The 541,621-nt window shown below is 40.1% G+C and overlaps 6 protein-coding genes across 16 annotated transcripts; all 6 read right to left on the bottom strand.

Annotated features, from left to right (window-relative positions):
- Nucleotides 1-12,051: 12,051 nt before the first annotated feature.
- Nucleotides 12,052-32,888, bottom strand: LOC140453595 (RNA-binding protein 38-like). 5 transcript variants are annotated; one of them, XM_072548411.1, is made up of 5 exons: nucleotides 32,788-32,888; nucleotides 32,438-32,598; nucleotides 22,007-22,130; nucleotides 16,469-16,520; nucleotides 12,052-13,184 (listed from the first exon to the last, which is right to left on the bottom strand). In XM_072548411.1, exons 2-5 carry the CDS (start codon nucleotides 32,594-32,596, stop codon nucleotides 12,929-12,931), a joined length of 591 nt encoding a protein of 196 aa, XP_072404512.1. In that variant the 5' UTR covers nucleotides 32,597-32,598; nucleotides 32,788-32,888; the 3' UTR covers nucleotides 12,052-12,928. The 5 variants fall into 5 exon arrangements, with proteins under 5 accessions (XP_072404512.1, XP_072404511.1, XP_072404513.1 ...); XM_072548410.1 differs by having other exon boundaries at nucleotides 32,765-32,862; XM_072548412.1 differs by having other exon boundaries at nucleotides 32,822-32,839.
- A 9,580-nt stretch (nucleotides 32,889-42,468) lies between these two features.
- Nucleotides 42,469-72,768, bottom strand: tekt2 (tektin 2 (testicular)). 2 transcript variants are annotated; one of them, XM_072548407.1, is made up of 11 exons: nucleotides 72,529-72,768; nucleotides 70,629-70,738; nucleotides 63,572-63,745; nucleotides 62,089-62,214; nucleotides 59,180-59,385; nucleotides 56,582-56,725; nucleotides 54,975-55,089; nucleotides 52,047-52,154; nucleotides 50,352-50,495; nucleotides 48,593-48,672; nucleotides 42,469-45,861 (listed from the first exon to the last, which is right to left on the bottom strand). In XM_072548407.1, the coding sequence occupies exons 3-11, from the start codon at nucleotides 63,725-63,727 to the stop codon at nucleotides 45,648-45,650; spliced, it is 1,293 nt and encodes a 430-aa protein (XP_072404508.1). In that variant the 5' UTR covers nucleotides 63,728-63,745; nucleotides 70,629-70,738; nucleotides 72,529-72,768; the 3' UTR covers nucleotides 42,469-45,647. The 2 variants fall into 2 exon arrangements, with proteins under 2 accessions (XP_072404508.1, XP_072404507.1); XM_072548406.1 differs by lacking the exon at nucleotides 70,629-70,738 and having other exon boundaries at nucleotides 72,529-72,767.
- Nucleotides 72,769-83,485: 10,717 nt separating this feature from the next.
- LOC140453591 (protein argonaute-3) lies at nucleotides 83,486-215,024 on the bottom strand. 2 transcript variants are annotated; one of them, XM_072548402.1, is made up of 20 exons: nucleotides 214,869-215,024; nucleotides 169,375-169,546; nucleotides 157,154-157,274; nucleotides 151,985-152,199; nucleotides 144,179-144,315; nucleotides 123,491-123,625; nucleotides 119,185-119,272; nucleotides 117,544-117,691; nucleotides 116,237-116,356; nucleotides 114,989-115,111; nucleotides 108,494-108,523; nucleotides 107,576-107,709; nucleotides 107,236-107,420; nucleotides 104,590-104,749; nucleotides 101,713-101,803; nucleotides 100,686-100,880; nucleotides 99,649-99,783; nucleotides 99,345-99,446; nucleotides 95,770-95,969; nucleotides 83,486-94,742 (listed from the first exon to the last, which is right to left on the bottom strand). In XM_072548402.1, exons 1-20 carry the CDS (start codon nucleotides 214,885-214,887, stop codon nucleotides 94,634-94,636), a joined length of 2,619 nt encoding a protein of 872 aa, XP_072404503.1. In that variant the 5' UTR covers nucleotides 214,888-215,024; the 3' UTR covers nucleotides 83,486-94,633. The 2 variants fall into 2 exon arrangements, with proteins under 2 accessions (XP_072404503.1, XP_072404502.1); XM_072548401.1 differs by having other exon boundaries at nucleotides 119,185-119,288; nucleotides 123,492-123,625.
- Nucleotides 215,025-233,846: 18,822 nt separating this feature from the next.
- On the bottom strand, nucleotides 233,847-349,358 carry LOC140453592 (protein argonaute-1). 3 transcript variants are annotated; one of them, XM_072548404.1, is made up of 20 exons: nucleotides 349,235-349,358; nucleotides 314,300-314,486; nucleotides 307,974-308,094; nucleotides 306,044-306,225; nucleotides 301,363-301,499; nucleotides 298,941-299,075; nucleotides 294,059-294,146; nucleotides 292,458-292,605; nucleotides 291,559-291,678; nucleotides 289,337-289,459; nucleotides 284,426-284,559; nucleotides 278,239-278,423; nucleotides 275,246-275,405; nucleotides 261,638-261,728; nucleotides 245,714-245,908; nucleotides 245,142-245,276; nucleotides 243,919-244,020; nucleotides 242,041-242,240; nucleotides 238,450-238,527; nucleotides 233,847-237,469 (listed from the first exon to the last, which is right to left on the bottom strand). In XM_072548404.1, the coding sequence occupies exons 1-19, from the start codon at nucleotides 349,257-349,259 to the stop codon at nucleotides 238,479-238,481; spliced, it is 2,517 nt and encodes an 838-aa protein (XP_072404505.1). In that variant the 5' UTR covers nucleotides 349,260-349,358; the 3' UTR covers nucleotides 233,847-237,469; nucleotides 238,450-238,478. The 3 variants fall into 3 exon arrangements, with proteins under 3 accessions (XP_072404505.1, XP_072404504.1, XP_072404506.1); XM_072548403.1 differs by lacking the exon at nucleotides 238,450-238,527; XM_072548405.1 differs by lacking the exons at nucleotides 238,450-238,527; nucleotides 307,974-308,094; nucleotides 349,235-349,358 and having other exon boundaries at nucleotides 314,300-314,472.
- A 10,715-nt stretch (nucleotides 349,359-360,073) lies between these two features.
- On the bottom strand, nucleotides 360,074-466,035 carry LOC140453590 (protein argonaute-4). Of its 3 annotated transcripts, none has more exons than XM_072548398.1 (19): nucleotides 465,892-466,035; nucleotides 427,976-428,147; nucleotides 427,128-427,248; nucleotides 425,811-425,992; nucleotides 419,892-420,028; nucleotides 414,484-414,618; nucleotides 411,741-411,828; nucleotides 407,498-407,645; nucleotides 404,139-404,258; nucleotides 402,721-402,903; nucleotides 394,843-394,976; nucleotides 394,256-394,440; nucleotides 392,231-392,390; nucleotides 389,429-389,519; nucleotides 388,719-388,943; nucleotides 384,509-384,643; nucleotides 375,649-375,750; nucleotides 375,182-375,381; nucleotides 360,074-366,867 (listed from the first exon to the last, which is right to left on the bottom strand). In XM_072548398.1, the coding sequence occupies exons 1-19, from the start codon at nucleotides 465,971-465,973 to the stop codon at nucleotides 366,759-366,761; spliced, it is 2,709 nt and encodes a 902-aa protein (XP_072404499.1). In that variant the 5' UTR covers nucleotides 465,974-466,035; the 3' UTR covers nucleotides 360,074-366,758. The 3 variants fall into 3 exon arrangements, with proteins under 3 accessions (XP_072404499.1, XP_072404500.1, XP_072404501.1); XM_072548399.1 differs by having other exon boundaries at nucleotides 402,775-402,903; XM_072548400.1 differs by lacking the exon at nucleotides 465,892-466,035 and adding an exon at nucleotides 432,358-432,445.
- Nucleotides 466,036-479,874: 13,839 nt separating this feature from the next.
- Nucleotides 479,875-506,417, bottom strand: LOC140453292 (uncharacterized). The gene is made up of 7 exons (XM_072547855.1): nucleotides 506,366-506,417; nucleotides 501,924-502,042; nucleotides 501,206-501,401; nucleotides 498,558-498,789; nucleotides 491,325-491,416; nucleotides 488,626-488,792; nucleotides 479,875-479,981 (listed from the first exon to the last, which is right to left on the bottom strand). The coding sequence occupies exons 2-7, from the start codon at nucleotides 502,003-502,005 to the stop codon at nucleotides 479,944-479,946; spliced, it is 807 nt and encodes a 268-aa protein (XP_072403956.1). The 5' UTR covers nucleotides 502,006-502,042; nucleotides 506,366-506,417; the 3' UTR covers nucleotides 479,875-479,943.
- Between the last annotated feature and the right edge of the window lie 35,204 nt (nucleotides 506,418-541,621).

Raw genomic sequence — 541,621 nt, 5'->3', positions numbered from 1 at the left:
CCTAAGGTACACAAACTCAGACCCATAGTCTCACTCCCTGGCACACCAACACACAGACTAGTAAAAGAACTCCACCGAAAACTGAAATACCTAGTAGAAGACTCTTGCCACTCCATCCACTCCACCCAAGAATTCTTGAACGTCAAAGACACCAAAATAGAAGAGGGACGAAATAATGGTCTCATTTGATGTAATAATGGTCTCCTTTGCTCGCTGGTCCTAGACTCCCATAAGGCAAAACAACTTCTTGTCAAGTCTCCTAAGAATCTTGAATGTTATTACTGTTCTAAATTCCAATTAGTAAAGGCCCAACTTACTCAACCTTTCTTCATAAGAAAAATCCTCCATAACCAATATCAACCAAGTGAACCTTCTCTGGGCTGTCTCCAATGCCAGTATATATTTCTTTAGAGAAGGGGACCAGAATTGTTCACAATATTCTACGGCTGGTATAACTAGTTTCTTGCACAGTTTTAGCAAATTCTCTCTGTGTTTATACTCCATTTCCTTCAAAAATAAAGACCAACATTCCATTTGCCCTCTCTATGATCTGTTGAAATCGTAGGCTAGCTTTTTGTGATTTATGTGACTTATGAGGACGCCCAAATCACTGTGCAGTAGCTTTGCAGTCTTTCTTTCTCCATTTTAATAACATTTAGCTCCTCTATTCTTCTCGCCAAAGTATATAACCTTACATTTTTCCACATTATGATTAATTTGCCAAGTTTGTTCACTCTTTTAACCTGTCTATATCCCTCTGCAGATTCTGTGTCATCCTTACCTTTTCACCTATTTTTATGCCATCTGCAAACTTCATGAATATATTGAAAATAATTGTGGCCCTTATCACAGGGAAGCAAGATAAGGCGGTGTGGTCTGCCACAAGCTGCATAGGTAACAACTTTGATACATTTGTGGGTTGAATTTGAGACAAACCACATGACTCTCCAGTGAATCCTCAGAAGGAGTCAGCAGCATAACATTTCAGCTGTAACCGTGACAGTTCGACTGGCCACCCATGCTTTGGAGTTGCAAGTCTCATTTCTAGCAGCTGGTATAGTTCTGTGACATTTGTCCCAGGACATCCTCAGTCTGCAGCAACACTGTGCCTCACTCATCTGAAGGAAAGGTATTGAGGACAATAAAACTCCGGATCTCCTGTATGCCTTCCTTTTGAGGGCATCCTTAGCAGTGCCCTCTTCATGTGGAGGCTGTTCAGCAGCTGCAGGTCCTGGATTTTCTGGCATGTACATTCCTCCTCAACTTCTTTGTGCCTTTCATTGGACCACTGTGACAATTGCTCCTGCTGTGCCTGAATCATTGGCTACATGGGTTCAATAGAAACAGAACAGGTTCTTGGTAATGTAAGCAGTTAATATTCACATCACACACAAATAACCGTTTACCATAGTCTTCCAGAGAGTGGGACATGGATTGATTGATTTATTGTCATGCGTATGGAAGTACAGTGAAAAGCTTTATTTAGAAACAGTACAGGCAGATCATAGTAAGCAAGGTTGTAGAGATCAAAAAGACTTAGTCAAAGGCATACAGGTTACATTGCAGAGGGTGTGTGCTAGACGCGATCAACATTAGCAAGATCAGTATTATTTTGGAGAGTCCACTCATTAATCGAATAACGGCCAGGAAGAAGCTGTTCCTGAACCTGCGTGTGTTCCGGTTTCTGTATCTTCTGCCTGATGGAAGGGGTTGTAGGAGATCATTGCCAGGGTGTGATGCATCTTTGACAATGTTTCTTATGGTCCTGGGCAGTGCAGTTGCCATATCAGGCTGTAACACACCCGGACAGTATGCTTTCAATGGTGGATCTGTAGAAGTCAGTGAAGGTCCTTATGGACATGCCAAATTTCTGAAGTCGCCTGAGGAAGAAGTTGTGCCGCATTGACTGTCACAGCTATGTGGGAATGCCTTTACATAGACTTTTGATGTACTGGACTTTATTCTGACATATGAAGTATAAGCTATGTAGTGCAATTACAGTAGGGATTTGTAGGTGCAATACGATTACTGCAGCCTTGACCCTGCCCCAACACCATCTATGTTGGCAGAATTGCACATAACAGCATGTTGGCAAAATCTTACAGTTCAAGGAAAAAGGAAATAAACTCCACATAATCCAGGATGTTGTAGGCTACACATTGTCTTTTTGAATTGTGACTCATAGTTTACATTTTTCAGTTTGCCAATGATTAATTCTGCTTCACAGAGATGACTTCAGATCAGTTTGTAATAACCAATGACATGGTCATGGTTGCTTACAAACATGATTGTATCCCACATAGTTGGACACGACAAGATTTTCACATGTAGGGTATACAATGATTTACAGGGGTCTTAAACTGTCTGATTAATACAGTTACTCAAAGAAGGGACTCAAATTGGTCATACTTAGAGCCTGCATGCAAAGAGAAGAAATGAACGCTTACTGCACCCATTCGACTTGAGCGCTGCAGCCATTTTCCATTTCGGATGAGAATGAAAGCACCACAGGTTGTACTTCGTAGAGTGAGTTGCATGCTGACCACAACAGCCCTTAAAATCAGAATTGCCAATTGTTCATCTAAATACTTTAACAGCAGTGTTGTCATAGTTACTGAACCCTCTGTAGCCCAACATGATTTCTCCAATCCCATAATTGACTTTCTCAACTTCCCATCCAGGTGGTGGCCCCTAATAAACCCTTTTACATTCACCAGGTCTGATCGTGATCCCTGACCAACTTGGAAGAACATTTGCACTGAGTGACTGGATTCCTGGCAGAGTCTGTGCAGTTTCTGCATTGACTTACTACTATTGGCGGCACGGTGGCACAGTGGTTAGCACTGCTGCCTCACAGCGCCAGAGACCTGGGTTCAATTCCCGCCTCAGGCGATTGACTGTGTGGAGTTTGCACATTCTCCCCGTGTCTGCGTGGGTTTCCTCCGGGTGCTCCGGTTTCCTCCCACAGTCCAAAGATGTGCAGGCCAGGTGAATTGGCCATGCTAAATTGCCCCTAGTGTTAGGTAAGGGGTAGATGTAGGGGTATGGGTGGGTTGCGCTTCGGCGGGGCGGTGTGGACATGTTGGGCCGAAGGGCCTGTTTCCACACTGTAAGTAATCTAAACTAATCTAATCTAATCTCTTCTCTGGACTGGGCCTATAGGATTGGCCATGGCTCATTCTTCAGACTATAGTGATATGGAACCTCTGACCATGACTACAAGAAATGGCCAGTTGACTGTATCTAAGTCCTGGACTGAGATTGGATGCTACCCTGACTGATAGTCCTCAGAGAAGTCCAGGGGAACAAACAGCCTCAGACTTTGAATCGTGGTCACATAAAGTGTATTTGCTGCATAAACTGCTGGCACATGGTATATATGTGACAATGACATAGCACAGTGCTGAACAGCGACACCTCCACCTCATCACTGCTGCCAACTAAAGCAAACGGTCTAGCTTTGTGTATGCATTAAATGGCAATGCAAGACAAAATTATGATGAACCCTTAACTTCTGAATAAGGTGGAAAAATGCCAAAAGACAAGGCAGAGAAGCTGTGAGCAACTAAGTAGTGCAAAGTGAGTAAGGATTAACCAAGCAGGCGAAGAACCTTGAGATATACCACTCCAATGAATGAGATGGGTGCCTGTCCCTGTATGCGAAGTGGCCTAGCAGCAGCATTACAATGCAAGGTGTCATTGTGCTTCAAAACGCAGTTTTAAAGTGGAGAACTGCATTCTAAGTTAGTCCAAAATGCACCACGATGATGCAGTGGGTGCACATCCAATGCCACCCTCTGTGGATGGCAGGTGCAGGCAGTCACTGCCCATAGGCAGTAGCCGGAGATGTTTTGGAACCATTGGCCAAAGTGGAGGCCCAGAGGAACAAGCAATGAGCTAGAGCTGCCAGATATCTGCCCTTACTTTCATGATAGGAATTGTCACTGTCTAGTTCCTCTCCATCATGAGAGAGAATTGGAAATTGTATACATATTAAGTGACATTAGAATACAGACCAAGACAGTGCCAACACATGATGCCTCTCTAAACTGAAAAACATTTGCCTCCATGCCAAAATCTGTCAATATGCCTAAAATATTGCTATTCTATCTGCCTCCTCACCTCCTCAACGAGGCATTCCCCATGTTAAAAAAAATTACCCCTCATATCTTTTTTAAACTTATCCAGAGATTTAAAAAGACACAAAGGGGCCTTTTTAAAAACAAAGTATAGTGGTTCAAACGTGGAATGAACTTCCTGAGGAAGTAGTGGATGTGGATACAATTACAACATTTAAAAGATATTTGGATAAGTTCATGAATAGGAAAGGATTAGAGGTATATGGGCCAGCAGTAGGTAAGTGGGACCAGTTTAATTTGGCATTATTGTCAGCATAGAACAAAAGGTGTCTTTCCCTGCTGGATGATTATTTTATCTTAAACCTCTGTCGCAGATTTAATAGACATATCTTCCCTCAGAAAATTACCTCAACTTCCATTCTATCACGCCTCTCAATTTTGTAAACGTCTAATCATGTCACCCATGCTTTGATGTTCAAATGAAAATAAATGAAATTTGTCCAATCCTTCCTCATAGCTAATACCCTCCTAACCAGGCAACATCTGGTAATGTTTCTGGACCCTCTCTAAAGCTTCCACAACCTTCTGGTAGTGTGGCAACCAGAACTGTACATAATATTCCAAATGTGGCCTAACTGAAGTTCTATACAGCTGCAATATGACTTGCAAGTTTTTATACGCTATGCCCCATTTAATGAAGTTATATGCCTTCTTGACCTAATCCATCTGTGCTGCCACCTTCAGGGAACATCTAGATCCTTCTATGTTGAAAGTTAAAAAATCACACAACACCAGGTTATAGTCCAACAGGTTTAATTGGAAGCACACTAGCTTTCGGAGCGACGCTCCTTCATCAGGTGATTGTGAATATATTTTTAACTTTGGACACCCCGTCCAACACCTGCATCTCCGAATCATGACTTCTATGTTGATGCTGCTAAGGGTTTACTGTATACTTCCCACCTGCATTAGATCTTCCAACATGCACCACTTCACATTTGTCCAGATTAAACTGTGTCATTTCTCCACCCTATGTCCTGCTATATCTTCCCCCAGTCTTTGTGTTGTCCATAAACCTACTAATTAGGCCACCTACATCGTTCTCAATCAGTTTTATATGTATATATAAACAAGGTAATCATGAGATGTAATGCATACAAATAAGCCTCTCACCACTCACTAGCAAGATTCTCAGCTTGCCATTTAAACCTTGGGTGTGAAAATCAAATATTTTCATTTAACGTTAAGGGTCTAATTTTTCTGATCTTACCAATAATTTTCTTAATTGAATCCCCATTGCCTATATCATTCAGGAGTTGGGTAAAAGAATAAGTCACTTTCTAAGATACAGGCTAGTTTCTCAAACCCAGCCAAAATATATTAAACATTTAGCACTGGCATTAATGGTGCATATAAAAACAGCAAAAAATCCAAGGTGAGGAAATGTAACTGCATAATCTTCCAGTTATGTGTTTCTTTCTTGGGATAAATGTTTGAGATAGAAGAATCCCATTGGGATAAGTCAATTAGTAAGTCTGCAGTGTATTGTCACTCTTCTCAGCAGTATCAGTGTGTTGACTTCCTCCACCAGCAAAACACAGTACAGACATTTGAACAAGGAACATTTGGTCCTCGGCCCAGAGTAAGATTAAGGCAAATCTGATTTTATCTTCAGCTCTATATTTTTGCATAGCCCTGAAAATCTTTTACCCATGATAATCAAAAAGTAAATCTCCTTAAAATGTTTCAAGATCCTGGATCCACTAAGTTTTGAGAAAAGATTTTCAAAGATACTCATCCCTCAGAAAAAAATTCCTTCATCTGAAAATGGGGACCCCTTATTTTTAAAAATTATAACCCTTCGTTCTAGATTCTGCTACAAGACGAAACATTCTTTTGACATCCACTCTGTCATGTCCCCTCAATCTTATGTATTTCAATTAATTCACCTCCGATTCTTCGAAACAGCGTTGGCTACATGCCTAGCCTTTCCTTCATTAATATTTTAGTAATTCTTTGCTTTTTATATTTTGCCCCACCATCTGATCTATCACCTATCTTTACACAATTCTGTCTTTTGAGTTTGATATCACCTTGGACATTTTTTTTTTAAAAAAGTTAACCATGGATAGCAGATCCATCCCTGAAGTTTCATCAGATAGATCTTGGTCCCCATCTCAATTCTCTCTTTCTACAGTTAATAGATTACATTGAGATATGTAGTAATGAAGGTTAGCATTCATCCAAATGTTTGAGAGCTTGGAGAGTAAGTTATTTGACATTGGAATCTAGTTTTACTGTTCTCACCTAATGAATGTCCCATAACAGGCTGAACATCATCAATGGCTAGCAACTGAATCAATGTTTTTAAGTCATTGAAATTAGAAATTCACTATAGGCAAAAATTATAGATTAGCCATTTGTTATGACTTATTATAATAATAAGCTTGAAACTAATAAGGACAAAGCAGCCTGCTTATTTGACACCAGATTCAGAAATATCCAACACTAATGCTTGTTAAAAGCTATGTACCATCTACAAATATGCTGCTAAAATTAACCAACACTAATTAGATAGCTTGTACATCTATGAATACACTTCAGAAGTGCAAAGTGCAGGAGGTAGATGGGATTAGCATCACCTAAAGGTTTTCCTCCAAGCCACTCACTATACTCACTCAATTATCAGGTTCCCCAGTGTTGCTCAAAAATCCCTAATGGCTCAACAACAGCAAATGGATTACAGTTTTTTTTAAAAAAGAAAGCAGCTCACCATCGCCTTCTGGAGGCAAACTGAAGACGGGTAATAAACACTAGCCAACTAGCAACACCTACATACCGTGAATTAATAATCCTTTTTCCCTTCATCGCAGGTTGGTTTTATCAGAGTTTAACTGCATGAGAGCAGGCAGTTTGACTATCTCATTAAAGAGGCTGTTACATGTGCCCCAAGGGGCATTCTAGTGTATGTTGCATTGTTATGGTGTATGTGACTACTGACAAACCCAAAGTCACCTGTGGATCATTGGTAGCATTCTGTCTGAATCCTACTCCAGAGCCACACACATGATCCAGGCTGATACTGCAGTACATTACTGAAGTATGACACTCAGGTGCCATATTTCAGGTGATATGTTTAACTGGTACCTTCTGTAAGCTGAAGTCAACATAAGATCCTGCTGCCATAAGCACCATGATGATTAGAGAAAGCTATTCCTGGTGTCATGGCAATTTTAAACAAAAATCATTCACAGGAAGAGGGTGGCGCTGGCTCAGGTAGCATTTAATGCCCATCCTAATTGCCCAGAGGGCAGTTAAGAATCAACATGTAGCATTGCTGTAGGTCTGCAGTCAGATGCAAGCCAAACCAGGTAAAAATGCCAGTTTTATCCCTGAAGGACTTTAGTGAACCAGATGGGTTTTTCTCCGGTCAGTCGACAATGGATTTGTGGCTATTAGACGACTCTTTCCACATTTTCTTACTGAATTTAAATTCCACTATTGGCAGTGGCAGGATTCAAACCTGGATCCCCAGAATATTCCTAGGTCTCAGGATCAACAGTCTAGTGATAATAGTACTAGACCATTGAATAGTGTTGAATAAAATTAGTAAGCACCGTACAAGGCCACCCCACAAAATACTAGTTGTCATCTCTATGATAAACTCAGAAGCAAAAGTATAGAAAGAACATGGATAGGGAGAATTGCAAAAGTGTAATTGAAGAGGTCTACGCTGTCTTATTCAGGAGTCTCTGGCAGAAATTAAAATGGTACCATCCACGAGACAAACAAAGAGATAGTTTCAGCCAAAGTGTTGACCAAAGGACAGGTGACACATTTGCTGCCTGTTCTTTGGCTACAGCTATTCAAACGGAGGACGTTAAGTCAGCCCTTAGAAGAAATTAAATATATTTACAGATGCATGGAGGTTATAGGGATAGTTAAGTCACGACCGTGAAAGATCTTCTCAACACCCAAGTCAGTTTGAGACAAAGCACAAAGAAAGGAGTCAGTTACTAAAAACAGACAAGTGACTCCTGCCAAAGCTATTCTCTATCATGTTTTTTTCTGCCGTATATCTAAATGCATAATATGCAAACCATCACTGAATACTCTGCTTTGGATAATCTGTGACACCCCGCTTTTAAAAACATACTCGGAGGTTCTAGATTTGTTTTGCATCATCCCAGCCATCTTCAATCCAGCTCAGATTGGCAAAAAGCAAGCAAAGGGGATGTTTATTAAGGGACTGGAGTACAGGAATAAAGTTTTGTTTAGATTAATTGTATTTTGCTTTGAGATACCACATGCAGAACATTATGCAGTTTTGGTCACCACCTTTTAACAATGTTGAAACAGACAAGGGACTTGATAGATTGACCAATAGAAACAAAAGCTAAAACACAGTACAGTCAAGATGAGGGCCTGATTAATTAGGAAAAATTATAACTTTTTTAAAAAAAAAAGAAGTTTGAAACATGAGCATTCTCTAGTCCAGAGGTATGTGAATGCTCCATTGAATACAAAAGCTGGAACAGACATAGTTTACATCAACATGGATGTGGGGATTACATGAGAGAAGTGCAAGGTAAAAACAATGACTGCAGATGCTGAAAACCAAATACTGGATTAGTGGTACTGGAAGAGCACAGCAGTTCAGGCAGCATCCAACGAGCAGCGAAATCGATGTTTCGGGCAAAAGCCCTTCATCAGGAATAAAGGCAGTGAGCCTGAAGCATGGAGAGATAAGCTAGAGGAGGGTGGGGGTGGGGAGAGAGTAGCATAGAGTACAATGGGTGAGTGGGGGAGGAGATGAAGGTGATAGGTCAAGGAGGAGAGGGTGGAGTGGATAGGTGGAAAAGAAGATAGGCAGGTCGGACGTCAAGGAGACAGTAACTGAGCTGGAAGTTTGAGACGAGGATGAGGTGGGGGAAGGGGAAATGAGGAAGCTGTTGAAGTCTACATTGATGCCCTGGGGTTGAAGTGTTCCGAGGCGGAAGATGAGGCATTCTTCCTCCAGGCGTCTGGGGGTGAGGGAGCGGCGGTGAAGGAGGCAGAGTGGGAGGGGGAGTTGAAATGTTGGGCCACGGGGCGGTTTGGTTGATTGGTGGGGGTGTCTCGGAGATGTTTCCTAAAGTGCTCTGCTAGGAGGCACCCAGTCTCCCAATGTAGAGGAGACCACATCGGGAGCAACGGATACAATAAATGATATTGGTGGATGTGCAGGTGAAACTTTGATGGATGTGGAAGGCTCCTTTAGGGCCTTGGATAGAGGTGAGGAGGAGGTGTAGGCACAGGTTTTACAGTTCCTGCGGTGGCAGGGGAAAGTGCCAGAATGGGAGGGTGGGTCGTAGGGGGGTGTGGACCTGACCAGGTAGTCACGGAGGGAACGGTCTTTGCGGAAGGCGGAAAGGGGTGGGGATGGAAATATATCCCTGGTGGTGGGGTCTTATTGGAGGTGGCGGAAATGTCGGTGGATGATTTGGTTGATGCGAAGGTTTGTAGGGTGGAAGGTGAGCACCAGGGGCGTTCTGTCCTTGTTACGGTTGGAGGGGTGGGGTCTGAGGGCAGAGGTGCGGGATGTGGACGAGATGCATTGGAGGGCATCTTTAACCACGTGGGAAGGGAAATTGCGGTCTCTAAAGAAGGAGGCCATCTGGTGTGTCCTATGGTGGAACTGGTCCTCCTGGGAGCAGATACGGCGGAGGCGGAGAAATTGGGAATACGGGATGGCATTTTTGCAAGAGATAGGGTGGGAAGAGGTGTAATCCAGGTAGCTATTGGAGTCAGTGGGTTTGTAAAAAATGTCAGTGTCAAGTCGGTCGTCACTAATGGAGATGGAGAGGTCCAGGAAGGGGAGCGAGGTGTCAGAGACAGTCCAGGTAAATTTAAGGTCAGGGTGGAATGTGTTGGTGAAGTTGATGAATTGCTCAACCTCCTCGCGGGAGCACGAGGTGGCGCCAATGCAGTCATCAATGTAGCAGAGGAAGAGGTGGGGAGTGGTGCCGGTGTAATTATGGAAGATCAACTGTTCTACATAGCCAACAAAGAGACAGGCATAGCTGGGGCCCATACGTGTGCCCATAGCTCCGCCTTTGGTCTGGAGGAAGTGGGAAGATTCGAAGGAGAAATTGTTAAGGGTGAGGACCAGTTCGGCCAAACGAATGAGAGTGTCAGTGGAAGGGTACTGTTGGGGACGTCTGGAGAGGAAAAAACGGAGGGCATGGAGGCCCTGGTCATGGCAAATGGAGGTGTAGAGGGATTGGATATCCATGGTGAAGATAAGGCGTTGGGGGCTGGGGAAACGGAAGTCTTGGAGGAGGTGGAGGGCGTGGGTGGTGTCTTGAACGTATGTGGGGAGTTCCTGGACTAGGGGGGAATAGGACAGTGTCAAGGTAGGTAGAGATGAGTTCAGTGGGGCAGGAGCATGCTGAGACAATGGGTCGGCCAGGGTGGTCAGGCTTGTGGATCTTGGGAAGGAGGTAGAACCGGGCAGTGCGGGGTTCCTGGACTATGAGGTTGGAAGCTGTGGGTGGGAAGATCTCCTGAGGTGATGAGGTTCTGTATGGTCTGGGAGATGATGGTTTGGTGATGGGGGGGGTGGGGTCATGGTCGAGGGAGCAGTAGGAAGAGGTGTCCTCGAGTTGGTGTTTGGCTTCAGCGGTGTAGAGGTCAGTGCGCCAGACTACCACTGTGCCCCCTTTATCCGCTGGCTTGATGGTGAGGTTGGGATTGGAGCAGAGGGATTGGAGGGCTGCGCGAAGTGCAGCTGAATCAAGATTAGGAATGACCAAGTTGAATAGCACAGTTGATGAGTTGTATGATCTACCACTTCATATGCTCTGGAGAAAACCAACCACCCAGTTACAAAATAAAGGATAATTGAGGGTGCACAAAGTTATTGGAAAAATGAATGAAATCTCATTGCAGGACTTTGAAAAGTGGGTCTTAAGTACAAAGCCAGGTTAATGGGATTGTGAAGGAGGATCTACTGTGCATCATACTATGTATAATGAAAGAGGTGGTAGGCTCAGTTGACTGGACTGGTAGTGGCACTCTGCTGTTAGTTTGCAATGCAAGAGTTCAATCCCCAAACTAGCTAAGATTACCATGAAAGACCCACCTTCTCAAACTCTACCCTTGCCTGAGGCACAGTGATCCTCAGGTTAAATCCCCACCAAGCATCTCTCCAATGAGAGCACAGGTTTTGGTACGTTAGGACTATGGCAACTTTATACTTTACCTTAAATGTTCTGGAATTTTAGGCATGAGATATAATTTTAATACTTTGCAGACTTTATGTGTGTGTGTGGGGGGGGGGGGGGGGGGGGCTGAGAATCTACTTCTTAGTGGGATTAGCTAAAGCAGGAACATAAATCAGCATCAGACAAGGGCAAGGCATCCTTAGTTTCCCCAAGTATGCTCTCAGTTCCATCCACCTTACTGCCCCAAATTTCCATCCAAAAAAAAAAAAAAGGTCCATCATGATGAGTGAATACTGGCAAGACATTTTGGGTGAAGACTAGTGAAGATCAGCTAATTCAGATTGCATTCTGCTGGTTTGTGGTTCACCTAAAATTTACTATTATATAAAAACTTTGCTTCACTGTAGACATAGATATTGCTTGGTACAATTGTCAGCCAGGGATCCTATTGCAACACACCATTACGACACAATAGAAGAACAAAGCATTAGTTTTTCAGCTGCTCGCAGATATCATTTTCTTGACATCTTCCATACAATTGGTTCAAAAACTGAAAACAAACTTAAAGATGCAAACAGAAAACAGATTGATACAAATGGTGTTCATGCCAAAGCAGGTTCTAAATTTCCCTTAAATTAGGTGTTAAATAAAATATCTTAACTTCATGCACTTAAAATTAGCAGCTACAAAAGTTCAGGAAATAAAAAAAGTGTATACATTTTGCAAATCCTTAGCATCAAATAGGAAAGTGACAGTTATTTTGTTTATAAATATTCATTTAATTTAATGTTTACAGAGAAAAGAAGGAACACTTTCAGCATTCAAAATAGGTTAATTTCTGCAATTCATAGTGTAAGTACTTGCAAGTATAAGTACTCACAATAAACACTATGAACAGATTACACAATTTCATAAATTACTTAAGCATTGTTTTCCCAAGTACAAGTGGTCTGGAATAGATGCATAGCTGATTCAAGCAAAAGAATCCCCAAGTGTACTACTTCCATATAGGATCAAAAGTATAAAGTTACATTTATATTAAAAAATCCTGAGCTGAGCATGGAATTGCAATGCAACAATTCCTTTATAGAAGTCTTGATCTGTATGTAAGCAATTAAAGATTTCCATAAATGTTCTAGATGATAGCCAGATACAGTAGTAGAAATTACATCTTCGCAGTTGTCAGTGACTGATTCAGTTGAGATAAGTGTTGAGCTGGCTTGAGCAGATCATAATCTTGCAGTGGCTGGTCAGCCTCAATCCACCCCTGCTTTGCCATTTCTTTAATGAATCAGATTAATAATAAATTCACATTTCCAAATACAAAATACTTGCATACTGATTTTTCCCTTCAAGGCGGGAGGGAAAGTTAAAAATCAGAAGTACTCAAGCATTATAACTTGCAGGAATCTTGGAAGGGGGAAAATGGGGAACAAAAAAAAATTACTTAGGAGGTACAAATGCCAGAATTTGCATTTTCCTCAATTTTGGTTTGTATTTTAATGTAAAATTAAAAAGGTATTCTTAATACGAATACAATGGTAGTAGATCCAAATGGTACAGTTGACAAACTCAGCAGTACTAGAATTTCCTCCGAGTCAGCACTCAAGATCTCAGCCTTGTGCCTGCTTTCATTTACACTGGCTATCGTCTCTGAAGTCCAGCTGTGTGTAATGTTGTTGGCTCATGCTGGCATTGGCTCAAGCTTGGAATTCCAGTTTGCAATGGAAGTTGCATCGTGTAGGCGTAGCCAAGACTGGGATACTGAGGGGAGGCTGGGTAATAATGTTCGTAGGTAGGATATTGTGTATACAATGCAACATTGGAATCCAGGTACGAGGTGGAGGGCAGGACAAGGCCAGGTTGAAGGATGGTCTGTGGGATCAAGTATGGTGCAACACTGGAAAAAGGGCAGAAAAATTAAGGTTAATCTTTTAGCGCTGATCATCTCCTAATGATGTGTGCAACAATAATGTTTTGTATTGCTTGACAGATTCATTTAAGTGTGCTGGACCCTTTAATGTCTTTGAAGTGTGTTGATTTAAAAAAAAAAGGGGTAACTTGTGCATGGCCTGTGTGGACAATTTCAGGTTGCAGACTCAAAGTAATTACCTCAAACTCAATTGCAGGATTGTGTATTCAGTCTTCACTGTCCAATACTGGACAGTGTGCTGCATTGTCAAGAGCATTTTCTTTCAAAATCAGTGATTAAACAGAGGATCCATCTGCCTATTGTGAGCACAAGAAATTCCATTACACTATTTTGTGAAGGAGTTCTTCTTGAGTCCTGGCCAATATTTATCCTTCAAACCTTTAAAACACATTAGCCAGTTGCCACACTTCTCAGTTGCTGGTTAGTTTGAAAACAATTATCTTAAAGACTCAAAAGTATAAAGTTACATTTATATTAAAAAATCCTGAGCTAAGCATGGAATTGCAGTCCTACTTTCAGGAAGTGCCACACACACACACACCTTGTATGGAAATTCAGATGTCCATTTCAAACAACCTCTGATTCTCTAATCTTTAGTGCAGGATATTCTGTCTTCACCAATTGAATGTTACTGTACCCCACCTTTGGCTTATAAAGAGATGTGCAAAGAATAGGCCCAATTATCAGCAGGCAGTTAACATTCTGCATTAGCAGAATTCTTCCCAACATGTTGCTCCATTTCAACCAGCATTGCTTAAGTCAAAAAAACAATATGAGCAAAGATTTGTTTCATTCTGTAGAATGAGTATCAAATCTCAAGAATCAAAATTAAAACCACACATCATTTACCAAAGATCAATTAACACCAGAACATTTAGAAACAAGAAAAGCCAACTGAATCAACAAGACCATCATATTGTCTCTCCATAGCTGAATGGCACCCGCCTCCTATTCATAAATAGGAGATTGAATCAATATAAAAATTGTAATGTTAACACAAATAATCTCAGTGGACTCCCGTTATTTCAGAATTTTCTGCATTCATAGATACCTGGAGTAGCCAAATTATAAATTAAAAGATCCAAAACACACTGCATTACTTTCATTGCAACACAAGATCTCTGGCAGGAAGTAAAAGAAAAAAAAGTCAGCTAAACCCAAATATGCAAAACACTTGTATTTCTCCTTTTGCCAACACTGTACAAATGCAGGAACAAACTGCAATGGAAAGGAAGGAGCAAGATTCTGGAGGTAAGGTTAGTTGCTAGTGGATTACCGTAACTCCAAATAGTTTGTTTCAATTATGGGATGCTGACTCTAAAGGGTCAAGATTATGTCAACAGTGATCAACCGAGGTACTGAATTAGAGTCAGAGTCATTCATAGGAAAGATTACAGATTTAGAGAATTACAAAAATTGTTAGTGAAGAAGCAGCCATTTAGCACCATATCTCAAAACACTGAGTAACCCTTTACAGGACTTAGTCATCAATGCCCTCTTGAATGCCTCAAATCAAAAGTTACATCCACCACACTTCTGGGTAGGATCATGCAAACTTTACCTACTGGCCATCTCTTTTTCACTTTGTGATTTCGAGGAGAAATAAAAAAAAATCAAATCTCCCTTCCCAGAAGTAAAACAGCACCCTTCTTCAATTTATCCTCACTGGAAACATTCTTATAAATCTCTTCTGCAATCTCTCCAACAGGTTTACATTCCTCCTGCAGCATGGCATGCTACTTCAATTGAATCTTGTAAAGGTTCAGCATGATCACCTTGCTCTTGCACTCTACGCTTCTACTAAATAAACTTAGAAAACAGTATGCTTTACTTCTGTACCAGCCCTGCCACCTTTAGTGATTCGTGCACATCTACACTCAGGCTACTGCTCCTATAGACTTCAGGACAGTACCCCTTACTTTAGAAAGTCTCTTCCTTGTAGCACAGTACACTGTATATTTCTCCACATTGAATTTTGTTTGAATCTTTATCCAATCCACCAACTTACAAATGCCTTTTTGAAACCTGATACTGTCCACTTTACAATTTTTAATGCAAGCCAAGTTGTGGATTATCTGCAAACTTTAAAAAGACAGTCCCAATGCACACCAAGATCTAGATAATTTAAGGGGGGAGGGGGGGGGGGGGGCGGTTGGTCTTTAACCAGAACTAAACTTGACTAGCCATATAAATGCTGTGGCAATAAGAGCCACCTAGTCATTAGGAATCTTGCAGCAAGTTACTCACCTCCTGACTGCCCAAAGCCTGACCAATATCTACAAGACAAGTCAGGTGTGACAGAATGCTTCTCACTTGTCAGGATGAGTACAACTCCAACAGACTCAACATGCTTGACACCATCCAGGACAAAACAGCTTCAATCAGCACTAGGTCCACAAACATTCATTCCCTCCGCATCTGTAGAGTACAGATGTCGCACTCTGTACCATCTACAAGATGCACTGCAGAAATTCATCAAGACTCCTTAACAGCAGCTTCCAAACCCATGACTGCATCCACCTCAAACGATAATGGCAACAAAAACATGGGACACAATCATCTGTAAATTAGATTGGGGCTGTATCACCAGCTGAGGGGATTGCAGAGACACTCCATGTTGATATGAGACCAAATCAGATTTCCTCAACTGACTAATAAGAACATGCAACACAGATGAGAAAGTCTTGGATACCACTTCTGCCCCTTGGTAGCAAAGGTTTGTGATTTGGCCTTACTACCTTAGACTTGACAGGAGAGATTTAGGTTGCCACTTACTCCTGCAGAATGTTAAGATGCTGCCCATGCTTATGTGCAGACATACACTTGGTGAAAGATTAGAATGGTTGGAACTGCACTCCATTCGGTGGCACGCCTTCAGAGGTAAAGCAGAAAGCAGTGGGAAATTAAAGAAAATAAATAAAGAAAAAGCAGGGAATCTAACCTTTACCATGTATCTCCCTAAAAAAAAAAACCACAGTGTAGGCAAGGTTATTCACCAAATGTTCAAAGCATCACCACTGATTTATATTTGTGAACTTGGAAAATACCAAGTTCTCCCAACTTCCATTCAGCTGCCATAAATGCATGTGTACGATGTTACAGATGCCTTTCTCTAATGGACACTAATGTTCAAATCTTAAACTATGCCAGAATTTTACAGCAATGAAAGAATCACTTCTCAGGTATCAAACATTGTGGCATCAAGATCCAAATTTGAAATAAGCATATAAAAAGGAAATATGCCATCTTACCCATATGGTCTCTGCATTAGAGTTGAATGCACTTGTTGCAGGCCCATACCCCCTTGGCATTTAAGAGGAGGAGGAGTGTGGGGTAAAGAGGAGGAGGAGTGTGGGGTTGGGGGGGGGGGGGGGGGGAAAAGAGAGGAAGAGGAGAAGGGAGAGAGAAAAAAAAAAAATCAGCATTAGAGGTGGTTTAGATTTAACTAACATAGTATTAAGAGCATTTGCAAAGATTGAGCTTTCTTGGGCTGAAACTCAAAAGTACAAACAAAAATATTTTAACTTAGCTAACATATCAAAAGACTGAAATATAGAAGTTCATGAAGACCCAGTGTCCCCAATTTGCAAATTAGGAATAAAGGACTGAAGCCTTCAAACACCATGCTCAGATCACTTGTTAATATTACACCCACACATCCTAATAAATAGGTACTTGGTTGAGGTAGTGAATTGCTGCAGATGGCATAGAACATCATTACCTGTAAAATAATGGAGCACATCTTGTGAAATTCAGTATAACTATCTTAACCCAGATAGAATGTAAAGAACTGGGAAGGTCCAAGGAGATGCAGAACCTTCATGTAAAAGGTTGCCAAATATTTTTACCCCCTGAGTCGACTTCCATCGGCATAATTCCTCTTGTTAGGAAAATCTATATGGTCTGCAGCAACACAGCCCACACCAAACATCCATATTCTTAATGTCCTCAAGTACTGGAGATTTTACTCCACATGTTTCTTCCCATCAGAAACTATACTGTGTATTATCTAAGAATTGAACAAAACTTGATTGGTAAATTTAGACAAGAATGTTTCACAAGGGATAAATAGGCTGTATTTAAGACATATATCCTAAAGGATCAACAACTGTGATAGTCTTAAAAGACAGGACAGAGTTTGAGAGCAGGTCATATACAGCTAAGTTAAAAGAGAGATCATAGACATCAATAGCACCTTAACTGTTAAATTTGCTTCAGCTTGAGTATTGAGCATAGGAGTTGGGAGGTCATGTTGAGGCTGTACAGGACATTGATTAGACAACATTAGGAATATTGTATGCAATTCTGGTTCCTTCCTATCAAAAGGATGTTGTGAAATTTGGAAGGGATCAGAAAAGATTTACAAAGATGTTGCCAGGATTGGAAAATTTGAGCTATAGGGAGAGGTTGAATAGACTGGGACGACTTTCCCTGGAGTGTCAGAGGCTAAGGGGGTGACCTTTTAGAGGTTTATAAAATCATGAGGGGCATAGAACATAGCACAATACAGCACAGAACAGGCCCTTCGGCCCACGATGTTGTGCCGAACTTCTAGCCTAGATTAAGCACCCATCCATGTACCTATCCAAATGCCGCTTAAAGGTCGCCAATGATTCTGACTCTACCACTCCCACGGGCAGCGCATTCCATGCCCCCACCACTCTCTGGGTAAAGAACCCACCCCTGACATCTCCCCTGTACCTTCCACCCTTCACCTTAAATTTATGTCCCCTTGTAACACTCTGTTGTACCCGGGGGAAAAGTTTCTGACTGTCTACTCTATCTACTCCTCTGATCATCTTATAAACCTCTATCAAGTCACCCCTCATCCTTCGCCGTTCCAACGAGAAAAGGCAGAGAACTCTCACCCTATCCTCGTACGACCTACTCTCCATTCCAAGCAACATCCTGGTAAATCTTCTCTGCACCCTCTCCAAAGCTTCCACATCTTTCCTAAAGTGAGGCGACCAGAACTGCACACAGTACTCCAACTGTGGCCTAACCAAAGTCCTGTACAGCTGCAACATCACTTCACGACTCTTGAATTGAATCCCTCTGCTAATGAACGATAATACTCCATAGGCCTTCTTACAAACTCTATCCACCTGAGTGGCAACCTTCAAAGATCTATGTACATAGACCCCAAGATCCCTCTGTTCCTCCACCTGACTAAGAACCCTACCATTAACCCTGTATTCCGCATTCTTATTTGTTCTTCCAAAATGGACAAGCTCACACTTGACAGGGTTGAACTCCATCTGCCACTCCTCAGCCCAGCTCTGCATCATATCTAAGTCCCTCTGCAGCCGACAACAGCCCTCCTCACTGTCCACAACTCCACCTATCTTCGTATCATCTGCAAATTTACTGACCCACCCTTCGAATCCCTCTTCCAAGTCATTAATAAAAAATTACAATGATCCCTGCAAAACTCCACTTGTAACTGGGCTCCAGGCTGAATATTTACCATCTACCACCACTCTCTCTGCCTTCGACCGGTTAGCCAGTTTTCTATCCAATTGGCCAAATTTCCCTCTATCCCATGCCTCCTGACTTTCCGCATAAGCCTACCATGGGGAACCTTATCAAATGCCTTACTAAAATCCATGTATGCTACATCCACTGCTCTACCCTCATCCACATGCTTGGTCACCTCCTCGAAGAATTCAATAAGACTTGTAAGGCAAGACCTACCCTTCACAAATCCGTGCTGGCTGTCCCTAATCAAGCAGTGTCTTTCCAGATACTCGTAAATCCTATCCCTCAGTACCCTTTCCATTACTTTGCCTACCACAGAAGTAAGACTAACTGGCCTGTAATTCCCGGGGTTATCCCTATTCCCTTTATTGAACAGGGGCACAACATTCGCTACTCTCCAGTCCCCTGGTACCACCCCCGTTGCCAGTGAAGACGAGAAGATCATTGCCAACGGTACTGCAATTTCCTCTCTTGCTTCCCACATAATCCTAGGATATATCCCGTCAGGCCCGGGGGACTTGTCGATCCTCAAGTTGTTCAAAATGTCCAACACATCTTCCTTCCTAACAGGTATCTCTTCTAGCTTATCAGTCCGTTTCACACTCTCTTCAACAATACGGTCCCTCTCGTTCGTAAATACTGAAGAGAAGTACTTGTTCAAGACCTCTCCTATCTCTTCCGACTCAATACACAGTCTCCCACTACTGTCCTTGATCGGACCTACCCTCGTTCTCGTCATTCTCAGGTTTCTCACATACGCATAGAATACCTTGGGGTTATCCTTGATCCTATCCGCCAAGGATTTTTCATGCCCTCTCAGCTTTCCTAACCCCTTTCTTCAGGTCCCTTCTGGCTATCCTGTATCCCTCCACTGCTCTGTCTGAACCCTGTTTCCTCAACCTTATGTAAGCCTCCTTCTTCCTCTTTACTAGACATTCAACCTCCCTCGTCAACCAAGGCTCCCTCACACGACCATTTCTTTCCTGCCTGATCGGTACATACATATCAAGGACACGTTGTATCTGCTCCTTGAAAAAGTTCCACATTTCCACCACATCCTTCCCTGACAGCCTATGCTCCCAACGTATGCTCCTCAAATCCTGTCTTACAGCATCGTAATTTCCCTTCCCCCTCCCCCAATTGTAAAATCTTCCTTGTTGCGCGCACCTATCTCTCTCCATAACCAAGGTGAAAGTCACAGAATTGTGGTCGCCATCACCAAAATGTTCACCCACTAACAAGCCCACTACTTGTCCCGGTTCATTTCCGAGTACCAAATCCAATATGGCCTCCCCTCTGGTTGGACACTCTACATACTACGTTAGAAAAGCTTCCTGGACACACTGCACAAACACCACCCCATCCAATCTACTTGATCTAAAGAGCTTCCAATCAATATTTGGGAAGTTGAAGTCGCCCATGACTACGACCCTGTGGCTTCTGCACCTTTCCAAAATCTGTTTCCCAATCGGTTTCTCCACACCTCTGCTGCTATTGGGGGGCCTATAATAAACACCCAACAAGGTGACTGCACCTTTCCTATTTCTGACTTCAGCCCATACTACCTCCAGAGGCAGATCCCCCTCAAACTTCCTTTCTGCAGCCGTTATACCATTTCTAATTAGCAATGCCACCCCCCCTCCTTTTTTACCACCCTCCCTAATCTTACTGAAACATCTGTAACCAGGAACCTCCAACAGCCATTCCTGTCCCTCATCTATCCATGTTTCCGTGATGGCCACAACATCGTAGTCCCAGGTACCGATCCACGCCTTAAGTTCACCCACCTTATTTCTGATACTCCTTGCATTGAAGTATACGCACTTGAGCCCATCTCTGTGTCCACAAGTAGTCCCTGTCAGTGCTACCTTCTCCACAGCCTCCCTACAGTCTTGGGCATCCTGACACACAGCTAGCTTACTTGCTGGACTACAAGTCCGGATCCCATCCCCCTGCCAAATTAGTTTAAACCCCGCCGAAGAGTGCTAGCAAACCTACCCCCCAGGATATTGGTGCCCTTCTGGTTCAGGTGCAACCCGTCCTGTTTATACAGGTCCCACCTTCCCCAGAATGCAGTCCAATTGTCCAAATATCTGAAGCCCTCCCTTCTACACCATCCTTGCAGCCACGTGTTCAACTGCACTCTCTCCCTATTTCTTTGCCTCTCTGTCACGTGGCACTGGCAACAACCCAGAGATGACGACTCTGTCGGTCCTAGCTTTTAGCTTCCAGCCTAACTCCTTGAGCTCTTGAATGACCTCCCCACCCCTCTTCCTACCTATGTCGTTGGTGCCAATGTGTACATGGATAGGATAAATAGACAAAGTCTTTTCCCAGGGGGCAGAGAAAGAGAGAAAGGAGTCCAGAACTAGAAGGTGGGAGAAAAGATATAAACAAGATCCAAGGGGCAACTTTTTCCACACCTCAGGATGTGGTGGAGACTAATACAAATTGTAACATTCAAAAGGCATCTGGATGGGTATATGAATAGGAAGGGTTTTGAGGGATATGGGCCGGGTGCTGGCAAGTGGGATTAGATTGGGTTGGGATATCTGGTCGGCTTGGACAAGTTGGACTGAAGGGTCTTCCCTGTCATATGTATCTATAACTCTGACTATTTCCAGTATCCTCAACAACTGTGGCTCAGTACAGCAGAGATATGCAATCAGGTTGCTTACCATCCTCAGTTTAAGAAACACCACTTCTTTAAAAATTAAAATTTTATTATTGTAATAAAACTCTTTATTATTGTACCAGCTGAATGTATTTAGTTTCTTCCAAGATCTTTTAATCTGCTGTTGACCAACACAGTCCAACCTTTTGGAAAAGGTGCCTTTTATAATAAGCCATTTTAGCAAACTTCATGATTAAATGGTCAACTGGAATTTCTTGCATCTCTTCACATCCATCTAGACTTAACAAATAGAATACAAAAGCAAAAGCACTGCTAATCTTTGAAGCTACCTGAAATCAGAGCTTTTCTCAATGGGAGTTTCTCAAATGGATGTCAAGAATTTGGACTGTTTACTTCCTTGCAGGACATTAGGTTACAATAAACACAACAGCCATGCCAAGACCAGTGAGAAATGTATGGGAAATCAACAACTTGTATTTACGTAGTTCCTTTATTGTAGGACAAGGTGCTTCATCTAAGTGATCAATTAGTCTAGTATTTGAAACTAGTGTTCAAGATATAACTTTTTTCCTACTTCCACATTTTTAAGAAGTTGAATTTCAGACTTGTAAAACCCAGATCTAGAACAGGTCAAATCCTCCTTTTATTCTTGGGGATTGGGGCATCAAAAACTTACCTGAATGTACTATGCGGGGTTTGGCCCCAAGAAAGGCAAGGTTCACGTTAGTTTTTCTTCCATCAATGATAGGATTAGGATCTTTACATGCCCTGTCTGCTGCAGCCCAATCTGCCATGGTGACCTGTAATTTAAAACAAGCAATGCTAAAAAGGAACAGGACTTTACAATTTAGAGGTTAATTTCAACAAGACCAAAAAAAGAAAACTTATAACAGCCATTTGCTGGTACAGGCACAGTATTCCAAATGCACATGTCCAAAGACCTTGACTTTCAAGCCCACCTTCTGGGTACAGGGGCATAATTTACTTTGGAAATATAAATAAACTGTCTGCTGAATGTATTTTTTAATAATCAAACTTGTTCATGGCAGTAATGGATTGGACCCTTCACTGAAAATTCTTAAGGGGCTGAAAGGTAATTGGAGTAGGCAGAGATATGGAGTAATCAGATCAGTGGAGAGTAGTTTCAAAAGCCAGGCAGGTGCTGTATGTTTATCAGTTTGGAAAATGCGTGACTTGAACACAAACCAAATGAATCTTCTGCAGGTTCAAGCGTTGGTTAACAGGTAATCCAAAATTTAGTAAAGTCCAAACTCTGGCATGGCCTCAATCCTAGTGGTGCTGTGGGATACCATATCCACGGCGACACATAGAAAAGCAGTACTCTTACACTTGTGTTATTTGGCTTTTGATAATCACTATTCATGTGGAGGTAGTGGAGGAATGTAACAAAAAGGTAAGGATGCATTGCTACAGTCATATGCAGCCATAACCTAAAGTACTGTGTACCATTTTGGTTTGATTTAAAGAATATAAACAACATAAGAGTTCAGAGCAGGTTCACTTAACTAATACATAGGCCAGAGGAATGAACTCTAGGGAAAATTGATCAAACAGGCCCTGTATACACTGAAGTTTAGATGAATGACAGAGTCCTATTCAAACAAAATTTTGAGGGGACTTCGTGTGGATGCTGAGGCTATGCTACTCGTTGTGGGAAGACGAAAATTTGCAGATAATTTAAAAATAAAAGGAGTCAAATCAGCTACAATCCTCTTGAATGGCAGGGCAGAGCAGACTAGCTATGCTGCAGGGGCCTGTTAGTAATTTGTATGTTTGTAGACAAGAGTTCAATGAGCAGTTGTCATTGAATATTTCATATGGTGACTAAAAGTGTTTGGACACTTTCACAAATGTGTGAATGCAGAAACAATTGTTAATTTTAAATCAGTAGATAAATTCTTGTTAAGCAAAAGGTTTTAAAAGATATGGGCTAAAGGCAAGCCACAGATCAGCCCTGATTTCATTGAAAATCTCAAGGGCTACATGGCTTACTCCTATCCCGATGTTCAAACCTGGAGTGTGCACCTACGTATCATTCATTCATTCATTCATAATGGGCACTCCAAGTTGATTAAATTTACTTAGAACTTTATATTAAACTAAAAAGTGCAAGTTAATACAAAATTGAGTCACATTAGGAAATGTTTAGATTAGATCAAGAAAGATTTATTTCAAAGTGATAGACTTACAAGGATTTTCTGAAAACATGGAAAGCAAGAAGTGTGTAGAGGGGAAATCTCAGTTTACAGTCTAGATACGTGAAGGCAGAGCCACCAAACAGCATGACCATCAAATGTTCAAAGGAGCCAGAATTAGAGGGCAGGTGTCAAGTGTTCTTGGGGCTGAAAAAAAGGAGGTGCAAGTCCATTGGGGAATTTGAAAAACAAGGGTGATGCTTGAGCAGGAGCCTATACAAAGTCAAATTAGCAGAAGTTTAAACAGGAGGATCAGGACTTTGATCCAAAATACAGGCTGCTTGGCATGTGAATTACCTAGTTTCCAGAGGGCAAAATATGAAACCATCCAGGAGCGCATTGGAACAATCAAGACTAAAAGTAATTTAAAAAAAGGATAGTTTCAGCAGGTAAGCCAAGACATTTATCAAAAGGTTAGAATTAAAATTGGTGAAAACACAGATTGCCTTGGCGAAACTGCAAACATTTGGTTAGAAGTTCACAGATTCCAAACTAGTCTGGTTTAGTACTTGACAGTTGCCAGCAAGAAGTGGTATCAGTTTGGAATTAGACTAAAAACAGTGGTTTCAGTCCTCTCACCATTTATTTGGACAAAGTTTCTGCTAGTCCATTAAGAAGTCAGATTTGTTGAATTGCAGATTTCAATACAAACACATGCAAGTGACCCAGGGAAAGAATCCTTAAGTAACAATTAGGACTAAGGGATTTGGGTTGATTTCCCTCACAAAAGCAGCACAGACCAGTTGCAAGCTTCAAGAATGATCAATAGCACAGCTCAAAGATTTTCCAACCCCTGACAAACCCTCGAGGTTTACTGCACAGAAACATGTTTTTAAACCCAAAGACCTGCAGATGCTGTAAATCAGAAACAAAAACCAAAAGTTGCTGAAAAAAACTCGACAGGTCTGGCAGCACCTGTGAAGAGAAATCCAAGTTAACGTTTCGGGTCCCGTGGCTCTTCCTGTCAGCTTTATGCTGGTGTATCCAGAACCCAATTCTGCTCAGTGGTCTCCTGTAATTCTGCCCTACTTCACTTCAAATGCTTGTTCAGTAGCACACAAATACATTAAAATCTTAACTGAAATGTTGCAAACTATTAAGTTGTACATTGAAGATTTTCACAATCTTTGTATGAGATTTGCACTGTATTTATCCAATAATGCCACATACCAACTAGCTGCCTGGACAATTATCCTTCAGATTTCACAGTTGAAAGTACCTGTGCTCCACACTTCCTATCACTTGATCTGCCTTACTCTTCCATTTCTACATAAGTTTTTAGTTTTAAAAACAAAATATAAACGTGAGCAGCAATTCTAAATAATTCTCATTTCCTAATCCATGGAGCAAATCTGCAGTTAGCTGAAAAAAACAGCAAGGGAACAATATGAAATTTAGTTGATCACAGTTTATTTCAGGAGTTTGGACTGCAGAAGGAAATAAAAGAGACACAGATACACTCACATATGAGCTACATTCCAAGTTAGATTCAATCTTTTGGAAGAATGTCACCAACAGTATTATACTAATTGAAGTGATGGGATCTTGGCAGCTGGTTAATAAGCAATGGTGTATTTGCTCTGCAATTCTCAATCACTTCGAAGACACGAAACACAGAATAGGCTTAAGTAACCCAAGGTCTGTTCGTCACTCACCCATTGTACTCTATGCTACTCTCTCCCCACCCCCACCCTCCTCTAGCTTATCTCTCCATGCTTCAGGCTCACGGCCTTTATTCCCGATGAAGGGCTTTTGCCCAAAACGTCGATTTCACTGCTCGTTGGATGCTGCCTGAACTGCGGTGCTCTTCCAGCACCACTAATCCAGTATTTGGTTTTCAGCATCTGCAGTCATTGTTTTTACCGTCTTGTAGTTGGTGTATAGTGTGAAGGTTTGGACAATGGACAAGGCAGGTTTTATATTCATTAAAGATCAGTGGCTCCACTTCTGAGAAAACAGACTCAAGTGGAAAGGACTTCCTTTACAAATCAAATAATTAGTATTCCCACTATTTGAAAAGAAGAGTGAACACAAATTTAGAGATAAATGTAAAGAATTTAGAGAGAAATTAAAATACATTCTTAATGCAATGTATAGTTGAATATGGTCAGTCAAACTTCTGTTGAAATAATCCACAATTCCTTTTATAATACAAGGGCAATTACATGAATTATTAAAATCAAAGAACTGCAGATACTAGATAGCTGAAAAAAATTGCTAGTGAAACAGAAAATCTGGCAGCTTCTGAGGAGAAAGTTAACATTGGAGACTTGACTTGAAAGTTCTAATGAAGAACCATTAACTCCATTTTCTTCCCCCTGCCAGCAAAGCACCCATACAGGCTAATAAGCAGAATGTGTGGTAGAAGTAAGTTGCTCCAACCACCAGATTTTCTAAAAACATTGTAACTATGACAAAAGTCAAAATCACCAGGACTCAAAACTACATTACAATCATCTTGAAGGACTGTGTAATAACTAAGCTACTGGATCACTGACTGGCTATTTTATTTATCTGTGAAGGTTACTCACGAAACTAATGATAGATCACCACTTGCAGCAAAGCAGTGTAGTTGCCAATCAAATATTGCTGTTTTTCCATGAGTAGCTTCAAACTTCAAAAGTGATTTATTTTGACAGTTATTAGGTTTGTATCCTTGATAAACTGTTCAGTACATTTTGCAAGATCATGGGAGTGATGTACCATTTCATACAGTCAAAAATTCTGCAGCATGGAAACAGACCCTTCAGTCCAACTCACTCATGCTGAGCAGATATCCTAAATGAGTCTAGTCCCATATCCCTCAAAATCCTTCCTAGTCACATACCCATAGCCTCCACCACTTCCGCTGGCAGTTTATTCCATAAATGCACCACCCTGTGTGAAAAAGTTACCCCTTAGGTTCCTTTTAAATTTTTTCCCCTCACCCTAGATTCCCCAACCTTAGAGAAAAGACCTCGTCTATGTATCCTATCCATACCCATCATGCTTTATAAAGCTCTACGAAAGTCACCCCTCAGCCTCAAACTCCAGGGAAAACAGAGCCCCACCCTATTCACCCTCTCCCTGTACCTCCAACCCTGGCAACATCCTTGTAAATCTTTTTTGAACCCTTTCAAGTGTTACAACATCCTTCTGATAGGAAGGAGACCAGAATTGCACATAATATTCCAAAACTGGCCTAACCAATACTCTGTACAACCACAACATGACCTCCCAACTCTTCCACTCAATGCTGTGACCAATAAAGGAAAGCATACTAAATACCTTCTTCACTATCCTATTGACCAGAGACTCCACTTTCAAGGCACTATGAGCCTGCACTTCAAGTCTTTGTTCAGCAGCACTCCCCAAGACCTTACCATTCAGTGTGTAAGTCCTGCCCCGATTTACCTTTCCAAAATGCAGTACCTCACATTTATTTAGATTAAATTCCATCTGCCACTCCTTGGCCCATTGGCTATCTAACCAAAATCCTGTTGTATTCTGGAGGTAACCTTCTTCATTGTCCACTACACCTCCAATTTTGGGGTCATCTGCAAACTTACTAACTATACTTCCTTCCTATGTTAATATCTAAATCATTTATATGACTGGTGAAAAGTAGTGGATCCAGCACTGATCTTTGTGGCACACCACTCATCACAGCCCTCCAGTCTGAAAAGCAACCCTCCACTAACAGTCTTCTCCCTTCAAGCCAGTTCTGTATCCAAATGGCTAATTCTCCCTGTATTCCATGTGAGCTCACCTTACTGAAGTCCATATAGATCATGTCCACCACTCTACCCTCATCAATCCTCTTGGTTACTTCTTCAAAAGAAAACTCAATTTCGCATGCAAAAAAGCCATGTTGACTAACCCTAATCAATCCTTGCCTTTCCAAATACATGTAAATCCTGCCCCCCAGGATCCCCTCCAACAACTTAAACATTGATGTCAGGTTCACTGGCTTTTACTTACTACCTTTCTAAACAGTGGCATTAAGTTAGCCAAACTCCAGTCTTCCAGCACTTCATCTGTGACTATTGATGATACAAATCTCTCAGCAAGTGGCCCAGTAATCACTTCCCTAGCTTCCCACAGAGTACTAAAGGTACACCTGATCAGGTCTGGGTATTTATCCACCTTTATATATTTAAAGACATCCAGGAGCCCCTATTCTGTAATATGGACATTTTTCAAGATGTCACCATCTATTTCCCCACATTCTATAACTTTCATGTCCTTCTCCACGGTACACTGATGCAAAATATTCATTTGCATCTCTCCATCTCCTGCGGTTCCACACAAGCTGCCTTGTTGATCTGAGGGGCCTATTCTCTTGTGATTTACCCTTTAGTTATTTGCAAAAACCCTTTGGATTCTCCTTAACTATTTGCCAAAGCTATCATGTCCCCTTTTTGCCCTCCTGATTTCCCTATAAAGTAAACTCTTACTGCCTTTATATTCTAAGGATTCATTTGATCTACCTTGTCTACACCTTACATATGCTTCCTTCTTTTTCTTAACCAAACCTCAATTTCTCATCATCCAGCATTCCCTGCACCTACCAGCCTTGCCTTTTACCCTAACAGGAATATACTGCCTCTGGACTTTCTAGATCTCATTTTTGAAGGCTTCGTTTTCCATCCATCCCTCTACCTGCAAACATTTGCCCCCATTCATGATTAAAAGCAGACCAATTCTTCTGAAAATAATATTTGACAAAGAACCACCCAATAGTTCAGTTAAAATTGAAGCCCATGGAATGAAAGGATCAATAGTAATGTGAATGCAGAAAAATTTCAAAATTTGCAGATGACATGAAACTCAAACAAATGCTAGACAGATGATAGAACAAACCTCAGGAGGAACTTGGTGAAATGAGCAAACAGATGAAATTTGACAGAGCAGTATGAAGTAATACATTTTGCAAGGAAAAAGAAATGACAAGAGGCACAAACTGAATCTTCATTTTAAAAATGAAAAAGTTTACAAGATCAGAGACACCTTGGGAAATCCATATACAAGTCTTCAAATGGGTGGCAGGGCAGATGGAGAAAAGAGTTAACAAAACATAATGTAAACCTTTTGTTAGTAGACGAATATAAAGTAAAAAAAAACATAATGAACCTTTATAAAACAGACTACCACTCAGCTAAATTGTGATATTCAGTTTTGAGCACCACACTTTGAATTTGGACATACAGGTAGGCTTAAATAGCAGCTTAAAAAAGTAAAGGGGGAGGAATTCCAGATCTTCGAACCAATGCAAATGAAGGCTCTGCCACTGAAAGGAAAAGGACAGAGAATAGAAATCATTGATAAAGAATGCAGAAAGTTTGGTGGGTAGGTTTGCTGGAGAAAAATTAGAGACAGAGATTGGCGAGGCCACAAAAGAGATTTGGAAACAAGGGTGCGAATTTTTAAAAAGACTAAGTAGGATGGGAGCAAATGTAACACCATGCACAGGGGTGAAGGCCAATAAGGACATAGCAGCATAATTTTGGAATGAGGTCAAGTGTACACAAGGCACGCAGTAGAGACCAATTAACAGAACATTCCAATAGTCAAATCTAGTGTTAACAAAGGTACAGGCAGGAAATGTTGTGGAAATGAAATTTAGTATCTTGGGTTATGGAAAATGATCAAGTTATTTAAAGTTCAATTCAGGATTGAATCAGATAACAAGGTTGTAAACAGTCTGGCCCAAGTTCACAGTTCTGCGCAACTAGATATTTAATGGAATGAATGTTTCCCTCACCACCAGACGCCTGGAGGAAGAATGCCTCATCTTCCGCCTCGGAACACTTCAACCCCAGGGCATCAATGTGGACTTCAACAGCTTCCTCATTTCCCCTTCCACCCCCACCTGACCCTAGTTCCAAACTTCCAGCTCAGCACTGTCCCCATGACTTGTCCTACCTGCCTATCTTCTTTTCCACCTATCCACTCCACCGTGTGGGCAGCACGGTGGCACAGTGGTTAGCACTGCTGCCTCACAGCGCCAGAGACCCGGGTTCAATTCCCGCCTCAGGCGACTGACTGTGTGGAGTTTGCACGTTCTCCCCGTGTCTGCGTGGGTTTCCTCCGGGTGCTCCGGTTTCCTCCCACAGTCCAAAGATGTGCAGGTCAGGTGAATTGGCCATGCTAAATTGCCCATAGTGTTAGGTAAGGGGTAGATGTAGATGTAGGGGTATGGGTGGGTTACGCTTCGGCGGGGCGGTGTGGACTTGTTGGGCCGAAGGGCCTGTTTCCACACTGTAAGCAATCTAATCTAATCTAATCCTCCCTGACCTATCACCTTCATCCCCTCCCCCACTCACCTATTTTACTCTATGCTGCTTTCTCCCCACCTCCACCCTCCTCTAGCTTATCTCTCCATGCTTCAGGCTCTCTGCCTTTATTCCTGATGAAGGGCTTTTGCCCAAAACGTTGATTTTACTGCTTCTTGGATGCTGCCTGAACTGCTGTGCTCTTCCAGCACCACTAATCCAGAATCTGGTTTCCAGCATCTGCAGTCATTGGTTTTACCTAGTTTTCCCAAATCTACCTCTTGATAAAATCAGAAAACAATTAAGCATTGTGATGAATGAAAGACCAAAGCCACAGTTAGTTTAAAAGAAAGTTTAAGTGATATGGTGGCAAGGGAATGAACAGAAGGAAATGAAGTTGAGAAGAGAGGTGAAGCAACTATATGTCAACCATATTGATAGGTTGTGAATGCCTCTTAAAACAAGAACCTTTCATGGGAATAGATCAGAAATAACATGATCAGTGCTGGTCCTGAAGCTTCATTTCTAAAGGAGCGACAAGGGTTATTTCAGTTTCCAGAGGAAAATAAAACCAGTTCTTTATTGGGAACACCCTACTGCAGTTAGAATTTTGTATTTACTCAGTACCTAAGTAGTTTAGAAATAGTCTGAATCTGGCCAGATTACAAAAAAAATTTGAAGCATTAATATAAATATGGAGACAAAAAATTAGCTCAAACTTGTACCAGACCAGTGGGAACCACTTTCAGTTGGGCCAAACTGAGTTTTTCCTGGTGATGTTTGTTTTCAAGTAAGCTGGCTTTTAAAGCTCAAAATTTATTTTCACATTACTAGAATAGTTGCATGCAGCTCCAGTGTGCATAACACTTCAGCAAGGCTGTACTTGAAATATGCACAAATATAATAACTTGATTTGGAGTCAAGACTTCATATGTCCTACAGATGACTTTATATATAAAACTTGTTTCCTACAGAAATAAATATTAGTTCAAATTCATGAACAATACTAGAATTTAAAGGATCAAATGTAGCTATTATAAAAGTCACAACGTGGCAAGAAGGAAATGTTAAAAACAAGAAGGGCTAGTGGCTGCACTGTGTGTGTTGGCCATCATATTACAGAGGAAGAAACAAAAACCTTACATTAAACTTGCCACAATAGGAATGTCACCTGTACATGGGACAATGTTGCAACATAATTTCAAATTAAAGCTAGTAATATTTACAACAGATTGTAAATGGTCTTGTTCATTAGCACCTCATCCTTGCTTTCCTTTGAGTAGTACTGTAGGACTTTCAGTGTTCAGGTGAACTAGCAAACACTAAACATATTAATTAGCATAGCTTTGGAAATAGATAGGAATTAGGAGCTTTGCTCCAGCCTTGTGCTGCCATTTAAGAAGTTTGTGACAGATGTGGTTATTCTACATTCTTGCCCACTCCCAATAACCTTTCATCCTTTGCTTAACAAGTATCATCTTTAAAATTTCAAAACTCCACCACTTTTAGAAATATTTCCAAACACACTCAATATTGAGGAGGTTTTTCTTCATCTTTTGAAAATGGGCAATTTAAAAAGAAAACAGCAACCCAGAATTTGAATATACTAATAAGAGGCAAGATCCTTTCTATAGCCTCCCTGTCAAATTGCCCCAGAATAATTTTGGAAATTTTCAGCAAGTTTGGCAGCATATGGAGAGAAAGCAGTCATTGTTTTGGACCTGTAACGGTCACTAGTCTCAAAATATTCACACTATCTTTCCTCTTCACAGATGCCGCCAGACCTGCTGAGATTTTCCAAAATGTTTCTGGGAAAGTTCCTTGTTCATTTTTCTCCCCAAATCTTGCACATTTCAATCATATCATCTATTACTCCAAATTGTAGCAGATGAGCCTAGCCTTTTCAATCTTTCTTGAAAGGGCAACCCACCCATTGCAGATAGTGGGACAGTCAACCTTCTGGACAGCTTCCACGTTTAACATTCTTCCTTTAAGTAAGGAGACCAACACTGTACAAATTAGGGAGTGTTCCTCATGTTGTCAGATGTCATTCAAACCATCAAAAACAACTCATTCATCCCATTGTTTGATAGCTAATCAAAATTAACTTATTAGATTCAACCATTCATGATCCATATAAAAACTACAAGGAAGTTTTAGACCAACATATTTTTCAGTATATTAAAATATGCCAGTTTGCAAACTTAGATGGATACTTACATCTCTGGACAAGAAAGAATAATGGGGATTATCCCTGGCCAATATAATACACTTGGTAAAATGGCACGACCCAAACAGTGTTGACGGTTGCAACTTCCTTGGTTACTTCATGTTGATGGTGGATGTTTATTAAGTAAATATATTAAGGCAGGATCACGAACATAAATGTAAAGAGCTTTCTAATAAGATTAGCGAATTTGGCTAAACAGTACCACCCTTGTCACACCTGTGAATAATCAGCAATTGCTTTTGGACAACCCTGGAGTCTAAAGGAATTGTGACCCAATAACTTGCCTTTGCAGCTAGTTTCGAGTTTAATGTCTCACCAAATAGTTCAACAATTCCTCCCCAACCCCACAAACATATGAGAACGGTCCATTGGTCCGATTCGGTGTGGTTAGTAAGTCAGATACTCACAAAACCATAACCTCGAGATCGTCCAGTTAACCTGTCCGTTATCACCGCCGCTTCTTCAATTTCTCCGAATCGCTGAAAATATCGTCTGAGTGATATTTCGTTACTATGGTAAGGTAACCCACCCACGAAGAGCTTCCGAAATACTCTGTCCTTATTCATAGCTGGGATGGAGGGAGTGGGGGGTGGGATTGGAGAAACAGATACACAAAACATACAACTCTTACAATAAATCAGTTACATTTACAAAGGACGAGAAGCCCGAATATATAATTTAGCAATTATTAAACTCATTAATGCCCAGATGAAGAGAGTACGAAATGAACACACTTTGAGAACAAATGGTTACTCACTGACCGCTACACGCTTGTCTGCTGCGGAATTCACCTCTTTGTCTCAACGCGCACTCGTTGCCTCCGTTGCTTTTGTTTCTTTGTAACTCACAATGTATCCTCACGGGACTCGAAGTTACACCCCGCTCGACAACCCATTGGCTTAGTCGGCGCCTGGATCCGCCTTAGTAACTGGCTTTATTTCCTATTGGCTACTGAAGTCGTCAATCATCTGTACCGTCGTACTTCCTTGAATAGCAATCAATTGCTAAGGACTGAAGAGCATTAAGGTGACTGCGCCATCCAGCTTTCCTATTCTAAACACAGACTATCGATCGGGCTAATATACTGTATAATTGATAAGTGTGGGACAAGATTCTCATCACAAGTAGCTTTCTTTATGCACATGTGGATAGGGGGTAGGGCAATGGAAGATTGTTGTCGCCGTCTGGTGGAAAGAAAACGCTTAGTTTTTACACTAGAGATTAACAACTGAAATAATTTAAAACTCATTCTTTTATTTTTTTTTTACTTCGCAGTTTTAAATTTCCTGTATTTCAAAGGCTGCGCACCAGTCAGAATCTAGGAACCCTGACTGATCTCAAATCTAAAGGCACTAACTATCCTTACTAAAAAGTTAACAAATTCAACATGGGTTGAAGTTCAAAACTTAGCACTGCAGTTATTTGCAGTCACAATTAAAATAAAATATGTTAAGTTACAGTGTTCACCAGCAAATTAACTAATACTCCACTGATTCTGATTCCCACATGATCCCCACCATTGGTGGATGTGTCTTATTCACTGGGGCAACCTCATCATGCATCATCACATTTAATTCCAGGATATATTGGTCCAAGATGGCAGAGGTTGCAGACATCAGGTTTCTCATTCTCTACAAGGACAAAATTCTTGATTGCTGGAGAACAGTATGATTGTTCAAGTGGCGATGGAGAGATTTCAAATAGCTGCCAATCTAATAAATGGCGTTTACTGTGTACTCTTGTGTAACAGCACTAACTCCTTCTTAATTTGCACAAATTTTTAATCTCTCTTCAACAACTAAGCTTCTCTCCTCCCTTATGCAAGCACTAGCTCCACCCAATCAACATCCGCAAAGAGACTACCATAAAAGACCCTCTTCTCTACCTTCACTCCTAAGGAGGAAGCCAATGAAACCCCTAGATGATGGACATCTGACCATCATCAGACCTTCATCTGCATCTTCCACAAATTTAGAGAATTTCATTTCTGTGATTTATTCTTTCTAGAACAGAGTTGAGAGATAATATGGTGAGCGTATCACTGACACATCTATGTAGCTGGTTGAGGGAAAAATCCCCAGGTATTTTTCGCTGATATACTCTGACATTCAGAGGAATGCTGGAGACGAGGGTTCAGTTCAGCCACAGGCAGAAGATGAGTCAGCCTTCAATGACTTTGCCAAACTGTACCTATAGACACGGGAACAGCAGAAATGTTATACAAGGTACTCAGTAAGCTAACTTGAAAAATGGAAGTGTCCACCAATGTAATCAGAATGGTGTTGTTTCTGCATTTTTACTTCTGGCACTCCTTAGGCAGATTGTAGACTGCTGTGGAGACCCAGTTCCAGCGAATTGTTAGATATGTGCAGGAACCTGCATTTCATTGCTCTAGCCCTAGATGGCAATGATGGCAAGAAGAGAACAGGAAAAGGAATATTGACCTCATTCCAAATGTCCTTCCTCAGAGGAAGAGAGGATGTTACAAGAAGGCAGCCACTTGGAGGTAGAGCCACACACAGGACTCCCCCTCAACGTTTCCTGGCAGGACACACCAGAGGCGCCCATTCCCTCCACTTCCTCCTGACCGCAATGCCAATGTTTGCATAAGTTCAAATTGAGGAGGGTGGCCCTACATCTGGGCAAGGCAATCCCAGGATGCCGAGGCTGAAAGGCACCATGGGACACTGTGCTAGTGTTCCATGTGAACAAGGCTAACCACAAAGCAGACTCCCTCCAACCCAGACATAGTGGGAAGTAGAGAAGAGGAGAACGTATTGAGGAAACAAATGGCCTGGGTAAAGTTTCATTGTAAGTAGCCTTTCATCTTTATAAATAAGTGTTTACATACACTGTCACAAAGCCTGCTGTGGTATCATTTTCACTGTTGGACCTTAATAAGTTATGCAAGTGAAAAATGTGCAACCTATTCAGACAGCTCAAGGATGAAATAAGTTATAATGGCCAAGCATTGTTCATCTCTCACAAGCAACTTGACTCCTTCGCTGCAGTTGACATCAGACATGAGGGATCTTTGAACTGTGATTTGGAAGACTTCAGCTAAGACATTGCATTTTTAATGTGGACAATGTTGGAGTTAGAAGGAACGTGCCAGAGACTGGCCTTCACACATCAGTCCATATTAACACCCATCTTGTCAGTGAGAACACTAAATCAGTGACGAGGCTATATGTCTCTGCAGAGGAAGGTGCATTCTATATATCAGCTTTTCCATAGCAGTGCACCGCCACTCAAGGCTGTACAAAAATAACAACTCTCATTACTGCTCTTCCTGTCATGCAATGGTCTGTAGATAAAAGCTATACAAAGTGCTGTCTCTTATAAGCTCGACTGAGAATGCTTAAGCATTTAAAAGTATTTTCAGTCCATACACACTTTTTTAAAAAAAAGTCATTTGTGGGATGTGGCTGTCCAGCATTTATTGCCTGTCCCTAGTTGCCCTTGAGGTGTTGGTGAACTGCCTTCTTGAACTACTGCAGTCCATCTGCTGTGGGTTGACTCACAATGCCATTAAGGAGGGAATTCCAGGAGTTTGACCCAGCAACAGTGAAGGAACAATGATATATTTCCAAGTCAGGACTGTGAGTGGCTTGGAGGGAATTTGAAGGTGGTGCTGTCCCCACATATCTGATGTACTTGTCCTTCCAGATGAAATGATTGAGAGTTCGGAAGGTGCTGTCTAAGAATCTTTGGTGAATTTCGGCAGTGCATCTTGTAGATAGTACACACTCTGCTACTGAGCATTGGGATGGAGGGAATAGTTGCTTGTGGATGTAGTACCAATTAAACAAGCTGCCTTGTCCTGGATGTTGTCAAGCTTCTTGAGTGTTGTTGGAGCTCTACTCATCCAGGCATGTATTCAAGTTTACTCCTGACTTGTTCCTTGTAGATGATGGGCAGGCTTTGGGGAGTCAGGAGGTGAGTTACTTGCCACAGTATTCCTAGTCTCTGACCTGCTCTTGTAGCCAATTGGTTTGTGTGGTGAGTCCAGTTGAGGTACTGGTTAATATTAACCCCCAGGAATGGTAACACCATTAAATGTCAAGGGGCAGTAGTTAGATTGAATCTTATTGGTGATGATTATAGCCTGGTAATGCATGGCGTGAATGTGATTTGCCAATTTTCAGCTCAGGCTTCAAAATTGTGCAGATTTTGTTGTATTTAAACATGGACTGCTTCAGTATCTGAGGAGTCATGAATGGTGCTGAACATTGTGCAATCTTTGGCAAACATCTTCACTTCTGACCTTATGATGCAGATAAGGTCATTGATGAAGCAACTGGAGATATTGGGCCGAGGACAGTATCCTGAGGGATTCCTGCAGAGATGTCCTGGAGATGAGATGACTGACCTTCAACAACCATGACCATCTTCATGTGTGTCAGGTATGACTCTAATCACTGGAGAGTTTGCTCCCGATACCTACTGATTCCAGTTTTGCTAGGGCTCCTTGATGCCTATAAGAAGTTCACGTTTAGAGTTCAGCTCTTTTGTCCATGTTTGAACCAAGGCTATAATGAGGTCAGGAGCTGAGAGTTCCTGGCAGAACACAAACTGGCTATCACTGAACAGGTTATTGCTGAGTAGGTGCTGCTTGATAGCACTGATGATCGAGAGTAGAGTGATGGAGCAATAATTGGCTGCGTTTGATTTGTCTTGCTTTTTATGACATACTTTGGCAATTTTCCACATTGTAGGGTACATGCCAGTGTTGTAACTGTATTGGAAGAGTGTGGCTAGGAGAGTGGCAAGTTCTGGAGCACACATCTTCAGTACTCTCGCTGGAATGTCATCAGGGCCCACAGCCTTTGCAGCATCCAGTATCTCCAACTGTTTCTTGATATCACATGGAGTGAATTGAATTGGTTGAAGATTGGTATCTGTAATGTTGGGGATCACTGGAGGAGGCAGAGATGGATCATCCACTCAGCGCTTCTCCTGGCTGAAGATTGCTGCGAAACCTTCAGCCTTTTCTTTTGCACTGATGTGCTGGTCTCTTCTCTCATTGAGGATGGGATATTTGTGGAGCTTCCTCTTCCAGTGAGTTGTTTAATTGTCCACCATCATTCATGGCTGAATGTGGCAGGACTGTAAGTCTTAGATCTGATCCATTGGTTTTGGGATCGCTTAGCCCTGTCTATAAGTTGCTGCTTATGCTATTTGGAATGCAGGTAGTCCTGTTTGATAGCCAGATTGACACTTTGTCTTCAGGTATGCCTGCTGCTGTTTCTGTCATGCCCTCCTGCGCTCTCCATTGAACCAGGGTTGATCTCTGGCTTGATGGTAATGGTTGAGTGGGGGATATGCTAGGTTATGAGGTTACAGATTGTGATGGAGTACAATTCTGCTGCTGTTGGTGGCCTGCAGCACCTCAGGGATGCTTAATTCTTGAGTTGTTGTCTGTCCCATTTAGCACAGTGATAGTGCCACACAACACGATGGTGTTTATTCTTAATGTGAAGGTGGGACTTTTTCTGCGTAAGAGCAATCAATGCACAGCCCTTATCAATACTGTCATGGACAGATGCATGCTGAAAATGTGTTGCTGGAAAAGTGCAGCAGGTCAGGCAGCATCCAAGAAGCAGGAGAATCGACGTTTCGGGCATGAGCCATTTTCAGCTCTGATCTCCAGCATCTGCAGTCCTCACTTTCTCCTGGACAGGTGCATCTACAGCTGGCAGATTGGTAAGAATGAGGTCAAGTATGTTTTGAGTTCAGAAGCATTGAAGGGTTACCAATGATAGAAGGGTCAAAACGAGATTTTTCAGGATTCCTTTCAACCTGCTGACTATCATGAGGGACCTCATTATACAACATTCTGATATGCCATCCTGACAGAAGCTTTAAGAACTACCAGATCTTAATGCCAAATGATGTAAGTGCACTGTCTCATTGACTGCAGCTTTTTCCCTGAATGGCCAGTAGAATATGTAATGTGGAATCATATAAAGTTATCAAACATACAATCAAATAGATAATGAGACATTGATTCAGCAATGCAAAAAGGTCAAAGACTGCAAAATGTTACAAGGTCTATGTGATGTTTGCATTAAGCAAAGGGTGATTGCCGTATCACTATCAGAATATTAAACAATTAAACAAAGTCAAAACCCAGCTCATGCATTCTGGAAGTGAGTTTCAATTAAGTTACCTGTAGCCTAACAGGCTCAATGCTACATTCTTCTATCATGTTCTCTTGGACAGTTCTCCTGGTTAATGTCCAATCCTCAACCTCTTCTTCATCCTCTTAAGATCAATCTCCTATTTTGTCTGCATTCAGGACATCTCCATTTGATGGCTCTGGTTGTGAAGGGTACAACATGCCACAATGATGTGGGACACCTTTTCTCGGTTATACTGCAAGGCTCAAAATCTCATCTATGATCTGTTGCACCAAGACTCTGGTGGAAGCATGACATCATTATATTTTTGTTCTGCATCAGTCTGAGGATTTCATAACGGTGTCACAAGCCATGTTTGGTGAGGGTATACCCTTATCTCCAAGCACCCATTCCTATATGGCCTTGGTAGGAAGCTGGAACTCGAGAGTTCTTTGGTACTTAAGAGCCACGACAGCTCCCAGGATATCTGGTGTAGACCTCCAGATATTGACATTGATGGATATGTAATTTGAACATTGAAGTGTTTTCTGTTGATGAAGTCTGTAGGTTGGTGATAAGATATTCTCAAACCAACATAGGTGCAATTGATGGCGCGCAGCATCTTGGGGAAGTCAGTGATGATGGACAATCCAACATTCCATCATGGGGGAAGGATATGAATGCTGAGATCTAGAGAAATTGACATCAGCAAAATCCTAGATGCATTAATGTGTTGAGAATTGGGAGGTGCCACAGAACTCCAGCTGCTCCTTGAAGTGAGACATCAGTAAAAAGAAAAGTCAGCTTAGCTGTGACTGTGACAGACACCAGATGGGACTTACATCCAGTTCTTCTGAGCGAAAGTCCTGCTCCAGCAGATAACACAGTTTGGAGGTGGTGATCTGGAGCACCCTTCATCAATGTCTGCCCTGTTTTTCAGATAGTTGAAGATGATGTAGATATAGGGACTCATTATTCTCCTCTGCCTCCTTGATAGATCATCACATGCTGCTTCTTCCTCTGGAGGCTGTGTGGCAGCCATTGCTGTCTTACTGATGTTGTAGTTTTGGGGCGGCATGATGGCTCAGTGGTTCGCACTGCTGTCTCACAGCACTAGGGTCCCAGGTTCGATTGCAGCCTTCGGTGACTGTCTGTGTGGAGTTGCACATTCTCCCCGTGTCTGTGTGGGTTTCCTCCGGGTGCTCCGGTTTCCTCCCACAATCCAAAGATGTGCAGGTCAAGTGAATTGGCCATGCTAAATTGCCCATAGTGTTAGGTGCATTAGTCAGAGGGGAAACGAGTCTGGGTGAGTTGCTCTTTGGAGGGTCAGTGTGGACTGGTTGGGCCAAAGGGCCTATTTCCACACTGTAAGGAATCTAATCTAATCTAATCACGGTCTCTTGTCTTCAGAGTAGCATCAAGGCCTCACTGATCCCTGTCATGATAATTTCCATGTGAGATCGAAGAATAGGTAATCTGTGGGAAATGTCAAAAAGATTGAAGGAACCCCTGAACACTCACAATCCATAACAATTGAAACTTTGCTATACCTTCAGTCCGTGTGGCATGGGGCTTCCGAAGGAGGTCATTGACCCAGCTCCGCAATGGTCACCATATCTAATTACACGTCACACAGCCAAAGATTTCATGCTATATCTAGAGTGGAATTCTGCTAGTAAGCATGAGAGTCCCAATCCTAAAGAAAAGCTCCCTTCCACATCACTGATCATGTCCTTGCATGCTTACAAGTCAATTTACAAATTGTACATTGCAAAGTGCAATCTTCTAGACTTTAGGTGATTCTGCAATGAGAACTTTAAGTTTTGCTTTTAATCACCTTGCTGCCATGACAGTTGTTTAGCTGACATGATAAGGATGCAATTAATGCACTGAATGTAGTAGTTGTGATTGCTTAAGTTCGAATTTAATTACCAATTGGCTGGCATTATTGAATCAGTGGAGGCTTGATTCTTGTACTTGCCCTGCTGAGCCTCTATTTCCATGAGTTTTACTCCACACTTTAAGAAACTAACTTCCTCTGCCCACTTTACGTGAAGTTATCAGCCATTTTGTGTAGTTATTGTACAGATGATTTTTATTCCAACAAAATTTCACTGAGTGACTTGTAGTCTCTACCAATGATGAACTTGCACTTGTCCTTCATGTTCCTTTTGTTCCCTGTGGCCCTATGATCATTCAGCTTACCCTGCTTCCGTTGATTTCCTTATGACCCATTTTAACCTGAGACCCAATTACTTTGGAAATTCATTTGCCCTCATTGGCTGTATCACTCTCCAGTGTTATCATGACCTATCTGAATTCCTGACCCCTTCTATTCACTATAATGTCACATCCTATCACTGTCACCATTCCCTCCATGACCTGTCTGCTTCTCTCAGGATCCATGAACTATCCCTTGACTGTTACTGACCAACCTCCCAGGACTGGCTGGGATCACACCCTAGAGTGATTTGGCACAATAGTCCCGAATTGCCTGTGATCCATTCCCCAGTCTGACGTCTTTACAGCAGCAGACTAATTCCTGGGATGATTTTATTTTACCTGCAGGACTGACTGGGGTCAGTTAAGACTTTTGGATTCTGGTAAGACCAATACCCACCTCACCTTGGCCAACCCCCTGGACTGAGATAGGATAGTTCCTTGACATACTGTGTTGGCATCCTGATTGAATGTAGGCCATCTGTAAGCACACATAGATCTTCTCTCATTTGAATTTTACACATGGCTATGTGCTTGAAGCATGTGCAGTGTGTTTCCTGGCACATGTTGCAGATGTAAAGTTAATGTAGCAGTGTTATAAAGCAACATGTCTTCCCCCTGACTGTTGTGCTCCCTACTGTTAAAAGCTGCCTGCCTTTCTCTGTGCTTAAAAGCAATTCAAGCTGTAGGGGCTGGCAGACTGTAGCTGAGTAATGTACTAAAGACCTGGTATGCTAAGAAAGCAATGCAAACCACAAAATCGCTGGCAGGTAGTAAGTCAGTGATAAAGTCAATGAGTGTGCTCGAAGAAATCAATATCAAACAGTGATGCTGTCAACCTTCATGTAAGAAGTGAATGAGCACTAAGTAAGCTGACAAGTATAAGATCCATGCTGTCCAGATGCATGTGTGGCACTATGCACAAAGCAATCTGGCAGAAACATACAAGTCATAGACACCCCATGGCTCCAAAGCAAATTGTTGAAGGGCTGAACTGGTATTAGAAATGGTGCAAAGAGGAGGCATGATAATGTGGTGAGGTTGGTGGTTTCATGATGGCAACTTAAAACCATAAGACCATAAGACATAGGAGTGGAAGTAAGGCCATTCGGCCCATCGAGTCCACTCCGCCATTCAATCATGGCTGATGCGCATTTCAGCTCCACTTGCCAGCGTTCTCCCCGTAGCCCTTAATTCCTCTAGACAATAAGAACCTATCAATCTCGGCCTTGAAGACATTTAGCATCCCGGCTTCCACTGCACTCCGTGGCAATGAATTCCACAGGCCCACCACTCTCTGGCTGAAGAAATGTCTCCGCATTTCTGTTCTGAAATGACCCCCTCTAATTCTAAGGCTGTGTCCACGGGTCCTAGTCTCCTCGCCTAACAGAAACAATTTTCTAGCATCCACCTTTTCAAAGCCATGTATTATTTTGTACGTCTCTATTAGATCTCCCCTTAATCTTCTAAACTCCAACGAATACAATCCCAGTATCCTCAGCCGTTCCTCATATGCTAGACCTTATATGAAGAATGGCCAGGACAAGCAATTGGTGAGCTGCAGCTACAAGGACAGAATTGGAAATAACATTTAAAAGGGCAATTTGGAGTTTAAATGAAACCTAAATACGTTGAAATATGATAGCTGCCACACAATGACGAGATTCTGAAGTCACCATTTAAGACTTGAGGGGAAAATAACTTCTGGACATCAAGAATCATATTTTTCCATTTTAGCTGCAGTTTACCTTGTTTCTTGCCATTACTCATGCCTCATCAGGGAGGGGAAAATTCTGCCTATGAAGTCTCAGAGAAAGACTTGCCAATTTAAGACCAAGATGAGGAGGAATTTCTTCTCTCAGAGGGTTGTGCGCCTTTGGAACTCCTTGTCACCGAAAGCAGTGGGAGCAGAGTCCTTCTGTACATTTAAGGCTGAGATACGTAAGATTATTGATCAGGAGGGGAATCAAGGATTATGTGTTGTCATCCAGTTACAGCTTGAGAAATACAGCTGTGGAAAAACATTTTTAAAAATACAAAAATATAACACTGAGTAGCACTGTGGTTTTTTAAAATTGTAATTGATAGACATAATTTAAAATACAGTGAGTCATTTTATGACTAATATTACATTACAATCAAATTGATTATTTTTGTTTTAACAAACTTATCAGATAGAAAATAATCAACAAAAGAGAAAATCTGATGTGTGGAAAATCCATCACTAGAGAAAGGTCTTTTTGATCTGTAAGGCTTAAATTCCTGCATTACAAACAGCTTAAAGAAATATCATGACAGAAATCCTAATCTCCCCTTTTGTAAAATGTGCTTTATTTATCAATGTTTCTCTCCTCCCTTAAGGTACTTGTGTTTGCTGGGGTGCAATTCCATGGGTATGGGTAGCTATCCAGTACCATATCCAAATGCCTAGTCTTTATAATGCTAGATATTGCATATTGACAGGTTATTTAAACATCGAGAGATTGGCATAATAACCAAACTAGATTTTATCTTCATCCAAAAGTCTTCCATGCATTGTCAATTGCTATCACCCATCTTCCTTGCACCTTATTTCCAACAGTTAGCTGGTAAGTACCATATTTATTTATGAAGCAGTTTGGGCAGTTCATGCAAATAGTCCTTAAAGTGAATATTGGTTAAAAACAACTTTGTCAAAGCTTTACAGTTTGCAAAAAATCAGAACACTTCACAAGAAATACCAAAGTAAAAGGAAAACAACATTTACCCCCCTGTCTACTGTATGACCATTGATCAGAAAATCAACTGGACTCACTATATAAATACAGTGGCTACAAGAGCAGGTCAGAGGCTAGGAATTCTTTTGTGAGTTACTCACTTCCTGACTTCCTAAAACACGTTAACCATCTACAAAGCAGAATACTCCCCATTCGCCTGGATGGGTACAGCTTCAACTATACTCAAGACGCTTGGTCCATCCAGAACAAAGTATCCCACTTGATTGGCACATCCACAAACATCCACTCCCTCCATCACTGACTCTCAGTAGCAGTAGTGGATGGCACGGTGGCACAGTGGTTAGCAATGCTACCTCACAGCGCCAGAGACCTGGGTTCAATTGTCTGTGTGGAGTTTGCACATTCTTCCCGTGTCTGTGTGGGTTTCCTCCGGGTGCTCCGGTTTCCTCCCACAGTCCAAAAATGTGCAGGTTAGGTGAATTGGCCATGCTAAATTGCCTGTAGTGTTAGGTGAAGGGGTATATGTAGGGAAATGGGTCTGGGTGGGTTGCTCTTCAGAGGGTCGAAGGTTTCCACACTGTAAGTAATCTAGTAATCTAATCTAGTGTGCACTATCTACAGAATGCACTGCAGAAGTTTGCCCATGATCCTGAAACAGCACTTTACAAACACATGACCACTTCATTCTAGAAGGACAAGGCCAGCAGATGCATAGGAACACCATCATCTATAAAGTCCCCTCCAAGTCCTGAAATTCCCTCCCAAGTGCATTATGGGTCTACCTACAGCACATGGATTGCAGTGGTTCAAGAAGGCAGCTCCTTCTCAACGGCAGCTAGGAACATGTAATAAATGCTGGCCAGCCACTGATGCCCATGTCTCTTAAATGAATAAAACAAAATGAGAGGAGTGATGATTGGTTGGCAAGTAGACTCTGATTGGTAGACATGTTACCATGGCCAATGCACAAGATAATGATGCCAGAAAGTTAACTGCTTGTTTTATTTAAATTTTAAACTAGGCAGGTTGACTCTGATTGATCAAGGCATGCCCGAACAAATGAACTAGAGAATGCTATCACCTGTTTTGGTTCTTCATTCCAATAGTTCTTTTGAATTCAGAAACAATTGCCGTTACAGGGTTTTCTTATGTATAACAAAGATCTGATGAGTTCTCGTTTAAAATCACATCTTGAGATTGTTTTAGATTCATAAGCATGGAAACAGACCCTTTGGTCCATCTCGCCTGTGCCGACCAGACATCCCAATCTGACCTAATCCCATTGGCTAGCATATGGGCAGCACAGTGGCACAGTGGTTAGCACTGCTGCCTCACAGTGCCAGAGACTTGGGTTCAATTCCCGCCTCAGGCGACTGTGTGTGGAGTTTGCACATTCTCTCCATGTCTGTGTGGGTTTCCTCCAGGTGCTTCGGTTTCCTCCCACAATTCAAAAATGTGCAGGTCAGGTGAATTGGCGAGGCTAAATTGCACGTAGTGTTAGGTGAAAGGGTAAATGTAGGGGAATGGGTCTGGGTGGTTTGCGCTTCAGCGGGTCGTTGTGGACTTGTTGGGCCGAAGGGCCTGTTTCCACACTGTAAGTAATCTAAAAAAAAAGCATTTGTCCCATATCCTTCTTAAACCCTACCTATATCCATCCAAATGCCTTTTAAATGTTGTAATTGTACCAGCCGCTACCACTTCCTCTGGCAGCTTGCTTCATTAAGGCACCACCCTCTGTGTTAAAAAGCTGCCCCTTAGGTCTCTTTTAAATCTTTCCCCTTTCACATTAAACCTTTACCTTCTAGGTTTGGACTCTCCCACTCTAGGAAAAAGATCCTGGCTATCACCCTATCCGTGCCCCTCATGGTTTTATAAACCTCTGAAAGGTCACCCCTCAGGCTCCCATGCTTCAGGGAAAAAGGCCCCAGCCTATTCAGCCTCTCTCTATAGCTCAAACCCTCCAATCCCTGCAACAACATCCTTGTAAATCTTTTCTGCACGCACTCAAGTTTAACAACATCTTGGGATCAGTGAGGACTGCAGATGCTGGAGTCAGAATTGGTAAAATATTGAGCTGGAAAAACACAGCAGGCCAAACAGCATCAGAGGAGCAGGAAAATCAATGTTTCAGTCAGGATCCTTCATCAGGCCTAGGGAGGGGGAAGGAAGCTCAGAAATAAACAAAGGGAGGGGGTGGGGCTGAGAGAAAGGTAGGTGGGACGGTGATAGGTGGATGCAGACAGGGGGTTATTGTGATTGGTCAGTGGAAAGAGTGGAGCAGATAGGTGAGAAGGAAGTTGGACAAGTGTGTCAGGTCAAGGGATAAGGGAGGAGAGGGAGGGCTGGACATGGGATGAGGCTGGGAATGCAGAGATTTTGAAGCTGGTGAATATTTTATTTCCTATTCACTTGTCAACACCATATACTCTGCTAACAGGCATGTGTATATTTATTTATTTGCTTTGTGACACAGCACATTTCACTACAGATTCACTATAACAGCAGATGTAGCATTAGATTACCAAGTATATCATTTGATTTTTGTATTTGATCCCATATTATAATAATTCAAGTTGCCTGCATTTGATTTCTGATAGCTGTCGGTTGGGCGTGCGGGGAAAGCTATCTGTCTTTGACACATATTTCTCAGGTGGAGTGGTTAGTTTTGCTCTAACATCCATGCTATGTTTATCAAGACACAGTGAATGAGTCTTGAAGCCGATATCCTCTTGTATTCGTGCAAGTTGTTTTTGCAGCGAAGTCAAAGCGTCCCTGAAACACAGGAATCAGAATTAAAACAGCTATAATTCATTCATATCATTGGCAGACTTTTTTTTCTTTGTACCTTCAGCAAATTCCACCATTCATCTCAAACAGTGCAGTAACTCCAAACTTCACCATCAATTATAATATAACCTCACAATTTTAAGCTCCAGAGTATAATTCCTTTCTGAGTGGTCACAATGATGCCATTACAGCAGGACAATGCAAGTTGTTGTTGCTATTTGTTTCTTACCACAATTATGCCACCGTGGGGAGACACCAAATGAAATCATGTGCTTGCTCACCAGGAGGTAACTGTAACCTAACCCATGCTCTAGCAGCCAATCACATTAGTGAAGCTATTGTATAATATATTTTTAAAAAATTAAACCTTTCCTTATTGAAATGGCTCATGTGCTTTTGAGGAAAGACCTGGTTTCACTGGAAGAGGAGCCCTTGTAAAAGTAGTTTGTCTCCAGCAAGTGACCAAGCTGCTAGGATATAAATAGTAGTAAAAGATGTACACAGATGTAGTTAATTACAGCAGGGAGTAGATTCCTGTGGGCAGAGTTTAATTTTGAACAGGTTGACTACAGCAAACACTTCCTTCAAGACAAATTCAGTTGAAATTGTTTGTGTTGACTAACAGGATTTAAAACTTGACAACTGAAGGACAAACAGTGAGTTAGACTTTGTGATGGTCAGTGAAGACATAGTGAGTTACTAGATGCTAGACTCTCGTGATGAAAAACAAAACAAATCTAGGAGAATTTGGACGTGAACTGGCTACATTTAAGCTATTTGCAACACTGGTAATAAACTGGGAGTCTACAACTGTGAGATGGTTGCAGAAAAATTGAAGAGGCAATCTTATGAGAATTCAGCAAAAGACCAAGAAACTTCAACTTTATATGAATCCTTAAAACAATATTCAGATCAATTGGATAATCTTCTAAATTCTGATAAATATCTGACTTGAGTTTCTTCAGGGGTGAAAAAAATTGAGTTATCTTGTTTGGTTCGGTTACTAATAACTTATTAGTATCCATGTTCTTTGCTTTTTGTGCATTAATTTTTTATTACTATAAATAGTGAACTGTGCAACTTTCTTCTTTCAGTAATCAGCCAGGTCTTTGGATTTCCGAAGAAACCAAAAACTCTAACTAAGATCATAACATCTGGTCATATTTGTAAAAACTGGTGTAACATTGCAATTATGTCAATGACGACCTAACTGACCTATTGCAATAATTAAATGTCCTACCTCCAATTGTGTCATTCAATTTGACAAAAGTAAAAATGTTAATTTTAAAATAAAACAAAATTAATTGCTTCGAATATATGAATTAGGTGCAGGCCACATGACCCTTCAAGCCTGCTCCACCATTCAATAAGATCATGGCTGATCTGACTATCCCATATTCCTGCCTTGTCATGATAACATCTCACCCCACTGCTTATCAAGAATCTATAAATTTCTGCCTTAAAAATATTTAAAGGGCTGAAAATGATGTGTGGAGGTGGGAGCAAGAAAGGAAACAAGCTCACTTACGTCAGTAAAAGGAATGTCAGCAGCCAGCCATATGTCCTGATAGAAACCTACTCTACAGCAATAAAGCAATGCAGGTAGGCTAAATTCACTGACAATGGGACTTCTGCCCCTTCCTAGGAGGAGGTCGTCCCCCTGGGAGCTGCTTGATGATCTGGTGGGACTGTGCCAGAGTTGTGTACTGGAGGCGACTGGGACTGCAGGCTGGTCCATTTACGAGAGCCTTTTGAGCTTGGATCCAGGGAGTTCAGTGAGCTTTGAGGTGAGGGTTGGTGCTGGGTTTTAAAGAATGTGAGTGAGAGTGAAGGAGCTTGTATTAACTTCTCGGGGGTGCCCTCAGGACCAAAGGGTGCCCTATAAGTATAGCAGTCCTGCCTTCCATCCACCATTTTAAGAACTTTAAAAAGTAATTGTAAATCTCACCTGACTGCCCATGCCAACTGTATTATCGTTGAATCCCTAAAGTGTGGAAGCAAGCCATTTGGCCCATCGAGTCCACACCAACTCTCTGAAGAGCATCCCATCCAGACCCAACCCTCTATCCTATTCTCACATCCTGTACTTCCCATGGCTAAGCCATCTAGCCTGCACATCCCTGGACATCATGGACAGTTCAGCAATCCACCGAACCTACACATCTTTGGACTATGGGAGAAATTACAGACTCCATATAGTCAGTCACCCGAAACTGTAATCGAAACCAGACTGGAAGAGTAATGCCAGAATCAAATGAGACAGAGATAGGTAGATTCCTAATTAGTAAGGGGATCAAAAGTAATGGAGAGAAGGCAGAAGAATGGGATTGAGAAACATATCAGCTGTTATTGAATGGTGGAGCAAACGTGATGGGCCAAATGGTCTAAATTCTGTTCCTCTATCTTATGAACTTCTGGTCAATTGTTCTTTCAACAAGTCATAGTCATCAACTGGGATATAATGACTTCATTTGACAACCAATAAACTGCTACGTTCGCCATAGATATCTGAAACATTACATCTTTGCAATATTGACCCTAAAACTAATGGTACTACTAAATATTTCCTTTTTAAGAAAAATTACATGAACCTGACTAATCCTTTTCGGCATCAGGCTAGCTTTGATTTATCATAAAATAGTACATTTATTTGCACACAGAAATCAAATATTGGATATGTAGCAAGTTAATTTGTGAGAAGACAACTTAAACATACTGAGATTGGGCAAGCTTCTGTTTGAGTGCATCGATGGTGCCCTCCAACTGATGAACCTCATCCACCAGTCCATACTGTGCCTGGAGGGGAGAAAAAAATTTACTTCTTAAATGTTACATGAATTGATAACTTTTCATTAAGGTAGGTCTCTCTTAATTATTTTTACCAATCCTGCCTTGTATCCATCCTCTGCTTGTTACCAGATTCTGCAGCATATACAATAGCTGCTTTTATATGCAACCCAATACAAATAAAGTAAATATTGTATTAACAAACTGTATAACTGTTTTCATACAAAATTCATATTATTTCTATTTAAACCAACATCCATGAATTTATGTTATCTGAAGGAGTCAAAATAGGAAAGAAAGAATGTGACTTTTCAGTTGTTAGAGATTTAGTCAGAACTCCATCTGGAGAAATGTGTTCACTTTTGTGCACAAATTACCAGATCTATTGGCCTTGGATGGGGAAACGAGGCAGATTCAGCAGAATCATAATGGCACATAAAGGGTTAACTTATGAGGACAGGTTACAAAAAGTTAGCTTTTGTTGTCTGGAGTGTTGAAGACTTAAGAATTTTTGAATTTTGAGATGAGGTGACTAGGGGTGTAGATGAGGAGAGTGCATTTGATGTCGTCTGTGCGAACTTCAATAAAGCTTTTGACAAGGTCTTGCATGGCAGACTGGTTAAGAACCTAAGAACTCATGTGCTTATTGCTGTCACTGAATCCACTGCTAAAACCTTCATATTTGTTTATTCATTCTACTCCTTCCTTGTTAATTTATTTTACTCTCCTTCTCTCATTCGCCCTTTTTCTCTCTTCCTTGCTTGTCTGTTATTGTCTTTCTTTTCTTGCCTCAGAAATTGTGTTGGAGAAAGACACAGATTTGCGACTTAGTGCAGTAACATTTTACTCAGGAGACAGATAACTTAGGGTTACCAGGCTCTAGGTTGGGAACACATCAAACTCTACATTTTGTAGAGTTAGAGAACCATCTGGTTGTTAATTTTCCAAAGGCTGAACAGTTCCAGAGTAGCCCTAATTATGTAAATGCATGTTACCTGGTCGAATGGCTGAACAAAGTCCTGGGTTCAATCTTTATATGTGATTAGCTAGGCTACCACAGACAGCCCTATTATAATTTATCTCGATGACCTTGGGCTACGGAAAGTTAAAATGCATCAAGGCTCCTCATTCTCACCACTTTCGACGAGATTCTTGTCAAACAGTGTGTGTGTGTGTGTGTGTGTGTGTGTGTGTGTGTGTGTGTGTGTGTGAGAGAGAGAGAGAGAGAGAGAGAGAGAGAGAGAGAGAGTATGTGAGAGAGACTGAGACTCGTATATCTAAAGAAAAGGAACTGTGGGCACTGTTGAAACTGAGGAGAAACCTGGTATTGAGAAATCAAACCAACAGGACCGAGGACTGCAAGGAGTATTTAGTCACTGCTTTTATTACAAAGCTAACCACTTAGTGCTTGGCCAAGACTTAAAGCTTTTTGAAAAGAATCCAGTGTGTAGATATACCAGGAAATTATGGTATGTAACTCAATGTAACTCAATTATTTCCACATCTTTCTCACATTGCATTACAGTGAAAGCATTAAGATTGTGCAGAAGCAGTAAGAAATTCCCCATTATTATCCAAACAGAATGCTCAAATAGAATGTCTCAATAACCTAATAAGCTTTTGCAATGAATACATTCTTATTAAGCTTCATAGATGAGCTTAAATATTACATAAGCTTTTATTCTTACTTCATCTCTGGTGAGATCAACATTAGGTCTGTAGGTACGAGTTTCAAGTCTCGTATGAGCCACCTTCAAAGGAGCTGCCTTAGCTCGAAGATCTGCTTCAAGACGTCGAATATCTTCCTCAAGATCTGCGATGTCCTCTAAGATCTGAGAGACAACAAGGACTCAGCACATTGATAATTTTATTAAAATAAAAGAACTTGAAATCACAAAATCAGCCCTTAAATCTGGCACTTTATAGATCACAAGCATATTTTTCTTTTTATTGAAAAGACAAATTTGAGAGTCCATTATAGGACAGTATAATGAGAAAGAATTCAAAAGATGAAATAAACCAGGAAATAGTGTTGGGTGATGCAAAATCAGGATTGCAGAAAGATTGTCAAAGGATGAGATCGACAATGACTTCTACAAATGAGGTAAGAATGATCTGGAAGAGTAAATATTGGTTTAGATTTTGCAATCAGTGATGATTGGATAGTACTTATCATTCATTACACTTGCATCTATTCACAGATTTTTTAGCAGGCTTCTGTTCAACAACCTATTGTCAGTGGGAGACCTTGACAGGTCATCTGGGACCTGTACAAACAAGACAGTAATAGGATTCTTCTTCAACCAGTGAGATTGCATGCCTCAGAAAAGGTGCCTCAATGTCAAAGCCAGGAATAGTAAATTAGAATATTCAACACCAGGTAAAATCATGCATCAAACTGAAAATAAAAAGAAGAAAGATGGGATTAGGACTGTCAAAAAAAAAAAGTTCTTTATTTTCCCATTTTTAAATGTTCAACATTAATCGAAAGCTGAAGGACTGAGACAGATTGACATCTTTAAAAATAAATTTTCAGTGCCAGAGAGCTTGTTTGCTATTAATTCAGACTTAACAAAGACATAAAAAAAACTTAAACATGAATGGGTAAGTCCTAATATTATATAATACAGTATAGTATATGTAGAAGGTTAGGATGTTGAGTATCTAGATGAGGTACTGTTATAGCAAAGGTTCTGGAGGAGCACAACAAATTGGATAAATATTTCCTAAATTGCACATTTAATGCGAGAGTTTGGATACTAGAAGTTGCTGTCTGATGTTTTCCTGAATAACAGTGAGTGCTGATATCTCAACCATTTACTCAGACTGCAAAATCCAATAGAATATGATCAGTTTTAATTTCAACAGGACAGACAAAAGGGAGAAATTTTGGATAAATATTTTACCAAGAAATACAAAAGATTATGAGGAAAAGACAAGAAAATTGGATAGAGCAGCTTGCTCTAGTTGAACTGCTGGCACTAGTATAGGTGTAGATTTGATGGATTAAATAGTTTCAATCTCTGCTGTAAAAGTTTGATTCCACAAAGAACCGCAGCACACTAGACATTACACTAATCACATCACATTACATTTCCACCTTGCTTAAGGCTTAAAGTGCCAATCTTTGGGCTGCGTACTGTACTCAACCAAGTAAGAATTTCCACTGCTATTTTTTTCTAATTAGCAACAACAGGCTCAGCATTGGTACAAGTTTCTGAATACAGTACTGTTACAGATCAAAAAAAATATTTTTGATCTAGCAAGCATCAGTTTGTTACAAAAATGTATTTTAATGGATTAGAAATGTATAGGTTTGGAAAAAATGTTAACATGCAAATAAATATGGAAAATGTGCATCCAAACGAAATGAGTTCCATTACATTTTTCTCCTGCCATTTCAATTCACTAAGTGCCTGTTCAAACTCATGGATTCTCTTCCTGAAGGCAAAGTCAGTGGCAACTCGCTGTGCTTCTATTTCATTATCAGTCTGCAATGACAAAAGTAAGGAGACAATTTATTGATAACAATTTCAAAAGTTGTTTATCTACTCATTGTTTTCTCTTTCTGAAAGGTCCTTCTGACATTTACAATTCACTACTTGTGCTTCTTGGCAAATGAGTCACTCTCCTTGAAGTGACTAACCATTTGGATTTCCTACCCTTGCTGTGATGGAGTGTATTCTCCCAATGAACGAAGTGAAGGTTCACGGATATGTATCCATTTTATCGCACTGCAAGTTACCATATCGGTTCCCTCTCTTAATATGAGCTTTGTGGAATTTGTGTTGTATCACAAATCAGCAGGACTAAACTAAAAATATACTTGCTTCGTTGGTTTAATCTCCTTTGTCCAACACCAAGGTGTCTCTACAATTTTCTCAAAATGCTTGAGTGTTGAGTCATCAGCAGCTGAGTGTAAAAGACACACCTTAATCAATTCATTGATAAACTTTCCCTCTTTGAGAAAGCTCAGTTTGACACAACCTGAACATGATGCCAGCTATTCAAAATGGTCTTCAAGCTGGGGTTTATTTTGTCAGAGAATAGAGACTTTCAGATGCGGAAAGAATGAAGATCTTAATAAGATTAGATTTGTTTACACAAGGAATTATGGTCAGCATAGATATGGACCGGAAAAAGTAAAGTATATGTGAATTGAATCCCACTTGAGATTTGCAATTGTCTATACTTTATTCTTTCTACTTGAAGCTCAGACAGTGCAATATCTAGTACTGTGGGGTGTAGATTCAGTTATTTGGAGGCTTTCACTGATTAGCCGTTAAGGGCAGGAGCCCATGAATTTTTAACTCCATTTTAGATCAGGGACACTGGGGTCCATAAAAGCACTTTTCTGCTGTCAAAGCGGAGATTAAAATGGTCACGGGAATAGTCTTAAGACATTTAACATCCTGCTATTACGGTTTCAAAACCAGGATTTATTGGTGATCATGACACTGTACCATTATGTTCTCTGGTGAACATAGTCTCCTTCACCTCCCCTTTTTCCCATAAAGAAAGAAACAACTTTACATTGGGGAATTTTTAATTCAATTGATATTAACTTTAATTATTTTAATCAAATATTACCACAGAAACAGTATTTAGTCAGTTGCCTTTGACAAGAGCAGGAGCATCTTCAAGCAAGCTTTAGATCCAAGTCACATAAGGGGATCTTTGGGTAAATGGGCAAACGCTGGTCAAAACAGTAGTAGTAGGTTTTAAGGAGTGCCTTAAAAGACTAAGAGAGGCACAAAGACAGAGGTCTATGGAGGGAATTCCAAAGCTTAGGATCATGGTGCTAAATAAATGATGGATCAATTAAAATCAAGGATTTTCAAAAGGATACAATTGGAGTATGTAGGGCTGGAGGAGATTATAGTGATAATAAGTAACAGTAATAATGCCTTGGAGTCATTTGAAAACTATTTTGAAAGTTTTAAAATCGAGGAGTTGCTTAAACAAGACTAATGTAAGTCAGCAAACAGAGTGGTGACAGGCTAATCCCTTGTGTACTTGGTGTAAATTAGCAGATGGATTACAGAGTTATGTCTGTGGAGAATAAAAATGGAAGATTGTCCAGGAATGCACTAAATAGTCAAGTATAGAGGGGACAAAGACATATGTAGGTGATTCAGCAATAGGTAGGTTGAGATAGGGGTGATATTGCGGTACTGATAGGGGCATAAAATGTTACAAAAGTGGAAATAGGCATTCTTTGCTCATCTTGGGTTCAAACATTAAACTGGATTTGTGAAAAGACTTAGACAGTTATCAGAGACAGGGAAGGAGTGAATGGCTACGGAACTTAGTTGGAAAATGATATTGGACAGTAGTCTGACAATTTAGAAATATTGGTTGGGATAGGAGGGATCATCATTTGGTAACATTGAATGTTTTCACAACTTACTTATGTAAACCTAAGCTGTGTTTTCAGAATCAATTTTTATAGCGTTTGTTTGAGAGACAAAAGGGAAAATTGACGTCTAGGATGATGAGGTGAACCATAAAGATTTTAAGGAAACTGTGCAAAGCAAAAAGCAAGTGGTGAAGTAGAGACATTTTGTATGGGACAAGTCAGGCTTGGATTTGATCAAGGGCACAATGAATTGTTTGGGTACAGGGAGCCACATTGGCACTAGAAAACTAAGGTGGCTTAGAAAATTAAGAAACAGATCTTTCTGCAAAAAAAAGGAATCCAGGAAGGCTGCTATGCTATCCATGAGAAATTTAAATTCCTTCCTCTGATCACACAATACTATATCAACATCAGTACCACAATCTCCAACCCAGCTGAGACAGGTTGGAGACCAGTCTTTGGAATAGTAACATTTTAAAATACTCACACACTAAACAAGTTATCCCTTGTTACAAATACCCCTTTCCAGCAAGGATTAATTCACAGTGACTATTTCATCTCCTAAATTTAGAACACTGCTATTTACATTTCCTTCTGCCGTGAACAGCATTTAGCAAAGAAAATGATGACAGGTCTGCACTGCGTGGCTAAGTATGGTAGTTATGTCACAGTCAGTATGACATATCTGATACTTGAGGATTTTTTATGTAGAAGATAGGATTATCATATTTCTGGTCACTATGTGTCACATTCATGGTGATAATACAGCTTGGAAGTGAAGTTGGGACCCAAACACATCTTGGAACAAAGTAGTCTTAATATTTTCTTTGTTTTACATCAGTTAAGATAGTGAAGAAAATGAGTCACAGACAGATGTCCAAGGTATTCATTTCTGCTTTTGTAATGTCAAATTTGAAAAAATGTGAGATATTAGGCTCTCTTTGAAACTTACATATTTAATAGTGGCAGAAATTGCTTCACGGAGACTGGTTGAAGCTTTCATCTCTGCTTCTGCACGATCCTTGTTGTATCGACTGAACATATCCCATTGCTGTTTCGTGGTGGATCTACCCATTACAGGGCAACAACAAAACAAAATCGATCATCTGTTCCTTCTCACATTTAAATTTTTTTTAAAAGAGATCATGTGAAACTTCTCTTTCTGGAATGCCCATAATAAATCAGTGGGCACATACATTAGTGCTGACAGTTTTGCAGTCACAATGTCTAGATCACCAGGATCAGAGACAGGTCCATGCTGAGTTAGTTATTCAGCCAGGACAGCAGCTGGTATGCTACAATTGGGCCAGAATGAGGACTCTCACATGTCTGAGTATTTGGTAACCTTGTTGGGGAAATACTTGTGAATATTGAGCAATATCAGTTCGGTGGTGATGTTCATAGTGAAATTACCTATTGATCGTCGCTGTATTTAGGCTTACAAACATGAAAATGTTCACTTGCAGAATATAATAAAGCATTGCCATTGCTCATTGTACTATTCCCTATCACACTAGCAAACAGGGGACAAACATGGAGAACATTTGATTCACTATTATGTTGCAAAGGACTAATTTTATGAAAACATTTACATTAGGGTTGTAAAGAAGGCATTTAGCATGCTAGCTTTCACTGCTCAGACCTTTGAGTATAGGAGTTGGGAAGTCATGTTGAGATTGTACAGGACATTGGTTAGGCTTCTTCTGGAGTACTGTGTCTCAGTTCTGGTTGTCCTGTTATAGGATGGTTATTATTAAGCTGAAGAGGATTCAGAAATGATTTACCAAAATATCACTGGGAATGGAGGGTTTAAGTTATAAGGATAGGTTGGATAGGCTGGGACTTCTTTCACTGGAGTGCAGGAGGTTGAAGGGTGACCACATTCAGATTTATAAAGTTATGATGGGTATCGGTAAGGTGACTGGCAGGTGTCCTTTCCCAAGGGTGAGACTAGGGGGCATATTTTTAAGGTGAGAGGAGAAAGATTTTAAAAAGACACGGGAGGCAACCTTTTTATACAGAGAGTGGTTTGTGTGTGCAATAAACTGCCAGAGGAAGTGGTGGATGCAGGTATAGTTGCAGCATTTAATATTTGGATAAGTACTTGAATAAGAAATGTTTGGAGGGAGATGGGCCAGGTGCAGGCTGGGGGGATTAGTTTAGTTGGGGATTATGGTCAGCATGGACTGGTAGGACCAAAGGGTCTGTTTCTGTGCTGTATGGCTTCAAGAGAGCAAATCAAAAACATAAATCCAATGATATGCACATAAATCTTCAGTGGGTCGGTGGATTATGTCGAAGAAATTCAGAACTAGTATAGTTGTCCGAAGTTCAATATCTCCCAGATAATACTGACTTAGGTGATCTCAACCAAGCAACTTTTGTTCATAGAAAACAGAAGCCACTTGGGTTTCTTGGCCAATGGCACCTATGGAACTGTATCCCAAACATGAGTCAGCACCTTGGTCAAAAGAATTGAGTGTAGAACTGAGATTAAGACACACAGAGATGCAAAGTTGAGAATTATCAAAATTGAAACATTAAAAAGGTATTTCTTACCCTGGAGGGATGCGTAGTGGGTTTGGTTTGAACGAAATGTTTGGGGAATTATTGTTGAGTGACAAGGCAACTTCATCAATTTTCAAAGCTTCCTTTTTATTGCTGATATCAAAGATCAGCTGTTGACGAGCTTCCATTAACAAACTTCAAAGAAACAAACAGTTTATACTTTAAATAATTTTTACATGCACATTGTATAGCTTCCATCTGAGCAATCTGCTGCTAAAACACTGCTCATATCATAAAGTAGAAAATGTAATGCATCTCTTGAGGTACTATACCATTGTTTGTAATACCCTCTAATTGCACCATGTCAATCCTTCATGTGCCATGACTGTATGGCTCTTTGACTCTAACTCCATTAGAAATAAATGGTTCAAGAAAATCTTTAGGTAATGCAACAAAATGTATATTATCTGACAGCAAGTTTAAATTCAGGAGTGACAGATGCAGGGTCAGAGAAATCTACTGGTGCAGTGTAGCAAGTTCAAAACAAAAAACAGAATTTGCTGGAGAAGCTGAACTGTTAATCAAGAGAGCCAAGAAAGATTCTGGGGACCTGGATTTGAATCTTGACATGGAAGATAGAGTAATATAAATTTATTAAAAATTTGCAATTAAGAATCTAATGATGAATTCATTGCCAATTGTTAGAAAAACTCATCTGGTTCACTAATGCCCTTAGGGAAGGAAACTGCCGTCCTTACCTGATCTGGCTTACGTGCGATTCCAGACCCAAAGTAATATAGTTGACACTTAACTCTGGACAATTTGGGATGGGCATTAAATGCATGGCCAGCCGGTGACACCCTCGTTCCATGAATGCATGAGCTTATTATCTTCTGTCCTGGCTTACTGTCAATTATCCCTTCAACTGCCTACCACTTTCGCATCTCTCTCTTTGGGCTCTGTGTCCCCCTACCCCCCAAGCTCATCTTCACCGTATATATAATTTTTCACTTGCTGCTATCTGTTCTAATGAGTCGTCGCTGGACTCAAATGTTAACTTCTGCTTTCCCTCCGACAGATATTGTCAGACCTGCTGAGTTTCATCAGCAATTTCTGTTTTTGTTGAAGATCTCCAACATCCACAGTTCTTTGTTTAATTATAGCAAGTTCAATGTTGGGCTTTGAGTGACAGATTCAGTTACTCTTCACTGAGAACTGGCCAAACAACAAATGGTTTTCTACCTTTTGAGAAAGGAAGACTGGAAGCACCTGTGTAAGAGGTACACTAGTTTTTAAATCAAATACTACATTTAACAATTCAAAAGCAAAATATTACAAATGCTGGAAATCTGAACAAAGAAAAGATTGGAAAAACTCAGGTCAAGCAGCATCTGTTAATGTTTCAGGTCAATGACTTCTCCGAGCTGTTAGGTCAAATAATTATCCTGGTCCACCAGTTGAAGGTGAAAATCAGGTAGAGGCGAGATTGCAGTGCAAGCAGTCAAATGGAATGATACAAACTTAAAATCACATCTAAAGTGTAAGGCAGGAAGTGTACATCTTATCTGGACTCATTTAATAAACTCCTGTACACTGCACTGGAGATATTGTAAGATGCAGACTTCAATTAAAACAAAAGTTTTGCATATGGAGGATTTAGAAGTCTGAGTTAAATCTGAGTTCCAGAGAGTAGGATGCAGGCAGCTGAATGCTTGATCACCGAAGATGGAATACAGGGAGAAAATATATAAAAGGCATCAAGCATATTCCTCAGTTACAAAGAATTACATCTTCATCTCTGTCTAAGCATATTGTTTGGTCACCTCATGGATTTGATTCTCTAGGAGGCAGATATGGATACGAAAGTGTATTTACATAATACTTCTAATCTAGTAAATTTCTCATGGTGTTAGAGATACAAATATTCACAAAGAAATAAAGGCAAGTGACTAAAAGCCAGTTCAAAAGTTAGGCTTTAAAGGATGCATTTGTAGTTGAGGTAGCAGACAGACAGGTTTTGGAAAAGACTCGCATAGTGTAAGATCCAGAAAGTTAATTGCTTAGTCACTGATGTTGGAAATGAGTGGAAGGAGATGGAAAAGAAATCAAAGTCATAAAGACATAGGGCACGTGCTGACACATTGGGATGATGGATTACAGAGCTGGATGAAGTTGTGGAGTTTATCCTAATGTTTCAATTCAATGCACTGGGGGTGGGTGGGGGTGGAATCAATGGTAGTTGATGAGAACAGAGTTGATAGTTCAATGAAACTGAAAACAGGCAAGATGTGGGTGGCGGAGTTTTGGGAAAGTTGAAATTCACACAAAGAGAAGTGAACCAAGTTACTGGAGAATTTGGGCCTAGATTGGGTAACATTTGTAGTAGCCAAGATACAAAATCTAGGTACTTCTGCAAGAGGGGAAAGGGGCAAGTTTAAAAAAAAAAGAGGAAAGCAAAATTAAATCTCAGAGTAGCTGACTAAGAACAGGCATTTGCAGAGTTCTGCATGAAAATGATATACAATGTTTCTTTAGGTGCTTGATGTAAATAATTTATTATGGTACTGACAGAGTTGGTATACGTAGGAGAAGGTAGGTCACTAATATTGCAAAATACTTGGCAAATAGTGCACAAACTGCTGCACATACCAGAGCTGTTCAAAGGCTTCAGTGATTTTCTGCTGAAGCGCTTTCTTTGAGCCTTCGATCACCTCGACTTCCTTAAGAAGCTGTTCATGCACTTGGTCCGTCACAAGATCAATGTCTTGCCGTCCTTCCCGTAAGGTCAGATTCTCAATGACAACATCCAGGTTCAGATTCTTGGCTTCTAAAGCACGTTCTGCTTCCTCCTTACTCTTGAAAAGATCAGATCAAGCAGAAATCAATATGTTGCCCAAAACCTGTCAGTTGTGCATGAAGTACACCCATCCAACTACTGTAAATTTTGATACAGCAACTATTGGGAGAAACTACTCTTCACTGAGCACAAAGTACAGGTGCACAGGAAGAAAAGTGACTACACGTTGAATTGGCAGAGGAGTTGTTCTCTTTCTTTTTATATTCATTCACACGATTGTGGGTATTGCTGGCTCAAGAATTTATTGACCATCTTTAATCCCCAGACAGCAGTTAAGAGTCAATCACATTGACATGTGGAGTCACATTTAGGCCAAAACAGGTAAGGTTGGCAGTTTCTTTCCTTTAAGGTCATTTCTGAACCATATGCGCTTTTCCAACAATTGACAATGGTTTCATGGTGATCGTTAGACTCTTACCTCAAGATGTGTTATTGATTTTAAATGGCAGCCATTACCCAGTTCTCTGGAATAATCATCCAGCTATCATATCACTAGGGTATTGCCTACCTCAGCCACTTATATGATACATCAAGAGAAGTGGGTGTCAGAAAGAAATTTGTAAATATACAGTGTTATCATTCTTGATCATGTTGAAATAATCATTGTTTCTGTGGGTAAATTAAACACAATGTATTCCAGAATCAGGCAGACTAAGAGAGTCTGAGAGTCAACATATGTTTTTTATTGGAGTGGGCAATCTCAGTTGATGCTTTAGTGAGTGCTTTGCTTCATTTGAAAAAGTGCGTCAGAACTGGACAAAGTCAGCTTGGATTTACAAAAGGAAAATTATATGTGACAAATCTGCTTGTTATAACTAGGAGAATTGGTAAGGGGGGAACCAGTGGATGTGGTTTACTTGGGACGTCCTGAAGGCTTTTGACCAGGTCCCACATTACAGATTAGCAAGTTAAATTAAAGCATGTGGGATTGGCAGTGACATAGATCAAGAACGATGGAAGAAAGGAACTAAGCGTAGGAATAAACATAATTTTCTGAGTGGCAGTGGGGAACCATTAGGATCAGTGCTTGGTCCCAGCTATTCAAAATATATATTAATCATTTAGATGAAGGAACTAAGTGTAAAATCTCCAGGTTTGCAGATGACACAAACATGGGTAGGAGAGTAAGTTGCAAGGAGGATGCAGAGATGATTCAGTGTGATTTGGGCAAGGTGAATGAGTGAGCAAATGCATGGCAGGTGAAATATAATGTGGATAAATGTGCAGTTATCCACTTTGGTAACAAAAACTAGAAGGCAGACTATTACTTGAATGATGACAAATTGGGAAAAGAGGAGTTGCAACAAGACCTGGGTGTCCTTGTACACAAGTCACTGAAGGTAAGCATGCAGGTGCAGGAGGTGGTAAAGAAGGCAAAATTGTACGTTGGACTTCATAGAGAGAGGATTCCAGTATAGGAGCAGAAATATCTTCCTGCAATTGTGCAAGCCTTGGTGAGGCCACACCTGGAGTAATGTGTGCGGTTTTGGTATCCTTAACTGAGGAATGGTATTCTGGCTATGGGGTGAGTGCAACAATGGTTTACCAGATTGTTCCTGGGATGTCAAGACTAATGAACAGAGATAGGTTAGGACTATATTCACTGAAGTTTAGAAGATTAGGAGGGGGTATCATAGAAACCAATAAAATTCTAATGGGACGAGACAGGGTAAATGCAGGAGAGTTGCTGTCAATGATTTTGAAGTCCAGAACTCCACAAAAAGGAGTTTAGGCCAAAACATCAAATGTTTTCAAGAAAGGGTTAGCTATACAGCCAACTGGATCAAAGGATATGTGGAGAAGGTAGAAACAGGATACATAATTGGATAATAAACTGTGATCATGTTGAATGGTACAACAGGCTCGAAAGGCTGAATGGCCAAGGCCAGCTCCTATTTTCTATGTATTTGCAGCTGATTTATTCATGATACAGCATAATGGGTAAAAGAGGACAGTGTCTAGATATTAACAGAGAAATGGCAAGGATGTGGAGGAATCCAGGAATGTGTGATGGACACCTGAACCAGGGAACATGGAAGCCACGACCAATAGGTCTCTGCGAGTTCTGCATGGTCAGACTGAGTTGCTGACTGGCAAGTGAATATGTAAATTTAGATGCTGTCAAGAATCATTAGTCAGTAGCTGGAGGGGATCCTTCTGAATTATACTGGGACAGAGAGACTGCTTCTTTTTCCAGTGGTCAACCCAAGCAAGCTAATACTGGAAAATTCCCAAAATTTGTGGAAATGGCAGGACTGTGAAGGCCCAAAGACTCCACAATGGAGAATGGGGTGTTCAAATTAAGGCCTAGGACTCCCACTCTATTCAGGCAGACCAAAAGTCAAATTTGGGATCTTCAAAGTTGATAGGCTATAAAATGGATGCACTACTTACTGTGGTATCAGAAAGTCAAACCTATCCATTTCAATTTTATAATCAGATTTTTATAAGTGTTTTTTGCTGCACTAACAACATGTTTAAAGTATTTCAAAACTTCTATTTGTGCTATTTTATGCATTTCCACACTTTCTCTCTCCTCAATGTTCAAATTCTGCCACTAGAAACTCTCAAATTTTAACTCGACCTCTGACTCTTGTGAGCACAGTACATGGAATCCATTGTTCTGCAATTACCATATTGCCCAAAATTGAAGAACTGTGACCATTTTCAACCTAACAATGAAACTTTAGAGCAAACTTACTTTGGTTAAAGCATCGATCTCAACGTTAATGTCACAAAGAGTGTTCTCTAGAACATCTTTCCACCGCTCCACCTCATCCATACGTTCAGCAAGTCTGGTGCTGTTATCTTCTTGGTCCCATTTAGTCTGCGACAAAAACTGAATGATCACTCTGCTATTTTTGTCTGAGTTTCTGAGTTTAGTCAAGACTTGGCAAAGTTATACAATTTCTTATTTTACACATTAAACCTTTGGTCCCAGCAAAGAACCTTAGGATTAATAAAACAAAAGGAAGTAGAAACCTGATTGATAGAGGTGCAAGCAAAAATCTGTAGAAACAGTACAATACATAAATCGGTTTGAGGATTACAATTATTCAAAAGGAAGACAGAGAGGAAAAAATACACTTTTAAAAAAATCTCCCGCAATGAGTAAAATCTGGAAAATGACATTCCACTTGTAAATGTTAATTTTCAAAGACAGAAAGCTTATTTGGCAGTAGTTGAGATTTAATAAGCTATGAAAAATTCTGTTTCACCTGTATGGTAAAGCTCAAACTTTCCCTGTCATACTTACTGAATTGCTATCGCACAATATTGCAACCACAAACCATTCCATATATTTCTTTTGATGAGGTGCCTGTATAACAAAGCTTTTAGATGAAGAAAGTAACTCGGAGTACATTGTTCAACTTTCTGACTTTAACTGCACATGTACAGATGCTGAATGTTACTTTCTGGTTTAGTCCTTAAAGACTGAGAGTATTCATAGCCTCACTTATTTCTTGCATAGAATTCAGGCTATTATCTTCCTGGTGTTGAAACCTTCAGTGTCTTGCATTTATTTAGAAATTGTTTTCAAAAAGCTGTGTCTTCCTCAAAATGCCACATTACATAAGAAATAGAAGCAGGAATAGACCACACAGACCCTCAAGCCTCCCCTGCGACTCTAAGATCAAGGCTTCAGTGCCTCTTTTGTGCTAGTTCCTCATAGCCCTCAATATTTCAAAAATCTATCAATCTCCTCTGTGAATACTTTCAATGACCTAGCCTTCGCAGCTCTCTGGGATAGAGAATACCAGACAATCACTACCCTGAGAAAAGAAATTACTTTGCATTTCAGTGTCCCTTTATTCTATAACTATGTTCTCTACTTCAGTACTCCCTAATGAGTGGAAACATTCTTTCAACATCCACCTGTCAAGCCCCCTCAGAATTATGTATGTTGCAATAGGTCACCTCTCATTTTTCTAAATCTCATGCATAAAGGCCTACCCTGATTAGCCATTATTGATAAGTCAAGCCCTTCATTTTAGAAATCAGCCAAGTGCATCTCTTTTGAGATGATTTGGTCTGTGCTTTTTTAATTGTAAATCAAATTGCCTCAATTTTAGTACCTTTACTATGACTACATTGGGTTATGCACAATCTATCAAAAAGTAAAAACATATGATTATGAACTTATATATTTGAACAGTATGTTCAAAACTAGTTTTGATTCCTACCTGGTTGTTAGTTTCATTCCGTAGGGCCCGACCTTCCTGGCGGATCTGATGCGACATATAACGTTGCCTTTCTGAATTGGTTGAGATCTGGTTATTGTTGGAGAACCAGTCTGGAACAGAATATCTCTGAGCTGCCTTCAAACTCAGAGTTGCCATTTTGCCACAGTGATATCACTGAAAAAAAAACTTCAGAATTATTGAAAGGATTGACTAGGACTGAGTACTTCTCTCTTAATGACTGTAACTTTTTGTTGTGCAAGTGTAAGTCATGTTGAGTTTGGCAGATTGAAACTTGTCACGTGACTAGGCACGTTTTCTTGCTGCATCTTACGAAATTTGCCACTTCAATTGCTGCTATTAGCCCAACGGCAAGCATCCCATCACATTTCTATCCAATATTACCACATGCTGTTTCCACAGGAACTCATCACGCACCAGACATCTGCCATAAAAAATACCCTTTGCAGCCATGCCACCTTCAAGCACCTGTAGTGCATCTTAAGGAGTGCTGGCATCTGCCCTGCTCTTTACTCCTTAACGGGCAGCGATGACTTGACAAGAGCAAGTCGACACTGAAGTTTTCTGACAGGGATCTGGAGATCCCGTTTGATGGGCTGGCGCACAGTATGCCCAACTTCTTCCTGGAGGAATGAGGGACAGAGGAGGCCATGCCAGGCAATGTCTGTCTGGTCAGAGATTGGCACCAGAGTCAGTGCCCTTTCCAGGGTTTGGCGGACCAGTTAGCAGTGCTGAAAATAGGTCAATGACCTTCTCCGTACCACCAGAGCCAGTGCTTTACTCTGCTCTCTGCTGTCTCACACTCAGTCTATCCCTGTAACTGCACTCACCTCTCACCAAAATCTCAGCTCTGACACACCCTGTTCTGCATGCAACCCCTTCCCTCATTCACTCCCCAATCCTCCCATATCAGTAACCTTGCATCAACTGTGCTGTCCCCTCACTTCCTCAGAATACCTCAATGCCTTTCTTCCACATGCTGTGCCATCCACACGTCTACTCCAATCATCCCTTCATGTCATCACAAGAAAATACATCCGACATCAGGGTAGAGGAAAGGGAGTGAGAGAGAGTGAGTGCGTATGAGTGTGAATCCGTGTGAGTGAGAGAGAGTGTGTGTGTGTCCGTCCAGATGCCAGGGCCCTTACCTCATATGGGGGAAGGATACTCGTCCTTGCAGGACAGGATAGGTATGGGTGATCTGGAGACATCCATATCTTGGCAAGTGAGTATGTACTACTTGTGATAGCACTGAAACATTGACATTTGCCAGGCAGTCAGTATGTTGCTCCGGCACCCACCTCTCACCATTGGGTACAACACCTGCCTTTTGTGTCTTACAGCTGCAGCCAGTACAGTAGCTGAAAGGCAAACATCTCTCTCACAGGCAACCTCCTCGACCTCAGAGGAAGAGATTGTTCAGGGTGTTGAGGAACCACTGGCCAGGCTGCCCAATAGACCGAGAGTGAGGTGCCGGAAAAGCCCTTTGCTGATGATTTTCCTGCTCCTTGGATGCTGCGTGACCTGCTGTGCTTTTCCAGCATCACACTCGACTCTGATCTCCAGCATCTGCAGTCCTCACTTTCTCCTGCCCAACAGACGCCTCACCAGCAATGACACTGATATAGTAAATTGGCAAGGGAAACATATTACAATAGACTAGAATCAACAGAGCACGGAATGCTCTAATAGTTATGTAACATATCAAACTTAAAATGTCCCAAAACGCATTCGCAGAAGTGTTAGAAAACAAGATATACTACAGAACTAGATAATGAGGTTTGGACTCACACTCAGAATGCTACTGATTCTTCTTTTTTTATAAAAAAGAATGAGCTCCACAATTCTGACAAGAGATTCTGCTCAGGGCTCCTGCAGATATACAAATCTGATAGGTCCCCTTTACTGCAGGAGAGTCAGAAAGGAAAACCATGCCCTCTTTATTTCACAGCAGTCAGTTGCTGTATTCTGTGATTTTAACATCCGGCATCACTGACACCCTTTCAGAACAGCTGGCAAAATGGCTAAGTATAAGGTAAGTAAAATGTGAGGTTAGGGTGCCGGGATGGTAATGTACCAAGTATGTAGGGCTGGGGTGCTGCAGTGCCAGGTTGATGGGGACCAAGTTACAAAATGGGAACAGAGTCATGAAAAGTGTAGGGGTGAGTGGGTTTGGGAAGGTAGTGTGAGTGTTGGGTCTGGCAGCAGCTGTGGATGTGGATGACATGTCCTGACACAGTCGGGGAGAGGGGTTGTCTGTTCCCTGGTAGAGAAGGTAAACTGTAGTTCCTGGGAAGGTGGGGGAAGAGTTTGGGGAGGGGAAGGAAGGGTGTCAGGTGTCACATTACAGGGGGATCAAGAAAGATGTTAGGTCCAGTGGTGGTGGTGATGTTCGCCGGCGGGGGGGGGGGGGGGGGGGGGGGGGAGGAAAGAGGTGGGAGATGGGAAGGCTAAGTTGGGTCCCAGGGAGGAAAGGGGTAGGTTTAGAAGTGTGAACATGTGGTTGTTAATGGATCCTGGGCAGAGAGGTGTGTGTCAGCTCCCATGCAGTGGATGTTGGGGGGAGGGGCGGGGGGCTTTGACAGCTCATGGTCTAGGTTGGTCTAAAGGATCTGGGAAGGTGTAGATGTAAAACTACAGGATCAGTTGAATAGTTACCCAGGAGTTAGTCTAGCATTTTTTTTAAATAGACTAACCTTTCCTGAGTAACTGTTAACTGCAGTGAAACTTCAGAATTCTCCAATTTGAATGGAGACTTTCAGAGGGTCCAGGTGTAGGGGAATGCCCAGTGGAATCTTAATCTTGTGGACAATTTCCTCAGAATCTGCGACCTCAAGGATTCTGCAGAGTTCCAATGCTCAACTCCCATCTAAACTACAGAAATGACAAGTCCAATAAGTCAGATGACCAACAACTCAGTTAAAGAGGTAAGTTGCTCTTGAGAAGGTGGTAGTGAGTTGCCTTCTTGGACTGCAGCAGTCCATGTGTTGTAGGTAGATCCACAATGCCATTAGGGAAGGAGTTCCAGGATTCTGACCCAGTGACAGTGAAGGAACGGCAATATATTTCCAGGTCAGGATGGTAAGTGCCTTGGAGGAGTGACTTTGATGTCAAGGACTGTTACTCTTACCTCACCTCTAGGATTCAGTTCTTTTGTTCATGTTTGAACCAAGATTGTAAGGAGGTCAAGAGCTGAGTGGCCCCAGTGAAACCCAAACTGGGCGTCACTGAGTTGGTTATTGCTGAGGAAGCAATGCTTGATGACACCTTCCATCGCTTTACTGATGATAGAGACTAGCCTGATGGAGCAATAATTGACCAGGTTGGATTTGTCCTGCTTTTGTGTACAGGACAAACTTGGCTGATTTTCCACATTGTCTAACAGATGCCAATGTTGTAACTGTACTGGAAAAACTTTGCTAAGGAAGCGGCAAGCTTTGGAGCACAAGTCTTCAGTTCTATGCCAGAATATTGTCAGGGCCCATTACCGTTGCAGTATGCAGTGCCTCCAACCATTCCTTGATATCAAGTGGACTGGGTGACTTGACTGAAGACCAGTGTCTGTAATGCTTGAGATCACTTCAGGAGACCAAGCTGGATCATCCACTTGACTTCTGGTGAACATTACTGTGAATGCTTCAGCCTTGCCTTCTTTCACCTTTAATGATGGGGATATTTGTGGAGCTTCCTCTTTGAGTAAAGTTTTAAAATTGTCCACCAACATTCACGACTGGATGTGGCAGGACTGCAGAGCTTAGATCAAACCAACTTGCCAAGTTATCTTGGATCCCTTGTGTGTTTATCATCATTATCATTCTCCAACGTGGGACCTTGGCATATGAATTTCTACAAAACCTATGAACTACATCAACTACACTACCCTTATTTAGATGATAGGTCAGAAGTGAGGGTGGAGTGGATAGGTGGGAAGGGAGATTGACAGGTAGGACAGGTCATGAGGACAGTGCTGAGCTGAAAGGTTGGAACTGGTGGAGGGAGAGAAAATGAGGAAACTGGTGAAGTCCACATTGGTGCCCTGGTTGAAGTGTTCCAAGGCGTTCTTCCTCCAGGCGTCGGGTGGTGAGGGATCAGCGGAAGAGGCCCAGAACTTGCATGTCCTCAGCAGAGTGGGAGGGGGAGTAGAAATGTTGGGCCACGGGGCGGTGGAGTTGAATGGTGCAGGTGTCCCGGAGATGTTCCCTGAAGTGCTCTGCTAGGAAGCAGCCAGTCTCCCCAATGTAGAGGAGGCCGCATCGGGAGCAATGGATACAATAAATGACGTTGGTGGATGTGCAGGTAAAACTTTGATGGATGTGGAAGGCTCCTTTGGGGCCTTGGATGGAGGTGAGGGAGGAGGTGTGGACACAGGTTTTGCAATTCCTGTTAGAACATAGAACATAGAACATAGAACAATACAGCACAGAACAGGCCCTTCGGCCCACGATGTTGTGCCGAACTTCTATCCTAGATTAAGCACCCATCCATGTACCTATCCAAATGCCGCTTAAAGGTCGCCAATGAATCTGACTCTACCACTCCCACGGGCAGCGCATTCCATGCCCCCACCACTCTCTGGGTGAAGAACCCACCCCTGACATCTCCCCTATACCTTCCACCCTTCACCTTAAATTTATGTCCCCTTGTAACACTCTGTTGTACCCGGGGAAAAAGTTTCTGACTGTCTACTCTATCTATTCCTCTGATCATCTTATAAACCTCTATCAAGTCACCCCTCATCCTTCGCCGTTCCAACGAGAAAAGGCCGAGAACTCTCAACCTATCCTCGTACGACCTACTCTCCATTCCAGGCAACATCCTGGTAAATCTTCTCTGCACCCTCTCCAAAGCTTCCACATCTTTCCTAAAGTGAGGCGACCAGAACTGCACACAGTACTCCAAATGTGGCCTAACCAAAGTCCTGTACAGCTGCAACATCACCTCACGACTCTTGAATTCAATCCCTCTGCTAATGAACGATAATACTCCATAGGCCTTCTTACAAACTCTATCCACCTGAGTGGCAACCTTCAAAGATCTATATACATAGACCCCAAGATCCCTCTGTTCCTCCACCTGACCAAGAACCCTACCATTAACCCTGTATTCCGCATTCTTATTTGTTCTTCCAAAATGGACAACTTCACACTTGGCAGGGTTGAACTCCATCTGCCACTCCTCAGCCCAGCTCTGCATCATATCTAAGTCCCTCTGCAGCCGACAACAGCCCTCCTCACTGTCCACAACTCCACCTATCTTTGTATCATCTGCAAATTTACTGACCCACCCTTCGACTGTTGGGGCAGGGGAGGATGCCAGGATGGAGGGTGGGTTGTTGGGAGTCATGGACCTGACTAGGTAGTCACGGAGGGAACGGTCTTTGCGGAAAGCGGAAGGGTTGGGGGAATATATTTATCTCTGGTGGTGTGGTCCGTTTGGAGCTGGCGGAAATGTTGGCAGATGGTGCGGTTAATGCGAAGGTTGGTAGGGTGGAAAGTGAGGACCAAAGTGAAGATCGGTTGGTGGGGTGGGGTCGGAGGGTGGAGGTGCGGGATGTGGATGAGATGGGTTGGAGGGCATCTTCAAACATGTGGGAAGGAAAACTGTGATCTCTAAAGAAGGAGGCCATCTGGTGTGTTCTGTGGTGGAACTGGTCCTCCTGGGAGCAGATGCGGTGGAGGCGGAGGCAGAGGAATTGGGAATACGGGATGGCATTTTTCCAGGAGGTAGGTTGGGAAGAGGTGTAATCTTGGTAGCTGTAGGAGTTGGTGGGTTTGTAAAAAATGTCAGTGTCAAGTTGGTCCTCATTAATGGAGATGGAGAGGTCCAGGAAGGGGAGGGAGGTGTCAGAGATGGTTGAGGTGAATTTAAGGTCGGGGTGGAATATGTTGGTGAAGTTGATGAACTGCTCAACCTCCTTGTGGGAGCACGAGGTGGTGCCGATGCAGTCATCAATAAAGCGGAGGAAGAGGTGAGGAGTGGTGCTGGTGTAACTACGGAAGATGGACTGTTCTACGTCAAAGACACAGGCATAGCTGGGGCCCATACGGGTGCCCATGGCTACCCCTTTGGTCTGGAGAAAGTGGGAGGATTCGAAGGAGAAATTGTTAAGGGTGAGGACCAGTCAGCCAAACGAATGAGTGTGTCAGTGGAAGAGTACTGCTGGGGATGTTGGGAGAGGAAGAAATGGAGGGCTTGGCGGCCCTGGTCATGGCGGATGGAAGGGTAGAGGGATTGGATGTTCATGGTGAAGATGAGGCTTTGGGGGCCAGGAAAACAGAAGTCTTGGAGGAGGTGGAGGGCGTGGGTGGTGTCTTGAACATATGTGGGGAGTTCCTGGAGGAGGGGAAATAGGACAGTATCGAGGGAAGTGGAGATGAGTTCGATGGGCAGGAGCAGGCTGAGACAATGGGTCAGCCGGGGTGGTCAGGCTTGTGGATCTTGGCAAGGAGATAGAATTGGGTCGTGCGGGGTTCCCGGACTATGAGGTTGGAAGCTGTGGGTGGGAGATTTCCTGAGGTGATGAGGTTCTGTATGGTCTGGGAGATGATGGTTTGGTGATGGGGGGTGGGGTCATGGTTGAGGGGGCGATAGGAGGTGGTGTCTTCGAGTTGGTGTCTGGCTTCAGCAGTGTAGAGGTCAGTGCGCCAAACTACCACTGCACCCTCTTTATCCACTGCTTTGATGGTGAGGTTGGGATTGGAGCAGAGGGAGTGGAGGGCTGTGCATTGTGAGGGTGAGAGGTTGGAGTGGGGTTGACTGTTTGAGGCGGTTAATTTCTCGGCGGCAATTGGAAACGAAGAGGTCGAGGGTGGGTAATAGGCCAGCGTGGGGTGTCCAGGTGAATGGAGTGTGTTGGAGGTGAGTGAAGGGGTGGTGGGAGTGCTAATTGTAAAAGTAAGCTCGGAGGCGGAGGCAGCGGAAGAAGTGTTCGATGTCACGATGTATACTAAATTCATTGATACTTGGACGGAGGGGGATAAAGATAAGGTCTTTGCTGAGGACTGATCATTCTCACTCTGACAAAACCATGTTGACTAACCTTGATTAAACTTTGCCTCTTCTAAGTTAAGATTAATTCTCTCCTTCAGCATTCTCTCCAGTAGTTTCCCTCCCACTGATGTGAGAATGTGATCAATTCTTCAGTGCCCTCTGAAATGGATTAGTTGATGAGCAATTAGGGACAGGCAACACATGCTGGCCTTGGCAGTGACACCCATGAAGGAATAATAACTCATTCTTTGAAGTCCAGAGATTATGTAACCCACTTTACTCAAATAGAATAGCCCCAGAACTAACCTAACGAACAACCTTCACTGTTCTGTTTCAAAGTGTTTATTTCTTAAATATGGAGACAAAGTTACGCATAACACTCCAGATGTGATCTCACAAAGCCCTATACATTTACGAACAGTATAGGTCATTCAGCCATCAGGCTGCTCGACTATTAAGTCAGTGATTGCCCTAGGAGCATTATGAAATAAATTTTGACACAAAGCCACATAGGGTGGTATTAGATCAGATGACCAGAAACCTGGTCAAAAATGTGGATTTAAAGAGTATCTAAATGGAGGCAAGTGAGTTGGGGGAAGCAAGATTTGGGACAGAATTCCAGAACTTGAAACTTAGATAATGACACACAATTAGCAATGGTGCAGCAATTAAAATTGGGGGAGCACAAGAAGCTAGAATTAGAGCACAAAAATGTTTGAGTGTTGTGGAACTGAAGGGGATTACAGAAATAGGGAGGTGCAAGGTCACGGAGGGATTTGAAAACAAGGATGACAACTTTAAAAGCAAGTTGTTGCTTGACCAGGAGCCAATGTTGGTCAGTGAATAGAGAGTGAACAGGACTGTGTGAATTAGGACATGGACACTGAGGTTTGGATGACCTCAAGTTTACTGATGGTAAAATCTGGGATGCCAACCAGAAATTTATTGGAATAATCAAGTATAGGAGATATTTAAGACATGAATGAGGAAATCATCAGCAGGTAATGAATTTGAGGGATGGTGCAGAGGCGTTTAGTGATGGCATAAATACAAAGCTGGAAAGCTCATCTCAGAATCAACCCGTCCATATCTCTTTTGCAATCCGTTTGTGCCCTCCTCAAAGTTTTTGTTTTCATCAAGCTTGCATCACCTTCAAATTTGGTATATTACACCTGCTATTTTGTCTAAGATAGTAATATAGATGATAAATAGCCGAGGCGCCGGAATTGATCCTTGTGGTACTTCACTAGTTTCAACCTGCCAACATATAGTCTTGACACTGTTTATCTCTACTCTTTAATTTCTGTACATTAATCATTGCATGCCTTTCTGAAATTCAAAAAAAAATTACATCCACTGCATTGCCTTTACTTACCTTACTGGTTGCAAAGACTTAATACATTTGCTAAACAAAATGCGACTTTTGTAAAACCATGTTGACTTTGCCTGCTCATACTCTTGATTTTGAAATGCCACAGCACACAGGCAACAGTCCAAATAACTGGAACTGGGATTACAATAGAAAGATGCTTGATGACAGGTGAGGTCAAGATGGATTGTATGAATCTCACCAGTGTGGACCGGACCTAGTTTCCACCAAAATATGTCCAAGTTAACGTTCTAGCACAGAATACTAGAAAATAATGAAGACCAGGAATCCAGATTGGCGTGCATGAGCTGATCCCATCCCAGGCGGCAATAGGAGCCTTTCTGCTTTACTCTTAATTGCAGTAGAATCTACCAGAATTTTTGCCTTGCTTATTTTAAAAGATGAACATTTCCCCAAGTTTTACCGTTATATTTTCCTACACTAGTTGAAGGTGGCAACAATTTCACGTGAACAAGTCGACTGCACGAAACGAAAATAAACGTTTCTAATATTTTAGTTGCACACCAACAAAATGCACCAGCAACCCACTTGGGTAGGAATTGGTAAGCCAGGCACTTACCCACAATTGATAGGTTTTCCCCGGACTGTTCTTCAGGGGAGTCTAGATCACGGGCTCGACGCACAGCGAATGTTCCAGCCGCTCCCTCCCAAACACTGTCATCGTTGCTCGGAGACCGGACCCTTCGCACCAATCAGAAAAAGTGAACTTGAACAAACACAACCATGGCAACTGGAAGTGCTACAATCAGGCGGCGCCATTCAGTCATGCCCTGCATCAATAATTGACCCTGTATTTGGTAACGTTGTATCGTCGAGAGGAGGTAGCCTTGGAGGGTGTGGAAATCAGCCAAGATTCACTCAGTAACACCTTTTTTTTTCCACCCCAGGAGAGGCGATTAGTTTCAGTCGTAATTGACTGTGAACCCGCAACATTAAAATCGATTAAAACTCGAAGTGCAAAACACAAATTGCTCGAAAAGCTGCCAACATTTGTGGAGAGAAATCAGAATGACCCTTCCTCGGAACCCCTCAGAAACTTGAGGTGACCTGACTTCAAGATTAAAATTCACACACCAGGTTATAGTCCAACAGGTTTAATTGGAAGCACACTAGCTTTCGGAGCGACGCTACTTCATCAGATGGTAGCGGAGGGCTCAATCCTAATAGCAAAAATTTACAGTGTGATGTAACTGAAATTCTACATTGAAAAATTGATTGTCTGTTGAGCCTTTCATCTATTAGAATACAGTGATACTTTCACTTCTTTCATGTGTAAATCACAAAACCTTTTTTAAAAAAAGATGCATTCTCAGATTAGCAGTTTACAATGGTGATAGCTAGACAACATGTTGAAGGTGTTGGCCCCCTGTGTTCTCTGTCTACGCCATGTTTAGATTGATTCTAATCTAAAAAGTGAGATAACAGAGTTCTACATGAATGCATGCAGTTTTTGAGCAAAGTACAAATTCACCCCACAAAATAGGTGTGTGCATGTGGGTCTTTGTCTGTGTGTGTGTGTGTGTGTCTGTCTGTCTGGGTTGGGGCTCGAGAGTGTGAGAAAGTGTATGTGTGTGTGTGTAATGAGTGCAGAGTGTCTTAAGTCTGTGAGGGGGTGCATGTGAGAGTGTGGGATGAGAGTGCAATGGTGGTCACCTGTAATGTGACATGAACCCAAGGTCCTGGTTGAGGCCCCCTCCTTATGGGTACCGAACTTCGCTATCAGCATGTACCTGCAACACATTACCAATGAGGATGAGCACCTCACCAAAACCTCCCCCACACCTCCTCTACTTGCCTTTAAACAACCGCCAAACCTCAAACAGATCGTTGTTCGTAGCAAGCTGCCCGGCTCTCAGGACAACTTCATACAACCCTGTCACGGTAGGCGCTGCAAGACGTGTCAGATTGTGGACATGGATACCACTATTACGTGTGGAGACACCTCCCACCTTGTACATGTGACTCAGCCAACATTGTCAATCCTATACGTTGCAGGCAAGGATGCCCGGAGGCATGGTACATTGGGGAAACAGAGCAAAAGCTACAACAATGGATGAATGGGCACCGCACAACAATCAACAGACAGGAGGGTTCCCTCCCAGTTGGGGAACACTTCAGTGGTCCAGGACATTCAGCCTCAGACCTTTGGGTGACCATCCTCCAAGGTGGACTTCGGGACAGGCAGCAGAGAAAAGTGGCCGAGCAGAGGCTGATAGCTAAGTTCGGTACCCATAGGGAGGGCCTCAACCGGGACCTTGGATTCATGTCACACTACAGGTGACCACCATTGCACTATATACACACACGCACATACACACACACACACACACACACACACAGAGGCACTCCTATACACACATACACATGGACACACACTCCCACATGTACCCCCTCACAGACTTAAGACACTCTGCACTCACTACACACACACACACATACATTTTCTCACACTCAACCCCCAACCCAGACAGACACACACACACAGATGAAGACCCACATGCACACATATATTTTGTGGAGTGAATCTGTACTTGCATTGTACTTTGCTGAAAAACTACATGCATTCATGTAGAACTCGGAGCTCAAAAACTGCATGAATTTATTAAAAACTCCGTTATCTCACTTTTTAGATTAGAATCAATCTAAACATCATGGCATAGACAGAGAACACAGGGGGCCAACACCTTCAACATATTGTCTAGCTATCACCATTGTTAAGCTAACCTGAGAATGCAACTTTTTAAAAAAAGGTTTTGTGAATTACACATGAAAGCAGTGAAAGTTTCACTGTATTCTAACAGATGAAAGGCTTAACAGACAATCAATTTTTCAATGTATAATTTCAGTTACGTCACACTGGAAATTTTTGCTATAAATTCTGTGTGTTAGGATTGAGCCCTCCACTACCACCTGATGAAGGAGCGTTGCTCCGAAAGCTAGTGTGCTTCCAATTAAACCTGTTGGACTATAACCTGGTGTTGTGTCATTTTTAACTTTGTACACCCCAGTCCAACACCAGCATCTCCAAATCATGACTTCAAGATGATAGCTTGAAATTCAATACAATCTGAACAGACTTGCTCTGATCAGCAGCATACACAAATACCAAAACACCAAGCCATATTTTGTGTGAATCCAAATAAAAACTGACATGGTGTCAGGAATCTCTAAAGTTCGGAGGCTTTGCATCTTGGTGCTTCCCACTGACGCACACAGCAAGAAGTTGATGCAACTGACTTACACATCGCTTACATCTTCGTGCCACTTGTACAAAACTCAGTCGTTGCCAAAGTTAAAAATCACACAACACCAGGTTATAGTCCAACAGGTTCATTTGGAAGCACCAGCTTCCTGAGTGCTGCTCCTTCATCAATCACCTGAAGAAGCAGTGCTCCAAAAGTTAGTGCTGCCATATAAACCCATTGGACTATAACCTGGTGTTGTGTAATTTTTAAACTTTGTCCACCCCAGTCCAAATCATGGTTATCAAAAGTAATTTATTTCCACCCGAATGGCCTTCTTCTTTGCTGTACCATGCTACAATTCAGGTGAAAAAAAAGTATCTTCAACTTTCAGCTGTTCCTTGCTCCATCTGTAGTTTGAGTATCAGCCACACTTGGATTCAGCTCATCCCCCTGCAAGTCACAGCTGCTCAGATATGAAATGCTACAGATCGCTTTCTTTCCATCCCATGCTTGACCAGGAGTATCTTCCACACTTACCTCCTGACATTGTTGTAAGGATTTGCCAACTTGTTGATCTGCATTATGGCAGAGATGATGGTGGCCATAGAAGGCAAAATGACAATACAGCAAAGAGCTAGTACCTTTGACAAAAATGGAAAGAAAACTTTACATAGGCTGTATAGCATGGAAACAGGCCATTAAGCTCAACTGGTCTACTCTATTCAAGCCTTCTATCTTACCATTTCATATGTAACCATCTGTTCCATTCTCCCTCAAATCTTTGTGTGGCTTCTTCTTAAAATGTATCATCTACATCCATGTTCTAATGATACTGTGGGTAAAGACTTTCTCCAAATTCCGTATTGGGTTTCTTGATCATCTCAAATTGATAGTCTCAGTTATACTCTTCCTCATGCTGTGTACACCCATCATAACAGAACATCTTGTAATTGTAAAGACATCAATGAGATATCTCTGCTTTCTATTTTCAGTATGACACCCATCCTGTCAAACCTTTCCTGATGCATATATTCGTGCATTTTAGTATAATCTTAACATTTTTCTGCATCCCCTCCAGAGCTTCTACATTCCTTTTATATGGTGACCAGAACTCCATGAAATATTTTAAAAATAGTTTAAGCGAGTTTCAAGACAGGTTGAGCACAACATATCAACTTTTCAATTCAAACTTATAAATAAAGCCTTGAACTATTTTTGTGGCCTTGCGAACTGGTGGCATAACATTTGTTCACCAATATATTTGTCCTCTGAGGTGTCTATCCTCTGACCTCATTTCGACTTGCAGTCTCTGTATCATGAATAACCGCCTACTCTTCCAAACAAAATGTACTACCTTATTTATCAGTGTTAACCTCAATTTGGAAATTAATATGCCAAACAAAGAAATAATGTTCTCCAATAATTTGTTGCAGTCCTGTTTGCATTCTCCTACTGCCTTATAAACGTCAATAAGGTTGGTCAAGCAAAATTTTCCCCTTTTGAAATCCATGCGCACTATTCATCATTACATTTCTCATTTCTAAATATTCTTCTATTCTCTCTTTCAGCAAGGATTCCATTATTTTTCCTAGTGTTGTAATTTCATAGTTCTACTTTGCCTTTAGACTTCTCTCCTAATCACTTTGTATTCCATTCTACTGCCATACTCTTCTCTACTGCATATGTAATATTTCTTTCCCAACTCACAACGGTTCCCTTACATTTATTTGTTCTCTCTTTGTGTAATGTAAAATCCCTGTGTTTACTGCAGAGGGTACACTCATTATGTACAGTCACAGGGCCTTTGTGAGGTCACTACCAGTCAAGCTGCAAGTAGTCCTGCTCTTTCAGGCAGGAAGCTATGTATAATAATAAATGATGCAAAGATATTTTAACAAGTTCAGCACCAGCAAAACAGTTTTTGCAAATATTTCAAAATCATTTCAGATTCTGGTGCTATGATTTGGTTGCTGCCAAAACTTAGCTGCCCTGCTGACTAATTCAGAAATTGTTGTCAAAAGTCAGCAGGTCTGGCAGCATCTGTGAGGAGAAAGCAGAGTTAACCCTTCAAGTCCAATGACAAAAACTAACTTTGCTTTCTCTCTGCTGTCAGATCTCCAGCATTCACAGTTCTTTGTTTTATTTGACTGTTCACTATTTCCCTGGCCTTCTGGCTGCCATCTCTCCATCGACTCCTTCTTGCTCACCACAAATTCCCTTGCTGTTTACTGTTCCTTGTGAATGAGGACACCAAAATAGAGCAGTGTGTTCATGACAAAGTTATTGAACTCACTATTCAGCCTTAAGGCCATAAAGTGCCTAAGCAGGAAATGATGTGCTGTTCCTCCAGATTGAACTGAATTTTGCTGGAACACAGCAGCAGGCCTACAATGACAATGTTGGCACAGGTGCAAGATGCTTTATTGAAATGGCAAGTATCTGGCAAGAATTAGACATCATGTAAGAGTAAAACCTTGCCATTTTGATAAATCGTCTTGCTCCCATGTCAACATTTTTGTCTTGAACCTGCTGCAGCTTTTCAGTGAAGCTCAAGGCATGCTGAAGAATCGTACCTCATTTTCTTCTTAGGTATTTTACAACCTTCAAGACTAAAGATAGATTTCAATAACTTTAAACTGTGAACACAGTTCTCCATTTTGATTAATCTCCAGATGTGTGTCATGTTGGCTTTGCTCATCAGAGCTGACCTATTTTCTTCTATTCAAACTGACCAACATCTCAATTAATGCTTTACCACCATTAGTGCTTCCTTTGTTCTGGGCACCCATATCATATGTTCTACTTGATCTTCCTCATTCTTTGCCAAAAGCTGAAGAAACATTATTTTCCAGCCCCTCTTAGTTCTAAAGTGGAATCATTTGGACTGAAAATATGAACTCTGTTGCTCTCCATAGACCTGTTGAGTTTTTCTGGCATCTGTTTTAATTTCCGATTTCCAGAACGCAGTGTTTTGCATTTATCTGTAGACACGTTTGCTCTCATGGCTTTGTTAACCACAAACTCCAACAACTATCAGTACAAGAGGAATAAGTTTTTCCATATAGAGTCAGAGATATATGGCATGCAAAAAAGAACCTTCGGTCCAACTTGTCCTTGCCAACCAAATATCCTAAAGTAATCTAGTCCAATTTGCCAGCACTTGGCCCATATCCCTCTAAACCCTTCCTATTCATATACCCATCCAGATGCCTTTTAAATGTTGTAATTGTACCAGCTTCCACCACTTCCTCTGGCAGCTTATTTCATACATGCACCACCCTTTGCATGAAAAAGTTGCCCCATCAGTCCCTTTTAAATATTTCCCCTCTCACCCTAACCCTATGCCCTCTAGTTTTGGACTCCTCCACCTGAGGGAAAAGATCTTGTCTATTTACCCTATCCATGCCCCTCATGATTTTATAAACCTCTATGACATCACCCTCAGCCTCAAATGCTCTAGCCTCTCCCAATAGCTCAAATTGTCCAACCCTGGCAACATCTTTGAAAGGGATCAGAAAAGATTTACAAGTTTCACAACATCCTTCCTGTAAGAGGGAGACCAGAATTGCTCACAAAAGTGGCCTAATCAATGTTCTGTACAGCCATAACATGTCCTCCCAACTCCTATACTTGATGCTCTAATAAAGGAAAACATACCAAACAGCTTCCTCACTATCCTATCTACCTGCAACTCCACTTTCAAGGAACTATGAAGCTGCACTCCAAGGTCTCTTTGTTTCACAATATGCCCCACCTTACCATTACGTGTATAAGTCCTGCTGTGATTTGCCTTTCCAAAGTGCAGCACCTCATATTTATCTAAATTAAACTCCATCTGCCACTCCTTGGCTCAATGGCCCATCTAATCATGATCTCATTGTACTCTGAGGTAACGTTCTTCATTGTCCACAACTCCAATTTTGGTGTCACCTGCAAACTTACTAACTATATTAGTAACCCATGTTCACATCCAAATCATGGATATAAATGATGAAAAGCAGTGGCCCCAGCATCAATCTTTATGGCACAACACTGGTCACTGGCCTCTAGTCTGTGAAGCAACACTCCATCGCCACTCTCTGTCTTCAACTTTCAAGCCAGTTCTGTATCCAATGGTTAGTTCCTGGTATAGTCCATTTGATCTAACCTTGCTAACCAGTCTCCCATGAGGAATCCTGTCAAATGCCTTACTGAAATACATACAGATCACACCCACTGCTCTGCCCTAATCAATTCTTTGTTACTACTTCAAAAAAAACTCAATTAAGTTAGTGAGACATGATTTCCCAAGCACAAAGCTATGTTGACTGTCCCTGATCAGTCCGTGCCTGTCCCTCAGGAATCCCACCAACAACTTGTCCACTGGTCTATAGTTCCCTCATTTGTTAAACAGTTTACTACCTTTGTTAAACAGTGGCACCACATTCGCCATCCTCCAGTCTTCCAGCACATCATCTGTGACTATCGATGATTCAAGCATCTCAGCAAAGAGGCCAGCAATCACTTCACTCACTTCTCACAGAGGTTACAGTACACCTGATCAGGTCCTGGGAATATACCCACCTTTATGGGTTTTAGGACATCCAGCACCGCCTGCTCTGTAATATGGATATTTGTCACCATCTATTTCTCCAACATTCTGGATCTTCCATGTCCTTCTCCACAATAAACACTGATGCCAAATACTTGTTTAGTATCTCCCCCAACTCCTGTGGTTCTGCAAATATGCATGCCTTTAAGGAGCCCTATTCTCTCCCTAGTTACACATTTGTCCTTAATGTATTTATAAAATCCCTTTGGATTCTCCTTAATCCTATTTGCCAAAGCCCTCTCATGTCCTCTTTTTGCCCTTCTGATTTCCCTCTTAAGTAGATGCCTACTGCCTTTATACTCTAACGATTCACTCGACCTCTGATCTACACTTGACATATGCTTCCTTCTTTTTCTTAACCAAAACCTCAACTTCTCTAGTTGTCCAGCATTTCCTACAGCTACCAACCTGGCCTTTCACCCTAATAGGTATATACTGTCTCTGGACTTTGATACAGGGATAGCTGGACAATGGAAAACCTTCAAAAATGAGATGACCAGTGAACATCTACCCCCAATCAACTTTTGAAAGATCTTGCCTAATACGGTCAAAATAAGCCTTCCTCCAATTTAGAACTTTAACTTTTAGATCCTTTCTTTTACATCACTATTTAAAACTGATATAATTATAGTCTCTGGCCCAAAGTACTCGCCCACTGACACCTCAGTCATCCGCCCTGCCTTATTTCCCAAGAGTAGGTCAAGTATTGCACCTTCTCTAGTAGGTACATCTACATACTCAATTAGAAAACGTTCTTGTACTGAAATTCCTCTCCATCTAAACCCTTAACATTATGGCAGTTTCAGTCTATGTTTAGAAAGTTAAAACCCTCTACCATTACCACCCTATTATTATTACAGATAACTGAAATCTCCATACAAATTTGTTTCTCAATTTCCTGCTGACTATTGGGAGGTCTATAGTTCAATCCCAATCAATAATCATCCCTTTCTTATTTCTCAGTTCCACCCAAATAGCTTCCCTGGACGTATTCCCAGGAATATCCTCCTTAAGTGCAGCCGTAATGTTATCCTTTATTTAAAAGGCCACTCCTCCTCCTCCTCACTTGCCTACTTTCTAATCCAGGAACATTAAGCTGCCAGTCCTGTCCATCCCTGAGCCACATCTTTGTAATTGATGAGGGGGCCAGTCCCACGTTCCTAACTATGCCAAATTCATCTGCCTTCCATGTTAGGCCTCTTGCATTGAAATAAATGCAGTTTAATTTATCTCGATCTCTGCTTTGTTCCTGCTTGCCCCAACTGTTTGACTGCTCCTTTTCCCAACTGCACCAGTCTCAGGCTGATCTCTTTCCTCATCAACTCCCTGGATCATCTCCCCCTACTCACCCAATCACTTAGCTAGTTTAAATCCTCCTAAGCAGCTTCAGCAAGTCTCCCTGCCAATATATTAGTCCCCTTCCAATTCAAGTGCAATGTGTCCTCCTTGTACAGGTCACTTCTACCCCAGAAGAGATTCCAATGATCCAAAAACGTGAACCCTTCACCCCTGCACCAGCTCCTCAACCACACATTCCATCTGCTCTACCCTCCTATTCTGACTCTCACTAGCTTGAGGCACCGAGAATAATCCAGATATTACTACCCTTGAAGACTGCCTTTTTAAATTCCTGCTTAACTTTCTATATTCTCTCTTCAGAATTTCATCCTTTTTCCTTCCTATGTCATTAGTTCCATTGTATACAACAACCTCCTGCTGGTCTTACTCACCTTTGAGAATATTCTACACTCTGTCAGAGACATCCTTGATCCTGGCATGGGGGAGGCAACACACCATTCTGATTTGTTGCTGTCAGCCGCAGAAACGTCTGCCTTCGCTGCTGACGGGAGAGAGTCCTCCATCACAATCGATCGCTTGGAACCTGATGTACCCCATTAGAGCTAGTCTTAGTACCAGAAACTTGGCTGTCCGTGCTCCATTCCAGATAGTCCATCATCCCCTACATTTTCCAAAGTAGCACACTAAGATGGGGATTGCCACAGGAGACTCCTGCACGACATGCCTCTCTCGCCTACCTTTCCTAGAGGTAACTCATTTCTTAGATAAAGATTATAACTAAAATAAAGACTTATTTAATAATCATTTGTAATTACTGTCAATTGGCTTACCTAGTTAAGCCATCAATTTAATACAGTATATTTTCTTCATTTAAGTTACAGCCCTAGTTTGGAGAGAAAAAAAATTAAACCTTAAAACTCACCAATTACCCATCTGTTTACCTAAATGCCCTTGGACTTTAGCTCTCAGTTCTCAGCATCTCTTACTACCTCTCTCAGACCAATCTTGCATGTAAAATACCAGAACATCATCTCTTCCTTCACTTAAATTCAGAGTAAATACTCTGAGCAGCAGTATTTAGCCAAGCTGGACCTTGTGCAACTTCATTTGTGGCCAAGCAGAACATCACATATTTCTGTTTGCACATTTGAATCGATATGCCTTCGGTGCACTAATCTGCCACCTAATTTACCAACTTTCCAGGTGTCATTGACAGACAGATTCTTTACCATCAAGCCAAATAGAAACAAGTTAACATCAAGTTAAATGCTAATTTCAAACATGGCTGGACTGTAGAAACAGATGAACCCTTAAATTCTCTGACTCAATTCCTGGAGATAAGTAAGAACTCTGTTGGGTTGGATTTGGTGCGACTTCAAGAGCTGAACTGAGAAAATGAAACAAAGCTTCCATCAATGTCAAAATGCACCGGAGTACCTTGGTTTAACCTTTCTTGGATCTTTCCTTCTTCCAGATGGATAATAATTAGGTCTTCTGTGTTTTGCCGAATTGCAGAGATTTGCAAGATTTGCTACATTCAGCTCTTTTGCAGCATGATGTAACTGATTAATCAACTGTTTCTTTCATTTAAAAACCTAATATTTTATATCAGTTGAAATTAGTCATTAATGAGTTCTATACTAGAAACTCAAGAAACAATAAGATGCAGAATAAAGCTTTGACTACTCTGCTACCACATTCCTTTTAGATTTTAATATTACAGATCACGTAGATGCAAACATCCATGAATGTACGTCCTCTTTCCCAATGTCCTTTGCCAGTGAAACTTCTACTGATATAAGACTATCATCTTCATCCTACCCCTGTATAAAACTTTGCTCATTTATCACTTGTCCTTACTGACCCCAACTGATTCCATTAGTCAATAAATTGACATCAAAATTCTCGTTTTAGTTCACAAATCTTTCCTCAACATTCTCCAAGGAAAGAATTTGGTTCAGATCTGCTTCTTCCATTATAATTTATTGTGTTCATCCTTTTCACTGTTCTATAAATGGTCTAGAATCTTAATCAAATCAAGAAACATCCCCTACATAATTCACCTTGTTAATTTCTCATCCCAATCAAAATATCTTTTCTCATTACCTCTCAACCAATTTTCCTTTTGCATCTGATCCTCAAATATGTAGTCACTTGGGAACTTGTCTAATGTTAAAAGTATTACATAAATCTTAGTTGTAACTACCCTCATTATGAAATCATAATCAGTTTTGTATGATGATAGATTGCGACTGCTGCAGATTTTGCATAGAACCTCTACACCTGAACTGTATTTAACTCAGATATTAGGGCTGAAAGACCAAAGTCCAAAGATGCTGCACAAACCTAAAGTAATTAATTAAGACAACAAAAAATACTCAAATAGCTTGGCAAAACAGTACTAGAGAATCAAGAAATATCGGGACTTGTCTGAACGTTAATGTATTGAAATAAACTTTTATTGAAGAGGACAGTAACACTGAACAAGAGAGTTACATTAAAAAATTACAATAGATTTAGTCAAATAACCTATAGAATTTTGTTACAGATTTTTTGCGACACTGTAGATTTGATTTTATAATATATTAAGACTGGGAAACATACCACTGGCTGACAGTGTAGGACAACCCATAAGATGTTGCCAGGATCATATAATGTTAATACGTAACTGATGGGAAATGCTCTGGATACACAATTTTATGATTTGTGAATTGGAGGGAGAGGATACATTGAAAGTGTAAACAATTTTAGTAACAAATGATGACTTGCAGCAAAAATCAAAATTAAATAAAATCATAATTTCTCTTTTGGAGCCTCTTCCAAGAATATTTTGAAGTCAGAAACGTACAATGCTGTGGCTTTAAAACGAAAATCTAGTTTTCAAATTTAATAAAGAAAACACCTGTGATGTTTGGCCGAGTATTGTTCAGAGGTTTCATAGTGAACATTTTGAAACTAACTGTCGAATAATATTGTTGGATTGCAGGTTTGATCAAGTGAAAAAGATACATTATATATTTATTTTATGAGACAAATCCAGCATGGCCCCCAAATACTTTGAGAAGCTTTAGTCAGCAATTGTACAAATGATGTAATCACTAATAACAAAACGTCTCTACAGAATCACACAGTTAATGATTTGCATGTAACCACATAAGATTTTAAGTTTTGGAATTTTAATTGAATGCTTCATATGTAAATAAAATTTAATTCCCAAAATTTATACGGAGGAAAAATATATTTCGAAAATATCTGCACTGGAAGAAACTGCTAGAATTTGTACAGGCAAACTGTTTGCCAGGTTCCACAAAATTTTGGATCAAATATCTAGGGACTATAAAATCCAAGTCAACTGGCAAATACATTTGCATTTTAACAAAAAATGTCAAGTTTCTTTTTTTGTAACAAGAATGGACCAAGCAAGAAATTCTTAGAAATTACGAACACATTTACAAAAACACGTTACACAAATATTAACCCTCTTGAGGACTACAGTAACAATTATGCACCAAATGCAAGACTACAAATCTATTTTATTCACAGGATACTTTGATTTTAAGAAATGTTCTTGAGGCTCTGTGCGTTTCTCAATTAATGTGCATTACTTGTCAGATAATGAAAACAAGTTTAAAGGCATTATATATTGATGCATATTTAGAAAACTGTAAAGCACATTTAGGTTGATGAATTTTTAAACTAAAATGCTGATTATGATTTGCTTGGATGAAAACAATTAATTACTTCCTAGAGTTTGAAAACCTATTGAAGTTCAACTGCCACAAAAACACAGCCGCAGCTTCAACAATGCAATTACGTTGGAGGATGATTCAATAAAATTGCAGTGGAGCCCAAAGGCTAATGGATACTCAAGACACAACACTGAACATTATGGATAAAGAGAGTAACTGCAAACAAAAGACAAAGCAAATCTTATTTGATACTCAAGAGGGTTAATACAGAAATGATCTCCTGGGAACTCAGCTTTGAACAAGTTAGATATTTCTAACTTAAATATGTAAAAGGTATACAAACAGGAAATGCAGAGATCCCAAATTCATCAGTTTAACTTGGGTATTCAAAAGGATGATCATTATTCTCTTTCTTTCCCAGAGAGCTGTTTCAGGTGACATTAACAGCTAGATTTTTACATTTGAATGTTTTGGGCCCCAGTGACATATGTATCTGATGCAGCTGTCACTGCTTCCATTCATTAACACAGGCAGAAATGTAGACATAGAAGCAGCATTACATTAAATTAAAAAGTTTATTTTTATTATATGGAAACCTGCACTGATGTAGTTAAGATTCGTTACAACGTCAATGGCATGGCACAGAAGCGCTATGATCCTGTAACACACCGTACTATGGACTGATAAAACATAAATGGCTTGCCATTCCCCACATGGTAAATTCTCGAACTCAGCCATGCAGTCAGGGAAGCATTCAGTCAAAGGTCAGGCACTTTTCCAGAGGGAGGGAAAATTCAGCTGACAAGTCACCCACAATAGCTGCTCTCCAAACATCTGGATCAAGAATGACCAGAGATCTAGAAAGAATTCTGCAGGTCATTTTTTTTTGGCTAGGGAATAGTGTATGGTGAAAGGAGCCATAAAAGTGGGAATTCCAAACTTTCACATGAAAATTATTACATTGCCAGAGAACTGAATATGACTTTGTAAAGAAAATGATATTTGATGGCAGTGGAATAAGTCATCCAGTAGACTGAATATCCACTTTGACATTTGAATACTGTCATTTGATTCTCTCCCACATAGCTCAGTATGGTTTTCTCAATTCCCAGAATATACCATTGCCTTCATTGCTGACCTATCATATTGTTGCCAATTTCAGGTAAAACCCAAAAAAAATTGCAGTTTTGGTAACTTGGACCAAAGTTGAACTTTTACATATGCCACAGGTCAATTTCAATTTAATATAAAAATTAAATGTCACATGGCATGAAGCTCACCTGAGGTCACTTTGGAAATTTATGAATTTAGCCACTTGAATGGGAGTGTGTTTAATTAAAGAAACAATATGATGCGTTTAATTTAACATCATATATACATAAAAATCAATGGCCTTCATTATGATGACTTACAACACTGAGTACACCCTGCAATGAATTCCACAACTGCACGCAGACTATTGCTGTAGGATTTCAGTTAGAAACTAATTTTTGGTGGCTGCAAAATCTTTCTTATCCCTTAGACATGTTAATGACACAATTACACTTAATGAAATTAATTTTTAAAAAAACGTATGTAGTTGAGTATCGATGGACTAAAGAACCAATGTTTTTCATTTCTATTTTAAGATTTCACCTTTTGCAAGATTTACCTGCAAAGATCTTGTCATTCTTTAATGAAGGCCAGTGATCTATTCTATGCAACCTCAACAGTAATAGGTAGAATATCCAAAAACACTTATGATAATTTCAAATTCACACTAATCTCCTCTGAAGAAAAAGGCAACAAGCGATAGCAGAGGCCCTCCCTCTTAATGTATAATTGCAACACTAATGCATATGTTACACTGCAGTATGCTAAACATTAGTAATAAATAAGAGTTAACTTTCAGAAATAACCACAAAATAAAGGCTCATTTTTTCCATTAAAAATCCAATTCGATAACTGCTATTAAGACAATTTTTGAACATTTTAAAGTGTACTGTCAAGCATGTGCAGCAGATATAATGTAACCAAAAGCAATTTTTTTTAAATGCAGCATATGAAGGTTACTGAGGTGCAGTGTTTTTTTTTAATCCCAAGCTTCCTTAAAACAGAACGCTCACCATACACAACCACCAACCACTACTACTTTTCATCCTTCATATGAGAAGGAAAACTCTAAGAGTTCTCCTTGAGCTTGACACAAATGTTGCTGTACTAGGCTAACAGGAGGTATGCTTGCTGTGAGAGGAGACATAGTTAGTAACATTTCTTTTCCTTTTGCCTCTCTTCCACCCCAGGATATGATTCTTTAACATAAATTCACCCAACTTCACTTGCGTTTAGTTTAAGTTTCAGGTCACACTGGAAGTCAAACTGTCAACTATAGTTATTAGTAGCATTTCTGACAGATTTAAAACAAAATCAAATAAATCCCTCTTCATAAAATTCTCATTCAACAAAACATTTTACTCTATGTAGTACAAGCAACATACAATGAAAACATTTGCATGACTGGTTCCATTTGATTTGCTTTTCCACATTTAATTTTTTCACTATTTCTATAATTTACATTTGCACAAATTTATCATCATCTCCTCCATAAAGTAAATAAGCAGGTCCAATTATAAGCTAATAAAGAATGCAGATTGGAAATTAGTACTTTAATGATTATTTTACTGTCCTAGCCAACCTCTTATTATTTTTCAATAGTTAACAGTTTAGAATGGATGTCAAGGCATTAGAGAAGATGAAGATTAGGTGTACCAGGATAAGGAAAATCATTTATTGGGAAGAAATTGAAGCTGGAATTGTTCTCCCTGTAGAAAAGGTCAAGGAGATATTTAACTGTGGATTATAAGGATGACACGTCAATAATTAGGAGAGCATAGATATAAATAACTGGTAGAAGAATTAACCAGGGTTGAGGAGGCATTATTTTCTCTTTAAAGGTTGGTCAGAGTTTGGAACTCTGTCTTAAAGGGTGGTAGAGGTAGAAATCCTCACTGTATTCAAGAAGTACTTAGATATGTTCTTGAGGCACCATAACCTACAGGGCTATGGAGTGGAAGTTAGAAGATGGAAGAAGACTAGATGTATCTTTTGCCAACCAGCATGGACACAACTGACTACGTGGACTCTTTCTGTGCTGTATGCCTGCTTATATTTCTACTTTATAGAGTATTCAAAATTATGAAAGGTTTATTTCCAAGAACCAAGGTTGTAGAAAATTAACTGGCAAAGAATAAGGAAATAATAAAATACTTCATTCAGAAATTATACTACCTGAAACCATAGAGAAGGCAAATTCCACAGGAACGTTCAAAAGGCAATTGGACATATACTTGAAGAGGACTAGTTTACAAGGTTTTGTGGAAAAAATGTGGTGTGGAATAAATTGGACAACTCTTTCAAAGAGCCTATGCAAATATCATGGGGCAAATAAGTTAAGTGTGTGCTATATAATTCTATGCTATATAATTCTATGATCCTATTGGTATAATTGATTATGTTTATTTTAACATTCTTTTATTTGCTCTAGAATACATTTAAAAAAAGGGGTCAATCCCAGCCAAAATATGATCAAGCCATCAGAAATCTAATAGATTCAATTTGCTAATAGAAAATATAATTTCAAAAATACTTTTTAAGCACAATTCCAAGAACATACTAAAACACTGAGCTGCAAAAGACTAAATAGAGAAACTAGTTTGAAAAGTTGGATTTTCAACTTTGTTATTCATATCACATCAGATTAGTTATTTGGAATTCATTAGGGGAGGAAAAGTTACCCAATTAGTGCTTCTGCCTCCTTGGAGTGGACAGAAAAATGGCAGTTTGCTTCATAAGAGTTAGCACAAACAATTCAATCCAATTAAAACAAACTGTAGCAACCAATTAAAATATTGATTTTTTTTTCCAGTGTACTTTGTAAAAGTATTGAATTCTTGAGCAAATGTCCATTAAAGCAAGGTACGTGAGAGAGACGAGGAGACAAAATGGTAGCAAACTGTTCATTCATTGAGAATGTTGCAGCAAAATAGATCCTATCCTCATCTATATTCACACCTTTGCATCAACAACAGATGAGCATGACCAGAACCCTGCCAAATTTTCCCCTCTCTAATCCACAACTCCAGGGGCCAACTGTAGTAACCTAGCCTTCCTCCCACCATTTCATCCCAGCTCTTCGTCAACAATAAACAGGGAAAGGATTGCTTTTGCTGTTGCAGATGGCTTAGCTGCTCAATGTAAGAGCTATTGATTTAATAAATGCAAGACTATCTTCAGATGATAGCAATTCTCTTACTGTTATATCAGTGTTAGAAACAAATAGTTAACTTAAGATGGAAACCTAGGAATGTACTATCCACAAATAAGCACATTCTCTAATTCACTGGCTCTGCCAGATTGGTTCCTTCGAATTAGAATTAAATAAAATGCAAAAGAACAAATATGTAATCCTCAGTAAATGAATACTCCTTACCTGAAATTCTGGCTCTACCAGTAAGCACACTTATGTTCGTTAAGAGAGTTTTCACGTTATTGTATCAATTTATAAACAGTTCCTTTGTTTAAATAAAAAATACAATCTGAATTCTTCAGAACAGATAATAGAATGTGACGAGAACGAAAATGTATATATACATTTACATGTAAATACATATTCACCATTTCAGAAACTGGAAATGTGCCTCCCAGAGCTTAATTTGTTTACTGAAAATATCAACTCTTGTAGAGATATGATGGTATAGACCTAATAATAGGAGCACCATTGAGTGCAGTTGGCCAACTGTAAAGTTTTAGTCAAAGTTACAAGCAAATTAGAATTAACATACTGCATACACTCTGTTATCATACCAGTTACACTTCATAACACACATTAGGCCTGTATCACTCATCTCTCCTTCTAGACATGAAGTTTCCAATGGAAGGGGTTGAGTAGAACATCGACATATAAACATTTACAAAATAGGAAAATATTCTCAACTTGGGAGATAGAGTTTAAAGAAATGTGGTCAATTCACAACAATCATAGCTCCTATTCTATATAATTTTCTGGTTAGGTTGTGTATTGAGAGTGTTCTTCAAAGCTTTTCGTATTATTGTCCCCCTTCTTGGTCCTGACTTAGTAGAAACTGCCATTAAATACATCAGCTACGGGATACTGTCATATTCTTGGCATTATATAAAACTGTTTCAGCCACATAATGAACAAAAAAAAAATTCTACAGCACCAGCTTCTGTAAAGGCACTTTCTAAGGACTGATCTTCAAAATAATAATTAAAATGGATCAGCATAAATGCTGAAGCCACCCCTTTCCTATAGCAATAGACCAGTACAAATGCCACATCTGCAATCAAGTCTGTGCCCATACCAAAATATTAATGGTACAGATACTAGACCTCTACAGCATAGGTATTCAGTAAAATCAATTCCAGCACTTATTACATATGTAGTGGCAGATATTGCATCCAGTGGTACTAGACTCATATTGAGAGAGATCATTCCAGTACACTAAAATAGATGCTATACTTATAAAAGCCCCCACATTACTACACATACTAAGTACTAAGAGGTACCAAGATAGATACAGCATATATTGCTAACTTTCCAAAACCTGTACCTGCCTATAATGTGCTGGTATTGATACAGGCAGGCAGTCAGGTTTTCACTTGCACTAATTCTTTTGTTTTGTGGTGTCTCCCAGTACAGGTTAACAATAAACCAGTACTAAAATTTAAATCAGTAGGTAATGTTCTGAAAAAAAAACAGAAAAAGGGGCTTGGTAAAAGCTGGCCTGATTTAATTTTTATACTGGTCAATCACTACATTCTTTCCTTCACTCTTGTAAATAGGAACTGTGAGAATCTCTTCAATTCCTAGTGCAGTTATTGTCTGACACTGATTAACAAATAGCAGCTATCGGTCTCACTGCCCTCCCAACACTGGTACATAATGACATTAGTCTGCAAATGCTATTGGCACTTTATGCAGGCATTCACAAACTTAGCTGATGGGTATGGTACAGGGACACATGCCCCTCCTCACAAAAAACCTCTAATTTACAGATCGACGTTAGGGAAATGTGGACAGATTAAATATGCAGTACAAGGAAGCATTCTGTTTTAAATGCTATCAGTTTGTAAAGTTGCAAGAGCAGCATTCCATGTACACCATTATTGTACATTGTCTAAAGTAAACAGTGGTGATTTGAATTGTGATTCAGATTCGGCATCGGCTCAATTAAACTACATCCACAGAGACCAAATGGAACATGACAAAGGCACCAAGTATTAAAGTCCTGGTGTGGCTTGACTGCAGAAGTCTCCTCCTCTTCAAATATAGCTCATAGGGAGCTGGTGAGTTAATTTGAAATATGTTGCATGCATACAGTGCATATAGATGATTAGCCCTAGTAAAACGTTGCTAAATGTTAGTATTGCTGAGCTAACTGGTGGGGGAGTTGTCCTGAAGGATTTTTCCAAACATTATTTAATGTGACATACAATTACGCTTTTTGTGGTGTGGGAGAAAGAACAGATTGTAATGATCATGAATTCAGATAAGTTGGGGTATGAGCACTATTTCTTAATAGTTAAGTAGTTTAGATTGAAACAAATAATACATTGATAGGCTTTGGAAAGCAAAATATTCTTTGTGATCAGATCACTTGAAGATAAAGTCTGTCTTTGCAAAAGTGAAGATCAGAAGAATTTTTAAAAACCGTTTGATCAGGATGATAAATGGGAGAAGGATTGTAGTAATTTCTTATATGAGACAGATTTAAACAGTGAGGTGCCAGTTAGTTTGGAGTACTTTGATATAACTTGGTAAATTATTTGTGCATCCAGAAGTTTATTTCTGACTGAATCTTCACATTGTGGAACAAGCTCTTGTGATTGTTGATCTATTTCAAGAGGAATTGGACATAGTATACATTCATTCTATTGGGACAACTGTACATAATTTGCAAATATAGTCATCATACAAAACTTCATTTTCCCTGCGATTGTGATGAATTTAGTCAGTCATCTAACTAGTCACTCAATCCTTGGAAAGGTTAATACATGGTTCTCAAACAAGCCTGGATTGGACTGCTTCTTTTGGTATTTTCTCTTGATATTCCAGCACGTGATTGTTTGTCCACCTAAACAATTTTTTCAGGGATGACACAATCAAAGATACCAATACTTTATAAGCTGGGAAGTGACAATATGACACCACTACTGCTCCTATTTCTGTTACAGACTTTGAATTATCTGATGGCCATTGTGGTTTTTCAGCTGGTAAGTGAAAGATTTGTAAGTGATGCAAAATCTATAGCAGCATATTGACAGGATCTCTCCATGTGGCAAGAATCGTTTTAATAGTCATAGCCATGATTCACTTTTGGTCCAAAACATTAACTCAATAATATTTTTCAAAATACAAGTATGATCAATGAATAGATTCCAAAGAAAAAAATACATCCACAAAGGTGGACTCTGCAGAAGATGTTTCCAAAGTAAAGATTCCCTTCAAATGGGTATCCCCCCTGACTAAAATCAGATACCTCTTTATATGATGGGGAATCTAGGAAGAGATGGTTACTAATTTGCGAAACAGAGTTCTCTGGGCAACATTTCTTTATCAGCTTTGTGGAGCTTAATAAAAAGAATCTAACAGTATTTAGATTAAACAAAAAGTAACATCCATGGAGGTATTTTGATATTTTTAAAAATCTTTCAGGCAATTATGTACATCAAGAGCAGTAAGAGATCTGCATAAGAAAATATGAAGGAAAAACAGATTTCTTTGATTTTGCATTGTGTTAGTCCTATCTCAGTGAGATTGGTGGTGAAATCAACTCCATTGACTTTTTAAAATAACTTTATTTCAAAAAGTAGATCTACTTAAAATTTCTCAAGCAAAGCACTGTCTAATTCACTAACAAAAGCCAATCAAAACTTTGCTTTTCTTATAGAGATGATGTCCTGTGTACTATGGAAAACTTCTGTAAAGTCGAGAATGGGAGTCTGATTTACAAAGAAAATATTCATCTTCGTAATGAATAAAACTTAAGACTTTATCAACATAATTTGACTTAATCTGATTCTACTTCATCACTGTGGAGGGGGGCTAAAGGAAGAGAGATAATTCTGATAGGTTTTTCATATTTTATCACTGCAATTGTGCCTAAAGAATCAGTTTTGACAAAACAGGCACTACATTCCTTTTTAAAGCTGGAATATTTACTGTAAGTTTGCATGCCAGAGTTCATAGAATATTAGCCCTTATGTTTGAGGCAAGGGTGTAATAAATCAAAAATATTTGAGTTTGCTTTATAATCAAATGACAATATGCCTGGTTTTTATGAAAGGGGAGGAAAATTCTGCAGTTTCTTCTTGGTTTCCATAAAGTTCTAGTTACTTTTTAATTCTGTAGAAGTACAATTTCTTTCATGTAGAGGAGAGGCTGTTTTGTAGGGCTGGGACACAAGCAATGCCCATCCATCAAGAAGGCTGCAGCATTTTGTATATTGCGGTTCGAGCCAGTGCAATGACAACCATTGGATAAAACATGCAGTTCATGAGGTTTTACAAAGTGCAAACAACGTCATGAGATTTGTATCAATGAAACAAGTCAAACTTTTATGAAAAAATTCCAAATAAAAAACTTGGTATATTATCTTAAAATGGAATGACTGAAATAAAACAGAAAAATATTTGAAAAAAATTCACATTTCAGTGATTAGATGTGTAAATTAAATAAGGTAATGTCCCAATAAACTAACATTAAAACGTCCCAGCCCTACTTTTTTTTTGCATTCAACCTTTTTTCTTATTAAAACTGATAAGGTTCTGAAGTGCGGAGGTGTCCACTCTCCCACGGTTATAGTGGTACAACTGCTGCTCCGTTACAGCATAGGACACGGGCTTTCTAACCAACCGCTTATTGCACTAACGGTAGCAATGTTCTGTCAGTATACAACACGGTTACATTCCAGAACTAAATAAAATTGATACTACTATATTTTAATGTAAATTCATATTAAATTAAGCATTTTTTCTAATAAATATAAAGATGCTAAAACAAAAAAAAATCACATTTAGTTGTGAGCTAGCAAGTAAACAACAAAAGAAACAGCAAAAGTTTCTACATTAAACAGAGCCCCCAAATCTTGGAATTTTCAAAAGTTTCTCTCTCACCATCATTGCTTAAGCTCATCCAAGTCCTGGATTTTATCTTCTATATGTAAAGTTCCACTGCTCTGGTTATGAAGCTGAGCCACAACTACTTGCTATACTCAACAGTCAGTTGACTTAATTGATAACTTAACCAATAAATGGAATTTGAACAGTGGCATTGCAGAGGTGGGACTTCTTGAAGCTCAAGAAGAACTGGTAGAATATATTTTCAAACATGTCTTTTTCACCTACAGCAACCATCCCACCCTCCCAAAGTTGAGGACTAAAGTGAATGGCTGGATTTCTGACCTAATCAGTGACTACTTTTGAGATCCAAGGTTTGTGGAACTTTTTTTTGTTCCATTTTTGTGTTGCTTGATAAAGATGAGTTTTGTGCTGCCAAACACTGAGGTAAAGGCAAAAAGGAAACTATACTGAAAAAGGAAAAAAAGGAAAGACACAGACATGAGGTCTGACAGAGCGCACACACACACACACACATACACACACGCGCACGCGCGCACATGTGCACACACGCACGCACACACACAGAGCAGTTGGCTGGTTTCGTATTGCATAATAGTGCTATGATCTTCGTAGGTAAACAATCCCTTTCCGCCAGTTTATTGAAACTATTGTCTCCGCACAGTGAAAGTTACAGTATGGCTGGAGACATCTCCCGTAAACTGACCCCACTGGAAATGTAGGCTGAAATCTTCGGTTCTTTCTGGAGAGAAGTTCCCAAACTCAAGCGAAGTACATTGTGCGTAAGGTATCCTGGTGGATCTGCACAGCCTTGGCAAGAGCCTGTGGGTCACGTCCGTTACTCTGTCCGGAAATGTGACTGCCTTCAGCGCTGTAAATATTGGAGAAAGATGATCAAAACTGGACAAATCCTGACTTGAACATTTGTATTCTTCTAGGTATTCATGAAAACATAATAAACGAATAGATTCATGTCTACATAGATTACAATTACTATTTCTAATGCCTACTTATGCAAGTCATACTATGAAGGATGTTATAGATCTAGATATTGTTGACATTTCTTACAGTGCAAGAACATTTAGAAAGATTAGTTTTATCCATACAGCTTTGCATAATTTCTACATCTGGGTAAACAAAGTGTTGCTTCATTAGATGGAAGTTTTGGCAGTCGTTAAAATTCACACAAAATTTTGTACAATGTTTAGTTGAACCCAACTCTCATAAACAAAGATTTTCTGTTGCTTCTGGAAAGCTAATATTACACTAATGAAAAGAAAACAAACTGCAAATAACCATGTAAAATGCTATGTACAGGGAACAAGTAGTTGCATCAAGCAACAAAAAAAAGTACTGAAAACAAGTGTCTATCATATGTCTCGTATTTGCTAATTTTATTTTTTAAATATGGGGAATAACTTTAAACACAATATTTTAATGTCTTCCGTGTCCAGTGGTTTATTATTGTTGACAAAACTTTAAGCTATACTATGAAAAACAAAATCACTCTTTGTCCATCTTCTCCAACATCACTATCTCCATCACATTGGTCCAATTTCTTTCATCCCAATGCCGAACTTCCTTCAACTGAATGCCAGTTGGTCTTAGCTTACCTCAGCATTGTATTGCAAGTAATCAAAAATATTGTTTGAAATTCTGAAATTATTCATTTGTCCAGCTGAAGAACGAATTGCCTATATTTGACTTTGACATTCAAACAAAACGTGTGGTAATTTTAACTTCTGCAAGTTCCATACTTGTGAATCCCTAACCACTGTTAGGTATGAGTATTTATTATCTACCGTTTCTATCATCAGCAAGAGAAAACCTGACATGTAGAGATCATGGAAACAACACAGAATGTGCGTCTAACAATGACAACATATAGTCTTTATTACCTGTCATGCTCTTTGTCCACCAAGTGGTATCTTGCTCTAAATGCCACTAGATGTGCATAATAGGCTGGTGCTGGGATAGAGACAGAGCGTGTGCAGCGCACGTATGTGTGACACAGCTGATAGGTGAGGAGCTGAAGTTCATCTGCAGAGAAGCAGTTGTCATCCCACAAAACATGGTAATGTGAGGGACGACTTGTACCCTGAAACAGATAACATTGGCAAATTTTTTTAATCAGGTTATCCTCTTACAAATATACTTACTTTCCTCTTGGCAGCTTCCTTTACCAGGCATGCTAGAGTGGTCCAAACTGATTCTTGGTAAAACTTTAAAAGGTATTATATATACTGACCCTATGTTCACTGATCAGCATACAGGTTGGGATTTCTATATTTCCATGAATGATAAGATTGGTCTTATCGGAAAACTTGTAAGAAGTGTTGTGTGATTTTTAACTTTGTCCACCCCGGTCCATCAATGGCACCTCCACGTCATAAGTGGAAATAGGGTGCAGCAAAGCCATTCAATAACTGTTACAGTCTAATCAGACTGTATACTGTGGATATTCATGAAATACTGAATGTGGTCACTATTAGTCAAAAAAGTACCCAATCTACCTAAGGTTAAGGGTAAGGTAGCCTAAATGAAAATTATTGATTTAAGGTGGCTATGGTCACCTGACCAGGATGAGCCAGTCACTAAACTATTAATAAACAAGAATCAGTCTGAACCAAAATGAACAAAAACAGAAAGCATGCACTTTCTTCCCTGTTTCTATCAGCTTCTCAAAGATAGTGCCCATTTGGAAACCAAATTGACCACAAATTCAGAAATTTCACTAATGCTGAAGATATGAGGCAACAATTAAAACAACTGTAGTCTCAGGTTAAACTCAACACTTCAAAACTGTAACATTTTAAACTGTATATTCTTGATTTTCCTTTTGTACTAGACACTACCGCCTTTTGGAAACAGCGTATCTACTTGTGTGTGTATGTTGGATGGCATGTTTTATTACTTTTCTATCCCAACAGTCACTGCATCAGAGGTCAGATCAGTTTTCCTTCTTGTGAATCCAAGGAAAGTGATGGGACCAGGTGGAGTACCAGACAATGCACTCAGAGCATGTGCAGATCAACTGGCAGAGGTCTTCTCGGACAGATCCAGGTCAGATGCCATATCACTTTCCTTCACTCCTCCCTAGAACATCTTGACACCAGAACAGCTACGTAAGAATCCTACTCATTGACTACAGTTCAGCCTTCAACACGATTATCCCCTCAAGACTGATTACTAAACTTAGTGATCTCGGACTAAGCCCCGCTCTCTGCAACAGGATCTGCAGTTTCCTGACCCAAAGGCTACAATCAGTGAAGATTGGGGACAATATTTCATCCTCACTAACACTCAACACTGGAGCCCCCCAGGGGTGTGTACTCAGCCCCCTACTGTACTCACTGTGTACCCATGACTGCGTTGCCAAACACCAGACTAATGCCATTTACAAGTTCGCTGATGACAACACCATAGTCCGTCTAATCTCAGATGGTGATGAAACAGACTACAGACAGGAGGTGGAAGACCTGGAAAAATGGTGCACTGAGAACAACCTAGCTCTCAATGCCAGCAAAACCAAGGAACTCATTATTGACTTTCAGCAGGATGGTACTCCTGCCCCCCTACACAATAACAGCACAGAGGTGGAAAGAGTGTAGAGTGCCAAGTTACTGGGAGTGGTCATTAACAACATGCTTTCTTGGATTCTTCATGTGGACACTGGTTGCAAAAGCCCAAGAACGTCTCATCTTTCTCAGGCAGCTGAGAAAATTTGGCATGACGGCAAATACCCTTGCCAACTTTTATAGTTGTGTCATCAAGAGCATTCTGTCTGGATGTATCACTACCTGGTATGGCAACTGTACCATTCAAGACTGAAGATGGTTACAGAGAGCGGTGAACTTGGCCCGGACAATCACAAAGGCCTCCCATCTATAGAATCTATCTTCCAGGCCCACTGTCAAGGAAAGGCTGCCAGCATTCTCAAAGATCCATCCCACCCTGGCAGTTTTTCTACAACCTCTACCATCGGGGAGAAGGTAGAGAAGCCTGAACACACGCATCGGCCGGTTTCGAAACAGTTTCTAACTTACTGGTGTTAGAATACTGAGTGGACTCTCAAACTCTTAGCATTCGCCTGTACCGGTGTTTTGGTTTTTGCCACTGTTTACCTATTATTTACTTGTCTATGCTATTTAACTTGTGATCTGCCTGTATTGCTCACAAGACAAAGCTTTTCACTGTGCCCCAGTACACGTGACATTAAATTCAATTCAATTCCTCTTTCTTTCATGCGAGCAAATTTTTATAATTAGCTCTTTTATTTCAATCTAGTAAATGAAGTTTTAACCGGAATATTTTAATTGATATATTTGCTTGTTAAAAAGAATTAAAGATCTATGTTGCAATCAACCACTGAGATTAAAAAGACAGGTGCTGATTTAACCTTTCTCACCTGATCATAAGAAAACGTAATCAAATTAATTATATACGATGTGCCTTTAACAAATTAGTGCTGGCTATTCTTAATTGACCCACTTTGTCAAAATAACCATAATCATTTCTAAATCCATACAACTGAATTTCAAAGAACAAAGCACAATGTAGTGCTGTATTCACTGAAGACCAGGTAAATTCACCTGGCTTATCCAGTGATTGTCTGGTCATTTGCCATGTTGATGTGTGGATCGTGCTGTGAGCAAATTTGTTGCTGATAGTGTTCCCTCTAAGCTGTTGTTCTGAGTTTCTGCACATGATGTGTCAATGCTGACTACGGCTTTGACATCTAGGTCTGGAAGTCACTATTGCACATGGACCTCGGAGGTCCACAGAGAAGAAAAAAAATTTAGAGGGAATGCTATTTGTTGCTTTTCTTTACAACAAATAACTATACTTCAGAAGTATTTAATTGGTTACAAAGTCCATTGTGATGCCATGAGGAAATGAAAGTGTCCATAAATAAAACTTATTTCTTTCCTTAGTAAAAGGCAAACCACAATATTATTAATTTACAATCTCTTTAGTCTTCAGTATATTACTGAGTCAAAACGTGTGGTGCTGGTAAAGCATAGCAGTCATGCAGCATCCGAGGAGTAGGAGAGTCAACATTTCAGGCATAAGTCTGTCCTGATGAAGGGCTTATGCTTGAAAAGTCGATTCGCCTGTTCTTCGGATGCTGCTTGACCAGCTGTGCTTTTCCAGTGCCACACTTTTAGACGGTGATCTCCAACATCTGCAGTCCTCACTTTCTCCTAGTACATTACATAGGCAAAATTAAAGCTATGAGCGCTTACTCAAAAGGAGAAAAATGCCTCTTTTTTGCAACAACTGCATTTTTGAAATGACAGACATGAGGATGTGCTTGTTGTCTGCTCTGATTTCCAGTTATTTATTAACCTTCACTCTTAACACAAGTGGTACTTGTAAACATGTGAAACATTCAGAAAAAACAGCTTCACACATTTCTCTGCTTTATCCTCCAGCAATGCAAATATTACATTATCAAGCTTTCATTTCATACCTGTATCCCAGCATGGCTGCAGAGATAAAAATCAAATTCATATGGGTGGGTGATATCTGTGTCTACAGTTGTGCCTGCTGGAATATTTCCACTTCTTCCAACCTTTCAGACAGAGGGAATAAAAGAATAAATCTCAACACCCAGACTCAAAAATTGTGTACCATTTCACACTCAGGTCTCTAAAAGAAAAATCGTTGAATTTAATGGCCATTTGAAGATTTAACTCATGTTTTAAAACTCCCCAAGCCAGATGTATTGAGAGAGAGAGAGATATCATGTGAGAGATTCATGTGTTAGTGCTTACCCTCTCATTCTTATCAGCACAGAACAATCGAGTGTGATGACGTTTCTGCACGACAATGTATGTGATGCCAGGCTGATAGTCCTTTTCCAAGCTGATGCAGGCTTCTCGAATTGCCAATAGCTCACAATACAATACCTACAGCATAAAAGCAAACGTAAATATGATTGGTGGGGAATGCCGTTAAATTAAGTGGCTCCATAAAGTTCATGGATCCTGCCACCCCCGGGATTCAATCATGGGCTGGATTTTAATCTAGAGCTAATGTTCTGTACCAGTTCTGGGGACAGGGTTGGATAACAGCACCATGATTGACAAAATGGAGATTATTTAGGAGTAGGAAATGGTATTGGAAAATATAAACTGTTGAGTGGGAATAGCAATGAGGTCATCCCATGATGGTTAGGAGATGTCTTGATCATGAGGAAGGGATCCCATCGGAGTTCATGACCTGGAAGATTGCTGGAGCAGCAGTGATGGGTAACTAAAGTGGGAAATTTGGCGTTACTGATTAGTCTGTCTGGAGGCCTTACCACTGTATTCTTTGCCCACTGGCAGCTCTGTAAAGGGACTGCCTCATGGATTCAACTACTTACCCTTCCTTTGAGCTGTTGAGTTCCATTAAAATTATCATGTTAAAAACGAAGGCATGCAATATATTTAAATTGTCAACACATTTCTTCTGAGCAGAGCCTGCCCCTTGTCCACCCTCCATCAAAACAAAACGGAAGCAGATTTTGCATTTGTTCCAGATATTTTGCATTTTCAGAGTTCAAATTCATCCCATGGGAGGAAAATGAATTACATTTGATAGTAAACTGGCAAAATGAAGCTTTCAGTCCAACTTTGTTATCACGTGTTGGTTTCAGCCCAGAGATTTCCACACATTGTGAGGGAAACATAGCAGAGTTTGTCCTGAATTGGTTATAGCAAGTTTACAGAGATAACTGGAAAATATTTTTGTCATAAAATTTAATTTTAAATTTGCATTAATTAGCTTGGAGCACAGAATATGATAGTTACCCATGAGCTACTTTTACCTGACGGAATTGGCCCTCAGAAACACCGTCACGGTAGAATATAATTCGAGTGGGCTTGAAGCGAGTTGATTTGTAAAACTGAATGAGAAGTTCTCGAACCATTGAAGCTAGGTCTTGAATGATCTCCTGTCGAGGTCTCTGGACGCGCACAGTGGCACAGTAACGACTAGGATGGGCATCCATACTGCCCACAACCTAGAAAAAGCAATCAGATAATTGCACACAGACTGATTAACACCCTGATACCTGCTTTATGAATGATGTGTGGGATTTGAAAATGAAAAGATTATGACCCAGGTTTGCATATATAGGAATGCGGATAGCAGAATCAAATAAGTCATAATTAACCTGTCTTCTCACCGAAACGCAAAAGTCAGTGACAGGTGAATTTTTCCCTTCATCAGTAGTAAAACTGACATGTTATGTGTCTGTGACAAAGGCAAACATTCCATCCTCGTCATTCTTGATCTGTCTGCAATCTTCAATGTGATTGCCTAAACTCTGCTATGTGGATACAGTGGTTAGGACTGCTGTCACCTTGCTCTTTTCTACTCCAGCTAATTAAAACCAGAGAATCATTTGTGATGGCTTCTTTCCCTGCTTCTGCATTTGCTGCCTTTGAAATAGACCACTATCCTAGAGGAACGAATTGTGAGATCCAGATATGCAATGCAAGTGGAGTACCTCATGCCTGGAATTGTCACTTCTTTCTCTGTATACCAACCTTTAAATGCCCACCCACCCCTCCCTTCCCCCTACCCCCACATGAACCCTACCAACCCTGGTAATGTTAGATGGGCTGTCTTGATTTAGCATGTCCCTCAAGTTGACCAAAATCCAAAATAATCCTGGAAAATTCATGAACTAAGTGCAAACAGCCCAGCATGTTCCTTCGACCACGTTCAAAATTAAGAGTACATAATGCAGAAGACAAGATTTGCTTACATTGCACATTTTTCTCCTTTCTTCCTCCACTACCCTTGCCCATTTGAGAGTACGTATTTATGTCAAAAAAAAGAACACTTACAGCAGCAATAGAAGGTTTCTTGCCATCTCCAGCTGGTGGGTGTGTGACATCAGCCCCCAGAAAGATCACAGGCTGTTGGAATACGGATGGTCTACAGGCATTAAATGAAGAAACAAACAATAAACAAAGAAATGGAACAGATATAATGCAAATATAGGTGCTTTTTGTTTCTTATGAAATTAATTTGTACATAAATTGCAGAGTCTGACTAGAATATAAATTTGATTGTTTGCAAACTTTTGACTAACTAATTTCTATTCCAAACAACTATCTTTATTACAAATAAATTTTTGTCTTATATATAATGTATAGTCTTTAGAAAATAATTATTTCTGTTGATGCCAATTTCATGCTAGTGTGACTGAAGTTAATAAGTGTAATCTGATTTGAAACCTTACCACAGAGTCATAGCAATTAGGTTAGAGACAATATATGAAACAATGCAAGCATGTGACACCATCGTTAACTGCATAATAGCAAAAACACTCCAACAAACCATCAATAGCAAAGTCCAATGTCTTCCTTTCCATGAAAATTTATTGTTTCATATATCCCTCGGGCTCCAACTCCACCTTTGACTTGATTTGTTTAGATTTATTTATTATTGTTACACATACGGTGATACAGTGAAAAGTTCTATATTGCATGCTATCGAGGTAAATCATACCTCACAGAAGTACATCAGGGTAATAGAATAAAATACAGAATATAGTCTTTCAGCTACAGCGAAGGTGCTGAGAAAGATCAACTGTAAAATATGAGAGGTCTGTTCATAAATCTGATAATAGCTGGGAAGAAGCTATTTTTTAATGTGATGTTGTGTTTTCAAACGTTTATATCTTCTGCCGGATGGAAGAAGGTGGAAGAGTATAACTGGGATGGGAGGGAACTTTGATTATGTTAGCAGCTTTCCTGAGGCAACAGTAAGTATAGACAATGGAAGGAAGGCTGGTTTGTGTGATGGACAGGGCTGCATTAACAATTTAATAATTTTAATAACAGCAGTTGGCATACCATGGTGCATCTATAAAAATTGGTAACAGGTATTGTGAACGTGCCAAATTTTCTTAGCCTTCTGAGGAAGTAGAGGCATTGGTGTGCTTTCTTGACTTTAGCATCATCATGGACGAACCAGGAAGGATTGCTAGTGATATTTATTCATAGAAATGTGAAGCTCTCTACCACTTCCGCTTCAGTGCCACTGATACAGACAAAGGCATGTCCTCCACTTACTTCCTGAAGTTGACGATCAGCTCCTTCATTTTGTTGACATTGAGGGAGAGATTGTTGAAGTTACACCATGCCACTATGCTCTTTTTCCTGTACTTTGTCTTATCATTGAGAGCTGACCAATCCTTCCTTTTCTACACATCTCGTTTGTTACTGACATTTAGCTTGGCTTACTTATAACTGTCAATACAAAATAGTTGCCTTAACTAGAATGCTTCAATACAAAATTCAAGATTCTTGGGTGAATTTTAATGCCATGAAATATTTAGAGAAAAGAAATTACAAAATAAACTATGCAAACAATCACTGATCTGTCAGCTGCTCATGTAACTATCTTTTCATACGAATCAGGACTTTAGAACGATCAGTTCAGCAATACAGAGGATTTCAAGAGCTCCTTACATCTAGCAAGGCTGTTTCAAATTTCCTTTTGAAGTCTCTTGACTATTGAATTTTACCAATATAACATGTATGTTTGTGCTATTTCTTCCTCTTACATCTGTTGTAAAGAAAATTCAGGGTTTTGCAAGTATAAACTTGCTGTTACATCTCAGATTTATAACAATGCTTCTTACATGGACACAAATCAGTTAATGGTTGTATGTTATAGATGCATCATATATGGAGTGTGAATCAGTCCTTATTTGTCTTCAGCAAGGATTACTCAATATCATTCTGACAGAGGAACTTCAGATTTTCCTAGTCCTACCTGGGGACACCCAGCTAATTGCTTCCTGTCGGAAGATCAGCATAGTTTGCACAACAGAAGATCCTTTCCAGTCTGTTTGCTTCAATCACTGATTCATCAATTTTAAAACAAAAAAGGAGCCCAATTCAACTTCTGGCTCTACATCCACTGTACCCATTTCAGTCTTGGAAACAACATGGTCATTGCTTCACAAAGATAACTGCATGTTCACACAGAGATCTACCAAAATCAGTTATACTTTAAACCTTAGCAAATTCAAGCAAACTTCTGCCAAAACACCTGAATGAGATTTCACAAACCTTCGGTTTTGTAGCTGAATGAAGTGGAACTCCAACTGAAAGTGAATATCTTGTCAAAAAGTCAAAGCCCTCACCCATACTGCCAGGGAAACTGCTAACTTCACAAAGGCAAAAATCATTATAAATCAGCAATTTAAGATAACATTCATAATTTTTTTAATACTGATGAGGTTATCCAAACTTGGTTGGTTGTGTTATAACAACTCACAACAAGCTTTGCTTCTCCATACATCTGCCTTTGCTGACCTACACCGACTCCCAAATGATTAATGTCATAATGCTGAAATTCTTATTCTACCTTTCAAAATTCCTTCATGTCCTTACCACTCAACATCTTAACCTTGTCCAGCCTCAGAGCCATCCAGGATACTGGTGCTAATCTAATTCTGGTCTATAGTTATCCTTGATTTTAGTTGCTTCATGTTTGTTGGCTGTTCCTACAGTTACCTAAGCACTAAAGTTCAGAATACATGCCCATCTTCACCTCAGTTTCCGCTTTTAAGATCATCTTTAAAACTTATTTATTTGACAAGGCTATGGTCATCCGACTCAATATCACCTTGTGGCTATTGCCATATTTTGTTTTATAATATTTCTATAAAGCATCTTGATTGAGACAAAACAAGAAAACAAACTTACCGCTGATGTGGCACGAGAATGTTGTTAATACCACCTAGTTTCACATTAATCTTTAGGCAGAGGTTCGATAATGTCTGTGGAGACGTTTTGACAACGTTCTTCACTTGAACACACTGAGTAGCCATTCCTAGGAGAGTATCTCCCACACGCTTCACCTCGGCTAGAAGAAAGGTGAATGCATTAGAAGATTTTTCTTGGTGGTTTCCCCAATGAAGGCAGTCAGACTGACTGAGTCAGGCTACCCAGAGAGCTATTTTGAGGATCCATTCAATTAGTCTTCTGGATGATTAAGAATTTGCAGTGTGTGTCAAGATGGTTGGAGTCTCAAACCTTGCACTTCACAGCCCAGATGCAAGTATTCCTGCACTTCCACAGATTACTAGTGCTCCTTGCTGCAATAACTCTAATCCTTCAAATTCATTTATATAGACAGCTAAACACATACCCTGGTACCATTTCTACTAAATACTTGACAGTACATAAAAAACATCCAGTTATAATTTGCTTAGAAATATCTAGTGGTAAGCAAAGTCTTCTCAATATACATCAGTAAAATAAAAAATGGGAGAAATTAAACTTTTGAGTTAAGGCAACTGAAACATTGAAAGAAACTTCAACCACAATAGTGCTGCTGCTTTTGCAATGCAAGGTTAATACACTGGTTCAAATAAATAAAGTGGCATCAAAAGTATGCTGCTTTACTTGTGCTGTTGCAATACCCTGAAGCACCACTTGTTGTGATCAGTGATGCTCAAAGTCAGTCTCATGAACGGTTTCTGTTAAATTTGTCAACCAGCTGGTGAAGGAAGAGACCGGAAGTCTTTACTCAGTTTCCGATGCACAAATTGAAATTATAAACATGTATAGTTCCTAATTCTACAACAGAACACCAGCTCAATTAGTTAATTAGTGTCCCTTTATATTTTTCAGATTAAGAAAAAACAAATTAAAAGTACAACCATTGAACTACCCTTTACAGGGGCATTGTAACTAAAATGAAAATATTAAATGAAATGAGGCGTGATAATGCATTGCAACTTTTGCAGTGCTCACCGACTACAAGGACATGGACTCAGCACTTTCCCTTAAGGACATTCAAAGTTCACACAGAACCATGAATGGAGAGGCAGACAGCCAGGTCATATGGATCCCTTTAACTGCCCTTTGCCTAGACCTGTTAATAAGCAGGTGCAGGAACAGACCATCAAGGCAGTTCTTCAATTTGCTACACATGCCTGTACCAGATAGAATGCCTTTTAGATTTGATCTTGTTTGTTTCGTAAATACCTTCTTCCCTGAGGAATAGTGGGGAAGTGCTTGAATGATTATTAAACAATTTAATTAATGATATAAACACACCTTCCACAGCCAACGAACCTGGAGTGGGTCTTGAACACAGGAAAATGAGTAGGTCATTCATTCTATCCAACTGACCGTGGTTATCATCTATCTTACACACTATCTCCAAATATCCTTATGTCATTAGTCTCCAGAAATCCATTCATTTCTATCAACAGCCACAGACCCCGCAAGGGAAAAGAATTAAAATCATTCACCTGAGGAAATTCCTCATCTCCATCTAACATGTCCCTTGTTGAGCCCAGAACTTCTGGCTCAAAGGTAGGTGCACTATCTGCTGATTCAAAATCCACAGTATTTGACTCCCAGATAGGGAATATATCAGATATTAAATTGATAAGAACATATACCACACTAACTAGTAACACTTGATCTTATAATTATACAAATAACTGCCCACTCATACACTTAACCTTCATTTATACAATGAACAGTATCTGGGTTTCACCTGATAAAGATATAGACTTGAACTCATGCTCACAAGCACCATCTTCGGCCTTTGGGTTACATAATCTAGTGACATTACAATTGTGCATAATCTTCCACAAAATAATCTCATCACCAGTAGCAATCTATATGCTCCACTGAAATGTTACTTAGATTAATGAACAAATCAAGGCTGATTTGGACTTCATTTACATTTCAATCAGTTCCAATGAAAGCAAATGTAGCAGCTAATCTTTAATTTCCTTCACACCCTTCAAGTGGATGTGGATTATATGAACTGACACACTCTTGTCATACAAGCAAATGCCAGGCTTACACTAAAATTGGGCAAGGTTATGCAATTGTATAATAACTCTTTTCTGGGGCCAGGGTTAAGGATGTATCAAAATGTTTGAAGCATATTGTGACAGGGGAATGTGAGAATCTGGAAATTGTTGTACAGATTAGTAGGAATGACAGTTAAGGAAAAGGTGCAGGCTCTCCAGATTAAATATAAAAGTTTAATGAGAAGATTAAAAAACAGAACTTGAAAAGCAGTATTACGAGGAGAGAAGGAGGAGGAGAGAAGGAGGAGGAGGAGAGAAGGAGGAGGAGGAGGAGAGAAGGAGGAGGAGGAGGAGAGAAGGAGGAGGAGGAGGAGAGAAGGAGGAGGAGGAGAAGAGAAGGAGGAGGAGGAGAAGAGAAGGAGGAGGAGGAGAAGAGAAGGAGGAGGAGGAGAAGAGAAGGAGGAGGAGGAGAAGAGAAGGAGGAGGAGGAGGAGGAGGAGATGCCAAGTAAGGATTTAAACCTTAAAGTTTAAATAATTAGGTGCGTTTACAAATTTAAAGAATATTTAATTACCATAGACAGGTGTTTTCCCCGGTAGAATAACAATAACAAGCTGGAGTCCTGAATAGGTGTTCTTCAGATGCCGGAACATTGGCTCTACACTGTCAGCTCCTTGCGCATATTTGCAGAAACATGGCTGGCCCTGGATAGGCATCCCCGCATCCTTAGATATTTTCCGTAGCTGGTCAGTAAAACTCCTGAGAAGACAGTGGTAAGTGATCATCCACTCAATTTAAATACATTTAGAACCAAGACCAAAATTATAATAATTCTAATGCTTTAAAAGTAATTTATTTGTTTGGAAGTAGCTAACTGGAACAATAAATTTAAAGTTAGGGAAGTGTCATCTTACTTAAGTACTTCTTCTCTACATTGTCTTTGTGCTGCAAAACATGCTATTGCCCACATTTTGATTTCAACCCCAGTATGGAACTGTTTCCCCCTCATGTCCCAAACACCATGACTTGGAGTAGCAACCGTTCGATTCTGCAGAAAGTAGTAAAATAAAAGATCAGATCAATCACACCTTATTTTGAAAAAAATGGAAATCTTACACAAATTAAACATTTTTAATTCATGCAATCAGGAAAGAAGTTATGTAACTTTCACAATTAGAAACATAAGATAGATTTATCTGGATAGCTTGGAATCTGTTCATCAATGTAGCTTTTAAAATATTGTTACAGACGATTAGTACTGTTTGACTATCGAATTGAAATGTGTGCAGCGTAAAACGACTAATAATAAATGACTGATATATCTGCATTTTAAAAAGATATTTGCAACTTAAATTTAAATAGATTACACAATCAACTCAAGGGTGTGAGAATTTGACAGAATAGTCTCCTCTCATTGTTTTTGAAATGTGAGCTAATGTGGCACTTTCTCAAACAAAATCCTGATTTTCTACTATCTCTCGCTCTTTCTGTCTCTCCATATTTAAGCTTCCACTGTACGCTGTGACCAATGACATAGCAGAAATTTTGCTGAACCTGCTGGTTATTTCTAGCCTTTTCTGTTTCTCTTTCAGAATTTGAGCATTTGTAGTATTTTGCTTTTGTATTACTGTATTACATTAAACATGTTAGTAGGAGAATTCTCACTAGTGCATCTGATGGGTACAGCTTTAACCACATGGACCAAAAATTAGCTCACCACACAAATATACAAGGTATGACACACAAGGTAAACAGCATTGTGTATGTTTATTTAACAAGATATTTTCAGACAATATCACATTGCTCATTTAGTCATGCTTAGGGTTACTTACAGTTTGTAATCTGAAATGACTTGGTTCCACCTATAAAATAAGATATTGTAATTCAGTGCATACCAGGATTGTCATCACAAATTTGTTTTAAAAAAGCCTGCACGCTCTCTTAACGTCATCAATTCTCTAGACACTGTACACCTTCTATGATACACAGACACATATTACTGAACAAGGAGAATTTAAGAAATCCGTAAACTGTGAACAAATTCCAATGCACAGGACATTGCACTTTTAATGCTATCTTCTGCTGTAATCCCAAAGGGTTAATTCAATTTAAAAAATCCAAAAAACAATACATTCTTGTCGAACTAGTTTTGCAAAATAAAAAAAAAACTTCAATAATAGTTCTGAATCAGGCTCTTCTGGGGTCAAGATAAACCATGTAAAGATTACATAGCTCAATATAATTTAATTATTGGCACATCCCCAGTATGGACTGCAATATGACTCTGAACTCGACTAGGTCCAGCTCCCCAACTCACTGTGCCATTTTGAGTTGAACTTTGACCTACTACCACAGGAGCTTGAGCTGATGAATGGCTCTGGATCGGATCCCAGCTAGGACACCCCTTTGACACACAGATATCATTGGTCATCACTACTATAGGCTTTGCCTCCTATTCCACCATGGTAGTGATTGATGGAAACGGAGTGCTTGTTAGCCTCTCACCCTCTAGCACAGCCTGTCTCTCCAGTCGTCTTGGACTAAAGCTCATGCTGTTTGGACTGTGTTGTAGTTGGTGTGCAACAACCATCCCATATTAAAAGAATTATGCATAGGGATCTTTTACACCTCCTCCCTCTTGTACCACCAAATTTAACTTCAGGGACTTGGAACTTTTGGACCCCTTTAACAACCTCAACAACAACTGGTCTGAATGTGACACTGACATCATAGTCTGGGAACTCTGGCGTCACAGTCAGTGAGACACGACTGGTAGGACATCAGCCTAAAGAGCAAGCTACCTTCTAGAAAGGCAAACCAGAAGAACGTTGTTTCTACAGGGCAGTCAGGAACGAATTGTTCCTACATCTCAATGAATGCCTTTGGGGTAAGTGAGTACCTCACTCTGGCTCAGAATCAGTACAATACAGTGTGTTAGAACCCTTGATTTTTCATTATTTATGTTTTGTTCTTTTATAAATTTTGATTTGGAGCTGTGAACAGAGAACTGTGAGCTGAAAATGACATTTGGACTGTGGGCAGCAGCTTGTGTTGAAAATAGGGAAATCTGAAGAAACAAGCTGTTGTTTGTTGCGAGGTCATGCCAGGAAGTTAATTGTGCAAAAGGGTCTACAGATTCTTGACACCAGCAAAGAACAGTATATTTAACTGATAACAAACGTTTAGCCAGAAACAAGGTCAGTACCTGGGAATTATTCTAGCAAGTCTGGGAAAGATCTAGTGCTCAAACAGAATTGGCAAATGAATGGTAACTAGGACCTTATAGGGAGATGATCATTCTGACAGGGAGAAACAAGTTTTGAACTGAGGTTTGGAATGAGTTCTCTGTGGGAAGGAATTCTGTTGTTGATGCTACAGCACAAGGATTTGAAAACTGCCTGCCTAGCATCTTGTCATCTTCTATTGGAAGTTCAGAGAATAGAAACTAAATTCCAAGTATCACTGACTTTCCTCGGAGTGAAAAGGTGGCCCTGATCAATATCTTCAGAAAAATCAATCAAGAAACAATCATCTACATTTGTGGAACAATACACTGTGAAAACCGCTTATGAGATCTGCCTAATTTATTATTTTCCTCTATTTATTCCTTAACTGTATTTGTGTGTCTGTTTTTGAGAGAGTGAGGCTGAAGACAAAGAATATTGGGTTTAAATCACAAATATTAATTAGACTATATTATTTTTTAATTTTGCTCTGCTAAAGTTACTGTGGTGTCATAAATTGCACACAGTCTCTTGTTTGAACTGCAGACATTGTGTCTACAATTGATTTGCAGAGTCTGGTTAGGAACCACTGAAGTTAATTTTGAGAGCCTGTGAAGGTTTTAATTTTACTGTGTTGTAAATATAAATGCAGAAAGGTTGATTTGGATGTCCATCTCTGTCATAACAAGTGCCTGTATCTCAACCCGAGATCAAACCGATGAGACAAGAGAAGCATTCTACACCTGCATCGCTGTCCCGCACCCCCAAGGGAGAGGAGTTGATTCTCCTTGATTATTTCAATACCAGATCCATGCGGGATGCAAGCCAACCCAAAGCCCCACTGGGAAAACAGACCCCAATGGAGTCCTCCTGAAAAAGTGCCCTGAACATGACAGCATTATAATAAACACCCTGTTCCATGAGAAAACAAGCACAAGACCTCATGACAACAACCTCCTCCAAGCACGCATCTAATTGGCTACATCATTGCTCAAACAAGGGACTACGAAAATGTCCTCTAAATCTGCTGCATGACTGGAAATGACGAGTGCTTGACCAATCACCATCATCAATCTGCTCTACCATCTCCATCAATTTGGTTCCAAACCAGCAGAGGTACTCTACCACAGGAGATTCAAGGTTACTAGTGTCAACAACCAGTTGAGACCTACTCAGGCATTGTCCCAAAGCCAAACTGGTGATAACCAACATGTCAGGGCCACAAAGTGCCCAGCACCTGGTTCATTCCAAAAGGGGATAATCAATACCTACGTGGAGATGCTTGCTTCTTGACGAGGAAACATCAAGATCGATGGTTTGATGAGAATGCAAACACAAGGCATTCTTGAACTAGCAGCTCCAACAAAACCTGAGCAACAGGAAACAAGACTATAGGCAACCGAACACAGGAGATTCAGCAACTCATTGAGAACCACGACGTGCACAATATTTTCAGCGGAATCAAAGCTGAGTCAGGCTGAGTACCCAGGAATCTACTCCACTGAGAACCAAAAAATGGACAGTCACTCAAAAGACCGAGAAGCAGTCAGCACCTTTGAAGACTCCTCAACAAAGTTGCAGCCTTTGACATAGTTGCTCTCAATGCCAACCTGCAGTACGCTATCTGTCGCCATATCAGCACATCTCCAACCTGGCATGAGGTCGGAAAAGTCATCCAGGAGCTGAGAAACAAGCTGAAGTAATAAAATATGGCAGAGAGGCACTCTCGACAGATCTTATTGCCATCGTCTGGAAGGAAGAAACCATGATGGGAGATCTCAGATGTCATCGTTGTGATCATCTTCAAGAAAGGAGATAGACTTGTTTGTAGAAAGAGGGATTTTTCTACTGTCTGCCATGGGAAAGTCATTTTGAGAATCCTCTTCAACTGCCTCCTCCCAGTGGCTGAAGAACTCCCCTATGAGTTGCAATGCAGTTTCAAGTGGCACAATGAACTTGATTTTCAGTGAGAGACAAATCCAGGATAAGTACATAGAATAGCACCAACCTCTGTACATGGCCATCTTCAATTTCACAAAAGTCTTCAACTCTATCAACCATGAGTGACTGTGGAATATACTCCTCAAATTCAGCTACCTGGAGAAATTTGTCACCATTCTCTGCCTGCTTCACGATGACGAGCCACAATCCTCACCAGTGAGTCCACCATGGACCCAATATGAACACAAAATGGGATTAAGCATGCTTACATCATTGCACTACACTCTTCTCCATCTTCCTCAGTGAAACATAACACTCATCGCCATGAAGCACCATGCAGACTGGAGCTGACTTATAAGCGAATGGGAAACTGTTTAACCTTTGATGCTGGAGGAGAAAGTGAGGACTGCAGATACTGGACATCAGAGCTGAAAATGCGTTGCTGGAAAAGCGCAGCAGGTCAGGCAGCATCCAAGGAGCAGGAGAATCGACGTTTCGGGCATAGGCTCTGATTCCTGAAGAAGGGCTTATGCCCGAAACGTCGCTTAACCTTTGATGCTTCCAGGTCAGACTAAAGCCATCCTGACCTCTGTCATTCAAGTGGAGTAGGCAGGTAGTACCCATGGGCATATACACTCAGAGGCTGAGCCACAATCCATCGTTGACACATTCACTGAGGTACATGAGAGAATCTGTCTCAGATTAAACATCTGGAAAACAAAGGCTAGCTATCAACTCTTTCCTGCCACACAACACTGTCCTTGACCATCAAAATACATGGCCAGCCTCTGGACAATATGATATATTTCCTATACCTCAGGAACCTCCTCTCTGTGTGGGCAGACAATGATGACATTTGATCCAATATCGAGTCCAATGTACCACTCCAGCCTTCAGGCGCCTGAGGAACAATGTTCAAAGTCTGAGATCTCAAACCTAGCAGCAAGCACATAGTATACAGAGCAGCTGTTGCCCCCACCTTCCTGTACGTATTAGAAAAATGGACAATGTACAGCAGACACTTCAAATCCCTGAAGAGTTATCAGGGAGCTGCCTTTCCAAAAACTTGCAAATTCATTGGCAGGATAAACATATCAAGAGAGCGACCTATCCATTGTCTTTGCTATCTATTTGCTCCACTCTCCTCTCCAACCTATTGCCTGCTCCCCCACCTTAATTTACCTATGGTATTCTCAGCTACCTTTCCCCCCAGCCCCACCCCCTCCCATTTATCCCTCAGATCCTTGGCCCACAAGCCTAATTCCTAATGAAGGGCTTATGCCCGAAACGTTAACTCTCCTGCTCCTCGGATGCTGCCTGACCTGCTGTGCTTTTCCAGCACCACATTCTCGACTCTAATCTCCAGCATCTGCAGTCCTCACTTTCTCCCATGACTGTCGTGCAGGTCTTGCTGAGTTGGACGCAGATATATCCTATCTTGATGTCAAGGACACTCACCCTTGCTTTGCCTCGAGTTTTGTTCATGTCAATGTTTAGAATAAGAATACAATGATGTCAGCAGCTGAGTGGATCTGGCAGATTCCAAATGGAGTGCGAGAGACAGTAGCATTTTTCTTTGTAAGTGCCACTTGAAAACATAGTTGATAACACCTTCCATCTTTTTGCTGATGATTGAGAAGAGACTGATGGGGTGTAATTGGACAGGGTGAATTTGTCCCACTCTGTGGAGAGGATATTGTGCAGTCTGTACCTTGCTGGGTAGAGGTCAGTGCTACAACTGTACTGGAACAGCTTGGTCAGACATGCAACTAGTTCTGGAGCATAAATCTTCAGTACTATTGTCAGAATGTTGTCAAGGCCCATAGCCTATGTAGTGCTTTCAACTGATACTTGATGTCAGTTAAGGGCAGCATGGTGGCTCAGTGGTTAGCACTGCTACCTCACAGCATAAGGGTCCCAGGTTCGATTCCAGCCTCAGGTGACTGTCTGTGTGGAGTTTGCACATTCTCCCCATGTCTGCGTGGATTTCCTCTGGGTGCTCCGGTTTCCTCCCACAGTCCAAAGATGTGCAGTTCAGGTGAATTGGTCATGTTAAATTGCCCAGAGTGTTAGGTGCATTAGTCAGAAGGAAATGGGTCTGGGTGGGTTACTCTTCGGCACGTTGGTGTGGAGTTGTTGGGCCAAAGGGCCTGTTTCCACACTTTAGGGAATCTAGTCATGTGCAGTGAATCCAATAAGCTAAGATGCTGGAGACTTTAGGGGGAAGCCAAGATAGATTGTTTATCTGGCACTTCTTGCTGAAGATGCTTGCAAATACTTTGGTCTTGATCTTTGCAGTGATGTCCTGGGCTTTCTCATCTGCTGGCCCCTTGATTTAAAACTCAACCATTGAGTACTTAAATACACTGATGTTAGAAGTTATTACAGCAGACTTGAAGTCTCTCTGCATGACTTTGCAAGTTTTTGGAAAGGCAGTTCCCTGATAACTCTTCAGGGATTTGAAGTGTCTGCTGTACATCGTCCATTTTTCTAATGTGTACAGGAAGGTGGGGACCACAGCTGCTGCTAGGTTTGAGATCTCAGACTTTGAACATTGTTCCTCAGGCGCCTGAAGGCTGGAGTGGTACATTGGACTCGATATTGGATCGAATGTCACAGACTAAATTTTGGGCAGATTATCTGCTCTTAAACTACTGTTGCATTACAAATGACTCTTGAATACATGCAAAAGAATTTAGGTCCGCTTTGAGACCTTTGGATTTTTCTTTCTCTATTCATTTGCTCATCAATTCACTTATAGTTCCACGTACAAGTACTGTACATTTAACAGAACTTTGTCAAAGTCCATTGCATTAAATGAAAAATCTAGATAATTATCACTAAAGATAAAGATTAAAATTTTAATCTAGCCTACAACAAAAACTTCTACCATTCTCCCCAGCAAAACTGAATAATAATGGTCCCAAAGTTCTGGAAAAGACTTATTAACATGAAGAAACTTTCAAAACATATTCACATGACAATCAAAGTCAAGAGTAGGTTCAGTTTACAGGTTTATTATATTTTGTGCCTATCACGAGATAATGTTAATAGCGCAATGCAAACATTGATATTCTAAATTTTAAAAATGATTATTTTCCAGTAAAATTGTCAACTCCTCATTTCACAGTCACAAATTTCATAAGTATTGTCATAACCTACCCTTCCCCCATACTGCAGCATGGGAGCTGGAAGTACTCGCCCAGTGACATGAGCCATCTCATCTCTCACTTTAAACTGAAATTCCTGGACAAAAGGATCATCGTCATAGTTTGCACTTTTTACCTGAAAAAAGTGAAATACCAAATACTCAAATTAAAATATATTTCAAAACCAGCATGAAAAGAACATGGGCTGCATTACACAGCCAATTATTAAACAATTTAAAAAATATGAAAAGAATACATGAAAACCTTATTTATTGTTGCTACTTATTTTGATGAATTTAAAAGTTCCTGATTGAAGTTTAGACTTTGAAAGGACAACCGAGATATTTTGAGGTTAATTATAACAAGATGAAAGATGAGGTAGCTGATTACATAAATGCAGCTAAAATAGATTAGTGAGACAAGGACAAGGGAAAATTTAGTTGAAGTTTAAAATCACCATGAAGCGAAATAGTGATGGGTAAACTGGTTGGGAGGGAGATTTAGGTGAAAAGTTTGGAAGGTAGCTGGGAGGTGGGGATGATGAATATTTTACAAAAGTGAGGTAGTTAAATGTAGAGAAGCAACCAAAGCATAACACAATTGTCCTACAATAAAAGATGGTCTACACTGGGTCTATATTCTCACAGGTTTAGAAGAATGAGAGATGATCTCATTGAAATATATAAGATTGTGAACGAACTCAATAAAATAGATACTTTCTTTTTCCTTGCTTGGGGAATCTAGAACACAATGGCACCAGCCCTGGCCAGGGAACAATAACTTAAGGCTCCGATGAGGAGGTATTTCTTCAGCCAAAAGTTTGTGAACCTTTGGAATTCTTTAGCTCAGAAGACTGTGGAAATTCCAATGCTGAATATATTTAAGGCTAAAGCAGACAGATTTTTGGTCTTTAGGGAATCAAGTAGTGTGGCCAGGTAAACTGGAGTTGAAGCCAAAAATTGTCATGGTAATATTGAATGGTGGAGCAGGATCAATTACTGCTGTTTCTTACCTCCCTAAGGTGAAAGCTAGAGATGAGTGTGAGCTCACTATCACAGAACAACAAAATTGCTGTCATAATCGCCAAATTTTTGTGAGCATGGTGAAATTCATGTCTCAGGTGATGAGCACATTATATGAAAGCAAAGAATTTCTTTATAAATTAAAATCCATTCGATAAACTCTCACATCTAAGCAACATACAGAAGTTACAAATAGCCTTAACTACAATCTGACTACATGCAGAAACAAATTAACTCACAAGTTTACTAATCTCCTCTTGTCTGTCAGGTGCTGACCGTGCTGTTGCTTTAATCATGGTTGATGTTTGATTGTCTGTCAGTTTTTTGATACAGCGCTGTCCCGCAACAATGTTACACACCTAATCAAATGTAAAACATCAGTGGAAACATATAGATCATTAATATTTACGCACTAGGACTACCATTTCACAGCAATAACTAGCTTGATACATGCAGGTGCAATGTCTTAATTATAAATACTCTAATAATGCTAAAGACCTTGGTACAGCAGAGTTAGGCTATGACTCACCATACTTTTAAAGAAATACATTTTGTAGACAGGATTGTACAATATTGTTTAAAACACAACACTAAACACAACTGGCTAACAGCTAATGACAAACCCATTGTCTTGAGAGTCTGAAAGTTGATACTATCCACACTGAAATGCTGATATGAAAATAATTAGACAAAATATGTGTAATGTGATGTTTTAAAAAACAGTTTGTTGCAAAATAAATACTGGTTGCTGTGATGCTATGAAATTAGTAAACAAAAGCCTCTTGGGTTCCAAACTAATTGAGAGGTCAATGACTGAATTTTAGCATTATGAAATTTTCTCACACTGCAACCCACAACTGCTGTCAAGATTTTCATGATGATCTTTCCCATATAAAGACACTTGCCAATTACAATTCCAGAAGAAACATGTAAAAATGAAAAGCCTACTCTGAGAAAGTATTTCTGTCTCAATGCTACATTGTTTCATGTGCCTTCTTTTTGAGTTGGATGATAATCTGAATCTCAACAGAATTCTCAGGTTCATTTAAGGAGGTTATATGCCAAAAGTGAAGAGGAGCGAGGCTTAATTTCTGATAGCCTGGTCCATATTTATCCCTCAATCAACATTAAGTAAAGAAGATCATCTGACCAATAATCTCATAGTTGTTCACAAGTTTTCTCCATTACCACAGTGACAAAGCTTCATTGGTTGCAAGTGTTTTGGGACATCTTAAGATTTTGAAACATGCTATAGAAACAGAAACTCTCTTTTCAATCTGTCCAATCAGACATTTTACCTCAATTGACTTTGGAAAAACAAGTATTTTTGAGTCGCTTGACTTCTTTGGGATCTTTACACGGCAAATCCCAAGTTTAAATTTCAGTCTCAATTTCTGGACAAGATAACAGCTTAGAAAGAAATTAACCAAGGCACTAGTTTGATTGTAAACCAGTGGTGCTTGCATAACAAAATTAATTTTGTTAAGATACTGGATGTTAAAGAGGTCAAGCTAGTAAGAGTGAATCAATTCCATTTATCTCTCACCTCAAGTGGTAGGTAGGTGTGCTTCTGTTCCTGTCCCACCTGTAGACAGGGCAGATGTGGGTACTTTAGCTGAAGGTTGTACTTCTGTTTGAAATATTGTGCTACTGTGCACTCTACAGTCTGTCCACTTTCCAGCTGCAAGGGGAACCTGGAAGTACCACAATAATCCTCAGTATAGATCTACAGCTAAGTAACAGATAAGTTGATATGTAACTGGCAGAAAACCAATCAAATCATATTTCTACACTTAATAATGGGGTTAATGAGTTTATATCTTAATTTGGATAATGCACCAATCGGTTTACACAGCTGTGGCCTTTAAATTGATTCCATTACTGGCTTTCACTTACTGCCCAAATCCCTAGTGATCAGATTAACAAAATGCCAACTGTTCAAGGAAAAAATGTTATGCAGAATAATTTTTTAAAAAATTGATCTTTTTCATATTGCTGTCAACAATGTGTACATTTCTCCTTTACAATTAAAGGAAATTATTTGTTTCAATTACTTGTTGCCTGTATGATCTCAGGGTGACATGACAATTGACGTGCAGCTTTGCATTGGATTAACACATCTACCAAGAAATGAACTGACATTTCAACAAGTTTTAGCTGGGAAAAAAAGATATCTTTATCAAATCACTTTGGACTGGATTGAAAAGAAGGGCCTACATTCTCTCCAAGGGCCTTTGCGAATGTAATTAGATTAGATTAGATTACTTACAGTATGGAAACAGGCCTTTCAGCCCAACAAGTCCACCGACCTGCCGAAGCGCACCCACCCAGACCCATTCCTGTACATTTACCCCTGCACCTAACAGTATGGGTAATTTAGCATGGCCAATTCTTCTTTCCTTCAATTACAAATGAAAATCAATCATTGCACAAATTGCAACTTTTTTTTTTAAAGTAACAATTAGCAGGTGGATTAAAAGTATCTACTGGACTAATAAGAATGACAAATCTTCCTAATTCTTCAATTCTGAGACTCAATATTAAACCAACAGGATGTTTGCCAATGCCTAATACTGTGCTTTTTAACATTTCTCTCCATAAACATTTATTTGTGTTGCACATATAACATCATTCAGCATACAATGGCAAAACAAAAAAAATGTTCATTATCCTTTACAGAAGCTTAAAAAGAACTAAAGATTTCTGTGGAAAAGGAGATTTAATCCTCTTAGGTTGGTAACAACATTCAAATGTGCAATTAAAAGTAACAAAATGCAGTGCATCATGCAATATTTAAGTTTGACAATTTTGCAACTATACAATGCAAGGTTCAGCAATTGCCATTAGAGTACAACCTCAAGCACAGTAATGATTGAAGACCATCCCCAAAAAGGCAAAACTTCTTGTACTTGGAAGGCTCAGGTATAGCCAGCAAGCCTGTATGAGGTGGTACTCCATTTCTTTTTATTGCAGAACCACTAAAAAATGGCAAGCGGCAAGGAGGCAGTTTTACTACAATGGGCAAGCAGCTCAAGGGTATCTCTAATACTAAAGCGTTTTTTAAAAAAAACATTAAAAGGCAAAATCTGAATAGACTATCATCTGTAAATGTGAGGGGCTTTTAAGAAAAATACTGTTAGATTGCAGAATCCAATATCAGAATTTGTTATGATTTATTATTACTTACGTCTGATGGCTCGCTGGTCTCCTGGTAACATTACACACGCGGTACTTTCTCCTCATAGGTCCACAATGAGTTACTTCGACCTTCAATCCTGTGAGAAGTTTGTCAGGAGAAGGCAAAAAAGGCAACTGTTACAAACCAATTTAACTGTTGACTCAATAATGGGAAATAGATTGATTTCTAATGTTTTGGGCTTCAAACAAATTTCGATGAATAAAAAGATGTATAATTTCTTGTTTGTTCCCATTTCACTCCATGCCCATTCAACACTTCCTTTAGAATTTGGAAACAGAGCAAGATCTAAGCTAGGCCCTTCCCACAATTTGCTCACAATCCATAAATTGATTAACAGTGGTAAAATCAAATTGGTTGGAACATCATGGTCATTTGATGAATGTGAACTATTCAGGAAAGGAGAATATAGCAACTTTCCTAATCTTACAAATTTCATGGACAAAGGAGGGAACTTATACCTGGAGCCAAAGGATGTGGGTGATGTCCTTTGTGAGTACTTTTCATCAGTATTCAAATGGCGGATGATGAGTCTCTAGAGGGATGTGTTGAAATTCCAAGGCATGTCAATCTAAAAAAGGTGGTGGTGTTGGTGTTTTAAAAGCTTTAAGGTAGATAAATCCCCAGAACCAGATGGGATCTATCCCAGAATGCTGAGGGAGTCCGGTGAGGAAATTGCTGGGGCCTTGTATGAAAGCATGGTGTCCTCTTTGGTCTTAGAGGACTGGAGAATAGCCAATGTTGTTCCTTTATTTCATAAAACCACAGGGATAATCTGGAAAATTGTAGACTGATGGGTAGAGAAATTACTGGAGAAGATTCTGAAGAGTTAGAACTTACTCATTTCTGGAAAAAATATGAATTATTAACCAAAGGCAGAATGACTTTGTATAGGAAATGTCATTTCTCACAAACTTGGTTGAGTTTTGTGAGAAAGTGACAAAGATGGCAGGGTGGTATCTTATTCAAATAGATTTCAGTAAGCCTTGACAAGGTCCCTTGTGGTAGGCTGAAGTCATATGGGATCCACAATGTGCTAGTAACAGAACAAGCTTAGATACAGAAGACAGTAGTAGTGGAAGGTTGTTTTCCCACAGTGGAGGTCTGTGACCTGTGGTGTTCCAAAAGGACCAGCACTGGGACCCCTGTTTGTAAGATACATACAAATGACTGAGGAGCAAGTAGGTGGCCTAATAGGTTTGTGGATGACATAAAAATTGGGGCAACCGCAGATAGTAATGGGGATTGCCAGGGGATACAGCAGGATATAGACAGGCTGGAGACTTGGGCAGAGAAATGGCAGATTATCCAGACAAATGAGTAGTGTTTTGGAAAGTCTAATGCAAGAGTGAAGTATACATTAACAGAATGCTTAGTAGCATGAACTTAGAAGCATCTAGGCATACAGGTCCACTGTTCCCTGAAAGTGGAAACAAATGTAGACAGGGACATTCAAGAAAGCATATGGTATGCTTGTGTTCTTTGATGAGAGCACAGAGTATAAAAATCAGCATGTCATGTTGCAGCTGCCTCACACTTTAGATTGCTACACTAACAAAAGGATGTGGAAGTTTGAACAGTTTACCAGAATATTGCCTGGCTTGTAGGGTATCAGCTATGAGGAGAGATCAGAGAAAGAGTTTGTTTTCTGTTCTGTTTCTTGTTGTGTTCTGAAGAAGGGTCACTGGACCTGAAATGTTAACTTTGCTTTTTCTCCACAGATGCCGCCAGTTCTTGTGAAGGAATCAGAATTTTAATTAGTAGAATTATACATTAACGGTTCAAATTTATCTACCTGTAGCTAGAGTCTAATTACTTGTAGTAAACATTTTTTTTAATTATGTACAAAAGTTTGGTCTGATTTTATGTCAACTAGAAGACAAGTTAATTGGGATACTTTATGTTTTTTTTTAAAAAGCCTCATCTTTTACACTAAGATGGTCTCCCCTTCATCAATGGGGATTTGTCTGGAGCCTCCTGTTAGTTGTTTAATTATTCATCCCCATTCACATACAAGGAGTATGATGTAAAAATGATACAAAGGATGGAGGGGAGTGCTCAGCAAAAGTGGCTAGCAGATTAGCTGACTGGACAAATTAAATTTCAATGCTGAAAAGTGTACAATACGATTTCTTGAGTGTATGACAACAGTGGGAGCATAAACACTCAAGGCAATAAAGAATGTGAAGAAACAATTGTCCAAGGAGTGAAATATGAATGCCTAAAAGTTCCAGGGCAACTGAACTAACAAAAATGCAATTTGGGTGTTATAAATAAGAGCAAGAGGTAATGTTAAAGGTTTAGGTAGCAATTAATTTGTTTTCAGGGAAAACTTAAAACATTGAAAACATTTTGGCGAGAGATTTTGAAAATTATGATGGGTTTTAATGTGCCAAAGGAAAGGCTATTTCGGTTTTCCAAATGGTGAGGAAAGGTCATCAATTTACATTGCACGAGTGTAGGAAGAGTCAGCAGAGATTATGCAGACACTTGTTACATAGGAAGTGCTGTGCTATTGGACTGGTGAGGCAGTGACTATCTCCCAAAAGAAATATAAATAAACGTTGGAAATAGGGGGTGACACTGGGTTGAGACAGAGGAGATAGCAAAATTAATTTTAGATTATTCTAACAAGTAGCCATCATACATATAATGTGTTGAACTGCTCCCTTACAAGAAGTGACACAGGAAAGAAGAAGATACATGAAATGTTTTGTAAGAGGTCAGATATGTAAGTGAAGAGTACTGTGTATAGGAAAACTTGTCAAATTCCAACTGCCCTCAAAGAACCAAGGAAGCCACTAAATTATAAATGGAACCTGATGGTGTGTTCATTTAGGACTTGGGCATCAGATCAGAATTTCAAGTCACAACCTGCACCATGGTTCCTGTCATATTCCTTGCACCAACATCTGTAGACAAGGTCAATGTTGGGAGAGTCTTCATATGTCACATGAAATAATTTTTGTTAAAACTCTCATCATGGATGTATGGAGTTAGCTTGCCACAAGGTGTAACATTAATGAACTGCAATTTTCACTATAACTGTTGACCAGTGGATGGCACTGTTCATGCAGCCATTTCATTTTTATGCAAATAGATTACTCTTAAAAAAAATCTCCTCAGTGCAGTAAACTTAATAAAGTGGAAAACTAAATCCAAAAATATGTATTAAGGAAAAAGAGTCAGAATTGAGAGGGGTTACTCAAGCCTCTCTATTATGACAAGATTATCCTTCAAGCAAATATATACCAAATTCAAAATGGTTACTTCCACTTATTATTGGTATCTTATACTTGTTATAGCGTTACTTCATTAACAAATATACCCATTGGTTAGGTTTGAAAAAGGTGGCAACATAAAATTGCCAAGGATTAAGAAACAGAATAAACTTGAGAAATCTGCCAGAGTTTAATTTAAATAAATGTGAATTGCTACATTTTGGAAAAGCAAATCAGAGCAAGACTTATACACTTAACAGTAAGGTCCTAGGGAGCATTGCTGAACAAAGAGACCTTGGAGTGAGGTTCATAGTTCTTGGGAAGTAGAGTCGCAGGTAGATAGGATAGTGAAGGCCGCATTTGGTATGCTTTCCTTTATTGGTCAGAGCATGGAGTATAGGAGTTGGGAGGTCATATTATAGCTGTACAGGACATTGGTTAGGCCATTTTTGAAATATTACATAAAATTCTGATCTCTTTCTTATCAGGATGATGTTGTGAAACTTGAAAGGGTTCAGAGAAGATTTACAAGGATGTTGCCAGCGTTGGAGGATTTGAGCTACAGAGAGGGGCTGAAAAGGCTGGGGCTGTTTTCCCTAGAATGTTGGAGGCTGAGGGGTGATCTTATAGCGGTTTATAAGATCATGAGGGCGTGGATAGGATACATAGACAAAAGTCTTTTCCCCGGGGGTGGGGGAGTCCAGAATTAGAGGGTGAGAGGGGAAAGACACAAAAGGGACCTAAGGGGCAACTTTTTCATAAGGAGGGTGGTGTGTCTATGGAATGAACGGCAAGACAGAGTGGCGGAGGCTGGTATAATTACATTATTTTAAAGGCATCTGGATTGGTATATGAATAGGAAAGGTTTAGAGGGATATGGGCCAAGTTCTGGCAAATAGGACTATATTAGGTTAGGATAACTGGTCGGCATGGACCGAAGGGTCTATTTTCATGCTGTATACTTTATATGACTCTAATTACGAATTCAGGTCATGGAAATTATTATAGCTAACGGGACTTCAAAATCACCCACGGTCTTACTAAATTAAGCAGTCAACAAAATGTTTGCAACTTACCTTTTATCTCTTTGGTGAATTTGACTCGGTGGGAATCTGTCAAAGGTCGTGGCTGTTCATCAATATTATGAATGTCTAGAACTTCACACATGAACTGAATTACAGGCTGTGCTTTATAAAAAGCAGTGGCAGAAACTACAAAGAAGAAAAATAATCATTGTAGTTAAATGAATAACAATACAAGGAAATTACTAGGATTTGCTTTGTAAGATATTTAGGATACACATTAAAAAAGCTGAAAATTCTTTAAATCGATGTCTAAAGAATGAGAAGATGACATAAGCTTGCAAGTCTAATGAACAGTGAGCAAAATTGTAATCCACTTTAAGAGGACACAAACACTGAAACAATGGACACAGGACCAATTCAATGCAGAAAAGAGATATCTTTTGGTTGAAAGATTGAAGAAAGACAAGGTAAACAATGTGATTTTTGGTTAATGCAAGAACAGAGACACCAAGTATATTTGTAGCACATGAAACTTTGAAGATGAAAAGATTAAAAGATTTTAAAAACACATGGAATCTTGGAGTTTTATAAGTAGAGTCAGCTAATAAAAAACATCCTAGAATTTATTGCAAGTTTAATATAAACTGCATTTTCTTCCAGCTGAAATAGTGTGTCCATTCTGGGCTTTATATCTTGGGAAGAACATGAAAACTTTGGAGAAGAAATGGAAGTAAAGAGAATTATGGAATGGTTCCAAGGTCGAGGGATTACTGATATGTGAATTGACTGAGAAACTAAGTTAATTCCTGAAAGCAGAGCAGGCAAAAGAAAATATATGATGTAGATATTTAAGTTAAAAGTGTTTAAATAAAATAAATAAAAGACAAACCGTTTCCACAAGTTGATGGATTAATAAGAGCAATGTGTTAAGGTGAGTGGTTAAAAAAAACAAAAACATCACCTAAGTTATTGCTTCTATTAAGTTGGAATTTGGAACAGAACTATACCACTGAATGGTGGATACATGTTTGATGTAGCTTTCAAGGGGGAAACCAACTAAGTAATGGGAGAAAAATTGCAGGGATAGAAGTAAAAGAATGAGTGAGTGGGACCAAACAGGATTATTCTTTGAAAGAGTTATTGGAGACTCAATGATTTGAGAGATTTTTTTTTCTGTGCCATTTTCCTCTGATTAACAAATTAATTTCACTCCTCTCAACTCTTCCCAAACAAATCTCTACAACATTTTAACATATTAATGGACTCTGACAGATTAGCTGTGCTTTCTTCACCTTCTCCGGTCACATTAAACTCCCAAGATGGAATCACAGTTATGTCATTAGGATATTATCAAGATATGAGCAAGAACCAAGTCATACAAATCTAAACTTTTTTTATGAATGTGAAAAAATGGAAGTCATATTTTACGAATGACTCCTTGGAGCTTGCGAGGTAGTGAAAGTTCAGGTTGTGAAAGTTGCACCTGCACAAGTCTCTTCTGATATACTCTACTACAACTATGGTTAAAGCTTTGGCTACCAGCACATGCATTTCAAATCAGATATACTGGAAGGCACAGCAGTTCAATACTAGACAAATCTAAGCATTCAATATTCTTCTACGGAATAATGTAACATTTTTCTTCTTATATTTGTGCACTAAAGACACTGATGTGTCCAAGTTTCCTGATCAGTGTTGATTAGCTAATTTTAGTAAGACAGTTTTTGGTACTGTTAGTGACTCCTGTTGGAAATTGGAAGAAAGAGGAAAGTTAGTTGTGGTCTTTGTACTTGTTTACGTTTTAGTTACTCCTACTTGAAAACATGTACAGAAGTGCTAGATGGGCTTGGAATTGGAATAAGCTGTGATATCCTCGAGCTAAAAGATCTGATGACACACAACAAAAACTCAGCCTATGCAATAGCCATGGGACAGTAACAATGTCCCTAAGTCATAGCACAAGAGCCTTATTAGCCAAAATTTAGCACTAAGACACTGGTGACTAGCAGCTTAGTCAAGAGGGGTGAATTTTAAGAAGTAGGAGAGAAATGCAGAAAGGCTGAGAGGCTTAAAGAGTTAACTTCAGAGCTTCAGACTTCAAATGACTAAATAACTGCACAGTTATTTAGAGGATCTGATAATCAAGTTAACCTTCAATTTTCTTTTTCTTACTCTGCGTATGCAACTTTTTTTCCTTCCTAACTGAAAACAGGAATTCAGGACAGTGCAAATTACAGAACAGAATGCAGTATTTCTATTTCTCTTAATTCCACACTAAGTTATCACAGATTTATTTATCGAGTATTATTACACCTGCTAATGAATGCTTATAAAGATTCAAAGGTGATAATTATTGAGCAAATGAATATGAATTGCTTGGGAACACATTTTGAACTTGGGCTACGTGGGTGTCCTACTCTGCATAAAAAAAACTAATCAGTTCAACAAAATTACATATTAGCAATGAAAAGATAAATAATGTTCCTAGGCAGAGCCAGTAATGCTTGTTTTGTTCCTGAGAACCAAACTGGCATGACATCATCATTGATGCCAAAGTGAGGTCTGGTTTACTGTCCTCCACTGTATTCTTCCATATCTGATTAATAATTTATTCTAAGAAAAAAAACGACAATAGTTACATAATAAAAAGTGCCCAATGGTAAACTGGTGCGAACTTAGATCATTTAAAAAATAGTAATTAATCTCCACATTTTGCAGAAAGGAACCAAGACCAAGTGTAACCAACAAGTGTATCACAATTGGAGGGCAGAGAATAATTGGACTAGACAATATGAATAGAAATCAATCCCCATTTAAAGTCATACACTTTATTCCTTTATTCACTATCATGAATTCCTATGACCACATTTCTAACAGTAACTACCTATATTAATTCACTATCCTGTAATTAAGCTGCAGAACCTATAGTGGAAGTGGGCAAAGGGACTAGGGAGGATAGGGTATTTAAAACATAAAGTTACATGGCCATATTCTATTACAAATACGTAGGGATTTAGAGTGAAAGATAATAAGTGACACCTTTTAATAATAAAGATGTGTACACAGAAACGTGGGCATTTTTACTTCATGGATCTATTAATGAGGGTGACCCTGAGAGTGGAAAATTTAATTGTCTTATTTTGTGCTGAATTAATGTTAATGTTGAGGTTAATGTTAATATAGTGTCAATCTGACAAAAGAGGGGTTTGCTTAGTTTCCCTTAATATTTCTACTAACTATACAAAATTAGGAGGGGTAAAAGGAGGTGGCATGGTGGCAGTGGTTAGCATTGCTACCTCACAGTGCCAGGGATGCAGGTTCAATTCCAGCGTTAGGTGATTGTCTGTGTGGAGTTTGCATTGTCACCCTGTATCTGCATGGGTTTCCACTGGATGCTCCAGTCCAAATGTGCAGATTAGTCTTGAATTAGTCATGGATAATGAGAGGTTATAGGGATAGGGTGGGTGAAATGCAATGGGCTAAGTGTCTCCACCTGCACTGTCGGAGTGCACAAGGCAAGAAAGAGTGCAAGAGAGAACATGTGAGCGCAAGAGCGAGAGGGGGATGGGGGGTTTGGGGTGGGGGAGTGAGAGAAAGAAAGAGGGAGCAAGGAAGAGACAGGGAGAAAGAGATGAAGCGAGACAGAGGAAAATGAACAAAGGAGAGCGATGGCCCTACGGGATGAATTTTGGCACACACAAATAGGGCATATGCCCAGACAGCATGGGCACCAAAAACTGATTGCTCACCTGCCATATATAAATATATTATTAATTTGGCAACCTGTGCCCACACCTCCCCTCTCACCTCTGTCCAAGGCCCCAAAGGATCCTTCCACATCTGACAAAGATTTACCTGTACTTCCACACGTCATCCACCATGTCCGTTGCTCTCGATCTGGTCTCCTCTACATTGGGGAGACAGGACCCCAACTTGCGGAATGTTTCAGAGAACATCTCTGGGACACCCACACACACAAAACAACCCCACTGTCCTGTGGCCAAACACTTTAACCTCCCCTCCCACTCTGCCAAGAACATGCAAGCCCTGGGCCTCCTCACCGCCAAACTCTAGCTACCTGATGCCTGGAGGAGGAATGCCTCATCTTCTGCCTGGGGCCCTCCAACTACTTGGGATCAATGCTGATTTCACCAGTTTCCCCACCCCTTACCTTATCCAAGATCCAACCTTCCAACTCTGCGCCGCCTTCTTGAACTGTCCTATGTGTCCACCTTCCTTCCTATCTGCTGCACCTTCCTCTCCGATCTATCACCTTTACCCCCACCTTCATCTACCTATCGCATTCCCAGCTACCTTCCCCCTGCCTCAAACCTTCCCATTTATCTCTCAGCTCCCTTGGGCCACTCTCCATTCCTGAAGAGCCTATGCTTGAAATGTCGTCTGTCCTGCTCCTCGGATGCTGCCTGACCGACTGTGCTTTTCCAGCACCACACTCTTCAACATTGTAGGTTCTGTTTACACTGCAGTTCCTTCAAGCAATGGGGAGAGGTGGGGGGGTGTGGACTGGACAATGGTGAACAGATATCAATGACAAGTGTATTTTGTTTGCCAATAATTAAAGGTGATTGGTTCTCAGGTATCTGAGCAGCCCTGGAGTATGAACAAAATAGCCAGATGTCTGGAGGACCTCCTGGAAGGGAAATATTGCCTTTTCTATGCGGCAAAAAATACCTAAAGCCCAAAGAAAGCCAGTTTATTTTTGCTCACCAATTGTTGCAAGTTCTTGCTTTTAACAAATAAGTTAGAGACTTTACAAGTTCTGAATTAATTACTCTGTGCCTCCTGCATGTCAGTGAATCAACTGGAAAGAGAGCTTGGAGGGAGCAGTAAATCCTCAGCATTGCATATGGAGAAGGAATATTGAACTATTTTCCAACTTTTCCCTCCACCCAAAACATCAATATTTATTTTGTGTCTGTAAGTGTATATCTGCATTCAAGGATTTTGGGGGGTAAGGGTTGGGTGGTTACAACAGGGTTACAGCTTTAACCAGTAGAGTTGTTTGTCAACAGTTCATAGTTGTTTACCTAAAGCAGCATCTATTTATTTGTAATAAATAGCAATTCTTGTAAAGTACAGAAACCTGGTTCGCGTTTTCTGTTAACCTGGCACTAAAAAGATACATAAATGGGGGAGTTTTGCATACTCTGACAAAATCTTTAATTTTGTGACACCCTGGGATTAGCAGGGCTGGATTTCCAGTGCACTATCCCAGTGAGGCACAACACTGATGAGACATTCTCGTAAAAACTTGGTTTGCAAATAGGAAGAAAATGCTTTGACTGCCTTATGCATTACGAGGTGCAGGAAAGTCTCCTAATCATAGGCCAGTCGATTACGAAAGCAGATTTAGAGGGAAAAGGCATATGTTGTATTACTTGATGCCACAGAACAGAGGCACAGAAGCCTGGGCATATTGGTTTAAAAACACAGCTGAAGTCGAGACAGGATTAAATTAAACAAAATTGCACCAAGAAACCTATGACGGCTCAATTGATATAGAGTCAAATATCTTGCCAATTTATGGCTAAAACTGGCCAATTGGTTCTTTCATGAACTTAATTTAAACATTTCATCTGAAAAACTGAGGTCCCATCTTCCTTCTCCAACACTGATAAGGCATGTCATACTATTTCAAGATGTGCCACACAGTTTTGTCCAGGATGACAATTATCCTGTAAATGTTAATATAGATTTTCTGATAATATTTCACTTATTTTGGGACCTTGCCATGTGCAAATGGGATGTCCTGTTTCCCTGCATTACAAGGAATTTACACTTCAAAATTACTTCATTGCGCAAGGAAATACTTTGGGACATATGGAGGCTACAAAAGATACGACATAAACACAATTGCTCTTTTCTTTATTCAATTAAATTTGGTGCTGTAATTTACATGAGTGGGGAAAACCACTCTATTTAATTAAAGATTTCTTGACTTTCAAGTCATGAATCATAACAGAACTGAGTCATATTTCCAGGCAACACCCACAATGTGAAGAAAAAATGTCAACACAAAAAACTAATTAAATTTGCTCGAACATTAACTATTCTTAGCTCTTACTGTGAAACTTGCAAAATGCTGCATACGTTCAAATTATCCTCTTTGTTCTCTAAGGCTTTCATTTATGCAAGGTCATGGGCGTCAGTATTCAGATAGCGTTGGAAATATATTAAGTTTATTTTATAGGGTTATGAATGATATGAACAGATGGCTAGAAACCTGTTTGGTTTCCAACACCCAGCACAAAATTTTGTCCAAGTAAAGGAGAAACTGTTCGTAGCTTGTAGGTTTCACTAGATCGGCCAGGTCTTATTGACCATTCATAACTGTTCTGGAGAAGATAGTGGCGAGATGCTTTCTTGAACCACTGCAGTCTTGAGTTGCTATTGGGTAATTCCAGGACTTTGGACCAGCAGGAAAGGAATAGTAATACCGGACAGGATGGTGTCTGACTTAGAGAGAAACTTAGAAGGGTAGGTGACAAATGCTTTCAAACACCATAATTTCTAAGTGGTCCAATTTAAAATTTGGAAGATGCCGCTGAAGCAGCCTGGTGAAATACTATTATGCATCTTGTAGATGATCAACTGCTACCATTATACACTGGTGGTAAGAGGAGTTAATGGTGAAGGTGGTGCATGGGGTCCCAATCAAATAGTCATGGACAGTGTTGAGCTGCTTGCGGGTTGTTGCAGCTGAATTCATCTGGCAAGTGGAAAATACTGATGTGTGCCCTGTCGATGGTGGGCTGGCACAGGAACATAGGAAGTGAATTACTTGCTGCAGAATTCATAATCCCTGACCTGTTCTTGTAGCCACAGAATTTATATAGCTGGTCCAGTTTCTGGTCAATGATAGTACCCAGGTTGTGGCAGTGGCACTACTTGATGATGGACATGTAAGTCTACAGTCAGAGCACATTCTGTGTCCACGCCACCCTCTGTGCTTCCTCCAAGTCGTGTTTAGCAGAGAGGAGTATGATTCATTAATTGAAGGGGGAGGGGGTAGTTTGCAATCAGCAGGAGGTTTCTTTGACTATACTTGACTTGATGCCATAAGACTTCATGGTGATTGGAATCAATGTTGAGGACTTCTAGGGTAACTCCTACCTAATTGCATACCTCCAAGTTGCCACCTCTGGTGGGTCGGTCTTGTTCATGCAACAAGATGGAACCAGGATAGTGATGGTGGTATACAGCATGTTTCTCCAAATTCATGTTCCAAACTAGAAATACTCTGCAATAACACCAACTACATTTGAACGAGAGAATTCTACTGTCAAGACAATGGATAATACATGTTCAAATTGCAAGTGTTGAACATGAATAAAGTCCTTCATTTAAGCAAATTAACTGACTTTTCAGGTGAACAGTTTTAATAAATAGCATTAGATCATCTTTTAAGATCTGGACATTTTTTGGTCATGAATAATTTCTATTGATATAAAGTGGACAGCAGTCGAAAAGCTGCTGTGTAATACTGATGGGAAACAGATTAGTTTTATTTAGTTGGTACCATGTCCCTTGTACACGAACAGGTTGCAGTTTAAACAACGGTCTTTGAATTCAGTATGTAGTTTTGATTGACATTCATTTGTCCATTATTGTGGATAATAAAAATCCTGAAGCAGTAACCAAAGATGTATCATAGCTTAGATTCCATCCTTAAAGGACTCAACGATAAATTGAAACAGGTGAATGAATTATTCATTGTTTTGATAATTCTTGTTTTGTGCATTATGGCATTCATCTTTAGCTACATAACAGTAAACTTACTTCAAAAGATGCTGCAACAAAATGGCTTTGAGATGTTTCTGTGAACACAAGACACTCGAGAGATGCAAGTCTCCTGAGTTCTGAAGAAATATCACTGGACTCAAAGTTTTAACTCCAAATTCTCTCCAGATGCTGCCGGACATGCTGAGATTTTCCAGCAATTTCTATTTTGTTTTGGATTTCTGGCATCTGCAGTTTTTCCATTTTTTTGCAAGTCTCTTTATCATAATGGCTCTTAAATGACCATTTGCCCGAAGAATGTAATTGTAAAATAAATCTGATTGGCCACTGATGACCCCCATGTAACAGAATTTGCATTATCTGTAAATCTTGTGTACCTTTCAGTTCAGCCACTAACCTTCATACAGTCCTGGTGTGGTTGGGAAGGAAGGATGTAATGAAATATTCTGAAATAAGTCTAGCCACAGCTGCTGGAGATTAATATCTATCTTTTGAGTGGGATTGTTAGCAAATTTCCAGCATTACAAACACCTTGATAAGGAATTCATACCAAATAACATAGAATAAACCCACAAGTCAGAGATGAACGATTTCTCATCTACTCAACTTGCAAAAATACCACATTTCAATAAATTCTGCCATTAATACACATTAACTATTTCTATTGGTATTCAAATTGGATTATCTGTGAAACTCTCAGGCAAAGCATTGTCCATGATTTACAGAGCTCAGACTTGACTCAAACCTTTTACAACATAGAATGGTACAGCACAGGAACAGGCCCTACGGCCCACCTTGTGTGCGCCAACCATGATGCATTCTAAACTAATTCCATCTACTGACACATGGTTTGCATTCCTCTATTCCTTGCTTGTTCACGTGTCTGTCTAAATGCCTCAAACTTTGCTATTGTTTCTGCTTCTACTACCTCCCTGGCAGCAAGTTTCAGGCACCTACTATTCACTTCTTTAAAAACCTCCTCCCTCTCACTTTAAACCTATGCCCCCTAGTATTTGACGTTTCTAACATAGCAAAAAAAAACCAAAATATTCATCCTATCTATGCCTCTCAATTTTTTATACTTCTATCAGTTCGCCCTTCAACCTCCGACACTCTAGTGAAAACAACCCAAGTTTGTCCAATTTCTCCCTATAGCAAATACACTCCATTCTAAGCAATATGTTGGTAAACCACTTTTGCACCATCTCCAAAGTCTCCACATCCTTTCAATAGTGGGTCATACAATACTCCAAATATAGCCCAACTAAAATTTCACAAAGCTGCAACATGACTTGCCAACTTTTATATTTAATACAACAACAGATGAAGGCAAGCATGCAAAGTGCCTTCTTTACCACCATATCCACTTGCATTGCCACTTTCAGGGTGCTATGGATTTGCAACCCAAGTTTCTGTGCATCAATGCTCCTAAGGGTCCTACCATTTACTGTATACTTTCCTGTTGCATTTGACGTCCCAAAATGCATCAACTCACACTTGCCTGGATTAAATTCCATCTGCCATTTCTCCTCCCAGCTTTCCCAGTGATCTATATCCTGCTTTATCCTTCGATGACCTCACTCTCCACAGCTCCTCCAATTTTTGAGTTGTCTGCAAACTTGCTAACCACCTATGTTTTTATCCAAATCATTTATATAAATTCCAACTATTGTTCCAGCATTGATCCTTGCAAAACACCATTGTTCAGAGACTTCCAACCATAAAAACAATTCTCAGTCTTCAATAACCAAGCCAATTCTATACGCAGCTTACCAATTCACCATTGATCCCTTGTGACTTAATCTCCTGGACCAGCCTACCATGATGGACTTTGTCAAATATTTTAGTAAAGTCCACGCAGCCAACATCCACTACCCTATCCTCATTAATCAACTGCACCACTTCTTTGAAAAACCCAATCTAATTTGTGAGCCAAGACCTCCTCAGACAAAGTCATGCTGACTATCCCTAATATGTCCACTCTTGTAATTGCAAGTAAATCCTGTCCCTAAGAATCTTCTCCAATAATCGCCCTACCACTTATGTAAGGCTTATCAGCCTTCCTGGATTCTTCCCACTGCTCTTCTTAAACAAGGGAACTCATTGGCTTTTCTCCAGAGTTCTGGAACCTTGCCTGTGGCAAAAGAGTATACAAAGAATGCTGTTAAGGGCCTAGCAATCTCCTCCCTCAGTATCCAGAGACAGATCCCATCAGGTCAGGGGACTTGACTACCTTAATATTTTTCAAAACACTGGTGTCCCCAACTAAAACTTCAAACACCTGACCAAGACAATCTGCATAACAAAATCTAGCACAACCCCTTTCCTAGGTGGACCACCTACATATATTTTTTTCAAGAAACCCTCCTGGTTGCACCTAATAAATTCTGCTCCATGTAAGTCACTGGCACGAAGACAGTCCCAGTCTATATTGGGGAAGTTAAAATCATCCATTACAACAATCTTTTTGTTTTTACATCTTTCCATGATATGCCTACATATCTGCTCCTCCATCTCCCAATAGCTATTGGGAGGACTATAGTATAGGCTCCATCACTTCAATGGCACCATTCTTATTCCCAAATTCTACCCTGTATGTCCTCTCTTGTCAAGGCCTCCAAGATGTCCTCCTTAATTAGTAATACAATTCCTTCACCTTTCTTATATCCCTCTCTATTATGCCTGGAACATGAGCTACCATACTTGCCCTTCTCTCAATCAGATTCCTCTAATAGCATCAACACCATACATCCTGGATTACTGCATGGAACTAAGCTCATCTGCCTTATCTGTTTGCACTTAAATAAATACAATTTAGACCGCCAGTTCCAAGGTGTTTGTTAACCTAGCCCTGACTGTGCCTCCTATTAGACTTACTTGACTTAACCTCTACCTACTCCGCAACCATGACACATGCTGACCTTCTGCTCTGGTTCTTACCCCCTGCTAAACTAGTTTAAACCCTCCAAGTGGCACTCGCAAATCCCCTAACATTTTTGATCAATTACTGCTGAGAAAACTACTAATTCCAAGAACCAGCCCCATGCAGAACTCTCAGATTGCATAGATTTTCTATGTACTGCAATTGATCATCATAATTTGTTTCAGAAAGCAGTTTCGGTTGCCACACTACCAGAAGGGCATAAAAGCTTTGGAGACGGCACTTAGAAGGTTTACCAGGATGTTGCCTGGTCTGGGGGGGGATTTAGTTATGAGGAAATATTGCTCCCCAGGGTGGAAAGGTACAAGACGGCATAGGTTCAAGGTGAAAGGGAGGAAGTTTAAGGGAGATGTGTGGGGAAAATTTTTCTTATGGGGGCAGTGGGTACCTGGAACGCACTACCAGTGGAGGTGGTGAGGCAGGCACATTAGCAACATTTAAAGTGTATCTTGATAGACACATGAAAGGGAAGCGAACAGAGGGATAAAACAACTTAATTTTAACACAACTCTTTTTATAAGATATGTTTATTCTATTTTCAATTTCTGAAGACTGTCAAAAAATGAATGAGCAAAACACTCCCAACACTGAAAATCAAGAATGAAATCTGAAATAATGAAATGTCAAATAGCTGAACTGAATTGGAAAAACCACAACTGCATTTGTCATAACCACAGAAACATTCCATTTGAATGAGTCACACTTTCGACCTTCCTCTTCGAAACCACTGACGTTTTGCTCACACCCACATCAGCTGATTATCATAATAGAAAGACAGATGCATAGGGTATAATAACTGAAGTAAACCTGTTTCTGTAAGAAATGCAGTTTTATAACTAGATGCATTGCAGTACAGAGGTGGCCTTTTCTCAAATGGGAGAAAAAGGCTAAAATGAAACCCAAATATGTCAATAACTGGATGGCGGTCAGATATCATATATAGATATGTATAAATATAACAAGCTATCTTTCCTTTATGACCAGTTAAATGATCACAGATGTCACATAGTAAATCATGGGATGTATGACCACACAACAAATCACCTTATTTGATTTGTGAATTTGACAATTGCTGTCCACTATGACAAACTGGGTTGGACACAGTTTAAAATTTGTTTAAAGAACACCTCAGGTAGAACAGCAAATGCATTGCAGTATAGCAACACACTTTGATTCACAATGAGATTTCAATTCTTCAAAATTTACTGTACTGCAAGACTGCAGGATTGTGCATTTCATACCCTGGTCTCACCAGGAACCATTTTTACAACCAAGTTCAAAAAAACTGGAAAGTAAGTGCTGACATAACATGCACAGTTGCTGATTTCATCTGTTTCACCACCTCAAGTTTGCATATTAAATCTATTGGCATTCACATTTTTAAAAAGTATAAATATGTCAATAAGAAGCCCACAATAAACTAATGCTAAAATGCTGAACGACTAATGTCATTTGTAAAAATTCATTCTTGGTATATGGGTGTTTATTGCTAATCCCTAGTTGCCCCAATTAAAGGTTTGGCATTGTTAGTTCAAGAGCAAAATGGATTCTGTTTTCAGAGAATATGTTATGTACTTAGTAATAACCTTGTGATAGTGAAATTTCTTTACATCATGATTTGTTGGCATGATTTTTGTTATCAGTGGTTTCATGGAGTCATTCAACCATCTGAAAATTTTTTCAATGAAATCATACAACTGTTCATATAAACTAGACATATAATTTGAAAAATCTATGAATCAAATGCAGTAACCTCTCTCTGGGTCATAAAGTGCTCTACAGATTCCCACTTTAAAAAAAAACTTAAATTCCCACTTGTCAAGCTTCAAAACTATTTGCATAAAAATTAAATTAGTTCTGAAGCCATACTAGCCTAATTTTTTGTGCAAGTAGTTTTGAAGCCTGACATAATTCAAAACTTCTCTATTCTGCTGTCCTTGTCAGTAGGAATTTGTAGATAATTATTTAATTGATCCTGAAGAAAAGGTCAATGCATTTGATTAAAGAGTTTCATGCTATCTCTTAATCAGAATGCTAACTGGCTTGGAGGGGAACATATAGGTGGCAGTGTTCTTATCTACTTGAAGCCTGTGACCTTCTGACTAGAAGCAGAGGTTGTGTTTTGGAAGGGCTGTCAAAGACAACTTGGTGAATTTCTACATTGCCTCTTGAACACAACATATACTAAAGGTGGTGGTGGGAATGAATGCTCAAGGAAACAAATGGTATATCAAATAAACAGGCTGATTTGTCAAGTCTCCTGAGTGTTCTTGGACCTGTATTCATCATGGCAAATGGAAAGTATTCCATCACAGACTAATTGGGCTTTATGGATGGTAGGGAACAACGATGGCTTTGGGGAAATCAGAAGGACAGAGCATCTCCTCCACCACCAAATAAAGACCGAACGGCCATTCGGTTTATGCCAGCTCTCTGCAGAGAGATTCGGTCGGTCGGTCAGTCAGTCACATTTCCTGGCTTGATCCCTGTAGTTCTGAAAGCTTATTTCATTGAAAGCGCCCATTTAATTTCCTTTCAGAATACTGGTCATATCTCCTTCCACTATGCCCATGGAACAGTGAATTCCAGGTCTTCATCACTGCCCTTGCATGTCTTGCTCAGTATCTCAAATCTGTGTAGCCTAGTATTTGTACCATCAGCTAACATGCAGATGCTTTGGTAAACCTTATCTAAGCCCATCAAGATCTTGCAGATTTCTATCAAATGTGCAAACAAACTCAAATCCAAGAATCCCAGTTTCTCCAATCTAAAGTGATAGCTAAAACCTTTTACCCCAGAACCATTTTGGTAAATTCTCTCAAAGACACTCACATTCTTTGTAAAATATGGTGACTAGAATTGGACTAAATATTCTAGTTAATGCCTGACAAAAAATTTGGCACAACTGCCTAAAATACCTCAAAATAAATGTGAGGTATTTTGGAAATGTGCTGCATTTTAGGAAGGCAAATCACAGTAGGACCTATACACATAATGACAAGGTTTTGGGGAGAGTTGCTGGACAACAAAACCTTGGAGTGCAGTTTCACAGTTCCTTGACAATGGAGTTATAGATAGATAGGATAGTAAAGGTGCCATTTCGTATGCTTTCTTTTATTGGGCAGAGCATTGAGTATAGGAGTTGGGAGGTCATGTTACAGCTATACAGAACATTGGTTAGGCCACTTTTGCAATACTGTCCAATTCTGGTATCCCTCCTATTGGAAGGATGTTGTGAAGCTTGAAAGGGTTCGGAAAAGATTTACAAGGATGTTGCCAGGCTTGGAGGATTTGACCTATAGGAAGAGGCTGAGGCTAGTTTCCTTGGAGTGTCGGAGGCTAGAGGTTCATAAAATCATGAGGGGCGTGGATAGGGTATAGACAAGGTTCTTTACCCTAGGGTGGAGGAGTTCAGAACTAGAGGGCATAGGTTTAGGGTGAGAAGGGAAAGATTTAAAAGGGACCAAAAGGGCAACATTTTCACACAAAGGGCGGTGCGTGTATGGAATGAGCTTCTAGAGGAAGTGGAGGAGGCTGGTAAAATTGCAACATTTAAAATGCAACTGGATGGATATATGAATACGAAGTGTTTAGCGGGATATGGGCCAAGTGCTGGCAAATGGGACTGGGTTAATTTAGGATACTTAATTGAGGCATGGATGAGTTGGACTGAAGGGTCTGTTTCCGTGCTGTACATTTAACTCTATAACTGCCCTATTTTCATCTTTAATACTTTGATTTATGAAGGTCAAGATCTCATATGATTTGTTATTTAATTACTCTCTCAATGTGCCTTGCTATATGTTCACAAAACAATGCACAGATACTCTCCGGACCCTTTGTACTGGCATATTTTAAAAGTGTCCCATTAAGTTGATATTGTCTCTCCGTATTCCTGCTGTCAAAATGCAACACCTCACATTCTTTTGAATTAAATTCCATCTGTCATTTAATTGCCTAGCTTTGTCCTGTTGAGACTATTCAAATCATCCTCATATTCAACCCCAAGTTTGATACTATCAGCAGATTTTGAAATTTATTCTGTATTTCAAAATTCAAACCATTTACATTTGGTGAAAAGAACTGGGGAACAGCATTATCACTAAATATTTATTTGGCTAGTCTACTTAAATATCTAATTTTAAAAAAAATGGTGACCTCTGCCCCTCCCCTTGCTGGTGGAGGATTCAGTATAATCCCACTTCAAATCAAGAGGAGGCAGTTAGACATTCTTGTTGGAGGTGATTATTACCTGGTACTTATGTAGTGTGAACGCTACTTGTCACTTATCAGCCCAAGTCTGAATGCTGTACAGGTCTTGCTGCTGTTATGTTCCCATAGAGACCAATAACTTTTTAACAAAAAGAAATTCAAACTTCCAATTAATAGTCAAAAGGATAACATAACAAGTTTTTATGCTTTACTCTAAAATTAGACTAAAATCACTATTCGTAAAACACTATTTTGGGATGCAACTTTTAGTTTAAATCCCAAAACTGAACTTATCCCTCTTTCTTTCTAATACAACTGGTGAAGTCCACTTTACGAATATAAGTCATACTGCCATTTGAGGAGGATGGATGTTCGATTCTCGCAGGATCAAGAACGATCCTCAGCTTGTGATGGCTTACTTCTGATCTTTTCTTTTCCCAGGCTGGAAACTTTTAATTCCAGATTTTACGGTACTAGATTTCCTGGAGATTTTTCTCTATAGCAAAAGCTAGGCAAATTTTCCAATTTAATTCATCACAAATTTTGTCTTTCCACTCTGAGCATAAGGTCCCACTGGTGTTCCTGCACATGGATCCACAGTGCCTTACTGCCTAAGCTGTCCTCCCTTTCCTGAATTCCGTCAGACGAAACCACCTGTGATACTCCGGTATATTTAGGAAGCCTCTAGTCTGACCTTTACAATGTACCTTTCACTAGGAAAAGTGAATCACATGACTCATATCCCAATAGAAATGCTGATTTGCTGTTCTATAGATCCCTACCCTGGAATCAAATGAACAATTCAAGTTTAATTTTTTTAACAATCTGACATTTTTTGAACTCCTGGAACTTTTCTATCTTCAAATGAGGATATCTTACACCTTCCTCCCAGTAAAACAATCTATGCATTCTTTGAAATATTTAACAGCCCTATCACCGAAACCTGCTGTTAAGACGACTTCATTGCAGATCACATGACTCAATTTCATTCTAAATTTAAATATATAAATCTGGTGATAATGTCACAGGGCTAGTAATCCAGAGAATCAGGATAATGCTCTAGAGACACTATTATATTATGGCATTGTAAATTCAATTCACAAATCTGGAATTTGATGCTCGTCTCAGCTATGGTGACCACAAAATTATTATTGTAAACATTCACCTGTTTGATTCATACCCGTTCAAGAAGGAAATCTGCCACCTATAATCGAGCCTTGCCTAAATGTGACTCTAGACCACAGCAATGTCTCAACTACAGTCTGAAAATGATTAGCTAGCCACTCAGTTCCAGTGAAATTGGGGGTGGGCAATGAAAGCTAGTCTTGCCAAAGGTGACCAGGAAAAGATAAAAAGACAAAACTGTACAGTGTGCTAACACAATCTGCTTTATCTGAACAGTCACAAGTTGAACTGAACATACTGCAATCATCCACCATATTCCCACTTCTGACCTTATGATAGTGGGAAGATGATTGATGGCACAGTTAAGATGATTGAGCAGAGGGCTTGAGAAACTCCTGGAGTGATGGTTTACACTGAGAAGATTAATCCCCACTTCCTTTATTCTTGGTGGATAGTTTCCCCGATTCCTGTTGACGTGAATTTACTAGGACTCCTGGATCACATTTGGGCAAATGCTACCTTAATCATAAGGACCTTTCTTGTTCAGCTCTTTTGGCCATGTTAAGACCTGGGCTGCAATGAAATCTGGGGCCATGTGCTCAAGAGGACCACTTAATATCACTATCAACAACTTTTTCCATTATTGTGCTGATGACAGAGTAGGTAGATGGGATGGATTGGGTGGTTTGTCCTGTTTCTTTTTGAAGTAGATCTTGACCTGATCTTGCGCCATTAGTCCAAAGATATATGTGACCACTAATAGTATAGACAAAACTAAAATAAACAGAGGTCAAGAATGAAGGCCTATCTAAATGCTTGAGACTCATTAGCATAAATTAATTGAGGATTAAATGTTAAATGCCAGCAGCAACAACTATCCAATACATTCTTAAACTGCAAACCTTAGAGGTCTAATGGTGCAGAGGTGATTCCCATACCAGAGCCCATAGCCTACCGAGGTTCAAGTCCTACCTGTTCCAGAGGTGTGTAAATAAAATCTCAAAGAGGTTAATTAAGAACTATATAACCTGCAAACTTTCTAAAGATTGTCTATATGCCTGATTCTTCAAATTGGTAATAAGGCTAGACTCTAAAATACGATTTGGAATGATTGTATACAAGAAAAATCGCTTTAGTCTCTCTACTCAGATTACATTAACTTGATGTTGTCCATATGTCAAGACAATAATGCTATTAATGCTAAATTACTTGAATCTGCATAGCATCTTACCTCAACACAAAGATAAGAGGGGGGGGGTTAAAATGCTCATTATTCGCAGATCTGAACGCATGGGTGGATGCCTAAGCTCTTCCGCAACTTATTTTAATTCCTTACACTATTTATATTACAAAATGCAGTGATAACTGTAGTAAGTGTACTCAAAAAGTTTAAGCGACACACAAGTTTAATTAAAACGACTTAATAGTGTTAAATGCTAACTGCAGAAATCAGAAATTTAATTCTGCACTTATCATGAGAAAAAAAAAGCCCAGTTGAAGAACGAAAGCCTTGATAAACTGAACAGTTACAGTAATTACTATACTTTTAATTATCAAATATTGTCCACGTTTCTTGATCACATATCTGAAGAAAACAATACTTTTATTTGATGGACTACTGTTTTTCGCTATAATTCACCAAATTTAATTTCTTAACTCCCTAGAAATTAAGAGCAAACACATCATTCTTTCCTAATCACGAATAGAAGAAAATAATAAGATAAGGAGCAGAATGAGGCCATTTAGCCGTTCAGTAAGATCATGGTAGATTTGATTGTGGCCTTTACTACATTTTCCTGTTTTTGTTTAGTATTCTTTTGTTCAGTATTGCCGGGATACTGCCAGTGCTGATGAGGCCATTGTTTAGTACTGCTCCTATTTGTCCTTGAGAAGGCAGTTGCTCCCTCTTGTTGGCTTCCTCAACACTTGCCAGACCCAGACTAGCAACTCCATCCTTTAGGACTCAGCTAGTTTGGTTTGTTGTCTGTTCTTGAGCCACCCTTGTTGATGGACATTAGCCTACCTACAGAATATTTTGTGTCTTTTCTAATTAGCGCTTCTTTCCAGGAATGTTCACGATTGGGGGTGGAGGTGTTGGCAGAGGTTTCCTTGTCCATGTTCAATGTACTGTCACATGACTTTGTGGGACCTACAGTCAATGTTGAGCAAGAATCATAGAATCTCTACAATGTGAAAACAGGCCCTTCGGCCCAACAAGTCCACACCGAAACTCCAAAGAGTAACCCACCCAGACCCATTCCCGAACTTATTACTCTACATTTAACTCTAACTAATGCACTTAATCTAGACATCCCTGAACACTAAGGGCAACTTAGCATGGCCAATTCACCTCACCTGCACTTACCGATTGTGGGAGGAAACCGGAGCACCTGGAGGAAACCCACATAGACAACATGCAAATTCCACACAGACAACTGCCAGAGGCTGGAATCGAACCCGGGTTTCTGGCGTTGAGGCAGCAGTGTTAACCACTTCCAGCAAAACTCCCAACTGACTATCTACACAATTGCCACACTGCTGATGTTTCTGTCATTTTCACAAAATTATACCTTAGACTTCGTAACAGTTTGATACGACTGAATGGCTTACTAGGTCACTTCAGAAGGCAGATAAGATTCCATCACATTGTTATGGTTCTGGAGTCAGGCCAGAATGGCATATTTCATTCCACAAAGGGCTTTAGTAAACCAGATGGATTTTTTTCAACAATCAGAGAGAGTTATATGGTCACCATGAAATCGTAAGTAGCATCATACTACACTAGCTTCCTAATTCATATTTCACCATCTGCCATATTGTGATTCAAATCATATTCTAGAATATTAAAAAAAAATCTTCAGAGGAGTTATATCAGACTTGAGGAGTTGACCTTGTTTATCTCTTCACAAATGCTGCCAGATCCAACTTCCTCCAGCATTTTCTGTACCTGTTAGATTTCCAGTATCCATAGTATTTTGCTTTAATCCCCAAAATATTAAACTGAAGTTGTGTATTACTAGCCCATTACCACTACATTTCTAAATACTAGTTACAGCACTTACCAGTACTACATTACCACTATGCCCACCATCTCCCTTGTAGCACTAAAAAAGATTTGAAAGAGGGGGAGAAGCAAGGCCACAAAGGGAATTCACACAAGGATGAAAAATATTAAGACCATAAGACCATAAGACATAGGAGTGGAAGTAAGGCCATTCGGCCCATCGAGTCCACTCCGCCATTCAATCATGGCTGATGCGCATTTCAGCTCCACTTGCCAGCGTTCTCCCCGTAGCCCTTAATTCCTCTAGACAACAAGAACCTATCAATCTCGGCCTTGAAGACATTTAGCGTCCCGGCTTCCACTGCACTCCGTGGCAATGAATTCCACAGGCCCACCACTCTCTGGCTGAAGAAATGTCTCCGCATTTCCGTTCTGAAATGACCCCCTCTAATTCTAAGGCTGTGTCCACGGGTCCTAGTCTCCTCGCCTAACAGAAACAATTTTCTAGCATCCACCTTTTCAAAGCCATGTATTATTTTGTACGTCTCTATTAGATCTCCCCTTAATCTTCTAAACTCCAACGAATACAATCCCAGTATCCTCAGCCGTTCCTCATATGCTAGACCTGTCATTCCAGGGATCATCCGTGTGAATCTCCGCTGGACACGTTCCAGTGCCAGTTATGTCCTTCCTGAGGTGTGGGGACCAAAACTGGACGCAGTACTCCAAATGGGGCCTAACCAGAGCTTTATAAAGTCTTAGTAGTACATCTCTGCTTTTATATTCCAACCCTCTTGAGATAAGAGACAACATTGCATTCGCTTTCTTAATCACAGACTCAACCTGCATGTTTACCTTTAGAGAATCCTCGACTAGCACTCCCAGATCCCTTTGTGCTTTGGCTTTATTAAGTTTCTCACCATTTAGAAAGTAGTCCATTCCTATATTCTTTTTGCCAAAGTGCAAGACCTCGCACTTGCTCACGTTAAATTCCATCAGCCATTTCCTGGACCACTCTCCCAACCTGTCTAGATCCTTCTGTAGCCTCCCCACTTCCTCAGTACTACCTGCCTGTCTACCTAACTTTGTATCATCGGCAAACTTCGCTAGAATGCCCCCGGTTCCCTCATCCAAATCATTAATATATAATGCGAACAGCTGTGGCCCCAGCACCGAACCGAAATTGTGTTTTGGGGAAAACTTGCCAATCTAATTTAGTGAGAACAGAGATGATAGACAACCAAGATATGATACAGGATTGAGATACAAGCAACAGAAATTTAGAAGAGAAGTTTATGGAGGTAAGGGAAGTGGAGGTCATCCATGAAAAAGCAAATCAGGAATTGACAAAGCCGATATTGACAGTTTGACATCAGATTATTGCTTTCTACCAAAGCTCGAAACGAGTCATGCAAGATCAGAATCTACTTAATAATAACTGGAACAATGATAGAAGATGGCTGCAATAGCACTTTATCTTCCCCCCTTCTCCCTCAGAACCTTCTTTGTGTTGTCTTCAGCTTTCCCAGGAGTAGCAGGAATTATTACTGTACCTTACCACAGCACAGTCTGTCAGAGCAATTATTCAACATTTTGTAAACACGGACTGTTCAGATAAATTTGAACACAAAATGGGAAAACGGGAGTGAGTAAGATTAAAATTGAAGAATGGAACATAACTAACGAATAAACTCACCATCTATGTTCAACATCATTTTCCACATGGCTGGTCTGACAGATTGATGGAAACCAAACCAGACTTCTCTACCTCCACCCAATGGATGGTCATAACCTTCAGGTGCAGAAAAGAAAGAGCGGCCAACAGGGGTGTACCTGAAAAAAATTGCAGACGGCAGATTATGACAACATGCCTATGGTCCTATACACAACTTTCGAAACAATTCTACTTCTACAGTCAAGAGATTAACTTAGGTAGGAGGCCTTGCATGAATGAGGTCCTAAGTGCTCAGTAATGGAACGTCAAGAGAATTCTTATTTTTCTCAGGGTAAGTACAGATGACCGTCAAAGTTGTAGACAATATTTCCACCTCAAATACTGTGAATTCTCGGCATTCCAATACGGAGAATGGGAAAAAATTGTGACTGTAAGAGCTGTTCCTTTTTTTGAGGTATTTTTAATGTTGGAGCTGATTTTCTCAAATTCTAGGAGCAGTAACTACTGTTTTATAAGCTGGTGCATTGTTTTGGAACTTTGGTTTTAAAAAAGATCAAACAATGGCATTTCAAAAAGGAGGAAGACAGACAAAGGCAGTGAACATATGGAAAGTGATTCAAATGGAGAACGAAACTAACACTGCTGCCTAACCCAGAAGTAAGCTACACAGCTGTTGCCTTTGCTGTCTGCTTTCAGTAACTCTGGACACCAGAGTTTGTTCTGAGTTTTTATTTGATTACATGTTGTTATTGAGATCTGTCTTTTGATTAAACTTGATTGTACAAAGCTATCCTGCAGCAGTGTTTTTAGAGCAGCAAGACTGTGCTATTTTCTGGGTCTATAGATTGTTAAGGTGCTAAAATATTGGGCGGCACAGTGGTTAGCACTGCTGCCTCACAGCGCCAGAGACCCGGGTTCAATTCCCGCCTCAGGTGACTCTCTGTGTGGAGTTTGCACATTCTCCCAGTGTCTGCGTGGGTTTCCTCCGGGTGCTCCGGTTTCCTCCCACAGTCCAAAGATGTGCCGGTCAGGTGAATTGGCTATGCTAAATTGCCCGTAGTGTTAGGTAAGGGGTAGATGTAGGGGTATGGGTGGGTTGCGCTTCGGCGGGGCGGTGTGGACTTGTTGGGCTGAAGGGCCTGTTTCCACACTAAGTAATCTAATCTAAAATGGCCTTCAGCAGAGTGATGCATTCTTCCTGTCGGATATGGGAGATTAGGGAGTTTCCATGTTACTGATGATTATGTCTACAGGAAGTGTGCTTGGTTAGAGGCAATGAGAAATTTGCAGGAGCTAGTGGCTGTGATGAATGACAGCTGCAGGGCAAGAGATAAACTGCAGATTCAGTCGTAGATGGGTGTCCTCCAGAAAAGGTAGGAGACGGAGGCGGGAAGCGCAGGAGTCTCCTGTGGTTATCCGCATCTCAAACAAGTATGCTGGTTTGGAAAATATAGGGGACTCTCAGGGGAATGTAGTACAGACAGCCAATCTTTGTGGCACTCTGCTGGTCACAGGCCTCCAGTCTGAAAAGCAACTCTCCACCACCACCTTTTGTCTTTTACCTTTGAGCCAGTTATGTATCCAAATAGTTAGTTTTCCCTCTGTTCCATGAGATCTAATCATGCTAACCACTCCACCATAAGGAACCTTGTTGAATGCCCTTCTGAGGTCCATAAATATCGTGTTCACTGCTCTGCCCTCATCAACTCTCTTTGTTACTTCTTCAAAAATACTCCAGTTAGTGAGACACTATTTCCCATGCACAAAGCCATGTTGACTATCCCTAATCAGTACAATCCCAATCAGGTGGTCATCCCTTTTCTTATTTCTCAGTTCCACCAAATAACTTCCTTGGACGTATTCCCAGGAATATCCTCCCTAAGTACAGCTGCAACGTTAAGCCGAGTCAACCACTCCATTTCTACTTTTTTGCCCCACTTTTGATCCTTCTTATAGCATCTGTTCCTGGAATATTTAAGCTGCCTATCCTGTCTATCCCTAAGCCACATCTCCATAATTTCTATGATATCCCAGTCCCATGTTCCCAACCAAGCCCTAAGTTCATCTGCCTTCCCTGTTAGGCCTCTTGTATTGAAATAAATGCTGTAAAATTAATCAGTCCTACCTTGTTCTCTTTATTCCTGCCTGTCCTGTCTGCTTGACTTAATCGTTTTGTTAACTATACTAGTCTCACACTGATCTCTTTCCCCACAATCTCCCAGGGTCTCACCATCATTCAAACGCCCCCAGGGCAATCCGTCCTTCTTATATAGGTAATCTTTACTCCAGAAGACATTCCAATGATCCAAAAGATGTGAATTCTTCTCCCCTGCACCAGCTCCTCCACCACACATTCACGTCTATCCTCCTATTCCTAGTCTCACTAGCTTGTGATGTTGGGAGTAATCCAGATATTACTACTCTCGAAGACCTACTGTTTAAATTTCTGCCTAACTTCCTATATTCTGTCCTTAGAATCTCGTCCTTTTCTCTTCCTGCTTTTTGTCATTTATATAAATGATTTGGATGTGAACATGGGAGGTATGGTTAAGTAAGTTTGCAGATAGTATCAAAATTGGCGGTGTAGTGGACAATCAAAGAGGTTACCTTAGAGTACAATGGGATGTCGATCAGATGGGCCAATGGGCCAAGGAATGGCAGATGAAGTTTAATTTAGATAAAAGTAAGCTGCTGCAACTTGGAAAGGCAACTCAGGACAGGACTTATACACTTTATGGCAAGGTCCTGGGGAATGATGTTGAAGAGACCTTGGAGTACAGGTTCATAGTTTCTTGAAAGTGGAATCACTGGTAGATAGGATAGTGAAGGCTGCGTGTGGTATGCCTGCCTTTCTTGGTCAGTGCATTGAGTATAGGAGTTGGGACATCATGTTGTGGCTGTACAGGACATTGGTTAGGCCACTTTTGGAATACAGTGTGCAATTCTGGTCACCTTGCTATAGAAGGATGTTGTGAAACTTGAAAGGATTCAGAAAAGATTTTCAAGAATGTTGCCAGGGTTGGAGGGTTTGAGCTACAGGGAGAGGCTGAATAGAGTGGGGCTATATTCCCTGGAGCGTCAGAGGCTGAGGGATGACTTCAAAGAGGTTTATAAAATCATGAGAGGCATGGGTAGGATAAATAGACAGCTTTTTTCCTTGGCGGGGGGCGGGGGGGCAGGAGTCCAAAACTAGACAGCATTGGTTTAAGGTGAAAGGGGAAAATATTTAAAAGGGACCAAGGTGCAACTTTTTCACCCAAAGGGTGGTGCATGTATAGAATGAGCTACCAGGGAAGTAATGGAGACTGGTACAACAACAACATTTAAAAGGCATCTGGATGGGTATATGAATAGGAAGGGTTGAGAGGGATACGGCCAAATGGGACTAGATTTAGTGAGGATATCTGTTTGGCATGGACGAGTTGGACCAAAAGGTCTGTTTTCATGCTGTATGATTCCAGTAAAAACTGAACATCCATTTGACTGCTGTTCTAGCAGTTTCTGCAACCATGCAAAGAGAGATTTTAAAATGATTTGCTTCATGTGAGGAATTATAAACAATCCAGAAGATTTTGGAACTTTTGGAGTTCAATGTAGCTAAGTGTGAAGTGATTCACTTTGGTAAGAGTAATAAAAAGATGGATTACTGGGCTAATGGTAGACTACTTGGTAGTGTGGAAGAGCAGAGGGATCTTGGTGTCCATGTACACAGATCTCTGAAAGTTGCCACCCAGGTAAATAGTGCAGTTAAGAAGGCATATGGCGTACTGGCTTTTATTGGTAGAGGAATTGAGTTCCGGAGTCCTGAGGTCATGCTGCAGTTGTATAAGACTCTGGTGCGGCCGCATCTGGAATATTGTGTGCAGTTTTGGTCGCCATACTATAGGAAGGATGTGGAGGCACTGGAACAGGTGCAGAGGAAGTTTACCAGGATGTTGCCTGGTATGGTAGGAAAATCCTATGAGGAAAGGCTGAGGCACTTGGGGTTGTTTTTCATTGGAGAAAAGAAGGTTTAGGGGTGATTTGATAGAGGTGTACAAGATGATTAGGGGGTTAGATCGGGTTGACAGTGAGAACCTTTTTCCACGTATGGAGTCAGCTATTACAAGGGGGCATAGCTTTAAATTAAGGGGGGGTAGATATAGGACTGATGTTAGGGGTAGGTTCTTCACTCAGCGAGTCGTAAGTTCATGGAATGCCCTGCCAGTAGCAGTAGTGGACTCTCCCTCTTTATGGGTATTTAAGGGGGCATTGGATAGGTATATGGAGGATAGTGGGTTAGTGTAGGTTAGGTGGGCTTTGATCGGCGCAACATCGAGGGCTGAAGGGCCTGTACTGCGCTGTATTCTTCTATGTTCTATGTTCTAAGATTAAAACTAAATATGTTTGACTTAGTTAACAGTGGTTTTCTTTATTGCTAACCACAACACAACAACAGAATTGGGCAGTTATTAGTAATGGATTTACATATTTACATTATAGATTAGCTAATACTTGTCTTAGAAAAAAGGTAAATATCTGCACCGGTTTGGAACTTGGTGAATGACACTTCACAACACACTCTCAGGGATCTGTCTCGCAGATAACATGACAAAGATCAATGCATCAGACCGTCTCATCTAATTCCAAATGTTCTAGATAATGACTACCCTGGAGAGGTGATTTGATTGGCAGTTGTGTCTGGGTGAAATAGAGTAGACAACATTTTGGAGATGGTTGGTGAGTAGCCACTGATTGGCTGGAGACTCTGACAGGTAATAATACAGACAGGTGCATTTGATCAAGAGTTATATTTGACTTTATGTTCAGTGAATGAATCAGTCAGCAGGAAGATGAAGTTGGAACATTGGTTTTGTTGTCATGTTTCACCATATAAGAAGTAGATGATTATTTTAAGGATCGATTTTATGTCCAAAGACAATAAGGTTGTATTGTGCTTTTTGTTTGACATTGAAGAGAACAAGTATATTGTTGGAATTAATCCTGTTAAAATGCCTCAGCGTATAACCAATATGCAGCACATATTCAATCCAGCAGACATGAAGGAACTACCACTAGCATGTACCTCAAAAAATAAATCAGAAACAGTTTCAAGGGCTCTTTGCTCAGCTCAACTCCTGGGCAGAAAGACCAAGCCTAAGTCAAGGGTCAAGAAGTCAGTAAACGTCCAGAATAGGTTGTAATTTTGTTTCCCACACTAGCTGCATTTCTTCATCTTCTTTATTCTTTCACGTGATGAGTGTTTGTCACCCATCCCTATTTGCCCTAGAGTGACTTGCTAGGACATTTCAAATGGCATCTAAGAGTCAAGCATTTAAGAGTCAACCATATTGGGGTTGCTCAAGTTGTGAGTTGGAAGTCAAATTGCAAATCAATTAAGGACAGCAGGTAACAACCCCTAAAACAAAGTAGTGAACTGCATGGGTTTTTTAATGACAGTTGTGATTGATACCATTACTTCAGACTACCTTTATAACCCAAACTTCTTCATCAAATCAAAATTCTAACAGTTGTCACTGCTGTTTTGGTGGGATTCAAACCAATATCCCCAGAGGATTAGCCTGGGGGTCTGGATTACTAGTCCAGTGACATTACTACTACGCCACAATCTCCCCTCATCTTGCCTCCATCTGCCATTCAAAGACAAAGTAGAGCAGTTTTCAAACCATAACTGAATCTCAACAGCAAGGAGCCATGTAATTCTTTAGTCTAAAATGAATTTGAACCAAATATCATATGTAAAATTTGTATTCTGCACCAATAAATGGCACAATTCAATCTCCATTTGGTCACAATTTATGTTCCTTCATAACGGCAATATTACTTAAATTTTAAATGTTGATATAGAACTCAAATATAAAGCTTTCAATTATATAATTAAATTGAAATTAGATTTTAAAACATTTCAAGTTACAGGAATAGTATAAATACAGAAATGATGCTCGTCAAATTTGATTATGATATCAAACAACTTTGAGAATACATACAATGCTCGGAGTTGTAAGTATTTCTGCAAATTAACAACCAATGCTTGCTATTTTAAATTTCACAAACACTCTCAGGAGTTTATTTAAATGTTTAATGATAGCAAACAAGAAAGAATTAGAATTTCTATGATGCAGATAGAAGCCATTCAGCCCATTGGGTCTGCACTGACCCTCTGAAGAACATCCCAGCCAGACATCGATTCTTTGAAGTGACATTCTTCACAACAGGAGCAGTTAGCTTAGTTGACTGGACAGCCAGTTTGCGATAGAGTGAAACCAATAGCGCGGGTTTAATTCCCATACCGGCTGAGGCTACCACAAAGGACATTCTTTTTCAACTTCTCCCTGATGTGGCGTGATCTTTCAGTTAAACCACCACCGGATGTTTCTCTCTGCTGAGAGAGCAACCCTATGGTCTGGTAAGACTATGGTTTCTTTAAAATTTACTTTCACATATTGCTCGGTTATTGTGGATAATGTTATAAAGTTGAGGTTTCTCACATAAAGCTGTTTGCTCAAGCAACCTACTCCTTCAAATGTTTAAAACAGAATTTTTGCTATGTTGCCAATTTGTTTTCTAGTTGAAGTCAACAGCCACAAAATAGTGTATAATATTAAAAGTAAGCTGTCAAGTTAAACCCTAACTGCCTTCAACAGATCCGACCAAAATGGAAAGAATAATGTATGGCAGGTGCAATCTAACTCGTGCTGAGAGAATTCAGTTTTCTTTGTATTGATCCTGAAGTCCCTCAAGTTCCCACAACTTAATCTAGTTCTTAGGGATCCAGAATGTGATAGCAAAAGAACTGTGAGCCAATTTAGATTGCCAATTTATTTCAAAATTCATCATAACAATATGTTCGAAGTTTACATATTCAAATTGATCCAGTGAGGGATTCATTGAAGGCTGAAGTACAGTAAAAAGTAACTTCTATATGAAGTGCATAATATCTAATCTGGATGGCACCTTGACAAGTGTAAACAGTGACTCAACTAAAACTTACCTGACTGATGACAATGGAAAAATTTTGCAAAATGAAAAATTATAAATCATTCACAGTCCTTTAACTAAAATTCAGTAATGCATTTTCGTTTCTACTTGAGATTATTCATCTTCACAGACTACACTATTCTTTTTGATCAGACAGCTGGGAAAATGCAGAAAGAGCTAAATTCACAATGGATGTTGCCAAAAGTATATCTGCTACATGAGCTGGGTTCCAAAATTCTAGGAGATACTTCTGATCATCTTCTATAATTCTATGGGGCATTAACAAAAGTTAAGGTGGGAAATATGAAGGACCCTCTCAGATTTTCCAGGTCTGGTTTTCACAAAATAACTCTGGAATGTTTTTGTTGTATCTGACCAAGGTCTCAAATAGCAATGTTGATGTAAATGCACAATATCTCAAGATGTATGAGAATTATTGTTTATTTGAGATATATTACCTGGTAATGTGGTAGCCCATTTTGTAACAGGACAACAAAGTGGAGGAAAGGTGTTAATTACCAACATAAATTACCAATGATAGAACTCAGTTTGGACATATGCTTCCCTATATGACAATTCTCTGGATACATATGCGTGGCTCTGACTGCTGATAGTGCAACCCTGGCAGAAATGGAGGAAGACGTTATTCACTAGCTATCTATCTTTTTAAGATACAGAGACATACAAAGGCACAGGGGAAACCAAAAGGCTAATAACTCCAATAAAAAAAGTGTGTGTGTGTGTGTGTGTGTGCGCGCGCGCGCATGCCTGCGCTGGATTGAGAAACTGAAAACAACAACAATAAAACAAAAATCAAGAATTTCGTAAAAATTTCAAGTTGATACTTACTTCATGGAAGGGAGGTGTCGGAGGACAACATCGACAGCATGTACAGGATTTGTGCTGAGTGGTTTGTCCAGGTCTAACCCAGGCAGCAGCTCTGGCATGCTGCGGCCTGTCAGAACTTCATGCAGCAAATGCCAGCTCACTCTTGAAACAAATTTAATTGACACCCTGAAAATTCGGTCCTTCCCTTCTCCTGGTAACGTCACCTCCAAATCCACCTGCAAAAAAAAAATGTTTTAAGACAACCTGTGACATAAATTTCTTTAGCTAAGTACATAAAGATAAGTTTACTGCTAAATATTTACAAACAGAAAATTAGTCAAAAATACAAGGACCTCTATAGCAACTGGTTATTGAAATGACATCTCATTCTTGAGATCTGAGCTCAAATACAGTCCAAACAATGGGAGGAAAGGTATAGTCTATTTTGCTGGTTGGAAGAGATTTTACATGAAAATGGATTGGATCAATCTCAATTGATGTCACTCAACAGCACAAAATCTGTAACAATTTATGATAACAGTATGCAAGTTTTCAATCTGCACTTTTGATTGGTCGGTAGATTGATCTTGTGATGGCCTCTGGAGCACGCTGTTCCAAATGCAAGACTTCAGGAGACTACTATGATTTAAAACATTTATTTAGAAGTAAATGACAATGTCCAAGAATGGGTGACGCTGAACTGCATTCAGAAACAGGCCCATGTGATTTAGTTTCCATGGAGACAGAGGCCCAGATTGAAACTTACAGAAACTCAAGAGTCAAGTTCTTACACATGACCATAGAAGGAGTACAGTTGGTCTTGCTTTAGTCAAATAGAGATCATGTAGAGAAAAAGAACACAAGCTATAACTAAGATTGATGCATGTTTAGAAGAGTTGTAAAGCAGATACATTTCTGGCAACTTCTATTTGTAAAGACGACAAAGGAACATTTATAGTTTAAAGAACCAAGGGAGATTCAGAGTGGATTAATCTCACTGGGGATTGTAACGAGGTTGCCAATTATTAGTGGCAGTGGGATGTTGATGGAGAAAAAGAACAGTGAGGGAAGTCCATCTGTAAGATGATCTTGCTGGAGAAATAATGAGAATAGTATGGGAGCAATGAGAGGAACTGTGGGTGGCACGGTGGCACAGTGGTTAGCACTGCTGCTTCACAGAGCCAGAGACCCGGGTTCAATTCCTACCTCGGGCAACTGTCTGTATGGAGTTTACACATTCTCTCCCTGTCTGCGTGGGTTTCCTCCGGGTGCTTCGGTTTTCTCTCAGTCACAAAGATGTGCAGGTTAGGTGAATTGGCCATGCTAAAATTGCCCGTAGTGTTAGGTGTAGGGGAGTGGGTCTGGGTGGGTTGCTCTTCAGAAGGGCTTGTTTCCACACTGTAACTAGCTAATCTAATTACAGAGCCAACGAGGACCAACTTGAGTACAAGTGTTCTGTGGGTCTCTTAGATACTAGTCAGTGAACTTCATGTGTTAGGAAAAATTATATTGTGTAGTAGAGATATTCTACTCAAATGGGGACAAAAACATATTGTAATTATCTGTGCTATAGGTGACCTGGGAGTACTTATCACTGTAAAATTCACAAAAATAAAAAAGGTAGGGAAGTGAACAAGTGTACAAGAAGAGTGCTAAACCTTCATTCATTCAAAGCTATTTCACAGATAAGTCTGTGCTGAACAACAAGGAATAAATTAAATGCAGTGGGGATGTGGTTATGTGGTGATCCTGTCTATAACTCCACTAGAGAATGGAAAACAGTTTAAAATTAATTTCGTGTCATGTTAACTTTTTTTTTTAAGACTAGCCCCTATGTATTCAAATTCTAAAAGCATGGGGATGTTAAGTTGCTTGAAATATTAGTAATGGTGCAATGCAAGGAAAATAGCATCTGATGCCTGACTGAATAAGGCAATCATTGCATACCTCCTTAACCAGATTGAAGTTTGTGAAATGAACAGCACACATGTGAAGTGCATATCAGGCCTAGATAAACAATACCAAATCAAGTATGGAACATAAAGAGAGAATGATAGGGTTATAAGGGGAAAAAGAAAGAAATTGAAAACAATTTTAATTTTGTACTTCTAAAATGTTCAGTAACAATTAAAACCTGAAGGCTTGAAACACCACATTTGTAATAGTTGTCTTTTTGTGCCAACAGGAGTCAGTGGGTGTAATTAGAGCTGAGCACTTGTTAACATCCCTGACAGTTAATCCAGATTCAAGTAAAAATGCAATGAACTTGAACACTCTTTTGGAGCTTTTAAGCAATAAAATGTCCCAAAGTGCTTGAAAGAAACATTTTAAACAAATATGACTCCAAGCTGCTGAAAGAAACATTAGGTCAGATGACACCAAAAGCTTGGTTAAGAAATAGGCTTTAAGAAATAGGCTTTAAGAAGTTACCCAGGTAAAAAGGTAAGAGCAGATGGCATTCTAGAGCTTAGGGCCTACACAACAAGAAGTGCAGAAGAAGTGAACAAGTTATGTTGGGAATGCTCAAGAATTCAGAATCAGAGCAGTGCAAATATCTCCGAAGGATGTGGCTAGAGACAATGAAACCCTGGAGAGATTGAACAAAATATGAACAAAGGTTTTAAAATGAAGTGTTAGCCTAATCAAGGAGCCAAGGTAGATCAAAAAACACTTGAAGTCATCCAAAGGAGTTGCCCGTGCCTTAATTCACACCAAATCTTGTTTCCATATGAATCAAGGTTTTAGAGGGAAGAATAAGGGGTTCTCTCATGGGGCAGTTGTAGTGTCCATATCTCTGGACTGGGAGGCTGGGTTCAAATTCCATCTGGTCCACAGGTGTGTATAACATTTCTGAACAGGTTAATTAGAAAAATACGTTAACAATAATAAAGGGTAAAATATGTTAGGCCAGCCATGGAATAGTTCAGACAACCAAATACATGAGGGTTTCAGTAGCAGATCAGCCAAGACAGGGGCAAAATTAGTCCATGTTATGGAGGTAGTAACAGCCAGTCTTACTGGTGGAGTGAATGAAGTCAGAAATTCATCTTTGGATGTCAATTGTAATTCCAAAATTTGTGCAAGGACTGTTTAGTCTGAAGATTATTGGGAGGGAGAAAAATGGCATCAGTAGCTAGTGACTAGATTCTGGATTAGAAGACAGAAAACAATTTCCAGTATTGAACTGAATGAAATTTCTGCACATCCAGTATAGGATATCAGATAAGCATTTGATAATTTAGAGATTGTGGATGTGTTGAGATAGACAGTTGTAAAGGATAGCACTGGACATTGTCAGCATGCATGTGAAAGCATGTTCTGTGCTTTCAGATGGATTGAAGGGAGCAGCACGCACTCGAGAAACAGAAGGGCCAAATGATAAACCAAACCTCATTTTCCTCACGTTTTTAAAACAGAATTTCAAGGATTTACAGCTATTTCATGAATAAATTATACATTTGGAATTTAAAGTAATACATTGATACCAATTTTCCCACAAACTGTGTGAGGAGCAGCAAAATAAGAGATACAAGTGTGTAGGCCTTTTTCCTGTAATAAATAATGTGCAGTTATCTTTTTTTAAAATGGGACTGTGCACTGAAGCAAATGTCTGAATTTTAAAAGGAACATTGATAATTGAGGAAACATTATTGCTATGTTTTTACATTGAAAGAGAAAAAAAATTATGGATTGTCTAGACTATTGTAGTGGAACTTGTAATAGTTGTTAGAATGTTTTCAGAGCAGGTTGTTGGATATAGATTAACTGGAAGCCTCTTCAATGAGGGAGAAACTTGAAGTAATATTTTCAGCTTTGTAACTGAAGAATAAGATGGTCTTGTGGTGAAGTGGTAGTGTCCCTGTTTTTGATGAGAAGTTTCTGGTTCAAGTCCCATTATGCGTTCATAATGTGGTTAGACAGTTTGAGTAGCAATCTGTAAATACTTCCAAAACCGGTCAATGGCAAGGTGGGGCGGGGAGGCGGGGGAGGAGGAGGAATCCCTTGTCAGACCAAAACCACCAACCTCCAAACCATTCATCATCCTGACTTGGAAAATATACTGCTGTTCTTCCAGTTTCGCTGGGTCAAAATGGATCCTTCCATAATGGCACCTTGATCTACCTACAGCAATGGTTCAAAATGACAGAGTACCACCATCAAGGGTGTCTAGTGATAGGGTATAAATGATCGTCCAGCCAGTAGTGCCCACACGCCACAAGTGAATAACAAAGGGAAATAAATCGGTGTCTCCATTATTATAATGCAAGGCTCCAGGCTACAATATGCATGTAAAAGAATTTATTTCCAAAGCAACCTGAACTCTCAGGGGATGGTTAGACAGTTAGGGTGTGGATTAGATGGGTGCCAGTAGCATGGGGTTTGGCATTTTCAGTTTAGATGGACACTTATCACCCATTCACTGTACCATTCAAGTTTGTACCACTGTTTTGTGGATGGTCACTATTCTGCTAGTGATGGGACAGCAGCACTGATTTCTGGCAATCAAAGCTGTTTGTATCATTAGGAACTTTCTCTGTTAAGTTCTTGGGCAAAAGGCATATTTCTTGTTCCTGACTGCGATGCAGAATAGCTAAATGTGAGACATGACCTAAATATTCAAAGGAAAGTGTCGTTCTGAGTGCAAGTCCTGAAGAAAATCTAGCATAGAGAGGTAGAATTTAAAAGGGCGAAGCATGCAAAACGCTGCAATCTTAGGATGACCATTTTACATGCTAGACAAATTCAAGATCATCCACCATTAAAGCAAATTTGAAAATGGCACTCAATGTGGAATGATTTACCAGAACTGATGAATGAGAAAAGGCACCAATTGTTTAGCAACCATACTGTTAATTTCATAACTTAACCATTAAACCCATCTTATTTAAATAAGTCTTCTTTTGAATTAATAAATTTGCTTACTAGTGTCACTAAGAAACTGAAAAGAAAGGATAAACCAAAGTCCATAAAATAGCTAAGTGCTTAAAGCAGACTTTCAGCCACCAGAGCGCTTTTGAAACTTGAAACTTTTATAAGAATTCCTTTTCTGACACAAATTAAGATTCCCAGTTAAAATAAGTACAATAATTACATGCATTCAACTTTATGTGTAGGAGTAATTAACCTATCCGTTGTATATACTGCAGAACAGGCAATAAATTTATTTAAATAAATTTGAGCAGCACTTACTCCAGTGGTGCTGACGGGAATGGGATCTGCAGTGTAGAGACTCCTTTTCCCATCATAGACAGGTCTTCTTTCTCCGAAAATCTGAACTTTAAAATGCTGGACCATAGAGTCGACTACTTCCCTACAATAACACAGAACAAGTGACAAATGAGAAAAGTACAAGCAAAAAAAAATCAAAATTCAACATTCTATTTAATAATAAACAAAGCAGTTAAACAATACAAGGTAATTTCTAACCCTCTTCCCATCTGAGTGAGCAACTCATATTTGTGTCAATATATAGTCATATTTCCACAGGCAACTACTTCCTGGAATGTACCAAATGACTATGGTACATGATAGCATTCCTGATGAATGGCTTATGCCGGAAATGTCAACTCGTCTGCTCCTCAGATGCTGCCTGATCTGCTGTGCTTTTCTATCACCACACTTTTTGACTACATGATGGCATAGTGAATGAGTACTAATGATCTTATTGAATCTCATTGTGGCATCAGAACTGGAAGATCTAAAACGGACATGATTTTCTCAGTCTGGCAGCCACAAGAGAAATGCTGGGACCACAAAATATTGCCCTAACTGCTCTCAGTATGGTATTCAACAATATGAGCAGAGCCAGCATATTTAAACTCTGCAGAAAAATAGCTGTCTTCCCAAAGTTGCTCAGTGTGATCTCTTTCCACAACAACATGATGGGCAAGGTCAGATATGATAGGGTAACATCTGGACATCTTGAGATTCATAGTGGGGTCACAGGGAAGGCATTTGGACTGTTGACCTTTATTTCAAAGGGAATGGAGGATAAAAATAAGGTGGTCTTGCTAAAGCTAAATCCTGTCAGATCACAAATTGTTTTTGCTTCTATTTATGAAAACATACACAGGTAAACAATCCTTAATCTGAAATTCTAAAAAGTGGAAAGCTCCGAAATTTTGTGGAGCGTGGAGTGTCGAGCACTATTTTGGCGCGTGAACAGGTGACCCAGCTCCACACTCACTTGAACCACATCACTCAGATGTGACGTGGCGGTGTGGCCCAGCACTGGCAGGCGACAATTGTGTCTCCGTGCACGTACTATTCACACGTGCGTCTACTGTTAGATTTTTTTCATTTCATTGTGAAAATGTCATTTGTTCTGAAAAGCAAAATATTTTGAACTCTGAAAAACAACGGGCTCCAAGGAATTCTGACAAAGGATTGCGTACCTGTACCAACTTTTGGAGGTATTCTAGAGAAGGTTTACTCGGTTATGTGCTGAACTTGAATGCTAACTTATTTGTGATTCATGCACAAGGACCCCAAAAATCACCCTGTGCTGTAACTTTAAGGTTTTCTTCATTTAATATTTAGCTCTTCAACTCTTCTGGCCAAAGTGCATAATTTTGTTTTCCCACATTATATCTCATCTGCAAAGTTTGCTCACTCATTTAATCGATGTCCTCCTATGGATGCTCAGACATCCTCGCTACTTGACTTCCCATCTATTTTTGTCTGCAAACTTGGCAACAGTACACTCACCTGTCCCATCCAAGTCATTAACATATATTGTAAATAATTGTAGTCCCAGCACTGTTCCCCAGGGCACTCCATTTATTATCGACTGCCAGTCTGAAAAGGTCTCCTTTATCTCAGACACAGACTTCCATTAGTTAACATATTCACTATTGGGGCTAATGTATTATCCCCAACTCATGGGCTTTGAATTTATTAAGCAGCCTCATGTACAGAACCTTAGCGAGCATCTTTTGGAAATTCAAATATATTACACCTGCTCATTCCCCATCGTCTATTCTGCTTGTATCTTCCTCAAAGACCTCTAATACAGTTGTCAGGCATGATTTGACTCTGACTGATTTTATGATGCATTTCTAAACGCTATTACATCTTTATAATATACATTTTCCCAACGACTGATGTCAAGCTAACTGGCCGACAGATTCCTTCCTTTTTGAATAAAGATATCGTATTGGCAGTTTTTCACCCGCTGGGACTTTTTCAGAACTTAAGATTCTTGGAAGATTATTATTAATACATCCAATCTCTTGGGGCCATTTCCTTTAAAATGCTAGAATGCAACCTTCAGGTCCAGAGGACTTTTGAACTTTATCCCCACTATTTTGACTGGTACTCTTTTCCCCCTCTGGTGAGTTAGTTTGTTTACTTCTGCACTCTCATTCCACTTTATTTCCCCAGTCTCATTTACAGAGGTGCCCCTGTTTACTTTGGTCTCTCTTCCTTTTGATTTATTTAAAGCAGCTCTTGTAGTTTGTTTTTATATTACTTGATGGTTTGCGCGTAGTTTATTTTTTCCCTTCATTATTCCTTCTGGTCATTAAAGTTTGTCCAATCAGCTAGTTCACCATTAACCTTTGATGCACTTTTTAACAACTTGACACTATCCTGAACTTGCCAACTAACCACGGTGGTTTATCCCATTTCTAGAATCTTCCTTCCTCACCAACACACACTTTTGCTGCGAGTCATGGATTATTTTCTTAAACATTTGCCATTGTTTCTCAATCACCTTTTCTGTTTAATTTCATTCTCAATCCATGCCAGACAACTCTGCCCCCAAACATTTAATACCCTAAGTTGAGGAAAGTTATTTCCAAATCATGTTCCACACTTTCAAACTGAGTGCTGCCATGTTTCAGTCACAGTAAGGTCAAAGATGTATGCGTTGGTACAGTTATGAATGGACAGATGACAGCCCATTACTCAAGGGCATCCATATCTGTTACTAGCACACCTGCAAGCAAGACATGAAGTTGGTGGACTTGGAGACAGCTGTTAATGGCTGTGACTTATGGAGGCTGTTTGGAGGGGCATTAGAAAAGGCAAACAGAAATAATAAATTCAGTTGGCTGAGAAGATGGTTTAGAAGAGAGAGAGAGAGCCATCAAATCCTGCACTCAACATTTTCTCCTTGACAAGAGATTGGCATACCCGAGAGGGGTTTCAGGGCCACATCTAGTGATGTTTAACTTATGGAACACACTGGGCAAGTCATTTGTAAAACTAATGGAATAAAGTTGGCTGAATATTTATTGTTGGAAAAATACTTGAGTTTTTTGTTAAGTATAAAATAGCAAACCATTTAGGAAAGCTTAAAGTAATCAAATAGAATGGTGTTGTGAAAGAGATATACATGTGAAATCATATTTGAACAAATTTGCTAGAGTTATTTGAGGATATAACAAGCAGAGTTGTTGAAGGGGAAGAGGTAGATAAATTGTGGATTTCCAGAAGACATTTAATAGAGTACCACTTAAAGGGTTATTACACAAGCTTGGAGATCACAGAATTGGGGGTAAACTTTATGGACTGAGAATCAGTTAACATAAGTGACAGGATTAAGGAGTCTTTTTCAGGTTGGAAAGATTAACTAGTGAAGTGTAACAAGGATCAGCCCTACGCCCCTAATTATTTACAATTTATTTTAATGGCTTGAAGGAGGAAGCAGAGTGGAACGTATCCAACTTTGCTGATGACATAAAAATAGGTGAGGGCATTTCGATGATCGGGACATAAGGAATCTGCAAAGGGATATAAATATGTTGAGTGAGTAGGCAAAACCTGACAGATGAAGTTTAATATGGGAAAATGAGAGGTAGGCGTAATAGGCTGAATGACCTACTCCTATTCTTAATTCTTACGTTATGTCCCACAAGATGGAAGGTTGCCGAGATTGAAGTGTAATGAGACAAAGCACCTAACTCGGTGCTACTTTTCATTCTCAGGGATAGAAATGCTGTCGTTTCAATTTATTCTTGACCAGCATTTTTACAGAACTAGTAACATTTTCAACTCTAATCTTCTGAATGACCCTCAATTTAAAAGGAAACAACATATGCTCAGTACATCTTGTTCCAGAAATGGAAAAATGGTCAACAGTTACAAGTCAGCTAGCCTAACTCTTCTCTGGTGACCTTTCCAGTCATACAAATCGCTGAAGTCTTTGCACTGCTCAAAATCCAGCTTTTTGTGCATATCTCCAATTTTCTTTGTTCCTCTATTCCTGGTTTGCTACAACTTCCACATCTTAGATTATTAAAATCTGAAACCTCCTAGAATTCTTCATAGCCTCTCCTGTATTTCTAGTGTTCTAAGTTATATTAGGTCTAAGTTCTTGGTAATACAGTTGGCGACATTTACCTTGGGCTTTCTTATCATCTATTTACAAAATTAGATCTTGCACAAACTCAGAATATCTGTGATATTTCAAACTCCAAAGAGGAGTCATGCAGATATCAGAGGTTGTGCCTACAGCAATGCTAATTCTGGAATTAACACAGAAACACAAAAGAGGTGTAGGCTGTTTGGCCCTTTAATCCTGTTTGCCATTCAAGATTGTCATGGCTGATCATCCAACTCCGTATCCTGCTCCAAATTTCTCCCTATACCTTTTGTTCCCTTTAGCCCCAATGAATTATATCTAACTCCTTCTTGAAAACATTCAATGTCTTGGTCTCAACCGCTTTCTGTGGCAGAATTCCATGTGCTCACCACTCTCTGGGTGCAGCAATTTGTCATGAGTCCTGAATGCTGAAAATGTGTTGCTGGAAAAGCACAGCAGGTCAGGCAGCATCCAAGGAGCAGGAGAATTGATGTTTTGGGCCTAAGTCCTTCTTCCTGCTCCTTGGATGTTGCCTGACCTGCTGCGCTTTTCCAGCAACACATTTTCAGCTCTGATCGCCAGCATCTGCAGTTCTCACTTTCTCCATGAGTCCTGAATGGCCTACTCCACATCTTTCGACTGTGACTCGGTTCTGGACTCTGGTCTTAAAAGGACTTATATACTTTATAATAGCGTCTTACCTGTCCAGAGACACAGGTGTCTACAGCAAAGAGAGAGGTCACAAAATCAATCACATTTGTGCTTGTCTGTGGCTGAACGGTTTTTAAAAAAAAGGACTTATTTCACAGTCCTGGCCTTTCCCCATGTTTATCTACTTTCCTAAAAAGAGGGCAACAGTGAATGCCTCAGACTTCCTTTGTACCAGAGATCTCTAAGGTCCAACAAATTGCCCTGTAAAGAATGATGTCCTAACTGTTATTGTTATCTGCAATAACTATTTTAAATCAATACCACCAAAGCTAAGTTCTGAAGAAGGGTCACTGGACCAGAAACGCCAACTGTTTTTCTCCATATACGCTGCCAGACCTGTTGAATCTTTTCAGCAATCAGAGTTTGTTTCTGAGTTTGTGTGGGTGCACAGCTACTCAGAGGTTCCGCACATGTGGAAGAGTGACTTGATAAAATCATGAAGGGCATGGAATGGGGAAAATAGTCAAGATGTGTTCCCCAGGGTGAGGGGTGAGAAGTCTAAAACTAGAGGGTACAGGCATAAGGTGAAAAGGGGAAAGATTTAAAAGGGACCCAAGGGACAACTTTTTTTAAACGCAGAGAGTGGTGCGTGTACGGAACAGATTGCCAGAGGAAGTGGAGGAGGTTGATACAATTACAACATTTAAAAGGCATGTGGATGGGTTTATGAATAGGAAGGGTTTAGAGGGATATGGGCCAAGTGCTGGCAAATGGGACTAGATTAGATTGGGATATCTGGTCCGCATGGACAAGTTGGACTGAAGGGTCTGTTTCCGTGCTGTACATCTCTATGTCTCTAATACCATTCATTACCAGAGAAAGTAATGTTTCCCTTTTCATTTCATCAAAAGCCTTTACAACTTAAATCTCTGTTTAGTCTTCTCTGCTTCAGTTGAAAAAGACATAGTACCTTGCTAAGCAAGCAGTACCTGCTCTCAGGCGCGTTATGAAAAGAACACAGCCTAAATACAGCAGAAATCAGGAATTTGATGAGATTGGGTTTTCATTATCGTGGAGGAAAGAGATGCTGCTTTTAACATCTAAATTGTTGTACCGGCCTATGTAAGCTTGAGGCAATATGGACTTCAAAGTTCTGTTGAATGTTTAGTGCAAGTTCATACATATAATACTAAAAATACTTGAAATTAGAAATAGATAAAACAACACAAAATAAGCTAGACTATGATATGACAGAAACGAAAACAGAAACTTCAGGAGAAAATCAGGAGGTCTGGAGCTAGTCATCAGACTCAACACATTAACTCTGCTTTCTTCCCATAGTTGCTGCCAGACCTGATGAGTTTCTCCAACAATTTGTTTCAGACCTCCGGCATCTGCAGTTCTTTGTTTTATTTTGGGATATAACAGAGCAGGTTATGTGTCTAAGCTGCAGCTTTGTGGGAGTTTGTGGACAGTGACAGTGACAGTGACATTGTCCCAAGTGAACACATCTGCAGTCAGTCAATGCTTCCATTCAAATCTCTCCAATTCAGTGGTCATTTAAATGCAAACTGGAAATATTGATGGATAAATGAGAGGGGCAGCAGTACCTGGGTAGTTTGCTCTAGGTAACACCTCAGAGATGCAGGTTCAGAATAAAATTGGTACAACCAATAGTCTTTACTATATGCAGAATTTGGTGAGCTAGAGAAAAAGGAGTCATCACAAATGATTCTAAAAAACTGGCACAATGTATTTATGATGACAAGGATAAAGCCTAGTGTGGGGACAAGAAAAAGCTGAACCACACCACCTTGCAGCTGATGGTGGGCCGAAGAGGGGAAGCATAATGTGGCATTTGTAGGAGATTCAATAATGAAGGGAACATAAGCAGCATCAAGAAGGATACTTGATGTGCTGCCTTTACTGTGCCTGAATGAGTAACATCTTTCTTTGCCTCTCATGTACTTTCTATGTATCTACATGCAATTTTAAAATACTTCCTGGTTTAGATGAATCTGAATGAAGATTCTTCTGTTTGACTGAACAGTGACGTTGATTAACTTCTTGAACTTGTTCTACCATTCAATTGATTTGTAACATACAACTCCATAGAGAGTCATACAGCATGAAAACAGACCCTTTGGTCCAACTCGTCCATGTTGACCAGACAGCTCAATCTGATCTATTCTGATTTGCCAGCATTTGGTGCACATCCCTCTAAACCATTCCTATACATATACCTATCCAGAAGCCTTTTAAAGGCTGTAATTGTACCAGCCTCAGCCACTTCCTTTGGCAGCTCATTCCATAAACTCACCACTCTCTGCGTAAAAACGTTACCCCTTAGGCCCCTTTTAAATCTTTCCCCCCTCACCGTAAGCCTATGTCCTCTAGTTTTGGACTCCCCTACCCTGGGGAAAAGACCTTGGCTATTCACCCTAACCATGCCCCTCATGATTTTATAAATCTCTACAAGGTCACCCCCCCCCCCCCCCCCCAAGCCTTATTGTTCAACTTTGCCCCAGATTTCTTATTCTCTTTAGTTCATCTAATAACCACAATCTGCTCTGATACTACACAGCATGACTAATTCTGCTGAATTCAAGAATTGCTTGCTCCAGAAACAGAATGTCCTAATGAGGAGTACAAATGTACTCCTTGTATAAATTGAGGACGTATAGTTACTCATGTGTGGCAGTTATAAATTTCATTTGCTGTTATACATCTAACTAATTGAACTGTTTAAAAGAGAGTAGCATAAGCACAAACTCCCATTAGTACTAACTCTGTCCAAGATCAGGTTTTACCTTCTCACTTTATACAGATATAAGATGTAAAAAGACTCATTCCAAAATCAACGTTCAGTTGAGCATGAAATTTGTTCACAGAATACAGTATGAGCATCACTGACTGGGCCATAATTTATTATCATTCCTAATTGCCCAAAGGGCACTTAAGAGTCAACAAAATTGCTTTTGGGTTTGGAGTCGCATGATGGGCAGACCAGGTAAGAATGGCAGATTTCCTTCCCCAAAGGGCAACAATCAAAAGTAGTTTCCTGATCATTAAGCTTTTATTTTATTCTAATTTTTATTGAATTCATTTTCACCATTTAGGGATTCAAATCCATACTCCCCAGAATATTAACCTAGGATTCTGGATTGCTGTCCAATGACATTACCACTACATCACCACCTCTGAAGTCAAGTTTGATTTAATTGATATCAAGGATACTTTTCTGAATTAGTGATAGCAATTTATCAAAAGATTAGAAATGTTGGGAGCCATTGCAGAATAAGTCATACTGTCATTATAAACTTTCACTAAAGACTTCTGAGAAAGGCACCAGAATTCCAACATTCTTCAGTAAAATCCTATAGGTTAATTGGATACAGAAATACCATTCATTATTAGAAATTCACAGATGTCTGCACCACTTCAGAATTCAACATTCTTCCATGACAGAAATTATACTGCAGGCAGCAGCTTGCTTCTTTGACTTGTATATAGTCTACTGAGTTCTCCAAGTTGCTGCAATGGCAATGACATTTACCATTAGTCAATGATAAATGTAGTCCTGCAGCCACTGTCAGCAATAACCCTTGCAAATGATCTTCATTTGTGGGCAGTTGGTACCTACCCAACTGTTAGGACAGCAATTTCCACACCTGGGAGTAACTACAAACTTCATAATGTGTGTATTATAAAAATAATAAACACCTTAGAATGCTAATGCTGCAACCTAATTTTAGGATCCATATGACTGTTGTATCATTGCTTGAATGAATCAAAATGTCATCTAGGATTCCCAGAGATTATTGCCATGCCATTCTAGGCTATTCAGTTGCCTCTAAATTGCATATGGCTTTCCATTAATTTAATTATCCATGAACTGATTTACAGTGCACTCAATTATCAAATAATATCACTAATCCTCCACTGATTTGGACAAAGACTATTCAAGTGCTAGTAAAAAAACTTTTCAAACCAAACCTTCCTGTGACCTTTCTTCTCCAGACCGTATAAAATTCAACTGACATAGTAGATGGAGTCCTCATCGAAATATTTGTTATACAGCAAAGATACCAAATACTGCCAGCTTTCAGGTCAAATTTGATATTTTTTTCAATATTAGAATATATTACATATATTGTTTTTTTCAGTGGCTAAAATGGCATAATATGCCAGATCGAAACGCAAGCAATTTTTTGACTTGTTCTGAAATCTCTCAGTAAAGATTTTTAAAAATAATTCTGCAACACTGAACAGCTGGAGGATGCAGAAGGTTGGTTATTAAATGTAAATACCAGAGGCACTGTGGTAGATCTGGATAATCTGATGCAATGCATCATAGATTGATAGGTTTATAAATTTGATTCCTTTTGTGCTTATTTGTGATCTTCATCCTGGGGTCGTGCAAAGAATTGGAATGCTCCACTCGTCAGACAGATCGATTTTTCACACTGATTACCTAAAACACCAAACAAGCCTGTATTTTATAGTACTTTTTAAGCTCATATGAGATGTAAAACAAACCATAAATTTAAAATATCAAAGATCTTGTAAGTAGTATAGACTTTTCCTGTTACTCACATCCTAATGCCAATTATGTTATTGAGTTATTGTATTTATGTATTAAAAGTATCTTTTTATTGCTCAGTGATGTATTACTTAAATGCCAACATCAATGACACTTCAGTCTTCTGTGCTCTACAGATAAAGTCATAGCATCCCACAATATGGAGACATGCCCTTTGGCCCAAACTGGTCCATTCGACCAAACCATTCATTAATACTAATCCCATTTCCCTACACTTAGCCCATATTCCTTCTAAACCTTTCCTATCTATGTATTTGCCCAAATGCTTTTTAAAATGTTGTTACTGTACACACCTCAACCACTTCCACCGGCAGCTCATTCCATATGCGTTCCACCCTCGGTGTAAAAGCGTTGCCCCTAAAGTTCTTTTTTATTCTTTCCCCTCTAACCTTAAACTGATACTCTTCAGTCCTTGATTCCCCAATCCTGGGAAACAGACTGGGTACGTTCACCATATCCATGCCTCTCATTATGTTATACATTTCTATAAGAGCCCCCCATAGTCTCCTACGCTCGAGAGAAAAGAAGTTTCTCCCTAAAACTCAGACCCATTGAGTCCTGGCAATATCTTTGTAAATTTCTTCTGCATTCTTTCCAGTTTAATAACACCATTCCTATAGCAAAGTGACCAAAACTGAACAATACTCCAAGTGCGCCTCACCAATATCCTGTGCAACTGCAACATAACTTTTACCAACTTCAATACTCAATATCCTGACTGATGAAGGCCAGTGTACCTGAAGTCTTTGTCACTCCCTTGTCTATCTGTGACTACTTTCTGAGAATCATACACCTGAACTCCAAGGTCTCTGTTCCACTACACCCCTTAAGGCCTTATGATTCATCATGAAACTCCTACCGTGATTTGACTTTCCAAAATGCAAGACCTCACATTTACTTATATTAAACTCCGTTTGACATTTCTCAGCCCACTTCCCCAGCTGATCAAGGTCCTGCTGCAATTTCTGATAACCTTCCTCGCTGTGCACGACACCTCCCATTTTAGTGTCATCTGCAAACATACTATTCATGCTTTGTACATTCTCATCCAAATCATTGCGATAGATAACAAACAGCAATGGGCCCAGCACTGACCAGAGGTACTCTACTAGTCACAGGCCTCCAGTTCAAAAAGCATCCTTTCAATATTACCCTCTGCTTCCTACCATCAAGCCAATTGTATATCCAATTTTCTAGTTCCCCCGGAATCCATGTGATCTAATCTTCCAGAGCAGTTTACCATGTAGAATCATATCAAAGGCCTTATTGAAATCCACGCAGACTACCTCTACCACCCTGCCCTCCAACTTTTCTGGTCACTTCAAAAGAACTCTAACAAATTTATGAGGCATGATCTTCCACATACAAAGCCATGCTGACTATTCCTAATCAAACTCTAATTCCAAATGCATGCATATCTTATCTCTCAGAATCTTCTCAAGTAACTTACCTACCACAGATGTTAGGCTTATTGGTTTATAGTTCCCAGGTTTTTCTTTGCAGCTCAATAAGGGCACAACATTTGCTACCCTTCAGTCTTTCAGGACCTCATCTGTGGCTAACGATGTTGCAAAAATATCAGCCAGGGCTCTGGCAATTTCTTCTCTAATCTCTTGCAGTGCTTTGGATATATCTGGTCAGGACCACCTTCATACAATCTAATACATCCAACACCTCTACTGAGAATATGGACTATCACCAAGATATGACCACTAACTTCCCCAAGTTCCCAGGTCTTCATGTCTTTATCCACTGGAAACACAGGAGAAATATTCATTGAGCACCTCATCCACCTCATGTGGTTCTACATATACATGTCCACTTTGGTCCTTGGGGGTCGCATTCTCTCTAGTTATTCTTTTTCCTTTTATATACTTAAAGAACCTCTCTGGATCCATCCTAAACTTCTCAGCCAAGGCTATCTCGTGCCCACTTTTCACCACCTTGATTTCCTTCTTCAGTAAACTCCTGTATCCCCTCCATAGCTCCAGGAATTCTCTTGATCCCAACTGCCTGTACCTGAGCCATACCTCCTTTTTCTCTGGTCAAAGTCTTAATATCTCTTGTCATCCAGGGTTCGCTATTCCTCTCAAGCTTGCTTTTAACCCTCACAGGAGCAGATAGACCTTGAACTCTAGCAATTTCATGTTTAAAGACCTCCCACTTGCTGGCGGTTCCTTTGTCTGCAAACAAACTACTCCAATCAATCCCTGCAAGCTCCTGTCTAATTCGATCAAAATTCACCTTCCCCAATTTAGAACTTGATTAGATGATTGGATTCCCTACAGTATGGAAACAGGCCCTTCTGCCCAACACACCGACCCTCTGAAGAGTAACCCACCTAGACCCATTCCCCCCATATTTACCCCTGACTAATACACCTAACAACATTATGGGCAATTTAGTATGACCAATTCACCTAACCTGCACATCTTTGGATTGTGGGAGGAAATCGCAACACCTGGGGAAACTCACGCAGACATGGTGAGAATGTGCAAACTCCACACAGTTGCCCGAGGCAGGGATTGAACCCAGGTCCCTGGCGCTGAGAGGCAGCAGTGCTAACCACTGAACTACTGTGCTGCCAGTGTGGACCAGTTTTATACCTCTCCATAATTATTTTAAAATTAATAGAGCTATGATCACTGGTCCTACAATCACCCCAATGTCACCTCTGTTAACTGTTCTGCCCTATTTCTCAAGAGTAGGTTGAGTTTTGCCTCTTCCTGAGCAATACAAAATATGCTGCAAAACAATGTATTCAAGTTTAAGTAAAAAGTGTGTACAAATGTAACAGTACACTGACGCTCCTTATTTTCCACCTTAGGACTTATCTGTCTCTATACGCACCTGTTTACCCTGCGAGGACATTTATCTGGTTTAATATCTACCTCATAGAGGTAGACGTCAATCTTTGGGATATCTACTTGGAAGCAGTTGGCCAGCAGTTTAATCGGTTTTCCCATGGTGCCACATCCTGGACGCCTTGGCACCGTGAAAAGGGGCTGAGCCCCAACAGCTCCTGCAAGAATGGAAAAGAAAATCATTGAAAAATCACTTGAAGGTTCAGACATAGCTCCTTTTATTTAAAAGTTAACACTCCTATTTGTTTTGATGATAATTATGTATGAAATGTGACAGCGCATAACTGACTCCCAGACCACCAGAAAAATGGCATTCCACACCCCAAAACCTAAAAGGAAGCGCTTGGTCTCGAATCAACTCCTCCCCACAATGATCTTGATGACAACAAGATCGTAAACGTTGTAGGATGTTATGCAAGTACGTAATTGATGGTGGCAATATACTGTATTGCAACGCCACAGGGAAGCACAAAATCTTAACATGCCACACATATCAATCTGAAAATTTGAATTATTTAGTGCTGTGGTTTGAAGCATTTTCTTTGCCGATGGTTGTGATGGAGGAATGTTGTTCAACATAAAATTAAATATCTTTGTCATATGCTTATATAATATTAAAACTTGGTTTCACCCATTTGAAAGAGTAAAGATTTATTAAAATAAATCAAATACAAGAATCTCTCAGGCAGGTATATTGATCTAATTTCAATGAATTTCATCTATAAACAAGAGCAATTATGACAAAGACTACCAACAAGTGAACTCTCAGAAATATACAGGAAAATGATAGTTACAAATGGAGACCCATTGAACAAATCAAATGCCAAAGAAATACCGGTCTACAGAAAGAGGGAAAATATAATTCAGTCAATTATTACTGTGTCAGTCTATTCACAGTCAAAGTGATGGAAGAAACTATAGACAGTGATATCAAGCATTACTGACACACCACTAACTTGCACACTCCTCAGTGCGAGGACCAAATTTCACTACAGTCTTGGCAGTTAGTGGAATTTAATTCAATTAAGTCATAAATCTAAAGTGAAAAGGTCAGACAGCAGTCTCAGAAATGGCAATCATGAAATTAACAGATTATCATAAAAATGCATTCTGATTCATAAATGTCCTTGAGGGAAGGAAATCTGTCTTCTTTAGAGTTTGACCAACACAAAACTGCAGATTCACAGCATATAGTTGACCCCTTAGTGCCCGAGACAGGTTCAAGCATATCTAACTGCAGAAAAGTCAAAACATAAAATTGGACAGCCTCTCTTACATTGACCCAGGCATTAGAAAATGGGAAGCCCTCAAAAATGAGGTAACGAGAGTCCAGAGACAGTATGCCCCGTTAGGATGAAAGGAAAGGTTGGTAGGTATATGGAATGCTGGATGACTAGAGAAATTTAGATTTTGGTCAAGAAAAAGAAGGAAGCATATGTCAGGTATAGACAGCAGAGGGTGAGTGAATCCTCAGAAGAGTAAAAAGGCGGTAGGAGTATACTTAAGAAGGAAATCAGGAGGGCAAAAAGGGGGCATGAGATAGCTTTGGTAAATAGGGTTAAGGAGAATCCAAAGGGATCTTACAAATACATTGAGCACAAAAAGATCACTCGGGAGAGAATAGAGCCCTTCAAAGATTGGCAAGGCAGCCTATGTGTGGAACTGCAGGGTTTACTGAGGAGAAGGACATGGAAGATGTAAAATGTGAGGAACTGGATGGTGACATCTTGTAAAATGTCCATATTATAGAGGAGGAAGTGCTGGATGTCTTGAAATGCACAAAATGTGGATAAATCCCCAGGATCTCATCAGGTGTACTCTAGAACTCTGTGGGAAGCTGGGGAAGTGATTGCTGGGCCCCTTGCTGAGATATTTGTATCATCAATAGTCACAGGTGAGATGCTGGAAGACTGGAGGGTAGCTAATGTGATACCACTATTTAAGAAAGATGGTAAGGATAAGCCAAGGAACTATAGACCGGTGAGCCTGGCATTGGTGGTGGGCAAGTTGTTGAAGGGAATCTTGAGGGACAGTATGAACACGTATATGGAAAGGCAAGGACTGATTAAGGATGGTCAACATGGCTTTGTGTATGGGAAATTGTGTCTCACTAGAGTTTTTTGAAGTAGTAACGAAGAGGATTGATGAGGGTAGAGTGGTGGACGTGACCTACGTGGACTTCAGTAAGGCATTCGAAAAGGTTCCTCATGGTGACTGGTTAGCAAGGTAAGGTCACATGGAATACAGGGAGAACTAGCCATTTGGACACAGAACTAGCTCAAAAAGGTAGACAACAGAGTGTGGTGGTGGAGGGTTGGTTTTCCCAATGGAGGCCTGTGACCAGTTATGTGCCACAAGGATTGTTGCTGGTTGCACTGCTTTTCCAAATTTATCTTAATGATTTGGATACGAACATAGCAGGTATAGTTAGTAAAGGTTTGTAGATGACACCAAAATGGAGGTGTATTGGACAGTGAATGTTACCTCAGATCTTGATCAGACGGACCAATGTACTGAGTGGCGGATGGAGTTTAATTTAGATAAATGTGAGGTGCTGCAGTTTGGAAAGGCAAATCAGGGTAGGACATATGCACTTAATGGTGAAGTTCTGGGAGTTTTGCTGAACAAAGAAATCTTGGAGTGCAGATTCATAGTTTTTTGAAAGTGAAATTGCAGGTAGATAAGGTAGTGAAGGCAGCATTTGGTATGCTTTCCTTATTGGTCAGAGCACTGAGTATAGGAGGTCATGATGCAGCTGTTCAGGACATTGGTTAGGCCACTTTTGGAATATTGTGTAATCCTGCTCTGCCTCTGCAAGGATGTTGTGAAACTTGGAAGGTTCAGAAAAGACTTACAAAGATGTTGCCGGAGTTGGAGGGTTTGAGCTACTGGGCAAGGCTGAATAGGCTGGGGCTATTTTCTCTGGAGTGCTAGAGGGAGGACTGACCTTTTGGAGGTTTACGAAATATGAGGGACATGGATAGGGTAAATATTCGAGGCCTTTTCTTTTCCCTGGGATGGGGAGTCCAGAACTAGAGTGCATAAGTTTAAGGCTGAGAGGGGAAAAATTTAAAAGGGACCTAAGGAGCAACTTTTTCAAAGAGGATGGGGAGTATATGGAATGAGCTGCCAGAGAAAGTGGAGGAGGCTGGTACAATTACACCATTTAAAAGGCACCTGGACGTGAGTTGGAAGGGTTTAGAGGGATATGGGACAAGTTCTGGCAAATGTGACTAGATTAATTTAGGATATCTGGTCGACATGGACAAGTTGGACTCCAGGGGGTGTTTACGTGCTGTACACCTCTACAACTCTGCCTGCCAAAGGCATATCGAGACCAATCTACCCTGCAAAGTCTTTCTCACTAACTTGGTGGACTTGTACCAAAATTGGGAGTCCACAGTCTTCCCTTGTGTTAAACATCAGTTGCAAGGAGAATGGAGGGTGTTTAGGGCACAATACACTCTGGCTGGGGGACTCTAATATCCCTCACTAAGAGTGGTTTAGTTGTGCCATGATTGACTGAGCTGATGAATTCTAAAGGACATAACGGATAAGACTGGGCCTGAAGCAGGTAGTGAAGGAATGGAGAGATTACTTGATTTCATCCCCACAAATCTACCTATTGCAGATGCATTTGTTCATGGCAATGTTGGTAACAACTACCTAAAGTCTTTGCACTACTATTTCCTATAAAGAATAAGGCAACAATGTGATGGAATACTTTCCCTGGAAATCAATCTCAACAATGTGCAAAGAATGGATTGAAAGCCACTGTCAATGTTTGTTTGACACACTCAAATAATAAAATACTGTAAGGTTAAAAATTAAACAACATATCAAGACTGCCAATAAAAAAAGTAGGAACATTACATTTACTTTAGACTACAGGCAAAAGTTTGGTTAGACACAATAGAAAGCTAGAATGCATTACCTTTATAATGCCCCTTTTGGATTAGATTAGATTACTTACAGTGTGGAAACAGGCCCTTTGGCCCAACAAGTTCACACCGCCCCGCCAAAGCGCAACCCACCCATACCCCTACATTTACCCCTTACCTAACACTACGGGCAATTTAGCATGGCCAATTCACCTGACCTGCACATCTTTGGACTGTGGGTGGAAACAGACCTCCTGGAGGAAACCCACGCAGACACGGGGAGAACGTGCAAACTCCACACAGTCAGTCGCCTGAGGCGGGAATTGAACCCAGGTCTCTGGCGCGGTGAGGCAGCAGTGCTAACCACTGTGCCACCGTGCCGCCCCGTTCTCCCCCAAAGTGTCCTATCCCCAAATATAGTTATGATTTGGAGATGCCGGTGTTGATTTCAATAAACGAACTCTTGATTTCCATCAAAAAGCCACAAGCCGTAGGAAACACCTTATCACCCACAAGATATGTCAATGATCTAGATCATTGACTCTTTGGACTCCCTCAGACTGGAGGAAAAGAACTATTTTAGAATGTTGCAAAAGCAGACAGCACTGCTGATTTCATTAAAAACCAGACATTGCCGAATTTGATTTTTTTTTTAAAAAAAGAAAGAGCTTGAATAGAAAACAATTTCTGTATTTAACATCGCCTGTTCTTTCGGAATACACTTACCCACGCACCCACAAAGTGGCACAGTCCGTATCACCACCCACAGAACATCACTCACTCATTCAAAACTTAAAATGTCAAATTATGGAGAGGATTAAATCATCAGACAAACTGTAGAACTCACCCCCACAGAACAGTACTAACAGCATAAAATGAATACAGCTTCAGTAACTCATCAACATAGCTGCACCCATAATGTACCTTGGAAAATAAAAGAATGTCTGAACTCAGTAGACCAAGGCCAGCAACAGACCCTCTCCCCTGACAAAACAAAATGCATATTACAGAAACTAAATAACCAACGTTCGTCACAAGGAAGAAAACCGTATTAACCTCAGACAATCATATGGAATTGTGCAGCACAGAAACAGACTATTTACTACATCAGGTGTAAATACTTTTAATTAACCTGGTCAAATGTGTCATGACCTGAATCCAGGCCTGGAGGTAGCGATACTATCACTGTGTGACAAGATCAACATAGGTACTGAAACCACAAATCTGGACTTAAGAATCTCTCGATCTATTGACTGTGCAACAGATGTATGCTGATGTTTACATAACACAGAAGCCTCTTCCCTCCTTTCCTTATCTCTCTATGTCAACATTTCCTGCTTCTTTCTTCCTGAGATTTACAGGACATGGATGTTGTTGGCTGGGACAGCATTAATTGACTGTCCTCCAACACGGTCTTTATGGAGTCTGCACATTCTCCCAGTGTCTGCATGGGTTTCCTCCAGGTGCTCCAGTTTCCTCCCACAGTCCAAAAATGTGCAGGTTAGGTGAACTGACCATGCTAAATTGCTCAGCGTTAGGTGAAGGGGTAAATGTAGGGGAATGGGTCTGGGTGGGTTGCTCTTCGGAGGGTTGGTGTGGACTTGTTGGGTCGAAGGGCCTACTTCCACACTAAGTAATCTAATCTAATCAAATCATTATTCTTTGTTCCAGGTATGACTCCAACCAGTGAAGAGTATTCCCCTTGATGTCCACTGACACACTTAGTCAAACACAACCTTGATATTGAGGGCAGTCACTCTCACCTCGCAACTCTGGAATTCAGCTCCTTTGTCCATCTTTGAACCAAGGCTGTAATGAGATGAAGAGCTGAGTAGCCGTGGCAGAACTTAAACTGGGCTCCAGTGAGCAAGTGCTGTGAGATATGTGGGCGGCACAGTGGTTAGCATTGCTGTCTCACAGCGCCAGAGACCCGGGTTCAATTCCCGCCTCAGGCGACTGACTATGTGGAGTTTGCACGTTCTCCCAATGTCTGCGTGGGTTTCCTCCCACAGTCCAAAGAAGTGCAGGTTAGGTGAATTGGCCATGCTAAATTGCCCGTAGTGTTAGGTAAGGGGTAAATGTAGGGGTATGGGTGGGTTGCGCTTTGGCAGGTTGGTGTGGACTTGTTGGGCCGAAGGGCCTGTTTCCACACTGTAATGTAATCGAATCTAAAAAAATCTAATCTACTCACGTTCCAGGTTGATAGCACCTTCCATCACTTTACTAATGATTGAAAGTAAATGGATGGGGCTTAATTGACTGTTTTAGATTTTTTTTTGCTTTTTTTATTTTATGTACAGCACCTGCTTGGCTAGGGATGCAGCACGCTCTGGAATACAAGTCTTCAGTACTTTTGCCGGAATGTTGTCAATGCCCATATATCTTGCAGTATCCAGTGTCTCCAATTGTCTCTTGATATCAAATTGCCTGAAAACTTGTATCTGTAATGTTTGGATCATCCATTCTGCATTTTTGGAAGAAGATTATTGCAACTACTTCAGCCTTGCCTTTTGCACTGATGTGCCATGCTCCCTCATCGTTGAAATGGGGATATTTGTGGAGACTCTTCCTCCAGTAATTTGTTTAATTATCCACTGCAATTCATGACTGAAAGTGGCAGAAATTAAGAACATCAGACTGATTTGTTGGCTGTGGAATCAATGATACAGCTAACCCAATTTTAGCACAAGTCTCCAGCAAGGAGGACTTTACAGGCTGACAGCATTGCGGTTTCTGGTGCCTTAGTCGACGTCGTGTGGTCTGTCCAGTTTCACTCTTTTTTCCTTTCTCGTGGTTGATAGAATTGAATGACTTTCGGTTAAGGGTCAACCACATTTGGAGTCATATTTACATAGACCCAACCAGGTAAGGATGGCAGTATCCTTCTCTGAAGTACATTAGTAAACGAGATGGGTTTTTTACAACAATGTTTTCATGACAATATGATAATTTTAGTTTTACTTCCATATTTTTACTGAATTCAAATGCCACAGTTTGTCGTGGAGATTTGAACAAAAAAAGGTTCCCAGAACCTTACCTGGGTGTCTGGATGTCTAGTCCAGCAACAATACCACAAGGTGGTCACCTCCACCATGGTTAAAGGCCATTTCATTTTTCCTTAAACGCATTTATACTATGCTACTTGCAGTAGCAAGTTTGACATCTCACTACAATTTGTGTAAAGGAATTTCCCCCTATTTGGTTTATTGCAACATCTTGTATTGGTGGACCTACTTTTAAGTTTGTTCACAAATAGAAACACTGACTCTACATTTATCCTATTAAAATCCTTAACAATTTTAAAGACTCTCATGAGGCTGCTGCTCATACCCTTATACACCACACACCATCCTAACCAGGAATAATATCAACATTCCTTCACAGTCTTAGGCTCAAAGTCCTGACTTGTTTCCTAATAATACGGAGTAGATCTACACAGCAGGTCATTTGCAGTGGTTCAAAGTAGCAACTAATTATCACCATACCAAGAGCAATTGGAGATAGGCAGCATGGACTGGTCCTGCCAGTAACACTCACATCCCATGAAAGAACATTTAAATACATGCAGTCTTCCACCTAGAGAAGAGAACCCCAGCCTGTTTAGTCTTTTCTGACAGACACAATTAAACATACAAATTTTTAAATGTTCAGCTTGCAAGAACAACCATCATACAATCATTGTCTCTAGGAGAACAGAGCAAACACTGTACTAATATCATTGATATCCAGGTATTAGGGATCCAAAGTTGCATTATGTAACAATGCATCAGAGGAATACACAAAACAAACTGTTTCAGTGGAGTTTTAAATTTGTGAAGGAGTGGAAGAACTTAAAAATTGATGTGTGCAAATGAAATAAGTTGTCTGTATATCAGAGTAACACATGACCCCCCTTTATCAGTGCTAACATTCATGTTTAGGCCTATACTCGACATGCATATCAACTCTCATTTGTACTAAGAAATGAGAGTACTTAAGAGTTTCAATCCTCACAGACACTTATTTTATTCACCTTGAAAATCAGCAATGGGGTCAAGTGGGTGATGCAGGCCATACTAAGTATACATGCAGGAACAGAAGATACGTCTACACAGAGCTGACAGTGTGCAGCAACGAACACTAGGTACTCCAGCAAGAAGTATGAATCTGGCTTAAAACTAACAGCCATAATATTCACGAATCCATTGCTGCTGCAGGAGAAATTGATACTAATATGTGACAATGGAAGAAGAATGAATATGCGTCTGAAAATGAAGAACAAATTGAGCAGAGACACCAGTCAGTGGCTGGATTTTAAGAAGTGGGTATCAACATGGGTCTTCAAAAAAACAACACAACGATTAGGCTGTCACCAGAAATGCAATGTGTGCAGATAAGTACATGTGATTGTATGTGTGCATAGGCTAAATCAAACCAGGTAACACAAAGATTTTAGAGCAATACCTAGTTGGTATATTGTTTGAAGGAATAGGAATGTTTAATGTTGTAGGAGAAGAGGAAGGTTTTTTGTTGCTGAAATCAAAATTACCAAAGCTACTCCAGAATGGTAATCTTGGTACCTTAGCAAAAGTATCTTCGAATGAATTCACTGTAGCCATGTGTCAGATGCTGAAAACAAATGTATTAGATGGTTTTAAAAAAGTTTCAATTGTGGTTATTGAGGTTACTCCTTCTCAACCTCTTCCCCTTGGCTGAGCGGTGATCCTCAGGTTAAACTACTTCTCAAATGAGAGCAGATTATGGTCTGGCATAACTTTGGCTACTTTAAAAAAGGATAAAATAAATAAGTTAATTCATTCAATAGTATTTGTCATGTAATTTAAATGAAATCACCATTGTCACGTTTCTTTTCATGCTTTAAAGTGGCAACGAACTACACCAACATCAGTTCACATCTTGTACATGGCGTACAAACGGTCCAGTGAAGATTCAAAATCTTTCCCAAAACAGGGTTGAATTACACGCTGCAATCGAGGGTGTTAATGCTAAAGCCTTTATTTAACATTTAAAATGAAGTATGCCAAACTTCACTTTTAGAATAGTGACATCTGCCAATTTTAGTCTTTAAATTCAATGGTTTTATTGAAGTGGTGTTAGGCTATAAACTTCATTGTGGATGGGCAATAATATAACTCAGTACAAAAATTTGTGCATTTGATCATGGCTGTGATTTTCTATAAAATGGTGAAGAGTTTGGATTAATGTTTTTCCAAATTAATTTGGACTTTAAAGCATCAGCTGATATTAATCTGAAATCATGAATCTCTATAAAATGTCAACCTGTTTACAATATCACTGCAAAAAAAACACAGAATTTTCAATAACTTGATCTTATCACAAATCAAAATCACTTCAATTTTAATGCAACAATTCCAAAGGCAAGTAACACTTAATACATTTATTGAAACCCCTTGAAATGTTGGAACATTCTAGACAACATCATTTGTCTTTCAGGAAGACGTAATATCACTATTCTGTTAATTCAGTATTGAAATGTTGACTCTGGAAGTAGTAGGTAGCCTTCATACTCACCAGCAATGTGTCCCTTGATGGTTAAAAGTAACTCTCACAATGTAAAAGTTGCAGCTGCTAAGTCAGAGTAAGGGTGTGAAACAACAGCAACCTGACTGGGAATCTTCAACTGAGAGTTTACCAAATTTGCATGCTTAGCACACTGTCCAGGTCTCAGCACTGTATTACAATCTGTTAGGCAGGAGAAAGGGATGAATAGCTTCCACTGTCACTGTCTCAAATGTATTCTTAGAATCTTTTGGTAGGGCAATGTCACCAATTCAGAAGTCCTAGTACACACTAGTTCCATCAGCACATGGCCCACGTGATGCAGTGTTAGTATTCTATCTCTGGCTGGAAGGTCCATGTCAAAGTCCCATCTGCATCATACATGTATCATAGGATATCCAAATACATTGATTAAAAATATCCATACTCATTGCTCAGTCAATGACCTGCACTGGCTCAATCATATTCAAGTGATGTATAACAACAGCACCTCCAAAGACTTTCTGCATGATGGACAAGCCCCTAGGTCACATCCAACAGGTGGTTCACACTTACAAGCAACATATGTAAATGATAAACATGAACACTTACAGTTGGGAGTCAGTAGCTGATGGCTGTGACCTCTGGAGGGTGACTGTATGGAAGGGATTGATAGAAGGGAGTAGAAACAAAAGCTCAGTTGGCTGGAAAGAGCTCACAGAAAACAGAGGTCAGTGAATTGTGCACTCTCAGCCTACCAACTTGCTCTCTAGCAATGGGTGGAGGCAAGAAATAACAAAGAGAAAGATGACAATGACAGGAACTTTATCCTGGCAATATGGCAGGATGGAGAATAAAACAGGAGGCAATAAGGTCATATCATAAAGGCATTATATTAATCATGGATGACTTCAATCTTCATGTAAATTGGTAAAAATCAGACTGGTAGACGAAAAGAAAACAGCAGACAGGCAAGTATTCTGTCACCAAAGCACTCTTTATTTACATGTGCATAGTATATGGGCTCTGAACAGCCAGATCAAAGCCAGTCTCTAGACTGAGGAGACCTTCTGAATCTCCTGTTTCTCTCTCAAATCAAGGATCTCATTGTCATGGTCCTGTTTCCAATCCTACATCAACATAGCCACGAAGAAGAAATCAGAATGTATTTGGGACAGTTTCCTAGAACAATGTTATAGGTCCAACCAGGGACCAGGTAATTTTGGATCTGGTAATGTGCAATATTGTAGGTTTAATTAGTGAGCTTAGAGTAAGAGAGAGTTCCAATGAAAGTGATAACATAGTAGAATTTAGCATACAGTTTGAGGGAGTCCGAAACAACTGTCCTAAACTTAAATGCAATAAAATACAAAGAAATGAGGGCCGAGTTAACTGGTATGATCTGGGAAAGGGGTTGAGTAGCAAAAATAGTAGAGGAACAAAGGCAGATATTTAAGAAAATAGTTCATGGCTCACAACAAAGACAATATCCTTGTGAGAAAGGAGGATCTAAGGCAACAGGAGATAAGGCAACATAGCTAACTAGGCAAGTTAAGGAAAGCAACAAAGTTAGGGAAAAAAACATACTACTAATTTTTGCCATGATGTAAGCTAAAGGATTGGAAAAATTTTAAAAACCAAAACAAGAGAGAGACAGGAAATAAGCTTTGGAGGTGAAACTTGCAAGTACAATTGAGAATATGTATAGAGTATGAGCAGGTAGGGAAAGAGTTAAGTTTTGAGTTTGGTGAAACAAAAGGCTCAGATAGCATGACTTGGATCAGATAAGAACTTGCAGTAAACAATGAGGTGCTGGAGGCAAGGGTAGTGGGTTAACAAGGCAGAAAAACGTTCAGTATATAAAACCATTTAACAAGAAGCAGCAGCATTCAGTATGTAAACTCAGTTAACAAGGGGAAAAGTATTCATTATGTGATGCCAGTTAACAAAGTTATGACCATTCATTATGTAACAGCAGATGGCTTAATCTTTAACTCCCCCTCCCACTCTGCCGAGGACATGCAGGTCCTAGGCCTCCTCCATCGCCACTCCCTCACCACCTGACTCCTGAAGGAAGAACGCCTCATCTTCAGCCTCAGGACCCTTCAGCTCCAGGGCACCACTATGGACTTCACCAGTTTCCTCATTTCTCCTCCCCCCCCCCCCACCTTACCCCAGTTCCAACCTTCAAGCTCAGCACCATCCTCATGACTTCTCCCACATGTCAATCTTCCTTCCCACCTATCCACTCCACCTTCCTCTCCAACCTATCACCTTTGCCCTCACCTCCATCCACCTATTGCACTCTCAGCTACCTTGTCCCCAGCCCCATCCCCCTCCCAATGATCTTTTCACCCCCCTTGGCTTCCAACCTCATTCCTGAAGGGCCTTTGCCCGAAATGTCGATTCTCCTGCTCCTCGGATGCTGCCTGACCTGCTGTGCTTTTCCAGCACCTGGAGTACCCACTTCCGCCTATCAAATTTAATGCATAACATTCTAAGCAATGTCTTCAAGCAGTTTTAAACTAACTAGGCAGTGGTTGGATCTCATTTAAGAAAAAATAAAGAAGGCTCTTGTGGTGTAGTGTAGCATTCCTACTTCTGGTCAAGATCATAGGCTCAAATCCCATCTACTTCAGAAGTGCATCTTAACATCCATGAATAGGCTGTTAAAATTAACTATATTATCAATTTAGACAAGGAAAATGAAATGTAGCAAAGCCAAGTTTGCAGATGACAAAACAGATGGAAAGGCAAATGGTAGGGATGTCAAAGAATCTGCAAAAGGGATATCGTGGGGTCGAGAGTGGGTAAAGAGTTGGCAGATAGAATATAATGTGGGAAAGTATGATTGATGAGGTGAAGAAAGAAAGAATAGGAGGAACTCAATATTAATTAAATGAATAAAAGTTGCACAAAGCTATAGCATAGCGGGATTTGGAACGCTCATTCATTATTCACAATAAAAATGCAAATTCAGCAGGTAATAGGGATGGCAAATGTAATAATTTCAGAGAGAATGGAGTGCAAAAAAGTTGTTAAAATTGTATAAGGCACTGGTCAGACCACAGCTGGAAAACTTAACTTTAGCTCATGTGAAAGAAACACTGACAGTCCAGAGAAGGTTGATCCTAGTATAGAGGGATTTTTTTTTAAAAATGAGGCAAGGCTGAAAAGGTTGGGCCTACACTCAGTGGAGTTTAGAAGAATGAGGGGATCAACTTGTTGAAACATACAAAAAGATACTTAGGGAGCATGACAGGGTAAATGCAGAGAGACTGTCTCCCCTTGAGAGAAAGGGTTGGACCAAAATGCATAACGCATGACATTCTAAGCAATGTCTTCAAACAGTTTTAAACTAACTAGGCAGTGGTTGGATCTCATTTAAGAAAAAAAAAAGGCGGCTCTTGTGGTGTAGTGTAGTTAGGAGAGGGAGTCGAGGAGGAATTTGTTTTCTCAGAGGAGACTCTAGGATTCTTTAACACTAAGGGCTGAAGAAGCTGGGTCGCAAAGTGTATTCAAGCTTGAGATAGACTGATTTTTAATCAATAAGGGACTCAAAAGGTTTTGTGGAAAAGGCAGGAAAGTGGAGTCGAGGATTATCAGGCCAGCCATTATCTCACTGAATGGCAGAGCAGACACAGTGGGCTAAGTGATCTACTTGTGCTCTTAAGGCTTATTATCTTATTAACCAGAAATCCAACCAAACCAGCCATATAAATACGGTGGCTGCAAAAGTAGGTCAGATACCAAGAATTCTGTGGTAACTTCTCTCTTCACTCTCCAAAGATAGTTCACTGTGACGCACAAGTGAAGTGTGTGATGTAATATTCTTCACTTGCCTGGATGAGTGCAACTCCATAAATTTTGAAGCAGCTCAACAACATAGAAGTTTGCTTGACCAGCACTCCACCCACCAATCTTCAACATTAACTTCCTTCACATCTGGTGTAGAACCAGCAGTGCTGACCATCTACAAGATGCACTAGGAAGTTGCTAAGACCCCTCTGGCAAGACATTCTGAATGCATAATCTCTATCACCTGGAAAGATGAGGGCAACAGACATGCCACTTGCCTGTTCTTTCAAAGTCACAAGCGTTCACAAATTCAAATCAGACTGCAGCTTGTTCACTGTTGCTGGGTCAAAATTCTGGAATTTCCCACCATGTTGAGATGTCATGTACTATCACAGACAATGAGTCGGGAGGGCTGCTGCCACCATCAACTTGACAGCAATTAGAGAAGAACAATGAAAGTGTTGGTCTTGCCTGTGAAACTCATGCCCCAAGAATAAGCACAAAAAAATTATAGATGAGGAAATTAATTTGTTCTATTTAATTTATGCATACAGAATCACTGAATCCCACGGGAAAAGAGGAGGCCATTTGATCCATTGTGCTTTTGCTGTCCGCTTAAACCCACTATTCCTTCCCTTTCTTAAAGCTTTGTAAATATTTCCTGTGAGTTTATGTACCCAAATTATTTTTAACAATTAATAATAAATCTATTTAGCCATTATTTCAGATGGGAGATTTCTGTTGTAGAATGCACTAATAAAAATCTTATGCTTTCTCAGATTCTTTGCCCCACCATTTGCTCTGAAATTATTCGAATGTTTTCACTTTCACCATTTTAGATGAATCTGCCTCATTTCAATCACTCCAGACATATACAAAAATTGACATTCTAAATTTGCTTTTCACTTGTTTGAAATTATATCCAAATATCACAACCTGGTTTTAAGTTGTTCCCTGGTTTTACTTTATCCGTGGAATTTTATACCTTGTGCATTTTGATGCAACTGCATCTTCGAAATCTTACTGGTAAATTGCTTTCACCAGTTTAGTCCAGAGTTCGGGACTTCCCTTCTAAATCATTGCATCGTTTTTCTTTCCCCTCAAGGTCACAGCTCAAAACTGACCTCTTTGACTGAGCTTCTGGCTTTTTGTCATAATACTTTCTTGTATGACTTGGTGTTGAAATTTGTTTACATATGTTCCTGCAGGCCACTGAGATATTTTGATGTTAAAAGGAGTTTTAATAAATACAAGTGCTTGTCAGATACTTCAGTTTTTCATCCTTGGATGAGTGTATCTTCAGGTTTCTTCTTCAATTTGACCATTAACATGAGAGATCAACTTTGAGGCACTTTGCACCACATCCACCATTTGAATTTCTCTCTCCATCCACTATGAAAATAGCAATTTGGACATACATTTTCATTTCAATTTTTCGGTCTGCATTAAATTTGATCAGGCATAGCCCTACCCAAACACTTCCTATGTTTTGAATTAAATTTTCAAATTTTCTCTTAATATGGGCTATTTGCAAATCTGATCAATTTGCTTTGATTCAGAATTCAAGTCATTCATGCATATTTAAAATAATTGTGGTTTCAACACAAAACCATGAAGGATCCCTCTTAGTAGGCTCCCTCATCTTGAATTAACTCCTGGTAAATATATCCATTGTTTCGTCTAGCCTTCAATCACTACCCGATCCATAATCAAGATTTTCCAGGATCTTTACAGTAGACTCTTAGTAAAATTGTCAGGGTTAACACGGAATAGAAGTTGAAAACAACCTGAAACAATTTTAATTACTGCACTTGATATTCTCTTATCAATCTATATTTCAGAATATTTTTGAAACAAATACATATATCAATATTTTTTTAAAGATTCAGTGGGGAATTTATTTCCTGATTGTAATTGACTTCAGTTTTGCTATATAAAGCCAAAGTAACCAGCCCAGTAGGACAATGCCACAATGCAACCTTGCTTTGTTCTTCATTCATGAAAGTAAATTACCGAGTTTGTACCCAAGGCCTTGATTATACTAGTCTTACTCCAAATGCTCTTTTGGCCTTGCTCACATACAAGCTGCATTATTTTTATAGCGTTTGCCAGCAAATCGACAGTGGACGTCCACAAATCAACATTGACTGTATTCCTTGAGTAACAAATGTTAATTAGAAAACTAGGGACATTATCCTGAGCCACAAACACCCCTTTAAAAGTCTTCAAACATGCCAAACATATCTTGTTATTACCAGACAGAATTCTTGCCTGCTTCTAGAAGACCCAGGTTCAAGTTTCACCTGCTCCAGAGAGGTGTCGTAACATGTCTGGAGCAACTGATTAATAACACCTACCATTACAGAAAGCAGGTTCCATTCAAGATTAGAAATGTCACCAAATACATTAATTTATTTTATGGGGTATTCTAAGTAAATTAGTGATAATTCACTTTCTGCACTAAACTTTCAAACAAACAGTTTACACAACTGCTTTTAATAGTGTGCAAACCTGAGAAAAATAACAGCTTTCCTGCACATTGCCACTGCATCTTAAGTCAGGAAAGAAAACTTAAAGATATAAGGCCTTTAAAACCAAGCCTACTCACCCGAATAACAAGTTCACTGTTTCTAAACTCTAGTCTTGTTGGGAGGTATGTAAAAATCAGAGGAGAATGGTGGTGTTACTTACTCAGATTGGCAAATAGGAAATTAGAATTACAATTAGGTTTATCATCACATGCATTCACTTGAGTACAGTGAAAAATTTACAAAGTCAAGCTGCTTACGGCACCATCTTAAGTACAGATTCTTAGGAATAAATTAGAAAAATAAAAAATGTTCACTATTACTGACCTTTGCATCATCTGAAGTACAAAAGATATCTAGGACATATTGGAAGAATAAAGAAATAAGAGGTTCAGAAATACAGTCCTTTCAAGTAGAGGTGGCAGAGTTGGACTCCTGATTTGAAGCTTGGCTGCTCCATCTGTTTCTCCCCCATCCCTCGCCCCTTATTTCAAGGTCAGGGTGGAGAGAGTGCAGACTCCTGGCCTGGAGGCGAGATCCTGGCCTGGTCTCGTCTGCTTGTTGGGACCTGCACTTTTTACCTTTTATATAAATTAATTGGTCTTGAAAGACCACTTTAAACATAGAAAATAGGTGGAGTAGACCATTCAGCCCATCAAGTCTACACCACCGTTCAATATGATCATGCCCAATCTCGCAATTTCAGTATCCCACTTCCACTTTCTCTCTATACCTTTTGATCCTTTTAGGCACAGGGCCACTCCAGCTCCTTCTTGAATATGTCTAGTCGACTGGCCTGAACAGTTTTCTGTGGTACAGAATTCCATAGGTTGACAACTCTGAAGAAATTCTTCCTCACCTCAGTCCTGAAATGACTTACCCCCACTTATTCTTGGGATGTAACCTATAGCTCTGGATTTGCCTAACACTGGGAACATTCTTCCTTCATCCAGCCTGTCCAGTTACATCAGGATTTTGTGTTTTTATGAGAGCTCTCCCACCACCTCCCCATACATGTAAAATTGTACTGCTGATTCCAAATAAAAGCAAAAACTGCAGATGCTGGAAATCTGAAACAAACAAATGCTGGATAAACCTGAGACGTCCGATAGCAACTGTGTAGAGTTAATGTTTTGAGTACAGTGGCAGTGTCTCCTCCTCTGGGCCATGAGACTTGGGTCCAGAGATATGTAATAATCTCGCTGAACAGTTGAACAAAAATACCTAACCAATTTGCCACGAAAATTAAGGAGGTCATATAAAATAACTGCCTAAATGTTGTAGAGGAACAGAGTTCTGAGGGTGTGCAGCTGCACAAATGATCAAATTGCAATGCAGGTTAACAAAGTCATAAGGAATATATAGGGATTTGTTCTTGGAGGTATAAAACTGAAAAGCAGAAAAATTGTTAAATGCATATGGATCCTTGGTGAGATTACAATTGGGGTGTTGTACAATGTTTTGGTCTCCATATTACAAAAATAACTTAGTAAAACTAGTTTCCATTTCCTCTGTATTTCTAACATTACATTACAAGGAGAAAGGAACAGTTATACCCATTAAGGCAGCATTTTAAGGGGTGATTACATAAAGACCTTTAAAGATTGTGAAATGATTTGACAGAGCAGACTTGGGACAGATCCTTCTATTTGCAAAGGAGACTAAAATTAGGGGCTATTTTAATAAGATAATCATTTAAATAATAAATCCAACACAGAATTAAGAAGGAACTTTTTTATTTTGGGATTCAGGATGCATAATGGAAACAGATAAGCGATTGCAAAATTTGATTCTTACAGGAGCTTTGTTCATGTGACAACAAGCACTAAGCTCCAGGATCATGTGTCAGGACCATTACTACTTGCAATTTACATTAACAATCTGGAGTCTGAAACCAGATGTGGTCTAATCAAAGAATCAAACTAAGAGAGTTAAGTTCAACCGCAAAGACAATTTTAGAAGTGTAAAAGGAATTGGACAAAATCTTAACTATACATGTCAATGAACATGCTCATTATTAACAAGTGCTAAGGAAAATAATGATCGATACAAGTATCTCATGAATAGTACCAAAATGCTTAAGAATGAGATTGAAGATCTTAGCAGACTTGACTAAATCAATCAGCAGCAAACCAAGAAAATTCTTGAGCATGTAACTAAGACAGTATACGGATTATTAGAGGAAATAATTTCAAATCGCAAAATAATCCAGTCAAACTGCACGTTGAGTAGTGTATTCAGTTCTGGTGGTAGATAAGCCAGTCAAAGAAAAAAAAAGCCACAAATTGATCATTAGAAGTTGGAGCTTTTCAAAAACTTGAATGGTGGTGATCCTAGAGATATAAGACTGTAAACAGAGTTAGAAAAGGCAAGTCTGAAACACACTTCAACCTGAAGTACGAGAGTAGAAGATGACAAAAGAAATTGAAACTAGTGAGACACAAATTCAGAATGCATTTTGTTTATAGAGTAATTAATACACTGCGTCAACTTCTTGGTGGTGCATTAGAGGTAAAATGCTTGGGAACCCTCAGAAACTAAGTGGATGCCAAGATAGTGCAACTGCAGGAGGCGGCAATTTGGAAACGTAATACAGGGACTAAATGGAAACCTTTAATATCTGTGTGGAGAAAGACTGCTGAGGAAATAATGAACAAACCTAAACACGCTAGCTGGGAGAACAACACACGTCAAAGAGGGATTAGAGTGTGTGGTCATGAGGGAAATCTTAAGTCTTGGAAGGCACTGAAGTGTCTGTGTGAGGCGTATGCTATGAGTAGAGAAAAACAGGAAAATTGAGAAAGGAGAGGCAAAATAATCAGGGTTTAAATGCCAAACCGGTGCTATATCGATCACCTGTCTCAAAAACAACGGGGCACACCAGATGTCGTCACTGTGCATTTACCGCAGTGGGGGGGGGGGGGCATGGATGTCCTTGGCAAGGAGGGAATGAATAATATCATGTTACGTACCTGGTGGCACCTCCAACTGGCCAAGGCAGCCCAAAAGCATGTCAGATCATGTCGGCCAGTCAAGGGGTGCGGTGCATTAACAGGGAAAACACCCTTGCCAGGTGGCCCATTTGAGTGTATTCAGCCTGGTTTCATTGAATTGCCATGTGTACATTGCTTAGGTATTGTCTTGTTATTACTGATGTAGTGATGTATTTAGCAGATGGATTGAAGCCTTTCCAACCACTAAAAAAAAGCCTCAACAGTGGTAAACTTACTCCTAACAGGAGATCATACTGAGGTTTGGAGCACCTTGGCAGCTTAGTTCAGACAATGGCCCCCACTTTGTAGGGAAAATCAACAAAGAGCTATATGAGGCACTGCATATCCAGCAGCAATTTCATTGTGCTTACCATCCTTAGGTGGTAGGAATAGTAGATAGGGCAATTGGGATTCTTTAAACCAAACTAACTGAGTTGATGTCTGAAACAGGCCTTTAGCCCTGTATCACGAAGATAACCCCACACTCGACCACTGGACTGTCGGCAGCAGAAATAATTTATGGCTGACCCAGCAGGACCCCTTGGGATGCTGACACAGACCCACCCACATAGACAAATATCATGTGAGAGGAATGTTTTCAGCAACTAACACACAGTCTTTAACATTTCTCCATTCACAGGTAAAGCACACTTTTGGACCACCATCACAAGCGGTGGATCAAATCTCAGATGACCAGAATGAACCCCCCCCCCTACCCCCAGATTGCAAAAGGGAGACCTCATGCTGATGAAAGCATGGTACTGCCCCACGCTTGGACCCAGGTTGGAAGGACCATTCCAGGTACTCCTTCAGACAGCAACATCAGTCAAAGTGGAAGGACAAAGTCACTGGATCCATCTGAGTGACTGTAAAAGATGGGCCCCTCAGACGGCCTAAAGACTACATTCATACTCTATGGTATCATGGCCACCATCGTGGTATTAGGCTTGGAGGACAACTTGTTTTATAAGGCTCATTTGCATGGTAATCAAACTGTGTGTTAACCGCTTGCCAATTCAGTAGAGGTGTTATATGTAGCCATTCCTGGGTGGACTCTCCTTTACCTATACACCATAGACCTTTACTACGGCCACCTCAACTCTCACCGTCCACTTCACTGTCGGGACAATAGGACCACTGTCCCATGCCCATAAAGGAACCTATCTGCCACAGAATAGTTAACTGAACTGTTGGTGGGGTGTTTTGTGCAGATTGGAAGGACCCATCAACTCTGGGATCTTCCCTTGGCTACGGGTTCCTGGGAGTGCTGTCCCTCTGAGGTTGGGCGGGAACAATAACAGCAAAGAACCGAAATTTCCTTACTTGTGGATTGACCATGCTGGGAAACAATACAGTAAAAGCAGACCTGGGCATTTTAAGGCCAGTGGGCCATATCCGGCCCTTTGGTCGTTCTTGTCCGGCCTGTATGAGGTCAATCTTAAATTAGAACATAAATGAAAAAGTATTTACGCCATGCATGCAATACAACTGTGTTTTGTTTTGAAAAAGATGTTTTTAAAATTTACGTATTGATGTACATGCACGTGTATGTGCGTGAGTGAACAGCTAAAAGTGATGCTTGCTGGCTAGACCTCAAAATGTCAGCTCACGCCAAGACAAATTATGTCATATCCCACAAAAATCACCAGAAACAGTAAACAGTTTTCTGATGGAGAGTTTATTAAGGAGTGCTTGTTGGACTCTGCAGAACTAATGTGCCTGGAGAAAAAGGAGGCATCTGAGAATGTGCCCCTCTCCCGACGCACTGTAACGAGAAGGATGGGGACATTGCGAGAAATCTGGAGCTTCAGCTGCAGCACACAGCGGTCAACTTTGACTTTTTTATCCTTGGCTTTAGATAAGAACTGTGACGTACGTGACACAGCCCAGCTACTCATCTTCGTACGTGGGATAACTACAGATTTTAAAGTCATGGAGGAGCTGGCAGCCATGCAGTCAATGAAAGGAACAACTGGCAATGATATGTTCACAGAGGTAAATGCAGGTTTGGACAAGTTGGGACTAAAATGGGACAAGGTGGTGGGTGTGACAACAGATGGTTGACCAAATCTAAACGGGAAAAAAGTATTGGACTCTTAAAGAGAATGCAGGATAAAGGGACAGAAATTGACCCTGAACAGAAATTGGTATTTTTGCATTGTATTATACATCAGGAAGTGTTGTGTAAGTCAGTGTTAAAAATTAACCACACGGTTGATGTTGTAACTAAAATAATTAACTTCATCAGGGCAAGAGCTTTGAATCACAGGCAGTTTGCTGCACTTTGAGGAAAATGAGACGGAACGTCATGACGTAGGTTACCACCCAGCAGTCAGGTGGCTCAGCCTGGACAAAATGCTGAAAAAAAGTCTATGGGACCTCAGAGAAGAGACTCAAGATTTCTGTGTGACGAAAGGGAATGGCATTCCACAGCTTTCAGATGCAGACTGGATTGCAGACCTTGGTTTTGCTGTTGATGTGACTGCACTTACGAATGAACTAAACGTGAAACTGCAGTGCAAGGGCCTTTTTGTGTTGGAAGTGTACAACTTGGTGAAGGCTTTTATGAAAAAGTTGCAGCTTCTCAAGCCAAATGGAGGACAACATTCTCACCCACTTGCCAACACTGAAGGAAGCCGCACCTTCAGCTGATCACCTCCACAGGTACTCATCTATGTTAGAAGCACTGCATGGTGAATTTTCAAAGGCGATTTCAAGACTTTAAAATGATTGAGAATGAAATGATTTTTGTCCCCCATTTACATGCAACATAGAGAATGCACCTATTGATGTTCAGCTTGAACTCATTGACCTGCAGTCTGACACACTTCTGGCAGAGTACTTTAGGTCAGTCTCACTGCTTGATTTTTACTTTTCCCTCAAAAGAGGAGAACTTTCCACACATGAGGAGACATGCTCAGAAGACTCTAGTCCTCTTTGGATCTACCTATATATGCAGACAGACATTCTATGATGAAGTTCAAAAAACCCAAATACAGATCCTCTATCACTGATGATCACCTCTCAGCTATCCTTCGCATATCCACCTCAGACATTCAACCAGATTTCAGTGCACTTGGTCAAGCCCAAAACAGACTGGATTTTGCTCACGAAACAAGTAAAGTGAACTGAAAAACATCAAAAGCACTTATTGCTTTTTGTATAGAATGGTTTGTTGTTTGTAATACTGAACAATAATCAAACAGCTTTTCATTATTGGTTTGTGAGATTAACATGTTAAAAATAAAATGAAATACTGAAAATATTGTTTTTACTGTTTATTTCTTCTATATTTGACTGACTCCACAATTTCATATGTTTATTGTAACAGAGTATCCTTATTCTTTTGATTAAGAGTTTCAGTGCAAAACTATATAATTTAGTACTTTTTAACAATGGGAGAAAATTAATTATGTTCAACTTATTGTTGGTTCGGCCCTCCAACACAACTCAGGTTTCTCATGTGGCCCCTTGGAAGAATTAATTGCCCACCCCTGCAGTAAAGGGACTAGACACGGTTAATCAGGAATTGATGGAGTTTAGGCTCTATGCACAACAGACTAGGTATGCAGTAGTCTATCAAATGGCCCGAAGAGAGGAGGGGGGGGGGTAGTGTGTACAATAATAGGAGACAAACACATCACCCATTGTTATGGATGAATCATACAACATAGCCCATGCCATCCAATATATTAAGAACCAATTGGATAATTTCAGATAAAGCCCTCAGAATGGAGATGGCTGGCTAGGGTGGCTACTGGAAGGATCCTATCTACTGCATTAGCTAGTAATTCTTGTTGTTATAGGTTCAGGCAGGTTTAGTAACATTGTGTCATAAATCATAATTTCTCAAGTAATGTATATCTTATTTAAATGCACAAAAATACCAGAAAAACTTTGTCACCTTAACCAAAGTTTACGAACTCAATCGAATGAATGGGCTTGCTGCTCAAGACTATTTTAAGAAGGAGTCAACAATGATGTGATTAGGACTATGTAAAAATTCAAATACTTCACAAATTTAATTAGGACTGACACACCTGGTCCCAAAGCTAATAGAAAGGACTCCCCTGACAGTACAAAACACTTGTGTGAAAACAAATTTGTTATTGACAAGACAACCAAACAGATGCCAATACAAGCATACATTTTTTTCCTTATAAAAAAAGGGGTTGGGCAGAAGGATTGCAAAAAGAGAGAAACTGAATTTAAAAAATATTATAGAGGTAAAATAAAATGCACACAAAAGTTTCTGTAGTGAGAGAATAGGACATCTTTTCTGTTACTAGTAATGGGTTCAAGTTAGAAGTTACTTACTGGTTAAATACAAAATTGGATCTTCATCAGTACATCACATTTTAAACACTAGTTATATTTTTGGATACAAGATTTGATCTACTCTAGTTCTATAAGCTGTTTGATGGCAGTACCAACATTTACATCAACTGGTGCAGACAGAAAGAGCAGCAAGCAAACATGACACTTTTTCTGTCATTCAAAACAATATAGCTTGTTATAAAATTAAAAGATAGAGTATTGGACTGTTTGCAGTCCTGATGACATGGATTGAAAAACATTGGCTATTTAAGAATTTAGGGCAGCTAACTCAGCATGGTTAATGGAAAGCCAAAATTGACTTCAAGGCTAGGAATAAGGTTTTTAAAACTAAATAAATGAGATACTAGGAGAATTACTTAACAGTTGTTATAAATCCACTCCTCATTGTTATTAAACACTTTTGGAGCAGATGGGACTTGAACCTGGCTTCTTGCGTTTCAATGATACAGTTAACTGGTAGTGACCTACCCTCTGAGCCAACAAACTTGCATTCAAGTCCCACATGGTCTGGAGGTGTGCAATAACATTCCTGAACAGGTTAACTTTAAAAAATAATCGCTCTTTGATCTTGGAGTCTGCTTCTGGGCCTGGCTGTGATGACCATGAACATGTAGAGGCTGTCTAACTGCCTCTCTCTTTTCCACAGTTACATTCCAATCCATGTGTTGCTGGAAAGAAAGCACCTGGTATCCATTCATATGCTTCAGACCTTCTGCCACTGGAGAATTGGGCTTCAAAGACAGGATGAAAAAGGGACTGCTGAGACATTGGAATGGTGGTCAGAAAGTGGAGATTTGTAATAGTTTTATTCATAGAACCCATTCGTATCAAGAACAAATTCCATGCCTTGTTTCCTAATTCATATGGCTTCAATTCAATTAAATGCTAATTTCTACCACATTTAAAACATGTCAAAAATAGCACTAGCATTCTAAATGGAAGTTGTTGTGGATAATTAAAATTGTTCGTGCTGCTCAAACTTGGTTTCATGTTAACATGGCTTGTACAAAGCAACTGTTCTACCATTGTAAAATTCCAGGCTGAATCAAAGCATCGATTTTCCTTATAATTGAGGCCTCAAAGTCAAGATGGTTATCTGGGTTTTTTTCTAATCAACCTGTTCAGCGATGTTATTTCATACCTCTGGAGCAGGTGGGACTTGAAGCTGGACCTCCTGGTCCAGGGGCAAGGGCAAACACTGCACCAAAAGATATACTGCACTCCCTCAAATCTAGAAGGTGACACCCAGAATGTTCCAAGTACTCCAGATTTGATCTAACAAAAACTTTATTTAGCTATAACATGATTTCCCCCCCCCCCCCCATTCTTGTCCTCTAGATATAAAGACCTGTATTTCAATAGCTTTTTTGATTTTAATCATCCATATAACTGAAGCCCCACAGTTCTTTGTACCTTCATCGTTGCTAACTTTTCAACATTTGGAAAATATCCTGTTTCACCATTTTCTTCGGCTCAAAGCGGATGATTTCATGTTTGAAATCCATTTGCTACAGTTTTGTCCATTCACTTCACCTACCACATATACTCAAGTAATGGTCTCAAGTTGTGCAAAGTCTACCTCTGACTGATGGTCAAAAACATAATTTATCTTTTGTATAGCTTTGTTATTTGCCAAAAAATTTCAAACTTTTTGTACCTGCCACTGAGTCAGACTTACCCTGATGCAAATCTACTGGATAGAGTAGTACACCATTGCAGGTGGCTGTTCAGCCAGTCAGCACCTGTAACTTTAGCTCATTTTGGGGTGCAGTTGGTCAGAACAATTTCCAAACTGGCAACTCTGTGTTAGATACAATGGGTGCGTTTGGATTCCAACTCTCAAAAGGTCTCTGCATGTAAAGGTCAACACTATTTTTGACCAAAAAATGTTAGTGCAAACACTTGAATGTCACACAAGTATAAATACCATTGATAATGGTTTGTGATATTATGCTCTGATATGCCACATATATCTTTGTTAAACAAAGAATTGCAGTTTTTTTTCATCTCATCACCCAAGTTATTAATATATACTGTTGAGGCCCCAGAACAAATCCTTGTGGAATATCATAGTAATTTGAGTTTTTGCCCATTATCTTAACTCTGACTCCTACCATTCAGCAAATTTCCTAAGCAAGTCAATAATTTGTTTTCAATTCTGGAAGTTTCAACCTTAGCTAACAGTATCTTATAATGGCACTCAATCAAATGCCTTCGAGTAGTTCATGTTAAAAAAAAAATCCCTGAATAAATGCCTGAGCCATCTCTTCAAAATGTTCAATCACATACTGATGCTGTATCTCCATGAACAACTGAAAATTTTCAAGGAGTTCACTCAATCCTTAAATTATAGGCTCAAGTAAACAAACTGATAATAGACGTTAGGACACTGGCTTATATTTCCCTAGCTTACCCCTCTCACTTTCCTTATATCTATAATTTTCCAATCGAAGAAATGGTTTCTGAATTAATAGATAGTTTCAAAATTACAGTGAGAAGCAGAGTCATTAAGCGACTGCTTGACATGCACATGGATAGCAGTGAGTTGAGGGGCGAGTAGGTTAAATTACTATATTTTACGTTAGGATTAAACCTCAGCACAACATAGTGGGTCAAAGAAAGGTACAGCACAGAACAGGCCCTAAGTTCTAAGTGTTTTCAACTACTTTTTAAAAAACTCAATGATGGAAATCATTTGCTCGGAGATTTTTCTTTGATGCCATTATTTTCCTAATTTATTGCGCTTACATTCATTTTTGAGTCCTTGACCCCAAATCAATACTAGTTTTCTCAAGATGGCCAAGATGCTGAACTCTTCCAACGTGTAAAGTAGTGATGCAAATGGATTATTGAACATGTCTGCTATCTCCTATTTACTTTGACAATATTGCCGATATTTAAATTTTGAAAGGGGCAACATTGCTCCTGACCACCAACATTCCCCCCCACTCCCAAAATGTTTTAGTGTTGATTTTGATATTCCTTTTTAAACTTTCTTTCATACTCCCTTATTTGTTCCTCTTGGCTATTCATTGTATCGCTCGCATTTACTAGAATGCAATTTTCTTGCAGATTTCTAAGCTTTCACATTATATAGGATTTCTGTTACATGACTATTAACTCTGAGCTGAGTCACTGTCAGCTTCACACTTTTGATGGTAAGGCTCACTAATGTACCAGAGTGTCCTTGACTGTCACAACTAACTACAAGTAAGTGGCAATGCACACTAACAACATATTGACTACCTCATCTCAGTTTAGCTAAGAGAGAATATCAGCACCTTTAGCTAGAATAGATAAGGGAGTCTCTGCCAAGTGCATGATTTCTGGAAGTGAGGAAGAGATGATGACCTGGCAAGAGGGGCAAAAGAACAATGGCTCAGAAGTAGACTTCAGAAAAATGCCTGACACCTCCTGCGTGGTAATTGACCAGAAAGACTTTTGGCCAGTAATCTTGAAAGACATTGGGGATTTTATGAGGAAATCATCCTATAGTTAGCAATTGAATCAAATTTCAATAATGTTGTCACTTACAGTTGAAGTAATTGTACAAAATCACACCTAAAGCTAGGCAAAAAGGAAGAAACTTAGAGAATGAAAGACTTTTACTTTGGTTCCGATGTCTCTTGCCTATTTATGCATTTTTGGTTCTCCTTGCCCCTGCAAGCAATGTCCTTGCCCCACACGGTACAAAGAATTTCTGTATCCTATTCAATCTTTTTTTAAAAACACCTACCAATGATCTTCTGCCACTTTGTCCATTAACACAATTGACTGGTTACCTTGATTTGATTTATTGTAGTCATGCATACCTAAGTACTATGAAAAGCTTCGTTTGCAAGTAGTACAGGAAGATCATAGCAAGTAAGGACATACAGATCACAGGGTTCGTGGAAAGAGTCAGGTATACAGGTTGCACAGCATAGGAGATGTGTGAAGCAAGATCAACATTTTTTTAAGTTAGAGTGTCCATTCATCAGTCTAATAATGGCAATGAAAAAGCTGTTCTTGAACCTGTGGTGCATGTATTCAAGCTTCTGTACCTTCTGCCTAACAGAAGAGATTGTAGGAGAGCATTACCAGAGTGGGAGAGGTCTTTGATGATTTTGGCAACCTTTCCACAGTAACAAGTAGTGTAAATGGAGTTCATGGATGGGAGGTTGGCTTTCATGATGGTCTGGACTGTGCACACCTTTTGTAATTTCTTACGATCCTGGGCAGAGCAGTTGTCAGGCCATTATTCACCTGGGTAGCATGCTTTCTATGGTGTATCTGTAAATGTTGGTGAGGGTCCTGACGGACGACATGCTGAACGTGTCAATCTGTCTGAGGAAGAAGAGACGGTGTTGTGATTTCTCAATTGTCACATCTTAGTGAGAACTCCAGGACAGATTGTCAGTTATCATCATGAGAAGGTATATAAAGGTATGAACAGATAGGAAAAGAGTCAAGTTTTGGGTTGTGAGACAAAGGCTCAGCTAGCATGACTTTGACCAGATAAGAACTTGCAGTAAACAATGAGGTGCTGGAAGCAGGGGTAGTGGTGTAACAAAGTAAAGAACGTCCATGGTGAAATGCCAGATGATGTAATCTTTGCTGTTGATGCTCGCTGATTGTAACGATCATCCAATCAATCAATATAGATGTTACCTTATTTGGATGCTGCTCCAAATGACTATATAATTCCTTAAGAATCTGCTATTCAAGAAAAGATCGCACACTCATGTTTCTGTGCATATGGGCAATCGTTCTCTCTCTCTCTCTCTCTCTCTCTCTCTCCCTCCCCCCCTCTCGCCAGGGCCCGGAATAAACATAGAGAAGGTAAAGCCATACTGTGTCGCTGAGTGTTTGCTTTGACAGATACAGGGATAGGGAAATGGGATGACAATCACCCCGAGGAACTCGACGCTCTCAACCCCCTCAATCTCTACTCCCTTGATGTAGATGGGGGTGTGTCCTCCTCCTTTGTTCTTTAAGTCAAATATCAGTTATTTTGTTTTGCCCACATTGAGAGAGGGGTTGTTATCATTGCACCAAGCCTATCTCCTTTCTGTATTATGACTTATTGTTTGGCATCGTCCTACCATGGTAGTGTTGTCAGCAAACTTGTAGGTGGTGTTCATTTGGAATTTGGCTACATAGTTGTGGGGAGACAGGGAGTATAACAGGGGGCCGAGAACACATCGGGGCGGGGCGGGGGGGTTCCAGTTTTGACTTATCGTGGGAGGATGGGCACTTGTCTAATCTTCATTGATTGCAGTCTGTGGGTCAGGAAGCTGAAGATCCAGTTGCAGATGGCAGAGCAGAGACCTAGGTCTCAGAGGTTTGAGATCAGCCTGGAAGAGCCTGTGATGTTGAAGGCAGAGCTGTAGTTAATGTGGAGGCACGTTAGGAGGCTAGAGTTGATATGGGCCATGACCAGCTTCTTGAAGCACTTTACAATTATATAGAGAACATATCGACTGCACAGTAGTCAATAAAGTACATTCCATGTGCTTTCTTTAGTATCAGAATGATGATGGTCATTTTGAAACAGATGGGCACCAGCTTCTAGGAGGGAGAAGTTGAAGATGTCAGTGAACAGCTCTGCCAGCTCATCCACACAGGATCGAAATGTATGGCCAGGAACTCCATCCAAGCCTGTCGCTTTCCTTGGGTTGACTCTCAGGAAGAGCGACCTGACATGTGATGGAGGGAATTGGTGATTCAGGGTTGTTGGAGCAAGTGACACCGTGCCACTGGCATTCTACTCGAACTGAGCACAGAAACATCGAGCGCATCAGGGAGTGATGTGTTATCACATTCAATGTAGCCTTGCCTAAATCTGGAATCTTAGTAACTCCTTCCAATTCCTCCATTTCATACAATTATGTGGAACCTCATCATCAAATAATTTTCATTCACCATTTGGCTGTTAGCTCAATCTGACTCAATAGGCTCTACTGTTGGTTCTAGCGAGGATTTATTGCTGCAGAAAAATGTCTTAAACACGTCATGAATAAATAATGCTTTTTCCCTTCTGTTTATTTTTCAGGATGGCAGCCAGTACCTAGTGGTGTTCCACGGAGATCAGTGTTGGGACCACAACTATTCTGACTATATACAAATGATCTGGATAAAGAGCTAGGGGGCAGGACTGCAAAATTTGCAGATGATACAGAGTCAGTGGAGGGACAAGTTAAGGATGCGATGAAGTTGCAGAAGGACTTGGACAAGTTAGACAAGTGGGCAAAAAAAGTGGCAGATGGAATACAATAGACAATAGATGCAGGAGTAGGCCATTCTGCCCTTCGAGCCTGCACCGCCATTCAATATGATCATGGCTGATCATTCCTAATTAGTATCCTGTTCCAGCCTTATCTCCATACCCCTTGACTCCACTATCTTTAAGAGCTCTATCCAATTCTTTCTTAAAAGAATCCAGAGACTGGGCCTCCACTGCCCTCTGGGGCAGAGCATTCCACACAGCCACCACTCTCTGGGTGAAGTAGTTTCTCCTCATCTCTGTCCGAAATGGTCTACCCCGTATTTTTAAGTTGTGTCCTCTGGTTCGGCACTCCCCCATCAACGGAAATATGTTCCCTCCTGCCAGAGTGTCCAGTCCTTTCATAAGCCTATACATTTCAATCAGATCCCCTCTCAGTCTTCTAAACTCAAGGGTATACAAGCCCTGTCGCTTCAGTCTTTCCGTGTAAGGCAATCGTGCCATTCCAGGAATTGACCTCGTGAACCTACGCTGCACTCCCTCAATAGCCAGAATGTCTTTCCTCAAATTTGGAGACCAGAACTGTACACAGTACTCCAGGTGTGGTCTCACCAGGGCCCTGTACAGCTGCAGAAGCACCTCTTTGCTTCTATACTCAATCCCTCTTGTTATGAAGGCCAGCATGCTATTAGCCTTCTTCACGACCTGCTGTACCTGCATGCTTGCCTTCATTGACTGGTGGACAAGAACACCCAGATCTCTCTGAACAGCCCCTTTACCTAATTTGATACCATTGAGGTAGTAATCTGCCTTCCTGTTCTTGCCACCAAAGTGGATAACCAGACATTTATCCACATTAAACTGCATCTGCCATGCATCTGCCCACTCACCTAACTTGTCCAGGTCACCCTGTAATCCCCTAACATCCTCATCACATTTCACCCTACCACCTAGCTTTGTGTCATCAGCCAATTTGCTAATGTTATTGCTGATACCATCTTCTATATCATTTACATATATTGTAAAAAGCTGCGGTCCCAGCACGGATCCCTGCGGTACCCCACTGGTCACTGCCTGCCATTTTGAAATGGAGCCGTTAATCACTACCCTTTGTTTCCTATTAGCCAACCAATTCTCTATCCAATCTAGTACTTTGCCCCCAATCCCGTGCGCCCTAATTTTACTCACTAACCTCTTGTGTGGGACTTTATCAAAAGCTTTCTGAAAGTCCAGGTACAGTACATCCACTGGATCTCCCTCGTCCATCTTCCGAGTTACATCCTCAAAAAATTCAAGAAGATTAGTCAAGCATGATTTCCCCTTCATAAATCCATGCTGACTCTGTCCTATCCTGTTACTATTATCCAGATGTGCCGTAATTTCATCCTTTATAATAGACTCCAGCATCTTTCCCACCACTGAGGTCAGACTAACTGGTCTATAATTTCCTGCTTTCTCCCGCCCACCCTTCTTAAAAAGTGGCACAACATTAGCCGCCCTCCAATCCTCAGGAACCAACCCCGATTCTATTGAACTCTGGAAAATAATCACCAGCGCATCCACGATTTCCCGAGCCACCTCCTTCAGTACCCTGGGATGCAGGCCATCAGGTCCCGGAGACTTATCAACCTTCAGACCTAACAGTCTCTCCAACACCAAATCCTGGCAAATAGAAATTCCCTTAAGTTCAGGTCCTTCAGCCACGATGTGGCAAAATGTGAGGTTATACATTTTGGTCAGAAGAAGGGAGGTGTAGACTATTTTCTAAATGGTAAACGCTTCATACATCTGTAGTGCAAAAGGGACTGGAGAGTCCTAGTTCAGGATTCTCTCAAGGTTAATATACAAGTTCAATATGAAGGCAAATGCAATGTTGACATTCATTTCAAGAGGACTGTACAAGGCTCTGGTCAAACCACATTTTGGGCTAAGGAAGGTCTTGAGAATGTTCAGAGGAGGTTCACAAGAATGATCTTGGGAATGAAGAGCTTGTCATAAGAGAAACAGTTGATTTCTCTGGGGCCTATACTCGGAGTTTAGAAAGTTGATGGGGGATATGATTGAATTTTACAGAAAACTGAGAAGCCTGGCATGGAGTGGACGTGGAGAAGGTGCTTCCACTGGGAGACAGTAGGACCTGGGAGCACAGCCTCCAGGGTGAAGGGACAACCCTTTAGAACTGTGAAGAGGAGGAATTTCTTCAACCAGAGTGTGGTGACTGTGTACCTCATTGCTGCAAAGGGCTGTGGAGGCCAAATCATTGATTGTATTTAAGACAATTATATAGGTTATTGATTAGTAAGGGGATCAAGGGTCATGGGGAGAAGGCAGGAGAATAGGATTGAGAAACATATTAGCCATGTTCAAATGATGGAGCAGTATCAATGGGCTGAATGGCCTAATTCTGTTCCTCTATCTTATGGCCTGTTTCATCTACAACTGCTTCTTCTGAAAACCCCCTCTGGTTCAGTTTCTTAGATGAAGATATTAATGTTTAAAGCATGATACTGAAATGGGTCTTCAAGTTTGTATTTTCTAGGATGAGAAATATATTTACTATTTGGCTTCTGCTATGAATACGCTAGCACAACATATTATCAGCTTTCAAAAGCACAAAGTATATTGCACAGCTGAGCGAAGACGTATCAAGTTGTGAATTACAAATCCAAAATGTATCAAAGGGGTTTCATGATGCTTCTTGTTTACTAGTAATTTATTGATACCATCTAAAAATATGTGTGCAAATGAGGCAGCCAATTTGTGAACAGCAAGATTCCAAACAGCTAAATAACTAGTTAATTTGTTTTTGGCAACAGTAATATTGGGAGAACTTTGATTGGAAAGAAAAATCCTGAGGAAGGGTCACTGGACTTGAAATGCAAGCTTTAATTTCTCTCCAAAGATGCTGCCAGACCTACTGGAGTTGCCCAGCAATTTCAGTTTTGTTCCAGCTTTCCAGCATCTGCAATTCTTTTGGTTTTTTGACTAGAAGCATTTTGTCTAGGAAACCGATATCATTTGCCCTTTCAAATAACAAGTGGCATCTTTTACATCCAATGGAAACAACTGAACAACCAAGGCCTTGAAATCGGCTAAAAGAAAGGACTTTAATTTTGCTTTAACACTAGTGAAGTTTTAGTTTAGATGCTATACTCAAATCCACACTGGGGCTTTAAGCCACACACTTCACACTCCGATAAATGTACTGCAATGTGAGCCAAAATGTGTATGAAAAGTATTACCTCGTGATGTCGAATTCAAAGTTTATTTTCACAATAAACAAGTCTTCAAATTTAAATCTGAAACCTGTTCTCCAAAAAGAATCTTTTCTCATTTGAAACAGAAAGCTATATTTAGACTTAGGCGGGAATATGGTACATGTGAGCAATTCCACAAAACTAAGTTTGAATCTCACATTCTGAAACTGTCCTGAATTAAAAAAGATAGCAAGAAAAAGTGACTAACAAAGCTTGTGGATCATATTTCATTTCCCTCCTTGGCAGTAATCTCACCCAATTCCACTGTGCTTCATACCATGATGTGAACAAACTGAATACTTAGTGCATTCATAAGATAAAATGGATTTATGTATTTCTTTTTAAATCAAATGAAGCTTATTAATCATTGGGGGTATTTTGGGTGAAGGGTAGGGGAAAACGACAGAGGAGAGGAAGAGGCTATAGAATATATTCAAGGAAAGCTTTGTGCAAAGAATTTTGATCAATCCAGTGGATGAATCATACTACGATCATGCTGTGGTGTTTGAAGCAAGCAGTTTAATTTCCTGGAATGGATTGATTACTCAGCATTAGTAATGCTATTTCACTTTAGCCTTCACATTGCACTAGTATTGCATTATGCTCTTATTTCACCCAATTGACCAAGTGTGGTGTACACGGTGAGTACATGAGTGTTCACTTTGCAACTAAGCATAGGTTAATCCAAACCTGTAAAACCAAATCCTACTTGCACATAATTTTACTCTTCTGGACGTAGATTTGCTCGCTGAGCTGGATGGTTCCGTTTTAGACGTTACATCAACATACTAAGTAACATCATCAATAAGCCTTTGGATGAGGCACTGGTGGCATGGCCTGCTTTTTATTTATGTGTTTAAGTCACCTTGGGTTGGCGACATCCTTTCCTGTGGTAATGTCATTTCTTGTTCATTTTCTCAGGGAGTGATAAATGGGACCCAAGTCAACGTGCTTGGTGATATAGAGTTCTGATTGGAATATCATGCTTCTAGGAATTCTCGTGTGTGCCTCTGTTTGGCTTGTCCTATGATGGATATGTTGTACCAGTCTTCATCTGAATGTAAAAGGTACTAATGAGTTTGGATAACACTACATTGGACAAACAGGTAAAAAACTAGCCACCAGGATACAGAAACATCTAGCCACAAAAAGACATGATCCACTCTCATTAGTACCTTTACATACAGATGAGGAAGGACACCACTTCGACTGGGACAATACATCCATCCTAGGACGAGCCAAACCGAGACACACGCGAGAATTTCTAGAAGCATGGCATTCCAACCGGAACTCTACCAACAAACACATCGACTTTGATCCCAATTACCACCCACCAAGAAAAAGAACAGGAAATGACATCACCAACCCAAGGAAACTTAAACACATAAATAAAAAGCAGGCCATACCACCAATGTGTCATCCGGAGGCTCACTGATGATGTTACCTAGTATGGTGACAAAACATCTGAAAGCAAACCTTCTAGCTCAGTGAGCAAGCCTACGCGGAGAACCTCAACCTGAGCTATAAATCTTCTCAAAACTCACTAATTTTACCTTTCATTGGTTTGTCTGGTTCAAGTTAGTTTTATTTTTTTTTAAACATACGGGCCCAAAAGATTATAAAGAATTGTACTTTGTACTATTGTGTATAGGTAGACAATTCCCAAGAATTTATTAGATTTGAAATGTGTTAATAAATTTAAGTATGGATTTGAACTTTAGATGTCATCACCCGAAACGGAATGATGCTTCAACGCAATCTACAAAAAGAAATGTTACCCTAAAATGGTCTCTTTGGATAGGGGGTGATCAGATACGATGTTTAGTATTTAGGCATTCATAAGCTTTTCTGGTAATTTTTAAAACAGAATTCATTCCTGTTAAATATTGCCAGAAATTTTGAATGGCTATGTTATCGACATAGTTAAAAACAAGAGATGGGAGAGAAAATTAGATAAATCAAGTAATGTGGCTTGGTAGTGAAAAACTGTGGATAGAAGGGAAAGTTTTGTGGTATGGGGAAGTCTGAACAACAGTTAGTATGAAGGTAAGTATAGATGTCAATAATGTAATTACGATAAAGCATATAATATGCATTTCTGAAGCTTATGAGCTTTCAGAAGAACAAAGAGCACAGGCCTAAATGGTTATCAACATAGCTATCAGTCACTTCTACAATTTTTTCACCTTCATCCCCAGCTGGTCACAAATATACCATAATGTTTAAAAATTAAAACTAATATTACATCACAAATGAATATGGATTCAAGTTTCAAATCTATAGCACAATCAATAGACAATAGGCGCAGGAGTAGGCCATTCTGCCCTTCGAGCCAGCACCACCATTCATTATGATCATGGCTGATCATCCTCAATCAGTATCCTGATCCTGCCTTATCCCCACAACCCTTGATTCCACTATCCTTAAGAGCTCTATCCAACTCTTTCTTGAAAGTATCCAGAGACTTGGCCTTCTGGGGCAGAGCATTCCATACACCCACCACTCTCTGGGTGAAGACGTTTCTCCTCAACTCTGTTCTAAGTGGCCTACCCCTTATTTTTAAACTGTGTCCTCTGGTTCAGGACTCACCCAATAGCAGAAACATGCTTCCTGCCTCCACAGTGTCCAATCCTTTAATAATCTTATACGTCTCAATCAGATCCCCTCTCAGCCTTCTAAACTCAAGGGTATACAAGCCCAGTCGCTCCAATCTTTCAGCGTAAGATAGTCCTGTCATTCCGGGAATTGACCTCGTGAACCTATGCTGTATTCCCTCAATAGCCAGAATGTCTTACCTCAAATTTGGAGACTAAAACTGCATACAATATTCCAGGTGCGGTCTCATCAGGGCCCTGTACAGCTGCAGAAGAACCTCTTTGCTTCTATACTCAATTCCTCTTGTTATGAAAGCCAGCATGCTATTAGCTTTCTTCACTGCCTGCTGTACCTGCATGCTGGCTTTTATTGACTGATGTACAAGAATACCTAATCACGTTGTACTGCCCCTTTACCTAACTTGACTCCATTTAGGTAGTAATCTGCCTTCCTGTTCTTGCCACCAAAGTGGATAACCACATATTTATCTACATTAAAATGCATCTGCCATACATTCATCCACTCACCTAGCCTGTCCAGGTCACCCTGTACTCTCCTAACATTCTCCTCACATTTCACCCTGCCACCCAGCTTTGTCATCAGCAAATTTGCTAATATTACTTTTAATACATTCATCTATATCATTAATGTACATTGTAAAAAGCTGTGGTCCCAGCACTGATCCCTGTAGCACACCACTGGTCACCGCCTGCTATTATGAAAGGGAGCCGTTTATTGTTTCCTGTCAGCCAACCAATTTTCAATCCATGTCAGTATATTGCCCCTAATACCATGTGCCCTAATTTTGCTCACTAATCTCCTATGTGGGACTTTATCAAAGGCTTTCTGAAAGTCCAGGTACACTATATCCACTGGATCTCCCTTGTCCATCTTCAGAGTTACATCCTCAAAAAATTCCAGAAGATTAGTCAAGCACGATTTCCCCTTCATAAATCCATTCTGACTTCAAGCCAACCCAAAACTGAATGAAATATACCACAATGTTTAAAAACGTTTCATTAATACCTATTTCAATACTGTTGCTGAATATACTAATAAATTCAAAAACCGTGTCTTGCTATATATGTATATAATGTAGTACAGTGCAATTGTAAATAGAATTGCAAGTACGTTATATTTGAAATGTTGGGCATCAGCCAATAAAACCAATAAACTAACTGTTGTACCTTAGAAAAAAAGCAAACAGAATTGTAAACAACCGATGCACCAGCTGTCAATCCAGAGTCAAATGAATAGGTCTAATCATTGCTGACTAAAATTGTGCATTGAATTGCTACGACATTGCAAAGAAACAGGAATAGGCCATTCAGCCCCTTGAACCTGATACACCTTTGACGAGATCATGGCTGGTCTGTGGTCTAATTCCATAACCTGCCATTGGCCCATATCCCTTAAGATCTTTGTTTAAGAGATAAAAATCATCTATCAGATTTAAACAACTGATCCAACACCCACTGTCAGTGTTCCATACATCTTTGGGTACAGAAGCATCCAAACACCCTTGTGTACAGAGGTGTTTCCCAACATCTCTCCTGAATGGTCTGGCCCTAATTTCTAGAATCCCCAACCTGTAGAAAAAAAATATCTATCTACTGTCTTTTTCTGTTAATGTCTTAAAGATTTCTATCAGATCATCCATTAATCTGCTAAATTCTAAAGAAAACATTGCATCAAGGTTCTAAGAAGAAAAACTTAAAACAGAGGCTTGTACCCCAACTCCTATGTTACTGAGTATCTGGCTGATAAAACTAAGATTACATGTCCTTACAAGAAAAGCATTTGCTAAATCAATGCAGTTTGTTTCATGATTCTTCTAACCAGGAATAGAAATAAATTGGCTAATGTCTGAAATCAGGAGAACAGCCTGTTATTTGAAAAAACACAAAAGACAGCTGTGTTCAAATAAAATAGGAAAAAACAAAATTGCCATTCTTATCATTTGAAATTCACAAAGATAGTCAAAATTATGAACTAATTAAAGAGCTGTCAAACAGCTAATTCAGAGGCAGCAATACAGCAGAAAAAATATGGTCCACATTCATCACACCTGGCTCTCCTTAGCTTTTCTTTCTCACTATCGACTATCTCTTTTCTCAGCCAGTCACAGGCTGTGCTAGACTATCCTATTTGGTCACAAGTTGAAGTTCTCATTTTATACCTTCCACAACACACATTCTTCTAGCTGGACTGCTACCTCAACTAATCCACAGCTGAAACACTTTCATTCTTCAGTTACCTGTGAACAGGACTATTCAATAGCACTTCTGCTGGCTTCACATTCTCAAGCCTTGGTGAACTGCAACTCATCCCAAGTTCATGTCTGCATAGCATCTCAGGTCACCGACTCTCCCATCATTGCCAGTTTAAAAATTCTCTTGATCTTTCAACAGCTCAAAAATGTAAAAATACACAGTCATTTTATGCAAATGCCTTCTTGGTTATATAGAATCCCACGTCCAAAATCTCCACTCCAATGTCCAACAACTTGTGCACCGCTTCATTAGGACAGTAATGCTGGCTGTCCTTTCAACTGATAAAGGGTCCACGTTATAAATTCTTTCCTTATGTTCCCGGTCTCTCATTTCCTAGATATTATTTAATAGTCACCACTTTCACCAAGCATTTATTCATTCCTTTTAGGATCAGTGTTCATTTTTGCCCTTACATCTCCAAGAAAAAAAAAGTTGTTGGACATCTTTTAAATTTTAAGGTGCATGAATGCAAGTTGTCATTGATTGGCCAGAATGGCCCTATTTATACTAGAGAAATGTCTGTGCTTATAGATCTATAATAAAATACTAGATTTTGGCCTCATGAATCCTCAGTTTGGTTTGTCCCTAAGCTGATAATCAGCATTCAGTTGTCTACAGTCCTAAATTCTGAAACTAGTTTCCAAATATTTCCATCTCTCCATCCTCTTGTTTATCAAGCATTTAACCAGCTTTCATACATTGTTAATTGGCTCACTATCAAAATTTGTTGCCAGATCAGATAGCCAGGAGCTTGGTCAAAGATATAGGTTTTAAGGAGATCTGAAAGAAAAAGAAAGAGGAAGATAGAGGGGTTGAAAGGGTCAGGGTGGATGTTAGATCTTCAAGCAGATGGCTGACAACTGCACAAGGAAAATTCATAATGCGCAAAGGGTCAGAATTGGAGTATTAGAGATTCCAGTGGATCATAGAGCCACATAAAAAGATTCAGACACACAGAATGGAGGTCACAGAAGGATTTTAACGGAAGGTGAGAATTCTAAAACTGCAGCTTCGCAAGATAAGGTGCCAATGCAGAGGAGCTGGTGCAGTGTTGAGAGTTAGTAAACAGGCAATTTTCTGAATGAGTAAATGTTTCTGAAAGGTGCAAGGTAGGAGTCCAGACAGCATACCATGGAAAATGATTATGTGACCCAGTGTTCTGGAAAAATCTGACTGACTAAAACAACCTGAGAATGATCTACATGCAGAACAAATTATGCACAAACATACATTACAAATTTACATTTACTTAGAACCTGTATTTTGTTCATACAGATAAATATAGTCAGGAACAAGTGGTATAGCCAATGTACATTATTTAACTCAAACTAATGAGCAAACATGCACAGTAGCAGAGAGCAGATTAACTATTTAAGGCTGTTATCTAGCTCTTCTGTATCAGCTGTAATGTCAGTTGAATACAAAGCAATGAAAATTCAACTGAAACAAGGAACAGTTCTCTGGAATCTTTTCTGGCTTTCTGCACCACGTGTCAGAATATGTAAAATGTACATGACAACTAGTATTTCCAATCAATTTTGGTTCCCTCCAGCCTTTTAAAAAGGACATTATTGCCATGTCATGATAAAGGATTTCATTAGTCGTGTGATTATACATCAGCCCCAGATACACCCAATCAGAAAGAATGTCAATGAGAACAAAATTATGTATTTTAAAACATACTGCAAACATTTAGCACTTATTCAACTGACAGAAATCTCCATGGATGATGTTCAGATCTTCAACTTGCAAAGTCTTTTTTTGAAATTCAGATCATCAAGACACTGCCAATCATCCTGTCCAGTAATAATAATACATGAACTATAATTACAGCAATTGCAACAAGAAACAAAGTAGTTCCATTATGTTGTATATTTCCCTTCCCTGGAGCATCAGAGGGCTTCATAGGCAGAGAATCATCGATTGGAAACTGAACTGGACTAACCATATAAATACTGTGACTACAAGAGCAGGTCGGAGGCTGGGAATTCAGCAGCAGGCAACACGCTGCCTTGACTCGACATAGCTTGTTTACCATCTACAATCTACATTTAGTCAGCAGTGTCATGGAATATTTTACAATTGCAGCTCCAACAACATTCAAGCAGCTCAACTCCATTAGGGACAAAATAGCCATTCAATTGGCATCCCATCCACCACTTTCAACACCCACTTCCACCAATTTAAAATGGCAGTGTGTACCATCAGTAAGATGCATTATAGTACTGGCTTCCTTGACAACAGTTTCCAAATCATGTACCATCCAGGAGACGAGAGCAGCAGATGTTTCAGATTATCACCAGCTGCAGGTTCCTTCCAAGCCCCACACAATTTTGATTTGCAACTATAGTATTGTTCCTTTATTGTCACTGGGTCAGGACCCTAGAACACTATTCTTTACAATGTATTTCTATACCACAAAATTCAAAGATCCTTTCACTATCATCTTCTCAAAAGGCAATTATGGATAGGCAGTACGTGCTGGACTAGCCAGTGATGCCCATGAAATAGTAATAAAAAAAAAGCTTTAGGTCGACATTCCTGTATTAGTATCTTGAAACTATCACGACAGACATTATTTTTGGACATAAGATAATAAACTAATGAACAGAAGAAACAAATCTATAATCATTCAGTACCATTCTGGTGATTACCTATATAATTCATGGCAACAGGAATACAGTGTACTGTCAAAATCCTGCAACAACTGGTATGTTCCAGAACTTATTCTATACAGATATAAAAAACAAAGTATGTTACAGTCTTCCAAAGACAGCAGCCAACTTTCACACTCCAAACTCCCACAAATAGCGATGTATTAAAGACCAGATAACCTGCTTTAGTGTTAGTGATTGAGGGATAATTATTGGCCAAGACACTCGAGATAACTTACCTAGTTTTCATTAAAATTGTGCCAGGTGATTATTTATGACTACACTTCTGACCACATCTCATCCAAAAATCAGCAGATCCTAAAACAAAGTGATCACTTGGTACCACAATGGACGTTCAATCTTTCTTTTGTGCTCAAGTACTTGAGTGCGTTTTGAACCCACAACCACCTGGGTAGGAAGTACACAAGTTACCAAAAAAGAGAGTTATATCCAACACTGATCTATTTAATTAGAATTATTCAGGACTTTGATTTAAGGGAACTGTATATTACAATGCATTAAAAACACAGTTGCCAACTACATTGGTTCAACCAATATTTCAAATTATTTTGAAGCACAAGAATGTTCTTGCTTCTTCCCTGAATTTACAAATCTTCAATTCAGGGAAGTTGGCCTGACAACAATTATTTCACAGCAACTGATTATCGAACTGTCTTATCATAAACTGTGCTGAGCTCGGACCAGAGGAGTTAGATCTTTATGTTCCAGCATGTCATGAAGAGAAAAAGGGATATAAAGTTAAGTTAGTGTGATGAGGCTACCAAAAAGCTACAGGGATTACCAATTTTAGCAAGCTTGTTGTTGATTGCAATACTAAAAAAAGTTAATCAACTGGCATTTCATTCATTTCTGGACTCTGCTTATCATTGGAATTGCTTGGAAAGAAACTAATTTTCTTGAAATATTTCAATTTGATTTACAACGTTGAACATTGCTAAACATTTGCTGGATGTAATTAATCCAGAAGACTGGCTGCACTTAGTTTCTTCTTCAAATAAAGATTGGGAAGAAACATAGGTCGTAAGTGAACCCTTTCAACCAACTGCTCCATTTTTACATCTTACAAACTTGGCAAAGCAACTAACACTATCAAAGTTCCTTCCCACCACGGTTAAATGCCCTTCTACCCTGTTCGGTCAGGCATAAGATATGAAAGTTTGTATACACATACAAATCGATTCAAGAACAGCTTTGCCTCCCACTGTTCTCAGATTTTTGAACAGATTCCTTAAATGTTAATTCTGATCTCTCTCTCTATGCACCTTCTCTGTGGCTGTAACATCGTATACTGCACTCCGTTCTGCTACCCTGATACATTTTGTATGGTATGATTTGCCTGCAATGCACACAAAACACTTTTCACTATATCTCTGTACACATGACAGCAATAAATCAATCAAGATGTGGAGTGGTAAAATAAGTAATCAAATTTCAGAGACACTGTCAATAGATGGGAAGAATAAATAAATAATATCCAGACACGCACAATTGTGGCCATCTCAAGTAAACATCGGCAGAGTTTGGAACAACTTGTAGTTCATCTACAACATTACTAGGCAAGGTTAAGTATGTGTAAAGCCTAAAAAGAGGAAGATGTATTGGAAATTTTATTTAAATATTAAATTGTGAAAAACTTAATCGCAAGAGAATATTGAGCATGGGACCAGAATGATCTTTTTCACCAATTGCTAGAACGTGGAATGATACCTAACTTTCCATTTCTATTTAGAGTCATTTTCCCCAATTGTTCTAATTACTTCAGACTACATTTGCATGCATCGATGACCAAACTAATCCTATCAATTCATCAAAACAATTGAACATAGCTTTGTAGTGATGACTGCAAGCATGATGTCAGTATGATATTCATGCAAGATACCACATTGTAATAGAGATGTAATCCAAGCAACTTTCATCTTCTATAGAAAGTGCACAAGGAATTGTATAAACAAAAAGCAATGCCGATTTATATGTTCACTTTTACAATAGCACTAACAGCCAACTTCACTAAACATATTAAAAGATGTACCCAAATGGCCATTTACCATACCCATGTTGCCTAAGATGACCATTAGACAATTACCGTAAATGCCTCTAAACATTTCAGCAAATTAATCATGTAATTCGTCAATACTGCTTCCCCGAATTACACTTCGCAAAACTCTCAACTTTCAATATTGTAAGAAGTGTTAATCTTTCATTTAATCACAAGTCATTATTTTAAAATGACTAGTACTAATGTCAGTGAAAGGGGGTCATGGCATCAAGTCAAAGATGGCCAAGGAAACATTGTGCTGAATGCAACATACTGCCCTCCCTCAGCTGATGAATCAGCGTTCTCAGGTACACAAATACTTCAACAAAGCACTGAATATAGCAAGGACACAACATATCTTGTATTGGTGGGGGGGTGGGGAAGAGATAACGTCAATTCACATAACCAAGTGCTTGAAGAGAATAATGGATGTGGGGGCATTCTTAAGAGGGAAATCAGGATGACAAAAAGGAGATATGAGGCATCATTTACCTCAGCTGCTAAGGCTAACTCAAAGAGATTCTTCAAGCAATATTAAGAGCAAAAGAGCAACTAGGGAGGGAATCGGGCCACTTAAAGATCAACAAGGTCATCTGTGTGTTAATCCTCAGGAGATAGAAGAGATATTGAGAACCGGTTTTTATTGTGGACAAAGAAATGAAGACTGGAGAAATTGGAAATAAATATTGATGTTTTGAAAACAGTTCACATCCACAGAAGAGCAAGTTCTGGAGGTCTCAGAAAACATAAGGTAGGTAAATCTCCAAGACCTGATCAAGTGTATCCTAGGACACTGTGGTAAGTTAAGGAAGAAATTGCAGAACCCCTAGCAGATGCATTTGTATTATCTCTGACCAAGGAGGGGTGTCAGATGACTGAAGGATTGCTAATGTTGTGCCTTTATTTAAGAAAGGCTGTAACAAGAAGCGTGGGAACGAAAGACCTGTGAGTCTGACATAGGTAAGTTGTTAGAGGTGATTCTGAAACATAAGATTTACATGCATTTGGAGAGGCAAGAACTGATTAGGGATAGTCAGAATGGCTCTGTGTGAGGGAAATAGTGTCTCACAAACTTGATTTTTTTGAAGATGGAACCAAAAAGATTGAGGGGGGCAAAGGGGTGCTTTGACAAGATTCTGCACAGTAGACTAATTAGTAAAGTTAAATCACATGGGATTCAGGGTGACCTTGCCAAATTGGCTTGACATCAGGAGACACCGAGTGGTGGTACAGGTTTGTTTTTCAGACTTGAGGTTTGTCATCAGAGATGTTTCATAGGGATCAGTATTGGGTCCACTTTTGTTTGTCACTTATATACATGGTTTGGATGAGAATTTAGGAGACCAAAATTGGTGATATAGTGGATAGCGAAGGTGGTTATCTAAGATTACAAAGAGATCTTGATCAATTGGGTCAATAGGCAGAGGAGCAGCCCATTGGATAAATGAGAGGTGTTGCATTTTGGTAAAACAAGACTTTGGGGCTCTGGGTAGTGTCACAGAAGAGAGAAATTTGGGGGTTCAGGTACATAATTCTTCAAAATTTGCATTATTCAGATGGTGGTTAAGGCAGCGCTTATCATGCTTGTTTACATTGCTCAGGCTTTTGAGTATAGGGATCAGGATATCATGTTGAGGCTGTATAGGACATTGGTGAGCCTCTTCAGGAATACGGTGTACAGTTCTGGTCAGCGTGCTACATGAAGGATTACTGAATTGGAGAGAGTTCATAAAAGATTTACCAGGATGCTGCTAGGAATGGAAGTTTTGAGTTATAAAGATAGGCTGGGACATTTTTCCACTGGAGTAGCAGAGGTTGAGGGGTGATCTCAGGAGATTTATAAAATCACGACCGGCATAGATAAGGTGAATAGCAAAAATAATTTTCCTAGTGCAAGAGTTCAAAACTAGAAGGCATATTTTAAAGATGAGAGGGGAACGATTTAAAAAGGACATGTGGGACAACTTTTTTTTTAAAAAGCAGAGAGTGGTTTTTATGTGTAATCTGGCTATTGAGGGAGTGCAGCGTAGGTTCACGAGGTGAATTCCTGGAATGCGAGACTACCTTACGCTGAAAGACTGGAGCGACTGGACTTGTATGCCCTTGAGTTTAGAAGACGGAGAAGGGATCTGATTGAGACATAAGATTATTAAAGGGTTGGACACTCTGGAGGCAGGAAACATGTTTCCATTGATGGGTGAGTGCCGAACCAGAGGGCACAGCTTAAAAATACGGGGTAGACCATTTAGGACAGAGATGAGGAGAAACTTCTTCACCCAGAGTGAGGTGGCTGTGTGGAATGCTCTGCCCCAGAGGGCAATGGAGGCCCAGTCTCTGGATTCATTTAAGAAAGAGTTGGATAGAGCTCTCAAGGATAGTGGAATCAAGGGTTATGGAGATAAGGCAGGAACAGGATACTGATTAAGGATGATCAGCCATGATCATATTGAATGGTGGTGCAGGCTCGAAGGGCAGAATGGCCTACTCCTGCACCTATTGTCTATTGTAATGAACTACCAGAGGAAGTGGTGGATACAGGTACAGTTACAACATTTAAAAAACATTTGGATAAGTATATGAATAGAACAATTTGGAGGTGTACGGGCCAAATGCAGGCAAGCAGGACGAGTTTGGATTGGGAACATGGTCCACATGGCCTAGTTGGGCCGAACTGTGTGTTTTCATGCTGCATGACTCAATGACTTTGTAATTAAAACTGGGGATTTTTAAAAAAAAATGTTGGCATAATCAGTTTTTTCATCAGGCAGAATCACAGGTTTTATTTCGAACAGGATATTAACGTTTACTAGGTCCCTCTAAATTAACGCAGGGCAGCAAATAATTTATCTTACAAGTATTGAAGTTGTTTTTCCTGACATTCTTTTTGCATCTTTCAGTTTACAAACAAACAGTGATAAAATAAAACTAAAGCTTATAAGTCAAATTATTCTGCAACTGAAATATTAGAAATTTGACCAACGGCGCCAGTGCACACAGCATGTCAAGTTAATATCATCTCAGTCAAACCAAATAACTTTCTCTGTGAAGAGAAATCAAGAGTTAACATTTCGGGTCTGGCGACTCTTCAGTTCTGTGGACCCGAAATGATAACTGATTACTCTTCACGGATACTACCAGACCTGCTTTGCTTTCCCAGCAACTACTTTTATTGTATCTCATCTAATTAGAAATCTGACTTTAACATGTCCAGTAACCCGTTTATAAATATCTCCCTCCCTCGCCTATTTTCTCTGGTTTTATGACAGTTTGTTTCTTCCCCGCCCCCCCGGCCGCAACTGTGCTCAGATTCCTTCCGAGGCACTCAATCCCCTAGGTTTCGCCACTCGCCGTTTAAGGGCATGTTCAAGTAACTTGCGGGATCCAGTGCAGCGGCTGCTCATACCTGGGGTTCCGATTTCCATTCATGGAGCCCCTTCCTACACAGGCTTGGTTTTTCAGCGGCCTCTTGACGGACGACACCGGCCGGCGGGCGACCCGCTTCGATCCCCAGCCGCTGCGCTGTCGGAGGGATGGTCTGCCCGGTCGGTGCAGATCTTTGCCTGGCGGGGCCGCTCCTCCCTGGCTGTAAAACACCGGCGAGGCTTCTCCCTTTTACTGACCGGAGACGAACCCCTGAAGTGGGCAGGATGGCTTCGGGACTCAGAGGTATCTACTACTCGTGATCACTTGGGCCCCGCGCACACCACTTTATTTTCCGCCTCTTTCGTCTTTTTTTTTCCTCCCCCTCAGCTACGGCGTCTCCCCAACCGGAAAAACCGTCATCTAACCGCCGGAAGTGACGATTGGCGACCCTGGGTTATTTATTCCTATGTTTCGGGGGTCGTACGTCATCACGGGACGTAATCGTCTATCCGTCGCCATTTTGTAAACCGGTTTCCAGGGAAACGTAAGGTCATTGTTTTTCCGAAGGATTATTTTTAAAGATATACTTTTTGATTCTCTTTCACCAAGTGGAGCGGAAATTGCTTTCCGTTTAATCCTCTTTGTTTTTTGTCCAACTGGTATGGCGAATAATTTACATGTATTCGACTTGGGCTTCATGACCAAGTTCTAGGCTCAAAAGCATCTTTGTTTTGTCATGAATGTTCATTCCAGCAACGCCGAGGATATACACTTCTCTTCGAGGCTTCTTTCAAGTTGAGATGGCTCTGGTAAAGGGCAGCTGCCTTCTTCGCAGAGTTAGCAAAATGAGAACCCGGGATTACAAAGCCAGGTGTCCAGTGTAGCCGGAGCACCTGATTCAGTGAAAATGTTTCCTGAAGCTGAGCAATAAAGTACGTGAGCCACATTTTCTAGTAGGTTGGTGAGTGATTGCCGATGAGAGTGATAAGGTATATTTTAGATAAGGGTCAGATCTTTAGTCGTATAAAGAAAGAACAGGTGCAGTTTAATCCTGTCAGCAATTAATAGTTGTTCTTCCACATATCCCTAGCATTCGAAATCATAGAGGATTAATTCAATTACAGACTTGAAGGGGGAGGGAATGTGGGGAATCCTCGGGACCAACTCGTGTTCTTTTTGAAATATCTCCGTTATCTCAGAATAATGAGGCGGTGTGGTATTTTTGTCGTGTGCATCCTTGCCTTAAGATTTATATCCGCGCGTAATGGTGACTTTTTTTTTTGGATATCATTTCTATATTTTAATTTATAAAAACTCTGAATACACTGAACATGTTTTTCTCTCTGCACAACCCTCCTGTTGAAGACTCGGGCTTTTCCCCAGAAGCCCCTCCGAAAATGGCCACCAGGTGGTGAGATGAGAACTTTGCTTTGACTCCAGCCAGTTCTTTTTGGCTGTACTAACTACAGGTAAAGTGGCAAGTAATGAAATGTCTGAGTTGTGAATGGGGATGCTGCAAACTAATCATGGAAATCTCACTTTGTATTGGTTTATAATTTTAACATTTTTTGCAGTGATGCAGCCTTTGTATTGCCAGTCTACTCTTATCCACTCCTAACAATACTTATATGGGTATCTAGATTCTCAGATAATCAGCTAACTCAACAGGTTACGAATTGAATCTGCAACCTTCTATTTCAGCTTTACTTTGAGTTAAGTCTTTTTCTAATTCTCAATGTTAGGAAATTTAAAAAAAATTGTGAAATTTAAAACAAAATGATAGAAATGATCAGGTCAGGCAGCTTCTTTGAGAGAGCAACAGACTAATATTTAAGATCAGTGACCTTTTTGTTGGAACAGCAAACTTCTAAATTTTGCATAATCTTTTATGGCTGTTCAACACATTCGAGGCATTTTAAATGTTTCTATGTTTTGGAATCGTGATGTGAGGCTGAAGATAATTCTTGGAAGTACTTTAATCAAGCTGTACATTACTTTCCATGGAGTGAGTTCTATGCAAATGCTTTTAACTTAAGTTATATTGTTTACCATGATCCTTGATTAAAATTTCATTTAATCTGATTTGGGTAAGATTTTTCAGGTGAGTGGACTATCCAAAACCTGTTTTTGATGCAGAAGTTTCTTTCTAAGTAAATCGAACTTTTAAAGTAAAACTGTGATTGTAATTCCTATGCCATTTGGCAAAATTGCTGTTCTCCTCATTTCAACATATGATGCTTGAGGAAGTTGATTTTTGAAAGCAATGATCACAGGTTCAGAATCCATTCCAAGAACTATTTCCTGGAACTTTATCTGCCACAACTTTGACCACTGGCATATCATGAGCTTGAATGGATTTGGCCAGTGTTTGAATCCATTCATCACACTTTTTTGATAAAGCCACTTGTGAGTGTCTAAAGCAGATACGTTTTGATGCACATAATCCAGCTCAAATGACAGAAATCTTTAGCTCTGCTTCTGTGACCCTCTGAGCATCACTATAGGCAAGTTGCTGTTACTAAATTCCAAGGAGGTCAGCATGAATTAGTTGAACTATGTCAGTCCCAAACACTGGATGGGATTTAATGATTTTCCCAATAGGGAATGGAGCCATTATTCAGCTAGCAGGTAAGACTTCTGTCAATTGGATTAAATACCATCCACTATGTCAATGGAAACAAGATAGCGAGGTAATGCACTCTGAGTAGCTCATCAGAGCCCTTGCAAGTTTTATTCACATTTATTCATTCATGGGTTATGGGTGTCACTAGCCAGGCCAGCATTTATTACCCATCCCTAATTGTTCTGAGTGGTCAAGTGTCACCCACATTGCTCTGGGTCTGGAGTCACATATGGGCCAGATCTGGTGAGGATGGCAATTTTCTTTCCTAAAGAAAATTATTGAACCAGTTGGGTTTTCCCTGAAATTGATGATGGTTTCATGGTCATTATTAGGTTTAGGCTGCTAATTAGCAAGATAAATTTTCATATTGAATTCAAATTCCACCTTCTGCCATAGCAGGATTCAAACCTGAGTCTCTGGCTTAAGTGTCTATTGATAATACTGTAAGGCTATCACCTCACCATTTACAGTGGGTGCCATACTCAAAGAGCTGAGGGCATACAGATGGCTATCCCTTTTCCTGGATTCAACATCTTCCACAGCATCAGTATGTTAGGTATCCAGGATGCAATGCAGAAAGTCAAGGTGTTGACCTCCACACCAAAGTCCTTCAGAGCTCTGATCCTGATTTGGATATATGTGTTGTTCTTTCATTGATATCAGATCAGAATTTTGTAGCCAACAGCATTGTGAGTGCAGCAGTTCAAAGAGAAGTCCCTTCCGAGGAAAGGTTGAGGGACTTGAGGCTGTTTTCATTAGGGAGAAGAAGGTTGAGAGGTCACTTAATTGAGACATAAGATGATCACAGGGTTAGATCGGGTGGAAGTAAAACCTTTTTCCTCTGATGGCAATGGCCAGCATGAGGGGACATAGCTTTAAGTTGAGGGGTAGTAGATATAGGACAGGTGCCAGATGTAGTTTCTTTACTCAGTAGTAGGGGCGTGGAATCCACTGCCTGCAACAGTAGTATACTCTCAAACTTTAAAGGCATTTAAATGGTCGTTGGATAGGCATATTGACGAGAATGGAATAGTGTAGGTTAGATGGGCTTCAGATTGGTTCCATTGGTCGGTGGAACACTGAGGGCTGAAGGGCCTGTATTGCGTTGTTATGATCTAAACAATTACAGCACAGAAATAATCCAACCAGGTCCTTGTTGGCTTTAATGCTCCAGAAAAACCTTCTTGCATCTTTCTTCGTCCGTGTTGACAGATCCCTTTTATTTCTCTTTTCCTTGTGTTTAATTGGAAAGTGAATAATCTACGCCTATTGGACAGCATGTCAGGAGCAGCACAAGGCATACATAAAAATGAGTTGTCAACCTGGTGGAGCTACCGAATAAAACTTCTTGCATGCAAATCAGCAGCATAAGCAGCAAGTGATAGACAGAGCTGTGCATTCCCACACACAACAGCTCAGATGTAAGCTATGCAGTTCTGTCACAATATAAATGGTGTTGAAAATTAAACAGCTCATTGGAGGAGGCGGCTCCACAAACATCCCCAAATATCCTGAGTGATGGGGAAACCCAGCACATTTGTGCAAAAGATAAGGCTAAAGTATTCTTAACAATTCAGCTGCCTTTATACCTAGGAACAGGAACAACCTATTCGGCCCAGTGAGCCTGGACTAGCATTCACTGAGATCATGTCTGATCTGTATCCTAACTCTATCTGGCTGTCTTAGTTCCACAATCACTTAATTTGTATCACCTTCTCTTGTGCGGCCTATGTGACTTCATAAAGCAATGAGTCTAACTTAGTGGGAAAGAAGTGCTGGCCTTGCCTCTAACATCCACATCTCATTAAAGAATATGCCAAAACCTACATTTCATTACAATTCTTCTGTAATTGAGGACTACTCTGTAGCATTGTGTGTGCATGGATTCCAAAATGTCTCTTGGTGGCCATAATTCCTTACTTTCCACCATTTGAATGATGCAGATCTAGCCTGGTATGGTCCAAATTGGATTGTGTGTGTGTATACGTGCATTCTTGATGAGAGTGTAAGTGATCTGGATTTAGTCGCTAAGCAAACAAAATGAGAATTGAGTCATAACATGCAAATTACAAAGTACATGTATAATAAATTCGACTGAAGATCTGACAGATGGTTGTGCAGCAAGATATATGGAGGCAAACAGGAAACAGGTGACTGGTGTAGAAGAATATGAAATAATCCATTTGCAATTAAGATTAGGAAATGGGAATATATCTGTATAACACTGAGTCTTGCTATTACACTCTACATCCCTGGATGAATACCAAGTGGCTAACAGACCTCACATAGTTGTGGTCACGACATTGTGGAGGTACTGAAGAGGGTTCAGGCCCGACCAGGTAAACCTGTCCGCTTCCCTTCCTTAATGGACTATAAGAAACCAGATAGTTCTTTGTAACTAAGAATAATAATTGTATGGTGTCCATAACTGAGACTAGGTTTCAATTCCAGAATTATTCATTGAATTTTAATTCTGCCCTCTGCCATTTTGGGATTTGAATCCACACTCCCAGCCGGCAACTTTTTCACGCAGAGGGTGGTACATGTATGGAATGAGCTGCCAGAGGATGTGGTGGAGGCTGGTACAATTGCAACATTTAAAAGGCATTTGGATGGGTGTATGAATAGGAAAGATTTGGAGGGATATGGGCCGGGTGCTGGCAAGTGGAACTGGTTTGGGTTGGGATATCTGGTCAGCATAGACAGGTTGGACCGAAGGGTCTATTTCTATGCTGTACATCTCTGACTCTATTACAACTACTTCCTCGGATAGCATGTTTCATACCTTAAACAATTATTGATAAATGATTTTCTCCTGACTTTTGGATTCATAAGAATAGGATAGTCATTATGTTCCTTACTTATAATCTTCCCCAACAAGTGGAGATATAATCTCTAGATTTACTCTGTCAAACTGTTTCATAATCCTAAACTCCTCTCTATCAAATATAGATAAAGCCCAGCATAGGAGAGATCGAGCCCTCTTGTGGATAGCCTAGTGTGGAGAAACTGCAAACCCATAGCTAAAGGAGGACTGTCATTTAGAACTTTTAATATTTTTATTTCTTATTTACTACTTTATACTGAGAACTGTAATCTTGGAATTTTAACATTTCCTTTTCTACATTTTACCTAAGGTGGTGCTGTGAAAGGTTATAAACTTCACTGTACTCCTGTATCCCTGTACTTGAGTACATGACAATAAAACCTAAGTCTTATTTACGCCTGTATCTGTTTTCTACATAAGAGCACTCGACCCTTAAGTATTTCCTGATAGATATCTCACCTTACAATTTGTTATTCAAGTAAATATTTTACACCTGCTCCAGTGTCTCTGTACACTTTGTAAAATGTACACCAGAACTGTTCACTGTACTCTGAAGCATGACCTAACCAAAGTTCTCTAGAAGAATCTGCTTTTTAGTTCTACCTCTCAGATGTTTTGTCACCATATTAGGTAACATCATCAGTGAGCCTCCGCTGAGAGGGAATATCATCACACCCTGTACCCAGTTGAACTGTGCTTAGAAGTTTGTATGTTTCTGTAGGATTACCTCTTATCCTCCTGAGCTTTGAGTACAAGACCAACCCTGCTCAATCTTTCCTGATGGGGTAATCCTTTTTCTCTCAGCAATCAGCCGAGTGAACCACTTCTCTAACTATCTGGTGGGCACTTCATGTTTAGTCCATAATCTGAGAAATAGGAGGAGAGGGAGTGGAGAGGAATTTTGAAAAATGCTGTATGATGGAAAATAATGGGGAATCAAATCTGTTCTGGAGTGCAGTGCCAATTTGGAATTTGCCAATAATATGGACACAATGGGGCTTGTTCTCCTGGGAGCAGAGAGAAGATTGAGGAGAAATTCACTCGAGGCATTCAAACTTTTGTTTTTGAATGGTTTCAATTGAGTGAGTATGAAGCAACAGGCTTCTGTAGGCGGCTCAGCGCCCCAGAGCGGTCAGATTGAACATAAAAAAAAGATAAGATGAGAAATAACTTTACACAATGAGCTGTTCTGGTCAGAAATACTGTGTTTGAAAGATCAGTGGAGGCAGATTCAATTCATAATGTTCGAAGGGGAATTGGTGAAATAGTTGAAATCAAGTATTGTAAGAATTTGGGGGAAGAGCAGGGGAGTGGGACTGATTGAATAGATCTTTGAAAGATCTTATACAAGGACAGCGGGCTGAGTGGCCTGCAACTACACCGTGAGATTGTATCCCTTAAGCTGTGGTGAATATTTCCTGTCACGTTTCATTCCAAGGTTCTGTCCACGTTTGCTCATTGTGTTGCTGTTACATGGAGAGAAACATTGAAGGGCATCATTAAAAATGTGACCCTCCATGTCTAGTTGGCAGTGTTTTTAACTGGGATGTGGAGTTACTGAGCACCAGTTGATCACCCCTGCTGGTTTTAGGATTTAATTGACGTGACACTAATTACAGATCAGCTGTTTGAATGTGGGAGACTGTTAAGACCATAAGACGTAGGAGTGGAAGTAAGGCCATTCGGCCCATCGAGTCCACTCCGCCATTCAATCATGGCTGATGCGCATTTCAGCTCCACTTACCAGCGTTCTCCCCGTAGCCCTTAATTCCTCTAGACAACAAGAATCTATCAATCTCAGCCTTGAAGACATTTAGCGTCCCGGCTTCCACTGCACTCCGTGGCAATGAATTCCACAGGCCCACCACTCTCTGGCTGAAGAAATGTCTCCGCATTTCTGTTCTGAAATGACCCCCTCTAATTCTAAGGCTGTGTGCACGGGTCCTAGTCTACTCGTCTAACGGAAACAATTTCCTAGCATCCACCTTTTCCAAGCCATGTATTATTTTGTACGTCTCTATTAAGTCTCCCCTTAATCTTCTAAACTCCAACGAATACAATCCCAGTATCCTCAGCCGTTCCTCATATGCTAGACCTGTCATTCCAGGGATCATCCGTGTGAACCTCCGCTGGACACGTTCCAGTGCCAGTATGTCCTTCCTGAGGTGTGGGGACCAAAACTGGACACAGTACTCCAAATGGGGCCTAACCAGAGCTTTATAAAGTCTTAGTGGTACATCTCTGCTTTTATATTCCAACCCTCTTGAGATAAGAGACAACATTGCATTCGCTTTCTTAATCACGGACTCAACCTGCATGTTTACCTTTAGGGAATCCTCGACTAGCACTCCCAGATCCCTTTGTGCTTTGGCTTTATTAATTTTCTCACCATTTAGAAAGTAGTCCATGCTTATATTCTTTTTGCCAAAGTGCAAGACCTCGCACTTGCTCACGTTAAATTCCATCAGCCATTTCCTGGACCACTCTCCCAACCTGTCTAGATCCTTCTGTAGCCTCCCCACTTCCTCAGTACTACCTGCCTGTCCACCTAACTTCGTATCATCGGCAAACTTCGCTAGAATGCCCCCGGTTCCCTCATCCAAATCATTAATATATAATGCGAACAGCTGTGGCCCCAGCACCGAACCCTGCGGGACACCGCTCGTCACCGGCTGCCACTCTGAAAAAGAACCTTTTATCCCAACTCTCTGCCTTCTGTTTGACAGCCAATCCTCAATCCATCCCAGCAGCTCACCTCGAACACCATGGGCCCTCACCTTGCTCAGCAGCCTCCCGTGTGGCACCTTATCAAAGGCCTTTTGAAAGTCTAGATAGACCACATCCACTGGGTTTCCCTGGTCTAACCTACTTGTCACCTCTTCAAAAAATTCCAACAGGTTTGTCAGGCATGACCTCCCTTTACTAAATCCATGTTGACTTATTCTAATCAGACTCTGCTCTTCCAAGAATTTAGAAACCTCATCCTTAATGATGGATTCTAGAATTTTACCAACAACCGAGGTTAAGCTGATTGGCCTATAATTTTCCATCTTTTGCCTTGATCCTTTCTTGAACAAGGGGGTTACAACAGCCATCTTCCAATCATCCGGGACCTTTCCTGACTCCAGTGACTCTTGAAAGATCTCAACCAATGCCTCTGCTATTACCTCAGCCACCTCTCTCAGAACTCTAGGGTGTATCCCATCGGGGCCAGGAGATTTATCAATTTTAAGACTTTTTAACTTTTCTAGCACTATCTCTTTCGTAATGGCAACCATACTCAACTCAGCCCAGTGACACCCTTTAATTTTTGGGATATTACTTATGTCTTCCACTGTGAAAACTGACGCAAAGTACTTGTTAAGTTCTCCTGCTATTTCCTTATCTCCCATCACTAGGCTTCCTGCATCAGTTTGAAGTGGCCCAATGTCTACTTTTGCCTGTCGTTTGTTTCTTATGTACTGAAAGAAACTTTTACTATTATTTCTAATATTACTGGCTAGCCTACCTTCATATTTGATCCTCTCATTTCTTATTACACTCTTTGTTATCCTCTGTTTGCTTTTGTATCCTTCCCAATCTTCTGATTTCCCACTGTTCTTAGCCACTTTATAGGATCTCTCTTTTTCTTTAATACATTTCTGGACTTCCTTTGTCAGCCAAGGTTGTCTAATCCCTCCCCGGTTAATCTTTCTTTTCTTGGGAATGAACCTCTGTACAGTGTCCTCAATTATACCTACAAACTCCTGCCATTTTTGCTCTACTGTCTTCCAGGTTAGCCTCTGCTTCCAGTCTATTTTAGTCAGTTCCTCTCTCATGCCCTCATAATTACCTTTATTCAACTGTAACACCATTACATCCGATTTTGCCTTCTCCCTTTCAAACTCCAGACTGAACTCTACCATATTATGGTCGCTACTTCCTAAGGGTTCCCTTACTTTAAGATCTTTTATAGAGTCTGGTTCATTGCAAAGCACTAGGTCCAGAATAGCCTGCTCTCTTGTGGGCTCCATGACAAGCTGTTCCAAAAAGCCATCCTGTAAGCATTCCATGAATTCCCTTTCTTTAGATCCACTAGCAACATTATTTACCCAGTCCACCTGCATGTTGAAGTCTCCCATGATCAATGTAACCTTGCCTTTCTGACATGCCTTCTCTATTTCCCGGTACATGTTGCGTCCCTGGTCCTGACCACTGTTAGGAGGTCTATACACAACATAATTGGAGTTGTGTATAGACCTCCTAACAGTGGTCAGGACCAGGGACGCAACATGTACCGGGAAATAGAGAAGGCATGTCAGAAAGGCAAGGTTACATTGATCATGGGAGACTTCAATATGCAGGTGGACTGGGTAAATAATGTTGCTAGTGGATCTAAAGAAACCATAATTGGTTTTTTTGCCTTTGTGGTTCCTCAATTCCACCCACACAGACTCCACATCATCTGACGCTATGTCATTCAATACCATAGATTTAATTTTGTTCTTAACTAACAAGGTAACCCCACCCCCTCTGCCCACCTCTCTGTCTTTTCGATAAGTTGAAAAACCATGGAGGTTTAACTGCCAGTCCTGACCCCCCTGTAACCAAGTCTCTGTGATGCCTACTACATCATAATCATTCACTATTATCTGTGCCATTAGTTCATCGGCTTTGTTATGAATGCTACGAGCATTCAGGTAAAGTGCCTTAATGCTAACTTCCTTATTATTAGAGATGTTGGAAGTCATATGTCCTAAGTTATCCTTGCTTTTTTCTGCATTCTCAGTCTGCCTCAATTTTAAATCCGCCTGGAAACATGCTATCCTGCTGCTTATCTTTCCATTTACCTCCATACTCCCTGTCGCTTTCAATTTCCCTTCCCCCCCCCCCCCCCCCCCCCCCCCCAACTCAGAAGTTTAAAGTCCTACTGACCACCCTATTTATCCTCTTCGCTAGAACATTGGTACCTGATCGGTTCAGGTGGAGACCGTCCCAACGGTACAGATCCCCCCCTGTTCCAAACCTGATGCCTATGCCCCATGAAGTGGAATCCCTCTTTCCCACACCAATCCCTTAGCCACATGTTTACTTGCCTAATTTTCTTGTCCCTATGCCAATTGGCACGTGGCTCGGGCAGTAATCCGGAGATTATGACCCTTGAGGACCTGTGCTTCAATTTCCTGCCTAGTGCTTTGTAATGCCCCCAAACAGGTCCTCCACCCTAGTCTTGCCTATGTTGTTGGTACCAACGTGGACCACAACAACTGGATCCTCCCCCTCCCGCTCCAATATCCTTTCAAGCCGGTCAGAGATGTCTCACACCCTGGCACCGGGCAGGCAACACCATGCGAGACTCCCGATCCAGCTTGCAAAGGATACTATCTGTCCCCCTAATTATAGAATCCCCTATAACCACTACTTGTCTATTAGCTCCCCCCTCTTGAATGGCCTTCTGCACCATGGTGCCTTGGTCAGTTGGCTCATCCTGTCCAGAGCCCTTTTCCTCATCCGAACAGGGAGCAAGAATCTCGTACCTATTGAACAAGGCTGAGGCTCCTCCACTCCTGAACTCCGGTTCCCCCTACCTGCCTCACTTACAGTCACACTCTTTTGTGCCTGATCACTAGCTGAGTGTGAATTAATTAATCTCCCATTAATTAATCAGGAGGTGTGACTGCCTCCTGAAACAAAGCATCCAGGTAACTCTCCCCCTCCTGGATGTGCCGCAGTGTTTGAAGCTCAGATTCCAGATCATCAACTCTGATCCTGAGTTCTTCTAGCAACCAACACTTGCTGCAGATGTGGTCACTGCCGTTCACAATGGGATCAGCCAGCTCCCACATCACACAGCAACAGCACATCACCTGCCCAGCCATCTCTGCTTAGTTAGTTAATTACTTACTTTGTACAAGTATGAGTTAGAATACCTTCTGATACCTCTCTGCTATAGTTTTTTTTACCCTAAGTAAGGACTTGATGTATACACACACAAAAAAAACGAAGTAAATTTTTAACTAGGCCCTGGTAAAGAAATAAAAATCCTTACCTTAAAAGAAAAAGCAGAGTAGTTAAGAAGGTTAGAGGAGGAGGGTGGGTGGGAGATACTACAGGTGTAGAATCTCGGGTTTAGCCGCCTTCCTGATTTATATACTCACTTTTCCTTCCCGGCTGCCCCTCTGCTTGCCGTCCTGAATTGGTTATTCTTCTTTTTCTGTTCTCGATTTGATTTGAAGTTTGAGCCCTCTGTTTCTGTGGGTGGGTTCCACTCTTATAACCCCCTGCATTTCCTTTGAGTCATAGCATGGAGACAGGCCCTTTGGCCCAACCACACTAACCCCATTTCCCTGCATTTGGCCCATACCCTTCTAAACCTTTTCCTATCCATGTATTTGCCTAAATGCCCTTTAAATGTTGTTAATGTATCTGCCTCAACCACTACCTTTGACTAAAGAGTGTTCTTTTTATGAACTTAGATTGTCCCAAAGCAGATTGTACTCAATAAGATTGAAATGCAGTCACTGTTGGGATGTAGAAAGTGCAGCACCCAATTGGTTCACAGTAAGCTCCCTTTTGAAAATGAAGTAATACTCCGTTTCTTTTATTTAGTGATTTTTAGATGAATGTTAAGCATTCCACCACACAAATCTCCCTTAATCCTCTCTGAAAGAGAACTCTCTCTCTATCCTCTGAGTTGTCTGTGTGTGTGCCATCGACAGGATGCACTGCAGTAAGTCACCAAGGCTGTTCTGACAGCACCTTCTGTACCCATGACGTCTCCCACCTCGAAGGGCAACAGACACTGGGGAGTACCATCACCTGCAAACCTCCCTCCAAACCATTCACCTTCCTGACGTAGCACTCCGTAGCCACTTCATCAGTGTCACTGTATACATCATCAGGGTCAGAATACAGGAATTCCCTTCCTGAAAGCACTGAATGTCCCCACACCATGTGGTCTGCAATGGTTCAACAAAGCAGCTCACTGCCACCTTCTCAGGAATGAGCAATCAATACTGGCTTTATTGGTGTTGGTCTCATCCAGTAAATTAATTTTGACAGGTTTCCCCACTTTGAAAGTCTGCTTTACGCCACTTCACTTTTACGAAAGACAGACCTACATTAGTACCTGCTTTCGCTAGCGGAAGGAAATTTTAAGAGGACTTTTGCTTTTACAAGAAAAGGTGAAATTTTTTCCCATGTAAATTAATGCTTCTTCATTTTACACGATTTGGCTAACAAAAGGTTTCATAGGAACACTCTACGTTCAGATAGCAGGGAAACCTGTAACCATATTGTTTCAAGTTCAGAAAAGATTTACCAGGATGGTGCTGGGGTTGGAGAATTTGAGCTATAGGAAGAGGTTGAATACGCTGGGGCAGTTTTCCCTGGAGTGCCGGAGGCTGAGGGTTGACCTTCTAGAGATTTACAAAATAATGAGGGGCATGGATAGGATAAATAGACAAAATCTTTTCTCTGCGGTGGGGGAAGTCCAGAACTATAGTGCGTAGATTTACAGTGAGAGGGGAAAGATATAAAAGAGACCTAAGGGCTACGTTTTTCATGCAGAGTGTAGTAAGTATATAGAATGAGCTGCCAGAGGAAATGGTGGAGGCTAATACAATTATAGCTATTCGAAGTGCTTGATTTTTTTGGTTGCTTTTTTTAAAAAAAAACTAACCTGGTGTAGCTTCTAATGATCTATGTACTAGTATTCTTCAGATTCCACTTCTCCTTCATCCATTTGGAATACTTTCTGAAGACCACGGTCTGTTTATATTTTTCCAATTACACCTTCATTCTGCAAATCTATATTTTGCCACAATCTCTATTAGCCATAACCTGTAAAACTTGGTATCATGCACAGATTCGAAATTCATTAGAATCCCTACAATGTGGCAGCAGGCCACTTGGCCCCTTGAGTCTGCACAAACCCTGTTCCTGTAACCCTGCATTTCCCATGGTTAATCCACCCAGCCTCCACATTCCTGGACACTGGGTAATTTGGATGTAGATTTGCTTGCTGAGCTGGAATGTTCATTTTGACATACTAGGTAACATCTTCAGATGAAGCACCGCTGGTGTTTCCTGCTTCCTATTTATATGTTTGGATTTCCTTAGGTTGATGTTTCCTTTTCTCAGGGGGTAGTAAATGGGGTCCGGGTCATTGTGTTTGTTGATAGAGTTCCGGTTGGAATGTCATGCTTCTAGGAATTCTCGTGCATGTCTCTATTTGGCTTGTCCTAGGATGATGTATTGTCCCAGTTGAAGTAGTGTCCTTCCTTATATGAATGTAAGGATACCAGTGAGAGAGGGTCATGTCATTTTGTGGCTAGTTGATGTTCATGTATCCTGGTGGCTAGTTTTCTGCCTGTTTGTCCAATGTAGAGTTTGTTATAGTCTTTACACTATTTTGTAAATGACACTAGTTTTGCTTGTTGTCTGGATAGGGTCTTTCAAGTTCATTAGCTGCTGTCTTAGTGGGTTGGTGGGTTGTGGGCTACCATGATGCCAAGGGGTCTGAGTAGTCTGGCAGTCATTTGAGAAACGTCTTTGATGTAGGGGAGCGTGGCTAGGGTTTCTGCACAGTTTTGTCCACTTGTTTGGATTTGTTGCTGAGAAATCACTAAAGAGGAGGAAAACAACAACAAACTGTCATTCCTAGATGTCTGAGTGAACAGCCAATGGGGATCTTCAAACCAGGGTCTACAGGAAAACACCACCTACAAACCAAATATTGAACTACAAAAGCAATCATCCCAACATCCACAAACAAAGCTGCATCAGAACATTATTTCAACAAGGCACTATGCAGAGCAGAAGAAAATCTGAAAAACCACCCTCTGACTTCTACCTTTGAGCCAGTTCTGTATCCAAATGGCTAGTTCTCCCTGTATTCCAGGAGATCTAACCTTGCTTACCAGTCTCCCACAGGGAACCTTGTCAAATGCCTTACTGAAGTCCATATAGATCACACCTACTGCTCTGCCCTCATCAATCCTCTTAGTTACTACTTCAAAAAACTCAATCAAGTTTGTGAGACATGATTTCCCACTCATAAAGCCATGTTGACATCCCTAATCAGTCCTTGCCTCTCCAAATACATGTACATCCTGTATCTCTGGATTCCTTCCAACAACTTGCCCACCACCGACGTCAGGTTCACTGCCCTGTAGTTCCCTGGCTTGTCCTTACTTTTTTTTTAAACAATGGCACCACGTTAGCCAACCTCCAGTCTTCTGGTACCTCACCTGAGACTATCGATGATACAAATATCTCAGTAAGAGGCCCAGCAACCACTTCCCTAGCTTCCCACAGAGACCTGATCAGGGCCTGGGGATTTATCCACCTTTATGCATTTCAAGGCATCCAGCACTTCCTCCTCTGTAATATGGACATTTTTCAAGATGTCACCATCTATTTGCCTACAGTGTATATCTTCCATATACTTTTCCACAGTAAATACTGATGCATAATACTCAATTAGTATCTTACCCCACACAAATGCTGCCTTGCTAATCTTGGAGGGGCCCTTGTTATCCTTTTGTCCTTAATGTATTTGTAAAAACCCTTTGGATTCTCCTTAACTCTGTTTGCCAAAGCTATCTCACGTCCCCTTTTTGCCCTCCTGATTTCTCTCGTAAGTATGCTCCTACTGCCTTTATACTCTTAAGGATTCACTCTATCTATCCTGTCTATACTTGATTTCTGCTTTTTTTTATATAAATGAAACCCTCAATTTCTTTAGTCATCCAGCATTCCCTATACCTACCAGCCTTTCCTTTCACCCTAACAGGAATATACTTTCTCTGGACTCTCATCTCGTTTCTGAAGGCTTCCATTTTCCAGCCATCCCTTTACCTGCGAACATCTGCGCCCAAAGTTCTTGCCTAATACCATTAAAATTGTCCTTTCTCTAATTTAGAACTTCAACTTTTAGTTCTGGTCTATCCTTTTCCATCACTATTTTAAAACTAATAGAATTATGGTCGCTGGCCCCATCGTGCTCCCCCACTGACACCTCAGTCATCTGCCCTGCCTTATTTCCCAAGAGTAGGTCAGTTTTGCACCTTCTCTAGTAGGTACATCCACATACTGAATCAGAAAATTTTCTTGTATACAATTAACAAATTCCTCTCCATCTACACCCTTAACACTATGGCAGTCCCAGTCTGTTTGGAAAGTTAAAATCCCCTACCATAGCCACCCTATTATTCTTACAGATAACTGAGATCTCCTTACAAATCTGTTTCTCAATTTCCCTCTGACTATTAGGGGGTCTATAATACAATCCCAATAAGGTGATGATCTCTTTCTCATTTCTCAGTTCCACCCAAATAACTTCCCTGGATGTATTTCCAGGAATATCCTCCCTCAGCACTGCTGTAATGCTATCCTTATCAAAAACACCACTACCCCTCCTCCCTTTCTGTCTTTCCTGTAGCATTTGTATCCTGGAACATTAAGCTGTCAGTCCTGTCCAGCCTTGAGCCATGTTTTTGTAATTGCTATGATATCCCAATCCCATGTTCCTAACCATGCCCTGAGTTCATCTGCCTTCCCTGTTAGGCCCCTTGCATTGGACTGTGGGAAGAATGTGGAGCATTTGGCTGAAACCCATGCAGTTATGGAATACTGAGGCAGCAGTGCTAATCACTGAGCCACCATACCATTCAAATTGTACTCCAGATTCCATAGACTCAATTGTTTATGGAAATGGAGAGCAAACTGGTTCTAGCAGTGATCCTTGTTCTTTCCACCCTGGGACTTCTGAGTAACTATAGTTCACTACAGTAATTGTGTGGATTTAAGAATAGTCTAAATAAATAAGGTTATCTTCTGCTACTTTTATAGTACAGGTCGTGGCTTGATATTGCTTTAAAATTAAATGCAAACTAATAGTGCCAGACATCATTACTATGTATTTTGGGGGGGGGGGGGGGAAAAAAGTCTCACCCATGTATGAACAGAGCAGCACCCTCGGTGATGGTCATAGAATCGGTCATTATAGCACAGTGAGCTATCAAAGCTCACCAAATCCATGCTAGCATTGTGTATGAGCAATCTGAATCCGTGCTATTCCCTGTCTATTCTCTATCAAATCTCCCCTGAACCTCATCTGTTTGAAGAAAAACATAGCTTGTCCAAATTATCCTCATTGCTAAAACTACACATCCTTGGAACCATTGTGATAAATTTCATCAACACCTTCTCAAGGTGCCCTCATTATTTTAGAAGTGTAGTGATCAAAATTACGTGTGATTCTCTAGTTGCCACCTAACCAAAGCTTTATAAAGATTCTGTATAATGTCCCAGCATTTGCAATCCATTTACAAACTCCAAGATTCCAAATGCTTTGCTAAATACTCCTATATCCTCCCAACTTAAAGTCTATACATAACCCTCATTTTACATTTTTAACATTAAGCATGCTTTGATCGTAATAAAATATAAAAGTCCACATAGAATCTAAAGATTCGGAATAAAAGATAACGTCATTTCTGATTATACAGCAGTTAGTATGAAACTTGAGGGATGTATCAATGTAGCAGTTACTAAAATCTTGAATTGCTTAAATTAGGCTATGCAATGCTACATCTTTCCCAACACAAACGCAAACCACACTTTTCAAAGTAGCATTAAGTAGGTGGCTTCCTCCTGTCTTTTCTCTCTCTCCATATCCTTTTTTTATAAATAGTCATCCAATGCCCTGTTGCAGACCTTTACTGAAAATGCCTAAACCAAACTTCAAACAGAGTATTACAGACCTCAACCACATTTTTTTTTCCTCACTCCACATTCTTTTGCAAATCACCTTAAACCTGTTTCCTTTTGTTCTTGATCATTTTGAGCAGGAAGTTTCTATATCCAGGCCCCTGATATTTTTGTAAACCTTTACCAGATCTCTCCTAGGCTTTTCTCAAAGGAGAGTAATCCTAATCTTTCCCATCCTTAATCATTCTTGTAAATTTACAAGTAAATCTCTTCTGCAATCTCCTTCTAGTTCTTAGGTGGAATCCTTTTATTGATCTTTAGAATGTAAATTTCATAATGTAATATGCAGATATAATATATTTGAATACTTGCAAAGAGCAGAATTCTTCAAAACAGCAATTGGGAAAGTGTATAGAATGAACTTTATCACAAGGAGAATTGAATAAAGAGCAGGAAGGTTATGCTTCAGTTATATAGGGTATTGGTGAAACTACATCGGGAGTACTGTGTACAATATTCAATTTGAAGATAGTTGTAAATGTGTTAACTTACTACAATATAACTACTTTTACATAAGGCATTTACATCGCTCTTCCTTCTGTATTCAATTCTCCTTGTGATAAAGATCATTCAGTTAACGCTTCTAATGAGTCGGTTATCTTATGAGGAAAGGTTTGAAGGGCAAAGCTTGTATCTGCTGGATTTTAGAGAATAATTAAACAATTGAAACAAGATCACAAAGGGTCTGGACAGGTAGATATAGAGAGGACTTAAGGGAGAATCTGGAACTAGGGGTCACTGTCTACAAATAAGGAATTGACTATTTAAATCTAGATTTATTTCTCGGAAAGTTGAGTCTTTGAGACTGTTTTCCTCAAAGGTGGTAGAAACAGTCCTTTTAATGAGCTATGGTTTAAGGCAGAGCCCTCTGCCTTAAAACATTCTTAAGGAAGAGGGTGAAAGGTTATTCTGGACAGGCAGGAATGCACACTTAAGTTAGAATCAGTTCAGCCATGATCTTATTGAATGGTGAAGCATGTTCGAAGGATTGAATGGCCCAGTCCTAATCCTTGTTTGTATGGTTTAACAGATGAAGAAATAGCTCAAAATAATGCAGTTGAGGTTTCTCAGCTTCATTTCGATAGTGCCATTATTGCTTTATGCTTTTAAGAACATGTAAAAGAGCCTTAAAAGTCTTAAACAAAAACAAATTGTTGGAAAAGCTCCACAGGTGTGGCAGCATCTGTGGAGAGAAATCGGTTGTGGAGAGAAATCGGTTAATGTTAAAGGTCAAGTTACCCTTCCTCAGAACTTAGCCTTCGGACTGCAGTAAGCTACCAGAATTCCTGTAAGAGGGGAAAAAGACATCGCCACTTGATCGACAATTTTGATTGAGCGTTTTTTTTTTCCCAATCACCCATTCAAATTAAGTTACATCAATATTACAATTGTAAAATCTAAACCATCAGATGCAATACAAGTCTTAAGCATTTTCATTGTAGAAACTTAACAGCATGACTGATCAGGCTGTCCTATCTTTGCTACATATTGTATTCTGCATAAGGCTTGAATCTGCTGCATGATTTTGGTTTCCATTTCTTAGTAATATGATTGATCAGAAAGGTTAACTAGTGTCATCTTGAATTATAGTGTTGAGAGACAAACCACCTTTAGCACAATATGGTAATATATTCCAGCATAAGTGCAAGTGTGCACAAGTAGCCAAACTACTGAAAAACATTGTTTGATAGATGGTTAAGATACTTTTGTTTTCGTTTTTGAGTTGATGCATCTTAATTTATCTTTTATTGCTGTTCTCTTCAGTGAAAATGATGTTTATTCTGGGATGTTCTGAATAAAATTACTTTGAGAAGTTTCTTCAAATCACTTTTTATTTCTTTAAAAACACTTGTGCATTGAGGAAAAGGAACATAGAAAATTATAAATAGAGTTAACTTCAGTATATTGGTTCAGTGTAAGAAAATAAACCACTCTGCCTCTGTAAATACTTGAGCATAACTCTCAGCACCAAGACAATTGCCTTAACTGACTATAACTTTTTTAAAACAGCAATGGCTGATATTGTCCTGGAAAAAAAAGTCTGAGCCCCAGAATTACTGAATTATCAGCTCACCAAATGGTGAGAATCAATTTTAGTGTCAAATTGTGGATGTTTCCAAGTATTCACTTGAATATTGTTTAACTTTTGCTCTTCACTCTTTAGATTATTTAACTGTGAAGGGCTTACACCTCATTTCCAGAAAATATTGGTGGTTAGTGACCTAAAGTATAAATTCCAATCAATCAGGTAATTCAACAAAGACCAAAGACTGAATCTGGGATTTAGCTATTCATTGTGTGTCATTCAAGAAGTTTGGAACCTTTTCCTACAAAATATGGAAGTGTTTCTTAGTCTAAATTTACCAAAGAGATAATCAGCCAGGATTAAGGGAGGATCTAGCCATTAACCCTCTGTACACTGTTTATTATTTCTTTATTATACTTCCAGAATTTGACAAAATAGAGAATTAATAATGTGCATTTTAAAAGTTATTTGCTTTCCTTTTTATGCATTATGCTTTGGATCAAGAGGATAAACAAGCAATTTCAGGCTTCTAAAAGTGCCCATCTCCAATAGATAACTGGGGGGAAAACAGCTCTGCTTGATTCTCTTCGATTTTTATCTTCCTATGCAGCCAAGTATCAGATAGGCACATAAAGAACATCCTGTGACTCCTGAACCACTTGCGCATACATTTTTGTATAATCTTCACAAAGGTAGTTTTTAAAAATAAAGTTTACAGAATTATTTTAAGCACATTAGACATGGGTGATTAACAATTTTCAGCTTTCACTTTCTACTTGAGGATAAAACCCAACTCTTTTCACTGGTCAGTCTTATTTGGTCCTCTGTGTTTTTCACTTTATCAGCTGCCAACTTGTTCCTACAGATCCAAAATAAACTTTAGCTAGAGTTCATTCGTTAGAAAACATTTATAGATGTGAGCTGACAAATAATAAGCGGAGAAAACAAACCACAGTTTGAGTAGCATGCAGAGTGGAAACATCAGCTTCACTAACATACAACGCTGATGTTCAGGTATAAGACTGGAACCAGCAGCAAGTTGAGGTGGTGTAACTGGTGATCATCTTCTCGTGGATGCCAATTTTAAACTATTCCTAAAACACTACGATTGGCTTTAGTGCACTTGTTTCAAATGGAGTTTTAAAATGTACAAAATTCTTCCATAACAGCTGACAAAAGTAGGCTGTAACTATCCCTGAAAGGCTGCATAATCTTCTGTTTAATTCTTAGACTGTGCAGAGTTATGGGATTTCAAATTAGCCAGGGTGTGTCTTTCAACTGCTGTGGAGTGATCTCTGCTACAAAGTGAGATGACAAAGAGGGCAAGTGTGGGATTCTGCAGGCCTTCATGCTTGGATATTCAAAGTTTTTAGCTATACACTTTTTCTGTCTAAACTGATATAATCAATCAAAGATGCCTTGTATGAGATTAAACAGCAGCTAGAGCCATTTCACCATATTCCAACAAGGTATCTTAAAAGGACGAGTGTAGATTGAAGGGACAATGAAAGCTCCAAAAAACTTGGAAATTCAAGTAAAAATCATGGACTGTCAAATGCATCTTAATGCATTTCTAGTGGTTTCCTCCCACTGGTTACATTTGTATTATATTTTGTTACTTGTATTTACTGTCTGTTTGTAGTGCATTGTATTAATGAAATTTAGTGTTATTGACAGGAATGTCAGCTAACTTATTCTAGATTTGTTTAATTCCAGTGCAAAATTTGTGAATATAAAATTACTCCCCAATATGCTGAGTAAACCTTTATTATCTTGAGAGGACCAGGCTATTAGTCTTTGCAACCTTAATTTAAAATCTATTTATAGAATTGGGCTGTGCAGCAAGCTAGAACATGCATTCTCTGGAACTTCGGTTCATATTAATGCGCACAAGTTTTGGCCAGTTCCAATTTAGTGCTCAGTGGACATAACTGATTGCCAACCTATTTGACAGTTTCACAGTATCAGTTTAAGAAATACAACCTGTAGAGCTGGGAAACAGTGCAGGAAGCTTTAGTAGTGCATCATTTATTTATGATATTTGCCCAATGTTTTATGCTGACATGGGATGGTTCCAGAATTATCTGGAAAATTCTCAGTTTCCTGGCACTGATCTAGAGTATAAAAAAAAAGTGGGTATGGAAAAGGAAACTAAGAAACTTCAAATCCAAATGAAGGCTAAGCAAAGCTTTTAAAACAAAGTACTAATTCAGTTTGAGCATTTTTCTGATGTTCCTCCAATCTTTAATGCCCCTTTCAAAAAATACAAAATTAAGCTTTTTGTTAATCTACATCCATGTCCAAAATAATTAGTGGGAATTACAGCCAGTGTTCACTGGTGTGCAATTCTTTTGCTAGACAGCTGAAGAATATTCAAAGAACAGCAAGTTTCAAAATACCCCGCTCTTTTTTTTTATTCATTTAACTGTCTGCTAAATCTGATTATCTATATTCTACTTATTTCCTTCTGCCATTTTCATCCCTTTTATAGGTTGAGTAAGAGTGGCTTACAATATCAGTACAAAGATGTGCAGCCATCACAATGCTTTAAGGTTCTTATCATAACATTTAAAAAAAATAATTTACAAGAGAGTCTCTTTTACTGCCTCAACCAGAACTTCTATTTCTTCCCCCCCATAAATTCATAACTTTTCAAAATCCAGACTTTGGAACGTGACAGTGATAACATTTTAGATTGTGTAACTACATAAACTTTCTGCACTTGTCAAAATGAAACTCTGAGGAACAGCAAAGAATGAGACATCAAAGAACATAATCAGGTTGAGAACTATTGATATGTTTTGGTGCCAACTTCGGCATATGCATGAAAAGAACTCAGGCAAGTGTACAGATCGGCAAATTCAAATAATTAAGTCCAGGCACTAAATTGAAAAGTTCAGCTTTTGGACAGTTGGGATTTCTCATCTTTGAATGAAGTCCTTTTGAAGTGGTTGCTCATCAACCATTTTCTTTCATCCATATGTGTTATAAAAAACAAACAGGAGTTTGGCAGTGGTGAACATTTCCATTAAAAAGTTATCAATATATTGCATAAACAAGTAAAAAATAAAACTTGAACATGAAATCTATTTTCTTCATGTGGAATAGTTTTGACCTGTTCGATTAATTTTTCTGGTCAATCTTTCCCCGTCCATTTGTAGTTCATTAGCTACTCATTGTAAAATATATGTTGACCTTTTCCAACCTCCAAGGCATAGTCAGTGGAAGATACTCAAATGTTTATGTATGGCTGCTTCTGGTCCAGAAGGCTGGCAGGTTGAGGTGACTAAACTACCACACAGCTAAGCGAAGTACATTGTGCGTAAGGTGTCTTGGTGAACCTGGACGGCTTTAGCAAGTGCCTGGGGGTCCCGTCCATTACTCTGTCCAGAGATATGGCTGCCTTCTCCACTGTTTTAAAAAAAACACAATGGGCAATTACAATTTTTTTTTACTAACAACAGGTTGTCAATTAGGATTAATAACAGTTAGAGCAGGTTGAAATGAATGCTATTTGGGGCTAGGGTACTTTAAATTTTTTTAAGCACTTATGTGCTAAATCTGGAAGATGGTGATTTGAAGGAATAAAATTGAAATTAACTTTTTTTAACCATCTCAAATACCCCTGGAAAAATCTTCCCCACCATATTCTGCAGTGCATTCTTGAAATTCCAATTGCTTTTGGGCTCAATTTGCCACAATAATTCTATAGCTGTTGATTGCTCAGCTTATTCCTTCATCATTTTTGATGCCCTCATTCCCAGAGAACAATCATTGTTATTATCCTGGAAACAGATCCCCTCTTTTTAATCAGTCTGAAGGATGTAAACTCAAGGAACAGATGCTCAATGAGCTGAGCCAATTGTAACCAGACATAATTATCATACATCAAAGTCACTGATTGCTCTCAAGGGCAGAAATATAGGCCTAAACTGGATTTAAGTGGCAAGCAACATTTAGAGCAACACAGGTGGCAGGCAGTAACCATATCCCAGAATGGGAGAATTTAGCCACCTCCCCATGACATTTAAAGGCATTGTCATTGCTGAAACAGCCCATATCCTGGTGGCTACCACTAACAGAAACCTAACTGGACCACCAGCCATATAAATACTGTGGCTACAAGAGCAGTGTATCTACACCAGAGACTGCAGCAGTTCCAGATAATAGTTCACCACCAGCTTCCCAATTTCTCAAGGACAATTATACATGGGCAGTGCAAAATAAATGCCCACTTCCCATGGAAAAGAGTTTAAAAGAAGCCTTTAAAAATAGTTCAGTTGAATGTTCCTCTATTAGTCTCAAGATACTATCACTACAGATGTGATTTTCATAAATTTTTAAAGTGACCAAAGATTAGATAGAAGGAAGAATTCTATCTCCAAGCCAACCTTTATATTTTCCACATGTAACACACATATTAGTACCAGTCTGGAAGTTGATTTAGAATCCATAGCAACAGGAATACTCTGGAATAATAAATTTACAATAATTATTACTTATTGTATTCTACATAGAACCCTCTCCATTACAACAACATGACAATCCACAGTAAGCGCCGTTTACACTAGTGTGGGTAGCCAACTTCCCTTCTATGAGGTAAAAACAATGACAGCAGATGCTGGAAACCAGATTCTGGATTAGTGGTGCTGGAAGAGCACAGCAGTTCAGGCAGCATCCAAGGAGCAGCGAAATCGACGTTTCGGGCAAAAGCCCTCCATCAGGAATAAAGGCAGAAAGCCTGAAGTGTGGAGAGATAAGCTAGAGGAGGGTGGGGAGAAAGTAGCATAGAGTACAATAGGTGAGTGGGGGAACGGGATGAAGGGGAGAGGGTGGAGTGGATAGGTGGAAAAGGAGATAGGCAGGTAGGACAAGTCTGGACAAGTCATGGGGACAGTGCTGAGCTGGAAGTTTGGAACGAGGGTGAGGTGGGGGAAGGGGAAATGAGGAAACTGTTGAACTCCACATTGATCCCCTGGGGTTGAAGTGTTCCGAGGTGGAAGAGAAGGCGTTCTTCCTCCAGGCGTCTGGTGCTGAGGGAGCGGTGGTGATGGAGGCCCAGCACCTCCATGTCCTTGGCAGAGTGGGAGGGGGAGTTGAAATGTTGGGCCACGGGGCGGTGTGGTTGATTGGTGCGGGTGTCCCGGAGATGTTCCCTAAAGCACTCTGCTAGGAGGCGCCCAGTCTCCCCAGTGTAGAGGAGACCACATCGGGAGCAATGGATACAATAAATGATGTGCAGGTAAAACTTTGATGGATGTGGAAGGCTCCTTTAGGGCCTTGGATAGAGGTGAGGTAGGAAGTGTGGGCGCAGGTTTTACAGTTCCTGCGGTGGCAGGGGAAGGTGCCAGAATGGGAGGGTGGGTTGTAGGGGGGCATGCCCTGTCACTAGCTTTACATTGTAAAAACTTCCATCACCTTCAGCCCTGTAGCAAACTTCTTAAAATTGTCTTCAGCATTGGCCTCAATAAAAATGGACTTTTCATCCATCTGTCCTCAAATTATAATCTAACCTCAACTTCCTATTCTTGTGAAATTCTTAAATATGCTATCACTTTTCATGCAATAGATGTGACTTAATCTAATTAAGTTTAGTGTTGGTCCCAGACACTGAATCAGTCTTAACAAGTCACGAATAATGTCATTTTGATTGTGACACAGTAATTTGGCTTATCTGAAGAGGTGACAGACTTTTTTCCCTTGTTAAATGTACTCAATGCACTTTGTATGTTGATTTTCACAAATGCGAGTGCCTCAGGGCTTCATAATAAATCTGTAGTCATTTAAAAGAGAAAACAATCAAACTGGTGATGTAGCAGAAGACCGATACCAATAGACAATGAAATCATGTTCACATGAAAATTCAATTGACATTTTTACTGTAAACTATAGATGACTATATGCAGAGGAACCTCTATTATCCGAATATCAGTTATCTGAAGAAGATCTCAAGGTCCCAATTGAAACATTACATCAAAGAGGTGTTTCAACACTGTTTGCGTCATTTGTTTACAATGATTAAAAACGAACTCGCCTTCAGAAATGCTGCCGAGAACAGACCTGGATATCGATGGGAGCCCAGGCACCATCTCCAAATGACTTGACCATCAGGAGCCCAGGCACCATCTTCAAATCTCTCTCTCTCTCTTCCCCCCACACTTCTCCTGGAGTTCTACACAAGGGTGTATCCTAAACTGCCCCATTTCTCAGATAATCTCTCCAACATTGTCAAAAAGTTGTGGTGAAAAGTGGTGTGTGTGTGTGGCATGCACAAGCACTATTTTGAGACTGGCTTACCCCCTCCCTCTCAAAAAGCAGCAGCAGTCTTATTGTTATTGTCCAGTCCGGCTGCCCGGGGGTAGTGTGGGCTGGATGGAGTGCTGTTGGTTGAAGGAGAGAGCAGGGCATGGTGTTGGATAGGGGTACATTGTTGGGATGGCAGCCGGGGGGGGGGGGGGGGAGAGGAGGGGGGAGCAGGGGGGAGCGTGCAAGGGTGAGGGGACGAAGTCTCGCACGCGGAGTGCTGCTGCCAAGTCTCCTGAACAGGCAGCGGACTTACCAAGTGCTTGCTGTGTCAATCCCTTTGAACTGATTGGGGCAGGAGGTGGGAGGCTTCAGCAGTGCTGCAGGTCCCTTACACACAAAGGTGTGTCTGCTCAGAAACAAGCCCTGAGACATAGAGAGGAAAAAGGAAACCAGAAAATTCTGAGCCCCAGAGGAGAGGCACTGATTCAATTAACCAAATAATCAATTATCCAAACGAAATAATGTCCACCCATCGCATCTGCATAATTGAGGATCCTCTGCAGATGTTAGAAGAATGCAGCTGTGTTTGTGTGAGGAAGGCTGAGTCATCGTTTACTGAATGAAGGAGTACAAATTCCCAAGACAGACTGACAAACAATTTCTGTGGAAATTGTCACACCCAATTACAACCACAATATGCACAAATTCTCTCGTGTTCAAGTTTAAAATAATTTGCATTAACTATTATGATAAATGCATTTTCTTGTCTATTATTAATAGAAAATGTCAAACGTGCTCTGAGGTACAGTAATCGATGCTTTAGTTCATGCGCTTGCCTGAAAACCCGCAACTAGTATTTGTACTACACATGCTAGGCCATAACCTTCTCCAACCAGGGAGAATCTAACCACCTTCCCTTGACATTCATAGCATTACCATTGCCGATTTTTCCCCCACTATTAGCGTCCTGAAGGTTACAGTTAGCCAGAGACTAAACTGAGGCTACAAGTTTTGCAGCTCACAACTCGCCTCATCAAAGCCTACCCACCTCCTACACAGCACAAGTCAGAGTTGTGATCAAACAAACTCCACTTGCTGGAGCTCCAACGACACAAAGTTCAATATATCTAGGAAAAAGCAGCCAACTTGATTGGCACACCATCTTCAGCATTCATTTCCTCCATCACTGACGCACAGTGGCAGCAGTCTATTACCCATGAGATGCAAGTCAGCAACTTAAATCTTCTTTGATAACACCATTCAACATCACAGTGAAGGATAAGAGCAGCAGATGGATGGAAGTAGCACCACCTTAAATGTTCCCCTCTATGCCACACACCATCTGGATATGGAACTAGCATTACCATTCCATCATCATTGCTGGGTTAAAATCCTGAAAGTCCCTATCTTAATAGCTCTGGCTGTATATAGCTCCCACAGAATGGAGCAGTTCAAGGAGGCAACTCAGCAACAACCTCTCAAGAGCAATCTGAGATAAATGATAAATGCTGGCCTAGTCAGTGACATTCAAATCCTGTAAATAATTTTTTAAAAAGAATATATAGTGAACACTACAGACCAAGTTGCTTATCTAAGTAATGTGCAGGCTCTGCACCTCCATAATAAAAGATAATAGTAGTTAGTTTATAAAAAGTCTTTCTTCACCACTTCCTTACATTATCCAATGCCGAAGCCAGCAAATTAACTTTATGTAAATATTCAGACAATTTTCTTACCTATCATGTTCCTTGTCCACCAAGTGATATCTTGCCCTGAATGCCACCAATCTGGCATAATAGGCTGGTGCTGGAATAGAGACAGAACGTGTGCACCGCACGTAGGTATGACACAGCTGATAGGTCAAGATCTGAAGCTCATCTGCAGTGAATCGATTATCATCCCATAATACATAATAATGTGAAGGTCTGCTGGTGCCCTGTAGTCATAAGGGATGAAATTTAGAGAATAGTACTGAGAATGAAAACTCAACTTTACCTCTTCTCCATTACTGAATTGAACAAATATTTATAAAGTTCAAGAAGCTTAATTCCACTACTCAGCCACCTTGTCTCATACTTAAACTGACTAAAATCTTTTTATTACCGACATCCGAAGAAAATACAAACTATTTCCCAAAGTTTGGAAAGGTTTTTAACACCCTCACTCTTCTCTTTAATCCTACAATATAAATACAATCCGCAAAACCTTAATTGCAACACCAGCGCAGGATACTAGACGAGTTGATGATGCTTCCTGACCGACAGAAAACACGTCAGCATGGATAATGATTCAAATAAGTTGTCTAGATCTATCTCGCCAATTCAGCAGGGTTAATAAGCTAGGAAAGATCCAGGACGATACTGAATCTAGATAGTGCTAACCACATAAGTGGAGAGAAAACTACAATATTACTAATAATAGGAATAGTATCTTAATATTTATGAGGCTAAGTACTGCATCTGAAAACCTGTCACTGAAAAAAATAATTACATTACCAAAACTACATGTATCGTATCTGTTAATAGACTTTGTTCGATTACTGAACTAAGTTATTAAATTTAGACTGCGATCTCCAAAATCATTGACTGTTTATCAAAAGTCAGGCAGGGAGAAAGAAAAAGTCTTCAAAATACAATTTATTTTTTGATAACATTTCACATCTCTGTTCCCTTTGCAATACATTGAAACTAAACCTATTGTGCAATTGACAATTCTCTTTCTGTACTATTTTCTTTATTACAATGTACTGAACCAAAATTTGTTTTTCAAACTGGGGTACGTCTAACTGTCAAACAGCATCAATAGTCTTCACATTGCATTCAATCCAAAAGATCCTTCAAAGAATAAGTCTTTAAATGACATAAAGGGAGACAGAGATCTTTAAATATACTGATTATTGTGGGTGGACTAAAAAAAGGTATGAGAGAGCATGATATTGCATTGCAGCTTAAAACACTCCTGCAGTTTAAATCAACTCACTCCTTGTTGTAGTTTTTCTCATTTTTTATGGCTACTAACACTATTACCCTTCCACTTTCATTTGTTAGTCCTTCCAAACTGTAGGCGAACTTTCATGATCTTCCTGCTCCTTAAACTCTTGCTTTTTTGACATGGGTTTTGTTGTACAACCTCTGGTTCCAACTCCATCTTTAGATAGTCAACAAACATACATCAAGATAACTGGGTGTGGAACCGACGCTTGGCAGAAGAATCGGAGGCCTGATTATCCAGGGGTGAATCACTAAGTATGCATTTAAATTTAGCAAGCAATTTAGGCAACATTACCAGTGTCCTAGAAATTTCCCTCCTTGTTTGCTTTCTTCTTTTCTTTCTTCCATCTAAAAAGCAAAGGCATCTATTTCGTGCTATTTATTAATTTCTCTTTGTAACTGAAGTTTGTCAATTCAATTGAATCTGCCAATCTAGAAAGCTCCCCATCAACAAAAATTAACCTGTAACTGACCTTAAAATAAATTAGTACCAGTTCCCCGGAGGGGAAGAATAAGCTATCAGCTGAGCAGCTCCAGTATTATTAAATGGTAATACAGGAGCTAATGTATAGCAACCACCCTTGACTCTCTGCTACTGTAATGGTCACAAGTTACCAAACAGACCTGAATCCCAGCATGACTGCAAAGGTAGAAATCAAATTCAAATGGGTGGGTGATATTGGTATCAACTGTTGTTCCTGCTGGTATGTTCCCACTTTTTCCAATCTGGCAAAAGAAAAAGAAAATACACTACTTTGAAGAAAATAACAAATGAACATTTTGTCACGTGTAAAGATTTCATATTGGCCCATTGCTTAGTAGTTCTAAGCGCATCATAACATTTTGCATGCACTGAAACAAGATTATATGTTTAGGTGATATTAGTTCTCATGTTTATGTTTGCTTAATGCATTAAACTGGTGTGGGGGCCTTTTGGTGCCTTATTAAAGTGGCTTTGCTTCACTTGTAAGCTCAGGCAATGACTGCACATCATATACATAACAATGACATCTGGAGGCTAACAAACACAGATCCAATAGGTGGATTGTAGATATTAATATTTAGTTATAAATGTAATATCTTCAATATTAATATAGGTCCAATTTCTTTATTTCCACCTCAATTCCAGCACAATTTTAACAGCGGGATTTATATTTCAAGTTGGTAGATAAAATCAAATCAATAAGATTTTCTCTTTTCAAGCACATATAGAATGATTAATACAGTCAGAAATAACCACCAAATTGTCATATACTTTGCAGACTTAATTTTATCCTAAAGTTTACCCTGATTTAGTGGTGACCACAACACACATTTCTCATCAAATAAAGTCCATAAGTTTCCCAGAAGTTACCAGTACAGGTATTCCCCATTAAATCGGACACATCTTCCTTTAATTTGGTTGGTCAAGGATTAAGGTTTTTTTTTAAAAAACACGTTTCCCTTTAGTAAATGCAGCACTATACGGTATAGGCATCCAAACAAGGCTGAATTTAGTTGACCTTATCCAGAGTGGTAGCAGAAGCAAAGAACATCATTGTCACACAGCACAGAGAAGGGGAAAACTTCAGTGAACTAATAACTCTGAACTCTATCCAAAAATTTATGTATATGGATAGGATCATTCTTGCCCTTCGCCTTCACAGTCAAGTAATGTCTGAGCTTACATGTGAAACTTCAATACTGAAAGCCAGCTACATCGATTTGATATATTGAACAAGAAACAATACCTTCAGCGGTGGTGGGAGCACAACGGTGATGGGGATAGAAGTCATGAAATGGAAGAGGGGGAAAAGTGAAACCCGAACTATAGATTCATCAATAGCTCTATTGAAATCATCTCCTACCCTCTCACTCTTATCTGCACAGAAGAGCCGTGTGTGATGCCGTTTTTGGACAACAATATAGGTAATTCCAGGTTGATAATCTTTTTCCAGTTTGATACAGGCATCACGAATAGCCAGGAGCTCGTAGTGTAGTATCTGAAAAAGGTTTCACATTGTTTATAAGTTAAATTTGTAGGGTTTTGTGATAACAGGGGAACAAAACTGTGAAGTAGAAACATCTTTGCAAAATGAGTAAGAAAAGTACAGGAAGCAGCTACTTTTCATTACGCAGTTGTATTAAGTACAGGCTGCAATGTCCAAGTGACCACATTTGATCTACAGTTCACTTGCAATTTTCAGATCACATCTATCCCAAGCCTTCACCCCTACTCAAAGGACAATGTGCAAAGCAGGATACTAAAGGAGAACAACTGATAGACAAACTAAACCAATTTTCACTTTTGTTTGTTTATACATTTCACTTTTGCTCATATTAAATTCCAAGAAAGTAACCCGGTACATCTGAACATTAATGGACTAGCACTACTTATAGCCATTTTGGGTGTTCATTTCAGTAAACGACTGCAACTTACCTGTGGTAACTGTCCTTCAGGAACGCCATCTCTATAGAAGATAATCCTTGTTGGCTTGAAGCGAGTAGATTTGTAAAATTGGATCAGAAGTTCTCGAACCATGTAGGAAAGGTCTTCAATTATTTCCTGACGGGGTCGCTGCACACGAACCGTGGCACAGTAACGGCTTGGATGAGCATCCATGCTGCCAACCACCTAGAATAAGAAAAACAGAACTTTCAGGCAAACTAGCAATCTCGCATAAACAACTGTAACATCAAAATTCTGAATGTACCTAAGTAGTCTGAATCCAGATTTTACCGGGTAACAAATTGCCATACAGTTCCTCAATGTATAACACTGACTAATTTACAAGGGCAACTCAGTTGCATGTCCTTTAACTTCTCATTTATGTAATACAGTTCCCCAAAACCCTGTACTACGTCGTACATAGGAAGAAGGTTCCAAGCTCATTTTGATTCCAAATGCCTTTAGTGACTCTGATCTTAAAAAGTTGCAAAATTTACTTGTGTTCTTTTTTATTCTCAACATTGTAATTCCAGCTGGAAGATTTGAGAGTGCTTTTTTGTGCATTTGGTTGTGACTTACCTTCTTGTTCACGCTTTCCAATAGTTGAACAGCTGTCTAACATATTCACGTGAATCTCCCATTGAATAAAACACACATGCCTCTTAAGGAAATATCAAATAAAAGTTTAAACACTTTTTCTTTGCCTTACAATTCCCTGTTTCCTTATTTGGATGCCTCTTGCATGCATCCACTTAGAAACATTCATTAATAAAGGTATGAAATCATCCCAGAGCCAAATATCCATAAAATGAGTTAAGCCTGGCCAAAGGTTTATGACTTACTGCTTTGGCTATAATCTTTAACCATTGGCTTTTTAAGGTGTCACTGCTTATTTCAATCTTTCCCAGTACAATATCCAACTATTACATAGGATTTAGGAAGATGAACAGCCAAAGGACATGCAACTGAGTTGCCCTTATAAATTAAAGGCAGGGGAGGGTCAGTGCCAGGCAACATCAGATTTAGTCCTGGCTTAGAAAGATAACACATGAATGGCAGCGGTATTTCAGAGCAACTGCAGCTAATATGGAAAAATATCTCAAGGTATTTTATAAGTTAAGTAAGGGAATATATTAAACCATGATGGAGTTAGGCATGATGACCAAAATGTTTTAACAAAATATAGCTTTTGATGGTTAGAGGAGTGACAGGTAGGAAAGATACACAGAAGACTAAACTTAAAGAATTCAGGAGTGTAGAGGAGAACAAACAGATTGGAGACAAGACCATGCATAAATCTGATGAGGCAACACACTAGGGAACCATGTGTAGATCAGGAAGAACAGAAATTACAGATAAATGAGACTCCGTGCACGCAGCATATTATTAATAGGTTAAATTTAATAGATTGCCAAGTTTGGGACAGATGGAAAGGGGGATGTTGGGAAAAATAAATCAACTCAAGGTTACATCAGCATCAGTGTTTAGTGGTGGTGGTGGAAGTGAAGCAAAGTTTTAGCAGTCTTGTTGACAATAATGGATTGGATTGAGAGACTTCAGGCCATCAGAGACCCTAAAGCGGCCAATTATTGCCCACCAAAGACACTCAATTCACCTCCACTGCCATAAAATGCTGGCCAGGGGTCAGCGGGCAAGAACGGGTTGACAGTTTCCTTTATAAAGGGAAAGAAAGCGGAAGGCGCATCATTCAAGGCTGTGTCTTGTGTACATTGGGGGCACCTCCAAAATATAGTAACCCTTTTGTACCTGCCTGCCTGACCACCTCCTGTAGGATGCTGGGTCCTGTCCTGCTCTGATAGCCTCAGGTCTGGCTAACATCAACAATTTCTGGGGGCTTCCCTGCAGGGCTACCATTCTTACTATGATTTACACGTGACTTAATAGAGTCTGAATTAGTTACTCAAGAGGGGAGTACTATTAGAGGGCAGGACTTCACATTACCAGCTGAAACTAATGACTGTCTTTCCAGTATTCAGACAAAGGAAAGTTTCTTTGTGCTTTCTTTTCAATCTATAAAGAACTGAGATCATGATATTACCATTGTTTTTGTGGTTTTTCAGAGCTCTTTCCAAAATTGGTAATTAGAGTATACCTAATCAAGTATGATAATATCACAAATGGTGTTGGAATGATAAAAGATAATTTTTTTTTAAGTCGTGGTACTTTGAATTAAACACAATGTAGTGGATACTACTGCTTACATATTTATTGTGAGAGTAACTTGTTTTCAAGTTTAGTTCAACTCTAACACTGTGGCCAGAATTCCAAGGTTGTTTACACTCTCCCTGCTGGGAGGTCCTCACTGTGATGTGAAGGGTGACATATCACTATTGCAGCACTTAAGTGGGTGTAATGCAGCTTCAAAAATGAGTTGGCTATCATCCAGTTGTAAGAAATCACCAGAAGACGAGAAAGGTAAGTATGCACAAGACTGATGTTTATGTGTATAGAAGCCTCGAATTTTCTGATATCACATTTGAAGATGGTTGGTTAAAGCAACATAGGTGATCTTTGGCATAAAGAAACTAAATTGGAAAAAAGGTATTGAATAAGCCTAATGGAAAGAATTGATGTTAGTTGCAAGTGCCACCTGTAGCAAAACCCACAAGGATATCCAGTGCAGGAAAAGATTCAGTATTAGTATATGCACATTTTAAAATCAATCAAAGCTCAGCACAGGGTCAAATAGTCTGGTTTTGAATATTTCTACACACTTCATCCCTTGTGGATTGAAGATCATTTATTTGAAGTAAATAAGGTACCAAAAGGCTGTTCACACTATCTTTCCCTGTAAATGTTCCTTACTTTTATGTTGAAATAAGAGTGAAGTATGAAAGATAGAACAAACTTATACTTATTTAGCACCTTTAAATGTGTGAAACTTCTCAATGGGCTTCATCAATCCAGAACCTATAGCCCAGGAACAGCTGAACGATTGGCCACCATTGGTGAAGCAATAAAAATTGGGGGTCCACAAGAATGACACAGAAATCAGAAGTGCTGTAGGACTAGAAAGTGCTACTATAATAAGGAGGACATGACTCCATAAGCAGATGAGCTGAGGCACTGATGAAGATAGGCAATGTTATCGAGGTGGAAAGAGCAGTTTGGTAGAGAAAATATGGCATTGGAAGCTCAGCACAGGGTCAAACAGGATGCCAGCTTGTGAGCAGTCTGGTTCAGCACCAGATTCCATCACATTCCGTATGAGAAAAGAGTCACTGGGATGAAGGGGTTGACTTATTAGTCAGATTTACAGCACGGATACAGGCCTTTCCGTCCAACCCATCCATGCCGACTAGATATCCCAACCCAATCTAGTCCCACCTGCCAGCACCTGTCCCATATCCCTCCAAACCCTTCCTATTCATATACCTATCCAGATGCCTTTTAAATGTTGCAACTGTACTCACCTCCACCACTTCCTCTGGCAGCCCATTCCACACAGGCACCACCCTCTGCTGTGAAAAGGTTGCCCCTTAGGTCTCTCTTATAATCTTTCCCCTCTCAGCCTAAACCTATGCCCTCTAGTTCTGAACTACCCCACCCTAGGGAAAAGACCTTTACCCTATCCATGCCCCTCATGACTTTATAAACCTCTATAAGGTCACCCCTCAGCCTCCGAAGTTCCAGGGAAAACAGCCCTAGCTAATTCAATCTCTCCCTACAGCTCAACTCCTCCAACCCTGGCAACATCCTTGTAAATCTTTTCTGAACCCTTTCAAGTTTCACAACATTCATCTGATGGGAAGGACACCAAAATTGCATACAATATTCTAAAAGTGGCCTAACCAACGTCCTGTACAGCTGCAATATGACCTCCTAACCCCTGTACTCAATACTCTACCAATAAAGAAAGCATATCAGACGCCTTCTTCTCTATCCTATTTACCTGCAACTCCACTTTCAAGGAGCTATGAACCTGCACTCCAAGGTCTTTGTTCAGCAACACTCCCTAGGACCTTACCATTAAGTATTTAAGTCCTGCTTTCCCAAAATGTAGCTTCTCGTGTTTATCAAAATTAAACTCCATCTGCAACTCCTCAGCCCAAATGGCTCATCTGATCAAGATCCCGTTGTAATCAGAGGTAACCTTCTTCGCTGTCCACTACAGCTCCAATTTTGGTGTTATCTGCAAACTTACTAACTATACCTTGTATGCTCGCATCCAAATCATTTATGTAAATGATGAAAAGTAGTGGACCCAGCACCGATCCTTGTGACACCCCACTGATCACAGACCTCCAGTCTGAAAAATAACCATCCACCACCACCTCCCTATATTCCATGAGATCTAACCTTGCTAACCAGTCTCCCATGGGGAAACTTGTCAAACACCTTACTAAAGTCCATATAAATCACATCTACCACTCTGCCCTCATCAATCCTGAGTTTTTTGAAGGTAACAATCAAGTTTGAGAGACATGATTTCCCACGCACAAAGCCATGTTAACTATCCCTCATCAGTCCTTGCCTTTCCAAATACATGTACATCCCTTCCCTCAGGATTCCTTCTAACAACTTGCCCACCACCAATGTCAGGCTCATTGGTCTAAAGTTCTGTGGCTTGTGCTTACTATCTTTCTTAAATAGTGGCACCATGTTAGCCAACTCCAGTCTTTCGGCACCTCACCTGTGACTATCGATGATACAAATATTTCAGCAAGAGGCCCTAGCTTCCCACAGAGTTCGAGGGTACACCTGATCTGGTCCTGGGGATTTATCCACTTATGCGTTTCAAGACATCCAGTACTTCTTCCTCTGTAATATGGACATTTTTCAAGGTGTCACCATCTATTTCCCTACATTCTATATCTTCCATGACCTTTTCCATAGCGAATACTGATGCAAAATACTCGTTTAGTATCTTCCCCCATCTCCTGCGGCTCCACACAAAGGCCGCCTTGCTGATCTTTGAGGGGCCTCCCTATTCTCTCCCTCGTTACCCTTTTGTCCTTAATGTATTTGTAAAAGCCTTTTGGATTCTCTTTAACTCTATTTGCCAAAGCTATCTCATGTCCCTTTTTGCCCTCCTGATTTCCCTCTTAAGTATACTCCTACTGTCTTTATACTCTTCTGATGTTTCGCTCAATCTATCTTGCCTGTACCTGACATATGCCGCCTTCTTTTTCTTAACCAAACCCTCAATTTCTTTAAGTTATCCAACATTCCCTACACTTATCAGTCTTTCCTTTCACCCTAACAGGAATACAGAGGAACCTCGATTATCCAAACACCAATTATCCAAAAATCAGATTATCTGAAGAAGATCTCAAGGTCCTGATAGAAACATTAGATCAAAGATATGTTTCCAACAGTGATCGCGTCTTTTGTTTACAGTGATTAAACAGGCACTGTCTCCAAATGACTAACCTCCTGCCCACTCTCTCCTCACACTTTCCCTAGAGTTCTACAGAGGGGTGTACCCTAACCCACCCCCCTTCCCTAGACAATCTGACCAACATTGTCGTGTACAGGGCAGAGGTGGAACCTGTCGAAAAGTTGCAGTAAAAAGTTGTGTGTGTGTGTACGCACGCGCTCTATTTGGAGCGGTGGTGGACGGGCAGAGTTGGCAGGGGGCGAAGTTGGGGTAGGGCCTCACGCACTGTGCTGCTACCTTGTTCCCTGAACAGGGAGCAGACTTTAAAAACTTCAAACCCCAAAGGAAAGGCATTTAATAGATTGTCTGAACAAAGCTGCCCCCATTCAGCTTTTGAAAGTTCTTTCCTAATACCGTCAAAAATAAGCTTTTCTCCAATTTAGAACTTCAACTTTAGATCTGGTCTATCCTTTTCCATCACTATTTTAAAACTAATAGAGTTATGGTCGCTGGCCCCAATGTGCTCCCCCATTGACACTGTCACCTTCTCTGCCTTATTTCCCAAGAGTAGGTCAAGTTTTGCCCCTTCTCTAGTAGGTACATCCACATACTGAATCAAAAAATTTTGTACACACTTAACAAATTCCTCTCCATTTAAATCCTTAATACTATGGTAGTCCCAGTCTATGTTTGGAAAGTTAAAATCCCCTACCATAACCACCCTATTATTCTTACAGATAACCAAAATCTTCTTACAAATTTGTTTCTCAGTTTCCTGCTGACTATTAGGGGGTCTATCTAACAATCCCAATAAAGGTGATCATCCCTTTCTTATTTCTCAGTTCCACCCAAATAACTTCCCTGGATGTATTTCTGGGAATATCCTCCCTCACTACAGCTGTAATGCTATCCCATATCAAAAATGCCACTCCCCCTCCTGTCCTTCCTGTAGCATTTGTTTTCTGGAACATTAAGCTGCTAATCCTGTCCATCCCGGAGCCATGTTTCTGTAATTGCTAGGATATCCCAGTCTCATGTTCCTAACCATGCCCTGAGTACATCTGCCTTCCCTGTTAGGCCCCTTGCATTGAAATAAATGCAGTTTAATTATCAGTCCTACCTTGTTCTCTGCTTTGTTCCGGTCTGCCCTGACTGTTTGACTCGCTTCTTTTCTCAAATTTACCAGGTTCAGCTTGATCTCTTTCCTCACTATCTCCCTGGTCCCTATGCCCCCCACCTTACTAGTTTAAATCCTCCCGAGCAGCTCTAGCAAATTTCCCTGCCAGTGTGCGAATACCCTTTCAATTTAGGTGCAATCCGTCCTTCTTGTACAGGTCATTTCTACCCCAAAAGAGGTTCCAATGATCCAAAGATGTGAATCCTTCTCCCATACACCTGCTCCTCAGCCATGCATTAATCTGCTCTATCTTCCTATTCCTACCCTCACTAGCTCGTAGCACTGAGAGTAATCCAGATATTACTACTCGGGAGTCTCCCTTTTAAATTCCTGCCTAACTCTCTAATCTCCCTTCAGAATTCCAACCTTTCCCCTCCTGTTGTTGGTTCCAATGTGTACAATGACCTTCTGCTGGCCCCTCTCCCCCTTGAAAACATTCTGCACCCTCTCTTGATCCTGGCATGAGGGAAGCAATACACCATTCTGATTTTTCACTAATGGTCACAGAAACGTCTGTCTGTACCTCAGACTAGAAAGTCCCCTAACACGATCGATCTCTTTGAACCCAATGTACCCCTCATTGCATCAGAGCCAGTCTCAAAACCAAAAGTTTGGCTGTTCGTGGTGTGTTCCCCTGAGAATCCATCACCCCCAACATTTTCCAAAACAGCATACTTGTTTGAAATGGGATAGCCACAGAAGATTTCTGCACAAACTGCCTACCTCTCTTACCTTTCCTGATGTTAAACCCATCGATGGGACTATATCTGCATCTTTTCTCCCTTCCTATAAATGCCATCCATCATAGCCCCGTGTAAGGTCCTCATTGCCTCTAACTGTTACTCCAACCGTTCCATTCAATCTGATGGCATTCACAATCAACGACATTTAGTGCAGATATAATCCTCAGTAATACGTAAAACTCTCTCCCTAAAATCACACATCCCACAAGAGCAGCATATCACTCTACTAAGGGCCATTTTTGCTTCTTCCAATCTGCAGACCCAGAAAATAGCAACGTCTTATTCCTCTACAAAACACTGCTCCAGACTAACTTAATACTTATGGCTTAAATTTTTAAGTTTAATCAAAAGAAATAGCTCAATAAAACATATATTCAAGAAAGAACCCACTCTACTCACTACTACAGACTTAGAGCAAGGACCCAAGGCCATATGTGAAACTAATCACTTATCTGTCTCTGTGCTGTGACCTCTCCCAAACAGGTTCCTTCAAGATCAGTTGTGAATTTCTCTGTTTGTCACTTTTCCCAGATGCACTCCGATGTCCAGCATTACATGAATTCAACAGCAAAGGCAGTAATTGCGCAGGTTCACTGATGAGTCAGTTAGCAGTATGGGTTTCTTTTGCTCTCCCCATACTGACCTCGCCTTTGTCTGTTCCTCTCCCTTTTAAAAGTGCCACTGTTTTGACTAAGAACACCTAAACAGGTTAAGCCTTTATAAGAGTTTAGAAGAATGAGGGATGATCTTATTGAAACATATAAGATCTTGAGAGGGCTTGACAGGGTGGATGTTGAGAAGGTATTTCCACTTTGGTGGGATGGTATTTCAAACTAAGGGAACACTCCTTTAAAATAAGTGTGAACGAATTTCATAGGTTAGTGGATGTCTTGAATTCTCTATCCAAGAGAGTTGTTCAAGCTAAATCACCAAGTATATAAAGAGGAGCTGTTATGAAAAAGGCCTGGGGTAGATAAGTCATGCTTTTATAGAATGGTGGGATAGGCTTGAGGGGCCAAATGACCTACCCTTGCTCCTATTTCTTATGTTGATTAGGGTTAAATTTCAAAAACTTTTGAAGTTTTGTGGTTCTGTTCGCCGAGATGGGAATTTGTCTTGCAAACATTTCGTCCCCTGTCTAGGTGACATCCTCAGTGCTTGGGAGCCTCCTGTGAAGCGCTTCTGTGCTGTTTTCTCCAGTATTTATAGTGGCCTGTCTCTGCCGCTTCCGGTTGTCAGTTCGAGCTGTCCACTGCAGTGGCCGGTATATTGGGTCCAGGTCGATGTTTTGTTGATAGAGTCTGTGGATGAGTGCCATGCCTCTAGGAATTTCCTGGCAAGCCAAACAGAGAACAGCCAGGGAATTCCTAGAGGCATGGCACTCATCCACAGACTCTATCAACAAACACATCGACCTGGACCCAATATACCGGCCACTATAAATACCGGAGAAAACAGCGCAGAAGCGCTTCACAGGAGGCTCCCAAGCACTGAGGATGTCACCTAGACAGGGGACGAAACGTTTGCAAGACAAATTCCCAGCTCGGCGAACAGAACCACAACAACGAGCACCCGAGCTACAAATCTTCTACCAAACTTTGAGCTTTCTCCTTGAATAGTTTGGCTAGGTAAAACATGAAAAGAAGGGTAGGTGTGCGAGTGCAGGGGGGATGCTATTCTGCCCATCAATCCTGCTCCGCTTTCAACATGACCATGATCACAATACCATGCTTCCACTCACTCCCAATACCATTTGAAACCTTTAGCTTCTCAAAATCTAGGCCTTGCTTAATTATATCCAGTGACTTGGTCAAGAATTCAACATGGTCACCACTCAGTGAAAAAAAACAGGCTACTTTGTCAAATAACTCATATAGGTCTTGAAGTGTCCTCTCTCCTGGGCTTGTGCAGAAGGCTTCATTCTTTTGCCTCTTGTATTCTGTGCTTTTGGAAATTAATATTTATATAATAATAGGATATAGTCTATTTATTTTCAAGTCTTGATAAGAAAATACAAGCTGACAGCAAATAAAATCTATAGTTTGTTAGAGAACATCTGCAAAATGGTTTTCTTTAAATAAAGTCACAGTTCCACCAATGGAAAGAGTGACATCATTTTGCATTAGTCTATGAGTCAGCTGGCAGTTGTTGTTACCAGGCAACAAGTTCTGTTAGTGAGTTAACTGGTGACTCACAAAGGTACTGCTGTGAAAGAAAATGTGTACAGTCAGAGAGCATGGTACAATGTGTAGGACCTGAACGTACCAGATATTCTGAAGCGCAATGTGTTCATAAAGATAAGCCATCTCTGGTTCCTTCTCAATATATTTCTCAGGGAAAAGCTCAAATTATCAAATGTTCCAAACACACAAAGCTCCCATCTCTTCATTATTTTAGATTGAGCCATGACACAAATCTGACAATTAAAAACAAAAAAGGATGAATTGTATCCATACATCAGGAAATCTAGATGCTGTGCATTCTGGCACACAATATTCCAAATTCAGAATTTGGAAATGTGCTGAGGGAAAGCATTCATACTGCAGTCAGGATTCATTATGGACAGGGATTGGATTATCTCATTAACTCAGCATCTAACAGGCCACATTATGTCTATAGATTAAGCTTGGAACAAGCTAACTCCAAATCTGTGCAGACTGGAAATTGAATTCAATGGTTATCTAAATATAGTTTCTCTCAATGGAATCACGTGTCTGTTGATCAGGAAAGTTTGCTGTAAACCTAGCACAGCAATCCAACATTCTGTTCCACTGAGTCACAGATTAACGATCTGTGGGTGACAAATACTGAATGTCATCCAAACCAATGGTACACAAAAACTGTAAAATAGAGGCTTTTACACACAAGAAACTAGACATCAGGCTGTTCTAGACTATTGCCTGCTGGCTAATTTAGGAATTACAAGAGCAATGTCATGGAAACAGAAGGGCTGACTTATGCTCATAGGTAGAGATAGAGACAAGAGAGTCCCAAGTTTAAATTTCCAACAAAAATGGAACACTACTGTCAACTGTGCTTTTTGGGTTCATTTTTGTTTTGCAGAGTAAATCTGAATCTCTATAGCTGTCAATTTCAGTGAGTGCAGAGAAAAAGACAAGAATTGTTCTACACTGTTTTGTACTTCTGTCTGATTTTACAAGAAAATAAATTCCTCTAAACTCAAAAACAAGACTGTAATCATTGACTAGCCTCCAAGATTTCTCGAAAAGAGAATTAATTTACCAAATCATTAACGGAGTATAAATTCAAAAGAGACAATGGCACACATACACTTTTTTATCTATTTAAAAAGTGTTTAGGTTCAGGAGAGTTTGACAATGGACGAAAACCTGAAATCCATTCATGTTTTTGCCATTCTATACTGTGTAGAGTTCAAAAACTAACTTCTAACTTAGAATGGCATCCCATAAATTAATCAATCCATAGGTATTTCCACTCTATGGCATGAATTGTAAGGGAGCTAGCTAATCTGCAAGTTTGCTCTGCACATAGTGCAACAAGTAAATACATGCCATATCTTGCACATCAAGCAGTGCATCTGATTCATAAGCAAAGCCTTTATTGGATTTGGGGCTTGGATTATCTTTCCACAAGAAGGTTAAAAGGTTATTGTTTCCTGACTTCAGAAAATGTGTCATTTGTAAACTCTCAAATCAGATTTCCTACTGGCTCTCCTGTTATTTTGCATCAAATGTCTGACTTCAAAATGAAACAAAATGTCAAGATGCAAGTGCACAATTGTTAGTGACAGTTTAAGGTGGTTCTAATCTTGAACTTTATTTGATGAATCAATGAGTTTAACTAGCAAGTAGGTCTGCTTTATTTCACCGAACATTGGTCCCAGTACATATGATAATAAAGCAGTGATGCAATCAACATAAACCAACTAGATGTTGAGCTCTGCAGCATGATCAAACTTTATAGACTGATCAGACTGATGTTGCTAATTGAGCCAGCATTAGATTGGGGATGCTTGAAACAGCATGAGAAAGCAGTGGAGAGTTCAGATTCAGTTCAAGATTGAGGCAGCTTCAAACAGCAATCTCCACATTTGGGACACATAAGAAGTGTGACATCACTGGGAAACCACCTCAAGGAGACCAGGAGTTGAACATGAGGGGTTAGCTTAAAAATATTTGAGACTGACATTGCAGGGAAAACATAAGGTCATCAAGTGGGACCAAGAGCTTAATGGCGACACTGTGTATTACTACTGACCGGTACTTAAAGTAAAAATTGGTCCTCAGTTTAGATTAAAATTGTTTTACGTATACAGAATGTGGTAAGGTATATATTGAACATTCTTTAAATCACAGGAGGAAATGGAAAGTGAGCAATTTAATCACAAGGTGGCTCGGTCAGGTGGAATCCTCCTCCAATGCAATGTGGAAAGTCAGGGACACTTCATGTCCAGGGTGACCATGTGTACTGCTTCTACTGGAAATCTGTGTTTTGTATCTGGAACAGGAGCTGTTGTCAAGTGTAACTTCTGCAATGCTGAGATCTCTGATTAGCATGTACAGTGAGGTGGTCACACCTCAGGTAGAGAGTGCACAAACAGAAAGGGAATAGGTGACTGCCAGAATAAAACCACCAGCAGCTAATGCAGGAATCCCCTGGAGTCATCTCTCTTAACAGATTTTGCATTTTAGATGCTAGGAAAGTGCAGCAAGATTGGCTCAGGGGCAGGGGGAGAAAAAATAGGTGGAAGAGCAAAAGTGATAAAAGATTCTATCGTGCTGGAATCTGAAACTCACTACCTGTAAGAGTAGTAGAGGCAGAAACCTCATGACATAATATTTAGATGTACACTGTGATAACAAAACATTGGAACAAATGGAAAGTGGGGTTAGAGTTAGTTGGATGGTTGTTTGACTAGTGCAGATTTGATGGGCTGAAGGGACTTTTTCAATGCTGTAGGCCTCCATAGCTCTGCTGTGGAGCTAAGTCTGCGGAGGCAAAATAATTGAATATGTTTAAGAAGCAAATAGATTTTTAGAAGCTAAAGTTGCCAAGGGATTTAGTGAAAAAGTAAAAGTATGGTGAGATGGAGAAGCAGGCATGATAACAGTAAATTTCAGAGTTAGTTTGATGGGCTGAATGGTCTAATCATGCTCGTATTTTCTATGTTTAAGACCATGCAGCGTGCAGAACCGTGCATTGACAGAGTAGAAGAGAGCTGTAATGCTGATCCTTGGCACCACCAATTGTTATTGCAGAGTTATGACTGGAAATGACGTGAAAAAGTCCACCTAGCATATTACTTTCAGCTAAAATGTCAAGATTAAGTCAAGAGGATGAGGCCAGATATTATTAGAAAAATTTATGAAATGGTAGCATAAGTTTTTCTGTGTTGCATAATCAACTCTTGGCGTAGACCTTTGGGTAGAGAGATAAATAGGGAAATTCCTGGAATCATTCTAGAAATAAAACAATGCTGTTGTAAGGGAATGTTGGCAAGCTCTGGATGGATCAACTTAGATAGGTCAAATGGCCTCCCTCATCCTTGAGCTTGTGAGAGAAAGAACAAAAATACGAATTAAGCCGCCTCATTCCAATGTTATATAACAATTTCTACTGGAAATCAGTCCATAGATGAATGTTGATGGCTGGGCAGAAAGACAGCTTTGGCGTTAATTGTGATTCTACCAATGACAGGTTCCTGTCAGTACTCCCTTTCTAAGATCACATTCAGATGATGCATCACAATTGCAAAACTGCACTCTAATACAGAGCCAATACCATTAAAAGAGGAAGGAAGGTGAAAATACTGTGAAAAAGTTTGTTAGAAAAGTAATTTGACTTCAAGGTTTGGAAATATAATCATAGGTCAGTCAGTCATTTCCGATGCTTCCTCCTGGTAAAGCTACAGCAGCCACACAAAAACCCGGTAGTCTTTTTCTCCTGTTGCAGATGTAATTAAGGGGCTTTAATAAAGTCTATTTTTGGATTTATTTCATTTAGTGTAGCCACCAGTAGGCTTTTTTTAAACATTATTTTTAGTGCTGATAATGTAGGAATGCAGCTTCACTTCATTCTGTAACCAAATACAGCTTCTGTATCTGACATCACTGTATACATAATGAGGCTCTACAAAAAAAAAGGACTATACTGATACCTTTTATGATTTTGCAAAATTCTCATTCCAAAAGGGTGCCAACATTGACACAGATGAACATTACCCAACTGTGACCCAGACTAAAGAAAGGCTAAATTAGCAATTAAATAATCAAGATTAGAAGAGAAAAATTAGCTCTACATGTGCCATTATGTTAACATTTGGTTAGGTATGTTTTAAAATAAAATCCTCATTTGTGCTGCAGTGAATGAAGATTCATTACTAAATAGCCCGTTGAAATGGTGTTCTGAAAGGGAAGCATGTAGCAGCCACTTTAATCACTTTGACAAATTTGACCGTGGAGACGTTATTGTTAACAATCATGAACTCATTCACTTCAAACATTTCAGAGAAAGAACAGATTCAAACTATTGCTTTTTCTTATTGATTCAGCTCCTTCTTGTCACTTGAAATAATTAATTGTTGCTGACACTGCAAATTTGAAAGGATAAGAGAATTAAAACTAACACAGACCAGGGAACCATTTGGTTTTAATTTTTAAACATATCTTTGTGCAACATTTACAAATAGAAAGATAACAGTGTAGTCTGGTTGGAGAGAAGGTCAAACAGAAAAGCAATTAGAAATTTGAGCTAAAAGGATAGTTATTGAATAATCCCTGTGGAAGAAAGGAGTGTGTGCGTACGTGCACACACGTGCATGGGCGGGGGGGGGGGCGGTGTTTGTAGTTGAAGGATTCAAAGGGGGCTTGGCAGTGATGCTTAGGTGGTTGAATTGCTAACCAGGGATTGTCATTAAAGTTCACACACCAATAAATTGTAGGGTACTTTCAGAGTTACTGGGACTGACTTCAATGTCCTCCAGAGACAAGGCATTAGAAAATTAATATGAGAAAAAAAAATCTTAGCAAGCAAATTTCAGTGGACCTACTTGATACTACACACTGGAATAATAAGCAGAATCACACTAATAGTTGTTCTGGCAATCCAATAAACCTCTCTAATCCAGAAAGGTAACAATTTAAACAATTCAGTCTTACTATTGTGTGTAAATTAATTTTAGAAATTTTAATGGCAAGCTTAGTATTTTATTTAAATAGCCTTCACTTCTTTTTTACATTTGTAATTAAATCTTCCCCTTTTTATTTCTATACTAGGACAAATTCTCTTTCTCAGTCATTCCTGTTTCTTTCTTAATCCTTAAATCTCATTGATAACAGTTGATCACAGATTCCAAATGTCTTGTTGGGTTACTCTTATCAGCTCACACACCCAGCAAATTACCACACAAAAGCATTTTTGAGCCGATGGTGCAGAAAAAATGTGTACCAAATAGTGCACTTTATAAGATGGACCTACCGCAGTAAGACAATGTTTCAATGTGATTATACTTAACTGTTCCTGTGAAGCACCAAAGCATGATAAATAAGTCAACACTTCTTCCTAACATAACTAAACTTGGACAACCTCCAGTCTCTTTGTATTCACTGGAATTCCATCATTAGTCCAAAGATATCGATTACAAACTCAGATAAAAATTTCACCCAGGAAGGCAAGTAGTCTTGGGGGCTTAAAGCATGTTTAATAATTCTTCTAATTTTTTTTCTATGTATCTTATCCTGTTATGAAAACATTTTAAAATGCTTTTCATTAAATTACTTTTAAAATAGTTATTGTTATATTGGAACATGATGCTACTATACTGTCAGAATTTGCAGCTGCTGATGCCAACAGTTTATGGATTGAGAGAGTAAAGTTACCACATGGATCAAAATAATTGATTTTGTTCTTTGACAAAGTACACTGTATTTTTAACATCCAGTTAAACTGGTAGGAAGATAACTCTTATTTTCTCGACAAGATTACTGTTTGCAAACAAAATATCAGCATAAGTTTCTGATTAATGTGGATATGTCAAGTATTACATAATGAATACACAGAAAACTGTGCTAAAAAACCTATACAGACCACTGGACACAGATCGCTTTGTTATATATTCAAAATATTAAAATAATTTAAACTCCAGTTACTCACTGAAACTGACAAGCTCATTTCAATCTACAGAGTTCCCCAGCCAAACAACAATTTAGCTCAGCAACCTCAAGTGAAACTCAACTTAGGAAGGAGCACAAAATACAGAGGCAGCAAATTGTTTGGCTATTACAACACTGATTTTTTTTGTATTGTGGAGAGGGTAATTGGGTGAGATATGTAACAGGTGGGCTGAGTTGTTCACACTATTTCATTCTGCAGAATTTGAATTTCACTTTTTCAGTATTTACTCATAGCAGTTATAGCTTTTTGGTTCTTATTGGGATAGGCCATTTAAACAGTCAAATATAGTAGTGGAATATAATGGTGAACACGTTATAATTACTCAAATCATAATAAACCAGACCATTTAATTAGCCATAAACATATGAACACTAAGATCACACAGAAGCACACAGCCCAGGGCTTATACAAGTTTTCTTTCCCTAGCACATAAAAGTCCAATTATGTTTCACTGACAATTATTACAGTACATAATTTGACATCCTAAAGTACAAACTTACTGCTGTTATAGAGGGTTTCTTGCCATCTCCAGCTGGTGGATGTGTGACATCTGCGCCCAAGAAGATCACAGGCTGCTGGAACACAGCTGAACTGGAAGGAAACAGGTGGAAATCCTTTTCTAAACTTTACTTACATAAAGTGAATAAACTATTGAAAGCACTGAATGGCACTACATCATTAACACAACATCAAATTAAGCTTTTTTTGTTGAACAATTTATCTTTTTTTACAAGTTTTTCTTAAACTCCAGGAGCAGGGAACATGATAATTTCCAAACTGCAAAGGTTATGTTAATTATTCAATATGACCACTTTAGTTTCCAACTACAGGAGGACTAAATGATTCAGTAACTATTTCAAATCAGAGGTCATAGTCATAGAGATGTACAGCATGGAAACAGACCCTTCAGTCCAACCTGTCCATGCCGACCAGATATCCCAACCCAATCTAGTCCCACCTGCCAGCACCTGGCCCATATCCCTCCAACCCCTTCCTATTCATATACCCATCCAAATGCCTCTTAAATGTTTAAGAGACTTATCTCCAAAAAACATATAATCAAGAAAGAACCCACTGTATTCACTAATACAGCCTCTCTCTTGGACAGACTTAAAACAACAATTAACTTATCTGATTCTGTGCTGTGAACTTCACCCAACAGTTCCTCCAAGATTAGTTGTGAATTTCACTGTTTGTTAATTTTCCCAGATGTACTCCGATGTCCAGCGATACACAAATTCAAACAGCAAAGACAGTAACTGTGCAGGTTCTCTCTCTCTCTCTCTCTCCTGCACTGTCCTTACCATGTACTTCCTTTGTCTGCTCTTTTCCCTTTTAAAACTGCTGTTGTTTTGACTTTTTTTTCCAAAGTTCCAAAACAATGCAACAGCATATAAAACAGTAATTGCTGCTCCTGGAATTTAAAATACCTCAAAAAAAAGGAGCAGCTCTTAGAGCCAGAAATTTTTCCTATCCTCCACCTTGGATTACCCAGAATCCAGTCACGTGAAAGGCTTCAATTTGACATACTCTGCCAAAGTGTCATCTAGCATTTTTTTTTACATAAATCAAAACTCTTGCTGTTGACAGTTGAAACAGGTATGAAATCCTGGTTTTGGTTTTCCTTTCAAGACTTCATCATTACCCAACAGTATATTTAGATTAGATTAGATTAGATTACTTAGTGTAGAAACAGGCCCTTTGGCACAACAAGTCCACACCGACCCTCCAAAGCGCAACCTACCCATACCCCTACACATACCCCTTTTTACCTAACACTACGGGCAATTTAGCATGGCCAATTCACCTGACCTGCACATCTTTGGACTGTGGGAGGAAACCGGAGCACCCGGAGGAAACCCACGCAGACACGGGGAGAATGTGCAAACTCCACACAGTCAGTCGCCTGAGTCGGGAATTGAACCCGGGTCTCTAGTGCTGTGAGGCAGCAGTGCTAACCACTGTGCCACCCACTACTGGAGATAATCCTTCAGAGTAAACATTGTGGAATGAGTTTTTGTTGGCCTCAATAAATACATGCAAGTATCTCCATTACTATGTCGAGTTTGTGTAGAATGTCTCATCATTACCCTGTTGAACAAAACCAAGCTCACAATGCAAGAACAATTGCCGTTGTTTGCTATTGCTGTATTGGCCCAACTAAGCACATAGAATTGAAGGATGCAGCAATATAAATGGAACGCAAAACAAAAAGTAATTGTGCAATCAATTTATTCTCATCCAAAATCCCAGAATTTGCTGATCTATTGTTGAAAAAATAACCTGTAGTTAAGCATATAAATGGGAAGTCCTCTTGTACAGTTTGCAGTTATGGATTTAAAATGTAAATCTGATTTCATTTGTAAATGTGGCCATAATTTTCTAGGGCAAAGCAACTTGTATCCTCTGCAGCCAGACTTTACTGTTTGGGGGTATGTTATTTTTTCTGACACAATCAGATGCTTTACATTTTTAAAATTTTATACAAGTTTCATACAGTTCAATTTCGGACCAGACAGAATATGGAAAGGGATATTCCTCTGCAATAAAGCACCAATCTATTGGTTTTGATTTGGAATAGGTTGAGGAAGAAAGCAGTATCTGAATGTGAGAAACTATTCTCCAGTAGAGAAAAAGGAAACACTGGAGAGTAAGCCTACCTTTAAGCACCTTTTGCTAGCAATTTGAGTCGCATTTGAAAATTTGCAGAAATGGTACATGGCACAGATCACTGAAGATTTAGGTAAAAGAGTAAAATGCTATAATATTGAGGCTTTTATTGAATTGCCATAATGCAATTCAATAGTTAGCTGATTTATTGAATAGATCAAATTCATTTTTAATTTATGTGCTTCTCAGATGTTTGCCTGTGTTTCCTAGATCAAATTCTAGGACTTCACCCATCTTTCTATAATTCTTTTCATATTGGCTATTATCATCCTTTTCCATAAGAAGCTGATCTTTTCTTGAAAACAGCTCCTTCTTAAACCTTCTACTCTTCTTCAAATTCTTTGCTATTGTCCCCAAAATCATTGACCCTCCTTCCATATCTCCATTACCGAATCTCTCCAAACACACTTCTGTACCTCTCATTGCACTGAAAATATTCTAATTAAAGTCACAAATCACACCTTCCGCAACTGCGATTGGAGTACACTATCATACCTAGGTTCTCAACCCAACAATTTTGAACATGCTTGACCAAACTACCCTTGAACATTGTATCTCCATTTCCCAGCTTTGCCTGGTTTCACTCTCATGTATTCAGTTATAGCCATAAGTGGTTTCTTTTCCCAATTTAAAGCAAATATGTTTGGAGTCCCCAAATGATCTATTGTTAGCTCCTCCAATTCCTCATGCTGCCTCTCAGCAACATCAAAATACACGTCAAGTTTCACAGATTTGCCCTTCCTTGATTAACCCCAATTTTGAGGATTAATAATCCTGTTTGCGACGTGTTCTTTTTAGCTTTGAGCTGAATTAAGGACCGGTTGTCTTGTTCATCAAAAAACAAACATTTATTTCCATTTCTATAAAATTGCGAAACTTCCTGCCTCAGATTGTCTGCATCTGGACCCATCATCCATGTTTGTGCTGTCCCGGGACTAAACAGTCCCAATGCTTTCTTGACAGCATGCCAATTTATAGCCTCCATAAACTTGAACGCACTTCAAGCTCTCTGTATTCCTCCAACTCTTTCCTCTTTATCACCCAATTCCTTTGCCCTAACATTGACAATCTATACCTTTCGTTAGGAAGATCAGAATTCGTTCTCAGTAAACCTGTTCTGCATCTTAAGACTCTTACTTATAAGCTACTTTAAGGTTTTAGTCACTTTTCCTAATATCTCCTTTGGCTTGATGTCAATTGTTGTCTGATCATGCTCTTGTTAAACACATTAGGATGTTTTCTACATGAAATGTACTCTATAATTTGCACTCATGTTTTACCAGAATCTTTATAATACAGCGCTGCACTATAACTTTTTAGAAGTGTATTTTCCCCTATTCATCGGCAGGTGGGTATTGTTAGCAAGGCCAGCATTTTATCCATTTCTAATTGGCTTTGAGAGGATTCTACTGTGTTGAGTCTGGACTGCATGTTAGCCATATCCCATATGGATTGCAGATTCCTTCCCTAAAGAGGGCAAGTGAACCAGATGGGTTTTTACAACAATCCAATGGTTTTATGATGACCATTATACAATCATAGAGATTTAAACAGAGTGGCGAGGAGAGAGGGTGGAGAGAAGCGAGGGCTACCGGGTAAGTCAGCTTTTCCCACTTAAAAAGGGACTTGCCTCGAGAGTCGGGTCTCCATTTTGAATATAGCGGCGAGGAGAGAGGGCAGAGAGAAAGGAGGGCTGCTGGGAAGTTTTTAAGTGGATGAGATCTAATCCAGAGATCCTACACCATCGGGCCTCCCTCCCACCCACCTCCTCTAACCTTACTAAGAGTCTGTAAACTCTAAGTTTTCAGGTTTCTCTTTTTTTTCCCCTTTTCTTTTCTTCCTTGTTTAGTCTTGTGTGGGCTTTCAGATTAGCGGGGTGTGACTGATAGGGCAGTTGCATGTTCCTCCTGCAGAATGTGGCAGGTGAGAGACACGACACATGTCTCTGCCAACCACATCTGCGGTAAGTGCACCCAACTCCAGCTCCTCGAAAACCGAGTTAGGGAACTGGAGCTGGATGAACTACGAATCATCCAGGAAGCTGAGGGAGAAATTGACAGGATGTACAGGGAGGTGAGGAAACCTACAGATAGAGCAGGGATCCCCTGTGGCCGTTCCCCTCAGCAATAAGTATACTGTTTTGAATACTGCTGGTGGGATGGCCTACCAGGGGAAAGCCTTAGTTGTCAGGTCTCTGGCACTGAGGCTCAGAAGGGAAGGGGGGATGAATACAAAAGTGCTAGTGGTAGAGGACTCAACAGTTAGACAGGAGATTTTGTGGTCAGGAACGGGACTCCCGGAAGGTATGTTGCCTCCCCGGTGCCAGGGTCCAGGATATCACCAATCGGGTTTACAGGATTCTGAAGGGGAGGGGGTGAACAGCCAGAAATCATGGTACGTATAAGGCATCAATGATATAGCCAGGAAAGGGTTTGAGAACATGATAAGTGACTACAGCGAGCTGGGTTGGAAGGAGTAGAGTAGTGATCTCAGGTTTGCTTACCGGTGCCACAAGACAGTGAGGTGAGGAACAGTCAGTGAGTGCAGCTTAACACATGGCTGTGAGGCTGGTGCAGGAAGGAGGGTTTCAGATATTTAGACCATTGGGATGCCTTCTGGGGAAGGTGGGACCTGTACAAAAAGGACGGGTTGCACCTGAACTGGAGGGGCACAAATGTCCTGGGTAGCAGATTTGTTTATGAGGTTTGGGAGGGTTTAACCTAGGTTGGCAAGCGGGTGGGAACCGGAGCTACATATCTGAGAGTGGGGTAGTTGTAAATGGGGCAGCAACAGGAGGTAGTGAATCCATCGAGAAGGTTTTTCATGTGATGAAACAAAGGGACCGGTTAAAGTGTGTCTACTTTAACACAAGGAGTGTTAGAAATACGATGAACTTAGAGCATGGATCAGTACTTGGGACTATGATGTTGTGGCCAGAACGGAGACTTAGGTTTCATAGGGGCAGGAATGGTTGCTAGATGTTCCAGGGTTTAGAACGTTTAAAAAGAACAGGGAGGGTGGAAAAAGAGGAGGGGGTGTAGCATTGCTAATCAGAAAGTGCATCACAGCTACAGAAACGAAGGTTGTTGAGGTAGGTTTGTCTACTGAGTCAATATGGGTGGAAGTTAGGAACAGCAAGGGAGCAGCCACCTCATTGGGGGTTTTCTACAAATCCCTAATAATAGCAGTAGGGAGATTGAAGAACTCATAGGCCAGCAGATTTTGGAAAAATGCAGATGTAGCAGGGTTGTTGTTATGGGTGACTTCAACTTTCCCAATATTGACTGGAACCTCCTTAGCACAAATAGTTTGGATGGAGCAGTTTTTGTCAGGTGTGTTCAGGAGGGTTTCCTTACTGAGTATGTGAACAAGCCAATGAGGGGACAGGCCATTTTGGATTTGGTGTTCCGCAATGAGCCAGGACAGGAGTCAGATCTCGCGGTGGGAGAACACTTTGGTGACAGTGACCACAACTGCTTCACATTTACCACAGCCTTGGAGGGGGAAAGGAGCAATTACCAAGGGATGATATTTAGTTGGGGAAAAGGAAATTATGATGCTATCAGACAGGAGTTGGGAAGTACAGATTGGGAGCAATTGTTCCACAGAAAGGGCAGAACAGACATGTTGGAGACTGTTTAAGGAGCAATTGTTGCGAGTGATGCACAAATTGGTTCCTCTGAGCCAGGCAGGAAGGGGTAAGATTAAGGAACCTTGGATGACAAGAACAGAGGAGCTTTTCATCAAAAGGAAGGAGGCAGCTTACGCAAGGTGGAGGAAGCATGGATCTAGCACAGCTTTAGAGGATTACAGGCTTATTGGGAAGGAGCTCAGAAATGGACTGAGGAGAGCCAGGAGGGGGCATGAAAAAGGCTTGGCAGGATGGATTAGGGAGAACCCAAAGGCATTTTACTCATGCGTGAGGAGTAAGAGAACGATCAGGGAGAAGGTAGGGCCAGTCAGGGATAGCATAGGGAACTTGTGCGTGGAGTCTGAGCAGATAGGGAAAGCCCTAAATGATTTTTTTGCTTCGGTTTTCACTAAGGAAAGGGACCATGTTGCCATGTTGTGAATGAGAACTTTGAGGAGCTGGGAAACAGGCTTGAACAGATCAAGATTGACAAAGTTGATGTACTGGAAATTTTGGCAAACATCAAGATTGATAAGTCCCCAGGGCCAGATCAGATTTATCCTCGGTTGCTCCAGGAAGCGAGAAAGGAGGTTGCTAGGCCACTGGCGAAGATCTTTGCTTCCTCACTTTCCAAGAGAATCATACCGGAGGCTTAGGGGGAGGCGAATGTTGTTCCTCTTTTCAAGAATGGGAATATGGAAATCCCTGGCACTTACAGACCAGTCAGTCTTAAGTCTGTGGTCAGCAAGGTTTTGGAAAGAATTCTGAGGGATAGGATTTATGACTATTTGGAAAAGCATAGAGTGATAAAGGCAGTCAGCATGGCTTTGAGAGGGGCAGGTCATGCCTCACGCCTCACAAATCTTGTTGAGTTCTTTGAGGAGGTGACGAGACAGGTTGACGAAGGTCGAGTAGTGGACGTAGTATATATGGACTTCAGCAAGGCATTTGATAAGGTTCCCCGTGACAGGCTCATTTATAAAGTCAGGAGGTATGGGATAGATTTGGCTGTCTGGATTCAGAATTGGTTGGCTGAAAGAAGGCAGAGAGTGGTTGTAGATGGAAAGTATTCTGCCTGGAGGTCAGTGGTGAGTGGGGTCCCGCAGGGCTTTCTTCTTGGGACTCAGCTCTTTGTAGTTTTTATAAATGACTTGGATGAGGAGGTTGAGCGGTGGGTTAGTAAATTTGCCGATGACACAAAGGTTGGAAGTGCCGTTGATAGTATTGAGGGCATATTGCAGGCTGCAGTGTGAAATAGACAGGATGCAGAGCTGGGCTGAGAAATGGCAGGTGGAGTTCAACCTGGATAAGTGCGAAGTGATGCATTTTGGAAGGTCGAACTTGAATGCTAAATATAGAATTAAAGACAGGATTCTTGGCAGTGTGGAGGAACAGAGACATCTTGGTGTTCAAGTGCACAGATCCCTCAAAGTTGCCACCCAAGTGGATAGGGTTGTTAAGAAAGCATATGGTGTTTTGGCTTTCATTAACAGGGGGATTGAGTTTAAGAGCTGCGAGGTTTTGCCACAGCTCTACAAAACCCTGGTGAGACTACACTTGGAATATTGTGTCCAGTTCTGGTCGCTCTATTATAGGAAAGATACAGAGGCTTTGGAGAGGGTGCAAAGAAGGATTATCAGGATGCTGCCTGGACTGGAGGGCTTGTCTTACAAAGACTGGTTGACTAAGCCCGGACTTTTCTCTCTGGAGAGAAGGAGGAAGAGGTGACCCAACATGATTGAGGTATACAAGGTAATGAGAGGCATGGATAGAGTCAATAGCCTGACTTTTCCCCAGGGCAGAATTGACTGGCATGAGGGGTCATTGTTTTAAGATATTAGGACGAAGGTATAGAGGAGACATCAGAGGTAGGTTCTTTACAGAGTTGTGAATGCATGGAATGCATTGCTAGCGGGGGTGGTGGAAAGAGTCATTAGGGACATTTAAGCGACTGTTGGACATGGACATGGACAGCAGTGAATTGAGGGGTGCGTAGGTTACGTTATTTTATTTTAGATTAGGAATAATCCTTGGAACAACATAGTGGGCTGAAGGGTCTATTCTGTGCAGTACTTTTCTATGTTCTAGATGTAATCACTGAAACAGGCCCTTCGGTCCAACTTGTCCATGCCAACCAGATATCTTAACCTAATCTAATCCCATTTGCCAGCACCTGGCCCATATCCCTCTAAATCCTTCCTATTCATGCACTCATCCAGATGCCTTTTAAATGTTGCAATTTTACCAGGCTCCACCACTTCCTTTGGAGGCTCATTTCATAGACGCACAACCCTCTGCGTGAAAAAGTTGCCCCTTAGGTCCCATTTTATCTTTCCCCTCTCACCCTAAAGCCCTCTAGTTCTGGAATCCCCCATCCCAGGGAAAAGACATCCTATCCATGCCCCTCATGATTTTATAAACCTCTATAAGGTCACCCCTGAGTCTCCGAAGCTCCAGGGAAAACAGCCCCAGCCTATTCAGCCTCTCCCTGTAGCTCAAATCCTCCTACATCTAACTGTAAGAATTTAAATTTCCTAGCTGACATGGTAATATTTCAACTCATATCTCCAAATCTTTGGTCCAGGCATCTGGATTACTAGTCCAGGAACATAACCACAATGCTACTTTACCCTGGTTTAATGTGACAAATTATCAACAGTTCTTGTATAAAGTTGAACTTGCTACTTAAATATCCATAGGATAATGGATTTAAATAACTAAATACTGGATAATAGTCAATAGTTTAAAAAGCTAAATAAATGATTGCACTAAATAGCAATCATTTCTGTTAATATTTCTTCTCCAGTTCAGTTCAATGATGAAATTATTGGTTCAACAGACTAACTTCTAATAAGAACAGCTCTGATGCTATTGGTGGGTGTGATTTTTTTAAAGCAAAAGTGCATTTGCGTTTACTTCAGGTGAATTTTATAAGCTTTTCATTAATACTGGTTGTGTGAAACTATTATAGAAACATAGGACATCTTAGTTCTAATTTTTCTTACTTATTATAAGTCCCAAATGAGCAAGCTCACAGATCTAGTGATCATGTGAAGTTTCAACTGTTATTATTATTAACTCAATCTCATTGGCCATTAATAATTGTGATTAATCTGTTGGTATAATAGAAATTCATGGGCTTGTGAATATGTGACTAACACAATTATTTCATTTTCTACTGAAAAGGCTCTGGATTAGAATCAGTATCGTGGGGTCAGATGGGGGGTTTGTTCGCAAGGCTGTTATAATAGACAAATATATTTATTATATGCATTCCTTTACCAGACATCGCTTTTAATTTTGTAGTGAATCTATTTTGAATTTCATACTTGCATATGCATCACATTGAAAACCACTCTGATAACTTCCCTTTGTGAAATTTCCTGTTCTAAAAGTATACATTTTATAATTATCTGTGGTTCTTGAAAGACTTTTAGTATCAAATTTGTCATGCTCTGCTCATCACATTCAACAATTTTACTGACATGTATTCAGCATTTTCCTGAAAATTGCAGTCAGGGTCTAGTTTAAAGAATCTAAAATAAATCAGAAAATTACAGAAACATTCATCAGGTTGATGTTCGAAGATCATTCTGATGAAGGGACAATATCAACATGAAATTTTCGCTGCTTTTCTCCACAGATGCTGTCTAAATATTTCTAACACCCAATTTTAAAACTCTTTTCAGCATTTGCCTTATCTTGCTCTCCAATACTATTCTGGATCTACAGATACATTCCTATCCTCATCCCATTGTAAATTGATGCATCTATTAAAATAATACTATTCCACCAGAAAAAAAACATTTTGATTCCACTCCTATTGTCCCTTTAGTATCAATGTTGAGCCCATATGAATTTACCCCTACTCGAAGATTAAAAATCAGTATGGTGGGACAATAGGACAACAATCTTCCACAGTCTCCAAGTAGGAAATATACCTTGACTTTTGATTTCTAAGATAATTACTTTTACTTCCTCCACACCTCCAGTCATAGAGACGTGCAGCACAAACAGACCCTTCAGTCCACCTCGTCTGCTGCTCCCACAATGCACCGGGAATGCTGTCATTCTTGTTCACTTTCCCAGTTTCTTTAATCTTTTGACGTAATTTGCACCATCCCCTTGTAACCACATTTAATCACCTTTTAGTCAGTCGTTCTGACTCTCACTATTCCTAGAATACTTCAGCCCTAAACTTCAGTTGCTTTTAAGTAGACTACACAATTCTCCCAAATAGTCTGATAAACCTCCAAGTCTAATGTTTAGTTACAGTAAACCACTCCGCTCACTCAGACTGCTAAAATGTTTAGTACTGAGCTTTAAAAAAATTAAGACTTAATTGTCTTCCCCAGCTGGAATTTTTCATTTCAAAGTAATTTGAAAGACCCCAGGTGGGGAAGACAAAGAGAATATCAATTAGTGTCATTAAATCCTCCATTTCTCTGTGAGCAATGCCACGTGGCATTCTGTAATTGGATATAACAATATAAATTAACATTTTCTTCAAAAAGCCTTCTAATTTGTATTCCATTGGCAGCGCATTTTATTGAGGCCCAAAATAAATCAGTTTAAATTAATATGTGACATCCTCAACGATTAGTAAAAACAATTAGCAGCAGTTCCTGACATCAATCACAAATGAAGTTTTTCAGTCACATTGTTTCAGCAGACCAAAACCACAAAGCAGCCGCAATCACGTGGTTACCAGGAACCAATAAGCAATTGTTGCGTAAAAGAGAATTTTTCTTAATCTCCATTGCCATCTGCCACTTTTTCATAGAATTCTTAATTAAGTAGGCTAGTCAATCCATAAGCACAGTTAGTGACAGTATCAAAAAAACCCATGAAAGAAAACATTAGATATAAAACGTGGTCCAATAAGATTCAAGTATACAATCACCAAGATTTTAAAGTTCATTGTTTTAGCAGTATACCCATTTTAATTAAAAAAAAAGATGTAGAAAACAGAATAAAACATATCTTACATATATTTTTGTCCAAAAGATGTAATATTTAACGCTACGAAAACAAGTTACATACTACAGGGTATATACTCTCCTCTGAGAATGTATGATTACCAAATATAGTTTAGAAAGTACAGCTAAGAAATGGCAGATATAAAAATTTAACTCATGGGGCTCAGTTAGAGGTGAGGAACAATCCACAACCGTAAATGAAAACTAATTTGTTCTGTCGGAGCCTAGAATAGAGTATTGGATCAATTAGTCAGCATTTCTATATAGCCAAAGGTTGACAGCATGCACCTAAATATCTCCTCCCGCCGTCAAGGACGGTGCTAGTTAAAATAATTGGAACTTGAGTGGTAAAAGAAAAACAAAAATGTTGTTCCCTGGTATTATAGTCTTAGAAATGTTGACATTTCTATTGTTCTGACTTCCATATTTATTAAGAGACACTCTACTTGTTGGAAAAGAAACATAACACCACACAGGACTCTTTACAACAAACACCAAATTGGTTATGCGCTTTGATAGAAAATAGTCTAAGCCTCTATTCTTCCTAAATGGAAAAAGATTCAGAAAACTAAAGCACAAAGGGATTTGGGAGTCCAACTTCAAGATTCTCTTAAGGTTAATGTGCAGTTTCAGTTGGCAGTTAGGAAGGCAAATGCAATGTTAGAACTTATTTCAAGAAGGCTAGAATGCAAGAGCAAAGATGTCCTACTGAGGCTGAACAGTCCGTATTTGGAATATTGAGAGCAGTTTTGGGCCCATATCTAAGGAACCTTGGAGAGGGTCCAAAGCAAGTTTACAGGAATAATCTCAAGGATGAAGATCTTGTCATGAGGAATGAAAGGATTAAAGGGCATCTCATCAATACAAGTCTGGATACAGTGGATTTGGAGATGGTGTTTCCACCAATAGGACAGACCAGGACCCAAGGGCACCCTGTCAGAGTGAACAGATGACCTTTTAGAACTAGAGTAGGAGGAATTTCTTCAAATAGGGGATGGTTAATCTGTGGAACTCATTGCCACAGAGGGCTATAGAGAACAAGTCATTGCATATATTTAAGAAAGAGATAGATAAGTTCTTGATTAGTGAGGGGATCAAGAGTTATGAGGAAAAGATAAGAGTATGAGGTTGAGAAACATATCAGACATGATCAAATGACAGAGTAAACTTATTAGACTGGATAGCTTCATCCTGCTCTCATTGTCTTCTGGTGTTGAACTTGTATCCTGAATATCAAGCACGTAATTAAATTCCTCAAGAGAATAGTCTTTGGAGGGTATGCTGTATTTTTACCTTCTGATTTGAGGAAAGTTTAATCGTAAACAAACTTTTCTGAAGCATAAGCAGTTCCATGTCACATTAGAATAACATTCTCTTAAATTTAAAGAGTTGATTGAGAACAAATTCAATGTGCTTATTAGTTCCAAATTGTGTTTGTTTTTAACTCCCTTGTGTCCTTCAGGAAGGACTGCTAAATTGAAGAGATCACCTTGCTGCTTTTGTTTCTATTGCAGAATTGTTCCAGCCAAATAAATTACAGAAAACTATTTTACATGTACAAATAAATTATTTAATAGCAAATTGATTTTTATGCTAAAGATTGTATACAAGTATACTTCCCATACAAACTTTAACTCCCTGAAGGAAGTCTTTCAAAACTAATTTTGCTAAACTGAATGCATGAAATCATGTCGATTCTTGCTATTCCCACAACCATAATTTGCACTAAAAGATGTTTAGATGTAGAAAATGTTTAACAAGTTTTCCTTCTCTTTTTGAAAATAATCCCATGAAATAACATGAAAAGCAATTCCACACAGCTTCCATCTGGAGCATGAGAAAGCAATGGGACTTGTGCCTTGCTTCCTTGCAGCCAAATAAATGCATGCATGCCTGTCACTTAACCGTGAAATAAAATCCGCCACTTGTGCACTTCCAAAAGTCAGTTGCTGTGCCACCAACATACATAGACATTGCCAGCTGGTCTGTATCCTATTTGTCTTCATGTCAAACTGCACATTTTTATGGAGAGAAAAAAACCTTTTCTTCTAGAAAAGTTGGTGCAATCATATATATTCTGCGCCACACTGAATTTTCATCGCTTCAAGGATGCCACAAGCCTTCAGGTTATGTTACTGAATTAGTAATCTAAAAGACTAGTCTAATGATCCAAAGAAATCAATTCAAATCCCAGCATAGCAGCTAGGGAATTTAGGTCAAATTGGTTCAATAAATCTGGAATAAAAACCTAGTAACAGTCATGGTGACCATGAAATAATCACATTGTCATATAAACATACCTAGTTTACTAATGCCCTTTAGAGAAACAAATCTGGGGTCTACCTGGTTCAAATGCATAAATGGACTCTCACCTGTCCTCTGAAATGGACGATGAAGCCTTACAGTTGTGTTTACAAAAGCAGCTGACCACGAGATTCTCAAATGACAACTAGCAATAGACAATAAATTTTCATCTGATCAGCAATGACCATACCCCTTGAAGGAAATGCACGTTATCTCTAGGAAGCTTGGAAGAACAGGAAGTGCATTTTTCCAAAATGCCAAGCTATTAATTGAACCTTGGACATAGCTTGAGATTTACTGGTAAATTGCACATATATTGCATAATTTTCAACCATAGTATCAATGGATTAAGAAAACAAATCCCAAAATACCAATGAAATTTTGCTAAGCTGCCTGCTGTATCAGAGGTAGGACTGTGGAAGGTTCCTCAATAATTTACTGCATTTACAGTATAAAAATGGTGTTAAAAGCACAAGCTATCTAATACCACCACAAACCTTATTTGTATAACGTATGAATCTTACCGTTGATGAGGTACCAATATGTTGTTGATTCCACCCAATTTCACATTGATTTTTAGGCAGAGGTTAGACAATGTCTGAGGAGATGTCCTCACGACATTTTTCACCTGAACACACTGAGTTGCCATCCCAAGGAGGGTATCACCTACTCGCTTCACCTCAGCTAAATTGGGGAAACAAAATCAAAAATTAGTACTTGAAATTCAAGTGTCATAATTTTGAATATTTTAAGTTAAAAAGGGCAAGATGCCCATCAGTGTGTTTTTATAAAACTAAAGTTCCAAAACTTTCATAACAAAATATTTTCATTTAACACATAATACTAAAGACCTTATGAGATAACCTGGTTGAACTGTCAAGCCTGAAGACCTAAAATATCTCAGGTGTCACTTGATTGCAGCAATCCAAATGCTTCACTGCTGGGTCAACTTGATTGGCAATTGAAGTTAATCATTATTCTAAATGAAGGTTTCGCCTTCTACCCTGTTAGTAATAATCTCAATTTTTAAAAGAGCACTGTTATAAGCTTTATGCAAATCACTTGTTATGGGAGTTCAATTCTCAATAAAGGAATATTTGTCCCAAATTAGTGCAATGTTTATCTCCAGTGTTAGATTCTCAAGCAATGGTGGTACACAGGTCCCATTCATATTTGAATATTCAAGTTCAGTTGTCTATCAATAAATAACCACAGTAATTTTCAAGAAATGGGATACAGCATTTCTTGAGAAGAGCAAATATTGTGATCATCTTCACTCTCATCCAGTCCTAAACCTCAAATCTTTGCCAGATGACTTATGGAGTCACATCTCACTCCATGACACAATCGCAAAATTCAAAGCTGACATTCCAGAGCAGTTTGCTCCACTGTTAGAGGTGCCATCTTTCAGATGAGATGTTAAATCAAGGACTCATCTGCTCTCTCTCAAGCCAGTAAAATAATCCATGACACTATTTTGAAGTAAACCAGGATATCATCCTGTTCCCTGGACAATATTTATCTTTCAAGTTAGATTATCCGGTCATTATCACATCACTATGAGCTCGCTGACAACACTCAGAAATACTGTTGTCTCTAGAGTGTTTGAAAGGAATCCAAGTGGTAATGGGGCTAGGTTCATGGAGAATGCCATATAAAAGCAAGTTTTAAATTTTCTTTCCAAATGAACATTTTTAATATCAGAGTGCTACCAAATTATTTGACCACAAGGGAGAATCAGTATTGAATCATGCATGGCTGAAAGTGAAAAGACAGGAGGTGGTGGTGGAGGAGGGTTGCTTTTCAGACTGGAGGCCTATGACCAGTACTCTGCCACTAAGATCGGTGCTGGGTCCACTGCTTATCATCCTAAATTATTTGGATGTGAACATAGGAGGTATAGTTAGTAAGTTTGCAAATGACACTAAAATTAGAGGTATAGCGGACAACGAAGAAGGTTACCTCAGATTACAATCAGACATTGATCAGCTGGGCCAATGGGCCGAAGAGTGGCAGATGGAGTTTAATTTAAATAACTGTGAGTTGCTGCGTATTGGAACTGTAAATCAGGGCAGGAGTTACACACTTAAGGGTAAGGTCCTAGGGAGTGTTGCTGAACAAAAAGACCTTGGAGTGCAGGTTCACAGTTTCTAGAAAATGAAGTTGCAGATAGATAAGATAATGAAGGCAACGTTTGGTATGCTTTCCTTTATTGAACAGAGCATTAAGTATAGGAGTTAGGAGGTCATGTTGTGGCTGTACAGGACATTGGTTAGGCCACTTTTGGAATATTGTGTGCAATTCTTGTGTCCCTCCTATAAGAAAGATGTTGTGAAACTTGAAAGGGTTCAGAAAAGATTTACAAGAATGTTGCCAGGGTTGGAGGATTTGAGCTACAGGGAGAGGCTGAAAAGGTTTTCCCTGGAGCGTTACAGGCTGAGGGGTGACCTTTATGGAGGTTTATAAAATCATGAGGGGCATGGATAGGATAAATAGACAAGGTATTTTCCCTGGGTGGGGGCGTCCAGAACTAGAGGGCATAGGTTTAGGGTAAGAGGGGACAAATTTAAAAGGGACGTAAGGGGCAAAGTTTTCACGCAGAGGGTGGTGCATGTATGGAATTAACTGCCGGAGGAAGTGGTGGAGCATTTACAGCATTTAAAAGGCACCTGGATGTGTATATGAATAGGAAGGGTTTAGAGGGATATGGGCTAAATGCTGGCAAATGGGACTAGATTAGGTTAAGAAATCTGGTCAGCATGGACAAGTTGGACCAAAAAGTCTGTTTCTATCAGAAAAATTTCTATGACTCTATTTCTTCAGTTGCCCACATGTTTATTTTTACAGGTATTACTGAATCGTATTTAAAAATGGGAACCCCACCCAAATTACCTTTTTCTAATCCAGGCTGTTACAGTCCACTGTGTCACTTTTCCTTCCCTTGCTGAGGTCAGTTAATTTAGCAAAGATTGAATTCTAGATCTTCCTGATCTGTGGGGCTCATCTATTCATTACTTAAACTCACTGCACACTCAATATAGAATCCATAAAATAGGATCCATAAAATCCCTGCAGCGTAGAAGCAGGCCATTTGGTTCATCGAGCCCACACTGTCCCTCCAAAGAGCATCCCACCCAGATGCCCCCACCCCTATCCTATCCCTGCATTTAGCATGGCCAATACACCTCCGTTGTACATCATTGGACTGTGGGAGGAAATAGGAGCACCTGGAGGAAACCATGGGAGAACGTGCAAAATCTATGTAGACAGTTGACTGAGGTGGAATGAAACACACGTCCCTGGTGCACTGAACCACCATGCAGCCCTATTTTATAATTAACTGAACACCTTTTCAGAATCAGAATCATGAACGTAACTGATAGGGACAGATAATCAGTTCCTATGTGCAAGTTCATTTGGAAAAAGAGAGCCAAAAGTAAGTGTTTGCCACCAGGTGGTGCCACTGTATTTCAGAAGCAATTGATTCAAAGTCACATGAAGCTTCTACAACTCTTACCATAGACAGGTGTTTTCCCGGGTAGAATAACAATGACAAGCTGGAGTCCTGAATAGGTGTTCTTCAGATGCCTGAACATTGGCTCCACACTGTCAGCTCCTTGTGCGTATTTACAGAAACATGGCTGGCCCTGGATAGGCATTCCCGCATCCTTAGATATTTTTCGCAGCTGGTCAGTAAAACTCCTATATGTTTGAAAGACAAAACTTTCAAATACTGAGCTCTACGGGCAGTTGGGACTGTTGTGATTTCCAAAAAGAATTGTGCTTTCTGAGGATTCGCCATGCAAGTTGGGAATTCAGTCAGAACATCCCTCAGCAATTACGCTTTTCCCCTTATTAATATTACTGTTTGCCAAATACAGCTGTCTGAAAACAGAAATTATCCAAAAAGACAATTTCCTTTGTGGGGGGCCACTCAAGATTTGTGTACAAAATCTGTCTGCTTGTACAAACATCACATCAAATATATTCCTCAAATTCAGCAGCAAATTGTGGCAAATGATGATGTAAGTTACAATTCTAACAATTATTGTTTTGTGTCTGTAATTTCTTGCATTTACCATGTGTTTCTACTGCTGCATATATGACTATGCGCCCGCTTAGAGACATCACAGATATTGTTCCAAAGCACCAATATTAGAGATATGATCCATTTTCACTTGTAAAATCTATTGTCGTCAACATTTATCAAGACTAAGATCAACAAAAGCTTATAGTTGGTGAAAGGGCAGTTCAGAGATGGCCCTATCAAGATGGTTATGTCCTTGTGCACAGTGAGGAAAATGAGAGATTTAAATGGGTAATCCAAAGCTGAGAAAGTCCAAAATCTAACATGGTCTCAATAGATTGGGTTTTGCTGAATAAAATGTGATTTAGATGCGAATGGACAGCATTTGCAGGATAATTTCAGATTGTCAGTCAGGCTTGCTGCGTGGCACACTTGCAGGCACTGAAAACCAAGTATTAATACATAAGACTTGACAGACAAAGAGCATGTATACACTCTGCACCTGTTCCAACTCAACAAAAAGGCAATATACATTCATTGGTTCATTTCTCAGGGCAATGTCTTCACCAATCAACCTGCTTGATTTAAAATTTAGATAAAACCTGGCAGCTGTCAGTCATTATTTACTGGTGTGTTCTCCATGGCAACATCACAACCAGAGTCAACATGCCAACCAATCTGCACTCTTTCCTTAAAGTATAAATATTGATTTTCCATTTGAATTGGCATTCATACAATTTGACCTGATAAGTGCAAAATGAAGACATTCAACAAAATGTGTCTTTTTCAGCTGTTTTGTACTACCAAACAACATCTATTTTCTTCTACATGTTCTATTCTGTTGGTTTCTCTGCAGTATCCAGGTAGATAAACAAACCACTGAATAGGAATGCATACTGTGTGATACAATAGAGGGAAGCAGAAGTTGCACAGAGGATGCTTCTTACTGTGTTGCTATTTACATAAAGGGGACAGTTTTAGGGAATTACAATACACATGGACAGAGAAAAAGAGTTAACGTTTCATCATCATAACTAATGAAAAATTATTGATGTAAAACATGTTGTTCTCTCCATACATGCAGCCCAACATCCATTTAAGATTTTCAGCACCTAAAGTCTTTTTTTTCCAAAGATAAGGTGTTCAATTGTTTGGTAACTGATCTGGATGGTATTGTGGCACAGCAGGTAGCACTACTGCCCGACAGTGCCAGGGACCTAGGTTCAATTCAAGCCTGAAGTGACTGAATGTGTGGAGTCTGCACATTCTTCCCATGTCTGCATGGGATCCCACTGGGTACTCTGGTTTCTTCACAGAGTCCAAAGATGTGCAGGTTAGGTGGATTGGTCATGCTAAATGGTCCCGTCATGCACAAGGATGTGCAGGCTAAGTGGATTAGCTGTTGGAAATGCAGAGTTGCAGGGATAGTTCTGGGTGGGATATGTTTCAGAGGGTTGCTGCAGACTTGATGGGCACAATGACTTCTTCCTGCACTGAAGCAATTCTGTGATTGTTCTGATTTTAAGTAACATTAATTCCCTTGTGTTCGAAACAAGCTTTACAATAGCCTTCTAAATGCAGGTCACAAGCTTTGCAGGTGCAAGCATGTCAGTATAAAATACATAGGGTAAGGTACTGAGTTCTTGCAATGGTAGTTACAATAGCCTGTAATTGCAGACTAATGCAGAAAGAATTCTACACAGAAATTTTAAATTACACTATAATTCAGTAGTTAGTTGAAGGAAAATTGTGTTTTATAGCTGGCTTACCATGAACAAAATAAAACACTTCACAATCCACTGAAGTGAGAATCTGGGTTAAAAACATTGAAACCAGATCTGTATATGTTCTACTGCACTGCAGGTCACTAAATTCTTCACACAATACTGATCTAATAATCTCAGCAACACCCTTCAATCTGGGTTTCCTATTATCAAATTGCTTCAGTTTTGCTAGGGGAGGAATCAGAATGGTGCGTTGCCTCCCTGGTGCCAGGATCAAGGATATCTTGGAGAGGGTGCAGAATACTCTCAAAGGAGAGGAGGACCAGCAGGTGGTCATTGTACACGTTGGAACTAATGACATAGAAAGGAAAAAGGATGAGATTCTGAAGGGAGAATATAGGACGTTAGGCAGGAATTTTAAAAGGAGGTCCTCAAAGATAGTAATATCTGGTTTACTCTCCATGCTACAAGCTAGTGAGTGTAGGAATAGGAGGATAGTGCAGGTGAATGGGTGGCTGAGGAGCTGGTGCAAGGGCGAGCGGTTCACATCTTTAGGTTTTTGGAATCTCTTCTAGGGTAGAAGTGATCTGTATAAGACAGACAGATTGCATCTGAATTGGGAGGTGACTAATATACTGGCACGGAGATTTGCTAGAGCTGCTTAGGAGGATTTAAACTAGTTAGGTTGGGGGGTTGTGGGGGGAAGTGGAAGCTGGGAGCGGAGGTTGGACCCAGGGAGTTAGTGAGGGAAGACTTCAGTCTGAGATTCGTACAGATGGGAAAAGGAGCAAGTCAAACAGTCAGAACAGGCAGGAACAAAGTAGAGAACGAGGTAGGACTGATAAATTAAATTGCATTTATTTCAATGCAAGAGGCCGAACAGGGAAGGCAGATGAACTCAGGGCATGGTTAGGAACATGGGACTGGGATATCGTTGCAATTACAGAAACATGGCTCATGGATGGACAGGACAGGCAGCTTAATGTTCCACGATACAGATGCTATAGGAAGAATAGAAAGGGAGACAAGAGAGGAGAAGGAGTGGCGTTTTTGATAAGGGATATCATTATGGCTGTTCTTAGGGAGGATATTCCTGGGAAGATGTCCAGGGAAGTTATTTGGGTGGAACTGAGAAATAAGAAAGGGATGAGCAATTTATTGGGATTATACTAGAGAACCTCCCCAGTAGTGAGTGGGAAATTGAGAAACAAATTTGAGAGATTTCAGTTATCTGTAAGAATAATAGGGTGGTAATGGTAGGGGATTTTTAATTTCCAAACATAGACTGGGATTGCCATGGTGTTAAAGGTTTAGATGGAGAGGAGTTTGATCAGGGTGTACAAAAACATTCTAATTCAGTGTGTGGATTTACCTATGAGAGAAGGTGCAAAACTTGACCTACTCTTGGGAAATAAGGCAGGGCCTTATTTCCCCCACGGAGGTGTCAGTGGGGGAGCAGTTTGGGGCTGGAGACTATAATTTTATTACGTTGAAAATAATGATGAAAAAGGGTAGACTGGATCTATATGTTAAAGTTCTAAATTTGAGGAAGGTCAAATTTTGACAGCATTAGGACAGAACTTTCAAAAGTTGATTTGGAAGGGGGGGGGGGGGGTGGGGGGAAGCTGTGGAAAGGGGCAGCTGGAAAATGGGAAGCCTTCAAAAATGAGATAATGAGTATCCAGAGACAGTATGTTCCTGTTAGGATGAAAGGCTGGTCTGGTAGGTGTAGGGAATGCTGGATGAATAGAGAAATTGAGGTTTTGGTCAAGAAAGAAAGGAAGCATATGTCAGGTATAGACGGCAGAGATTGAGTGAATCCTCAAAAGAGTATAAAGACAATGGGAGTACACTTAAGAGGGAAATCAGGTGGGCAAAAAGACGACATGAAATAGCTTTAACAAATAGAGTTAAGGAGAATTCAAAGGGATTTTATAAATACATTAAAGACCAAAAGGATAACTAGGAAGAGAATTGGGCCCCTCAAAGATCAGCAAGGCAGCCTATGTGTGGAACTGCAGAAAATGGGGGAGATTTTGTGTTTACTGTGGAAGATATAAAATATGTGATAATGGATGGTGACATGGATGTAAGTTTGCTCGCTGAGCTGGAAGGTTAGTTTTCAGATATTTTGTCACCATACTATGTAACATCTTCAGTGAACCTCCAGATGAGGCACTGGTGGTGTAGCCTGCTGTCTATTTATATGTTTGGGTTTCATTGGGTTGGTTATGTCAGTTACTGTTCTTTTTCTCAGGGGGTGGTAAATGGGATCCAAGTCAATGTGTTTGTTGATAGAGTTCTGGTTAGAATGTTATGCTTCTAGAAATTCTCGTGCGTGTCTCTGTTTGGCTTGTCCTAGGATGGATGTGTTGTCCCAGTCGAAGTGGTGTCTTTTCTCATCCGTATATAAGGATACTAGTGAGAATGGGTCATGTCTTTTTGTGGCTAGCTAATGTTCATGTATCCTGGTGGCTAGTTTTCTTTCTGCCTGTTTGTCCACTACATTGTGGATTAGTGGTGCTGGAAGAGCACAGCAGTTCAGGCAGTATCAGAGGAGCAGTACGACTACTGCTCCTCGGATGCTGCCTGAACTGCTGTGCTCTTCTAGCACCACTAATCCAGAATCTGGTTTCCAGCATCTGCAGTCATTGTTTTTACCCTGTCCACTATATTGGACAAACAGGTAGAAAACGAGCTAAATATTTTCCAACATCTCCATTTAAATTTTTTAACCAAAATGACTAATTTCATACCACACTATTCTATCTGCTATTTTTGTCCCCCCATTTATCCAATCTGTCCACATCTTTCTACAGTCTCTTTGCATGCTCTTCATTGCTTACTGACCTTTGCAACTTTGTATCATCCATCCACCTAAACATCTTACATGCAATCTCCCCATCCAAGTAATGAATATAGATTATAAATAACTGGGACCCAATTACATATCCTTCCAGTACACTGGTAAATTCCAGTTTTCTGTCCATTAACTAATCTACAATTTATGTTAAAATATTACACCCCCAATCCAAGGTAGCCTAATTTTGTTTAAAAACTTGTCCTGTCGTACCTGATTCAATGCTTTTTAATCATCCAAATACAGTATATTACTGCTTTCCACCCTGGTTAACCTGGTCATATTCTTTGAAGATTCTAACAGATTGTCAAATACTTCAGGATGGATATCATGGCATTGCAAAGCTGAAGAGATTTACTAGAATGGTAGGAATGAGGTTGTTTAACACTGCAGAAATTCTGGAGAAGCTGCAGTTATTCTCCTCTAAGCAGAGAGGGTTAAAAGATTTGATAGGTGTTCAAGCGTATGAATGGTTTTGATAAGAATAAATTTAGAGAAGGTACTCCCAGTTGCAGAAGGGTTAGTAAACAAAGGACGTGGACTGAACATGATCTGCAAAAGAACCAGAGGTGACAGGAGGAACAGTGTTTTCTCTCCATTGAGTTCTGGTGATCTGGAATTTACTTGTTGAAAGAGTGTGGAAGCAGGTTCAGTGGCAACGTTTCACAAAACTGGAAAATACACAAGCAGAAACAAATATAGGGCCACAAGGAAAGAACTGGGAAATGAAATAATCTTGTCAGCTCTTCCACAGAGCCGACATAAACATGGCCACCTCCTGTGCTGCATTATTCTACAATAATATATTACATTGCTGGAGGGGTTGTCCTTTGGTTGTTCAGCTGGATATAAAAGGTAGCACAGCACTATTCAAGAGCAGAAAACTTCTGTCAATGCAATGGCCACAGGCATTTTTCAATGATTACCACCAAAAACAGATGGACTGATATCAAATACATAAATAATGTCCTACTTAAAAACTGACAACCCACTTTCAAAAAACTGGAAATGCTTGACATGTTCATAGAATGTTCAAGACATTTTAATAATTGCAAGTTTGTTCTTTGTTTATACTTAAAGAAAATCTCCGTACTTCAGCACCTCCTCCCGGCACTGCTTCTGTGGTGCAAAGCAGGCGATGGCCCAGACTTTGATCTCAATCCCATTGTAGAACTGTTTGCCACGCATATCCCACACTCCCTGATTTGGAGTAGCAATTGCTCGGTTCTGTGAAACACAAAAGAAACAAACAATTTCAGAAGACCTCTGTAGATTCTTATTTTAATTACAAGGTCACAACTACATTTTGATGGATGGCACCATTCTGTGAGGCTATTATAATGTTTATAGTCATCTGTAAGATGTTTCAAGTCTCTTTGCTTTTTTAAAGTAGTCCACAGACTGGTTTAACAGGTATGTGAGAAAATGGAAGTAGCTAATTGGCTGCTAAATTGACTTCAGTAGATGGCAATTCAGGTACACTCTCCTACAATCAAAGTTTCTCCCCTGACAGCTTGCACACTGGCCAGACACCAACTGTGCCCTACAGCCTCCAAATCCAGCTTTCTCTGGTGGTGGCTTTGTGTCTCTTCACCCTAATACACTGTGCCTGATCCTCTAAGATGTCTTATGTTACTCCAAACAAAATCTGATTGCTTGTACACATCTTATGTGGTTGTACAAACCTGTTTTAGTGGAATTTTCTGCATGATACCATCTTGTAAAAGTCTTTACAGTCAGAGGAGTGAGAAATGATCAGCCGAAAGTTGGACTGACATATGATATATGCACTCATAGCAAGGTGAACTAGTTACAACAGATTTCCCTCTCACTCTACTCAAAATGAATTACAATATCATGGTGAGGTCAGGTCAGCTATTTAACATTATGTCTGTGGAATTCAGCTTGAACATCCAGGGGATTCAAATGCATGGCAATCTCAGTCAGAGGCAGGCACTCTACATGACTACCTCTGTATACTGTCTAGCTTAAGTTACTGTTGTCCTCCCCGTTGTATATTCAGCTCTTATAGACAATTCTCCCCTACTGGGCTTTTGGCTCCATCAGGTCTCCTTCAGCCTTGAAAGTGAGAACACCAGCCAGTACAATTAACATAAGCAGGAAATGCAATTGCAGAAAGATCAAATTGTTTGTGTTTATGATTTTCTGAGATGGTGTGGTATCAATGGGAGTGGAATTGATGCCACAAATCACAAAGCTGACTGTAGACAGGCAGGAGGCTGGAAGAACACAGCAAGCCAAGCAGCATCAGGAGGTGGAGAAGTTGACGTTTTGGGTGTAACCCTTCTTCAAGACAAATCACAATGCTGGCTGACATCCCTAATTGTATGGGCACTGTTAAACTTAATTTCTCCAGCATTATAGACATAATCACTTTGCTACTCTAAATACCACATCCAATTAACTAATAACTTTTAAAAGAGATCTTCTTTTTGCAACTGAAGATTGGCGCTCAATCTTATGGAGAATATTTTTAAACATTAAAAAATGCTAAGGAAATTCTAAAGGTCTCATAAAAATTCAAAATGATTTGGATGCGAAGATAGGAGGTATAGTTTGCAGATGACACCAAAATTGGAGATGTAGTGAACAGTGAAGAAGGTTACCTCAAAGTACAACGGGATATTGATTAGATAGGCCAATGCGCTGAGGATTGGCAGATGGAGTTTAATTTAGACAGGTGTGAGGTGCTGCATTTTGGAAAGGCAAATCAGGGCAGAACGTATACACTTATGGGTAAGGTCCTGGGAAATGATGCTGAGACCTTGGAGTGCAGGTTCATAGCTCCTTGAAAGTGGGGTCGCAGATAGATAGGATAGTGAAGGCGGCGTTTGATATGCTTTTCTTTATTGGGCAGAGCACTGAGTATAGAAGTTGGGAGGACATGTTGCGGCTGTATAGGACATTTGATTAGGCCACTTTTGGAATATTGCGTGCAATTCTGGTCGTCTTCCTATCGGAAGGATGTTGTAAAATTTGAAAGGGTTCAGAAAAGATTTACAAAAATGTTGCCAAGTTTGAAGGATTTGAGCTACAGGGAGAGGCTGAATGGTGTCAGAGGCTGAGGGGGGTGACCTTATAGAGGTTTATAAAATCATGAGGGGCATGGATAGGATAAACAGACAAGGTTCTAGATTAGAGTGGTGCTGGAAAAGCACAGCAGTTCAGGCAGCATCCGAGGAGCAGCAAAATCGACATTTCTGGCAAAAGCCCTTCATCAGGAATACAGACAAAGTGTTTTCCCTGGGGTGGGGGAGTCCAGAACTAGAGGGCATAGGTTTAGGGTGAGATGGCAAAGATTTAATAGGGACCTAAGAATACATAGAATCCGTACAGCATGGAAACAGACCCTTCGGTCCAACAAGTCTACATCGAGCCTCTGAAGAGTAACCCAGTCAGACCCATTCCCCTACATTTACCCCTGACTAATGCACCTCGCCTACACATCCCTAAACACTATGGACAATTTAACATGGCCAATTCACCTACCTGCAAATCTTAGGACTGTGGGAGGAAACGGGAGCACCCAGAGGAAATTCATGCAGACATGGGGAGAATGTGCAAACTCCAGACAGTCGCCAGAGGCTGGATTCAAACCCGGGTCCTGGGTGTTGTCGGGCAGCAGTGCCAACCACTGAGACACCGTACCTCAGCTTTTTCATACCAAGGGTGGTGCGGGTGTGGAATGAGCTGCCAGAGGAAGTGGTGGAGGCTGATACCTTTTAAATGCTGTAATTGTATCTGGATGGGTATATGAATAGGAAGGGTTTAGAAGGATATGGGCCAAGTGCTGGCAAATGGGATTAGATTAGATTAGGATATCTGGTTGGCATGGACGAGTTGGACTGAAGGGTCTGTTTCCGTGCTGCACCCCTATATGACATTGGTATATGGAAGAATCTTGCTGCAAATTGTGCCACATGGCCATACAATTGAAGGTAGCTACAAAGCTGAGTACACAACCTCTGCTGTGGAAAAGCAGCCAAAGCAGAAGGAACACAGAACCCTGGTTTGAGAACCCTCTTTTCCCACAGCAACTCTTGTCCTCTCTGTCCAAAGACCTTTGGCTTTAGAATTGGCTGAATGAATCACAGGACGAAAGACAAATCATGAAGGTTGGCAAATGTCACCCTTGTTGACATACTGAGGATGACAAGATCCATATAGAACCAAGCAATGTGAATAAAAAAACCGTTACAAGGAACTCCTGACCATATGAGGCAACAATTTCATTAACAACTTGTGTTTATACAACAAACATCACGTGCAGGAAAAACAATTTCAGTAAGGATGGATTGAACACAATAAAAGAGACGCTAGGATAGTGAAAACTGATAACTGGCTGTTTCTAAAAGCAGGAACAGATGGGCCAAGATGGGGTGATAGAAAACAGCAGAGGGTCATAAGTGAAGGAATACATTGTTAGGGCAGAGGGTGCCAGAAGTTAAAGTAGCATAATTGCACCAGGGATCAAAGATAAGAAACTATTTGAATTAGGGTGAAGCACAGGCTACAGTAAGATGCAAAAATAAATCAAAAGTTCAAACTTACTTGTCGGCAAGTGAAGGACCAGATTAACTCAGATATATTTAGATTAAAGAAAGGAGTTGTATTCTCCAGAAGGCCTTTCTAAAATCCATTTAAATTTTAATCTTCGTAATTTGGGACAGAGCGATGGATGGGACTATCAAGATGACCTCTTATCTATCTACAGAATCGCACTGAAAAATACTGCCTGAAGATTGATCAGGAAAATAATCAATGTTTTCCTTCCATGAATTCTCTGAAGTGGAAGTGATAACGGGAACACTAAGGACATCACTGAACAAACACTTAATTCTCTCTCCCCTGTCCATATATGGGAATAAGGCTTGTGCTGACTACCTTAATCAGGTGGCTGTTTTTCATTAAAACACAGCAACTTATGAAAATCTGATAAAAGCCATAGAAGCTACTGAAATCAATCAGCAAATAATTTAACATATCAATACAAAGAGCAACAGTTAATGTTTCAGGTTGATGATCTCAGTTTAAACATTATTTATATTTCAGATGTACAGACATGATGGACTGAACGGCCTCTTTCTCTGCTCAGTTTGCTGGATGTCTGGTTTACAATGCACAGTGATGCCAACAGCACAGGTTCAGCTCACGTACTGGCAGAGGTCACCATGAAGGTCTGTCCTGCTTTCTCAACCTCAGCTGTGGCATGACGACTCTCAGATTCTTCTCTGACCTTACCTTCACAGATGATGCCTGGTCTGAGAAGTGTTTTCAACTCTATGTGCTTAGAAGTTTATACAAATCTGGAACATGGTCCTAACACTGCCCTCAACGATGTCCACAGACACATTTTCTTTTTTGCAGGAGGTTACTGGATATTATCAAGATGAAAATATTAGTTGACTTCTTCTAGCCCTAAAGCAAATTCTTGAAAACATTCCGCACATCATGAGTATTTGCAAAGAGAATAGATGAAGTATTTTGAACATGAGTCGTTCTCAGGACTACTGGACCGTAGATTCTGTTCAATGCCTGAATGCTTCTGAAGATTTGAGGTTTTCTTTTAAGATTGCCAGTACCTACAACATTTTGCCTTCTGCCCAACTAAAATCAGCTTTCAATTATCTTCTTGTTCTGTATTTCTCAGTTCCATTGAGGAGAAAGTTAGGTATGTTCTGCCTCTCCACTCAACTCTTGGGACAGTTTTTAAGATTTCCTTGCAGATAGAAAGAACAAGCCCATTTATTTTTGATATATGTTCTAAGTTAGGTGAACTTGGGCAGAAAATACTACTCAGTTGGATTAGGCATAGACTACATTCATGGGTATAAAGTCTACCGAATCCTCTATGCTACTCTGACAGTTATCACAATCGATCTTTATCATGTTAGAACTCAATCACAGTATTTTATTGTGCTGCTCTCCAAATTATGCATGGTGTCTTCTCTTATGCGAATATCTGTGAACAGCTGTCACTTACCCGGCCACCATATTGTAAAATCGGTGCTGGCAAAACCCGGCCTGTAACCTCAGTCATGTCATCTTTCACCTTTATCCCAAATTCCTGAATGTAAGGATCAAGGTTGTAGCTGGCGTTCTTCATCTGCACATAAAATATCAATTAGCATAGAATCCCATGGCTGAAACCCTTGCAGAAATTAGAGATTTTCAAATTTGACATACATTTTTTTCTTATTTTCTCCGCCAAAAGGTGCTACATGAAAAGCAAACTGGACACTACAAGAGTTTGAAGGCTGGGTTAATGAAGTTGACTAAATCCAGTACTGGATTTAAACAGACACTCTTGAAATCAAATTATGAGATTCAGAATGCTGAGGCATGATGACTAAAGGTTATTTTGCCAATCAGAAAGTGGAAGAAAATACAGTGTACCAGAGTAGAGGGTGTTAATTTGAGTCTAGTAGAGGTAGGTTGGGAGATATTAACACAGTGGGACATGCAGATCCAGTGAAACTGGCAAAGGCAAGAGTAAGAAGTGGGCCAAGGTGGGTGCAGTATGCAGACCTCCAGATAACTGAGAAAAATCTGTGAATGGTACTTTGGGAAGTCAGGAAGACAAACAGTAAAAAGTTAGTTAATGCAGCCCAGAGGTGACAAGAGTGCACATAAAAGTTTCAATAGTGACAGAAATGAGGCAGGAGAAAAGATGGGCAATATGAGAAATGAAAGCAGTCTCAGTGATAAACCAGATATAATGTGGATGTTTAGCTTAGGATCAAGCAAGACAGAAATTGAGCACCAGTGAGTTCAATTATAAATCTGTAAGCAATTTACAAGTGAGATATGCAAGTGAGATGGAATTGGGGCTATGGTTATGATGAAGATTGTAAAGAACAGTTTCGGCCAAGCTGATGTTGAGCTGGATACAATTCTACCTCATCCATTACTAGACAATTGTTTTGTCTAACAAAAAAACATGAAGAATATAGGGAATACTTGCCATCATTATTGAAAACATGGAGATTGTCAACATGTTTTCAGACAGTGGTGCTCAGCAACTTGCACATTCCAAGCCAGAGTGCCAAGTTTAGTCATAGAGCAAAGTTGGAAAACTAGGAAAGTATCATGATACAGAATAAGGAAAGAGAGAATAAAAAGTTTCAGAAACAGAGAGGTTAAAAATAGTTAAAAATGCAGGTGCCAATAAAGAGCAGGCACCTATTGCAAGGCATAGAACATCAATGGTGAGAAATGGTTTAGTGCTGGGAGAGTGAAGATTTTAAGGGATGATGAACATGAAGGTTATTTTCAGGTACAATGTAGTCTGCAAAATTTGAAAATGAAGAGAAGAATCTTAGATCAACTTGCTCGGTACAGAGAGCCTGAGCACTTGGCAATGACATAGTGATAGAACTGTAAGGGCTTGTCCTGGACATTTTCTACAGTCATAATATATTCACTAAATATTTGTATGCACAGTTATAGCCATGGAAAGGGGATGAAGAGGCATGTTTCAAATTATCCTTTCATAACTGAAAAACTGCCAAGAAGATGGCTCAGGATGAAGCACCAGCAGATGAGTCAATAACCTGCCTTTTATATACTATAACCAGGTTACAGCTTTTCAAACATTGTTCTCTTCACTGGGGCAGAGAAGGTTAACAAGATTGAATAGAGATTTTCAAAATTATGTTAAAAATATAAACAATGAGAACTTGTAATCAGTGGAACAAAGGTAATAGATTCAAAATTGTTGTTGGGAGGAGGTTTGAACAAGAAATATATTCATGGAGACAATTAGTAGAATATGGGATAGGTAATCACAAGCGATTTACAGAGGTGAGACTATAACAAATTCAAATGAAAACCATTAGTTTGATCAAAGAATAAAGGAAACAGAAATGAGAACAGAATGATTAGCTTCAGTGGAACAGCAGCATCAGCATGATGGACTGAATGCTCTTCTGTGTTGTAAATTCCAAATATTTTCCAAACAATCTGTTCAGACATGTTAATACACACCTCTGAAGCAGGTGGGACTTATTATAATTCTGATTATATTAAGTAAATTAACTTCTCACTGACAACAACTAAACTGCAAAATGGAAAATGAAAACTATAAACAATTTTCCTGTAAAACAAAGAGTGGCCACGCAAGTGACACTAGATATGAATTAAACGCAAGACCCAAATGAATTGTGCATCAGAAATCTATTGTCTATATGGATTTCCACTGCTCACCAGTCGACTGATCTCTTCCTGCCTGTCTGGTGCTGATCGTGCTGTTGCTTTAATCATTGTTGATGTTTGATTGTCCGTAAGTTTCTTGATGCATCGTTGTCCGGGTACTATGTTACATACCTATGAAAATGAACAAGGAATCTTAGTCCTGGCCAAGTTATATTTGTAAGTAAAAATTGGCATTTTTTTTATTTCTCATGTTCCACTAGAGTGTGAAACCAATGAAATAAGGATTTTGACAACTGATAAAAAATGACGGTGTAACACTGCAAAACAGTAAAACAGAGCAAAGAATTTTACTGTCAGGGAAGGGAAATTATTCAGAAGCTTCTTTTGTATTTTTAAAATCAGCTATGGTCATACACACAGGTGTTCAACAGGCTGCAGCAATGTTACAATAAACTGACAGAGCTGCAATCTTTCTGGTAGTTTTTATTAAGGGATAAACATTTTAGCAGAAATGAAAGCTGTGTTAACATTTGCTCATCATATGAGAAGTGCAAGTTGCCTACCACTAGATGATGCTACTGCACTTTCCATTATCCTTCAGCCTTGACTCTCTACACAACTAAAGTGTGCTCTGTGCTGCACCAATTGCCACTCTCATTTTAAACAACGCACTTCAGATATTAAAATATATGCTGCCATTTATATTTTTATAAATGAGATTTTGCCATCAAACCTGCACCTGGTCTGCGACAGTGCCTGTTCGTCTCCCCAATTCACTCTCCAGCCCCTTTTCCCAGGTCTGTCTTTTTCAGTTTCAACCAGTTGCTGCCATTTAAAAAAAACTCTCCCCTTTGGAGACTCACGTCTTCGGTCTCACCAAAAATTTCCTAACCTCTTGCTCTTTCCTATGGAGAGGCTCTCCCTTCAGCTACACTGCAGTTACATCTCACCTCAAGTGGCAGGTAGGTGTGCTTCTGTTCCTGTCCCACCTGTAAACAGGGTAAGTGTGGGTACTTTAGCTGAAGGTTGTATTTCTGTTTGAAATATTGCGCTACTGTGCACTCCACAGTCTGTCCACTTTCCAGTTGCAAGGGGAACCTGGGAGAAAAATAACCACGTTGTGATTACCAGATGTTCACAAACATAGAAACCCCTGACTTGGCTTTTTCTCACGTATCAGAAAGGCTGAGGGCCAATGTGTTTCACTCTCAACAAAAACTTTACAGCTTAGCTCAGTTTCCTTTCCATCAAGCAGAACTTGACAGCATTCAATGAGGACCCTGCTCGATCCTGAAATGAATTTCACATCTCATGTCCAATTCATAACCCAAGCCTATTTATTTTAATCTTTTTTAACAATCTTTGCTTCTGCTTTCAGCTAAAATTCCCAATGCACTGAAGCTCCCATTCAATTTCTCTAAGCTTAACTTCTCCAGTACTCTCCTTGCTGGTCTATAATATTCCATACTACATTATCTCCCAACAGCTTGCCATCTTATCCTGTGCTAGGTTCAGCTCTCCATTGTCGTTGGCCTTGCCAACCTCTACTGGTTCCCAGTCCCCTAATTTAAAGGTACTATGTTACACTCCTTAAAAATGAATGAGGCATCTCAGTCCTGTGCAAGGTTTCTTTTTAAAACAAGTATAATCACCAATAAATCCAAAAACAAATTCAGAGAAATACCTGCTTAGTGATTGATAAAAATGTGAAATTCTGACTTGAATTGAGTAGATGAATTTAGATAAAGCCAGTTAAGTAAATGAGGGAAGAAGTAGAAGGACACGCTGACATGATTAGAAGTACAGTGAGGGGAGGCTCATTTGCAGCATAAACACTGGCAGTCACTCTTTAAGATAAACAGTATGCTTCTATGTGGTAAAATTCTACTAATAGTCTCAACATTTTCACTTAAAAGACCTCAACAATCTTACCCCACCCACAAAGTCAGATTCCTACATCCCAATTTAAATCACCTATTGAGATTTCTTTTTTTGTATCCCACCTTCCCTAAATTAGAGCCATGCACTCCCGAAACTTCTAAATTTCTCTATTTTTCTACCAGGATCACTGCAAAACTTACCACTTTTGAGAGGGTTTCAGTCACCTCTTACTCAATTATTGCTCCGCATCCTGTAACTGAAGTGTCACAAGACAGCGTCCATAGTATAAGCATTACATAAAAATGAGGTGCTGTTATTACAATTATAATTCCAAAATTTTAAGATTACTTTTACACATTTTAGTAGGCCTCAGATTGTTCAAAAAACTGAAATGGGATAGGAGTACAGCTGTATTCACTTGTTGCAAGATTTTAGATTGTTTTTTGGATCTTTACTGATTTTCATTTACGCTATTTGAAAGCAAATGAAGATCTACTTTCCACCAATGAGTACATTGCAGTTCAGAACTATGAGCACCACCACACTACAGCCCAGAAATAAATATGTGCACCACTAAAGTCTGTTTCAAAGGTCAACTAACCTGACTGCTTTTCATAGATATATGCATAGAATGAAACACTAATTTCATTGCATTAAAGTATATACTAACGTCTGGTGACTAGCTGGCCGCCGGGTGACATTGCACACTCGATACTTCCTCTTCATCTGTCCACAGTGAGTCACCTCTACTTTTAAACCTGTACAAATCAGAACAAAAAGATCAAGGCCAGGAATACTGGAAGTGCCCTGATGGTTCAGCTGGTTAGAGAATTAATAAGCTGACAATTAAGATCTACATTGTATTCCCAGTTTTGAGCCAAATTAGTTGATGGCATTGGATGCAAAAGACAAGAAATATTTTCTGAAAGTCATCCAGTGACCTATATCAGAAGTGCATGTATGATTCTGCAGTGAGGATATGACTTAACATGCCAACCAATGAAACTAATGCTCTATTCTCACACTTTGAGCATTTGATGTAGATGTCAGAAGGCAACTATGCAGTGTAAATGATCTTTTGCTCCTGAAACCCCAAAAACCCTGATTTTCCCTTGTGCTTCTGAGCATGAGCGTATCTCGCAAGGAAGAGCTGCACAGGTCCTATGAATGACATAGTTTAGGACAGTAACCGTGAGCTTGGACAGCATTGCATTTCAGACTTGCTGTATTATATGCTGTACCTTCCGATAATATCAGGGAATGCTCTGAACAGCAGGATCAATTAGTAAACCCAATGTTAAACTGAGTACACAGTCTTCCTATTGTTGTCAAACATGCCCACAGAATAAATGGACAGAGTTAATAACAAAGGATTACCATTCTAAGTGGTTCTTAATATAAAGGGAGGGGAGGGGAACAGGAATGTGTTTGCTTGCAAAGGAGGGGGTGGTATGGGAAAATATTCCACTTTACCTGATAAACCACTCAACAGCATTTCATACAATATACACAGCCTTTTGTTATTCGGTAATGATAATGGAGGGCTACCTGCTAACAGGAAAACCATTAACACAAAAGAAATCTCCTTTCCAGTTTAAATATTTATATTACTGCTTGTGCTTTTTCGTGAAAATGCCTGGCAATTCTGTTTATACAGCATATGAATAGTTTGTGGAATGAGAGGAATGCTATTGAACAGAAGCTGCAGATCTGTTGTGCTTTGTCCACTGAATAAAGACAGACATTGGAAGACAACTTCCATTTCAGATATTGTTCTCCCATAAAACATGCTCAATAGAAGCTTCACTATTGATTATTTTGTCTTACATCCCAAATTCCTACAATACATTGAACAAAAGAAGCTGAAGACCAAGCAGCAGCAGCATTATAGAGAAGAAAAACTATCCATAAATGATCCAACTCTTTTGTTTTGGAAATGTGAAATTTCATGCTGCAGCATTACTTTTAAACTCTCTTCATCTCTAAATGCCTAATTGTGTGTGAATGCAACGTGTTACTTTTAAACAGGTCTGTCATGGCCACTTATGTAAATTGTTAAAAGCTGCAATGGACCAAAGAAAGAAATATCAAAAATAAGTCTACTACCAAGCACCCTTTTTTTGTTTGTACAGGGCATGTAGAATTTTGCCCATTTCAAACAACAATTTTACAAATTTATAGGTGGCCTCAAGCAGGTACTCTCAGCAAGTTAGAAGACTAGTTTAAACCCCATCTAACTTAAATGCGTAACCTAGACTGATGTTTCTGTGAAGTACGAACAGTGTGCTGTAGAATTGACAGGGTGTATTGCAGATGAAATACACCTTTGGGTTTACTCCATCCTTTGGGATGGAGTAAAGTACATTCCAAAGTTACTTACATATGGAGGAACTATGATGAACTGGCCACTGCAAATATAATATGCCAAGATTGTGGCATTCCACTGATGTGACTGCAGCTAGGCTGATCTGAAAATCTGTGAATATTTTGCAGTAACCTCACAAATCTTTAAACAGCCAGAGTTAAATCACTAAATGCATAAAGTAGTGAAAAATGGATCTTCTGACTGCTGGTTTAACAAAAACTGCAGTCTTGGGTTTGACTATTCATTAGCTGCAGGTTACTGGGTGAATGGGAGACAAAGCTATAAGAACTGGCAGCCGAAGTTCTAAGCCCATAGATCTAACTCATTATTCCAGTCCAATACTGGAGGGTGTGCTGCACTGCCACCTTTCATCATAGAAGTACCATAGAATCCCGACAGTGTTGAAACAGACCATTTGTCCCCAACAAGTCCATACTGACCCTCCGAAGAGTATCCAACCCAGACCCATTGCCCTACCCTAAATTTCTCATGACTAATACACCTAACCTACGCATCCCTGAACACTATGGGCAATTTAGCATGGCTAACTCACCTAACCTACACATCTTTGGACTATGAGAGGAAACCGGAGCACCAGGAGGAAGCCTACACAGACAAGGGAGAATGGGTAAACTCTATGCAGACGGTCACCCGAGGCTGGGATCAAACCCGGGTCCCTGGTGCTGTGAGGCAGCAGTGCTAACCACTGACCCACATTCATCCGAAGTCCTACCTAGTGGCTCAAGTGCATGTAGAAGACCCCATGTGCCAATTCAAAGAGGAGAGTCCTCCAGTATCCTGGCCAACATACATCTCTCAAACCACATCAATTAAAGAAATGAAACAAGAACAGGAATTACTGGAGAAACTCAGCAGGTCTGGCAGTTTCTGTGGAGAGAATGCAGAGTTAAAGAAAGGTCACTGGACTTGAAACATAAACTCTGCTTCTTCTCCACAGATGCAGCCAGACCTAGAACAATAGTGTTATGCAGCATGGAAACAGACCCTTCAGTCCAACTCATCTATGCTGACCAGGTATCTCAAACTGAATTAATCCCATTTGCCTGCAATTAGCTCATATCCCTCTAAACTCTTCCTAGTCATATACCCATCCAGATACCTTTTAAATGTTGTAATTGTACCAGCCTCCACTACTTCCTCTGGCGGTTCATTCCATACATGCACCACCCTCTGCGTGAACAAGTTATCCCTCAGGTCCTTTTTAAATCTTTCCCCTCTCATCTTAAACCTATACCCTTTACATTTGGACTCCCCCACTCTAGGAAAAGGACATCGGCTATTCATTCCATCCATGCCCCTTATTATTTTATAAAGCTCCTTAAGATTGGACCTCAGCTTCTGACACTCCAGGAAAAAAGCACTGGCCTATTCAGGCTTTCCCTATAACTCAAACCCTCCAGCCCCAGCAACATCCTTGTAAATTTTCTCTGCATCCTCTTAAGTTTAATGACATCCTTCCTCTAAAGGGGTGACCAAAATTGTATACAGTATTCTAAAAATGGTCTGACCAATGTCCATACAGATACAATATGATATCTCAACACTTCTACTCAATGCACTGACCAATAAAGGCAAGTGTGTCAAATACCTTCTTCACCACCCTTTGGGCAAAAGCCCTTCATCAGGAATAGAGGCAGGAAGCCTCCAGGGTGGACATCCTTCCCATAGAAGGGTGACCACAATTGTACGCAGATTTATCTCTCCACCCTGAAAGCTTCCTGCCTCTATTCCTGATGAAGGGCTTTTGCCCGAAACATCGATTTTCCTGCTCCTCGGATGCTGCCTGACCTGCTGTGCTTTTCCAGCACCACTCTAATCTAAACTCTGGTTTCCAGCATCTGCAGTCCTTACTTTTGCCTTCTTCATCGCCCTGACTACCTGCGATTCCACTTTCAGGAACTATGCACCCACACCCCAAGGTTTCATTGTTTGACAACACTCTCCACAGCTCTACCATTAAGGGTACAAGTCCTGCCCTGATTTGCCTTACCAAAATGCAATACCTCGCATAAATTTAAATTAAGCTCCATCTGCCACTTCTCAGCCCAACTGATCAAGATCCTGTTGCCCAATCATCTTTATTGGCCATTGTACCACCCATTCTAGCATCATCTGCAAACTTACTAACCATATCTCCTTTATTCACATGACATAAAGCAGTAGACCCAGCACTGATTCTTGTGGCACACCGTTGGGCATAGGTCTCCAGTCTGAAAAGCAATCCTCTACCACCACCCTCTCTCTCCTACCTTCAAGCCAATTTGTATCTAACTGGCTCGCTTACCCTGCATCCCATTGTGATCTAACCTTACTAACCAGTCTGCCATACGGAATCTTGTCGAACATCTTGAAGTACATTCAGACAAAGTTTATGCTGCCTTCATCACTTCAAAAAAAAACTCAATTAAGTGATACACGATTTCCCATGCATAATGCCATGCTGATTATTCCTAATCAGTACTTGCCTTTCCAAATGCATGTAAATCTTATCCCTCAGAATGCCCTTGAACACCTTACCCACCATTGATGTCAGGCTCACCAGTCTATAGTTCCCTCGCTTTTCCTTACAGCCTTTCGTAAATAAAGGCATATTAGCCAACCTCCAGTCTTCCGGCACCTCATCCATGGCTGTCGATCATACAAATATCTCAGCAAGGGGCCCAATAATCTCTTCCCTAGCTTCCCACAAAATTCTAAACCTCACTAACCAGTTTACCATGCAGGACCTTGTTGAAGGACTAGTGTCTCCAACAATTTCTGTTTTTCTTCTGAATCTTCAGCATCCACAGTTATTTATTTAACTGATCAAACATAAAAAATGTGGTAGTCCTTTAATTTGCTGCTTGTAGGATCTTTCACTGTTTGCATTGGTTTTCACAATGTGCATTACAAGAGTGACTGCATGTAAGAAAAATCCATTCATTGCAAAATATTGACGTTGAATGAATGAATGCAAGATTACCGTGAAAGCATCTACATGGAGAAAACACAGTTGTTCAGGTGTCTTGGCAAGCATTTCCTCCTCAGCAAATACTTATAATAATAGCGTTTCTGGTCATTTATCACAGTTTGTGTGCCTTGCTGCATGTAATTAGCTGTGTTTACTTATAAAATATTGACCAAATGTCAAGAACACCAAAACAAAAAGTCAAATGATGAAACCTACCTTTAATTTCTTTTGTAAAACGCACTCTTTGAGAGTCAGTAAGAGGCTTTGGCTGCTCGTCAATGTTCCGTATGTCAAGGACTTCACACATAAATTCAATTACAGGCTGAGCTTTGTAGAAAGCTGTTGCTGATACTAAAATAAGGTAAAAGTAGACCATAGTCAATTACTATTACTCATATAACTAACAAGTGCAACATGTAAGATTAAAATTGTTGTTCAAAAGTGACTGGCAAAAAACTTTTAGCAAAAATGATAAAAGGTGAAAAGTAACTTTAAAAGAAACACCACAGCAATCCTAAGCACGCTTTACAGCTTGCAATAAGACAGCATCTTTAACATAGGGAAACTTCATAAAAGGGGCTACATAAATGCAAGCTGTCCCTGTGAAGCCATTTGATAATCCATGTACTTAGGAAAGGAATACAACCATTTGATAACAACAGGGGACCTGTTTTCACTTCACGGTGCTTGTACTTGAAGCTTTAACAACCAACTTCAACCATATCAGAATGTGCACATAAGGATACAAAACAGCATCATGACAAATGCTTTACAATAAGTCACTATTTGCATCATTTCAAAAAGTTTTTGCTACAAAAAGACTGGTGGGCAGTCGCATGCCTTCAGTCACGACAGGACCCATGACGAGGAGGAAAAGAGAGCATACATGTCTATAGAGACCTAATGAGCCAGTGAGAGTTTGGTCTTAGCACAGATGGTTTGCACTCAAACAGAACTGCAGCTCAGTTGTTTGCAGAGTGTTTTCCTAGTGCTTTGGGAAGGATTTAAAAAGAATTGGCAGGAATCTGAGAACTAGGAGAGAGACAGCACTAGGATAGCAAATTAGTTAATAGGTGGGTTCAGAGTAAGGGAAAAAATAATAAAGTCTAAATCAGTGTTACTGTGTATTTGTATATATGAAGGCCTTCTTTGGATGGAGCAATGAGTGTGCAAGCATAGGAACACAGTGCGCAGTGAGACATCATTGCCCAGTTATAGAGCAGCAACAGCTGGCACAAAGATGCTGCTGCCAGTACAATCACTGTGATCACATACAATCAGCTGAAACAAAACATTAAACGCTTCAGAGGGATATTAGCTAATCAAAGCTTCCTTGACTTCTGAACAATCACTTTCTCCCGCAGGGGTCAAAACTAATGGAACGAGGGACTAAGCAGCACCCCATCCTGGAGTGAAATTGATGTAAGGAGCTGGGGAAAATAGCCGAGGAGCATGAGTATTGGGTATTGCTTCTAAAAACTAACATGAACTAAAGGTGTGGAAATCTGTTCATGCAATAATGCTGACAAATCATGACAGAGAAATGTGAACTGGATGTATGTGCACAGCCACATCCTAACGTCCGATATAGCCTGATGTCACTAACAGACAATTTAGCATTTCGAGTAATTACTCCAATATGTGAATGCACAAATATACTCAACTAGACTGATGAATTTTAGGCAGGGACTGCCATGTAGAAATATGATGGTGTAGCTAAAACAGAGATCTGACTCGAAGAAGAGCAGGACTGGTTGTTAAATATTTCTGGAGACAAAGTGTGCAAGAAAGATAGGCAAGAATTAAAATGGGGTGGGGGAGTAGTATTGATTAAGTGCAGCATTACAGTGGGGGGGGGGGGGGTGGAGGAGCAAGGGCAATGACTGAAGTGATTTGGCTAAAGCCAAGGGACAAAGAAAAAGGCATTTCTCAATGTAGTCTATTGGCCACCAAATAGTGGTAAAGATGAGAAAATTTTGAGATGTTCAAAAATGATACAGTAACTATTATGGGGAATATTTGAATAGACTGGAGTAGTTGGAGGGTAAAGGGGACAGAGAAGCAAAATTTCTTAGGATGCATTCAGGAGAATTTGCTTCAGCAATGTTTGCTGTCCAAAGAGAAAGGAAGCACTACTAGACCAAGTTCTCGGGAATGAGGTGGGCCAGATTGAACGAGCGTTCATTGAACCATAAAGTTTACAGTGACACCTATGAGAAGGACAGTAACTGACAGCACAAGACAGTTTTCTCTTCACAGCTGTTTTAAATGTGAAAGCAATGAATGTTAATGCAGCTATCATAACAAACTGATACTTTTATGTTAATTTTTGCCTGCAGAGCAACTAAAAGGACCATTTTTTAAAAATCCTAATTTTGCCAGTTGCTTTCTATAATGCAACTGACTGCAAAGCAGCCTTCCTTTCATTAAAAAAAACCTTTTGCCAGAGTATACTTGCACAGATGGTATAATGTTCATTGTCTAATGTGGCCATGTTTTTTATGCCCGAGCCTGTGTAATTTATTCATTCTCAGGATGTGCATGATAATTTTTTTTAAAAACAGACATTAATCTTGACCTTCAATAACAGGTAAAAGGACAATTAATCAATTTAACTGTTCAACAGAAAATACACTACCATCAATGTTCAACATCATTTTCCACATGGCAGGTCGGACAGACTGATGGAAACCAAACCAGACTTCTCTCCCTCCACCCAGTGGGTGGTAGTAACCCTCAGGTGGAGAGAAGAAAGATCGACCAACAGGGGTGTACCTGAAATTAAAGAATGGGTTATTGATCTGATTAGTACTTTTTCCTCACATTTCATACAATTAGGGATGGAGAATGAGGTCAGATAATGACTTTAACACATTTTCGTACAATCTGACTGGGAAACTATAACTGATTCCTAATTATGCTTATTCACAGCTATATGCTGTTTCAGTTGTGTAGATATGAATGTTTGAAAGCAGTTTTTAGCACTGCCACCTCATGAGAGTTAATAGGAAGACAACTTTGTAGTCAGTGTCAGAAATGGACAATAAATGTAAATTAAGGGGAGCTTGGCCTTTGCCAAAACAAATTAGCTAACCTCACCCAAGTTTGGTTGCAGATAATCTGGCATTTAACCACGGGTAAATGTTATTAGATTAGATTAGATTACTTACAGTGTGGAAACAGGCCCTTCGGCCCAACAAGTCCACACCGACCCGCCGAAGGGCAACCCACCCATTCCCCTACATTTATCCCTTTTACCTAACACTACGGGCAATTTAGCATGGCCAATTCACCTGACCTGCACATCTTTGGACTGTGGGAGGAAACCGGAGCACCCGGAGGAAACCCACGCAGACACGGGGAGAATGTGCAAACTCCACACAGTCAGTCACCTGAATCGGGAATTGAACCTGGGTCTCTGGCACTGAGAGGCAGCAGTGCTAACCACTGTGCCACCGTGCCGCCCACCAAGATTGCAAGATTGTAACAAAAAATAACTTCACATTTTTGTTCTAGAATAAAACTTTGTCTTTGCCAGATTAACTTCCATAATATGTTAATCAATTGGTTTCACTCAATCTTACTACAGAAACTATTTGTCTTTGAAGCAAAATTCTATATGGCCTGCAAACAAAGTTTGCTGAATTTCATTTTTGAATGAGTAGGAAGGAACATTTCAAAGCTGAACCAGAGGATACTTATATCAAACTGACAACTCCTCTGTTAAAATGATAATTGCAGGAAAATACTAGATGCACCCAAAAGTAACAGAAACAATAATTTAACATTGGAGTCAGAAGGGCACTTTTAACAAACCTACTATCCTAAAGGCATAAGCTCAATGTTTGTTTGCCTTGTCCCTGGGAAGGGCAAAGAACAAGCTTGCTGAATTCTACGAAGAATCCCTAGTGTGAAACAGGCCCTTCAGCCCACCAAGTCCACACTGACCATCTGAAGAGTAACCCACCCAGACCCACTCCCCTACCCTATTATCCTATATTTACCCGTGACTAATACACCTAACCTACACATCCCTGAACACTACGGGCAATTCACCTAACCTGCACATCGGAGCACTTGGGAGGAAACCCACGCAGACATGGGGACAATATGCAAACTCCACAGACAGTCGCCAGAGGCTGGAATCGAACCCGGGTCCCCTGCGCTGTGAGGCAGCAGTGCTAACCACCATGCCGCCCCAACAGGTATGACTACAAAGGAATCCTCTACTTTCCATCACCAAGATGATATTTGCCCAAGTCCTTGCTAGGCACTTTCTAACCAGTTTCTGAGGAAATCCTTCCTGAAAGCTAGTGTGGCTTCTGACCAAACTATGGAACTATGTGCATGATTTTCACAGCCTGACAACCCCAAGAGCAATGCCAGGAACACCAGCAACCACTCCACAGAGCACTTATTGATCTGACCAAGGTTTCTAACACAGTCAATCGAGAACTGCTGTGGAAGATCCTGTCAAAGGCCGCCTGTTTAGCGAAACTTGATCAACATTCTCCATCTCCTCCAAGACAAGATGTCGGCAATGGTCCTTACTGATGGAAATAATGACAGATTCCTTTGAGGTCAAGCAGGGATAGCATCATCCCCACCCATTACTCCATCTTTAACATCACTATTCATCTTGTCAAGTACAGTGGTTTTGACATTGTTTACAGATGGGTGGAAACCTTGTCAAACCCAACTGGCTGTAATCCAAGAAAATGACATCGATTTGTGGAACTTCAGTAGCAATGCAATTTCTGCACTCTCAAAAGAGAAATGTTCAAGTCTCATTTATTGCCTTCACGGAAGCATACTGTCAAATTGGTCACAGTTTCAACATCAAGATGACTCAAATCCTTTAGCAGCCCATCTGAGGTCAAGTTCCAGTCCATCCCTCTGTGGAGAAATCATCCCAAAATATGGAACATTTCCTCTGCTGGGAAGCTCCTTATCATCCAAGGTTGACATCAATGCGAAAATTCAATATCAAATCCAATCTGTGAGTGCTACCTTCAGATGCCTAAGTATCACAGTCTTTGACAACCATGACATCTGTGCTGATACCAAGATCCCTGTGTATAAGACAGTCACACTTCTGACTCTTCTTTTTGGCTCTGAAACTTGGACTACGTACAGAGACCACCTCAAGACCCTTCAGAAGTACCATCAATGAGAAGGATTCGTTACATCAGCAGAGAGGACAGGCACACTAACACTAGCATTCTTGGAGCAGTTAATACCACCAGCATCATGATCACGATCATTCAAAACCAACTCCGCTGGGCCAGCCACATGCTTAGCATTCACAAGTTCCGACTGCCAAAGTAAACTGTCTTCATCCAACTCAAGGAACACTCGAAAAAGGAAAATGCTTCAAAAACTCTGAGGGCTTCCTGCAAAAAAAGTGCAATATCAATGCCAACGCACTGAGATCTTCATGCAGAAGAAATTGACTTGGAGGAAACTCCTATGTGAAGTGACAATTGTTCAAGAAAATCCTTCAGCAAGAAGTAGTCTGGAATGGAACCAGAGCAAGGAATGTCATTATCTGAAGGCCAAGGTCCACTTCCACCTCCCGGACACACCTGCCAAATGTGTGGTCAGATTTGCGGCTCTAGGATTAGGTTTATCAGACATGCAAGGATCCACAGAACTCCTAGATGGACGGTGATTACTGACAACAAGGAGTTATTTGAATCACTCAATAGATTTTTTTCTTAAATGACATTTCAAGTTATCTGGCAACTTATCTGCTTACACTGAAGCAAAGTTTCAATTCCTTTTCAACCTTTGTATCTTCACCAAAAGGAGAAATTTATTTGATCTTATCCTCAATCTATCTGCAGCAGGTATGTTTGACCATTAATACCATCGATAGGAGTGACTACTACACAGTTGCCAAGAAAGTGAAGTTCACATTGAAGATATGTGTTGCACTATCATTGTGCTAAGTAGGACAAACCTCAAAGAGGTCAGCAACGCAAAACTGGGCAAACATATGGGGCTGTTGACCATCAGTAGAATTATATTCAACCACTATCTCTAACCTCATGGTCTGGCATATTTCTCACTCTAATACCATCAAACCAGGAAATCAATCCTAGTTCGATGAAGAATGCAGAGGGCATTCCAGGAGCATCATGTAATCCAGACTTTAACACAGAACTACTAGCATACCAACAGCCGAAGCTGGATGCAATAAACTGAGCAGAGTGATTCCACAATCAAAGGATCAATTCTAAGCTCTGAAATCCTGCCTCAGCCAGTCATGAATCATGCTGGACAATCAAACAGCTAAAAGGAGAGAAATATCTTTAATGATGGGAGAGCCCGACATATCTGTGCAAAAGATGAGGTTGAAGAATTTGCATTTACCTTCAGGCAGAAGTGGCAAGTGGATGATCTATTTCTGCCTCTTCCCAAGGTTTCCAGTGTCAAATACAAGTTTTCATCCAATATGATTCAATTCACATGATATCAACAAACAGCTAAAGACACTGGATGCTGCAAAGGCTGTGGGCCCTGACAATATTCTGGAAGTAGTACTGAAGACTTGTGCTCCAGAAATAGCCATGCCCTTACCCAAGCTGTTTCAGTACAGCTAAACAGAGACATGTACTTGGCTTGGCAGTGGGGAAAATTGTCCACCTTTGCCCTGTTCACAAAAAATGGTTAAATTATACCTGGTTAATTATCACCCATCATTCTACCCTCAAAGTGATGGAAGGGGTCATCAATAGTGGTATCAAGCAGCACATGAATATCCTGCTCACTGCCAATCAGTTTGGGTTCTACCAACCACTTAGCTCCTGACCTCACTAATGGCCATGAAACAAACATGGAGAAAAAAAAGAGCTTTCTACAGATGACATGGGAGAGACCAGCCTTGATATCAAAGCACCATTTGACTTATGTATCAAGGAGTCCAAGCAGAACTGCAGTCTGTGGAAATTGTGGGAAAGGTCTTCACTAGTTGGGAATCATATCTAACACAAAAGGAAGATGGCTGTGATTTTGGAGATTCAGAGGTCACTGCAGGATAGTGCCTTACGCACAATGATCTCCCCTCCAACATAAGGTCAGAAGGATGCACTGATGAATGCACATTTCACTATTCACAGGTTCCCACTGTTATTAGAAACAGTTTTTACTTACACTTTACAGCCATCATAATATTGAGCAATTTTATCAAAATCCCTCCCAAAACTTCTCTTTTTGCCTTAACGAATGTAAAATCAAATCTAAAATATTAAACCAAATATTCAAACTTTGACTATTACATATACTTCTTCCGATAAATCAACAGGAAGTTAAATTACCTCATTGATGCCAGGTGCCTCATAGCTACATCCAGGGCTTGAACAGAGTCTAAAGGAACCTGAATTCGACCACTGACGAGGGCTTCATGTAGCAATCTCCAACTCACCACTGCCAACCATTTAATTGAAACTTTAAAAATGCGATCTTTTCCTTCACCTGGTATGGTCACCTCAAAGTCAACCTTAGATTTAAAAAAACAAATAAATGAGACTTAATGGGAACATTATTCAATCTGGGCAATTTCACAAGGCAAACTAAAAATAATTGACCATCCAGACCAGCAAATTTCATGGATTACAATAACAATCAATATTAAATACTGGTCTGTCAAACAACTTCCTTGTACTACTTTTCACCTTTAGGGAAGGAAATGAATGACACACAGTTTTTTTGGCCTCAATGATTCTCCAAACTTGATTTTAAATAATGCACAAAAAAATTGAGAAGTGTGAACTAAAACTAGCTTTGTAAAACTGCTTACTTACTTAACAATTAAAATATTCAGACACACAAAACTGGCACAGGATGTTTAGTGGGGTGGAAGAGGGGACACCTCATTGAAAACTCTCAGGATACTGGGTTGTGTCATTTAGATTTACAATGGAAATATTATGTGACTCACTAACAGGAGTCCTCAGAGTAAAATTGTTGCTAGATTAAGTGATCACATACATCCATTATAACACTTTCATTACTTTAACACAAGAAAATGCCCCACAACATTATACAATTTGAATTCCATAAAATCTGGAAATAAAAATCTAATGACGACCATGAATCCACCGCCGAATGTGGGAAAAACTGCTCTGGTTAAATGTCCTTTAGGAAAGGAAATCTGCTGTCCTGGCCTACATGTGACTCCAGACCCATAGCAATGTGGTTGACTCTTAACTGCCTTACACAGGCCTAACCAATAACCCCCCTCATCTCATGAATGAATTTTAAAAAAACATAATCCAACTAAGATTGAAAGGACCAAATGAAATACACGGTAGGAAATTAACAACTTGTTAAACAGAAATTAGGATTTGGGTAGCTAAAACATTGTAGCCAATAAGGTGATGAAGGCTGAGGGTGGCCATTCAATGTATGCAGAATTTTTGGTAACCTGAATGCTAGGCAGGTGCTACATGCAAAGACTTGACACAAGAATGAGAAGTTTAAGTGAAGGCATGGGTGGACAGGGAGCCAATGTATGGCAGAAGTAATAAGCGAGCAGGACTGTGCAAGTCAGACTTGGGATGATCTCAAGCCCAAGAAGTTAGAAGATGGGAGGCCAAATGGGATTGCATCAAAATAGGTAAATCTGGTGGTAACAAAAACAGTGGTTGAGGGTTATGAGAATGAGCAGAAAAGCAGAGATAATCAATGTTAAATGAGTGCAAGTAAGCAATCTTTACAGAAGAAAATATATTGATATTGATAGTTTGATAGATTCTTGGTAAAGCAAGAGGGTGAAAGATAATCAGGGGTAGGCAGAATTTGGATTTGAGGTTTAGATCAGCCATAATCTTATCAAATTGCCCCACTCCTTCTCTTTGTATGTACCTTTATATTGCTAAACCACCTCATCACAGGTAAATTTGTTAACCGTACAAAGTCTCAAGGAAGAACACCATCAGAACTACAACAATAATACCACATGTTTCACACACGTTTGATGAATATTGGAGCAGTAGAATGAACTTGAGCTCATTATTTTCACAACACAACTGGCAGTTTCAACCTAGAGTGTAATCTATGACTAGATCAGCTCAGTAAACAATAGGAATCAAACATGTGCCCCTCTGATTTTTATACCTCAACTCTACACAAAGCAACTTTGAGACTTAATTTCACAGACTGAAAAGAAATAAAGCTCCCATTTTTGGGTTAGGATGAAAGGATTTATCCTCTTTCCAGCAAGAGATTATCAATAATTTTTCATACCCGATCCTGGCCAATTGGCAGTAGTGTTGCTGTATAAATATTCTTTTTCCCATCATACACTGGCTTTCTGTCTCCAAAGATCTGAGGTTTGAAATGTTGAACCATGTACTCCACCACTTCCCTGCAAAATAGACATGTTGAGTAGATTCAAAAAGTCTTATTTTAGGTCCATTTTATGGAGAAGAAAATGATATGTGTGCTTTTATTGCATCTCAATTTAAAAGACAAACAGTTAAAATGTATTAATTGGAAGCGCAAGCAGCAACTGATTTTTGTTGTAGTGACTACAAGAATTCACAGGGAAATTACATTGAGGCCTGGATGGAGGAAGTGAGGGGTGGACCTGTGACTTGTCCACACCGTTTCTGGGGTTTAAAACATGTATGCTTTAAGAAATCATATGAAGACATCCTATTTTTGAAATGTGAGATAACACCACAAGTGGAATAATAGCAAAGGGATCACTGAAAGTTTTATCCTCTCTATTAATCAGGAAAATGACAGCTTCATAAGGCATAGGTAGACTCAGATACAATAAAGTTCAAAATTGTTTGAATTTGGGATTCTTAGATTAAATTTTCAAATTTTATCAAATTGGAGTTCTGTTATTTCCCCCAACCTGGACCTTTGGACTGTTCATTTTAATTACCCTACCAAAGTCTGTGCCTTCAATTGCCTGGGCCTGTAACTCCAGGATTGTCTCTCTGCCACTCTACACTGGATATTCTTTAAAAGGTTTTAGACATCGGTTATATCCTTATGGGACTGAGAGTCAAATTTTTGTTTGATACAGAATCATTGGATGTTTGATATAATGTTTAAAAAGGAAATATAAAAAGGAAAACAAAGAGTCTCCCAAATCAGTGACTTTCATTCAGCATGTCATTAAGCAGGTGACTGCAAACCTTGTGATGTTAACAGAAAAGTGTTTATATTGTTTTGGTTTATGACAGCTATAGTAAACAAAGGTAAAAACAATGACTGCAGATGCTGGAAACCAGATTCTGGATTAGTGGTGCTGGAAGAGCACAGCAGTTCAGGCAGCATCCAAGTAGCTTCGAAATCGATGTTTCGGGCAAAAGCCCTTCATCAGGAATAAAGGCAGTGAGCCTGAAGCGTGGAGAGATAAGCTAGAGGAGGGTGGGGGTGGGGAGAAAGTAGCATAGAGTACAATGGGTGAGTGGGGGAGGGGATGAAGGTGATAGGTCAGGGAGGAGAGGGTGAAGTGGATAGGTGGAAAAGGAGACAGGCAGGTAGGACAAGTCCAGACAAGTCATGGGGATAGTGCTGAGCTGGAAGTTTAGAACTAGGGTGAGATGGGGGAGGGGGAAATGAGGAAACCATTGAAGTCCACATTGATGCCCTGGGGTTGAAGTGTTCCGAGGCAGAAAATGAGGCGTTCTTCCTCCAGGCGTCTGGTGGTGAGGGAGCGGCGGTGAAGGAGGCCCAGGACCTCCATGTCCTCGGCAGAGTGGGAGGGGGAGTTGAAATGTTGGGCCACGGGGGCGGTGTGGTTGATTGGTGCGGGTGTCTCGGAGATGTTCCCTAAAGCGCTCTGCTAGGAGGCGCCCAGTCTCCCCAATGTAGAGGAGACCGCATTGGGAGCAACGGATACAATAAATGATATTAGTGGATGTGCAAGTAAAACTTTGATGGAAGTGGAAGGCTCCTTTAGGGCCTTGGATAGAGGTGAGGGAGGAGGTGTGGGCGCAGGTTTTACAGTTCCTGTGGTGGCAGGGGAAAGTGCCAGGATTGGAGGGTGGGTTGTAGGGGGGCGTGGACCCGACCAGGTAGTCACGGAGGGAACGGTCTTTGCGGAAGGCGGAAAGGGGTGGGGAGGGAAATATATCCCTGGTGGTGGCGTCTGTTTGGAGGTGGCGGAAATGTCGGCGGATGATTTGGTTGATGCGAAGGTTTGTAGGGTGGAAGGTGAGCACCAGGGGCGTTCTGTCCTTGTTATGGTTGGAGGGTTGGGATGTAGACGAGATGCGTTGGAGGGCATCTTTAAGCACGTGGGAAGGGAAATTGCGGTCACTAAAGAAGGAGGCCATCTGGTGTGTTCTGTGGTGGAACTGGTCCTCCTAAACACATTTAGTATCTCTTCGAGGAGGAATTCAAGGCAGTTAAGAGAACTGGTCACCTCAGCAGAAAAGTTAACTTGATTAAATCTTCCAAGCCAGGAGAATTTGGTCAGAAATCTGCAACTTATTAGAACTGAGAAAACTTAGGTCTCAAATTAATGAAAGGCTCACGTTGATAGACTTGGAAATGATTCACTGAGTTGCCACTATAGTCCACAGGAAAGTACCATGAAGGAGGAGCTAGTTAAGTAGAGTCATAGAGATGTACAGCATGGAAATAGACCCTTCGGTCCAACCCGTCCATGCCGACCAGATGTCCCAACCCAATCTAGTCCCACCTGCCAGCATCCGGCCCATAACCCTCAAAACCCTTCCTATTCATATCCCCATCCAAATGCCTCTTAAATGTTGCAATTGTACCAGCCTCCACCACTTCTTCTGGCAGCTCATTCCACACACGTACCACCTTCTACGTGAAAAAGTTGCCCCTCAGGTCTCTTTTATATCTTTCCCCTCTCACCCTAAACCTATGCCCTCTAGTTCTGGACTCCCTGACCCCAGGGAAAAGACCTTGTCTATGTATCCCATCCATGCCCCTCATAATTTTATAAACCTCTATAAGGTCACCCCTCAGCCTCCGCGCTCCAAGAAAACAGCCTCAGCCTGTTCACCTTCTCCTTATAGCTCAACTCCTCCAACCCTCGCAACATCCTTGTAAATCTTTTTTGAACCCTTTCAAGTTTCTGATAGGAAGGAGACCAGAATTGCACTCAATATTCCAACAGTGGCCTAATCAATGTCTTGCAGAGCCATAACATGACCTCCCAACTCCTGTACTCAATACTCTGACCAATAAAGGAAAGCATACCAAACGCCTTCTTCACTATCCTATCTACCTGTGACTCCACTTTCAAGGAGCTATGAACCTGCACTCCAAGGTGTCTTTGTTCAGCAACACTCCCTAGGACCTTACCATTAAGTGTATAAGCCCTGCTAAGATTTGCCCCAAAATGCAGCACCTCGCATTTATCCAAATTAAACTCCACCTGCCACTTCTCAGCCAGTTAGGCCATCTGATCAAGATTCTGTTGTAATCTAAGGTAACCTTCTTTGCTGTCCATCACACCTCCAATTTTGGTGTCATCTCCAAACATACTAACCATACCTCTTACACTTGCATTCAAATCATTTATGGAAATGACAAAAAGCAGAGGACCCAGCACCGATCCTTGTAGCACTCCACTGGTCACAGGCTTCCAGTCTGAAAAACAACCCTCCACCACCACCCTCTGTCTTCTATCTTTGAGCCAGTTCTGTATCCAAATGGCTAGTTCTCCCTGTATTCCATGAGATCTAACCTTGCTCACCATCACCCATGGGGAACCTTGTCGAACGCCTATCTGAATAAAATTTGATAAATAATCAACAGGAGGCTCAGCTCAGAAATAAATTGGTAGCACTCTATCACAGGCAGCATCTGGATTGATGCCTCCATGCAGTATAGAGTCACTGAGATGCACAGCACGGAAACAGACCCTTCAGTCCAACTCGCCCATGCTGAGCAGTTATCTAAAATTAATCTAGTCCTATTTGCCAGCACTTGGCCGATATCCCTCCAAACCCTTCCTATTCATGTACCCATCCAGATGCCTTTTAAATGTTGTAATTGTACCAGCCTAGGTAGCATATTTCTGATGCTGTCTTTTATTGATCAAGACTTTTAAAGAGTGTCTTCGGCTTCTTGCTCAAGTGATAATAAAAGTTCCCATCAAGGGGAACAGCAGTGTTCTTCTTTGTCTACCAAGTGCATCAAAAACTCACAAAGGGCACGACCCGTTTGTTGTTTTACAGGCTATGCTTTGTGCTACATGTATTTGCCTGTGCCATGAACAGTAACAATTTGGGATGGCCTTGACATGTTAAAGATGCTGAATAAATACATGCTCTTTCCTTACAGGCAAAGGTCAATAACTGGAGCGAAAACAAATGTGTGAAGACAAGTACAGTCGGTAGAACCCTGAAGTTTCACTGGATTTGAGTCTCTTTAATGGATAGTATCCAAGAAACAGGTTGAAACATTTTTGCTGGTTTTTTTTACAGCTTTTTAACTCTTCTACATCTAGATGGACCTTTCAATTTATTTGTCTGTAATGAAATTCTGTTGTCCAAGAGAATCAATAGCCTCACATGAATATTTCAGTGACTAACCACCAAATGAACTAACTAAACAGAAGGAACTAGTTTATTAAACTAGAACATTCTGGGATCTGACCTGTCCAGTAATGCCAACAAATGGTATCTCAACTGATAGGACGATTTTATTTCCACTACAGTATCTACAATTATTCTTATTCCTCCATGAAGCTGAAAGACTTGTCAAACTGAGAAACTTACTGCTAATGTTATGACCAGTTTATTTTTAATAAATCTTTAACAAGATCTAATATTGAAAACATTGCATAATAGTTGTAGCTCTACTCCTTCCAAAATTGGGAAGCCAATCTAAGTAATTCAAGAAATCTACTTGTACTTCAGTGGTCTATTTCTTGCTTTGCACTTTAATATATTTAATGTAATATTCCTTCATCCCTCTTACTTGAATTTGTCGATTTTTGTTATTACGACGGGAACATGTTTCCAAATTTTTAAATATAATTACTCAATCTTTATTTCCATTTGTCAATGCAAGTCATGCTTCGGTACAGCCAATGTGTGAAACCAATCTTGAATAACATACCATTATTATTTTTAAAAATTCTGGGAAAATAACAAAATGTTATGCTGGTATCAAATATATTATGGCAAATATATCCATTTTAACATGTTTCAAGTGTATTTGTACAGTTGAAATTTTCATGATTTCGACAGTGAACAGGGAACCTTAAATTATATGCATATCAAAGCCAGCATTATACTGGTATAGAAGTGCATTTGGTTTTAACATGCATCTGCATAAAGTTCAAAGAAAAAAAATATAATCAATATTGATTATAAATGACCAGTAGAGGGAGAAATTCCAGGTTTGGTCCTGAACCTATTTGGCTGTGTTTCGTCCAGTAATCTTCCTAAACCACAAGGTAAATAGCCAAAGTAAAACCAACAGATTGAGGCTACAAAATGTTTGAATTATTTATTAAGCAAGCTATGACACTCTTAATTTTAACGGTCTATGTGTGTGAAAATTGTGAACATACAATCAAGAGACAAAGAAAAAATCTATTGTGCTGCAGGGTCACCCTGAAAGACCATTTCACAAGACAACTCTCACAACATCTGGAATGAAATGTACTCAGGCTTGTATCATGGTATTTTGTAGTGTGAAAAGAGACTATAGTTCTCAAAGGGAATGAGAGGCATTAATAGAACAAACTGATCTACACAGAGGATCCTCGATTATTCGAATGAGATGGGTGGGCAGTATTTCATTTGGATAATTGATTATTCAGTTAATTGATTTCTTCTGGGGCTTGGAGTTTGCTGTGAAGTCTGCTCCCCGTTCAGGAGACTAGACAAAAGCACACGCATTCGAGACCCCAAACCCGCCCACTCCCACCCTGCCCCCCATCCCACCTGGCCCCTGCCTCTGGTGCAGCCAGAGTGGACACCAAAAGTAAGACTGCTGCCACCTTTGTGGGCTAAGTATCCAAATAGTGCATGCGCGCACACATACTTTTTGACAGGCACCACCTCTGCCCTGTACAGGACAATGTTGGAGAGATTATCTGGGGGAAAGTGTGGGGGGGCAGGGCATTTGGGGTACACCGCTGTGTAAAACTCAGGGAAAGTCTGGAGACAGAGACAGAGAGATATCAGTCATTTAGAGACGGTGCCTGTACTTGTCCAGGACGGTTCTCGGCAGCATTTCAGTGAGCCGAATTAGTTTTCAATCATTGTACCTGTAAACAAAAGACGCGATCTGGGCTGAAACAGCCCTTTGATGTAATGTTTCTATCGGGACCTTGAGATCCCCTTCAGATAATCTGATACTCAGATAATCGAGGTTCCTCTGTATTCAGAAAAGTACAAAACTGCTCAATTCTCTATTAGCTCTTGCTAGGCAAAATAATCAATGGGAATAAATAATAATGTGGAATTCGAAACACATAGATCAGCCATGATCTTACTGAATGGCAGAGCCACCATATCAGTCAGTGAATGAGGAGCTAAATAGTCCACTTCTGCTTCTATTTTGTATGTCTTTACAGAATAAAATTATTCTGAATTATAAAGCTGATTGATTGGTACCTGTTTACTCTCCTTGGACATTTGTCTGGCTTAATATCCACCTCATAATGGTAAACATCGATTTTTGGAATATCAACTTCAAAGTAGTTGGCTAGAAGTTTAATTGGCTTGCCAATCGTTCCTATCCCTGGTCGCCGCGGTGCCTGGAACACCTGCTGCAGAGGTGGCACATATGGGCCAACTGTTGCTGAAAAGACATGAAAAGAAAATTAGTATTTTATCAGAGTTTTCAGATAAGGTACATGGTCGAACAAAATAACTTTTCAGGAGAAGCAAATAGGTACTGTGTTTCCACAGAAACATGAAAGTGGCTGTTTTCTTCCTAGTGTTACTGCTTTCTTTAGAAACATTACTTCAGACTAGTGCATGCTAAATCAGCAAAAAGCTTTTACACATAAACATACACAGCGGTTCACGTAGCATATCACAAAGAATTGGTTGTGCATAGATTCAGATATAGAAGTGTTTAACAACAATGACTATAGATACAAAATACAACATCTCAGATTTCTATTTACACTATTGGATTATATGCTCAGTTAGATTATGACTATTTTACACACACCATCCACCAGCTGAGCATCTGGCTAGCTGATTGCTTGCAAATAGACCAACTGCCAGTTGCGATTGTGCAGAGAATAAGAGTGAAATCTCTTATGCTGGAGCATTACATGTTGTGATGCCACCTAGCTATTTATAAGGTACACTGCCTGAGGGCTATGCATTAATACATCATACATTTCCCCGTAGAAGAGTAGGAAACCTATTCTAATATATAAAGAAAGCACATTGACAAATTATTTTTATACAGTAGGACAATTGTGTAGTGGATCCAGATGTCTGTTCCTCGTGGCTTTATCAAAGGCTTCGTCGTCAGAAAATCTAGTCTGTTTCTCCTGGCAGCTGTGCGGTAGTTTCAGCAGTGGCTACACAATGGTTTTGGTTCATTCCTTGTGGCTATGGCGGCAATGTGGCAACTTCAGCGTCAGCAACGTGGTGGGTCCTGGCTGTCCCTCCTTGCAATGGCAGTGATGCAGTTGCTTCAGCGTTGGCTATAGCAGTGGTAGCGAAGTGGGTCCTGGTTGGAAATCCTTCCTTTGGTGGCGTCAGCAGTGGCATCCCATAGTTATCTTAGAATCCCAGATTGCCATGGAAGGAACAAAAGATGAATTTTGGCCTGTCTCAATTATTTGTTTTTAATTGCTGTAATTGAAATAGTGCTGAATTGTGGCAACTTATATACATTTCAATGTATTTTCATAAACACAAGTGACAATAAGTTGCTATTCTAAATGCTTTGATGGATGCACAATGTGAACCGATCTAATCCTCAAACTTATCACAATTTGCTTACGTAGCTTCAATGTGCTATACTGTCATTGCAGAAGGATGTGTTTCATGCATTATTGATACCTAGTTGTTGTCAGATGTCATACTTTTAGTACTGGAGTCAGGTCATGTAACACTAGATGGGTCTTGTTTCAATGTGTGATTTGACTATTGTTTATTACACTGTTGCATGATCTTGATTGTACAAGATGTTATTCCACAAACCCATGTATTTGTACAAAAATCTCAAATGTTAACTTGAATCAGAACATATCACTTTCTCCCTTCTTTTCAACAATGCTTTCTATAGATGTGGCTGTTTGGTGCTGAGAGACAATTAGAGTGATACCGATAAAGGAATGTATTGAAAACCCGACTTCCTGAACAACTAGGCAAGTTACAATAGTGTACTGCAATAAACTGAAATTGGCAGTTAACATGTCAACAGCTGCTACACTAGTGGGATTTTGATTTGTTGCATGAAAGGAAATTTTTCAATATAGTCACTGAGATGCTTAGACTTGGAAAATATCAGTTACAATGTTCGACTACAGCTTAGAAGGAATTGTGGAATGAGAGGTTCTCCCAGTTGTTGAGATTTATGGAACTGACGTTTCATACAACTTGAATCAGTTGGTCAATGTCCTTATTGATGTGGGGCCAATAGACAAATTTAGATGCCAATCTCTTGGTTTTTTTTGTATCCATGTAACTTATACGGTCAAGCATAATATCAGGAGCTTAAGGAATAATTACTTATTAGGCACAGAGAGGGGCACAGTTCATCTCAAAGATCAGAAAGGCTGCACTTTCTCAGGGACTGTTAAAGAACATCTTATCATCTAGAACTGCTGTGGCTGGACATTATTTGATAGAGTTAGCTGAATTTGCGCTGTTTGATCAAAATGAATTAGATCAATGTGGAGTCCATCAAATTCGGATTTAAAAATATCAAATTTTTAAATCTAGAGGAAAATCCTGTTCTTTAAATAAAACAAAGCTGCAAAAACGTAGAGTCCCTCTGGAACCTTCCTCCCCACCCCTCTGTCTCCATTCCGTCTCCTGTTGGACATTTACTATCCCTTCTGATTTTACACTCGGACACTGCAACATTCTATACTCAGCAGGAGTCTTTTATTCCTCTGCACCTCCATCTCAATGAATTTCAGGCACATGACCTGACACTGAACTCTTCTATCATCTTTACTTCTGCGTCCATTTCTCTGGATGAGGGTCTCCCTGTCCTTCAGACCCTTTCACCCATCTCTAACACTCTCCCTCCACTTGGACCCGTCCTTCTACCCTTTTACCTGCACTTGACCTGCTCATCGATATCACAACAGTTTATAGTCACCGTACTTTCACAGCACCCCTGCCCCTTACCCATTGAAACCTATCTCCACGTGAGCTGACAGCACTCTGTGCTCTCAGATCCGATCCTGACTTTATCGGCAGGCTTGATTACAACGGTGGTGCTACGGTTGGATGGAATACTGACTGCTACATTGGAGGCTAAGCGCCAGCTCTCAAACACCTCCTGCTCTCTGAGTCAGGGCCATTACCCCATCATCAAGCACAAGGTTATTTGTCCACAAAGGCCACTAATCTCATGTTATCTGGGGATCTCCCCTCGACAGCCTCTAAGTTCTGGGTACCCCAACCTTATACAGCTGCTTCTACCTTCTTCCCAAAATCTACAAGCACAACTGCCTAGTCAGACCTGTTTTTGCCCCACAGAACTTGTGTCTTTCTATCTTGACTCAATTTTCTCTCCCTTTGACCAGTCCCTTCTCACTTATACCCAGGATTCTAACACTTTCAGAATATAAAAGTGTCAGTGGACTCAAAATGTTAACTTGTTTTCTCTCCCACAGATACCTGTTGAGTTTTTCCAGCAATTTGAACAAAATAAACTTCCTTTCTTAGCTGGATTTGGAATTCTGCAAAGAGCATCAGGAATAGTAAAGCAAAAGCCTAGTTTACATGATACTTGCACTCTTGGATCTACGAGCACAGGACCTGGTATCAGCTGCTACATTGGTGGAAGTGACATTAGCAAGGTAGCTGCTGTGGCAAAAAGATGGTACCTGTGGAGCAGTGTCTTTGATGTTGATTGGGTATGGTGACAACAAAGAGGTAGTGGAAGGGTTATGGACTCTCTTTAAACTACTTCTTTCCCCCCATTATTCTTAAACTATTCAAAATGGCACCACGTTATAGCAACAGTGGAAGGTTTTCAGTGTTTTTCACTAAAATACGTGACAATAAAATCATTCATAAGTAGTTATCCCACGTACTTGTAAGAGATTTGACAGATCATTTCCAATGGTTTGTGACTGCTCGTCCCAATTAAAGATTTGTTAAAGCGCTACATGTTGAATCGTTGCGCTCACTCTGAAAACTAAAGCAACAATAACCCTAGGTTGGAGTAGTTTGCCTGTAATGACTTTAAAACAAAATACAATAGACTTGTCACCCTGGAATAAATATGCTTCAAGGCCTTCCTAGAATACACGCACTTTCAATATGTTAGGCTTGAGGGATTATATATTGAAGGATAAGTTTGCTGGAAGATAAAGCTCATGACCTTTCAGTCATGACTAAGTCACATCTTTGTACAACAAATTTCAAAGAGGAAATACTTTGGTCACATATAGGGATAAAAAAAACCTGAAATACCTGTGCCTAGTGATGAAGGCATCTTTTGTACCTGTTCTATTTTGGTAGGATCAGGTCTAATGCCTTCTGAAGAGTAGATTAACCTCAAGTTATTGATCTGGCATGTTTGCTGTCAGAAACAAAACTTTGCTTTGTTTCTGCTTCCATGAGCTGAAGGAGATTTCTATCATGTACATGTTTACTTTTCCAAAGAACAGCAATGTTACCTGTGGAGACACAGATCTGGTAGATTGTCCATGATATGCTCCATGTGTTTTTGGAATATATCCTAGCTAACAGATGATCCAAATTGTAATCGGAAAAAACAATATCAATCAAAAGATGCTCTAAATATTCTCAGTTCCTGTGATTCTGGGAAAAGACAAACTGACTAGAAATCTAGTCTTGACATTTTTTAAGCTGCAGTTTTATTTTAATTCACTCATGAGATATGGGCTGGTTGGTATTTATTGCCCATCCCTGAAGGTGGTGGTGGTGGTGAGCTGTCTTCTTGAACCACTGCAGTCTATATGCTGTAGGTATGCCCACAATGCCATTAGGGAAGAGAATTTCCAGGATTTTGATTCAGCAGTAAATGAACATCATATTTCCAAATCAGGATGTTGAGTAGGTTGGTGGGGAATTTGCTGGTGGTGTGCCATCTATTTTCAAAACACAAATAATGGTGTTGCATTAATTAGTGAGATGCTCAACCTTATTTTCTACTATGGAATCTATTTCCAGTTTGAGTTCATCCTGAATGTGAATGCGGCACTTAAGAGGATGTTTAATGCTGGATTGGGCATCATCTTTCAAATGAAATGTTGTAAAACCTTTGTTACCAACAGAATCAAACAGATCTGGATAGAGGTTTATCAAGTCATGGATGGACTTGATGTTGCAGTCTAATATCTTTGTTGTTGAAACGAACACTGGTTACCTCATAGATTGCAATGATGGATCTATGTATGCAGTTAGTTCAATTATATAAAATCCTGCTGTATCAACAATAGAAAAAAAAAAAATCTGGTGTCCATCCTGAGAAGCTGTTTGGCATTATCTATGAATGGAATTTAAGTCATAAGCAGTTATGTTTAGACTGCGACAGTCTCCCTGAGTAAACCTTAAGAGATGCATAAAAGGATGGTATTTGGATGTGCAATGTCAATCTTTGCATACAGCACATGCTATCTATTCTTTTTTTGGATATATCACTTGGATGGAAGTAAAGACTTCAGATTTTTTGATCACATTCTTGTGCGCCAAATTGACCACAAACTTTCTGACTAAGTCTGCAAACTGTAAAGTTGCAATTACCTCTGACTTCAGTTACAAAGTTGTATGGCATGGATGGAGGCTCGAGATGTCTTTGATGGATCTTTTTCATATACTGCTTTGGAGAACTGCAATGCAGTTTGGGTTTCTCCAAAGGTTTAACCCTCTTGAAACATTTTAGTTTGTACATGTATCAAAATGCTGAACACCATCTCATTCCTCTACATAATTGACAGTTTGCACAAGATTGGTAATTTTGCTGTTCTTCTTGAATGCTGCAAAAGTAGTTGTAGAGTCAATCACTGAAGTGCAGTCCTGTTAAAAAATGCTACAAACTTATGTCCTTTGGGGGAGGTGGGCTGTTAGAGCAACAGAATGAGCAGGGGGTGGGGAGAGTATGGAGCGAGAGCGAGAGCGAGAGCGATTCAGCTACTAGCTGAGGTTGGGTGATAAGGAATGCCCATTAGGAAAATATAATTTTCACAATTGCCACTTCAGTTCCTATTTGCTGCTGCTTCTGAAACCCTGGTACTTTATTTTATATATCCAGAGTCAGGTCTGTATGGATTATATCTCAAAAGTTTATTAACAAGTATGTACATTAATTGACTTGCATATACATTCTGGGTTATATACTTAAATTATTCCATTAAATATAATAATGACTAGCTGATTGACTAACTGGTCAGTTAGATAGCTAGCTGCCTATTAATAAATATATTAGAACAGCCAACTAATGAAATAGTACAGAGAACAAGAATAGAGACCTCATATTAGAGTGTCACCTTGCTGACTTGAAAGCTAGAGTACCTGAAAGCAATGCAATATTAATACTACACTCTTTTACTCTTTAAATGTCAATTAATTTGCCATTTTCAACAGCTAGAGACAGTTGTAAAGAGTTAAAACACAACTGCACTGATGATTGAGAAAACATCAGGCAAGCAAATTAGTTTCTTTTTATAAATTTAACCTATTAAAGAACATAACTTTTATGAATCAAGTTTGGCATCCATGCAATCATTTGCAATCTGTTAGTGCAATTTTCATGTTAACACAGAAATGTTGCATCCTTTTCAAAAAATCAAGTTTATTCACAGCTTACTAGTGAACAAAAAAAAGCTTTTCATTAACTGTACCTGTCCAATATATCTTTTGTTATAACAATAAAATACTGGAATGATGAAAATACATTGGCTTATTTGACATACATATTGTAAAGAATACTGCATAGTATTATAAATAGCATTATCCTGGTCTAAGGCACTGTTTTGGAATAGATTGGCCCAGCTCCTGATGGAGGGAGTTTGCCCGAAACATCGATTCTCCTGCTCCTCGGATGCTGCCTGACCTGCTGTACTTTTCCAGCACCACACACTCGACCAGTCTTTAGCATCCTGTTGTTCATTGGAGGTCACTATATTAAAATCTGATCAGTCTGATGTGCTTGAAAATAAAGTCAATTGCAAGCTAAACCGTGAGCAGTACGGTAGCTCAGTGGTTACCACTGTTGCTTCATAGTGCCAGGGGCCCAGTTTCAATTCCAGCATCTGGCAAATGTTTGTGTGGAGTTTGCACCTCCTCAGTGCCTGCATGGGTTTCCTCCCACAGTCCAAAGATGTGCAGGATAAGTGAATTGGCCATGTTAAATTACCCATAGCCATAGTGTTCAGGGATGTGTAGGTTAGGTGCATTAAACAGAAGGAATGTAATAGGTTAGGAGAATGAGTCTGGGTGGGATACTCTTGAGAGTCAGTGTGGACGTGGGACTGTTTCCACAAGGTCAGGATTCTATGATTTCTAAACAAATGAAGTCTCAAAATTTGCCCTATGTTCAGTTTATAACTGTAAAATATAATCTTGAATTATACACTTATAGAAACAAATAAAGTAAAACCCATTAACAACAGTCAAATTAAAAAGAATGTCCCATTCCCCAGAAACCCACAAGACAATTCCAATAGGGAGAAGGACCAAGCAGATGATAATTTTCTTGGTAACTGGAAAAGAGATTTATTTTATATTCATTCAATGTGTGGAGTATGGGTTTAGAGCAACAGTGCATTCGAGAGTCAGTCACAATAATCTAAACAGTATCACACAGAGATCTTCCAGAATGATTGAGTGATTAACATTTACTATTTGGATAATTCTACCAACCACCTTTTAGCCTTGAACTTTTCTTAATGATTTTGCCAGTGTGCGTGTTAAGTATTCACTACTTTTAAACTACTTGTTTTCCAGTTCTCCCTCTAGTCATATCCCCTAAGTCAATGAGAAGTCAAAGTCATCTATTTCCACAACTTCCCCCTATATAAACAACTGAAAAACCTTCATTCCATCTCAGCATTAACCTAACTCAACATTTGAAAATTTATGCATGTTTTCAATAGTCTGAGCAGCATCATCCAACTGAATGACACTATCTTACACAATGGAGAATGCCTGAAAATTAGCTTTTAAAAACATCTTACACAGGAAGAATATAAAGATGTTTAATCAGTTTCAACATTTGAAATCTTGGTTACAGTTTATATGCCAGCTTGTCTTTTGATCAAAGATGGCAGGTTTAAACCACAGTTTGGAAGTTTTGAGAAATCTAAGCATAGAAATTTAGAATGAGATTTAATGTCACGTGTACTCAAGTTACGAAAAACCCGAAGTAGAGTAAAAACTGTACAATGTCACCAACACATGGCGGCATCTTCGGTACAAAGTACTGAGTACTTATGTCCACAAAGTAGAGAAAATAAAGAAAAAAAGGTCTATTACATCTGTAACGTAGTGTAAGTTAGAAAAACAAGAAATAAAGCTAAAAAAAAAGTTAAACACTACAGCCTAAGGGCTTCCATGTGGTTGACAGGGCTCCACTGGTTCCCAACCTGTAGACATCTTCACCCTGGGCTGCCAGCTGTCCCACCATGGTCTGGCCTACTAGGGAGGGAAAGGGCAAAGGCAAAGGCAAAAAAAAGGAACAGACAACCACCAGTCCAGAGAAGGAACTTTGCTATTTTAATCAATTGTACTGTCCATCAGGAAAATAAGGTTAAAGCTCTGCTTGCTTAAAATGACATTGAAGTGCCTTGATGTAGCAAAGTTCTCCCGAATTAGACCAATAATGAGTCTCAACAAAAAAAAAATAATTCATTACTATGAAGTAGGGGAAAAGACCATATAAATTGAAATCTTTGGCTTCAAAGACTAACCACCTTTTCAATCATGTTAACAGGATCCAATGTCAGGCATCACCCAAGTTGGCTGCTATAAATGAATCAAAAGTTTGACTTCAAGTTTACTGCAAAGTTCACATTACTTAAATCAACCAATTCACTCCTGGACAGCACAGCCACGTGACTGAACTGTCAACCTAAGGGCGTATCCCTTTGCAATGTAATGAAGTGCAGATATGCAACAACCATAGTCACTTGCTCAACAAAGGAGAGTCAAGATACTGGGCATTCAATTCTGAAGGCACCTTACCTGAATGATAATTGAGAGAACCTGGAATGCCCGAAATTGTTTGTTCAGCCTTTGAGAATAAAGGAACTGCAACTTCCAAATTTTTGGGTGTGACTTTGAAACCGAAATAAAACTCCCTTCCTGCTCCTGGCCAGAGGCACTTCCCTGCCTAGTAAAGGTTACATGAGGAAACTCCAGTAAAACCCAGGACAAAATGCCCTCAAATATAAGCAGGACATAGAAGCCATACCTTTGGGTATAAATTGTGTATTAGTATTGATTGCTGCCAAATCAATCTACAAAAAAAAATGCAGAGTAGGGAGCTGCTGATTTCTCGCTTTTCCAAGCTTCCTGTGGAGTAAAACCACAGTTCTCCCACACCTTATTTCAGCAGATTAGCTCTCAGTGGAGACCCAAATTACTTTATTGTCATATAGCGGAATAAGTACAAAATTGGAATGTCTTCTGTTTCATTTTTCTATTGCTTATCTGGAGAATGTACAACACTGATCCATTCATTCATTCTCTCAGCATAATGTTGCTTGCGATATGCTGATTAGGCAGACTAGAAGAATGCTACATAAAAGCCAAATTATATGGTTTTTAAAAAATTTGGTTTAAATGCTCCACTCATTAAAACCATTTCAACATGTAACGTGATAGCAAATTTTAAAGAATTCTGTAGTGTTGAAACTACAAAAACTATAAAAAAAGACCAATCTCAATTTTTGAAAAGGACAATTTAAACCCCTTTTAGTCTGTAACTAATAATTCAATTCAATTCCAAGATCATAGTCAGATACACATTTTTCAATACTTAAAGACAATTGCACTGAGGATCAACGACAATTATACAATGTTATGCATTAGAGCTTTTTTGGAAATGCAATAGGTTAAAGGAACAGATATTTGATAAAATGCTTCGCTAATATCCTCAAAAGTTTAGAAAAGTGTGGCACTGGAAAAGCACAGCAGGTCAGGCAGCAGAGGTGCAGGAGAATCAACATTTCAGGCATAAGCTCTTTATCAGGAATGTGGAGGTGGTTGAGAGATAATTAGGAGGGTGGGAGTAGAGGGTAGCTGGGAAGACAATAGGTAAATGCATCACAACTCCACCTCCCCCGCCCCCCCCATCTATTTAGTGCCTTCCCAGCTAACCTTCCCCAACCCTCTATTTATCTCTCAGCTCCCTTCCCTCCACATTCCTGAGGAAAGGGTCATGCCTGAAACATCAATTCTCCTGCTCCATATACTTCATTGCAAACCAACTGTTGGGTCAACACAGTAATGCCAATAGTGTGGATTGCAATTCCCGCACTAGTCAGGAATACTAGGAAGGACTTTCTTTTACAAAATCTCCCCTCTCCTGGGGTGTGGTGACCCGCGGATTAAACTACCATCAATTATCTCGCTTGGAAAATGCAGCCCTCTAATCTTCTGGTATCTTTGGAGTCATAAAAGTCCTAGGGGTGTACAGCATGGCCCAAGTCGTCCATGCCGACCGGATATCCCGAAATTAGCTTGCCCCATTTGCCAGCACTTGGCCCACATGCCTCTAGACCCTTCCAATTCATATACCCATCCAGGGCCTTTTAAATGCTGTAATTGTACCAGCCTCCACCACTTCCTCTGGCATCTCATGCCATACACGCACCACCCTTTGCGTGAATGAGGGATGATTCGGCCAGTCATTATTTTAGTAGTCTCTAGGATCTTTCGTTTTTACTTATTCTCCAGATTTGGAAAAGCTACATAGGATGTGTTCACCCTTCTCCTGTCACTTATGCCTACATCATACACAGTTTTCAATGTTTGCACAACTGGCTTACATCAACTTAAGGATTTGGAATTGAACCACCCAATAATACAATTGGAGCTTGTGAAGATGAATCTTTGTGCTTCTCCCCCTCCACCCAAGTTTTTCTGCTGCAGAGGTAAACAGCATAAAAGGGTCTGTGTAAAATCATTTCTCATGGGAAAGTTTACAAGAGAATTTACAAAGCAGAATGCTTTGATGAAAATGCATAAATCAACATTGTGTAAAATAATAATGTTCAGAGCTATATACATTAATGGACAGACATGATACAACCCTAGAGCATTGATGCCTCCCTCTTACGGACAGACTATTTTGATTTGAACTATTGTGGATGCTGTTGCAATATAGTAGATCAGTGTGCACTGAATGCATTCCATCTCCAAAGCTAGTTACAGCCTTATGTACTTCTGTGAAGCATCAATCATCAATGAGTACTGCTGAGGATAAAGTGCATAGTTGAGATAGTAGGTGCCCAAAAACAAGCACAGGCTTTTGATAGAGGCTTTATTTCAGGTGTCGATACCCTGAAGTTTGCATAAAAACAATGGAAAGCCACATCTAACTTATTTGAGGAACTGAAACCATCTCTGGTGTATTCTTGGCTACTTTCTTGGCTGAGAAACCTGTCAACATGCTAAAATAGCTACACCCTGATGTTGATGGACAGCACTAAAACATGTCCTCTATGTTTGAAAAGTTGAGCAAGTATCTGGTTAGTAGCCAAAAGCTCAAATACACTTCAGTGAAGAAAATTGTTTTACACTCTGCTCCATTCCATTACCATTAAGCCCCATACCTGCTGGAATTCTTTCTAAAGGCAGCAATTGTGGGTCTGACAGACCAACTTGCTTGGGCTGCTATTGGGAGGAGGAATGGTCATGATGAATGTTCACTAATTTACATAGTGAACAGAGTTGAGTACAGGATTTGAGTTAATCTCTTAAATGTATATAACTTCTTTTAATCCACTTGATTCATAAATTCCTCCTTAAAAGAAAACCTCATGTATTAAACTTGCCTGTTTAACACCTCCTCCTTTGGCCTAGCTTTCATTTATCCCTTTATGTCTCTGAAACACCTCAGGGTTTTGTTCCTAATTTAAAAGGCACCATGTTGTCATTTATTGTACCCCGTGAAGCTCCTAGGATGGCTGCTCCTTACATACTTGCAAGGTCCCTTCAGGCATGCTTGAATGCTGTACTCTCACCTGTTCTCCTCATACATAATGCATCCGAGTAACATTATCACTCAGCCATTACCTTGACTTGATAACTATAAACAATGCTGATTGGCTATTTTGACTGAGTTAAAAATCACAACACCAGGTTATAGCCCAACAGGTTTATTTGGAAGTACAAGCTTTCGGAGCACTGCTCCTTTGCCCCACTACCTACCTGGTGTTGTGCAATTTTTAAACTTTTCCCATCCCAGTCCAACACTGGAACCCCATATCATTTTTTGACTGAGTTATAGGAGAATCAGAAAAAAATACTCAAGGCAGAAGCCGCTTCTGTGTGACAAAAACACATTGGTGGCTTAAATCTGTGGCTTCCCTGTACTGTGCACTCAGGTTGAACCAGTTAACAGAGATTGAAGGCCACATTCTTGTCCAAGTTGAATGTTAAAAATCTTTTTCCATTCACCACAATTACACAAGACCCAAACATTAATGGATTTCTTTTGGGTTTCTTTGAACATTCAAGAGAGAAAATGAATCTGTGCTCTTCCAAAAGGAGGGAGAAATAATCATTCAAAATATCAAGACTAAATTCAACCAACATTATTTGTTAAAAGTTTGAACAAAACATCCCCTAATGTCCGTAAATATACATTTAGATATTCATTCAATTTCCTACTTGTTATGATCAATCTACAGCAAAGTATTGAGAAGGCAACATATAGAGAAATAAGTTAACAAAATGCTTTACGTTTGGGCTATAAATATAAATGAATAATCTGCTGCAATCAAAGCAGTAGTGAACATTTTCAGACAAGCACAATAAGCTAGAAGAGGGAGCCACTGGAGAAATGGCTTCTTATCACAGCTTCAGACTACTGTGGGGGCTGGCTTTCCCTCAGCTCCTGGATACAGGGGTCACACATACTTCACCTCTCCATGGCAGAGACAGCTATACTCTCACTTTGTTATGGAGATTTGAATGGTGTGACAGGGGTTGTGTCTCCCCTCACACACAATGCGCTCACTCAATGATGCAAAATCTCCTCTTCATTAGAAATGCAGCAGCTTGGGACACCAAGCAGTTGTTCACACGCTGTACTGGCCTCCGCAAATTAAAATCCTTGTGTTACTCACAACCATTGACAATGTTTTTAAGATAACTACTTTTTTTGCGTCTACTCAGTCAAGGACTTCTAATCTGAGGACCTTTAATTTTCCCTACAGTGGAGAGGGAGAAGTAGAGAAAATAAACAGAAGAGGAAACATCTCCACATCTTTTAAAAAAGATTAAATGTAATATAACAGTGTAAAATATTGTAACTTAAAGAAAAGTTAAGGGACTAAAAGCAGTGAACCATTAATTAGATAAAAATTTAAAGTACCAGGTGATGGTCAGTGAAGCAAAGGTTTGTTCCAAAAGTTGGATTTTAAAAGGAGTTCTTAAAGTTGTGAAGAAAAGCAAGAGGTTCAGGTTTTTCAGATTGCACCACAAAGACAATGAAGGAAATCAGCCTTTTAGAATAGTACTAAATATTCTATAGAGAAAGAAAGCCACAGAAGTAAGGTGGGATGAGGCAAGGGGGTGGGGGTGGGGGCTTCAACACAAGCATGATTATTTTAAAGTCAACGCAACTTACTAAGTAGGGAAGTGATGGGAAAGCAAAATGTATGCCAAGCACAGAATATTCTAAAAAGGGTACATGCACATTTTCTTTTCCCAAAAAAAGTTTTCAAAAACACTTTCAAAGTCTGCTCTTTACTGCTATGGAGCTCAGTTCAGGTTAGCCCATGCGGTTTTTTGACAAGTTGCAACACCTGAGGCAGGAACAGTATTTGAGATTTGGGTCATTTTAGGGTTAATCCCCAGTCACTGCCATGAGATCGACTCACATATTAGAGCTTCTAAACAATTCAAAATTTAGTGTTATTTCTCACTACTCAGTACTTACAGAGGAGAGAATCATGGATGCTAAGGAAAACAAGCAGGGATATTTTGGACTGCATACATATTACCAGAGAGGAGGTGGTTGCAGCCTTAAAATGCATTAAGGTGGATAAATTTCCCTCGGCCTGATCAAGTCCAACCTCTGACATTGTGGGAGGCTACAGAAGAAATTGCAGAGGTATTTGCAAAGATTTTTGCTTCATCTTTAGCCACTGGTGAAGTTCCAGAAGACTGGAGGATGGCTAATGTTGTCCCATTGTTTAAGAAAGTCAAAGACAAAGACAATCTAGGAACTACAGGCCAGTGAACTGGACGTGAATAGAAGGTAAGTTGTTGGAGAGGATAAGGAGGGATAGGATCAATCAACATTTGTTTAGTCAAGATCTGCTTAGGAATAGTCAGCATAGATTTGTGTGTGGGAAGTCATGTCTGACAAATCTTTGAAAAAAAAATCTAAAAACAAAAGAGGTAACCAAGAGGATAGATGAAGGTAGGAAATGGGATGTTGTCCAGAAGTACTTTAGAAAGGCCTTTTACAAGGTCTTGCACAGCAGGCTTGTCATGAGGTTAGGTCGCATTGGATCCAGGGAGAGCTAGCTAACTGGATTCAAAATTGGCTTGATGTTAGGAAGCAGAGGGCAATAGTTGAAGGTTGTTTCTTGGATTGGAAGCCTGTGACTAGTGGCGTGCTACAGGGTCAATGCTGGGACCTTTGTTATTTACATAAAAGATCTGGATGTGAATGTACAAGGCATGATTGGTAAGTTCACAGACGATACAATATTAAGAGGTATCATTGATAGCGAGGAAGGTTATCAAAAATTACAGAGCTATTTTGATCAGATGGGGGAGTGAGCTGAGGATTGACAAATGCAAATCAATACAGGAAAGAGTAAGGTGTTACATGTTGGAAAGTCAAACCTAGGCAGGGATTCTACAGTAAATGGCAAGGTCCTGAGGTGTGTGATGGAACCAAGGAACCTAGGAGTACAAGTAAATAGCTCTTTGAAAGCAGCGTCACAAGTAGACAGGGTGGTGAGAGCAGTATTTAGCATACTGTCCTTCATCGTTTGAGGCACCGAATATAGGAGTTGGGACGTTACGTTACAGTTGTATAAGTTGTTGGTGAGACTGCACTTGGAGCATTGTGTAAAGGAAAGACATAATTAAACTGGAAAGAGTGTGAAGATTTACAAGGACGTTGCCAGGACTCGTAGGCCTGAGTAATGGTGAGAGGTTGGCCACGATAGGACTTTATTTCTTGGAACGTAAGAGAATGAGGGGGGTGACACCATGGACCAGTTTGGGCTGAAGAGTTCGTTTCCATGAATCACAAAGCTTGTACAACAATTAGGAAGTCAAATGGAATTTTGTCCTTCATTGCGAAAAGGATTGAGTTTAAAAGCAAAGAGGTTATGGTGCAGCTGTACAAGGTGCTGGTGAGGCTACACCTGGTGTACAGTGTGCAGTTTTGGTCTTCTTACTTGAGAAATGATGTACTAGCACTGGAGGGGGTGCAGAGGAGTTTCACTAGATTGATTCCGGAGTTGAGCGAGTTGGTTTAAGAGGAGAGATTAAGTAGATTGGGATTATATTCATCGGAATTCAGAAGATTGAGGGGGAATCTTATAGAAAGATATAAAATAGAGTCATAGAGATATACAGCATGGAAACAGACCCTTTGGTCCAACCCGTCCATGCTAACCAGATATCCCAACCCAATCTAGTCTCACCTGTCAGCACCCGGCCCATATCCCTCCAAACCCTTCCTATTCATATCCCCATCCAAATGCCTCTTAAAATGTTACAATTGTACCAGCCTCCACCACACCCTCTGGCAGCTCATTCTATACATGTACCACCCGCTGCATGAAAAGGTTGCCCCTTAGGTCTCTTTTATATCTTTCCCCCCTCACCCTAAAACTATGCCCTCTAGTTCTGGATTCCCCCACCCCAGGGAAAAGAAAGACTTTGCCTATTTTTCCTTTCCATGCCCCTCAAATTTTGTAAACCTCTATAAGATCACCCCTCAGCCTCCGACACTCCAGGGAAAACAGCCCCAGCCTGTTCAGCCTCTCCCTATAGCTCAAACCGCCCAACCCTGGCAACATCCTTGTAAATCTTTTCTGAACCCTTTCAAGTTTCACAACATCTTTCCGATAGGAAGGAGACCAGAATTGCATGCAATATTCCAACAGTGGCCTAACCAATGTCACATATAGCCGCAACATGACCTCCCAACTCCTGTACTCCATACTCAGACCAATAAAGGAAACCATACCAAACGCCTTCTTCACTATCCTATCTACCTGCGACTCCACTTTCAAGGAGCTATGAACCTGCACTCCAAGGTCTCTGTTCAGCAACACTCCCTAGGACCTTACCATTAAGTGTATTAAGTCCCTGCTAAGATTTGCTTTCCCAAAATGCAGCACCTTGCATTTATCGGAATTAAACTCCATCTGCCACTTCTCAGCCCATTGGCCCATCTGGTCCAGATCCTGTTGTAATCGGAGGTAACCCTCTTCGCTGTCCACTACACCTCCAATTATGGTGTCATCTGCAAACTTACTAACTGTACCTCTTATTTGATGAAGGGAATAGATAAGACAGAAGTAGAGAGGATGTTTCCACTGGCAGGTGAAGCTAGGACAAGACAGTTTCGTCTCAAGAATAGAGAGTGCAGATTTAGGACTGAATTGAGAAGGTACTTCTTCATCCAGAGGGTTGTTAATCTACGGAACTCCATGCCCAGTGAAGCAGTTGACACTCTCAGTAAAACATTGGGATAGAAATGTTTTTGAACAATAAAGGAATTAAGCTAATGGTGAGAGTGTGGGTAAGTGATCCAAGTCCATGAAAAGATCTGCCATGATCTTATCTAATAGCGGAGCAGGCTTGAAGGGTCCGATGGCCTACTCCTAGTTATTAGCTTATTACTTTCTGACTCTGACTAATTTCAAGCAAATTGACAACAGATGATAGATTTCAAAAGTTAGTTACTGTGGATTAAAAATGTAGATAACACTCAATATACATAAAAGTGCTTAACTTATTCAATTTTTTTGAAAAGCAACATTTCACACTTTTAAACACAATATGGTTAACATTGACAATTAGGAGGTGGGACAAGTACACTACAATTGAGCGATGGTTTAAAAGAAATTTCAACAAATCCTGAGGGACACTTTTTAAATTTGTCTATGGGATACAGGCATATTCCAGACAGTATTTGTTATCCACCCCTTAGAATAAAAAGGGTCAACCAAATTGGGTCTGGCATAATATGTGGGCTAGCTCATACAAGAATAGAAGGTTTCTTTCCCTGAAGGATATTAGTGAACAAGATGGAATTTTAAATCGAGAGAGTGTAGAAAAGACAGCATCCAAGGAGGAGGAAAAGTGACGTTTTGGGCAGAAGTACACCAGGAATGAGGATGGGAGCCTCGGGAGTGGATGGATAAATGGGAGGTGTTGGGGCTGGGAGGGGGAAGGTAGCTGAGAGTGCAATATGTGGATGGAGGTGGGGTAATGGTGATAGGGCAGAGGGGAGCAAGGAGTGGATTGGGGGGGGGCGGAGAAAGAAAAAGGAAGAAAAAGGAAAGAAAAAAAAAGGAAGAAAGAAAAAAGGGAAGGAAGAAAAAGGGAAGGAAGAAAAAGGGAAGGAAGAAAAAGGGAAGGAAGAAAAAGGGAAGGAAGAAAAAGGGAAGGAAGAAAAAGGGAAGGAAGAAAAAGGGAAGGAAGAAAAAGGGAAGGAAGAAAAGGAAGAAAAAGGAAGGAAGAAAAGGAAGAAAAAAGGAAGGAAGAAAAGGAAGGAAGAAAAGGAAGAAAAGGAGGACAGGTGGGACAGGTTGTGAGGGCGGGGCTGAGCTGGGATTTAAAAAAAAAGGTGGAGGGCTGGAAATGAGGAGACTGGTGAAATCTACATTGATGCCATGGGGTTGGAGAGTGCAGAGGCAGAAGAGGAGGCATTCTCCCTCCAGGCATCAGGAGGTAAGGGAGTGGCAATGGAGACAGCCCAGGACCTGCATGTCCTTGGCGAAGTGGGAGAGGCGTTGAAATGTTCGGCCACGGGGAGGTGGGATTGGTTGGTGTGGGTGTCCCAGAGCTCTCTGGGACACCGGCACCAACCAATCCCACCGCCCCGTGACTGAACACTTCAACTCCCATCCCACTCCACAGGTGAACATGCAGGTCCTGGGACGCCTCCATTGCCACTCCCTTACCTCCTGATGCCTGGAGGGAGAATGCCTCCTCTTCTGCCTCTGCACTCTCCAACCCCATGGCATCAATGTGGATTTCACCAGTCTCCTCATTTCCCTCTCTCCACCTTATCCCAGTTCCAACCTCCCAGCTCAGCCCCACCCTCATGACCTGTCCCACCTATCCGCTCCACCCTTACCTCCGACCTCTCACCATTACCCCCAACTCCTTCCACCTATTGCACTCTCAGCTACTTCCTCTTCTCACCACACATTGAACTCTAATCTCCAACAGCATTTAGTTACATTTTAATTCCAAATTTTTACAAAATGTAAACTTTTCTTGCACTAGTGTTATTCAAAAGGATTTTTCAAAACATTAGCCTGGATTTCTGGGTCCAGTGAGGCCAACACACCATCAGCAGGTCTTTAAATATTGATTGAATACAAAGAAAACCTATGAGACTTCCTCATTCAAAATGCCTGCTTCCACAATCCATACATCCTGGATGTGTATTGTCTACTCAATACACTTTTGTACAACACATTAAACTGAACTAAGGTAAACCATAAAGTAGTGAGTAGTTGAGGGATTAATACCAAGTATCACCCGAGCAGTGTAAACAATTTAAAGAATCCTAAGCCCCGCAATGGAGAGCTCAATGATTGACACAAAAAGTAGCTTCTGGATTAGTGGTGCTGGAAGAGCACAGCAGTTCAGACAGCATCCGAGGAGCAGTAAAATCGATGTTTCGGGCAAAAGCCCTTCATCGGAATACACAGGTACATTGAACAACATGCTGTCCACACGGACGCACAATCACATGAAAATTTGCAGGATAGGAAGGTTCAGCACTATACCTTTATCCAAGCCTTTCAGTTTTAATTACAATAAAAGGACACTGAATAAAATATGAATTAGCTGAAGAAATAACCTCAAAACAATTAACCATTTTGAAGTGCATGAAATAGTAATTATTGCGGCCCCTGTAGCATACATTTCAGCAACATCCGAATACAAGAAAGTAGAATTTTCTTCCTTTCTCTGAAATTCAGTCCATTAAAAAGGGAAATGTTTTCATAAGAGTTGGGTAGAATCAATGCAACTCCTTCGAAATAAACAGAGGCTCTGCAGAAACCACAGGATCAATCTAAACCAGCTCCAAAACTAAAGTGGGATATTTTGAATTTTTGAGGAAATTATGGGTTTTCACATACACAAAGGGCTATTACAATTTGTGTGAACCTTCATTAAAATAAATATTGAAGTTGGACTTAAACCATGGGATCTCAGAAGGAAATAGATAAAATTGGAAGATAGATAATGGGGAACAGAAATACGATTTTACAAAGTTCTGATGTGAAGTTACTGTAGACAATGGATTAAATGAACACTGGTGATTCATGAATGCTCAAACATGTTACTAAATCTGGGACCATTGAGTTCAGGATGAAGTAGGGATGATATTGCTCTATATTTACGGTAATAATTCTTTTACAGTAAATTTGAAATATCAAGACAACTCTTGATGACTGCCTAGCTAACCTGGATCATAATACAAGGAAGACAGCATCATTATCCACTCATAGCACAAGCATCCACCAAAGTAGTCTGTACCATGATCTAGTATCGCAACCACATTCAGGGCCAAATAGCCATGCAGATAGATTAAGCTCAGCTACTTTAAACATCACAGTCAAGTCTATGTAGGCAAAAATTATTTTTATAAAAGACTGAACTTAGGCAATGAAAACAAATATTATAGGATGGCTGATAAGTGTGCACCGGGGAATGAAGGGAAAAAAAAAGATATAATTTAATACTAAATCTGCCAAGCTTATCGCAGCATACATACATTTCAGCCAGGACAGTCATCAAATCTCCAAAGCAGCACCAATTCAATATAATTAACTTCAACAATTGATAGTGGTAGTTCATTGTGAATTCAGATGGTTTGTTAGTCTCAGGCAAATTTGTAATCCCAATAAATTAAACAAAATTTAAAATAAAAGACTAGCCAAGTGGAAAATAGTATAAAAGCATTAAAATACCACGTCAGCTGCAGGACACAATATCTAGATTACTCACACAACTAAAACAGAGTGCAAGACAGCAGTGAAATATAGCATCAAATCAGCCCAGAATACCAGATATGATAATTCTTCAAACATTGATTTTCTGAATACAATCTAGTGAAACTTAAAATGTAAGAATTGTTGCTAACCATTGTTTTTTTGTCTCTCACACCACATGGCATTTCTCATTCCATAATTCATTTACTATGCTTTGTCCCTTTGTGTCTGCCTTCTCTTCTGGTTTGTCCATTAAGAACCTTTGTCCATTTTCTCTATACTGCCATCTGTCATGCTGAGTAGGCATCCATCCTCTTACAAGGGCAGGCCAATTGTCACAAGCAATATTTCTGTTCAAATGCATCTGTGGGTTTGAACATCTGACCTTTTGAAAATGCAGCAAAAGGCAACTACACATGGGTTCTTAAAGTACCTATGGATTTCCAAGTCACAAAACTGTAAATAGACTTGCCCCAGTTGTTTGATTTTAAAATTCACTTGGTTAAATTTTCTGAAGAATGAATAGAAAAAGTGCATACAAGCACACAATCAAGAGCAAGTGAGAACCAGTGAGAAATCTTGTGTGCCTGCAAAGGATTTGCACATAAATCAAATGATTTGGTTGCAAACTCATTTCCCTAAACAGCCGCGTTCCATTATTAATCCACCTAAGAACTGTTTTAATGTAACTGCAATGCTTACATTACATTTTATACTGGTTTTCCCTCCAGACCTGCAGCATGCTTAACAAATTTTTAAATGTCAATTATAGTTATCATGAATCAACACGGCTGCACAACATGAAAAAAAACAGAATAATTTGCTGCCCTCATGAAACTCATGCAAACTGTCAGAAATGACAATCAGTATATATGCCAAACATCCTTCAACTCTTGAAAAATCTAGATATTTTAACCTTGACCTAAATTCTAAGTCAAAGTCATATTGTTTTAAACGTGGCCGAGGATACATCGCTGCTGCACAAACAGCTTTGGTTTCTCCATGGGGCAGTAGACTGAGCCAGTAAAGAACTAGCAGTCTCTGTCCAGAAGTTTTCTGGAGCATGATTTTAAGTATAGCTGAATGTTTGTTGACAGACTAAGTCCACCAGTATCGAACAGCTCCCAGAACTTTAATCTTGCCTCATCGCTATTTTAGGCTGGCACTTTGTTCCCTGAAGGGTCTCCAACTAAGGAGTGACATTATAGAGGTTTATAAAATCGTGAGGAGCATGGATAGGGTAAATAGCAAGGTCTTTTTCCCAGGGAAGGGAGTTCAAAACTAGAGGATATCAATTTAAGGTGAGTGAGGAAAGATATCTATAACAAAAAAAAGGGACTCAAGGGGCAACATTTTTCCATGCAGAGGGTGCTGCACATATGGAATGAGCTGCCGGGTGGTGGTGGTGGATGCAGGTACAATTATAACATTTAAAAGGGATTTGAATGGGCACATGAATAGGAAGGATTTAAGAGGGATATGGGCCAAATGTTGGCAGACGGAACTACAGTTTTAGATATCTGGTCAGCATAAATGTGTTGGACCAAAGGGTCTGTTTCCATACCAAACAACTCTATGACTCTTTAATTAACCACCAATGCCTGATATGGGAGACGTTTTATAAGATTTTACACTCCCAAAGGTTATAGCTGTGCTGTGGAAGGTGTATGAAGATATTAGATGCTACTTTCTCATCTCTCCGTAGCTGTGAATTGTTGGCACAATCCTGTAGAAACAAGATTTGTGGTGTTGTTGATCTAATTCCTCTTTTATAAAAAAGTACGCATAGCAATTGTACTTGCCCGTTTCCATTTAGCAGAAGTTAATTAACTTTACCCACAGCTGACATGTGCAAGTGTGTTTTGGAGAGCTCCTCAGAAAATTACTTTAAAGATCCACGTATCAGTGAAAGATGATGGGATTAAGACACACAAATGGTGTCAAATCAGACAAGATTTGAGAATGACATATATTCATTAGAAATTATACATTCAATTTACACAAAAATTTGGAACCTACCAGGGAGAAAAGAGTTAGTGTTTCAAAAAGGTGAAATCCTAAAATCAGTCAGAAAAGCTAATTCTGTTTTCTGCTTCATAGATGCTGCCTAGTCAGTATTTACAACTTTCTCTGTTTTTATTTCAAAGTTCCTGCATTCACTATTTTGCTTTCAGACTTGAATTCATATGGTTTGCAGTACCAGTCCATAATATTTCAGTTATAATGAATCAACCAATCAGAATAGTAGTTTATGTGGACTCTTCAGCACAAAAGTCTTATAAAAGAGCTGCATGATAACCACTAGTTATTTTCTTTTTAAAAGCATTCATTGAGGAAAGTGAAAGAAAAGTTTTGTCTTTCCGAGGATAGTGTGAGATTAAATCTTATGACTAGCACCCATCTGAATCACAAACTAATAAACTAAACATCACTACAACTGGCTTGTATTGTATATTCAAATTCTGAATGAGGATGAAATCTATAATTTTCAGATTTAAAAGTAGTGAGAGTGTGCCAAATTGAAAAATTGAATTCCAAACTCATTATAAATCTAATCTTAGTAATTTCTCCCAGAAAATTTCTCTTTCATCGACTTGTTTGAGTTGATTGAACTCTCAAACTTGACCGAGTTTTCTGAAGAAGTAACAAAGATGATTGATGAGGGCAGAGCGATAGATGTGATCTATATGGAATTCAGTAAGGCGTTCAACAAGGCTCCCCATGGGAGACTGGTTAGCAAGGTTAGATCTCACGGAATACAGGGAGAATTAGCCAACTGGATACAGAATTGGCTCAAACGGTAGAAGACAGAGGGTAGTGATGGAGGGTTGTTTTCCAGACTGGAGGCCTGTGACCAGTGGAGTGCCACAAGGATCGGTGCTGGATCCTCTACTTTTTGTCATTTACATAAATGATTTGGATGAGAGCATTAGAGGTACAGTAAGTAAGTTTGCAGATGACACTAAAATTGGAGGTGGCGTAGTGGACAGTGAAGAGGGATACCTCAGATTACAACAGGACCTGGACCAGATAGGCCAATGGGCTGAGAAGTGGCAGATGGAGTTTAATTCAGATAAATGTGAGGTGCTGCATTTTGGGAAAGCAAACTTTAGAAGGACTTATACACTTAATGGTAAGGTCCTAGGGAGTGCTGCTGAACAAAGAGACCTTGGAGTGCAGTTTCATAGCTCCTTGAAAGTGGAGTTGCAGGTAGATAGGATAGTGAAGGTGGCGTTTGGTATGCTTTCCTTTATTGGTCAGAGTATGGAGTACAGGAGTTGCGACAGTACAGGACATTGGTTAGGCCACTGTTGGAATATTGCATGCAATTCTGGTCTCCTTCCTATTGGAAGGATGTTGCAAAACTTGAAAGGGTTCAGAAAAGATTTACAAAGATGTTGCCAGGGTTGGTGGATTTGAGCTATAGGGAGAGGCTGAATAGGCTGGGGCTGTTTCCCCTGGAGCGTCAGAGGCTGAATGGTGACCTTACAGAGGTTTACAAAATTATGAAGGGCATAGCTAGGGTAAATAGGCAAAGTTTTTTCCCTGGGGTCAGGGAGTCCAGAACTAGAGGGCATAGGTTTAGGGTGAGAGGGGAAAGATATAAAAGAGAGCTAAGGGGCAATATTTTCACGCAGAGGATGGTACGTGTATGGAATGAGCTGCAAGAGGATGTGGTGGAGGCTGGTACAATTGCAACATTTAAGAGGCATTTGGATGGGTATATGAATAGGAAGGGTTTGGAGGGTTATGGGCCGGGTGCTGGCAGGGGGACTAGACTGGGTTGGGATATCTGGTTGGCATGGACGGGTTGGACCAAAGGGTCTGTTTCCATGCTGTCCATCTCTAGAACTATGACTTTGCAGGATTTGCACACCTTCAACTCAAATAAAAAAAGAGAAAATTGCAATTAATACTTTGTTACAAATGATAATCTGAGCAGCGACAAGTGCCTGTTGTAGTTCTATGATTGGTCACATGTTTCCCAAGTTGACATACAATGGCAAATCTGCACTTTTTCCTACCCAGTCTTCACTGGTTAGCAGACAAACTCAGCTATAATATAATTTGCATTTAAGTAATCCAATGTGCATTATTGAGCTCCTAGGAGTCTAACCACCTGGGATGTGCTGCAGATCCATATACCAGAGTTGGTATGTTTCAAAGTGAGAGGGGGAAAGTGTCAAAAATCATCTATTGTGAAAATACCAACCATTGATAGCATTTCCATCTCGCTCAAGGTACATATGAGTGAAAGCAGCTGACATGTATCTTTAAACAGGTACATTAGAAATTATACACTTCAGCAATAAAAAAAATTTGGAACCCGTGGGTGAGAAGTTAGCATTTCATGTACATGAAATGCTATCAGCCCGAAAGCCTAATTCTGTTTGCCTTCATAGATATTGCCTGATCTATTCAGTATTTGTACCGTTCTGTTTTATTTCAATAAAGGATTTGATTCCCACAGACTCAAAACACAATCTAAGCTGACATTAGTGTTACATGGTCAGAGCTACACTAAAAATTTACTTCATTCGCTCAATCATCATAAAAGATTCTGTTGTGGTAGGCTCAAAAAAAATGTTTTCAAACCAGATCATTAAGAGTTAATTGGACACGTTAAGGAGCAATAGGAAACAAGTGAAAGATAACTGGCCGAGTGAAAAAAAACTGCTGACATTATCTGTTGGGTAACTGCATAATGTCGCTTGTCTACGGGAACCCTTTAAAAAGGTAGTTGACACAGGGCCACTGCATATTTTCAACTGACTGTCCACATAGTGGAGTATCTGGAAAATTACGACAAAATGGTAACACAGCCCTAAAAAGAATACTATTAAGATCAGGGACTCTGTCACACTCTGACTTCACCGTGGACCAGGATTGCAAATGGTACCAGGAATTCCTCGGAGTTTTCAGACCAACCGTCGCAAAGAGAGGTCCCCAATGGGCAGAAGGCAGTGAAACCCGTTGTTATTATACATTCATTGCTAATAAATGTGCTAACTGAGACCATCTAACTTGCGGAGCTTATATACATAGGTTATGAAAGTTAAGCTAATAGATTCACTCATTAGCCCCCATAAGTTTATAACACTATATTTTAGTTGATTAAGCTAAATTTATTTTCTCTAAAGCACATGTGTCTTCTGGTAATCATTTTGTTCAGACCTTAAATGAACCCATTAGGTACACTCAGCCTAATAATATAGACTCTTCCCCTCTTGAGGTCTAGTGGTAATCTCGCTGGAAAAACAATACAGACCCTCAACTACCAACTGAGGAATAGGTGCAAGTTCTCCTACTGCCTGAGACAATAATCATTCCTCAAATATCACCAAAAAAAAATACCTAGCTGTTTTTCACATACGTAGTTTTTGGGGACATTCCAATATAATAACTATGACCTTTTTAAGTAATTAAATGAAATACTGCATGGGAAGCAATTTTAGATTTCCCAGTATGATAGACACTCAAATGTGCATTTCCTCTTTGAAATATATAAAAACCAATGCCCCTTGATATTCTATAAAATTAACGTATAAACCAAGAGCGAGGAGACAGTCAAAAAGCTGAAAAGCAGGTTAGTTTCAACAGACAGAATTGATGCTCCAACACAGTTCTGTAGCATGAATGAGGTACAAAAATAACACCATAAGCAGTATCAACTACCCAAACACAAGTCACCATTAAAACAAAACTTATAATCACTTTTTTAAACCCATTTTCAAGCAACTGACATTTGTCGTTCAATACTTAAATTCTATGGGTAATGATTTTGATAGTTCTTTAAAGCAATCATGAAAAACTGTGCAGAAACATAATGTGACATTGTGAAGTCAGTGCAGTTCAAGCGGAGTAAAAATAAAGCTCAAAAGGCATACATGCATGCTGGCATGAGTGGAAAAAGATCACAAGATATTTCCTAATGAGGATGAGTTTCTAAAATCTCTCATTCAAATTCCACATGGTTGTTCCCCCTGTGCTGCCTTTCATTATTTCTACTGGATTCCAGGATTTTCATTTCTATTCCACAACCTGCAAATTATTCTGATTATCTGAATAAAGAGACTCCTTCTGACATCAATAGAGATACCTTTTACTAGTTTCAACCTGCATGACCTTTTCCTGTATCCACTGATTAATTTGATAGCATTCCAGATTAACCATTTATCAGCAAGGGGTCACCTTCCAGATAGAATAATAGAGATTTACAGCACGGAAACAGACCCTTCTGTCCAACCCATCCATGCCAACCAAACATCCTACATTAAATCTAGTCCCATTTGCCAGCACTTGGTCCATATCCCTCCAAACCCTTTCCTATTCATATACTCATCCAGATACCTTTTAAACATTGTATTTGGACCAGGCTCATTCTATACATACCCCGGCAGCTCATTCCACACACACACACAAACAAACAAACAAACGTGTGAAAAAGTTGGCCCTTAGGTCCTTTTTAAAATCTTTCCTCTCTTACCTAAACCTATACCTTCCAGTTCTGGATTCCCCCACCCCAGGAAAAGGACCTTGTCTCTTTACCCTATCCAGACACCTTATGATTTTATAAACTTCCATAAAGGTCATTTCCCCACCCCCCCACCCCTTTTTCATTGTCCACTACACCTCCAATTTTGGTGTCATCTGCAAACTTACTAACTATAGACTGGAACTGTGTTCCCTGGAGTGTTGGAGGCTGATGGGTGACCTTAGAGGGTTATAAAATCACGAGGGACATGGATAGGGTAACGGGACAAAATCTTTTCCCTGGGTTGGGAGGAGTCCAGAACTAGAGAGCATAAGTTTAGAGCAAGGGGAGAAAAATTTGAGACACCCCCAAGGGGCAACATTTGCATACAAAGGGTGGGGCATGTATGAAATGAACTGCAAGAGGAAGTGGTGGAGGCTGATATACCCATCCAGATGCCTTAAATGTTGTATGAATAAGGAGGCTTTAGAAGGATATGGACCAAGTGCTGGCAAATTGGACTAGATTAGGTAAGGATATCTGGTCAGCCTGGAAGAGTTGGATCAAAGGGTCTGCTTCCGTGCAGTATATCTCTGACTCTATGTTCACACCCAAATCATTTATATAAGTGATTAAACAGTGTACCCAGCTCCAATCCTTATGGCACATCACTGGTCACAGGCCTCTAGTAGGAGGAGCAACCCACCACCACTAACTTCAAGCCAGTTCTGCATCTCTCTGTATTCCATGTGATCCAATTTTGTTAACCACTCTACCGTGAGGAACCTTGCCGAACATCTTACTGAAGTTCAGATAGATCACGTTCCCCACGTTGTCCTCATCAACCCTCTGTTGCTTCTTCAAAAAAAACTCAATCAAATTAGTAAGACATGATTTCCCCACACACAAAGCCATGTTGACTATCCCTAATCAGCCTTTGCCTGGCTTTTCCTTACCATCCTATTTGCCAAAGATATCTCATGCCCCTTTTTACCCTCCTGATTTCCCTCTTAAGTATACTTCTACAGCCTTTATACACTAAAGGATTCACTTGATCTCTTTTGTCTTTCCTTGCCTTTAGTTCTAGGAAAAGATGTCAAAAAGTAAAAGGGAGTGTTCTCACGATCACTTTTAAAGCCTGAATTACTTCATTTCTTAGCAGAGTTCGTGCTCAAAATGTGGTCCGATCGAAACACTATATCCTTTGATCACAACTTTTGTCTTATATTCTATAATTTTGTTTATGTATTTCAATATTTTACTGGCTTTATTAGTAGTTTAATATCAATTGCCAAATCCACAAAGAGGTTGTAACATACAGCAAGAAGTGCAATCTGCAAACCATTCCAAGCTTAAGGAGGAAGCAACAAATCGTCTGCCATTTTTGCACCCAGGATCAATTCTAGTAAGATTTCAGACTATTTACAAAGGTGAGTGGAACCTAAAATTATTTGTGGTGAATTACACAGAATGCTTTTTGCTGACAAACAGTTTGACCCAAAATCAAAATGGACATAAAAACAGAAAAGTTATAATTTGAAAGAGCCCTGCAGCCCAGAGAGCTCATCCTTTTAGGTCAACACTGCCTTTGTAACAACGAAATGCATTTTTGAACATTGCTGTTTTTGTCTTCACCACTGGTTAAATTGCTGCCCTCTGATCATAAAACAAGAAAACAATGTCAACTAGGCTAACTCTTATGCAATGCTGAGGAAATGCAGATGGATTCTTAAACCAAGGAACTGTCTCTCTGCCTCCTCAGATGGTTACAGAGATCCTGTGAATTCAATGTGAAGACCGGAGAAGTCCTTGCCAACTTTTTCTTCTTAAAAGCACTTACAGCAGATTTTCTGGTAATTTATTTCATTGTTATTGGGACATAACAGTGCGCAGATTTGTTGCCATGTTTTCCTACAATTACAAAAAGCAGGTTACAATGCTTCTAGCTGTTTGCACTCTCCGGGAGACATGATAGTGCTATGAAAATGCACTCTCTCTTTTATTAATCTTCTGGATATTAGAAGATAGTACACTTCTACTCCTCCAATCAAATATTTACCATAGACGGGCAGGATTACAGGGCATCTCTACAGCCAATACAGATACTCAAAAAACCTAAAAGCAAAGGTAGCCCAATAGTCAGTGGTATGCAGGTAGGCCATTTTAAAATTAGCTATAAAATAAAAAAAGCTTCCTCAGCAAGTGCAATTTTCCTTTTATATCCTGCACTCTCACTTTTTGGAATAAATATGCACACCTAAACTCAAACCACTTTTCCCTATCCTGAGCTACACAGTAGTTCTCAGAGTCAACACCTGACTTCGATCCATAATCAGTGCCAAGTTGTGTGGATTACAATTGGCCTGCATCTCTATTAAACAAAATAAAAAATAGCTAGATTCTTGTATACATTTGTTATCCAGCAAACTTTGTTGTAAGACTGCATGTTGACCTTGGATAAAATCAGGGTCAAGTACATGCAAGATGGCAACCTGACAGTCACGCAAAGCACATACATGAATAAGAATCATAATAAATGGTACTTTGTCTAAGGTTATGCATATCTCCAGAATTATTACACTACAGCATAACTGTTTGGAAAACATGCAGCAAGTAGTGCAATCTGCAAACCATTCCAAGCTTAAGGAGGAAGCAACAAATCGTCTGCCATCTTTGCACTCAGGATCAATTCTCGTAAGATTTCAGACTATTTACAAAGGTGAGTGAAACCTAAAATTATTTGTGGTGAATTACACAGAATGCTTTTTGCTGACAAACAGTTTGACCCAAAATCAAAATGGACATAAAAACAGAAAAGTTATAATTTGAAAAAGCCCTGCAGCCTCTGGCATGAGAAAAAAAATGAATTGTTTGTCCCAGAGTCTCCACAGAATGCTCTTTCATCATACTGTTATGGATCTTTATAGATTGGACTCAAAGACTTATAAAATAGTCCTTTCTTCACTCCCTGATCTGCCTTTCAGCTCGCTTGGTATGGCCAGAAACTCACCATGCTGAAAAATGCATGTGTAACATTACATGTGTAAGCTTGCATCATACCAGTGTCATTTATGCTCTATGCTATGTAGCTAGTAGAAACATATGAAACAGCTGGAATAGAATAGCTGCAAATCACAATACGTTCCTGCCATAGACACAAATAGAACTGCGACAATTTTATTTACTGATACTCAAAGTTCAGTCTTTAGAGGCCAAAATCAGAAGTTTCACACTGGACTCAAAACATTAACTGTTTCTCTCTTCACAGATACTGTCACACCCAAATTTCTCAAGAATTTTGTTTGTTTCAGATTTCCAGCATCTACTGTATTTTGCCTTTAGATATTTTCTAATTAACCCGTTCAGAGATATTATTACAAACATACTATGTGCCTTTATTTAGTTGTTAAATGCCAGATGAACAATTCTTCCAGTTTAGAAATTATCACCCAGGTAAGAACTTTGTACTATCTAGAAAATGAACTATATGTCCCAAAATAAATTGGACGGAATGGCAAATAAGAAAAGTATACAACAGCACTTAAGGGCCTCTTGAGACACAACGGCAGTGTCCCTATTTCTGTGCCAGGAGGCCTGGTCTCAAGTCACACACCTCCTCCAGAGATATGAAATATCATCGCTGAACAGGCTAATTCAAAAATATCTACATACAATATTTATATAGCATAACAGAAAAGCATCCCTAGAGAGTACAGCAAGAAAAAAATGTGCAAATCAAAAATAAATCAGACCAAAAGAATGAAGTGATTTAAAAAAAAAGGTGCAGGTAGGAAGGTACTGATTTAGGAAAGTAATTCCAGAATTTAGGGGTCCAAATTTAAGGCATCATGATCAGTGCAGCAGCAGAAATTATAATTGATGGGGACAAGTTCCTGGATAAACAGAAATCAATGGAAAATGCAAAAGAGAGACTGGCCAAAGGAGCACTTGAGCAAATAGGGTCTTGAAACGTGAAAGGCTGAATGAGGGCTCGAGATCTGCAGACCTAGGTGCAGGGGGAGAAAATGTGATGGAAATGGAAGTGGATGTTGTTTAGGATGGCTGGCATATGGGGTTGGAAGTCAGCTTGGGAATTTTACAGGCCACATTTGCAAAGCTAGTAAAATGTATGAACTGGCTGAGGGCAATTGGTTACCCATATTTGCCTGGTTGAAATTACAGGACATCCAAGACTGAAGGAGTAATCCCGAGATCTAGTCAAATAATGCTGCCAAACTGCTTAAAAACTCATCTGATTCAGTCATAACCTTTAACAGGACAGGACAGGTATGATCAGCACTTTTAACACCCCAAGTTGGTTCAACAAGCTCCTCAGTTACATTAAACTGCTACAAATAATACTCAGAACATCAAACAGGAACCGAGTAGGGATGCATACTTCAGGGTATTTGAAGAGTCACCAATTAGATAGGCAGGAATGTAAGTTAGGGTCGTCCTAAAGAGCAAGGCAAAGCAAAGATGTTGGAGGTGGTGGTAAGATTAATAACATTGTTGTGCATAATCTTGGCAATCCTCAATGAGAAAACACAGCTTAATCTGGAGAGTAGAGAAGTTGAATTGGAGAGATTCAGAGAGATGACAGAGATAAGGAAATTTAGGCAACAGCGTTCCAAGAACCATTGAGAAATATTATGTCTACACTGGAAGCTGTACAAGGGCAGTTCTTCTGTTCAAGATTTATGGCTGCTCCTATGTCTACAAAGAGCTCCATTCCTAGGCACGTTACAGCCACCATTTTGATTCCTGCCACAGAGAGCAGACCTATCAGGGAATCTCTGGGTTCAGGATGATAAAGTTGTGAATATCCTGCTGTTTCAATAAACAGAAAGCTTTAAGTTGGTCTTCAACAGTTAACTAGGACGTTATTGAAGGTCTTATGACTTTGACATCAGGCTGTGGAGTTGCAGGAACACAAATTAACATTTTCCTCATTGAAAGTCAGCAGTCCCTGCTGGAACTGTGCATGTCTGGGCATTTGGTGAGTACACGAGGCGGTTCACCATCAAACAGCCTGCTGTTTACGCTGACAAGAAAAATGGACACCTGTCTGAACAACTTAGGTACCAGTAAATCAATTTTTAATTTCAAAATGTTTGCATTTTATTGGAATAAGGCAGACTTGTTCAACTGATTGTTAGTTAACCAATAAACCAGCAGAAACTACAGGAATCCACTATTAAATAAAAACACTTAAGCTACACATCAGAAAAATCAAAACCCTTACTGCACTGCAGACAGTGTTTAGACTTTAATTCTGGAAAGGATTTTGTATAAATCTAGAAATAATCTCTCAACTAAGAATTACAGCACAAACCTAATGCATCTGCAATGGATTTGACAGCTCATGCTGAACATGTGCAGAGTGGCAATTTTAGATTAGCTTAAATGTAATTATGTAATTAGCTGTAAATCTACAAAATACTACTGCTTGTCAGACTTGAAGTGTTAGCTTTCTCCCCACAAATGCTAGCAGACTTGCTGAGTTATTCCAGCAATTTCTATTTTTGTTTCAAAAATATTTTTCTTGCTTTGAAGACCACTCTTGAATCTGTATCCAGCACACTATTAGGCAGCGCATTATATTCCTAACCATTCATTGCCAAAGCTATTTTGCCAGTCAGCCAACAACTCTGCCCTCCTGTTATTCACCCTACCACCAACGGATACTTTCCCTTTACTTGCTCCACCTAAACTACCCATGACACTTCAATCAAATCTCCTCATTCCTCTCTACTCAAAATAAGAACCCCAGCCTCTGCAGTCTAACCATAAAATTATAATCCTTTCTACACTCTCTTCAAAGCTCTCGTCTTTTCTGAAGTACAACCTTGACACAATACCGCTGAAGGAGGAATACGTGTAGACTGTTTAGCTCAAGTCTGTGCAACTAATCAATTAAAAAAAGGGTTTTGTGGTACAGTGACAGTGGTCCTTACCTCTGGATTAGGAAGGTTGGGTTCAAATCCCACTTGGTCGAGACTTGCCTGAACAGGTTGATTAGAAAATATCTTCAATAATTCAGTGACGTCATGGCTGTTTGTGATCTATGTCACTGTGGCCCCATATGTTTTAAACACCTTTTCCTCAATAATTAAAAAACACACAATCTCCGGTTTGAAATTAACAAGCAACTCAAGAAGATCAGCTATCAAACCTCTATCACACTTTAGATGTAGAAGTGCTTTCTAATATACCTTTGATTTTAAAGATCATGCCCTCTGGCTCCAGATTCCATAACTCAATTCAATTTTATTGAGTATGTGTCATAGAGATGTACAGCATGAAAACAGACTTCAATCCAACTTGTCCATACCAGCCAGATACCATAACTTACGTGCCCCAATCCCTCCAAACCCTTCCTATTCATATATCCATCCAAATGCCTTTTAAAATGTTGTAGTTGTACCAGCCTCCACCACCTCCTCTGGCAGCTCATTACATACATGCACCACCCTCAGTGTGAAAACATTGCCCCTTAGGTCCCTTTTATATCTTTTCCCTCTCAACCAAAACCTATGCCCTCCCGTTCTAGACTCCCCAACCCAGGGGGAAAAAAAACCTTGTCTATGCCCCTCATAATTTTGTAAAACCTCTATAAAAGGTCACTCCTCAGCCTCTGATGCTCCAGGAAAAGAGCCCCAGCCCGTTCAGCCCCTCCCTGTAGCTCAAACCCTCCAACCCTGGCAACATCTTTGTAGATCTTTTCTGAACCCTTTCCAGTTTCACAACATCCTTCTGACAGGAGAGACACCAGAATTGCACACAATAATCCAAAAGTGGCCAAACCAACATCCTGCATGGCCACAATATGACCTCCCAACCCCTGTACTCAATGCTCCAACCAACAAAGGAAAGCATACCCTCTTCACTATCCCATCTATCTGCAAGTCCATTTTCAAGGAACTATGAACCTACACTCCAAGGTCTCTTCCTTCAGCAACACTTTCCAGGACCTTAAGTGTCTAGGTCATTCCCTGATTTGTGTTTCCAAAATGCAGCACCTCACTTTTTCTACACTGGCCTCGATAACAGAGATCTTTAATGATACTACTGCATAACTTCCTAAATTTCAGCCAATACAGTCCCAAATCATTCCCCCTTAACAGAATTGAGGGGGAGATTGTATCTACACAGCGTTTAACCTAAAGAAAAAGTGTCCACATGTGGTGCCTAGAACTTCCCACAGCATCCAGGTGTGGCCTAACCAGAGGTTACATGGCTTTTGCCCTGATACTTTATAAAGTTGATTAGCTTTTTTTTGGTTTGGTTTACCTTTGAAAAAAAATCAAATTGCCTTATTTTTGTGAAGTTGAGCGAGGAAGATTAGCTGGGATACTAGAACTCTATTGATGATCTTAAATACCATTAGACTTTGCCAAGATTGCAACAAGGGCTTCAGATTAACTCATATTCAATAAGGCTGGAAACCCACAACCTTCTGATGTAGGTGTACGACTTCGGAGCCAGGAAAAGCACTTCATAACTAAGAAATTCCATGAAGATGTGGTTACTGTTGTTTCATTGGTGTACCCAAGAAAATTTAAATATCTAATTGACAGAAAACACTCAATCTTATGAATCTAGACAGTAAACGTCCCATTATCTACAAAATTGAAGATCAAAACAGATATGAAACATATAATCTTTCCCTCCCCACCCACCTTCACCCCAAATTAGAAGTTATTAACTCTAAAATAACCAAGGTCGCTTTCACATTAAACCACCTAAAAGTTGTGTTCATTACTCTTCAAAGAAATTCTTCCAAGCCCAAATCATTTTTCTACACATTGGTGTTCAGATTGAGGCTTTCTGCATTGCTTGCTTTATGTGCTTTCACAAAGGATCACTTATTTCAAGGACAAGAGCCTTTTTCCATCCCGGAATCCTTTCATCTTGGCACTTCTTTGCATCCTCTGAAGAACCAGAGGTTTTTCTGCTGTCAACAACAAAAACGCCTCTCAGCACTCGGTATACATAATGTCCAAAATACCATATCCACAAATTCAACATTTCATCCCGTGACATAAAATACTGACGATGGAACAATATTGCAGAGTATTTTGTTTCTTTACCCTATTCCAACGTCCATGCCTTACATCACATTGCTTTGCACCTTACTTCAAGCATAGTTAACTTTCCCAATAAATAAATGAGATGTACATGATTTGGAGTTTTAGCAGTCCACATTCCAAGAGCAATTTCTCCATCAAATTTGATGCATATACCTGCAGCTTAGCGCAAAGTTTGAATCGGAACCGATTCTACGGGCTCCTTTCGTGCGCTCTGCAGCAAAGTGAGATTTTATTTGCCCTGCAATGTATTCACTGAGCTTTGCAATCGCAGTTTTGGCGTGTGTTTTTTTTTAAGAAAACAACTCTTGTTGCTTGCTGCTGCGGTACTGCGCATGCTCCCTCAGAAGACCCTATACCTGAGCCCCCACAGCTCACTTTACTGAAAAATAACAATCAAAACCTCAATTCCCGCTCCCCACTGGGTTACCTGCTGTCGCTGGCCCCGCTTCCATCCCATATACCAACGTGAGCGCGCGGATTTGCCCGGGTGAAAAGGCTTAAACCCCCACGACCTCCCCACGGACCAACTCCACTCCACAACACAACACGCACACTGGCACTGAGCATGCGCCGCCCGGGCGGGTACTCTCCCACAGGGGCTACAAATGCGCACGCGCCAATGTACTCAACGGCTGTCCACTGCGCATGCGCCCCCTTGCAAAAGCCCGTTCTTTTGACGTGACGAAAACGTAACTTCTGGGTCATGACGCACCTGGAGACATCCACCAAGGTAGACAAGGAAGGTAGCGCCGCATCGCGGACGTTGGCGAAGCAGCAGTGAGTGGTGACTGTGAATGGTGCCAGTCCTTAAAACTGACTTGAGCATGGAAAGGCAAAATTGCGCAGTATTGACACCACTTCTCATCGAATGAGTTAGGAGCAGTCTGTTTTACAAGAAAGTGTACTTTCAACGGCACATCATTAAAGTTCATAATTTAGACAACAATCTTCATGAATGGGGAGTCTTAAATTTGCGACTGTGTTCCTGAAAACTACGATTTAAAATGTTACAAGTTTTTTTTCCCAGGCAATAAAGGTAAAATACTGCAGCATCCGTGTGCAGCACTGAACACAAAAGCTGGAATAATTAACAAACTGGTCTTTTGAAAATTAGAATCTAGAGATGTACAGAACAGAAACAGATTCTTCGGTCCAACTCGTCCATGTCGACCAGATAATTTGCCAGCACTTGGCCCATATCCCTTCCAATTCATGTACCCATCCAGATGCCTTTTAATTGTTGTATTTGTACCAGCCTCCACCACTTCCTCTGGCAGCTCATTCAGTACATACACCATCCTTTTGTGAGAAAGTGTTGTCCCTTAGGTCCCTTTTAAATCTTTCCCCTCACCCTAAACTTATGTCCCCTTGTTCTGGACTCGCCCACCACAGAGAAAAGACCTTGCCTATTCTAACGACTTTTAGATGGACGACACTCCCTCTCGTGGCAGATGCTCATCATTACAGGGCTATCAACGCTGACATTTGCCATAAAATGGTTGGGGTTTGAGACTTATGTGCTAGTTCAGAATGGGAAGCGAGAAAGAGAGGGCTTAGAAACGGAGTCCTGGGACAGCAAGAACAGAAAGTGGATATAAAAGTAGTCATGGAGTGGCATAGCTTAGGTTAACACCATGTTGGTGGTTAGCACTGCTGCCTCTCAGCACCATACTAGGCAGCATCAGGTGGAGAACCTGACGTTTCGGTATAACTCTTCTTCAGAAATGGAGGTGGAGGTGGGGGGGAAAGCATGCGAAGAGGGTGGCTTTGGGTGGAGAGAGGAACAGAATGGCTAGGCCTGCTAGGTGAACACAGATGATGGGTATGACCTAATTGGTCGATTAATTGGGTCAGTGGGTGGAATGGGAGAAAAAGGTGTGGTAGGAAAGAAGTCGGAGGATGGGTGGAAGGTTATTTGAAATTGGAAAACTCAATGTTGAGTCCACCAAGCTGTAGGCTGCCCAGCAGAAGATAAGGTGTCACTTCCTCTAATTTGCAGTCTGATTCACAGTGGCTATTGAGGCCAAGGATGATCATAATGGAGAGGGAATGGGAAGAGGAATTGAAATGGGTGGTGATCAAGTGGTTAAGCTGGTCCTTACGGGCATCCATCCCGTCAACTATGTCGTACCCACCATCTGTGTTCGCCTTACCATTTTCTCTCCTCACCACCCCCACCCCCTCTTCCCACCCCTCCTCCCCAACCCTTATCTGCAGTTCTCCCAAACTCCACCTCCATTTCTAAAGGGTTATATCAGAGATGTCAACTTCTCCACCTCCTGATACTGCCTGGTTTGCTCTAGTGTTCCAGCCTTCTGCTTGTCTACTTTGGATTCCAGCATTAGGGTGGTACGGTGGTTAGCACTGGTGCCTCACAGTGCCAGAGACCCGGGTTCGTTTCCCGCCTCAGGCGACTAACTGTGTCTGCGTGGGTTTCCTCTGGGTGCTCCGGTTTCCTCCCACAGTCCAAAAACGTGCAGGTCAGGTGAATTGGCCATGCTAAATTGCCCGTAGTGTTAGGTAAGGGGTAAATGTAGAGGTATGGGTGGGTTGCACTTCGGCGGGGCGGTGTGGGCTTGTTGGGCCGAAGGGCCTGTTTCCACACTAAGTAATTTAATCTAATCTACTCTGCTAGTTTTTGTCTCTTAACAGCACCAGGGACCCTGTGGGGAGGTTTCTGATTCACATGTAGAGGTTAGGTGCATCAGTCGTGGGAAATGCAGGATAGGGTGGTGTGGGGGAGCAGGATATCTTCAGAAGGTCAATATGGCCTACTGCCATACTAAAACAATTCTGGAGGATTGAGGGGGATGTCACATGTTTAAGACAGTTGTCTGGGTACCAGTTATACTATGTGAATGCATTGGAGTGTGCACAAGATAGATATAAAAGGATAAGAAATTAATAATAACAAAACATTGGGAATGTTTTCCTCGAGTGGAAAAAAGGCTGAGATTTGAAAAGAGGTTTTTAAAATTATGACGTGCAGTCAATTCATATGCAAGTTTTATCTACTCTGAGCATCTACCCCTCTTCAACCCTTTTGTCATCTTGCTTTTCTTTTGAACAGATATTCTCTCTCAAATCCAACACTAAAGATTCCCTATCCTTTCTGCTCTTGCTGTCATTTGGTTACTGTTTTTAGCTTTTGATAATATAATTTGATAATTTTACATCTTCCTTGTTTCACTCCTATCACATTCTAAATATCCAATCAGTGTTCTTAAGCTATAACACCAACTTTCCTATGCTCCTTTAAAGTCTCTCCCTCTATATTGAATATATGTGCCAAGATGTAAATATCTTACCCATACATGTGATAAAATCTATTGATTTCTAAGTTAAAGAATATGAGGATTGTGCAGGATAATGACATTAAGGAAGATCATCTTCTCGTGGGAATGGCAGAGCAAGCTTGAGTGTTTGAATGACATATTCCTGGTCGTAATTCCTACATAGTCACACCTACCCTTTAATTAAGATGACAAAAAAAACTATGTAAACTTTGGATTTTTTCTTCAGTACTCAGTGTATTAAAATACCCCTACATTTACACTCTAACCCCTTGCAATGAAGGCCAACATTCCACTTGCCTTAATTACTTGTTAATTCTTCATTTATGACTCAAGTATGAAGGTATTGAGAATTCTGTACAGTCTATTTAAATAATGTTCTGCTTTTCTAGTCTTCTTGCCTGGAGTAGACAACTTCACATTTTCCCACATTATATTTCATCTGCTAAATATTTGTCCACTAAACACATGTCCCCTTCAAATTCTTTGTAACCAAATAACCAATAACTTCTTCACTCAAGCTATTACTACAAATTGTAAATCATTGAGTCCCCTGCACCAATACCATTGTATCTCACTAGTTACAAGATCACACTAATGATCTCCTATCTATCCCAACACTTTGGAAACAATTCTCTTCAATGCTAATAAATCTTTCCCACAAGATTTTACCAAAATGTCTTTTCAAATCCAAACACACTGCCTCTGCTTTTCCTTCAACAATTTTGCTTGTTAAATCCTCAAAAAATCAGTTATACATGATCTCTATTCCTAAAACAATGTTGATTCTGATAGATTACTTTATAAATCTAAGTTGCTTGCTACTATTTCCTTAATAATGGATTCCAGAACTTTTTCAACGACAGACCAACTAGCTTCTAGTTTCCTACACTGCTTCTCTCTCTCCATGGTCTTGGTCCCACACTTTATCAAAACTGCTCAATGTTACAGGATTATCCTGGAAAACAAACATCCCAGGCTACATTACTGCAAATCATTTTCTTAAACTATTCTCCTATCTCCTCTAACTTCTAGAGAGAGGAGCTTGTGGACTTCTTCACCAAGATTGAAACCATCTGTTCAGTTGCTTTCTTCCAACTCAGATCAGATTTTCTCAAAAGCTCCCGATGTCATTAGCAGGTTTCTCTTTCCCAAGTCACTTTATGCCATCTCAGAGCTCTCTTCCACCCACCACCACCACAAAATCAATCTGGTTCCTCATCTTGTTTCCCACTAAATTGTTGAACCTTCTTGACTGCGGAAACTGGTGTTAACTCATTTTTTAATGAAAACTTCATCCACACATTGTGGCCATCATTGGCTGGGCCAGAATTTTTTGCCATTTTCTAATTACTCAGGGCAATTAGGACTCAACCACATTGACAGCCCTGAGTCACATGTAGGCCAGGTCAGGTAAGGATAGCAGATTCCTTTCCTGGAGGACATTAGTGAGCCAGACGGTTTTTTTTCTGCTAGGTGACAATGGTTTCATGGTCACCATTTGACTCTTCTTTCCAGGTTATGGAATTCAAAATTCCACCATCTGCTGTGGTGGGATTTGAATGCAGATCCCCAGAACATTACCTGGATCACTGGGTTAATAGTCTAGCCGTATTAGGATTAGGATTAGGATTATAACAACAATTTTATTCAGGTATTGCACCCCTTATAAATCTGCCTAATCACTTCCTCCTCAAAAAGAAAACAATCTTTAACCCTCACATCCATGTAAATATATGGCCATCTCCAATTCTCTTTAGATATTCAAAATCCTTAAATGTGTTGTCAATTCCCAGATTGGTACTATCTTTTGCAGAATGCCATGATTAAATTTTCCAAGCACCTTTCTGCCTACCTTAGCGATGAAACATTGCTGAAAGTTTCAAAATGTGACTTTGAACATGGTAAAGTATCTTCTCAAGCAGTCTGCAGCCTCCAACATGGTTGATTACACCATCTTCATTCATCTCTTGTCAAAGCCATGTCTTCAGTTCCATCATAAACCATTATCCAACAACTGACTCCAACTTTGTTCCTGGTAGCTGTTATATACTGAGCCAGACTGTTCACAATGGTGGAGTATTATATTTGATGTAGATTAATCTTGTGCCATCAAGACCTCCATTCCCACTTTACTGACAGTATCCAATTCCACCAGAGCCTCAGCTGTTTTGGACACCATCATTCACATTTTTGTTATCCTTAGAGTTCAATATTCCCTTACCTACTAGTACCTACCTCACACCTTTATTAAAAACAAACTTATGCAAATCTCTGTTGCCTGTATCCGAAATCAAAATAATCCAAGTTCACCCCTCATTCCTGAGCTTCAGGTCCGACACTGGTTCCTGGCTAAGCAATACTGATTTAAAATTCTTATCCTGGTTTTCAATTCCTTATTGGACTTACCCTTCACTTTTAACTTTTGCCAATCCGAGATATCCACACTACAACATGCGCCTCTAGTCCACCCTTTTAATTGGTGTACTATTGGCGACCTTGTCTTTAGCTCTCAAGAACCTAAAATTCTGGAATCACCTCCTTGCATGACTGCCTCCTTTATGTTCATAAAAATCTACCGGCTCGAATATACTTTTATGTGGAAAAGAGAAATACGAAAGGGATGATCACTTATTGGGATTGTATTGTAGACCCCTCTAATAGCCAAAGGGAAATTGAGAAACAAATTTGTAAGGAGATCTCAGCTATCTGTAAAGAATAATAGGGTGGTTATGGCAGGGGATTTTAACTTTCCAAACAGACTGGGACTGCCATAGTATTAAGGGTGTAGATGGAGAGGAATTTGTTAGGTGTGTACAAGAACATTTTCTGATTCAGTATGTGGATGTACCTACTAGAGAAGGTGCAAAACTTGATCTACTCTTGGGAAATAAGGCAGGGCAGGTGACTGAGGGGTCAGTGGGAGAGAACTTTGGGGCCAGCGACTATAATTCTATTAGTTTTAAAACAGTGATGGAAAAGGATAGACCAGATCTAAAAGTTGAAGTTCTAAATTGGAGGAAGGCCAATTTTGACGGTATTAGGCAAGAACTTTCAAAGGTTGATTGGGCACAATTGTTCACAGGTAAAAGGGACGGTTGGAAAATGGGAAGCCTTCAGAAATGAGATCATGAAAGTCCAGAGACAGTATATTCCTGTTAGGATGAAAGGAAAGGCTGGTAGGTATGGAGAATGCTGGATAACAAGAGATTGAGGGCTTGGTTAAGAAAAAAGGAAGCATGTGTCAGATATAGGCAGGATAGATCGAGTGAATCCTTTACAGGAGTATAAAGGCAGTAAGAGTATGCTTAAGAGAAAAAGTAAGAGGACAAAAAAAAAAGGGACATGAGATAGCTTTGACAAATAGTTAAAGAGAATCCAAAGGGCTTTTACAAATACATGAAGGACAAAAGGGTAACAAGGGAGATAATAGGGCCCCTCAAAAATCACAAAGGCAGCCTGTGCGTGGAGCCGCAGGAGGAGATGGGGCAGATACTAAACGAGTGTTTTGCATCAGTATTTACTGTGGATAAAGACATGTAAGATATATAATGTAGGGAACTAGATGGTGACATCTTGTAAAATATCCATATTACAGAGAAGTGCTGGATGTCTTGAAATGCACAAAAAGTGGATAAATCCCCAGGACCTGATCAGGTATACCCTAGAACTGTGAAAAGCTAGGGAGGTGATTGCTGGGTCTCTTACACAGAGATATTTGTATCATCGATAGGCTCAGGTGAGGTACCGGAAGACTGGAGTTGGCTAATGTGTTACCACTGTTTAAAGAAAGGTGGTAAGGACAAGCCAGAGAACTATAGACCAGTGAGCCTGATGTCAGTGGTGGGCAAGCTGTTGGGAGGGAATCCTGAGGGACAGGATGTACATGTATTTGGAAAGGCAAGGACTGATTAGGGATAATCAAAATGGCTTTATGCGTGGGAAATAATCTCAAATTTGATTGAGGTTTTTGAAGTATAACAAACAGGATTGATGAGAGCAGAGCAGTAGAAGTGATCTATAGGGATGTCATTTAAGCACTCAACAAGGTTCCCCACGGGAGACTGGTTAGCAAGGTTATATCTCATGGAAGATAGAGAGACCTTGCCATTTGGATACAGAACTGGCTCAAAAGGTAGAGGACAGAGGGTGGTAGTGGAGGGGTTGTTTTTCCAGACTGTAGACCGGTGACCAGTGGAGTGCCACAAGGATTGAGGCTGGATCCACTACTTTTCATCATTTATATAAATGATTTGGATGTGAACATAGGAGGTATGATTAGTAAGTTTGCAGATGACACCAAAATTGGTGTAGTGGTCAGCAAAGAAGGTTACCTCAGATTACAACAGGATCTTGATCAGATGGGCCAAAGGGCTGACAAGTGGCATATGGAGTTTAATTCAGATAAATGCAAGGTGTTGCATTTTGGGAAAGCAAATCTTAGCAGGACTTATACACTTAAATGGTAAGGTCCTCGGGGGTGTTGCTAAACAAAGAGACTTTGGAGTGCAGGTTCATAGCTCCTTGAAAGTGGAGTCACAGGCAGATAAGATAGTGAAGGCAGTGTTTAGTATGCTTTCCTTTATTGGTCAGAGTATTGAATACATGAGTTGGGAGGTCATGTTGGGGCTGTACAGGACATTGGTACGGCCACTGCCGGAATATCACGTGCACTTCTGGTCTCCTTCCTACCGGAAGGATGTTGTGAAACTTGAAAAGGTTCAAAAAAGATTTACAAAGGACATTGCCAGGGTTGGAGGATATGAGCTATAGAGAGAGGCTAAATAGGCTGGGGCGATTTTCCTTGGAGCTTTGGAGGTGGAGGAGTGATTTTTATAGAGGTTTATAAAATCATGAGGGGCATGAGTAGAATGAATATGCAAAGGTCTTTTCCCTAGGATTGGGGGGTGGGGGGGGGGTGGGGAAGAAAGAGGGGGAGGCAGAATCCAGAAGTAGAGGACATAGGGTGAGAGGGAAAAGATATAAAAAAATGGGACCGAAGGGGGAACACAGAAGGTGGAGTGTGTATGGAATGTACTGCTAGAGGAAGAAGTGAAGGCTGGTATATTTATAGCATTTAAAAAGGCATCTGGATGAGTATATTAATAGGAAGGCTTTAGAGGGATATGGGGCAAGTGCTGGCAAATGGGACTAGATTAGGTTAGGCTACCTGGTTGCCATGGAGGAGTTGGACCAATGGGTCTATTTCTGTGCTGTATATCTTTGACTCTATTCAGTCACTGAATGAGAATGATGCTGGCTCAGCCAGTAATCATTGCCCCCATCCTTAATTGCCCAGAGGCCAGTTAAGGGTCAACCACACAGCTGTGGGTCTGGAGTCACATGTAGGCCAGATCAAGTAAGGATGGCGGTTTCCTTCCCAAAAGGACATCAGTGAATCAGATTTTTTTTCCTGATGTTCAACAATGGTTTCATGGTCATCATTCTACTCTCTTCATATTATTATTGAATTCAGATTCCACCATCTGCCATGATGGGATCCCAGCCTCGGTCTCCAAAACATTACCTGGGACTCTGGGTTAACAGTCCAACAGTTAATATCATGAGACCAACACCTCCCTTGATCTGAATGAACTGTAACATGCAACCGTATACCCATCCAGATGCCTTTTAAATGCTGTAAATATACCAGCCTTCACTTCCTCTGGCAGCTCATTCCATACATGCACCACTTTCAGTGTCCCCCTTAGGTCCCTTTTTATGTCTTTCCACTCTCATCTTATGCCCCTCTACTTCTGGACTCTGTTTCCTCTCCCCCCCACCCCCATCCTAGGGAAGAGACCTTGCATATTTATCCTATCCATGCCCCTTGATTTTATAAACCTCTATAAAAAAGGTCACCTCAAGCCTCCAAAGCTCCAGGGAAAACAGCCCCAGCCTATTTAGCCTCTCCCTATTGGTCAAATCCTCCAACCCTGGCAACAGAATGAAGAAGAAATTCAGGCAGTCCGATTGTTGTGGCAGCATACACTTTTACATGTATGCTGTGGTCTAGTGCTGATGTAGAATACAACCTTTCTTCCAACACATGGCTGACCACATTTGGTGCATGCCACCTGGAACATGCTGGAGGGATTCACAGGTTGGTGAATCAACTGTTTTGATCATATCTTTTATGTACTTTTCTTGGTCATCAAACCCTGGAGTGAGACTCCAATTTGGAGCTTTTGACTCAAGGATGCTACCCACTCAAAAAAGACCTTCCAGTATCAGTAGTCTGACTGTAAGTGACTGGGACCTCCCACCAGTAATCACTGCCGCTTGCGCCATACCTGCATTTACACCCTGGTCCCAACTTGGTAACATGGACCCTTTCTAGTAATTTCTCTTTAAACTTACTCTACAGACCAAATTCCACAGCAATCTCTCTGGAAGTGTAGCTCCTCTCCTCAAAGTGAAAATATCATCTACCATCTCACATGAAACTAGCTCACACTGCTGAAACAAATTTGTAGAAGCAAAAAGATTACAAATAAACTAGGAAGACAGGAGGCAAATTATTTCTTTTGCACACCAAATCAAATTCCCTAACACATACTGAAGCGTGCATGGAACACTGCAACTAATTAACCTGCATTTTGGTTCAAGGATTATATTCAAGAGGATACAAAATGATCAAAAAAATGCAAACATTATCTGTAAGCAATTTTCAAAGATGATTCAAGTTCCATCGATGAAGCAGTCTAAATCTGTAATTAAAAGTGCATATCAAGATCAAGTACACAACTTTGGTGAGGCCTCTTCTGGAGTACTGCATGCAGCTCTGATCACCCAGTTATTGGAAAATTATTATTAAACTGAAGAGGGTTCAAAGAGGTTTACCAGGAATGGAGCATTTGAGCTATATTAAAAAAGGCTGGGATTTTTTTCCCCAGGAGGATATGAAGATTGAGGGGTGACCTACAGCATGGTAGCAGGCCATTTAGCCTTTCCAATCTACATCGTCCCTCCAAAGAGCATCCCAACCACACCCAGTCTCTACCCAACACTCCATGTTTCCTTATAGAAGTTTATAAAATCATGAGGGGCAGATAAGGTGAATATCAAACGGGCTGTTAAGGTGAGGAGTTCAAAACTAGGGGCATATTTTTTTTTTAAATATGAAAGGAAAAAAGATTTTTAAAAAAGGACACGAGGCAATTTTTTTTAAAAAAGAAAAACAACCACAGTAGTCCCATTTGTGGATTGAACTGCCAGTGGAACTGGTAGATACAGTTACCCTACTAAAAGACATTTGGAAAGTACATGAATAGGAAAGCTTTGGAGGGATATGGGCCAGGAACAGGAAGGTGGGACTAGTTTAATATGAGATTATGTTTAGAATGGACTGGTTGGACCAAATGGTCTGTTTCCATGCTGTACGACTATAACATAGGTGGAATCCATGTCACAACAAAAGCGCTGTATAGGCTGTGAAGAGGAGCGTACAATTCCAATTTCTTATCTATACCCAAAAAGAGTCCAGTCCAATTGGCAAAAAAGGTACAGCATAGTATGGTCTAAAAGGTCATCACTCATGTGAGCCAGACATGCATAACGTATTCAGGCTTACACACGACAACATTTGGTATCCTCCAACCTTAGCAAAGCAAAGCAAAGCAATGCAGCTACCAATCATCCTGCACCTTCAACACCAGGCAAAGGTTGATTCAATAGCTACAGAAAATAGTCCAGTCCAAGAAAATCAGACATTTCCATGCTGGTAAGGGAGAAGACCTTATTAGAAATTTCATCTGACCCTCAGCAAGTAGCACATTATTAATTGCCATATTCATCATTTACTGTACCTCACTGAATAGATAAAAGCCAAAATTCAGGCGGGATCAGAGAGAAACATTCAGAGGTTCCTAAAATCCACCTTCAGAGCCCAAGCCACCATATACACAATACATTGCAACCAATACTAAAAAAAAACTGGGCAAAAGTGTGGAAAAAAAATAGTATCAAGTTGATAGACTTTGGAAATTCTGGCACAAAAAATACCATTTTATTTTGTTACGTGAACACAAATTGTCCCTGCAGGCTAAAAATCATATTGCAGTACAGCTTTGTAATTCAATCAGCCAACATCTTTTTGCAATGTAGGGAAGGTTATCACGTTATCCATACCCACTGCTCAAGAAAATACCTCGTATTGATAGACATATTCACAAATCAAGACTCAAAATAATCAAAACAGCACTTATCTAAACATCTGTATGGGAACTAGAAAACAGCTTTTTCCAATTTTACTGAAAAACACATACATTGTACCAAGGTTTTCCAATCAAGTACATACAAAAGAAAAAAAATCAGATACAGCAGAAATATGCAGCATAAAATGCTTTCAATGCAGTTTTGTACAGGCAGGGACCTTAAGACCATGGATTACCAGATGCCACTATTCACAAATGCTAGGCTCCAATTCCTTTTCCCTGCACCCCAAAATAAATCTCATCATCAACAAATCAGACCAATCTTTAATGAACAAGAAAGTGACAGCATTTAACATTTAGAAGGAGCAAACTGCATTCTGATTTGGACAGACTTATACCATCAAACATGCTTTAAATGGTAATGAACATAAACAAAAACAATATATATATATTGTGGTGGTGCATCAGATTAGATATTCAAAATATTGTTCAATGACAGAAGAATGGATTCACAAGAACAAATAAACCTTGTACAAGTCAGAAGTACAGAATTCTGACCTATACCCTCTCTGAAAAAATTTAGTTAAAACCCATTCACAATTGGTCTTTCACTTGCAACTTTAGAGACATTACTTACCCTCAGCAACTGGAGAATTTATATCAGCATTCAACAATACAACAAATGTTTTCAAAATGGTAAAATACAAAAAAAAAGGCAGGATTCATCTACTTGATTCTGTAGTCCAACATACTATCTCTAAATTTATAATGTATATTGCTTGCAGGGTAACAAGAACATAGCTACCATGGTGAATCATTAAATGCTTTGGCTGGTGTGGTACTAATCCATGCACACTATGAAGGCCCCACGTATATTTTTGTTGTGTGGTCATATGTTTTGTAGCAGGGAGGTGAGTTAAGAGAAGGGGTGGTAGTAATGAGAGTTTTAAAAATACAAATCATGACATGCTGGTGAGGGATCTTCCATTCTGAAGTCATGGATTTTTGATTCCTCATGATAGATGAATATATTTTCTTAAAAATACTCTGAAAATTGCAGGAAATTAATTGTATTTATTCAAATCTTTGGACAATCTAGTAGTTTTCAATATAGTGCACTTTGATTATTCACCCAAATCACAACTTCAATTCTGGTATCAACAGAATTTGAAATTTTTTTTGACATTTCGTGTGCAAAGCAGATGTAACACTACATTGCCAAGGTACAGCAATGTTACAAAAACACTTTACAGTAGCCATCAATAGGTTACAGCAACAGTGGTGGCACCCACTGAATCAACAGTCCTGCTCTTTTCAGTTATGAATAAAAATAAAAACTTCAGGACAGGGAGACAAAAAAAAAAGAATTGAAATGAACAGGTGAGTTTTAATTGCAATGGAATAAATGTGCCTCTTGCAGTGATATTATTGAGATGACAAAATCTGACGAAAAGTTGCAGCTGGTGAATCAGTGGATATAAATTCATTACAAAAGTTAGATGTTTGGAGTTTCTTGAAATTATAGAAGTGCAGCGAGCTGATAATACATGAAAGATGGTACCAGTTAAGTGCTAGAAGCATGGAATCAGCAACGGATTTATAAAGGAATAAAACAAATTAACAAGAGGAAAAAGTAGTGTTGGGATAGTGCAGAAGAATGGAGTTAAACGGACAGTTCTTTGAGAACCTGTGGAAGCGTAACGGGTTGGATCGTGTTCTTCTTTTTGCTGAAACTTTAAACGGAATTGCAACGATATTACATCTGATGGCCAATGTCCTGCCCATGTGTGTGTCAAATGTTGTTAATTTGCATTATTAAAAACTAGTCCACAACGTATACTTCAGTTAGCTTGAGTAATATTATTCAAAACATTCCAAAGTGTCATGATCAGTTTGGAGTTTTAGTACATAAGGATCAATAGTGACATACTATCCTAGAAATCCCTGCTCCAAGCATTTAAAAACTTGTTTCAAATCAGACTTTCCTAGAGTTCAAACTATTCTCCTGTCCTTTGCACTTCTGCACATTAAACTTTCAGCATTAAATTCCCATGAAAGCACGTATGCTACTGAGCCAAGAGTAGATACATACAATGCTTTCACTCCCATGTTCATGAGGTAATTATTTCATAATGATGTGGAAACCAAGCCTGCTTGTTTCCATTGCAGGAGTATCAGAATAAATCAAGTGAAAGATAGTTTATCTTTAGCATTAGAAATTAAAACCTCAGGATACATTTTCTATTAGTTCTGGGCGTAAACAGCTGGAGTTTTTCCTTCGCCACAGAATTAAAAATTAATATCATTTCCCTGAAATTTGTTCCAAGCATTTACTATATTACGCTACTTAAATTCTGCCAAAAAAATGCTGTTCATACTTGGAAAATAGTTATTTGAAAAATGCCTTGCTCTAACTTCGAATTAGATATGCGCATTCAAACAAGGTGAAAACAAATTGTAATTATTTCCTGCCACTCTAATAACATAATCTGTACTGACAGCTATTCTTTAGACAAATCGTAAAATAATTGTAATTGAAAATTAACGTGCCCTGTAGCTTAATTAAGGCTAAGTATATAGAAACAGAATATTGTAAAGTCCAATCTATCTGCATTACATGAATTTGCAAAAGTATTTGCATTCTTTTGAAAGTATGGATCCAATATCCCACAAATATACATTTCCATTACAATCAATTTATTAAAGAAAATATAAAATATACCCCATACAAGATGTGCTGCTCAACAAAGGATCCGTATACTCCAAGATTGAAAGACAATTCTGTTTTTAGGAGAACAGCTGAAAATTGCATCTTCCTGGAGAGCCATATTTTAAACAAGAACTTTGAAAACGGTCCATAAAAATACTGTCCGTAAAAGTTAATCTTAAACCTCAGCTTCAAGCACTTTTGGCACCATCTAATTGGAACAATCTAATCTGGAGGTACAAGTACCAGTAATTCTATGCTGTGTGTCATAGTAAGAAAGTACATTATGCTGGCTAGGTGAATTGGCTACAAAGTGCAGTGAAGTAAGAAGCTATCAGTTCTGCTGGTAAAGTTCATCGCATTAAGATTGTAAAGTCTGCTTGAGAATGAAGTCTTAGTTCAGCTGCTGAAATTGTGTCTTTAAAAAGGTTGAAGTTTTGAAAACTATTTCAGATATTGTTGAAGAGCATGTAAAATTTAAAAGCATAAAACAAAACACCATAATCCATATAAAAAGGTGCATTTTTAAAAAAAAGCAATAAAAAAAAGGACAGATGCTACATCAAGCCCCCTACAAAAATTGGTTGCTTTACTGATCCACTTACTGCCAAGTTCACACAACCCCAGTAATCCTGCTTTTTTAAAAAAAACAGCAGCAATTTCATGAGTAGTACAACATAAGAAGTGTGAATTATAAGTGGAAAAATAACCATAAAGATATTAGCTACTGGATTTGTAGCTTTAAAAATAGCCTTCAAATGTCAGCAGTTGTATTAAACTACTAACAGCAAGATCAACTTAAAAGAAAAAACTACCCGCGCCAATTTGCAAATACCAGGATAAAAAAGGTTAAACACAATGCCAGGCATGTATGTTAATGAAACACAGGTCAGCCACCAAATGAAATAGCTGAAATGATTCATTATACCTATTGGTAAAGACCCTAGCCTTTTTGGGTGCCATGAGGAATTTGGAAGAAGACAAAATGTTCATATAGTTCTCACATGATGAAAAGAACATGGCTACCATGAAATTTTGACATCTGTACAACAGCACAACACTTAAGGGGGGGGGGGGGGGGGGGGGGGGGAAAAGTGTACATAGCCATTTATTTGAAAGCAGCCAATAGTTATATTGGACATACGGATAAAAACAACCTCCTTAAGATTACTTTATCCATGGAATGTCAAAATACAATACATGGAAAGTGACCTGACAAATTTTGTAGGGTGCAAGCAAACAAATTGCTTTCATCCTGTTGATCTTTCATAAAAACAAAGCAGAGGCTCCTGAAGACTTGAATGCTCTAAACAATTCTAGCAGTTAAAAACAGCATTTTTCCTTGGGTTCCTTTGACTCCCATAATAGCTAAATAAAAATTCGTTGTTTGCTCAGCTGAAGATGGCACAAAGTGGATATGCTGCTAACCTTAAAAAAGGCTCACTAGACGTGTAAAATTGTATTCTAAAACAAGGATAGAGAACATCTGCAATCAGTTATCTTTGACAAAAACTTCAGAATGAGATCTGGGGATTTAAAAAAAGGAAGGCAGTGTTTCATCATCCACACATTCTGGCCAGTGAATTCCCTTCCTTTACAGTTTGCTTGTCTTTTTTTTAAAAACAGTTGACGGTTTTGAATGTATTGCACAAGAAAACTTCAAATAAACATAGTAAAGTTTGCACAGCTTTAAATAAAAGAGAATTACGCCTTATTATGAATCAAGATGACTCTTATTCAAAAGATCCATTTGTCCTGCACTATTTTGCCCAAAGTTTCAGCCTCCTTGAAGGAAAGCTAGTTGAACCTTTCTTTCCCAAAACTATAAACTTGGGCAGACTAGTTAGAAAAAGCCCCAATGTCAATACAGTCCAAGTATTTTTAAGCACCAAACAATTTCATGAACTCAACATCTTTCACAACTTATCAAGCTGGCACCTCAGGGTACTGTATTAAAATTCACTGCAGCAAAATACAGGTACTTAGCTTCTGAAATGGATGAACCAAAAAGACTGGACAATTTCAATTTACAATTCTGCATAAAAAGTTCATGAACACTTCAAAATATCCAAGTACAGTCCAGTCCACATATAGCATATACAGCTCCAGCAAGTAACTTCTGCAAAATAGCAGTTTCACCCCTGGTATATGAAACTTCTATTTGAGGAATTTTGTCTATCTATTGCATACAACAATTCTACCATAAATCAACTATAATTAAGGTTTAAAAGGTAAAATCACATCAAAACTTTTAGTGCAAAATCCCTATTTTTAAAAAAAAATTCACTCTAGTACCAAGAATGGAACTTATCAGTGGCAGCTTGGGCAGTTCGCCATTGCATCAGTTAGGATTGTCATGGCAACAAGATGTCAAACTAATTAAACTTGTATTTATAAAAGCTTTGATTTTCGACTTGCCACATGCCTGCCAATGAGTCAAAATAGTCAATTGTGGAAATACACAGTTGCTGGCATATCACAGATGGATGATCTAACTGGGGATGGACAGTCCAGCTGGCCTTACTTAAAAAGCAACAAAATGGTCAGACCACCAACAAGTAGAGAGTATCCACTATTATGCAGACAATTTGAGCTAGGCAGCTCAACATCATAGGATATTGCAAACGTTCAAGCAAAACATTTCGGAACCATACAATGAAAACAAAATGCTGAAAACACTCAGCAGGGCTATCGGTAGATAGAAAACTGAATTATGTTTCAGATTGATAACTGATAATCAGAATTGGCAAAACCTTTTTTCCTGAGTTTACTCAACTCTGATGAAAGTACATTGGCCGGACACATTAAATGTTGTTTCTCTCTCCACAGATGCTGCCCAACCAGAACCTTTGTATTATTTTGTGTTCTTATTTCAGATCTCCAGCATTCTCAGTCTATATTCCCTCTAATTCTTTTTGCTTCTGCACAGGCCACGTGCACCAATGGATTCTCAGGTGGGAAGTTAATGCTGGGAACAGTGTCAGCGTGCACAGACTGAGCAGCTATGCAGCTTAGAGGGAATGTTCTTCCTTGTATTTTGCTTTACAATTTTGGAACCATAGTTCTCCAAAATTGTTTATTTTATGTTTACATAGAGTCAAATCTTCCTTTAAATCCTAAAACAAATCTCCATGAAGCTGCAAAATCACGAGAAGCATGAAATTTATCAAGAGCTCCTCTGAAATTATTTGAGTGCACTGTAATGATCTTTGTCTGTACTTTTATAGTTTGGAAATACTTGGGCCTTTATAGCTGTATAATTTCAAGGGCTCCCTTTAAAACCTTTCCACAATTTACATACTAGAACTATCTATAAGGAATCCCAAGTGTTCATTCTCCCACACACAAACGCACGGTCTGGTGTGTAAAAGATTAAAAATAGATGCGAGTTTTACAACAGTATTACCTCGTATAAACGGAGAAAGAAAACACACAATATCAAAACTTGCTACTGAATGTAGTAACACTCAAAGTCACTCATGCAACTTTTCCTTAGGGTGTTCGGCCTTGGTGCCTTGAGGTAAAAAATATAAAATCAGTATGGTGGGAAAAAACCACCAGTATTTTCCATATATAGTGCTTCTGATAGACTTTGAAGAACAATGGCTCATTTCTCCGTGCATTTAAATCCTAATGAGTAAATGAGTCATTCAGTGCATTGCATCTTATTCGCTGGTAGACTGTTGTCTGAAACTGGCTTGGCCCTCAAGAGTTAGTTGAAGAAAATTAGCACTAAGGAAGGACGTTTCAGAACTGCACAGTATTCTGTAAAATCACTGGAAACTTCAGTCGGTCTTATGCAAAATACATTGTATGCTGGGTATCGTGGTGGACCTGTACAGCCTTAGCAAGTGCCAGAGGATCCCGTCCATTGCTCTGTCCAGAGATGTGGCTTCCTTCAGCACTGTAAAGATTAAATAGATACATATGTACACGTTGGAAGATGCATTAAAATCAAGCACTTTAAAAAGAACATTTCAATCTGAAACATCCAATTATTAATGAAGACTTCTTCAAAAAGATTCTTATTTTGCTGCTAATATGACATTTAATCATTGATTACTCTTCTGCAGTATTCAGTCAATATTTTTCTTACTATCAAATACTTAAGAACAAAAAGAAATCCCAAAATAAACAGTACCACATGCTGGGTGCTTTTCGATCATGACTCCAGGAGTTAATTTCTGTTAATTACAACTGGCAATTTCAACACAATTACCTAAAATTATAGCCTTCTGACTAAAAAAAAATCAACAGCAACCACTAAAGAAGAAATGTAGTTCCTTTCTTGCTAAAATGCAAAATAGAACTTGCTTGACTATCACAGGGCAGTTTAGTGAATCCTTTTTTTATTTAGCATTTGCACAAGGGAACAAATGCAATCATAGGTACATTCCATTTCTGCTGGACGGACACTCATTTGGCTGAACAGTAGGAGACAGTAGTGGTACAGGGTTGTTCAAATTGGAGGCCTGGAACCAGCAGTGTGCCGCAAGGATCAGTGCTGAGTCCACTGATGTTTGTCATTTACATAAATGATTTGGATGAGAATATAGGAGGCATGGTTAGTAAGCTTGCAGATGACACTAAGATGGACAGCGAAGGAGGTTATTTAAGAGTACAATGGAATCTTGATCAACTGGGCCAGTTAGCCGAGGAATGGCAGATGGAGTTTAATACTGCACATTGACAAGACTACACAGTATGCTGTTTTACAGAGAAATGGCTCATTTCTGCGACACCCGACTGCACCTTACAACTAGAGGGTTCTCAGTTCACTAAACTGGATCACTCTGTGTCCTTGGGCAAGGGAGTGTCTGCCTCCTAAATCAACACCTCCTGGTGCTCAGACACAGTGACCCTGGTGAGTTACTGCTCCCTGAACTTAGAATATCTTACAGTAAAGTGCCATCCCTACTACCTGCTGCGCGGGTTCACCTCAGTTATCCTGACAGCGGTCCACATCCCACCCTGTGTGGAAGTGAAGCGTATCCTTACATAGAATCCCTAGTGTGGAAACAGGCCCTTTGGCCCAGCGAGTCTATACCAACCTTCTGGTGAGCATCCCGTCCAGACCCATTCCCTTCCTCTATCACTGTAACCATGTTTTTCCCATGGTTAACACACCTAACGTACACATCCCTGAGCACTACATTCAATTTAGCATGGCAAATTCACCTAAGCTCCCTCTGTAGGAGAAAACCAGGGCACCCAACCTAAATCCTCACAGACATGGAGAGAATGTGCGATCTCCAGAGTTTCCAGAGCATGGAATCGAACCCAGGTCCCAGACACAGACAGCTGTGCTAACCACTGAGCCCACCATGCCACTCCTTGATATAGTATACAACACTGCAGACACCTACCCCCCTCATGTTATACACTCTTCCATCATTTTCCATAAAAAAGGATATAAAAGTTTGAATACAACTACAAACAAACAGTTTCAACAAACCGCTTCTTCCTTGCTCTTATCAGACATTTAAATAGAACTCTGAAGTGAATTCTGATTTCTCTCTGCACCTGTAACACTTGTTATGGACTAGGCCATATCACTCAAAACATTTTTGAGCAGGCAACCCAGACCATACCTTTACAATTTGCTTCAGTATCATGAAAATTACCCAGAGTAAATTAGCTAGCTTGACTACCAGGTTTTAAAACAGAAAAATGTATTTACAAAATTATAAAATGAAACATAATGAACAGAATAAAGAACCCCTATAGAATAAAAAACCCCTCAGGTCTATCCAACTAGATTTAATTATGCTGTTCCGAATATACACAACAGTCCCAATAAACACACCCCCTTAAAAACAGTTTAAAAAAAATTTGAACAAATGCTTAGAGGTTGAGATTTGAATGGCAGAAGGACAGCACGCTTTGCAACCTGTTCCCATTCAGGGAACTTCTAACTAGTTCTGGACTGAAATGCCCAGCTAGAGAGCTGATCACTCCCTTTTTATTATACAGGCCACTTTGGCCTGAAGTCTCATTTGTTTACATATAAACATAAAGGCCTCTCAATACCCTTTAACTCTCTCTACCCCTTAAAAAATTAACCAATACCAAACAAAAGACTTCATTTTTAAAACCCTTCAAACAAACTGGTTAGTCAGCGAAAACATATATACACTAAACTAACTATACACATGCAAACATGCACAACTATATACGTATTCAGGCTGTGGCACATCCAACACCGAACACCTCCATATCTCATTAGAGTCTCAATAACGCATCAGCAAACAAGTTTTCACGACCTCCCACATGCACAATTGTCAAACTGAATGGCTGCAACAACAAGCTCCATCTAAACAGTCCATCATTTCTGTCCATAAATGTTTCCACAAATGAACAGGTGATCATCAATGTATATGATGGTCTCAGATGCACTGCTGGTAATATAGACACTGAAATGGTGCAATGCCAATATCAAGCTTAAAGTCTCTTCCTTCACCGTTGAATGTTTCTGTTCATGAACATTCAATTTCATGGAAAAATGGGTCTTTTTATTCCCTAGTCATCCTCCTACAGGAATACCGCACCAACACCCACATCACTGGCCTAGATAGCCACTTTGAAAGGCTTCACATAATCAGGTGTGGCTAATACTGGGGCAGTGGTTAATACAGTTTTAGGCTGTCACTGAAACTTCTTGCCTTTTTTTAAGCAAACAATTTGGTGAGTGGAGTATCCACACTGCTAAAGTTCAGCACAAAATATTTGCTAAAATCCACTCAATCCCAGGAACCATAGTACTGCTTCTTTCATTGACAGTGTGGGAAATTCCCCAATTAAGTTTAAGTTTGTTTTCACATCCCGTGAAGCCATTTGTCCATGTCCAATATCATGGCCCAGGAAGGGGACTTTGACTTCGGCAAATTCACTATTAGGTTAACCACCAAGCTTGAAGAAAGTGAGGACTGCAGATGCTGGAGATCAGAGCTGAAAAATGTGCTGCTGGAAAAGCGCAGCAGGTGAGGTAGCATCAAAGGAGCAGGAGAATCGACATTTCAGGCATAAGCCCTTCTTCAGGAATGAGGAGGGTGTGCCAAGCAGGCTAAGATAAAAGGTAGGGAGGAGGGACTTGGGGGAGGGGTGTTGGGGATGAGATAGGCTGAAATGTGACTGGAGCATTTTTCATACCAAATAGCATGACTTTGAACTGATATAAGACCACAAGACAGAGGAGTAGAAGAAAGACCATTCAGCCCATTGAGTGCACTCTGCCATTCAATCATGGCTGATGGGCATTTCAATGCCACTTATCCATACTCCCCATATCCCTTAATTCCTCGTGAGATTAAGAATTTATCAATCTCTGCCTTGAAGACATTCAACATCCTGGCCTCCACTGCGCACTGTGGTAATGAATTTCACAGGCTCACCACTCGCTGGCTGAAGAAACGTCTCCTCATTTTCATTGACCCCCTCTTATTCGAAGGCTGTACCCACAGGTCCTAGTATCCCCACCTGATGGAAAAATTCCCAGCATCCACCCTTTCTAAGTCATGCATTATCTTGTAACTTTATCAGATCTCCCCCAGGATTCTCAGCCGTTCATCATATATTAGGCCTACCATTCTAGGGATCATCCGTGTGAATCTCTACTAGACACGCTACAGTGCCAATATGTCCTTCCTGAGGCGTGGGGCCTAAAAACTGGACACAATATTCCAAATGGGGCCTAACCCGATCTTTATGAAGTCTCAGGTCGCTGCTTTTACATTCCAACCCTCTTGAGATAAATGACAACATTACATTTGCTTTCTTAACCATCTGCAAGTCAACCTTTAGAGAATCCTGGACAAGCACTCCCAGAGATATTGGCCATTTGGCATTATGAAAGCTGAAATTGCCTTTGCCCTCTCTGACAGAGGTACTTGCCAGTAGCGTCTGAGCAAGTCCAACTTAGAAATGCAAGTTGCTTGTCCCACTTTTCGACAAAGTCCTCCAATTGCAGAATTGGATAACCAGTCTTTGTAAGTGTTGACTTTACAAGAGTTGACACACAACTGTTGAGTGCCATCTGGCTTTGGCACCACGACTATTGCTGAGCTCCAATCAAAGTAACTTACTTTGATTATGCCATCTTGGAGCATATGCTCTATCTCCTTCTGAACCTGTCCCAACTTTACAGGGTTATGCCTACAAGCATGTTGCTTAATCAGAACAACATCTATCTCTAAGTCATGCACAATTAGGTTAACACTTCCCAGTTTATTTCTGCATATCTCCCCATGTGATAGTAATAAGTCTTTCTGGTCATTTTGATTTTCTCATGGAAGGTAACTCAATAACTTATCCTAATTTTTGATAACTTCCTCATTATCCAATTTGATTTGAGGAATGTCCAATTCAGAATCCTCTGAACTTGCTTCTTCCTTCTGTGCTGTAATCATTAACACCTTCACCTCTTGCCTCCCTATCAAAATACCTTTTGAGCATATTCACATGACACACACAGATTTCTCCAGTCTGGAGTCCTTGTCAAGTAGTTCACCTCACTCAATTTCTTCTCTATTCGATACGGTCCACTAAACCTTGCTTTTCAAGGCTCACCTGTTACTGGAAGTAACACCAATATCTTATCCTCAATTGCAAAATTACAAATTTGTGATTTCTTATCTGCTTCCTGTTTCATTGTATGCTGTGATACTTTTAAAATGCTGTCTAGCCAACTCTCCAGCCCTATTTAATCATTCTCTAAAATTTGACACAAATGGGTGGTCTCTGAATTCTGACTTAATTTCTCCTTTATCAATTTTGATGGTGCCCTTACTTCATGCCCAAACATTAAATCAAATGAACTGAATTTGGTACATTCATTTGGTGCATCTCTGATCGCAAAAAGTATCAATGGAGCTCCTTTATCCCAATCATCTGGATAATCCTGACCATAAGTCCTCGATAAGGTCTTCAGTGTTTGATGCCATCTCTCTGCTGTCCCTGCAGATCTGGATGGAACGCGGTAGATTTGAATTGCTTTATTCCCAAGTTATCCATAACCTCCTTGAAGAGTTTGGATGTGAAGTTAGATTTTTGATCTGACTGGATCTCTACTAGTGTTCCGTATCTAGTAAAAAAAATTTAAGTAACTCTTCTATAGCCCTGTTAGCTGCGATGTTGCATAATGTGATTGCCTTTGAAAATCTAGTCGATACATCCATTGTTAATAAATACTTATTTCACATTTTGTTTGAGGTAGGGGTCCTACACAATCAAAACGCTTGTGGAAGGTTCCTCAAATGCTGGAATAGCTATTCAAGCTACAGCTTTTAGTACTGCTTGTCGTTTTCCAAGTAGCTGACAGGTATGACATCTGGCAAAATTCACCTACATCCTGTGTAGTCCAGGCCAGTAAAAACATCTTTGTATTTTAGCCTGTGTTTTCCTCACCCCTAAAAGACCTCCAAGTGATAGCTCCACTCAGCACCTCCTTTCTATACCCTACTGGCAAAAACAATATAATGAATCTCTGCCCATTTCTCATTTGTTTGACTGTGCAATGATCTCCACTTCCTCATTAAGACATCACTTATCATACAGTCAGAGAGATATACAGCATGGAAACAGACCCTTCGGTCCAACACGTCCATGCCGACCAGATATCCCAACCCAATCTAGTCCCACCTGCCAGCACTCAGCCCTTATCCCTCTAAACCCTTCCTATTCATGTACCCATCCAGATGCCTCTTAAAAGTGTTACAATTGTACCAGTCTCCACCAGTTCCTCTGGCAGCTCATTCCATTCTCTGCGTGAAAAAGTTGCCCCGTAGGTCTCATATTTCCCCTCTCACCCTAAGCCTAAGCCTATGCCCTCTAGTTCTGGACTCCCTGACCCCAGGGAAAAGACTGTCTATTTATCCTATCCATGCCCCTCAATCTCTGTGTGGTAAAACCATCTGGCAGAAAGCTTGTGCAAAAAAAAAAGCATTTTTTGCAGGTCCCTCTTGCAACCATACATTTTCATAAAGATTTACAACTTATTTTGTCAATTTAAGTACTTATAATTTGGCTACTCAGAAATGTAAAGATATTTGGAGATACGTTTGCTATTGGTGAGATGTACAAAACCTCTTCAAAACTTATTTTAAAAACCCAAAACTACTATCAAAAAGAGAAACAGGTTAGGTTTAGAATTGTAAATCACAAACTTCATAGAAAAAAAAACTCAGTTTTAAAAGGATCTAAGTAGTCAAATCATTTGAAACCATGAATTTAAGACCCTTGCATATTGAAGTGACTTATTACGCACAGTATTACTCAGGTAGATGGTCAAATTTAAAAGAGAATTGCTTGGAACAATGTTATAAACTTTAGGATTACCAAAGCTGATCACAAACCCCCAGCAATGCCCTGGTCATTTACTCCAATAGGGAGAAAATGATTGCCTCATTAGAAATGAAAATCATTTGCTCAAGTGAAAATGGTTTTTAAAAAAGCAAATATATTCTATTCCTCCAACCCATGTGCTCCCTTTCATACAGGAATGTGGAACATGATAATATTCTCAGTGAGTTAACAGGTGACACAGAGTGAGGTGGTCAAATTTGATATCCTTTATCTCCATAAGCTCTGTTCTCTGCGTAACACTTCTTTATGACTCAAAAAATTGAAAACTCAACACCAAAAAGACCCAAAATTTGAACTCTAGTTGATACCTAAATAACTAATTTAACTTTAGCATTTCTGATAAAGGATTTTGTTAAAGCTTATCATTTATTCATCAGCACAATTTGCAAGAAATATGTAATATAAAAACAACATTTATTACACTGGATTATTGCAGAGTGGGGCTGGTTGGATGACTCGCGAATTTCAAGTAGTAAGCACATTGACAGCCAACTGCAAAGCTTTGTTTAAATTTTAAACAGGAAAACTGAGTCAGATTGGTCAAGGCATTGTCCTGAGAAACAAACCAGAGAATGGCTGTCGCCTGTTTTGTGGAGTTGAAACAAGTGCAACATGTATAGGGAGTTCTTTCTGTTGCAAGAACAGGGCTGTGTATTAATAGGTGTAGCTTCTAACACATGCAAGTGCATGATACTGCGAGTTGATTGACTATACTAAAATCAGTTGTCAGCATAAATTCTTTGCTGACTCAGGAATATTTAACAAACATGGTCCATTTGCAGAATCATATTTGATGTTGGATAGTATGTTTGCCATTTTGCAAGCACATACTAGTTGAGTTTACAAACAGCCAAAAGGATACACTACCAGTCTACGGGATGTACAGACTACATACCTGGCATCACTGAATTTCATGCACCTTACTCATCCATGTGATAGGCAGAATGTCTTTGGACTTGACAGCAAGGTTTCATCAGTGGTGTACACCACTGGTATTGCTACTACATCATAGCAGCATGAAACAGCCAGCTTCATCTATTGTTTAAACATTTGAGATACTTCACCCTTCTACAGTAATCAGAGTTACAGTGAGTATTTTCCAGAACCAAATGGGATAACCTTAGACCTATTCGTGAATTTGAACGACATACAACAAGAAATCTCATCAGCGCAGTCATTATTCTGGAGGATGACTGACATGCTATGGTTTAGCACAAAGCTTGCATGGTGAATAAATGGGGTAAGCCCTATTTAAAAAAGGTTGCCAAAAAGGCAAACCTTATAGAAACAAAAGAAAATAGCACAAGAACAGGCCCTTCTGCCCTCCAAGCCTGCATTGCCACATTTTGCCCTTCCATACTAAAACTATAGTGCATCTTACTGTTGGAATCCCAACATGTACAAATGAGCAGTGAAGATAGGCCTTCAGTCAAGGAGCCCTGCCATTTTCACAACTGTGACATTAAGGAAAGGGTGGTCATTTAACTGCACCATTTCAAAAGTGAACTTGAATGAAAGATGGAGCCCATTAAGATTTTTAAAGGAAATTTTTATATACATCTGCAAACCTAAATATAGCAAACATATCTATTTTTCACAAAAATACAAAGTTCAGGAGGTTAGATAGTATCCCACTGAAGGCACATTTCTCAAGGAACCCATTAACAAGGTCTGAGTGCGCTGGACAGTTAGGATTCCATATCAACGGCATCTATTTGGGCATATTTTAACATTACATGCAGGGATGCCAAAAAAGTACAAATCCTGTGATATTACATCTAAAAAATGGAGAAATTCACTTTTCTCAAAAAGGCTATCACTATAATACCAAAATTACAGAGCCAGGCTAAAATTTTTACCTGTCGTGATCTTTGTCCACAAGGTGGTATCTTGCTCGAAATGCAACCAGTCTGGCATAATACGCTGGCGCAGGAATAGAGACAGAACGCGTGCATCGTACATAAGTGTGACACAACTGATAGGTAAGGAGCTGCAATTCATCAGCCGAGAAGCAGTTGTCATCCCACAAGACATGATAGTGCGAAGGACGACTGGTACCCTAAGAATACAAACAAAATGGTATTAAATGCTATCTATGAGGACAGAGAATATGTCAGGGATTCTTATTCAGCAGTAAAGTTTAAATCTTTAAAACAATCAGGTCAATAAATATTCACACATTTTTCAAAGAATTCAGCAGACAGCTGAAGCAAACAAGAGTCTGCAAAAAGAATGCATGCTTACCCAATCTTTGGGAAAAAATGCAAAAACTTGGAAATTTTAAATAAGTTTAAATATTAAAACAAGGTGACAGAAAGCATTGTACCTGAATTCCTGCATGGCTACAGAGATAGAAATCAAACTCAGATGGATGAGTGATGGTGTTGTCTACAGTTGTGCCAGCGGGAACATTGCCACTTTTACCCACCTGTCAATGAAGAATAAGTTGTACTTTAAAAAAAACAAAACTAGAAAGCTATAAATGACAAGCATGTTGATTGAAAAAAGTAACACATCTCTAGCTTACTTCTTAAGCTGAAGATACCTACAGTACAGTCCAGCCAAGTACTGTTGAAGTTTAGTCTTTCTTGCAACACAAAATAACAGCATCTAATCTACATATGCCAGGTTCTAGAAGATCTGTTTCCAGATGCTACTTGAGGGATAAAATATTAACAAAGTAAGTTTTCAAGTGTGCCACGGTATCTTTTATATCCAGGAGCAAAAAAAAAGTGAGGACTGCAGATGCTGGAGGAGAGTTAGGTAAGGGGTAGATGTAGATGTAGGGGTATGGGTGGGTTACGCTTCGGCGGGGCGGTGTGGACTTGTTGGGCTGAAGGGCCTGTTTCCACACTGATTTTGATTACTTAGATTACTTACAGAGTAGAACAGTGTTGTGCTGGAAAAGCACAGCCAGCATCTGAGGAGTAGGAGAATCGACATTTCATGTTCCTCCTGCAGGATGTTGGAGGTAGGGGTGACCACCAATGCTCCTGCCGATTTCACCTGCAGGAAGTGCGGCCAGATCCAGCTCCTCACAGACCACGTTAGGGAACTGGAGTTGGATGAACTGAGGATTATTCAAGAGGCTGAGGGGGTGATAGATAGAAGCTACAGGGACATAGTTATGCTAGAGAACAGAGGTAGTTGGGTAACAGTTAGAGGTGGGAAGGTGAGGAAGCATGCAGTGCAGGGATCCCCTGTGGTGGTTCCCCTCAACAATAAGTATACCGCTTTGGATACTGTTGGGGACAGCCTAGTAGGGGTAAGCTGCAGTGACCGGATCTCTGGCACGAGGTCCAGCTCTGAGGCCCAGAAGGGAAAGGGGGAGAGGTGGAGAGCGCTAGTTATAGGAGACTTTATAGTTTGAGGGACAGACAGGCGGTTCTGTGGACATGGGCGAGACTCTCGGATGGTTTGCTGCCTCCCAAGTACCAGGGTCTGAGACGTCTCGGACCGTGTCTTCAGAATCCTTAAGGGAGAGGGTGTACAGCCAGAAGTCGTGGTGCACATTGGCACCAATAACATAGGTAGGAAGAGGGGTGGGGGAAGTCATTCAGGAGCTTGGAGTTAGGCTGGAAGCTAAAAGCTAGGACGGACAGAGTCGTCATCGCTGGGTTGTTGCTGCTGCCACGTGACAGTGAGGCAAGGAATAAGGAAAGAGTGCAGTTGAACACGTGGCTGCAAGTATGGTGTAGGAGGGAGGGCTTCAGGTATTTGGACAATTGGACTGCATTCTGGGGAAGGTGGGACCTGTACAAGCAGGACGGGTTGCACCTGAACCAGAAGGGCACGAATATCCTGGGAGGTAGGATTGCTAGCACTCTCCGGGGGGGGGGGGGGGGGGGGGGGTTTAAAAACTAATTTGGCAGGGGGATGGGATTGGACTTTTAGTCCAGCAAGTCGGTTAGCTGTTTTTCAGGATGTCCAAGAATGTAGGGAGGCTGTGAAGGTAGCACTGACAGAGAATACTTGCGGACACAGATGGGCTCAAGTGCGTATACTTCAATGCAAGGAGTATCAGAAATAAGGTGGGTGAACTTAAGGCATGGATCGGTACTTGGGACTACGATGTTGTGGCCATCACAGAAACGTGGATAGAAGAGGGACAGGAATGGTTGCTGGAGGTTCCTGGTTACAGATGTTTCAGTAAGATTTGGGGGGGGGGGGGGGGGGGGGGGGGGCGGGGGGGGGGGGGGGGCGGGCGGGCGGGGGTGGTAAAACAAAAAGGAGGGGGTGTGGCGTTGCTAATTAGAAATGGTATAACAGTTGCAGAAAGGCGGTTCAAAGGGTGATCTGCCTTTGGAGGTAGTATGGGCTGAAGTCAGAAAATAGGAAAGGAGCAGTCACCTTGTTGGTCGTTTAGTACAGGCCCCCCAATAGCAGCAGAGATGTGGAGAAACAGATTTTGGAAAGGTGCAGAAGCCACAGGGTAGTAGTCATGGGTGATTTCAACTTCCCAAATATTGATTGGAAGCTCTTTAGATCAAGTAGATTGGACAGGGCGGTGTTTGTGCAGTGTGTCTAGGAAGCTTTTCTAACTCAGTATCTAGATTGTCCGACCAGAGGGGAGGCCATATCTGATTTGGTACTTGGTAACGAACCAGGACAAGTGATGGGCTTGTTAGTGGGTGAGCATTTTGGTGATGGTGACCACAATTCTGTGACTTTCACCTTGGTTACGGAGAAAGATAGGTGCGTGCAACAGGGTAGGTTTTACAATTGGGGGAAGGGTAAATACAATACTGCAAGACAGGATTGGAGGAGCATAATGTGGGAGCACAGGCTGTCAGGGAAGGAGGTCGTTGAAATGTGGAACTTTTTCAAGGAACAGATACGATGTCTCCTTGATATGTATGTACCGGTCAGGCAGGAAAGAGATGGTCGGGTGAGGGAACCTTGGTTGACAAGGGATGTTGAATGTCTGGTAAAGAGGAAGGAGGAGGCTTACATAAGGTTGAGGAAACAAGGTTCAGACAGAACGTTGGATGGATACAGGATAGCCAGGAGGGAGCTGAAGAAAGGGATTAGGAGAGCTAAGAGAGGGCATGAAAAATCTTTGGCGGGTAGGATCAAGGATAACCCCAAGGCCTTTTACGCGTTTGTGAGAAACATGGAGAATGACGACAATGAGGGTAGGTCCGATCAAGGACAGTAGTGGGAAACTGTGTATTGAGTCGGAAGAGATAGGAGAGGTCTTGAATGAGCACTTTTCTTCTGTATTTATAAAAGGAGAGGGACCGTATTGTTGAAGAGGAGAATATGAAACTGACTGGTAAGCTAGAGGAAATACTTGTTAGGAAGGAAGAGGTGTTGGGCATTTTGAAAAACTTGAGGATAGACAAGTCCCCCAGGCCTGACTGGATATATCCTAGGATTATGTGGAAAGCAAGAGAGGAAATTGCAGAACCGTTGGCAATGATCTTTTCATCTTCACTGTCAATGGGAGTGGTGCCAGGGGACTGGAGTGGCGAATGTTGTGCCCCTGCTCAAAAAAGGGAACAGGGATAACCCCGGGAATTACAGGCCAGTTAGTCTTACTTCTGTGGTAGGCAAAAGTAATGGAAAGGGTATTGAGGGATAGGATTTATGAGTATCTGGAAAGACACTGCTTGATTAGGGACAGACAGCACGGATTTGTGAGGGGTAGGTCTTGCCTTACAAGTCTTATTGAATTCTTTGAGGAGATGACCAAGCATGTGGATGAGGGTAGAGCAGTGGATGTAGCGTACATGGATTTTAGTAAGGCATTTGATAAGGTTCCCCATGGTAGGCTTATGCGGAAAGTCAGGAGGCATGGGATAGTGGGAAGTTTGGCCAGTTGGATAGAGAACTGGCTAACCGGTCGAAGGCAGAGTGGTGGTAGATGGTAAATGGTAAATATTCAGCCTGGAGCCCAGTTACAAGTGGAGTTTTGCAGGGATCAATTCTGGGTCCTCTGCTGTTTGTAATTTTTATTAATGACTTGGAAGAGGGAGTTGAAGGGTGGGTCAATAAATTTGCAGACGATACGAAGATTGGAGGAGTTGTGGATAGTGAGGAGGTCTGTTGTCGGCTGCAAAGGTACTTAGATAGGATGCAGAGCTGGGCTGAGGAGTGGCAGATGGAGTTCAACCCTGTCAAGTGTGAGGTTGCCCATTTTGGAAGGACAAATAAGAACGCAGACTACAGGGTTAACGGTAGGGTTCTTAGTAAGGTGGAGCAGAGGGATCTTGGGGTCTATGTTCATAGATCTTTGAAAATTGCCACTCAGGTGGATAGAGCTTGGAAGGCGGCCGATGGTGTATTAGTGTTCATTAGCATAGGGATTGAGTTCAAGAGTCGTGAGGTGATGTTGCAGCACAGTTGGAGTACTGTGTGCATTTCTGGTCGTCTCACTTTAGGAAAGATGTGGAAGCTTTGGAGAGGGTGCAGAGAAGATTTACTAGGATGTTGCCTGGAACGGAGAATAGGTCGTACGAGGATAGGTTGAGAGTGCTAGGCCTTTTCTCATTGGAACGGCAAAGGATGAGGGGTGACTTGATAGAGGTTTATAAGATGATTAGGGGAATAGAGTAGACAGTCAGAGACTTCTTCCCCAGGTACAACAGTGTGTTATAAGGGGATATGAATTTAAGATGAAGGATGGAAGGTATTGGCAGGATAGGTTCTTTACAGAGTGTGGTGGGGGCATGGAATGCGCTGCCTGTGTGAGTGGCAGAGTCAGAATCATTGGTGATTTTTAAGCGGCAATTGGATGGGTACATGGATAGATGCTTAAGCTAGGACAAATGTTCAGCACAACATCGTGGGCTGAAGGGCCTGTTCTGTGCTGTATTGTTCTATGTTCTAATGTTCAGGAGTAAGCTCTTCAGCCTGAAGGGCTTATGCCCCAAACATTGATTCCCCTGCTACTCGGATGCTGCCTGACCAGCTGTGCTACCTTTTATATCCACGGAGGGAGCCTCGTTCCAAGATTTCATCCCAAAGTCAGTACCTCAGAGCACTGAAGTATCCACCCAATATGTTCAAGTGCCTAGAGTGAGTCTTAAAAACACACAATTGTCTAATGCAGTTGAATGAGACCATACAAAAAACATTTACAATATGCTGTTTTTTAATTAGATCATAGAGCACATTAATGTAAATCTTGCATGTGAAAATCAAAATTAAACAAATGCTGGTTAAACATCCCTTACAAAAAAGGTCTACGTTGTTTAACATTCAAAAACACCACCCAAACTAAAAAGGAATTTAAACTAAGTATAATTGTGTAAATTAGGCCAGAGCTAAACAGGTGCTTAAGTTTGTGATAGAGAAATTCAGAAACAATTATGGCAAGAAATAGGAGTATGCCGTTTGACCCCTCAAGCCTCTGCCACCATTCAGACATTCCTCATGTCCACCGTAACCCTCAATTCCCCTACTGATCAACAATCTACCTCAAACTTAAATATAGCGAAGAATCTTGCCCACACAGCTCTGTGACAAGTCATTGCAAAGACTCTCAACCCTCAAGAAGTTTCTCTTCATGTCCATCTCAAATTGATGCCCTTTGTTCTGAGATGATGCCCTTGGTGCTAGACTTTACCCATGAGGGGAAACGTCCTCTTAACATTTCCTCTGTCAAGCCCTTCCTTCAAGGAATCCTATAATGTTTCAATTAGATCACTTCTCATTCTTATAAATTCCAATGAGTATAGTGCCAACCAGTTTTGCTCACATGACCATCCCTCCATACCAAGGATCATAGTAATGAACCTTCTCCGAATTGCCTCTAATTAAAATGTTTCCTTAAATAAGGGGACCAAAAACTACACAGTACTCCAGATGTACAAAGTTAAAAATCACACAACACCAGGTTATAGTCCAACAGGTTTAATTGGAAGCACACTAGCTTTCGGAGCGACGCTCTTTTATCAGGTGGTAGTGGAGGGCTCAATCCTAACACACAGAATTTATAGCAAAAATTTGCAGTGTGACGTAACTAAAATTATCCATTGAAAAATAGATTCTGTTAAGCCTTTCATCTGTTAGAATACAGTGATACTTTCACTTCTTTCATGTGGAAATCACAAAACCCTTTTTTTAAAAAGTTGCATTCTCGGGTTAGCCGTTAACAATGGTGATAGCTAGACAATATGTTGAAGGTGTTAGCCCCCTATATTCTCTGTCTATGACCTGATGTTTAGATTGATTCTAATCTAAAAAGTGAGATAACAGAGTTCTACATGAATGTATGCAGTTTTTGAGCAAAGTGCAATGTAACTCTGCAAGTACAAATTCACCACACAAAACATGTGTGCATGTGGGTCTTTGTCTGTCGAGGGCAAGAGGGCAGAGTGTCTTAAGTCTGTGAGGGGGTGCATATGTGAGAGTGTGTGGGTGGGTGTCTGCGTGCGCATCTGTGTGTAAAATTTATATAAAACTCTGATCTCACTTTTTAGATTAGAATCAATCTAAACATCAGGTCATATAGACAGAGAACACAGGGGGCTAACACCTTCAACATATTGTCTAGCTATCACCATTGTTAACAGCTAACCTGAGAATGCAACTTTAAAAAAAGGGTTTTGTGATTTACACATGAAAGAAATGAAACTATCCACTGTATTCTAACAGATGAAAGGTTTAACAGAATCAATTTTTCAATGTATAATTTCAGTTACATCACACTGCAAACTTTTGCTATAAATTCTGTGTTACGATCGAGCCCTCTACAACCACCTGATGAAGGAGTGTTGCTCCGAAACCTGTTGGACTATAACCTGGTGTTGTGTGATTTTTAACTTTGTACACCCTAGTCCAACACTGGCATCTCCAAATCCTACTCCAGATGTGGTCTCACCAGCTCCTTATACAGTTACAGTAAAACTCCCCTACTCTTGTGCTCCAAAACCCTTGAAATATAGGCCAACAATCAGCCTTCTTATTATCTGCTACACTTAATGCTAGGGCCTTCTGTGTTTGGTGCACAACTATCTCAAAGTCCCCTTGGGTTTCAGCGCTCTGCAATTTTTCTCTCAATAATATTCGGTTTTCATTTTCCTTCCAAAATTTACAACTTCACAGTTTCCCAACTTATACTTCATTGGCCAATGTTTTTCCCACTTATTAGTACCTTTCTGTAAACTACTTGCATTTCTCTCAAACTGCCTTTCCACCTATTTTTGTGTTACCTGCAAATATGACTATGGTACATTCACTGCCTTCCTCCAAATCATTAACATATATTATAAACAGTTGTACGCCCAGCACTAATACCCATAAAATTCCACTGGTCATGGGCTGCCAACCTGAAAAAGAATCCCTTATCCCCCCACCTCAATTCTCTATTCATGCCAAGATATTAAAGCAGTGGGCTCTTTCTGATGATTTAATTTTTCAAGGTACCTTGTCAAATACTTTCTCCAAGTCCAAGTACAACATGTCTATTCATTTCCCTCTATCCATTCTTGTTGAGACTTCCCCCCCGCCCCCCAAAAAAAATAAATTAGCCAGACACAATTTTCCTACCAAGTACAGTAAAATCTCTTGCCTCAATAGAAGTGCAGCATAAGCACTGAATCTAATTTTTTTGGTAAACATTATTGGTTGCTTCTCAGAGCAAACATATCCAAAAGGATAAATGTTTACATAGGTCTTTGTTCAAGGTGCTCTCAAGGAACATCATAAAAAGGTGTATGGAGAAAATAAATGTAAAATTTAAAAAAGGTAACAATATTAGAAGGGGACCCTCAAATATGTTTGGTCAAATATAGATTTAAATGCATACAAAAGAGAGACGAAGAGGTCAAAAATCTATTTTGGATCTAAGACAGAGACAAATCTATAACTTAAGGAGAGAGATTTGGTAGAGATTTCAGTACACTAGCTACCAAAAGCTAACTAGCTACAAAGGCCAGTGATAAAGGCCAACTGAATGTCAGAAGAAAAAAGGACAAAGCTGTGAGTTGGTGATAGGAGACCACAAAGTTAGATGGACAGGGTAGGTGGTGCAAAAACAGGACAGATTGGATTGCTACTTCAAGGAGGCATTAATAAACGCCTTGTCGGACCTGAGGGAATACAAAGGGGAGGAAGGATAGCTGAAATAGAATACAAGACAAAAATCATAATTAGTATTTTAGATCAAGCCACAACATTGTCTGGCTGCTGGTCCAAATCGTGTATAGAATCATAGCAACTTTCAGTATGAGAAGTTGTCATTATACTGGTACATACCCCACAAAACGTTTTAGTTTTTGCTCAACATTTCAACTTTCTGTATGTAATCCTTTAAATTCTTCATCAAGTACCTTGCTTTAAAAATTTATTGAAGCAGCTTTCACCACTTTCTTTAGGCAGAACATTCTAAAATCACAGCAAAACAAAATTCTTATCACCCTTCTAGATCTCTCACCACTAATTTTAAATCTGTGAAACAGCTTTGCTATGTTTTCTTCATAGGAGACAGGCATGGAACTATATACCAACAGGACTAATGTGCATTTGTAAAGACCCATATCAGTGTCCAGTACTCCTATTCACTTACAATCGTATCTCACATTTAAAATTAACTACAGTCACCCAGCCAGCCATCTCGACAGCTTTCAAAAATCACTCATTAATTGTACCTATGATGGTACAAGGAATAGTTTCGACTATATTTGTACAGCTTTTATTTATATGTAGTCTTTATAAATGGATAAACTACAACATAACTATTTATGTTAGCATCCTGACATTGTTATTGCCACCTACAAAGGTGCTGTGTGGAGGGAGGTTTGTAATAGGATAGTGGATAGTGACAGATCTCAGCCAAATCAATGCATTAACAGTTGAAAAGCATTGAACTGCTTGTAAAATGCAATACTGTACCATATGTACAGTGATAATTCCGCAAACAAAATGGTTAAAAACTACAATGGCAATTATATAGACAATCCTGAAGGAAATCAAAATGAGTTATTTTTGTGTTCCTGCTTCACAATTTTTGCTCTTTCTATCCTGAAAGCAGTTGTTTCCACAAACATATCAAAGACTAATGGTGTCTTGTCTAGTTAGTTTCTCTTCCCTCATGAAGATTAGAAGGATTGTGGGACAGTAATCGGGAGGGATCATGATGGACACTCCTGCATTATACAGTTTATTTCGAGAACAGAGAATGCATTTACCTAGAGTGATTGTTTTATAACAGCAGCATGTGTGCACATGAGGACACCTACCCGTTCACTTCTGTCAGCACAAAACAGTCGTGTATGATGTCGTTTCTGAACGACAAGGTACGTTATGCCAGGTCTGTAGTCCTCTTCCAGGCTAATGCAGGCTTTCCGAATGGCAATAAGCTCAGGCCAGGCAACCTATATGCAGGTTTGAACAGAAAATGAATTAATGTTGTAAGGACTTTTCTCATTCAATTGAGTGTTATTTTTTATTGTTAATTTTCAGCACATTGCTTATCCTACCAAACCTTGTCCAATAAAAAGGCTGTAGAACATGTTTAAGAGTAGGCCTCTCTAAGGTGACCATTCTTTTCCCAGGCTGAGCAAACTTCAAGCATTCAATACCACTGACTGTGCACAGAGATAAAAATTATGACTGCCAATACTTTTTGGTAGAAAGTTGACATGATTCAGTGTCTCAACAGTAGTGAAACCAAGGTCAGGAATTAGTATTACTGGAAATGATAACCAAACTTATGTATTTGTATGAAGCAACTGTCATGAGGCAGCTGAGCTACTTGAAAAACCCTGGGTTAAGATTCATCCCCAACTGTAACCAAAACCAGGCTTGCAAAGTTGGATAATAAAGTTAATGTACAATGCAATATTTTAGAAATCTGATATTAATGATTGGAAACAATGCATGTATAGAATTTAAATATATAACAGCCAGTTTGTGGGTCTATTACAAAAGAGAACACAGATCTAAAAAATACTTGTTCAAATCATTACAGGTTCAGATGACTGTCTCCAAGAGCTAATGATCAGTAACCAGAAGAATGAAGTGGTTGGCATAAGCACTAGTAGAGGTGACACCAGGGCTCTTATATGCTATGGTAATGTCCCTTCATCTGGGTTAAAAAGGACTGGGTTCAAATCCAACCTACTCCAGACATGTCATAATAACGGGTTGTTAAAAATATCTGCCAGGGGTTGCATGACAATATTTGAACATTTGGGATTTGGGAATGCATTACCTGAAGGCACCCTTCAAGTGGGAACTATATAGATATCTGCAGAGAAAATATTGCATATCGGAGACATAGGGACTTGTGCAAGTTACAATGAAATCACATTTGGATAACCTGAAATTCTGGTTATCAGCCATTCCCATCAGCTGTCAATCAAATCCAATGGGATAACACCCAAGATAAACTGAAGTTTTAGACTGCTGACTTTGACTAATTCAAAGTAGTGTAAAATATAAAAAGAAGTGGCTCAGTGGTTAGCACTGCTGCCTCACAGTGCCAGGGGATCCCGGTTCAATTCTTCCCTTGGTCTCTGTGGAGTTTGCATGTTCTGTGTGGGTTTCCTCCCTCAGTCCAAAGATGTGCACATCAGGTGCATTGGCCATGCTAAATTACCCATGGTGTTCAGGGATAAGCAAGCTACCTGGATTAGCAGGGTTACAAGAACGGGGCGAGTCTGTGTGGAATGCTCTTTGAAGGGTCAGTGTGGGTTGAATGGCCTGCTTCCACACTGTGGGGATTCTATTTAATATTGCATGCAATTCTGGTCTTCTTCCTATCGGAAGGATGTTGTGAAACTTGTAAATCTTTTCTGAACCCTTTCAAGGATGTTGCCAGGGTTGGAGAATTTGAGCTGTAGGGAGAGGCTGAAAAGGCTGGAGCTTTTTCCCCCTGGAATGTCGGATGCTGATGGCTGACCTTAGAGGTTTACAAAATCATGAGGGGCATGGATAGGATAAATAAACAAAGTCTTTTCCCTGGGATTTGGGGGTTGGGGGTGGGGCAGGGTCCAGGACTAGAGGGCATAGTTTTAGGGCGAGAGGGGAAAAAAGATACAAAAACGGACCTAAGGGGCAACTTTGCCACACAGAGGGTGGTGCATGCATGGAATGAGCTACCAGAAGTAGTGGTAGAGGCTGGTACAATTACAACAGTAATTTGGCATCTGGATGGGTATATGAATAGGAAGGTTTTAGATGGATATAAGCCAAGTGCTGGCAAATGGGACAAGATTAGGTTGCAACATCTGGTCAGCGTGGACAAGTTGGACCAAAGGGTCTGTTTCCGTGCTGTACATCTCTATGACTCACTAATGAATCAGAGTAGAGCTAGGCCATCCAACTGTGTAAAATCATGGAACCAATTCATTGTCTGACAACAAGATATCCCTATGAAAGGCAATTCAAATCCTATGGCTAAAATAGTCAGAAAATTAGAAGTGCTTTTGACCAGAGACAAATTGAAGTCAATACAGCAGGTGGACAACTGTGGTGCTGAGCAAGCATGTCTTCTCTCTCTCTCTCTCTCTCATTAGGAAGAGGGTGAAAACCACTACCTATCTCGATGTCAAAGCAGCTCACCTATTGGCTCTTAGTAGCTGGAGCTTCCCAGTTTTAGGCCAATTCTACAGCAAAGAGGTGGCACCCTGGCAAAGGGGCTGGATTACAAAAGGTGCTCACCAGCACCAATGAATAGCAAATTCAAGACAAGGTATGGCATTATCATCCACTTAGCAAGCGATGAGGGTGCAACAGTTATGGAAACAATGCTGATGACACCAAAATTGGAGGTGTAGTGGACAGCGAAGAAGGTTACCTCGGATTACAATGGGATCTTGATCAGATGGGCCAATGGACTGAAGTGGCAGATGGAGTTTAATTTGGATAAATGAGAGATGCTGCATTTTGGGAAAGCAAATTTTAGCAGGACTTGTACACTTAATGGTAAGGTCCGAGGGAGTGTTGCTGAACAAAGAGTGCAGGTTCATAGCTCCTTGAAAGTGGAGTCGCAGGTAGATAGGATAGCGAAGATGGCATTTGGTATGCTTTCCTTTATTGGTCAGAGTATTGAGTACAGGCGTTGGGAGGTCATGTACAGGGCATTGGTTCGGCCACTGTTAGAATATTGCATGCAATTCCGGTCTCCTTGCTATTCGGAAGGATGTTGTGAAAGTTGAAAGAGTTCAGTAAAGATTTACAAGGATGTTGCCAGGGTTGGAGGATTTGAACTATAGGGAGGGGCTGAATAGGCTAGGGCTGTTTTCCCTGGCGCGTCACAGGCTGAGGGGTGACCGTATAGGAGGTTTATAACATCATGAGGAGCATGGATAGGATAAATTGATAAAGTCTTTTCCCTGGGGTGGGGGGAGTGCAGAACTCGAGAGCATAGGTTTAGGGTGAGAGGGGAAAGATATAAGAGAGACTTAAAGGGCAACTTTTTCACGCAGACAGTAGTGAATGTATGGAATGAGCTGCCAGAGGAAGTGGTGGAGGCTAATACAATTGCAACATTTAAAAGGCATCTGGATGGATGTTTGAATAGGAAGGGTTGGGAGGGATATGGGCCAGGTGCTGGCAGGTGGGACATGTGGTTGGCGTGGACAAGTTGGACCGAAGGGAGTGTTTCCTTGCTTTACATCTACTGACGATTAACTGCAAAACAATCTCACCCATGTCCTGAACCAGTATGCATGAAGTAACATTTTTGACATAGATGAAACCAGACCTTTTGACACATTTTAGAATATAGTGCTTAGATATTTAAGATTAAATATGTAATGGTAGAAAGTGAAAGTAATCTATGTCAAAGTGGATGACACCGTAAACTAGTCTCTTCTTGCAATAGAGTTCAAGAAATCACAGTACTTTGCAAATGCCAAGAAACATCCTGTGCAATGAGACTAACAAAATCTCCTGCATGACCTCGAGCATTTTTGAGGTGTGAATCAGGAAAGTGGGCAACGTGTATTAATAGAAAAGGAGAATCATTAACATAGATAACTGTCCTGTTCAACCAAGATAGCTTGATGCTGTTGAGTCCAGCAGTCATTCTTGCCTCCCAACATCATGACCAAATTACTGCCAATGCATTTGGGGAGATTAGGAACCTGAAAACACCAGTGATAACAGCTCACCAGCCAGATAATGGAGGCCATCAAAAAGCAGCATGAATACAAACCAACTATTCTAGAGGCCAGTTTCAAGAAGTTGTTATTATGGAATGTCACAAAGCTGGTCCCTTTTTTCTAAATGCTGCTCCTCATCTCAAGGATAATTTTTGTTTTTTCCAGAATGGTTGTAAAACCACTAAAATATAGAGAGCAGATTCCCCTATGACATGACTCATGAATTCACTGCAAATTGCTCTTTCAAAGAACCACATGACTTAAATGAGCTAATAGACCTTCTTATGCATTATAATAAATCATGATTCCGTGATTTATTAAGCATCTCACCAGCACATACCTGTTTCATTTGTCCTTCAGAAACTCCACCCCTGTAGTAGATAATGCGTGTTGGCTTGAAGCGGGTGGATTTGTAAAATTGAATTAGGAGCTCACGCACCATGTTAGATAAATCCTGAATCACCTCTTGACTGAACAGCAGGTCCTGAGAAGTTTCTTGTCTTGATGTCTGCACACGTACTGTTGCACAGTATCGGCTGGGATGCCCATCCATACTACCAACTACCTAGAAAGCAAACAAAATCTTAAATATTTAACTGCAGTTTGTTGTAGGTTAAACGAGTACCACAGCATCACAAACAACTGTGGAGGGAGGAACTTTCTTGAACATACATTTAGACAGAAGTTATATAATTGAATACATGACAAAAACACTACCTTCCATTAACCTAATTAGAAAAGCTACCCAAGAACAGCAAGTTATTTCCCTCTTGCATATTCTTGAGCCACAAGACATACTTTTCCTGTTAACACACTGTACCTGATATTAACATGAGCAGTGACCCACTATCAGTATCTTTGCTGCATGCTTTTCAGCCAAATAATGCTCTAACTAATTTGTCTTCAACAGAGGGTATTATATTCAAATTGAGGACTTCAACTACTGCTCAGCAAACTTCTGTATTTTGCACACTTACTTCCTGAACTTATGTTTAATAAATTTTTCAACATTGTCACGAATTGTTTTCTAATATAGCATTCAAAACTTACAGCAGCAATGGAGGGTTTCTTGCCGTCTCCAGCTGGAGGGTGTGTGACATCAGCTCCCAAGAAGATGACAGGCTGCTGGAACACAGATGGCCTAAATATAATACAAATGTTCACATTTTTAAAAATGCAATAGTGGGCTTCAACTGTGTAATACTTAACTGATTAATAAAAAAGGTAAAAATATTATGGCTTAGGCAAATCCTTAAGATAATATATAATAAATATATTAAGGGAGTCAAAGTTTTCAAGCACAAAGAGGCCCTTTGGTTCACATTGGTTCAAGTGCTGGCAAATGGAACAAGAGTACATAGCTGCATGGTGACCATAGCTTTTTACACTTTGGCTTTCAAAATGTTCACCTAGTCATTATTACACAAATGTTGCAAAAGGTCTCCAGCTCGATCATCCATTCAAGCAGCGAGTTCCAGATAGCCACCATCTTCTGGATTACAAAAATTTCCTGCTGTACGGTGGTCAGAGAGTATTTGAATATTAATGTCAAGACCCTGGCAGTCTCCTCTCACAGCAGCCTGGGATATATCTGGGCCAGTGTTTTTAAATCAAATTTTATGCCCCCTCCCTTTCAAATGTAATTTGTTCAAATAAATCACAAACCTCCTCTCTGATTTCTATTCTTAGATCATCCTTCTCTAGAGAGTGAATAGAGATGCAATGAACTCTTAAAACCTCACCTATGTCTTCTGGTCCACACAGTTTGTCACTTGGGTCCCAGATAGGCCCTATGTTTTCCTGGTCATGCATGCGTCCTATCCTAACTAAGTAGTCATTCGCTGTGATCAAGTTGCAATAATGATGCACACAGATCACATGATATCAGTAGGCAGGAAAATGACCTTACAAATAACATCAAATGCTGAAGCCATAAACTATGTTTGCTTTAGTTTTAAATGTTGTCAATATTATTGCAGCGTTAATAAGAAATTGTTGGTATTAGGAGTTGCATCCCATCACCTAATCATGGTAGCCAAATGAAAGGAATAAAAAAGTTAAGAAAATCAGAATAATCTACAGTATTATCTAGCCTAATTTGAGATAAAATTACAACCATACGTCAATAACTGTTTAAACACAAGCATGTAGACAATAGATGGACAAACAATAGATGTCATCTGTATGCCCAAAGAAACTCAGCTCTGTTTGAATATTTATAATATGTTATCTACATCAGATGTGTTGCATCACGTCAGATGGACGTGCATGGTAGATTTGGAAAATGCTTCCTCTTTCTACTTGGCTACCAAGAAAACTTGGCAGATACTTGGAATTTAATGACTTGGTAATATACTAATGCACTTATTACTTCCACTTCAATTCCAATACCCTAATCTAGCTATTCCAGCACCACAACAATGCTAGTACCATCTCAAAGTGGAACCTTGCTCAGAAACATAACCACAAAAAACAAGACAAATCCACTCTGGCCAATCACCACCACTACCCCACTCTCAACCATCAGCATGGTGACGAAAGGTGTGTCAAGTGCCATCAAGTGGCACTTACCTGCTCACCAACGTTCAGTTTGGGTTTCATCAGAAAAACTTGCTCATTCTCATTAAAACCTTGATCCAAAACACAGGTAGGAACAGAATTCTAGAAGCAAGGTGAGTAATTGCTCAATCAGGGTGCATTTAACAAACTGTGAAAATCTTGTGCGCGAAATGTTGACTCTCCTCCTCAGATGCTGCCTGACCGGCTGTGCTTTTCCAGCACCACACTTTTTGACACTAACCTCCAGCATCTGCAGTTCTCACTTTCACCTCCCTGTGACAAAGACCACCAAGTAAAGTGGAATCAGAGAATATCTCTGCCAGTTGGAGTCATACCTACCACAAAGCATGATGATTTTGGTTGCTAGAAGGCCAAACTTCAACCCAAGACATCACTGCAGGAGTTCCTCAAGGCAGTATTCTTGGATTAACAATCTCCAGCTGCTAGTTTAGTGACTTCCCTAATATCACTAACTTCAGAACCCATGAAGTCACATGGCATCAGGTCAAACATGAGTAAGGAAACCTTATGCCAAGTACCATCTAGCATCAAACCAACATAGCTGATGAATCAACACTTCATGCTGAACACCAACTGGAAACAGGAGAGAGAGAGAGAGAGAGAGAGAGAGAGAAGAGAGTTAGTGGTTTTCAAACGCCCACTAAAATTGGCTTGGTGACATCACTAAGTGGGGAGTCTGCAGAAGGTGGATGGAAACCAAAAAAGGGAAAAAAGGGAAAGACGTGCTTGGCTTCATTCTCACCAATATACCTGTTGCAGCTTCATCTAACTGCAACAACTGCTAAAGGCTCCTTTTGACAATACCTTCAAACAATGACCTCCACCACATAAATGAACAAGGATCAGAATGTTAGACATTACCAATAAAAGTCAGACAACATCTGGATCTGGAACTATAATCATCATTCCTTCACTCTAACTGGGTCAAGATCTTAAAATCCCTAACAGCACCATGGGCATACTTGCATCATATTGACTGTCTTGGTTCAAAAAGACAGTTCACTAGCACCTTTTTATGGGAGAGTAGGGATAGGCAGTAAGTGCTGGTCTTGCCAGTGATGTCAACATCTCATGAGATAATTTGCCAGTATGCTTCATGCAACAGCTATCAAGCATCTCAAAATGTGGAATCTTCCAGTTATCTCAACAAATACAATGAATAATATGTTGTCACTTTTGATATAGTCTCTACGTAGTACTGGCAAGTTGGCCTTCAAAAGTTAGTGCATTAAAGCAATGGAAGCTGGGCAAATACAAAATGAATATATTTACCGTTGATGAGGTACAAGGACGTTATTGATTCCACCAAGTTTTGCATTGATCTTTAAACAGAGATTTGATAAAGTCTGTGGGGATGTTTTGACCACATTCTTCACCTGAACACATTGTGTTGCCATCCCCAATAGTGTGTCACCTACACGTTTCACTTCAGCTAGAAGAGAAAATGCAAGTTTGAAAAACTGTCGTCATTTCCAAAGAACAGAATTTATTATGGGTTTTCAAACAGGAAAAGAATGCCTACATTCTGCTCCTGGTATTAACATTTCTTTAAGTTAAAGTCAAAGACATCATCCAAATAAATTTGTTGTTCATCCTGCGAACAGTTCTTCAGAACAAATCTAATTTTTCCTTGGGATTACTGCATTAGTATATTTGCTATCACAAACCAAATAGAAGATTTATATCATTTCATTTCACCAAACCTTTCGTTATTTATAGAATCAGAGTCATACAGCACAGAAACAGACCTTCGGTTCAACTACGCAATGCCGACCATAATCCTAAACTGAACTAGTCCCATCTGGAACGCTTGGCCCAAATCCCTCCAGACATTTCTTATTCACGTACTTATCTGAATGTTTTAAATGTTCTAACTATACCCACATTCACCAGTTCCCTTGGTAGTTCATTCCACACATTAACTTCTTAAAAACAAACAAAGTCCCTAATGTTTTTAAAAACTTTCTCCTCTCACGTGAAAAATACACCCCCTAGTCTTGAAATGTCACACCTTTGGAAAAGGATATCTGCCATTCACGTTACCTATAGCCCTCATTATTTTATAAGCCTCTAAAGATCACCTTGCAACCTCCTATGCTCCAGTGAGAAAGGTCCCAGCCTATCTTTATAACTTAACCCTTCCATTCCCGGTAAATCTAAATTTAATAATCTTCTACTCAGCATTATGGAATGATCATGTGGTGAAATGTTAGAAAGCTCACCACCACAACCTATCAAACAAATAATGTATCATGAAAAATAATTAGCCCTTTAATAAAAAAAGGTTGATATAACCACATCTGTAATCTGCAAGTACAGAAATTATGATTTTCATGTTACAAAATATTTTTACATTAGTTTACATTTCGCTACTTGCCCACCACCCACTACACTGCAGGCACACAGTTGTGCCATGCAGGCACACAGTTGTGCCAACAAACCAGCATAAGTTTAGCAAAACTGCTTTAACATGCTTGCTGGAGCCATAGTTGTAGCACAGTTGGATTTTCCTCCTCAGAGAGCTTTCCTGTTGCCATCAATTTCCTCTTAAATTAACTCAGATAGGAAGTGCAGAGCATAATTTTCAGTTGTAAGTCTACATTCCATCAATGCTACAAAGTTGTGAAACCTTTCATATTTCCCACAAATCCATTTCAAAAATTACCAAGACTAAAACATTTAACAAAGGAACCCAAAAGGCATGGAATGTTGAATATGGATGGAAAGTGGTAGTTTGCTTCAATATGGCAATGGCAATGTTTCAAAGTTTACTACCAATTTCTGGATCGTTGATTGCAAGACAGCAGACTGGATCAACTGGGACTGTGTCCACTGGAACTTAGAAGAAATTTAGAAGCACTTTAAGACATAAAACTCTGACAGACAGTGCTGGACAGAACTGATCACAGTGATGTGTGCATTTTAGGCAGACAAAGAAACACTCACTCAGAGGGTGGTGACCCTGTGAAATTCTTTACAATAGAAGGCAGTGGAAGCCAAGTCACTGAATGTATTTAAGGAAAAGATACACAGATTTCTATAGGCTAATGATGCCAGGAGTATGGGGAGAGAACAGAAATATGGTGTTGAGATTCAGGATCAATAATGATCATATTAAATGGAGGAGCAGGCTCAATCGTCTATTCCTGGTACTATTTTCTATGTAATACTCGCATTGCAGCTCCTGAAAAAAAAGTGAATTCCTTTATTTTGCACTCGGTGGCATCCAAACTCCACTACAACCTAAAATTAGGAAAGAGAAGGCAAATAAAGATATATATTAAATCTTTTACATACCATATACAGGGGTTTTTCCAGGTAGGATGACCACAATCAACTGTAGACCAACATAAGTCATCTTCAAGTGCTTAAACATAGGTTCAACACTGTCTGCACCTTGGGCATATTTACAAAAACATGGTTGCCCCTGAATAGGCATCCCGGCATCTTTTGAAATTTTACGTAGCTGGTCAGTAAAATTTCTGGAGAAAGAGAAACACCAAAGAATGAGGAACATAATTAAAACTAGACAGAATAAGAGCATCCACTCCCACCTATATCCAGCACTTCAAAAATTAATGTCAACCGGTTTCAATTTGATGCCACCATGGCCTTCAAACATTTGACACAGTAGAAGTGTTCTTTATTTTATAACTTGCAGTAATTTCAATGTAAACAGTAAAAACAGTACACCGTACAGGTGTATTTTCACTAGTACAATATTATGCAGACTAGAAGAAACTAGAAATTTTGGGTTGGAAGAAGTAGTTGACCAAGATACACAAGAACATTTTGATCACAAGTTCTTTTTTTTTAACATGAATGATTTTCAGCAAATATTGAATAAAATGAACCTGAAACCAAAAATGACATCAGATGCTTACTTTAGGACTTCCTCCCGACACTGTTTCTGTGGTGCAAAGCAAGCAACTGCCCAGACTTTGATCTCAATGCCAGCATAGAATTGTTTGCCTCTCATGTCCCATACCCCTTGATTTGGGGTAGCAACAGTCTTATTCTGAAATAAATGCACAGGGGTTGGGAAAGTGAAAAAAACCCATTAAAGACAGGCAATGAATAATGGCATACTTAAACCAATATAACTCGTTTTTCTTTTGCACTATTCTCAATGTGAACTGCAAAGTACTGATGGAAACTAATATCTAAAAATTTGGGAACAAGAACCTCAGACTGGTTTTTGTTCTCCACAGTTGTCAGTATATTCAAATACAAAATTTAACAAAACTTCCAAAGGGAAAGTAATAAATCTCTTCACATATTTGGAGTGAACTAAGCAGGGCAGGCAAGCAAATTTAAATTATATTTGAAAACAGGCTCATAGACAACATGATAACAGGTTGCCCATTCCCAAAACCCTTAGATGGTTCATGGTTTTGAGCATACTTTTTAAGTTGCTTTCCAGTATTAAGTGGGATCTATACAAAAATAAAAATTAGCCAGATTGAAGCACAGTTATCACCTGATGTAATTCCTTTTCCAAATAATGGCAACATCTTAAATATAAAACATTATAAATATCTCCAAATGAATATTTTAATCCTGCACATTAATTGATAACATAAAGCTCTTGGATCTCTGCCAATAAAGCCCAATTCATCCTAGTAGGCCAAAACAATTTTAGAGCAAATCATGGATAACAAGATTGGATTACTAGCTTTAGAGGAATAGTCCTCATTCAAATAAATTACCCGGCATCAATCATTAGATAAGTCACCCACGTCCAACCATAAATCAAAACAAGTCAAATGATACAGTCCCTTAGATTCCAGCTGAAGCGCATCAACGCAAGTTCCCTTTCCAATGTATTATAATTGCAACCCACATGGCCATCTTTAGCTCCTTTTTTGGACCAGCGAAAAAAGGAGAAGCAATGCGGGATTAGGCAACAAAATTCCAATGCCCCATTCTCCCAGTCAGGGGGGACTTTCTTATAGCATTGTTAACAGCTTGCAAATAAATCAGCAAATATTAATAAAACAAACTATAAAATGTAGCATACCAACTGCAAATAAAGCAATATTAAAATTTTCAAATCAGCAAAAACAAATATACTGGGAGACAGAAAGACAGAGTACAGACATGGCTTCCAGAGGATGCAGAATTTAATGTAACTAGCTAATTTCAGCAAAATTACTTTATACCTCCAAAAACACAGTCTCTATTCTGGTTAATCTTAACATACTATGGACAACTTCAACAGCATCATATTTCAGAAGAAGAAAAAAACAAGATCAAAGATGAAGCCAAACACCACTAAAAACTGCAACCTTTCTGGTCAAGTTTAAAAGAATTGTGGCTCTCCCTTGAATTGAAAACCTACTTTTATAAATTGATTTGTGTGAACTCAAGCCCACTTCCTTCTACCTCTAGCGCATGGTCTGCCAGCAAACAATAGCACGAATACAGTTAACTTACCACTGCATGCTTGTGCTCAAACAGCAATTTTTTTTTGTTTAAAAACCCCTTACCTAAAATTATAGGAGAAAGCCCATGTTGACAATTGGGGCTCAAATTTGAGAGCCCATAAAGTCAAAGATCACAGAAAAAGCAAACCATTACAAAGCTAAACCACTGTCCTCAACTATCCTTGCATTACTACTGCCACTTGTCACTCCCCACCAAAAGAAAACACTCAATATGAACATTCCAATAGGGAGCAGGAGTAAGCTATTCAGCCTAGGGATGATGTTACCCTGGTGGGCAGACAGGCCATTTTGGATTGAGAGGAGAAATTTCTTCACTCAAAGCCTGCTCCACTATTTAGTAAAATCATGGCTGATTTGACCCTAAGCTCAACTCCACAGTCACACTTACCCCAGATAATCTTTCACCAAGATTACCAAGAATATATCCAGCTCTGCTTTGAATATATTCAAAAGCTCTGCATCCATCACCCCCTCAGGAACAGTGTTCCAAAAATTCATGGCTCATACTGAAAAATAAATTTCACCTCAACTCTTCCCCAGCCCCCCACAAGGTGACCCTTTATTCTAGAGATTTCTTCCCAAGAGAAAACACCCTCTATGCATCAACAAGCCCCTCCAAGATCGTGATTCAATTAAGTTGCTTTTTACTATTAGAAAGACCACACAAACTTAGCTAACTTAGTTTCACTACTGTCCTGCATGAATTAAGTAAAGACTACCTACCCTGTATCCAATACCCCTCATGATAAATAACATTCCATTAGCATTCCTAATTACATGCTGTACCTGTATATTAGCCTTTTGAAAATCACGCATTAGGATACCTAGATCCTCAGCACCTCAATGCTGCAATCTTCATTTTAGATAACATGCTTCCTTAGTCTTTCTACAAACAAAATTTCATATTTAGCCACATTATACTCCATTGCATAAACTTACTTCCACACTATTGTCATCAACAAATTTGGCCTAAAAATACCATTGTTTTATTCAAGTTTCTTCACCCATAGCAGTGAGACCGTGGAATTCTCCGCCACAGAAAGTGGTCAAGGCCAAAACGTTTTGCGCATTTCAAGGAGTTAGGTATAGCTCCTGGGGCTAAAAGGCAGAGAGAGAAAAAGCAGGAACAGAGTACCAAGTTGATGATCAGCCATGATCACAATGAATAGCAGAACAGGCAGAGAAGGGCCAAATGGGTTATTCGTGCTCCAAGGTTTTTATCATCTGATCCTTTTCAAAGTCATTTACGTAAATTGTAAATGGATGATTAGATTCTCTACAGTTGGGAAACAGGCCCTTTGGCCAAACAAGTCCACACAGACCCTCCGAAGAGAAACCCACCCAGCCCAATTTCCCTCTGACTAATGCATTTAACACCATGGGCAATTTAGCATGACTAATGCATTTAACACCATGGGCAATTTAGCATGGCAATTCACCTGAACTACACATTTTTGGACTGTGGGAGGAAACCGGAGCACCTGGGAGGAAACCCACACAGACACTGGGAGAATGTCTGTTTGGAGTTTGCACAATCACCTGAGGCTGGAATCAAACCTGGGATCCTGGTGCTGTGATGTAGCAGTGCTAATCACTGAGCCACCGTGTTCCAAAATGAATTCCTGAGGCACACCACTTGTGCATCTAGTCAACCTGAAAAAGACCCTAATTATGCCTACACTCTGCTTCCTGTTAACCAATCTTTTACCCACACCATTATGCTACCTCCCACACCAGGAGCTTTTGTTTTCCACAATGGCATTTGATAAATTGCCACAAAAGGTTTTCTGAAAATCTAAATACAGTATACCATCTTTTGTCCACAACAAGTTACTTTCTCAGCCAATTCTAAACAGATTGCCTAAACATGATTTCTCTCTCTCAAAACCATGTGGACTCTGCCTGATTACCTTGAGCTTACCCAAGTGTCCTGCTATAACTTGTGTAACAATGCTTCTAACATTTTCCCTATGGCAAAGGTTAAGTAACTGGTCAGTAGCTTCTAGCTTTCGGTGTCTCCCTCTTTTGAATAAAGTTGTTACATTTGCTATTTTCCAAACTAATTGGATCCTTCAAGAATCTAGAGTGTTTTGGAACACCAAATGAATAGTCTCTCACTTGCCATTTCTTTTAAGATCCTAAGGTGAAATCCATTAAGATCTGGGCACTTGGCAGCCAGTAGCTCTAATATTTACTCAGTTTCTTCATGGTTATAATTTTCCTACAACATCCCCCTCCCTTTTGTTTCCAAATTTAGAGTTGCTTCTGGATTGTTACTTGTATCTCCTATAGTAAAGTCAGATGCAAAATATCTGCTCGATTTATTTTAATCTCTATTTTACATTTGTCAAACTCCCTAGATTCATTTTCTATGGAACCAATGCTCACTTTTACAAGATTAAGAACCTTTTAAAATATTTTAGGAACCCTTACTATATGTTTTTTGGTTTCAGGCCGACTGTCTCCATAATTGCCCCCTCATTAATTTTTAAGTCATTCTTTGTTGGTTTTTATATTCAGTTAAATATTAAATGCTTGGAATATAACTGACACCACATTGGGTGCAATGCTAGGAGTGAAATTGGTTAAGAGTTAAAGCTTCAGTCATACTATTGGTTCCAACTTTGTTACCACAGATGTAAAAAAAAAGATGTACACACACTATCAAGACTAGTGGGAGAGGTTACACGAACAGAAGGATAGTACTGGCCTTGGATGAAATACAGGCATTGCTTGTGAAAGCTGTGGGAAAACTGCAGATAATGCAAGACACTTGGACAAAAGAAACTGGTAATTGTAACGTGTTGCTCACAGTATTTTGGAAGAAACTGAAGGCTTCTGTATCCTTCTACATTGAGTTAGTTTTATATTTCCGTGATAAGACTAACTTTCCTTCTGCAATCATGAAAATAAATGACCATGGACTCAACTCCTGAATCTTCAATTTGTTGAGTTTTCCGATAACAGAGGATCAGAATTTCACTTTTGCATATGCTATAATTCTCAGATGCTCAAATAGGTTTGGAGTGGAATTGCAAAGCTTTGTTGAAAAAAATCTAACTAAACGTCCCCTCCCATTAGGGAATGCCAACCTTAAACATCAACTTTACCAGAAAGACATTAGATCAAACTGGGTGATGTCAGGCCAGATAAAAGATAAAACCCAAAGAAGTTGACATTTAAAAAAAAAGTCATCACATTCTATTTTAAAAGCAGCATAATGATAAGGCACAACAATTAGGTCTCTCAGCAGTGCACCCAAAAGAACAGATATAGAAACATACACAAACCATTCAGCTTATAAAGCCAATGCATTCTCCCGCTTTTTGTAGTACACCCGTAAATTAATATATCTGCACTCAATTTCCTTCTGAAGATAAAATGACTTATTATTTCCACTACATTTTTTTGGCAGTATATTCATGATCCTAATTTGTTACAGGAGATAATTTGTCTTTGTTGCTTTGGATATTTTTGACAACTAAAAATTTTTATTGTGTTTGCTGATCTCCTAGCAACAACAGTTCTGTTGTATCTAATTTTTTTTACACTTTTGAATATTTCTATTCCATACTTCCTTTAGTTCTCAAGCTGAGCTCAGTTGGATAGAGCATGGTGCTGTTAAGACTGATTTAAAATAAAATCACACCACTGACCAATATCTTGAAGTACAGCAAGTTCTCAAAAGGCAACAAAGAGTAGATGCTAAAGCTGTTGCCCCTGGCTGGACAGTTTGAATCAAGCTCTTGGGATTAGGGGCCAGCCATTTAAAAGCAGAAGAAATTTCTTCATAAGGTTGTGAATCTTTACTGTTCTCTACCCGAAACGGTTGTTAGAGCTCAGGTCATTAAGCATATTGAATATTTATATCAAAAGACTTTTGGAATAAAAAGAGGAATTAAGGAATATGAAAATAGGAGGTAAAATTGGAAAATCATCCATGATCTTACTGAATGGTTGAGCATGTTCAACATGGCAGTGTAGTCTAATACTGCTCCAATTTATATCCTTAGAGAATCGATGGTTATGGAAAAATATTCCAGTTTCCAAGTCGCCTCAACAACTACTCACCCATAAAGGTGACTTCTCACTGTTAACTTCATTCCATTAACTCCATTAGAGAAAATATTCAAGATTTGTACACTAATCAGAAAATTTCTTTTATGAAGAGATCCCTTTTCTCCAAAAACTATACCATAATTTCCTTAACTATTTTTCATAAATTCCTCGCTGGACCAGCAAATGAATGCATTTGCTACAGGCCTGATGGATGAGCTCATTGCCTTCCATGCAGCAAGAAACGACACACAGACACACACAAAGATTTTGGCATTATGCTAATACATTAATGTATTTTTTAAAACTAACAGAAGGAAACACAAAGACCAATCATTGAACCGGCATATTCAAATAAAAGAAACTAGTTGGGCAATACTTGCAGAATTGCTGGTTCAGCTAATGTTCAAAGTAGTGTTTGGAATTGACTTAGCAGTGATACTTTACTGACAAAGACAAATTCCAAGGAAAGCATTTGGTCTGATGCAAAGCACCTTTAATACTTTGGTGTTCAGTCCCTCACTGGAAGAATAATCAAAGCAAGGCCAAAGAATAAAAGATTCTCTAGCATGCGCTCCTCATATCAGCACAACCTTGGATTCAGACACTAAACTGAAATTAATCCAGCATTCTCTGGAAGCTCTGATAGAATGAAAAAAAACTTTTGGTGCATGACAGAACAAAGACACATTAACCAACTACACAAAATTTTAAACCATTTACAAAAGTTAGAATGGGCTTGTGTTTAATAGAAACACATTTTGCAAATCTACCAGAAACTGTCATAAAAATTTAATTGTCTGAAGCAACCTGATCTTAAAAGAACTTGAGCTTGTGCACAAATGAAAGCAATGCACAAGCAACAGCTGCAGGGGCAAAGATGGCCACTGGGGCAGTTAGGACAACAGGAATTTGGAAAAAAGAGAATTTGCACATGGCAACCTCTGAAATTGACCTATTGTCTTTCTAACCTTTTGTATGTGGAGGGCAATGCAAAAAGTGAGAAGTGAATGAAAATTGATGAAACTTGAAGTTTATAAATGAAATCTGCATCAATGACTTCACTTGGAACAAAAAAAAAGTGTGAAATTCTCAAATCCTACTGGGTCCCAACTATTTTTAATCTTTTACAGTTTGCATCTGTTTGAACATGACAGGCCACAACTGAAGCAGCTTGCTTGATTTCAGTCGCTACCAAGAAAGAAACACGACAATACACACTTCAGCATCTGTATCCAATCAGTTGAGTGCACTGTTTGATATCAACTGCTATCTTCATACTAGAAATTTGCCTTAAGGAGTGTATTGTAACAAATGAGCCCTCCACTATCACCTGATGAAGGAGCGTCGCTCCAAAAGCTACTGTGCTTCCAATTAAACCTGTTGGACTATAACCTGGTGTTGAGAGATTTTTAACTATCGTAACAAAGGCATACTCATGCAATTCAAAAACCCCATCTAAAAAAAATATTGGATTTGTTTCAAAATTGAGTGCTTAAAATGGCTGGTTCTATTTGTGTGATTAGAATTAAATTTGCTACTTCATGTTAACAGCTAAGAATTACAGGTATAAACTAAAAATATTATTTCCACATGCAAAATTAAAACTGGAGGCCCCTTTAACCCACAATGTAGAACTGATTTATAAAGGGAATATCAATTTGTGTGGAATAATGAAATACTTCCAACCTGAAACTAAAAATTCTGATGTATGTTGTGGTAAGACAAGTCTCCCTTGGAGCATTTTTCTCCCCTAAAATTTCAATGTGAAATTAACTGGTTAAAATACAAATATCAGTTGCCAAAATAAGTTCTTGCCCAATGTGCATAACCAAGCAGTTTCCCTGTGCAAAAGAAAACTGATTTGCATCATCATGCAATGGATGTAATACTGTAAGATAATGGAAACAGCTCCAAGTTTTTGATTAGACACTGAAATTAGTAGCAAGTTGAAAACAATTTTTAAAAAAAAACTACTTCATAGAAATGGTTTAAGAAAAAAACTTTTACAACCAACATATTTTTCTTTCCTCAGAAATAATAGCTCTTATCACTCCCACGAGCAAGTAATGAAATATTAAGTGCAACATGAAATCTACTTTGGACAGTACTTTGGACACTGTCAAATATAGCAGAGTAACAGTTTCCAAATGAGGCAAGAATTTTAACTTGCCAGAATTAAACAGTTGCTGGTAAATACTTTTGCTTAAAATAGTTTTGCTGTATACATATTGCATAGCAGTGTGCTATATCACTTACTTCAAGTCCTGTGCATTCACAATTCCAGCTGCTTCCGTCCAACATCAGACTTACCCTGCCTCCATACTGGAGCATCGGTGCAGGCAGCACTCGACCTGTAACTTCAGTCATTTCATTATGAACGACAATACCAAACTCCTTTAGATATGGATCTGGCCCGCCAATCATACTGTTACTCTTCACCTTTCAAAAAGAAAAGCACACAGTGAATACCAAAAATTATTTTAAAAATGTTCCTGCTAAAATAACTTAATTACATCCAATTGTAGGTGAATAGGCATGCTTCGTACCATTTGAACAACTTGACAAGTATCCAAAAGGAAGCATATATTGGGTACTTCTGATCTTGCATAACAGTGTGACTGTGCAAAAGCTCAGATATCCCCAGATTTGCAGAAATGAAACAGACTATCTTTTCAGGTGTTTACATTTGAACAGTCCCATGGTTTAAAAGAGCAACAGGAAGTGTATTGCAATTGGGGGTATAAAAAACTCAGCAGAGATTCAACAGCACCAATCATTGTACAGGAGCAGTGAAATTTGGTCCAGATTACAACAGTTTATCATACAAACTTTTGTATTCTTATTCCAAGGTGATGATCACTGCATACAGCAAAAAAAAAAGAAAAAATAAACTCTCATTTTTATAAATAATGTTTAAATGAGAAGGGTACGTAACAAAACTGGCAAAAAAAAATTAACAGTGACTGAACAGAAAAAGCACAATTTTCTAAAATGCAGACTGCACTTTAGCTCTTAAATTGTTGCTAGTTTAATTAAATCATCTACAGTTTTAAGAATTCCTGACATTTAATGATTTAGAAAGTTGCATCTTCTATTACTTCTGTTGGTTTGGATTTGTAGTCGTAATGCTTTACTCAATCTTATTCAGAAGGGCTACTAGACTAAAAAAAGCCTGCTTTTTCAGCTGGAAATAGTTCAAAAGCATCACCTTGCACCAAAAGTTTGATGTTTTCCCCTTCCTATTTTTCTTTCAAAGGGTAAATCCCTCAGATACTGGCAGATCTTGAAGAATTATCATTTTGGCTATGCACAGATATGAAGGTATTATCAACCACAGCCTTATAGGTAGGCATTCAACAGAAATCATTAAATTGATGTCGGAATCTTGAATGATATCTTTTCCTCGCCTCAATCAGGACCAATGCACAAACTGGTGACCAGTTCATTCAAAGATCATGAATTAAACAAATAACTCACCAGTCTTCATTCTTCAGCATTGAAGACATTTCTTCAAATTCAAAATCAGGTTTTAAAAAAAACTGCTCGTTTCCAATTACACATTTTGGAACACAAATGGTAAGTTTCTACTTCCAATATGATTTACTGGTCAGTTTAGCTCTAGGTGAAACTGCACCAGAAATTGTTTTTTTAAATGAAAACTCGAACTCACTCACCAGACGACTAATCTCCTCTTGTCGATCGGGCGCTGATCGTGCTGTAGCTTTGATCATGGTTGATGTTTGATTGTCTGTTAGTTTCTTGATACAGCGCTGCCCTGCTACAATGTTACATACCTTCAAGACAGAAATTTAGAAACAATGAATTCAACAAGTTAATGTTAAACAAGCCTTGCATGAAACAGCACACAGTATGTACTGTATCAATGGATACTTTTCCTCAATTAAAAACTGTTATCATGCACAATACCGTGAGAGAAGTGTGACAGTAGGGAGATACAAGATATTTGGCAATTACATATGGTTTAAATTATGCAGACCACTCAACTGTACATTTGTCTCTACTTCCACACATTAATGCCTTTTGAGTGTATGTAACTTCATGGATGTAAAAGGACAAGGGAAAAACTTATTTCAAATACTTTTATCACTACCACTACATAAATGATTTTTTTTAAAAAAAGATTGTAGAAAGAGCAATTTTAACTAAGATATGTATTCAGAAGTCAGCTACAAGCAGTTTTTGAAAAGCATTTTGCTTGGAGGCATTCTAGAATTCTATCCTGTAACCAATCATTCAGCTTGCCTATGCTGCGTCTGCACTCTGCAAGAATCATCCAGCCAGTTCTATGTCCCTGGTCCTTACCCAGCGTCCTTTGGACAGTCAACTGAAATTATATATTTTTTTTAAAAAGTCTCATGTTGCCTTTGGCCCAAATTGGTATCCTGTAGTTTACAACCACTTCTGCAAAGGGAACAGTTTCACTTTATTTACTCTGACTAGATCTCAGAGTTTTGAATACCTGTATCAAATCTTTTAGAACATAGAACATAGAACAACACAGCACAGAACAGGCCCTTCGGCCCACGATGTTGTGCCGAACTTCTATCCTAGATTAAGCACCCATCCATGTACCTATCCAAATGCCGCTTAAAGGTTGCCAATGATTCTGACTCTACCCAGAGAGTGGTGGGGGCATGGAATGCGCTGCCCGTGGGAGTGGTAAAGAACCCACCCCTGACATCTCCCCTATACCTTCCACCCTTCACCTTAAATTTATGTCCCCTTGTAACACTCTGTTGTACCCAGGGAAAAAGTCTGACTGTCTACTCTACCTATTCCCCTGATCATCTTATAAACCTCTATCAAGTCACCCCTCATCCTTCGCCGTTCCAACGAGAAAAGGCCGAGAACTCTCAACCTATCCTCGTACGACCTACTCTCCATTCCAGGCAACATCCTGGTAAATCTTCTCTGCACCCTCTCCAAAGCTTCCACATCTTTCCTAAAGTGAGGCGACCAGAACTGCACACAGTACTCCAACTGTGGCCTAACCAAAGTCCTGTACAGCTGCAACATCACTTCACGACTCTTGAATTCAATCCCTCTGCTAATGAACGATAATACTCCATAGGCCTTCTTACAAACTCTATCCACCCGAGTGGCAACCTTCAAAGATCTATGTACATAGACCCCAAGATCCCTCTGTTCCTCCACCTGACTAAGAACCCTACCATTAACCCTGTATTCCGCATTCTTATTTGTTCTTCCAAAATGGACAACCTCACACTTGACAGGGTTGAACTCCATCTGCCACTCCTCAGCCCAGCTCTGCATCATATCTAAGTCCCTCTGCAGCCGACAACAGCCCTCCTCACTGTCCACAACTCCACCTATCTTCGTATCATCTGCAAATTTACTGACCCACCCTTCGACTCCCTCATCTAAGTCATTAATAAAAATTACAAACAGCAGAGGACCCAGAACTGATCCCTGCGGAACTCCACTTGTAACTGGGCTCCAGGCTGAATATTTACCATCTACCACCACTCTCTGCCTTCGACCGGTTAGCCAGTTTTCTATCCAATTGGCCAAATTTCCCTCTATCCCATGCCTCCTGACTTTCTGCATAAGCCTACCATGGGGAACCTTATCAAATGCCTTACTAAAATCCATGTACGCTACATCCACTGCTCTACCCTCATCCACATGCTTGGTCACCTCCTCGAAGAATTCAATAAGACTTGTAAGGCAAGACCTACCCTTCACAAATCCGTGCTGGCTGTCCCTAATCAAGCAGTGTCTTTCCAGATACTCGTAAATCCTATCCCTCAGTACTCTTTCCATTACTTTGCCTACCACAGAAGTAAGACTAACTGGCCTGTAATTCCCGGGGTTATCCCTATTCCCTTTTTTGAACAGGGGCACAACATTCACTACTCTCCAGTCCCCTGGTACCACCTCCGTTGCCAGTGAAGACGAGAAGATCATGCCAACGGTACTGCAATTTCCTCTCTTGCTTCCCACATAATCCTAGGATATAACGTTCACTTCTCTCGCAAACAATCCTAGGTTCTCCTATCTATCTGACTAGAACCATTCTTGTACAATTTTTCTGTCCAAAGCCTCAACAACCTTCCTAATGTGTGATGCACAATACTCCAGTCGAGGCCAAACCAATGTTTTACAATGCTTCATCATAACCTGCGTGCTTTTGTATTCTACGCTTCCATTTATGAAGCCCAGAATCCCAAATTTCTTTCTCAAAGCACCTTATCAGTCTGTACAATTTACACACATATCTGCATCTTCTTTACGACTGTACCCCTTAGTTTGCATTGCCTCTCAATTTTCCACAAAAACAAATCTCTCCACGCTCCTGGATTAAGTATTATTTGCCAATTGCCCACCCAATCCATCAACTTTTCTATGTTTTTTTAAAAGTAAAATTCTTCTTCTGAAGTTCACAATTTTTTCAAGCTTAAAAATTGTGCCATCTTAGGCATTAAAAGTCTAGTTGAGAGTTAAAAACACTACTTGCATTTTATGAACCAGGTCTTTCCCCAAGTTCAAACCTAAATCTGTACTGTTAACCAATGCCAGCCATGTCAGCATTAGGAATGCAACAGATGGCTACAGCATCCAGGAACAAGAAAAGAAAGATGATTAGAATCTTGTGGTTTATAAATTGCATTTGGGAACACTGCCGGAGATCAGGCTCTAACTCATCTGCAACATCTCTGATAATGGATAATCTGCTGACGTGGACTACATGAATAATGACCACTTGAAGTACTATAGGGTGATGACTTGTAGAACTTTATACTGATAAGAAAGTCTACCGCTTTGGATTAAAAAAAAAGAGAAACTTTGTCAACATAAACCAGAAAACCTTGTCGTCTTTCTCGCATCAAGTAATGACACTAATCAAAAGCAAATGTTATATAAAAATAGGATTAAAACAAACATTTTTAAGAGAGCACAGTAAACATATGGACATGCCGATGACCCCAACAATTCAACTAGTTTACAATTTTTCACTTAAGTATACAAATCCCTACATTTCAAATCTTACCTCAAGTGGCAGATAGGTGTGCTTCTGCTCTTGTCCTACCTGTAGACAAGGTAGGTGAGGATACTTAAGTTGCAAATTATACTTTTGTTTGAAATATTGTGCCACTGTACATTCCATTGCTTGCCCATTTTCCAGTTGTAGAGGAAACCTGGCAAAGGCAGATAATTAACAACCATGAGGTAGGTCAGTGCTATTCAAATTCTGGATTAGTGGTGCTGGGAAAGCACAGCAGTTCAGGCAGCATCCAAAGAGCAGTGAAATTGATGTTTCGGGCAAAAGCCCTTCATCAGTGCTATTCAAAGCCGAGTGGACAACACAAAGCAAGGCTGCATATAACAAAGAAGATGGTTTCAAAAATCTATACTTAAGCAGGGATCAATAAAGTATGTATTACAAAAGAATACCTAGAGGTATTTTGGGCTGGAATTGGTCTATCTTAAAATTCAAGGAAAAATTGCACATAGACAAGGCTAGTTATTTTTAATAAATATTGAAGGAGATCCATATCCTTCATATTGAAGGAGATTGTCTCAAGGATTTCAATATGAAAAGGGGAAAGCACACATCTAGAACCTATATTCAGTTACCTATAACAAATGTAGTCAAAAAAAGTATCTGTGTGTTACATTGGATGCCATTACTAATTGTCAAAGATCACAAAAGTGAGAAGTAATAGATTAAGAAACTTGACAAATCTGATGCATTTGGAAAATAAAACATTTAACTCTCAGCGGTAAGAAATGAATAAAATGAGTTTGCAGAGTGATGCCAGTGTGAATTAAATTCCAGCTCCAGCTGAGGTGACCATGCAGAACTTTCCTTCTCAACCTCTTCCTCTCCTGACTTGTGGTGACCCTCAGATTATATCACCATGTCATTTCCCTCTATAGCAGCCCTATAGTCAGGTGGGATACAGTGAATTTACCCTTACTTTTTCAGAAAGCAGTTGAGCAAATTCTGCTATTGTAAAGACCTGGGATTAAATAGCAAACTGACTGTTTTTTAACTGTTGTTAACAGTACAATGAGTAACTAGGTATAAATATTGGTTCCAAGACCTAGTCTTGGGTCTGTTCTAGATAATCCGCATTGCACACAGCCGAAGTGCTCCTACAAGAATGCAGAATAGATTCGCAAAATCAAAAACAAAAATCAGACTTCATTTTTGTTCAATTTCTTCAGTTAAATATTTAAAATTAATTTGAACAGTATTCAAGACTTAATGGATAAAACTAGCTTTAAGAACAAACTCACAACCATGCTTTATCTTAACTATTAGGAGTCCACAGATTGGATGGTTGTTTCTCCACGGTCTTTGAAAGTGGGAACTTTAATTTAACACCATGGTCTAGCCTGGATAAACAGTGGAGGCACTGAGGAAACCCATGCACCCATGGGCCTAGCAACATCTAATGAATGGGCACTTAACAGCCACACACACATCTCTAATTTTATCTAGGGCACATGAATACTGCAGTAGCTTTAGCTGTTGGGGCAATTAAGAAATAGGACCTCCATCGTAGGTCCCCTCTGACTACTGGAGGCACCCATCCCTGAGAAGATCCATCCACCCCACACATCTCCCCTCCTTCATGACAAGATCCATCCACTACCATTGCCATGCCCTCACTGGGATCTGCCAATGCACTTATCTGGATGACATTTCTCAAAGCTTACTGCTGTGTTTCCAGATATCACTGCTCCCATCCAATGCTCTCTGGGCCTACTGTCGCCAACCACATGAATGGCCAACAGCTTTGTGGTCCAGAACTACAGGGTCAGAAATCCTGCCACTATCACATTAAGAATCCATTAAATGACACAGTGACAAGTGAGGGCAAACTCTCAACCAATATTTCAGTTAGGTCAGCAACAACTATAGCTCATGCTTTTCTACTACCCCTTCAAATCATCTGGCAACAAAATTGACTTCCATAACTTTGCAATATCACTTTAAAAGGACCCCACTATTCAAAATGATCATCTACACAACTCCGTTTCACATTGCTCCTCATTACATTTGATTTCTTATGGACCAAAGACTTGCCGATCCCGGCCTTAAATATACTCATTGAGGAGTATTCACAGCATTCTGGAATAAACGTCCAAAGATTCACAACGCTGAGTAAAGAAATTTCTCCCTTAAGTGCAATACTAAGCTACCTGAATAGATTCCAACATTTTCCTGATAGTGGATGGGAGGCTAACTGGTCTGTAGTTCCTTTCTTTCCACCTTCCTTTTTCCCTTAAATAGAGGTGTCACATTTTCTAACATCCAATCTTCTACCATTGAAATTTTTAAAAAAAATATAACTACTGCATCGCCATATCGACACTAAATAGACCACAGTGGTTGATGACAGGTCTCAAAGGCAACTAGGATAGGCAATAAACGTTGGACACCCACATCCCATGACCAAATAAAAAATCCTAAGGATTGGTTGGATTTTAATCCGAGATTTATGCAGTACTTTTCCCTCAACTCTTATCTGCTCCTTAGTTATCCTCTATTCTCATATCCTTGTTCGCCATAATAGTTTCTTCTGTCTCTAAAAAACCAGCATTTATTTTTGCTGCCTTCAAGTTTACGATCAGTTTTTATTCCTGGCTAGTTTATTCTTTGTTTATTCTCTTTTTATAAATCAACTTTTTGTTTCCCCTGTGCAGGCTAAGCATTTCAATCCTCAAACTTTCTAACATTTGTTGCAACATTACAAGTCTCTTCTTTTAACCGATTGCTATCCTCAAAAAGCTGCACTTGGATCTTTCTTGCTGATTGCTGCTTGGTTATTAAAATGAAATTCATTTTTGTTAAATGTTGACTTGTTTCTTAAAACTAACAATGGGAAAGATTTAATCACGTACCTTTTAGTCTGTTTACGTAATCAACCTTTGGCACCTCTCCCACGCAAACCTATGTAATAACCGGTGCTTAAACTTAAGATTTTTGCTTGGGACCATTTGTTATTTTCAAACTTAGTATAGAATTCAAATGTATAATGATCACTTTTGCACAGCAGATCTTTTCCTACGAGATTAACAACTAACTCTGACACATGGCATAAAACTAGATATAAAATAGTTTTATATAGGTGACTTTAAAACTAGCCATTCCCACAACGTTTAGTGGGGTATGGTCACAACAGCATGCTCAAACTCATCTTCCTGAATATTTGTGCCAATTTGATTAATTTTTGTACAGACTCAAGTATTACTTTGCTTCATCTGTTTCTGGCCTAATGCGTAGTTCAACAACCTATTACTAAGGGGGATCTAAAAGCATACTGCTGTGACCATTTTCTGTTTTAGGTTTATCTTAATTACCATTTAAATCTTCCAAGCCAAAATCCTGACTCACTATTGTCTTTACATCACCCTTCACTATCAGGGATATTCCCCCTCCTTTTCCATCCTGCCTGTCAGTAGAATCATAGAAAAGTCACAGCACAAAGAGACCGTTCAGCCCATATAGTGTGTACACTAGTTTATGGGTGGCACAGTGGTTAGCACTGCTGCCTCAAGGCGCCAGGGACCTGGGTTTGATTTCGCTCCCCCCACCCTACCCCGGCTAGCTGACTGTGAAGTTTGCATATTCTCCCAGTGTGCTAGTTTCCTCCAGGTGCTCTGGTTTCCTTCCACAATCAAAAGACATGCAGGTCAAGTGAATTGGCCATGCTAAGTTGCCAGACTGTTGTTAGGTGCATTAGTCTGGGTAAATACATAGTAAAAGAATGGGTTTGGGCAGGTTACTCTTCAGAGTGTCTGTGTAGACTTGCTGAGCCGAAGGGCCTGTTTCCATACCGTAGGGAATCTAATCTAACCATTTGAATAAAAGAGCCACCCATTTCAGTCCCATTTTCCAGCACCTACTCCCCAGCCGTGCAGGTTACACTGCTTCAGGTTCCTTTTAAACAAGTTCAATATCTGCATCTCAGCCAAATGTAGACACCTACCATTCTCTGGTGTAAAAAGGCTTTTCCTTGGGTCCCTTCTAATTCTTCTCTATTTCAAGGTTTTTGGTAGAAGTTAATCCTGCATCACAAATACTTCTACATAATATCAGAAATGTGATATTCTGTAGAATGCATTCTATCAAGCATACCAGTCTTTATCCAATACATTTTATTTAGTTTTATAGAAGCACATTTGCTTAGTTCTCTAAATACTATACTGTGTTCAAGCTTGCTCTACTGGTCCAGGCAAATGAAAAACTGTCAAAACATTACTCAGGATTGCACACTTACGTCTGGTGACTGGCCGGCCGTCGGGTAACATTACATACTCTGTACTTCCTTTTCATCTGTCCACAGTGAGTCACCTCCACTTTCAGACCTAGAAACAGAGCAGGTCAACACGACTAACATTAGAATAGTTAAACATTCAACTGAGTTGAACTAAACAATGGTCTTAAAATTCCAAATACACATTTCTACATGGAAGATATGGAATGCAGGGAAATAGATAGTGACATCTTGAAAAGTGCCCATATTACAGAGGAGGAAGTGCTGGATGTCAAGAAATGCATAAAAAGGTGGATAAATCCCTGGGACTTGATCAGGTGTACCCTCGAATGCTGTGGGAAGCTAGGAAAATGATTGCTGAGTCTCTTACTGAGATACTTGTATCTCAGATCATAGATAATCACAGGTGAGGTGCTGAAAGACTGGAGGTTGGCTAATGTGGTGCCACTGTTTAAGAAAGGTGGTAAGGACAAGCCAGGGAACTATAGACCAGTGAGCCTGACGTCGGTGGTGGGCACGTTGTTGGAGGGAATCCTGATGGACAGGATGTAAACGTATTTGGAAAATCAAGGACTGATTAGGAATAGTCAACATGGCTTTGTGTGTGGGAAACGTCTCACAAACTTGATAAGAGTTTTTTGAAGTAGTAACAAAGAGGATTGATGAGGGCAGAGCGGCGGACGTGATCTATATGGACTTCAATAAGGGACTCAACAAGGTTCCCCATGGGAGACTGGTTAGCAAGGTTAGATCGCACGAAATACAGGGAAAACTAGCCTTTTGGATATAGAACTGGCTCAAAAGGTAGAAGACAGAGGGTGGTGGTGGTGGAGGGTTGTTTTTCAGACTGGAGGCCTGTGACCAGTGGAGTGTCACACTGATCGGTGCTGGGTCCGCTACTTTACATCATTTATATAAATGATTTGGATGTGAGCATAAAAGAGGTATAGTTAGGAAGTTTGCAGATGACACCAAAATTGGAGGTGTAGTGGACAGTGAAGAAGGTTATCTCACATTACAACGGGATCTTGATCAGATGGGCCAATGAACTGAGGAGTGGCAGATACTGTTTCATTTAGATAAATAAGTGCTGCATTTTGGAAAAGCAAATCTTAGCAGGACTTATACCCTTAAGGGTAAGGTCCTAAGGCGTGTTGCTGAACAAAGAGACCTTGGAGTGCAGGTTCATAGCTCTTTGAAAGCAGAGTCGCAGGAACATAGGATAGTGAAGAGGGCGATTGGTATGCTTTCCTTTATTGGTCAGAGTATTGAGTACAGGAGTTGGGAGGTCATGTTGCAGCTGTACAGGACATTGGTTAGGCCTGTTGGAATATTGCATGCAATTCTGGTCTCCTTCCTATCGGAAAGATGTTGTGAAACTTGAAAGGGTTCAGAAAAGATTTACAGTGATGTTGCCAGGGTTGGAGGATTTGAGCTTTCGGGATGGGTTGAATAGGCTAGGGCTGTTTTCCCTGGAGTGTCAGAGGCTGACTGGTGATCTTTATATAGGTTTAAAATCATGAGGGGCATGGATAGGATAAATAAACAAAGTCCTTTCCCTGTGGTCAGGGAGTCCAGAACTAGAGAGCATAGGTTTAGGGTGAGGGGAAAGATATAAAAGAAACCTAAGGGGCAACTTTTTCATGCAGAGGGTAGTACATGTATGGAATGAGCTGCCAAAGGAAGTGGTGGAGGCTGGTACAATTGCAACATTTAAAAAGGCATCTGGATGGGTATATGAATAGGAAGGGTTTGGAGGGATATGGGCTAGGTGCTGGCAGGTGGGACTAGATTGGGTTGGGATATCTGGTCGGCATGGACAAGTTGGATTGAAGGGTCTGTTTCCATGCTGTATATCTATGACTCTATTGTTACTCAAGAACCATTGAAGTATAGATCCCTGCAGAAAATATCAATATTGAAAGGTAGCATTTTAAGCACATAGCATAACCACTGCAATGACAGTGACATTACTGTATGTTCATAGGGTACCTGTCAATAGCACAGAAGAGGCCTGGTGTATAGTCAACACTCCCAAGTTTCAAGTGATAATACAAACGTTTATCATAAGAAAATATAGCAACTTTTTTTTGTTCAAAATCTTAACAGAATTTATCACCAGAATGTATATTGTTCACACAAGATTTGGTAAACCAAACACATACAGCACATCAATTCAAATGAGAGAATTAGATTTTAATAAGGACTTCATTAATAAATTAACATTATGCTGCTGTACAGTGCATTCTCTCATCTTATTTTTAAAAACTTGAAATGGACGGAAACAATATTCCATAACTTTATGCCTTGCATTTCACTAGATAAACTGCTCAGAATTGACTGTGTACACAACCAACAAAATATATCAAATATATCTTAGAGCAGAATTCATGTTCAAAATTCTACGGCTTAAAAACACAAGCTTTTCATTTATATATATATTTTAAAAATTGGAATTTATGCAATTAAGGATTAAGAAACATACTTTGTAAAATGAAACACTGATCAGTTGAGATAGTTGTCAATTATATCACAACTCTATTGTCTACTAAAAAAAGTGCTCCATTGGATTTTAAAAGGTTTAATAAAAACAATGGAATTAAAAATAATTGAACTCAAACCAAGAGCTTAACAAAAATCAAATCATCTCTCCTTTAACAGCAGAATATTTTCAGTGCAGAGAATTCGGATATCAAAATTGCTTCTTAAAAAGCTTTAAGTAATGCCTTTGGACTAAACACATTACCTCTTATTTCTTTGGTAAACTTAACACGCTGAGAGTCAGTCAGTGGTTTGGTTTGCTCATTGATGTTCTGAATGTCTAGTACCTCACACATGAACTCAATTACTGGCTGAGCTCTGTAAAATGCTGTTGCAGATACTGGAAGAGACAAGACGATAATCAGTTTCCTTGAAACTTAAAAATCAACTCAGGTTTCATAAGTAATTAAATTCTCCAGTTTACAGAGCATATCGCAGCCATTGATGGCCTTCTGATAGCAGGAGTATGGTGCCAGCCCTGAAAGCTCTTCATGCTCAACAGATGGAGACAATATTGGGAGAGCGATGATTTGGGAATTTCTCTAAACTTCCTTTTCCCCACCCTAAACAAAAACAGAAACCCAGCTATGAAATGCACACAAAATTATTCAAAGACTCAAAAGTTCTCCTTCACACTGAAAAACCTAGCCTACAAATATACATGTGCATCTCCAAGTGTCAAAACATTCCTTAATTTACATAACGTTCCTCAAACAAGTTAACTAAAGGCACAAGCGCAACATTTAGGGATCAAAAGTTTACTCTGTGGCAAAAGAAAGCAGAATAACACAAGCTTTTCAAAAGTAAACAATGGGTATTCAAATTACACAGAATTATAGGGTAATACAGCATGGAAACAGGCCCTTCAGCCCAAACTGGTCCACGCTGACCGTGGTGACCACTCAGCTAGTTCCAACTACCTACCTCCAAAATAAAAGTATCTTTTTAAAAAAATGTTGCTATTGTACCTGCCTCAACCACTTTCTCTGGCAGCCCATTCCATGCATGCACCACTCTGCAAGACAACATTGCCCCTCAGGTCCTTCTTTTCATGCTCACCTTCAACCTATGCCTTCTAGTTTTCAATTCCCCCATCCCTGGAAAAGACAGACTACATGCATTCATCCTATCCATGCCCCTCATGATTTTGTACACCTCAAAAGATCATTTTCCAATGCTCCAAGGAATAAAGTCCTAGCCTGGCCAACCTCTCTCCATAACTCAGGCCTACTAGTCCTGGCAACATCCTCTTAAATCTTCTTCACACCCTTTCCAGGTTAGCTGCGTCTTTCCTATTACAGTGATCAAAATTGTACACAATGCTTCAAGTGTGGCCTCACCAGCGACTTTGAAATTGCAAATGCTGGAGAGTCAGTGGATAAAGAGAGTGGAGCTGGAAACAGCACAGTAGGTAAAGCAGCAGAGGAGAAGAGGAGTCAAGGTTTCAGATTGGAACCTTATACAATTATAACATAACATCTTAACTCCCATACTCAATGCCTCAAATCAAGACAGGCCAGCATGCTTAATGTCTTCTTCACTACCCAGTCTCTGTGTAGCCGGTTTCATAAAACTATGTACTTGGACTCCTAGTCCCTTTGTTCCACAACACCCCTCAGGACCTTACCACTTACTGTGGAAAGTCAAACTAAGGTAAGACTTCTAAAGCGCAACACCACACACTTATCTGTACTGAATTGCATTTGCCAATCCTCAGCTCACTTCCCCATCTGATCCAGATCTCTCTCATTTTTGATAACCTTCCTCACCAATGATCCTTCCTAATTTTGCATCATCCGCAAACTTACTAATCATGCCTTGTACATTCACATTGAGATCATTTATGTAAATAACCACAGGTCGCAGCACTGATCTGTGTCACACCGTGTCACAGACCTCCAGTCTGTGGGATCGTGTTCAAATAGTGTCCAAAATCAGTAAGTGGCAAAAATAGCCTTTTTTTTTCAGTAATCACAGCACAGATCCGAGGCAGCAATACAATCGCAAAATACAATTCTTCCAACAGTCCCTTTATACACAGTTCTTATATATGTTAAGATTCCATTAATATGGTGTTACATTTTTTATCCATAGTACACAAATGTTTGAAAAGCTTCTGTCCTGGGAGACAGGAGATGGGTTAAAACGTGCTAAGTGCTGGCTGCTACTTTTGATGGGCTGTCTGTCCAGTCTGCTTGCAGAATTAGGAGGTGTTAGCCCTTTGTCTTTCAAGTTAGTAAAAATACTAGGCCTATTTGCTCTACATCACTGGGGCAGCATGGTGGCTCAGTGGTTAGCACTGATGCCTCACCGTGCAGAGACCTGGGTTTGATTCCAGCATCAGGGAACTGGCTGAATCGAGCTTGCACATTGTAGCGTCTGCTTGGGTTTCCTCCAGATACTCCAGTTTCCTCCCACAATCAAAACATGCGCATATTATATCAATTGGCCATGCTAAATTGCCCAGAGTGTTCAGAGAGGTGTAGGTTAGATGCATTATTTAGAGTTAAATGTAGAGTAATAGGACTGGGTGGGATGCTCTTCAGAGGGTCAGTTAAACGGATTACTACAGCCTCGTTGAGAGATTTATTTACTATTCACCAGAATGAGTTTCATTCACTCATGCAATTTCATGGAAGTGCTGTTTTGTCAGTTTGTTTCTTAAAGGGAAAATGGTCCAGTTAAAAGATATTTAACAGGTACTTAATTCTATTCAGGTCCAGATGATTGGCAAGGACGGATTAATATTATAAATGTTTTGTGGAGACTTGATGGGTATGGAATTGTTCCGTATGCTCCACTTATTCAGAGGTAAACAAAAACTGCTTAAAGCAAGGGCTGATAAGGTGTGAAAATGCAGTAATGGGCTTGAAAAGGTTGTTTTTAAATTTGGATAGTAAAATATACTACAGAACCATGGTTTTATGAAAGAAAGTGTGTTATAGAAATTAACTTGTTAATAAAAAGGGTTATGAATGAATGAACAGGAATCCCATATTAAATGAATATAGCAAGCTGGTGAGTGAGTTAAAAAGATTACCTATAACAATATTTCAAGTCCAAGAAACAACCTTCAACCCTCTGCTTCTTACCATTGAGCCATTTTGAATCCAATTAGCTAGCTCTCACTGGATCCCACATAACCAAACCTTCATGACCATCCTGCCGTGTGGGACCTTGTCAAAGGTCTTACTAAAGCACATATGGACAACATTCATTGCCCTACCCTCATCTATCCTCTTCATTAAAAAAAAACACTCTAGAAGAAGATTTGTTAGACATTGTGAAAAGGACTTGCAATTGCACAGTGCTTTGCATCCCACTGGATGTTGCAAAGCAGTTTATAGACACATTTTGAACACACTGTCACTGTTATCAAGAAATAAACCACACCTTTGCCCCATGGAGATTTTCCATCTCTATACAAAACATCCACAATTCATCCACAGTATTGGCTCAGATTTTGTGATAAAAATAAAAGGATAAGACTATCAGCATTCATAATTAAAGTAAACTGGACAGTAAGTTACAGTGATTGCATATATTTGTAGTTAAACAGAAATTCAGTGTTGCTGTCCGAACAGCACTGCACCTCCAGAAGTTGCAATGTTCCAATATCTTGCTGGCATTCAGCACTGAAACACATGGAATGGCAATCAGTTACAACATTTACATTATCAATACCATTTAACCCAACACAGAAAAAGGTTAATGTCTTGCTACCCAATAAACAAAAAATTGCACTTACGCAGGAATGGGCAAGTAACTACTGATAACCCATTTGTGATACTGAATATTGGCTTTCATTCCTTCAGATTTTATATTAAAATCAAAAGCATTTGACTTTCTTTCAACTTAACCCCACCTTCCTTTCCCTTCATTTTATTGTTTATACTGTTTGGCACTGAAATCAGATGCTGCTTGAATGATTATTCAATATTATTGGTTAAAATGCCACATTTACTTGCCTTATTATTCAAGTCCCCCAACTTGTATAGAGAATGCCACACTGTGGGGCATTGCTACTCGTCCCTTGCTACAAACAAGACTCCCGAGCCACTGACCCCATTCCCCTTTTTGGCAGCTGTAACTGGAACCAGACAGCTCACATTTTTTGCCAAATCTGACCCAGAGATAATCGCCCAATTATAAGTCTTGTGTCATCACTACCACTCCCAACTTAGACTTCAGTCATCCACCTCATCTCAAATTCTTCTATTGTTGAAATGCTCAAATGTCTTATCTTCAGATTGAACTATAATCAGTTTTCTCACCAGCCTTCCACATTCTATCCCTACACTTTGCCCACCTAAATTTCTGATGTTTATTTGCTTCAAGTTCTGTTCAGTCATTAACCGTGTACTCACTTATATACTAGGTGGAGAAAGTGAGGACTGCAGATGCTGGAGATCAGAGCTGAAAATGTGTTGCTGGAAAAGTACAGCAGGTCAGGCAGCATCCAAGGAACAAGAGAATCGACGTTTCGGGCATAAGCCCTTCTTCAGGAATCTGAAGGACTTATGCCCGAAACGTCGATTCTCCTGTTCCTTGGATGCTGCCTGACCTGCTGCGCTTTTCCAGCATATATACTAGGTCCCAATTAAGCAATGCCTTAACTTTAAACTTACACACAAACTTCCACAAACAGTAATGTGATAATAACTGGATAATTTTTTGGTGAAACTGATACAGAAATGAGTATTGCTCATAACACCAGTAACAATTTGTTGCACTTTTTCTGTATAGTGCCATGTGATCTTTTACATCCATACAAATAGACAAGATAAGGCCTCAATTTAACATCTCAACTGAAAGACGTCAGATGGTTCAGCTCTCCTTCAACACTACACTGAACTATTAGCCTTGATTTCATGCATTCAGGTTCTGCAATGGAACTTGAAAACACTACCTTGTAATTCACTGGCAAACATGATACTTGTAAGCAAATCAGAACCCTCAATAAATTAGTATATTTTGTCTGGTGTGAAACTGTGAAATGAATTGATCTGGTATTGATTTTCTCTCAGTACAAAAAGGTACAATTCTAAACAGCAAGGACCAAGTACACATTATTGCAGCAAATAGAGGGGCAAACAACAAATTCCACTAGAAAACTCTGTAGGAAGTCTGCGAACAAGTGTATGGTGTTATGAACTGCAAGTACCAGTTTGCCAACAGCTGACTGAACAGAAAAATAATTTACTTTTATTACCTCATGCTTCACTTAATTAAACAAATCAGCTCCTCTGGATTTAATACTTTCACAAATGCCACTGTTGCACTCATCATTGTGATAGACCGGGTAATCCTAACCATCTAAGACAAAAGATAAGTTGCAGTCGATTGCCCAATATCACATTAGATGTTTTTGTATTTTTAAATCAACTTATTTGGAACATACTATAAACACTTTCATGGGCATCACATCCCAAGGATTTGAGCCTGAAACCTCTGGCCCAGAAGTAAGGACACTATTGCTACACCACAAGACCCTTTGGCCTTCTTTAAGATAACCATACTGGATTAGATATTAATTATTGCAGAAGTATTCCAGAAAATTGGAAAAAAATTCCAGCATGTTTTGGATCAATGCAGTAAATATTTTCAACTCACCATCAATGTTTAACATCATATTCCACATGGCAGGTCGGACAGATTGATGAAAACCAAACCAGACTTCTCTACCTCCGCCCAGTGGGTGGTAGTAACCTTCTGGAGGAGAGAAGAAGGAACGGCCCACTGGGGTATACCTGAGAGAAGATTGGGAAAGGGAAGACATTAAAGATTCCAGAACTTTTCGATAAACAACCTAATCTTTAAATCTGCCTGAAACTACAAGACAGACAGTCAAGTTGGGTTCTGTTCACCGAGCTGGGAATTTGTGTTGCAGAAGTTTCGTCCCGTCTAGGTGACATCCTGTGCATGGGAGCCTCCTGTGAAGCGCTTCAGTGATCTTTCCTCCGGCATTTGTAGTGGTTTGAATCTGCCGCTTCTGGTTGTTAGTTCCTGCTGTCCGTTGCAGTGGTCGGTATATTGGGTCCAGGTCGATGGGCTTATTTATTGAATCTGTGGATGAATGCCATGCCTCTAGGAATTCCCTGGCTGCTCTGTTTGGCTTTTCCTATAAAATAGTAGTGTTGTCCCAATCGAATTCATTTTGCTTGTCATCTGCGTGTGTGGCTAAGGATAGCTGGTCGTGTCGTTTCATGGCTCGTTGGTGTTCATGCATGTGGATCGTTAGCTGTCTTCCTGTTTGTCCTATGTAGCGTTTTGTACAGTCCTTGCATGGGATTTTGTACACTACGTTGGTTTTGCTCATGCTGGGTATCGGGTCCTTCGTTCTGGTGAGTTGTCATCGGAGAGTGGCTGTTGGTTTGTGTGCTGTTATGAGTCCTAGTGGTCGCAGTAGTCTGGCTGTCAGTTCGGAAATGCTCTTGATGTATGGTAGTGTGGCTAGTCCTTTGGGTTGTGGCATGTCCTCATTCTGTTGTCTTTCCCTTAGGCATCTGCTGATGAAATTGCGGGGGGTATATCAGTTTTTGGCGAATACATTGTAGAGGTGTTCTTCTTCCTCTTTTTGCAGTTCTGGGGTACTGCAGTGTGTTGTGGCTCTTTTGAAGTGCCTTGATGCAACTTCCTTTTGTGTGTGTTGGGGTGGTTGCTTTTGTAGTTTAGAACTTGTGTGGCTTTCCTGTATATCTTTGGTGGCGAATTCTCCGTTCGGTGTTCTCTGTACCATCACGTCCAGGAATGGGAGTTGGTTGTCCTGTTCTTCCTCTCTAGTGAATCAGATTCCTGTGAGTGTGGCGTTGATGATCCAGTGTGTGTTCTCTATTTCTGGGTTTTTAATGATTACAAAAAAGGTGCCATCCACATATCTGACCCAGAGTTTGGGTTGAATTTGCGGTAAGACTTTGTTCTAATCTTTGCATTACCGCTTCTGCTATGAGTCCAGAGATGGGTGAGCCCATGGGTGTGCCGTTGATTTGTTCATATATTTGGTTGTTGAATGTCAAGTGTGTTGTGAGGCACAGGTCCAGTAGTTTGAGTATGCCATCTTTGTTGATAGGTTCACCGTCCTGTTGTCTGTTCTGCATGTCCAGCAGGTTGGCTATTGTTGCTCTGGCTAGGGTTTTGTCGATAGAGGTGAACAGTGCCGTTACATCGAATGAGACCATAGTTTCTTCCTTGTCTATGTGTATATTTCTGATGATGTCCAAGAATTCCTGTGTTGCTTGTAGAGTGTCTGGAGCTGCTGATCAGGTGTTTCAGTTTCTGCTGTAGTTCTTTAGCCAGTTTGCGTGGTGTCGTCCCTGGTCTGGCAGGGTCTGAGTGGGATATCTGGTTTGTGCACTTTAGGTAGTCCATAGAATCTGGGGGTGTTGTTGCTTTCAGGTTTCATTCTTTGTAGGTCAAACGTGGTTATCTGTCCGTTTTTTTGTAGGTTCCTCAGTGTTGTTTATCCTATCGGTGAGCTGTGGGGTGGGGTCAAACTCCCTCTTTTGGTAGGTGTTGGTATTTGCAAGTAGTTGTTGCACTTTTTGGATGTAGTCTGCTTTGTCCAGGATGACCGTCATTCTGCCTTTGTCTGCTGGTAGTATGATTATGTTCTTATCGTTTCTTAGTGATTTTAGTGCTTCCCTCTGTTTGGTGTTGAGGTTATATGTATTTGTCTTTTCCTTGTTATCAGAGGTATGATACTTTGTCTCAGTGTTTGTTGTGTCTCTTCTGTCAGTCCATTATTCCTGAGTGTGCATTCTAGTGCTGCTAGGAAGTCTGCTGTCTTGGCGTCCCTGTGGTTGTAGTTGAGTCCCTTGGCCAGTATTGTCCTTTCCGTGTCTGTGAGCTGTCTGTGGGAGACGTTTCTAACCCAGGTGTGTGTTGCGGTGTCCTCTCGGTTGTGTTAGTTTGGCCAATTTTTCTTTGAGTGCCTTTTTTTGTGGTGTGGCCCCGTTGTGGTTCAGGTCCATTCCTGATTTGGTGGACAGCTGGAAGCGGCAGATTCAAACCACCACAAATGCTGGAGGAAAGATCACAGAAGCGCTTCACAGGCAGCTCCCAAGCACTGAGGATGTCACCTAGACAGGGGACGAAACGTCTGCAACACAAATTCCCAGCTTGGCTAACAGAACCACAACAACAAGCACCTGAGCTCCAAATCTTCTCACAAACTTTGATCAGTCAACAGTATTGGAGTCTAAAGCTTCACTGTGAAGATATTTCACTGCAGCCTATTTCTTGGAGGCGACAGTTCTATTATAACAGCAAATAAAGTTCCAGAATATTTATCAGGTTAGGAAGAACTGGGAATTCAGGAAATGCGACACAAGCTACATTGGGCACATTACAAGGAGACAAAGTTCAAAATCTGGATAGACCATTCAGCATTGCTAACCTGTTCATTAATCTGGATCTCAACAACACAACTATTACCCAATAAAAAATCTGTCAAACACTGAAAACTTTAATAGCATTCCCAGATTCTTGAGGAGGAAGTTCCAGATATCCAGTTATGCTTACTGTTCTAGACCGGACGACCTCAAAATATATTTTAAGAAGGTAACCTAGATCCTAACTTTTTTTTATTTTAAAGGCAAATGTGAAGTGCCTTGTTCCAGATGCAATGCAACTGACCAAACTCCTGAACATTCAGCAAAACAATTTATTTAAATACCATAGTTAAAATACAACCAAAGAAAAAAAAAGGAATTCAGAATAACAGCTCTATTGGAAAACATACAGAATAATAAATAAATAGTAACTATTACGAATTAACTGTTCCAATATAACATCCCATAAACACACTACTTGGCCAAAAAGGCAAATTCAGAAAAATAGAATTGTCTCACCTCAGAAACCCCAGCTTCTAGCTGTAACAGAGGGAAAAGATAGCTTCTATTTCAAGCCCACAACAGCAACTGCTTAAAACAAAACTAGAAAGCTTCATCTAGGACAGCTGGCCACACCCAACCAGACTGCTTTAATTGTTCTGACTTAAGAAACGAAGGCCTCAAAAGTTGCTTATTCTAGTGGTTTTGGTAGACTACTCTTCACTTCTGCCTTACAACCTTGCTTCAAAATTTAAAAAAAAAGGACAAAATAACTTCTTAAAGCCACAGCACCACATGTGATGTGGAAAAAGTGTTTTAAAACTTCACTCCAAAATTACTTAGCTCTAAATTTTAAGATTATGTCCTCTTGTTGTATATTAAATTTGATATGGATTAAATTAAAATATTACATACCTACAAAGAAAATGATTGGCACATTCAATGAAGGCATGAACAATTTGAAAGAAACCTAGTAGCCTTGAGCCTGTCAACCAATGTGTCAATAATTGCCAATGTTGTGCAATGCTATGCAAGTTAGCACAAACAAACAAATTCAATGAAAGCAGACTTGTGAACACTTATCAAAGTCAATGTTTAAATGGCTGTTGTCCTCACCTCAGCTAATGGAGACTAATAATAAGCCCAGGATGTAGGATTAGACATCAGAACATTTTGTACAATAAACATTGCACAGCTTTACCTGACAGGTTCTTGTGGTGTAGTGGTAGTGCCCCTACCTTTGGGCCAGTAAGCTGGTTTCCAAGTCACATCTGTTTCAGGTTTTTCTTATCATGACTAAAGCTGACTAAAAGGATCTGTAGCCTTATCCTCGATGACTTCCTTGCTTTAATGATTTCACTTTTTCAGCCTCATCCAAATCACTAAAAAACTACACCCTCACCATGGTTTGACTTTTCCATGAGCAGTTCTACCAACCATGCTGCCACCTACCATTACTCTAACATTCAGAGTTTGTTCTTGCCCATCAACCGGTTTCCTCCAGCATTACCACAGGAATTTGTATTGATGCCTTTCTATTCTCTTGGTATTATAAAATTTTTAATTTCTTTAATACCTTGGCTCCATTTGCCTTTTTAACCTAGAACTATTCTCATTTCTTTTTGGTCTAATACAACTTCACTGTCTAAAACAAGAGTTATATTTTGGCCCATATATTTCTACCCTTCTCCAGCATTATAGGGGCACAGAGATGTATAGCATGGAAACAGAATCTTTGGTCCAACTTGTCCATGCCAACCGGATATCCTAAATTAATCTAGTCCTATTTGCCAGCATTGGACCCATATCCCTCCAAACCCTTCTTATTCATATATACAACCAGATGCCTTTTAAATGTTGCAATTGTACCAGCCTCCACCACTTCCTTTGGAAGCTCATTCCATACACTTACCACCCTCAAAAAAAAAATGGCCCCTTCGCTGTCTTTTATATCTTTCCCCGCTCAGCCTAAACCTATGCCCTCTCGTTCTGGACTCTCCCAACCTTAGAAGACTTTGTCTATTTACTCTATTCATGCCCCCATGATTTTACAAACCTCTAAAAAGTCACCCCACATCCTTTGACACTAGAGAAAAAAGCTCCAGCCTATTCAGCCTCTCCCTATAGCTCAAGTCATCTGACCCTGGAAACATCCTTGTAAATCTTTTCTGAACCCTTTCAACTGTCACAATCATCCTTCCTATAAGGAAGGAGACCAGAACTGCATGCAATATTCCAAAAGGGACCTGGGTTTGATTTCCACCTCGGGCGACTGTGTCGAGCTTGGACATTTTCCTCGTGTCCTCCGGGTGCTCCAGTTTCCTCCCACAATCCAAAAGATGTGCAGGTCAGGTGAATTGGCCATGCTAAATTGCCCATATTGTTAGATGCATTAGTCAGGGGTAAATTTAGGGAAATACATCTCAGTGGGTTACTCTGCAGAGTCAGTGTGGACTTGTTGGGCTGAAGGGCCTGTTTCCACACTGTAGTGAATCTAATCTAAAAACCCGCCACCATCACCCTCTCCTAGCTTCAAGCCAGTTCTGTATCCAAATGGCTAGTTCTTCCTGTATTCAAACTGATGTAACCTTGCTAACCAGTCTACCAGTAGGAATCTTGTCAAAACACTCACTGAAGTTCATATAGATCACATCCACCATCTATTTCCTCACATTCTGTATCTTCCATGCCCTTCTCCACAATAAACACCGATACAAAATACTCAGTTAATATCTCCCCCATCTCCTGTGGTTCAACACATGGACTGCCTTGATCTTTGAAGAGCCCTATTCTCTACCTAGTTACAGTTTTGTCCTTGATGTATTTATAAAATCCCTTCGGATTCTCATTTCTAAATTTGTTAGAGAAAGAACTAGTCAGTTAAGTTTGCTATTTGTTAGTACATTGAACTTGTTTATTTCCCTCCCAGCTTTAAATTCTGGTGAAAATGTAAAACACCTGATGTTAACTCATTTTCTAATTTAAATAAGCAACCTTGCTATGCATTTCAGCAGGTTCTACTATTTGCAGCTTTTTCTCTTCCATTTTTTGGCCAATGGCTGGTTCAAAAATTGCTAAAACTGCAAAATACAACACTTATTGAAATGATACAAACAACACATACATATGGGCAGTCACAATCTTCCAATAGAGCACATTTTCTATTTTCCAGAAAAGCAGTAAAAAGTTCATCAGGACCTACCTCATTGAAGGAAGGTGTCTTGTCACAACATCAAGTGCCTGTACACAGTCCTCAGGAACTTCACTAAGATGCCCTGCTAAAGCTTCTAACAGCAACTGTAGACTGACAACTGAGACCCACTGTATGGAGACCTTGAAGGTTTGGTCTTTGCCTTCCCCAGGAAGGGTCACTTCCAAGTCAACCTGTGGCAAAATTCAAAGTTAGATCCACTTACCTCAAGAGTAACAACTTGCCGTTACACAATACATACCTGCTGACCAGGAAAACTCCAAAAGCTTTTTAAAAACAAACCTGACAATAGAACATTAAATATCAATTCAAAAGCTCTCAAGAGATACAAGAGCTATTACTCTGCGCAATTCATAGTTAAAGCACGCACAACATTACTTCCCATGTAAGAGTATAAAGGAGGTGGAGAACTTTCAAAATAACAAATCACAATTGATTAATTTTGCAAATGCTTATCTCAACTTAAAATCACAAAGCATGAAATATAAAAATTGAGGTAAAGATTGAGAGGCACCTGAATTTTCAGCAAATCAAATATCATTTGACAAACATTGTGTTAAACATTCAACTATTCCTACATTTAGCTCTCCACAACTGCAAAGGGATACCACATCTCTCAACCTACCAGACTAGACAGCTCCCTTCATCTAAAACTTTCCCATCCTTTCTCTTCTCCCAGTCACTCATACATATGCACTCTGGCTCAGGTTTCACCCGGAGCCATTTTCTGAACAGCTTCTTTTAATGGTCCTTTGCCATCATCCTCCACAGTCAGCCACAGGGCACAGAGGTAGGTCCCAAGTCTACTTCTGCTAGAAAAGGGTATCAAACCACCACTGTTGGCATTATTCTGAAATATACCTTCTAGCTAACCAAGCTCACCTTACCCTCTTTCTCCTCTAATTTCAGCTTATTTTTTGACACTTTCCTCTTCATCCCATTTTATTTGGCACTCTTCGCTTGCAGCCAGTTAATGTGACTTTCTTCCACCCAACAGATCACATAGGTAATGGTCCCACCTCTCCCTGGGGAGGTCATGATGAAAATGATCATTCCAATCCCAGTGTCAATGTTGTTAAGGTCCTGTCTCCCAAAAGCACCACAGGGAGATCATTTTGCCCCCCTTTGACTAAGAACAACTCTCACCTTTACCATCCACTTTTCCCAATATTCCTTCTTTGCTGCTGCTTTCATAACAATGGCATTTTAGATCTTAGAAAATTTTAAAACCCTACAAAAAACTTTAAATACCTCAAATCAAGTTCAAAAGCTGCAAGAGCAATCTTAAATAATCAATCTTATTCTCACCCTCTCTCGGCCAATTGGTAATGGATTTGCAGTATACATATTCCTTTTTCCATCGTAACCCGGTTGCCGATCTCCAAAGATTTGCATCTTGAAGTGTCGGACCATGGTATCAACCACTTCTCTACAAACAGAATAAAAATTTGCAATAAAGATTTGTTCCAGATTGGTTATTATTTTTCATTTAAAAACAAATTCTGGATATTGTTAAAAGGTAGATATCTATTATTTCCTCCATTTCTTGAAGATCTAGATTAGTCTTCATAAAAAATACAAACGTTAAAAAAAAAGTGTCGTTTGAAAAACAAACTAGTCTCAAAAAGAAAAAAAAAATACAACTTACATTCCTCCCAGTGAAGTCTACATGCCAAATGAAAGTTTGTTACCTTATACCTACAGCATCCCAAAACCCAGCAATGGTCAACTTACATGGTGATGTCCTTTCTATACAGAAACAAACTGTCTCAAATGAAGTACATTTTCTGAAAAAAGTTTTTTTTTATTTCCCCCCCAAAGTTGTAATTAAATAGAAATTGCTGGCAAGAAGTCAAAGACTGGTGAGGATCCATTTATTGACGTTGTTTTCAGCAAAGAGAAATTTCTGCGAACAAATCATCTGTCAGGTGCAAGATATATTCATTAACTGATTACAGGAATGTAGGCAGTGCAATGAGATGCATACAAGGATTAACTATCATATTTTCTTACTAAGTTCCAACTAGGAAACACTTTTCAATACTTGTTACCAAAAATAAGGTTAAAGTGAAACTTTCAATTAATAAAAATTAGATTCTTGTTATACTAACCAATTGGAAGTGGAGGACAAGGACTTCTACCCATCTTTCTCTCACCTGTTAACTCTGCGGGGGCGTTTCTCTGGTTTAATGTCCACTTCATAATGATAAACATCAATTTTCGGGATTTGAACTTGAAAGTGATTGGCTAGCAGACGTATAGGCTTTCCTACAGTGCCAAGACCTGGCCTGCGAGGTGGCTGAAATAGGTTGGTGGTTGCAGGAGGGGCTGAAAAAAATCCACAGGTTCAGAATTCTTTTGAAATGTGCAAGATTTAAAACAAATATTATACAAATTTCCAAGAGTTGCCCAACAGCATTTAAATTTTCATGAAACATCTAACAAAAGCTAGAAGCAATTTTCCAAAGGAAAAATAGATCCTGGTTCAAATTCCCCATCATTCTTTGGAGCACAATTAGAAAATTCTTTCTAACATTGTTTTCAGATTGTACTAAATCATTTTTACAGATCAAAAGTAAAAAAAGGAAAAAAGAAAACAAAGCACATAATAAGTATCAAGATCATTAAGATAGTTATCAAGGTAAAAGGAATTTCTAAGGTAAGGTAGTATGTTCCAACAGTAGAACAAGCCAGGAGGCCCTTTTATATAAAAGCAGCATGTTACCATAAACAAATGTTTAGAAACTAACTGTTCTTATTTTGCACCAGGTGCACTAACAGAGCTTCTGACAATTAAGATTATGTTGTCAGAAGTCCAAAACTAAGAGTTCAAGAAAAATAAGTTTCTTTTTCCACTTTTTCCCCCTTGCATCCTTCTACCAAGAACTGGTTCTAAAATTCCCAAACATCAAACAGCTTGTCTAGTTTACTTTTCCTTGCACGTGAGCCAAGACAGAAAGTTGCAGGATTTCTAACAATTAGGAAAAGTTAACAGAAGCACAAACATTTCACTTAGTATAGATATCTTGTGGGCAGCACGGTGGCACAGTGGTTAGCACTACTGCCTCACAGCGCCGGAGACCCGGGTTCAATTCCCGCCTCGGGCGACTGACTGTGTGGAGTTTGCACGTTCTCCCAGTGTCTGCGTGGGTTTCCTCCGGGTGCTCCGGTTTCCTCCCACAGTCCAAAGATGTGCAGGTCAGGTGAATTGGCCATGCTAAATTGCCCGTAATGTTAGGTAAGGGGTCGATGTCGATGTAGATGTAGGGGTATGGGTGGGTACGCTTCGGCGGGGCGGTGTGGACTTGTTGGGCCGAAAGGCCTGTTTCCACACTAAGTAATCTAATCTAATCTTTTAGAGTCAATGAACAACGATTGAATTATGGCCTTTGCCAGGATTTGCCATCTAGGCTTCACCACCTGGTTGGCAGCTACACCATTCACTGGGGTAAAATAAGCCAATAAAGGAAGAATCAAGTTGAGAAATACAATAACCCATCAGTTAGATTGATTCATGTAACAAAACCCAGCATGGAAATTCAAGTGAAAAAGAGCAATGGCCACATTTCCAGACAAGGTAGATAACCTTGGATGTATAAAGTAATATTTTGCTGGATTACAAATCCACTTAGTTTACTATTTATTGCCATGCTATTACCCCTCGCAATGTTACTGGACTGGTGCTCCCAAAGTATGGACTAATGTAGAGATATTGGTTCAAGTTCCATTAAGGCAGTGGGGGCAATTTAAATTCAACCAACTGTAAAATCTAGAATGAAAAATTGAGATCATGTTGATGATCATGAAACTAACAGATTGACATCTAAAAACCCATCCAGTTCACTAATGTTTTGCAGGGTAGAAAAATCTGCTATGCTCAACCAGTCGAGTCCACATAGGACTCCAGGCCCATAGTTATATGGTTGACTGACTACACAAAAAAAATTCACTCAGTTGTATCAAACTACCACAGAAAATTCAAAGATTAAAACCAGATGATCTACCAAAATCCAGTTGAGTATCAGAAATGACAGAAGATGCATTGTGAACAGTTACACCTGCAAAAATCACCCTCATTAATACTTAGGACTTGTGCTAAAGTTGAGAACGCTGCCCCATATTCTAGTCAAGTTACAATGGACAATCATATTCACCAAAACATATCAGATAGCCAATCCTTCTCAGTCACTGTCTCACCAACAAGGCAGACTGACCAGAGGTGGCAACCTAGCCAAGTTAGTGTGGTCCTAGGTGTCCTTTAATATTAGATTAGATTACTTAGTGTGGAAACAGGCCCTTCGGCCCAACAAGTCCACACCGACCCTCCGAAGATCAACCCACCCAGGCCCTTTCCCCTACATTTACCCCTTCACCTAACACTATGGGCAATTTAGCATGGCCAATTCACCTAATCTGCACATTTTTTGGACTGTGGGAGGAAACCAGAGCACCTGTAAAAACCCACGCAGACATGGGGAGAATGTACAAACTCCACACAGACAGTTGCCCGAGGCGGGAATTGAACCTGGGTGTCTGGTGCTGTGAGGCAGCAGTGCTAACCACTGCCACTGAGCTGCCCTTAAAACACAGCAGTGCTCAACACTGAATTCTAATATGCAGCACAATAGAAGCGTTCGGAGTCAAACTCACGCCCCTGTGGAGAAACAGCCCATATTCCATTCGCTTAGACCACTCGGCCAAGACACCAGGCATATTAATTCTGGCAAGAGATGGCCTCCTTCTTTAGAGACCGCAATTTCCCTTCCCACGTGGTTAAAGATGCCCTCAAACACATCTCGTCCACATCCTGCACCTCCGCCCTCAGACCCCACCCCTCCAACCGTAACAAGGACAGAACGCCCCTGGTGCTCACCTTCCACCCTACAAACCTTCGCATCAACCAAATCATCTGCCGACATTTCCGCCACCTCCAAAAAGACCCCACCACCAGGGATATATTTCCCTCCCCACCCCTTTCCGCCTTCCGCAAAGACCGTTCCCTCCGTGACTACCTGGTCAGGTCCACACCCCCCTACAACCCACCCTCCCATTCTGACACTTTCCCCTGCCACCACAGGAACTGTAAAACCTGTGCCCACACCTCCTCCCTCACCTCTATCCAATGCCCTAAAGGAGCCTTCCACATCCAAAGTTTCACCTGCACATCCACTAATATCATTTATTGTATCCGTTGCTCCCGATGTGGTCTCCTCTACATTGGGGAGACTGGGCGCCTCCTAGCAGAGCGCTTTAGGGAACATCTCAGAGACACCCGCACCAATCAACCACACTGCCCCCGTGGCCCAACATTTCAACTCCCCCTCCGCCGAGGACATGGAGGTCCTAGGCCTCCTTCACCGCCGCTCCCTCACCAGACGCCTGGAGGAAGAACATCTCATCTTCCGCCTTGGAACACTTCAACCCCAGGGCATCAATGTGGACTTCAACAGCTTCCTCATTTCCCCATCCCCCACTTCATCCTAGTTTCAAACTTCCAGCTCCGTTACTGTCTCCTTGACTTCTCCGACCTGCCTATCTTCTTTTCCACCTATCCACTCCACCCTCTCCTCCTTGACCTATCACCTTCATCTCCTCCCCCACTCACCCATTGTACTCTATGCTACTCTCTCCCCACCCCCACCCTCCTCTAGCTTATCTCTCCACGTTTCAGGCTCACTGCCTTTATTCCTGATGAAGGGCTTTTGCCTGAAACGTCGATTTCGCTGCTCGTTGGATGCTGCCTGAACTGCTGTGCTCTTCCAGCACCACTAATCCAGTATATTAATTCTGGCACCTATGAAGTTTCATGACATAAAGCATGGACAAGGAAACCTCTTACAGATCACCATCTGGTGCCCCACTACACAGTGATGGATTAGAGGTCATCCTGATGAAGACCAGTTCAAAGTAGTATCAAGTAGAAAGGGCAGATAATATAATCTCTGATCTGCAGTCTTCACTTTCTCAGAGTTGAGAATGTGGTGTTGGAAAAGCACAGATTCCTGATGAAAGGCTTATGCCTGAAGCATCCTGCTCCTTGGATGCTGCCTAACTTGCTGTGCTTTTCCAGCACCACACACACAATGCAGATAATATATTCTGGCTGGAGAACATACTCTTCCCAGTAGCAAAAATAAATAGAACAGTTAAAGTAAAAACTGGCTGCTTTGAAACAGTGACAGGACAGGAGACAGGCATTGAGTAAATATTTTTGTGTTTGTCTGTCTATCTTCACAGTAGAAGACACAATATGCACACAAGAATATTGAAGTCTGTAAATACAATGCCATTTTTTAAGAAAGGCACAAGAGAAAGTAATGAACCAAAGGGCAGTTATCCTAACTACAGTTGTTGGAAGAAATGCTAGAATCTACATTAAGGAAATCTTAATAGTGCACTTAGAAAATTATAGCATGACTGTAACAAGTCAGTCAACGTGGGTTTTACAAAAGCAAGTTTCTGTTTGACACATTCAAGATATTTTGAGGACGTAACCACTAGGGTAGATAAAAAAGCAAAACCAACAATTATAGCATACCTGACATTTCCAAAAGGCATTTGATAAGTCAAGTAGAGAGGTAAGCAGTGGAGATGTCATGGAGTTAAGAGACATAAACAGGTTGAGTCTGTGGCAACAAGAGGTTGACTGATTAACATATTTACTTCATCTACTCAGCCATGTTATTACACATCTCTAGAGCAATTGTGACTTTAACACAGGCTTTTTGGTAATGTCTCTATCTCTACGCCAACTGCCATTGGAGTCCCTAGATTATTTTTAAAATCAACCTGTTTGAGCAGATTCTGACACATTCAAAAAGCAGGTGAGACTTATACCTCCACAGGGAGGGAAACTACCAGTGTGGTAAAAGAGCTCTGCAGATGGGATATGCCATGTGCAATTTTGAAATTATTCCTTTCTGTCCTAATGACTGAAAAGACTTGGGTATGCTCAGAAAGGAGCTCTTAAGCAAACAGGTACAGCAAGCAATTAGTAAAGCAAATGGCAGTTACCAGTTATTGCAAGAAAATTGGAGTACAGGAATTAGCTGTTAGAATTTTACAGGCAGACCACATGCACATCCAGTTTGGTCTCCACATTTAACAAAGGATATACAATAAAATGTGTTACCCAGCACAGTACCAACCAAAATGTCTAGACTGCGACCACAGGGTCTGCTTCCTTCAAAAACTGAAGACTGTTCCAACCCAGTCCAGCTCCCAAAGACAGGAAACCGATTCAAAATGAAGAAATATGACTGTCTCTAAATAAATGTTCATTATGGTCTTGATTAATCACAATTATTTCAACTTAGAACTACGTAGAAAATTAGTAAGAAGCAATTACAAAATTCATCATCACCCTTTACCGATGCTCAGGAGCGTTGACATCCCAAAGTATCTGCTACCAACTTCACAAATTAACAGAGGCGCGTTAACAGCATTTTAGGTCAAGAGTTGCAATATAGTTTTACAACTATAAGATCAGCCGCAAGAAAGGAAGGCCCCTTCTCTTACACTGTCATGATCATCCACCTGAACTAGCAATGTCTCGAATAGATTTGCTGCCATATATCCTTCTTGCTAGAATTAGTTTAAACCTTGTGGGGGAAGGATGGCCACACAGTATTTGGCAGGAGACTGCTTCAAGATTCAGCCTCAGTAAATAGATTACATATTATTGTGGTCACTTGGTAGACATCAGCTTCAAATTAATATTACTGAAATATTCTCCTACAGCATTGGTAACATCTGATTAAGAAGCTGAATTGGTTCGCTCCTTCTCAGAAAAGTCCTTTATATCTTGATGGGCTGAGATTTTCTCATGATGTCAGTCAACCCTTTCAGATACTAACTACCTTTATATAATATCATCTACTAAAACTAGCATTGGAGTCTTAACTGGGTCCTAAGGCAAGACTGCTGTCATGTGTCACAGGAGATATTCAGCATGGAATCAAGCCCTTTGGTCCAACTCATCCATGCCAACTAGATATCCTAACCTAATCTAGTCCCATTTGCCAGCACTTGGTCCACATCCCTCTAAACCCTCCCTATTCATAGGCCCAGCTAGATGTTGAAATTACATCGACCTTCACCACTTCCTCTGGCAGCTCATTCCATACCACAGATTGCGTGAAAAAGTTGCCCCTTTAGGTCCCTTTTAAATTTTCCCCTCACCCTAAATCTATGCCCTCTAGTTCTGGACTCCCCTCACCTCAGGGGAAAAAACCTTGTCTATTTACCCTACCCACGCCCCTCATGGTTTTATAAACATCTAAAAAAGGTCACACCTCAGCCTCCGATGCTCCAGGGAAAACAGCCGCAGCCTATTCAACCGCTCCCTGTAGCTCAAATCCTCCAATCCTAGCAACATCTTTGTATATCTTTTCTGAACCCTTTCAAGTTTGACAACATGTTTCCTTTGGAAGGAAACCAGAATTACATGCAACATTCCGAAAGAGCCCTAATCGATGTCCTATACAGCCGCAACATGACCTTTCAACTCCTATACTCAATCCAATAAAAAAAACACACCAAATGACTTCTTCGCTATCCTATCAACATGTGACTCCACTTTCAAGGAACTATGAACAAGCACTCCAAAAGGTCTTTGTTCAGCAAGACTCCCCAGGACCTTAAGTACAAGTCCTGCCCTGATCTGCCTTTCCAAAATGCAGCACCTCACATTTATCTAAATTAAACTCCATCTGCCACTCCTCAGCCCACTGACCCATCTGATCAAGATCCCATTGTAATCAGAGATAACCTTCTTTGCTGTCCACTACACCGCCAATTTTGGTGCCATCTGCAAACCTACTAACAATACCTCCTATGTTCACATCCAAATCATTTATCTAAAAAGTGACAAAAAGCAGTGGACCCAGCACCGATTCTTGTAGCAGGCCTCTAGTCTGAAAAGCAACCCTCCATCACCCTCTCTTCTACCTTCAAGCCAACTCAGTCTCTAAATGGTTATTTCACTGTATTCCATATGATCTAACATTGCTAACCAGTCTCCCATGAGGAACCTTGTTGTACACCTTACTGAAGGCCATATAGATCACCATTCTGCCCTCATCAGAATGACGTTACTTCAAAATACTCAAGTTAAACAGACATGATTTCCCATGCACAAAGCCATGTTGACTAACTTAATCAGTCCTTGCCTTGCCAAATGCTCATAGAGATATTATGATTGCATGTTTCCCTGCAAAAAACATAAGACTTGCAAGTACACTAAGAACGCCATCTCCAAAGTGTTCAGCAAAAGAAATGCTTCAGTGCCAAAAATGAGAGAGAGATATTCCTTTTCCTTCTTCTCAATTCTAATCTTCTTGGTTTGCTTGTGCAATTTCACAGATTACAACTTAACACATTGTTAGCTATACAAATCAAACAGGATATGACATTTAATACGTTCATTTCATAGCACTATGGTGTAAGTGCCATTACTAAAGTGCACAGGCACGATACGTCACACAGTATTTACCTAGTCTTTTTGAACACAAGCTTTAACTTCAATATGCTCATAAGAGACTGGACATAGTTTATACTGTACAAATTTTAAAAGCACGCTGTCGGTGAGTGAGGGATTGGCATAGATGTTCTTCCCCTCTATTTCAACTGTAATAGAAATTGTAAAGATTTTAGACAACTAACCAGTTACCAAAAGAACACCACCTGTGTGGCAAGATATTTGAACAAAAACAAAATGAGAAGCTACAAACCCTGCTGAATCAGGATGAGTGGGACACTTCCAAATGTACAACAAATTAGCAGATCATGTTATAATAGGGACTGGCAATTGGTTGCATAGGAGACAGCAATAAGTATTTGTTACAATCCCAAAGTCCACCCACAATTTTGTTATGATCTGGTTAGGGACCAATAACTTTTGTTTGTAAAATTATTGAAGTTTCAGTTATTCACTAAAAGAATAAAAATACAAGATTTCAGCTATAAACAAAGAATTTTTAGTACACACAATAGTCATTACTGTCTATCTTAATGCTCCAACATCTAGGAATTAACAAGACACATGAATTACCATAAAGAACTGTACTCCAAATTGCAAAAATATGCCAAACAGATCCCATAAATCTAAGCAATACCTTGAGCTCACTGAGTACTGCAAAAATTCTTCAACCACTGTTTTCAACACATGGGATTTCAGCTCTTGAGGATTTAGTCTTTGATTTATTTCAATAGCAATTCCAACTTAGATTGGACATCCTTTGGCTTCTTCTGTTCTAAACAAGCCATCAGGCAACCAGACTCCAACTCATATTTCAATGACTGTTCATCTTCACAGTTGCTCAATCTCTTCAAGACTGTACATATCACTAAATTTACAAGGATTCAGCCAACATTAAATCATCAGCTTGATCCCAATTCTAACATGCAGCTGCAGTTCAGTAGCTTTTCTTTGCATGAAATTCTAGCTTCACTGAGTTGACAACTGCTCCAGTTTCTTGTATCCCAGAGCTATCGACATAGTCAGATGTACAGCACCAACCGGTCCAAACCGTCCATGCCAGCCAGATATCCCAACCCAATCTAGTCCCACCTGCCAGCACCTGACTCATATCTCTCCAAACTCGAGGTAAAAACAATGACTGCAGATGCTGGAAACCAGATTCTGGATTAGTGGTGCTGGAAGAGCACAGCAGTTCAGGCAGCATCCAAGTAGCTTTGAAAATCGACGTTTCGGGCAAAAGCCAAACTCTTCCTATTCATACACCCAACCAAATGCCTTTGTACTGGCCTCCTCCACTTCCTATGGCAGTTCATTCCATATACGTACCACCCTCTGCATGAAAAAGTTGCCCCTTAGGTCTCTTATATCTTTCCCCGCTCACCCTAAACCTATGCCCTCTAGTTCTGGACTCCCCCATCCCAGGGAAAAGACTTGGTCTATTTATCCTATTCATGCCCCTTAATTTTGTAAACACTAAAGTCACCCTTCAGCTTCAGATGCTCCAAGGAAAAACAGCCCCAGCCTGTTCATCGTCTCTCTATAGCTCAATTCCTCCAACCCTGGCAACATCCTTGTAAATCTTTTCTGAACCCTTTCAAGTTACACACCTTTCCGATAGGAAGGAGACCAGAAGTGCACACAATATTCCAACAGTGGCCTAACCAATGTCCTGTACAGCCACAACATGACCTCCCAACTCCTGTACTCCTTACTCTTGACCAGTAAAGGAAAGCATACCAAATGCTTTCCTCACTATCCTATCTACCGGTGACTCCACTTTCATGGAGCTATGAACCTGAACTCTAAGGTCTCTCTGTTCAGCAACACTCCCTCGGACCTTACCATTAAGTGTACAAGTCCTGGTAAGATTTGCTTTCCCAAAATGCTCCAAATCACCAACAACATGCAGGTATCAACTGCTCCTTGGTTTCTCACAGTCGAAGCTGCACAGAACAGACAACTTTATATCAGCTTCACAGAACTGCCTCTTCAGTTCCAAATTAACCATATTGTGTGGGCTCACATGCAAGCCACGCCCATTTTCATGTTCAGGCTTGCAAAGCCTTTGAGCAACTGTCAAAAAGAAACAGACCACTTACATGACTTGTCCCTCTGATGTAGGAACTAGCATGCCAGGAACTGTAGATCTTCATTCAGGATCCAGCCTTAAACTCTGCCCCCAAAAGCATTAAATTTAAAAACAGATTCTCCAAGTATAAAAGGAATGTACTTTGATTGCGAGTCCTCTTGTAGCTCAGTGGTAGTGCCCCAGGTTCAAGTCCCACCTGCGCCAGTGGTGTGTAATAACATTTCTGAACAGGTGGATTAGAAAAATGTGTGTTTTTAAAAAAATGCTTTTTATACATGACAAGTGCACACCCCAGAGGGTTATACTGAAATTTTAAAAGTTTATTTTTCTCAAAGTATATGGACAGACTGAATTAAATGAATGGACAAAAATATGGCAAATGGTAATTATTAGATTCCAAACTTTTTTGTTTTGAAAACATGGTTGTGATTAAGTAAAATGGAACACTGCTTTTAACAGGGCGAGAATGTGCAAGGAGATGCTTAGAAAAAGTGAAGCTAAATCAACCATGACTGACATTACTTTATTTTACATAAACTGAGTCCAGATGGACCAATGCCATTTAATCCACAAGGCTCAGCACAGCAACAACCTTCCGATTGTGTTAAGCTACACTCTGACCAGTCTCTGGAGGAAATAAAACAGACTTCCAAAAGTCGGTTGCTTCAATCTTTCTCTTCCAATATTGACTTTTGGCAGGATGTTACTCATGCCCTCCTGCACATTAACAGCACAGAGGTGGAACGAGTGGTGTGTCAAGCTCATCCACACAAGCTTTCTTGGTCTCGTGTAGATGCTCTGGTTACAAAGGCCCAACATCTCTTCTTCCTCAGACAGCTGAGGAAATTGGCATGGCGGCAAATACCTTTGCCAACTTTTGTAGGTGCACCATTGAGAGCATTCTGTCTGGATGTATCACTACCTGGTATGGCAACTGTACCATTCAAGATCAGAGATGGTTACAGAGAGTGGTGAACATGGCCCGGACAATCACAAAGGCCATTCTCCCATCTACAGAATCCATCTACCAGACCCGCTGTCAAGGAAAGGCCACCAGCATTCTCCAAGATCCATCCCACCCTGGCAATGTTTTTCTACAAACTCCACCATCAGGGAGAAGGTACAGAAGCCTGAACACTCAGCCATTTTAGAAAGTTTCTACCCTACTGTTCTTAGAATACTGAATGGACTCAAACTCTTAGCATTCGCTGTACCTGTGTTTTGGTTTTTGCTGCTATTTACCTATTATTTACTTATCTATGCTATTTAACTCTGATCTGCATATTGCTCATAAGACAAAGCTTTTCACTGTGCCTCAGTACACGTGACAATAAATTCAATTTCCCTAATTTTCTGTTGAAAGAGCAGAACTAGTGTTGTCAGATACTGGGAATAAATAATTCTGAAACTTAAAAGACAACCATAAAGTCAAGTGCAACCAATCAAACAATGGACAATAAATTGATTATCACTGTGCACATAACATTGAACCATCAAAAGCATTGTGAAACAAACTTATCCAGCTTTGTGATTTGGACTGGTGAAAGAGCACTGCATTCTCCTGACTTTTCCCTCTATTCACATTTTGTCTCTTTTTCTTCTCTGTGTTATGTGCACAGTAATTTTAAAAAGGGGTAAAATTAAAGCTGCAAAATTAGATATTCTGCTCTTTCACCATTCTTATTGAAGTGCTACAACAATTCCAGTTAATTCTTATGGTTTCTGAAGAAACCTGATGTTGTCTGCATTTATCTTGGGTAGCAGTCAGAAGCAAATTAAGCTTTTTGGCAGTTTCATTACATTGTCACATGAGGCAACTCCAAGAATAGTGAAGAGTGGTCAGTGGACTTGAAACATTAACTATGTTTTCTAAGTTTGGGAGAAGATTTGTAGCTCGGGTGCTCGTTGTTGTGGTTCTGTTCGCCGAGACAGGGGACGAAACGTTTGCAACACAAATTCCCAGCTCAGTGAACAGAACTATGTTTTCTGTCCAAAAATGCCGCCAGACCAGAGTTTTTACAATAATTTCTGTTTTTGCTTGTTCCAGGAATATTGGAACTTTATTTCCAGTGCACCACCCAATGAATTCTGACAAGTTCAATGTCAACATGTGAGTGGACCCAAACAAGAGACATTTCTAAGTAGTTAGGAACTATAAAGGATCAGCAGAATTTTTTATCCATGTACACAAATCAAAAACCCAACATACCGATACAAATCTAAAAGGAAAATGGAATGTTGCCCATTCTCTCAACAGGATGTAAGAAAAAAAAAGTTATACATAAATTATATAGAACTTTGCTCAGCCCATATCAAAAATACATTGTTCTTTGAAAGTTGTTTCACAGGTAGACAGTGTGAATATGAATGTGCTTAACATGTTTGCTTTCAAGCTAGATTATTGAGTATAGGTGTTGGGACCTGTTGAGGTTGTACAAGATGTTGGTGAGGCCACTTTGTATGGTTGTATGCCTACTGTGTATGGTTCTGGTTGACATGCAATAGGAAGGATAGCTTTTAGAAGAGAGGGCTCCAACAATTTAATCAGAATATTGCCAGGACTGGAGGGTTTGAGTTACAAGAATAGGCTGGAACCTTCTTTCACTGGAGCATAGGAGGTTGAGAAGTGACCTCACAGAAGCTTATAAAATCATGAGGGGCATAGATAAGCTGAATAGCAAAGGTCTTTTCCTTATGGTGAGGGAGTTCAAAATTATTGGGCATATCTTTAAAAGGAGAGAGAAGATAGATTTAAAAGGGGCTGGAGGGGCAATGTTTTCATACAAAGGATGGTGCATATTTGGAATGAACTGCCAGAGAAAGTGGTAGAGGATAGTACAGTTGCAATATTTAAGATATTTAGACAGGTACATGGATAGGCAAGGTTTAGAGAGATACGGGCCAAAATGTAGAGAAGTGGGGCTGGTTTAGTTTGGGAAACTTGGATGATATGGATGAGGTGGACTGAAGATTTGTTTCCGTGTTGTATGATTCTGAGTAATGAGACCATGTCTCAGGAACAATATACAGAAGAACCTTGATTATCCAAATATCAGATTATCTGGCAAGATCAAAAGGTCCTGATGCATGGCTAAACAATGTTATCCAGCATTCCATTACCCAGAATTCGGTTAACGGAACAAAATTCTCCCCGCCAATGTCCTTCAGATAATAGGGATTCCTCTATAGATTTTAGATGAGGCACTGTGCACAATCACCAGTGTGTTTACTTCAGAAGATTCAATCTCAGGAGGACAGTTTGCATAAACATGGCTTGCAATCCTTAGGGGTACAAAAAACTGAGGAGTAAACATATGGAAATGTTTTTTTAAAAAAAATTAGATTTGATCAGGTAGATACTTGAATGACCTTTCCTTTGATAGAATTTAGAGGCAAGAAAAAAAAATTACAATTGAGGAGTTATCACTAAAATTTAGTAACAAAATAAGGAAGCAGTTTTGCACAATAGAATGGGTAGAAATTTGGAACTATGAAAAGAGTGATTCTGGCACAAAGAAATAAAACAGGAAAATGGATTTGACAGAGTTTAGGCAAAATCTAACTGAATGGCAGACTTGAGACACTGTACCTAGAAAAGTACGTTAAATGAAACAAGGTCGCACAGCTTAACTGAAAGAATAATTTCTTCTGATGCAATTAAAGAGAAGACCTTTGATAATCGGAAAACAACCTGACTAGATTATTCACCCACAAAATAAAGGTGACAAAGATTTTAAGTAGCACTCATTTAGAGTGAAGTAAAATATTAAAATCTTTGCTCCACATTTAGTATTTTAGTAAGCTTAACCACTGAAGTGGAAAGCATTGTAATTTGACTTCTAATCTATTAATCTTCCCATTTGATTTTTTTTTTAAAAAAAAGATTGATCAAAGTGGTGAGACTAGCCAGAAATTACATGAATGCATTGTTTAATAAAAGGAATTAGTGACGATTAATGTGTAGCTCCTGCAAACCAAAATTTAGTTCTAAAAATAGCAAAAATAAAATGTCTCTTTTGAAGCTTGTGCCCTGCTAACCTCAAAAAAAAAGTCCTCGACCCAGGAAATTTATTTGATACGGTTCTTGAATTATAATTTCCCCACAAGAGGTAGCATCTTTTCAGCATCTACCCTACTGAGAATATTACATGTTTCAATGAGATCACCTCTGAATCTGTTTTTGGGACAATCTTTTCATCCCAAACATTAGACTATCCAATCTTCTCTGAACAGCTTCTAATGCAGTGCTTTAAGTAAAGTGGTCAAAACCATACATACTCTAAAGAACACAATTTCACCAATGCCCTGCACAGCTGTAACAAAGCTTCCCTAACTGTATACCCCATTCTCCTTGCGATATAGGCCAACATTCTGAAGAAATAAAAAATAGGCTAACTGGTTTGCAGTTTCCTAACATCAGTCATTGGAAAATGCTAGTGTCTATTATTGAGGAAGAAATAACTTTGACTTTAGAAAAGCTCAATGAAATCAGAGCCAGAAAAGTTTTATGAAGGGGAAATCATACTTGATGAATTTGCTAGGGTTCTTTGATGATATAAGAAGCAGTGTTAGCAAAAAGGGAAACTGATGGGCGTACAGTTTTCAGAAGGCATTCAGTAAGATGTCACATTAAAAAGGTTTTGCATAAGACAGGAACTCAGTATTGGGGTAACATGTGTAGATTGAAGAGTGGTTAGCACTCAAAAGGCAGAGAATCAGAATTAGTGGGTCTTTATCAGGTTGGAGAAATGTTACTCATGGAGTGCCACAAGGATCAGTCCCAAGGCATCAATTATTTAAATTAAGAACTTTATCAAGTAGGGGCAAAGCGTAATGCATCCAAATTTGCTGACAATAGAAAAATAAGTAAGAGGGCATGTTGTGATGAGGACATAAGGAATCTGCCTGGGGACAGAGAAGTTGAGTGAATGCACAAAACCTTGGCAAACAGAGTTTGATATCAGAAAGTGTAAAGTCATGCATTTGGTAGGAAGAGTCAAAAGCAGTCTATTATTTAAATGGAGGTAGATCCCACACTGTTTCAAGCCTTTTTGGAATCTGGGTGTTCTTCATTAAACACAAAAAGGTTAGCATGCAGGTACAGCAAGCAATTAGGGCAACAAACGGAAGTTCAGTCATTATCGCCACGGGATTGAAGTTTAAAAATAGGGAAGTCTTGTTATAACTGTACAGGGTATTGGTTAAGCTGCACCTTGAGTACTGTGTATAGTGTTGGCCCTGTATTTAAAACAGGATATTCTTGCATTGGAGACAGTTAAAAAAAATTAACTTGGTTGATTTCTGGGTTGAAGGGGTTAAACTTAAGAACAGCTAAAATGGCTAGGCTTTTATTCATTAGAGTTAAGAATAACGAGGGGTGAGGTGAAGGCAAGAAGATTCTGAGGAGACTTGACAGGGGAGATATTGAGGGAAGACATTTCCACTCATGGGGTAAATGTCAAACTAGAAGCCATTGTTTCCTTATTCTTAACGCTCATTTAAAAACTAAGCTGCAAAGGAATTTCTTCTACCAGAGGGTCACAACATCTAGAATTTTCTACCCCAGAGAACAAAGTATTTGAAGAGGCAGACCTGTTAGCAAAGTTAGATCACAGGATCCAGGGAGAGCTAGGTAATTGAATACAAAATTAGCTTGATGGCAGGAGGCAGGGAGTGGTGGTCAACAGTTGTTATTCAGACTGGGGACTGTGACCAGCAGCATCCTGCAAGGATGGTGCTGGGTCCAATTTTGTCTGTCATCTGTATGAACAATTTCGACAAAAATATAGGAGGCATAGATGGTACGTTTGTGGATGATACCAAAATTGATAGGTATTGTGGACAGTGAAGAAGTTTATCGAAGAGTACAAATGGGATTGAGTGGCAGCAGTTGAGACTCATTTAGATAAATGAGACAGGTTGCATTTTAGTAAGACAAACCAGGGCAAGACTTACACAGTTAATGGTAGGGGAGTGTTGTCGAACAGAGAGACCTAGAGGTGCGGGTATACAAATCCTTAAACGTGGTGCCCCAGGTAGATAGGGTAGTGGTGTAGGCATTTAGCATGCTTGGCTTCATAAGTCACAACACTGAGTACAGGAGTTGGGACCTCATCTTACGGCTAAGAAAGACATTGATTAAGGCCATATTTGGAGTACTATATACAATACTGGTTGCCCTGCACTTTAAGGGTCGGCACAGTGGTTAGTACTGCTGTCTCAGTGCCAGGAACCCGGCTTCAATTCCAGCCTCTGCACATTCTCCCAGTGTCTGCATTGGTTCCTTCCAGTTGCTCTGGTTTCCTCCTACAATCCAAAGATGTGCAGGTTAGGTGAGTACTACATATTTGGAGTACCAAGTACAATTTTGGTTGCCCTACTGCAAGAAGCATGTTATTAAACTAGAAAGGCTGCAAAAAAAAAGGACGTTACTGATATTAGTGGGCTTGAGTTAGAAGGAGAGGCTGGATAGGTTTTGACTTTTTCTTTCCCACCCGGAACAAAGGGAGGTGTGGTGGTGTGAGCTTCTAGAGGTTTGTAAAATCATGAGGGGCATGGACAGGGTGAATAGCCAAGGGTGGGGAGCCCAAAACTAGAGGGCATAGATTTAAGCTGAGAAGGTAAACATTTCAAAAAAGGGGCTCGACAGGCAACATTCACACAGAAGGTGGTACACATATAGAACAGGTTGTCAGAGGAAGTGGGAGAAACAATTATAATATTTAAAAGACATTTGGACAGGTATATGGATAGGAAAGATTTATAGGGATACGGGCCAAATGCGTTTAGTTCAGTTTAGGAAACCTAATCGGCATGCGCGAGTTCGTCCAAAGGGTCTGTTTTGATGTTATATGGCTCTGTGACTCTTATTCTAAAATGAAGTAGACGAAATTTTGAGATATCAACAAGTTGATGGCTATGATGAGCCCAAATGAAAGAGTTGTTGAGGCCTGGGCATAATCAGCCATAATTTTGTTGAATAGCAGGACAGATTAAGAATTAAAATGGCCTTCTCCTGCACTTTTTGTTTTAAACATATTGAATGAAGAGTGGAGTACGACAAGGCTGTGAGCTGTCACCAAAATAATTTGGTCTGTACACAGAACAAATTTAGAGAGAGTTGTGTCCTTTGTACTTCTAGGGGTAAAAATTGGAGGCAATTAAAGAATAAACCTGGAGGACATTTGCAATACTGAATCGCAAGTTACCCTGCAATACATTGAAGACCACACCAAGTCTAGAAGTTTAGAACAGGAATTGAAAATTAACAATAAAACATCAAATTGGGTCAATGGGCTGATCAGTGGAATATGGAGTTTAATTTGGATAAATGCAAGGTGCTGCATTTTAAGGGGCAGCACAGTGGTTAGCAATGCTGCCTCACAATACCAGGAACCCGCACAGCCTCGGCACATGCTCCCCGTGTCAGCATGGGTTTTGTCCAGGTGCTCCAGTTTCCTCCCACAATCCAAAGATGTGCAGCTTTGGTGAATGAGCAGTGCTAAATTACCCATAGATTGCATGGACGTGTAGGTTAGGTACATTAGACAGAGGTAAACAGAGCAAGAGGGTAGGGTGAACTAGTCTGGGTGGGTTATTCTTAGGAGGATCGGTGTGGACGTATTGGGCCTATTGGTCTGTTTTCACACTGTAGGGATTCTATGATTCTTCAGACAGGGCTTTAGAGGGCTATCAGATAGCAAGGACAGAACTGAAGAATGGACTGAGGAGAGCTAGAAAGGGGCATGAGAAAGCTTTGGTAGGTAGAATTAAGGAGAGCCCTCAGGCATTCTATGCTTACTTGATGAACAAGAGGATGGCCAGAAAGAGGGTAGAGCTGATCAGGGATAATGGAAGGAACTTGCACCTGGAGTCAAAGGAAGTGGAGGGGGCTCTTAAATGAATACTTTGCTTCAGTATTCACTACTGAGGGGGACCTTGACGTTTCTGAGGACAGCTTGAAACAGATCAATGTGCTAGAACAGGTTGATGTTAGGAAGAAGGATGTGCTGAAAATGTTGTAAAACAAAAGGGTTCAGAAAAAATTTACAAGGTTGTTGCCAGGGTTGGCGGAATTGAGCTATAGGGAGAGGCTGAACAGACTGGGGCTGTTTTCCCTGGAGCATCAGAGGCTGAGGGACGACCTTATAGAGGTTTACAAAATAATGAGGGGCACGGATAGGATAAATAGACAAAGTCTTTTCCCTGGGGTGGGGGGGAGTCCAGAACTAAATGGCATAGGTTTAGGGTGAGAGGGGAAAGATATTAAAAAAAAAGAGACCTAAGGGATAACTTTGTCATGCAGAGAGTGGTACGTGCAGGGAATGAGCTGCCAGAGGATGTGGTGGAGGCTGGTACAATTGCAACATTTAAGAAGCATTTAGATGGGGAAATGAATAGGAAGGGTTTGGAGGGATATGGGCCAGGTGCTGGCAGGTGGGACTGGATGGGTTGGAATATCTGGTCGGCATGGGCGGGTTGGACCAAAGGGTCTGTTTCCATGCTGTACATTTCTATGACTCTATGATCCTATTTTGGTAAAACAAAAAAAAGGGGCAGGACTTACATATTTATTGTAGTGCCCTATTGTTGCAGAACAGAGACCTAGGGTTTCAGGTATGTAATTCTTTGAAATTTGCGTCACATAGGGCGGTTACAAAAAAGGTGTTTAGCGTGCTTGCCTTCATTGCTCAGACCATTGAGTATAGAAGTTGGGAGGTCATGTTGAGGTTGTACATGACATTGGTGAGGCCTCTTCGGGAATTCTGTTTTGGTTGCTCTGTTATAGGAAGGTTTTTAATAAAACAGTAGAAGGTGCATAAAAGATGTACCAGGATGTTGCTGGGAATGAAGAGATAGAGTTTTTTAAAAAATTGGCTAGATAGGCAATTTTCACTGGAGTATAGGAGGTTGAGGGTCGACTTCATAGAGGTTACAAGGGGGACTTCGATAAAGGTGAATAGCAAAGGTCTTTTTCCTAAGGTAGGGGAGTTCAACATTAAGGAGAGAGAAGAAAAATTTAAAAATAACGTAAGGGACAACCTTTTTAAAAGAGTGGTTAGTGTGTGGAATAAACTAAGTGGTGGATGCAAGTACAGTTACAATGTGTAAAAGGCATTTGGATAAGTAGATGAATAAGAAATGTTTGGAGGGATATGGGCCAAAACTTAGGCAGGTGGGACTAGTTTAGTTTGGGAACATGGTCAGCATGGACTAAGTGGATTGAAGGGTCTGTTTCCATGCTATATGACTATGCACATTCTAGTTCTCTGTTCTGCAGTACTTAGTGGTCTTTCTTCATTAAATTGTACACAATGTATCTACTCTTTCAAATAAAAATGAACACACTCACATCTACATGTATGACACACCATCTGCCAAATGTTTGTCCATTCACAACCTCTCAAACCCAATGCAACTTCCTCACAATTTACTTTCCTCCCTTCTTCATAGATAAGGGCATTGAAACAAAGTTAAATATTTGAGATTATTAAAATCTACAGGGCCTGGAAAATTTTATACACACACACACACACGGTGTTTTTTCCCCTAGGATGGGGATTTTAAGATTGAGGACACATTTTTAAAGATGAGAGGAGAGAGATTTAAAAGAAAGACGAGGGGCAATTTTATTTTAAAAGTCAGAGGGTGGTTCACGTGCGGAATGAACTTCCGGAGGAAGTGGTGGATGTGGGTACAACTAAAATGTTTAAAAGACATTTGCTTATGTACATGAATAGAAAAGGTTTGGAGGGATATAGGCCAGGAGCAGGTAGGTGGGACTAGTTTAGTTTAGGATTGTTCCACTTGGACTGGTTGGACCAAAGGGTCTGTTTCTGCGCTATATGACTATGACAGCTAATTCTGATGTAGAATTATTATGCAAGTTGTAATGTTCAAATATTCAAACCCTCTTCAAAGATCTACTGCAAGTTTAACAACAGTGAATAAAAAGGAATAACATATCTGCTTTCAACCATGTGATGAACAGATAATTTGGATGGAAAAGTACAAAAGATCTGCAAATTTCAAGCTGTTAATTTCAGTATCTGGTTATTAGATTCAACCACACTGCAAAAACAAACACAAAACTACAAACATTAAAAAGGAAGCATGACAAAGCAAAGCAATCAAAAAGACAGGTGGTGCTTTTAAACACACCCTATTCAGTATTAAAATTAGCATACAGCAAATCCTCTATCCACAAAAATCACGAATCGCAAATCGACAAACAAACGTCAGTGACAATATTTTTAATAAGTTAATTATTTGATTATTCTTTTTTCAAAAATGCGGTTCTTGCTTTCACAATTTCCCAGCTATTTTAAAAGGGAGGTTTCCATTTTGCCAGACTAAGTTTACTATAAGCAGTAAAACAAAAAAAACTTTTAAAACAATGAAATCAAGCAGCTCATTCTCCATTCCCACAGTCATTCTGACATATCACCATGGAAAAAGGAAAATTAAATCTTATTGTGCAATTAAAATTTGATAGGTGCTGAAAACCCAGATAGTGGAGAAATATATTATGGCAGTTTATTTGAATATCAACTTTTGAAGATTTATTCAATTTCGCTGCATTTTCTTCCTGCTCTTGAAGATGTTGACTCTTGTAGAGATTCCACAACCAATTTGTAAAAGTGATTATACAAAATTGATCTTATACAGCAAGAACAGTGAAGCTATTTTATCAAGATGGACATCATAGCCAAGCATAATCCTGTTCTCACTCAACATCCAGATATGTATATTTGATTATAACATATCATTAAATGGCAAGTCATGGATGGAGGTATTGCAGTCAATACTATCATAACAAGTCAAAATGGAGGTTTTCCTCACCTACCTGCTCAGCTTGCAAAATTGCTATACAATCAGATTTTCCTACTTCATTAGGAATTTTAAAAGATGGTCCCTTTCAATGAGTTGCCCTGTAATCCTATAGTACATGGGTCACACTATTTATTTCATCAGTGCAAAATCCCCTTATTCCACAGGGGAATGTTGAGTATTGCCAACTGGAAGGAAACTCCATGCCAAACGTCTATTGATACCACATGAGAGAGGTCTGATTCAGCGATATACTTAACAATTGTTGGTGCCCACAGGTCACACTGGAGACAAAAAAAAACTTCTTCCTTTGTGTAAACATTGCAATACTGTTACTTCTTGATGGTATGAAGGATATTTAGCCATTTCAAAGTTTTTTAGTCATTTCATTTTGAGTGCATCAAAATAAATGACTGACCTGCAAAAGACTCTTTGGTTCTAGTGTCACAAGTTTTTTTTTCCCAAAATTCTTGAATTATTCAACTACAGATGAAGGCTTAATTCAAATAAAAACTTGATTAGCACAAAGCAAACAGAACTAAAATATTTGGACCAGCTGAAGGCGTTGAACTCAATATTGAGTCCAGAAGGTCTAAAGTGCTAGTCTGGAGATGAGATGTTGTTCCTCCAGTTTACACCGATTCACTGGAGCACTGCAACATGCCAAGAACAGACAAATGGACATGAAGGCTTTTTCTTCCCCTTGTGCAGGCTCTTCCAATCTACATCAATGACACTTCGGATGTTCTAGATCATTCAACAATTGAGAGATTCTTGGCCCTTACCAGTTTGCCTTCACTAGGAATTCCTCTACCCCACCTTTATGTTCTGAGCTCTCTGGCCTCCTTTCAAGGAGGCAAAACAGTCCCCATCCACCATCATCATCTTCTGTCTGGTCAAGCATGTTCTCATTCTAAACATCTCTTTCAAATCCACACACTTGCTCCAAATATTAAAAAAAAGTGCTGTTATGGATATACAATATACACAGGCCAAAGTTGCGACTGCCTTTTGTACAGACCCTCCAACTTAACCAGTTTCTGGTACGTCTGCCATTTCCACCAGCTTCAGCATGACACAATTACCAAACACATCATCCTCTGCTGTTCATAGGAACCATTCCTTCAAGTCGACTTCAGTCACCCTCAACACTACCTCCCTTCCGTATGGCAACTTTCCCTACAAGGAGATGCAACACCTACCCGTTCATTTCCTCCCTTCTCACTGTCCCAGGCCCAAAACTTTCCAAATGAAACAATTTAACTCCACTTCTTTCAATTTAGTATAGAATATTCATTGCTCACAACATGAGCTCCTTTATGCATTAGGTAATCTCCGCAGCAGTGATTCTATTTTGTCTGCAAGTGCAATTGCAAACATGTTTGCTTGTCATTTTAATTTTCCACCGTATGCCCATGCTGACCCTTCTGTCTATGGCATGATTGTGTTCCAGTGAAGTTCAATACATGTTCGAGGCACACTACCTTATCTTTCAAATCATTGCTACTAAACTTAGTATGGAGTTCAACAACTAGATCATAACCTCTGCTTCCAACTCGTTCTATGCTTTGTTTCTTCCACATTTCTTCTTGATTTTGTTGGGTTGATTCATATTTCTCTTTATCCCTTCAAAATCATGTCTCAAACTTGATTGAGTTTTTTGAAGAAGTAACAAAGGAGGATTGATGAGGGCAGAGCAGTAGATGTGATCTATATGGACTTCAGTAAGGTGTTCAACAAGGTTCCTCCTGGGAGACTGGTTAGGAAGGTTAGATCTAATAGAGTACAGGGAGAACTAGCCAATTGGATACAGAACTGGCTCAAAAGATAGAAGACAGACAGTGGTGGCGGAGGGTTGTTTTTCAGACTGGAGGCCTGTGACTAGTGGAGTGCCACAATGATCGGTGCTGGGTCCTCTACTTTTTGTCATTTCCATAAAATGATTCAGATGTGAGCAGAAGAGGTATAGTTAGTAAGTTTGCAAATGATTCCAAAATTGGAGGTGTAGTGGACAACGAAGAAGGTTACTTCAGATTACAACAGGATCATGATCAGATGGACCAGTGGACTGAGAAGGGGCAGATGGAGTTTAATTCAGATAAATGCGAGGTGCTGCATTTTGAGAAAGCAAATCTTAGCAGGGACTTAATACATTTAAATGTAAGGTCCTAGACAGTGTTGCTGAACAGAGACCTTGGAGTGCAGGTTCATAGCTCCTTGAAAGTGAAGTCGCAGGTAGATAGGATAGTGATGGCGGTGTTTGATATGCTTTCCTTTATTGGTCAGAGTATAGAGTATGGGAGTTGGGAGATCATGTTGCGGATGTACAGGTCATTGGTTAGGCCACTGTTGGAATATTGTGTGCAATTCTGGCATCGGAAGGATGTTGTGAAACTTGAAAGGGTTCAGAAAAGACTTAAAAAGGATGTTGTGTCGGAGGCTGAGGGGTTTACAAAATGAGGGACACGCATAGGATAAATAGACAGACAGTCTTTTTCCTGGCATGGGGCAGTCCAGAACTAGAGGGCATAGGTTTAGGGTGAGGGGGATATGGGCCAGGTGGTGGCAGATGGAACAAGATTGGGTTGGGATAACTGGTTGGCATGGATGGGTTGGACCGAACAGTCTGTTTCCATGCTGTACATCATCTCTATATGACTAAGTTGCAATTACATAGCTTTCATGTAGCAATTTATGCCTTGTTTGGAAAAGATTATTTCTTCATTACATCCACCACCAGAGTTTTTGGCTCATATTATAAAAAATATTGTTAATGTAGCTCCCCTGGCTTCTGACCTATTACAGATCTTTGTTCTGCCTGCCCACTTCCCAATTGCCCAGAAGGCATATGCCTATATCTCTTTCTTCACTTCTGAAGAAAGATCATTCATATGAAACATTAACTCTGCTACTCTCTGCAGATGTTGCCAGCCTTTTCTCAGATTTTTAGCATTTGCAATATTTTGCATCTTGGACTTTTCACAAACTGATCCCCAGTCACTAAATAGGCCTTTTTGAAAGTGCAACAAACAGCTCCTGATCAATCAAGCTTTGAAGGCCCAGACATCCTCATGTGTCAGACCTTAGTTTCCAAACACCCCTCTCAAACTTCTGTTTTTAAAAAAAAATCTGTTTCGAAACATTCGCATTCTTACAAGCAATAATATAATCTGGAAGAGTATATCAATGTGCCAATTGATTCTTTGCTTACCAAGAGATTATTTCTCTTCCCAAGCCCGCTATGCCTGATTATGTAATTCACTTGTACATCTTTAAATCTGTCAGGCTTAAACACAAGATCAAAAAGGTGCAGAAGTAGACCATTCAGCCCATTGAGACTGCTCAGCTAATCACTGAGATCATAGCTAATCTGATCACCTGCAACACTATTTTCCTGCTTTTTCCTAAGCTTCAAATTCCTTCAATGATTAAGACTATTTCAGCCTTGATTACAAATTAGCAACACAGTTTTGAAAGCCTTCTGTGGCAAGGAATTCCACAGATTCAGTACCCTCGGAAGACATTCCTCCTCATCTCAGTCTTGAATGTCTGACCTCCTCAGATTACATCCCCGGTCCTAGACTCTCCAAAAAGAGAAAACAACTTGTGTTGAAATAAGGTTGCCGCTTGTTCTAAATTCCAATGGGTATGTATCCAACCGACCCTCAAAGACTGTTCTGAAGAATGCCTCCAACGGCAGTATATCTTTTCTTTGATAAGGAGTCAAAAACAGTTCACAGCACGGTCTGACTAGTGCCTTGTAAGTTTTAGCAAATTCTCCCTACCACCAGATATATATTCTGCGCCACTTTTATACTCTGTTCCTTTTGAAATAGAAGCCAACATTCCATTTGCCTTCCTTTATTACCTACTGAAGTTGGATTTACTGTTTGTGATTCAAGGTGTGGATGCTCAAATTCCTCTGTTCCACTGCTTTCTGCGGTCTTTCCTCCAAAATAATATTCAGCTGCTCTATTTTTACTGCCAAAGTGCATGTTTCTATCACATTTTCCCCACATTATATTCCATCTGCCAAGTTTTTGCCCATTCATTTAACCAATCAGTTACGATTTGCAGACTGTCATCCTCCGGATTTGGCTTCCCATGTAGACTTCGGTAATCTCAAACTTGGCTATAGTATAACTCACATTAGACATCTACTTATATTATAAATAGGTGTTGCCTCAGCACCATCCCTGTGGCATACCAACAGTTAGATTTCCATCCTTGAAAATGCCCCACTTTATCCCACCTATCTTCCATTAATTCGCCAAACTACTATCCATACTACCTTCAACACCATAGCATATTTGCTTAAGTAGCCTCATCAAACAATGGTATGCCTCAAGGATTGGTACTTGGTCCACTGCTTTTAGTCATTTACATAAATAAATTTGGATGGGAACATAGGGAGGTATGGTTAGTAAGTTTGCAGATGATATCAAAGTTGGTGACATAATGGACCTCAGGCAGATTACCTCAGAGTACAACAAAACCTTAATCAGATGGGCTAAGGAATGGCAAATGGAGTTTCATTTAGATGAACGTGAGGTATTGTATTTTGAGAAGGCAAACCAGGGAAGGCCTTGTACACTTAATGATAGGACCCCGGTGAATATTGCCGAACAAAAACCTAGGGTGTTCAGATGCATAGTTCCTTGAAAGTGGAGTCACAGGTAGACAGACTGGTGTCATTTTTGGCTAAGAATCCTCTCCCTGTCCCATAGGCCACTTTGCCCAGCTCCAAGTCTCCCTCTAGCCTCTTACCTGCATTCTGTTCATGGAGATCGGTTAGCTTGACATAGGTTGGATTGGATCAGAGAGATTGAGGCCACCAATCCCCCTGCAAACTGACTGCAGTCTCTGTGCTTAGATCCAACCCTGACGATACAGGTGCTACTGTAGTAGTCAGGTCTTCTGACCTCTACATTGAAGAGGTTGAGCACCAGCTCCTGGATACCTCCTCCTATATTCCCCTGGATGATGATCTCACTTTGGCACATCACACCATTGTACCAACTACAATCACTGACTTGTTTTCATCTGGCAATGTCTACCCTAACCCCTACCACCTCCAAGCTGATAAAAGTGGGATGGAGCTGGGGGAATTATCTCTTTCCGAAAATCCATAAACAGGACTGGCCCAGGCAGACCCACTGTTTCAGCCTGCGCCTGGCCCACAGAACTAATCTCTTCCTACTTGACTCAGTCTTTTCTTCCTTTGGTCCAGTCCCTATCCATGCACATCCACAATTCCACTGATGCTTTATGCTAGTTTTGGAATTTCCAGTTTACAGGCTCCAACCACCTCTTTTTTACCACGGATGTGCAGTCCCTTTACAGGATCCATCCCCTATCAGGATGGTCTCAGGGGTCTCCGCTTCTTCCTAGAGCAGAGGCCTGAACTGTCCCCACCCACCACCACCCTCCTCCACTTGGCCAAGTTGTCCTCATCCTCTGAAACGTCCACTTTCTTCCTCACCCGAGGACTCCCCAGCACCACTGTTGACAGGGCCCTCAACTGGATCCAACCCATCTCCTGCACCTCCACTTTCACACCTTGTCTTCCCTTCCACAACAACAGTACGGTTCCCCTTGTCCTTACCTACCATCCCACCAGCAGATCATCAGCCATCATTTCCGCCACCAGACACTGTGCTTCACTCCTTTGTCCACCTTCCACAGGGACCATTCCCTCTGGTACACCTGGTCACTCTTCCTTCACTACCAACACAAACCCTCCCCACAGCACCTTCCTCTGCAAACATCGGTGTAACATTTCCACATTTACCTCCTCACTCCTCAGTATCCAAGGGCGCAAATTTTACAGGTGAAACAACACTTTACTGCACTCCTCACAATATATTCTACTGCATTCACTGCTCAATGTAGTCTCCTCTACAATGTGGAAGCGAAGTATACAGTGGGTGACCACTTCGCAGAACATCTACATTCTGCCCACAAGAAAAGCCAAGCTTCCAGTTGCCTGTCTCTTTGACACACCACCCCGTTCCCTGGCCAATCTGTTTCAGGCTTGCTGCAGTGCTCCAGCAAAGCTCAGCACAAGCTGGAAGAACAACACCTCATTTTCCATTTGGGGACCCTGCATCCCTCCAGCTTCAATATCAAGTTCAATAAGTTTAGGGCCTGAACGCCCCATGTCCAAGTCCACTATTACACACACCAGACTTCCTTCACATACTACTAAAAGTTAGCCACTAAACATCTCCATTAACAGCTATTTACTCTCCCACTCAGATTGTTATTAACTTCTTTGTCTGTTGAGCTTTGCTTCTCATTCTTTGGGCTCTATCCATACCTATCATTTATTCCTTACCCCCACCTCCCACAAGCCTAACTTCTGTGAATAAACCAACATTTTCCTAGCTACCATCAGTTCAGAGGAAGGATCCCCAGATCTGAAACATTAACTTTGATTTCTCTTCACAGGTGCTGACAGATCTGCTGAGCTTTTACAGTAACTTCTGATTTTGCTTCTGATTCACAGCATCTGCATTTCTTTTGGTTTTGTGGTGAAGGCAGTGTTTGGCACACTTGCCTTCAGTCAGTCAGTGCATTGAGTATAGGAGCTGTGACGTTACGTTGCAGCTGTAGAAGATATTGGTGTGGCTACTTTTAGAATACTGCATTCAGTGTTGGTCTTCCTGTTTCAGAAAAGATGTTGTTAAACTTGAGAAGGTGCAGAAAAGACTTGAGAACATTTCTGTGATTGGAGGGTTTGAGCTATATGGAGAAGCTGAATAGGTTGGAGCTTTTTCCCCTTGAATGTCGAAAGCTGAGGAGTAACTATGTTGAAGTTTATAAGATCATGAGGGGGATGGATAGGGTGAATAACTATTTTTTTAAAAAATTCCCCAGGGTAGAGGAGTTCAAAACATGAAGGCATAGGTTTAAGGTGACAGGGGAAAGATTTAAAATAAAAAGGGCCCCAATGAACAATTTTTACCACACAAGGTAGTACATGTATGAAAATAATCTGTTGAAGTGGTGAAGGCTAGTACAATTAAAGAAGGTATCTGAATTGGTGCATGAATAGGAAGAGTTAGAAGGAATATAAGCAAAATGCTGGTAAATGGAACTAGATCAGTTCAGGATACTTGGTCAGCATGGATGAGTTGGAACAAAGGGTCTGATTCAACATTGTATAACTCTCTGACTATGACCTTCTGAAAATCCAAATATATTATATCCACTGCATCCCCTTTATCTAGCCTACTTGTTACCTCCTCAAAAGAACTCTAGTACATTTGGCAGGCATGATTTCCCCTTCATGAAGCCATGCTAACTCTGCTTGATGAAATTGTGTTTCTTAAGGCTATTACATGGCTCATAATAGGGTCCAGTATTTCCTCCAATTAGACATTAAGCCAACTTGCCTTATAATTACCTTTTTTTTTGTCTTCTTCCTTTTTAAATAAATGTGCTCAATTGGCAGCTTTCCAATCGCCTGAGGCCTTTTCAGAATCCAAGTAATCTTATTTGTGTCCTGCTGCCTTGAATCCTATCAGTGCCTTCTATTATCTCTTTAGTTCCTTTAATATCAGGGGATGCACCCAATCAGGTCTGATGGCTTTATCATTAGACCATTACCTTCCCTAACACATTTTCCTCTAGAGAGAGTGTTATTTATTGTCTGCATGGGTCGGTTAGCTCAGTTGTCAGAGTCACAGATGTACAGCACGGAAACAGACCCTTCAGTCCAACTCATCCATGCCAACCAGATATCCTAATCTGATTTAGTCCCATTTGCCAGTACATGGCCCATATCCCTCCCCTTCCTATTAGTATACCCATCCAGATGCCTTTTAAATGTTGCAATTGTACTAGCTTCCACCACTTCCTCAAGCAGCTCATTCTATACACACACTATCCTCTGCGTGAAAAGGTTACCTCTTGGATCCCTTTTAAATATTTCCCCTCTCAGCAATTTGAGAAGATTTTTTCCCCTCTTACCCTAAACCTATGCCCTCTAGCTCTGGACTCTCCCACCACAGGGAAAGGATTGTGGCTATTTATCCTATCCACACCCCTCATGATCTTATAAACTTTATAAGGTCATCCTTCAGCCTCCGACATTCCAGGGAAAACAGCCCCATCCTATTCAGCCTCTCCCTGTAGCTCAAACCCTCCAAACCTGGCAACATCCTTGTAAATGTTTTCTGAACCCTTTCAAGTTTCACAACATCCTTCCAATAGGAAGGAGGCCAGAACTGCACACAATATTCCAAAAGTAGCCTAACCAAATGTCCTGTACAGTCCCAACATGACCACTCCAAAATCTTTCTACAGCAACACTCCCCAGGACTTCATCATTAAGCGTATGAGTCCTGCTCAGATTTGCTTTTCCAAAATGCAGCACCTCATTTATCTAACTTAAACTCCATCTGCCACTCCTCACCCCACTGGCCCAGCTGATCAAGATCCCATCTGAGGTAACCTTCTTCACTGTCCACTACCCTCCAATTTTGGTGCCATCTGAAAACCTACTAACTATTGTTGTGGCTCTGTTTGCCGAGCTGGGAATTTGTGTTGCAGACTGTGTTGTGGACCACTACAAATGCCGGAGGAAAGATCACTGAAGCACTTCACAGGAGGCTCCCAAGCACTGAGGATGTCGCCTAGACAGGGGATGAAACATCTGCAACACAAATTCCCAGCTCGGCGAACAAAACCACAACAACGAGCACCCGAGCTACAAATCTTCTCACAAACTTTGAACACCTGCTAACTATACCTATGTTCACATTCAAATCATTTAGATAAAATGACAAAGCAGTGGACCTAGCACTGATCCTTGTGGCACTCCACTGGTCACAGGCCTCCAGTCTGGAAAGCAACCCCCCACCTTCTACCTATTGATGGATAGTTAACGGTGCAAAGTGGCAACCACATGTAGGTTCAATTCCCACGTGGTTGGGGATACTATTAAGGACTTCTTTATTTCTCAACCTCTCACCTCATCAGAGGCATAGCAACTACCACCAGTCATCTCTAATAGCAGACCATAGGGCTGGGTTAAGACTGCAGCGAACTTACATTATTTAGTTCCTTTTGCCCCTTAAGTATTTACTAACTTTGATATGCTATTAGCATCTAAAATGAAGACTGATGCCAAGTATTTATTCAACTTCATTGCTATTTCCTGGTTCTCCATTATACCTAGCCTCATTCGCTCAGGGGCTTCTGCTTATAAGTAAGAAGGAAACCAAAATATTGAAAGAAGTTAGCAATTTTTGAGAATATTTGTAGCTCAGGTTGATGAAAAGTATGCAGGTTAGCTTGCTGAGCTTGAAGGTTTGTTTTCAGATGTTATGTCACCATACCAGGTAACATCAGCAGAGTGTCTCTGGTGAAGTGCTGGTGGTATGTTCCACCTTTCTATTTATAGGTCTTGGTTTCTTAAGGTTGTTGATGTCATGTCCGGTTTTATCCCCCAAGGAAAGGTAGATAGGACTTAAATCAATGTTTTTATCGATGAAGTTCTGGTTAGAATGTCATGCCTGTAAGAATTCTTGTGTGTATCTTTGTTTCACCTGCCCTACAAGGAGATGTGTTGCCTCAAAGTAGTATCCTTCTTTGTATGTATAGAAACTAGTGTTAGTGGATTGTGTTATTTGGTGGCCAGCTGGTGTTCATGTATCCTAGTGGCAAGTTTCCTGCTAGTTTGTCTGATATAGTTTTTTTTTAAAAAACAGTTCTTGCATGGTATCATGTAAACGACATTAGTTTTGCTGATGGTATCTAATGGATCCTTTAAGTTCATTAGTCGCTGTTTAAGTGTGTTAGGAGGTTTGTGGGCTACCATGATGCCAAGGGAGTCAGAGTAGTCTGAAAGTCATTTCTGATATATCTTTGATGCAAGGTAATGTGGCTACAGATTTTGGTTACGTTGTGTCTGCTTGTTTGGGTTTGAGGAACTGGCGGACTGTGTTGATTGGGTACCCATTTTTCTTGAAAACATTGTACAGATATTTTTCTTCTGTTTTTTGTAGTAGTTCTTGGGTGCTGTAGTGGGAGGTAACTCATCGAAATAATGTCTTTATGCAGCTCCATTTGTGGGTGTTGGGATGATTGCTTCTGCGGTTAAGTATTTGGTATGCATGTTGTTTTTCTGCAGATGTTGGTTTGAAGCACTGTTTATTGTATGTTCAACTGTCAGGTCTATGAATGAGTCTGAAAGACATTCTTGCTGTCCACCTGGATATTGCAAAGTTATACTGTTTATTTTCTTGCTTTTTGGTCACCTTTTGTAGGTTTTTATAAGTTTCCCAATCCTCTGCTTCCCACTAATCTTTGCCACGTATATGTCTTTTTCATCAATTCAATTCTATCCCTAACATTCCTGGCTAACCATGATTGGCCTATCTCCTTCCTTTCTTTCTCACTGGAATAGATCTTTGCTGTGAGCCATGAAGTATTTTCTTAAATACAGAAGAAGTACAAAACAGGCCCTTCATCCCATCAAATCTGCACCAAAAAAAACAAAACCACTGAATGTCATTGGTCCTACTTTCCAGCACTTGGTCCATAGCCTTGAACGTTATGATATTTCAGTGCTCATCCAAGTAATTTTTTTTTTTAAAAAGGTTTGCTGCTTCTTGCCTCAATTACCCTTCCAGGCAGTGCACTCAAATTCCCACTACTCTCTGGAAGAGGAGATGTTCCTCAAATCCCCATTAAACCTGCCTTTCACATTATTTAAAAAAAGTACACCCCCTTTGTTACTGACCCTTCAACTAATGGAAAGGACTGCTTTCTGCCCACTCTGTCCATTCCCTCACAATCTTGCATACTTCAAGCAGGTTGCCTCTCAATTCTCTGCTCTAAAGCAAACAACCCAAGATATCCCTTCATTGCTAGACTAGTCCATCCTAGGCATCATCCTGTTAAATCTCCTCTGCACTCATTAAAAGTGCAATCACATTCCTCCTGCAGTGGAAACCAGAATTGCACACACTACTCCAGCTATACCATAACCAAAGCTTTGACCAGCTCCAACATAACCACCCTACTCTTACAACCAATAGGATGACTGAAAGGGAACAGTCCATATTGCCCTATTAACTACCCTGCCATCATCAGAAATCTGTGGACAAGCACCCCAAGATGACTCTGGTCCTGAGCTTCCTAGAATGCTGCCATTCTTCCTAAACCTTCTTTGCTGCAAAAACTCCTGCCAGCTCTGCCCTCATTCTACTGTGGTTACCCTAATTTGAGCTTAGCACAATTGTCTCTGATTCACGTTCCTACACATTAAATTGAATGCTAAATGTTTATGGCCACTGAGGGGCATACTCTGGCATCATTTACGAAACCTACTTCATTAGACAACATCAGATCTAAAAGACTGATCCATGCTTGGATCTGCAATATAATAATAAGAAACTGTTCCAAATACACACCGAATTCTTGCTCATAGCTTCCCCTACCAACGCGACTCTCACTCTACAAGATGAATAAAATCAGCAATGGTATATCCACTATCTCATGTTTTTTCATGTCGACTGTGTAGATGTTAAGTCAGATCATGACTACTCCTAATGTCTTCACTCCCTTTTATTTCTGTACACATATAGACTTTGCATCCTTCAATCCATATTCATTCATTTCTATCAGACTTATTCCATCTCATGTCAACAATGCTATCTCACCACCCTTTCTTTCCTGTCAGTACTTTCAAAACGTCATATCTCTGAATACTTAGTTCCCAGCCTTGATCTTCTTGTAACCATGTTGCAATAATGGCTACAAGATCATATCTGTTAACCTATATTTGTATTGTTAATTTATTTTATTCCAAATACTATGTGCATTTATGTAATGAACCATTTGGTGCCTAACTGTTCAAATCAAACCTCTTTTCAACTCCTACTAATACCATTGGCACCAACATGGACAATGGCTACTGCATCTCTCCCCTCCCTCCCCAAGTTCTCCTCCAACGCTAAAATGTCCTTAACCCTTGCACCAAGCAGGCAACATAGCCCATGAAACTACCACTCAGCTGCAGCGACCATTATCTATACCCCTAATGTTACCATCCCCTTCCACAACTCCATTCTTATTTCCTGCCCCAACCTGAATGACATGCTGGACCAAGGTGATAGTTAGTCTGTTCACCATTCCCACAGCTCCCACTCTTATTCACAAGGCTTTCAAAAACCTCGCAACTGTTGGTCAATGGATGGGGTTGAGACACCTCTACTTTAACCCACAGATCCTCATTTCTGCCACCTACAGTCACATCTTTCTGTCCCTGATCATAGACCAATTTTGAATGACTAAGTTTGAGAAGTGTGACTACTCTCCAGAGCAAAGTGTCAAGGCAATTTTCCCAGGTGCAGCATGTGCAGCTCAGACCCCAGCTCCTCAAAATGCAGACATTTACTACACAGAATTAAAAATCACAACACCAGGTTATAGTCCAACAAGTTTATTTGGAAGCACTAGCTTTCAGAGTGCGGTCTTTCAGAGATAACTACACGATGAAAGAGCAGCGCTCCAAAAGCTAGTGCTTCCAAATAAACTTGCTGGACTATAACCTGGTGCTGTGCGATTTTTAACTTTTTGTACACCCCAGCACCTCCAAATCATTTACTAGCGACGTATTCATTCTGGATCACATGTGTCCAGCAGCTTCCACACAAACATTAGCACATTACCCATCCTGCCATCACTATCACATTGATTTGACTCAAATAAAATTACTAGTGGTTCCCAGCTCGCTACACTTAACTTGTAAATAAAATAGTGAAGAAAACGTCAGTATCAATCTAGTACGTAAGCAGCTTTTTCGTTTTGGAAAAGAAAAACAGCAGAGACCTACACAAAAACTAAAGACCTTAATCTTAATTGCATGACTAGAAATATTCATAAATCCCACTCACCAACAGCTTCTTTCCCTGCATTTTGCAGCACACTATGGTTCTCCATCAGGTTCACTATCTGTCAAACCGCTCCTTTTATCTGCTCACTTAACACTCACTCTTGCAGTAAACCTTAGCTAAAGCATCTCTGTCCCCCTCTGCATTGCAATTCCAATAGGAAAGTCAGTAACTCACAGCCTTCATCTCACTGTGGGGCAACCTCACACTGAGTGTGCTTCTTACTAACTGGAGGGAGGTTTCTGCTAGAGAGTGACAAACAGCAAATCATTGCACATAACACCCTATTTGCCAAGTTAAAATTACGTCCCAGTTCCATGCAAATTCATTATCAGAAACTCAAAAAAAACTACCATGAATCAGTGTAATCAAGCTGTGCAAGCAACATATTTGATTAATATCTAGAACAGGGTCAAGGTGCTTGGGTAGAGAAACTTTTTAAAACTACAACAGGATTGTTGGTTTGGAGCCTCAATTGACAGTCAATCACAGATTGTAATCACTGGTTCAATTAACTAATTGATATTTCTGAAACAGCACATCAACAGACCCATCTGATGCTTTTGATCTTAGAAACTAAATTTTGGGGCAGCATGGCAGATCGGATCGTGGAGTTAAATCTGACCAGGTTCTGGGCAGCACAGATGTCTGCTTCTCTCAGTAATATATCATCAATCGCACTCCCAATAAATGCACCACCACCACCTGGTGGCATGGACAGTTTTGTAGGTAAGTGTGTCTTGAGTAAAAGGTTTTACTCAACTAATACAAAAGATTACAGTCACGAGTGTAAGTTGGTTTCAGTGCCAACATACTTATGTTTACAAGTTGATCTTATGCATTACTTCATTTGATTGTAACCAGATTAAATAATCATCATGTAGAAACTCCATGTCACAATATCCTTGGTTGTCCATGCTTATTCCTGTCAGATTTGGCATGACAATTTCAAGCAACATTAACTCAAGTAGCCAAACCTTCTTAGCAAACAAAGACTAGCATTTATACATAGCATCTTTCGAAATGTTATGAGGTTCCAAATAAGTTTAAAACCAACGCACTTTAGATAAACAATTATGGTAACACAGGAAATGCAGCTACCAATTTACATACAGAAAGATCCCACAAACATCAACACAATAATTGCTAGTAAATCTGTTTCAGCAGTGTTAGTGGAGAGCTGAGGGGTAAACATTGGCCAGGATACTAATTATTCTTCTGTAAGATATTGACATCAGATTGTTTACTCATGGGCTTTGGTTTAATTTCTTATCTGCACCAGTCCTTTTTTTTGCAATCATTCATGGAGCATGGGCATCCCTGGCCAAGCTGGCATTTGCTGCCCATTCCTTGTTGCTGTTGAGAAGGTGGTAATGATCTGCCTTCTTGAACCATTGTAATGTATTACACAGAGTCTTTTGACTGTGTGTTTGAGTCCCTGGTGCACATAATCTCAACCTTCTGATTTGGAGAAGTGTGAACTAGTCACCGAGCCATAGATGACTCCTTTATAACCTAGTTTTTTTAAAAATTGAAAACATTCTTTTTGACTTGCTTCTTAATGATAAGCAATGGGGACTTATTTACAGCAAACTGTTAATTGTAATTTTACTTTTACACAAATTTTGAGATTGATAATTTTTAATCAAAAGCACAAAAATGGACTATCCCTTAATTATATTGTAAGTAATTTAACATTCCTATACTAGAATAGTTACTACACTCAGAAATACTTCATAAGCTATTAAGCAATTGAATTGTCTGGAGGTTAAAAAACTTCTCTTCCCTCATTTCATCCGAATATAATTCCAGTTACACCCAAGTGAAAACTAAATAAATCCTTCATAACAGTAATTAGACATTTGTAAGAGATGTTGACTCGAGTGCTTCAGATATTTCATCAGAATCTTTTGCATCTAAAACAGCAAGCAGTTGGATCCCTGGTTTAACATCTCTTTGGAAGAGGTGTCAGATGATTTCAAAATGGGTACAGATTAAAAATGGGAGACCATTGAGGACATGGACACAGAATCAGTGACGTGTAACATGGAAACAGAGCCTTCATCTGACATACAGGTACACTAAATAAATCTAGCCCTATTTGCCAGCATTTGGCCCATATCCCTCTTACCCCATCCTATTCATCTACCCTCCCGGATGCCTTTTTTGAGCAGTAAAGATTTTTTTTTAAAAATTGGGGCACTTTGGACTGGAAACCAATTTAATTCAGTTTAAAAAAAACCACCAGGTTATAGTCCAACAGGTTTAATTGGAAACGCACTAGCTTTTGGAGCACTGCTCCTTCATCAGGTGATTGTGGACGACAATTGTAAGGCACAGAATTTATAGCAAAAATTTACAGTGTGATGTAACTGAAATTATACATTGAAAATACCTTGATTGTCTGTTGAGTCTTTCATCTGTTCAAATACCATGATAGTTTCACTTCTTTCACGTGTAAATCACAGAACTTTATTAAAAAAAAGTTGCATTCTCAAGTTAGCTATAACAATTGGTGTTAGCTAGACAATATGTTGAAGGTGTTAGCCCCCTGTGTTCTGTCTATGCCATGACGTTTAGATTGTTATCTCACTTTTTTAGATTAGAGTCAGAGTTTTACATGCAGTTTTTGAGCAAAGTACAATGTAACTCGCAAGTACAAATTCCCCCCACAAAATATGTGCGCATGTGGGTCTCTGTCTGTCTGTCTTGGGGGTTTTGTGCGAGAGAGAATGTGTATATGTAGTTAAAAACCACAACACCAGGTTATAGTCCACTTAAACCTGTTGGACTATAACCTGGCGTTGTGATTTTTAACTTTGTACACCCCAGTCCAACACCGGCATCTCCTGATTATGTGTATGTAGTGAGTGTACAGTGTCTTAAGTCCGTGAGGGGGTGCAAGTGAGCGAGCGGATATGAAGAATTTTGGGGTATAGATTAGAGTGGTGCTGGAAAAGCACAGCAGTTCAGGCAGCATCCGAGGAGCTGCCTGAACTGATGTGCTTTTCCAGCACCATTCTAATCTGGACTCTGGTTTCCAGCATCTGCAGTCATTGTTTTTACCTATGAAAATTTTTGGACATATTCAACTTTATTAAGGACAAAAAAGATGAGAGATAACAAAGAATGTATTAGAATAGTCTAGGCTGAAGGTAACCAAAGCATGGCCAATAGTTTGAGCAGCAGGTAAGCGGAGTTGGGACATCTAGATAATAATACAGAAATTGACATTGTGAGATCTTAACAATGGAGAGGATAAGCTCCAAATTCAATGAGATTAAAGAGGTCATCAAGGTTGTTGGCAGTAACCAGAGATTGATCCAAAAATTAATGGGAGGCAAACAAAGCTTTGTAGTGCAAGTCAAAGACAATGGCTTTTGTCTTCCAATTTTTACTTAGAGATAATTGTAGTTCATCCAGCATCGATGTGAGAAAAACTATGACAGTGGAAAACCCTGATATTCGGGTTAAAAGTAAATCAAAATTCCAGTACTCTGCACAAAGACGACTACTTTTTCCCCTTTATTCCCACATTTCTTGTTGAACCGAAAAAGAGACACATTGCCTTGAAAAAACTAAACTGCATAGGAACGTATTCTTTGAATGCTACTTTATAGGATCCATGCGTTAGACCAGATTAGATTACTTACAGTGTGGAAACAGGCCCTTCAGCCCAACAAGTCTACACCGACCCGCCGAAGCGTATACCACCCAGACCCATACTCTTACATTTACCCCTTCACCTAACACTACGGGCAATTTAGCATGGCCAATTCACCTAACCTACATATTTTTGGATTGTGGGAGAAAACCCACGCAGACACGGGGAGAATGTGCAAGTTGGTTCTGTAACCGAAGACCATGCATTGACCCAAATCAAAAAGTAGGAAACAAATAGACATTAAACAGATTTCAATTGTAATTTCATCCTCTATCTTTGAAAACAGTAGATTCCGCATATATGCTTTCGTCGAGCATGCTTTAAATCCACTAAGTGTATGAGACTGAACAATCCTTCATCAAAAATAAACGCGAATGAATTGGCCTTATTAAATTCGAGGTGCTTGACTGGTCTACTACTGTTAAGCTTCCTGGAAACGGATATTACGTTCCTTCGCACGGAGTCCTTTATTGTAACAGAGAGCCTATACAACCCAATTTTATAGCTTTTAAAAGTCATGTGTCCACCTTCCTCCCCACTATACCGAGTTATCGCGCCCCACGGGCGAATTTAAAGCCGCCTTTCCTCAGTAATGAGCACGTCCCGTTTACCCCTTTACACAGCTCTCCGACCAAAACAACTAGTTCGCTCTGGTATGCCTTGCACCAGGCCACAGTAGAGGGATAGAAGGAAACGCTCACTATAAAGACGCCACGGCCACTTTCTTCGCTTCTAGGCCCGTGGCTTTGCTCTGGGCCTGGCTTCCTCACCGTCACCCAGGAACTCACAGCCCGTTTCACCTGTTTACAAACAGGTTTGAACTTCGTGTCTGCCTCACCCCGTCGCTGGGGAATCGGGGAATCGAAGCCTGCCAAGGTATCCGATTAGACATTCACCCGAGAAACAACCCATCGTGTCTTAAGTTAGAAATATTTCTTTTCCTCCAAACGCTCTCTGTCTACGAGCAGGAGACTGGGCCCCGAACCAACCCTTCCTTTCCATTCCATTCTCACCTACCCCCGCCATCAAGCCTTTACTGAATGACTGACAATTACATTTTCCTTGCCTCACACCTCCCCAAGGCACGAGCGCCATCCTTTTACCTGGGGCCACCGGCTCCATTCCCGCAGCTGCCGACCCCCGTTTCGTGTCGAGTCCCCGACAAACCGACGCTTCAGACAACATAAGCACTGCGCATGCGGCCGAGAAGCGAGAGACCGGAACATGGGTGCGCGGCTCAGGGAGCTTTAAACCGCGCGGCACTGTGCCCGCGCATGAGGCCGGGAATGAGTTCTGCGCGGATATGATAAACTGGTGATTTACTTCGTGTAACTCCGAAGAACAATCGTACAGGTCTCGAAATGTGTACTTCTCTCTCCACAGAGTTGTTTGGTGCTTTTTCAGCACAGGGAAAATAAAATCTTCAACATCTTGCCTTTGCTCTAGAATATTTTCTTGGGTCAGTGTGACCGAAGCTGTGGAAGTTTTGGATGAGAGACGGGCAGCCGGTTTAATAACGTTGAAAAGCAGCACAAAGCTTACCTGAAATAAACAAAAAATACCCGGTGAAAAGAAAACCGGGGATGTGGAATAATGTAAAATTGCAGAAGGTGTAAGATTTAAAGTTATTGAGAAAAAAGTGGAATTGAACAGAGAATGTAATATCTGCATATTGTGGGATCCTTACTACATTTACCATGTAGAATGATCACAAATTTTCAAGGTGTGTCTCGACTGATAGACTAACGACAACTGAGTCATGGCTTGGGAATTGACAGGTCCTAGAATATTCTTCAAATAAAAGATAAAAGGTGAGTGACCCAGTGCTGATGAAAGATCATTGGCCTTAACGATATGCTTTTTTCACCGCACACGCTGCCCAACCCACTGAACATTTTCTGATTTCGCTGCAAATTTCCAATATTCGCAGTATTTTACTTTTATAAAGAAAATAAGAAACTTAGCTGAAATGTGGAACTGGGTAGAGCAGTTGTTCCCAATCCCACAGTTAACCAACCTCCTAATCATTACTGTTTCTGATTCGCCCTTCACGTACCATTATATCTCAATACAGTACATTTATTTCAAAAGTGTAGCATACTACCTGTATATTAAATGGTATTACTGGAAGTTTCCTCAGTTCTTCTAATTGACCAATGCAACTTAGAATCATAGAATCCCTACATAGTGGAAGCAGGTCATTCAGCCCATCAAGGAGGAGAAAGTGAGGACTGCCGATGCTGGGGATCAGAGCTTAGAAATGTGTTGCTGGAAAAGCGCAGCAGGTCAGGCAGCATCAAAGGAGAAGGAGAATCGACGTTTCGGGCATAAGCCCTTCCATTCCTGAATAAGGGCTAATGCCTGAAACATCGATTCTCCTTCTCCTTTGATGCTGCCTGACCTGCTGCGCTTTTCCATTAACACATTTTTAAATTCAGCCCATCAAGCCCATACCTACCCACCAAAGAACATCCCATCCCTGTAACCCTGCCTTTCCCACAGCTAGAAGAGAAGAAAGTGAGGACTGCAGATGCTGGAGATCAGAGCTGAAAATGTGTTGCTGGAAAAGCGCAGCAGGTCAGGCAGCATCCAAGGAACAGGAGAATCGATGTTTCGGGCATCAGCCCTTCTTCAGGAATCCCACAGCTAATCCACCTCACCTACACATCCCTAGATACTATTAGCAACTTAGCTCATCCACCAAACCTTGACACCTTTGTACTATGAGGAAACACAAGCATCCAGAGGAAACATGTAGACATGGAGGAAAATGTGCAAACTCCACACAGACACCAGAGGCTGGAGTCAAACCTGCATACCTGGCACTGAGCCACCCTTAGAATATTAAAAAATGGTTATGGAATAAAAGACTGTTTCATCCACTGAATCTGAGCTAACTGTCTGCAAAAGCAATTTAGATAGTTCACCATTTCTCCATAGCCTTGCTTTTTGTTTCTCTTGAATTAATGTTTATTGAGTTGGAGTATTCTGATTGTCACATTTTAGGAAGGATGTGAGAGCACTTGAGAGCATAAAAAATCACAAATGATTTCAGGGATGTGGAACTTACAAAGATAGATTGGAAAACATCAGGTCTGTATAAATCCTTTGAAAAGAAGGCTGAGAGGAAATGGATAAAGATATTCAAAATCATGAAGGGTCTGATCAGAGTAGATTGTTGCAATTTGCGAAAGAACTGAAATAAGACGGCACACATTTAAAGTAATTGACAAAAATGATTGGGAGGAAGGGGCAGGGGAGGGGGAGCCATTTAAAGATGCCAAATTGTTAAGATCTGGAATGTATTACCTGACACTGATGAAGGCAGGTTCAATTAAAACATTCAAAAGGGAATTTACTCTTTTATTTGAAAAGGAAGAACGTGCATGCTTATAGAGAAAAGGCTGCAGGGGATAGCATTAAAGGAATCACACATTCAAAGAGTTGGTGCATATAGGGTATGCTGAATGGCTGCCTTTTACATTGTAACAATGCAATTTAAGTCCCTTTTGAAATTAATCTGTTTTCACCTCCCTCTTAGGCAATGTATTATAGATCCTAAGCATAGCCTTTGTAAAAATATTTGGATTCCTATTGCTTTTAGCAATTGTTACAACATGGCAGTGAACCCTTCTGTTAATTAAACCAAACACCCAGAAAAGCTCACCTCATCCTGTAATCTGTTAAAATATGAGTGACGGGGGAAGAGGCTGAATAGGTTGGGGCTGTTTACCCTGGAATGTCGAAGGCTGAGGGTGACCTTATAGAGGTTTATAAAATCATGAGGGGCATGGAGAGGATAAATAGACAAAGTCTTTTCCCTGGGATGGGGGAAGTCCAGAACTAGAGGGCATAGGTTTAGGGTGAAAGGGGAAAAATAAAAGAGACCTAAAGGGCAACTTTTTCACACAGAGAATGGTGTGTGTAGGGAATGAGCTGCCAGAGGAAGTGGTGAAGGCTGGTACAATTTCAACATTTAAAAGGCATCTGGATGGGTATATGAATAGGAAGGGAAGGGTTTAGAGGGATATGGGCCAAGTGCTGGCAAATGGGACTCGATTAGGTTGAGATATTTGGTTGGCCTGGACGAGTTGGCCCGAAGGGTCTGTTTCTGTGCTGACTCTACAACAGCAAATTCCCAAATTCCACTATTTAAAGAAAATAATATCAATTTATTTTTTAACTCTAAATGTGAACGTCAAACAACAACTATTCACAAGTCTTAAGTTCCCTTTTCTCTTCACTGCTTATTATCTGCATCCAACTCTACGACAATATGTTGTTCCAATAAGCTACTTACTAAAATTACATCAACTTAATTTAAAAACAGCACATCTGCTGTCATCTTCGGTCTTCCTTCTTCTAGCTGAAAATCTCCCTGGATCATCTTCTTTCTTTTTACTGCAAATACGTTTCTATGAAAAGGTTCCTTTGATGGAGAGTGTTTCCTGATTTCTTGGATCACTCTCAATGGCAGTTGCTCTCTCTGCAATTTTTAAAATGTCTGCATTTTTATATCCCCAACATCAGATTGTTACATTGGTTTGATGTTGGCAAAATCATGAATTCAAAATCAATTAGGTTTTAGTATCCTGGGGCATAATTTAAACTGATTGGTTAAATACAAATTGTTGTCAAGCAACAATCAACTCAGGTATCCATTTCACAGCCAAATGTTACATATTTTCAATTTTCCAGTACACTCTGAGACTGCCATCTAGTCATATACACAGGTGCTTGTAATCACTCAGTTCAGAACAGCATTCACTCTCTTAAAGGTGCACTACACACCAACTTCATAACACAATTCCCTTAAATTGGTATTTCCTGGTTCTTGATCTTGCAACCAATGAGGACATTTCACCTCTACCTAGTCTAGATATTTTCGAAATTACCTATTTCAGTGATGTTATACACTTTTGGAGCAGGTGGGATTTGAATCCAGGCCTCCTGGTTCAAAGGTAGGGACATATCAGTGTGCCACAACCTCCCTTTCTCTACTCCATTATAGTCCTTATGAAATTCAAAGCTTGAAGAATTCTAGAACAGAACACTAATTAAACATATTATTTTAGATTGAGGCTTATTTGGGTTGGGGAAATAATGAAGAGTAAAGAGGATTTGGCTTATTCAATCATTAGTGATTGTGCCTGATACTGGTACAGTTCTTAAATCATGCAGTTCCATTAAGTCATGCAGAAGTGTGCATAAGAAACTGACTTATGTACATTTGTGTGCAGAAACCAAATATATGTGGAAGTAAAAGCAAACAGGAAGAAGTGATAACTAAACATATTAAATTGAAGTATTGAATCAAAGTGTATACAAATCTGATAAGGTATTTAATTATAAACAGATAAGAATAATTTTCAAAGTTTCATATGACTTTTGGAATAAGAGGAGGCTTTCATTGCCCAACCTGTAAATGGTATATAAATGTGTGTAATAAAAAAACTGATTTCAAAGTGATGTTAGTAATTATTTGTGAATATATTTCTCAAATGAAACCATAAAACATTAACACAAATATTCACATTAATTTTACATTCATATACATTTCCATTTAGTCAGAATGACTTAAAATGAAGTCTATAGAATGTCAAATTTCCTGAGTAATTTTTTTTCAATGACATACATTTCAATGACATCATGAGTATTCTGGAAATGTAGTAATGACAATTGAAGAATATAAATTACTGTACAGCATTCTTTTGTAATTTAATATTTACTATTGCACCAAACACAGCAAAGTTATAAACAATCAGAAATATACTTAATGATTAATGAATTAAGTAAAGTCTCATAAATTTGAATACATTGAAGTACTTCAAGAAACCAACCTATAATCCATACTTGAAGATAATTTATTTTAATGAGCTTTTGTGAAAGATTCCAATAGAATAAAGTAAAATGATCTGTATCATTATCTCGATCATAATTGGATGCTGCAGAGAAAGTATGTAAATATTTCATATAAAGATTTGACTGGACATCGAACTAAAAATAAACGTTTTACACATTGAAAAACACTAACAAGATAAAGGAACAATAACTTGACTTATTGTTTACATTTCTGACATTGTTGCCTAGATCCTTTGACACCTGAACATATGATAGGATGTTCCAGTCAGTAATTGATAAAATCTATGAATGGTTGCGCCTCAATTCAACAAAAGAAATATCAACAAAGTAAACATCATCCTATGATGTAATTCACTGTGCATGCAGCACTAATTGTATTGTTAGGACTGTCATAGGATAGGAAAATAAAATGACATTAAATAATCAAAAATGGCCAGTTAATCTTTAACATTTCTCTTTGACAAATTTTCTCTTTCAAGCAAGATTATAACATAGATTATTGCATTAGCAGTGGCTGAGAGTAAGTAATTTGTGTGGCAATGAGACTGATTTTGTTTCTTCTTCTGAGCAAATTTAAACAATGTTTAGTAACCTGCCTATGACACTCTTTTAACTGAGATTTATGCCAAATAATTTGATTGGGAAATATATTTCCAGTGTTGAACTGAGCCATTCAGACCTCAAAGTATATTTTAATCTATTCCAGGGTATACTTAAAAAATTTGTTTGCACAACTTTTCATCCAACATTTGAAACTAAATCTAAGGACAATGATTTTGTCACATGAGAATTGCAAGTTGGAGCTTTGGTTTCCTTAGAAATATGTGCTTTTAGCCAGTATTGCAGTTCAGGTGTTACAATTCAGTTGAATATTTCGGCTATCTAGATAATGAGAAGAAATTATTTACAGTTTCTATTCCTGAATGCATCCCTGTGAATTCTACTGGAAATTATGTTCATGCAATTCACACAGAATTAACATAGAGTTGACCGTAATGCACAAACCATTTTTTTCGACATATAAGGCTGAATTACATTCTTGTGGGTATATAAGTGAAGGCTTGGAAAATGTACCGGATATTTGGTTTTGCCTTTGACATTGTCCCTTGGCTTATTGATATCTCTTGAAAAGGAGAGAAGACTGAGAAAATAAATAACCAAAGATCTTCTCGGCTGGAAATCAAGTCTCTTATTGTTGGGTGTCACTCAAATATTTTAGAGAATTTGTGCATAATGGTCCTATCTTCTAAATTTATATGTTTAAAATTAATTTTAATGTTTAAGAGCTGAAATGTTTTTACCATCCAAGCGTTAGTCAGGCTTTATATTCTTTTCAATCTTAGTTTGATGATGTTGATCAGCCAAGAATAAAGATCCCATAAATAATTGGTGATTGATGCAAGGAAATATTATTTAGTAAAATACTGGAACACAACATAGCTTTTTTTCAAATTCCTTTAAGATAGAAAATGAACATAAAATTAGAGAAGACATAATAGGGACAGTTATGCTTTTTATATAAAAGTTTGTAATATTTACAGAAATTTGTATTGTTCCAGGGTGCATTCTATCTAGTAATGTATGAACCCAAATCAAGAAGTCTTTAACTTTTCAGTTCAAGAAATGTAACAATTTTCTGCTACAAGTTTTCAAAATACAGTAAATTCTAAATGTTGGAAATAGTGGCATGTTTTTTGACACTAACTTGCATTTTTAGAGCACTTTTAAAGTCAACTTCAATTTGTGTTGCATGTTTAATGTGAAGAGGCATTTTAAGTATTTTCATCAATGGTCTTAGGAAATAACTGGATGCCAAGGAAGGCAGAGGGTGGAACATCTTGCTCCCTGGAGAGGCATGGGCAATGGCAAGAGATTTGTGAAAGTATATTAAAATTGAAAAAAATCAATTTCTCAATAATTAGCAAACATTTTCGATTTTCCCTTAAGATTTAAAAACCAAGTTCTGAATCTCATTAATGAGCAGCAACTATCTTATTTCCATGTATTGACTTCTCATTATTAGCTAAACTTGTCTCATATAGACACAGCTCTTAATTCTCTCCTTTCCAGAGAAAATACAGTGTCAATCCCTGACATGAAAGTCAGAGTGGTTAACTTGCAGCAGTGGCTCACTGCTTGCTTCTCCAGCCCTTCAGATAATACATTCTACATTACAAACTTCCTGTGTGCTCCATGATTCGACCATAAAGTAATTTTCCACTTTTCATCAATGCAAGTAGGCATCACCAAATCATCAGCCTCACCCCATCATGGCTGCTTTTGAATCAACTTACATACCAGCTTTTCAAGAACTTACTTTGGAGCTCAGGGAAACCTGTATGATTTGTAAACTTCTGCCAAGTCTAAAAGAATGTCTGAAACCTACTCAAATGAGGGAACAGTTGATGGATATATTAGTTAACAGTTAATTAAGTTTTAATTATTTGACTCAATATAGGGAGCTAGTAAACAGTGAGGTGCAAGTTTAATGAAGTATGACCAACTGAAATAATGCTCTCACAAAAGTTTGGACTCAAAATCATTTGAATACAGTTATCCATGGGATCCATACACATCTCATGCATCTTATAACTTTTAGTTTACTTTCTTAGCACTCAATCACTTTGCACATAGGTGGAGGCTGCATGTCTCTGTGATTTGTATTAATTTTCAGTCCGATCTCACAGGTTGACATCTCTGTTACTAACATTGCTTTTTAGTGCAGAGGGACTTACAGGCAGCTTCTTAAGGGTTGAAGGAGGAACATGCTCCGCTATGGCTCTGTGCTATGTCAATGTTAAATCTATGGTAAGTGCCAGCAGCTTACATGGCAAATATACTGTCTATACTTCAACTCAATTGCAAGTCTGAAAAACAAAGGGGACCAGTCCTTAGCAGGATGAAGGGAACTACAGTTGATTAGGGAGTACTCCCACCTTCAGTCAGGAGGCTTGTCCAATTTCAGTAAGGAAATTGAAAAGAACTGGAAGCAAGATCACCCATCTGAGAAGGCCTTCCTGTGATCAAACTGAGGATGTGGCCTTCAAGGCCAAGACATGAACTAGCAACCAGGTTCTAAAATTAGATTAGATTAGATTACTTACAGTGTGGGAACAGGCCCTTCGGCCCAACAAGTCCACACCGCCCCGCCGAAGCGTAACCCACCCATACCCCTACATGTACATCTACATCTACCCCTTACCTAACACTACGGGCAATTTAGCATGGCCAATTCACCTGACCTGCACATCTTTGGACTGTGGGAGGAAATCGGAGCACCCGGAGGAAACCCACGCAGACACGGGGAGAACGTGCAAACTCCACACAGTCAGTCGCCTGAGGCGGGAAATGAACCCGGGTCTCTGGCGCTGTGAGGCAGCAGTGCTAACCACTGTGCCACCATGCCGCCCATAAATCTAATCTAATTCTTTTAGCAATTAATAATCAATTGCTGTGAAGTCACTGATAAAAGTCCTGAACTAAGTCACTGCCTTAATTGAATCTGGAGTTTATGCCAGAAAATGCATAACGTTGTTCATAGACAATATGAACCCCCAGAGAAGGAAATAGGTGTGACTCAAGTAGAGAACAGCACTATGAAAGTAAAGTAAACTTAGGTGTTAAACAAGTTGGAAGGCTTTAAAAATTAACAGCCAGCATTCAAGACACTCTGGTTAATGTATATAATAAAAAATAATGAACATTGCAATAAAGCACAACTGCAACAAAATGCAGCAACTTAATAAAACTTCAAAGGCTCCAATCTTCCCATCAGCATCCAATACTAAGAAACAGTATTACTATCTATGAAGATTTGTGTGACTTGACCCATTAATCTTTGGAACTCAGTCAAACATTTAAAAAGAGGCCATTTAAAAAAAAGATGTCTAGCCATTAGTTGCAACTGCTCCTGTGGAAATAGTTGCCAGATTGCTTCATTCTGAATGCTCAGTTGAGCTCCAAGAATGGCTAAATCCACTTAGCGCTCAATATCAGGCAATGTTGATACAGCTTGCAGACAAATGATACCTTTTTTGATTGACATCTTTATAACCTTGTAGTAACCTGACCACATAAGATGCATAAACTGGCATGACTGTGTTGATTGATAGCTTTATCAAAAAGTAATATGGGCAATGTATTTCAAAGGTAATGTTAAAAATCTGTACATTTTTGTTCCTGGCTCGAGTCCACGGTTCCCCTGTGGTTCATGACTTCTGACATGCCATGAATCATCATGTCAATGGACAGAATAAATGCAATAAATAGGAGCACAAGTAGACTAAATAGCTGACCATTTATTTGGACCATGACTGATGTTGGCTTCAACTCCATCTTCCTGCCCATTGTCGATATCGCTTGATTCCTTAAAAGACCAAAACTATTTTCTCTTCCAGCTGAAAGTGTTAAGTGATGTACATCCACAACTCTCTGGGGCAGAGGATTCCAAAGATTCACAACACTTTGCCTGCAGAAACATGTCCGCATCTCAATTCTTAATGATCGCCCCTTATTCTAATCTATGCCCTGTGTTTTTGATTCACTGACCAGCAGAAAAAATCTGTCAGCTTCTACCTAAGTCCATCAAAAATTATGGGTAATGATAGTGAGCTTGAAATATATTGATGTAGATAAGAGTGTGTAGGTGGACGCCCTGCACCTTTATCCCAAACTAGCATAAAATGCCAGAAAAGGGAATGGAAGTGAAAATCCCACCAAGGTCTCCTTACCATTTTTAATGATCTCCTGATATGGTTATACTCTATGAAAATCCAGACCTTTGTAAGGCCAATATAGCTCTAGATTAACTCTGATTCTGGTCAAAAGTCATGGTCCATCTTAAAACGAATGCAATCCAGGATAGTAACACACTTATCTGATCAACTATATTACATGAGCCTCCTGAAGACTGGCGAGCTAGAATTGCAAATGTTAAAGAATAACTAAATTTTAAGGCAATACCTGAAAAGAAGATATTTTCTTTCTTTCAGATGAAAATCTAAATAAGCAACTTCTCCATCGATTGAATGGAATTCCTATTTAGGTGTGAGGTTGAATTCAAATTATGTTCAAGATTTTATCACTACTCATGAGGCCTATACTGCCAAATGACAAGAGGACGTAATCACAAATGTTAGCTCAAACATCAAAAATGAGAAAGGGAACTTCAATGGAAATTTTCAGTTACATAAAGAAAGCAGGCAAGCAGAACTAATTTGATTGCATTTTTAAGGAATTGGCATAGGAATCTGAGCCAAATGGTCTCCTTAGCGTTTTAAAATTCTAAGTCTGTTTTACATATAATCCTGTTCTTGGCGATGTTTCCTGAGTTAAGAAAACATTGCTGTATAAACTAACAGAGCAGAAGGTCTGAACAATGCCTTTTCACACTTAGTTCGAAATCATGGTCTTGGATAACATAAGATCTTTGGAAGCCAAAAGAACAGCAGATGCTGTAAATCAGAAACAAAAACAGAAGTTGCTGGAAAAGCTCAGCAGGTCTGGCAGCTGTTCAGAGGAAGGCTCACCAGACCTGAACTATTAACTCTGATTTCTCTTCACAGATGCTGACAGACATACTGAGGTTTTCCAACAACTTCTGTGTTTAATAAACTCTTTGGGATCTTGGTTCTCCATATGGATCACCCCACAACAATCAAGGTTAACTATATCAGAGTTTACACACAAAGGAGGATTCAACAGAACAATAAACTCAAGTCTTAAGATCAAGTTCAGCTTGATTAGTGGAACTAAAACATCTTCTGTGGATTCCAGTATCATCAACAGGCTTCAAATCAATGCTTAGAATGCCTGATAAGTAGGCCCACAGCTACATTCAGATTATTTTCATTCTAAAGCCTAGAGGACTGATAGGGATTGTGCAAACAAAAATCAACGAGATTGTTACCTTGCTGTTCAAATTTAAATCAATTGGGTTTTAGACGCTTGTATAATTCTCTGTGAAATCTGAATTGCCAGCTGTCAACAGGTGTTGAATAATGATCTTCCTACTTTCTAATTCCTTCCTGTAAAGGAAACATGATATGAAATAAGTAGACGGATACATTCCAAGAAAACATTGACAATCATAAAACCTAGAATTCTATGAACCATCTTTTAAACTATGGCTTCAACAGTATTTATGATACATATTCTTTACTGCATTTGCCTGATTGACATGATCAGTTAGAATGCTGAAAAACAGCAATTCCCAGCAATTTATGTAAGTTCTTGGCAAACTTGTCAAAGGACAGTGAAGAAAGTGACAGTTGAAATTGCAGAAGAACTGCCCATAACCTTTTAGTCTTTCCCATCTTAGAGAAGATGCCAGAAGACTGCAGAACCGCAAACGTTACATCCTTATTCAGAAAATATGATAAGGATAACCCTAGCAATTATGGAACACTCACTTTAAGCTACAAGAAACAAATATTGAAGATGGAATTAGTAGTCACATGGAAAAAAATGGATTGGTTAGATAGAGCCAGCATGGATTCGAAATGCCAGATCAGGTTTAACTAATTTCTGTAATTTGTTTTGAAAAGGCAATAGAAAGGATGACTGAGTGTAATGCTGTTGATCTGTTGCACATGCATTTAAAGAATGTGTTTGATACAGAGCCACACAACATTTATGAGAAAAATTAAAACTCATGGAACAAAAAGGACTATGGAAATGTTGACACAAAACTTGCTGAGTGATATGAAATGGAGAGAAACAGTCAAAGAATATCTTTGGAGCTGGAGGAAGATTTGGAGTGGAGTAGTGGCCGGTATATTATGGACCAGGCCAGACCCCCTCAAAACATTTCAAGAAAGTAGCCTAGACCCAACTTTTGCGAGTTGTTTTAAGCAGGTGTAAGGTGGACATTGCAGGAGAGATGCAGCTGACCCAACCGCTTAGTTTTACACAAAACAGAATTTATTTGCAAGATTACCGAATGAAACACAAACAGAAGAGAACAGAATAAAGATTAACTTAACCTCTCAGATTATCCCAACTTAATAATGCTGTTCCAAATTCCTGCAACAACACCTTTGCATAAAAGGAAAAATCAAACAGAGGGTTTTGCAGGAGGGAGAGAGAGATGGCAGAGGGATTCAGCATGGAACACCTTCTTCCATGTAGCAGTTTCTTGGAACACCTTCTTCCACGTAGCTGTTTCTTGGAGCAGCAGCCTTAAACTGACTGTTTTCAGTGAGCAGCCAGTCTGCTAAAAACCAAAACAAACCAGAAAAAAAGCTGAGCTGGCCATTCCTCTTTCTTTGTTCAAGTTTTTAAAACTTGAAAGCCTGTTGCCTGAGGCAGTATCTGTTAGCTATAATCAAATTGACCCTAAAACCCTTCAAAATAGACTTTTTGGAATCACCACTTTTACAACCTTTCTGGAAAAAAAAGCCAAGGACGGTATAACCTTGTTAAAGGAGCAGCATTGTCACATTCCCCTCCTTAAAAAAAACCCATCAATATCCAAAGATGGCTTCTTTTTAAAAGCCCTCAATCTTAAACTGTTAGCACTTTACAGCACACATATACTTTACATTGACAATAATCATGCAAACATGCACTATTTCACTTTGTTTTGGTCTGTTTTACTCCTGCCAATGAATGCCTCTGTTTCTCTTTCAAGTTTCAATGATATGTTGGCAATCACGCTTTCTCATCCTGCCTCTATCACAACTTTCAAAGTGAATAGCTGTAACAACAAGCTCCATTTAAACACTCTAGTATTTTTGTCCCTAAATGTCTCCACAAACTTCAATGGGTTATGATCAGTGTATATCATTGTCTTAGATACATTATTGGTAACATAAACCTTGCCTTTAAAGGTTCACCTATCACTGGAAATAACACTAACACCTTATCTCCAATACCAAAACTGCGAGTTTTTGATTTTGTTTGCTTCCTGTTTCATTGTATGCTGTGATACTTTTATATGCTGTCTAGCCAACTCCCCTGCTCTATCTAATCGTTCCCTAGAATTTGACACATAGTCCAAACATGTGGTCTCTGAACTCTGACTTAACAATTTCTCCTTAATCAATTTTAGCAGTCCTCTCACTTCATGCCCAAAACCTAATTCAAATGGACTGAATTTGATCGATTTATTTGATGCATCTCTGATTGAAAAAATCACAATCAGAATTCCCTTGTCACAATCATCTGGATAGTCTTGACTATAAGCCCTCAACATGGTCTTTAATGTCTGATGCCCCCTTTCTGGTGGTCCCTGAGACTCTGGATGGTACGCAGTAGATCTGAATTGTTTTATTCCTAATCTGTCCATAACTTCCTTGAATAATTTTAATGTAAAGTTTGACCCTTGATCTAATTGTTTCTCTCTGGGTAGTTCATATCTAGTAAAATTTATGAAGTTCAAACTCCCTCTCTTCCTTCCTTTCCCCTCTCTCCTTTTCTCTCTCTCTTCTTTCTCCCTCTTTCTGTTTTTTCACTGCTAAAGGAATTCGTTCTTTTTGTCTTTCCTCTGCTTTTAATTGTAATTCAAACTGTTTCATTTCTGTTGCACTTTTCTTATCTTTTGCCTCCAACTCAAGCTGCTTCATTTTCGATTGAATTTTAACTATCTCTAAAGATTCTGATCATGTTTCCAGCAAATTTAAATGCTGAGCTATTGCTGTAATTATCTCTTCTTTCCTCAACTCCAGCTCGTCTGCTAATTCCAACAGCTTGGCTTTAATCACCTTTTGCAAAACCCCCAAAGTCACTTCTTCCACCCCCAGGGAACCCTTGGTGACTGAAAGAGCCATTGCTATCCTCAGCACTGTTTAAACTGACCAAAATCAACACCTGGAACAACAGACACTAACACCTACTGCTCACTGCCTTCGAGTCCAACAACCCAAATCCCAAATCGGATCTATAGGATAAATCTCACAAAAAGCCCCCAATCTGTTATGGACCAGGCCAGACCCCCTCAAAACATTTCATGAAAGTAGCCCAGACCCTAACTTTGCTAGTTGCTTTAAGCAGGTGTAAAGTGGATATTCCAGAAGAGATGCAGCTGGTCCAACCACTTAGTTTAACCAAAACAGAATTTATTTGCAAGTTTACTGAATGGAACATAAACATAAGAGATCAGAATAGAGGATAACGTAACCTACCTGAAAACCCAGCAGATTATCCAAACTTAATGATGCGGTTCCAAATTCCTGCAACAATCCCCATAAACACCCCTTGGTACAAAAGGAAGAATCAAACACAGGGTCTTACAGGAGAGAGGGATTCAGCATTGAACACCTTCTTCCATGCAGTTGTTTCTTGGACCAGCAGCCTCAAACTGACTGCTTGCTTTCAGTGAACAGCCAGATTGCTGAAAACCAAAACAAACCAAACCAGAGAAAAGTTGAGCTGGGAGAACTGGCCACTCCCCTTTCATTTTACAAGTTTTTTTAAAACTTAAAAGCCTTTTGTCTGGGGCAGTATCTGTTACCTATAATCAAATTGGCCCCAAAGCCCTTCAAACCTAGACTTTTAGGAATTGCTGCTTTTATGATCTCTCTGGAAAAAAACCCAAGGGCAACATAACCTTGTTAAAGGAGCAGCATCATCATAATTAGGAACCTTGCTTTTTGCAGTATACACTAATGATCTAGATCTTGGTGTGCAGGGCACAATTTCAAAGTTTGTGGATCATATGAAAATGACAAGCATTGTAAACTGGGAGAAGGACAGTGTAGAACTTCAAAGGGACATTGACAGGTTGGTGGCAGATGAAGTTCAATGCATAGATATGTGGTGTGATGCATGGCCAGACAATATAAGAGGTATAGTTCTAAACCGGTGAAGAAGCAGAGACCTAAGTGCATATTTGCACAGATCATTAAAGGTGGGAGGACAGGTGAACAGAGCAGTTAATAAGACATGCAGTATGCTGGCCTTTTGAAATAAGGGCATAAAGTGCAAGAACAGGGGGGCACTGCTGAATCTGTTTAAGACATTTGTTAGATCTCAGCTGTGTTGTATTTTGTGTATTCTCTGGGCACTACATCATACAAAGGATGTGAACACGGAGAGGGAATTTACAAGAATGGTTCAAGGAATGAGAAACTTACATTTTGAAAACAGATTGGAGGGATGGGAGTGTACTCCTTGGAGAGAAGCACGCTAAGAACCCTGAGAGGAGATCCGATAGAAGTTTTCAAAATCATGCTGGGGCTGGATAGATTCATCAAGGATAAATTGTTTCCATTCGTAATAAGACCAAATATGGAAGGGCAGAGATTTAAAGTGAGTTAAAAAAGAAGTAAATGTGATGCGAGAATAAAAAAACGTTATCACACGATGAAGCATTTAGGCCTGGAATGCAGTGCATGGAAGTGTGGTGGAGGCAGGTTCAACTGAGGCATTAAGGAAGGTATTGGAAGATTATTTAAACAATAGCAAAGGTATGGGAAAAAGGCAGGAGAATGGCACTAAGTCACAACATTCACTTGGAGAACTGATGCACACACAATAGGCTGAATGGCCTTCTCTTCATTCAGAACACGTCTATAATTATGCAAAATTATTTACAGCATTAAAATTAATATTTATTCCGGGGTTGAAACAAACATCATATAGTACTGATGGGTCTTTTATTTTGCATTTAATACTATCAGAAACTAATGATTTAGGAAAAACAACAGTCTTTGGGTCTTTTTATGAGTGGAATGAAAATGAAATTAAATGATAAAACAACACAGGGCAGAAGAGGATATTTGGTCATTGTAGTTCTGCTGGATCTTCAGTAGAACTAATTAATTACTACCACTTCCCTGCTATTTCCCTACACCTCTAATAGCTGAAGGTTAGTGATACTAATTGGAACAAGATTGAGAACAAAATACATTAAAATCAGGAAATATAAACATACATGAAACATTTACTTGAATTAATTCACTCCTTCATAATCGTTTCTTCTTACACCTAATTTTTTTTCTCTCAATTACAAAATGTGACGCACAGAAAAATCAAGAAATCAGAAAATAAATTGCAGAATGGCAATAAAGTTAAATTCTTATCCATGTAGTTTCTGAAATTCCAATGTACTGCTGGAGTAGAGATTTGAGAATAGTTCTGCTTCAGATCATGGTACTTGCACCTCTATAAAGTCTGGAATAGACTAGTTTAAGCAAGAGTTATGCACACTACACAATATAACTTGCAATGTCTCAGATTTAGACAGCAGCAGTAATACAGACAGCAATTCAGACACAACAGGTTGATGTCAGAAACACAGAAATATGAATGGGGGAGTTCATATACAGCTTTAAATATGAGGATTAGAATTTTAAATTTGAAGCATTGGGGATGAGAAGCTGATATAGATGAATAGGAATAGGCAAACAAAATCTGTGAAGCAGAACTATCGATGAACTGAAGTATATGAAATAAAGTTTTACACAGAGAGTGGTATGGGCGTGAAATTCACTCCCTGCTAATGTAGTCAACTCAGCCACATTAGGGTGATTTAAACAATCCTTAGATAAGCACATGGATGATTTTGGGATAGTGTAGGGGATGAGCTGAGAATAGTTCACAGGTCGACTCGACATCGAGGGCCGAAGGACCTATTCTGCGCTGTATTGTTCTATATTCTAAGTGATGGAGAGACCAGCAAGAAGTGCATAATAACAGTTTACTCTGGAGGTGAAAAAGGAGTTGAAGAGCTTTTAGGGAAGATTGATTAAAGCAATTACAGTTTTAGGCAATGTATAAAGGTGGAAAATGATTGACTTTGTTACAAAAACATTATCAGGTCAGATTATCTGATTGCGATTGTACAGAACATTGGTTCGGCCACATCAGAAGGATGTTGTGAAACTTGAAAGGGTTCAAAAAAGAGTTACAAGCGTGTTGCCAGTGTTGGAGGGTGTGAGCTATAAGGAGAGGCCTAATAGGCTGGGGCCTACTAGGCCTGGATTGTTGGAGGCTGAGGGGGTGACCATATAGAGGTTTATAAAATCATAAGAGGTATGGAAGGGTAAATAGACAAGGTCTTTTCCCTGGGGTGGGGGAGTTCAGAACTAGAAGGCATAGGTTTAGTGTGAGAGGGGAAAAATTTAAAAGGGACTTAAGGGGCAACTTTTTCACGCAGAAGGTAGTGTGTTTATATAATGAGCTGTCAGAGGAAATGGTGGAGGCTGGTACAATTACAACATTTAATAGGCATCTGGATGGGCATATGAATAGGAAGGGTTTAGAAGAATATGGGGCAAGGGCTGACAAATGGGACTAGATTAGGTTAGGATAACTGGTTGGCATGGACGTGCTGTAGATCCCTATGACTCTATGACTGTAAGTTCAATTGTTGAATATGAAACTGAAGTAACCCAAGATAATCTTTGTTGGTTGGAAACAAGGGTTCAGAGTTTATGGCAGAGATCTGACTCAATGGCTTCAGTTTTCTCAATATTTAGTTGGAAGAAACTTACATCATTCAAGATACAATGGTGAACACATAGTCTGACAACGTAGAAGCAGTTAAAAATCACACAACACCAGGTTATAGTCCAACAGGTTTTTTTGGAAATACAAGCTTTTGGAGCGCTACTCCTTAGTCAGGTAACTAGTGGGGCAGGGTCATAGGACACAGAATTTATAGTAAAAGATCAAAGTGTCAGACAACTGATGCAATCTATTGAACAAACCTAGATTGCTGTTAAGTCTGTGTGTGTGGGAGAGAAGGAGGTAGTGTGTTTGCATGTGAGAGTTTGTGTGCACATCTGTACATTCTTTATTAGAGTATATAAGTGAGTGTAACAGAGTGTATGCCTGTGAGAGGGTGTGAGTGTGTGTGTTTCTGAGAGAGAGCATGTGCGTGAGAGAGGGTCTGTGTGAGTGTGTGAGTTTGATTGTGTGTAAGAGTGTGTATGTATGTGTATGTGTGCTTGTGCGTGTGTAATTGAGGATGCGTCATGTAATGGGGTCACCTGTGGTGTGACATGAACCCAAGATTCCAGTTGAGGCTGTCCTCATGAGTACTGAACTTGGCTATCAGCCTCTGCTTGATGACTCTGCGTTGTTGTGTATCCCGAAGTCTGCCTTGGAGGATGGTCACCCGAAGATCCAAGGCCGAATGTCCTTGACTGCTGAAGTGAGGGAACATTACTGTCTGGCGATTTGACTCAGCCAACTTTGTCTATCTCGTACACTGCAGGCAAGAATGACCCGAGAAATGGTATATTGGCAAGACCAAGCAGAAGCTATGACAACAGATGAATGGACACTTCGCAACAATCGACAGACAGGGATGTTCCCTCCCAGTTGGGGATTACTTCAACGATCGAGGACATTTGGTCTCAGATCTTCAGGTAACCACCCTCGATGGTGGATTCTGGGATACAAAACAACACAGAGTGGCCAAGCAGAGGCTGATAGCCAAGTTTGATACCCATGAGGATGGCCTCAGCTGGATCTTGTGTTCATGTCACAACAGAGGTGACCCCATTACACTATACACCCTCACACACAAACACACATATACCTATACACATACACTTTTACACATGATCACACTCACACAGACCCTCTCTCACACATGCGCTCTCTCTCAGACACACACACACACCTTCTCACAGACACATACTCCATCACAGTCATGCACGCACTCTATGATGCACACGCAAACACACACACACTCTCTCTCTCTCTCTCTCTCTCTTCTTCACACGCACGCACACACACATTTAAGTCTATGGGGTAATTTTGCATTTGCAGATTTGTATTCGCATATGCATTCTATTTTGTTCAAAAAGCACACAATCTGTAGGCAGTCAGTTCATGTGACATTTTATCAATTCCTACTTTGGAAATAGAATCAGTCTCACTCCAGATTGGGATACAGACAAATTCTAACCTCACACCTTTAAATGCATTGTCTGAGCTGAAATGTCACCTTTTTTTTCCATAAAACCTTAAGTTATCTTAGGACTGTGACTTGAAAGAAGTTCTGGGATTTATATATATTAATCAATAGAAACTTGCATCACCATTCACAGTGATTAAAAACCTAACAGTAATCTCAGTTTGTTCAATACATTGCATTAGTTGTCTGACACGTTGATCTTTTATTATAAATTCTGTGCCCTATGATCTTGCCTCACTAGTTATCTGATGAAGGAGCTGTGCGCCAAAAGCTTGTACTTCCAAATAAACCTGTTGGACTATAACCTAATGTTGTGTGATTTTTAACTTTGTCCATCCCAGTCCAACACCGGCACCTTCAGATCATAACATAGAAGGAGTAGAATGTCACTATTCTAGAAAGATTGCTCATTTTTAAAAAGAGATGACTTTCCCAGCAGCTGATGGAAGATTTCCTGCTATACTGCAGCTAAAAATTAAAATCAATGTGGAAAAAATATAATTAATAAGTAACTAAACCAAAGTAAACCCAAGAGATTATTTCTCACTAACTAACTAATGTGACCAAAATATGCCTTATGAAGCATACTTACGTAATCGCACGCTTTTGGCAGATAAGTGCCATATCACAAAAGTGACATTTTTCAACTTCCATCACCTTATTTTAATGTCTGCTACCTTAATGAATTAAAATAATGTTAAAAAATCAGAATAATTGTCCTGAATGCAAAGATGGCCATCAAAATTGCCACATGCACAAAGAGATCTGATGATAGCAGGTGCTGATGAGAGACATCCTGAAATTAGGATGCCATCTGAAAATGTATGGTTGACTACTATATTCTGTGCGTAATAATGTCACTGCTTGAGCATGTGCAGATAGCCATATGGAAGCCACATTTCTGTATGTCTGTGGGAATCTGATCCTGCGAATCCAGAGCAGAGAAAAGATCTAGAGCAGGGAAAAGATGGAGAGCAGGGGCAAAGGCTAGGAACCAGGGCAAAGTAAAGTTGCCACGATCCTGTCATTGTGGGGGACGCTGGTGTAGAGTGCTGAAACGTCCATTGTGACAAGGGATGTTCCCGGTTCGATTGGTCTGTGGGTGCTGAAGTTCTGTAAGAAATCCATAGTGTCACGACAGAAGCTGGGGATCCCCTGTACAATTGGTTTCAAGATGCCTTCAACATAGCCGGAGAGATTTTCACACAGGGTCCCATTGCCTTATATGATGGGATGTCCTGGTGTGTTGGCTCTGTGTACCTTTGGAAGGCAGTAGAGGTCACCTGCACGAGAAGTACGCGGTAACAGCCTCAGTACTCAACACCAACAACTGCCAATCTCCAAACACCGTTCTACAACTCATCCACTTTATCCTTGATCACAACGTCTTCACCTTTGACAACCAGTTCTTCATCCAGACACATGGAACAGCCATGAGGACCGAATTTGCACCCCAATATGCCAACATCTTCATGCACAGGTTCGAACAAGACTTCTTCTCTATGCAGGACCTCCAACAAACATTATACACCAGGTACATTGATGACTTTTTCCTCCTCTGGACCCATGGCGAGGAGTCATTGATAAAACTACACAGTGATATCAACAAGTTTCATCCCACCATCAAACTCACCATGGACTACTCTCGACTGTCTGTCTCATTCTTAGACACATGCATCTCCATCAAGGATGGACACCTCAGCACCACACTCTACCGCAAATCCACGGACAACCTCACAATGCTACACTTCTCCAGCTTCCACCCAAAACATATTAAAACAGCCATCCCCTATGGACAAGCCCTACACGTACACCGGAACTGTTCAGATGAAGAGGAACATGACGGGCACCTGGAAGTACTCAGGGACGCCCTCATAAGAACGGTGTAAGATGCTCAACTCATCGACCGCCAGTTCCAACATACCACAGCAAGGAACTGTAATGATCTCCTCAGGAGACAGACACGTGCTGCAACCGACAGGGTACCCTTCGTTGTCCAGTACTTCCCAGGACCTGAAAAACTATGCCATGTTCTTCATGACCTGCAACACATTATCAATGAGGATGAGCACCTTGCCAAGACCTTCCCCATACCTCCACTGCTTGCCTTTAAACAACTGCCAAACCTCAAACAGATCATTGTTCGTCGCAAATTGCCTGGCTTTCAGGACAACTCCATACAACCCTGTCACGGTAGGCGCTGCAAGAAGCGTCAGAGTGTGGACATGGATACCACCATTACACGTGGGAACACCTCCCACTATGTATGTGGTAGGTACTCATGTGACTCAGTCAAAGTTGTCTATCTTATACGTTGCAGGCAAGGTTGCCCTGAGGCATGGTACATTGGGGAAACCGAGCAAAGTCTACAGCAACAGATGAATGGGCACTGCACAACAATCAACAGACAGGAGAGTTCCCTCCCAGCGGTCCAGGACATTCAACTTCGGACCTTCAGGTGACCATCCTCCAAGGTGATGTTCGGGACAGACAGCAGTGAAATGTGGCCGAGTAGAGGCTGATAGCTAAGTTCTGTATCCATAGAGAGGGCCTCAACCGGGACTTTGGGTTCCTGTCACACTACAGGTGACCACCATTGCACTACACACACACACACACACACACACACGCACAAACACAGACACACACACATAGACACACCCATACAGACACACACAATCACCCACGCATCCCCTCACAGACTTAAGACACTCTACACTCACATACACACACATGTACACTCTCTCTCACAGACACTCACAACCCCCCAACCCAGACACACACACACTGCACGCATGTGGGGTGAATATGTACTTACAGAGTTACATGGTACTTTGCTCAAAAACTGCATGAATTCGTGTAAGACTCTGTTATCTCACTTTTTAGATTAGAATCAGTCTAAATATTATGGCGCAGACAGAGAACACGGGAGCTAACGCCTTCAACATATTGTCTAGCTAACACCAATTGTTACAGTTAACCTGAGAATGCAACTTTTAAAAAAAAGTTTTGTGATTTACACTTGAAAGAAGTGAAACTATCATGGTATTCGAACAGATGAAAAACTCAACAAACAATCAAGGTATTTTTCAAAGTATAATTTCAGTTACATCACACTTAAACTTTTGCTATAAATTCTGTGTCTTACAATTGTGTCCTTCACAACCACCCGATGAAGGAGCAGCGCTCAGAAAGCTACTGCTTCCAATTAAACCTGCTGGACTATAACCTGGTGTTGTGTGATTTTTAATTTTGTATGGAAGATTCAGATGTGAACCTTGATGAGAATGACAGACAACTGAAATGCATACTAAGTGGATTGGCTGGTCTTTCTGTCACTGTCAAAGTGCTTGGAGGAGTCCAACTCCATGTTTGTATGGGTATCAAAAGTTTGTCCTTTATTCTGCTATATCTGCTTGTTGTCCACAGTCACAGAGGTAGTGAACTGGTATGCTCCAAACAAGAGATCAATTATTTCTCTGCTTTATCTTTGATGATGCCAGCAATATTCCCTACCCAACACCTCAAAGCACTCAAGAAACTTTGCAATAGAGGTTCTTCAAAATTATTTTACTCTGCATTCAAGTTGAGTACCTGACCCTTTAAGTAATGCTAATATTGGTGGCCCCTCTTGCATCTTAACACATATTCTTTTCTGAAAGACATGGCAAATTCACTGAATGAAGTTAAGTGATAAATTTGGCATCTATAGGTATTATGCCATTCAATAGAGCTATGAAAAATCAATAAAGAATTAATTTAGTTTACTCTACTGGGCCCAAGATATGGTGACATGAGCACAAATAGGCTCCGTGGCTACACTGGAAGTGGCTGATTATTTGGTGAATAACCCAGTCAAGTATTGCATAGCTTCATCGCTAATGGCACTGTAGGTCTAAATATTTGGCCCACCATTTAAACGTATTACTTTAAAACTTTAAATTGTTACTTGAATTGATTGAAACAGATTTTTATTTCCATGTTCCTCAATGGAAGTCTGAAACATTATGGTGCAGATGAAATCCAATACCAGAGCTTTACCTGCAATTTCCTAATAACATCCAGTTACTGTAGAATTTTAACACCGTAAACCTGAGATGTGATGTACCTCTGTTCTGATGCAGCTCACACATTTTCTGCACTGCTTCCTTTAGTCTGTCCATGTCATTCTGTAATTCCTCATCGATGATTTCTTGCTGAGATTGCAGCACTTCCAATTCCTGCTGGACTGTCGATAGGTGTTTCTGCAATACAGCTAGATTCTTACTCTTTGACCTTTACAATGTAAAAGTGTACAAAGGAACGTTTTACTGTGTTTCCAAAGCATCAACTTTGATATTATGAAATGTTTATACAGATCTGTAAAGAAATTGCCCCATCAAAATGAAATGCACGGATCAAATTCATTCAAAAAATGCCAACAAAATTAATCTCCAAGCCAGAAACAGTTAATGCCATATGATTCAAATCTATGAAGGATCAGAAATTGATACTTAATTTTCTATGAACTGGTCTTTTGGCAGAAATCTCCTTGTTGTCCTAGTCTTTTTACTTTCAGAATATTTGACATGCTCTTTCCCTCAGGTTCGACATCTGCAGTCACCCAACAGCCTCTAAGTTACAGACATGATATTAATTAAGAGCTAGTGGGCTGTTTCAACTCTGTCAGCCCGTGAAAGAGAGTTAAAGTCAAAATACCTGCAATGGCAAGTACTTCTTTTGATCTCACAGATTGTGATTTTAACTTGTTCTTATGAGCAGGTGAATGGGACATCTGCTGAAACACTTGGAGTATTTCTTTGCATATGCAATTTAGGCTCGAACCACATACCCTACTCCAATGCCTGTTCCTCAGAGGCAGTCTCTCGTTCCATGAAAATTTGCTTGTGCCTGCTTACAGGCAGCAATTCAGGTTAAATTCAGGCAAGAGACAGATGTGCAGATGAGACCCATGACATAAAATTTAATATAATTTGAACTTCCTGTCAGCCTTGACCCCATCATACAGGACTTTCACTGGGACTTAAAAATTGGAGCTGAGACATTATAAAATTATGAGGCCATTTGGTCTGTTATGTCTATGCCAGCTCTCTGCAAAATCCTTTCATCTAGTGCCAAATTCTTGCCTTACTCTGGTAGTTCTGTTATTTCATTTCACTTCAGATAATGATCCAATTCCCTTTTGAAAGCCATGATTAAGTATACTTGCATGGTATTGTAGTACACTCGAGATCCTAAACATTCACGGAACCAAAATATTTTTCATGCTACCAATGAAGATCAGTGACTTCTGGTTCTCAATGCCTCCACCAATGGGATCAATGTCTCCCAATCTACGCTGTCCTGGTCGCTCATGATTTTGAACATCTTAAATATCGACATAGAAAATAAGAGCAGCAGTAGGCCATTCATCCCATCGAAGGAAAGATATATGGCATTGGAGGCAGTCCGAAGAACTGGTTTAGAGGGGCTGTTTTCTGAAGAGAGGTTGAATAGGCTGAGCCTGTACTCATTGGAATTTAGAAGAATGAGAGGCAACCTTATTAAAACACATTAAGATTCTTAAGAGATTTGACAGGGTAGATGTGGAAAGGTTGATTCCCTTTGTGGCAGAGTTTAGGACCAGAGGGCATAATCTCAGAATAACGGGTTGCACATTCAAAATAGAGATGAGGAGGAATGTCTTCTGAGGGTACTGAATCCATGGAATTTCTTACCACAGAGGGCTATCAAGGCTGGGTCATCAAGTATATTCAAGGCTGAAATAGATTTTTAATCACAAAGAATATTCAAAGCTGAAATACATTTTTAATCACGAAGGAAATCAGGGTTATAGGAAAAAGGCAGGAAAGTGGAGTTGAGGATGATCAGATCAGCCATGATCTCATTGAATGGCAGATTAGAAGTGATGTCCTGAACAGCTTACTTCTCGTTCCTAAGCCTTATGGTCATCCTTTAAATCAGAGATGAACAAATAATTATTTTCATAATTGTTCATGAGTCGTTGGAACACTTCTTTAAAAGGCATTGAATGCAGAATATTTTTCAAGCAAAGGTAAGTTCATTCTTGATAATCAAGGTGATGAATGATTACTGTTGATAAGGTAATATTGTGGGGGAATAATAACCATAATCTTTGGCTGGAGTCTTTACCCAAATTTTGGAATTGAAGATTAATGCAAGAAGAATTTAGGTTTTAAATTAGAGCCTTTGTATTACAAACAGCTGACAAAATTAATTCATATATCATGCAAAATATACTTTATTTAAAACATCATGGCATTGTTTTCAAATCCATGCACAGCAATGGGTTCCTGATGAAGAGCTTTTGTGCGAAATGTCAATTTTTCCTGCTCCTCAGATGCTGCCTGACCTGCTATGTTTTTCCAGCACCACTCTAATCTTGACTCTAATCTCTAGTATCTGCAGTACCCACTTCTACCCACTATATAACCATTGGCATTCTGTCCTCTTTTTTCAGGACAAGGTGATGAACAATCAAAGGGAGAAGAACAGAATGGCAGAGAATAAGAATGTTCACATCTCCAGAGCTCTAAAGAGAAGATGGGTCTCAATATCATGGGGCCAGCTGCACTACAGCCCACGGCATCTAGAGGTGGTGAAAATATTGGAGACTACTATATTGCCTTATTCCTCTTCTCAACTCCCAGCTTACCATATCTCACAGATAATGAGAGACTGTGGCTACACTGAATGAAGGACAATACATGAGCAAAATTACTTAAGTGATACTGTTTGTTTTTTTACTTTTATTCTAAATGTAAGTTTCTTTGTTTCAGTACTTACTGTTGACCTTGCTGGACGAAGTAGCTCATAGATTCTGCTTCATTCTTTTTTGGGATTCCAGTAATTACGTTTGTGCAATTATTGACCATCTCCTAAATATGCAAACAGAGATACACCCCATTTTAGGCCTGGACTAAAAACTGGCTAGCTCTATTTTCAGGTACAAGTGTTACAATTCTCAACCTGTCTGTGGCAGTTCATTTGATGGTTGGTAGCATGTAAGCTTGGTCTCTCACCTTATTACCGTGATTGCAGAATAAAAACAATTACTACAGTGAATGGGTTATTGTCTTCTGCAGACCATTCAGAAAGGGTTGAAGGATAGAAAGGATTGAGGGGTGTTCAGTTGCAGGTGTTGGTGAAGGAGGTTTAATGGATCCTGAAGGTAAGTGGAATAGACGTCCCAGCATTTGCTTCTGGCATTTCATTACCTTATTCCAGATGATCTTATTATTTCAATGTCCTGAAAAGTAAACCTGTGTAAGAAAACAGCAGCATAAATTATCATGTGCTAATAGTACATGGTGCAGCCAGCAATATGGTCTTAAAGGCAGTATGTCCTTTTATAGGGAACCTGCACTGAATAATATTGTTGTACTTTAAACAGGGAGTATCAGGGTGTAGATAAGTTTCCGGAGTGAAAATGCAGTGCTGGAAGTGTTAGCAGTTGAGACAGGCAGGAGGAGAGACGCAACGGTTTTCAGGGGGTCAGGAGACTTGGCAGGAAAGCCACAAAAAGTATAATGATGTCACATGGTGGTCAGTGAATGGATCTTCCCATGAGACCTCCCATCCACCATAACACTAACCTCTCATGCTGTTTAACAGACCACAATTTCTCAATGTTGCAAAGCTTACCCATCCGGTCAGCCTATTGTCAATGCTCCCACATATCTCCAGCCATTCAGTTATGGTAGGCACATCACCAAAATTCCTGATGAAGGGCTTTTGCCCAAAGCATTGATTTTTCCTGCTCCTCGGATGCTGCATGACCTGCTATGCTTTTCCCGCACCACTCTAATCTGGACTCTAATGTCTAGCATCTGCAGTACCCACTTCTGCCGACTATATAATCACTGGTATTCTGTCCTTTTTTTTGTGGGACAAAGTGATGAACAATCAAAAGGAGAAGAGCAGAATGGCAGAGAATAAGAATGTTCACATCTCCAGAGCTCTAAAGAGAAGATGAGTTTCAATATCATGGAGCCAGCTGCACTACAGCCCATGGCATCTAGAGGTGGTGAAAATATTGGAGATTACTATATTGCCTTATGCCTCTTCTCAACTCCCAGCTCACCATGGTTCTTCTATCTGGTGTGGTAAGCATGCTATTGATGGTATGAAAATGGATCTCTTGCTTTCCTTCGCACTCATCTGTCCTTCACAACATACATCCTATTCAATGTTGGGTCCATCAATCTGGCAGAATGCATGACAGCTACATGTTATCCTGAAAGACTGTAGACAAAATTAAGGTTTACTGGGTGGCTGTCTTGGGGCACAGAAGATTCTTCAAGTTTGAGGAAGGGAAAAATTTCTGGCTGTAACAGGCTGCTGCGTTTTTGATGTATTTTAGGTGTTGGCAGGGATTTCCTTGAATTCTAGGGGCAGCAATTACTGTTTTATATTCTGTTGCATTGTTTTGGAACTTTGGGGAAAATTGTCAAAACAACTGCACTTTTAAAAGGGAGAGAAACAGACAGAGGCAGCACATGGTCAGGTCAATGGAGGAGACAGAGAGAGAGAAAGAAACCCACGCTGCTAACTGACACAGCAGTGAACCTGTGTAGTTACTGCCTTTGCTGTTTGAATTCATGTATCGCTGGACATCGGAGTGCAGTTGGGAAAATTAACAAACAGTGAAATTCACAACTAATCTTGGAGGAAACTGGGAGAGGTCACAGCACAGAAACGGATAAGTGAATAGTTTAAGTATGACCTTACAGTAAGTCTGTAGTAGCGAGTAGAGTGGGTTCTTTCTTGATTTTGTGTTTTATTGAGATTTATCTCTTGATTAATCTTAAAAATATAAGCCAAAAGCATTAGGTTAGCCTAGAGCAGTGTTTTTTTAGCGGAATAAGACAGTGCTATTTTCTGGGTCTGTAGATTGAAAGAAGCAAAAATAGCCTTTCGTAGAGTAATATGTGCTTCTTGTCAGATGTGGGAGTTTAGGGAGAGTTTATGTGTCACTGAGGATTATATCTGCAATAAATGCCATTGGTTGTGAATCCTTTCAGATCTAATGGATCAGTTGGAGAGACAGTTAAAGACAATGAGGAATTTACAAGAGTAAGGGGGGTGTAATGGATGGCAGTTATAGGAAGGGAGAAAAGTTGCAGATACAGTCACATAGATGGGTTAACTCCAGGAAAGGTAAGAGAGGTAGGCAGGTAGTACAGGAGTGTTTTGTGGATATACCCATTTCAAACAAGTATGCTGTTTAGGAAAATGTAGGGGGTGATAGATTCTCGAGGTAACGTAGCATGGACAGCCAAGTTTCTGGTACTGAGATTGGCTCTAATGCAATGAGGGGTACATTGGGTTCCAAGAGATCAATTGTGTTAGGGGACTCTCTAGACCGAGGCACAGACAGACGTTTCTGTGGCCAGCAGTGAAAATCAGAATGGTGTGTTGCCTCCCTGGTGCCAGGATCAAGGATGTCTCAGAGAGGGTGCAGAATGTTTTCAAGGAGGAGAGGGGCCAGCAGGAGATTATTGTACATATTGGAACCAACGACATAGGAAAGGAAAAGGATGAGATTCTGAAGGGAGAATATAGAAAGTTAGGCAGGAATTTAAAAAAGGAGGTCTTCAAGGGTAGTAATATCTGGAATACCCCCGGTGCTACGAGCTAGGGAGGGTAGGAATAGGAGGATAGGGCAGATGAATACATGGCTGAGGAGCTGGTGTATGGGAGAAGGGTTCACATTTTTGGATCATTGGAATCTCTTCTGGGATAGAAGTGACCTGTACAAGTAGGACAAATTGCACCAGAACTGGAAGGAGACAAATATACTGGCAAGGAGGTTTGCTAGAGCTGCTTGTAAGGATTTAAACTCATAAGTTGGGGGGGAGGGGATTGGTTGGGACCCGGGGAGATACTGAAGAAAGAGATCAATCTGAGACTGGTACAGTTGAAAAAAGAAGCGAATCAAACAGTCAGGGCAGGCAGGGATAAAGCAGAGAACAAGGTAGGACTGGTAAATTAAACTGCATTTATTTCAATGGAAGAGGCCTAACAGGGAAGGCAGATGAGCTCAGGGCATGGTTAGGAACATGGGACTGGGATATCATAGCAATTACAGAAACATGGCTCAGGGATGGATAGGACTAGAAGCTAAATGTTCCAGGATACAAATTTTATGAGGGACAGAAAGGGAAGCAAGAGAGGAGGGGGAGTGGCTTTTTTGATATGGATAGCATTACAGCTGTGCTGAGAGGGGATATTCCCAGAAATACAAAATAACTTTCCAAATATAGACTGGGACTGCCATAGTGTTAAAGGTTTAGATGGAGAGGAATTTGTTAAGTGTGTACGAGAAAATTTTCTGCTTCAGTATGTGGATGTACTGACTAGAGAAGGTGCAAAACCTGACCTACTCTTGAGAAATGAGGCAGGGCAGGTGACTGAGGTATCAGTGGGGGCCACTTTGGGGCCAGCAACAATAATTCTGTTAGTTTTAAATTAGTGGTGGAAAAGGATAGACCCAATGTAAAAGTTGAAGTTCTAAATTGAAGGAAGGTTAATTTTGATGGTATTAGGCAAGAACTTTCAAAAGCTGATTGGGGCAGATGCTCACGAGAAAAGACACGGCTGGAAAATGGGAAGCCTTCAAAAATGAGATAATGAGAGTCCAGAGACAGTATATTCCTGTTCGGGGGAAAGGAAAGGCTGGTAGGTAAAGGGAATGCCAGATAACTAAAGAAATTGAGGTTTTGGTTAAGAAAAACAAAGAAGCAAATGTCAGGTATAGATAGGATAGATCGACTGAATCATTTAGAGGAGTATAAAGGCAGTAGGAGTATACTTAAGAGGGAAATCAGGAGGGCAAAAAGAGAGCAAGAGATAGCTTTGGCAAATAGAGTTAAGGAGAATCCAAAGGGCTTTTACAAATATGTTAAGGACAAAAGGGTAACAAGGCAGAGAATAGGGCCCCTCAAAGATCAGCAAGGCTGCCTCTGCGTGGAGTCGCAGGGAGATGGGGGACATACTAAACAAGTATTTTGAATCAGTGTTTACTATGGAAAAAGACATGGAAGAAATAGAATGTAGAGAAATAGATGGCAACGTCTTCAAAAATGTCCATATTACAGAGGAGGAAGTGCTGGATGTCTTGAAACACATACAAGTGGATAAATCCCCAGGCCCTGATCAGGTGTAAGAGCTTGAAAATGTGTTGCTGGAAAAGCGCAGCAGGTCAGGCAGCATCAAAGGAGAAGGAGAATCGACATTTCGGGCATAAGCCCTTCCTCACCCCTCAGCCTCTGATGCTCCAGGGAAAACAGCCGCAGCCTGTTCAGCCTCTCCCTATAGGTCAAATCCTCCAACCCCTGGCAATATCCTTATAAATCTTTTCTGAACCCGTTCAAGTTTCACAACATCTTTCCAATAGGAAGGAGACCAGAATTGCACGCAATATTCCAAAAGTGGCCTAACCAATGTCCTGTACAGCCACAACATGACCTCCCAATGCCTGTACTCAATACTATAACCAATAAAGGAAAGCATACCAAACGCCTTCTTCACTATCCTATCTACCTGTGACTTTACTTTCAAGGAGCAATGAACCTGCACTCCAAGGTCTCTTTGTTCAGTAACACTGCCTAGGACCTTATCATTAAGTGCATAAGTCTTGCCAAGATTTGCTTTCCCAAAATGCAGCACCTCACATTTATCTAAATTAAACTCCATCTGCCACTCCTCAGCCCATTGGCCCATCTGTTCAAGATCCCATTGTAATCTGAGGTAACCTTCTTCGCGGTCCACTATACTTCCAATTTTGGTGTCATCTACAAACTTACCAACTACACCTCTTATGCTCACGTCCAAATCATTTATATAAATGATGAAAAGTAGTGGACCCAGAACTGATCCTTGTGGCACTCCACTGGTCACAGGCCTCCAGACTGAAAAACAACTCTCCACCACCACCCTCTGTCTTCTGCCTTCAAGCTAGGTCTGTATCCAAATGGCTAGTTCTCCCTGTTTTCCATGAGATCTAACCTTGCTAACCAGTCTCCCATGGGGAACCTTGTCGAACACTTACTGAAGTCCTTATAGATCACATCCACTGCTCTGCCCTCATCAATCCTCTCGGTTACCTCTTCAGAAAACTCAATCAAGTTTGTGAGACATGATTTCCCACCTACAAAGCCATGTTGACTATGCCTAATCAGTCCTTGCCTTTCCAAATACATGTACATCCTGTCTCTCAGGATTCCCTCCAACAACCTGCCCACACCAACATCAGGCTCAGCTAGTCTATAGTTTCCTGGCTTGTCCTGACCACCTTTCTTAAACAATGGCACCACGTTAGCCAACCTCCAGTCTTCTGGCACCTCACCTGTGACTATTGATGATACAAATATCTCAGCAAGGGGTCCAGCAATCACTTCCCTAGCTTCCTACAGAATTCTAGGGTACACCTGATCAGGAGAAAGTGGGGATTGCAGATGTTGGAGATCAGAGCTTAAAAATGTGTTGCTGGAAAAGTGCAACAGGTCAGGCAGCATCAAAGGAGAAGGAGAATCGACGTTTCGGGCATATGCCCTTCTTCCTGATTTATAAGAATATTGCCAGGGGTTGGAGGATTTGACCTATAGGGAGAGGCTGAACAGGCTGCGGCTGTTTTCCCTGGAGCGTCGGAGGCTGAGGGGTGACCTTATAGAGGTTTACAAAATTATGAGGGGCATGGGTAGGGTAAATAGGCAAAGTCTTTTCCCTGGAGTCGGGGAGTCCAGACTAGAGGGCATAGGTTTAGAGTGAGAGGAGAAAGATATAAAAGAGACCCAAAGGGCAATGTTTTCACACAGAGAGTGGTACGTGTATGGAATGAGTTGCCAGAGAAAGTGGTGGAGGCTGGTACAATTGCAACATTTAAGAGGCATTTGGATGGGTATCTGAATAGGAAGTGTTTGGAGAGATATGGGCCGAGTGCTGGCAGGTGGGACTAGATTAGGTTGGGATATCTGGTCGGCATGGATGGGTTGGACTGAAGGGTCTGTTTCCATGCTGTACATCTCTATGACTCTATGAAGAAGTTGGCCATTAATAAGGTCAGTATTTATAGAATTGGTTCTGACAAGTCTGGAAGAAACCTGATGTTCAAGCAGATAGCAAATATTGATTGTTAATTGATGCCTTGGGACAATCTATTTGTATGGAATCATAGTTAAAGTCTTTTTTAAAGTGTATTTTCTATGCTGTCAACATGGCATGAAGATTTGAAACCTCCCTGCCTAATCTGCAAACCAGTTCTTGAAAGCCCAGTCAGTAGAAAGCTGAGTGAGAATTATTACTATCTTTACCTAGTGAACTGAGAAGATTACCTTAATTGGCTGTTACAGACAAGCAACCAAGGATCTACATCCACGTCTGTGAATCAACACATTGTGAAAGCTATTTAAGTAATCTGGCCAGTTTTGTTATTTTATTTTGTTTATCCCTAACTGTGTTGGTTTGTCTATCTTTTTGTGCGAATGGATGCTTAAAACAAATATTTTGCATTTAATGCAAAGATATTAATCAGTTTATCTTGTTGTTTAAACTTTCCTCTGCTAAAATTAGTATGTATTTAATAAATAGTTAAGTCTTTTGTTTGAGATACAAAACCAATATTCGGAATTAATTACTCACAAAGTCTGTGACTGGTTATTCATAAGTCTGGTATGAAATGATTGGATCACTTGTCAGGTTGCATATTGACCTGATTAGTTTGAATGCAGCCAATGTGACTGCTTTAAAGTAAACCAATTTTGCAATATATGATTGGGCATAATGCCATTTTGATAACTGCACTGTTAATTTTTTGACGTTAATTAATATTGCAGGTGGCCTACTTTTTTGGCTTGTGACGTACATAAACATCTTTTTTAGGATGAAGTTTAGTATACCAAATCATGAGTGCTGCAAAAACAATGTTCTAGGTCATAACCTTAAGACATTTACAACTACTCACAAAACTCCCAAGAAGTCATTAAATAAAACATTTTCAATTTTATCATCAAATTGTACCTTGATTCTCAACACAGACTCCACTAGTTTTCTCTCCTCAATTTCTCCAAATGGAATGATATTTTGTCTTTGATTCCTCATCCTGTTGTATCGTAGTGTTAATGGTGCACAGTTGTCTTGTATAAAACTCTGAAGTGCTTCACGGTGCAGACGTGTAGACCAATTTTTCTCTACCTGGAGTATAATTTTGACTCGCTCCATTAGAACATTCGCATTCAAATTCTCATAAACTCTAAATAGAAAGAAAAAGTTATTCTTAAGTATTCAAAAAAAATGTCTTTCAGTTTTCAGAAAATGAAGTTACCAGTTCAATCATTTGTGTGTAACCTGGCTTGGTCGTAGAAAGGGCAGTCTTATATAAAGGCTTCAACGCATTTAGTGAGATCATGTGATCTGTTTTATGACTGTCATAAAAATATTAAAAATCATGGGAGAACATGGGAGGCAGTGAAGCAGCAATCACTTTTGTCTCTAATAAAAATGTATTCAAACATTGCGACCAAAATAATTCAATACACCATCAAAGTTCGACGCAAACAAATGGGGCAGAAGTAAATCCTCCATTCTAAAGATTTGTGGTGTAGCACTCCATATAGGCACTAATATAGCCTTAACATTTCTGATTTAGAAATAATCTTTTCTCTTCTCACTGTGGTTGCTGAGTCATTGGCTGTGTGTTTCTGTTTCAAATTTTCAAAATTTGTGGTATAGGTATTTTGCTTTTCACTCAAAATAGTATCATTGCTTTCAGCCTTGATACTTGTATTGTTTCAACTAAAGGTGACTAAATACCTATTAAGCAGTGTGTCTTAATAGGGGGGGGGGGGAGATGGGGGCAAGGGGTGGTGGATGGGTAGTGCAGAACAAAGTATTAAAATCTGAATCCTGGGAACTGTGTACCATGTAGGTATTCAGATGCTATACTCCTACAGTTCTTCCACTATGAGAGGCTTTAGCTTTGCATTCTTCTGACACATTTGAGAACTCTACTCTCCCTCTTAGAATTTTTCTATTAAAGTATGTATTAATCTCATCTTTGACTCTGGCCTTTGACTCTTGGTCACCTTCCCTGGTCGTTTTTGGCCTTTTAAGGTGATTGATCTCGCTTTAAACTCCTTCCTGACACATTTGGCTTAACCTCTGCCCTGTTTAATTGAGTGATTCCTTGGACTTTATGGGATTTACTCCCTCTGCTGAGTTTCCAAACCCCTCTCAGTTCCCAAAATCCTTGCCCCCTTCCACTAATTTAATTCAAGTGAGACTTCTTCGGTGATTCCAACTCTCACAAGCTTTGTTGCTCGTTGTAGGGCTTATCATGGCTCATTTGCATAGTGCACTAGAATAAAGCCTCATTATCGCTAGAGTTATCATAAATGTGAAAATTTGATTAAGCTACTGAACTGTCCAATTTTACCTAACTGTCTAATTTATGTCAAAAAGAATATAACAGAGTATTAATTAACAAGAAAATAACTGTTTGTTGTAATCTAACTGTTTTTTTAACCAAGAACAAAACCTTTAATGTTCACTTACAACTGTATAACTTAAATTCTACTCCTTTAAAAAATTTCCATACACATACAAACAAGCAAAAAGAAAGCCAAGGCACAAGTATTATGGATGGAGAGAGAAGTAAAATCAGAGAAACACAGTTTTGGCATCAGTCCAGATCACAGATGTCAAAGACTTGTTTTCTTTCAGCTTTCATTCAACTCCTTTCAATTCTATGCTAATGACTCAAAATTTGCAAAGGGAGTAATTTCAAGGGAAATAGTGAATGAAAACAGCTAATAGAAGATTTTCAGTTACTTCTCCATATGGCGTACTGGGGTGGTTAGAAAGAAGTGCTTTCTTTTTGTCGGTTAGAAGTTTCTGTTTAATAAACAACACACACACGTTATGGTAACCATAACTAAAGATAAGCAACAAACATGCATGTCGTCCCCTTGGTTAAAAGCAGAATCTTCCCTCCCCCTATCTCCACAACCCCAAAGTGAAGAGAATAGTAAGATTGAAAAATATAAAAAAGGCTTCCAAACATTTTCTGGTTCTTGGGTTTCCTACCACTTGATGTTGGTTTTCTTCAGTCTCCTTAACTTCTCTGGACTAACCTTTAATACTTAAAGGGGTACTTTGTCATCAGCCAAATTATTTCCCAATAAAATATCTCTGGTCTTGGCAAACCTCTCAGTGATCTGCTGTTAGCAGCCCTATAACACTTCCACTATCTATCTATACGCTAACCAATAGCACACTCATGTTCTTTCCCATGTGCCTTTCATAGCACACTAAAACTTAATTTGGGTTCTATATGAGAAATCTTTCATTTTCCCCACGAGCAAGATCAGACCACCTGAAGGCTGAATTTTCTCTCTGACTGTTTAAAACAGTTTGTGATTGTTGTTCCTAGAATACAAACTCTTGACATCCATCCTTATCCACAGTCTTGCAAGAGTAGACAATGACCACTCTTAATGATATGGACACAGTCTTGCAGCTGGAATTTCTGGCAAACACCAAAACCAACAATTTCCATCCTATCTGATCAATGGACCAGTATTCCCATAGTATTTAAACAATACAGAGATGGAAAAGAATTAATAACAATGCTATATCCTTGACAAACATGGTTGGAAAATCTTTCTTACCTCATATATGTATTGTCCATCAGTGCAACAAAAATACTAAAACATAGGAATGAAGTAAGGCCAATGTGGGTACCAATGATAATGTAAGTTAAGAAAGGATCTCGAACTTCTAATTGCTCTGTATTCCATTCATCGTTAACACTAATCCGAAACACAAAATAAAATGATTCATCCAAAGTTTGCAGGTCTTGAGTTCCTAGATTTTGAGTAAAGTAACAATAAAAGTTTTATGTATAATCAGCTAAGGTAAGGACCGTCAAATTACATATTTATGTTAGCTTCTGTCATTTTGATGATCATGATAACAATAATTACAAACTGTAAAACATGTAATAAGAATCTATTTAAATTGTATTAGAAAATCTTAAATTTCCTTAACAAGTATTTGGAGTGGTTGCACATATGGAGATGGTTAAGATCATGGTGAGATTTGAAAACAATAAAAACAATGAAGACAATTCTAAAATTGAAGGATTGTTTGACCAGGAGCCAATGTAGGTCAGAGCGCATTGATAGATTGGGCCTATTGTGTCTTAGGATACATGTAAACAAGTTTGGATGACGGATATTGTTTGCTTAATATCTCTAGGATTTCCATATTCTGTACAATTTCTCCTGTCTCTGTTTCTCAGGAACCACAAGTGCACATTTAAGTCTTTGATTTGAATTATCAGTGTATTAACACAATAGATGAAAGGTTGAACGTAATTAAACTTACCTCCAAATACTAACCAATAGGTGTAGATATATGCAAAATAAAATTCAAGATATAGAAATAAGAACTTTGCAACATCAGCCATTATCCTGCCAACTGTCACAACAATAGAACCGATAACACTGGGGAGGAGAAAAGAACTGATAAATGCAATTACAATAAAATACAAATGTTAAAAATAAACATTAAATTAGGAAGGCGATGGCCTGGTGACATTATCGCTAGACTATTAATCCAGAAACTCAGCTAACGTTCCGATGTCCCGGGATCAAATCCCACCACAGCAGAAGTTCAGGTGGTAGCTCCCACTACGGCACCACGGCCATTAGGTCTGGCCACCATGTTACTCTGGACCCACAGCAATGTGATGGACTCTCAACTCTGCTCTGAAAGGCCTAGCAAGCCATTCAGTTCTATCAACTGCTACAAAGTCTCAAGAAAGAAATGAAATCAGATGGACTATCTGGCATCAACCTAGGCAAGAAAAACCCCTGTTGACCCTGCAAATTCGTACTTACTAATATCTGAGGGCTAGTGTCAAAATCAGGAGAACTATCTCACGGAATAGGCAGGCACTGGTCTGATATAGTCATGCTTACAGAATCATACCTGTCAATGTCCTAGAAACCACCATCATGATCCCTGGATATGTCTGTCTCACTGGGAGGACAGACCCAGCAGAAGTGGCCGCACAGTGGTATACAGTTGAGAAGGAGTTGCCCTCCGAATACTTAACATTGAGTCACACCTGTTGAAGTCTCATGACTTCAAGATAAACAGGGGCAAGAAAACCTGTTGCTGATTACCATTACCATCCTCCCTCAGTTGATGAATCAGTACTCTTCCACATTGAAAAACACTTGGAAGAAGCACTGAGGATTGCAAAATGTTCTCTGGGTGGGGGATTTCAATGTCCAACATCAAGAATGGCTTGACAGCAGCATAACTGATCAAGTCGGACAGGTCCTAAATGACATAGATGTTAGATTAGCTCTGCGGCAGGTGGCGAAGGAGCCAGTGTGATGAGTGGCTTCAAGAGGTGCAATTTGTCCTGTTTTGTTTATGAAGAGAGGTCAGACAGAGGTACAGAGCGGTCTGTTCCAAGTCAATAAAGTAAACAGCTTTTGAGGCCTTGAGGTGCTTTTTTAAAAGTTGGAACAATGGAAGCAGCATGAATGGTTGGATTGAGACTCTCACAGAACCACAGTTTTAGTTTAGCTTCCAGTATTTGTTGGGGTTTAGAAGGTGACTGTGGAAGGTCTCTCTCTTTCTCCCTTTCTGTCTGCCACAGCAAAAAGCTAGAGTTCTCTCTCTGCCAGAATTATCTCTCTGCAGAATTATCTCTCTGTGTCTTTTCTCCTGGACTGGTGAAACACTGCATGTGAGACAAGCTTTTTCACTGAATTTGCCTTTGCTAAGGGTGTGTAGAGGTGGCGTTTGTGCAGTTATTTTAGCTGCAATGGGAGGAAGCAGTATGTGGCTGAAGAACCTTTGCTTGAACAGTTGTCTTTGAGTTGGGGTGTTTCTGGTATTAAGCTGTCATTTGGGAAGCTTCACTTATTTGATCCTGCCATTGAAGACTGGGCCCAGTATATGGGAAGAATGTGATATTTTTACCAGGCAAATGATATTGGACCAAATGAAAAGCAACGAGTAATCCTTCTGACTGTTTGTAAAACCATAGCATTTTTGGTTACGAGGAACTTAATATTCCCAAATGCACCAGACACTATACCCTTCCATGTAGGTTCATAGGTCCTTGAAAGTGGAGTCACATTTTGGTAGGACAGTGAAGAAGGCATTTGGTATGCTTGCCTTTATTGGTCGGTGCAATAAGTATAGGTGTTGCAAGGTCATGGTCTGGTTGTACAGGACATTGGTTAGGCCACTACTGGAATACTATGTGCCATTCTGGTCTCCCTGCTACAGGAAGGACGGTCAGAAAAGATTTACAAGGAAGTTGCCAGGGTTTGAGTTATAGGGAAAGGCTGAATAGGCTGGGGCTTGTTTTCCCTGGAGCGTCGGAGGCTGAGGGGTGGCCTTATACAGACTTATAAAATCATGAGGGGCATGGATATGTAAATAGACAAGATCTTTTCTCCTGGGTTAGAATGTTCAAAACTAGAAGGCATAGGTTTAAGGTGAAAGGGGAAAAATTCAGAAGAGACCTAAGGAGCAATGTTTTCACACAGAGGGTGGTGCGTGTATGGAATGAGGAAGTGGTGGAGGCTGGTACATTTACAACATTTAAAAGGTATCTGGCTGTGTATATAAATAGAAAGGATTAAGAGAGATATGGGCCAAATGCTGGCAAATAGGTTAGATTTATTTAGCTTATCTGGTTAGCATGGACAAGTTAGACCGAAAGATCTGTTTCCATGCTGTATATGTCTATAACTCTATGACTTTTAAGCCACTTGGTTGAGGATCAACTTTGTGAGTTTCTGCTGTGGAATGGGCTAGAGTCCCTCGGCTCATGATATGCCCTGCATAAGGCTCTGCAATTACCTATACCCAAATGGTTCACTGAAAGTGGAGCCACAGTTAGACAGGGCAGTGGAGAAGGCTTTTGGCACCCTGGCCTTCATCGTTCAGCACACTGAGTATAGAAGTTTGGAAGTTATGTTGCAGTTGTACAGAACATTGGTGCAGCTGCACTTGGTGTACTGTGTTCAGTTTTGGTCACCTTGCTACAAGAAGGATATTGTTAAACTGGAAAGAGTGCAGATGAAATCTACAAGCATGCTGCCAGAACTCAATGGTCTGACTTATAAGGAGAGGTTTTACAAGCTAGGACTTTTTTCTCTAGACAGTAGGAGACTGAGAGGAGATCTTATAGAAGTGTATAAGATATGGGAGGCATGGATAGGGTGAATGCACTCAGTCTTTTTCCCAGGGTTGGGGAATGCAGGACTAGAGGGCATCAGTTTAAGATTACAAGGGAAAGAATAAAAGGGAACTTGGGGGGGCAACTTTTTTACAGAGGGTGGTACATATATGGAATGAGCTGCTAGCAGAAATGGTTGAGGTGTGTACATTAACAACATTTAAAAGGCATTTGGACAAATACATGGATAGGAAAGATTTAGAAGGATATGGGCCAAGTGCAGGGAAATGGGGTTAGCGTTGATGGACATTTTGGTCAGCAATGGACTAGTTTAGGCCAAAGGGCCTGTTTCTGTGCTGTGGGACTCAAAGACTCAGTAAGTCAATTTTACTGGTTTTTGAGATTTCCATTACGACTACTAGGGGCAACTGTGGCACTTGCAGGAAATCCTTTATTGTTTCCAATGCATGGTCTTAAATGCAGGATAGAACCTGTTTTCTTTTCCTGTCCTGTGTTTTTTAATATTACCATCCCCAAATCTTCTCCAAACAGGTTTACAACTCGTTTGGATAGCATGCTGGAAGTCAAGCCCCACTATTTTGAGAGTTGTTACAGAAGTTAAACATTTTAAAAAGTTTGCAGAATTCTCCAATGTACCTGTGTTTTAGACACAGGGTGACAACAACCATGATTCAGGTTTCCTTATTTAACAAGAATTACTATTTATTACAAATAGACTCTAACTACAACTCAACAATTATTAACTATTAGCATTGAACTTTACTAGTTCAAACTCTAGTTTGCATGAAATCCCTTTGCATGGGCATACACACAAACACACACATAACAAAAAGATGGCTTTTATGAGAAGAGGGAAATCTGGGAAGGCAGTTCAAAGATCGCTATTCACAGGATCTATCGAGATGGATGTTGTACTGATCACAATATTGCTTTTCAGTCTTTCTTTCTTCTCTGAAAGCTTTCACTCGCAACAGGCATTGGGAGGCTTGTTTATGATTGTAACAGGTCTCTGACATTAATTAAAAGTCACTGCTTACAGCAACTGCTGAAGGAAAAATAAACTAGCTTTATTCTGGCTTAATGTGGCTTTTACTGCAGAGGGCAGAGGGATAGAGATCCTGAGTTGGTGGAAGTGTGAAGACTCTTCTGAAGCTTCTTCACAGCCTCAAGTGATACAGCTACCTAAGAACCAATCACATAATTGTTGGGAGGCAGAAGGCCTTTCTGAATGATAATTGGTCAGCAGTCCACAGATCAATCAGCTACTCATTGCTAAAAAAAAAGTCCATTTTTACACAACCCTTTGGCTCCAGTTCATCTGTAAACTATACTTCAACTATTACTAGTAGTACTGCCAGAAATTGTATAAGCCAGATTTTACAAGGAATATCAGATTACATGTTTTAAAAACATGCAGCAATCCTCAGAAATCCTTGGATTTAAAACAATTCTTTTTCTTTGGTCCATAATTAAAAATACAGAAACATAAAAAGACATGGTCTTTATATTCATAATCATTCACTTTATAAGGATGAAGGAGAGAGCACACACATAAGTGACAGACAGAACAGTCAGAGTAAAAATCCCATTATTTTACCTGAAAGCACGAAGGTGCTTCAAATTCTTCAGCCATAATGGAATCAATGAGATTGCAATAAGACGCCGATGAAAGATGTCAACGTCTACTTTCAGACCAAGGGCAAATAAGTAGGTGCAAACAATTGCAAATAAAAAAGACAGGATGATACAGTCATGTATGCTCCTGCAAAAAGGATTAAGTGAATGTTACAAAAGTCAATAATTTACTGCAAAAATGATATCCCTGTTATGTAACAAACATTGATGTGGCAAAATTCAATATCTTCTGAAAACAGTCATATTGATCACCAAATTTAGTGGTGACTACTACACATTTCAGCAGGTAATTTGTGTGAGACAAGCATTAAGTTAGTCTGCAATACATAAAACCATCCTGAAGCTCTTAAAGATCAGGAGTGTGATGGGATACTCTTTGGTTGCCTGGATGAATATGGCTCCAACAATACTCAAAAAGCTCAACACCATTCAGGACAAAGCAATCTAGGTGATTGGCATCTCATCCACCATTTTAAATATTCACTACTTCCACCACTTATGCACAGTGGCAATTAAAAACAAACTGTTGCTCACCAACACTCTTTGAATCCCGCCTTTCAAATCCATGATCTTTAACACACAGTAGGAGAAGGGAAGAAGATGCACGGCATAACCACCCCTTGTAATTCCCCTTCATGCCTTACATCATCTGACTTGGAACTATATTACCATTCCTTTACTATTACTGGAATAAAATTCTATAACGCTCTCTAAACAAAAACTGAAAGAATTGCAAATGCTGTAAATCCGAAACAAAAATAGAAATTGCTGGAAAAGCTCAGCTTGTCTGGCAGCATCTGTGGAGAAAAATCAGAGTTAATGTTTTCGGTTGAGTGACCTGAGTGAAATGTTCTAAGGAAGAGTCACTCAACCCTGATTTCTCTCCACAGATGCTGCCAGACTGCTGAGGTTTTCCAGCAATTTCTGTTTCAGTTGCTGTAACTCTCTTCTGTCAAGATGGCACACCTGTGTTAGACGGTTTATAGCAATTTAAGGACTATCTTTTCAAGGACAAGTAAGAGTAGGAAACAATTTCTTGCTTTGCCAGTGACATCCATATGCCAAGGAAGAATAAAAATAAAAGATTCTCACTGTCAATAATTCAGTATCTAAGAACCATAATCCCACATCAGCGGTGACCTTAACAAGCATTTAGAGGACTGACAATTATATCTGACATCTTGTTCCCCTCTTCCTAGGTCTCTGCTATGTTATACCTCACTGAGGTAGCACACTGGAAGTCAAGTACCACTATTTCTGGAGCCATCACAAAAGTTAAAGATTTTATAAATATATGCAAAATTCCCTAATTTACATATCTTTCAGATCCAGGTTGACAGAAAGCACAGATCAGGTTTCCGTACTTAATACGAATAACTATTCACTGCAAACAAATAGCTTTAGCTATAGATAAACAACTATGAACCCTCATCATAAATCTCTACGGGTTAAAACTCTAAACCTGCTTATAAAATTCTCTATAAATATACACAGAGACACACAACAAAATGGGTGTCGTGGGCTGAGGTAAGCTGTTCAATGGTCCCTGTTCTCAGGGTTTACTGAGATGATCCTTTTGCCTTGTCACAATGCATTGCTCCTTGGTCTTCCTTCTCCAGGTACTTTAATTTGCTTACAGAGTTACACAATGACTGGTGCACACTTATAATGCCTGACTTCTTAGTTAAAATCCTCAGTTTACAGCAACTGATGAGGGAAATTAAAACTGGTTTTCTTCAGGTTTGGTGCATTTTACTGTCGAGAAAGAGCAGCTCTTTCCTTTTCAGCAGTCTGACAGCTTCTGCCCAAACATTCCCACAAGCTATTTAGCTACCTGGCAGCTGATCACATAGTTGTTGGCAGTGTCACGATGCAGAGATAGAACCCCTCTGTTAATTAAAATCAAACACCCAAAAAGCTCACCTCTCCTCATAATCTGTTAAAGTGTGTGAGTGAATGAAAGAGAGCTCCTAATTTCCACAATTTGAAGAAAAATAACAATTTCTTTTCCTAACTCTAATAGTGAACAAGAAACAAAAACTATTAGCAAATCTAAGCCCCCTTTTCCTTAACAAATTACTATCTGACCCCAACTCAAGAAAAATGCTGCTCCAATAACACAATTATTAAACATTAGGTTAACTTAACCTCAAGTCGAGGCAGTCTCTTATGCAATCTCTTTCCGGTCTTGCGATTCTGCTGTCTTCTCCCTGAGTCGTCTTCTTTCTTTCTAACTTTTTACAGGAAAAGTTACTTTTGATAAATAGTGCCTTCTGATTTCTTCGAGAGCTTTTCATTTTAGATAAACAGTTAGGTCTCTGGTTCTATGGCAGTTGCTCTAACCAATTTTCAAAATGCCTGCATTTTTTATACCCTGAACATTGTACCCTCTCATTAGTCCGATGTTGTGAATACAATAAATTCAAATTCAATTTGGTTTTGGAATCCTGGGCATAACTTTAATTGTTTAAATTTGAATTGTTGCCAAAAGAGCAACCAAAACTCAGGTATCCACTTAACAGCCATTTGCTACATATGGAAGAGCCCTTCTCTTAGCTGTAGCTGTACTTTAAAATTCAGAAAACACTTTCTATCTTAAAGTGAACATACACTGTTTCAACTTTGTAACAGTAGGAAGAAGACTTTTGTCATCAACAATGAATCCCCAATTTCCAGACCTATCAGCTACCTGTTGCCATTCCATTCATACACAATTCTTGGCATTAGCTCATCTGCAGCTAAACTTGCTCCACAACTTGAACAAACAGCAGTAAAACAGCACTTACAGTTGAATGTCAGGCAACGTGTTTTTAAAAAATGCAAGAATAATCTTCACAATCGTTGGTTTTTAAACAATCTTTTTCCTGCTTCAGTCCACGACTAGAAATGAGGAAGGGCCCACTTAATTTCACAGTGTGGCCATCAATGGCTGCCCTAGCATAGATGCCTCCCTGTCTGTCATAGAGTCATAAAGATGTACAGCATGGAAACAGACCCTTTAGTCCAACGCATCCATGCTGACCAGATATCCCAACCCAATCTAGTCCCACCTGCCAGCACCCAGCCCATATCCCTCCAAACCCTTCCTATTCATATCCCCATCCAAATGCCTCTTAAATGTTGCAATTGTACCAGCCGCCACCTCATTCTCTGGCAGCTCATTCCATACACGTACTACCCTCTGCATGAAAAAGTTGCCCCTTAGGTCTCTTTTATATCTTTCCCCACTCACCCTAAACCTATGCCCTCTAGTTCTGGACTCTCCCATCCCAGGGAAAATACTTGGTCTATTTATCTTATCCATGCCCCTTAATTTTGTAAACGTCTAAGGTCACCTTTCAGCCTCAGATGCTCCAGGGAAAAAGAGCCCCAGCCTGTTCAGCCTCTCTCTATAGCTCAGATCCTCCAACCCTGGCAACATCCTTGTAAATCTTTTCTGAACCCTTTCAAGTTTCACAACATCTTTCCAATAGGAAGGAGACCAGAATTGCACGCAATATTTCAACAGTAGCCTAACCAATATCATGTACAGCTGCAACATGACTTCCCAACTCCTGTACTCAATACTCTGACCAATAAAGGAAAGCATACCAAACGCCTTCTTCACTATCCTATCTACCTGCGACTCCACTTTCAAGGAGCTATGAACCTGCACTCCAAGGTCTCTTTGTTCAGCAACACTCCCTAGGACCTTACCATTAAGTGTATAAGTCCTGCTAAGATTTGCTTTCCCAAAATGCAGCACCTCGCATTTATCTGAATTAAACTCCATCTGCCACTTCTCAGCCCATTGGCCTATCTAGTCCAGATCCTGTTGTAATCTGAGGTAACCCTATTCGCTGTCCACTACACTCCAATTTTGGTGTCATCTGCAAACACCTCCCAAAAAAAAATCCCAACTAACACTTAAAAAGCTGACAATGTGCTTGTTAACAAGATTAATTAGACTCATTCTCAAATTGGGCAGGGCTACTGTGCCCATATTTTCCATCCTGAGAAAAATTGCTGGTGACACGAATCATGGTGTAAAATGGCAAACTGACGTTTGCATCTGTGCACCAGTCTCATCAATGTGTTCCAAAGAAGAGTCAATTGGATTCAAACCCTCAACTCTGTTTATCTTTCCACTTATGCTGCCAGATCTGTTGAGTTTCTCCAGCACTTTTTATTTTTATTTCATATCTCCAGCATTCACGCCAATTTTCTTTTAGTTAAGTTTTATCATTATCCTCTGACCTAATAAACCTCAGCCCTTTGTGCATTCAAATAAGCCCAACATCTCAACTGTCAGCTAAATAATTTTCCTTATTGAATTTCATGAATATCTATTTATCTTAAAAGGCAGAAATTTTACACTGAACTGCTAGCTTGCTTGACTATCTGAGGGCTGAAGTAAAATCTTCGAAAATCACAAACTTGCATATACATTTTGTAGCACATAATTTATTTAATTCCTAATATGTTTATGGGTGTCTAGTTGGTTAACTCAGCAGTGTGAAATACACTCAGTGAAAATTGGGTGTTCATTTTTCATTGTGTCCAATCTTTCCATTGAAGATCACAGAACAAATAGTTCAAACTTACCAGAAGCCAAAATTTCCCAATTTGGAGTTAAGTTATAGCAGTGGGCATCTTAGATTGCAATCACATCTGTCAAAGCCCAGGGAAAGTTATTCCACATAATTGCTTCCTTTTCACCTCATTATATATGCAAGTGAGACATTGCGGATGATTTCAGCAGATGCATGTGGCAAGCAAGCAGGAAGCTCTCCCTCGAGTGAAAACTTGTGGGATCATAGGTTCTGGCCCATTTTAATGGCTAACCTCGACACCAAACCACTTGCTACAAGCCACGAGCTTCTAAGAAGCCCTATGGTGGTCGTCAACCCATCCAATGAAAAGCTTAAGAATCAGAATCTCACCCCTAACTCCAGTGATCCTTCATTAAAACTACTACTGGATGGAGTCAGGGACAGAAGATGGTCCTCTTCTTAGGGGACACACCAGGAAGCCATCCCATGAATCACATGGAGACTGGGCTGAATAGCAGTACAGGTCAGTGTAAGTGCCCTCATAAATGCACCTGACATGAGGGCTACAAGAAAATAAATGATGTTGTGTTTTCCAAGGCTAAGTAGCACCATCCTCAGTATCCAATCACCCAAAGATATCTTCCAGGTGAAGCAGTGTCGTACCTTCACTTAATCTAGTCTACTACATTTACTGCTCACAATCAGTGGTTCGCACTGCTGCCTCACAGCGCCAGGGACGCAAGTTCGATTTCAGCCTCGGGCAGCTGTCTGTATGGAGTTTGCACATTCTCCCCTTATCTGCGTTGGTTTCCTCCTGGTGCTCTGGTTTCCTCCCACTGTCCAAAGATGTGCATGTCAGGTGAATTGGCCATGCTAAATTGCCCATAGTGTTAGTTGCATTAGTGGACTTGTTGGGCTGAAGGGCCTGTTTCCAGATTAGGGAATCTAATCTAATCTAAAAAAAATTTCTAACCAACCATCCAAAGAGGATCCTACCCAAACTAATTTCTCTACCCTATCACTCTACATTTCCCATGACTAATACACCTAACCTATACATCCCTGAACACTATGGCCAACTTAGCATGGCCAATTCACCTAACCTGCACATCTTTGGACAGTGGGAGGAAACCAGAGCACCAGGAGGAAACCAACGCAGATAAGGGGAGAATGTGCAAACTCCATACAGACAGCCGTTTGGCCTGTTTCTACAGTGTAGGGATTCTATGATTCAGAATTATAGTGTTGTACAGCATGGAAACAGACTCTTCAGTCCAACTCATCCATGTCAATTCAATATCCTAAATTACTCTAGTCCCATTTACCAGCATTTGGCCTATATCTATCTAAACCCTTTCTATTCATGTACCCAAATAATGCCTTTTAAATGTTGCAATTATACCAGCCTCTATCACTTCCTCCGCAACTCATTCCGTAAACACAACATCCTCTGTGTTAAAAAGTTGCCTCTTAGTTCTCTTTTAAGTTTTTTCCCTTTCACCTTAAACCAATGTCCTCTCGATTTGAACTCCCCTACAATAAGTAAAGGACCTTATGATTTGGAGATGCCGGTGTTGGACTGGGGTGTACAAAATTAAAAATCACACAACACTAGGTTATAGTCCAACATGTTTAATTGGAAGCACACTAGCTTTCGGAGCAACAGTGTTGTGTGATCTTTAACCTTAGCTATTCATCCTATTCATGTCCCTCATGATCTGATAAACTTCCATAAGGTTACTTCTCAACCTCCAATGCTCCAGAGAAATTAACCCCAGCCTATTCAGCCTCTCCCAATAGCTCAAAACCACCAACCCTGGCAACATCCTTGTAAATCTTTTCTGAACCCTTTGAAGTTTAACAACCTATTTCCCATAGCAGGGAGACCATCACTGAATGCAGTATTCCAAAAGTGGCCTAACCAATGTTCTGTAGAGTCATGATGTAACATTCCAACTTCTGTTCTCAGTGCACTGACCAATAAAGGTAAGCATGCCAAGTGCCTTCTTCACAGCCTATACAGCTGTGCCTCAGGGTGTCTTTGTTCAGCAACACTCCACAGGACCCTACCATTAAATGTATGCATTCTGCCCAGATTTGCCTTACCAAAAGGCATATTTATCTAAATTAAACTCCATCTACCACTCCTTAGTCCATCTGCCCATGTGATCTGATCTGACATTGGGCTTCACAGTCTAAGTTCTGTTCCTAAAAGAGACCCTCAGCTTCCAGTTGCCAGCCACTTCAACACACCACCTTGTTCCCTGGTCAACATCTCTGTCTCAGGCTTACTGAAGTGCTCCAGCCAAGCTCAGCACAAGCTGGGAGAACAGCACCTCATTTTCAGCTTGGGAATTCTATAGCCTTCTGGTCGCACATTCAACAATTTTAGGGCTTGAGGCATCTTCTCCCATGTCTTTGCCCCAACCCCCACAAACCAGAACTTGTTATCACATGGTCTGCTATTTCCCAATACTCATTGTTAACCACTAATAGGCCCTATTAGCAGTCATTCATTTTCTTAGACTGACCATTATTCACTCCTTTGTCTGGGTAAAAATAATCACTGCATATGCTGGACACCAGAGTTTAGATTAGAGTGGTGCTGGAAAAGCACAGCAGTTCAGGCAGCATCCGTGCCCCTCACTCCTTTGTCTGTCCAACTGCACTTCTCTCTCTTTAGGCTCTATTATTTTGTCTGGTAGGGATATGCTTTGTAATGCATGAATGGTCACACTTGATGTTTTTTGGTGGAAATCCAACTTACTCTGTATTCTAAACACAGTGCCATTTTCCTCAGGCTTTTTTGCAGGTTAGAAATGCTGAGTTTACAAAATGCACACCTTGTCCTTCTAATTCCCTATTTTATATAGGGGACAAAATTGGATTTCCTCTTATACATCATTTCTGTCTAGTAGTGTGGGCATTTGGAAACCCATTATAAGCAAAACAGGATTGAAGGTTTTTGGAGAAAATGCCAAGTCTGCTGAGGCATCTGGAACATTCTGAAAGATAAGTGTAAAATGTTTTCACACCTTCGAGTGTCATAATTATGTGCTATACTGCAATGTAGTTCTGTTTTGAATGCAATAGTTCATCAGAATGGCTTTTAAAGATATTTAAAAGCCATTTACATCAAACAGCTTTTATGTATTTGTTAACACTCATGATAGTGTTTTTCCAATGGAGAAAGTGCCATATTGCAGTGACAAATTTTACAAAATGCTATCATTTCTGCTGTAACTTAAATGGCTCTGGCTGTTAAAAACAAAACTTTCTTTGACATTTGAAAATAAATCTTAATATGAAAAAGGTCATTTACTGGTATTTGGAATATTATGAGCAGTTGTGGGCCCCTTATCTAAGGAAGGATGCTCTGGCGCTGGTGGGGATCCAGAGGAAATTTACAAGAATGATCCTGGGATGAAGGCTTTTCATACAAGGAGTGCTTGAAGATGCTGGGTCTACACTGGATGGAGTTTAGAAGGATGAGGAGATTTGATTGAAACTTATAGATTACTGGGAGGCCTGGATAGAATGGATGTAGAGAACATGTTTCCACTAGTAGGAAAGACTAGGACCCAAGGGCACAGCCTCAGCATGAGCGGACAACCCTTTATGACTATGAGAAGAAATTTCTTCAGCCAGAGGATGTTGAATCTGTGGATCTCAGTGCTGCAGAAGGCCATAGAGGCTTAGTCATTGAGTATACTTAAGGCAGCAATAGATAGGTTCTTGATTAGTAAGGGGATCAAGGGTCATGAGGAGAAAACAGGAGAATGGGGTTGAGAAAAATATCAGCCATAATCAAATGGAGGAGCAGACTGAATAGGCCGAAAGGCCTAATTCTACTCCTATCTTATTGAAATGTACTCCAATTTGATATTGAAATTAGTACCTTCTGTTTTTCTCTTCCAACACAGAAGTCTATTCTTAGGACAACTGTGGTAATTCTGAATTCTTGTCTAATTTTCAAAAATATAATGGGTTTCAACACATTGCTGTTCCATTCATCTGAGAATAAATTATATTTTCAAGAAATGTTAATATAGCTCCTTCCTCTGAATTGGTCTCTGGTTTCGTGATAGATTGCAAGTACATCAGGATTTTTTATGAACACATTTTCTTTCACAATATGGACAGAGGATGTTGTCCATGGAGAGTAAAGTATTTTTTATGGATATTGGATGGAATCTGCGAACTGTACACAGTGGATAATGAGTGAGTAGTGATGGAAGGTACGGGAGACAAAGCATAGACGTTCCATGGGTGATCTGAACAGGATGGATAAATACAGGATAAGTAAGGGATTAGAGAGATATGGGCCATATGCTGGCAAATAAGATGGATTAGTTGAGGATATCTGGTTAACAAGGACGTGTTGGACCAAAGTGTTTTTCAGTGCTATAAGTTAATTTCCAAAACTTGATACACTATTGAAGTTTTTTAAAGTAATTACAAATGGTCATATAATTCCTGACTTATTAAGGCCTTCATTTTATACAGATCTACATTTTGCAAGATTTAGATTAGATTACTTACAGTGTGGAAACAGGCCCTTTGGCCCAACAAGTCCACACCGACCCGCCGAAGCGTAACCCACCCAGACCCATTCTCCTACATTTACCCCTTCTCCTAACACTACGGGCAATTCAGCACGGCCAATTCACCTAACCTGCACATTTTTGGATTGTGGAAGGAAACCGGACCACCCCGAGGAAACCCACGTAGACACGGGGAGAATGTGCAAACTCCACACAGAGTCGCCTGAGGTGGGAATTGAACCCCAGTCTCTGGCGCTGTGAGGCAGCAGTGCTAACCAAAGTGCCACTGTGCCGCCCACTGCAAAGACTGCCTGGAACATAAACAGGCTTCCAGAGTTTTAAAACACATTTCTTCTTGAACTAAACTGCCAAATGCACACATTTTCCAAAAATACCTAATTCTATTTTCATTAATTCCTCCATCACACTCTTGCAGTAAGTAAAATAAGTTGGACTGATGGACTGCAATATTTCTGTTTGCATTAAGAGTCCCTTCACCACCTCCACTTCACAACATGCAAAGTATTGTACCAACTGGAGAGCAATTTCTAAAAAGCTTCAGCCTAATACCATAATTGGTCCAATATCAACCATATTAAAATTAGCATTACTGAATTTATAGTAAGGATTGACAGAAAAGTGTTTCTAAAACATAGTGTTAGGAAATTTGCTTTCTACAGATTGCTACCTTATTTTAATATGCGGGCATCCTGTTGTTGTCACTCATAAAACTGCATGCAACTGATTTGTTTACAAATTTCATTGTACAATTAAGCATTTTTTAAAAATTCACACATCCTTTTCATTTGTTGGTGTTTCAATGCCAGCAATCCACTTTGAATATAATCAATGTCATCAAAAACAAGTGAAATACAATTTTAAATAATACTTGAACCTACCACCAATTAAGGAAGTAGTAGTCTTTCATTCTGTCCACAGCAGCAATTTCTCTCTTTAGGTTGAGTTCTTCCTGGGGTAAAATTGTACTGATTTGTATAAATATGTATGCTTCAGATATCATAAATCACTTTCTGCTTTCAAAGAAAATTCTAAATTCATTGAAGATAGGCAACAGAACAATGACTGGAATTTAAAATTATTTGGTTGGCTATGAAACATTTTGGAATGAACTGAAGACATGAAAAGTGTCTCATAAATTCACATTTTGTTTGTTTGGTCCTTGGTGAGGCAAGTGTTACCACTTGCCTCAGGATCTGAGAACATAAAGCAAAGTCCTCCAGGCTGTTTATTATTACACAGAAGCCTTGTTGGAGTTGTATGTGTGAGCACCAGATATGGACAAGATAGTTGAAATGGCTCTTTATCTTTGAATAGTCTGCAAAAGCGTACCATGTGAAAAAAAAGTTGATTATTTTGCAAGTGCACTGTGATTGTTAGAAACATTGTCATGGAAAATATACAGTTAAATGATAACTTACAGTTAACTTCCAAGCTTTGTTTAAATGTATATTAGGAAGGTTGACTTTGATTGGTCAATACATTACCTTGGGAAATGAAACAGTAAAAGGCAGTCACCTATTTTATTCAGTTTAAACAGTTGGATTGTGTGTATATAAAAGTAAAATACTGCGGATCATGACAATCTGAAACAGTGTTGAATGTGCTAAAGAAACTCAGCAGGTCTGGTAGCATCTGTGACAAGAAAAAAATTGTTAACCCTCTGAGTCTGATATGACTCTTCAGAAGAGTTCAATGGGGTTAGTTGAGTAGTTACTTAGCAGTTAGATGATGTATTTAATGGTCTAAATTTTCCAGAGTAATTATTTACTTAATTTCATTAGAACGCTCCAAATTATCTCAGATTTAAATGGATATTTTCAGAGTTCAATGCATAGAAGAATCACCCAGTGGAATATTCAATTTACTGGGCAGTACCTTCCATGTCTGCCATGATGAGGATCCCTCGAGGTCACCATATACAACTCACATCTATGGTTAGCTGGTTATTGGAAGATCTTGGTCAATATATTAGAGTTTTAAATAAATTAAACAGGAAGTTAATTAATCCTAGAAGAACATAGACTAATACGTGGCAGTAATGCTGCATAAGTAAAATTTTAAAAAGCTGGGAACACTCAAAATGGCTTAAAGGATCTGTGAATAGAGAAACAGAGCTAATACTGGCCGAATTTCCATTTCTGAGAAAAAGTCATATTTGACTGAAAAGTACTGGCTGCTCCTCTGTTCTCAGGTGCTGCCTGAGAGTACTCCACAGAGGCTGGTATCCCAATACCAAGATCCCCTTTAGTTACACACACATAGTACTTGACACTGGTCTGGCTTCCTCAGAGCCAGCTCTCAAATTGAATAGAACCTCTAACACTCCTATTTATATGTCAGCTGGGGCTCCTTGATTGGACCAGGTTAACAGCTCCAGTCAGGGAACTTATATTCTATAAGCTCCACATTGCTGATCTCATTACAATAACTGCACACCTTCCTCTCTAAGTCTGGGGACATAGGCCTGCTCATTTTCTTGTAGCCTCTCTTGGGACATTTTTGTATGGGTTTCGTTCTTACGACTCAGATTGGGATACGGGTGGCGTGTACTGGACTCTGGTGTCAGGAGGGCTTCGGAAGAAATCCATCCTCTTCTTCAGTCAATAAAGGCACCAAGGTCAAGACATCTGCAGTGTCCAGCTCAGAATCTGAGGTTTCTTCAATATTAGACTGAGGGGGAGAACTCATGGGTTCTGACAGCCTTTCTGAAGGGACAAGTATGTTTTGCACCTGCCCTGCCTTTGGGTTTGCAGCTTTCATGTGGTCCAAGTACTTGTTCAGGACCACTTCACATACTCAAACTTAATAAGTCACAGGACATGAGCTCACATCGACCATGCCTTTTACCCATGCAGGGTCATTTCTATGCCTTTCGCACCAAGTTTAGTCTCCTGAGGTAAACTGTCTCTCTCATTTAAAGTGTCTTTGTCTTGTGTCTTGTGTTCCTGATGCTGTTTCAACTATTCACCCCTCTCACCACCACCTCATAGAATAATAGAGATGTACAGCATGGAAACAAACCTTCGGTCCAACCCGTCCATGCCGACCAAATATCCCAACCCAATCTCGTCCCACCTGCCAGCACCCGGCCCATATCCCTCCAAACCCTTCCTATTCAGATGCCCATCCAAATGCCTCTTAAATGTTGCAATTATACCAGCCTCCACCACTTCCTCTGGCAGCTCATTCCATACACGTACCACCCTCAGTGTGAAAAAGTTGCCCCTTAGGTCTCTTTTATATCTTTCCCCTCTCGCCCTAAACCTATGCCCTCTGGTTCTGGACTCCCTGACCCCAGGGAAAAGACTTTGCCTATTTACCCTATCCATGCCCCTCATAATTTTGTAAACCTCTATGAGGTCACCCCTCAGCCTCCGGCGCTCCAGGGAAAACAACCCTAGCCTACTCAACCTCTACCAATAGCTCACATCCTCCAACCCTGGCAACATCCTTGTAAATCTTTTCTGAACCCTTTCAAGTTTCACAACATCTTTCCAATAGGAAGGCTAGCAGAATTGCATGCAATATTCCAACAGTGGCCTAACCAATGTCATGTACAGCTGCAACATGACCTCCCAACCCCTGTACCCAATACTATGACCAATAAAGGAAAGCATACCAAATGACTTCTTCACTATCGTATCGATCTGCAACTCCACTTTCAAGGAGCTATGAACCTGCAATCCAAGGTCTCTTTGTTCAGCAACACTCCCAAGGATCTTACCATTAAGTGTATAAGTCCTGCTAAGATTTGCTTTTCCAAAATGCAGCACCTCACATTTATCTGAATTAAACTCCATCTGCCACTTCTCAGCCCATTGGCCCATCTGATCAAGATCCTGTTGTAATCTGAGGTAACCCTCTTCGCTATCCACTACACCTCCAATTTTGGTGTCATCTGCAAACTTACTAACTGTACCTCTTATGGTTGCATCCAAATCATTTATGTAAATTACAAAAAGTAGAGGACCCAGCACCGATCCTTGTGGCACTCCACTGGTCACAGGCTTCCAGTCTGAAAAACAACCCTCCACCACCACCCTCTATCTTCTACCTTTGAGCCAGTTCTGCATCCAAATGGCTAATTCTCCCTGTTTTCAATGAGATCTATCCTTGTTAATCAGTCTCCCATGGGGAACCTTGTCGAATGCCTTACTGAAGTCCATATGGATCACATCTACCGCTCTGCCCTCATCAATCCTCTTTGTTATTTCCTCAAAAAACTCAATCAAGTTTGTGAGACATGCAAAAAGCCATATTGGCTATCACTAATCAGTCTCTGCATTTCCAAATACATGTAAATCCTGTCCCTCAGGATTCCCTCCAACAACTTGCCCACCACTGAGGTCAGGCTCACCGGTCTATAGTCCCCTGGCTTGTCCTTACCACCCTTCTTAAACAGTGGAACCATGTTTGCCAACCTCTAGTCTTCCGGCACCTCACCTGTGACTATCGATGATACAAATATCTCAGCAAGAGTCCCAGCAATCACTTCTCTAGCTTCCCACAGAGTTCTCAGGTACACCTGATCAAGTCCTGGGGATTTATCCACTTTTATGCATTTCAAGAGATCCAACACTTGCTCCTCTGTAACATGGACATTTTGCAAGATGTCACCATCTATTTCCCTACAGTCTATATCTTCCATTTCCTTTTCCACCTTAAACACTGATGCAAACTACTCATTTAGTATCTCCCCCATTTTCTTTGGCTACACACAAAGGCCACCTCGCTGATCTTTGAGGTCCCCTATTCTCTCCCTAGTTACCCTTTTGACCTTAATGTATTTGTAAAACCCCTTTGGATTCTCCTTAACTCTATTTGTCAAAGCTATCTCATGTCCCCTTTTTGTCCTCCTGATTTCTCTCTTAAGTTTACTCCTACTTCCTTTATATTCTTCGAAGGATTCACTCGATCTATCCTGTCTATATCTTACATATGCTTCCTTCTTTTTCTTAAACAATCTCTCAATTTCTTTAGTCATCCAGCATTCCCTATACCTATCAGCCTTTCCTTTCCCCCTGACAGGAATATACTTTCTCTGGATTCTCGTTATCTCATTTCTGAAAGCTTCCCATTTTCCAGCCGTCCCTTTACCTGCAAACATCTGCCCCAGATCAGCTTTTGAAAGTTCTTGCCTAATACCGTCCAAATTGGCCTTTCTCCAATTCAGAACTTCAACTTTTAGATCTGGTCTATCCTTTTAAATCTAATAGAATTATGGTCGCTTGCCCCAAAGTACTCTCCCACTGACACCTCAGTCACCTGCTCTGCCTTATTTCCCAAGAGTAGGTCAAGTTTTGCACCTTCTCTAGTAGGTATATCCACATACTGAATCAGAAAATTGTCTTGCACGCACTTAAGAAATTCCTCTCCATCTAAACCTTTAACACTGTGGCAGTCCCAGTCTATGTTTGAAACGTTAAAATCCCCTACCATGACCACCGTATTATTCTTACAGACAGCTGAGATCTCCTTACAAGTTTTTTTCTCAATTTCCCTCTGACTATTAGGGGGTCTATAATACAATCCCAATAAGGTGATCATCCCTTTCTAATTTCTCAGTTCCACCCAAATAACTTCCCTGCATGTACTTCCGGGAATATCCTCCCTCAGCACAGCTGTAATGCTATCCCTTATCAAAAATGCCATCCCACCCCCCACACCTTCTCTTGCCTCCCTTTCTAACCTTCCTGTAGCATTTGTATCCTGGAACATTAAGCTGACAGTTCTGCCCATCCCTGAGCCATGTTTTTGTAATTGCTATGAGATCCCAGTCCCATGTTCCTAACCATGCCCTGAGTTCATTTGCCTTCTCTGTTAGGCCCCTTGCATTGAAATAAATGCAGTTTAATTTATTAGTCCTACCTTGTCCCTGCTTGCCCTGACTGTTTGACTTGCTTTTGTTCTCAACTGTACTAGTCTCAGATTGATCTCTTTCCTCACTACCTCCCTGGGTCCCACCCCTTCACCCTACTACTTTAAATCCTCCCAAGCAGCTCTAACAAATTTCCCTGCCAGTATATTAGTCCCCTTCCAATTTAGGTGCAATCCGTCCTTCTTATACAGGTCACTTCTACCCCAAATAAGATTCCAATGATTTAAAAATGTGAATCCGTGTCCCATACATCAGCTCCTCAGCCATGCATTCATCTGCTCTATCCTCCTATTCCTGCCCTCACTAGCTTGTAGCACTGGGAGTAATCCAGATATTACTACTCTCGAGGACCTCCTTTTTAAATTTCTGCCTAACTCTCTATAATCTCCCTTCAGAATCTCAACCTTTTCCCTTCCTATATCGTTGGTTCCAATGTGGACAATGACCTTTTGCTGCCCCTCTCCCCCATGAGAACATTCTGCACCCTCTCTGAGACATCCTTGATCCTGGCACCAGGGAAGCAACACACCATTCTGCTTTTTCGCTGTCTGTACTTTGGACTACAGAATCCCCTAACACAATTGATCTCTTGGAAGCCAACATACCCCTCATTGTATTACAGCCAGTCTCAATACCAGAAACTTGGTTGTTCGTGCTACGTTCCCCTGAGAATCCATCACCCCCTACATTTTCCAAATCAGCATACCTGTTTGAAATGGGTATATCCACAAAAGACTCCTGCACTAGGTGCCTACCTCTCTTACCTTTCTGAGAGTTAACTCATCTATGTGACTGTATCTGAGACATTCCCCCCTTCCTATATCTGCCATCCATCACATACTGTTGCTATTGCAAATTCCTCATTGCTTCTAACTGTCTCTCCAACTGATCCATTCGATTTGATAAGATTCACATCCAACAGCATTTATGATCCGCAGTCACGCTTGAACTCTCTTTAAACTTCCACATCTGACAAGAAATACATGTCACTGTACTAAAGGCCATTTTTGCTCCTTCACAATCTACAGACCCAGAACATAACACTGTCTTACTCCTTTACAAAACACTGCCCCAGGCTAAATTAATAGTTATGGCTTATATTTTAAATGTAATCAAGAGACATATCTCCAAAAACATATAATCAAGAAAGAATCCATCTACTCACTACTGCAGCCTTTCTGTTGGACACACTTAAAACGATTAACTTAACTGATTCTGTGCTGTGAACTTCGCCCAAACAGGTTCCTCCAAGATTAGTTGTGAATTTTACTGTTTGTTAATTTTCCCAAACGCACTCCAATGTCCAGTGATGCATGAATTCAAAACAGCAAAGGTAGTAACTGTGCAGGTTCTCTTTCTCACTCTCTCTCTCTCTCTCTCCTGCACTGTCCTCACCTGTGCTTCCTTTGTCTTTTCTTCTCCCCTTTAAAACTGCTGTTGTTTTGACTTTTTTTTGCTGCTCCTGGAATTTGAAGATATCACCTCCAGCACCTAAAATACCTCAAAAAAGGAACAGCTGTTACAGCCAGAAATTTTTCTCGTCCTCCATCTTGGATTACCCAGAATCCACCTCACCTTCCCCATGAAGATCCACGAAAAGCAGGTTTAACCTGATGCAGAGTTTTCTCCCCTTTGGCAACTCTGTTGGAACTATCTCTGTACTTGCATGAGGGGTGGTCCCTTTGGTATCAAATGAAGCTGTAAGCTGTTTCTTTAAGCCTGCCTTCAAAGGTTGGACTGCTGTTTCTGCCATACCGTTAGATGATGGATGGAATGGAACTGTCCTTACATGCCAAATGCCATTCAACTTTAGGAAATACTCAAATTCCCTTTGGTAAGTGATGGCAGGTTGTCTGTGACTGACACTTCTGGGAACCCATTTATCATAAAAGATACTTGCAGCTTTTCTATTGTCATCCCTCTGTTTGAAGAATGAACTCACTTTAAGTGAGCACCCAAAATTACTAAGAACATGGGAGCAATGTGGAACCAAGTCCAGAGTTTACCCCGCCATTGCCATGAATGTGGAGAAGCTGCTGGTGGTAGTTTTTGTCCTTGTTGGCACTCTGGGCATTGCCATACCAATGCAGCTATGTCTGCATCCAATTCTAGACACCAGATATAACGCCTCACCAGCATCTTCATTTTGGACATCCCTGGATGACCTTGGTAGAGTTCAGTCATACGTGGCAGTGACCTTTGCTTGGGACAATCACTCCTTGTCCCTTGAATAAAATGCCATCTTCTACGGTAATCTGGTCTTGCCAGATTCAGAAAGGTTTCAATTCTGGGTTGTGATGGCGACTTTTGTTTCTCCCATTACCACCAGGTGTTTTAGCCGTGCCAGGACCAAATTTTTGTGTCCACAATCTGATATTGTCAGTGGTAATGGAAGTGTGTCCAGATAATTTAAATCCAGAATGGACTCATCCAGTGGCAGCACCACTGGTGGTGTTTCTGCCAGTGGAAGGCAGCTCAATGCATCCACACTTGCTTCTTGACCTCCTGGACAGTTCTCCAGCTTGTAACTGCATGCATTTAGAATAATAGCCCACTGCTAAGTTCGATCTGATGCTATTTGTGGCATAGCCTTATCCTCTTTGAGTAGCTCGAGCAGGGTTTTGCGGTTTGTTACTACTACAAATTTACATCCATACAGGTATTGGTGGAACTGTCTCTCACCAAAGATGACTGCCAAACCTTCCTTTTCTAGCTGAGAGTATTTGCATTCTGCATCAGCAAAAGTCCTAGAAGCACACACTACTGGGCTACCCCTCCATTGGGCCATCTGTGAGCCAACACTACCCAGATACCAAATGAGAAGACATTGCATGTCAGCACCGATCTCACTTGGGAACATAGTGCAATGATTATACAATGATGGCTGCTCCTTCAATTCCTTAAAGCCTATGTCTTGGTTTTGAGACCATCTCTAAGGCTGACCCTTTTTCAAGAGCAGCTGTATGGGTGCCAAGATTTAAGCCAGGTTTTGTATGAAGTTTCAGTAATAATTCGCCAATCCAAAGAAAGAACGAAGCACATGTACAGATGTTGCACCTTTGATCGACTTCATTTTTTTCTTCCAACAGGTGTAACCCGGCCTTGTCTTGTAGCCAAAGTAGGTCACATGTGTTGCCTGGAACACATATATTCTCCCTTCTATGGTGTATGCCAGCCTTGGAGATACATCTAAGGACTATGTCCAAGTTCTCTAGGTGCTCTTTATTGGTCTTTCCTGTTATTGGCATGTTATCCAGATAAATGGTGAGCTGAGGTAGACCTTGTAAAATGTCCTCTATTGTCCCCTGGTGCAAGATGGCACAAGCTGATGACACCCCAAAAGACAGTCTCGTATATTGTTATTATGGGTATTAATTGTAGCATACTTCTGAGAATCCTCATCTGACTGCAACTGCAGTCATGTCCAGATTTGTGAATGGCACTGGACGGGTCTTGCAGAATCGTGGAATTAATTCCTGGTCAACATGCAATGTGACCTTGGCTCCTTTGATAGTCCCTAAAAAATACTTCATGAAACATCTCTGGGTATTTAATTAGGAATTCAGTCAGGCAGCCATTTTCTAATTGAGAAATGTTGAGCCAATCAAGGTAAATCTTTCTCTACCAACTTCGTCTGCTCAGTTGGTAAAAGGCCTGAGCCTTTTACGACAATCAGAACTGAACCATCTGCTTCTCATATACAAGACCAGAACCAACGTTGTACCCTTAATCTGTAAAGAATCTCCTGGATTAGGTTCTCTATCTAGCCACAGTTTTACATAAACTTAAGGGTTGGAGTCCAGAATGAATTTTGTTAAAGACTGGGTCAGCAATCATTGTTACATCTGCGTTGGTATCAGCCTCTTTTAGAACTGGGTGACAATTTAACCAGACATTTATTTTGATTAGTTCTGAGTTGAATGTTGCTCAGCAATTGAACTGTTCCAAGCCAGATGTAGGTGTGCTTTCCAGGATGTGCACTCTCCTGGATACCAGTTTATGAGTTCTCTTACTTAATTTAGTTACTGGGACTCTTTTTCTGACTTGAATCCGCATACAAGACCAGAACCGAAGTTGGCAGTACAATAGGGCAGCACGGTGGTTCAGTGGTTAGAACTGCTGCCTCACAGCACCAGGGACCCAGGTTCGACTATGCCTTGAGTGACCATTTGGGTGGAGTTTGCATGTTCTCCCCATATCTGCGTGGGTTTCCTCTGGGTGCTCCGATTTCCTCCCACAATCCAAAAATGTGCAGGTCAGGTGAATTGGCCATGCTAAATTGCCCATAGTATTAGGTGCATTAGTCAGGGATAAATATAGAGTAGGGGAATGGATCTGGGTGGGTTCCTCTTCGGAGGGTCGAAGGGCCTGTTTCCATACTGTAGGTAATCTAATCTAATCATACCAGCAGCAAGCATAATGGCTTGCCAGCCCAGATCCTGAAGAAAATGTTCACCATTTGCCCTTGTCTTAGTTTTTACTGTGGACTGACATTGGGTCCCAATGTTCAGGGTATGTCCTGAGTGAGGCTATGCAATTGCCTTCACTCAAGTGGTGTCCCCCAAGCTCAGTCAGCTTGGCAAGGGTGTCCACTTCTATCGCATATCCTGTAACTCATAAACTCCACTTGCTACATTTTCTAATGACAAAGCCAGTTGTAGTGTCTGTTTAAAGTCCAGTTGGGTTTCAGCCAGGTGCTTTTACATGGTTACATCATTAATTCCATATACCAAACGGTATCCTAGTATCTCATTAAGGCTTAAACTAAAGTCACATGCCTCTGCCAGTCATCTTAACCTCATCAAAAATCCTGAAATGGATTTCACAGTTCTTGAAATGACAAGTAAAATTGATAGCATCTCAGAATTAGAGAAAGGTTTGGGTCATATTATTCCTTAACTAAATCCAGAAACTCTTGAAAGGCTTTAGTAGCTGGTGCCTCAGGAAACATTGGCTCCTAATAACTGAAAAAGCTGTGGGTCCACAAGCTGTCAGGAGAGTTACTCATTGTTTTTCACCTGTCTCAATGTCATTTACCTAGAAGAAATTATACATTCTTTCCACATATTTGGCCCAGTTTTCTATTGGCGGCATCAAACGAGTCATGTTTCCAAAACAATAGCATGATGCAGGAATGCTTACACTAACCTAAAGGTGGCTATTGTGAGTGAAATTTTTCAGGAGCATACTTTTTCTCTCATGGCCACTGAAATAACTCCATGGAGACCAGTATCATGTCACCAAGTCACCCTTTATTTACACGTGCATAGTACTTGACATTGATCCGGCTGCCTCAGAGCCAGCTGTCAGACTGAACAGAACCTCTGATACTCCTCCTAGCCAGGGGTCCCTGACTGGACCAGGTTAACAGTTCCATTCAGGGAACTGAAATTCTATGAGGTCCACCTCGGTGATCTCATCACAATCACTACACTGCCAAAACTGATTTGATTTGATTTATTATTGTCACGTGTATCCAAGTACAGTGAAAAGTGTTGTCTTAGGTGCTTTACAAGCATATCATTCTATGATTGCATCAAGGTAACAGAGCAGGATACAATATTTTTAGCACTTTATGTTTTCACTTCAAATTTCCATCATCCACAGTATTTTGCTTTCATTTGTGGTAGCGCAGGGTACTTCTTTATTGTATTCTTCAATACTGGCTCATGGTGTTGGTTTCTGAAATACAGTTAGTACTTTTAATGAAAAAAATCCTCCCAAGGCCTTTTACAGAAATGTAAGGGACAAAGATACTTCGGCAAAGAAGACAAGTTATGAGGAATGAATGTCAAGGAGGGAAAAGAAGGAGAGGAAATTAGACATGCTGGGATCCCAAATAAGAGAACTTGCATGATTCATATAGTCAACTCAGCACTTGGTTTAGTGAATCATACAAACCACACCATGATCAAAGTTATTATTCTTGATTCTTTGAAAATGAATAGAATATTAATGGGGCAGTGTTATGGGTATTATAATTGTCTTCACTTCAACTGAGCTAAGGAAAGAACCAAAAACAGCAAGAATCCCAATCTTAGTTATTATTCAGGACTTACGATTGAAAAGCATATATATGACAATATTATGATACGATGGTTTTAAGAGGTGCATTTTGTCCTGGTTTTTTTGAAGAGATATTTTGAGCCATAGATGCAAAGTTGTCTCTTCCAAGCCAATAAATCAGACAGCTTGTGAGGCCTTGGGATTTTTTAAAAAGTTGGAACAATAGCAACAGCATGAATGGGTGGAGGCAGGCTTCCACAGAACCAGGGTATTAATTTAGTTTTCAGTGTTTAGGGTTTTGAAGCTGGATGTGGAAGCTGCTACAACACTCTCTCTCTCTGCGACAGCTAAGAGCTAAGATTCTCTCTCTGCTGCCAGAATCACATGCGAAAAAATCTGCTTTACTGACTTTACCTTTACCAATGGTTTATGGTATGTTACTAAATTGGAATAGTTGCTGTTTATAGTTAAATTATCTATTTTCTGTTAAGTTTTCCAATAGAGTTAAAGTTATACCAATTCTTCTTTCTTTTGTTTGCATTTTAATTGTAGGATAAGAATTAAGTGTGTTTTGCTTAAAGCTGAGTACTGTGACCAGTTGAATCACATCTAGGTTGCAGTGCCATATATATGAAATAAGGCAAATAAGATAAAAGTTAGAGTTTAAGCTATGTCTTTGATATACTTTGAGTGCTTGGTCTGGTGCATAACAAAATAACAAACCATCAAACTTGATTACTTTGTACAAGTCTGCCAGCATTTATTGTCTTTACTTGTGGCAAGAATGGCATTTGGATTAATTCTAATTCCCTAGTCATCATATCCCAGTATGAGTTATTGGGAGTGGCTATATGGAGACAAAGACAATGTTGGTGTAAAACAGAAATTACTATTGTGTATTACAGGGATTATGCTTCTAAGGCTTGACTGAATCATCTTTTCAAACCTCTTACATTTGTAGGTAGACCCTAAACTTGGGTTTCCAGTAGAGGAAAAATAAACTGAAGATTATCTCCAAATAATAAAATTTAGTTCCCTTGGTTGCTGTATATCTCTATATACACCTTTCATCTCTTGAATAGTTTTTTCAATTTTTAAATCAGTTGCAATGAAACATTTGGAACTGCAATTAAATGCAGCCCAACCTTTGTATCATAAAATAATTTCTTAAACGCAATCTATCTGATAGGCTTGAGTGTTAATCACGACAGGAAGTACTAAGTACGGACATGATACCTTCTTCATTCAATTAATTTCTTTACCTGGGGCCAATGAGGATGGCAATAAATATGGTCTTGTAATATACGACTTTTCCTCCAAAGCTTCCACTTTCGCATCTTATTCCTTAATGTTAAGAACTCATTAACCTCTGCAAATATTACATACAGCATTTCCACAATGCAGAAGATACTCAGTAATATATACCACCATTCCTAAAAAGGCATGATAAAATCATTAAATGTTGTTGCTGATTATCTGGATCTCTAAACATATGTAAGCCAGACAAAAAAAAAATCTATAAGAAAATTAGACATTATTTCCTTGTTAATCTACATTTTGGAGACACACATGAGTTTAAAGGTTTGGTTATGTTCACGCTTGGCCAATCAGTGGGAGCAGTAATTAATCATTGGCTTCAATTATGTGATATTGTGAAGAAAGCAGGCTGCAAGGAACAATAAGCATTTACTGCAGCTGCTGAAGAGTACGTGAGAAAAGGGACTGGCAATGTGGGGTGATGGTCTGGGAGGCAGCCTCTAATGGGGAGAGACACAACAGCTGCCATGGTGTAGGGGTAGATCAGTGTGCATTGGGTTGGTTAGGGAGGGGTTGTTGCAGGGCATGAGAAATATCTACTGATTATTTCACCACCACAAATATAGAGAGCAGTCCACTTCCAGAACAAATGAAGTTGCACATCCTGTAGACCACATGGAGACTTAAGAGGGCATTTAAAGCCTGAAAAATGGATGCTGAATGACAGAATCTTTGGGCCCTAATCTTTGAATGCAGTATATAAAATTCCAGCCAGTGATGAAAGAATTGTGCACTTCTGGTTTAATTCTTAGTACATAAAATAAAATAGTCATCTTTATTAAAACATGCTCACTTTAAACACATCATTGTTTCTCCTATTGTTTCCTGCACATTGCTTTTAATATCACATTGTGCAGTCAGTTGGACAGAAATACCCCTAAAATTGGGCAAGGTTGTTTGAATCATTTAAGTTGGAACATAACCATCAATGTGGGCGACACAGTGGCACAGTGGTTAGCATTGCTGCCTCACAGCGGCAGAGACCCAGGTTCAATTTCCACCTCAGGCAGCCGGCTGTGTGGAGTTTGCACATTCTCCCTGTGTCTGCATAGGTTTTTTCCGGATGCTCCGGTTTCCTCCCACAGTACAAAAATGTGCAGGTTAGGTGAATTGCTAAATTGCCCGTAGTGTTAGGTGAAGGGGTAAATGTAGGGGAATGGGTCTGGGTGGGTTGCGCTTCGGCGGGTCAGTGTGGACTTGTTGGGCTGAAGGGCCTGTTTCCACACTGTAAGTAATCTAATCTAATCTAGTAATCTAATGTGATGACCAAAAGTTAGCACAATAACCTAACTTCAGAATACATTTTCGGAATTGTGCACTTCTAGTTTAGTTCTTAGTATACAAATTAAAAGAGTAATTTTAAAATCCATTTAATTTATTTACACAAAAATATCATATAATGGGAAGATAGTTTACCTCAGAAAAGGCATGCCAGATTGTCCACTTGTTCATTAGTAACACACAAGCCCAACTGATGATGAAGATGAAATCTATTATGATCAACAGGCTGTTTGACATACTATAAAAATTTAAAAGAAATTGTAAGAAAAATACTGTAGGTACTGGAAATCTGAAATGAAAACAGAAAACTGGTAATACTCAGCACATCTGGCAGCATCTGTAAAGAAACAAACTATGTTCATGTTTTATATCAAATATGATTCTTCTTCAGAACTGAAGAAAGATAGAAATGTCATGGGTGTCATGCCATCAAAGGATTAGGAGGAGGAAGAAGGGAAAAAAAGGAGAGTTGTGAAGGCAGAAGAAATTACATGCCATGTAACAAAAGTTAGGAGGAATGGTTTTGGTTGGATTAAAGGAACAAAGCATTTGTTCACAGCAAGTGAGAAATGTTTAATAATGAAAGTTCTGTCCAAAATCAAAAATACAAAAAAATTACAGTGCTTCTTAATCTTGTTTATCAGTTGGACTTGCAATGTGACTCATTCCCGTTTGCTAGAAACTTTATATATTGATATGCAGATCCCTGCTCCTGCAAACAGAAAGGACATATTGAGAAATTGAGCCTTTCTCAGCAAAAAGGATTAGGGAGTTACCTGTTCCCTGGTTCATTCCCTAAGGCAACACCTTGACCAACAAGAGTTAACCCCATTTTGAATCTTAACTGACACTTTGCTGAAAATTCCTGCCTAGTATACTCGCCATGGCAATGCATTGAACAATCAGAATCCACTTGCTGGCCAATAAGCATCCTTTTACTCATACAGTATAAATTGTTGTTCCCTTTAAAATTTTGCATTCTTGCTTCGGTCCTGATAAAGTGCAAGACTAAAAATATCAAAGGCACATCTTATTCAGCAATACTCAAGATCTGTAGTACCAAGTGATTATTTCTGCTTTTATTTACTCACACCAAGCAGCAGGTCAGCAAACCTAAATTGGTACTTTCTCTATTACCTTAACACTTACTTTACATACATGGATGTATTTCATCTTCAATGGTTAGATGATTTCGAAGTGATTCATGGACAATGTGCCTGATTTTCAATCCATTAAAGTCAGCTTCATGAACATTGTATGACAAAGAGCACAGGTATAGCAGCTTCATAAACAGCGTGAGACAGCATGGGCACAGCATCTTAGTTAACATTGGGGACAGAGACAGCAAGCACAGCAACTTCATAAGCAACGTGAAAGCACAAGGACCGCAGTGTTGTTTCCCACCTGAGAACAGAACTGGGTGGGTAGGTTTGTGCCAAAGAAACTGAGGGAAAACAACTGAAATATCACAGAATAGAAGGAGGATTGACTGCTGAGGGACACTGTGTTAAATAGCTTAGGACATGAGAGTTAAAGTAATATGCATGAACTGAAATAACTAAAAGATAATATAATTTAAACAAATACTTAACAAACATGTCCACATAATTAGAAGTATAGCTGTAAGTTTGATTTAATAAACACAGTGAATTCTACTATATAGAGAAATTGCTTTAACTTAATTGAGAAAGTAAATTAACTAAATTATACATAACAATGGCAGAACAAGTGTTATGTTGGAGCTTTTTGGATTCCATGGCAATCTAGAACAAATAAATCTGTAGAAGGCTAAGGCAGCCAAAAAAAATTCAGATTAGGATTATTGATTGAAGGCCACCAAATAGCAGACACTATGCAACTTAGGCAAGGGGGAGAAATATCTGAACACTTTATTTCAGAAGATGGTCACGTCTTTTAGAATAGGGTCATGTATTCTTGTTGGAAATGAGTGACAGGAGGATATGACCATGAGTGAGGTAGGTCAAGGGACCAAGCCGGCAGTAGTGGAAGAGCCTTAGATTTTGAAATTGTCAAACAGGTTTGAGGTGCTCTCAACTTTTGTGGACAGAAGTGCGGTCTACAGAGTGGCTGAGCATACTGGCCAAGGCACCATGGCACTTGAAGCAACTCAAGCTGCAGGAGCAAAAATAAATATAGTGGTAGTAGGGAATATTGTAGTGAAAGGGATTGCTACTTTGCAATGAAGAGGATTAGTCCAGAAGTTTATGTTGCCTGCTAGATACCAGGGTTCATGACATTAGCTACGGACTGAAGAGAAACTTGAAATGAGAGAGGCAGGATCAGATGTCAAGGTCCAAATAGATACCCATGACATAGGTAGGACATAGGAAGCCATTAACAATTTGACATTGGGCAAATCAGATTGCTAGGTGAATGCAATTAATGACTGGTGCAGCAGAAGTGGGGTCAGGTTTGTGGGACACTAATACTAGTACTGGGGAAATACGCCTGTATTGTTTTGGACAGTCTACAACAAAACCATGCTGGGACTGAAGTTCTTTGCAGCCACATAATTAGAGGATTGGCACAAGGGATCACATTCATGAAGATGTGGTCAATCAAAGAGTAGACATAAGGCAAAGGCAAAGGTAATAATGTGGGAAATGATAAACAAATCAGAATTGGAAGAGGTCATGATAACAGTAAATCAGTAAGACTAGAGATTACAAAAATATTAAAAGGATAAAACTTAAGGTTCTGTGTCTGAATGCATGTAGCATTCAAACTGAAACAGATGAAATGAATGAAAAGTGAGTTGTTAAACAAGTACAGTAGGCATTACATAGGACTGACAACAGGATGACATTGATTAGGGCCTGAGTATAGAAGGGAATGTGAAACCTAGGAAGGACTGAAAGCTAAGAAATGGTGGAGGAGTGGTTCTATTGATTAAAAGTGAAATTAGCACAAGAGGGAGGGATGACCTAAGTTCAGGAAAACAGAACATAGAAATGGTTTAGGTAGAGATGAGGAGTGTTAAAAGTCACTTGTGGGAGTGGTGAACAGAAGACATAATAGTAAGCACAAGGTGGGACAGGGCATCAAAGAACCATTAATGGGAGTTTGTCACAAGGGTCCAGCCAAGTATCACAAGAGATTTTTAACATCTGTATAGACTAGAAAAGTCATATAGTCAAAGGTATCTGAAATGGGAAATTCATAGAATGTATTTGAAACAGTTTATTAGTACAGTATGTTCTGGTACCAATTGGAGAGCAGGCTATGATAGACCAGGTAGTGACACATCAGATAGGATTAATTAATGACCTGTCAAAAAAATTGCCTCTAGATAGCAGTGATAATATGATTTGTTTTAAATTTCAGTTTGAAAGGAAGAGACGATCTAAAACTAGTATTTTAAACTTAAATTATGACAATTATGAAGTCATGAAAGCAGAACTAACAAAAACGAACTGTCAATTTTGTTTAACAGATAGGCTAATGGAAACACAATGGCAAGTATTTAAAGGGATATTTCAGAATGCATAGAATGGATCCATTCTATTGTGTAGGAAAAAATGATCTAAAGAGAGGATCCACTATCTACGGTTAACTAAAACAGTTAAAGTTAGTGTTAAATTTAAAGAAAAAAACATGTAATCACGTAAAAATGGGCATCAGGTGAGAAGATTGTAAAGAATATATAAATTGCAAAGATTAACGAAAAGATTAAAAAGGAGAAAATTTGAATAGGAAGGAAGCTTCTTAAAAAATATAAAGACAAACAATAAGAGTGTCTATTGGTAATTTTAATAAGTTATCAAAATGAGCACTGGTCCTTTAGAAAATGAATCTCGGGAATTAGTAATGGAAAGTAAGAAGATGGCAGATGAATTGAACCAATATTTTATGTTAAGTAAAAACCAGAAAAAAACTGTGGATGCTACAAGTCAGAAACAAAGGGACCAAACCGGTGATTTTTAAATATCTTAAATTCTTATCTCCCTTCCAATTCCTGATTGACAGGTACTTGTGGGATGTTACTTGTATCCTTCAACTCCCCCTCCCACTCCACCAAGGACATGCAGGTCCTTGGACTCCTCCATCGCCAGACCATGGCAACACGACGGTTGGAGGAAGAGTGTCTCATCTTCCGCCTGGGAACCCTCCAACCACAAGGGATGAACTCAGATTTCTCCAGTTTCCTCATTTCCCCTCCCCCCACCTTGTCTCAGTCAAATCCCTCGAACTCAGCACCACCTTCCTAACCTGCAATCTTCTTCCTGACCTCTCCGCCCCCACCCCACTCCAGCCTATCACCCTCACCTTAACCTCCCTCCACCTATTGCATTCCCAACGCCCCTCCCCCAAGTCCCTCCTCCCTATCTTTTATCTTAGCCTGCTGGACACACTTTCCTCATTCCTGAAGAAGAGCTGATGCCCGAAACTTCGATTCTCCTGTTCCTTGGATGCTGCCTGACCTGCTGCGCTTTTCCAGCAACACATTTTCAGCTCTGATCTCCAGCATCTGCAGTCCTCACTTTCTCCTCTTTTTGAAGACCAACATAAAATGTTGAAATGACAACAGAAACTGTTGGAAAAGCTCAGCAGGTCTGGTATCATCTGCAGAAAGAAATCAGAATTAACATTTCGTGTTAACTCTGACTTCTCTCCACAGATGCTGCCAGACCAGTTGAACTTTTCTAGCAATTTCTGTTTTTGTTCCAACATTTTATGTTGGTCTTCAAAAAGAAGATACAAGTAATATCCCACAAATACCTGTCAATCAGGAATTGGAAGGGAAATAAGAACTTTAGATAATTAAAAATCACCAAGGAAGCAGTTACTGAGCAAAGTGTGGAACTGCAGGTTTATAAGTCCTATGTCCTGATGGTTTCCATCCTAGAATCTTAAAATAAGCTCCTAGTGAATTGTTGATGCATTAGTCTTAATTTTTCAAAGTTCTCTAGATTCAGGGAATGTATCACTTATTTAGCTCCTTTATTCAAAAAGGGAATGAGACAAAAAGCAGGAAGTATTGGGCAGCTGGTTTAATGACAATTATCAGGAAAGTGCTAGAAACTCTTATCAAAGATGCCTTGAGAAGGTACTTAGGTAATTCAAGCTAATTAGGTAGCCAGCATGGTTGCGTGAGAGACAGATTATGCTTAACCAACTAATTGGAGCTCTTACAAGAAGTAACGTGTACTGTGGGTAAAAGGGAACCAGTGGACATACTGTCCTTCAATTTTCAGAAAGCATTTGATAAGAGCCACAGCACAGATTAGCTCACAAAATATAACCTTACAGTGTTGGGGGCAATATGGATCTGAGATTGACTGGTGAACAAAAAGCAGAGAGTAGGCATAAATAGAATCTTTCTTATTGGAAGATGTAACAAATGATCTTGGGCATGAACTGTTAACTCTGTTTAGGAAAATTCTTTGGACTTGAAACACTAACCCTGTTTCTCTCACTCCACAAATGTTGCCAAACCCACTAAGTTTCCTGAGCATTTTCTGTTTTTATTTCTGATTTTCAGTGTTTTCAGTATTTTGCTTGAAGTTAAAGATTCTGAGGGGACTTGGCAGGGTGGATATGGAAAGGTTGTACCTTCTGGTAGGAAAATCTAGAACTAGGTCACTGTTTAGGGATAAGACAACTTTTTTTTCTCTCAAGAGAGTTCAGAGTCTTTGGAACTCTGTTTCTCAAAAGGAGGAGGAGGGAAGATCTTTGAATATTTTAAAGGGAGAGGTAGATAGATTTTTGATAAGCAAAGGGGTGAAAGGTTATTGGGTAGACAGGAATTTGGATGAGGTTAAATCAAATAACCTTGATATTACTGAACAATGAAGAGGTATTAAGGGCCAAATGACCTACTCCAGCTCCTAATCTGTGCCTTTGTGTGAAAATCAGACCAGTATTATAAAAGGCAGGCAAACTGTTCTACCAGAATATTACCCAGGCATCGTCAATGAAAAACTACCACATAGTTTCGATCTAAAACCATATGCAGCGCACAACAGTGAGGCCAGAATCTTACAATTAAGCAGTGAGAGGCCTATCTTCATGCACTGTCATCTAATTATTAACTATTGTCTCTCATTCATATATAATTTGCTATACTCCCACATGGCATAGAGGTTTGAGATTAGATTAGATTAGATTCCCTACAGTGTGAAACAGGCCCTTGGGCCCGACAAGTCCACACCAACCCTCCGAAGAGTAATCCACCCAGACCCATTTCCCTCTGACTAATGCACCTAACACTATTGGCAATTTAGCATGGCCAATTCACCTGACATACACATTTTTGGACTGTGGGAGGAAACTGGAGCACCTGGAGGAAACCCACGGAGACAGTCGCCCGAGGCTGGAATCGAACCTGGGACCCTGGTGAGGTGAGCCACCATGCCGCCCAAAAATGACAACAGTTCCCAATAGGAAAGCTGAGTAGGTACCTGGCCATCCTAGTTCACTGTTTGCTCCACTAAGCCTCCATCTTGGCCAGCATTCCCTAACATGTCAGGGCAAGCTCCATAGGCAGCATACTTCTTCCACTGTGGTTGGCATCAGAGCTGCAGCAGCCTCACCACATCAAGGAACATCTCCAAATCACTTAGAAAACAGTTCATTGAACTTTGGAGCTCATCAACACCTTAGGCAGTTCTTGTATTATATCTTGCATATCTTACCTTTAAAGCACATGCTTGTAATGATATCACTGTATCATGATATGTGATGTAACAGTATAAAGTCCACAGGCTCCATATTACTGAGTTATTTTCTCTTGCAGCATGACATGCTGAGGGAAACATGCTGCAGTACATCTGAATTGTTTAGCTTGAGAGCAGACAGCAAGTGATATGAATATGATATACATATGTGGACACCAGGTTTTTAATAAAAGTTCATTGCATTCTTTAGTACCAAACAACCCACCCTTATTTTAAGGAAGCTAACATAAGTATCATTGTGTGATGGTAGCAGATCAATAGTATTATCATATTACATCATGTTTCAGCTATGATATTGTCATGGTTCAAAGTTTGTGAGAAGATTTGTAGCTTGGGTGCTCGTTGCTATGGTTCTGTTCGCTGAGCTGGGAATTTGTGTTTGCAGACGTTTCGTCCCCTGTCTAGGTGACATCCTCAATGCTTGGGAGCCTCCTGTGAAGCGCTTCTGTGATCTTTCCTCCGGCATTAAACTTTGAACACCTACGGGTGAGAGACGCTAAGACAAGCCAGGAAATGGGAATCCTGTGCCAACCGCCTAAGCGCCACATACGAACAACTCCAAATGCCGGAGGAAAGATCACAGAAGCGCTTCACAGGAGGCTCCCAAGCACTGGGGATGTCACCTAGACAGGGGACGAAAAGTCTGCAACACAAATTCCCAGCTCGGCGAACAGAACCACAATATTGTCATGGTGCACTGCAGTAGTAGGCATCAGTAAATGTTTCCTAAACAATCCTCTTTGAAAAATCACATAGATAATAAAGCATTTGGACAACCAATTACAATATGTTTATGTGAATACAGATCTCCAGCTTAAATAGCTAGGAGGTAGACATACTTTTTCTCTACTTAAAATTCAAGACCTGTCAAGCCAAAAGGCATCTATCTCCTTTTCAAAAATGAAAAAAATTGAAGTTCAGCCAGCTTTCCAACTTAAAAGTAAAATCTGCAGATAAAGGTCTCCTCACAGGCTCAAAACAAAGATCAACAGTCCAAGGATATTTTCAATTTAACTATACAGTCTTCCTGTTTAAAAAAAACAAAATATTAAGAACAATAAAGTGATTTTCTATACCAGAGCACCTTACCTGTGCAGTGGTCAGTTGTTTCTACTATTTATTTTCTTCAATTTGGCTCCAAAGCTGGTATGACATCATCAGTCTCTTATTTGGCTGAAACCTGCTTTTACAGTCATTTACCACTTAAAGACACAGGCACTCTCAGAAAACATTCTTAGAGGTCACAAGCATATTAAATAAAGCAAAAGAAAGAAAATATAAAAGGACAGTACTCTGAACCCAATAAGTGAAAGAAAATAAAACAAGCCCTGCATCCTATTTCAATAGAAGAAGAAAAGCTACAGCCTGGAACAAAAATGGAAGGCAAGCAGTTAAATTTAGATTTGACAGCAAATGACATCTTCACTCAATGACAGCTCTACTTCACAGATCTAGCCATAAATGATCACAACAGAAAATCTCTTAAAATTTTAATTGTGACCAGCAAGGAGGACTTTACTGAATAAAGATATCCGGCCTTTCTAAAAAAATAAAAAAGATTGTAAAGAACCTTCTCAAGGTATGAAACAAATTCCAGGTTAACACACTCCAGCTCATAAAGTACAAACAAAACTCCCGAGATATTGATGACTTTATTGCTGATATGGAAGCAAAGGGATGGATTGTGACTTTTCTGAAGAACAGAGGTTCTGAAGAACAAAGTGGTAATCTCTTCCACTTCAATGAAAGCCATTGTGAAAGATCTTCTGGGCAAAGTAAGGGGCCACATCATTGATGCATTATTGGAAGACAGATGCCATTGTGAAGCCATGGTGGCAGTACAATATCAATTATATGCTTTGGGTGCAGACAACATTTTGGTTACAATCAGAAGTACACTGAACCAGCAATATCTATTATAAATGGTATTTGTCACACCCACTCAGAGGTTGTTCAACATTTTGTCACATCTGCCACAATGTAGAGCCAAAGGACATGAGACATATCTATGCAGAAAATCTGGCAGATCTTAGATCAAGACGAAGTGATCAATAAGGTGGTACAAAATCACAACACTGGCAGAAAATAAATTCATCCAAATGAGGGGAAAGATTCAAAGGGGACCTAAGGGCAGCTTCTTCATGCAGAGGGTGGTGCATGTGTGGAATGAGCTCACAGGGAAAGTGGTGGAGGCTGGTACAATTACAAGATTAAAAAGGCATCTGCTTGGGTACATGAATAGGAAAGGTTTGAAGGGACATGGGCCAAGTGCTGGCAAATAGGACTAGATTAATGTTGGATATTTGTTTGGCATAGACAAGTTGGACTGAAGGGTCTGTTTCCATGCAGTTCATCTCTATGACTCAATGACTCTACACAAATACATCAATAAAGTGAACAACTAACAAACCAAGAAGGAATCTTTGGAAGATGATTGATCTTTTCATATTGTTAATATCATACACAACATCAACAACACTGACAAGCAGAGGTTTTTGTGACTATCAACACTGTATGTCCCCTAAAGGCAGATCAGTATATCCTCAAAGACAAAATTGAAAGAGCTGCCATCATATGACCACCATGCATCCTAAAAGATGTATCTCCTAACACATAGAATTTCCTGATACAACATTCAAAAGGCTGCCTTGCAGCATCCAACAGATTGTTAATTTTGTGCAGTGGCACAATCACACTGCATTGGTTCATTAGGGCAATCCCGTGTATGGAGAAATATTCTTGAGCATTGTTATGGACTTGGCCTGACCACTCAAAAAATTCTTGAGCAGGTAGCCCCAGACCATAACTTTCTTCCAAGTAGACAGTGAAACTTACCAGAGTAAGTTAGTTAGGTTGACTAATAGATTTTAAAATAGACAAAACTTTATTCACAAAATTACACAAAGAAACACAAAGAACAGAATAAAGAACCCTTACAGAACTCAGTCTACCCAAACTAGACTCCCTTTAAAACCCAGTATAAATGGAACACATGCTTACAGGTTGAAGTTGGAGGGCAGAAAGAGAGAGAGAGAGAGACAGATGTTCCACACAGCTCACTGTTGAACTCCTTAACAGTTCAGATTGAACTAAACTGCTCAGCTCAGCTAGAGAGCTGACCACTCCCTTTTCTTTGTACAGATCACTTCTAAAATATGTACACACTGTCGCTGAGTACAAATTGTGGAATTCTCTCCCTAAAGGCATTGTGGATCATAAAGTCATACAGCTGTACACATGAAAACAGGCCCTTCCATCTACCTTGTCCTTGCCGACAAATATCCTAAATAAATCATGTCCCATTTGCCAGCATTTGGCTCAAATCCCTCTAAAATCTTCCTATTCATATCTAGACGCCTTTTAAATATTGTCATTGCACCAGTCTCCATCACTTTCACTGGCAGTTCATTTCAGACATACACCACCCTCTGCATGAAAAAGTTGCCCCTGAGGTCCCTTTTAAATCTTTTCTCTCTTACATTAAACCTATGTCCTCTAGTTTTGGATTCTGCTACCCTGGGGAAAAGACCTTGACTATTCATTCTAGCCATGTCCCTCACGATCTTATAAACTTCTATAAGGTCACCCCTCAGCCTCTGACACTCCAGGGAAAATAGCCCCAGCCTATTCAGCCTCTCCCAATAGTTCAAACCCTCCAGACCTAGCAATATTATTGTAAATTTTTTCTGAACCCTTTGAGGTTTCACAACATCTTTCCTATAGCAGGGAGACCAGAATTAAACACACTATTCCAAAAGTGGCCTAACCAATGTCCTGTACAGCTGTAACATGACCTCCCAACTTCTATACTCAATGCACTGACCAACAAAGGCAAGCATACCAAACACCTTCTTCGCTATTGTGTCTACTTGCGACTCTACTTTCAAGGAACTATGAACCTGCACTTCAAGGTCTCTTTGTTCAGCAATACTCCCCAGGACCTTACCATTAAGCATATAAGTACTGTCCTGATTTGCCTTTTCAAAATGCAGCAGCTCACATTTATCTAAATTAAACTCTATCTGCCACTCCTCTACACACCTGCTCATCTGATCAAGGTCCCGTTGTAGTCTCAGGGAACCTTCTTAGCTGTCCACGACACTACTAATTTTGGCATCATCTGCAAACTTAGTAATCATACCTCCTATGTTCATATCCAAATCATTTATATAAATGACAAAAAGCAGTGGACCAAGCATCGATCCTTGTGGAACACTGCTAGTCACAGACCTCCAGGCTGAAAAGTAATCGTCCACCACCACCTTTTTCTCCTTCCTTTAAGCCAGTGCCATATCCAAATGGCTAGTTCTCCCTAAATTCCATGTGATCTAACCTTGTTAATCAGTCTACCAAGTGGAACCTTGTCAAATGTCTTATTTAAGTCTATAGATCAAGTCCACAGGCAAGAACTTTCAAAAGTCAATTGGGGGCAGATATTCACAAGTAAAGGGATGGTTGGAAAGTGGGAAGCCTTCAAACTTGAGTAATGGGAGTCCAGAGACAGTATGCCCCTGTTAGTGTGAAGGGCAAGGCTGGCAGGTCTAAGGAATGCTGGGAGACTAGAGAAATTGAGGTTGAGGATTAGTGGTGTTGGAAGAGCACAGCAGTTCAGGCAGCATCCTGCCTGGACTGCTGTGCTCTTCCAGCACCACTAATCCAAAATCTGGTTTCCAGCATCTGCAGTCATTGTTTTTACCAAATTGAGGTTTAGGTCAAGAGGAAGAAGGAAGCATATGTCTGGTAAAGACTACAAGGATCAAGTGAATCCCTAGAAGAGTATAAAGGCAGACTTGAGAGAGAAATAAGGAGTGCAAAAAGGGGACATGGGTTAGTTTTGGTAAATAGGGTTAAGGAGAATCCAAAGGGATTCCACAAATAGGTTAAGGACAAACAGGTAACTAGGGCCCCCTTAAAGATCAGCAAGTGTGGAACTGATGGAAG

This window comes from Chiloscyllium punctatum, chromosome 27 (genome assembly GCF_047496795.1).
Source record: "Chiloscyllium punctatum isolate Juve2018m chromosome 27, sChiPun1.3, whole genome shotgun sequence".
NCBI lineage: Eukaryota > Metazoa > Chordata > Chondrichthyes > Orectolobiformes > Hemiscylliidae > Chiloscyllium > Chiloscyllium punctatum.
The sequence above is the reverse complement of the archived record's forward strand: the minus strand, read 5'-3'. Positions and strand labels throughout refer to the sequence as shown.

Coding starts and splice junctions, on each gene's coding strand:
- LOC140453592 (XM_072548403.1), bottom strand. CDS start 349,259: ATGGAAGCGGGGCCAGCGACAGCAG. Junction 275,406..278,238: donor CGGGAAAACACCTGTCTATG/GTAAGAGTTGTA, acceptor TCCCCAATTTAG/CTGAGGTGAAGCGAGTAGGT. Junction 261,729..275,245: donor ATATTGGTACCTCATCAACG/GTAAGATTCATA, acceptor GTTTCCTTCCAG/TTCAGCTGTGTTCCAGCAGC.
- LOC140453595 (XM_072548408.1), bottom strand. CDS start 32,650: ATGTTTTGTGTATCTGTTTCTCCAATCCCACCCCCCACTCCCTCCATC. Junction 22,131..32,437: donor GATCTCGAGGTTATGGTTTT/GTGAGTATCTGA, acceptor TTTAAATTACAG/GTCACCATGGCAGATTGGGC. Junction 16,521..22,006: donor ACCCCGCATAGTACATTCAG/GTAAGTTTTTGA, acceptor TTAAATGCCAAG/GGGGTATGGGCCTGCAACAA.
- LOC140453591 (XM_072548401.1), bottom strand. Junction 107,710..108,493: donor GTCATTTCAGATTACAAACT/GTAAGTAACCCT, acceptor TACTTTCTGCAG/AATCGAACGGTTGCTACTCC. Junction 101,804..104,589: donor ATTCTCGTGCCACATCAGCG/GTAAGTTTGTTT, acceptor TAATGCCTGTAG/ACCATCCGTATTCCAACAGC.
- LOC140453292 (XM_072547855.1), bottom strand. CDS start 502,005: ATGGCTGATGTTGCAAAGTTCTTATTTCTATATCTTGAATTTTATTTT. Junction 498,790..501,205: donor ATGGACAATACATATATGAG/GTAAGAAAGATT, acceptor CTTTCTATTTAG/AGTTTATGAGAATTTGAATG. Junction 488,793..491,324: donor TTCGTCCAGCAAGGTCAACA/GTAAGTACTGAA, acceptor TACATTGTAAAG/GTCAAAGAGTAAGAATCTAG.
- LOC140453590 (XM_072548398.1), bottom strand. CDS start 465,973: ATGTTGTCTGAAGCGTCGGTTTGTCGGGGACTCGACACGAAACGGGGG. Junction 411,829..414,483: donor GTTTACCAAAGAAATAAGAG/GTAATGTGTTTA, acceptor CTCTGTTTCTAG/GTCTGAAAGTGGAGGTGACT. Junction 394,441..394,842: donor TGTCGGGAGGAAGTCCTAAA/GTAAGCATCTGA, acceptor CTCTTTCTCCAG/AAATTTTACTGACCAGCTAC.
- tekt2 (XM_072548407.1), bottom strand. CDS start 63,727: ATGGCAACTCTGAGTTTGAAGGCAGCTCAGAGATATTCTGTTCCAGAC. Junction 59,386..62,088: donor AGATCGATGCTTTAACCAAA/GTAAGTTTGCTC, acceptor GATCTTTTCAAG/AGTAAGGAGGAAGCAGAACG. Junction 56,726..59,179: donor GAAGCCTTTGAACAGCTCTG/GTATGTGCAGCA, acceptor GTTTCTTTGAAG/TTTGTTAATGGAAGCTCGTC.